At 43.0% G+C, this 548,439-nt stretch overlaps 244 non-coding genes and 13 pseudogenes across 244 annotated transcripts; 125 read left to right on the forward strand and 132 right to left on the reverse strand.

Annotated features, from left to right (window-relative positions):
- The first annotated feature begins 39,278 nt into the window (after positions 1–39,278).
- LOC135018523 (U1 spliceosomal RNA) lies at positions 39,279–39,442 on the forward strand. Its single transcript, XR_010216213.1, has one exon. It is a non-coding gene; the product is annotated as a U1 spliceosomal RNA (small nuclear RNA).
- Positions 39,443–39,594: 152 nt separating this feature from the next.
- LOC135018429 (U1 spliceosomal RNA) lies at positions 39,595–39,757 on the forward strand. The gene has a single exon (XR_010216133.1). It is a non-coding gene; the product is annotated as a U1 spliceosomal RNA (small nuclear RNA).
- A 674-nt stretch (positions 39,758–40,431) lies between these two features.
- LOC135018276 (U1 spliceosomal RNA) lies at positions 40,432–40,595 on the forward strand. The gene has a single exon (XR_010215992.1). It is a non-coding gene; the product is annotated as a U1 spliceosomal RNA (small nuclear RNA).
- Positions 40,596–40,745: 150 nt separating this feature from the next.
- Positions 40,746–40,909, forward strand: LOC135018349 (U1 spliceosomal RNA). The gene has a single exon (XR_010216060.1). It is a non-coding gene; the product is annotated as a U1 spliceosomal RNA (small nuclear RNA).
- A 10,988-nt stretch (positions 40,910–51,897) lies between these two features.
- Positions 51,898–52,061, forward strand: LOC135018559 (U1 spliceosomal RNA). The gene has a single exon (XR_010216248.1). It is a non-coding gene; the product is annotated as a U1 spliceosomal RNA (small nuclear RNA).
- Positions 52,062–52,213: 152 nt separating this feature from the next.
- Positions 52,214–52,376, forward strand: LOC135018431 (U1 spliceosomal RNA). The gene has a single exon (XR_010216135.1). It is a non-coding gene; the product is annotated as a U1 spliceosomal RNA (small nuclear RNA).
- A 674-nt stretch (positions 52,377–53,050) lies between these two features.
- Positions 53,051–53,214, forward strand: LOC135018266 (U1 spliceosomal RNA). Its single transcript, XR_010215982.1, has one exon. It is a non-coding gene; the product is annotated as a U1 spliceosomal RNA (small nuclear RNA).
- A 151-nt stretch (positions 53,215–53,365) lies between these two features.
- Positions 53,366–53,529, forward strand: LOC135018350 (U1 spliceosomal RNA). The gene has a single exon (XR_010216061.1). It is a non-coding gene; the product is annotated as a U1 spliceosomal RNA (small nuclear RNA).
- A 32,886-nt stretch (positions 53,530–86,415) lies between these two features.
- Positions 86,416–86,578, reverse strand: LOC135018451 (U1 spliceosomal RNA). Its single transcript, XR_010216152.1, has one exon. It is a non-coding gene; the product is annotated as a U1 spliceosomal RNA (small nuclear RNA).
- Positions 86,579–86,730: 152 nt separating this feature from the next.
- Positions 86,731–86,894, reverse strand: LOC135018326 (U1 spliceosomal RNA). Its single transcript, XR_010216040.1, has one exon. It is a non-coding gene; the product is annotated as a U1 spliceosomal RNA (small nuclear RNA).
- Positions 86,895–87,568: 674 nt separating this feature from the next.
- Positions 87,569–87,731, reverse strand: LOC135018355 (U1 spliceosomal RNA). The gene has a single exon (XR_010216066.1). It is a non-coding gene; the product is annotated as a U1 spliceosomal RNA (small nuclear RNA).
- Positions 87,732–87,883: 152 nt separating this feature from the next.
- On the reverse strand, positions 87,884–88,047 carry LOC135018287 (U1 spliceosomal RNA). The gene has a single exon (XR_010216002.1). It is a non-coding gene; the product is annotated as a U1 spliceosomal RNA (small nuclear RNA).
- Positions 88,048–88,721: 674 nt separating this feature from the next.
- On the reverse strand, positions 88,722–88,884 carry LOC135018380 (U1 spliceosomal RNA). Its single transcript, XR_010216089.1, has one exon. It is a non-coding gene; the product is annotated as a U1 spliceosomal RNA (small nuclear RNA).
- A 152-nt stretch (positions 88,885–89,036) lies between these two features.
- On the reverse strand, positions 89,037–89,200 carry LOC135018288 (U1 spliceosomal RNA). Its single transcript, XR_010216003.1, has one exon. It is a non-coding gene; the product is annotated as a U1 spliceosomal RNA (small nuclear RNA).
- A 674-nt stretch (positions 89,201–89,874) lies between these two features.
- LOC135018369 (U1 spliceosomal RNA) lies at positions 89,875–90,037 on the reverse strand. The gene has a single exon (XR_010216079.1). It is a non-coding gene; the product is annotated as a U1 spliceosomal RNA (small nuclear RNA).
- Positions 90,038–90,186: 149 nt separating this feature from the next.
- On the reverse strand, positions 90,187–90,351 carry LOC135018385 (U1 spliceosomal RNA). Its single transcript, XR_010216094.1, has one exon. It is a non-coding gene; the product is annotated as a U1 spliceosomal RNA (small nuclear RNA).
- A 680-nt stretch (positions 90,352–91,031) lies between these two features.
- Positions 91,032–91,184, reverse strand: LOC135018333 (U1 spliceosomal RNA; annotated as a pseudogene).
- Positions 91,185–91,336: 152 nt separating this feature from the next.
- Positions 91,337–91,500, reverse strand: LOC135018282 (U1 spliceosomal RNA). Its single transcript, XR_010215997.1, has one exon. It is a non-coding gene; the product is annotated as a U1 spliceosomal RNA (small nuclear RNA).
- Positions 91,501–92,472: 972 nt separating this feature from the next.
- Positions 92,473–92,635, reverse strand: LOC135018273 (U1 spliceosomal RNA). The gene has a single exon (XR_010215989.1). It is a non-coding gene; the product is annotated as a U1 spliceosomal RNA (small nuclear RNA).
- Positions 92,636–93,309: 674 nt separating this feature from the next.
- LOC135018479 (U1 spliceosomal RNA) lies at positions 93,310–93,472 on the reverse strand. The gene has a single exon (XR_010216173.1). It is a non-coding gene; the product is annotated as a U1 spliceosomal RNA (small nuclear RNA).
- A 152-nt stretch (positions 93,473–93,624) lies between these two features.
- Positions 93,625–93,788, reverse strand: LOC135018551 (U1 spliceosomal RNA). The gene has a single exon (XR_010216240.1). It is a non-coding gene; the product is annotated as a U1 spliceosomal RNA (small nuclear RNA).
- A 671-nt stretch (positions 93,789–94,459) lies between these two features.
- LOC135018338 (U1 spliceosomal RNA) lies at positions 94,460–94,622 on the reverse strand. Its single transcript, XR_010216050.1, has one exon. It is a non-coding gene; the product is annotated as a U1 spliceosomal RNA (small nuclear RNA).
- A 152-nt stretch (positions 94,623–94,774) lies between these two features.
- Positions 94,775–94,938, reverse strand: LOC135018302 (U1 spliceosomal RNA). Its single transcript, XR_010216017.1, has one exon. It is a non-coding gene; the product is annotated as a U1 spliceosomal RNA (small nuclear RNA).
- Positions 94,939–95,612: 674 nt separating this feature from the next.
- Positions 95,613–95,775, reverse strand: LOC135018452 (U1 spliceosomal RNA). Its single transcript, XR_010216153.1, has one exon. It is a non-coding gene; the product is annotated as a U1 spliceosomal RNA (small nuclear RNA).
- Positions 95,776–95,927: 152 nt separating this feature from the next.
- On the reverse strand, positions 95,928–96,091 carry LOC135018259 (U1 spliceosomal RNA). The gene has a single exon (XR_010215976.1). It is a non-coding gene; the product is annotated as a U1 spliceosomal RNA (small nuclear RNA).
- A 144-nt stretch (positions 96,092–96,235) lies between these two features.
- LOC135018514 (U5 spliceosomal RNA) lies at positions 96,236–96,351 on the forward strand. The gene has a single exon (XR_010216204.1). It is a non-coding gene; the product is annotated as a U5 spliceosomal RNA (small nuclear RNA).
- Positions 96,352–96,621: 270 nt separating this feature from the next.
- Positions 96,622–96,738, forward strand: LOC135018536 (U5 spliceosomal RNA). Its single transcript, XR_010216226.1, has one exon. It is a non-coding gene; the product is annotated as a U5 spliceosomal RNA (small nuclear RNA).
- Positions 96,739–97,024: 286 nt separating this feature from the next.
- On the forward strand, positions 97,025–97,137 carry LOC135018537 (U5 spliceosomal RNA). Its single transcript, XR_010216227.1, has one exon. It is a non-coding gene; the product is annotated as a U5 spliceosomal RNA (small nuclear RNA).
- A 4,820-nt stretch (positions 97,138–101,957) lies between these two features.
- On the reverse strand, positions 101,958–102,121 carry LOC135018313 (U1 spliceosomal RNA). Its single transcript, XR_010216028.1, has one exon. It is a non-coding gene; the product is annotated as a U1 spliceosomal RNA (small nuclear RNA).
- A 144-nt stretch (positions 102,122–102,265) lies between these two features.
- On the forward strand, positions 102,266–102,381 carry LOC135018507 (U5 spliceosomal RNA). Its single transcript, XR_010216197.1, has one exon. It is a non-coding gene; the product is annotated as a U5 spliceosomal RNA (small nuclear RNA).
- Positions 102,382–102,651: 270 nt separating this feature from the next.
- On the forward strand, positions 102,652–102,767 carry LOC135018513 (U5 spliceosomal RNA). Its single transcript, XR_010216203.1, has one exon. It is a non-coding gene; the product is annotated as a U5 spliceosomal RNA (small nuclear RNA).
- A 286-nt stretch (positions 102,768–103,053) lies between these two features.
- Positions 103,054–103,169, forward strand: LOC135018493 (U5 spliceosomal RNA). Its single transcript, XR_010216183.1, has one exon. It is a non-coding gene; the product is annotated as a U5 spliceosomal RNA (small nuclear RNA).
- A 275-nt stretch (positions 103,170–103,444) lies between these two features.
- Positions 103,445–103,560, forward strand: LOC135018527 (U5 spliceosomal RNA). Its single transcript, XR_010216217.1, has one exon. It is a non-coding gene; the product is annotated as a U5 spliceosomal RNA (small nuclear RNA).
- Positions 103,561–110,187: 6,627 nt separating this feature from the next.
- Positions 110,188–110,351, reverse strand: LOC135018556 (U1 spliceosomal RNA). Its single transcript, XR_010216245.1, has one exon. It is a non-coding gene; the product is annotated as a U1 spliceosomal RNA (small nuclear RNA).
- Positions 110,352–111,022: 671 nt separating this feature from the next.
- Positions 111,023–111,185, reverse strand: LOC135018474 (U1 spliceosomal RNA). The gene has a single exon (XR_010216169.1). It is a non-coding gene; the product is annotated as a U1 spliceosomal RNA (small nuclear RNA).
- A 152-nt stretch (positions 111,186–111,337) lies between these two features.
- On the reverse strand, positions 111,338–111,501 carry LOC135018268 (U1 spliceosomal RNA). Its single transcript, XR_010215984.1, has one exon. It is a non-coding gene; the product is annotated as a U1 spliceosomal RNA (small nuclear RNA).
- A 671-nt stretch (positions 111,502–112,172) lies between these two features.
- On the reverse strand, positions 112,173–112,335 carry LOC135018449 (U1 spliceosomal RNA). The gene has a single exon (XR_010216150.1). It is a non-coding gene; the product is annotated as a U1 spliceosomal RNA (small nuclear RNA).
- Positions 112,336–112,487: 152 nt separating this feature from the next.
- Positions 112,488–112,651, reverse strand: LOC135018552 (U1 spliceosomal RNA). The gene has a single exon (XR_010216241.1). It is a non-coding gene; the product is annotated as a U1 spliceosomal RNA (small nuclear RNA).
- Positions 112,652–113,322: 671 nt separating this feature from the next.
- On the reverse strand, positions 113,323–113,485 carry LOC135018434 (U1 spliceosomal RNA). The gene has a single exon (XR_010216138.1). It is a non-coding gene; the product is annotated as a U1 spliceosomal RNA (small nuclear RNA).
- A 152-nt stretch (positions 113,486–113,637) lies between these two features.
- LOC135018310 (U1 spliceosomal RNA) lies at positions 113,638–113,801 on the reverse strand. Its single transcript, XR_010216025.1, has one exon. It is a non-coding gene; the product is annotated as a U1 spliceosomal RNA (small nuclear RNA).
- A 674-nt stretch (positions 113,802–114,475) lies between these two features.
- On the reverse strand, positions 114,476–114,638 carry LOC135018370 (U1 spliceosomal RNA). Its single transcript, XR_010216080.1, has one exon. It is a non-coding gene; the product is annotated as a U1 spliceosomal RNA (small nuclear RNA).
- Positions 114,639–114,787: 149 nt separating this feature from the next.
- LOC135018439 (U1 spliceosomal RNA) lies at positions 114,788–114,952 on the reverse strand. The gene has a single exon (XR_010216141.1). It is a non-coding gene; the product is annotated as a U1 spliceosomal RNA (small nuclear RNA).
- Positions 114,953–115,622: 670 nt separating this feature from the next.
- Positions 115,623–115,785, reverse strand: LOC135018339 (U1 spliceosomal RNA). The gene has a single exon (XR_010216051.1). It is a non-coding gene; the product is annotated as a U1 spliceosomal RNA (small nuclear RNA).
- Positions 115,786–115,937: 152 nt separating this feature from the next.
- On the reverse strand, positions 115,938–116,101 carry LOC135018283 (U1 spliceosomal RNA). The gene has a single exon (XR_010215998.1). It is a non-coding gene; the product is annotated as a U1 spliceosomal RNA (small nuclear RNA).
- Positions 116,102–117,073: 972 nt separating this feature from the next.
- Positions 117,074–117,237, reverse strand: LOC135018275 (U1 spliceosomal RNA). The gene has a single exon (XR_010215991.1). It is a non-coding gene; the product is annotated as a U1 spliceosomal RNA (small nuclear RNA).
- Positions 117,238–118,209: 972 nt separating this feature from the next.
- On the reverse strand, positions 118,210–118,373 carry LOC135018325 (U1 spliceosomal RNA). Its single transcript, XR_010216039.1, has one exon. It is a non-coding gene; the product is annotated as a U1 spliceosomal RNA (small nuclear RNA).
- A 674-nt stretch (positions 118,374–119,047) lies between these two features.
- LOC135018471 (U1 spliceosomal RNA) lies at positions 119,048–119,210 on the reverse strand. Its single transcript, XR_010216168.1, has one exon. It is a non-coding gene; the product is annotated as a U1 spliceosomal RNA (small nuclear RNA).
- Positions 119,211–119,362: 152 nt separating this feature from the next.
- On the reverse strand, positions 119,363–119,517 carry LOC135018458 (U1 spliceosomal RNA; annotated as a pseudogene).
- A 797-nt stretch (positions 119,518–120,314) lies between these two features.
- Positions 120,315–120,477, reverse strand: LOC135018340 (U1 spliceosomal RNA). The gene has a single exon (XR_010216052.1). It is a non-coding gene; the product is annotated as a U1 spliceosomal RNA (small nuclear RNA).
- A 152-nt stretch (positions 120,478–120,629) lies between these two features.
- LOC135018337 (U1 spliceosomal RNA) lies at positions 120,630–120,793 on the reverse strand. The gene has a single exon (XR_010216049.1). It is a non-coding gene; the product is annotated as a U1 spliceosomal RNA (small nuclear RNA).
- A 692-nt stretch (positions 120,794–121,485) lies between these two features.
- On the reverse strand, positions 121,486–121,627 carry LOC135018399 (U1 spliceosomal RNA; annotated as a pseudogene).
- A 152-nt stretch (positions 121,628–121,779) lies between these two features.
- Positions 121,780–121,943, reverse strand: LOC135018465 (U1 spliceosomal RNA). Its single transcript, XR_010216163.1, has one exon. It is a non-coding gene; the product is annotated as a U1 spliceosomal RNA (small nuclear RNA).
- A 692-nt stretch (positions 121,944–122,635) lies between these two features.
- LOC135018438 (U1 spliceosomal RNA) lies at positions 122,636–122,777 on the reverse strand (annotated as a pseudogene).
- Positions 122,778–122,929: 152 nt separating this feature from the next.
- On the reverse strand, positions 122,930–123,093 carry LOC135018490 (U1 spliceosomal RNA). Its single transcript, XR_010216180.1, has one exon. It is a non-coding gene; the product is annotated as a U1 spliceosomal RNA (small nuclear RNA).
- Positions 123,094–129,835: 6,742 nt separating this feature from the next.
- LOC135018522 (U5 spliceosomal RNA) lies at positions 129,836–129,951 on the reverse strand. Its single transcript, XR_010216212.1, has one exon. It is a non-coding gene; the product is annotated as a U5 spliceosomal RNA (small nuclear RNA).
- Positions 129,952–130,226: 275 nt separating this feature from the next.
- On the reverse strand, positions 130,227–130,342 carry LOC135018491 (U5 spliceosomal RNA). Its single transcript, XR_010216181.1, has one exon. It is a non-coding gene; the product is annotated as a U5 spliceosomal RNA (small nuclear RNA).
- Positions 130,343–130,616: 274 nt separating this feature from the next.
- On the reverse strand, positions 130,617–130,732 carry LOC135018505 (U5 spliceosomal RNA). Its single transcript, XR_010216195.1, has one exon. It is a non-coding gene; the product is annotated as a U5 spliceosomal RNA (small nuclear RNA).
- Positions 130,733–131,007: 275 nt separating this feature from the next.
- Positions 131,008–131,123, reverse strand: LOC135018499 (U5 spliceosomal RNA). Its single transcript, XR_010216189.1, has one exon. It is a non-coding gene; the product is annotated as a U5 spliceosomal RNA (small nuclear RNA).
- A 264-nt stretch (positions 131,124–131,387) lies between these two features.
- On the reverse strand, positions 131,388–131,503 carry LOC135018521 (U5 spliceosomal RNA). The gene has a single exon (XR_010216211.1). It is a non-coding gene; the product is annotated as a U5 spliceosomal RNA (small nuclear RNA).
- Positions 131,504–131,773: 270 nt separating this feature from the next.
- LOC135018503 (U5 spliceosomal RNA) lies at positions 131,774–131,889 on the reverse strand. Its single transcript, XR_010216193.1, has one exon. It is a non-coding gene; the product is annotated as a U5 spliceosomal RNA (small nuclear RNA).
- Positions 131,890–132,033: 144 nt separating this feature from the next.
- Positions 132,034–132,161, forward strand: LOC135018487 (U1 spliceosomal RNA; annotated as a pseudogene).
- Positions 132,162–132,754: 593 nt separating this feature from the next.
- LOC135018279 (U1 spliceosomal RNA) lies at positions 132,755–132,918 on the forward strand. The gene has a single exon (XR_010215995.1). It is a non-coding gene; the product is annotated as a U1 spliceosomal RNA (small nuclear RNA).
- A 152-nt stretch (positions 132,919–133,070) lies between these two features.
- Positions 133,071–133,233, forward strand: LOC135018450 (U1 spliceosomal RNA). Its single transcript, XR_010216151.1, has one exon. It is a non-coding gene; the product is annotated as a U1 spliceosomal RNA (small nuclear RNA).
- Positions 133,234–133,905: 672 nt separating this feature from the next.
- On the forward strand, positions 133,906–134,069 carry LOC135018319 (U1 spliceosomal RNA). The gene has a single exon (XR_010216033.1). It is a non-coding gene; the product is annotated as a U1 spliceosomal RNA (small nuclear RNA).
- A 152-nt stretch (positions 134,070–134,221) lies between these two features.
- LOC135018446 (U1 spliceosomal RNA) lies at positions 134,222–134,384 on the forward strand. The gene has a single exon (XR_010216148.1). It is a non-coding gene; the product is annotated as a U1 spliceosomal RNA (small nuclear RNA).
- Positions 134,385–143,939: 9,555 nt separating this feature from the next.
- LOC135018274 (U1 spliceosomal RNA) lies at positions 143,940–144,103 on the reverse strand. The gene has a single exon (XR_010215990.1). It is a non-coding gene; the product is annotated as a U1 spliceosomal RNA (small nuclear RNA).
- A 655-nt stretch (positions 144,104–144,758) lies between these two features.
- LOC135018420 (U1 spliceosomal RNA) lies at positions 144,759–144,921 on the reverse strand. The gene has a single exon (XR_010216124.1). It is a non-coding gene; the product is annotated as a U1 spliceosomal RNA (small nuclear RNA).
- Positions 144,922–145,073: 152 nt separating this feature from the next.
- LOC135018309 (U1 spliceosomal RNA) lies at positions 145,074–145,237 on the reverse strand. Its single transcript, XR_010216024.1, has one exon. It is a non-coding gene; the product is annotated as a U1 spliceosomal RNA (small nuclear RNA).
- Positions 145,238–154,450: 9,213 nt separating this feature from the next.
- LOC135018447 (U1 spliceosomal RNA) lies at positions 154,451–154,613 on the reverse strand. Its single transcript, XR_010216149.1, has one exon. It is a non-coding gene; the product is annotated as a U1 spliceosomal RNA (small nuclear RNA).
- A 152-nt stretch (positions 154,614–154,765) lies between these two features.
- On the reverse strand, positions 154,766–154,929 carry LOC135018331 (U1 spliceosomal RNA). The gene has a single exon (XR_010216045.1). It is a non-coding gene; the product is annotated as a U1 spliceosomal RNA (small nuclear RNA).
- Positions 154,930–155,604: 675 nt separating this feature from the next.
- LOC135018391 (U1 spliceosomal RNA) lies at positions 155,605–155,767 on the reverse strand. Its single transcript, XR_010216100.1, has one exon. It is a non-coding gene; the product is annotated as a U1 spliceosomal RNA (small nuclear RNA).
- A 152-nt stretch (positions 155,768–155,919) lies between these two features.
- On the reverse strand, positions 155,920–156,083 carry LOC135018291 (U1 spliceosomal RNA). Its single transcript, XR_010216006.1, has one exon. It is a non-coding gene; the product is annotated as a U1 spliceosomal RNA (small nuclear RNA).
- Positions 156,084–156,676: 593 nt separating this feature from the next.
- On the reverse strand, positions 156,677–156,804 carry LOC135018488 (U1 spliceosomal RNA; annotated as a pseudogene).
- A 144-nt stretch (positions 156,805–156,948) lies between these two features.
- On the forward strand, positions 156,949–157,064 carry LOC135018504 (U5 spliceosomal RNA). The gene has a single exon (XR_010216194.1). It is a non-coding gene; the product is annotated as a U5 spliceosomal RNA (small nuclear RNA).
- Positions 157,065–157,334: 270 nt separating this feature from the next.
- On the forward strand, positions 157,335–157,450 carry LOC135018516 (U5 spliceosomal RNA). The gene has a single exon (XR_010216206.1). It is a non-coding gene; the product is annotated as a U5 spliceosomal RNA (small nuclear RNA).
- Positions 157,451–157,714: 264 nt separating this feature from the next.
- LOC135018498 (U5 spliceosomal RNA) lies at positions 157,715–157,830 on the forward strand. Its single transcript, XR_010216188.1, has one exon. It is a non-coding gene; the product is annotated as a U5 spliceosomal RNA (small nuclear RNA).
- Positions 157,831–158,104: 274 nt separating this feature from the next.
- Positions 158,105–158,220, forward strand: LOC135018515 (U5 spliceosomal RNA). Its single transcript, XR_010216205.1, has one exon. It is a non-coding gene; the product is annotated as a U5 spliceosomal RNA (small nuclear RNA).
- A 275-nt stretch (positions 158,221–158,495) lies between these two features.
- LOC135018506 (U5 spliceosomal RNA) lies at positions 158,496–158,611 on the forward strand. The gene has a single exon (XR_010216196.1). It is a non-coding gene; the product is annotated as a U5 spliceosomal RNA (small nuclear RNA).
- A 274-nt stretch (positions 158,612–158,885) lies between these two features.
- Positions 158,886–159,001, forward strand: LOC135018492 (U5 spliceosomal RNA). Its single transcript, XR_010216182.1, has one exon. It is a non-coding gene; the product is annotated as a U5 spliceosomal RNA (small nuclear RNA).
- Positions 159,002–159,276: 275 nt separating this feature from the next.
- On the forward strand, positions 159,277–159,392 carry LOC135018528 (U5 spliceosomal RNA). The gene has a single exon (XR_010216218.1). It is a non-coding gene; the product is annotated as a U5 spliceosomal RNA (small nuclear RNA).
- Positions 159,393–166,138: 6,746 nt separating this feature from the next.
- LOC135018501 (U1 spliceosomal RNA) lies at positions 166,139–166,302 on the forward strand. The gene has a single exon (XR_010216191.1). It is a non-coding gene; the product is annotated as a U1 spliceosomal RNA (small nuclear RNA).
- Positions 166,303–166,454: 152 nt separating this feature from the next.
- Positions 166,455–166,596, forward strand: LOC135018400 (U1 spliceosomal RNA; annotated as a pseudogene).
- A 693-nt stretch (positions 166,597–167,289) lies between these two features.
- LOC135018477 (U1 spliceosomal RNA) lies at positions 167,290–167,453 on the forward strand. Its single transcript, XR_010216172.1, has one exon. It is a non-coding gene; the product is annotated as a U1 spliceosomal RNA (small nuclear RNA).
- A 152-nt stretch (positions 167,454–167,605) lies between these two features.
- LOC135018448 (U1 spliceosomal RNA) lies at positions 167,606–167,747 on the forward strand (annotated as a pseudogene).
- A 692-nt stretch (positions 167,748–168,439) lies between these two features.
- On the forward strand, positions 168,440–168,603 carry LOC135018254 (U1 spliceosomal RNA). Its single transcript, XR_010215971.1, has one exon. It is a non-coding gene; the product is annotated as a U1 spliceosomal RNA (small nuclear RNA).
- A 3,306-nt stretch (positions 168,604–171,909) lies between these two features.
- On the reverse strand, positions 171,910–172,072 carry LOC135018444 (U1 spliceosomal RNA). The gene has a single exon (XR_010216146.1). It is a non-coding gene; the product is annotated as a U1 spliceosomal RNA (small nuclear RNA).
- Positions 172,073–172,224: 152 nt separating this feature from the next.
- Positions 172,225–172,388, reverse strand: LOC135018334 (U1 spliceosomal RNA). The gene has a single exon (XR_010216046.1). It is a non-coding gene; the product is annotated as a U1 spliceosomal RNA (small nuclear RNA).
- Positions 172,389–173,062: 674 nt separating this feature from the next.
- LOC135018484 (U1 spliceosomal RNA) lies at positions 173,063–173,218 on the reverse strand. Its single transcript, XR_010216178.1, has one exon. It is a non-coding gene; the product is annotated as a U1 spliceosomal RNA (small nuclear RNA).
- Positions 173,219–173,975: 757 nt separating this feature from the next.
- LOC135018253 (U1 spliceosomal RNA) lies at positions 173,976–174,139 on the forward strand. The gene has a single exon (XR_010215970.1). It is a non-coding gene; the product is annotated as a U1 spliceosomal RNA (small nuclear RNA).
- Positions 174,140–174,291: 152 nt separating this feature from the next.
- On the forward strand, positions 174,292–174,454 carry LOC135018468 (U1 spliceosomal RNA). The gene has a single exon (XR_010216166.1). It is a non-coding gene; the product is annotated as a U1 spliceosomal RNA (small nuclear RNA).
- Positions 174,455–175,124: 670 nt separating this feature from the next.
- LOC135018555 (U1 spliceosomal RNA) lies at positions 175,125–175,288 on the forward strand. Its single transcript, XR_010216244.1, has one exon. It is a non-coding gene; the product is annotated as a U1 spliceosomal RNA (small nuclear RNA).
- Positions 175,289–175,440: 152 nt separating this feature from the next.
- On the forward strand, positions 175,441–175,604 carry LOC135018440 (U1 spliceosomal RNA). Its single transcript, XR_010216142.1, has one exon. It is a non-coding gene; the product is annotated as a U1 spliceosomal RNA (small nuclear RNA).
- A 671-nt stretch (positions 175,605–176,275) lies between these two features.
- LOC135018250 (U1 spliceosomal RNA) lies at positions 176,276–176,439 on the forward strand. The gene has a single exon (XR_010215967.1). It is a non-coding gene; the product is annotated as a U1 spliceosomal RNA (small nuclear RNA).
- Positions 176,440–183,065: 6,626 nt separating this feature from the next.
- LOC135018524 (U5 spliceosomal RNA) lies at positions 183,066–183,181 on the reverse strand. The gene has a single exon (XR_010216214.1). It is a non-coding gene; the product is annotated as a U5 spliceosomal RNA (small nuclear RNA).
- A 275-nt stretch (positions 183,182–183,456) lies between these two features.
- On the reverse strand, positions 183,457–183,572 carry LOC135018494 (U5 spliceosomal RNA). Its single transcript, XR_010216184.1, has one exon. It is a non-coding gene; the product is annotated as a U5 spliceosomal RNA (small nuclear RNA).
- A 286-nt stretch (positions 183,573–183,858) lies between these two features.
- On the reverse strand, positions 183,859–183,974 carry LOC135018517 (U5 spliceosomal RNA). The gene has a single exon (XR_010216207.1). It is a non-coding gene; the product is annotated as a U5 spliceosomal RNA (small nuclear RNA).
- Positions 183,975–184,244: 270 nt separating this feature from the next.
- LOC135018508 (U5 spliceosomal RNA) lies at positions 184,245–184,360 on the reverse strand. Its single transcript, XR_010216198.1, has one exon. It is a non-coding gene; the product is annotated as a U5 spliceosomal RNA (small nuclear RNA).
- A 144-nt stretch (positions 184,361–184,504) lies between these two features.
- Positions 184,505–184,667, forward strand: LOC135018534 (U1 spliceosomal RNA). The gene has a single exon (XR_010216224.1). It is a non-coding gene; the product is annotated as a U1 spliceosomal RNA (small nuclear RNA).
- Positions 184,668–189,482: 4,815 nt separating this feature from the next.
- Positions 189,483–189,595, reverse strand: LOC135018529 (U5 spliceosomal RNA). The gene has a single exon (XR_010216219.1). It is a non-coding gene; the product is annotated as a U5 spliceosomal RNA (small nuclear RNA).
- A 286-nt stretch (positions 189,596–189,881) lies between these two features.
- LOC135018535 (U5 spliceosomal RNA) lies at positions 189,882–189,998 on the reverse strand. Its single transcript, XR_010216225.1, has one exon. It is a non-coding gene; the product is annotated as a U5 spliceosomal RNA (small nuclear RNA).
- Positions 189,999–190,268: 270 nt separating this feature from the next.
- Positions 190,269–190,384, reverse strand: LOC135018500 (U5 spliceosomal RNA). Its single transcript, XR_010216190.1, has one exon. It is a non-coding gene; the product is annotated as a U5 spliceosomal RNA (small nuclear RNA).
- A 144-nt stretch (positions 190,385–190,528) lies between these two features.
- On the forward strand, positions 190,529–190,692 carry LOC135018255 (U1 spliceosomal RNA). The gene has a single exon (XR_010215972.1). It is a non-coding gene; the product is annotated as a U1 spliceosomal RNA (small nuclear RNA).
- A 152-nt stretch (positions 190,693–190,844) lies between these two features.
- LOC135018455 (U1 spliceosomal RNA) lies at positions 190,845–191,007 on the forward strand. Its single transcript, XR_010216155.1, has one exon. It is a non-coding gene; the product is annotated as a U1 spliceosomal RNA (small nuclear RNA).
- A 674-nt stretch (positions 191,008–191,681) lies between these two features.
- On the forward strand, positions 191,682–191,845 carry LOC135018348 (U1 spliceosomal RNA). The gene has a single exon (XR_010216059.1). It is a non-coding gene; the product is annotated as a U1 spliceosomal RNA (small nuclear RNA).
- A 152-nt stretch (positions 191,846–191,997) lies between these two features.
- On the forward strand, positions 191,998–192,160 carry LOC135018341 (U1 spliceosomal RNA). The gene has a single exon (XR_010216053.1). It is a non-coding gene; the product is annotated as a U1 spliceosomal RNA (small nuclear RNA).
- A 671-nt stretch (positions 192,161–192,831) lies between these two features.
- LOC135018260 (U1 spliceosomal RNA) lies at positions 192,832–192,995 on the forward strand. Its single transcript, XR_010215977.1, has one exon. It is a non-coding gene; the product is annotated as a U1 spliceosomal RNA (small nuclear RNA).
- A 152-nt stretch (positions 192,996–193,147) lies between these two features.
- Positions 193,148–193,310, forward strand: LOC135018480 (U1 spliceosomal RNA). The gene has a single exon (XR_010216174.1). It is a non-coding gene; the product is annotated as a U1 spliceosomal RNA (small nuclear RNA).
- Positions 193,311–193,984: 674 nt separating this feature from the next.
- On the forward strand, positions 193,985–194,148 carry LOC135018360 (U1 spliceosomal RNA). The gene has a single exon (XR_010216070.1). It is a non-coding gene; the product is annotated as a U1 spliceosomal RNA (small nuclear RNA).
- A 968-nt stretch (positions 194,149–195,116) lies between these two features.
- LOC135018422 (U1 spliceosomal RNA) lies at positions 195,117–195,281 on the forward strand. Its single transcript, XR_010216126.1, has one exon. It is a non-coding gene; the product is annotated as a U1 spliceosomal RNA (small nuclear RNA).
- Positions 195,282–195,430: 149 nt separating this feature from the next.
- On the forward strand, positions 195,431–195,593 carry LOC135018371 (U1 spliceosomal RNA). The gene has a single exon (XR_010216081.1). It is a non-coding gene; the product is annotated as a U1 spliceosomal RNA (small nuclear RNA).
- A 674-nt stretch (positions 195,594–196,267) lies between these two features.
- On the forward strand, positions 196,268–196,431 carry LOC135018289 (U1 spliceosomal RNA). Its single transcript, XR_010216004.1, has one exon. It is a non-coding gene; the product is annotated as a U1 spliceosomal RNA (small nuclear RNA).
- A 152-nt stretch (positions 196,432–196,583) lies between these two features.
- On the forward strand, positions 196,584–196,746 carry LOC135018356 (U1 spliceosomal RNA). The gene has a single exon (XR_010216067.1). It is a non-coding gene; the product is annotated as a U1 spliceosomal RNA (small nuclear RNA).
- A 674-nt stretch (positions 196,747–197,420) lies between these two features.
- On the forward strand, positions 197,421–197,584 carry LOC135018327 (U1 spliceosomal RNA). The gene has a single exon (XR_010216041.1). It is a non-coding gene; the product is annotated as a U1 spliceosomal RNA (small nuclear RNA).
- A 152-nt stretch (positions 197,585–197,736) lies between these two features.
- LOC135018459 (U1 spliceosomal RNA) lies at positions 197,737–197,899 on the forward strand. The gene has a single exon (XR_010216159.1). It is a non-coding gene; the product is annotated as a U1 spliceosomal RNA (small nuclear RNA).
- An 11,830-nt stretch (positions 197,900–209,729) lies between these two features.
- Positions 209,730–209,893, reverse strand: LOC135018351 (U1 spliceosomal RNA). Its single transcript, XR_010216062.1, has one exon. It is a non-coding gene; the product is annotated as a U1 spliceosomal RNA (small nuclear RNA).
- Positions 209,894–210,044: 151 nt separating this feature from the next.
- LOC135018269 (U1 spliceosomal RNA) lies at positions 210,045–210,208 on the reverse strand. Its single transcript, XR_010215985.1, has one exon. It is a non-coding gene; the product is annotated as a U1 spliceosomal RNA (small nuclear RNA).
- A 9,806-nt stretch (positions 210,209–220,014) lies between these two features.
- Positions 220,015–220,177, reverse strand: LOC135018466 (U1 spliceosomal RNA). Its single transcript, XR_010216164.1, has one exon. It is a non-coding gene; the product is annotated as a U1 spliceosomal RNA (small nuclear RNA).
- A 152-nt stretch (positions 220,178–220,329) lies between these two features.
- On the reverse strand, positions 220,330–220,493 carry LOC135018560 (U1 spliceosomal RNA). The gene has a single exon (XR_010216249.1). It is a non-coding gene; the product is annotated as a U1 spliceosomal RNA (small nuclear RNA).
- Positions 220,494–234,881: 14,388 nt separating this feature from the next.
- On the reverse strand, positions 234,882–235,045 carry LOC135018389 (U1 spliceosomal RNA). The gene has a single exon (XR_010216098.1). It is a non-coding gene; the product is annotated as a U1 spliceosomal RNA (small nuclear RNA).
- A 151-nt stretch (positions 235,046–235,196) lies between these two features.
- On the reverse strand, positions 235,197–235,360 carry LOC135018270 (U1 spliceosomal RNA). The gene has a single exon (XR_010215986.1). It is a non-coding gene; the product is annotated as a U1 spliceosomal RNA (small nuclear RNA).
- A 674-nt stretch (positions 235,361–236,034) lies between these two features.
- LOC135018382 (U1 spliceosomal RNA) lies at positions 236,035–236,197 on the reverse strand. Its single transcript, XR_010216091.1, has one exon. It is a non-coding gene; the product is annotated as a U1 spliceosomal RNA (small nuclear RNA).
- Positions 236,198–236,349: 152 nt separating this feature from the next.
- On the reverse strand, positions 236,350–236,513 carry LOC135018372 (U1 spliceosomal RNA). The gene has a single exon (XR_010216082.1). It is a non-coding gene; the product is annotated as a U1 spliceosomal RNA (small nuclear RNA).
- Positions 236,514–245,562: 9,049 nt separating this feature from the next.
- Positions 245,563–245,726, reverse strand: LOC135018352 (U1 spliceosomal RNA). Its single transcript, XR_010216063.1, has one exon. It is a non-coding gene; the product is annotated as a U1 spliceosomal RNA (small nuclear RNA).
- Positions 245,727–245,876: 150 nt separating this feature from the next.
- On the reverse strand, positions 245,877–246,040 carry LOC135018277 (U1 spliceosomal RNA). Its single transcript, XR_010215993.1, has one exon. It is a non-coding gene; the product is annotated as a U1 spliceosomal RNA (small nuclear RNA).
- Positions 246,041–246,714: 674 nt separating this feature from the next.
- Positions 246,715–246,877, reverse strand: LOC135018432 (U1 spliceosomal RNA). Its single transcript, XR_010216136.1, has one exon. It is a non-coding gene; the product is annotated as a U1 spliceosomal RNA (small nuclear RNA).
- A 152-nt stretch (positions 246,878–247,029) lies between these two features.
- LOC135018561 (U1 spliceosomal RNA) lies at positions 247,030–247,193 on the reverse strand. The gene has a single exon (XR_010216250.1). It is a non-coding gene; the product is annotated as a U1 spliceosomal RNA (small nuclear RNA).
- A 28,806-nt stretch (positions 247,194–275,999) lies between these two features.
- Positions 276,000–276,163, forward strand: LOC135018256 (U1 spliceosomal RNA). Its single transcript, XR_010215973.1, has one exon. It is a non-coding gene; the product is annotated as a U1 spliceosomal RNA (small nuclear RNA).
- Positions 276,164–276,315: 152 nt separating this feature from the next.
- Positions 276,316–276,457, forward strand: LOC135018347 (U1 spliceosomal RNA; annotated as a pseudogene).
- A 692-nt stretch (positions 276,458–277,149) lies between these two features.
- LOC135018294 (U1 spliceosomal RNA) lies at positions 277,150–277,313 on the forward strand. The gene has a single exon (XR_010216009.1). It is a non-coding gene; the product is annotated as a U1 spliceosomal RNA (small nuclear RNA).
- A 152-nt stretch (positions 277,314–277,465) lies between these two features.
- Positions 277,466–277,628, forward strand: LOC135018464 (U1 spliceosomal RNA). The gene has a single exon (XR_010216162.1). It is a non-coding gene; the product is annotated as a U1 spliceosomal RNA (small nuclear RNA).
- A 674-nt stretch (positions 277,629–278,302) lies between these two features.
- On the forward strand, positions 278,303–278,466 carry LOC135018544 (U1 spliceosomal RNA). Its single transcript, XR_010216233.1, has one exon. It is a non-coding gene; the product is annotated as a U1 spliceosomal RNA (small nuclear RNA).
- Positions 278,467–279,438: 972 nt separating this feature from the next.
- LOC135018542 (U1 spliceosomal RNA) lies at positions 279,439–279,602 on the forward strand. Its single transcript, XR_010216231.1, has one exon. It is a non-coding gene; the product is annotated as a U1 spliceosomal RNA (small nuclear RNA).
- Positions 279,603–279,754: 152 nt separating this feature from the next.
- On the forward strand, positions 279,755–279,917 carry LOC135018427 (U1 spliceosomal RNA). Its single transcript, XR_010216131.1, has one exon. It is a non-coding gene; the product is annotated as a U1 spliceosomal RNA (small nuclear RNA).
- A 671-nt stretch (positions 279,918–280,588) lies between these two features.
- On the forward strand, positions 280,589–280,753 carry LOC135018386 (U1 spliceosomal RNA). Its single transcript, XR_010216095.1, has one exon. It is a non-coding gene; the product is annotated as a U1 spliceosomal RNA (small nuclear RNA).
- Positions 280,754–280,905: 152 nt separating this feature from the next.
- LOC135018373 (U1 spliceosomal RNA) lies at positions 280,906–281,068 on the forward strand. Its single transcript, XR_010216083.1, has one exon. It is a non-coding gene; the product is annotated as a U1 spliceosomal RNA (small nuclear RNA).
- A 674-nt stretch (positions 281,069–281,742) lies between these two features.
- LOC135018549 (U1 spliceosomal RNA) lies at positions 281,743–281,904 on the forward strand. The gene has a single exon (XR_010216238.1). It is a non-coding gene; the product is annotated as a U1 spliceosomal RNA (small nuclear RNA).
- A 153-nt stretch (positions 281,905–282,057) lies between these two features.
- Positions 282,058–282,220, forward strand: LOC135018365 (U1 spliceosomal RNA). Its single transcript, XR_010216075.1, has one exon. It is a non-coding gene; the product is annotated as a U1 spliceosomal RNA (small nuclear RNA).
- Positions 282,221–282,894: 674 nt separating this feature from the next.
- Positions 282,895–283,058, forward strand: LOC135018301 (U1 spliceosomal RNA). The gene has a single exon (XR_010216016.1). It is a non-coding gene; the product is annotated as a U1 spliceosomal RNA (small nuclear RNA).
- A 152-nt stretch (positions 283,059–283,210) lies between these two features.
- On the forward strand, positions 283,211–283,373 carry LOC135018410 (U1 spliceosomal RNA). The gene has a single exon (XR_010216115.1). It is a non-coding gene; the product is annotated as a U1 spliceosomal RNA (small nuclear RNA).
- A 674-nt stretch (positions 283,374–284,047) lies between these two features.
- LOC135018303 (U1 spliceosomal RNA) lies at positions 284,048–284,211 on the forward strand. The gene has a single exon (XR_010216018.1). It is a non-coding gene; the product is annotated as a U1 spliceosomal RNA (small nuclear RNA).
- A 152-nt stretch (positions 284,212–284,363) lies between these two features.
- LOC135018412 (U1 spliceosomal RNA) lies at positions 284,364–284,526 on the forward strand. Its single transcript, XR_010216116.1, has one exon. It is a non-coding gene; the product is annotated as a U1 spliceosomal RNA (small nuclear RNA).
- A 674-nt stretch (positions 284,527–285,200) lies between these two features.
- On the forward strand, positions 285,201–285,364 carry LOC135018304 (U1 spliceosomal RNA). The gene has a single exon (XR_010216019.1). It is a non-coding gene; the product is annotated as a U1 spliceosomal RNA (small nuclear RNA).
- A 152-nt stretch (positions 285,365–285,516) lies between these two features.
- Positions 285,517–285,679, forward strand: LOC135018413 (U1 spliceosomal RNA). Its single transcript, XR_010216117.1, has one exon. It is a non-coding gene; the product is annotated as a U1 spliceosomal RNA (small nuclear RNA).
- Positions 285,680–286,353: 674 nt separating this feature from the next.
- Positions 286,354–286,517, forward strand: LOC135018321 (U1 spliceosomal RNA). The gene has a single exon (XR_010216035.1). It is a non-coding gene; the product is annotated as a U1 spliceosomal RNA (small nuclear RNA).
- Positions 286,518–286,669: 152 nt separating this feature from the next.
- On the forward strand, positions 286,670–286,832 carry LOC135018397 (U1 spliceosomal RNA). Its single transcript, XR_010216106.1, has one exon. It is a non-coding gene; the product is annotated as a U1 spliceosomal RNA (small nuclear RNA).
- A 674-nt stretch (positions 286,833–287,506) lies between these two features.
- Positions 287,507–287,670, forward strand: LOC135018314 (U1 spliceosomal RNA). The gene has a single exon (XR_010216029.1). It is a non-coding gene; the product is annotated as a U1 spliceosomal RNA (small nuclear RNA).
- Positions 287,671–287,822: 152 nt separating this feature from the next.
- LOC135018414 (U1 spliceosomal RNA) lies at positions 287,823–287,985 on the forward strand. The gene has a single exon (XR_010216118.1). It is a non-coding gene; the product is annotated as a U1 spliceosomal RNA (small nuclear RNA).
- An 828-nt stretch (positions 287,986–288,813) lies between these two features.
- On the reverse strand, positions 288,814–288,976 carry LOC135018393 (U1 spliceosomal RNA). Its single transcript, XR_010216102.1, has one exon. It is a non-coding gene; the product is annotated as a U1 spliceosomal RNA (small nuclear RNA).
- A 152-nt stretch (positions 288,977–289,128) lies between these two features.
- Positions 289,129–289,292, reverse strand: LOC135018336 (U1 spliceosomal RNA). The gene has a single exon (XR_010216048.1). It is a non-coding gene; the product is annotated as a U1 spliceosomal RNA (small nuclear RNA).
- A 674-nt stretch (positions 289,293–289,966) lies between these two features.
- LOC135018379 (U1 spliceosomal RNA) lies at positions 289,967–290,129 on the reverse strand. The gene has a single exon (XR_010216088.1). It is a non-coding gene; the product is annotated as a U1 spliceosomal RNA (small nuclear RNA).
- Positions 290,130–290,281: 152 nt separating this feature from the next.
- Positions 290,282–290,445, reverse strand: LOC135018265 (U1 spliceosomal RNA). Its single transcript, XR_010215981.1, has one exon. It is a non-coding gene; the product is annotated as a U1 spliceosomal RNA (small nuclear RNA).
- A 685-nt stretch (positions 290,446–291,130) lies between these two features.
- On the reverse strand, positions 291,131–291,282 carry LOC135018473 (U1 spliceosomal RNA; annotated as a pseudogene).
- Positions 291,283–291,434: 152 nt separating this feature from the next.
- Positions 291,435–291,598, reverse strand: LOC135018330 (U1 spliceosomal RNA). Its single transcript, XR_010216044.1, has one exon. It is a non-coding gene; the product is annotated as a U1 spliceosomal RNA (small nuclear RNA).
- Positions 291,599–292,272: 674 nt separating this feature from the next.
- Positions 292,273–292,435, reverse strand: LOC135018398 (U1 spliceosomal RNA). The gene has a single exon (XR_010216107.1). It is a non-coding gene; the product is annotated as a U1 spliceosomal RNA (small nuclear RNA).
- Positions 292,436–292,587: 152 nt separating this feature from the next.
- LOC135018322 (U1 spliceosomal RNA) lies at positions 292,588–292,751 on the reverse strand. Its single transcript, XR_010216036.1, has one exon. It is a non-coding gene; the product is annotated as a U1 spliceosomal RNA (small nuclear RNA).
- A 674-nt stretch (positions 292,752–293,425) lies between these two features.
- Positions 293,426–293,588, reverse strand: LOC135018415 (U1 spliceosomal RNA). The gene has a single exon (XR_010216119.1). It is a non-coding gene; the product is annotated as a U1 spliceosomal RNA (small nuclear RNA).
- A 152-nt stretch (positions 293,589–293,740) lies between these two features.
- LOC135018305 (U1 spliceosomal RNA) lies at positions 293,741–293,904 on the reverse strand. The gene has a single exon (XR_010216020.1). It is a non-coding gene; the product is annotated as a U1 spliceosomal RNA (small nuclear RNA).
- A 674-nt stretch (positions 293,905–294,578) lies between these two features.
- On the reverse strand, positions 294,579–294,741 carry LOC135018416 (U1 spliceosomal RNA). The gene has a single exon (XR_010216120.1). It is a non-coding gene; the product is annotated as a U1 spliceosomal RNA (small nuclear RNA).
- A 152-nt stretch (positions 294,742–294,893) lies between these two features.
- Positions 294,894–295,057, reverse strand: LOC135018306 (U1 spliceosomal RNA). The gene has a single exon (XR_010216021.1). It is a non-coding gene; the product is annotated as a U1 spliceosomal RNA (small nuclear RNA).
- A 674-nt stretch (positions 295,058–295,731) lies between these two features.
- On the reverse strand, positions 295,732–295,894 carry LOC135018417 (U1 spliceosomal RNA). The gene has a single exon (XR_010216121.1). It is a non-coding gene; the product is annotated as a U1 spliceosomal RNA (small nuclear RNA).
- A 152-nt stretch (positions 295,895–296,046) lies between these two features.
- Positions 296,047–296,210, reverse strand: LOC135018307 (U1 spliceosomal RNA). The gene has a single exon (XR_010216022.1). It is a non-coding gene; the product is annotated as a U1 spliceosomal RNA (small nuclear RNA).
- Positions 296,211–296,882: 672 nt separating this feature from the next.
- On the reverse strand, positions 296,883–297,045 carry LOC135018418 (U1 spliceosomal RNA). The gene has a single exon (XR_010216122.1). It is a non-coding gene; the product is annotated as a U1 spliceosomal RNA (small nuclear RNA).
- Positions 297,046–297,197: 152 nt separating this feature from the next.
- LOC135018308 (U1 spliceosomal RNA) lies at positions 297,198–297,361 on the reverse strand. The gene has a single exon (XR_010216023.1). It is a non-coding gene; the product is annotated as a U1 spliceosomal RNA (small nuclear RNA).
- Positions 297,362–298,035: 674 nt separating this feature from the next.
- LOC135018367 (U1 spliceosomal RNA) lies at positions 298,036–298,198 on the reverse strand. The gene has a single exon (XR_010216077.1). It is a non-coding gene; the product is annotated as a U1 spliceosomal RNA (small nuclear RNA).
- Positions 298,199–298,351: 153 nt separating this feature from the next.
- On the reverse strand, positions 298,352–298,513 carry LOC135018550 (U1 spliceosomal RNA). Its single transcript, XR_010216239.1, has one exon. It is a non-coding gene; the product is annotated as a U1 spliceosomal RNA (small nuclear RNA).
- Positions 298,514–299,187: 674 nt separating this feature from the next.
- Positions 299,188–299,350, reverse strand: LOC135018375 (U1 spliceosomal RNA). Its single transcript, XR_010216084.1, has one exon. It is a non-coding gene; the product is annotated as a U1 spliceosomal RNA (small nuclear RNA).
- Positions 299,351–299,502: 152 nt separating this feature from the next.
- Positions 299,503–299,667, reverse strand: LOC135018387 (U1 spliceosomal RNA). Its single transcript, XR_010216096.1, has one exon. It is a non-coding gene; the product is annotated as a U1 spliceosomal RNA (small nuclear RNA).
- A 670-nt stretch (positions 299,668–300,337) lies between these two features.
- LOC135018428 (U1 spliceosomal RNA) lies at positions 300,338–300,500 on the reverse strand. Its single transcript, XR_010216132.1, has one exon. It is a non-coding gene; the product is annotated as a U1 spliceosomal RNA (small nuclear RNA).
- A 152-nt stretch (positions 300,501–300,652) lies between these two features.
- LOC135018543 (U1 spliceosomal RNA) lies at positions 300,653–300,816 on the reverse strand. The gene has a single exon (XR_010216232.1). It is a non-coding gene; the product is annotated as a U1 spliceosomal RNA (small nuclear RNA).
- Positions 300,817–301,788: 972 nt separating this feature from the next.
- Positions 301,789–301,952, reverse strand: LOC135018546 (U1 spliceosomal RNA). Its single transcript, XR_010216235.1, has one exon. It is a non-coding gene; the product is annotated as a U1 spliceosomal RNA (small nuclear RNA).
- A 29,734-nt stretch (positions 301,953–331,686) lies between these two features.
- LOC135018251 (U1 spliceosomal RNA) lies at positions 331,687–331,850 on the forward strand. Its single transcript, XR_010215968.1, has one exon. It is a non-coding gene; the product is annotated as a U1 spliceosomal RNA (small nuclear RNA).
- A 152-nt stretch (positions 331,851–332,002) lies between these two features.
- Positions 332,003–332,165, forward strand: LOC135018433 (U1 spliceosomal RNA). The gene has a single exon (XR_010216137.1). It is a non-coding gene; the product is annotated as a U1 spliceosomal RNA (small nuclear RNA).
- Positions 332,166–332,839: 674 nt separating this feature from the next.
- Positions 332,840–333,003, forward strand: LOC135018278 (U1 spliceosomal RNA). The gene has a single exon (XR_010215994.1). It is a non-coding gene; the product is annotated as a U1 spliceosomal RNA (small nuclear RNA).
- Positions 333,004–333,153: 150 nt separating this feature from the next.
- On the forward strand, positions 333,154–333,317 carry LOC135018353 (U1 spliceosomal RNA). The gene has a single exon (XR_010216064.1). It is a non-coding gene; the product is annotated as a U1 spliceosomal RNA (small nuclear RNA).
- Positions 333,318–343,138: 9,821 nt separating this feature from the next.
- LOC135018384 (U1 spliceosomal RNA) lies at positions 343,139–343,302 on the forward strand. The gene has a single exon (XR_010216093.1). It is a non-coding gene; the product is annotated as a U1 spliceosomal RNA (small nuclear RNA).
- A 152-nt stretch (positions 343,303–343,454) lies between these two features.
- LOC135018383 (U1 spliceosomal RNA) lies at positions 343,455–343,617 on the forward strand. The gene has a single exon (XR_010216092.1). It is a non-coding gene; the product is annotated as a U1 spliceosomal RNA (small nuclear RNA).
- Positions 343,618–344,291: 674 nt separating this feature from the next.
- LOC135018271 (U1 spliceosomal RNA) lies at positions 344,292–344,455 on the forward strand. Its single transcript, XR_010215987.1, has one exon. It is a non-coding gene; the product is annotated as a U1 spliceosomal RNA (small nuclear RNA).
- A 151-nt stretch (positions 344,456–344,606) lies between these two features.
- LOC135018390 (U1 spliceosomal RNA) lies at positions 344,607–344,770 on the forward strand. The gene has a single exon (XR_010216099.1). It is a non-coding gene; the product is annotated as a U1 spliceosomal RNA (small nuclear RNA).
- Positions 344,771–357,995: 13,225 nt separating this feature from the next.
- LOC135018252 (U1 spliceosomal RNA) lies at positions 357,996–358,159 on the forward strand. The gene has a single exon (XR_010215969.1). It is a non-coding gene; the product is annotated as a U1 spliceosomal RNA (small nuclear RNA).
- Positions 358,160–358,311: 152 nt separating this feature from the next.
- On the forward strand, positions 358,312–358,474 carry LOC135018467 (U1 spliceosomal RNA). The gene has a single exon (XR_010216165.1). It is a non-coding gene; the product is annotated as a U1 spliceosomal RNA (small nuclear RNA).
- A 9,806-nt stretch (positions 358,475–368,280) lies between these two features.
- LOC135018272 (U1 spliceosomal RNA) lies at positions 368,281–368,444 on the forward strand. Its single transcript, XR_010215988.1, has one exon. It is a non-coding gene; the product is annotated as a U1 spliceosomal RNA (small nuclear RNA).
- A 151-nt stretch (positions 368,445–368,595) lies between these two features.
- LOC135018354 (U1 spliceosomal RNA) lies at positions 368,596–368,759 on the forward strand. Its single transcript, XR_010216065.1, has one exon. It is a non-coding gene; the product is annotated as a U1 spliceosomal RNA (small nuclear RNA).
- A 12,999-nt stretch (positions 368,760–381,758) lies between these two features.
- On the reverse strand, positions 381,759–381,921 carry LOC135018460 (U1 spliceosomal RNA). Its single transcript, XR_010216160.1, has one exon. It is a non-coding gene; the product is annotated as a U1 spliceosomal RNA (small nuclear RNA).
- Positions 381,922–382,073: 152 nt separating this feature from the next.
- On the reverse strand, positions 382,074–382,237 carry LOC135018328 (U1 spliceosomal RNA). Its single transcript, XR_010216042.1, has one exon. It is a non-coding gene; the product is annotated as a U1 spliceosomal RNA (small nuclear RNA).
- A 674-nt stretch (positions 382,238–382,911) lies between these two features.
- Positions 382,912–383,074, reverse strand: LOC135018357 (U1 spliceosomal RNA). Its single transcript, XR_010216068.1, has one exon. It is a non-coding gene; the product is annotated as a U1 spliceosomal RNA (small nuclear RNA).
- A 152-nt stretch (positions 383,075–383,226) lies between these two features.
- Positions 383,227–383,390, reverse strand: LOC135018290 (U1 spliceosomal RNA). The gene has a single exon (XR_010216005.1). It is a non-coding gene; the product is annotated as a U1 spliceosomal RNA (small nuclear RNA).
- A 674-nt stretch (positions 383,391–384,064) lies between these two features.
- On the reverse strand, positions 384,065–384,227 carry LOC135018376 (U1 spliceosomal RNA). Its single transcript, XR_010216085.1, has one exon. It is a non-coding gene; the product is annotated as a U1 spliceosomal RNA (small nuclear RNA).
- A 149-nt stretch (positions 384,228–384,376) lies between these two features.
- On the reverse strand, positions 384,377–384,541 carry LOC135018423 (U1 spliceosomal RNA). Its single transcript, XR_010216127.1, has one exon. It is a non-coding gene; the product is annotated as a U1 spliceosomal RNA (small nuclear RNA).
- A 670-nt stretch (positions 384,542–385,211) lies between these two features.
- On the reverse strand, positions 385,212–385,374 carry LOC135018342 (U1 spliceosomal RNA). Its single transcript, XR_010216054.1, has one exon. It is a non-coding gene; the product is annotated as a U1 spliceosomal RNA (small nuclear RNA).
- A 152-nt stretch (positions 385,375–385,526) lies between these two features.
- LOC135018284 (U1 spliceosomal RNA) lies at positions 385,527–385,690 on the reverse strand. Its single transcript, XR_010215999.1, has one exon. It is a non-coding gene; the product is annotated as a U1 spliceosomal RNA (small nuclear RNA).
- Positions 385,691–386,364: 674 nt separating this feature from the next.
- On the reverse strand, positions 386,365–386,527 carry LOC135018435 (U1 spliceosomal RNA). Its single transcript, XR_010216139.1, has one exon. It is a non-coding gene; the product is annotated as a U1 spliceosomal RNA (small nuclear RNA).
- A 152-nt stretch (positions 386,528–386,679) lies between these two features.
- LOC135018292 (U1 spliceosomal RNA) lies at positions 386,680–386,843 on the reverse strand. Its single transcript, XR_010216007.1, has one exon. It is a non-coding gene; the product is annotated as a U1 spliceosomal RNA (small nuclear RNA).
- A 972-nt stretch (positions 386,844–387,815) lies between these two features.
- Positions 387,816–387,979, reverse strand: LOC135018395 (U1 spliceosomal RNA). The gene has a single exon (XR_010216104.1). It is a non-coding gene; the product is annotated as a U1 spliceosomal RNA (small nuclear RNA).
- A 674-nt stretch (positions 387,980–388,653) lies between these two features.
- Positions 388,654–388,816, reverse strand: LOC135018481 (U1 spliceosomal RNA). Its single transcript, XR_010216175.1, has one exon. It is a non-coding gene; the product is annotated as a U1 spliceosomal RNA (small nuclear RNA).
- A 152-nt stretch (positions 388,817–388,968) lies between these two features.
- Positions 388,969–389,132, reverse strand: LOC135018261 (U1 spliceosomal RNA). The gene has a single exon (XR_010215978.1). It is a non-coding gene; the product is annotated as a U1 spliceosomal RNA (small nuclear RNA).
- A 671-nt stretch (positions 389,133–389,803) lies between these two features.
- Positions 389,804–389,966, reverse strand: LOC135018343 (U1 spliceosomal RNA). The gene has a single exon (XR_010216055.1). It is a non-coding gene; the product is annotated as a U1 spliceosomal RNA (small nuclear RNA).
- A 152-nt stretch (positions 389,967–390,118) lies between these two features.
- LOC135018407 (U1 spliceosomal RNA) lies at positions 390,119–390,282 on the reverse strand. The gene has a single exon (XR_010216112.1). It is a non-coding gene; the product is annotated as a U1 spliceosomal RNA (small nuclear RNA).
- A 674-nt stretch (positions 390,283–390,956) lies between these two features.
- Positions 390,957–391,119, reverse strand: LOC135018456 (U1 spliceosomal RNA). Its single transcript, XR_010216156.1, has one exon. It is a non-coding gene; the product is annotated as a U1 spliceosomal RNA (small nuclear RNA).
- Positions 391,120–391,271: 152 nt separating this feature from the next.
- Positions 391,272–391,435, reverse strand: LOC135018257 (U1 spliceosomal RNA). Its single transcript, XR_010215974.1, has one exon. It is a non-coding gene; the product is annotated as a U1 spliceosomal RNA (small nuclear RNA).
- Positions 391,436–391,579: 144 nt separating this feature from the next.
- Positions 391,580–391,695, forward strand: LOC135018502 (U5 spliceosomal RNA). Its single transcript, XR_010216192.1, has one exon. It is a non-coding gene; the product is annotated as a U5 spliceosomal RNA (small nuclear RNA).
- A 270-nt stretch (positions 391,696–391,965) lies between these two features.
- On the forward strand, positions 391,966–392,082 carry LOC135018532 (U5 spliceosomal RNA). Its single transcript, XR_010216222.1, has one exon. It is a non-coding gene; the product is annotated as a U5 spliceosomal RNA (small nuclear RNA).
- A 286-nt stretch (positions 392,083–392,368) lies between these two features.
- LOC135018530 (U5 spliceosomal RNA) lies at positions 392,369–392,481 on the forward strand. Its single transcript, XR_010216220.1, has one exon. It is a non-coding gene; the product is annotated as a U5 spliceosomal RNA (small nuclear RNA).
- A 4,814-nt stretch (positions 392,482–397,295) lies between these two features.
- LOC135018539 (U1 spliceosomal RNA) lies at positions 397,296–397,458 on the reverse strand. Its single transcript, XR_010216229.1, has one exon. It is a non-coding gene; the product is annotated as a U1 spliceosomal RNA (small nuclear RNA).
- Positions 397,459–397,602: 144 nt separating this feature from the next.
- On the forward strand, positions 397,603–397,718 carry LOC135018509 (U5 spliceosomal RNA). Its single transcript, XR_010216199.1, has one exon. It is a non-coding gene; the product is annotated as a U5 spliceosomal RNA (small nuclear RNA).
- A 270-nt stretch (positions 397,719–397,988) lies between these two features.
- Positions 397,989–398,104, forward strand: LOC135018518 (U5 spliceosomal RNA). Its single transcript, XR_010216208.1, has one exon. It is a non-coding gene; the product is annotated as a U5 spliceosomal RNA (small nuclear RNA).
- Positions 398,105–398,390: 286 nt separating this feature from the next.
- Positions 398,391–398,506, forward strand: LOC135018495 (U5 spliceosomal RNA). Its single transcript, XR_010216185.1, has one exon. It is a non-coding gene; the product is annotated as a U5 spliceosomal RNA (small nuclear RNA).
- Positions 398,507–398,781: 275 nt separating this feature from the next.
- Positions 398,782–398,897, forward strand: LOC135018538 (U5 spliceosomal RNA). Its single transcript, XR_010216228.1, has one exon. It is a non-coding gene; the product is annotated as a U5 spliceosomal RNA (small nuclear RNA).
- Positions 398,898–399,167: 270 nt separating this feature from the next.
- On the forward strand, positions 399,168–399,283 carry LOC135018519 (U5 spliceosomal RNA). The gene has a single exon (XR_010216209.1). It is a non-coding gene; the product is annotated as a U5 spliceosomal RNA (small nuclear RNA).
- A 286-nt stretch (positions 399,284–399,569) lies between these two features.
- Positions 399,570–399,685, forward strand: LOC135018496 (U5 spliceosomal RNA). The gene has a single exon (XR_010216186.1). It is a non-coding gene; the product is annotated as a U5 spliceosomal RNA (small nuclear RNA).
- Positions 399,686–399,960: 275 nt separating this feature from the next.
- Positions 399,961–400,076, forward strand: LOC135018525 (U5 spliceosomal RNA). The gene has a single exon (XR_010216215.1). It is a non-coding gene; the product is annotated as a U5 spliceosomal RNA (small nuclear RNA).
- Positions 400,077–406,703: 6,627 nt separating this feature from the next.
- Positions 406,704–406,867, reverse strand: LOC135018366 (U1 spliceosomal RNA). The gene has a single exon (XR_010216076.1). It is a non-coding gene; the product is annotated as a U1 spliceosomal RNA (small nuclear RNA).
- Positions 406,868–407,538: 671 nt separating this feature from the next.
- Positions 407,539–407,701, reverse strand: LOC135018475 (U1 spliceosomal RNA). The gene has a single exon (XR_010216170.1). It is a non-coding gene; the product is annotated as a U1 spliceosomal RNA (small nuclear RNA).
- A 152-nt stretch (positions 407,702–407,853) lies between these two features.
- On the reverse strand, positions 407,854–408,017 carry LOC135018295 (U1 spliceosomal RNA). Its single transcript, XR_010216010.1, has one exon. It is a non-coding gene; the product is annotated as a U1 spliceosomal RNA (small nuclear RNA).
- A 668-nt stretch (positions 408,018–408,685) lies between these two features.
- Positions 408,686–408,849, reverse strand: LOC135018441 (U1 spliceosomal RNA). The gene has a single exon (XR_010216143.1). It is a non-coding gene; the product is annotated as a U1 spliceosomal RNA (small nuclear RNA).
- A 152-nt stretch (positions 408,850–409,001) lies between these two features.
- Positions 409,002–409,165, reverse strand: LOC135018557 (U1 spliceosomal RNA). Its single transcript, XR_010216246.1, has one exon. It is a non-coding gene; the product is annotated as a U1 spliceosomal RNA (small nuclear RNA).
- Positions 409,166–409,835: 670 nt separating this feature from the next.
- Positions 409,836–409,998, reverse strand: LOC135018470 (U1 spliceosomal RNA). Its single transcript, XR_010216167.1, has one exon. It is a non-coding gene; the product is annotated as a U1 spliceosomal RNA (small nuclear RNA).
- A 152-nt stretch (positions 409,999–410,150) lies between these two features.
- LOC135018553 (U1 spliceosomal RNA) lies at positions 410,151–410,314 on the reverse strand. The gene has a single exon (XR_010216242.1). It is a non-coding gene; the product is annotated as a U1 spliceosomal RNA (small nuclear RNA).
- A 702-nt stretch (positions 410,315–411,016) lies between these two features.
- LOC135018461 (U1 spliceosomal RNA) lies at positions 411,017–411,151 on the reverse strand (annotated as a pseudogene).
- A 152-nt stretch (positions 411,152–411,303) lies between these two features.
- LOC135018318 (U1 spliceosomal RNA) lies at positions 411,304–411,467 on the reverse strand. Its single transcript, XR_010216032.1, has one exon. It is a non-coding gene; the product is annotated as a U1 spliceosomal RNA (small nuclear RNA).
- A 2,361-nt stretch (positions 411,468–413,828) lies between these two features.
- LOC135018486 (U1 spliceosomal RNA) lies at positions 413,829–413,984 on the forward strand. Its single transcript, XR_010216179.1, has one exon. It is a non-coding gene; the product is annotated as a U1 spliceosomal RNA (small nuclear RNA).
- Positions 413,985–414,658: 674 nt separating this feature from the next.
- On the forward strand, positions 414,659–414,822 carry LOC135018335 (U1 spliceosomal RNA). Its single transcript, XR_010216047.1, has one exon. It is a non-coding gene; the product is annotated as a U1 spliceosomal RNA (small nuclear RNA).
- Positions 414,823–414,974: 152 nt separating this feature from the next.
- Positions 414,975–415,137, forward strand: LOC135018445 (U1 spliceosomal RNA). Its single transcript, XR_010216147.1, has one exon. It is a non-coding gene; the product is annotated as a U1 spliceosomal RNA (small nuclear RNA).
- Positions 415,138–419,354: 4,217 nt separating this feature from the next.
- Positions 419,355–419,518, forward strand: LOC135018267 (U1 spliceosomal RNA). Its single transcript, XR_010215983.1, has one exon. It is a non-coding gene; the product is annotated as a U1 spliceosomal RNA (small nuclear RNA).
- A 151-nt stretch (positions 419,519–419,669) lies between these two features.
- Positions 419,670–419,812, forward strand: LOC135018401 (U1 spliceosomal RNA; annotated as a pseudogene).
- Positions 419,813–422,111: 2,299 nt separating this feature from the next.
- On the forward strand, positions 422,112–422,275 carry LOC135018323 (U1 spliceosomal RNA). The gene has a single exon (XR_010216037.1). It is a non-coding gene; the product is annotated as a U1 spliceosomal RNA (small nuclear RNA).
- A 152-nt stretch (positions 422,276–422,427) lies between these two features.
- On the forward strand, positions 422,428–422,562 carry LOC135018462 (U1 spliceosomal RNA; annotated as a pseudogene).
- Positions 422,563–423,264: 702 nt separating this feature from the next.
- Positions 423,265–423,428, forward strand: LOC135018554 (U1 spliceosomal RNA). The gene has a single exon (XR_010216243.1). It is a non-coding gene; the product is annotated as a U1 spliceosomal RNA (small nuclear RNA).
- Positions 423,429–423,580: 152 nt separating this feature from the next.
- LOC135018443 (U1 spliceosomal RNA) lies at positions 423,581–423,744 on the forward strand. Its single transcript, XR_010216145.1, has one exon. It is a non-coding gene; the product is annotated as a U1 spliceosomal RNA (small nuclear RNA).
- A 668-nt stretch (positions 423,745–424,412) lies between these two features.
- Positions 424,413–424,576, forward strand: LOC135018296 (U1 spliceosomal RNA). Its single transcript, XR_010216011.1, has one exon. It is a non-coding gene; the product is annotated as a U1 spliceosomal RNA (small nuclear RNA).
- A 152-nt stretch (positions 424,577–424,728) lies between these two features.
- On the forward strand, positions 424,729–424,891 carry LOC135018476 (U1 spliceosomal RNA). The gene has a single exon (XR_010216171.1). It is a non-coding gene; the product is annotated as a U1 spliceosomal RNA (small nuclear RNA).
- A 671-nt stretch (positions 424,892–425,562) lies between these two features.
- LOC135018483 (U1 spliceosomal RNA) lies at positions 425,563–425,726 on the forward strand. The gene has a single exon (XR_010216177.1). It is a non-coding gene; the product is annotated as a U1 spliceosomal RNA (small nuclear RNA).
- Positions 425,727–432,351: 6,625 nt separating this feature from the next.
- LOC135018526 (U5 spliceosomal RNA) lies at positions 432,352–432,467 on the reverse strand. The gene has a single exon (XR_010216216.1). It is a non-coding gene; the product is annotated as a U5 spliceosomal RNA (small nuclear RNA).
- Positions 432,468–432,742: 275 nt separating this feature from the next.
- Positions 432,743–432,858, reverse strand: LOC135018497 (U5 spliceosomal RNA). Its single transcript, XR_010216187.1, has one exon. It is a non-coding gene; the product is annotated as a U5 spliceosomal RNA (small nuclear RNA).
- A 286-nt stretch (positions 432,859–433,144) lies between these two features.
- LOC135018520 (U5 spliceosomal RNA) lies at positions 433,145–433,260 on the reverse strand. The gene has a single exon (XR_010216210.1). It is a non-coding gene; the product is annotated as a U5 spliceosomal RNA (small nuclear RNA).
- A 270-nt stretch (positions 433,261–433,530) lies between these two features.
- On the reverse strand, positions 433,531–433,646 carry LOC135018510 (U5 spliceosomal RNA). Its single transcript, XR_010216200.1, has one exon. It is a non-coding gene; the product is annotated as a U5 spliceosomal RNA (small nuclear RNA).
- A 144-nt stretch (positions 433,647–433,790) lies between these two features.
- Positions 433,791–433,953, forward strand: LOC135018540 (U1 spliceosomal RNA). The gene has a single exon (XR_010216230.1). It is a non-coding gene; the product is annotated as a U1 spliceosomal RNA (small nuclear RNA).
- Positions 433,954–438,765: 4,812 nt separating this feature from the next.
- Positions 438,766–438,878, reverse strand: LOC135018531 (U5 spliceosomal RNA). Its single transcript, XR_010216221.1, has one exon. It is a non-coding gene; the product is annotated as a U5 spliceosomal RNA (small nuclear RNA).
- A 286-nt stretch (positions 438,879–439,164) lies between these two features.
- On the reverse strand, positions 439,165–439,281 carry LOC135018533 (U5 spliceosomal RNA). Its single transcript, XR_010216223.1, has one exon. It is a non-coding gene; the product is annotated as a U5 spliceosomal RNA (small nuclear RNA).
- A 270-nt stretch (positions 439,282–439,551) lies between these two features.
- On the reverse strand, positions 439,552–439,667 carry LOC135018511 (U5 spliceosomal RNA). The gene has a single exon (XR_010216201.1). It is a non-coding gene; the product is annotated as a U5 spliceosomal RNA (small nuclear RNA).
- Positions 439,668–439,811: 144 nt separating this feature from the next.
- LOC135018258 (U1 spliceosomal RNA) lies at positions 439,812–439,975 on the forward strand. The gene has a single exon (XR_010215975.1). It is a non-coding gene; the product is annotated as a U1 spliceosomal RNA (small nuclear RNA).
- Positions 439,976–440,127: 152 nt separating this feature from the next.
- Positions 440,128–440,290, forward strand: LOC135018457 (U1 spliceosomal RNA). Its single transcript, XR_010216157.1, has one exon. It is a non-coding gene; the product is annotated as a U1 spliceosomal RNA (small nuclear RNA).
- Positions 440,291–440,964: 674 nt separating this feature from the next.
- Positions 440,965–441,128, forward strand: LOC135018419 (U1 spliceosomal RNA). The gene has a single exon (XR_010216123.1). It is a non-coding gene; the product is annotated as a U1 spliceosomal RNA (small nuclear RNA).
- A 152-nt stretch (positions 441,129–441,280) lies between these two features.
- Positions 441,281–441,443, forward strand: LOC135018344 (U1 spliceosomal RNA). Its single transcript, XR_010216056.1, has one exon. It is a non-coding gene; the product is annotated as a U1 spliceosomal RNA (small nuclear RNA).
- Positions 441,444–442,113: 670 nt separating this feature from the next.
- On the forward strand, positions 442,114–442,277 carry LOC135018262 (U1 spliceosomal RNA). Its single transcript, XR_010215979.1, has one exon. It is a non-coding gene; the product is annotated as a U1 spliceosomal RNA (small nuclear RNA).
- A 152-nt stretch (positions 442,278–442,429) lies between these two features.
- Positions 442,430–442,592, forward strand: LOC135018482 (U1 spliceosomal RNA). The gene has a single exon (XR_010216176.1). It is a non-coding gene; the product is annotated as a U1 spliceosomal RNA (small nuclear RNA).
- Positions 442,593–443,266: 674 nt separating this feature from the next.
- Positions 443,267–443,430, forward strand: LOC135018430 (U1 spliceosomal RNA). The gene has a single exon (XR_010216134.1). It is a non-coding gene; the product is annotated as a U1 spliceosomal RNA (small nuclear RNA).
- A 972-nt stretch (positions 443,431–444,402) lies between these two features.
- Positions 444,403–444,566, forward strand: LOC135018285 (U1 spliceosomal RNA). Its single transcript, XR_010216000.1, has one exon. It is a non-coding gene; the product is annotated as a U1 spliceosomal RNA (small nuclear RNA).
- A 152-nt stretch (positions 444,567–444,718) lies between these two features.
- On the forward strand, positions 444,719–444,881 carry LOC135018345 (U1 spliceosomal RNA). The gene has a single exon (XR_010216057.1). It is a non-coding gene; the product is annotated as a U1 spliceosomal RNA (small nuclear RNA).
- A 670-nt stretch (positions 444,882–445,551) lies between these two features.
- Positions 445,552–445,716, forward strand: LOC135018424 (U1 spliceosomal RNA). Its single transcript, XR_010216128.1, has one exon. It is a non-coding gene; the product is annotated as a U1 spliceosomal RNA (small nuclear RNA).
- Positions 445,717–445,865: 149 nt separating this feature from the next.
- Positions 445,866–446,028, forward strand: LOC135018359 (U1 spliceosomal RNA). The gene has a single exon (XR_010216069.1). It is a non-coding gene; the product is annotated as a U1 spliceosomal RNA (small nuclear RNA).
- Positions 446,029–446,702: 674 nt separating this feature from the next.
- On the forward strand, positions 446,703–446,866 carry LOC135018293 (U1 spliceosomal RNA). The gene has a single exon (XR_010216008.1). It is a non-coding gene; the product is annotated as a U1 spliceosomal RNA (small nuclear RNA).
- Positions 446,867–447,018: 152 nt separating this feature from the next.
- LOC135018436 (U1 spliceosomal RNA) lies at positions 447,019–447,181 on the forward strand. Its single transcript, XR_010216140.1, has one exon. It is a non-coding gene; the product is annotated as a U1 spliceosomal RNA (small nuclear RNA).
- A 674-nt stretch (positions 447,182–447,855) lies between these two features.
- On the forward strand, positions 447,856–448,019 carry LOC135018286 (U1 spliceosomal RNA). Its single transcript, XR_010216001.1, has one exon. It is a non-coding gene; the product is annotated as a U1 spliceosomal RNA (small nuclear RNA).
- Positions 448,020–448,171: 152 nt separating this feature from the next.
- Positions 448,172–448,334, forward strand: LOC135018346 (U1 spliceosomal RNA). The gene has a single exon (XR_010216058.1). It is a non-coding gene; the product is annotated as a U1 spliceosomal RNA (small nuclear RNA).
- Positions 448,335–449,004: 670 nt separating this feature from the next.
- On the forward strand, positions 449,005–449,169 carry LOC135018425 (U1 spliceosomal RNA). The gene has a single exon (XR_010216129.1). It is a non-coding gene; the product is annotated as a U1 spliceosomal RNA (small nuclear RNA).
- A 149-nt stretch (positions 449,170–449,318) lies between these two features.
- Positions 449,319–449,481, forward strand: LOC135018377 (U1 spliceosomal RNA). Its single transcript, XR_010216086.1, has one exon. It is a non-coding gene; the product is annotated as a U1 spliceosomal RNA (small nuclear RNA).
- A 674-nt stretch (positions 449,482–450,155) lies between these two features.
- On the forward strand, positions 450,156–450,319 carry LOC135018545 (U1 spliceosomal RNA). The gene has a single exon (XR_010216234.1). It is a non-coding gene; the product is annotated as a U1 spliceosomal RNA (small nuclear RNA).
- Positions 450,320–548,439: the final 98,120 nt, after the last annotated feature.

Raw genomic sequence — 548,439 nt, forward strand, 5'->3', positions numbered from 1 at the left:
ATCTGGAGAGTGTTTGTAAGATGTTTCTTCCAGCAACCAATGAAGAAACACATTGGTACTTTCGCATGATGAGTGAGTGCTTCAGGATCTCTTGCACTTACATGTGCAGCAGAGTACTGCAATGGAAGCATGCTGGGTCCATAACCCAGAGGTAGGCAGATTGAAACTATCCTTTGCTATATGCATTTTTTTTTGTTCATTAAAGTAATCCAAAACTGGGATTGATATTTTAGCTTTTATTTTTACTTAAAGTACAATAACTTTTACCATTTTAATTTGTTTTAATAGTATATTGACAGTATTGTTTTCTTTCAAAAATCCACTTAATTTTCTTTACCCTATTATTAAAATGGTAATTGACAAAAACAAACTACATTGTCACCAGAAGAGCAATACAAAATGTACAAGTGATATATTAAAATCATCTTTCCAGCTTGAATTTCAATGATGCATTGGGGCAACGATTTTGTGAGAAACATCTTCACCCTTAAATAAAGATTTTCTTAATTCCTTACCTGTGTGCTAATTAGATATCACCTTGTTTTCACATTAAACAGACTTCCACATGAGAAAGCAGCAAGGATGCAGTGGCGTTAATGTTTCCTGGTGTCAACCTGTATTATTTCAGTAGATATTGAAATGAGGATGCATCTTGCTGCCTTTCCAATGAAGCAAGTTTAATTTAGTAATAGGTGAAAAACCATCCCTACAAAGATGTTAATCAGATACTTGGCTTTGTGGACACTTTTCAGAGAACAAATTAGTTAGCATAAAAATAAAGCCAGAAAATGAAGAGCTGTTTAATCACTCAATTGGATTTTTCTGCCAGCATTTTTCTTTTTCTCTGCAACCCACTGCTAAATTGTGCTTCCTAGCTGTTTTTATAAAATCACTGAATCAAATCTAACTCTGATTACATCAGAGAAGGCCAGGTACCCTACACCATAACAGGGGGTTTGAAATTTTGACTTGTCTACTTAAAGATCACCAAAATCTGATAACAAGGTCAATTAAGTCCCTGGGTGGGATTGAACCACCAACCTTTTGGTTAATAGCCTTACACACTAACTGATTGCGCCACCGCGACACTTTGCAAAAGTACATACTGACAAAGGCTAATAAGCATTCATCTAGAACGATTCCTAGAAACATTTTAAAAAGTCAATAATGTGGAGAGTTTTTGTATGATGTTTCTTCCATCAACCAATGAAGAAACACATTGGTACTTTCCCATGATGAGTGAGTGCTTCAGGATCTCTTGCACTTACATGTGCAGCAGAGTACTGTAATGGAAGCATGCTGGGTCCATAACCCAGAGGTAGGCAGATTGAAACTATCCTCTGCTATATGCATTTTTTTTTTGTTAATTAAAGTAATCCAAAACTGGGATTGATATTTTTGCTCTTTTATTTTTACTTAAAGTACAATAACTTTTACCATTTTAATTTGTTTTAATAGTATATTGACAGTATTGTTTTCTTTCAAAAATCCAATTAATTTTCTTTACCCGATTATTAAAATGGTAATTGACAAAAACAAACTACATTGTCACCAGAAGAGCAATACAAAATGTACAAGTGATATATTAAAATCATCTTTCCAGCTTGAATTTCAATGATGCATTGGGGCAACGATTTTGTGAGAAACATCTTCACCCTTAAATAAAGATTTTCTTAATTCCTTACCTGTGTGCTAATTAGATATCACCTTGTTTTCACATTAAACAGACTTCCACATGAGAAAGCAGCAAGGATGCAGTGGCGTTAATGTTTCCTGGTGTCAACCTGTATTATTTCAGTAGATATTGAAATGAGGATGCATCTTGCTGCCTTTCCAATGAAGCAAGTTTAATTTAGTAATAGGTGAAAAACCATCCCTACAAAGATGTTAATCAGATACTTGGCTTTGTGGACACTTTTCAGAGAACAAATTTGTTAGCATAAAAATAAAGCCAGAAAATGAAGAGCTGTTTAATCAGTCAATTGGATTTTTTTGCCAGCATATTTCTTTTTCTCTGCAACCCACTGCTAAATTGTGCTTCCTAGCTGTTTCTATAAAATCACTGAATCAAATCTAACTCTGATTACATCAGAGAAGGCCAGGTACCCTACACCATAACAGGGGTTTTCGAAATTTTGACTTGTCTACTTAAATATCACCAAAATCTGATCACAAGGTCAATTACGTCCCTGGGTGGGATTGAACCACCAACCTTTCGATTAATAGCTGAACACACTAACCGATTGCGCCACAGAGACACTTTGCAAAAAGTACATACTGACAAAGACTAATAAGCATTCATCTAGAACGTTTCATAGAAAAACTTTAAAAAGTCAATAATCTGGAGAGTTTTTGTAAGATGTTTCTTCCAGCAACCAATGAAGAAACACATTGGTACTTTCGCATGATGAGTGAGTGCTTCAGGATCTCTTGCACTTACATGTGCAGCAGAGTACTGCACTGGAAGCATGCTGGGCCCATAACCCAGAGGTAGGCAGATTGAAACTATCCTTTGCTATATGCATTTTTTTTTGTTCATTAAAGTAATCCAAAACTGGGATTGATATTTTAGCTTTTATTTTTACTTAAAGTACAATAACTTTTACCATTTTAATTTTTTTTAATAGTATATTGACAGTATTGTTTTCTTTCAAAAATCCAATTAATTTTCTTTACCCGATTATTAAAATGGTAATTGACAAAAACAAACTACATTATCACCAGAAGAGCAATACAAAATGTACAAGTGATATATTAAAATCATCTTTCCAGCTTGAATTTCAATGATGCATTGGGGCAACGATTTTGTGAGAAACATCTTCACCCTTAAATAAAGATTTTCTTAATTCCTTACCTGTGTGCTAATTAGATATCACCTTGTTTTCACATTAAACAGACTTCCACATGAGAAAGCAACAAGGATGCAGTGGCGTTAATGTTTCCTGGTGTCAACCTGTATTATTTCAGTAGATATTGAAATGAGGATGCATCTTGCTGCCTTTCCAATGAAGCAAGTTTAATTTAGTAATAGGTGAAAAACCATCACTACAAATATGTTAATCAGATACTTGGCTTTGTGGACACTTTTCAGAGAACAAATTAGTTAGCATAAAAATAAAGCCAGAAAATGAAGAGCTGTTTAATCACTCAATTGGATTTTTCTGCCAGCATATTTCTTTTTCTCTGCAACCCACTGCTAAATTGTGCTTCCTAGCTGTTTTTATAAAATCACTGAATCAAATCTAACTCTGATTACATCAGAGAAGGCCAGGTACCCTACACCATAAGAGGGGGTTTGCAATTTTGACTTGTCTACTTAAATATCACCAAAATCTGATCACAAGGTCAATTACGTCCCTGGGTGGGATTGAACCACCAACCTTTTGATTAATAGCTGAACACACTAACCGATTGCGCCACAGAGACACTTTGCAAAAAGTATATACTGACAAAGACTAATAAGCATTCATCTAGAACGTTTCCTAGAAAAACTTTAAAAAGTCAATAATCTGGAGAGTGTTTGTAAGATGTTTCTTCCAGCAACCAATGAAGAAACACATTGGTACTTTCGCATGATGAGTGAGTGCTTCAGGATCTCTTGCACTTACATGTGCAGCAGAGTACTGCAATGGAAGCATGCTGGGTCCATAACCCAGAGGTAGGCAGATTGAAACTATCCTTTGCTATATGCATTTTTTTTTGTTCATTAAAGTAATCCAAAACTGGGATTGATATTTTAGCTTTTATTTTTACTTAAAGTACAATAACTTTTACCATTTTAATTTGTTTTAATAGTATATTGACAGTATTGTTTTCTTTCAAAAATCCACTTAATTTTCTTTACCCTATTATTAAAATGGTAATTGACAAAAACAAACTACATTGTCACCAGAAGAGCAATACAAAATGTACAAGTGATATATTAAAATCATCTTTCCAGCTTGAATTTCAATGATGCATTGGGGCAACGATTTTGTGAGAAACATCTTCACCCTTAAATAAAGATTTTCTTAATTCCTTACCTGTGTGCTAATTAGATATCACCTTGTTTTCACATTAAACAGACTTCCACATGAGAAAGCAGCAAGGATGCAGTGGCGTTAATGTTTCCTGGTGTCAACCTGTATTATTTCAGTAGATATTGAAATGAGGATGCATCTTGCTGCCTTTCCAATGAAGCAAGTTTAATTTAGTAATAGGTGAAAAACCATCCCTACAAATATGTTAATCAGATACTTGGCTTTGTGGACACTTTTCAGAGAACAAATTAGTTAGCATAAAAATAAAGCCAGAAAATGAAGAGCTGTTTAATCACTCAATTGGATTTTTCTGCCAGCATTTTTCTTTTTCTCTGCAACCCACTGCTAAATTGTGCTTCCTAGCTGTTTTTATAAAATCACTGAATCAAATCTAACTCTGATTACATCAGAGAAGGCCAGGTACCCTACACCATAACAGGGGGTTTGAAATTTTGACTTGTCTACTTAAAGATCACCAAAATCTGATAACAAGGTCAATTAAGTCCCTGGGTGGGATTGAACCACCAACCTTTTGGTTAATAGCCTTACACACTAACTGATTGCGCCACCGCGACACTTTGCAAAAGTACATACTGACAAAGGCTAATAAGCATTCATCTAGAACGATTCCTAGAAACATTTTAAAAAGTCAATAATGTGGAGAGTTTTTGTATGATGTTTCTTCCATCAACCAATGAAGAAACACATTGGTACTTTCCCATGATGAGTGAGTGCTTCAGGATCTCTTGCACTTACATGTGCAGCAGAGTACTGTAATGGAAGCATGCTGGGTCCATAACCCAGAGGTAGGCAGATTGAAACTATCCTCTGCTATATGCATTTTTTTTTGTTAATTAAAGTAATCCAAAACTGGGATTGATATTTTTGCTCTTTTATTTTTACTTAAAGTACAATAACTTTTACCATTTTAATTTGTTTTAATAGTATATTGACAGTATTGTTTTCTTTCAAAAATCCAATTAATTTTCTTTACCCGATTATTAAAATGGTAATTGACAAAAACAAACTACATTGTCACCAGAAGAGCAATACAAAATGTACAAGTGATATATTAAAATCATCTTTCCAGCTTGAATTTCAATGATGCATTGGGGCAACGATTTTGTGAGAAACATCTTCACCCTTAAATAAAGATTTTCTTAATTCCTTACCTGTGTGCTAATTAGATATCACCTTGTTTTCACATTAAACAGACTTCCACATGAGAAAGCAGCAAGGATGCAGTGGCGTTAATGTTTCCTGGTGTCAACCTGTATTATTTCAGTAGATATTGAAATGAGGATGCATCTTGCTGCCTTTCCAATGAAGCAAGTTTAATTTAGTAATAGGTGAAAAACCATCCCTACAAAGATGTTAATCAGATACTTGGCTTTGTGGACACTTTTCAGAGAACAAATTTGTTAGCATAAAAATAAAGCCAGAAAATGAAGAGCTGTTTAATCAGTCAATTGGATTTTTTTGCCAGCATATTTCTTTTTCTCTGCAACCCACTGCTAAATTGTGCTTCCTAGCTGTTTTTATAAAATCACTGAATCAAATCTAACTCTGATTACATCAGAGAAGGCCAGGTACCCTACACCATAACAGGGGTTTTCGAAATTTTGACTTGTCTACTTAAATATCACCAAAATCTGATCACAAGGTCAATTACGTCCCTGGGTGGGATTGAACCACCAACCTTTTGATTAATAGCTGAACACACTAACCGATTGCGCCACAGAGACACTTTGCAAAAAGTACATACTGACAAAGACTAATAAGCATTCATCTAGAACGTTTCCTAGAAAAACTTTAAAAAGTCAATAATCTGGAGAGTTTTTGTAAGATGTTTCTTCCAGCAACCAATGAAGAAACACATTGGTACTTTCGCATGATGAGTGAGTGCTTCAGGATCTCTTGCACTTACATGTGCAGCAGAGTACTGCACTGGAAGCATGCTGGGCCCATAACCCAGAGGTAGGCAGATTGAAACTATCCTTTGCTATATGCATTTTTTTTTTGTTCATTAAAGTAATCCAAAACTGGGATTGATTTTTTAGCTTTTATTTTTACTTAAAGTACAATAACTTTTACCATTTTAATTTGTTTTAATAGTATATTGACAGTATTGTTTTCTTTCAAAAATCCAATTAATTTTCTTTACCCGATTATTAAAATGGTAATTGACAAAAACAAACTACATTGTCACCAGAAGAGCAATACAAAATGTACAAGTGATATATTAAAATCATCTTTCCAGCTTGAATTTCAATGATGCATTGGGGCAACGATTTTGTGAGAAACATCTTCACCCTTAAATAAAGATTTTCTTAATTCCTTACCTGTGTGCTAATTAGATATCACCTTGTTTTCACATTAAACAGACTTCCACATGAGAAAGCAGCAAGGATGCAGTGGCGTTAATGTTTCCTGGTGTCAACCTGTATTATTTCAGTAGATATTGAAATGAGGATGCATCTTGCTGCCTTTCCAATGAAGCAAGTTTAATTTAGTAATAGGTGAAAAACCATCACTACAAATATGTTAATCAGATACTTGGCTTTGTGGACACTTTTCAGAGAACAAATTAGTTAGCATAAAAATAAAGCCAGAAAATGAAGAGCTGTTTAATTACTCAATTGGATTTTTCTGCCAGCATATTTCTTTTTCTCTGCAACCCACTGCTAAATTGTGCTTCCTAGCTGTTTTTATAAAATCACTGAATCAAATCTAACTCTGATTACATCAGAGAAGGCCATGTACCCTACACCATAACAGGGGGTTTGAAATTTTGACTTGTCTACTTAAAGATCACCAAAATCTGATAACAAGGTCAATTAAGTCCCTGGGTGGGATTGAACCACCAACCTTTTGGTTAATAGCCTTACACACTAACTGATTGCGCCACAGCGACACTTTGCAAAACTATATACTGACAAAGGCTAATAAGCATTCATCTAGAACGATTCCTAGAAACATTTTAAAAAGTCAATAATGTGGAGAGTTTTTGTAAGATGTTTCTTCCATCAACCAATGAAGAAACACATTGGTACTTTCCCATGATGAGTGAGTGCTTCAGGATCTCTTGCACTTACATGTGCAGCAGAGTACTGTAATGGAAGCATGCTGGGTCCATAACCCAGAGGTAGGCAGATTGAAACTATCCTCTGCTATATGCATTTTTTTTGTTAATTAAAGTAATCCAAAACTGGGATTGATATTTTTGCTCTTTTATTTTTACTTAAAGTACAATAACTTTTACCATTTTAATTTGTTTTAATAGTATATTGACAGTATTGTTTTCTTTCAAAAATCCAATTAATTTTCTTTACCCGATTATTAAAATGGTAATTGACAAAAACAAACTACATTGTCACCAGAAGAGCAATACAAAATGTACAAGTGATATATTAAAATCATCTTTCCAGCTTGAATTTCAATGATGCATTGGGGCAACGATTTTGTGAGAAACATCTTCACCCTTAAATAAAGATTTTCTTAATTCCTTACCTGTGTGCTAATTAGATATCACCTTGTTTTCACATTAAACAGACTTCCACATGAGAAAACAGCAAAGATGCAGTGGCGTTAATGTTTCCTGGTGTCAACCTGTATTATTTCAGTAGATATTGAAATGAGGATGCATCTTGCTGCCTTTCCAATGAAGCAAGTTTAATTTAGTAATAGGTGAAAAACCATCACTACAAATATGTTAATCAGATACTTGGCTTTGTGGACACTTTTCAGAGAACAAATTAGTTAGCATAAAAATAAAGCCAGAAAATGAAGAGCTGTTTAATCACTCAATTGGATTTTTCTGCCAGCATATTTCTTTTTCTCTGCAACCCACTGCTAAATTGTGCTTCCTAGCTGTTTTTATAAAATCACTGAATCAAATCTAACTCTGATTACATCAGAGAAGGCCAGGTACCCTACACCATAAGAGGGGGTTTGCAATTTTGACTTGTCTACTTAAACATCACCAAAATCTGATCACAAGGTCAATTACGTCCCTGGGTGGGATTGAACCACCAACCTTTTGATTAATAGCTGAACACACTAACCGATTGCGCCACAGAGACACTTTGCAAAAAGTATATACTGACAAAGACTAATAAGCATTCATCTAGAACGTTTCCTAGAAAAACTTTAAAAAGTCAATAATCTGGAGAGTGTTTGTAAGATGTTTCTTCCAGCAACCAATGAAGAAACACATTGGTACTTTCGCATGATGAGTGAGTGCTTCAGGATCTCTTGCACTTACATGTGCAGCAGAGTACTGCAATGGAAGCATGCTGGGTCCATAACCCAGAGGTAGGCAGATTGAAACTATCCTTTGCTATATGCATTTTTTTTTGTTCATTAAAGTAATCCAAAACTGGGATTGATATTTTAGCTTTTATTTTTACTTAAAGTACAATAACTTTTACCATTTTAATTTGTTTTAATAGTATATTGACAGTATTGTTTTCTTTCAAAAATCCACTTAATTTTCTTTACCCTATTATTAAAATGGTAATTGACAAAAACAAACTACATTGTCACCAGAAGAGCAATACAAAATGTACAAGTGATATATTAAAATCATCTTTCCAGCTTGAATTTCAATGATGCATTGGGGCAACGATTTTGTGAGAAACATCTTCACCCTTAAATAAAGATTTTCTTAATTCCTTACCTGTGTGCTAATTAGATATCACCTTGTTTTCACATTAAACAGACTTCCACATGAGAAAGCAGCAAGGATGCAGTGGCGTTAATGTTTCCTGGTGTCAACCTGTATTATTTCAGTAGATATTGAAATGAGGATGCATCTTGCTGCCTTTCCAATGAAGCAAGTTTAATTTAGTAATAGGTGAAAAACCATCCCTACAAATATGTTAATCAGATACTTGGCTTTGTGGACACTTTTCAGAGAACAAATTAGTTAGCATAAAAATAAAGCCAGAAAATGAAGAGCTGTTTAATCACTCAATTGGATTTTTCTGCCAGCATTTTTCTTTTTCTCTGCAACCCACTGCTAAATTGTGCTTCCTAGCTGTTTTTATAAAATCACTGAATCAAATCTAACTCTGATTACATCAGAGAAGGCCAGGTACCCTACACCATAACAGGGGGTTTGAAATTTTGACTTGTCTACTTAAAGATCACCAAAATCTGATAACAAGGTCAATTAAGTCCCTGGGTGGGATTGAACCACCAACCTTTTGGTTAATAGCCTTACACACTAACTGATTGCGCCACCGCGACACTTTGCAAAAGTACATACTGACAAAGGCTAATAAGCATTCATCTAGAACGATTCCTAGAAACATTTTAAAAAGTCAATAATGTGGAGAGTTTTTGTATGATGTTTCTTCCATCAACCAATGAAGAAACACATTGGTACTTTCCCATGATGAGTGAGTGCTTCAGGATCTCTTGCACTTACATGTGCAGCAGAGTACTGTAATGGAAGCATGCTGGGTCCATAACCCAGAGGTAGGCAGATTGAAACTATCCTCTGCTATATGCATTTTTTTTTTGTTAATTAAAGTAATCCAAAACTGGGATTGATATTTTTGCTCTTTTATTTTTACTTAAAGTACAATAACTTTTACCATTTTAATTTGTTTTAATAGTATATTGACAGTATTGTTTTCTTTCAAAAATCCAATTAATTTTCTTTACCCGATTATTAAAATGGTAATTGACAAAAACAAACTACATTGTCACCAGAAGAGCAATACAAAATGTACAAGTGATATATTAAAATCATCTTTCCAGCTTGAATTTCAATGATGCATTGGGGCAACGATTTTGTGAGAAACATCTTCACCCTTAAATAAAGATTTTCTTAATTCCTTACCTGTGTGCTAATTAGATATCACCTTGTTTTCACATTAAACAGACTTCCACATGAGAAAGCAGCAAGGATGCAGTGGCGTTAATGTTTCCTGGTGTCAACCTGTATTATTTCAGTAGATATTGAAATGAGGATGCATCTTGCTGCCTTTCCAATGAAGCAAGTTTAATTTAGTAATAGGTGAAAAACCATCCCTACAAAGATGTTAATCAGATACTTGGCTTTGTGGACACTTTTCAGAGAACAAATTTGTTAGCATAAAAATAAAGCCAGAAAATGAAGAGCTGTTTAATCAGTCAATTGGATTTTTTTGCCAGCATATTTCTTTTTCTCTGCAACCCACTGCTAAATTGTGCTTCCTAGCTGTTTTTATAAAATCACTGAATCAAATCTAACTCTGATTACATCAGAGAAGGCCAGGTACCCTACACCATAACAGGGGTTTTCGAAATTTTGACTTGTCTACTTAAATATCACCAAAATCTGATCACAAGGTCAATTACGTCCCTGGGTGGGATTGAACCACCAACCTTTTGATTAATAGCTGAACACACTAACCGATTGCGCCACAGAGACACTTTGCAAAAAGTACATACTGACAAAGACTAATAAGCATTCATCTAGAACGTTTCCTAGAAAAACTTTAAAAAGTCAATAATCTGGAGAGTTTTTTTGTAAGATGTTTCTTCCAGCAACCAATGAAGAAACACATTGGTACTTTCGCATGATGAGTGAGTGCTTCAGGATCTCTTGCACTTACATGTGCAGCAGAGTACTGCACTGGAAGCATGCTGGGCCCATAACCCAGAGGTAGGCAGATTGAAACTATCCTTTGCTATATGCATTTTTTTTTTGTTCATTAAAGTAATCCAAAACTGGGATTGATATTTTAGCTTTTATTTTTACTTAAAGTACAATAACTTTTACCATTTTAATTTGTTTTAATAGTATATTGACAGTATTGTTTTCTTTCAAAAATCCAATTAATTTTCTTTACCCGATTATTAAAATGGTAATTGACAAAAACAAACTACATTGTCACCAGAAGAGCAATACAAAATGTACAAGTGATATATTAAAATCATCTTTCCAGCTTGAATTTCAATGATGCATTGGGGCAACGATTTTGTGAGAAACATCTTCACCCTTAAATAAAGATTTTCTTAATTCCTTACCTGTGTGCTAATTAGATATCACCTTGTTTTCACATTAAACAGACTTCCACATGAGAAAGCAGCAAGGATGCAGTGGCGTTAATGTTTCCTGGTGTCAACCTGTATTATTTCAGTAGATATTGAAATGAGGATGCATCTTGCTGCCTTTCCAATGAAGCAAGTTTAATTTAGTAATAGGTGAAAAACCATCACTACAAATATGTTAATCAGATACTTGGCTTTGTGGACACTTTTCAGAGAACAAATTAGTTAGCATAAAAATAAAGCCAGAAAATGAAGAGCTGTTTAATCACTCAATTGGATTTTTCTGCCAGCATATTTCTTTTTCTCTGCAACCCACTGCTAAATTGTGCTTCCTAGCTGTTTTTATAAAATCACTGAATCAAATCTAACTCTGATTACATCAGAGAAGGCCAGGTACCCTACACCATAACAGGGGGTTTGAAATTTTGACTTGTCTACTTAAAGATCACCAAAATCTGATAACAAGGTCAATTAAGTCCCTGGGTGGGATTGAACCACCAACCTTTTGGTTAATAGCCTTACACACTAACTGATTGCGCCACAGCGACACTTTGCAAAACTATATACTGACAAAGGCTAATAAGCATTCATCTAGAACGATTCCTAGAAACATTTTAAAAAGTCAATAATGTGGAGAGTTTTTGTAAGATGTTTCTTCCATCAACCAATGAAGAAACACATTGGTACTTTCCCATGATGAGTGAGTGCTTCAGGATCTCTTGCACTTACATGTGCAGCAGAGTACTGTAATGGAAGCATGCTGGGTCCATAACCCAGAGGTAGGCAGATTGAAACTATCCTCTGCTATATGCATTTTTTTTGTTAATTAAAGTAATCCAAAACTGGGATTGATATTTTTGCTCTTTTATTTTTACTTAAAGTACAATAACTTTTACCATTTTAATTTGTTTTAATAGTATATTGACAGTATTGTTTTCTTTCAAAAATCCAATTAATTTTCTTTACCCGATTATTAAAATGGTAATTGACAAAAACAAACTACATTGTCACCAGAAGAGCAATACAAAATGTACAAGTGATATATTAAAATCATCTTTCCAGCTTGAATTTCAATGATGCATTGGGGCAACGATTTTGTGAGAAACATCTTCACCCTTAAATAAAGATTTTCTTAATTCCTTACCTGTGTGCTAATTAGATATCACCTTGTTTTCACATTAAACAGACTTCCACATGAGAAAACAGCAAAGATGCAGTGGCGTTAATGTTTCCTGGTGTCAACCTGTATTATTTCCGTAGATATTGAAATGAGGATGCATCTTGCTGCCTTTCCAATGAAGCAAGTTTAATTTAGTAATAGGTGAAAAACCATCCCTACAAAGATGTTAATCAGATACTTGGCTTTGTGGACACTTTTCAGAGAACAAATTTGTTATCGTAAAAATAAAGCCAGAAAATGAAGAGCTGTTTAATCACTCAATTGGATTTTTCTGCCAGCATTTTTCTTTTTCTCTGCAACCCACTGCTAAATTGTGCTTCCTAGCTGATTTTTTATAAAATCACTTAATCAAATCTAACTCTGATTACATCAGAGAAGGCCAGGTACCCTACACCATAAGAGGGGGTTTGCAATTTTGACTTGTCTACTTAAATATCACCAAAATCTGATCACAAGGTCAATTACGTCCCTGGGTGGGAATGAACCACCAACCTTTTGACTAATAGCTGAACACACTAACCGATTGCGCCACAGAGACACTTTGCAAAAAGTCCATACTGACAAAGACTAATAAGCATTCATCTAGAACGTTTCCTAGAAAAACTTTAAAAAGTCAATAATCTGGAGAGTTTTTGTAAGATGTTTCTTCCAGCAACCAATGAAGAAACACATTGGTACTTTCCCATGATGAGTGAGTGCTTCAGGATCTCTTGCACTTACATGTGCAGCAGAGTACTGTAATGGAAGCATGCTGGGTCCATAACCCAGAGGTAGGCAGATTGAAACTATCCTCTGCTATATGCATTTTTTTTTTGTTAATTAAAGTAATCCAAAACTGGGATTGATATTTTTGCTCTTTTATTTTTACTTAAAGTACAATAACTTTTACCATTTTAATTTGTTTTAATAGTATATTGACAGTATTGTTTTCTTTCAAAAATCCAATTAATTTTCTTTACCCGATTATTAAAATGGTAATTGACAAAAGCAAACTACATTGTCACCAGAAGAGCAATACAAAATGTACAAGTGATATATTAAAATCATCTTTCCAGCTTGAATTTCAATGATGCATTGGGGCAACGATTTTGTGAGAAACATCTTCACCCTTAAATAAAGATTTTCTTAATTCCTTACCTGTGTGCTAATTAGATATCACCTTGTTTTCACATTAAACAGACTTCCACATGAGAAAGCAGCAAGGATGCAGTGGCGTTAATGTTTCCTGGTGTCAACCTGTATTATTTCAGTAGATATTGAAATGAGGATGCATCTTGCTGCCTTTCCAATGAAGCAAGTTTAATTTAGTAATAGGTGAAAAACCATCCCTACAAAGATGTTAATCAGATACTTGGCTTTGTGGACACTTTTCAGAGAACAAATTTGTTAGCATAAAAATAAAGCCAGAAAATGAAGAGCTGTTTAATCAGTCAATTGGATTTTTTTGCCAGCATATTTCTTTTTCTCTGCAACCCACTGCTAAATTGTGCTTCCTAGCTGTTTTTATAAAATCACTGAATCAAATCTAACTCTGATTACATCAGAGAAGGCCAGGTACCCTACACCATAACAGGGGTTTTCGAAATTTTGACTTGTCTACTTAAATATCACCAAAATCTGATCACAAGGTCAATTACGTCCCTGGGTGGGATTGAACCAACAACCTTTTGATTAATAGCTGAACACACTAACCGATTGCGCCACAGAGACACTTTGCAAAAAGTACATACTGACAAAGACTAATAAGCATTCATCTAGAACGTTTCCTAGAAAAACTTTAAAAAGTCAATAATCTGGAGAGTTTTTGTAAGATGTTTCTTCCAGCAACCAATGAAGAAACACATTGGTACTTTCGCATGATGAGTGAGTGCTTCAGGATCTCTTGCACTTACATGTGCAGCAGAGTACTGCACTGGAAGCATGCTGGGCCCATAACCCAGAGGTAGGCAGATTGAAACTATCCTTTGCTATATGCATTTTTTTTTTGTTCATTAAAGTAATCCAAAACTGGGATTGATATTTTAGCTTTTATTTTTACTGAAAGTACAATAACTTTTACCATTTTAATTTGTTTTAATAGTATATTGACAGTATTGTTTTCTTTCAAAAATCCAATTAATTTTCTTTACCCGATTATTAAAATGGTAATTGACAAAAACAAACTACATTGTCACCAGAAGAGCAATACAAAATGTACAAGTGATATATTAAAATCATCTTTCCAGCTTGAATTTCAATGATGCATTGGGGCAACGATTTTGTGAGAAACATCTTCACCCTTAAATAAAGATTTTCTTAATTCCTTACCTGTGTGCTAATTAGATATCACCTTGTTTTCACATTAAACAGACTTCCACATGAGAAAGCAGCAAGGATGCAGTGGCGTTAATGTTTCCTGGTGTCAACCTGTATTATTTCAGTAGATATTGAAATGAGGATGCATCTTGCTGCCTTTCCAATGAAGCAAGTTTAATTTAGTAATAGGTGAAAAACCATCACTACAAATATGTTAATCAGATACTTGGCTTTGTGGACACTTTTCAGAGAACAAATTAGTTAGCATAAAAATAAAGCCAGAAAATGAAGAGCTGTTTAATCACTCAATTGGATTTTTCTGCCAGCATATTTCTTTTTCTCTGCAACCCACTGCTAAATTGTGCTTCCTAGCTGTTTTTATAAAATCACTGAATCAAATCTAACTCTGATTACATCAGAGAAGGCCAGGTACCCTACACCATAACAGGGGGTTTGAAATTTTGACTTGTCTACTTAAAGATCACCAAAATCTGATAACAAGGTCAATTAAGTCCCTGGGTGGGATTGAACCACCAACCTTTTGGTTAATAGCCTTACACACTAACTGATTGCGCCACAGCGACACTTTGCAAAACTATATACTGACAAAGGCTAATAAGCATTCATCTAGAACGATTCCTAGAAACATTTTAAAAAGTCAATAATGTGGAGAGTTTTTGTAAGATGTTTCTTCCATCAACCAATGAAGAAACACATTGGTACTTTCCCATGATGAGTGAGTGCTTCAGGATCTCTTGCACTTACATGTGCAGCAGAGTACTGTAATGGAAGCATGCTGGGTCCATAACCCAGAGGTAGGCAGATTGAAACTATCCTCTGCTATATGCATTTTTTTTGTTAATTAAAGTAATCCAAAACTGGGATTGATATTTTTGCTCTTTTATTTTTACTTAAAGTACAATAACTTTTACCATTTTAATTTGTTTTAATAGTATATTGACAGTATTGTTTTCTTTCAAAAATCCAATTAATTTTCTTTACCCGATTATTAAAATGGTAATTGACAAAAACAAACTACATTGTCACCAGAAGAGCAATACAAAATGTACAAGTGATATATTAAAATCATCTTTCCAGCTTGAATTTCAATGATGCATTGGGGCAACGATTTTGTGAGAAACATCTTCACCCTTAAATAAAGATTTTCTTAATTCCTTACCTGTGTGCTAATTAGATATCACCTTGTTTTCACATTAAACAGACTTCCACATGAGAAAACAGCAAAGATGCAGTGGCGTTAATGTTTCCTGGTGTCAACCTGTATTATTTCCGTAGATATTGAAATGAGGATGCATCTTGCTGCCTTTCCAATGAAGCAAGTTTAATTTAGTAATAGGTGAAAAACCATCCCTACAAAGATGTTAATCAGATACTTGGCTTTGTGGACACTTTTCAGAGAACAAATTTGTTATCATAAAAATAAAGCCAGAAAATGAAGAGCTGTTTAATCACTCAATTGGATTTTTCTGCCAGCATTTTTCTTTTTCTCTGCAACCCACTGCTAAATTGTGCTTCCTAGCTGATTTTTTATAAAATCACTTAATCAAATCTAACTCTGATTACATCAGAGAAGGCCAGGTACCCTACACCATAAGAGGGGGTTTGCAATTTTGACTTGTCTACTTAAAGATCACCAAAATCTGATAACAAGGTCAATTAAGTCCCTGGGTGGGATTGAACCACCAACCTTTTGGTTAATAGCCTTACACACTAACTGATTGCGCCACCGCGACACTTTGCAAAAGTACATACTGACAAAGGCTAATAAGCATTCATCTAGAACGATTCCTAGAAACATTTTAAAAAGTCAATAATGTGGAGAGTTTTTGTATGATGTTTCTTCCATCAACCAATGAAGAAACACATTGGTACTTTCCCATGATGAGTGAGTGCTTCAGGATCTCTTGCACTTACATGTGCAGCAGAGTACTGTAATGGAAGCATGCTGGGTCCATAACCCAGAGGTAGGCAGATTGAAACTATCCTCTGCTATATGCATTTTTTTTTGTTAATTAAAGTAATCCAAAACTGGGATTGATATTTTTGCTCTTTTATTTTTACTTAAAGTACAATAACTTTTACCATTTTAATTTGTTTTAATAGTATATTGACAGTATTGTTTTCTTTCAAAAATCCAATTAATTTTCTTTACCCGATTATTAAAATGGTAATTGACAAAAGCAAACTACATTGTCACCAGAAGAGCAATACAAAATGTACAAGTGATATATTAAAATCATCTTTCCAGCTTGAATTTCAATGATGCATTGGGGCAACGATTTTGTGAGAAACATCTTCACCCTTAAATAAAGATTTTCTTAATTCCTTACCTGTGTGCTAATTAGATATCACCTTGTTTTCACATTAAACAGACTTCCACATGAGAAAGCAGCAAGGATGCAGTGGCGTTAATGTTTCCTGGTGTCAACCTGTATTATTTCAGTAGATATTGAAATGAGGATGCATCTTGCTGCCTTTCCAATGAAGCAAGTTTAATTTAGTAATAGGTGAAAAACCATCCCTACAAAGATGTTAATCAGATACTTGGCTTTGTGGACACTTTTCAGAGAACAAATTTGTTAGCATAAAAATAAAGCCAGAAAATGAAGAGCTGTTTAATCAGTCAATTGGATTTTTTTGCCAGCATATTTCTTTTTCTCTGCAACCCACTGCTAAATTGTGCTTCCTAGCTGTTTTTATAAAATCACTGAATCAAATCTAACTCTGATTACATCAGAGAAGGCCAGGTACCCTACACCATAACAGGGGTTTTCGAAATTTTGACTTGTCTACTTAAATATCACCAAAATCTGATCACAAGGTCAATTACGTCCCTGGGTGGGATTAAACCACCAACCTTTTGATTAATAGCTGAACACACTAACCGATTGCACCACAGAGACACTTTGCAAAAAGTACATACTGACAAAGACTAATAAGCATTCATCTAGAACGTTTCCTAGAAAAACTTTAAAAAGTCAATAATCTGGAGAGTTTTTGTAAGATGTTTCTTCCAGCAACCAATGAAGAAACACATTGGTACTTTCGCATGATGAGTGAGTGCTTCAGGATCTCTTGCACTTACATGTGCAGCAGAGTACTGCACTGGAAGCATGCTGGGCCCATAACCCAGAGGTAGGCAGATTGAAACTATCCTTTGCTATATGCATTTTTTTTTGTTCATTAAAGTAATCCAAAACTGGGATTGATATTTTAGCTTTTATTTTTACTTAAAGTACAATAACTTTTACCATTTTAATTTGTTTTAATAGTATATTGACAGTATTGTTTTCTTTCAAAAATCCACTTAATTTTCTTTACCCTATTATTAAAATGGTAATTGACAAAAACAAACTACATTGTCACCAGAAGAGCAATACAAAATGTACAAGTGATATATTAAAATCATCTTTCCAGCTTGAATTTCAATGATGCATTGGGGCAACGATTTTGTGAGAAACATCTTCACCCTTAAATAAAGATTTTCTTAATTCCTTACCTGTGTGCTAATTAGATATCACCTTGTTTTCACATTAAACAGACTTCCACATGAGAAAGCAGCAAGGATGCAGTGGCGTTAATGTTTCCTGGTGTCAACCTGTATTATTTCAGTAGATATTGAAATGAGGATGCATCTTGCTGCTTTTCCAATGAAGCAAGTTTAATTTAGTAATAGGTGAAAAACCATCCCTACAAATATGTTAATCAGATACTTGGCTTTGTGGACACTTTTCAGAGAACAAATTAGTTAGCATAAAAATAAAGCCAGAAAATGAAGAGCTGTTTAATCACTCAATTGGATTTTTCTGCCAGCATTTTTCTTTTTCTCTGCAACCCACTGCTAAATTGTGCTTCCTAGCTGTTTTTATAAAATCACTGAATCAAATCTAACTCTGATTACATCAGAGAAGGCCAGGTACCCTACACCATAACAGGGGGTTTGAAATTTTGACTTGTCTACTTAAAGATCACCAAAATCTGATAACAAGGTCAATTAAGTCCCTGGGTGGGATTGAACCACCAACCTTTTGGTTAATAGCCTTACACACTAACTGATTGCGCCACCGCGACACTTTGCAAAAGTACATACTGACAAAGGCTAATAAGCATTCATCTAGAACGATTCCTAGAAACATTTTAAAAAGTCAATAATGTGGAGAGTTTTTGTATGATGTTTCTTCCATCAACCAATGAAGAAACACATTGGTACTTTCCCATGATGAGTGAGTGCTTCAGGATCTCTTGCACTTACATGTGCAGCAGAGTACTGTAATGGAAGCATGCTGGGTCCATAACCCAGAGGTAGGCAGATTGAAACTATCCTCTGCTATATGCATTTTTTTTTTGTTAATTAAAGTAATCCAAAACTGGGATTGATATTTTTGCTCTTTTATTTTTACTTAAAGTACAATAACTTTTACCATTTTAATTTGTTTTAATAGTATATTGACAGTATTGTTTTCTTTCAAAAATCCAATTAATTTTCTTTACCCGATTATTAAAATGGTAATTGACAAAAGCAAACTACATTGTCACCAGAAGAGCAATACAAAATGTACAAGTGATATATTAAAATCATCTTTCCAGCTTGAATTTCAATGATGCATTGGGGCAACGATTTTGTGAGAAACATCTTCACCCTTAAATAAAGATTTTCTTAATTCCTTACCTGTGTGCTAATTAGATATCACCTTGTTTTCACATTAAACAGACTTCCACATGAGAAAGCAGCAAGGATGCAGTGGCGTTAATGTTTCCTGGTGTCAACCTGTATTATTTCAGTAGATATTGAAATGAGGATGCATCTTGCTGCCTTTCCAATGAAGCAAGTTTAATTTAGTAATAGGTGAAAAACCATCCCTACAAAGATGTTAATCAGATACTTGGCTTTGTGGACACTTTTCAGAGAACAAATTTGTTAGCATAAAAATAAAGCCAGAAAATGAAGAGCTGTTTAATCAGTCAATTGGATTTTTTTGCCAGCATATTTCTTTTTCTCTGCAACCCACTGCTAAATTGTGCTTCCTAGCTGTTTTTATAAAATCACTGAATCAAATCTAACTCTGATTACATCAGAGAAGGCCAGGTACCCTACACCATAACAGGGGTTTTCGAAATTTTGACTTGTCTACTTAAATATCACCAAAATCTGATCACAAGGTCAATTACGTCCCTGGGTGGGATTGAACCACCAACCTTTTGATTAATAGCTGAACACACTAACCGATTGCGCCACAGAGACACTTTGCAAAAAGTACATACTGACAAAGACTAATAAGCATTCATCTAGAACGTTTCCTAGAAAAACTTTAAAAAGTCAATAATCTGGAGAGTTTTTGTAAGATGTTTCTTCCAGCAACCAATGAAGAAACACATTGGTACTTTCGCATGATGAGTGAGTGCTTCAGGATCTCTTGCACTTACATGTGCAGCAGAGTACTGCACTGGAAGCATGCTGGGCCCATAACCCAGAGGTAGGCAGATTGAAACTATCCTTTGCTATATGCATTTTTTTTTGTTCATTAAAGTAATCCAAAACTGGGATTGATATTTTAGCTTTTATTTTTACTTAAAGTACAATAACTTTTACCATTTTAATTTTTTTTAATAGTATATTGACAGTATTGTTTTCTTTCAAAAATCCAATTAATTTTCTTTACCCGATTATTAAAATGGTAATTGACAAAAACAAACTACATTGTCACCAGAAGAGCAATACAAAATGTACAAGTGATATATTAAAATCATCTTTCCAGCTTGAATTTCAATGATGCATTGGGGCAACGATTTTGTGAGAAACATCTTCACCCTTAAATAAAGATTTTCTTAATTCCTTACCTGTGTGCTAATTAGATATCACCTTGTTTTCACATTAAACAGACTTCCACATGAGAAAGCAGCAAGGATGCAGTGGCGTTAATGTTTCCTGGTGTCAACCTGTATTATTTCAGTAGATATTGAAATGAGGATGCATCTTGCTGCCTTTCCAATGAAGCAAGTTTAATTTAGTAATAGGTGAAAAACCATCACTACAAATATGTTAATCAGATACTTGGCTTTGTGGACACTTTTCAGAGAACAAATTAGTTAGCATAAAAATAAAGCCAGAAAATGAAGAGCTGTTTAATCACTCAATTGGATTTTTCTGCCAGCATATTTCTTTTTCTCTGCAACCCACTGCTAAATTGTGCTTCCTAGCTGTTTTTATAAAATCACTGAATCAAATCTAACTCTGATTACATCAGAGAAGGCCAGGTACCCTACACCATAAGAGGGGGTTTGCAATTTTGACTTGTCTACTTAAATATCACCAAAATCTGATCACAAGGTCAATTACGTCCCTGGGTGGGATTGAACCACCAACCTTTTGATTAATAGCTGAACACACTAACCGATTGCGCCACAGAGACACTTTGCAAAAAGTATATACTGACAAAGACTAATAAGCATTCATCTAGAACGTTTCCTAGAAAAACTTTAAAAAGTCAATAATCTGGAGAGTGTTTGTAAGATGTTTCTTCCAGCAACCAATGAAGAAACACATTGGTACTTTCGCATGATGAGTGAGTGCTTCAGGATCTCTTGCACTTACATGTGCAGCAGAGTACTGCAATGGAAGCATGCTGGGTCCATAACCCAGAGGTAGGCAGATTGAAACTATCCTTTGCTATATGCATTTTTTTTTGTTCATTAAAGTAATCCAAAACTGGGATTGATATTTTAGCTTTTATTTTTACTTAAAGTACAATAACTTTTACCATTTTAATTTTTTTTAATAGTATATTGACAGTATTGTTTTCTTTCAAAAATCCAATTAATTTTCTTTACCCGATTATTAAAATGGTAATTGACAAAAACAAACTACATTGTCACCAGAAGAGCAATACAAAATGTACAAGTGATATATTAAAATCATCTTTCCAGCTTGAATTTCAATGATGCATTGGGGCAACGATTTTGTGAGAAACATCTTCACCCTTAAATAAAGATTTTCTTAATTCCTTACCTGTGTGCTAATTAGATATCACCTTGTTTTCACATTAAACAGACTTCCACATGAGAAAGCAGCAAGGATGCAGTGGCGTTAATGTTTCCTGGTGTCAACCTGTATTATTTCAGTAGATATTGAAATGAGGATGCATCTTGCTGCCTTTCCAATGAAGCAAGTTTAATTTAGTAATAGGTGAAAAACCATCACTACAAATATGTTAATCAGATACTTGGCTTTGTGGACACTTTTCAGAGAACAAATTAGTTAGCATAAAAATAAAGCCAGAAAATGAAGAGCTGTTTAATCACTCAATTGGATTTTTCTGCCAGCATTTTTCTTTTTCTCTGCAACCCACTGCTAAATTGTGCTTCCTAGCTGTTTTTATAAAATCACTGAATCAAATCTAACTCTGATTACATCAGAGAAGGCCAGGTACCCTACACCATAACAGGGGGTTTGAAATTTTGACTTGTCTACTTAAAGATCACCAAAATCTGATAACAAGGTCAATTAAGTCCCTGGGTGGGATTGAACCACCAACCTTTTGGTTAATAGCCTTACACACTAACTGATTGCGCCACCGCGACACTTTGCAAAAGTACATACTGACAAAGGCTAATAAGCATTCATCTAGAACGATTCCTAGAAACATTTTAAAAAGTCAATAATGTGGAGAGTTTTTGTATGATGTTTCTTCCATCAACCAATGAAGAAACACATTGGTACTTTCCCATGATGAGTGAGTGCTTCAGGATCTCTTGCACTTACATGTGCAGCAGAGTACTGTAATGGAAGCATGCTGGGTCCATAACCCAGAGGTAGGCAGATTGAAACTATCCTCTGCTATATGCATTTTTTTTTTGTTAATTAAAGTAATCCAAAACTGGGATTGATATTTTTGCTCTTTTATTTTTACTTAAAGTACAATAACTTTTACCATTTTAATTTGTTTTAATAGTATATTGACAGTATTGTTTTCTTTCAAAAATCCAATTAATTTTCTTTACCCGATTATTAAAATGGTAATTGACAAAAGCAAACTACATTGTCACCAGAAGAGCAATACAAAATGTACAAGTGATATATTAAAATCATCTTTCCAGCTTGAATTTCAATGATGCATTGGGGCAACGATTTTGTGAGAAACATCTTCACCCTTAAATAAAGATTTTCTTAATTCCTTACCTGTGTGCTAATTAGATATCACCTTGTTTTCACATTAAACAGACTTCCACATGAGAAAGCAGCAAGGATGCAGTGGCGTTAATGTTTCCTGGTGTCAACCTGTATTATTTCAGTAGATATTGAAATGAGGATGCATCTTGCTGCCTTTCCAATGAAGCAAGTTTAATTTAGTAATAGGTGAAAAACCATCCCTACAAAGATGTTAATCAGATACTTGGCTTTGTGGACACTTTTCAGAGAACAAATTTGTTAGCATAAAAATAAAGCCAGAAAATGAAGAGCTGTTTAATCAGTCAATTGGATTTTTTTGCCAGCATATTTCTTTTTCTCTGCAACCCACTGCTAAATTGTGCTTCCTAGCTGTTTTTATAAAATCACTGAATCAAATCTAACTCTGATTACATCAGAGAAGGCCAGGTACCCTACACCATAACAGGGGTTTTCGAAATTTTGACTTGTCTACTTAAATATCACCAAAATCTGATCACAAGGTCAATTACGTCCCTGGGTGGGATTGAACCACCAACCTTTTGATTAATAGCTGAACACACTAACCGATTGCGCCACAGAGACACTTTGCAAAAAGTACATACTGACAAAGACTAATAAGCATTCATCTAGAACGTTTCCTAGAAAAACTTTAAAAAGTCAATAATCTGGAGAGTTTTTGTAAGATGTTTCTTCCAGCAACCAATGAAGAAACACATTGGTACTTTCGCATGATGAGTGAGTGCTTCAGGATCTCTTGCACTTACATGTGCAGCAGAGTACTGCACTGGAAGCATGCTGGGCCCATAACCCAGAGGTAGGCAGATTGAAACTATCCTTTGCTATATGCATTTTTTTTTGTTCATTAAAGTAATCCAAAACTGGGATTGATATTTTAGCTTTTATTTTTACTTAAAGTACAATAACTTTTACCATTTTAATTTTTTTTAATAGTATATTGACAGTATTGTTTTCTTTCAAAAATCCAATTAATTTTCTTTACCCGATTATTAAAATGGTAATTGACAAAAACAAACTACATTGTCACCAGAAGAGCAATACAAAATGTACAAGTGATATATTAAAATCATCTTTCCAGCTTGAATTTCAATGATGCATTGGGGCAACGATTTTGTGAGAAACATCTTCACCCTTAAATAAAGATTTTCTTAATTCCTTACCTGTGTGCTAATTAGATATCACCTTGTTTTCACATTAAACAGACTTCCACATGAGAAAGCAGCAAGGATGCAGTGGCGTTAATGTTTCCTGGTGTCAACCTGTATTATTTCAGTAGATATTGAAATGAGGATGCATCTTGCTGCCTTTCCAATGAAGCAAGTTTAATTTAGTAATAGGTGAAAAACCATCACTACAAATATGTTAATCAGATACTTGGCTTTGTGGACACTTTTCAGAGAACAAATTAGTTAGCATAAAAATAAAGCCAGAAAATGAAGAGCTGTTTAATCACTCAATTGGATTTTTCTGCCAGCATATTTCTTTTTCTCTGCAACCCACTGCTAAATTGTGCTTCCTAGCTGTTTTTATAAAATCACTGAATCAAATCTAACTCTGATTACATCAGAGAAGGCCAGGTACCCTACACCATAAGAGGGGGTTTGCAATTTTGACTTGTCTACTTAAATATCACCAAAATCTGATCACAAGGTCAATTACGTCCCTGGGTGGGATTGAACCACCAACCTTTTGATTAATAGCTGAACACACTAACCGATTGCGCCACAGAGACACTTTGCAAAAAGTATATACTGACAAAGACTAATAAGCATTCATCTAGAACGTTTCCTAGAAAAACTTTAAAAAGTCAATAATCTGGAGAGTGTTTGTAAGATGTTTCTTCCAGCAACCAATGAAGAAACACATTGGTACTTTCGCATGATGAGTGAGTGCTTCAGGATCTCTTGCACTTACATGTGCAGCAGAGTACTGCAATGGAAGCATGCTGGGTCCATAACCCAGAGGTAGGCAGATTGAAACTATCCTTTGCTATATGCATTTTTTTTTGTTCATTAAAGTAATCCAAAACTGGGATTGATATTTTAGCTTTTATTTTTACTTAAAGTACAATAACTTTTACCATTTTAATTTGTTTTAATAGTATATTGACAGTATTGTTTTCTTTCAAAAATCCACTTAATTTTCTTTACCCTATTATTAAAATGGTAATTGACAAAAACAAACTACATTGTCACCAGAAGAGCAATACAAAATGTACAAGTGATATATTAAAATCATCTTTCCAGCTTGAATTTCAATGATGCATTGGGGCAACGATTTTGTGAGAAACATCTTCACCCTTAAATAAAGATTTTCTTAATTCCTTACCTGTGTGCTAATTAGATATCACCTTGTTTTCACATTAAACAGACTTCCACATGAGAAAGCAGCAAGGATGCAGTGGCGTTAATGTTTCCTGGTGTCAACCTGTATTATTTCAGTAGATATTGAAATGAGGATGCATCTTGCTGCCTTTCCAATGAAGCAAGTTTAATTTAGTAATAGGTGAAAAACCATCCCTACAAATATGTTAATCAGATACTTGGCTTTGTGGACACTTTTCAGAGAACAAATTAGTTAGCATAAAAATAAAGCCAGAAAATGAAGAGCTGTTTAATCACTCAATTGGATTTTTCTGCCAGCATTTTTCTTTTTCTCTGCAACCCACTGCTAAATTGTGCTTCCTAGCTGTTTTTATAAAATCACTGAATCAAATCTAACTCTGATTACATCAGAGAAGGCCAGGTACCCTACACCATAACAGGGGGTTTGAAATTTTGACTTGTCTACTTAAAGATCACCAAAATCTGATAACAAGGTCAATTAAGTCCCTGGGTGGGATTGAACCACCAACCTTTTGGTTAATAGCCTTACACACTAACTGATTGCGCCACCGCGACACTTTGCAAAAGTACATACTGACAAAGGCTAATAAGCATTCATCTAGAACGATTCCTAGAAACATTTTAAAAAGTCAATAATGTGGAGAGTTTTTGTATGATGTTTCTTCCATCAACCAATGAAGAAACACATTGGTACTTTCCCATGATGAGTGAGTGCTTCAGGATCTCTTGCACTTACATGTGCAGCAGAGTACTGTAATGGAAGCATGCTGGGTCCATAACCCAGAGGTAGGCAGATTGAAACTATCCTCTGCTATATGCATTTTTTTTTTGTTAATTAAAGTAATCCAAAACTGGGATTGATATTTTTGCTCTTTTATTTTTACTTAAAGTACAATAACTTTTACCATTTTAATTTGTTTTAATAGTATATTGACAGTATTGTTTTCTTTCAAAAATCCAATTAATTTTCTTTACCCGATTATTAAAATGGTAATTGACAAAAGCAAACTACATTGTCACCAGAAGAGCAATACAAAATGTACAAGTGATATATTAAAATCATCTTTCCAGCTTGAATTTCAATGATGCATTGGGGCAACGATTTTGTGAGAAACATCTTCACCCTTAAATAAAGATTTTCTTAATTCCTTACCTGTGTGCTAATTAGATATCACCTTGTTTTCACATTAAACAGACTTCCACATGAGAAAGCAGCAAGGATGCAGTGGCGTTAATGTTTCCTGGTGTCAACCTGTATTATTTCAGTAGATATTGAAATGAGGATGCATCTTGCTGCCTTTCCAATGAAGCAAGTTTAATTTAGTAATAGGTGAAAAACCATCCCTACAAAGATGTTAATCAGATACTTGGCTTTGTGGACACTTTTCAGAGAACAAATTTGTTAGCATAAAAATAAAGCCAGAAAATGAAGAGCTGTTTAATCAGTCAATTGGATTTTTTTGCCAGCATATTTCTTTTTCTCTGCAACCCACTGCTAAATTGTGCTTCCTAGCTGTTTTTATAAAATCACTGAATCAAATCTAACTCTGATTACATCAGAGAAGGCCAGGTACCCTACACCATAACAGGGGTTTTCGAAATTTTGACTTGTCTACTTAAATATCACCAAAATCTGATCACAAGGTCAATTACGTCCCTGGGTGGGATTGAACCACCAACCTTTTGATTAATAGCTGAACACACTAACCGATTGCGCCACAGAGACACTTTGCAAAAAGTCCATACTGACAAAGACTAATAAGCATTCATCTAGAACGTTTCCTAGAAAAACTTTAAAAAGTCAATAATCTGGAGAGTTTTTGTAAGATGTTTCTTCCAGCAACCAATGAAGAAACACATTGGTACTTTCGCATGATGAGTGAGTGCTTCAGGATCTCTTGCACTTACATGTGCAGCAGAGTACTGCACTGGAAGCATGCTGGGCCCATAACCCAGAGGTAGGCAGATTGAAACTATCCTTTGCTATATGCATTTTTTTTTGTTCATTAAAGTAATCCAAAACTGGGATTGATATTTTAGCTTTTATTTTACTTAAAGTACAATAACTTTTACCATTTTAATTTGTTTTAATAGTATATTGACAGTATTGTTTTCTTTCAAAAATCCAATTAATTTTCTTTACCCGATTATTAAAATGGTAATTGACAAAAACAAACTACATTGTCACCAGAAGAGCAATACAAAATGTACAAGTGATATATTAAAATCATCTTTCCAGCTTGAATTTCAATGATGCATTGGGGCAACGATTTTGTGAGAAACATCTTCACCCTTAAATAAAGATTTTCTTAATTCCTTACCTGTGTGCTAATTAGATATCACCTTGTTTTCACATTAAACAGACTTCCACATGAGAAAGCAGCAAGGATTCAGTGGCGTTAATGTTTCCTGGTGTCAACCTGTATTATTTCAGTAGATATTGAAATGAGGATGCATCTTGCTGCCTTTCCAATGAAGCAAGTTTAATTTAGTAATAGGTGAAAAACCATCACTAAAATATGTTAATCAGATACTTGGCTTTGTGGACACTTTTCAGAGAACAAATTAGTTAGCATAAAAATAAAGCCAGAAAATGAAGAGCTGTTTAATCACTCAATTGGATTTTTCTGCCAGCATATTTCTTTTTCTCTGCAACCCACTGCTAAATTGTGCTTCCTAGCTGTTTTTATAAAATCACTGAATCAAATCTAACTCTGATTACATCAGAGAAGGCCAGGTACCCTACACCATAACAGGGGGTTTGAAATTTTGACTTGTCTACTTAAAGATCACCAAAATCTGATCACAAGGTCAATTAAGTCCCTGGGTGGGATTGAACCACCAACCTTTTGGTTAATAGCCTTACACACTAACTGATTGCGCCACAGCGACACTTTGCAAAACTATATACTGACAAAGGCTAATAAGCATTCATCTAGAACGATTCCTAGAAACATTTTAAAAAGTCAATAATGTGGAGAGTTTTTGTAAGATGTTTCTTCCATCAACCAATGAAGAAACACATTGGTACTTTCCCATGATGAGTGAGTGCTTCAGGATCTCTTGCACTTACATGTGCAGCAGAGTACTGTAATGGAAGCATGCTGGGTCCATAACCCAGAGGTAGGCAGATTGAAACTATCCTCTGCTATATGCATTTTTTTTGTTAATTAAAGTAATCCAAAACTTGGATTGATATTTTTGCTCTTTTATTTTTACTTAAAGTACAATAACTTTTACCATTTTAATTTGTTTTAATAGTATATTGACAGTATTGTTTTCTTTCAAAAATCCAATTAATTTTCTTTACCCGATTATTAAAATGGTAATTGACAAAAACAAACTACATTGTCACCAGAAGAGCAATACAAAATGTACAAGTGATATATTAAAATCATCTTTCCAGCTTGAATTTCAATGATGCATTGGGGCAACGATTTTGTGAGAAACATCTTCACCCTTAAATAAAGATTTTCTTAATTCCTTACCTGTGTGCTAATTAGATATCACCTTGTTTTCACATTAAACAGACTTCCACATGAGAAAACAGCAAAGATGCAGTGGCGTTAATGTTTCCTGGTGTCAACCTGTATTATTTCCGTAGATATTGAAATGAGGATGCATCTTGCTGCCTTTCCAATGAAGCAAGTTTAATTTAGTAATAGGTGAAAAACCATCCCTACAAAGATGTTAATCAGATACTTGGCTTTGTGGACACTTTTCAGAGAACAAATTTGTTATCATAAAAATAAAGCCAGAAAATGAAGAGCTGTTTAATCACTCAATTGGATTTTTCTGCCAGCATTTTTCTTTTTCTCTGCAACCCACTGCTAAATTGTGCTTCCTAGCTGATTTTTTATAAAATCACTTAATCAAATCTAACTCTGATTACATCAGAGAAGGCCAGGTACCCTACACCATAAGAGGGGGTTTGCAATTTTGACTTGTCTACTTAAATATCACCAAAATCTGATCACAAGGTCAATTACGTCCCTGGGTGGGATTGAACCACCAACCTTTTGACTAATAGCTGAACACACTAACCGATTGCGCCACAGAGACACTTTGCAAAAAGTCCATACTGACAAAGACTAATAAGCATTCATCTAGAACGTTTCCTAGAAAAACTTTAAAAAGTCAATAATCTGGAGAGTTTTTGTAAGATGTTTCTTCCAGCAACCAATGAAGAAACACATTGGTACTTTCGCATGATGAGTGAGTGCTTCAGGATCTCTTCCACTTACATGTGCAGCAGAGTACTGCAATGGAAGCATGCTGGGCCCATAACCCAGAGGTAGGCAGATTGAAACTATCCTTTGCTATATGCATTTTTTTTTGTTCATTAAAGTAATCCAAAACTGGGATTGATATTTTAGCTTTTATTTTTACTTAAAGTACAATAACTTTTACCATTTTAATTTGTTTTAATAGTATATTGACAGTATTGTTTTCTTTCAAAAATCCACTTAATTTTCTTTACCCTATTATTAAAATGGTAATTGACAAAAACAAACTACATTGTCACCAGAAGAGCAATACAAAATGTACAAGTGATATATTAAAATCATCTTTCCAGCTTGAATTTCAATGATGCATTGGGGCAACGATTTTGTGAGAAACATCTTCACCCTTAAATAAAGATTTTCTTAATTCCTTACCTGTGTGCTAATTAGATATCACCTTGTTTTCACATTAAACAGACTTCCACATGAGAAAGCAGCAAGGATGCAGTGGCGTTAATGTTTCCTGGTGTCAACCTGTATTATTTCAGTAGATATTGAAATGAGGATGCATCTTGCTGCCTTTCCAATGAAGCAAGTTTAATTTAGTAATAGGTGAAAAACCATCCCTACAAATATGTTAATCAGATACTTGGCTTTGTGGACACTTTTCAGAGAACAAATTAGTTAGCATAAAAATAAAGCCAGAAAATGAAGAGCTGTTTAATCACTCAATTGGATTTTTCTGCCAGCATATTTCTTTTTCTCTGCAACCCACTGCTAAATTGTGCTTCCTAGCTGTTTTTATAAAATCACTGAATCAAATCTAACTCTGATTACATCAGAGAAGGCCAGGTACCCTACACCATAACAGGGGGTTTGAAATTTTGACTTGTCTACTTAAAGATCACCAAAATCTGATAACAAGGTCAATTAAGTCCCTGGGTGGGATTGAACCACCAACCTTTTGGTTAATAGCCTTACACACTAACTGATTGCGCCACAGCGACACTTTGCAAAAGTACATACTGACAAAGGCTAATAAGCATTCATCTAGAACGATTCCTAGAAACATTTTAAAAAGTCAATAATGTGGAGAGTTTTTGTAAGATGTTTCTTCCATCAACCAATGAAGAAACACATTGGTACTTTCCCATGACGAGTGAGTGCTTCAGGATCTCTTGCACTTACATGTGCAGCAGAGTACTGTAATGGAAGCATGCTGGGTCCATAACCCAGAGGTAGGCAGATTGAAACTATCCTCTGCTATATGCATTTTTTTTTGTTAATTAAATTAATCCAAAACTGGGATTGATATTTTTGCTCTTTTATTTTTACTTAAAGTACAATAACTTTTACCATTTTAATTTGTTTTAATAGTATATTGACAGTATTGTTTTCTTTCAAAAATCCAATTAATTTTCTTTACCCGATTATTAAAATGGTAATTGTCAAAAACAAACTACATTGTCACCAGAAGAGCAATACAAAATGTACAAGTGATATATTAAAATCATCTTTCCAGCTTGAATTTCAATGATGCATTGGGGCAACGATTTTGTGAGAAACATCTTCACCCTTAAATAAAGATTTTCTTAATTCCTTACCTGTGTGCTAATTAGATATCACCTTGTTTTCACATTAAACAGACTTCCACATGAGAAAACAGCAAAGATGCAGTGGCGTTAATGTTTCCTGGTGTCAACCTGTATTATTTCCGTAGATATTGAAATGAGGATGCATCTTGCTGCCTTTCCAATGAAGCAAGTTTAATTTAGTAATAGGTGAAAAAACATCCCTACAAAGATGTTAATCAGATACTTGGCTTTGTGGACACTTTTCAGAGAACAAATTTGTTATCATAAAAATAAACCCAGAAAATGAAGAGCTGTTTAATCACTCAATTGGATTTTTCTGCCAGCATTTTTCTTTTTCTCTGCAACCCACTGCTAAATTGTGCTTCCTAGCTGTTTTTTTATAAAATCACTTAATCAAATCTAACTCTGATTACATCAGAGAAGGCCAGGTACCCTACACCATAAGAGGGGGTTTGCAATTTTGACTTGTCTACTTAAATATCACCAAAATCTGATTACAAGGTCAATTACGTCCCTGGGTGGGATTGAACCACCAACCTTTTGATTAATAGCTGAACACACTAACCGATTGCGCCACAGAGACACTTTGCAAAAAGTACATACTGACAAAGATTAATAAGCATTCATCTAGAACGTTTCCTAGAAAAACTTTAAAAAGTCAATAATCTGGAGAGTTTTTGTAAGATGTTTCTTCCAGCAACCAATGAAGAAACACATTGGTACTTTCGCATGATGAGTGAGTGCTTCAGGATCTCTTGCACTTACATGTGCAGCAGAGTACTGCAATGGAAGCATGCTGGGCCCATAACCCAGAGGTAGGCAGATTGAAACTATCCTTTGCTATATGCATTTTTTTTTTGTTCATTAAAGTAATCCAAAACTGGGATTGATATTTTAGCTTTTATTTTTACTTAAAGTACAATAACTTTTACCATTTTAATTTGTTTTAGTGCAAAAGGCATATCAGCAGTCAGCACTAACTGGTGACATGCCATTTGTACAAGTAAGCCATGTGTGACTAATATATAAACATACTTTATTAAATAACACCTCAAACTATCATACCCTGGATTCAAACCTATAACCTGTTGAATTCTAATCAAACACCCTACCCATGGAGCTACTTGATCCTGCATCTTTTCTAACCTCCAAAAACAGATTCAGTTGCATTTTCCAGCGTGTTTTGTTTGCGCCTTTGCAAATGTCTTACATCGACAAACTTATTTAGTACTATTTTGCAAATAGGGTTACATTGTCGCAACATTGTGTTCCCTAATTGCTTGATTTTTTAAATGCAACAATTGATAAAGACACCTGATAATTGCTCTGTGGAGTCTTATTTTGTGTTTTGTGTTTAGTCTTTAGATCTGAATTTGAATGTACTTGTGAACTAACTTAATTTCCTACTTCTAAATTCATTCCTAAATTCACTACTTACATGAATCCTGTAGTTGGGCATTTTGGGACTTCGATTGTGGGCATTGTTTTGTGTCCAGACCAGCAGCAGGTGGTGTGCATTTGCTGGAAAGGCATCGAAGACCTCCGATATGCTGCATCTCCTGATGTGTGTCTCCCTCAAGTGGCTGTCAGCAAATGCCTGCTAGACACCCCATTCCAAGCTGATTGTGACATCATGGAACATGCATCATAGAACAGGCATGCTAAAACATGGGTCTTCAACCTGCGACCCTCCAGCTGCTGTGGAACTACACATCCCAGCATGCCCTGCCTCAGTTTTAGCATACCTTAATAGCAAAACTGTGGCAGGGCATGCTGGGATGTGTAGTTTCACAGCAGCTGGAGGGCCACAGGATGAAGACCCATGTGCTAGAGCCAAGCCGCAGGTACATTGAATGCTAGCAAGCTGAATATTTAAATCCTTTTTGTTCCGCAGCATTCCAATGCGGAAGATTCCATGGAACCAGAGATCCTTCCATTGAGAAGGACATGCTGCCTGGATGACTACACTGTGCAAATTAAATCACGGAGCCAGTTGGCTTGTGGGTGGCTCTGGTGACTGGGTGGTTGGGTGGGTGGTGTGTCGGAAGTGGAGCGCATGCAAATGATTGTGTATCATCCAGCTAGTGAGAGAGAAAACTCATGCAGGAGTGTGCCTGCTTGTCAGTGGGTTATGCACCTTGCCAGACGTTAAATCTACATAGAGCAGCTGGAGGGGACAAGAGCAGGTTTGCAAAATATAGATAGAAGAGCATATATGCTGGCGCATTCTCCATGATTGTGTCAGCTTATGTTTTGGTGCACTGCACTTTCCTCCACTAAGTTTTAGCCATTTTTGTTAAGCTCAAGTGTAGTTGCTTCTCGGCCTTTTGGCTGTGATCTTGTATCGTGGTTGAAGGGTCTGCTGGAGGGAGGGATTGTTTTCTTCATTGGCGAAAGACCAAAGATATTCCAGGATGGAAGGCTTGGGAACACTATCTGTTTTTCAGTTGTGGAAGAGCACAGAGGTCGGATTGGACTACATTCTATAGTAAAGGATATCTTTCTATTTATTGACCCTCCCCTTATATGTGTCTGTGTTACAATAAAGCTTCGGTTTTGTGAATCCCTCACCCTCTTACACTCCACACCCATAGCCTTATTAACTGTTGTATTATTGTATAGTTTAAATGTATAGTGCAGTTCATGATTTATAGTGTAGGCTGGCCTGTGCTGTAGTTCTGGAACTGTACTATACCGTCAGCATTTGTATTGTGTTTTGGCTGTGCTGCAACACTGTACTTATGTGTGTAATGTTTATGTATGTTTTTTTAATGTCAATAAAAACTGCTTTTTCAAGCCAATATCTGAAAACAATCAATGTTTATCTTTGATGGCAATAAAAGTGGTATGATATTTGATGCTTTTGAAAGGCAATATCTGATATGTCTCCTATCTGGGAACCATATATTAAATGGCTTTTAAGAAAAGGGAGATGCGAGAAGAGCTTTCAGTACTTGTAGGACCGATGCACATAAAGAAGCAAAAAAACATACATAAACATTACACACATAAGTACCCGCGTTGCGGCAATGCCAAAACACAATAGAAATGCTGACGGTATAGTACAGTTCAAGAACTACAGCACAGGCCAGCCTACACTATAAATCATGAACTGCACTATACATTTAAACTGTACAATAATACAACAGTTAATAAGGCTATGGGTGTGGAGTGTAAGAGGGTGAGGGAATCACAAGCCCGAAGCTTTATTGAAAGACTGACACATATAAGGGGAGGATTAATAAATAGAAAGACATCCTTTACTATAGAATGTAGTCCAATCCGGTCTTTCAACTCTTCCACAATTGAAAAACGGATAGTGTTCCCAAGCCTTCCATCCTGGAATATCTTTGGTCTTTCGCCAATGAAGAAAGCAATCCCTCCCTCCAGCAGACCCTTCAACCACAATACAAGATCACAGCCAAAAGGCCGAGAAGCAACTACACTTGAGCTTAACAAAAATGGCTAAAACTTAGTGGAGGAAAGTGCAGTGCACCAAAACATAAGCTGACACAATCATGGAGAATGCGCCAGCATATATGCTCTTCTATCTATATTTTGCAAACCTGCTCTTGTCCCCTCCAGCTGCTCTATGTAGATTTAACGTCTGGCAAGGTGCATAACCCACTGACAAGCAGGCACACTCCTGCATGAGTTTTCACTCTCACTAGCTGGATGATACACAATCATTTGCATGTGCTCCACCTCCGACACACCACCCACCCAACCACCCAGTCACCAGAGCCACCCACAAACCAACTGGCTCCGTGATTTAATTTGCACAGTGTAGTCATCCAGGCAGCATGTCCTTCTCAATGGAAGGATCTCTGGTTCCATGGAATCTTCCGCATTGGAATGCTGCGGAACAAAAAGGATTTAAATATTCAGCTTGCTAGCATTCAATGTACCTGCGGCTTGGCTCTAGCACATGGGTCTTCATCCTGTGGCCCTCCAGCTGCTGTGAAACTACACATCCCAGCATGCCCTGCCACAGTTTTGCTATAAGGTATGCTAAAACTGAGGCAGGGCATGCTGGGATGTGTAGTTCCACAGCAGCTGGAGGGTCGCAGGTTGAAGACCCATGTTTTAGCATGCCTGTTCTATGATGCATGTTCCGTGATGTCACAATCAGCTTGGAATGGGGTGTCTAGCAGGCATTTGCTGACAGCCACTTGAGGGAGACACACATCAGGAGATGCAGCATATCGGAGGTCTTCGATGCCTTTCCAGCAAATGCACACCACCTGCTGCTGGTCTGGACACAAAACAATGCCCACAATCGAAGTCCCAAAATGCCCAACTACAGGATTCATGTAAGTAGTGAATTTAGGAATGAATTTAGAAGTAGGAAATTAAGTTAGTTCACAAGTACATTCAAATTCAGATCTAAAGTCTAGGTAGGCCTCACGTCCTGGCAGCCGCCAGCATTTAAAAATGCCTTGATTAGAGGTACGGAATTAAATGTAGATAAGAAGTAGACACAAAATAAGACTCCGCAGAGCAGTTATCAGGTGTTTTTATCAATTGTTGCATTTAAAAAATCAAGCAATTAGGGAACACAATGTTGCAACAATGTAACCCTATTTGCAAAATAGTACTAAATAAGTTTGTCGATGTAAGACATTTGCAAAGGCGCATCCAAAACACGCTGGAAAATGCAACTGAATCTGTTTTTGGAGGCTAGAATAGGAAATGTGCATCGGTCCTACAAGTACTGAAAGCTCTTCTCCCATCTCCCTTTTCTGAAAAGCCATTTAATATATGGTTCCCAGATAGGGGACATATCAGATATTGCCTTTCAAAAGCAGCAAATATCATACCACTTCTATTGCCATCAAAGATAAACATTGATTGTTTTCAGATATTGGATTGAAAAAGCAGTCTTTATTGACATAAAGAAGCAAAAAAACATACATAAACATTACACACATAAGTACTGTGTTGCAGCACAGCCAAAACACAATACAAATGCTGTCGGTATAGTACAATTCAAGAACTACAGCACAGGTCAGCCTACACTATAAATCATGAACTGCACTATACATTTAAACAATACAATAGTTAATAAGGCTATGGGTGTGGAGTGTAAGAGGGTGACGGAATCACAAGCCCAAAGCTTTATTGAAAGACAGACACATATAAAGGGAGGATTAATAAATACAAAGATACCCTTTACTATAGAATGTAGTCCAATCCGGTCTTTCAACTCTTCCACAACTGAAAAACGGATAGTGTTCCCAAGCCTTCCATCCTGGAATATCTTCAGTCTCTCGCCAATGAAGAAAACAATCCCTCCAGCAGACTCTTCAACCACAATACAATATCACAGCCAAAAGAGCGAGAAGCAACTACACTTGCGTTTAAACAAAATGGCTAAAACTTAGTGGAGGAAAGTGCAGTGCACCAAAACATAAGCTGACACAATCATGGAGAATGCGCCAGCATATATGCTCTTCTGTCTATATTTTCCAAACCTGCTCTTGTCCCCTCCAGTTGCTCCATGTAGATTTGACGTCTGGCAAGGTGCATAACTCACTGACAAGCAGGCACACTCCTACATGAGTTTTCTCTCTCACTAGCTGGATGATACACATTCATTTGCATGTGCTCCACCTCCGACACACCGCCCACCCAACCACCCAGTCACCAGAGCCACCCACAAGCCAACTGGCTCCGTGATTTAATTTGCACAGTGCAGTCATCCAGGCAGCATGTCCTTCTCAATGGAATAATCTCTGGTTCCATGGAATCTTCCGCATTGGAATGCTGCGGAACAAAAAGGATTTAAACATTCAGCTTGCTAGCATTCAATGTACCTGCGGTTTGGTTCTAGCACATGGGTCTTCATCCTGTGGCCCTCCAGCTGCTGTGAAACTACACATCCCAGCATGCCCTGCCACAGTTTTGCTTTTAAGGTATGCTAAAACTGAGGCAGGGCATGCTGGGATATGTAGTTCCACAGCAGCTGGAGGGTCGCAGGTTGAAGACCCATGTTCTAGCATGCCTGTTCTATGATGCATGTTCCGTGATGTCACAATCAGCTTGGAATGGGGTGTCTAGCATGCATTTGCTGACAGCCACTTGAGGCAGACACACATCAGGAGATGCAGCATATCGGAGGTCTTCGATGCCTTTCCAGCAAATGCACACCACCAGCTGCTGGTCTGGACACAAAACAATGCCCACAATTGAAGGCTCAAAATGCCCAACTACAGGATTAATGTAAGTAGTGAATTTAGGAATGAATTTAGAAGTAGGAAATTAAGTTAGTTCACAAGTACATTCAAATTCAGATCTAAAGACTAGGTAGGCCTCACGTCCTGGCAGCACCCAGCATTTAAAAATGCCTTGATTATAGGTAGGGAATTAAATGTAGATAAGAAGTAGACACAAAAGAAGACTCCACAGAGCAATTATCAGGTGTCTTTATCAATTTTTGCATTTAAAAAATCAAGCAATTAGGGAACACAATGTTGCGACAATGTAACCCTATTTGCAAAATAGTACTAAATAAGTTTGTCGATGTAAGACATTTGCAAAGGCGCAAACAAAACACGCTGGAAAATGCAACTGAATCTGTTTTTGGAGGTTAGAATAGATGCAGGATCAAGTAGCTCAATGGGTAGGGTGTTTGATTAGAATTTAACAGGTTTTAGGTTTGAATCCTGGGTATGATAGTTTGAGGTGTTATTTAATAAAGTATGTTTATATATTAGTCACACATGGCTTACTTGTACAAATGGCATGTCACCAGTTAGTGCTGACTGCTGATATGCCATTTACACAAACATGCCATGTGTGACTGTATATGCATTTAAGGAGGGCACCCCTGCAATACCACAAACCATTGAGTGTCAAGTATACTAGATATATCTTCATATCTCATGTGCTTTCTCTGAGACCAATCTTGTTATGCCCCTTCCCCACAAGGCATGCGCCTTTTGTCCATATTGCAAAAATGGGGGGGAGGGCATATAATTCTCTGTCACAGGGCACCAAAAAGTCTAGTTATGGCTCTGGTATGCATTATGTAATCTGGCAGACCATCTCTCCAACACTGGCTGGTTGGAATAGAAATCCGGTTATCTATGTGAGCAAATGACCATCAACGATTTACTCTCAAACACTAAAAAATGGACAAAAATGGTCCCCTAAACAAATTGGTTAAATTTTGGGTTTAACCAATTTGTGTAATGACCATTTTTGACCACTTTTCTAGTGTTTGGGAGCAAATGGTTAATTGACATTTGCTCCTATACATTACCAGATTTTCATTCCAACCATCCAGACTGGATAGATAGCCTGACAGATAATTGTGTAGTGTACGCCCAGGATAACTGTTAGTCATGCTTTATTTTATGGCGGCACATAAATGGGTGGACAGATCCAGGGCAAGCACTGCCCACTCATGCATAGTTGTCAACTGATGTGAAGTTCCAGGGGGCAATCTCAGTTATAAAGGGAAGTATCTGGAAATTGTCCCTAGTTAAAAAAAAAAAAAAAAATTTGATCAACTCCATTTATTTAGTATGATATCCCAGGTGATAGGATGCCGGCAGTCAGAACAACATACTTTATTAAATAACACATCTCAAACTACCATACCCAGGATTCAAACCTATAACCTGTTGAATTCTAATCAAACACCCTACCTATTGAGCTATTTGATCCTGCATAAAAATTGTGAACATTATATGAAGCTATTGGTACTTTGCAAAAAAAAAGAATCAGCATTACAACGCAGCAGATCCATGCAGTTTGCAGCCACACACTACATGTATCTGCTCAGCCACAATGCTGATTATTTCTTCACAAAGTACAAGGTGAGCTCCAAACAGAATTCTCTAGCTTAGAATTATACCTTTCTTTGCCAAACCTAGAAGTCGGGTCCCCCACCCTGGGATCCCCCAGAGGGAGGCCTGCACCGTCATGCGGCAGGCTTGTCCGTTTTGGAAGCAGGCTGATGGGCAGCCCAGGATTGCTTCAGTCTGGGCTTGGCAGGTCTGGAAACATGAGCTTGCTTTGGGTATGCCTGACCTTGGGTACGCTTTACCTGGAGGATGAAAGGGCCAAGAAAAGTACTTTTAGCCTTCTGCGTGGTAGGAGTCATACTAGGTAGGCAAGCTGTTTTAGCAGTAGCCAGATCAGCTACAATCTTATTGAGGTCTTCTCCAAAAGGAGATTCAACTGAGGCAGCACAAGGGAACTCTCATCTGGGGACAACAACTGCAGGGAGAACACATATTTTCAGATGAACATGGTAGGGCAGAAGGCTGCCTAATACTGAAGCACCCCCAAACAACAAATCAAATGCAACTTACTTGACAGAGATGTGCCTGAGCAACGGCCCTCCCCAGCCCTATCCCAAATCATACTTATTTTGCATAGGAGATACCATGGTCATGAAGATTGTTCTCCCAGGGTTAGGTTCATTCATTGCATTCTGGGTATGCTGACCCCTGTGATTTCCCCAAATGTGGGAAACTCGACTGCATTATTTGTGGTAGTGGGGGACTGTATTTGTGCTTTCCTCTGGTCAGCTCTGGTAAAATTCAGATTTCTTTGTCTCAGATCTTCCTCTAGCCTTGTTCTTCTTTCGAGAGTTCCCTTGTGCTGCCTCAGTTGGATCTCCTTCACTTGACAGGGGGGTGCCCGAGCAGCGACCCTCCCCAGCTCTAGCCCAACTCCTACTTACCTGCCAGGTGAGATACTATGATCATGAAGTTGCTTCTCCCAGGGCAAGGCTCACCCATTGCACTCTGGGTGTGCTGCCCCTGCGATTTCCCCAAATGTGGGAAACTTGACTGCATAATTTGAGTTTTCCCTGGTCGGCTCTCATGTAATTCAGATCTCTTTGTCTCAGGTCTCTCTCCAGCCTAGTTTGCTGTCTGGTTCCACTTCTTTTTTCTTGAGCCCCTCCCTTCTATACCCTTGTGCACTATCCTGACTTCTCCTCCCGTCTGCTTACTTTGTGCCTCCCAATGCACAATGCAAACTACGGGTAGTGCTGCAGGGCCCACACCCTTTTACTTGCTTTACAGAGCAGCTCTGGAGCTGTTACAGTGCCCAGCTGCTGCAAGAAATCAGCTTGAATGCTTCAGGGGCTGGGGAATGGCCAACATGAGCCCCACACCGAAGGAGGGTGGGGGTGCTTAATGCGAACTAGGGGTCATCCAAGCACCACAAAAGGCCTCCATGCCCTGCACGCTCCTTTTCTCTTTTCATATGCAGACAAGGGTTGAAGCCAACTTTGACCCACTGCTTGGATGACATCACCATATTCAAATCCATCTGCTGCAGGCCATCCCCCAGGAATGCTTGCACTAGTTGTTGCATTTGGTTTGTTGTTTGGGGGTGCTTCAGTATTAGGCAGCCTTCTGCCACCCCATGTTCATCTGAAAATATGTGTTCTCCCTGCAGTTGTTGTCCCCAGATGAGAGTTCCCTTGTGCTGCCTCAGTTGAATCTCCTTTACTTGACAGAGATGTGCCTGAGCAGCGGCCCTCCCCAGCCCTATCCCAAATCATACTTATTTTGCATAGGAGATACTATTGTCATGAAGATTGTTTTCCCAGGGTGAGGTTCATTCATTGCATTCTGGGTATGCTGACCCCTGTGATTTCCCCAAATGTGGGAAACTCGACTGCATTATTTGTGGTAGTGGTGGACTGTGTTTGTGCTTTCCTCTGGTCAGCTCTGGTAAAGTCAGATTTCTTTGTCTCAGATCTTCCTCTAGCCTTGTTCTTCTTTTGAGAGTTCCCTTGTGCTGCCTCAGTTGGATCTCCTTCACTTGAAAGGTAGTGCCCGAGCAGCGACCCTCCCCAGCTCTAGCCCAACTCCTACTAACCTGCCAGGTGAGATACTATGATCATGAAGGTGCTTCTCCCAGGGCAAGGCTCACCCATTGCACTCTGGGTGTGCTGCCCCTTGCGATTTCCCCAAATGTGGGAAACTTGACTGCATAATTTGTGTTTCCCCTGGACGGCTCTCGTATAATTCAGATCTCTTTGTCTCAGGTCTCTCTCCAGCCTAGTATGCTGTCTGTTTCCACTTCTCTTTTCTTGAGCCCCTCCCTTCTATAACCTTGTGCACTATCCTGACTTCTCCTCCCGTCTGCTTACTTTGTGCCTTCCAATGCACAATGCAAACTACAGGTAGTGCTGCAGGGCCCACACCCTTTTACTTGCCTTACAGAGCAGCTCTGGAGCTGTTACAGTACCCAGCTGCTGCAAGAAATCAGCTTGAATGCTTCAGGGGCTGGGGCATGGCCAACATGAGCCCCACACCGAAGGAGGGTGGGGGTGTTTAATGCAAACTAGGGGTCATCCAAGCGTCGCAAAAGGCCGCCATGCCCTGCATATCCCTTTTCTCTTTTCATAAGCAGACGAGGGTTGAAGCCAACTTTGACCCACTGCTTGGATGACATCACTTGCTGCCTTTCCAATGAAGCAAGTTTAATTTAGTAATAGGTGAAAAACCATCCCTACAAAGGTGTTAATCAGATACTTGGCTTTGTGGACACTTTTCAGAGAACAAATTAGTTAGCATAAAAATAAAGCCAGAAAATGAAGAGCTGTTTAATCACTCAATTGGATTTTTCTGCAAGCGTATTTCTTTTTCTCTGCAACCCACTGCTAAGTTGTGCTTCCTAGCTGTTCTTTTATAAAATCACTTAATCAAATCTAACTCTGATTACATCAGAGAAGGCCAGGTACCCTACACCATAAGAGGGGGTTTGAAATTTTGACTTGTCTACTTAAAGATCACCAAAATCTGATGACAAGGTCAATAACATCCCTGGGTGGGATTGAACCACCAACCCTTTGGTTAATAACCAAACACACTAACCGATTGCACCACCGAGACACTTTGCAAAAGTACATACTGACAAAGGTTAATAAGCATTCATCTAGAACGTTTCCTAGAAAACTTTAAAAAGTCAATAATCTGGAGAGTTTTTGTAAGATGTTTCTTCCATCAACCAATGAAGAAACGCATTGGTACTTTCCCATGATGAGTGAGTGCTTCAGGATCTCTTGCACTAACATGTGCAGCAGAGTACTGCAATGGAAGCATGCTGGGCCCCTTAACCCAGAGGTAGGCAGATTGAAACTATCCTCTGCTATATGCATTTTTTTTTTGTTAATTAAAGTAATCCAAAACTGGGATTGATATTTTTGCTCTTTTATTTTTACTTAAAGTACAATAACTTTTACCATTTTAATTTGTTTTAATAGTATATTGACAGTATTGTTTTCTTTCAAAAATCCACTTAATTTTCTTTACCCTATTATTAAAATGGTAATTGACAAAAACAAACTACATTGTCACCAGAAGAGCAATACAAAATGTACAAGTGATATATTAAAATCATCTTTCCAGCTTGAATTTCAATGATGCATTGGGGCAACGATTTTGTGAGAAACATCTTCACCCTTAAATAAAGATTTTCTTAATTCCTTACCTGTGTGCTAATTAGATATCACCTTGTTTTCACATTAAACAGACTTCCACATGAGAAAGCAGCAAGGATGCAGTGGCGTTAATGTTTCCTGGTGTCAACCTGTATTATTTCAGTAGATATTGAAATGAGGATGCATCTTGCTGCCTTTCCAATGAAGCAAGTTTAATTTAGTAATAGGTGAAAAACCATCCCTACAAAGATGTTAATCAGATACTTGGCTTTGTGGACACTTTTCAGAGAACAAATTTGTTAGCATAAAAATAAAGCCAGAAAATGAAGAGCTGTTTAATCACTCAATTTGATTTTTTTGCCAGCATATTTCTTTTTCTCTGCAAACCACTGCTAAATTGTGCTTCCTAGCTGTTTTTATAAAATCACTGAATCAAATCTAACTCTGATTACATCAGAGAAGGCCAGGTACCCTACACCATAACAGGGGTTTTTGAAATTTTGACTTGTCTACTTAAAGATCACCAAAATCTGATAACAAGGTCAATTACATCCCTGGGTGGGATTGAACCACCAACCTTTTGGTTAATAGCTGTACACACTAACTGATTGCGCCACAGCGACACTTTGCAAAAGTACATACTGACAAAGGCTAATAAGCATTCATCTAGAACGTTTCCTAGAAAAACTTTAAATAGTCAATAATCTGGAGAGTTTTTGTAAGATGTTTCTTCCATCAACCAATGAAGAAACACATTGGTACTTTCCCATGATGAGTGAGTGCTTCAGGATCTCTTGCAATTACATGTGCAGCAGAGTACTGTAATGGAAGCATGCTGGGTCCATAGCCCAGAGGTAGGCAGATTGAAACTATCCTCTGCTATATGCGTTTTTTTTTTGTTAATTAAAGTAATCCAAAACTGGGATTGATATTTTTGCTCTTTTATTTTTACTTAAAGTACAATAACTTTTACCATTTTCATTTGTTTTAATAGTATATTGACAGTATTGTTTTCTTTCAAAAATCCACTTAATTTTCTTTACCCGATTATTAAAATGGTAATTGACAAAAACAAACTACATTGTCACCAGAAGAGCAATACAAAATGTACAAGTGATATATTAAAATCATCTTTCCAGCTTGAATTTCAATGATGCATTGGGGCAACGATTTTGTGAGAAACATCTTCACCCTTAAATAAATATTTTCTTAATTCCTTACCTGTGTGCTAATTAGATATCACCTTGTTTTCACATTAAACAGACTTCCACATGAGAAAGCACAAAGGATGCAGTGGCGTTAATGTTTCCTGGTGTCAACCTGTATTATTTCAGTAGATATTGAAATGAGGATGCATCTTGCTGCCTTTCCAATGAAGCAAGTTTAATTTAGTAATAGGTTAAAAACCATCCCTACAAATGTGTTAATCAGAAACTTGGCTTTGTGGACACTTTTCAGAGAACAAATTTGTTAGCATAAAAATAAAGCCAGAAAATGAAAAGCTGTTTAATCACTCAACTGGATTTTTTTGCCAGCATATTTCTTTTTCTCTGCAACCCACTGCTAAATTGTGCTTCCTAGCTGTTTTTATAAAATCACTGAATCAAATCTAACTCTGATTACATCAGAGAAGGCCAGGTACCCTACACCATAAGAGGGGGTTTGAAATTTTCACTTGTCTACATAAAGATCACCAAAATCTGATAACAAGGTCAATTACGTCCCTGGGTGGGATTGAACCACCAACCTTTTGGTTAATAGCCTTACACAGTAACTGATTGCGCCACAGCAACACTTTGTAAAAGTCCATACTGACAAAGGCTAATAAGCATTCATCTAGAACGATTCCTAGAAACATTTTAAAAAGTCAATAATGTGGAGAGTTTTTGTAAGATGTTTCTTCCATCAACCAATGAAGAAACACATTGGTACTTTCCCATGATGAGTGAGTGCTTCAGGATCTCTTGCACTTACATGTGCAGCAGAGTACTGTAATGGAAGCATGCTGGGTCCATAACCCAGAGGTAGGCAGATTGAAACTATCCTTTGCTATATGCATTTTTTTTTTGTTCATTAAAGTAATCCAAAACTGGGATTGATATTTTAGCTTTTATTTTTACTTAAAGTACAATAACTTTTACCATTTTAATTTGTTTTAGTGCAAATGGCATATCAGCAGTCAGCACTAACTGGTGACATGCCATTTGTACAAGTAAGCCATGTGTGACTAATATATAAACATGCTTTATTAAATAACACCTCAAACTATCATACCCAGGATTCAAACCTATAACCTGTTGAATTCTAATCAAACACCCTACCCATGGAGCTACTTGATCCTGCATCTTTTCTAACCTCCAAAAACAGATTCAGTTGCATTTTCCAGCGTGTTTTGTTTGCGCCTTTGCAAATGTCTTACCTCGACAAACTTATTTAGTACTATTTTGCAAATAGGGTTACATTGTCGCAACATTGTGCTCCCTAATTGCTTGATTTTTTAAATGCAACAATTGATAAAGACACCTGATAATTGCTCTGTGGAGTCTTATTTTGTGTTTTGTGTTTAGTCTTTAGATCTGAATTTGAATGTACTTGTGAACTAACTTAATTTCCTACTTCTAAATTCATTCCTAAATTCACTACTTACATGAATCCTGTAGTTGGGCATTTTGGGACTTCGATTGTGGGCATTGTTTTGTGTCCAGACCAGCAGCAGGTGGTGTGCATTTGCTGGAAAGGCATCGAAGACCTCCGATATGCTGCATCTCCTGATGTGTGTCTCCCTCAAGTGGCTGTCAGCAAATGCCTGCTAGACACCCCATTCCAAGCTGATTGTGACATCATGGAACATGCATCATAGAACAGGCATGCTAAAACATGGGTCTTCAACCTGCGACCCTCCAGCTGCTGTGGAACTACACATCCCAGCATGCCCTGCCTCAGTTTTAGCATACCTTAATAGCAAAACTGTGGCAGGGCATGCTGGGATGTGTAGTTTCACAGCAGCTGGAGGGCCACAGGATGAAGACCCATGTGCTAGAGCCAAGCCGCAGGTACATTGAATGCTAGCAAGCTGAATATTTAAATCCTTTTTGTTCCGCAGCATTCCAATGCGGAAGATTCCATGGAACCAGAGATCCTTCCATTGAGAAGGACATGCTGCCTGGATGACTACACTGTGCAAATTAAATCACGGAGCCAGTTGGCTTGTGGGTGGCTCTGGTGACTGGGTGGATGGGTGGGTGGTGTGTCGGAAGTGGAGCGCATGCAAATGATTGTGTATCATCCAGCTAGTGAGAGAGAAAACTCATGCAGGAGTGTGCCTGCTTGTCAGTGGGTTATGCACCTTGCCAGACGTTAAATCTACATAGAGCAGCTGGAGGGGACAAGAGCAGGTTTGCAAAATATAGATAGAAGAGCATATATGCTGGCGCATTCTCCATGATTGTGTCAGCTTATGTTTTGGTGCACTGCACTTTCCTCCACTAAGTTTTAGCCATTTTTGTTAAGCTCAAGTGTAGTTGCTTCTCAGCCTTTTGGCTGTGATCTTGTATCGTGGTTGAAGGGTCTGCTGGAGGGAGGGATTGTTTTCTTCATTGGCGAAAGACCAAAGATATTCCAGGATGGAAGGCTTGGGAACACTATCTGTTTTTCAGTTGTGGAAGAGCACAGAGGTCGGATTGGACTACATTCTATAGTAAAGGATATCTTTCTATTTATTGACCCTCCCCTTATATGTGTCTGTGTTACAATAAAGCTTCGGTTTTGTGAATCCCTCACCCTCTTACACTCCACACCCATAGCCTTATTAACTGTTGTATTATTGTATACTTTAAATATATAGTGCAGTTCATGATTTATAGTGTAGACTGGCCTGTGCTGTAGTTCTTGAACTGTACTATACCGTCAGCATTTGTATTGTGTTTTGGCTGTGCTGCAACACTGTATTTATGTGTGCAATGTTTATGTATGTTTTTTTTTTATGTCAATAAAGACTGCTTTTTCAAGCCAATATCTGAAAACAATCAATGTTTATCTTTGATGGCAATAAAAGTGGTATGATATTTGATGCTTTTGAAATCCAATATCTGATATGTCCCCTATCTGGGAACCATATATTAAATGGCTTTTCAGAAAAGGGAGATGGGAGAAGAGCTTTCATTACTTGTAGGACCGATGCACATAAAGAAGCAAAAAAACATACATAAACATTACACACATAAGTACCGCGTTGCGGCACAGCCAAAACACAATAGAAATGCTGATGGTATAGTACAGTTCAAGAACTACAGCACAGGCCAGCCTACACTATAAATCATGAACTGCACTATACATTTAAACTGTACAATAATACAACAGTTAATAAGGCTATGGGTGTGGAGTGTAAGAGGGTGAGGGAATCACAAGCCCGAAGCTTTATTGAAAGACTGACACATATAAGGGGAGGTTTAATAAATAGAAAGACATCCTTTACTATAGAATGTAGTCCAATCCGACCTCTGTGCTCTTCCACAACTGAAAAACAGATAGTGTTCCCAAGCCTTCCATCCTGGAATATCTTTGGTCTTTCGCCAATGAAGAAAGCAATCCCTCCCTCCAGCAGACCCTTCAACCACAATACAAGATCACAGCCAAAAGGCCGAGAAGCAACTACACTTGAGCTTAACAAAAATGGCTAAAACTTAGTGGAGGAAAGTGCAGTGCACCAAAACATAAGCTGACACAATCATGGAGAATGCGCCAGCATATATGCTCTTCTATCTATATTTTGCAAACATGCTCTTGTCCCCTCCAGCTGCTCTATGTAGATTTAACGTCTGGCAAGGTGCATAACCCACTGACAAGCAGGCACACTCCTGCATGAGTTTTCACTCTCACTAGCTGGATGATACACAATCATTTGCATGTGCTCCACCTCCGACACACCACCCACCCAACCACCCAGTCACCAGAGCCACCCACAAACCAACTGGCTCCGTGATTTAATTTGCACAGTGTAGTCATCCAGGCAGCATGTCCTTCTCAATGGAAGGATCTCTGGTTCCATGGAATCTTCCGCATTGGAATGCTGCGGAACAAAAAGGATTTAAATATTCAGCTTGCTAGCATTCAATGTACCTGCGGCTTGGCTCTAGCACATGGGTCTTCATCCTGTGGCCCTCCAGCTGCTGTGAAACTACACATCCCAGCACGCCCTGCCACAGTTTTGCTATAAGGTATGCTAAAACTGAGGCAGGGCATGCTGGGATGTGTAGTTCCACAGCAGCTGGAGGGTCGCAGGTTGAAGACCCATGTTTTAGCATGCCTGTTCTATGATGCATGTTCCGTGATGTCACAATCAGCTTGGAATGGGGTGTCTAGCAGGCATTTGCTGACAGCCACTTGAGGGAGACACACATCAGGAGATGCAGCATATCGGAGGTCTTTGATGCCTTTCCAGCAAATGCACACCACCTGCTGCTGGTCTGGACACAAAACAATGCCCACAATCGAAGTCCCAAAATGCCCAACTACAGGATTCATGTAAGTAGTGAATTTAGGAATGAATTTAGAAGTAGGAAATTAAGTTAGTTCACAAGTACATTCAAATTCAGATCTAAAGTCTAGGTAGGCCTCACGTCCTGGCAGCCGCCAGCATTTAAAAATGCCTTGATTAGAGGTACGGAATTAAATGTAGATAAGAAGTAGACACAAAATAAGACTCCGCAGAGCAGTTATCAGGTGTTTTTATCAATTGTTGCATTTAAAAAATCAAGCAATTAGGGAACACAATGTTGCAACAATGTAACCCTATTTGCAAAATAGTACTAAATAAGTTTGTCGATGTAAGACATTTGCAAAGGCGCATCCAAAACACGCTGGAAAATGCAACTGAATCTGTTTTTGGAGGCTAGAATAGGAAATGTGCATCGGTCCTACAAGTACTGAAAGCTCTTCTCCCATCTCCCTTTTCTGAAAAGCCATTTAATATATGGTTCCCAGATAGGGGACATATCAGATATTGCCTTTCAAAAGCAGCAAATATCATACCACTTCTATTGCCATCAAAGATAAACATTGATTGTTTTCAGATATTGGATTGAAAAAGCAGTCTTTATTGACATAAAGAAGCAAAAAAACATACATAAACATTACACACATAAGTACTGTGTTGCAGCACAGCCAAAACACAATACAAATGCTGTCGGTATAGTACAGTTCAAGAACTACAGTACAGGTCAGCCTACACTATAAATCATGAACTGCACTATACATTTAAACAATACAATAGTTAATAAGGCTATGGGTGTGGAGTGTAAGAGGGTGACGGAATCACAAGCCCAAAGCTTTATTGAAAGACAGACACATATAAAGGGAGGATTAATAAATACAAAGATACCCTTTACTATAGAATGTAGTCCAATCCGGTCTTTCAACTCTTCCACAACTGAAAAACGGATAGTGTTCCCAAGCCTTCCATCCTGGAATATCTTCAGTCTCTCGCCAATGAAGAAAACAATCCCTCCAGCAGACTCTTCAACCACAATACAATATCACAGCCAAAAGAGCGAGAAGCAACTACACTTGCGTTTAAACAAAATGGCTAAAACTTAGTGGAGGAAAGTGCAGTGCACCAAAACATAAGCTGACACAATCATGGAGAATGTGCCAGCATATATGCTCTTCTGTGTATATTTTCCAAACCTGCTCTTGTCCCCTCCAGTTGCTCCATGTAGATTTGACGTCTGGCAAGGTGCATAACTCACTGACAAGCAGGCACACTCCTGCATGAGTTTTCTCTCTCACTAGCTGGATGATACACATTCATTTGCATGTGCTCCACCTCCGACACACCGCCCACCCAACCACCCAGTCACCAGAGCCACCCACAAGCCAACTGGCTCCGTGATTTAATTTGCACAGTACAGTCATCCAGGCAGCATGTCCTTCTCAATGGAATAATCTCTGGTTCCATGGAATCTTCCGCATTGGAATGCTGCGGAACAAAAAGGATTTAAACATTCAGCTTGCTAGCATTCAATGTACCTGCGGTTTGGTTCTAGCACATGGGTCTTCATCCTGTGGCCCTCCAGCTGCTGTGAAACTACACATCCCAGCATGCCCTGCCACAGTTTTGCTATTAAGGTATGCTAAAACTGAGGCAGGGCATGCTGGGATATGTAGTTCCACAGCAGCTGGAGGGTCGCAGGTTGAAGACCCATGTTCTAGCATGCCTGTTCTATGATGCATGTTCCGTGATGTCACAATCAGCTTGGAATGGGGTGTCTAGCATGCATTTGCTGACAGCCACTTGAGGCAGACACACATCAGGAGATGCAGCATATCGGAGGTCTTCGATGCCTTTCCAGCAAATGCACACCACCAGCTGCTGGTCTGGACACAAAACAATGCCCACAATTGAAGGCTCAAAATGCCCAACTACAGGATTAATGTAAGTAGTGAATTTAGGAATGAGTTTAGAAGTAGGAAATTAAGTTAGTTCACAAGTACATTCAAATTCAGATCTAAAGACTAGGTAGGCCTCACGTCCTGGCAGCACCCAGCATTTAAAAATGCCTTGATTATAGGTAGGGAATTAAATGTAGATAAGAAGTAGACACAAAAGAAGACTCCACAGAGCAATTATCAGGTGTCTTTATCAATTTTTGCATTTAAAAAATCAAGCAATTAGGGAACACAATGTTGCGACAATGTAACCCTATTTGCAAAATAGTACTAAATAAGTTTGTCGATGTAAGACATTTGCAAAGGCGCAAACAAAACACGCTGGAAAATGCAACTGAATCTGTTTTTGGAGGTTAGAATAGATGCAGGATCAAGTAGCTCAATGGGTAGGGTGTTTGATTAGAATTTAACAGGTTATAGGTTTGAATCCTGGGTATGATAGTTTGAGGTGTTATTTAATAAAGTATGTTTATATATTAGTCACACATGGCTTACTTGTACAAATGGCATGTCACCAGTTAGTGCTGACTGCTGATATGCCATTTACACAAACATGCCATGTGTGACTGTATATGCATTTAAGGAGGGCACCCCTGCAATACCACAAACCATTGAGTGTCAAGTATACTAGATATATCTTCATATCTCATGTGCTTTCTCTGAGACCAATCTTGTTATGCCCCTTCCCCACAAGGCATGCGCCTTTTGTCCATATTGCAAAAATGGGGGGGAGGGCATATAATTCTCTGTCACAGGGCACCAAAAAGTCTAGTTATGGCTCTGGTATGCATTATGTAATCTGGCAGACCATCTCTCCAACACTGGCTGGTTGGAATAGAAATCCGGTTATCTATGTGAGCAAATGACCATCAACGATTTACTCTCAAACACTAAAAAATGGACAAAAATGGTCCCCTAAACAAATTGGTTAAATTTTGGGTTTAACCAATTTGTGTAATGACCATTTTTGACCACTTTTCTAGTGTTTGGGAGCAAATGGTTAATTGACATTTGCTCCTATACATTACCAGATTTTCATTCCATCCATCCAGACTGGATAGATAGCCTGACAGATAATTGTGTAGTGTACGCCCAGGATAACTGTTAGTCATGCTTTATTTTATGGCGGCACATAAATGGGTGGACAGATCCAGGGCAAGCACTGCCCACTCATGCATAGTTGTCAACTGATGTGAAGTTCCAGGGGGCAATCTCAGTTATAAAGAGAAGTATCTGGAAATTGTCCCTAGTTAAAAAAAAATAAATTTGATCAACTCCATTTATTTAGTATGATATCCCAGGTGATAGGATGCCAGCAGTCAGAACAACATACTTTATTAAATAACACATCTCAAACTACCATACCCAGGATTCAAACCTATAACCTGTTGAATTCTAATCAAACACCCTACCTATTGAGCTATTTGATCCTGCATAAAAATTGTGAACATTATATGAAGCTATTGGTACTTTGCAAAAAAAAAGAATCAGCATTACAACGCAGCAGATCCATGCAGTTTGCAGCCACACACTACATGTATCTGCTCAGCCACAATGCTGATTATTTCTTCACAAAGTACAAGGTGAGCTCCAAACAGAATTCTCTAGCTTAGAATTATACCTTTCTTTGCCAAACCTAGAAGTCGGGCCCCCCACCCTGGGATCCCCCAGAGGGAGGCCTGCACCGTCATGCGGCAGGCTTGTCCGTTTTGGAAGCAGGCTGATGGGCAGCCCAGGATTGCTTCAGTCTGGGCTTGGCAGGTCTGGAAACATGAGCTTGCTTTGGGTATGCCTGACCTTGGGTACGCTTTACCGGGAGGATGAAAGGGCCAAGAAAAGTACTTTTAGCCTTCTGCGTGGTAGGAGTCATACTAGGTAGGCAAGCTGTTTTAGCAGTAGCCAGATCAGCTACAATCTTATTGAGGTCTTCTCCAAAAGGAGATTCAACTGAGGCAGCACAAGGGAACTCTCATCTGGGGACAACAACTGCAGGGAGAACACATATTTTCAGATGAACATGGTAGGGCAGAAGGCTGCCTAATACTGAAGCACCCCCAAACAACAAATCAAATGCAACTTACTTGACAGAGATGTGCCTGAGCAACGGCCCTCCCCAGCCCTATCCCAAATCATACTTATTTTGCATAGGAGATACCATGGTCATGAAGATTGTTCTCCCAGGGTTAGGTTCATTCATTGCATTCTGGGTATGCTGACCCCTGTGATTTCCCCAAATGTGGGAAACTCGACTGCATTATTTGTGGTAGTGGGGGACTGTGTTTGTGCTTTCCTCTGGTCAGCTCTGGTAAAAGTCAGATTTCTTTGTCTCAGATCTTCCTCTAGCCTTTGTCTTCTTTCGAGAGTTCCCTTGTGCTGCCTCAGTTGGATCTCCTTCACTTGACAGGGGGGTGCCCGAGCAGCGACCCTCCCCAGCTCTAGCCCAACTCCTACTTACCTGCCAGGTGAGATACTATGATCATGAAGTTGCTTCTCCCAGGGCAAGGCTCACCCATTGCACTCTGGGTGTGCTGCCCCTGCGATTTCCCCAAATGTGGGAAACTTGACTGCATAATTTGAGTTTTCCCTGGTCGGCTCTCATGTAATTCAGATCTCTTTGTCTCAGGTCTCTCTCCAGCCTAGTTTGCTGTCTGGTTCCACTTCTTTTTTCTTGAGCCCCTCCCTTCTATACCCTTGTGCACTATCCTGACTTCTCCTCCCGTCTGCTTACTTTGTGCCTCCCAATGCACAATGCAAACTACGGGTAGTGCTGCAGGGCCCACACCCTTTTACTTGCTTTACAGAGCAGCTCTGGAGCTGTTACAGTGCCCAGCTGCTGCAAGAAATCAGCTTGAATGCTTCAGGGGCTGGGGAATGGCCAACATGAGCCCCACACCGAAGGAGGGTGGGGGTGCTTAATGTGAACTAGGGGTCATCCAAGCACCACAAAAGGCCTCCATGCCCTGCACGCTCCTTTTCTCTTTTCATATGCAGACGAGGGTTGAAGCCAACTTTGACCCACTGCTTGGATGACATCACCATATTCAAATCCATCTGCTGCAGGCCATCCCCCAGGAATGCTTGCACTAGTTGTTGCATTTGGTTTGTTGTTTGGGGGTGCTTCAGTATTAGGCAGCCTTCTGCCACCCCATGTTCATCTGAAAATATGTGTTCTCCCTGCAGTTGTTGTCCCCAGATGAGAGTTCCCTTGTGCTGCCTCAGTTGAATCTCCTTTACTTGACAGAGATGTGCCTGAGCAACGGCCCTCCCCAGCCCTATCCCAAATCATACTTATTTTGCATAGGAGATACTATTGTCATGAAGATTGTTCTCCCAGGGTGAGGTTCATTCATTGCATTCTGGGTATGCTGACCCCTGTGATTTCCCCAAATGTGGGAAACTCGACTGCATTATTTGTGGTAGTGGTGGACTGTGTTTGTGCTTTCCTCTAGTCAGCTCTGGTAAAAGTCAGATTTCTTTGTCTCAGATCTTCCTCTAGCCTTGTTCTTCTTTTGAGAGTTCCCTTGTGCTGCCTCAGTTGGATCTCCTTCACTTGAAAGGTAGTGCCCGAGCAGCGACCCTCCCCAGCTCTAGCCCAACTCCTACTAACCTGCCAGGTGAGATACTATGATCATGAAGGTGCTTCTCCCAGGGCAAGGCTCACCCATTGCACTCTGGGTGTGCTGCCCCTTGCGATTTCCCCAAATGTGGGAAACTTGACTGCATAATTTGTGTTTCCCCTGGACGGCTCTCGTATAATTCAGATCTCTTTGTCTCAGGTCTCTCTCCAGCCTAGTATGCTGTCTGTTTCCACTTCTCTTTTCTTGAGCCCATCCCTTCTATAACCTTGTGCACTATCCTGACTTCTCCTCCCGTCTGCTTACTTTGTGCCTTCCAATGCACAATGCAAACTACAGGTAGTGCTGCAGGGCCCACACCCTTTTACTTGCCTTACAGAGCAGCTCTGGAGCTGTTACAGTACCCAGCTGCTGCAAGAAATCAGCTTGAATGCTTTAGGGGCTGGGGCATGGCCAACATGAGCCCCACACCGAAGGAGGGTGGGGGTGTTTAATGCGAACTAGGGGTCATCCAAGCGTTGCAAAAGGCCGCCATGCCCTGCATATCCCTTTTCTCTTTTCATAAGCAGACGAGGGATGAAGCCAACTTTGACCCACTGCTTGGATGACATCACTTGCTGCCTTTCCAATGAAGCAAGTTTAATTTAGTAATAGGTGAAAAACCATCCCTACAAAGGTGTTAATCAGATACTTGGCTTTGTGGACACTTTTCAGAGAACAAATTTGTTAGCATAAAAATAAAGCCAGAAAATGAAGAGCTGTTTAATCACTCAATTGGATTTTTCTGCAAGCGTATTTCTTTTTCTCTGCAACCCACTGCTAAGTTGTGCTTCCTAGCTGTTCTTTTATAAAATCACTTAATCAAATCTAACTCTGATTACATCAGAGAAGGCCAGGTACCCTACACCATAAGAGGGGGTTTGAAATTTTGACTTGTCTACTTAAAGATCACCAAAATCTGATAACAAGGTAAATTACGTCCCTAGGTAGGATTGAACCACCAACCTTTTGGTTAATAACCGAACACGCTAACTGATTGCGCCACAGAGACACATTGCAAAAGTATATACTGACAAAGGCTAATAAGCATTCATCTAGAACGTTTCCTAGAAAAACTTTAAAAAGTCAATAATCTGGAGAGTTTTTGTAAGATGTTTCTTCCATCAACCAATGAAGAAACACATTGGTACTTTCCCATGATGAGTGAGTGCTTCAGGTTCTCTTGCACTTACATGTGCAGCAGAGTACTGCAATGGAAGCATGCTGGGCCCATAACCCAGAGGTAGGCAGATTGAAACTATCCTCTGCTATATGCATTTTTTTTTGTTAATTAAAGTAATCCAAAACTGGGATTGATATTTTTGCTCTTTTATTTTTACTTAAAGTACAATAACTTTTATTATTTTAATTTGTTTTAATAGTATATTGACAGTATTGTTTTCTTTCAAAAATCCACTTAATTTTCTTTACCCTATTATTCAAATGGTAATTGACAAAAACAAACTACATTGTCACCAGAAGAGCAATACAAAATGTACAAGTGATATATTAAAATCATCTTTCCAGCTTGAATTTCAATGATGCATTGGGGCAACGATTTTGTGAGAAACCTCTTCACCCTTAAATAAAGATTTTCTTAATTCCTTACCTGTGTGCTAATTAGATATCACCTTGTTTTCACATTAAACAGACTTCCACATGAGAAAGCAGCAAGGATGCAGTGGCGTTAATGTTTCCTGGTGTCAACCTGTATTATTTCAGTAGATATTGAAATGAGGATGCATATTGCTGCCTTTCCAATGAAGCATGTTTAATTTAGTAATAGGTGAAAAACCATCCCTACAAAGGTGTTAATCAGATACTTGGCTTTGTGGACTCTTTTCAGAGAACAAATTTGTTAGCATAAAAATAAAGCCAGAAAATGAAGAGCTGTTTAATCACTCAATTGGATTTTTCTGCCAGCATATTTCTTTTTCTCTGCAACCCACTGCTAAATTGTGCTTCCTAGCTGTTTTTTTTCATAAAATCACTTAATCAAATCTAACTGATTACATCAGAGTAGGCCAGGTACCCTACACCATAAGAGAGGGTTTGAAATTTTGACTTGTCTACTTAAATATCACCAAAATCTGATCACAAGGTCAATTACGTCCCTGGGTGGGATTGAACCACCAACTTTTTGGTTAATAGCCGTACACACTAACTGATTGCGCTACAGCGACACTTTGTGAAAGTACATACTGACAAAGGCTAATAAGCATTCATCTAGAACGTTTCCTAGAAAAACTTTAAATAGTCAATAATCTGGAGAGTTTTTGTAAGATGTTTCTTCCATCAACCAATGAAGAAACACATTGGTACTTTCCCATGATGAGTGAGTGCTTCAGGATCTCTTGCACTTACATGTGCAGCAGAGTACTGTAATGGAAGCATGCTGGGTCCATAACCCAGAGGTAGGCAGATTGAAATTATCCTCTGCTATATGCATTTTTTTTGTTAATTAAAGTAATCCAAAACTGGGATTGATATTTTTGCTCTTTTTATTTTACTTAAAGTACAATAACTTTTACCTTTTTAATTTGTTTTAATAGTATATAGACAGTATTGTTTTCTTTCAAAAATCCACTTAATTTTCTTTACCCGATTATTAAAATGGTAATTGACAAAAACAAACTACATTGTCACCAGAAGAGCAATACAAAATGTACAAGTGATATATTAAAATCATCTTTCCAGCTTGAATTTCAATGATGCATTGGGGCAACGATTTTGTGAGAAACATCTTACCCTTAAATAAAGATTTTCTTAATTCCTTACCTGTGTGCTAATTAGATATCACCTTGTTTTCACATTAAACAGACTTCCACATGAGAAAGCAGCAAGGATGCAGTGGCGTTAATGTTTCCTGGTGTCAACCTGTATTATTTCAGTAGATATTGAAATGAGGATGCATCTTGCTGCCTTTCCAATGAAGCAAGTTTAATTTAGTAATAGGTGAAAAACCATCCCTACAAAGATGTTAATCCGATACTTGGCTTTGTGGACACTTTTCAGAGAACAAATTAGTTAGCATAAAAATAAAGCCAGAAAATGAAGAGCTGTTTAATCACTCAATTGGATTTTTCTGCCAGCATATTTCATTTTCTCTGCAAACCACTGCTAAATTGTGCTTCCTAGCTGTTTTTTGATAAAATCACTTAATCAAATCTAACTCTGATTACATCAGAGTAGGCCAGGTACCCTACACCATAAGAGGGGGTTTGAAATTTTGACTTGTCTACTTAAAGATCACCAAAATCTGATGACAAGGTCAATAACATCCCTGGGTGGGATTGAACCACCAACCCTTTGGTTAATAACCAAACACACTAACCGATTACACCACAGAGACACTTTGCAAAAGTACATACTGACAAAGGCTAATAAGCATTCATCTAGAACGTTTCCTAGAAAACTTTAAAAAGTCAATAATCTGGAGAGTTTTTGTAAGATGTTTCTTCCATCAACCAATGAAGAAACGCATTGGTACTTTCCCATGATGAGTGAGTGCTTCAGGATCTCTTGCACTTACATGTGCAGCAGAGTACTGCAATGGAAGCATGCTGGGCCCCTTAACCCAGAGGTAGGCAGATTGAAACTATCCTCTGCTATATGCATTTTTTTTTTGTTAATTAAAGTAATCCAAAACTGGGATTGATATTTTTGCTCTTTTATTTTTACTTAAAGTACAATAACTTTTACCATTTTAATTTGTTTTAATAGTATATTGACAGTATTGTTTTCTTTCAAAAATCCACTTAATTTTCTTTACCCTATTATTAAAATGGTAATTGACAAAAACAAACTACATTGTCACCAGAAGAGCAATACAAAATGTACAAGTGATATATTAAAATCATCTTTCCAGCTTGAATTTCAATGATGCATTGGGGCAACGATTTTGTGAGAAACATCTTCACCCTTAAATAAAGATTTTCTTAATTCCTTACCTGTGTGCTAATTAGATATCACCTTGTTTTCACATTAAACAGACTTCCACATGAGAAAGCAGCAAGGATGCAGTGGCGTTAATGTTTCCTGGTGTCAACCTGTATTATTTCAGTAGATATTGAAATGAGGATGCATCTTGCTGCCTTTCCAATGAAGCAAGTTTAATTTAGTAATAGGTGAAAAACCATCCCTACAAAGATGTTAATCAGATACTTGGCTTTGTGGACACTTTTCAGAGAACAAATTTGTTAGCATATAAATAAAGCCAGAAAATGAAGAGCTGTTTAATCACTCAATTGGATTTTTTTGCCAGCATATTTCTTTTTCTCTGCAAACCACTGCTAAATTGTGCTTCCTAGCTGTTTTTATAAAATCACTGAATCAAATCTAACTCTGATTACATCAGAGAAGGCCAGGTACCCTACACCATAACAGGGGTTTTTGAAATTTTGACTTGTCTACTTAAAGATCACCAAAATCTGATAACAAGGTCAATTACATCCCTGGGTGGGATTGAACCACCAACCTTTTGGTTAATAGCCGTACACACTAACTGATTGCGCCACAGCGACACTTTGCAAAAGTACATACTGACAAAGGCTAATAAGCATTCATCTAGAACGTTTCCTAGAAAAACTTTAAATAGTCAATAATCTGGAGAGTTTTTGTAAGATGTTGCTTCCATCAACCAATGAAGAAACACATTGGTACTTTCCCATGATGAGTGAGTACTTCAGGATCTCTTGCAATTACATGTGCAGCAGAGTACTGTAATGGAAGCATGCTGGGTCCATAGCCCAGAGGTAGGCAGATTGAAACTATCCTCTGCTATATGCGTTTTTTTTTGTTAATTAAAGTAATCCAAAACTGGGATTGATATTTTTGCTCTTTTATTTTTACTTAAAGTACAATAACTTTTACCATTTTCATTTGTTTTAATAGTATATTGACAGTATTGTTTTCTTTCAAAAATCCACTTAATTTTCTTTACCCGATTATTAAAATGGTAATTGACAAAAACAAACTACATTGTCACCAGAAGAGCAATACAAAATGTACAAGTGATATATTAAAATCATCTTTCCAGCTTGAATTTCAATGATGCATTGGGGCAACGATTTTGTGAGAAACATCTTCACCCTTAAATAAAGATTTTCTTAATTCCTTACCTGTGTGCTAATTAGATATCACCTTGTTTTCACATTAAACAGACTTCCACATGAGAAAGCAGCAAGGATGCAGTGGCGTTAATGTTTCCTGGTGTCAACCTGTATTATTTCAGTAGATATTCAAATGAGGATGCATCTTGCTGCCTTTCCAATGAAGCAAGTTTAATTTAGTAATAGGTGAAAAACCATCCCTACAAAGGTGTTAATCAGAAACTTGGCTTTGTGGACACTTTTCAGAGAACAAATTTGTTAGCATAAAAATAAAGCCAGAAAATGAAGAGCTGTTTAATCACTCAATTGGATTTTTTTGCCAGCATATTTCTTTTTCTCTGCAACCCACTGCTAAATTGTGCTTCCTAGCTGTTTTTATAAAATCACTGAATCAAATCTAACTCTGATTACATCAGAGAAGGCCAGGTACCCTACACCATAAGAGGGGGTTTGAAATTTTGACTTGTCTACATAAAGATCACCAAAATCTGATAACAAGGTCAATTACGTCCCTGGGTGGGATTGAACCACCAACCTTTTGGTTAATAGCCTTACACAGTAACTGATTGCGCCACAGCAACACTTTGCAAAAGTCCATACTGACAAAGGCTAATAAGCATTCATCTAGAACGATTCCTAGAAACATTTTAAAAAGTCAATAATGTGGAGAGTTTTTGTAAGATGTTTCTTCCATCAACCAATGAAGAAACATATTGGTACTTTCCCATGATGAGTGAGTGCTTCAGGATCTCTTGCACTTACATGTGCAGCAGAGTACTGTAATGGAAGCATGCTGGGTCCATAACCCAGAGGTAGGCAGATTGAAACTATCCTCTGCTATATGCATTTTTTTTTGTTAATTAAAGTAATCCAAAACTGGGATTGATATTTTTGCTCTTTTATTTTTACTTAAAGTACAATAACTTTTACCATTTTAATTTGTTTTAATAGTATATTGACAGTATTGTTTTCTTTCAAAAATCCAATTAATTTTCTTTACCCGATTATTAAAATGGTAATTGACAAAAACAAACTACATTGTCACCAGAAGAGCAATACAAAATGTACAAATGATATATTAAAATCATCTTTCCAGCTTGAATTTCAATGATGCATTGGGGCAACGATTTTGTGAGAAACATCTTCACCCTTAAATAAAGATTTTCTTAATTCCTTACCTGTGTGCTAATTAGATATCACCTTGTTTTCACATTAAACAGACTTCCACATGAGAAAGCAGCAAGGATGCAGTGGCGTTAATGTTTCCTGGTGTCAACCTGTATTATTTCAGTAGATATTGAAATGAGGATGCATCTTGCTGCCTTTCCAATGAAGCAAGTTTAATTTAGTAATAGGTGAAAAACCATCCCTACAAAGATGTTAATCAGATACTTGGCTTTGTGGACACTTTTCAGAGAACAAATTTGTTAGCATAAAAATAAAGCCAGAAAATGAAGAGCTATTTAATCACTCAATTGGATTTTTTTGCCAGCATATTTCTTTTTCTCTGCAACCCACTGCTAAATTGTGCTTCCTAGCTGTTTTTATAAAATCACTGAATCAAATCTAACTCTGATTACATCAGAGAAGGCCAGGTACCCTACACCATAACAGGGGTTTTCGAAATTTTGACTTGTCTACATAAAGATCACCAAAATCGGATAACAAGGTCAATTACATCCCTGGGTGGGATTGAACCACCAACCTTTTGGTTAATAGCCTTACACAGTAACTGATTGCGCCACAGCAACACTTTGCAAAAGTCCGTACTGACAAAGGCTAATAAGCATTCATCTAGAACGATTCCTAGAAACATTTTAAAAAGTCAATAATGTGGAGAGTTTTTGTAAGATGTTTCTTCCATCAACCAATGAAGAAACACATTGGTACTTTCCCATGATGAGTGAGTGCTTCAGGATCTCTTGCACTTACATGTGCAGCAGAGGACTGTAATGGAAGCATGCTGGGTCCATAACCCAGAGGTAGGCAGATTGAAACTATCCTCTGCTATATGCATTTTTTTTTTGTTAATTAAAGTAATCCAAAACTGGTATTGATATTTTTGCTCTTTTATTTTTACTTAAAGTACAATAACTTTTACCATTTTAATTTGTTTTAATAGTATATTGACAGTATTGTTTTCTTTCAAATATCCACTTAATTTTCTTTACCCGATTATTAAAATGGTAATTGACAAAAACAAACTACATTGTCACCAGAAGAGCAATACAAAATGTACAAGTGATATATTAAAATCATCTTTCCAGCTTGAATTTCAATGATGCATTGGGGCAACGATTTTGTGAGAAACATCTTACCCTTAAATAAAGATTTTCTTAATTCCTTACCTGTGTGCTAATTAGATATCACCTTGTTTTCACATTAAACAGACTTCCACATGAGAAAGCAGCAAGGATGCAGTGGCGTTAATGTTTCCTGGTGTCAACCTGTATTATTTCAGTAGATATTGAAATGAGGATGCATCTTGCTGCCTTTCCAATGAAGCAAGTTTAATTTAGTAATAGGTGAAAAACCATCCCTACAAAGATGTTAATCAGATACTTGGCTTTGTGGATACTTTTCAGAGAACAAATTTGTTAGCATAAAAATAAAGCCAGAAAATGAAGAGCTGTTTAATCACTCAATTGGATTTTTTTGCCAGCATATTTCTTTTTCTCTGCAAACCACTGCTAAATTGTGCTTCCTAGCTGTTTTTATAAAATCACTGAATCAAATCTAACTCTGATTACATCAGAGAAGGCCAGGTACCCTACACCATAACAGGGGTTTTTGAAATTTTGACTTGTCTACTTAAAGATCACCAAAATCTGATAACAAGGTCAATTACATCCCTGGGTGGGATTGAACCACCAACCTTTTGGTTAATAGCCGTACACACTAACTGATTGCGCCACAGCGACACTTTGCAAAAGTACATACTGACAAAGGCTAATAAGCATTCATCTAGAACGTTTCCTAGAAAAACTTTAAATAGTCAATAATCTGGAGAGTTTTTGTAAGATGTTTCTTCCATCAACCAATGAAGAAACACATTGGTACTTTCCCATGATGAGTGAGTGCTTCAGGATCTCTTGCACTTACATGTGCAGCAGAGTACTGTAATGGAAGCATGCTGGGTCCATAACCCAGAGGTAGGCAGATTGAAACTATCCTCTGCTATATGCATTTTTTTTGTTAATTAAAGTAATCCAAAACTGGGATTGATATTTTTGCTCTTTTATTTTTACTTAAAGTACAATAACTTTTACCATTTTAATTTGTTTTAATAGTATATTGACAGTATTGTTTTCTTTCAAAAATCCAATTAATTTTCTTTACCCGATTATTAAAATGGTAATTGACAAAAACAAACTACATTGTCACCAGAAGAGCAATACAAAATGTACAAATGATATATTAAAATCATCTTTCCAGCTTGAATTTCAATGATGCATTGGGGCAACGATTTTGTGAGAAACATCTTCACCCTTAAATAAAGATTTTCTTAATTCCTTACCTGTGTGCTAATTAGATATCACCTTGTTTTCACATTAAACAGACTTCCACATGAGAAAGCAGCAAGGATGCAGTGGCGTTAATGTTTCCTGGTGTCAACCTGTATTATTTCAGTAGATATTGAAATGAGGATGCATCTTGCTGCCTTTCCAATGAAGCAAGTTTAATTTAGTAATAGGTGAAAAACCATCCCTACAAAGATGTTAATCAGATACTTGGCTTTGTGGACACTTTTCAGAGAACAAATTTGTTAGCATAAAAATAAAGCCAGAAAATGAAGAGCTGTTTAATCACTCAATTGGATTTTTTTGCCAGCATATTTCTTTTTCTCTGCAACCCACTGCTAAATTGTGCTTCCTAGCTGTTTTTATAAAATCACTGAATCAAATCTAACTCTGATTACATCAGAGAAGGCCAGGTACCCTACACCATAAGAGGGGGTTTGAAATTTTGACTTGTCTACATAAAGATCACCAAAATCTGATAACAAGGTCAATTACATCCCTGGGTGGGATTGAACCACCAACCTTTTGGTTAATAGCCTTACACAGTAACTGATTGCGCCACAGCAACACTTTGCAAAAGTCCATACTGACAAAGGCTAATAAGCATTCATCTAGAACGATTCCTAGAAACATTTTAAAAAGTCAATAATCTGGAGAGTTTTTGTAAGATGTTTCTTCCATCAACCAATGAAGAAACGCATTGGTACTTTCCCATGATGAGTGAGTGCTTCAGGATCTCTTGCACTTACATGTGCAGCAGAGTACTGCAATGGAAGCATGCTGGGCCCCTTAACCCAGAGGTAGGCAGATTGAAACTATCCTCTGCTATATGCATTTTTTTTTTGTTAATTAAAGTAATCCAAAACTGGGATTGATATTTTTGCTCTTTTATTTTTACTTAAAGTACAATAACTTTTACCATTTTAATTTGTTTTAATAGTATATTGACAGTATTGTTTTCTTTCAAAAATCCACTTAATTTTCTTTACCCTATTATTAAAATGGTAATTGACAAAAACAAACTACATTGTCACCAGAAGAGCAATACAAAATGTACAAGTGATATATTAAAATCATCTTTCCAGCTTGAATTTCAATGATGCATTGGGGCAACGATTTTGTGAGAAACATCTTCACCCTTAAATAAAGATTTTCTTAATTCCTTACCTGTGTGCTAATTAGATATCACCTTGTTTTCACATTAAACAGACTTCCACATGAGAAAGCAGCAAGGATGCAGTGGCGTTAATGTTTCCTGGTGTCAACCTGTATTATTTCAGTAGATATTGAAATGAGGATGCATCTTGCTGCCTTTCCAATGAAGCAAGTTTAATTTAGTAATAGGTGAAAAACCATCCCTACAAAGATGTTAATCAGATACTTGGCTTTGTGGACACTTTTCAGAGAACAAATTTGTTAGCATAAAAATAAAGCCAGAAAATGAAGAGCTGTTTAATCACTCAATTGGATTTTTTTGCCAGCATATTTCTTTTTCTCTGCAAACCACTGCTAAATTGTGCTTCCTAGCTGTTTTTATAAAATCACTGAATCAAATCTAACTCTGATTACATCAGAGAAGGCCAGGTACCCTACACCATAACAGGGGTTTTTGAAATTTTGACTTGTCTACTTAAAGATCACCAAAATCTGATAACAAGGTCAATTACATCCCTGGGTGGGATTGAACCACCAACCTTTTGGTTAATAGCCGTACACACTAACTGATTGCGCCACAGCGACACTTTGCAAAAGTACATACTGACAAAGGCTAATAAGCATTCATCTAGAACGTTTCCTAGAAAAACTTTAAGTAGTCAATAATCTGGAGAGTTTTTGTAAGATGTTTCTTCCATCAACCAATGAAGAAACACATTGGTACTTTCCCATGATGAGTGAGTACTTCAGGATCTCTTGCAATTACATGTGCAGCAGAGTACTGTAATGGAAGCATGCTGGGTCCATAGCCCAGAGGTAGGCAGATTGAAACTATCCTCTGCTATATGCGTTTTTTTTGTTAATTAAAGTAATCCAAAACTGGGATTGATATTTTTGCTCTTTTATTTTTACTTAAAGTACAATAACTTTTACCATTTTCATTTGTTTTAATAGTATATTGACAATATTGTTTTCTTTCAAAAATCCACTTAATTTTCTTTACCCGATTATTAAAATGGTAATTGACAAAAACAAACTACATTGTCACCAGAAGAGCAATACAAAATGTACAAGTGATATATTAAAATCATCTTTCCAGCTTGAATTTCAATGATGCATTGGGGCAACGATTTTGTGAGAAACATCTTCACCCTTAAATAAAGATTTTCTTAATTCCTTACCTGTGTGCTAATTAGATATCACCTTGTTTTCACATTAAACAGACTTCCACATGAGAAAGCAGCAAGGATGCAGTGGCGTTAATGTTTCCTGGTGTCAACCTGTATTATTTCAGTAGATATTCAAATGAGGATGCATCTTGCTGCCTTTCCAATGAAGCAAGTTTAATTTAGTAATAGGTGAAAAACCATCCCTACAAAGGTGTTAATCAGAAACTTGGCTTTGTGGACACTTTTCAGAGAACAAATTTGTTAGCATAAAAATAAAGCCAGAAAATGAAGAGCTGTTTAATCACTCAATTGGATTTTTTTGCCAGCATATTTCTTTTTCTCTGCAACCCACTGCTAAATTGTGCTTCCTAGCTGTTTTTATAAAATCACTGAATCAAATCTAACTCTGATTACATCAGAGAAGGCCAGGTACCCTACACCATAAGAGGGGGTTTGAAATTTTGACTTGTCTACATAAAGATCACCAAAATCTGATAACAAGGTCAATTACGTCCCTGGGTGGGATTGAACCACCAACCTTTTGGTTAATAGCCTTACACAGTAACTGATTGCGCCACAGCAACACTTTGCAAAAGTCCATACTGACAAAGGCTAATAAGCATTCATCTAGAACGATTCCTAGAAACATTTTAAAAAGTCAATAATGTGGAGAGTTTTTGTAAGATGTTTCTTCCATCAACCAATGAAGAAACACATTGGTACTTTCCCATGATGAGTGAGTGCTTCAGGATCTCTTGCACTTACATGTGCAGCAGAGTACTGTAATGGAAGCATGCTGGGTCCATAACCCAGAGGTAGGCAGATTGAAACTATCCTCTGCTATATGCATTTTTTTTTGTTAATTAAAGTAATCCAAAACTGGGATTGATATTTTTGCTCTTTTATTTTTACTTAAAGTACAATAACTTTTACCATTTTAATTTGTTTTAATAGTATATTGACAGTATTGTTTTCTTTCAAAAATCCAATTAATTTTCTTTACCCGATTATTAAAATGGTAATTGACAAAAACAAACTACATTGTCACCAGAAGAGCAATACAAAATGTACAAATGATATATTAAAATCATCTTTCCAGCTTGAATCTCAATGATGCATTGGGGCAACGATTTTGTGAGAAACATCTTACCCTTAAATAAAGATTTTCTTAATTCCTTACCTGTGTGCTAATTAGATATCACCTTGTTTTCACATTAAACAGACTTCCACATGAGAAAGCAGCAAGGATGCAGTGGCGTTAATGTTTCCTGGTGTCAACCTGTATTATTTCAGTAGATATTGAAATGAGGATGCATCTTGCTGCCTTTCCAATGAAGCAAGTTTAATTTAGTAATAGGTGAAAAACCATCCCTACAAAGATGTTAATCCGATACTTGGCTTTGTGGACACTTTTCAGAGAACAAATTAGTTAGCATAAAAATAAAGCCAGAAAATGAAGAGCTGTTTAATCACTCAATTGGATTTTTCTGCCAGCATATTTCATTTTCTCTGCAAACCACTGCTAAATTGTGCTTCCTAGCTGTTTTTTGATAAAATCACTTAATCAAATCTAACTCTGATTACATCAGAGTAGGCCAGGTACCCTACACCATAAGAGGGGGTTTGAAATTTTGACTTGTCTACTTAAAGATCACCAAAATCTGATGACAAGGTCAATAACATCCCTGGGTGGGATTGAACCACCAACCCTTTGGTTAATAACCAAACACACTAACCGATTGCACCACAGAGACACTTTGCAAAAGTACATACTGACAAAGGCTAATAAGCATTCATCTAGAACGTTTCCTAGAAAACTTTAAAAAGTCAATAATCTGGAGAGTTTTTGTAAGATGTTTCTTCCATCAACCAATGAAGAAACGCATTGGTACTTTCCCATGATGAGTGAGTGCTTCAGGTTCTCTTGCACTTACATGTGCAGCAGAGTACTGCAATGGAAGCATGCTGGGCCCCTTAACCCAGAGGTAGGCAGATTGAAACTATCCTCTGCTATATGCATTTTTTTTTGTTAATTAAAGTAATCCAAAACTGGGATTGATATTTTTGCTCTTTTATTTTTACTTAAAGTACAATAACTTTTACCATTTTAATTTGTTTTAATAGTATATTGACAGTATTGTTTTCTTTCAAAAATCCACTTAATTTTCTTTACCCTATTATTAAAATGGTAATTGACAAAAACAAACTACATTGTCACCAGAAGAGCAATACAAAATGTACAAGTGATATATTAAAATCATCTTTCCAGCTTGAATTTCAATGATGCATTGGGGCAACGATTTTGTGAGAAACATCTTCACCCTTAAATAAAGATTTTCTTAATTCCTTACCTGTGTGCTAATTAGATATCACCTTGTTTTCACATTAAACAGACTTCCACATGAGAAAGCAGCAAGGATGCAGTGGCGTTAATGTTTCCTGGTGTCAACCTGTATTATTTCAGTAGATATTGAAATGAGGATGCATCTTGCTGCCTTTCCAATGAAGCAAGTTTAATTTAGTAATAGGTGAAAAACCATCCCTACAAAGATGTTAATCAGATACTTGGCTTTGTGGACACTTTTCAGAGAACAAATTTGTTAGCATAAAAATAAAGCCAGAAAATGAAGAGCTGTTTAATCACTCAATTGGATTTTTTTGCCAGCATATTTCTTTTTCTCTGCAAACCACTGCTAAATTGTGCTTCCTAGCTGTTTTTATAAAATCACTGAATCAAATCTAACTCTGATTACATCAGAGAAGGCCAGGTACCCAACACCATAACAGGGGTTTTTGAAATTTTGACTTGTCTACTTAAAGATCACCAAAATCTGATAACAAGGTCAATTACATCCCTGGGTGGGATTGAACCACCAACCTTTTGGTTAATAGCCGTACACACTAACTGATTGCGCCACAGCGACACTTTGCAAAAGTACATACTGACAAAGGCTAATAAGCATTCATCTAGAACGTTTCCTAGAAAAACTTTAAGTAGTCAATAATCTGGAGAGTTTTTGTAAGATGTTTCTTCCATCAACCAATGAAGAAACACATTGGTACTTTCCCATGATGAGTGAGTACTTCAGGATCTCTTGCAATTACATGTGCAGCAGAGTACTGTAATGGAAGCATGCTGGGTCCATAGCCCAGAGGTAGGCAGATTGAAACTATCCTCTGCTATATGCGTTTTTTTTTTGTTAATTAAAGTAATCCAAAACTGGGATTGATATTTTTGCTCTTTTATTTTTACTTAAAGTACAATAACTTTTACCATTTTCATTTGTTTTAATAGTATATTGACAGTATTGTTTTCTTTCAAAAATCCACTTAATTTTCTTTACCCGATTATTAAAATGGTAATTGACAAAAACAAACTACATTGTCACCAGAAGAGCAATACAAAATGTACAAGTGATATATTAAAATAATCTTTCCAGCTTGAATTTCAATGATGCATTGGGGCAACGATTTTGTGAGAAACATCTTCACCCTTAAATAAAGATTTTCTTAATTCCTTACCTGTGTGCTAATTAGATATCACCTTGTTTTCACATTAAACAGACTTCCACATGAGAAAGCAGCAAGGATGCAGTGGCGTTAATGTTTCCTGGTGTCAACCTGTATTATTTCAGTAGATATTCAAATGAGGATGCATCTTGCAGCCTTTCCAATGAAGCAAGTTTAATTTAGTAATAGGTGAAAAACCATCCCTACAAAGGTGTTAATCAGAAACTTGGCTTTGTGGACACTTTTCAGAGAACAAATTTGTTAGCATAAAAATAAAGCCAGAAAATGAAGAGCTGTTTAATCACTCAATTGGATTTTTTTGCCAGCATATTTCTTTTTCTCTGCAACCCACTGCTAAATTGTGCTTCCTAGCTGTTTTTATAAAATCACTGAATCAAATCTAACTCTGATTACATCAGAGAAGGCCAGGTACCCTACACCATAAGAGGGGGTTTGAAATTTTGACTTGTCTACATAAAGATCACCAAAATCTGATAACAAGGTCAATTACGTCCCTGGGTGGGATTGAACCACCAACCTTTTGGTTAATAGCCTTACACAGTAACTGATTGCGCCACAGCAACACTTTGCAAAAGTCCATACTGACAAAGGCTAATAAGCATTCATCTAGAACGATTCCTAGAAACATTTTAAAAAGTCAATAATGTGGAGAGTTTTTGTAAGATGTTTCTTCCATCAACCAATGAAGAAACATATTGGTACTTTCCCATGATGAGTGAGTGCTTCAGGATCTCTTGCACTTACATGTGCAGCAGAGTACTGTAATGGAAGCATGCTGGGTCCATAACCCAGAGGTAGGCAGATTGAAACTATCCTCTGCTATATGCATTTTTTTTTGTTAATTAAAGTAATCCAAAACTGGGATTGATATTTTTGCTCTTTTATTTTTACTTAAAGTACAATAACTTTTACCATTTTAATTTGTTTTAATAGTATATTGACAGTATTGTTTTCTTTCAAAAATCCAATTAATTTTCTTTACCCGATTATTAAAATGGTAATTGACAAAAACAAACTACATTGTCACCAGAAGAGCAATACAAAATGTACAAATGATATATTAAAATCATCTTTCCAGCTTGAATCTCAATGATGCATTGGGGCAACGATTTTGTGAGAAACATCTTACCCTTAAATAAAGATTTTCTTAATTCCTTACCTGTGTGCTAATTAGATATCACCTTGTTTTCACATTAAACAGACTTCCACATGAGAAAGCAGCAAGGATGCAGTGGCGTTAATGTTTCCTGGTGTCAACCTGTATTATTTCAGTAGATATTGAAATGAGGATGCATCTTGCTGCCTTTCCAATGAAGCAAGTTTAATTTAGTAATAGGTGAAAAACCATCCCTACAAAGATGTTAATCAGATACTTGGCTTTGTGGACACTTTTCAGAGAACAAATTTGTTAGCATAAAAATAAAGCCAGAAAATGAAGAGCTATTTAATCACTCAATTGGATTTTTTTGCCAGCATATTTCTTTTTCTCTGCAACCCACTGCTAAATTGTGCTTCCTAGCTGTTTTTATAAAATCACTGAATCAAATCTAACTCTGATTACATCAGAGAAGGCCAGGTACCCTACACCATAACAGGGGTTTTCGAAATTTTGACTTGTCTACATAAAGATCACCAAAATCGGATAACAAGGTCAATTACATCCCTGGGTGGGATTGAACCACCAACCTTTTGGTTAATAGCCTTACACAGTAACTGATTGCGCCACAGCAACACTTTGCAAAAGTCCGTACTGACAAAGGCTAATAAGCATTCATCTAGAACGATTCCTAGAAACATTTTAAAAAGTCAATAATGTGGAGAGTTTTTGTAAGATGTTTCTTCCATCAACCAATGAAGAAACACATTGGTACTTTCCCATGATGAGTGAGTGCTTCAGGATCTCTTGCACTTACATGTGCAGCAGAGGACTGTAATGGAAGCATGCTGGGTCCATAACCCAGAGGTAGGCAGATTGAAACTATCCTCTGCTATATGCATTTTTTTTTTGTTAATTAAAGTAATCCAAAACTGGTATTGATATTTTTGCTCTTTTATTTTTACTTAAAGTACAATAACTTTTACCATTTTAATTTGTTTTAATAGTATATTGACAGTATTGTTTTCTTTCAAATATCCACTTAATTTTCTTTACCCGATTATTAAAATGGTAATTGACAAAAACAAACTACATTGTCACCAGAAGAGCAATACAAAATGTACAAGTGATATATTAAAATCATCTTTCCAGCTTGAATTTCAATGATGCATTGGGGCAACGATTTTGTGAGAAACATCTTACCCTTAAATAAAGATTTTCTTAATTCCTTACCTGTGTGCTAATTAGATATCACCTTGTTTTCACATTAAACAGACTTCCACATGAGAAAGCAGCAAGGATGCAGTGGCGTTAATGTTTCCTGGTGTCAACCTGTATTATTTCAGTAGATATTGAAATGAGGATGCATCTTGCTGCCTTTCCAATGAAGCAAGTTTAATTTAGTAATAGGTGAAAAACCATCCCTACAAAGATGTTAATCAGATACTTGGCTTTGTGGATACTTTTCAGAGAACAAATTTGTTAGCATAAAAATAAAGCCAGAAAATGAAGAGCTGTTTAATCACTCAATTGGATTTTTTTGCCAGCATATTTCTTTTTCTCTGCAAACCACTGCTAAATTGTGCTTCCTAGCTGTTTTTATAAAATCACTGAATCAAATCTAACTCTGATTACATCAGAGAAGGCCAGGTACCCTACACCATAACAGGGGTTTTTGAAATTTTGACTTGTCTACTTAAAGATCACCAAAATCTGATAACAAGGTCAATTACATCCCTGGGTGGGATTGAACCACCAACCTTTTGGTTAATAGCCGTACACACTAACTGATTGCGCCACAGCGACACTTTGCAAAAGTACATACTGACAAAGGCTAATAAGCATTCATCTAGAACGTTTCCTAGAAAAACTTTAAATAGTCAATAATCTGGAGAGTTTTTGTAAGATGTTTCTTCCATCAACCAATGAAGAAACACATTGGTACTTTCCCATGATGAGTGAGTGCTTCAGGATCTCTTGCACTTACATGTGCAGCAGAGTACTGTAATGGAAGCATGCTGGGTCCATAACCCAGAGGTAGGCAGATTGAAACTATCCTCTGCTATATGCATTTTTTTTGTTAATTAAAGTAATCCAAAACTGGGATTGATATTTTTGCTCTTTTATTTTTACTTAAAGTACAATAACTTTTACCATTTTAATTTGTTTTAATAGTATATTGACAGTATTGTTTTCTTTCAAAAATCCAATTAATTTTCTTTACCCGATTATTAAAATGGTAATTGACAAAAACAAACTACATTGTCACCAGAAGAGCAATACAAAATGTACAAATGATATATTAAAATCATCTTTCCAGCTTGAATTTCAATGATGCATTGGGGCAACGATTTTGTGAGAAACATCTTCACCCTTAAATAAAGATTTTCTTAATTCCTTACCTGTGTGCTAATTAGATATCACCTTGTTTTCACATTAAACAGACTTCCACATGAGAAAGCAGCAAGGATGCAGTGGCGTTAATGTTTCCTGGTGTCAACCTGTATTATTTCAGTAGATATTGAAATGAGGATGCATCTTGCTGCCTTTCCAATGAAGCAAGTTTAATTTAGTAATAGGTGAAAAACCATCCCTACAAAGATGTTAATCAGATACTTGGCTTTGTGGACACTTTTCAGAGAACAAATTTGTTAGCATAAAAATAAAGCCAGAAAATGAAGAGCTGTTTAATCACTCAATTGGATTTTTTTGCCAGCATATTTCTTTTTCTCTGCAACCCACTGCTAAATTGTGCTTCCTAGCTGTTTTTATAAAATCACTGAATCAAATCTAACTCTGATTACATCAGAGAAGGCCAGGTACCCTACACCATAAGAGGGGGTTTGAAATTTTGACTTGTCTACATAAAGATCACCAAAATCTGATAACAAGGTCAATTACATCCCTGGGTGGGATTGAACCACCAACCTTTTGGTTAATAGCCTTACACAGTAACTGATTGCGCCACAGCAACACTTTGCAAAAGTCCATACTGACAAAGGCTAATAAGCATTCATCTAGAACGATTCCTAGAAACATTTTAAAAAGTCAATAATCTGGAGAGTTTTTGTAAGATGTTTCTTCCATCAACCAATGAAGAAACGCATTGGTACTTTCCCATGATGAGTGAGTGCTTCAGGATCTCTTGCACTTACATGTGCAGCAGAGTACTGCAATGGAAGCATGCTGGGCCCCTTAACCCAGAGGTAGGCAGATTGAAACTATCCTCTGCTATATGCATTTTTTTTTTGTTAATTAAAGTAATCCAAAACTGGGATTGATATTTTTGCTCTTTTATTTTTACTTAAAGTACAATAACTTTTACCATTTTAATTTGTTTTAATAGTATATTGACAGTATTGTTTTCTTTCAAAAATCCACTTAATTTTCTTTACCCTATTATTAAAATGGTAATTGACAAAAACAAACTACATTGTCACCAGAAGAGCAATACAAAATGTACAAGTGATATATTAAAATCATCTTTCCAGCTTGAATTTCAATGATGCATTGGGGCAACGATTTTGTGAGAAACATCTTCACCCTTAAATAAAGATTTTCTTAATTCCTTACCTGTGTGCTAATTAGATATCACCTTGTTTTCACATTAAACAGACTTCCACATGAGAAAGCAGCAAGGATGCAGTGGCGTTAATGTTTCCTGGTGTCAACCTGTATTATTTCAGTAGATATTGAAATGAGGATGCATCTTGCTGCCTTTCCAATGAAGCAAGTTTAATTTAGTAATAGGTGAAAAACCATCCCTACAAAGATGTTAATCAGATACTTGGCTTTGTGGACACTTTTCAGAGAACAAATTTGTTAGCATAAAAATAAAGCCAGAAAATGAAGAGCTGTTTAATCACTCAATTGGATTTTTTTGCCAGCATATTTCTTTTTCTCTGCAAACCACTGCTAAATTGTGCTTCCTAGCTGTTTTTATAAAATCACTGAATCAAATCTAACTCTGATTACATCAGAGAAGGCCAGGTACCCTACACCATAACAGGGGTTTTTGAAATTTTGACTTGTCTACTTAAAGATCACCAAAATCTGATAACAAGGTCAATTACATCCCTGGGTGGGATTGAACCACCAACCTTTTGGTTAATAGCCGTACACACTAACTGATTGCGCCACAGCGACACTTTGCAAAAGTACATACTGACAAAGGCTAATAAGCATTCATCTAGAACGTTTCCTAGAAAAACTTTAAGTAGTCAATAATCTGGAGAGTTTTTGTAAGATGTTTCTTCCATCAACCAATGAAGAAACACATTGGTACTTTCCCATGATGAGTGAGTACTTCAGGATCTCTTGCAATTACATGTGCAGCAGAGTACTGTAATGGAAGCATGCTGGGTCCATAGCCCAGAGGTAGGCAGATTGAAACTATCCTCTGCTATATGCGTTTTTTTTGTTAATTAAAGTAATCCAAAACTGGGATTGATATTTTTGCTCTTTTATTTTTACTTAAAGTACAATAACTTTTACCATTTTCATTTGTTTTAATAGTATATTGACAATATTGTTTTCTTTCAAAAATCCACTTAATTTTCTTTACCCGATTATTAAAATGGTAATTGACAAAAACAAACTACATTGTCACCAGAAGAGCAATACAAAATGTACAAGTGATATATTAAAATCATCTTTCCAGCTTGAATTTCAATGATGCATTGGGGCAACGATTTTGTGAGAAACATCTTCACCCTTAAATAAAGATTTTCTTAATTCCTTACCTGTGTGCTAATTAGATATCACCTTGTTTTCACATTAAACAGACTTCCACATGAGAAAGCAGCAAGGATGCAGTGGCGTTAATGTTTCCTGGTGTCAACCTGTATTATTTCAGTAGATATTCAAATGAGGATGCATCTTGCTGCCTTTCCAATGAAGCAAGTTTAATTTAGTAATAGGTGAAAAACCATCCCTACAAAGGTGTTAATCAGAAACTTGGCTTTGTGGACACTTTTCAGAGAACAAATTTGTTAGCATAAAAATAAAGCCAGAAAATGAAGAGCTGTTTAATCACTCAATTGGATTTTTTTGCCAGCATATTTCTTTTTCTCTGCAACCCACTGCTAAATTGTGCTTCCTAGCTGTTTTTATAAAATCACTGAATCAAATCTAACTCTGATTACATCAGAGAAGGCCAGGTACCCTACACCATAAGAGGGGGTTTGAAATTTTGACTTGTCTACATAAAGATCACCAAAATCTGATAACAAGGTCAATTACGTCCCTGGGTGGGATTGAACCACCAACCTTTTGGTTAATAGCCTTACACAGTAACTGATTGCGCCACAGCAACACTTTGCAAAAGTCCATACTGACAAAGGCTAATAAGCATTCATCTAGAACGATTCCTAGAAACATTTTAAAAAGTCAATAATGTGGAGAGTTTTTGTAAGATGTTTCTTCCATCAACCAATGAAGAAACACATTGGTACTTTCCCATGATGAGTGAGTGCTTCAGGATCTCTTGCACTTACATGTGCAGCAGAGTACTGTAATGGAAGCATGCTGGGTCCATAACCCAGAGGTAGGCAGATTGAAACTATCCTCTGCTATATGCATTTTTTTTTGTTAATTAAAGTAATCCAAAACTGGGATTGATATTTTTGCTCTTTTATTTTTACTTAAAGTACAATAACTTTTACCATTTTAATTTGTTTTAATAGTATATTGACAGTATTGTTTTCTTTCAAAAATCCAATTAATTTTCTTTACCCGATTATTAAAATGGTAATTGACAAAAACAAACTACATTGTCACCAGAAGAGCAATACAAAATGTACAAATGATATATTAAAATCATCTTTCCAGCTTGAATCTCAATGATGCATTGGGGCAACGATTTTGTGAGAAACATCTTACCCTTAAATAAAGATTTTCTTAATTCCTTACCTGTGTGCTAATTAGATATCACCTTGTTTTCACATTAAACAGACTTCCACATGAGAAAGCAGCAAGGATGCAGTGGCGTTAATGTTTCCTGGTGTCAACCTGTATTATTTCAGTAGATATTGAAATGAGGATGCATCTTGCTGCCTTTCCAATGAAGCAAGTTTAATTTAGTAATAGGTGAAAAACCATCCCTACAAAGATGTTAATCCGATACTTGGCTTTGTGGACACTTTTCAGAGAACAAATTAGTTAGCATAAAAATAAAGCCAGAAAATGAAGAGCTGTTTAATCACTCAATTGGATTTTTCTGCCAGCATATTTCATTTTCTCTGCAAACCACTGCTAAATTGTGCTTCCTAGCTGTTTTTTGATAAAATCACTTAATCAAATCTAACTCTGATTACATCAGAGTAGGCCAGGTACCCTACACCATAAGAGGGGGTTTGAAATTTTGACTTGTCTACTTAAAGATCACCAAAATCTGATGACAAGGTCAATAACATCCCTGGGTGGGATTGAACCACCAACCCTTTGGTTAATAACCAAACACACTAACCGATTGCACCACAGAGACACTTTGCAAAAGTACATACTGACAAAGGCTAATAAGCATTCATCTAGAACGTTTCCTAGAAAACTTTAAAAAGTCAATAATCTGGAGAGTTTTTGTAAGATGTTTCTTCCATCAACCAATGAAGAAACGCATTGGTACTTTCCCATGATGAGTGAGTGCTTCAGGTTCTCTTGCACTTACATGTGCAGCAGAGTACTGCAATGGAAGCATGCTGGGCCCCTTAACCCAGAGGTAGGCAGATTGAAACTATCCTCTGCTATATGCATTTTTTTTTGTTAATTAAAGTAATCCAAAACTGGGATTGATATTTTTGCTCTTTTATTTTTACTTAAAGTACAATAACTTTTACCATTTTAATTTGTTTTAATAGTATATTGACAGTATTGTTTTCTTTCAAAAATCCACTTAATTTTCTTTACCCTATTATTAAAATGGTAATTGACAAAAACAAACTACATTGTCACCAGAAGAGCAATACAAAATGTACAAGTGATATATTAAAATCATCTTTCCAGCTTGAATTTCAATGATGCATTGGGGCAACGATTTTGTGAGAAACATCTTCACCCTTAAATAAAGATTTTCTTAATTCCTTACCTGTGTGCTAATTAGATATCACCTTGTTTTCACATTAAACAGACTTCCACATGAGAAAGCAGCAAGGATGCAGTGGCGTTAATGTTTCCTGGTGTCAACCTGTATTATTTCAGTAGATATTGAAATGAGGATGCATCTTGCTGCCTTTCCAATGAAGCAAGTTTAATTTAGTAATAGGTGAAAAACCATCCCTACAAAGATGTTAATCAGATACTTGGCTTTGTGGACACTTTTCAGAGAACAAATTTGTTAGCATAAAAATAAAGCCAGAAAATGAAGAGCTGTTTAATCACTCAATTGGATTTTTTTGCCAGCATATTTCTTTTTCTCTGCAAACCACTGCTAAATTGTGCTTCCTAGCTGTTTTTATAAAATCACTGAATCAAATCTAACTCTGATTACATCAGAGAAGGCCAGGTACCCAACACCATAACAGGGGTTTTTGAAATTTTGACTTGTCTACTTAAAGATCACCAAAATCTGATAACAAGGTCAATTACATCCCTGGGTGGGATTGAACCACCAACCTTTTGGTTAATAGCCGTACACACTAACTGATTGCGCCACAGCGACACTTTGCAAAAGTACATACTGACAAAGGCTAATAAGCATTCATCTAGAACGTTTCCTAGAAAAACTTTAAGTAGTCAATAATCTGGAGAGTTTTTGTAAGATGTTTCTTCCATCAACCAATGAAGAAACACATTGGTACTTTCCCATGATGAGTGAGTACTTCAGGATCTCTTGCAATTACATGTGCAGCAGAGTACTGTAATGGAAGCATGCTGGGTCCATAGCCCAGAGGTAGGCAGATTGAAACTATCCTCTGCTATATGCGTTTTTTTTTTGTTAATTAAAGTAATCCAAAACTGGGATTGATATTTTTGCTCTTTTATTTTTACTTAAAGTACAATAACTTTTACCATTTTCATTTGTTTTAATAGTATATTGACAGTATTGTTTTCTTTCAAAAATCCACTTAATTTTCTTTACCCGATTATTAAAATGGTAATTGACAAAAACAAACTACATTGTCACCAGAAGAGCAATACAAAATGTACAAGTGATATATTAAAATAATCTTTCCAGCTTGAATTTCAATGATGCATTGGGGCAACGATTTTGTGAGAAACATCTTCACCCTTAAATAAAGATTTTCTTAATTCCTTACCTGTGTGCTAATTAGATATCACCTTGTTTTCACATTAAACAGACTTCCACATGAGAAAGCAGCAAGGATGCAGTGGCGTTAATGTTTCCTGGTGTCAACCTGTATTATTTCAGTAGATATTCAAATGAGGATGCATCTTGCAGCCTTTCCAATGAAGCAAGTTTAATTTAGTAATAGGTGAAAAACCATCCCTACAAAGGTGTTAATCAGAAACTTGGCTTTGTGGACACTTTTCAGAGAACAAATTTGTTAGCATAAAAATAAAGCCAGAAAATGAAGAGCTGTTTAATCACTCAATTGGATTTTTTTGCCAGCATATTTCTTTTTCTCTGCAACCCACTGCTAAATTGTGCTTCCTAGCTGTTTTTATAAAATCACTGAATCAAATCTAACTCTGATTACATCAGAGAAGGCCAGGTACCCTACACCATAAGAGGGGGTTTGAAATTTTGACTTGTCTACATAAAGATCACCAAAATCTGATAACAAGGTCAATTACGTCCCTGGGTGGGATTGAACCACCAACCTTTTGGTTATTAGCCTTACACAGTAACTGATTGCGCCACAGCAACACTTTGCAAAAGTCCATACTGACAAAGGCTAATAAGCATTCATCTAGAACGATTCCTAGAAACATTTTAAAAAGTCAATAATGTGGAGAGTTTTTGTAAGATGTTTCTTCCATCAACCAATGAAGAAACACATTGGTACTTTCCCATGATGAGTGAGTGCTTCAGGATCTCTTGCACTTACATGTGCAGCAGAGTACTGTAATGGAAGCATGCTGGGTCCATAACCCAGAGGTAGGCAGATTGAAACTATCCTTTGCTATATGCATTTTTTTTGTTAATTAAAGTAATCCAAAACTGGGATTGATATTTTTGCTCTTTTATTTTTACTTAAAGTACAATAACTTTTACCATTTTAATTTGTTTTAATAGTATATTGACAGTATTGTTTTCTTTCAAAAATCCAATTAATTTTCTTTACCCGATTATTAAAATGGTAATTGACAAAAACAAACTACATTGTCACCAGAAGAGCAATACAAAATGTACAAATGATATATTAAAATCATCTTTCCAGCTTGAATTTCAATGATGCATTGGGGCAACGATTTTGTGAGAAACATCTTCACCCTTAAATAAAGATTTTCTTAATTCCTTACCTGTGTGCTAATTAGATATCACCTTGTTTTCACATTAAACAGACTTCCACATGAGAAAGCAGCAAGGATGCAGTGGCGTTAATGTTTCCTGGTGTCAACCTGTATTATTTCAGTAGATATTGAAATGAGGATGCACCTTGCTGCCTTTCCAATGAAGCAAGTTTAATTTAGTAATAGGTGAAAAACCATCCCTACAAAGATGTTAATCAGATACTTGGCTTTGTGGACACTTTTCAGAGAACAAATTTGTTAGCATAAAAATAAAGCCAGAAAATGAAGAGCTATTTAATCACTCAATTGGATTTTTTTGCCAGCATATTTCTTTTTCTCTGCAACCCACTGCTAAATTGTGCTTCCTAGCTGTTTTTATAAAATCACTGAATCAAATCTAACTCTGATTACATCAGAGAAGGCCAGGTACCCTACACCATAACAGGGGTTTTCGAAATTTTGACTTGTCTACATAAAGATCACCAAAATCTGATAACAAGGTCAATTACGTCCCTGGGTGGGATTGAACCACCAACCTTTTGGTTAATAGCCTTACGCAGTAACTGATTGCACCACAGCAACACTTTGCAAAAGTCCATACTGACAAAGGCTAATAAGCATTCATCTAGAACGATTCCTAGAAACATTTTAAAAAGTCAATAATGTGGAGAGTTTTTGTAAGATGTTTCTTCCATCAACCAATGAAGAAACACATTGGTACTTTCCCATGATGAGTGAGTGCTTCAGGATCTCTTGCACTTACATGTGCAGCAGAGTACTGTAATGGAAGCATGCTGGGTCCATAACCCAGAGGTAGGCAGATTGAAACTATCCTCTGCTATATGCATTTTTTTTTTGTTAATTAAAGTAATCCAAAACTGGGATTGATATTTTTGCTCTTTTATTTTTACTTAAAGTACAATAACTTTTACCATTTTAATTTGTTTTAATAGTATATTGACAGTATTGTTTTCTTTCAAAAATCCACTTAATTTTCTTTACCCGATTATTAAAATGGTAATTGACAAAAACAAACTACATTATCACCAGAAGAGCAATATAAAATGTTCAAGTAATATATTAAAATCATCTTTCCAGCTTGGATTTCAATGATGCATTGGGGCAACGATTTTGTGAGAAACATCTTCACCCTTAAATAAAGATTTTCTTAATTCCTTACCTGTGTGCTAATTAGAGATCACCTTGTTTTCACATTAAACAGACTTCCACATGAGAAAACAGCAAAGATGCAGTGGCGTTAATGTTTCATGGTGTCAACCTGTATTATTTCCGTAGATATTGAAATGAGGATACATCTTGCTGCCTTTCCAATGAAGCAAGTTTAATTTAGTAATAGGTGAAAAACCATCCCTACAAAGATGTTAATCAGATACTTGGCTTTGTGGACACTTTTCAGAGAACAAATTTGTTATCATAAAAATAAAGCCAGAAAATGAAGAGCTGTTTAATCACTCAATTGGATTTTTCTGCCAGCATTTTTCTTTTTCTCTGCAACCCACTGCTAAATTGTGCTTCCTAGCTGTTTTTTTTATAAAATCACTTAATTAAATCTAACTCTGATTACATCAGAGAAGGCCAGGTACCCTACACCATAAGAGGGGGTTTGCAATTTTGACTTGTCTACTTAAATATCACCAAAATCTGATCACAAGGTCAATCACGTCCCTGGGTGGGATTGAACCACCAACCATTTGATTAATAGCTGAACACACTAACCGATTGCGCCACAGAGACACTTTGCAAAAAGTAAATACTGACAAAGACTAATAAGCATTCATCTAGAACGTTTCCTAGAAAAACTTTAAAAAGTCAATAATCTGGAGAGTTTTTGTAAGATGTTTCTTCCAGCAACCAATGAAGAAACACATTGGTACTTTCGCATGATGAGTGAGTGCTTCAGGATCTCTTGCACTTACATGTGCAGCAGAGTACTGTAATGGAAGCATGCTGGGTCCATAACCCAGAGGTAGGCAGATTGAAACTATCCTTTGCTATATGCATTTTTTTTTGTTCATTAAAGTAATCCAAAACTGGGATTGATATTTTAGCTTTTATTTTTACTTAAAGTACAATAACTTTTACCATTTTAATTTGTTTTAATAGTATATTGACAGTATTGTTTTCTTTCAAAAATCCACTTAATTTTCTTTACCCGATTATTAAAATGGTAATTGACAAAAACAAACTACATTGTCACCAGAAGAGCAATACAAAATGTACAAGTGATGTATTAAAATCATCTTTCCAGCTTGAATTTCAATGATGCATTGGGGCAACGATTTTGTGAGAAACATCTTCACCCTTAAATAAAGATTTTCTTAATTCCTTACCTGTGTGCTAATTAGATATCACCTTGTTTTCACATTAAACAGACTTCCACATGAGAAAGCAGCAAGGATGCAGTGGCGTTAATGTTTCCTGGTGTCAACCTGTATTATTTCAGTAGATATTGAAATGAGGATGCATCTTGCTGCCTTTCCAATGAAGCAAGTTTAATTTAGTAATAGGTGAAAAACCATTCCTACAAAGATGTTAATCAGATATTTGGCTTTGTGGACACTTTTCAGAGTACAAATTTGTTAGCATAAAAGTAAAGCCAGAAAATGAAGAGCTGTTTAATCACTCAATTGGATTTTTTTGCCAGCATATTTCTTTTTCTCTGCAAACCACTGCTAAATTGTGCTTCCTAGCTGTTTTTATAAAATCACTGAATCAAATCTAACTCTGATTACATCAGAGAAGGCCAGGTACCCAACACCATAACAGGGGTTTTTGAAATTTTGACTTGTCTACTTAAAGATCACCAAAATCTGATAACAAGGTCAATTACGTCCCTGGGTGGGATTGAACCACCAACCTTTTGGTTAATAGCCGTACACACTAACTGATTGCGCCACAGCGACACTTTGCAAAAGTACATACTGACAAAGGCTGATAAGCATTCATCTAGAACGTTTCCAAGAAAAACTTTAAATAGTCAATAATCTGGAGAGTTTTTGTAAGATGTTTCTTCCATCAACCAATGAAGAAACACATTGGTACTTTCCCATGATGAGTGAGTGCTTCAGGATCTCTTGCAATTACATGTGCAGCAGAGTACTGTAATGGAAGCATGCTGGGTCCATAGCCCAGAGGTAGGCAGATTGAAACTATCCTCTGCTATATGCATTTTTTTTTGTTAATTAAAGTAATCCAAAACTGGGATTGATATTTTTGCTCTTTTATTTTTACTTAAAGTACAATAACTTTTACCATTTTAATTTGTTTTAATAGTATATTGACAGTATTGTTTTCTTTCAAAAATCCACTTAATTTTCTTTACCCGATTATTAAAATGGTAATTGACAAAAATAAACTGATGAGGATACTACTGCAGTCTTTGTTTCGTCTGTACCCGCTGAAAGAGCAGCAAAAGGTGGAGATCTTGATGGAACAGTTGAAAGGGCTTGCACTTAGAGAGGTTACTTCCTGGCCTACTGAAGAGAAGAAGACTGTGGACCAGATCCTCAACAGGCTTGCTACCACATTTGACACAAGGACAGTGTCAGAACTTAAAATGCACTTCTTTGCTCGAAAGCAACAACCAGGAGAGTCACTACGGGGCTATGCCCTCAGCTTGCAGGAAGCACTCAGAGATGTTCAGCAAGCAGACCCTGAGCAAGTGCATGACAAAGAGAAAATGTTATTGGACCAGTTCACTGAAGGTGCAAGGGGCGAATTTGTAAAACTCAGCTGCGACTATTGAGATTGCAGAAGCCTGGAAGCACATTCCTGGATTTTAAAGAGGCTGCGATTAAAGTTCTAGGCTCCAGTCTTACTTCAGGGGCTGTTCCACAAGAGTCTATTCCAGAGATGCCACGGTATCAAGAGAATTCTGATGCCCAGGAGTCAAGTTTTAAAGGAGCTACTTACCCACCTACAGTAAAAGGAGTGACAGTGCCATGTTCAAAGACATGCATATTTGACTCTTCTAGTGAGTTACGAAGTCTGCTGGCTGAACTGACACGTGTTGTGACAGAGATGCGCAGAGACCTGCAGATTCTGAAGAGACAGCAGGCACTGCTCCATGAAGAAATGGAATGGTGCCAGGAGAGGAGACCACTGAACAGTTCCCAATGGGACCTACATAGAAACAGGGAGACACTTTTTTCCAACCACTTTGCCTCCCAAAGGCGACCCATTTTTCAAAGCTGTGAAGGAAGCGGACAAATTAAGAGAGAATTTGAGCAGCCAGATCATTTAAACTCCAAATTCATGTGGTTAACCCGTTATGTTAGCCAAAGCCCGGTGGTTCAAGTTTGCATCAATGGAGTCTCAATGCCCGCTCTCTTAGACACTGGATCACAAGTGACCACAATACAAGCAACACAGTTTGAGCAGCATTGGACTGAGGAACAGATGTTTCCGTCAACTTCCACATTGATAAACCCGATTGCAAGCAATGGGCACTGCATCCCTTGCAAAGGATACTCGGAAGCTGAAATTCAAATCGGACGAACAGTGCTACCACAGCAAGGCTTCATCATCACCACTGCCCAAGATGATGGATTGCCTCCAGTGATAGTGGGCATGAATGTGTTGCGGAACTGCTGTGAGGAGCTCGTAGCAGCACTCCAAGGAGAGTTTCAAACTGACAAGCTCCAGGAGAAACAAGGCCTTCAACCTGGGATAGCCAAACAAAAGGGAAGAATGATAACAGAATTATCTGTAAGAGAGGAACATGAAAAAAATAAGGCTAGCCAAATAATGATAGAAATGCCCATCTCCAGTGTCCAGATTATCCGAAAGAATGCTTCAATGTTAGGCATGAATAATATAGCATCCAGTTCTAGAAACTGTGAGCAACCTATTCAAGGAACCAGTTTTGACCACCTGCAAGATAAAAGTCAGATGATAAGACACCTCAAAGCCTTACTGAAGATTGGGAAATACCTGACCAAGCGACAAAGGCAAGAATCCTCGCCAGAACTCCTGAAGTTGTTGAGACAGCGAGAAAGGCTGTTTGAAGAGAAAGGACAGTTGGTTCGATGTAGTGTGGATCCTAATACTCATTATAGGATCAGTCAACTTGTAATTCCAAGACAAAGTGCTTGTTATGTGCTTGAAGAATATCACGACAAGTCAGGTCACCCTGGGTGCAAAAGGATGGAAACAAGCATCTGGAAAAAGTTCTTTTGGGTTGAAATGAGGGAAGACATCAAGAGATGGTGCCGAAACTGTCCAACCTGTTCTGTAAGAAGAACCTTGCTGCCTCTTTCTCTCCAGAATCCATTGTCCCAAACCAGCTGTGATACTGAATCCCAAGATGGAATGGAAGAGGCTCATAAAATGTATTTACAGCAGACTAAGGTGGTTTGTCACCGACAAGGAGGCAAGAAGACTAGGGCTTGCAAAACAGAAAACCACCATAGTCAGCTGCAGTTTTGTACAGCATGTCCCAAAGACAGTTTAGAAAGAGTTCAATACTCATCCATGGCAGGGGGGTTGAGGTTTCCTAGACAAACTTTTCAAGACCATATACTGTCCAGATTTCAACCGATTGCTCCAGGAGCATGTGTTAATGTACTATAGCACAAAAGGAATTATACCTATCAGATACTGATGTTAAAAATGTTGATAAATGTTAATGTTTCAGACATAATCTGTGTTCACTAATGAATGTGACTGGATATAGTGAGAAGTTTATATAGGGATAAAACCAAAATGCGTGAGGACACGCATGTTTTGGGGGGGGGGCACGTGTGATATCCCATAACAACAAGGACATTTTTGACAACAGTGTAGTTGCCTGTGCCATTTTAAATAAAGTTTATTTAAAAGAAAATTGAACAGCAGTTTGAGAAGTCAGTTGGAGCCATGGTGAGGAAAGAGCTGGCGACGCCATTACGCAGAGATGAGCAGCTGAGAGAGGGGAGACAAATAAGCTGAAAATTGCATGAGAGAGTAAGCAGTAGTGCAAAATACAGCAGTGGAAGTGCAGCAATTAACAAGTAAGAACGCCATGACACTCTCAGCCAAGAGAGTGCACAGCAAGTGTCAGAGACAGGAGAGTATAAAGCCTTTATACCAATGCTGACTGGCCTACATCTGAGGGGAAACTGCCTCAGAAACATCTATTGACTGGGTGAGATAAATCCATATTTATACTGAAACCTACTCCACTGCAAAGGACATTATCCTATATTTACTATACCTATGCAGCGATTTACATGGGAAGCAGCTCCAGTTTGTTTTAAACAATCATCTTTACTACACAGAGCTACAATATTTTGTTCACAGCTAAAGGAGACAATAGCTGCATATAACTATGTAACAACATAACCGGGCCCCAACGTGCACATAGAGACTCCCTGCAGTGACACCAATGTTATCTGGGACTTAAATATTGTCTGCATAAGTTGATTTCTATTACTAAGCAACATAGTATTAATCTCAGATTTAGTTATATTACCATTTGTGTAATGACTTAAAGTGTATATGGTGTCTGTGTTTAAGTTGCTTGAATCAAATCTTTCCCTTCCCTACTGTAATCAGTTCCTTTTCTGAGTTATGTGGTAAACCATTTATTCTTTCATACAAAGCCCTGCCTGCCTTTCTTTGTGTCTGGGGAAACCTTGCCTCTCTGCCAGGAATAGAGAAGAGCTGCTGCTGAAGGAGGAATAGTCCATCAAGGTATCCCTGACCTGTTCCACATAGTTTACACACTTGTTATACCGGGGTGTTACATTGTGTGTGACTGACCTTAGGAAGAAACCGGAGCCTCCGCTGCAGTGACCCAGCAACCAGGGCACGGGAGTATACAGTGCCGCTGGGAGTGATGAAGCTGCAGTAAAGATGTCTATTAGACCTAGCCTGCTGCAGCCCTTGTAGATTCTCATAAAAAAAGTTCTTCTTTTCTTGTCAAAATTAATAGCTAAGAATAGGCTGCTTGAGGCAGGCCCCTGTTAAGTGGCCTGCTACTGAAGGCAACAACTACAAACTGAGCTCCCTGTTCATGGAAGCGGGGTTATAGAGGAGAATGCGCTGAGCATCTTGGGAACAGTCAAAAGCTTTGAGCCGGTTGGTGCCTCAGATCAAGATCCTACTCTACACCCCAATGTGAATCCTTGTGGAGTCCAGTGTACCCCACAGAAGAAATTAATGTGTCACACCCATTGGCAGCAACCTTAGAATAGCTGCTGACGGGCACAATTGAGAAAGGAAGGGGGGGGGGACATTTGAATTCAGCACATAGATGCAATTCAAATATGTAATTTGAACCTTCCTATTTTAAAATATAATGGATGAACCTCACCCTGTGAGAACAATCTTCATGATATAGAGATCTCATATGCAAAATAAGTATGAGTTGGGATAGGGCTGGGGAGGGTGGCTGCTCGGGCAGCCCCTCCCCCGTCAAGTTAAGGAGATTCAACTGAGGAAGCACAAGGGAACTCTCGTCTGGGGACAACAACTGCAGGGAGACCACATCTTTTCAGATGAACATGGGAGGGCGGAAGGCTGCCTAATACTGAAGCACCATCAAATATCAAACCATATGCAATAACTAGTACAAGCATTCCTGGGGGAAGGTCTGCAGGAGACGAATTTGCATACGGTGATGTCATCCAAGCAGTGGGCCAAAGTTGGCTGGAACCCTCATCTGCATATGAAAAGAGAAAAGGGTTATGCAGGGCATGGCGGCCTTTTGCGGCGCTTGGATGACCCCTAGTTCGCATTAAACACCTCCACCCTCCTTCGGTGTGGGGCTCATGTTGACTATGCCCCAGCCCCTGAAGCATTCAAGCTGATTTCTTGCAGCAGCTGGGCACTGTAACAGCTCCAGAGCTGCTCTGTAAGGCAAATAAAAGGGTGTGGGCCCTGCAGCACTACCTGTAGTTCGCATTGTGCGTTGGAAGGCACAAAGTAATCAGACGGGAGAAGTCAGGATAGTGCGCAAGGGCATAGAAGGGAGCGGCTCAAGAAAAGAGAAGTGGAAACAGACAGCAAACTAGGCTGGAGAGAGACCTGAGACAAAGAGATCTGAATTATACGAGAGCCGACCAGGGGAAACACAAATTATGCAGTCAAGTTTCCCACATTTGGGGAAATCGCAGGGGCAGCACAGCCAGAGTGCAATGGGTGAGCCTTGCCCTGGGAGAAGCACCTTCAAGATCATAGTATCTCACCTGGCAGGTAAGTAGGAGTTGGGCTAGAGCTGGGGAGGGTCGCTGCTCGGGCACCCCCCTGTCAAGTGAAGGAGATCCAACTGAGGCAGCACAATGGAACTCTCGAAAGAAGAACAAGGCTAGAGGAAGATCTGAGACAAAGAAATCTGACTTTTACCAGAGCTGACCAGCGGAAAACACAAACACAGTCCCCCACTACCACAAATAATGCAGGCGAGTTTCCCACATTTGGGGAAATCACAGGGGTCAGCATACCCAGAATGCAATGAATGAACCTCACCCTGGGTGAACAATCTTCATGACCATGGTGTCTCCTATGCAAAATAAGTATGATTTGGGATAGGGCTGGGGAGGGCCGCTGCTCAGGCACATCTCTGTCAAGTAAAGTTAATTCAACTGAGGCAGCACAAGGGAACTCTCATCTGGGGACAACAACTGCAGGGAGAACACATATTTTCAGATGAACATGGGAGGGCAGAAGGCTGCCTAATACTTAAGCACCCCCAAACAACAAACCAAATGCAACAACTAGTGCAAGCATTCCTGGGGGAAGGCCTGCAGCAGATGGATTTGCATATGGTGATGTTATCCAAGCAGTGGGTCAAAGTTGGCTTCAACCCTCATCTGCATATGAAAAGAGAAAAGGGGCGTGCAGGGCATGGCGGCCTTTTGCGGCGCTTGGATGACCCCTAGATCGCATTAAACACCCCCACCCTCCTTTGGTGTGGGGCTCATGTTGGCCATGCCCCATCCCATGAAGCATTCAAGCTGATTTCTTGCAGCAGCTGGGCACTGTAACAGCTCCAGAGCTGCTCTGTAAGGCAAGTAAAAGGGTGTGGGCCCTGCAGCACTACCTGTAGTTTGCATTGTGCATTGGAAGGCACAAAGTAAGCAGACGGGAGGAGAAGTCAGGATAGTGCACAAGGGTATAGAAGGGAGGGGCTCAAGAAAAGAGAAGTGGAAACAGACAGCAAACTAGGCTGGAGAGAGACCTGAGACAAAGAGATCTGAATTATACGAGAGCCGACCAGGGGAAACACAAATTATGCAGTCAAGTTTCCCACATTTGGGGAAATTGCAGGGGCAGCACACCCAGAGTGCAATGGGTGAGCCTTGCCCTGGGAGAAGCACCTTCATGATCATAGTATCTCACCTGGCAGGTAAGTAGGAGTTGGGCTAGAGCTGGGGAGGGTCGCTGCTCGGACACCCCCCTGTCAAGTGAAGGAGATCCAACTGAGGCAGCACAAAGGAACTCTCGAAAGAAGAACAAGGCTAGAGGAAGATCTGAGACAAAGAAATCTGACTTTTACCAGAGCTGACCAGAGGAAAGCACAAACACAGTCCACCACTACCACAAATAATGCAGTCGAGTTTCCCACATTTGGGGAAATCACAGGGGTCAGCATACCCAGAGTGCAATGAATGAACCGCACCCTGGGAGAACAATCTTCATAACAATGGTATCTCCTATGCAAAATAAGTATGATTTGGGATATGGCTGGGGAGGGCCGCTGCTCAGGCACATCTCTGTCAAGTAAAGGAGATTCAACTGAGGCAGCACAAGGGAACTCTCATCTGGGGACAACAACTGCAGGGAGAACACATATTTTCAGATGAACATGGGAGGGCAGAAGGCTGCCTAATACTGAAGCACCCCCAAACAACAAACCAAATGCAACAACTAGTGCAAGCATTCCTGGGGGAAGGCCTGCAGCAGATAGATTTGCATATGGTGATGTCATCCAAGCAGTGGGTCAAAGTTGGCTTCAACCCTCGTCTGCATATGAAAAGAGAAAAGGGGCGTGCTGGGCATGGTGGCCTTTTGCGGCACTTGGCTGACCCCTAGTTTGCATTAAACACCTCCACCCTCCTTCGGTGTGGGGCTCATGTTGGCTATGCCCCAGCCCCTGAAGCATTCAAGCTGATTTCTTGCAGCAGCTGGGCACTGTAACAGCTCCAGAGCTGCTCTGTAAGGCAAGTAAAAGGTTGTGGGCCCTGCAGCACTACCTGTAGTTCGCATTGTGCGTTGGAAGGCACAAAGTAAGCAGAAAGGAGGAGAAGTCAGGATAGTGCGCAAGGGCATAGAAGGGAGCTGCTGAAGAAAAGAGAAGTGGAAACAGACAGCAAACTAGGCTGGAGAGAGACCTGAGACAAAGAGATCTGAATTATACGAGACCTGACCAGGGGAAACACAAATTATGCAGTCAAGTTTCCCACATTTGGGGAAATCGCAGGAGCAGCACACCCAGAGTGCAATGGGTGAGCCTTGCCCTGGGAGAAGCACCTTCATGATCATAGTATCTCACCTGGCAGGTAAGTAGGAGTTGGGCTAGAGCTGGGGAGGGTCGCTGCTCGGGCACCCCCCTGTCAAGTGAAGGAGATCCAACTGAGGCAGCACAAAGGAACTCTCGAAAGAAGAACAAGGCTAGAGGAAGATCTGAGACAAAGAAATCTGACTTTTACCAGAGCTGACCAGAGGAAAGCACAAACACAGTCCACCACTACCACAAATAATGCAGTCGAGTTTCCCACATTTGGGGAAATCACAGGGGTCAGCATACCCAGAGTGCAATGAATGAACCGCACCCTGGGAGAACAATCTTCATAACAATGGTATCTCCTATGCAAAATAAGTATGATTTGGGATATGGCTGGGGAGGGCCGCTGCTCAGGCACATCTCTGTCAAGTAAAGGAGATTCAACTGAGGCAGCACAAGGGAACTCTCATCTGGGGACAACAACTGCAGGGAGAACACATATTTTCAGATGAACATGGGAGGGCAGAAGGCTGCCTAATACTGAAGCACCCCCAAACAACAAACCAAATGCAACAACTAGTGCAAGCATTCCTGGGGGAAGGCCTGCAGCAGATAGATTTGCATATGGTGATGTCATCCAAGCAGTGGGTCAAAGTTGGCTTCAACCCTCGTCTGCATATGAAAAGAGAAAAGGGGCGTGCAGGGCATGGTGGCCTTTTGCGGCACTTGGCTGACCCCTAGTTTGCATTAAACACCTCCACCCTCCTTCGGTGTAGGGCTCATGTTGGCTATGCCCCAGCCCCTGAAGCATTCAAGCTGATTTCTTGCAGCAGCTGGGCACTGTAACAGCTCCAGAGCTGCTCTGTAAGGCAAGTAAAAGGGTGTGGGCCCTGCAGCACTACCTGTAGTTCGCATTGTGCGTTGGAAGGCACAAAGTAAGCAGAAAGGAGGAGAAGTCAGGATAGTGCGCAAGGGCATAGAAGGGAGCGGCTCAAGAAAAGAGAAGTGGAAACAGACAGCAAACTAGGCTGGAGAGAGACCTGAGACAAAGAGATCTGAATTATACGAGACCTGACCAGGGGAAACACAAATTATGCAGTCAAGTTTCCCACATTTGGGGAAATCGCAGGGGCAGCACACCCAGAGTGCAATGGGTGAGCCTTGCCCTGGGAGAAGCACCTTCATGATCATAGTATCTCACCTGGCAGGTAAGTAGGAGTTGGGCTAGAGCTGGGGAGGGTCGCTGCTCGGGCACCCCCCTGTCAAGTGAAGGAGATCCAACTGAGGCAGCACAAGGAAACTCTCGAAAGAAGAACAAGGCTAGAGGAAGATCTGAAACAAAGAAATCTGACTTTTACCAGAGAGCAGAGGAAAACACAAACACAGTCCCCCACTACCAACAAATAAAGCAGTCGCGTTTCCCACATTTGGGGAAATCACAGGGGTCAGCATACCCAGAATGCAATGAATGAACCTCACCCTGGGAGAGTAATCTTCATGACCATGGTATCTCCTATGCAAAATAAGTATGATTTGGGATAGGGCTGGGGAGGGCCGCTGCTCATGCACATCTCTGTCAAGTAAAGGAGATTCAACTGAGGCAGCACAAGGGAACTCTCATCTGGGGACAACAACTGCAGGGAGAACACATATTTTCAGATGAACATGGGAGGGCAGAAGGCTGCCTAATACTGAAGCACCCCCAAACAACAAACCAAATGCAACAACTAGTGCAAGCATTCCTGGGGGAAGTTCTGCAGAAGACGGATTTGCATACGGTGATGTCATCCAAGCAGTGGGTCAAAGTTGGCTTCAACCCTCATCTGCATATGAAAAGAGAAAAGGGGCGTGCAGGGCATGGCGGCCTTTTGCGGTGCTTGGATGACCCCTAGTTCGCATTAAACACCCCACCCTCCTTTGGTGTGGGGCTCATGTTGGCCATGCCCCATCCCCTGAAGCATTCAAGCTGATTTATTGCAGCAGCTGGGCACTGTAACAGCTCCAGAGCTGCTCTGAACGGCAAGTAAAAGGGTGTGGGCCCTGCAGCACTACCTGTAGTTTGCATTGTGCATTGGAAGGCACAAAGTAAGCAGACGGGAGAAGTCAGGATAGTGCGCAAGGGCATAGAAGGGAGCGGCTCAAGAAAAGAGAAGTTAAAACAGACAGCAAACTAGGCTGGAGAGAGACCTGAGACAAAGAGATCTGAATTATACGAGAGCCGACCCGGGGAAACACAAATTATGCAGTCAAGTTTCCCACATTTGGGGAAATCGCAGGAGCAGCACACCCAGAGTGCAATGGGTGAGCCTTGCCCTGGGAGAAGCACCTACATGATCATAGTATCTCACCTGCCAGGTAAGTAGAAGTTGGGCTAGAGCTGGGGAGGGTCGCTGCTCGGGTACCCCCCTGTCAAGTGAAGGAGATCCAACTGAGGCAGCACAAGGGAACTCTCGAAAGAAGAACAAGGCTAAAGGAAGATCTGAGACAAAGAAATCTGACTTTTACCAGAGCTGACCAGAGGAAAGCACAAACACAGTCCCCCACTACCACAAATAAAGCAGTCGAGTTTCCCACATTTGGGGAAATCACAGGGGTCAGCATACCCAGAATGCAATGAATGAACCTCACCGTGGGAGAACAATCTTCATGACCATGGTATCTCCTATGCAAAATAAGTATGATTTGGGATAGGGCTGGGGAGGGCCGCTGCTCAGGCACATCTCTGTCAAGTAAAGGAGATTCAACTGAGGCAGCACAAGGGAACTCTCATCTGGGGACAACAACTGCAGGGAGAACACATATTTTCAGATGAACATGGGAGGGCAGAAGGCTGCCTAATACTGAAGCACCCCCAAACAACAAACCAAATGCAACAACTAGTGCAAGCATTCCTGGGGGAAGGCCTGCAGCAGATGGATTTGCATACGGTGATGTCATCCAAGCAGTGGGTCAAAGTTGGCTTCAACCCTCGTCTGCATATGAAAAGAGAAAAGGGGCGTGCAGGGCATGGCGGCCTTTTGCGGCGCTTGGATGACCCCTAGTTCGCATTAAACACCTCCACCCTCCTTCGGTGTGGGGCTCATGTTGGCTATGCCCCAGCCCCTGAAGCATTCAAGCTGATTTCTTGCAGCAGCTGGGCACTGTAACAGCTCCAGAGCTGCTCTGTACGGCAAGTAAAAGGGTGTGGGCCCTGCAGCACTACCTGTAGTTTGCATTGTGCATTGGAAGGCACAAAGTAAGCAGACAGGAGGAGAAGTCAGGATAGTGCACAAGGGTATAAAAGGGAGGGGCTCATGAAAAAAGAAGTGGAAACAGACAGCAAACTAGGCTGGAGAGAGACCTGAGACAAAGAGATCTGAATTATACGAGAGCCGACCAGGGGAAACACAAATTATGCAGTCAAGCTTCCCACATTTGGGGAAATCAGAGTGCAATGGGTGAGCCTTGCCCTGGGAGAAGCACCTTCATGATCATAGTATCTCACCTGGCAGGTAAGTAGGAGTTGGGCTAGAGCTGGGGAGGGTCGCTGCTCGGGCACCCCTCTGTCAAGTGAAAGAGATCCAACTGAGGCAGCACAAGGAAACTCTCGAAAGAAGAACAAGGCTAGAGGAAGATCTGAGACAAATAAATCTGACTTTTACCAGAGCTGACCAGAGGAAAGCACAAACACAGTCCCCCACTACCACAAATAATGCAGTCGAGTTTCCCACATTTTGGAAATCACAGGGGTCAGCATACCCAGAATGCAATGAATGAACCTCACCCTGGGAGAACAATCTTCATGACCATGGTATCTCCTATGCAAAATAAGTATGATTTGGGATAGGGCTGGGGAGGGCCGCTGCTCAGGCACATCTCTGTCAAGTAAAGGAGATTCAACTGAGGCAGCACAAGGGAACTCTCATCTGGGGACAACAACTGCAGGGAGAACACATATTTTCAGATGAACATGGGAGGGCAGAAGGCTGCCTAATACTGAAGCACCCCCAAACAACAAACCAAATGCAACAACTAGTGCAAGCATTCCTGGGGGAAGGCCTGCAGCAGATGGATTTGCATACGGTGATGTCATCCAAGCAGTGGGTCAAAGTTGGCTTCAACCCTCGTCTGCATATGAAAAGAGAAAAGGGGCGTGCAGGGCATGGCGGCCTTTTGCGGCGCTTGGATGACCCCTAGTTCACATTAAACACCTCCACCCTCCTTCGGTGTGGGGCTCATGTTGGCTGTGCCCCAGCCCCTGAAGCATTCAAGCTGATTTCTTGCAGTAGCTGGGCACTGTAACAGCTCCAGAGCTGCTCTGTACGGCAAGTAAAAGGGTGTGGGCCCTACAGCACTACCTGTAGTTTGCATTGTGCATTGGAAGGCACAAAGTAAGCAGACAGGAGGAGAAGTCAGGATAGTGCACAAGGGTATAAAAGGGAGGGGCTCATGAAAAAAGAAGTGGAAACAGACAGCAAACTAGGCTGGAGAGAGACCTGAGACAAAGAGATCTGAATTATACGAGAGCCGACCAGGGGAAACACAAATTATGCAGTCAAGCTTCCCACATTTGGGGAAATCGCAGGGGCACCACACCTAGAGTGCAATGGGTGAGCCTTGCCCTGGGAGAAGCACCTTCATGATCATAGTATCTCACCTGGCAAGTAAGTAGGAGTTGGGCTAGAGCTGGGGAGGGTCGCTGCTCGGGCACCCCCCTGTCAAGTGAAAGAGATCAAACTGAGGCAGCACAAGGGAACTCTCGAAAGAAGAACAAGGCTAGAGGAAGATCTGAGACAAATAAATCTGACTTTTACCAGAGCTGTCCAGAGGAAAGCACAAACACAGTCCCCCACTACCACAAATAATGCAGTTGAGTTTCCCACATTTGGGGAAATCACAGGGGTCAGCATACCCAGAATGCAATGAATGAACCTCACCCTGGGAGAACAATCTTCATGACCATGGTATCGCCTATGCAAAATAAGTATGATTTGGGATAGGGCTGGGGAGGGCCGCTGCTCAGGCACATCTCTGTCAAGTAAAGGAGATTCAACTGAGGCAGCACAAGGGAACTCTCATCTGGGGACAACAACTGCAGGGAGAACACATATTTTCAGATAAACATGGGAGGGCAGAAGGCAGCCTAATACTGAAGCACCCCCAAACAACAAACCAAATGCAACAAGTAGTACAAGCATTCCTGGGGGAAGGCCTGCAGCAGATGGATTTGCATATGGTGATGTCATCCAAGCAGTGGGTCAAAGTTGGCTTCAACCCTCGTCTGCATATGAAAAGAGAAAAGGGGCGTGCAGGGCATGGCGGCCTTTTGCGGCGCTTGGATGACCCCTAGTTCGCATTAAACACCTCCACCCTCCTTCGGTGTGGGGCTCATGTTGGCTATGCCCCAGCCCCTGAAGCATTCAAGCTGATTTCTTGCAGCAGCTGGGCACTGTAACAGCTCCAGAGCTGCTCTGAACGGCAAGTAAAAGGGTGTGGGCCCTGCAGCACTACCTGTAGTTTGCATTGTGCATTGGAAGGCACAAAGTAAGCAGACGGGAGAAGTCAGGATAGTGCGCAAGGGCATAGAAGGGAGCGGCTCAAGAAAAGAGAAGTTGAAACAGACAGCAAACTAGGCTGGAGAGAGACCTGAGACAAAGAGATCTGAATTATACGAGAGCCGACCAGGGGAAACACAAATTATGCAGTCAAGTTTCCCACATTTGGGGAAATCGCAGGAGCAGCACACCCAGAGTGCAATGGGTGAGCCTTGCCCTGGGAGAAGCACCTACATGATCATAGTATCTCACCTGCCAGGTAAGTAGAAGTTGGGCTAGAGCTGGGGAGGGTCGCTGCTCGGGTACCCCCCTGTCAAGTGAAGGAGATTCAACTGAGGCAGCACAAGGGAACTCTCGAAAGAAGAACAAGGCTAGAGGAAGATCTGAGACAAATAAATCTGACTTTTACCAGAGCTGACCAGAGGAAAGCACAAACACAGTCCCCCACTACCACAAATAATGCAGTCGAGTTTCCCACATTTGGGGAAATCACAGGGGTCAGCATACCCAGAATGCAATGAATGAACCTCACCCTGGGAGAACAATCTTCATGACCATGGTATCTCCTATGCAAAATAAGTATGATTTGGGATAGGGCTGGGGAGGGCCGCTGCTCAGGCACATCTCTGTCAAGTAAAGGAGATTCAACTGAGGCAGCACAAGGGAACTCTCATCTGGGGACAACAACTGCAGGGAGAACACATATTTTCAGATGAACATGGGAGGGCAGAAGGCTGCCTAATAATGAAGCACCCCCAAACAACAAACCAAATGCAACAACTAGTGCAAGCATTCCTGGGGGAAGGCCTGCAGCAGATGGATTTGCATATGGTGATGTCATCCAAGCAGTGGGTCAAAGTTGGCTTCAACCCTCGTCTGCATATGAAAAGAGAAAAGGGGCGTGCAGGGCATAGCGGCCTTTTGCGGCGCTTGGATGACCCCTAGTTCGCATTAAACACCTCCACCCTCCTTCGGTGTGGGGCTCATGTTGGCTATGCCCCAGCCCCTGAAGCATTCAAGCTGATTTCTTGCAGCAGCTGGGCACTGTAACAGCTCCAGAGCTGCTCTGTACGGCAAGTAAAAGGGTGTGGGCCCTGCAGCACTACCAGTAGTTTGCATTGTGCATTGGAAGGCACAAAGTAAGCAGACAAGAGGAGAAGTCAGGATAGTGCACAAGGGTATAAAAGGGAGGGGCTCATGAAAAAAGAAGTGGAAACAGACAGCAAACTAGGCTGGAGAGAGACCTGAGACAAAGAGATCTGAATTATACGAGAGCCGACCAGGGGAAACACAAATTATGCAGTCAAGCTTCCCACATTTGGGGAAATCGCAGGGGCACCACACCCAGAGTGCAATGGGTGAGCCTTGCCCTGGGAGAAGCACCTTCATGATCATAGTATCTCACCTGGCAGGTAAGTAGGAGTTGGGCTAGAGCTGGGGAGGGTCGCTACTCGGGCACCCCCCTGTCAAGTGAAAGAGATCCAACTGAGGCAGCACAAGGGAACTCTCGAAAGAAGAACAAGGCTAGAGGAAGATCTGAGACAAAGAAATCTGACTTTTACCAGAGCTGACCAGAGGAAAGCACAAACACAGTCCCCCACTACCACAAATAATGCAGTCGAGTTTCCCACATTTGGGGAAATCACAGGGGTCAGCATACCCAGAATGCAATGAATGAACCTCACCCTGGGAGAACAATCTTCATGACCATGGTATCGCCTATGCAAAATAAGTATGATTTGGGATAGGGCTGGGGAGGGCCGCTGCTCAGGCACATCTCTGTCAAGTAAAGGAGATTCAGCTGAGGCAGCACAAGGGAACTCTCATCTGGGGACAACAACTGCAGGGAGAACACATATTTTCATATAAAAATCTTGGTCATGCTCTGGTTTCTCTTCAGAACGAACAAATCTTTCGCCTCTTACTAAAGATTTCCGTGGAGAGGCGCAAAACCGAGTTTTATCTCAATTTTTGCATGCCCCATCTTTTTGGGGTTTCTTTTACCGGTTTAAAGATAGAATGAGTGTGCTTTAATGTAAGCTCATTTGCATAGAAATGACAGTAAATGTTTATTTATGTTCAAACAGAACTTTCTTGACCATGCTACTTGCTTTAAAGATCTGGGAGCACATGGAATACAGTACAAACCATGCTTATAGCAAGGAGAAGCCAGGTGAGAAATCTGCTTTCTTTCAAATTGGGCACTCACTTTGATCTGAATGAGGACTGCTGGCACAGCACTCAGGCGACAGGTGGAATCTTGGTCATGCTCTGGTTTCTCTTCAGAACGAACAAATCTTTCGCCTTTTATTAAAGATTATCCGTGGAGAGGAGCAAAACTGAATTTTATCTCAATTTTTGCATGCCCCATATTATTGGGGTTTCTTTTATCAGTTTAAAGACAGAACGAGTGTGCTTTCTTGTTAGCTTTAATGTAAGTTTATTTGCATAACAATGACAATAAATGTCTGTTTCTTTTCAAGCAGAACTTTCTTGACCATACTAATTGCTTGAAAGATCTGGGAGCACATGGAAAAGAGTACAAACCATGTTTATAGCAAGGGGAAGCCTGGTGAGAAATCTGCTTTCTTTCTTTCAAATTGGGTGCTCACTTTGAGCTGAATGAGGACTGCTGGCATGGCACTCAGGCGACAGGTGGAATCTTGGTCATGCTCTGGTTTCTCTTCAGAACAAACAAATCTTTCGCCTTTTACTAAAGATTTCCGTGGAGAGGAGCAAAACTGAGTTTTATCTCAATTTTTGCATGCCCCATATCATACCTCCCAACTGTCCCGATTTTCGCGGGACAGTCCCGTTTTTTGGGGACTGTCCCGCTGTCCCACCTGCGGGCCGCAGTGTCCCGCGGTGGGGAGGACAATTGGGAGGCTCTGTCTGTCGCTGCCCTGCTTAGCAGAGCAGCGGTGAATAGACGCTGTGCGCATGCGCACAGCGTCTATTCACTGAAGTCAGAGGGAGAGGTGGCATGCCAGCGGCTCACAGAGCGCTGGGCATGCCCGCTCAGTGCCGAAAACGGGGGCGTGACTCGCGATCGCGGGTCCTCCCGCGAAGCCACGCCCCCTTTTACTTAGGCCACACCCTTTTTGGGAGCGCGCGCGACTTCGCCGCGCGTGTGTCCCTCTTTGCGAGCCGACAAAGTTGGGAGGTATGCCCATATTATTGGGGTTTCTTTTATCAGTTTAAAGACAGAACGAGTTTGCTTTCTTGTTAGCTTTAATGTAAGTTTATTTGCATAACAATGACAGTAAATGTTTGTTTCTTTTCAAACAGAACTTTCTTGACCATGCTACTTGCTTGAAAGATCTGGGAGCACATGGAAAACAGTACAAACCATGCAGTATCACAAGAGCCTTTATTTGATCTTTCATGAAGATAGAGCAGAATTGAGGACACGTCAACAATTTCTGCCGAAGGTGGTTCATCTTTCCACATGGTGCCTTTGGCCACTGACACCTTCGTTGAGTCAAAGTCTCTGGCTGTGGTCAGAACTTTGAAAATTTATGTCACCAGAACGGTTCAGATTAGGAAAACAGAGGCTCTGTTTGTCCTGTATGCTCCCAACAGGATTGGGTGTCCTGCTTCCATGTAGACCATTATGCGCTGGATCTGTGGTAAGATTCAGCATGCTCATTCCATGGCAGGATTGCCGTTACTGAATTAGGTGAAGACCCATTCTACTAGAAAGGTGGGTTCATCCTGGGCAGCTGGTCGGGGAGTCTCGGCATTGCAACTTTGCCGAGCAGCTATTTAGTAAACACTTTTGCTAAGTTTTACAAGTTTGATACCTTGGCCGATGATAACTTCAAGTTGGGTCATTCGGTGCTGCAGAGTCGTACGCACTCTTCCACCCGTTCAAGAGCTTTGGTATAACCCCATGGTTCTTAATGTGACCCCAGCATCCTCTAGGTCGTATGAGAAAATAGGATTTTAATACCTACCGGTAAATCCTTTTCTCTTAGTCTGTAGAGGATGCTGGGCACCCGTCCCAGTCCATACTGTGTCTGCAGTTATTACTTGTGGTTATACACATGTTGTGTTATGGTTCTGGTCAGCTTTTTGCTGCAATTGTTCATGCCGTTGGCTTGTGTTCTGTTGAATGCCACGTTCTGCGGCATGCTTAAGGTGTGAGCTGGTAAGATGCTCACCTTAGTTTAACAATAAATCCTTTCCTCGAAATGTCCGTCTCCATGGGCACAGTTCCTATAACTGGAGTCTGGAGGAGGGGCATAGAGGGAGGAGCCAGTTCACACCCTTTGATAGTCTTAAAGTGCCCATGTCTCTTGCGGATCCCGTCTATACCCCATGGTTCTTAATGTGACCCCAGCATCCTCTACGGACTAAGAGAAAAGGATGCCCTTGCGCACTATCCTGACTTCTCCTCCCGTCTGCTTACTTTGTGCCTTCCAACGCACAATGCAAACTACAGGTGGTGCTGCAGGGCCCACACCCTTTTACTTGCCTTACAGAACAGCTCTGGAGCTGTTACAGTGCCCAGCTGCTGCAAGAAATCAGCTTGAATGCTTCAGGGGATGGGGCATGGCCAACATGAGCCCAACACCAAAGGAGGGTGGGGGTGTTTAATGAGAACTAGGGGTCATCCAAGCACTGCAAAAGGCCGCCATGCCCTGCACGCCCCTTTTCTCTTTTCATATGCAGATGAGGGTTCCAGCCAACTTTGGCCCACTGCTTGAATAACATCACTGTATGCAAATCCGTCTGCTGCAGACCTTCCCCCAGGAAGGCTTGTACTAGATGTTGCATATGGTTTGATATTTGATGGTGCTTCAGTATTAGGCAGCCTTCCGCCCTCCCATGTTCATCTGAAAAGATGTGGTCTCCCTGCAGTTGTTGTCCCCAGACGAGAGTTCCCTTGTGCTTCCTCAGTTGAATCTCCTTAACTTGACGGGGGAGGGGCTGCCCGAGCAGCCACCCTCCCCAGCCCTATCCCAACTCATACTTATTTTGCATATGAGATCTCTTGATCATGAAGATTGTTATCACAGGGTGAGGTTCATCCATTATATTTTAAAATAGGAAGGTACAAATTACATATTTGAATTGCATTTATGTGCTGGATTCAAATGTCCCCCCCCCCCCTTCCTTTCTCAATTGTGCCCGTCAGCAGCTATTCTAAGGTTGCTGCCAATGGGTGTGACACATTAATTTCTTCTGTGGGGTACACTGGACTCCACAAGGATTCACATTGGGGTGTAGAGTAGGATCTTGATCTGAGGCACCAACCGGCTCAAAGCTTTTGACTGTTCCCAAGATGCTCAGTGCATTCTCCTCTATAACCCCGCTTCCATGAACAGGGAGCTCAGTTTGTAGTTGGTGCCTTCAGTAGCAGGCCACTTAACAGGGGCCTGCCTCAGGCAGCCTATTCTTAGCTATAAATTTTGACAAGAAAAGAAGAACTTGTTTTATGAGAATCTACAAGGGCTGCAGCAGGCTAGGTCTAATAGACATCTTTACTGCAGCTTCATCACTCCCAGCGGCGCTGTATACTCCCGTGCCCTGGTTGCTGGGTCACTGCAGCGGAGGGTCCGGTTTCATCCTAAGGTCAGTCACACACACACCACCCTTCCGGATCACGAGGCCGCTGATGAAGGGGAGCGTGGCCGTAGGGGGTGGACCGTGTGCGCACTGGCGTGGACACTGATTACTGGGCAGCCGCTCCACTAGCCACCAGGTACAGTTAAGGAGCACAGGTCTGGGGGTTTTTCTCCTATATTAACCCAATTTTGTACTGCCCGCAGCGCATTGTGATAGGTAATAGGGCCTGATTCAGGTTGGATTGCAATCACAATAAGCGATCCAACTGCAAAAATTGCTAAGAGCATACGCATGTGCCTGCATTTTCTGCGGCACCCCGCAGAGAATGCGATCGCCTCTGCCTGTCAATCGGGGCGGGGGGGGGATAGGTGGGTCAGCAACACTCCATTTCCAAGTCAGGGATGGAGCGGTGCGGGGGCAAGGCTTCAAAATGGGGTCTGCAATGGAGGAGACACAGGGGGCGTGGTCACAGCGGCTGTATGACATCACATTCAGCCGCTGTGATCACAAAAATGGTGGCGGCTTCCTGCGCGCACATACAGTCTGCACCAGCAGGAGGCTACACCATTTTTTATGATCACGCTGAACTGCAGTGCGACTGCAATTACAGCATGGTCAAGAAGGGAGGCGTCATGCTGGGTGGCCATGCCCTTTCACTGTGCAGGAGCCAGCACTGCTCACACACTAGTCCCCGGGTGCAGCCCCCAACCCCCGGGACACCCGGAGCAACAAAATGTAGATTCAGGCCACCAGGCCACGCCCCTACCTATGAAACCATGCCTCCTTTTTACCATTGCGCTGCTTATCTGCGCGCACTGCATTACAATCTCCCTCGCCACCTCTCTGGGTGTCACCAGTGATAGTGACACCTCTGCCATGCTTGTAGCAGCTGGTCCTAAGATCTACGCCTCAAGCCCTGAGTGTTTGCCCTTGTGACTTGTTGATCATCATAGCGAAGCAGATGCTTACAGAAAACTGCAGGGGCTTAGATTGAAAATAAAAAAATTGATGGGTATAAGGTAGAGAGGAGCGGGTTCGGTTCTCCGAGAACCGAATTCCCCACGAACTCCACGTTGTTTACACTGGTCCGAGGCAGGCTCGGTTGTTCCCGCCTGACTCGGAAAACCTGAACAAGGGAAAATGTCATCATCCCGCTGTCGGATTCTCGCGAGATTCGGATTCCATATAAAGAGCTGCTTGTTGCCGCCATTTTTACTCGTGCTTTGAAGAGAGAGCGGAATGGACGTGGCTATGTTCTCTCAGTGGAAATCTCAATATCAGTGCTCAGTATCAGTGGTTACTTATTGCTGCTCAGTAATACTAGTAGTGTGTCTCTCCTGCTCAGTGTCAGTTCTCAGTAGTATCCTCATCAGTGCTCAGTATCACTGCTCATTGTCTTGTGCTGCATTGTGGTGCTCAGCATACTACAGTACATTACTAATAGTCCAGTGCTGCATCTTGCTGCTCAGTGTCAGTTCTAGTATCCTCATCAGTGCTCACTATCACTGTTCATTGCATTTTGGTTTTCTGTATACTACAGTAACATAGTAATATAGTAACATATAGTAACATAGTTTTTGAGGTTGAATAGAGGCAAATTGCCCATCGTGTTCAACCTGTTTTAAGTTGTGATGATTCTACATACTTGCTGAATAATGTTTTATGACTAGTTAGCTACTATAACTCATGTTACCCCCGGATTAACCATGTTGATATTTTAAGTATTATAACCTTAGATAGCTTTTTCATTTAGAAATGTATCCATTCCTTTTTTAAATCCAATTACAGAGTCCGCCATTACCACCTTCCCTGGCAGGGAATTCCACATCCTGATTGCCCTAACAGTGAAGATCATAGTATCTCACCTGGCAGGTAAGTAGGAGTTGGGCTAGAGCTGTGGAGGATTGCTGCTCGGGCACCCCCTGTCAAGTGAAGGAGATCCAACTGAGGCAGCACAAGGGAACTCTCGAAAGAAGAACAAGGCTAGAGGAAGATCTGAGACAAAGAAATCTGACTTTTACCAGAGCTGACCAGAGGAAAGCACAAACACAGTCCCCCACTACCACAAATAATGCAGTCGAGTTTCCCACATTTGGGGAAATCACAGGGGTCAGCATACCCAGAATGCAATGAATGAACCTCACCCTGGGAGAACAATCTTCATGACCATGGTATCTCCTATGCAAAATAAGTATGATTTGGGATAGGGCTGGGGAGGGCCGCTGCTCAGGCACATCTCTGTCAAGTAAAGGAGATTCAACTGAGGCAGCACAAGGGAACTCTCATCTGGGGACAACAACTGCAGGGAGAACACATATTTTCAGATGAAAATCTTGGTCATGCTCTGGTTTCTCTTCAGAACGAACAAATCTTTCGCCTTTTACTAAAGATTTCCGTGGAGAGGAGCAAAACTGAGTTTTACCTCAATTTTTGCATGCCCCATCTTTTTGGATTTTCTTTTATCGGTTTAAAGATAGAATGAGTGTGCTTTAATGAAAGCTCATTTGCATAGAAATTACAGTAAATGTTTGTTTCTTTTCAAACAGAACTTTCTTGACCATGCTACTTGCTTGAAAGATCTGGGAGCACATGGAATACAGTACAAACCATGCTTATAGCAAGCAGAAGCCAGGTGAGAAATCTGCTTTCTTTCAAATTGGGCGCTCACTTTGATCTGAATGAGGACTGCTGGCATGGCACTCAGGCGACAGGTGGAATCTTGGTCATGCTCTGGTTTCTCTTCAGAATGAACAAATCTTTCGCCTTTTATTAAAGATTTCCGTGGAGAGGAGCAAAACTGAGTTTTATCTCAATTTTTGCATGCCCCATATTATTGGGGTTTCTTTTATCAGTTTAAAGACAGAACGAGTGTGCTTTCTTGTTGGCTTTAATGTAAGTTTATTTGTATAACAATGATAGTAAATGTCTGTTTCTTTTCAAACAGAACTTTCTTGACCATGCTACTTGCTTGAAAGATCTGGGAGCACATGGAAAAGAGTACAAACCATGCTTATAGCAAGGGGAAGCCTGGTGAGAAATCTGCTTTCTTTCTTTCAAATTGGGTGCTCACTTTGAGCTGAATGAGGACTGCTGGCATGGCACTCAGGCGACAGGTGGAATCTTGGTCATGCTCTGGTTTCTCTTCAGAACGAACAAATCTTTCGCCTTTTACTAAAGATTTCCGTGGAGAGGAGCAAAACTGAGTTTTATCTCAAATTTTGCATGCCCCATCTTATTGGGGTTTTATTTTATCTGTTTAAAGATAGAACGAGTGTGCTTTAATGTAAGCTCATTTGCATAGAAATGACAGTAAATGTTTGTTTCTTTTCAAACAGAACTTTCTTGACTATACTAATTGCTTGAAAGATCTGGGAACACATGGAAAAGAGTACAAACCATGTTTATAGCTAGGGGAAGCCTGGTGAGAAATCTGCTTTCTTTCTTTCAAATTGGGTGCTCACTTTGAGCTCAATGAGAACTGCTGGCATGGCACTCAGGCGACAGGTGGAATCTTGGTCATGCTCTGGTTTCTCTTCAGAACTAACAAATATTTCGCCTTTTATTAAAGATTTCCGTGGAGAGGAGCAAAACTGAGTTTTATCTCAATTTTTGCATGCCCCATATTATTGGGGTTTCTTTTATCAGTTTAAAGACAGAACGAGTGTGCTTTCTTGTTAGCTTTAATGTAAGTTGCCATAGATGCAGTGAAACACATGTGTAGGGCACGGCGTGTCCGCGTGTATTTGACTCATGTGAAATGTTATAAAACAAAAATATATGATTATGATGTTAGCTGTTAGTCTCCACTAATAGGGAATAGAAGCTGAGCTATAAGAAAGGAATACACTAGATATGATGTCACTTAGCAATTACAATGTCTAAAGTGCATACAGATAGCTACTAATAACTCTTGATAAGAAAGTATATCAGTGTGGGTATATTTATATGATGGGATATTGGGACTAGTGAATATATATCACTCCTGCTGTCCAGATTGGCAATAACCAGACAATTATGATAAGAGTAGAGATGTCACATGGGCTGCTATAGATATTAATTTAATGCTGTATGTGTCATTTGTTACAAATGGATACATTTTCTATGAGTCAGCCTAGCAGCTGCATGTTCTAACAGAACACTATCCTCACACAGAATCTGCTAACCTTGAGATAACTAAATGACAGTGTGTAACAGTCTCTTTACTATAAGACTGTTACAAAGTAATATATATATTTGAAGTCAGTCTAGCAGCTGTGTGTTCCAGCAGTTTATAAGACAAAGAAAATCTCCTATTGTGGAATCTAGACACATGGGACTGCTGGCCTGTGTCATACTATTTCTATGTAATACCAGTAACATGTATATAACTGTTACATAATTGTTACAAATGGATAAATCTTTGAGTCAGCCTAGCAGCTGCATGTCCTAACAGGACACCATAAATCCTTTACAGTGTAACAAATTGATTGGTAACACTTAAAGGCTGGAGAGCAGTTATATGCCTTACTAGCATACTCAATATACCACATTATTACACCAGTTACCACGATTATTGACAGCGCATTTGATATATTATATTACCCTCACACTGAGTCTGTTTACCTTTAGATAACTAAGTGACCGAATATGTAACAGTTTCTCTATCATAAGACTGTTACAAAGTGAGATAGATATATTTGGAAGTCAGTCAAACAGCTGTGTGTTTCAGCGGTTTATAAGAAAATTCCTCATTGTGGAATCTGGACCACTAAGGGTTATTATATATATAGCACATGGAATTGCCACATCTCCCTATATGATAATTTCATTACACTGTAACATAATAAGAATTAACTCTTTAACAGTGTAAATAGAGAGTAATGAATCTCTGACACATGGAATATATTATTTCTTAGATGAATTGGATAAACCATTATGACAGACACTTTGCTTCTTAATAAGAATTGAGGTGGCTATACCTCTAAGGAAAGCATTATTGCCTACGCCTAGATCAGATTAAATAAGATCTGGCTGAATATATGAAGGAAGGTTGCTATTTATATGAGAATTGGAATTGCTATATTCCTTAAGGCAACCCCACCGATTGATATATGTTGTCAATTAAGTATATCTGAACGGCTATATCTGGACCAGATTTAATAAGATCTGGCTGATTATATGAAGGAGGGCTGCTATTTATATTGGAATTGCCATATTCCTTAAGGCAACCGCACCTGTTGGTATATCTCGCCAATTAACTATATCTAAACAGCTAAATTAAAGCTATTCATCATTTTTTTAGTTTGGATATTAATAAATATGATCTTTCCATGATCCATAGAGATTTCCCTATCAAGTGATTCCTTATCCGATATAGAAAGCTATCCCCCTGTGGTATTGAATTTAGGAATATAGTCTTAGGGGACACAGAGAAATAAGTGATCCCCATCTACCTAAGCACCCCACAAATTGGAGGTTAGCTTACCGGTTATACTCAATCACCCCCACAAATTCGCCAATGGGGATGGCTTCCCGGGAGGTAACCCCTATTGAGTGAAGGGAGTATATAGGATACGACCCAGTGGTACCTGACGACATAGATACTAACAGCTATTTAATAACATTACGCTAGAAAGTGATTATTAGCAACATATATATCTATATAAACAACCCCGCCAGGGTTGTGCCTTCAAAAATAATCACACACGGACACGCTTTTTAAACCTTTTTTTCACATCTCTTTATTCTTCTTATGCACATGTATGTTAGTTCTGTGATTTTAACATTTATGTTTCACTGCAGTTTGGGATAATAATATTAATATTTATCCAATTTTAATACATACTTAATAAAGGTTATATTTTATGATTCATTCATTCTGTCCAGTGCGTCAACAGTGCAGATTTCTTCTTGTTTTTTCTCCCAAATTCTATAACAATGACAGTAAATGTTGTTTCTTTTCAAACAGAACTTTCTTGACCATGCTACTTGCTTGAAAGATCTGGGAGCACATGGAAAACAGTACAAACCATGCAGTATCACAAGAGCCTTTATTTGATCTTTCATGAAGATAGAGCAGAATTGAGGACACGTCAACAATTTCTGCCGAAGGTGGTTCATCTTTCCACATGGTGCCTTTGGCCACTGACACCTTCGTTGAGTCAAAGTCTCTGGCTGTGGTCAGAACTTTGAAAATTTATGTCACCAGAACGGTTCAGATTAGGAAAACAGAGGCTCTGTTTGTCCTGTATGCTCCCAACAGGATTGGGTGTCCTGCTTCCATGTAGACCATTATGCGCTGGATCTGTGGTAAGATTCAGCATGCTCATTCCATGGCAGGATTGCCATTACTGAATTAGGTGAAGACCCATTCTACTAGAAAGGTGGGTTCATCCTGGGCAGCTGGTCGGGGAGTCTTGGCATTGCAACTTTGCCGAGCAGCTATTTAGTAAACACTTTTGCTAAGTTTTACAAGTTTGATACCTTGGCTGATGATAACCTCAAGTTGGGTCATTCGGTGCTGCAGAGTCGTACGCACTCTCCCACCCGTTCAAGAGCTTTGGTATAACCCCATGGTTCTTAATGTGACCCCAGCATCCTCTAGGTCGTATGAGAAAATAGGATTTTAATACCTACTGGTAAATCCTTTTCTCTTAGTCCGTAGAGGATGCTGGGCACCCGTCCCAGTCCATACTGTGTCTGCAGTTATTACTTGTGGTTATACACATGTTATGTTATGGTTCTGGTCAGCTTTTTGCTGCAATTGTTCATGCCGTTGGCTTGTGTTCTGTTGAATGCCACGTTCTGCGGCATGCTTAAGGTGTGAGCTGGTAAGATGCTCACCTTAGTTTAACAATAAATCCTTTCCTCGAAATGTCCGTCTCCCTGGGCACAGTTCCTATAACTGGAGTCTGGAGGAGGGGCATAGAGGGAGGAGCCAGTTCACACCCTTTGAAAGTCTTAAAGTGCCCATGTCTCTTGCGGATCCCGTCTATACCCCATGGTTCTTAATGTGACCCCAGCATCCTCTACGGACTAAGAGAAAAGGATGCCCTTGCGCACTATCCTGACTTCTCCTCCCGTCTGCTTACTTTGTGCCTTCCAACGCACAATGCGAACTACAGGTGGTGCTGCAGGGCCCACACCCTTTTACTTGCCTTACAGAACAGCTCTGGAGCTGTTACAGTGCCCAGCTGCTGCAAGAAATCAGCTTGAATGCTTCAGGGGATGGGGCATGGCCAACATGAGCCCCACACCAAAGGAGGGTGGGGGTGTTTAATGCGAACTAGGGGTCATCCAAGCACCGCAAAAGGCCGCCATGCCCTGCATGCCCCTTTTCTCTTTTCATATGCAGATGAGGGTTCCAGCCAACTTTGGCCCACATCTTGGATGACATCACCGTATGCAAATCCGTCTTCTGCAGACCTTCCCCCAGGAATGCTTGTACTAGTTGTTGCATATGGTTTGATATTTGATGGTGCTTCAATATTAGGCAGCCTTCCACCCTCCCATGTTCATCTGAACAGATGTGGTCTCCCTGCAGTTGGTGTCCCCAGACGAGAGTTCCCTTGTGCGTCCTCAGTTGAATCTCCTTAACTTGACGGGGGAGGGGCTGCCCGAGCAGCCACCCTCCCCAGCCCTATCCCAACTCATACTTATTTTGCATATGAGATCTCTTGATCATGAAGATTGTTCTCACAGGGTGAGGTTCATCCATTATATTTTAAAATAGGAAGGTACAAATTACATATTTGAATTGCATCTATGTGCTGGATTCAAATGTCCCCCCCCCCCTTCCTTTCTCAATTGTGCCCGTCAGCAGCTATTCTAAGGTTGCTGCCAATGGGTGTGACACATTAATTTCTTCTGTGGGGTACACTGGACTCCACAAGGATTCACATTGGGGTGTAGAGTAGGATCTTGATCTGAGGCACCAACCGGCTCAAAGCTTTTGACTGTTCCCAAGATGCTCAGCGCATCCTCCTCTATAACCCCGCTTCCATGAACAGGGAGCTCAGTTTGTAGTTGGTGCCTTCAGTAGCAGGCCACTTAACAGGGGCCTGCCTCAGGCAGCCTATTCTTAGCTATTAATTTTGACAAGAAAAGAAGAACTTGTTTTATGAGAATCTACAAGGGCTGCAGCAGGCTAGGTCTAATAGACATCTTTACTGCAGCTTCATCACTCCCAGCGGCGCTGTATACTCCCGTGCCCTGGTTGCTGGGTCACTGCAGCGGAGGCTCCAGTTTCTTCCTAAGGTCAGTCACACACACACCGCCCTTCCGGATCACGAGGCCGCTGATGAAGGGGAGCGTGGCCGTAGGGGGTGGACCGTGTGCGCACTGGCGTGGACACTGATTACTGGGCAGCCGCTCCACTAGCCACCAGGTACAGTTAAGGAGCACAGGTCTGGGAGTTTTACTCCTATATTAACCCAATTTTGTACTGCCCGCAGCGCATTGTGATAGGTAATAGGGCCTGATTCAGGTTGGAATGCAATCACAATAAGCGATCCAACTGCAAAATTTGCTAACAGCATACGCATGTGCCTGCATTTTCTGCGGCACCCCGCAGAGAATGCGATCGCCTCTGCCTGTCAATCGGGGCGGGGGGGGGGGGAGGGGGGTCAGCAACACTCCATTTCCAAGTAAGGGATGGAGCGGTGCGGGGGCAAGGCTTCAAAATGGGGTCTGCAACGGAGGAGACACAGGGGGCGTGGTCACAGCGGCTGTATGACATCACATCCAGCCGCTGTGATCACAAAAATGGTGGCGGCTTCCTGCGCGCACATACAGTCTGCACCAGCAGGAGGCTACACCATTTTTTATGATCACGCTGAACTGCAGTGCGACTGCAATTACAGCATGGTCAAGAATGGAGGCGTCATGCTGGGTGGCCATGCCCTGTCACTGTGCAGGAGCCAGCACCGCACACACACTAGTCCCCGGGTGCAGCCCCCAACCCCCGGGACACCCGGAGCAACAAAATGTAGATTCAGGCCACCAGGCCACGCCCCTACCTATGAAACCATGCCTCCTTTTTACCATTGCACTGCTTATCTGCGCGCCCTGCATTACAATCTCCCTCGCCACCTCTCTGGGTGTCACCAGTGATAGTGACACCTCTGCCATGCTTGTAGCAGCTGGTCCTAAGATCTACGCCTCAAGCCCTGAGTGTTTGCCCTTGTGACTTGTTGATCATCATAGCGAAGCAGATGCTTACAGAAAACTGCAGGGGCTTAGATTGAAAATAAAAAAATTGATGGGTATAAGGTAGAGAGGAGCGGGTTCGGTTCTCCGAGAACCGAATTCCCGACGAACTCCACGTGGTTTACACTGGTCCGAGGCAGGCTCGGTTGTTCCCGCCTGACTCGGAAAACCTGAACAAGGGAAAATGTCATCATCCCGCTGTCGGATTCTCGCGAGATTCGGATTCCATATAAAGAGCTGCGCGTTGCCGCCATTTTTACTCGTGCATTGAAGAGAGAGCGGAGAGGACGTGGCTATGTTCTCTCAGTGGAAATCTCAATATCAGTGCTCAGTATCAGTGGTTACTTATTGCTGCTCAGTAATACTAGTAGTGTGTCTCTCCTGCTCAGTGTCAGTTCTCAGTAGTATCCTCATCAGTGCTCAGTATCACTGCTCATTGTCTTGTGCTGCATTGTGGTGCTCAGCATACTACAGTACATTACTAATAGTCCAGTGCTGCATCTTGCTGCTCAGTGTCAGTTCTAGTATCCTCATCAGTGCTCACTATCACTGCTCATTACATTGTGGTGTTCTGTATACTACAGTAACATAGTAATATAGTAACATATAGTAACATAGTTTTTGAGGTTGAATAGAGGCAAATTGCCCATCGTGTTCAACCTGTTTTAAGTTGTGATGATTCTACATACTTGCTGAATAATGTTTTATGACTAGTTAGCTACTATAACTCATGTTACCCCCGGATTAACCATGTTGATATTTTAAGTATTATAACCTTGGATAGCTTTTTCATTCAGAAATGTATCCATTCCTTTTTTAAATCCAATTACAGAGTCCGCCATTACCACCTTCCCTGGCACGGAATTCCACATCCTGATTGCCCTAACAGTGAAGATCATAGTATCTCACCTGGCAGGTAAGTAGGAGTTGGGCTAGAGCTGTGGAGGATTGCTGCTCGGGCACCCCCTGTCAAGTGAAGGAGATCCAACTGAGGCAGCACAAGGGAACTCTCGAAAGAAGAACAAGGCTAGAGGAAGATCTGAGACAAAGAAATCTGACTTTTACCAGAGCTGACCAGAGGAAAGCACAAACGCAGTCCCCCACTACCACAAATAATGCAGTCGAGTTTCCCACATTTGGGGAAATCACAGGGGTCAGCATACCCAGAATGCAATGAATGAACCTCACCCTGGGAGAACAATCTTCATGACCATGGTATCTCCTATGCAAAATAAGTATGATTTGGGATAGGGCTGGGGAGGGCCGCTGCTCAGGCACATCTCTGTCAAGTAAAGGAGATTCAACTGAGGCAACACAAGGGAACTCTCATCTGGGGACAACAACTGCAGGGAGAACACATATTTTCAGATGAACATGGGAGGGCAGAAGGCTGCCTAATACTGAAGCACCCCCAAACAACAAATCAAATGCAACTACTAGTGCAAGCATTCCTGGGGGAAGGCCTGCAGCAGATGGATTTGCATATGGTGATGTCATCCAAGCAGTGGGTCAAAGTTGGCTTCAACCCTCGTCTGCATATGAAAATAAAAAAGGGGTGTGCAGGGCATGGCGGCCTTTTGCGGCGCTTGGATGACCCCTAGTTCGCATTAAACACCTCCACCTTCCTTCGGTGTGGGGCTCATGTTGGCTATGCCCCAGCCCCTGAAGCATTCAAGCTGATTTCTTGCAGCAGCTGGGCACTGTAACAGCTCCAGAGCTGCTCTGTAAAGCAAGTAAAAGGGTGTGGGCCCTGCAGCACTACCTGTAGTTTGCATTGTGCGTTGGAAGGCACAAAGTAAGCAGACGGGAGAAGTCAGGATAGTGCACAAGGGCATAGAAGGGAGCGGCTCAAGAAAAGAGAAGTGGAAACAGACAGCAAACTAGGCTGGAGAGAGACCTGAGACAAAGAGATCTGAATTATACGAGAGCCGACCAGAGGAAACACAAATTATGTAATCAAGTGTCCCACATTTGGGGAAATCGTAGGAGCAGCACACCCAGAGTGCATTGGGTGAGCCTTGCCCTGGGAGAAGCACCTTCCTGATCATAGTATCTCACCTGGCAGGTAAGTAGGAGTTGGGCTAGAGCTGGGGAGGGTCGCTGTTCGGGCACCCCCCTGTCAAGTGAACGAGATCCAACTGAGGCAGCACAAGGAAACTCTCGAAAAAAGAACAAGGCTAGAGGAAGATCTGAGACAAAGAAATCTGACTTTTACCAGAGCTGACCAGAGGAAAGCACAAACACAGTCCCCCACTACCACAAATAATGCAGTCGAGTTTCCCACATTTGGGGAAATCACAGGGGTCAGCATACCCAGAATGCAATGAATGAACTTCACCCTGGGAGAACAATCTTCATGACAATTGTATCTCCTATGCAAAATAAGTATGATTTGGGATAGGGCTGGGGAGGGCCGCTGCTCAGGCACATCTCTGTCAAGTAAAGGAGATTCAACTGAGGCAGCACAAGGGAACTCTCATCTGGGGACAACAACTGCAGGGAGAACACATATTTTCAGATGAACATGGGAGAGCAGAAGGCTGCCTAATACTGAAGCACCCCCAAACAACAAACCAAATGCAACAACTAGTACAAGCATTCCTGGGAAAAGGTCTGCAGAAGACGGATTTGCATACGGTGATGTCATCCAAGCAGTGGGCCAAAGTTGGCTGGAACCCTCATCTGCATATGAAAAGAGAAAAGGGGTATGCAGGGCATGGCGGCCTTTTGCGGCGCTTGGATGACCCTTAGTTAGCATTAAACACCTCCACCCTCCGTCGGTGTGGGGCTCATGTTGGCTATGCCCCAGCCCCTGAAGCATTCAAGCTGATTTCTTGCAGCAGCTGGGCACTGTAACAGCTCCAGAGCTGCTCTGTAAGGCAAGTAAAAGGGTGTTGGCCCTACAGCACTACCTGTAGTTTGCATTGTGCGTTGGAAGGCACAAAGTAAGCAGACAGGTGAAGTCAGGAGAGTGCACAAGGGCATAGAAGGCAGCGGCTCAAGAAAAGAGAAGTGGAAACAGACAGCAAACTAGGCTGGAGAGAGACCTGAGACAAAGAGATCTGAATTATACGAGAGCCGACCAGGGGAAACACAAATTATGCAGTCAAGTTTCCCACATTTGGGGAAATCACAGGAGCAGCACACCCAGAGTGCAATGGGTGAGCCTTGCCCTGGGAGAAGCACCTTCATGATCATAGTATCTCACCTGGCAGGTATGTAGGAGTTGGGCTAGAGCTGGGGAGGGTCGCTGCTCGGGTACCCCCCTGTCAAGTGAAGGAGATCAAACTGAGGCAGCACAATGGAACTCTCGAAAGAAGAACAAGGCTAGAGGAAGATCTGAGACAAAGAAATCTGACTTTTACCAGAGCTGACCAGAGGAAAACACAAACACAGTCCCCCACTACCACAAATAATGCAGTTGAGTTTCCCACATTTGGGGAAATCACAGGGGTCAGCATACCCAGAATGCAATGAATGAACCTCACCCTGGGAGAACAATCTTTATGACCATGGTATCTCCTATGCAAAATAAGTATGATTTGGGATAGGGCTGGGGAGGGCCGCTGCTCAGGCACATCTCTGTCAAGTAAAGGAGATTCAACTGAGGCAGCACAAGGGAACTCTCATCTGGGGACAACAACTGCAGGGAGAACACATATTTTCAGATGAACATGGGAGAGCAGAAGGCTGCCTAATACTGAAGCACCCCCAAACAACAAACCAAATGCAACAACTAGTGCAAGCATTCCTGGGGGAAGGCCTGCAGCAGATAGATTTGCATATGGTGATGTCATCCAAGCAGTGGGTCAAAGTTGGCTTCAACCCTCGTCTGCATATGAAAAGAGAAAAGGGGCGTGCAGGGCATGGTGGCCTTTTGCGGCACTTGGCTGACCCCTAGTTTGCATTAAACACCTCCACCCTCCTTCGGTGTGGGGCTCATGTTGGCTATGCCCCAGCCCCTGAAGCATTCAAGCTGATTTCTTGCAGCAGCTGGGCACTGTAACAGCTCCAGAGCTGCTCTGTAAGGCAAGTAAAAGGGTGTGGGCCCTGCAGCACTACCTGTAGTTCGCATTGTGCGTTGGAAGGCACAAAGTAAGCAGAAAGGAGAAGTCAGGATAGTGCGCAAGGGCATAGAAGGGAGCGGCTCAAGAAAAGAGAAGTGGAAACAGACAGCAAACTAGGCTGGAGAGAGACCTGAGACAAAGATATCTGAATTATACGAGACCTGACCAGGGGAAACACAAATTATGCAGTCAAGTTTCCCACATTTGGGGAAATCGCAGGAGCAGCACACCCAGAGTGCAATGGGTGAGCCTTGCCCTTGGAGAAGCACCTTCATGATCATAGTATCTCACCTGGCAGGTAAGTAGGAGTTGGGCTAGAGCTGGGGAGGGTCGCTGCTCGGGCACCCCCCTGTCAAGTGAAGGAGATCCAACTGAGGCAGCACAAAGGAACTCTCGAAAGAAGAACAAGGCTAGAGGAAGATCTGAGACAAAGAAATCTGACTTTTACCAGAGCTGACCAGAGGAAAGCACAAACACAGTCCACCACTACCACAAATAATGCAGTCGAGTTTCCCACATTTGGGGAAATCACAGGGTTCAGCATACCCAGAGTGCAATGAATGAACCGCACCCTGGGAGAACAATCTTCATAACAATGGTATCTCCTATGCAAAATAAGTATGATTTGGGATATGGCTGCGGAGGGCCGCTGCTCAGGCACATCTCTGTCAAGTAAAGGAGATTCAACTGAGGCAGCACAAGGGAACTCTCATCTGGGGACAACAACTGCAGGGAGAACACATATTTTCAGATGAACATGGGAGGGCAGAAGGCTGCCTAATACTGAAGCACCCCCAAACAACAAACCAAATGCAACAACTAGTGCAAGCATTCCTGGGGGAAGGCCTGCAGCAGATAGATTTGCATATGGTGATGTCATCCAAGCAGTGGGTCAAAGTTGGCTTCAACCCTCGTCTGCATATGAAAAGAGAAAAGGGGCGTGCAGGGCATGGTGGCCTTTTGCAGCACTTGGCTGACCCCTAGTTTGCATTAAACACCTCCACCCTCCTTCGGTGTGGGGCTCATGTTGGCTATGCCCCAGCCCCTGAAGCATTCAAGCTGATTTCTTGCAGCAGCTGGGCACTGTAACAGCTCCAGAGCTGCTCTGTAAGGCAAGTAAAAGGGTGTGGGCCCTGCAGCACTACCTGTAGTTCGCATTGTGCGTTGGAAGGCACAAAGTAAGCAGAAAGGAGGAGAAGTCAGGATAGTGCGCAAGGGCATAGAAGGGAGCGGCTCAAGAAAAGAGAAGTGGAAACAGACAGCAAACTATGCAGGAGAGAGACCTGAGACAAAGAGATCTGAATTATACGAGACCTGACCAGGGGAAACACAAATTATGCAGTCAAGTTTCCCACATTTGGGGAAATCGCAGGGGCAGCACACCCAGAGTGCAATGGGTGAGCCTTGCCCTGGGAGAAGCACCTTCATGATCATAGTATCTCACCTGGCAGGTAAGTAGGAGTTGGGCTAGAGCTGGGGAGGGTCGCTGCTCGGGCACCCCCCTGTCAAGTGAAGGAGATCCAACTGAGGCAGCACAAGGAAACTCTCGAAAGAAGAACAAGGCTAGAGGAAGATCTGAAACAAAGAAATCTGACTTTTACCAGAGATCAGAGGAAAACACAAACACAGTCCCCCACTGCCAACAAATAAAGCAGTCACGTTTCCCACATTTGGGGAAATCACAGGGGTCAGCATACCCAGAATGCAATGAATGAACCTCACCCTGGGAGAGTAATCTTCATGACCATGGTATCTCCTATGCAAAATAAGTATGATTTGGGATAGGGCTGGGGAGGGCCGCTGCTCATGCACATCTCTGTCAAGTAAAGGAGATTCAACTGAGGCAGCACAAGAGAACTCTCATCTGGGGACAACAACTGCAGGGAGAACACATATTTTCAGATGAACATGGGAGGGCAGAAGGCTGCCTAATACTGAAGCACCCCCAAACAACAAACCAAATGCAACAACTAGTGCAAGCATTCCTGGGGGAAGTTCTGCAGAAGACGGATTTGCATACGGTGATGTCATCCAAGCAGTGGGTCAAAGTTGGCTTCAACCCTCATCTGCATATGAAAAGAGAAAAGGGGCGTGCAGGGCATGGCGGCCTTTTGCGGTGCTTGGATGACCCCTAGTTCGCATTAAACACCCCACCCTCCTTTGGTGTGGGGCTCATGTTGGCCATGCCCCATCCCCTGAAGCATTCAAGCTGATTTATTGCAGCAGCTGGGCACTGTAACAGCTCCAGAGCAGCTCTGAACGGCAAGTAAAAGGGTGTGGGCCCTGCAGCACTACCTGTAGTTTGCATTGTGCATTGGAAGGCACAAAGTAAGCAGACGGGAGAAGTCAGGATAGTGCGCAAGGGCATAGAAGGGAGCGGCTCAAGAAAAGAGAAGTTGAAACAGACAGCAAACTAGGCTGGAGAGAGACCTGAGACAAAGAGATCTGAATTATACGAGAGCCGACCAGGGGAAACACAAATTATGCAGTCAAGTTTCCCACATTTGGGGAAATCGCAGGAGCAGCACACCCAGAGTGCAATGGGTGAGCCTTGCCCTGGGAGAAGCACCTACATGATCATAGTATCTCACCTGCCAGGTAAGTAGAAGTTGGGCTAGAGCTGGGGAGGGTCGCTGCTCGGGTACCCCCCTGTCAAGTGAAGGAGATCCAACTGAGGCAGCACAAGGGAACTCTCGAAAGAAGAACAAGGCTAAAGGAAGATCTGAGACAAAGAAATCTGACTTTTACCAGAGCTGACCAGAGGAAAGCACAAACACAGTCCCCCACTACCACAAATAAAGCAGTCGAGTTTCCCACATTTGGGGAAATCACAGGGGTCAGCATACCCAGAATGCAATGAATGAACCTCACCGTGGGAGAACAATCTTCATGACCATGGTATCTCCTATGCAAAATAAGTATGATTTGGGATAGGGCTGGGGAGGGCCGCTGCTCAGGCACATCTCTGTCAAGTGAAGGAGATTCAACTGAGGCAGCACAAGGGAACTCTCATCTGGGGACAACAACTGCAGGGAGAACACATATTTTCAGATGAACATGGGAGGGCAGAAGGCTGCCTAATACTGAAGCACCCCCAAACAACAAACCAAATGCATCAACTAGTGCAAGCATTCCTGGGGGAAGGCCTGCAGCAGATGGATTTGCATACGGTGATGTCATCCAAGCAGTGGGTCAAAGTTGGCTTCAACCCTCGTCTGCATATGAAAAGAGAAAAGGGGCGTGCAGGGCATGGCGGCCTTTTGCGGCGCTTGGATGACCCCTAGTTCGCATTAAACACCTCCACCCTCCTTCGGTGTGGGGCTCATGTTGGCTATGCCCCAGCCCCTGAAGCATTCAAGCTGATTTCTTGCAGCAGCTGGGCACTGTAACAGCTCCAGAGCTGCTCTGTACGGCAAGTAAAAGGGTGTGGGCCCTGCAGCACTACCTGTAGTTTGCATTGTGCATTGGAAGGCACAAAGTAAGCAGACAGGAGGAGAAGTCGGGATAGTGCACAAGGGTATAAAAGGGAGGGGCTCATGAAAAAAGAAGTGGAAACAGACAGCAAACTAGGCTGGAGAGAGACCTGAGACAAAGAGATCTGAATTATACGAGAGCCGACCAGGGGAAACACAAATTATGCAGTCAAGCTTCCCACATTTGGGGAAATCAGAGTGCAATGGGTGAGCCTTGCCCTGGGAGAAGCACCTTCATGATCATAGTATCTCACCTGGCAGGTAAGTAGGAGTTGGGCTAGAGCTGGGGAGGGTCGCTGCTCGGGCACCCCCCTGTCAAGTGAAAGAGATCCAACTGAGGCAGCACAAGGAAACTCTCGAAAGAAGAACAAGGCTAGAGGAAGATCTGAGACAAATAAATCTGACTTTTACCAGAGCTGACCAGAGGAAAGCACAAACACAGTCCCCCACTACCACAAATAATGCAGTCGAGTTTCCCACATTTGGGGAAATCACAGGGGTCAGCATACCCAGAATGCAATGAATGAACCTCACCGTGGGAGAACAATCTTCATGACCATGGTATCTCCTATGCAAAATAAGTATGATTTGGGATAGGGCTGGGGAGGGCCGCTGCTCAGGCACATCTCTGTCAAGTAAAGGAGATTCAACTGAGGCAGCACAAGGGAACTCTCATCTGGGGACAACAACTGCAGGGAGAACACATATTTTCAGATGAACATGGGAGGGCAGAAGGCTGCCTAATACTGAAGCACCCCCAAACAACAAACCAAATGCATCAACTAGTGCAAGCATTCCTGGGGGAAGGCCTGCAGCAGATGGATTTGCATACGGTGATGTCATCCAAGCAGTGGGTCAAAGTTGGCTTCAACCCTCGTCTGCATATGAAAAGAGAAAAGGGGCGTGCAGGGCATGGCGGCCTTTTGCGGCGCTTGGATGACCCCTAGTTCGCATTAAACACCTCCACCCTCCTTCGGTGTGGGGCTCATGTTGGCTATGCCCCAGCCCCTGAAGCATTCAAGCTGATTTCTTGCAGCAGCTGGGCACTGTAACAGCTCCAGAGCTGCTCTGTACGGCAAGTAAAAGGGTGTGGGCCCTGCAGCACTACCTGTAGTTTGCATTGTGCATTGGAAGGCACAAAGTAAGCAGACAGGAGGAGAAGTCGGGATAGTGCACAAGGGTATAAAAGGGAGGGGCTCATGAAAAAAGAAGTGGAAACAGACAGCAAACTAGGCTGGAGAGAGACCTGAGACAAAGAGATCTGAATTATACGAGAGCCGACCAGGGGAAACACAAATTATGCAGTCAAGCTTCCCACATTTGGGGAAATCAGAGTGCAATGGGTGAGCCTTGCCCTGGGAGAAGCACCTTCATGATCATAGTATCTCACCTGGCAGGTAAGTAGGAGTTGGGCTAGAGCTGGGGAGGGTCGCTGCTCGGGCACCCCCCTGTCAAGTGAAAGAGATCCAACTGAGGCAGCACAAGGAAACTCTCGAAAGAAGAACAAGGCTAGAGGAAGATCTGAGACAAATAAATCTGACTTTTACCAGAGCTGACCAGAGGAAAGCACAAACACAGTCCCCCACTACCACAAATAATGCAGTCGAGTTTCCCACATTTGGGGAAATCACAGGGGTCAGCATACCCAGAATGCAATGAATGAACCTCACCCTGGGAGAACAATCTTCATGACCATGGTATCTCCTATGCAAAATAAGTATGATTTGGGATAGGGCTGGGGAGGGCCGCTGCTCAGGCACATCTCTGTCAAGTAAAGGAGATTCAACTGAGGCAGCACAAGGGAACTCTCATCTGGGGACAACAACTGCAGGGAGAACACATATTTTCAGATGAACATGGGAGGGCAGAAGGCTGCCTAATACTGAAGCACCCCCAAACAACAAACCAAATGCAACAACTAGTGCAAGCATTCCTGGGGGAAGGCCTGCAGCAGATGGATTTGCATACGGTGATGTCATCCAAGCAGTGGGTCAAAGTTGGCTTCAACCCTCGTCTGCATATGAAAAGAGAAAAGGGGCGTGCAGGGCATGGCGGCCTTTTGCGGTGCTTGGATGACCCCTAGTTCACATTAAACACCTCCACCCTCCTTCGGTGTGGGGCTCATGTTGGCTGTGCCCCAGCCCCTGAAGCATTCAAGCTGATTTCTTGCAGTAGCTGGGCACTGTAACAGCTCCAGAGCTGCTCTGTACGGCAAGTAAAAGGGTGTGGGCCCTACAGCACTACCTGTAGTTTGCATTGTGCATTGGAAGGCACAAAGTAAGCAGACAGGAGGAGAAGTCAGGATAGTGCACAAGGGTATAAAAGGGAGGGGCTCATGAAAAAAGAAGTGGAAACAGACAGCAAACTAGGCTGGAGAGAGACCTGAGACAAAGAGATCTGAATTATACGAGAGCCGACCAGAGGAAACACAAATTATGCAGTCAAGCTTCCCACATTTGGGGAAATCGCAGGGGCACCACACCCAGAGTGCAATGGGTGAGCCTTGCCCTGGGAGAAGATCCTTCATGATCATAGTATCTCACCTGGCAAGTAAGTAGGAGTTGGGCTAGAGCTGGGGAGGGTCGCTGCTCGGGCACCCCCCTGTCAAGTTAAAGAGATCCAACTGAGGCAGCACAAGGGAACTCTCGAAAGAAGAACAAGGCTAGAGGAAGATCTGAGACAAAGAAATCTGACTTTTACCAGAGCTGTCCAGAGGAAAGCACAAACACAGTCCCCCACTACCACAAATAATGCAGTCGAGTTTCCCACATTTGGGGAAATCACAGGGGTCAGCATACCCAGAATGCAATGAATGAACCTCACCCTGGGAGAACAATCTTCATGACCATGTCCCCAGATGAGAGTTCCCTTGTGCTGCCTCAGTTGAATCTCCTTTACTTGACAGAGATGTGCCTGAGCAGCGGCCCTCCCCAACCCTATCCCAAATCATACTTATTTTGCATAGGCGATACGCCTATGCAAAATAAGTATGATTTGGGATAGGGTTGGGGAGGGCCGCTGCTCAGGCACATCTCTGTCAAGTAAAGGAGATTCAACTGAGGCAGCACAAGGGAACTCTCATCTGGGGACAACAACTGCAGGGAGAACACATATTTTCAGATAAACATGGGAGGGCAGAAGGCTGCCTAATACTGAAGCACCCCCAAACAACAAACCAAATGCAACAACTAGTACAAGCATTCCTGGGGGAAGGCCTGCAGCAGATGGATTTGCATATAGTGATGTCATCCAAGCAGTGGGTCAAAGTTGGCTTCAACCCTCGTCTGCATATGAAAAGAGAAAAGGGGCGTGCAGGGCATGGCGGCCTTTTGCGGCGCTTGGATGACCCCTAGTTCGCATTAAACACCTCCACCCTCCTTCGGTGTGGGGCTCATGTTGGCTATGCCCCAGCCCCTGAAGCATTCAAGGTGATTTCTTGCAGCAGCTGGGCACTGTAACAGCTCCAGAGCTGCTCTGAACGGCAAGTAAAAGGGTGTGGGCCCTGCAGCACTACCTGTAGTTTGCATTGTGCATTGGAAGGCACAAAGTAAGCAGACGGGAGAAGTCAGGATAGTGCGCAAGGGCATAGAAGGGAGCGGCTCAAGAAAAGAGAAGTTGAAACAGACAGCAAACTAGGCTGGAGAGAGACCTGAGACAAAGAGATCTGAATTATACGAGAGCCGACCAGGGGAAACACAAATTATGCAGTCAAGTTTCCCACATTTGGGGAAATCGCAGGAGCAGCACACCCAGAGTGCAATGGGTGAGCCTTGCCCTGGGAGAAGCACCTACATGATCATAGTATCTCACCTGCCAGGTAAGTAGAAGTTGGGCTAGAGCTGGGGAGGGTCGCTGCTCGGGTACCCCCCTGTCAAGTGAAGGAGATTCAACTGAGGCAGCACAAGGGAACTCTCGAAAGAAGAACAAGGCTAGAGGAAGATCTGAGACAAATAAATCTGACTTTTACCAGAGCTGACCAGAGGAAAGCACAAACACAGTCCCCCACTACCACAAATAATGCAGTCGAGTTTCCCACATTTGGGGAAATCACAGGGGTCAGCATACCCAGAATGCAATGAATGAACCTCACCCTGGGAGAACAATCTTCATGACCATGGTATCTCCTATGCAAAATAAGTATGATTTGGGATAGGGCTGGGGAGGGCCGCTGCTCAGGCACATCTCTGTCAAGTAAAGGAGATTCAACTGAGGCAGCACAAGGGAACTCTCATCTGGGGACAACAACTGCAGGGAGAACACATATTTTCAGATGAACATGGGAGGGCAGAAGGCTGCCTAAAACTGAAGCACCCCCAAACAACGAACCAAATGCAACTACTAGTGCAAGCATTCCTGGGGGAAGGCCTGCAGCAGATGGATTTGCATATGGTGATGTCATCCAAGCAGTGGGTCAAAGTTGGCTTCAACCCTCGTCTGCATATGAAAAGAAAAAAGGGGTGTGCAGGGCATGGCGGCCTTTTGCGGCGCTTGGATGACCCCTAGTTCGCATTAAACACCTCCACCCTCCTTCGGTGTGGGGCTCATGTTGGCTATGCCCCAGCCCCTGAAGCATTCAAGCTGATTTCTTGCAGCAGCTGGGCACTGTAACAGCTCCAGAGCTGCTCTGTAAAGCAAGTAAAAGGGTGTGGGCCCTGCAGCACTACCTGTAGTTTGCATTGTGCGTTGGAAGGCACAAAGTAAGCAGATGGGAGAAGTCAGGATAGTGCACAAGGGTATAGAAGGGAGGGGCTCAAGAAAAAAGAAGTGGAAACAGACAGCAAACTAGGCTGGAGAGAGACCTGAGACAAAGAGATCTGAATTATATGAGAGCCGACCAGGGGAAACACAAATTATGCAGTCAAGTTTCCCACATTTGGGGAAATCGCAGGGGCAGCACACCCAGAGTGCAATGGGTGAGCCTTGCCCTGGGAGAAGCATCTTCATGATCATAGTATCTCACCTGGCAGGTAAGTAGGAGTTGGGCTAGAGCTGGGGAGGGTCGCTGCTCGGGCACCCCCCTGTCAAGTGAAGGAGATCCAACTGAGGCAGCACAAGGGAACTCTCGAAAGAAGAACAAGGCTAGAGGAAGATCTGAGACAAAGAAATCTGACTTTTACCAGAGCTGACCAGAGGAAAGCACAAACACAGTCCCCCACTACCACAAATAATGCAGTTGAGTTTCCCACATTTGGGGAAATCACAGGGGTCAGCATACCCAGAATGCAATGAATGAACCTAACCCTGGGAGAACAATCTTCATGACCATGGTATCTCCTATGCAAAATAAGTATGATTTGGGATAGGGCTGGGGAGGGCCGCTGCTCAGGCACATCTCTGTCAAGTAAAGGAGATTCAACTGAGGCAGCACAAGGGAACTCTCATCTGGGGACAACAACTGCAGGGAGAACACATATTTTCAGATGAACATGGGAGGGCAGAAGGCTGCCTAATACTGAAGCACCCCCAAACAACAAACCAAATGCAACAACTAGTGCAAGCATTCCTGGGGGAAGGCCTGCAGCAGATGGATTTGAATATGGTGATGTCATCCAAGCAGTGGGTCAAAGTTGGCTTCAACCCTCGTCTGCATATGAAAAGAATAAAGGGGTGTGCAGGGCATGGCGGCCTTTTGCGGCGCTTGGATGACCCCTAGTTCGCATTAAACACCTCCACCCTCCTTCGGTGTGGGGCTCATGTTGGCTATGCCCCAGCCCCTGAAGCATTCAAGCTGATTTCTTGCAGCAGCTGGGCACTGTAACAGCTCCAGAGCTGCTCTGTAAAGCAAGTAAAAGGGTGTGGGCCCTGCAGCACTACCTGTAGTTTGTATTGTGCGTTGGAAGGCACAAAGTAAGCAGACGGGAGAAGTCAGGATAGTGCACAAGGGTATAGAAGGGAGGGGCTCAAGAAAAAAGAAGTGGAAACAGACAGCAAACTAAGCTGGAGAGAGACCTGAGACAAAGAGATCTGAATTATATGAGAGCCGACCAGGGGAAACACAAATTATGCAGTCAAGTTTCCCACATTTGGGGAAATAGCAGGGGCAGCACACCCAGAGTGCAATGGGTGAGCCTTGCCCTGGGAGAAGCATCTTCATGATCATAGTATCTCACCTGGCAGGTAAGTAGGAGTTGGGCTAGAGCTGGGGAGGGTCGCTGCTCGGGCACCCCCCTGTCAAGTGAAGGAGATCCAACTGAGGCAGCACAAGGGAACTCTCGAAAGAAGAACAAGGCTAGAGGAAGATCTGAGACAAAGAAATCTGACTTTTACCAGAGCTGACCAGAGGAAAGCACAAACACAGTCCCCCACTACCACAAATAATGCAGTTGAGTTTCCCACATTTGGGGAAATCACAGGGGTCAGCATACCCAGAATGCAATGAATTAACCTAACCCTGGGAGAACAATCTTCATGACCATGGTATCTCCTATGCAAAATAAGTATGATTTGGGATAGGGCTGGGGAGGGCCGCTGCTCAGGCACATCTCTGTCAAGTAAAGGAGATTCAACTGAGGCAGCACAAGGGAACTCTCATCTGGGGACAACAACTGCAGGGAGAACACATATTTTCAGATGAACATGGGAGGGCAGAAGGCTGCCTAATACTGAAGCACCCCCAAACAACAAACCAAATGCAACAACTAGTGCAAGCATTCCTGGGGGAAGGCCTGCCGCAGATGGATTTGCATATGGTGATGTCATCCAAGCAGTGGGTCAAAGTTGGTTCAAACACCTTTGCAAAGTTCTATAAGTTTGATACCCTGGCTGAGGAGGACCTCCTGTTTGCTCAATCGGTGCTGCAAAGTCATCCGCACTCTCCTGCCCGTTTGGGAGCTTTGGTATAATCCCCATGGTCCTTACGGAGTCCCCAGCATCCTCTAGGACGTAAGAGAAAATAAGATTTTAAACCTACCGGTAAATCTTTTTCTCGTAGTCCGTAGAGGATGCTGGGTGCCCATCCCAAGTGCGGTCTACTTCTGCAAGACTTGTATATAGTTACTGCTTACATAAGGGTTATATGTTAGTTTTCATCGGTCTTGGACTGATGCTATGTTGTTTTCATACTGTTAACTGGGTAGTATATCACAAGTTATATGGTGTGATTGGTGTGGCTGGTATGAATCTTGACCTTGGATTAACAAAAATCCTTTCCTCGTACTGTCCGTCTCCTCTGGGCACAGTTTCTCTAACTGAGGTATGGAGGAGGGGCATAGAGGGAGGAGCCAGTGCACACCCAGATCTAAAGTCTTTCTTAAAGTGCCCATGTCTGCTGCGGAGCCCGTCTATCCCCCATGGTCCTTACGGAGTCCCCATCATCCTCTACGGACTACGAGAAAAAAAAATTACCGGTAGGTTTAAAATGTTATTTTTTTCTCTGCAACCCACTGCTAAATTGTGCTTCCTAGCTGTTTTTTATAAAATCACTTAATTAAATCTAACTCTGATTACGTCAGAGAAGGCCAGGTACCCTACACCATAAGAGGGGGTTTGAAATTTTGACTTGTCTACTTAAAGATCACCAAAATCTGATGACAAGGTCAATTACATCCCTGGGTGGGATTGAACCACCAACCTTTTGGTTAATAGCCCATGTAAGTGCAAGAAATCCTGAAGCACTCACTCATCATGGGAAAGTACCAATGTGTTTCTTACAAAAATTCTCCAGATTATTGACTTTTTAAAGTTTTTCTAGGAAACGTTCTAGATGAATGCTTATTAGCCTTTGTCAGTATTGACTTTCGCAAGGTGTCTCTGTGGCGCAATCGGTTAGCATGTTTGGCTATTAACCAAAAGGTTGGTGGTTCAATCCCACCCAGGGATGTAATTGACCTTGTAATCAGATTTTGGTGATCTTTAAGTAGACAAGTCAAAATTTCAAAAACCCCCCTTATGGTGTAGGGTACCTGGCCTTCTCTGATGTAATCAGAGTTAGATTTGATTAAGTGATTTTATAAAAAAACAGCTAGGAAGCACAATTTAGCAGTGAGTTGCAGAGAAAAAAAATTATGCTGGCAGAAAAGTCCAATTGAGTGATTAAACAGCTCTTCATTTTCTGATTTTATGTTTATGCTAACAAATTTGCTCTCTGAAAAGTGTCCACAAAGCCAAGTCTCTGATTAACACCTTTGTAGGAATGGTTTTTCACCTATTACTGAATTAAACTTGCTTCATTGGAAAGGCATCAAAGATGCATCCTCATTTCAATGTCTACTGAAATAATACAGGTTGACACCAGGAAACGTCACTGCATCCTTGCTGCTTCCTCATGGGGAAGTCTGTTTAATGTGAAAACAAGGTGATATCTAATCAGCACACAGGTAAGGAATTAAGAAAATCTTTCTTTATGGGTGAAGATGTTTCTCACAAATTGTTGTCCCAATGCATCATTGAAATTCAAGATGGAAGATGATTTTCATATATCACTTGTACATTTTGCATTGCTCTTCTGGTGACAATGTAGTTTGTTTTTGTCAATTACCATTTCAGTAATAGGGTAAAGAAAATTAAGTGGATTTTTTAAAGAAAACAATGCTGTCAATATACTATTAAAACAAATTAAAATGATAAAAGTTATTGTACTTTAAGTAAAAATAAAAGTGCCAAAATATCAATCCCAGTTTTTGATTACTTTAATTATAAAAAAAAAATGCACATAGCAGAGGATAGTTTCGATCAATCGACCTCTGGGTTATGGGCCCAGCATGCTTCCATTGCACTACTCTGCTGCTCATGGAAGTGTCAGAGATCCTGAAGACTAAATTGATTAAAGGCCTTAAAGTACTGGACTATAAGGAAAGACTTACTAGGCTGAATATTTATACACTAGAAAAGAGGTGCCTAAGAGGAGATATTATTAATATCTTCAAATATGTAAAGATACATAACAAAGAGTTATCAGAGGAATTATTTATTAAAAGAACACGTGGTCACTCGCTGCGACTGGAGGAAAGTTCAGAACGCAATGGAGGAAAGGTTTCTTCACTGTTAGGGCAATCAGGATGTGGAATTCCCTGCCAGGGAAGGTGGTAATGGCGGACTCTGTAATTGGATTTAAAAAAGGAATGGATACATTTCTGAATGAAAAAGCTATCCAAGGTTATAATACTTAAAATATCAACATGGTTAATCCGGGGGTAACATGAGTTATAGTAGCTAACTAGTCATAAAACATTATTCAGCAAGTATGTAGAATCATCACAACTTAAAACAGGTTGAACACGATGGGCAATTTGCCTCTATTCAACCTCAAAAACTATGTTACTATATTACTATGTTATTGTAGTATACAGAACACCACAATGCAATGAGCAGTGATAGTGAGCACTGATGAGGATACTAGAACTGACACTGAGCAGCAAGATGCAGCACTGGACTATTAGTAATGTACTGTATTATGCTGAGCAACACAATGCAGCACAAGACAATGAACAGTGATACTGAGCACTGATGAGGATACTACTGAGAACTGACACTGAGCAGGAGAGACACACTACTAGTATTACTGAGCAGCAATAAGTAACCACTGATACTGAGCACTGATATTGAGATTTCCACTGAGAGAACATAGCCACGTCCTCGCCGCTCTCTCTTCAATGCACGAGTAAAAATGGCAGCAACGCGCAGCTCTTTATATGGAATCCGAATCTCGCGAGAATCCGACAGCGGGATGATGACATTTTCCCTTGTTCAGGTTTTCCGAGTCAGGCGGGAACAACCGAGCCTGCCTCGGACCAGTGTAAACCACGTGGAGTTCGTGGGGAATTCGGTTCTCGGAGAACCGAACCCGCTCCTCTCTACCTTATACCCTATCAATTTTTTTATTTTCAATCTAAGCCCCTGCAGTTTTCTGTAAGCATCTGCTTCGCTATGATGATCAACAAGTCACAAGGGCAAACACTCAGGGTTTGAGGCGTAGATCTTAGGACCAGCTGCTACAAGCATGGCAGAGGTGTCACTATCACTGGTGACACCCAGAGAGGTGGCGAGGGAGATTGTAATGCAGTGCGCGCAGATAAGCAGTGCAATGGTAAAAAGGAGGCATGGTTTCATAGGTAGGGGCGTGGCCTGGTGGCCTGAATCTACATTTTGTTGCTCCGGGTGTCCCGGGGGTTGGGGGCTGCACCCGGGGACTAGTGTGTGAGCGGTGCTGGCTCCTGCAAAGTGACAGGGCATGGCCACCCAGCATGACGCCTCCCTTCTTGACCATGCTGTAATTGCAGTCGCACTGCAGTTCAGCGTGATCATAAAAAATGGTGTAGGCTCCTGCTGGTGCAGACTGTATGTGCGCGCAGGAAGCCGCCACCATTTTTGTGATCACAGCGGCTGAATGTGATGTCATACAGTCGCTGTGACCACGCCCCCTGTGTCTCCTCCGTTGCAGACCCCATTTTGAAGCCTTGCCCCCGCACCGCTCCATCCCTGACTTGGAAATGGAGTGTTGCTGACCCACCTCTCCCCCCCTTCCCCGCCCCGATTGACAGGCAGAGGCGATCACATTCTCTGCGGGGTGCCGCAGAAAATGCAGGCACATGCGTATGCTCTTAGCAATTTTTGCAGTTGGATCGCTTATTGTGATTGCAATCCAACCTGAATCAGGCCCTATTACCTATCACAATGCGCTGCGGGCAGTACAAAATTGGGTTAATATAGGAGAAAAACCCCCAGACCTGTGCTCCTTAACTGTACCTGGTGGCTAGTGGAGCGGCTGCCCAGTAATCAGTGTCCACCGCAGTGCGCACACGGCCCACCCCCTACGGCCTCGCTCCCCTTCAGCAGCGGCCTCGTGATCCGGAAGGGTGGTGTGTGTGTGACTGACCTTAGGATGAAACCGGAGCCTCCGCTGCAGTGACCCAGCAACCAGGGCACGGGAGTATACAGCGCCGCTGGGAGTGATGAAGCTGCAGTAAAGATGTCTATTAGACCTAGCCTGCTGCAGCCCTTGTAGATTCTCATAAAACAAGTTCTTCTTTTCTTGTCAAAATTAATAGCTAAGAATAGGCTGCCTGAGGCAGGCCCCTGTTAATTGGCCTGCTACTGAAGGCACCAACTACAAACTGAGCTCCCTGTTCATGGAAGCGGGGTTATAGAGGAGAATGCACTGAGCTTCTTGGGAACAGTCAAAAGCTTTGAGCCGGTTGGTGCCTCAGATCAAGATCCTACTCTACACCCCAATGTGAATCCTTGTGGAGTCCAGTGTACCCCACAGAAGAAATTAATGTGTCACACCCATTGGCAGCAACCTTAGAATAGCTGCTGACGGGCACAATTGAGAAAGGAAGGGGGGGGGGACATTTGAATCCAGCACATAGATGCAATTCAAATATGTAATTCGTACCTTCCTATTTTAAAATATAATGGATGAACCTCACCCTGTGAGAACAATCTTCATGATCAAGAGATCTCATATGCAAAATAAATATGAGTTGGGATAGGGCTGGGGAGGGCTGCTCGGGCAGCACCTCCCCCGTCAAGTTAAGGAGATTCAACTGAGGAAGCACAAGGGAACTCTCATCTGGGGACAACAACTGCAGGGAGACCACATCTTTTCAGATGAACATGGGAGGGCGGAAGGCTGCCTAATACTGAAGCACCATATGCAACAACTAGTACAAGCATTCCTGGGGGAAGGTCTGCAGCAGACGGATTTGCATACGGTGATGTTATCCAAGCAGTGGGCCAAAGTTGACTGGAACCCTCATCTGCATATGAAAAGAGAAAAGGGGCATGCAGGGCATGGCGGCCTTTTGCAGTGCTTGGATGACCCCTAGTTCACATTAAACACCCCCACCCTCCTTTGGTGTGGGGCTCATGTTGGCCATGCCCCATCCCCTGAAGCATTCAAGCTGATTTCTTGCAGCAGCTGGGCACTGTAACAGCTCCAGAGCTGTTCTGTAAGGCAAGTAAAAGGGTGTGGGCCCTGCAGCACCACCTGTAGTTCGCATTGTGCGTTGGAAGGCACAAAGTAAGCAGACGGGAGGAGAAGTCAGGATAGTGCGCAAGGGCATTCTTTTCTCTTAGTCCGTAGAGGATGCTGGGGTCACATTAAGAACCATGGGGTATAGACGGGATCCGCAAGATACATGGGCACTTTAAGACTTTCAAAGGGTGTGAACTGGCTCCTCCCTCTATGCCCCTCCTCCAGACTCCAGTTATAGGAACTGTGCCCAGGGAGACGGACATTTCGAGGAAAGGATTTATTGTTAAACTAAGGTGAGCATCTTACCAGCTCACACCTTAAACATGCCGCAGAACGTGGCATTCAACAGAACACAAGCCAACGGCATGAACAATTGCAGCAAAAAGCTGACCAGAACCATAACACAACATGTGTATAACCACAAGTAATAACTGCAGACACAGTATGGACTGGGACGGGTGCCCAGCATCCTCTACAGACTAAGAGAAAAGGATTTACCGGTAGGTATTAAAATCCTATTTTCTCATACGACCTAGAGGATGCTGGGGTCACATTAAGAACCATGGGGTTATACCAAAGCTCTTGAACGGGTGGGAGAGTGCGTACGACTCTGCAGCACCGAATGACCCAACTTAAGGTTATCATCAGCCAAGGTATCAAACTTGTAAAACTTAGCAAAAGTGTTTACTAAATAGCTGCTCGGCAAAGTTGCAATGCCGAGACTCCCCGACCAGCTGCCAAGGATGAACCCACCTTTCTAGTAGAATGGGTCTTCACCTACTTCAGTAACGGCAATCCTGCCGTGGAACGAGCATGCTGAATCTTACCACAGATCCAGCGCATAATGGTCTGCATGGAAGCAGGACACCAAATCCTGTTGGGAGCATACAGGACAAACAGAGCCTCTGTTTTCCTAATCTGAACCGTTCTGGTGACATACATTTTCAAAGTTCTGACCACAGCCAGAGACTTTGACTCAACGAAGGTGTCAGTGGCCAAAGGCACCATGTGGAAAGATGAACCACCTTCGGCAGAAATTGTTGACGTGTCCTCAATTCTGCTCTATCTTCATGAAAGATCAAATAAAGGCTCTTGTGATACTGCATGGTTTGTACTGTTTTCCATGTGCTCCCAGACCTTTAAGCAAGTAGCATGGTCAAGAAAGTTCTGTTTGAAAAGAAACAACATTTACTGTCATTGTTATGCAAATAAACTTACATTAAAGCTAACAAGAAAGCACACTCGTTCTGTCTTTAAACTGATAAAAGAAACCCCAAAAATATGGGGCATGCAAAAATTGAGATAAAACTCAGTTTTGCTCCTCTCCACGGAAATCTTTAATAAAAGGCGAAATATTTGTTAGTTCTGAAGAGAAACCAGAGCATGACCAAGATTCCACCTGTCGCCTGAGTGCCATGCCAGCAGTTCTCATTCAGCTGAAAGTGAGCACCCAATTTGAATGAAAGAAAGCAGATTTCTCACCAGGCTTCCCCTTGCTATAAACATGGTTTGTACTCTTTTCCATGTGCTCCCAGATCTTTCAAGCAATTAGTGTGGTCAAGAAAGTTCTGTTTGAAAAGAAACAAACATTTACTGTCATTTCTATGCAAATGAGCTTACATTAAAGCACACTCGTTCTATCTTTAAACCGATAAAATAAAACCCCAATAAGATGGGGCATGCAAAAATTGAGATAAAACTCAGTTTTGCTCCTCTCCACGGAAATCTTTAGTAAAAGGCGAAAGATTTGTTCGTTCTGAAGAGAAACCAGAACATGACCAAGATTCCACCTGTCGCCTGAGTGCCATGCCAGCAGTCCTCATTCAGCTCAAAGTGAGCACCCAATTTGAAAGAAAGAAAGCAGATTTCTCACCAGGCTTCCCCTTGCTATAAACATGGTTTGTACTCTTTTCCATGTGCTCCCAGATCTTTCAAGCAATTAGTATAGTCAAGAAAGTTCTGTTTGAAAAGAAACAAACATTTACTGTCATTTCTATGCAAATGAGCTTACATTAAAGCACACTCGTTCTATCTTTAAACCGATAAAAGAAACCCCAATAAGACGGAGCATGCAAAAATTGAGATAAAACTCAGTTTTGCTCCTCTCCACGGAAATCTTTAGTAAAAGGCGAAAGATCTGTTCGTTTTGAAGAGAAACCAGAGCATGACCAAGATTCCACCTGTCGCCTGAGTGCCATGCCAGCAATCCTCATTCAGCTCAAAGTGAGCACCCAATTTGAAAGAAAGAAAGCAGATTTCTCACCAGGCTTCCCCTTGCTATAAACATGGTTTGTACTCTTTTCCATGTGCTCCCAGATCTTTCAAGCAATTAGTGTGGTCAAGAAAGTTCTGTTTGAAAAGAAACAAACATTTACTGTCATTTCTATGCAAATGAGCTTACATTAAAGCACACTCGTTCTATCTTTAAACCGATAAAATAAAATCCCAATAAGATGGGGCATGCAAAAATTGAGATAAAACTCAGTTTTGCTCCTCTCCACGGAAATCTTTAGTAAAAGGCGAAAGATTTGTTCGTTCTGAAGAGAAACCAGAACATGACCAAGATTCCACCTGTCGCCTGAGTGCCATGCCAGCAGTCCTCATTCAGCTCAAAGTGAGCACCCAATTTGAAAGAAAGAAAGCAGATTTCTCACCAGGCTTCCCCTTGCTATAAACATGGTTTGTACTCTTTTCCATGTGCTCCCAGATCTTTCAAGCAATTAGTATGGTGAAGAAAGTTCTGCTTGAAAAGAAACAGACATTTATAGTCATTGTTATGCAAATAAACTTACATTAAAGCTAACAAGAAACTGATAAAAGAAACCCCAATAATATGGGGCATGCAAAAATTGAGATAAAACTCAGTTTTGCTCCTCTCCACAGAAATCTTTAATAAAAGGCGAAAGATTTGTTCGTTCTGAAGAGAAACCAGTGCATGACCAAGATTCCACCTGTCGCCTAAATGCTGTGCCAGCAGTCCTCATTCAGATCAAAGTGAGCGCCCAACTTGAAAGTAAGCAGATTTCTCACCTGGCTTCTCCTTGCTATAAGCATGGTTTGTACTGTATTCCATGTGCTCCCAGATCTTTCAAGCAAGTAGCATGGTCAAGAAAGTTCTGTTTGAAAAGAAACAAACATTTACTGTCATTTCTATGCAAATGAGCTTACATTAAAGCACACTCATTCTATCTTTAAACCGATAAAAGAAACCCCAAAAAGATGGGGCATGCAAAAATTGAGATAAAACTCGGTTTTGCTCCTCTCCACGGAAATCTTTAATAAAAGGCGAAAGATTTGTTCGTTCTGAAGAGAAACCAGAGCATGACCAAGATTTTTATCTGAAAATATGTGTTCTCCCTGCAGTTGTTGTCCCCAGATGAGAGTTCCCTTGTGCTGCCTCAGTTGAATCTCCTTTACTTGACAGAGATGTGCCTGAGCAGCGGCCCTCCCCAGCCCTATCCCAAATCATACTTATTTTGCATAGGAGATACCATGGTCATGAAGATTGTTATCCCAGGGTGAGGTTCATTCATTGCATTCTGGGTATGCTGACCCCTGTGATTTTCCCAAATGTGGGAAACTCGCTTTTATACCCTTGTGCACTATCCTGACTTCTCCTCCTGTCTGCTTACTTTGTGCCTTCCAATGCACAATGCAAACTACAGGTAGTGCTGCAGGGCCCACACCCTTTTACTTGCCTTACAGAGCAGCTCTGGAGCTGATACAGTGCCAAGCTGCTGCAAGAAATCAGCTTGAATGCTTCAGGGGATGGGGCATGGTCAACATGAGCCCCACACCGAAGGAGGGTGGGGGTGTTTAATGCGAACTAAGGGTCATCCAAGCGCCGCAAAAGGCCGCCATGCCCTGCATACCCCTTTTCTCTTTTCATATGCAGATGAGGGTTCCAGCCAACTTTGGCCCACTGCTTGGATGACATCACCGTATGCAAATCCGTCTTCTGCAGAACTTCCCCCAGGAATGCTTGCACTAGTTGTTGCATTTGGTTTGTTGTTTGGGGGTGCTTCAGTATTAGGCAGCCTTCTGCCCTCCCATGTTCATCTGAAAATATGTGTTCTCCCTGCAGTTGTTGTCCCCAGATGAGAGTTCCCTTGTGCTGCCTCAGTTGAATCTCCTTTACTTGACAGAGATGTGCATGAGCAGCGGCCCTCCCCAGCCCTATCCCAAATCATACTTATTTTGCATAGGAGATACCATGGTCATGAAGATTGTTCTCCCAGGGTGAGGTTCATTCATTGCATTTTGGGTATGCTGACCCCTGTGATTTACCCAAATGTGGGAAACTCGACTGCATTATTTGTGGTAGTGGGGGACTGTGTTTGTGCTTTCCTCTGGTCAGCTCTGTTAAAACTCAGATTTCTTTGTCTCAGATTTTCCTCTAGCCTTGTTCTTCTTTCGAGAGTTCCCTTGTGCTGCCTCAGGTGGATCTCCTTCACTTGACAGGGGGGTGCCCGAGCAGCGACCCTCCCCAGCTCTAGCCCAACTCCTACTTACCTGCCAGGTGAGATACTATGATCAGGAAGGTGCTTCTCCCAGGGCAAGGCTCACCCATTGCACTCTGGGTGTGCTGCTCCTGTGATTTCCCCAAATGTGGGAAACTTGATTGCATAATTTGTGTTTCCCCTGGTCGGCTCTCGTATAATTCAGATCTCTTTGTCTCAGGTCTCTCTCCAGCCTAGTTTGCTGTCTGTTTCCACTTCTCTTTTCTGGAGCCACTCCCTTCTATGCCCTTGCGCACTATCCTGACTTCTCCCGTCTGCTTACTTTGTGCCTTCCAATGCACAATGCAAACTACAGGTAGTGCTGCAGGGCCCACACAATCTTTTACTTGCCTTAAAGAGCAGCTCTGGAGCTGTTACAGTGCCCAGCTGCTGCAAGAAATCAGCTTGAATGCTTCAGGGGATGGGGCATGGCCAACATGAGCCCCACACCAAAGGTGGGTGGGGGTGTTTAATGCGAACTAGGGGTAATCCAAGCACCGCAAAAGGCCGCCATGCCCTGCACGCCCCTTTTCTCTTTTCATATGCAGATGAGGGTTGAAGCCAACTTTGACCCACTGCTTGGATGACATCACCATATGCAAATCCATCTGCTGCAGGCCATCCCCCAGGAATGCTTGCACTAGTTGTTGCATTTGGTTTGTTGTTTGGGGGTGCTTCAGTATTAGGCAGCCTTCTGCCCTCCCATGTTCATCTGAAAATATGTGTTCTCCCTGCAGTTGTTGTCCCCAGATGAGAGTTCCCTTGTGCTGCCTCAGTTGAATCTCCTTTACTTGACAGAGATGTGCCTGAGCAGCGGCCCTCCCAGCCCTATCCCAAATCATACTTATTTTGCATAGGAGACACCATGGTCATGAAGATTGTTCACCCAGGGTGAGGTTCATTCATTGCATTCTGGGTATGCTGACCCCTGTGATTTCCCCAAATGTGGGAAACTCGCCTGCATTTTTTGTGGTAGTGGGGGACTGTGTTTGTGTTTTCCTCTGGTCAGCTCTGGTAAAAGTCAGATTTATTTGTCTCATATATTCCTCTAGCCTTGTTCTTCTTTCGAGAGTTCCCTTGTGCTGCCTCAGTTGGATCTCCTTCACTTGACAGGGGGGTGCCCGAGCAGTGACCCTCCCCAGCTCTAGCCCAACTCCTACTTACCTGCCAGGTGAGATACTATGATCATGAAGGTGCTTCTCCCAGGGCAAGGCTCACCCATTGCACTCTGGGTGTGCTGCTCCTGTGATTTCCCCAAATGTGGGAAACTTGATTGCATAATTTGTGTTTCCCCTGGTCGGCTCTCGTATAATTCAGATCTCTTTGTCTCAGGTCTCTCTCCAGCCTAGTTTGCTGTCTGTTTCCACTTCTCTTTTCTGGAGCCACTCCCTTCTATGCCCTTGCGCACTATCCTGACTTCTCCCGTCTGCTTACTTTGTGCCTTCCAACGCACAATGCAAACTACAGGTAGTGCTGCAGGGCCCACACCCTTTTAGTTGCCTTACAGAGCAGCTCTGGAGCTGTTACAGTGCCCAGCTGCTGCAAGAAATCAGCTTGAATGCTTCAGGGGCTGGGGCATAGCCAACATGAGCCCCACACCAAAGGAGGGTGGGGGTGTTTAATGCGAACTAGGGGTCATCCAAGCACCGCAAAAGGCCGCCATGCCCTGCATGCCCCTTTTCTCTTTTCATATGCAGATGAGGGTTCCAGCCAACTTTGGCCCACTGCTTGGATGACATCACCGTATGCAAATCCGTCTGCTGCAGACCTTCCCCCAGGAATGCTTGTACTAGTTGTTGCATATGGTTTGATATTTGATGGTGCTTCAGTATTAGGCAGCCTTCCGCCCTCCCATGTTCATCTGAAAAGATGTGGTCTCCCTGCAGTTGTTGTCCCCAGACGAGAGTTCCCTTGTGCTTCCTCAGTTGAATCTCCTTAACTTGATGGGGGAGGGGCTGCCCGAGCAGCCACCCTCCCCAGCCCTATCCCAACTCATACTTATTTTGCATATGAGATCTCTTGATCATGAAGATTGTTCTCACAGGGTGAAGTTCATCCATTATATTTTAAAATAGGAAGGTACAAATTACATATTTGAATTGCATCTATGTGCTGGATTCAAATGTCCCCCCCCCTTCCTTTCTCAATTGTGCCCATCAGCAGCTATTCTAAGGTTGCTGCCAATGGGTGTGACACATTAATTTCTTCTGTGGGGTACACAGGACTCCACAAGGATTCACATTGGGGTGTAGAGTAGGATCTTGATCTGAGGCACCAACCGACTCAAAGCTTTTGACTGTTCCCAAGATGCTCAGCGCATCCTCCTCTATAACCCCGCTTCCATGAACAGGGAGCTCAGTTTGTAGTTGGTGCCTTCAGTAGCAGGCCACTTAACAGGGGCCTGCCTCAGGAAGCCAATTCTTAGCTATTCATTTTGACAAGAAAAGAAGAACTTGTTTTATGAGAATCTACAAGGGCTGCAGCAGGCTAGGTCTAATAGACATCTTTACTGCAGCTTCATCACTCCCAGCGGCGCTGTATACTCCCGTGCCCTGGTTGCTGGGTCACTGCAGCGGAGGCTCCGGTTTCTTCCTAAGGTCAGTCACACACACACCGCCCTTCCGGATCACGAGGCCGCTGATGAAGAGGAACGTGGCCGTAGGGGGTGGACCGTGTGCGCACTGGCGTGGACACTGATTACTGGGCAGCCGCTCCACTAGCCACCAGGTACAGTTAAGGAGCACAGGTCTGGGGGTTTTTCTCCTATATTAAACCAATTTTGTACTGCCCGCAGCGCATTGTGATAGGTAATAGGGCCTGATTCAGGTTGGATTGCAATCACAATAAGTGATCCAACTGCAAAAATTGCTAAGAGCATACGCATGTGCCTGCATTTTCTGCGGCACCCCGCAGAGAATGCGATCGCCTCTGCCTGTCAATCGGGGCAGGGGGGGAGAGGGGGGTCAGCAACACTCCATTTCCAAGTCAGGGATGGAGCGGTGCGGGGGCAAGGCTTCAAAATGGGGTCTGCAATGGAGGAGACACAGGGGGCGTGGTCACAGCAGCTGTATGACATCACATTCAGCCGCTGTGATCACAAAAATGGTGGCGGCTTCCTGCGCGCACATACAGTCTGCACCAGCAGGAGGCTACACCATTTTTTATGATCACGCTGAACTGCAGTGCGACTGCAATTACAGCATGGTCAAGAAGGGAGGCGTCATGCTGGGTGGCCATAAGAGATGAGCGGGTTCGGTTCCTCGGAATCCGAACCCGCCCGAACTTCACCCTTTTTTGCTCGGGTCCGAGCAGACTCGGATCCTCTCGCCTTGCTCGGTTAACCCGAGCGCGCCCGAACGTCATCATCCCGCTGTAGGATTCTCACGAGACTTGGATTCTATATAAGGAGCCGCGCGTCGCCGCCATTTTCACACGTGCATTGAGATTGATAGGGAGAGGACGTGGCTGGCGTCCTCTCCGTTTAGATTAGAAGATAGAGACGAGTGACATTTGATTTACTACTAATTTGGGGAGCAGTTGAACTTGTCAGGAGTACTCAGTAGTGCAGAGTTTTGCTGATAGTGACCACCAGTTTTATTATTTATAATCCGTTCTCTGCCTGAAAAAAAACGATACACATACCATATCTGTGCTCAGCCTCAGTGTGCTGCATGATATATCATCTATGTATATCTGACTGTGCTGAGTGCTCACTGCTCACACAGCTTAATTGTGGGGGAGACTGGGGAGCAGTTATAGCAGGAGTACAGTGCACACTTTTGCTGCCAGTGTGACCACCAGTATATTGTCTGCCTGAAAAAGTTAAACACTCCTGTGGTGTTTTTTTTTTATTCTATAAATGCATTCTGCTGACAGTGTCCAGCAGGTCCGTCATACATATATTATATAAATATTTACCTGCAGTAGTGTTATATTTTTTTTTTCATCTTTATCATCTCTATATTAGCAGACGCAGTACGGTAGTCCACGGCTGTGGCTATCTCTGTGTCGTCAGTGCTCGTCCATAATTGTATACCTACCTACCTGTGGTGGTTTTTTTTTTTCTATCTTCTTCATACTAGTAGTTTAGGAGTCTACTGACAGTGTCCACCAGGTCCATCATTATATTATATACCTACAGTAGTAATATATTTATTATATTATCTATACTAGCAGACGCAGTACGGTAGTCCACGGCTGTGGCTATCTCTGTGTCGTCAGTGCTCGTCCATAATTGTATACCTACCTACCTGTGGTGGGTTTTTTTTTTTATCTTCTTCATACTAGTAGTTTAGCAGTCTGCTGACAGTGTCCACCAGGTCCGTCATTATATTATATACCTACAGTAGTAATATATTTATTATATTATCTATACTAGCAGATGCAGTACGGTAGTCCACGGCTGTACCTACCTCTGTGTCGTCAGTGCTCGTCCATAATTGTATACCTACCTGTGGTGGGGTTTTTTTTTCTATCTTCTTCATACTAGTAGTTTAGGAGTCTGCTGACAGTGTCCACCAGGTCCGTCATTATATTATATACCTACAGTAGTAATATATTTAGTATATTATCTATACTAGCAGACGCAGTACGGTAGTCCACGTATACCTACCTGTGGTGGGGTTTTTTTTTCTATCTTCTTCATACTAGTAGTTTAGCAGTCTGCTGACAGTGTCCACCAGGTCCGTCATTATATTATATATACCTACAGTAGTTATATATATTTTTTTTTATATCATTAATTATCATCTCTATACTAGCAGACGCAGTACGGTAGGCCACGGCTGTGGCTATCTCTGTGTCGTCAGTGCTCGTCCATAATTGTATACCTACCTACCTGTGGTGGAAGTTTTTTTCTATCTTCTTCATACTAGTAGTTTAGCAGTCTGCTGACAGTGTCCACCAGGTCCGTCATTATATTATATATACCTACAGTAGTTATATATATATATTTTTTTATATCATTAATTATCATCTCTATACTAGCAGACGCAGTACGGTAGTCCACGGCTGTAGCTACCTCTGTGTCGTCAGTCACTCGTCATCCATAAGTATACTAGTATCCATCCATCTCCATTGTTTACCTGAGGTGCCTTTTAGTTGTGCCTATTAAAATATGGAGAACAAAAATGTTGAGGTTCCAAAAATAGGGAAAGATCAAGATCCACTTCCACCTCGTGCTGAAGCTGCTGCCACTAGTCATGGCCGAGACGATGAAATTCCATCAACGTCGTCTGCCAAGGCCGATGCCCAATGTCATAGTACAGAGCATGTAAAATCCAAAACACAAAAGATCAGTAAAAAAATGACTCAAAAATCTAAATAAAAATCGTCGGAGGAGAAGCGTAAACTTGCCAATATGCCATTTACCACACGGAGTGGCAAGGAACGGCTGAGGCCCTGGCCTATCTTCATGGCTAGTGGTTCAGCTTCACATGAGGATGGAAGCACTCAGCCTCTCGCTAGAAAAATGAAAAGACTTAAGCTGGCAAAAGCACAGCAAAGAACTGTGCGTTCTTCAAAATCACAAATCCACAAGGAGAGTCCAATTGTGTCGGTTGCGATGCCTGACCTTCCCAACACTGGACGTGAAGAGCATGCACCTTCCACCATTTGCACGCCCCCTGCAAGTGCTGGAAGGAGCACCCGCAGTCCAGTTCCTGATAGTCAGATTGAAGATGTCAGTGTTGAAGTACACCAGGATGAGGAGAATATGGGTGTTGCTGGCGCTGGGGAGGAAATTGACTAGGAGGATTCTGATGGTGAGGTGGTTTGTTTAAGTCAGGCACCCGGCGAGACACCTGTTGTCCGTGGGAGGAATATGGCCATTGACATGCCTGGTGAAAATACCAAAAAAATCAGCTCTTCGGTGTGGAAGTATTTCAACAGAAATGCGGACAACAGGTGTCAAGCCGTGTGTTGCCTTTGTCAAGCTGTAATAAGTAGGGGTAAGGACGTTAACCACCTCGGAACATCCTCCCTTATACGTCACCTGCAGCGCATTCATCATAAGTCAGTGACAAGTTCAAAAACTTTGGGCGACAGCGGAAGCAGTCCACTGACCAGTAAATCCCTTCCTCTTGTAACCAAGCTCACGCAAACCACCCCACCAACTCCCTCAGTGTCAATTTCCTCCTTCCCCAGGAATGCCAATAGTCCTGCAGGCCATGTCACTGGCAATTCTGACGAGTTCTCTCCTGCCTGGGATTCCTCCGATGCATCCTTGAGTGTAACGCCTACTGCTGCTGGCGCTGCTGTTGTTGCTGCTGGGAGTCGATGGTCATCCCAGAGGGGAAGTCGTAAGACCACTTTTACTACTTCCACCAAGCAATTGACTGTCCAACAGTCCTTTGCGAGGAAGATGAAATATCACAGCAGTCATCCTGCTGCAAAGCGGATAACTGAGGCCTTGGCATCCTGGGCAGTGAGAAACGTGGTTCCGGTATCCATCATTACTTCAGAGCCAACTATAGACTTGATTGAGGTACTGTGTCCCCGGTACCAAATACTATCTAGGTTCCATTTCTCTAGGCAGGCGATACCGAAAATGTACACAGACCTCAGAAAAAGACTCACCAGTGTCCTAAAAAATGCAGTTGTACCCAATGTCCACTTAACCACGGACATGTGGACAAGTGGAGCAGGGCAGACTCAGGACTATATGACTGTGACAGCCCACTGGGTAGATGTATTGACTCCCGCCGCAAGAACAGCAGCGGCGGCACCAGTAGCAGCATCTCGCAAACGCCAACTCTTTCCTAGGCAGGCTACGCTTTGTATCACCGCTTTCCAGAATACGCACACAGATGAAAACCTCTTACGGCAACTGAGGAAGATCATCACAGAATGGCTTACCCCAATTGGACTCTCCTGTGGATTTGTGGCATCGGACAACGCCAGCAATATTGTGCGTGCATTATATCTGGGCAAATTCCAGCACGTCCCATGTTTTGCACATACCTTGAATTTGGTGGTGCAGAATTATTTAAAAAACGACAGGGGCGTGCAAGAGATGCTGTCGGTGGCCACAAGAATTGCGGGACACTTTCGGCGTACAGGCACCACGTACAGAAGACTGGAGCAACACCAAAAACGCCTGAACCTGCCCTGCCATCATCTGAAGCAAGAAGTGGAAACGAGGTGGAATTCAACCCTCTATATGCTTCAGAGGATGGAGGAGCAGCAAAAGGCCATTCAAGCCTATACATCTGACCACGATATAGGAGGTGGAATGCACCTGTCTCAAGCGCAGTGGAGAATGATTTCAACGTTGTGCAAGGTTCTGCAACCTTTGAACTTGCCACACGTGAAGTCAGTTCAGACACTGCCAGCCTGAGTCAGGTCATTCCCGTCATCAGGCTTTTGCAGAAGAAGCTGGAGACATTGAAGGAGGAGCTAAGACAGAGCGATTCCGCTAGGCATGTGGGACTTGTGGATGGAGCCCTTCATTCGCTTAACCAGGATTCACGGGTGGTCAATCTGTTGAAATCAGAGCACTACATTTTGGCCACCGTGCTCGATCCTAGATTTAAAACCTACGTTGTATCTCTCTTTCCGGCAGACACAAGTCTGCAGGGGTTCAAAGACCTGCTGGTGAGAAAATTATCAAGTCAAGCGGAACTTGATCGGTCAACAGCTCCTCCTTCACAGTCTCCCGCAATTGGGGGTGCGAGGAAAAGGCTCAGAATTCCGAGCCCACCCGCTGGCGGTGATGCAGGGCAGTCTGGAGCGACTGCTGATGCTGACATCTGGTCCGGACTGAAGGACCTGCCAACGATTACGGACATGTCGTCTACTGTCACTGCATATGATTCTCTCACCATTGAAAGAATGGTGGAGGATTATATGAGTGACCGCATCCAAGTAGGCACGTCAGACAGTCCGTACGTATACTGGCAGGAAAAAGAGGCAATTTGGAGGCCCTTGCACAAACTGGCTTTATTCTACCTAAGTTGCCCTCCCACAAGTGTGTACTCCGAAAGAGTGTTTAGTGCCGCCGCTCACCTTGTCAGCAATCGGCGTACGAGGTTACTTCCAGAAAATGTGGAGAAGATGATGTTCATTAAAATGAATTATAATCAATTGCTCCGTGGAGACATTGACCAGCAGCAATTGCCTCCACAAAGTATACAGGGAGCTGAGATGGTGGATTCCAGTGGGGACGAATTGATAATCTGTGAGGAGGGGGATGTACACGGTGATGAATCGGAGGATGATGATGAGGTGGACATCTTGCCTCTATAGAGCCAGTTTGTGCAAGGAGAGATTTATTGCTTCTTTTTTGGTGGGGGTCCAAACCAACCCGTCATTTCAGTCACAGTCGTGTGGCAGACCCTGTCACTGAAATGATGGGTTGGTTAAAGTGTGCATGTCCTGTTTATACAACATAAGGGTGGGTGGGAGGGCCCAAGGCAATTCCACCTTGCACCTCTTTTTTCTTTTATTTTTCTTTGCGTCATGTGCTGTTTGGGGAGTGTTTTTTGGAAGGGCCATCCTGCGTGACACTGCAGTGCCACTCCTAGATGGGCCAGGTGTTTGTGTCGGCCACTTGGGTCGCTGAGCTTAGTCACACAGCTACCTCATTGCGCCTCTTTTTTTCTTTGCGTCATGTGCTGTTTGGGGAGTGTTTTTTGGAAGGGCCATCCTGCGTGACACTGCAGTGACACTCCTAGATGGGCCAGGTGTTTGTGTCGTCCACTTGGGTCGCTGAGCTTAGTCACACAGCTACCTCATTGCGCCACTTTTTTTCTTTGCGTCATGTGCTGTTTGGGGAGTGTTTTTTGGAAGGGCCATCCTGCGTGACACTGCAGTGCCACTCCTAGATGGGCCAGGTGTTTGTGTCGGCCACTTGGGTCGCTGAGCTTAGTCACACAGCTACCTCATTGCGCCTCTTTTTTTCTTTGCGTCATGTGCTGTTTGGGGAGTGTTTCTGGAAGGGCCATCCTGCGTGACACTGCAGTGCCACTCCTAGATGGGCCAGGTGTTTGTGTCGGCCACTTGGGTCGCTGAGCTTAGTCACACAGCTACCTCATTGCGCCTCTTTTTTTCTTTGCGTCATGTGCTGTTTGGGGAGTGTTTTTTGGAAGGGCCATCATGCGTGACACTGCAGTGCCACTCCTAGATGGGCCAGGTGTTTGTGTCGGCCACTTGGGTCACTGAGCTTAGTCATCCAGCGACCTCGGTGCAAATTTTAGGACTAAAAATAATATTGTGAGGTGTGAGGTGTTAAGAATAGACTGAAAATTAGTGGAAATTATGGTTATTGAGGTTAATAATACTTTGGGATCAAAATGACTCCCAAATTCTATGATTTAAGCTGTTTTTTAGGGTTTTTTGAAAAAAACACCCGAATCCAAAACACACCCGAATCCGACAAAAAAAATTCGGTGAGGTTTAGCCAAAACGCGTTCGAACCCAAAACACGGCCGCGGAACCGAACCCAAAACCAAAACACAAAACCCGAAAAATTTCCGGTGCACATCTCTAGTGGCCATGCCATGTCACTGTGCAGGAGCCAGCACCGCTCACACACTAGTCCCCGGTGCAGCCCCCAACCCCCGGGACACCCGGAGCAACAAAATGTAGATTCAGGCCACCAGGCCACGCCCCTACCTATGAAACCATGCCTCCTTTTTACCATTGCGCTGCTTATCTGCGCGCACTGCATTACAATCTCCCTCGCCACCTCTCTGGGTGTCACCAGTGATAGTGACACCTCTGCCATGCTTGTAGCAGCTGGTCCTAAGATCTACACCTCAAGCCCTGAGTGTTTGCCCTTGTGACTTGTTGATCATCATAGCAAAGCAGATGCTTACAGAAAACTGCAGGGGCTTAGATTGAAAATAAAAAAAATTGATGGGTATAAGGTAGAGAGGAGCGGGTTCGGTTCTCCGAGAACCGAATTCCCCACGAACCCCACGAACTCCTCCTCCGAGGCAGGCTCGGTTGTTCCCGCCTGACTCGGAAAACCTGAACAAGGGAAAATGTCATCATCCCGCTGTCGGATTCTCGCGAGATTCGGATTCCATATAAAGAGCTGCGCGTTGCCGCCATTTTTACTCGTGCATTGAAGAGAGAGCGGAGAGGACGTGGCTATGTTCTCTCAGTGGAAATCTCAATATCAGTGCTCAGTATTAGTGGATACTTATTGCTGCTCAGTAATACTAGTAGTGTGTCTCTCCTGCTCAGTGTCAGTTCTCAGTAGTATCCTCATCAGTGCTCAGTATCACTGCTCATTGTCTTGTGCTGCATTGTTGTGCTCAGCATACTACAGTACATTACTAATAGTCCAGTGCTGCATCTTGCTGCTCAGTGTCAGTTCTAGTATCCTCATCAGTGCTCACTATCACTGCTCATTGCATTGTGGTGTTCTGTATACTACAGTAACATAGTAATATAGTAACATATAGTAACATAGTTTTTGAGGTTGAATAGAGGCAAATTGCCCATCGTGTTCAACCTGTTTTAAGTTGTGATGATTCTACATACTTGCTGAATAATGTTTTATGACTAGTTAGCTACTACAACTCATGTTACCCCCGGATTAACCATGTTGATATTTTAAGTATTATAACCTTGGATAGCTTTTTCATTCAGAAATGTATCCATTCCTTTTTTAAATCCAATTACAGAGTCCGCCATTACCACCTTCCCTGGCAGGGAATTCCACATCCTGATTGCCCTAACAGTGAAGATCATAGTATCTCACCTGGCAGGTAAGTAGGAGTTGGGCCAGAGCTGTGGAGGATTGCTGCTCGGGCACCCCCTGTCAAATGAAGGAGATCCAACTGAGGCAGCACAAGGGAACTCTCGAAAGAAGAACAAGGCTAGAGGAAGATCTGAGACAAAGAAATCTGACTTTTACCAGAGCTGACCAGAGGAAAGCACAAACACAGTCCCCCACTACCACAAATAATGCAGTCGAGTTTCCCACATTTGGGGAAATCACAGGGGTCAGCATACCCAGAATACAATGAATGAACCTCACCCTGGGAGAACAATCTTCATGACCATGGTATCGCCTATGCAAAATAAGTATGATTTGGGATAGGGCTGGGGAGGGCCGCTGCTCAGGCACATCTCTGTCAAGTAAAGGAGATTCAACTGAGGCAGCACAAGGGAACTCTCATCTGGGGACAACAACTGCAGGGAGAACACATATTTTCAGATGAACATGGGAGGGCAGAAGGCTGCCTAATACTGAAGCACCCCCAAACAACAAACCAAATGCAACAACTAGTACAAGCATTCCTGGGGGAAGTTCTGCAGAAGACGGATTTGCATACGGTGATGTCATCCAAGCAGTGGGCCAAAGTTGGCTGGATCCCTCATCTGCATATGAAAAGAGAAAAGGGGTATGCAGGGCATGGCGGCCTTTTGCGGCGCTTGGATGACCCTTAGTTCGCATTAAACACCCCCACCCTCCTTCGGTGTGGGGCTCATGTTGACAATGCCCCAGCCCCTGAAGCATTCAAGCTGATTTCTTACAGCAGCTTGGCACTGTAACAGCTCCAGAGCTGCTCTGTAAGGCAAGTAAAAGGGTGTGTAGTTTGCATTGTGCATTGGAAGGCACAAAGTAAGCAGACAGGAGGAGAAGTCAGGATAGTGCACAAGGGTATAAAAGGGAGGGGCTCAAGAAAAAAGAAGTGGAAACAGACAGCAAACTAGGCTGGAGAGAGACCTGAGACAAAGAGATCTGAATTATACGAGAGCCGACCAGGGGAAACACAAATTATGCAGTCAAGTTTCCCACATTTGGGGAAATCGCAGGGGCAGCACACCCAGAGTGCAATGGGTGAGCCTTGCCCTGGAAGAAGCACCTTCATGATCATAGTATCTCACCTGGCAGGTAAGTAGGAGTTGGGCTTGAGCTGGGGAGGGTCGCTGCTCGGGCACCCCCCTGTCAAGTGAAGGAGATCCAACTGAGGCAGCACAAGGGAACTCTCGAAAGAAGAACAAGGCTAGAGGAAGATCTGAAACAAAGAAATCTGACTTTTACCAGAGCTGACCAGAGGAAAACACAAACACAGTCCCCCACTACCACAAATAATGCAGTCGAGTTACCCACATTTGGGGAAATCACAGGGGTCAGCATACCCAGAATGCAATGAATGAACCTCACCCTGGGAGAATAATCTTCATGACCATTTTATCTCATATGCAAAATAAGTATGATTTGGGATAGGGCTGGGGAGGGCCGCTGCTCAGGCACATCTCTGTCAAGTAAAGGAGATTCAACTGAGGCAGCACAAGGGAACTCTCATCTGGGGACAACAACTGCAGGGAGAACACATATTTTCAGATGAACATGGGAGGGCAGAAGGCTGCCTAATACTGAAGCACCCCCAAACAACAAACCAAATGCAACAACTAGTGCAAGCATTCCTGTTTGTTTCTGAAGCCAACTTTGACCCACTGCTTGGATGACATCACCATATGCAAATCCATCTGCTGCAGGCCTTCCCCCAGGAATGCTTGCACTCTTTATATGAAATCCGAATCTCGCGAGAATCCGACAGCGGGATGATGACATTTTCCCTTGTTCAGGTTTTCCGAGGCAGGCGGGAACAACCGAGCCTGCCTCGGAGGAGGAGTTCGTGGGGTTCGTGGGGAATTCGGTTCTCGGAGAACCGAACCCGCTCCTCTCTACCTTATACCCATCAATTTTTTTTATTTTCAATCTAAGCCCCTGCAGTTTTCTGTAAGCATCTGCTTTGCTATGATGATCAACAAGTCACAAGGGCAAACACTCAGGGCTTGAGGTGTAGATCTTAGGACCAGCTGCTACAAGCATGGCAGAGGTGTCACTATCACTGGTGACACCCAGAGAGGTGGCGAGGGAGATTGTAATGCAGTGCGCGCAGATAAGCAGCGCAATGGTAAAAAGGAGGCATGGTTTCATAGGTAGGGGCGTGGCCTGGTGGCCTGAATCTACATTTTGTTGCTCCGGGTGTCCCGGGGGTTGGGGGCTGCACCGGGGACTAGTGTGTGAGCGGTGCTGGCTCCTGCACAGTGACATGGCATGGCCACTAGAGATGTGCACCGGAAATTTTTCGGGTTTTGTGTTTTGGTTTTGGGTTCGGTTCCGCGGCCGTGTTTTGTGTTCGAACGCATTTTGGCTAAACCTCACCGAATTTTTTTTGTCGGATTCGGGTGTGTTTTGGATTCGGGTGTTTTTTTCAAAAAACCCTAAAAAACAGCTTAAATCATAGAATTTGGGAGTCATTTTGATCCCAAAGTATTATTAACCTCAATAATCATAATTTCCACTAATTTTCAGTCTATTCTTAACACCTCACACCTCACAATATTATTTTTAGTCCTAAAATTTGCACCGAGGTCGCTGGATGACTAAGCTCAGTGACCCAAGTGGCCGACACAAACACCTGGCCCATCTAGGAGTGGCACTGCATTGTCACGCATGATGGCCCTTCCAAAAAACACTCCCCAAACAGCACATGACGCAAAGAAAAAAAGAGGCGCAATGAGGTAGCTGTGTGACTAAGCTCAGCGACCCAAGTGGCCGACACAAACACCTGGCCCATCTAGGAGTGGCACTGCAGTGTCACGCAGGATGGCCCTTCCAAAAAACACTCCCCAAACAGCACATGACGCAAAGAAAAAAAGAGGCGCAATGAGGTAGCTGTGTGACTAAGCTCAGCGACCCAAGTGGCCGACACAAACACCTGGCCCATCTAGGAGTGGCACTGCAGTGTCACGCAGGATGGCCCTTCCAAAAACACTCCCCAAACAGCACATGACGCAAAGAAAAAAAGAGGCGCAATGAGGTAGCTGTGTGACTAAGCTCAGCGACCCAAGTGGCCGACACAAACACCTGGCCCATCTAGGAGTGGCACTGCAGTGTCACGCAGGATGGCCCTTCCAAAAAACACTCCCCAAACAGCACATGACGCAAAGAAAAAAAGTGGCGCAATGAGGTAGCTGTGTGACTAAGCTCAGCGACCCAAGTGGACGACACAAACACCTGGCCCATCTAGGAGTGTCACTGCAGTGTCACGCAGGATGGCCCTTCCAAAAAACACTCCCCAAACAGCACATGACGCAAAGAAAAAAAGAGGCGCAATGAGGTAGCTGTGTGACTAAGCTCAGCGACCCAAGTGGCCGACACAAACACCTGGCCCATCTAGGAGTGGCACTGCAGTGTCACGCAGGATGGCCCTTCCAAAAAACACTCCCCAAACAGCACATGACGCAAAGAAAAATAAAAGAAAAAAGAGGTGCAAGGTGGAATTGCCTTGGGCCCTCCCACCCACCCTTATGTTGTATAAACAGGACATGCACACTTTAACCAACCCATCATTTCAGTGACAGGGTCTGCCACACGACTGTGACTGAAATGACGGGTTGGTTTGGACCCCCACCAAAAAAGAAGCAATAAATCTCTCCTTGCACAAACTGGCTCTATAGAGGCAAGATGTCCAACTCATCATCATCCTCCGATTCATCACCGTGTACATCCCCCTCCTCACAGATTATCAATTCGTCCCCACTGGAATCCACCATCTCAGCTCCCTGTATACTTTGTGGAGGCAATTGCTGCTGGTCAATGTCTCCACGGAGCAATTGATTATAATTCATTTTAATGAACATCATCTTCTCCACATTTTCTGGAAGTAACCTCGTACGCCGATTGCTGACAAGGTGAGCGGCGGCACTAAACACTCTTTCGGAGTACACACTTGTGGGAGGGCAACTTAGGTAGAATAAAGCCAGTTTGTGCAAGGGCCTCCAAATTGCCTCTTTTTCCTGCCAGTATACGTACGGACTGTCTGACGTGCCTACTTGGATGCGGTCACTCATATAATCCTCCACCATTCTTTCAATGGTGAGAGAATCATATGCAGTGACAGTAGACGACATGTCCGTAATCGTTGGCAGGTCCTTCAGTCCGGACCAGATGTCAGCATCAGCAGTCGCTCCAGACTGCCCTGCATCACCGCCAGCGGGTGGGCTCGGAATTCTGAGCCTTTTCCTCGCACCCCCAATTGCGGGAGACTGTGAAGGAGGAGCTGTTGACCGATCAAGTTCCGCTTGACTTGATAATTTTCTCACCAGCAGGTCTTTGAACCCCTGCAGACTTGTGTCTGCCGGAAAGAGAGATACAACGTAGGTTTTAAATCTAGGATCGAGCACGGTGGCCAAAATGTAGTGCTCTGATTTCAACAGATTGACCACCCGTGAATCCTGGTTAAGCGAATGAAGGGCTCCATCCACAAGTCCCACATGCCTAGCGGAATCGCTCTGTCTTAGCTCCTCCTTCAATGTCTCCAGCTTCTTCTGCAAAAGCCTGATGACGGGAATGACCTGACTCAGGCTGGCAGTGTCTGAACTGACTTCACGTGTGGCAAGTTCAAAAGGTTGCAGAACCTTGCACAACGTTGAAATCATTCTCCACTGCGCTTGAGACAGGTGCATTCCACCTCCTATATCGTGGTCAGATGTATAGGCTTGAATGGCCTTTTGCTGCTCCTCCATCCTCTGAAGCATATAGAGGGTTGAATTCCACCTCGTTTCCACTTCTTGCTTCAGATGATGGCAGGGCAGGTTCAGGCGTTTTTGGTGTTGCTCCAGTCTTCTGTACGTGGTGCCTGTACGCCGAAAGTGTCCCGCAATTCTTGTGGCCACCGACAGCATCTCTTGCACGCCCCTGTCGTTTTTTAAATAATTCTGCACCACCAAATTCAAGGTATGTGCAAAACATGGGACGTGCTGGAATTTGCCCAGATATAATGCACGCACAATATTGCTGGCGTTGTCCGATGCCACAAATCCACAGGAGAGTCCAATTGGGGTAAGCCATTCTGTGATGATCTTCCTCAGTTGCCGTAAGAGGTTTTCATCTGTGTGCGTATTCTGGAAAGCGGTGATACAAAGCGTAGCCTGCCTAGGAAAGAGTTGGCGTTTGCGAGATGCTGCTACTGGTGCCGCCGCTGCTGTTCTTGCGGCGGGAGTCAATACATCTACCCAGTGGGCTGTCACAGTCATATAGTCCTGAGTCTGCCCTGCTCCACTTGTCCACATGTCCGTGGTTAAGTGGACATTGGGTACAACTGCATTTTTTAGGACACTGGTGAGTCTTTTTCTGAGGTCTGTGTACATTTTCGGTATCGCCTGCCTAGAGAAATGGAACCTAGATAGTATTTGGTACCGGGGACACAGTACCTCAATCAAGTCTATAGTTGGCTCTGAAGTAATGATGGATACCGGAACCACGTTTCTCACTGCCCAGGATGCCAAGGCCTCAGTTATCCGCTTTGCAGCAGGATGACTGCTGTGATATTTCATCTTCCTCGCAAAGGACTGTTGGACAGTCAATTGCTTGGTGGAAGTAGTAAAAGTGGTCTTACGACTTCCCCTCTGGGATGACCATCGACTCCCAGCAGCAACAACAGCAGCGCCAGCAGCAGTAGGCGTTACACTCAAGGATGCATCGGAGGAATCCCAGGCAGGAGAGAACTCGTCAGAATTGCCAGTGACATGGCCTGCAGGACTATTGGCATTCCTGGGGAAGGAGGAAATTGACACTGAGGGAGTTGGTGGGGTGGTTTGCGTGAGCTTGGTTACAAGAGGAAGGGATTTACTGGTCAGTGGACTGCTTCCGCTGTCGCCCAAAGTTTTTGAACTTGTCACTGACTTATGATGAATGCGCTGCAGGTGACGTATAAGGGAGGATGTTCCGAGGTGGTTAACGTCCTTACCCCTACTTATTACAGCTTGACAAAGGCAACACACGGCTTGACACCTGTTGTCCGCATTTCTGTTGAAATACTTCCACACCGAAGAGCTGATTTTTTTGGTATTTTCACCAGGCATGTCAATGGCCATATTCCTCCCACGGACAACAGGTGTCTCGCCGGGTGCCTGACTTAAACAAACCACCTCACCATCAGAATCCTCCTTGTCAATTTCCTCCCCAGCGCCAGCAACACCCATATTCTCCTCATCCTGGTGTACTTCAACACTGACATCTTCAATCTGACTATCAGGAACTGGACTGCGGGTGCTCCTTCCAGCACTTGCAGGGGGCGTGCAAATGGTGGAAGGTGCATGCTCTTCACGTCCAGTGTTGGGAAGGTCAGGCATCGCAACCGACACAATTGGACTCTCCTTGTGGATTTGTGATTTTGAAGAACGCACAGTTCTTTGCTGTGCTTTTGCCAGCTTAAGTCTTTTCATTTTTCTAGCGAGAGGCTGAGTGCTTCCATCCTCATGTGAAGCTGAACCACTAGCCATGAAGATAGGCCAGGGCCTCAGCCGTTCCTTGCCACTCCGTGTGGTAAATGGCATATTGGCAAGTTTACGCTTCTCCTCCGACGATTTTTATTTAGATTTTTGAGTCATTTTTTTACTGATCTTTTGTGTTTTGGATTTTACATGCTCTGTACTATGACATTGGGCATCGGCCTTGGCAGACGACGTTGATGGAATTTCATCGTCTCGGCCATGACTAGTGGCAGCAGCTTCAGCACGAGGTGGAAGTGGATCTTGATCTTTCCCTATTTTTGGAACCTCAACATTTTTGTTCTCCATATTTTAATAGGCACAACTAAAAGGCACCTCAGGTAAACAATGGAGATGGATGGATACTAGTATACTTATGGATGACGAGTGACTGACGACACAGAGGTAGCTACAGCCGTGGACTACCGTACTGCGTCTGCTAGTATAGAGATGATAATTAATGATATAAAAAAAAATATATATATAACTACTGTAGGTATATATAATATAATGACGGACCTGGTGGACACTGTCAGCAGACTGCTAAACTACTAGTATGAAGAAGATAGAAAAAAACTTCCACCACAGGTAGGTAGGTATACAATTATGGACGAGCACTGACGACACAGAGATAGCCACAGCCGTGGCCTACCGTACTGCGTCTGCTAGTATAGAGATGATAATTAATGATATAAAAAAAAATATATATAACTACTGTAGGTATATATAATATAATGACGGACCTGGTGGACACTGTCAGCAGACTGCTAAACTACTAGTATGAAGAAGATAGAAAAAAAAAACCACCACAGTTAGGTATACAATTATGGACGAGTGACGACACAGAGGTAGGTACAGCCGTGGACTACCGTACTGCGTCTGCTAATATAGATAATATACTAAATATATTACTACTGTAGGTATATAATATAATGACGGACCTGGTGGACACTGTCAGCAGACTCCTAAACTACTAGTATGAAGAAGATAGAAAAAAAAAACCCACCACAGGTAGGTATACAATTATGGACGAGCACTGACGACACAGAGGTAGGTACAGCCGTGGACTACCGTACTGCATCTGCTAGTATAGATAATATAATAAATATATTACTACTGTAGGTATATAATATAATGACGGACCTGGTGGACACTGTCAGCAGACTGCTAAACTGCTTGTATGAAGAAGATAAAAAAAAAACCCCACCACAGGTAGGTAGGTATACAATTATGGACGAGCACTGACGACACAGAGATAGCCACAGCCGTGGACTACCGTACTGCGTCTGCTAGTATAGATAATATAATAAATATATTACTACTGTAGGTATATAATATAATGATGGACCTGGTGGACACTGTCAGTAGACTCCTAAACTACTAGTATGAAGAAGATAGAAAAAAAAAAACCACCACAGGTAGGTAGGTATACAATTATGGACGAGCACTGACGACACAGAGATAGCCACAGCCGTGGACTACCGTACTGCGTCTGCTAATATAGAGATGATAAAGATGAAAAAAAAAATATAACACTACTGCAGGTAAATATTTATATAATATATGTATGACGGACCTGCTGGACACTGTCAGCAGAATGCATTTATAGAATAAAAAAAAAACACCACAGGAGTGTTTAACTTTTTCAGGCAGACAATATACTGGTGGTCACACTGGCAGCAAAAGTGTGCACTGTACTCCTGCTATAACTGCTCCCCAGTCTCCCCCACAATTAAGCTGTGTGAGCAGTGAGCACTCAGCACAGTCAGATATACATAGATGATATATCATGCAGCACACTGAGGCTGAGCACAGATATGGTATGTGTATCGTTTTTTTTCAGGCAGAGAACGGATTATAAATAATAAAACTGGTGGTCACTATCAGCAAAACTCTGCACTACTGAGTACTCCTGACAAGTTCAACTGCTCCCCAAATTAGTAGTAAATCAAATGTCACTTGTCTCTATCTTCTAATCTAAACGGAGAGGACGCCAGCCACGTCCTCTCCCTATCAATCTCAATGCACGTGTGAAAATGGCGGCGACGCGCGGCTCCTTATATAGAATCCAAGTCTCGTGAGAATCCTACAGCGGGATGATGACGTTCGGGCGCGCTCGGGTTAACCGAGCAAGGCGAGAGGATCCGAGTCTGCTCGGACCCGAGCAAAAAAGGGTGAAGTTCGGGCGGGTTCGGATTCCGAGGAACCGAACCCGCTCATCTCTTATGGCCACCCAGCATGACGCCTCCCTTCTTGACCATGCTGTAATTGCAGTCGCACTGCAGTTCAGCGTGATCATAAAAAATGGTGTAGCCTCCTGCTGGTGCAGACTGTATGTGCGCGCAGGAAGCCGCCACCATTTTTGTGATCACAGCGGCTGAATGTGATGTCATACAGCTGCTGTGACCACGCCCCCTGTGTCTCCTCCATTGCAGACCCCATTTTGAAGCCTTGCCCCCGCACCGCTCCATCCCTGACTTGGAAATGGAGTGTTGCTGACCCCCCTCTCCCCCCCTGCCCCGATTGACAGGCAGAGGCGATCGCATTCTCTGCGGGGTGCCGCAGAAAATGCAGGCACATGCGTATGCTCTTAGCAATTTTTGCAGTTGGATCACTTATTGTGATTGCAATCCAACCTGAATCAGGCCCTATTACCTATCACAATGCGCTGCGGGCAGTACAAAATTGGTTTAATATAGGAGAAAAACCCCCAGACCTGTGCTCCTTAACTGTACCTGGTGGCTAGTGGAGCGGCTGCCCAGTAATCAGTGTCCACGCCAGTGCGCACACGGTCCACCCCCTACGGCCACGCTCCCCTTCATCAGCGGCCTCGTGATCCGGAAGGGCGGTGTGTGTGTGACTGACCTTAGGAAGAAACCGGAGCCTCCGCTGCAGTGACCCAGCAACCAGGGCACGGGAGTATACAGCGCCGCTGGGAGTGATGAAGCTGCAGTAAAGATGTCTATTAGACCTAGCCTGCTGCAGCCCTTGTAGATTCTCATAAAACAAGTTCTTCTTTTCTTGTCAAAATGAATAGCTAAGAATTGGCTTCCTGAGGCAGGCCCCTGTTAAGTGGCCTGCTACTGAAGGCACCAACTACAAACTGAGCTCCCTGTTCATGGAAGCGGGGTTATAGAGGAGGATGCGCTGAGCATCTTGGGAACAGTCAAAAGCTTTGAGTCGGTTGGTGCCTCAGATCAAGATCCTACTCTACACCCCAATGTGAATCCTTGTGGAGTCCTGTGTACCCCACAGAAGAAATTAATGTGTCACACCCATTGGCAGCAACCTTAGAATAGTTGCTGATGGGCACAATTGAGAAAGGAAGGGGGGGGGGACATTTGAATCCAGCACATAGATGCAATTCAAATATGTAATTTGTACCTTCCTATTTTAAAATATAATGGATGAACTTCACCCTGTGAGAACAATCTTCATGATCAAGAGATCTCATATGCAAAATAAGTATGAGTTGGGATAGGGCTGGGGAGGGTGGCTGCTCGGGCAGCCCCTCCCCCATCAAGTTAAGGAGATTCAACTGAGGAAGCACAAGGGAACTCTCGTCTGGGGACAACAACTGCAGGGAGACCACATCTTTTCAGATGAACATGGGAGGGCGGAAGGCTGCCTAATACTGAAGCACCATCAAATATCAAACCATATGCAACAACTAGTACAAGCATTCCTGGGGGAAGGTCTGCAGCAGACGGATTTGCATACGGTGATGTCATCCAAGCAGTGGGCCAAAGTTGGCTGGAACCCTCATCTGCATATGAAAAGAGAAAAGGGGCATGCAGGGCATGGCGGCCTTTTGCGGTGCTTGGATGACCCCTAGTTCGCATTAAACACCCCCACCCTCCTTTGGTGTGGGGCTCATGTTGGCTATGCCCCAGCCCCTGAAGCATTCAAGCTGATTTCTTGCAGCAGCTGGGCACTGTAACAGCTCCAGAGCTGCTCTGTAAGGCAACTAAAAGGGTGTGGGCCCTGCAGCACTACCTGTAGTTCGCATTGTGCGTTGGAAGGCACAAAGTAAGCAGACGGGAGAAGTCAGGATAGTGCGCAAGGGCATAGAAGGGAGTGGCTCCAGAAAAGAGAAGTGGAAACAGACAGCAAACTAGGCTGGAGAGAGACCTGAGACAAAGAGATCTGAATTATACGAGAGCCGACCAGGGGAAACACAAATTATGCAATCAAGTTTCCCACATTTGGGGAAATCACAGGAGCAGCACACCCAGAGTGCAATGGGTGAGCCTTGCCCTGGGAGAAGCACCTTCATGATCATAGTATCTCACCTGGCAGGTAAGTAGGAGTTGGGCTAGAGCTGGGGAGGGTCACTGCTCGGGCACCCCCCTGTCAAGTGAAGGAGATCCAACTGAGGCAGCACAAGGGAACTCTCGAAAGAAGAACAAGGCTAGAGGAATATATGAGACAAAGAAATCTGACTTTTACCAGAGCTGACCAGAGGAAAACACAAACACAGTCCCCCACTACCACAAAAAATGCAGGCGAGTTTCCCACATTTGGGGAAATCACAGGAATCAGCATACCCAGAATGCAATGAATGAACCTCACCCTGGGTGAACAATCTTCATGACCATGGTGTCTCCTATGCAAAATAAGTATGATTTGGGATAGGGCTGGGAGGGCCGCTGCTCAGGCACATCTCTGTCAAGTAAAGGAGATTCAACTGAGGCAGCACAAGGGAACTCTCATCTGGGGACAACAACTGCAGGGAGAACACATATTTTCAGATGAACATGGGAGGGCAGAAGGCTGCCTAATACTGAAGCACCCCCAAACAACAAACCAAATGCAACAACTAGTGCAAGCATTCCTGGGGCAAGGCCTGCAGCAGATGGATTTGCATATGGTGATGTCATCCAAGCAGTGGGTCAAAGTTGGCTTCAACCCTCATCTGCATATGAAAAGAGAAAAGGGGCGTGCAGGGCATGGCGGCCTTTTGCGGTGCTTGGATTACCCCTAGTTCGCATTAAACACCCCCACCCACCTTTGGTGTGGGGCTCATGTTGGCCATGCCCCATCCCCTGAAGCATTCAAGCTGATTTCTTGCAGCAGCTGGGCACTGTAACAGCTCCAGAGCTGCTCTTTAAGGCAAGTAAAAGATTGTGTGGGCCCTGCAGCACTACCTGTAGTTTGCATTGTGCATTGGAAGGCACAAAGTAAGCAGACGGGAGGAGAAGTCAGGATAGTGCACAAGGGTATAGAAGGGAGGGGCTCAAGATAAAAGAAGTGGAAACAGACAGCAAACTAGGCTGGAGAAAGACCTGAGACAAAGAGATCTGAATTATACGAGAGCCGACCAGAGGAAACACAAATTATGCAGTCAAGTGTCCCACATTTGGGGAAATCGTAGGAGCAGCACACCCAGAGTGCAATGGGTGAGCCTTGCCCTGGGAGAAGCACCTTCCTGATCATAGTATCTCACCTGGCAGGTAAGTAGGAGTTGGGCTAGAGCTGGGGAGGGTCGCTGCTCGGGCACCCCCCTGTCAAGTGAAGGAGATCCACCTGAGGCAGCACAAGGGAACTCTCGAAAGAAGAACAAGGCTAGAGGAAAATCTGAGACAAAGAAATCTGAGTTTTAACAGAGCTGACCAGAGGAAAGCACAAACACAGTCCCCCACTACCACAAATAATGCAGTCGAGTTTCCCACATTTGGGTAAATCACAGGGGTCAGCATACCCAAAATGCAATGAATGAACCTCACCCTGGGAGAACAATCTTCATGACCATGGTATCTCCTATGCAAAATAAGTATGATTTGGGATAGGGCTGGGGAGGGCCGCTGCTCATGCACATCTCTGTCAAGTAAAGGAGATTCAACTGAGGCAGCACAAGGGAACTCTCATCTGGGGACAACAACTGCAGGGAGAACACATATTTTCAGATGAACATGGGAGGGCAGAAGGCTGCCTAATACTGAAGCACCCCCAAACAACAAACCAAATGCAACAACTAGTGCAAGCATTCCTGGGGGAAGTTCTGCAGAAGACGGATTTGCATACGGTGATGTCATCCAAGCAGTGGGCCAAAGTTGGCTGGAACCCTCATCTGCATATGAAAAGAGAAAAGGGGTATGCAGGGCATGGCGGCCTTTTGCGGCGCTTGGATGACCCTTAGTTCGCATTAAACACCCCCACCCTCCTTCGGTGTGGGGCTCATGTTGGCCATGCCCCATCCCCTGAAGCATTCAAGCTGATTTCTTGCAGCAGCTTGGCACTGTATCAGCTCCAGAGCTGCTCTGTAAGGCAAGTAAAAGGGTGTGGGCCCTGCAGCACTACCTGTAGTTTGCATTGTGCATTGGAAGGCACAAAGTAAGCAGACAGGAGGAGAAGTCAGGATAGTGCACAAGGGTATAAAAGCGAGTTTCCCACATTTGGGAAAATCACACGGGTCAGCATACCCAGAATGCAATGAATGAACCTCACCCTGGGAGAACAATCTTCATGACCATGGTATCTCCTATGCAAAATAAGTATGATTTGGGATAGGGCTGGGGAGGGCCGCTGCTCAGGCACATCTCTGTCAAGTAAAGGAGATTCAACTGAGGCAGCACAAGGGAACTCTCATCTGGGGACAACAACTGCAGGGAGAACACATATTTTCAGATAAAAATCTTGGTCATGCTCTGGTTTCTCTTCAGAACGAACAAATCTTTCGCCTTTTATTAAAGATTTCCGTGGAGAGGAGCAAAACCGAGTTTTATCTCAATTTTTGCATGCCCCATCTTTTTGGGGTTTCTTTTATCGGTTTAAAGATAGAATGAGTGTGCTTTAATGTAAGCTCATTTGCATAGAAATGACAGTAAATGTTTGTTTCTTTTCAAACAGAACTTTCTTGACCATGCTACTTGCTTGAAAGATCTGGGAGCACATGGAATACAGTACAAACCATGCTTATAGCAAGGAGAAGCCAGGTGAGAAATCTGCTTACTTTCAAGTTGGGCGCTCACTTTGATCTGAATGAGGACTGCTGGCACAGCATTTAGGCGACAGGTGGAATCTTGGTCATGCTCTGGTTTCTCTTCAGAACGAACAAATCTTTCGCCTTTTATTAAAGATTTCTGTGGAGAGGAGCAAAACTGAGTTTTATCTCAATTTTTGCATGCCCCATATTATTGGGGTTTCTTTTATCAGTTTCTTGTTAGCTTTAATGTAAGTTTATTTGCATAACAATGACTATAAATGTCTGTTTCTTTTCAAGCAGAACTTTCTTGACCATTCTAATTGCTTGAAAGATCTGGGAGCACATGGAAAAGAGTACAAACCATGCTTATAGCAAGGGGAAGCCTGGTGAGAAATCTGCTTTCTTTCTTTCAAATTGGGTGCTCACTTTGCGCTGAATGAGGACTGCTGGCATGGCACTCAGGCGACAGGTGGAATCTTAGTCATACTCTGGTTTCTCTTCAAAACGAACAGATCTTTCGCCTTTTACTAAAGATTTCCGTGGAGAGGAGCAAAACTGAGTTTTATCTCAATTTTTGCATGCTCCGTCTTATTGGGGTTTCTTTTATCGGTTTAAAGATAGAACGAGTGTGCTTTAATGTAAGCTCATTTGCATAGAAATGACAGTAAATGTTTGTTTCTTTTCAAACAGAACTTTCTTGACTATACTAAATGCTTGAAAGATCTGGGAGCACATGGAAAAGAGTACAAACCATGTTTATAGCAAGGGGAAGCCTGGTGAGAAATCTGCTTTCTTTCTTTCAAATTGGGTGCTCACTTTGAGCTGAATGAGGACTGCTGGCATGGCACTCAGGCGACAGGTGGAATCTTGGTCATGTTCTGGTTTCTCTTCAGAACGAACAAATCTTTCGCCTTTTACTAAAGATTTCCGTGGAGAGGAGCAAAACTGAGTTTTATCTCAATTTTTGCATGCCCCATCTTATTGTGATTTTATTTTATCGGTTTAAAGATAGAACGAGTGTGCTTTAATGTAAGCTCATTTGCATAGAAATGACAGTAAATGTTTGTTTCTTTTCAAACAGTACTTTCTTGACCACACTAATTGCTTGAAAGATCTGGGAGCACATGGAAAAGAGTACAAACCATGTTTATAGCAAGGGGAAGCCTGGTGAGAAATCTGCTTTCTTTCTTTCAAATTGGGTGCTCACTTTGAGCTGAATGAGGATTGCTGGCATGGCACTCAGGCGACAGGTGGAATCTTGGTCATGCTCTGGTTTCTCTTCAAAACGAACAGATCTTTCGCCTTTTACTAAAGATTTCCGTGGAGAGGAGCAAAACTGAGTTTTATCTCAATTTTTGCATGCTCCGTCTTATTGGGGTTTCTTTTATCGGTTTAAAGATAGAACGAGTGTGCTTTAATGTAAGCTCATTTGCATAGAAATGACAGTAAATGTTTGTTTCTTTTCAAACAGAACTTTCTTGACTATACTAATTGCTTGAAAGATCTGGGAGCACATGGAAAAGAGTACAAACCATGTTTATAGCAAGGGGAAGCCTGGTGAGAAATCTGCTTTCTTTCTTTCAAATTGGGTGCTCACTTTGAGCTGAATGAGGACTGCTGGCATGGCACTCAGGCGACAGGTGGAATCTTGGTCATGTTCTGGTTTCTCTTCAGAACGAACAAATCTTTCGCCTTTTACTAAAGATTTCCGTGGAGAGGAGCAAAACTGAGTTTTATCTCAATTTTTGCATGCCCCATCTTATTGGGGTTTTATTTTATCGGTTTAAAGATAGAACGAGTGTGCTTTAATGTAAGCTCATTTGCATAGAAATGACAGTAAATGTTTGTTTCTTTTCAAACAGAACTTTCTTGACCACACTAATTGCTTGAAAGATCTGGGAGCACATGGAAAAGAGTACAAACCATGTTTATAGCAAGGGGAAGCCTGGTGAGAAATCTGCTTTCTTTCATTCAAATTGGGTGCTCACTTTCAGCTGAATGAGAACTGCTGGCATGGCACTCAGGCGACAGGTGGAATCTTGGTCATGCTCTGGTTTCTCTTCAGAACTAACAAATATTTCGCCTTTTATTAAAGATTTCCGTGGAGAGGAGCAAAACTGAGTTTTATCTCAATTTTTGCATGCCCCATAATATTGGGGTTTCTTTTATCAGTTTAAAGACAGAACGAGTGTGCTTTCTTGTTAGCTTTAATGTAAGTTTATTTGCATAACAATGACAGTAAATGTTGTTTCTTTTCAAACAGAACTTTCTTGACCATGCTACTTGCTTAAAGGTCTGGGAGCACATGGAAAACAGTACAAACCATGCAGTATCACAAGAGCCTTTATTTGATCTTTCATGAAGATAGAGCAGAATTGAGGACACGTCAACAATTTCTGCCGAAGGTGGTTCATCTTTCCACATGGTGCCTTTGGCCACTGACACCTTCGTTGAGTCAAAGTCTCTGGCTGTGGTCAGAACTTTGAAAATGTATGTCACCAGAACGGTTCAGATTAGGAAAACAGAGGCTCTGTTTGTCCTGTATGCTCCCAACAGGATTTGGTGTCCTGCTTCCATGCAGACCATTATGCGCTGGATCTGTGGTAAGATTCAGCATGCTCGTTCCACGGCAGGATTGCCGTTACTGAAGTAGGTGAAGACCCATTCTACTAGAAAGGTGGGTTCATCCTTGGCAGCTGGTCGGGGAGTCTCGGCATTGCAACTTTGCCGAGCAGCTATTTAGTAAACACTTTTGCTAAGTTTTACAAGTTTGATACCTTGGCTGATGATAACCTTAAGTTGGGTCATTCGGTGCTGCAGAGTCGTACGCACTCTCCCACCCGTTCAAGAGCTTTGGTATAACCCCATGGTTCTTAATGTGACCCCAGCATCCTCTAGGTCGTATGAGAAAATAGGATTTTAATACCTACCGGTAAATCCTTTTCTCTTAGTCTGTAGAGGATGCTGGGCACCCGTCCCAGTCCATACTGTGTCTGCAGTTATTACTTGTGGTTATACACATGTTGTGTTATGGTTCTGGTCAGCTTTTTGCTGCAATTGTTCATGCCGTTGGCTTGTGTTCTGTTGAATGCCACGTTCTGCGGCATGTTTAAGGTGTGAGCTGGTAAGATGCTCACCTTAGTTTAACAATAAATCCTTTCCTCGAAATGTCCGTCTCCCTGGGCACAGTTCCTATAACTGGAGTCTGGAGGAGGGGCATAGAGGGAGGAGCCAGTTCACACCCTTTGAAAGTCTTAAAGTGCCCATGTCTCTTGCGGATCCCGTCTATACCCCATGGTTCTTAATGTGACCCCAGCATCCTCTACGGACTAAGAGAAAAGAATGCCCTTGCGCACTATCCTGACTTCTCCTCCCGTCTGCTTACTTTGTGCCTTCCAACGCACAATGCGAACTACAGGTGGTGCTGCAGGGCCCACACCCTTTTACTTGCCTTACAGAACAGCTCTGGAGCTGTTACAGTGCCCAGCTGCTGCAAGAAATCAGCTTGAATGCTTCAGGGGATGGGGCATGGCCAACATGAGCCCCACACCAAAGGAGGGTGGGGGTGTTTAATGTGAACTAGGGGTCATCCAAGCACTGCAAAAGGCCGCCATGCCCTGCATGCCCCTTTTCTCTTTTCATATGCAGATGAGGGTTCCAGTCAACTTTGGCCCACTGCTTGGATAACATCACCGTATGCAAATCCGTCTGCTGCAGACCTTCCCCCAGGAATGCTTGTACTAGTTGTTGCATATGGTGCTTCAGTATTAGGCAGCCTTCCGCCCTCCCATGTTCATCTGAAAAGATGTGGTCTCCCTGCAGTTGTTGTCCCCAGACGAGAGTTCCCTTGTGCTTCCTCAGTTGAATCTCCTTAACTTGACGGGGGAGGTGCTGCCCGAGCAGCCCTCCCCAGCCCTATCCCAACTCATATTTATTTTGCATATGAGATCTCTTGATCATGAAGATTGTTCTCACAGGGTGAGGTTCATCCATTATATTTTAAAATAGGAAGGTACGAATTACATATTTGAATTGCATCTATGTGCTGGATTCAAATGTCCCCCCCCCCCCCTTCCTTTCTCAATTGTGCCCGTCAGCAGCTATTCTAAGGTTGCTGCCAATGGGTGTGACACATTAATTTCTTCTGTGGGGTACACTGGACTCCACAAGGATTCACATTGGGGTGTAGAGTAGGATCTTGATCTGAGGCACCAACCGGCTCAAAGCTTTTGACTGTTCCCAAGAAGCTCAGTGCATTCTCCTCTATAACCCCGCTTCCATGAACAGGGAGCTCAGTTTGTAGTTGGTGCCTTCAGTAGCAGGCCAATTAACAGGGGCCTGCCTCAGGCAGCCTATTCTTAGCTATTAATTTTGACAAGAAAAGAAGAACTTGTTTTATGAGAATCTACAAGGGCTGCAGCAGGCTAGGTCTAATAGACATCTTTACTGCAGCTTCATCACTCCCAGCGGCGCTGTATACTCCCGTGCCCTGGTTGCTGGGTCACTGCAGCGGAGGCTCCGGTTTCATCCTAAGGTCAGTCACACACACACCACCCTTCCGGATCACGAGGCCGCTGCTGAAGGGGAGCGAGGCCGTAGGGGGTGGGCCGTGTGCGCACTGCGGTGGACACTGATTACTGGGCAGCCGCTCCACTAGCCACCAGGTACAGTTAAGGAGCACAGGTCTGGGGGTTTTTCTCCTATATTAACCCAATTTTGTACTGCCCGCAGCGCATTGTGATAGGTAATAGGGCCTGATTCAGGTTGGATTGCAATCACAATAAGCGATCCAACTGCAAAAATTGCTAAGAGCATACGCATGTGCCTGCATTTTCTGCGGCACCCCGCAGAGAATGTGATCGCCTCTGCCTGTCAATCGGGGCGGGGAAGGGGGGGAGAGGTGGGTCAGCAACACTCCATTTCCAAGTCAGGGATGGAGCGGTGCGGGGGCAAGGCTTCAAAATGGGGTCTGCAACGGAGGAGACACAGGGGGCGTGGTCACAGCGACTGTATGACATCACATTCAGCCGCTGTGATCACAAAAATGGTGGCGGCTTCCTGCGCGCACATACAGTCTGCACCAGCAGGAGCCTACACCATTTTTTATGATCACGCTGAACTGCAGTGCGACTGCAATTACAGCATGGTCAAGAAGGGAGGCGTCATGCTGGGTGGCCATGCCCTGTCACTTTGCAGGAGCCAGCACCGCTCACACACTAGTCCCCGGGTGCAGCCCCCAACCCCCGGGACACCCGGAGCAACAAAATGTAGATTCAGGCCACCAGGCCACGCCCCTACCTATGAAACCATGCCTCCTTTTTACCATTGCACTGCTTATCTGCGCGCACTGCATTACAATCTCCCTCGCCACCTCTCTGGGTGTCACCAGTGATAGTGACACCTCTGCCATGCTTGTAGCAGCTGGTCCTAAGATCTACGCCTCAAACCCTGAGTGTTTGCCCTTGTGACTTGTTGATCATCATAGCGAAGCAGATGCTTACAGAAAACTGCAGGGGCTTAGATTGAAAATAAAAAAATTGATAGGGTATAAGGTAGAGAGGAGCGGGTTCGGTTCTCCGAGAACCGAATTCCCCACGAACTCCACGTGGTTTACACTGGTCCGAGGCAGGCTCGGTTGTTCCCGCCTGACTCGGAAAACCTGAACAAGGGAAAATGTCATCATCCCGCTGTCGGATTCTCGCGAGATTCGGATTCCATATAAAGAGCTGCGCGTTGCTGCCATTTTTACTCGTGCATTGAAGAGAGAGCGGAGAGGACGTGGCTATGTTCTCTCAGTGGAAATCTCAATATCAGTGCTCAGTATCAGTGGTTACTTATTGCTGCTCAGTAATACTAGTAGTGTGTCTCTCCTGCTCAGTGTCAGTTCTCAGTAGTATCCTCATCAGTGCTCAGTATCACTGTTCATTGTCTTGTGCTGCATTGTGTTGCTCAGCATAATACAGTACATTACTAATAGTCCAGTGCTGCATCTTGCTGCTCAGTGTCAGTTCTAGTATCCTCATCAGTGCTCACTATCACTGCTCATTGCATTGTGGTGTTCTGTATACTACAATAACATAGTAATATAGTAACATAGTTTTTGAGGTTGAATAGAGGCAAATTGCCCATCGTGTTCAACCTGTTTTAAGTTGTGATGATTCTACATACTTGCTGAATAATGTTTTATGACTAGTTAGCTACTATAACTCATGTTACCCCCGGATTAACCATGTTGATATTTTAAGTATTATAACCTTGGATAGCTTTTTCATTCAGAAATGTATCCATTCCTTTTTTAAATCCAATTACAGAGTCCGCCATTACCACCTTCCCTGGCAGGGAATTCCACATCCTGATTGCCCTAACAGTGAAGAAACCTTTCCTCCATTGCGTTCTGAACTTTCCTCCAGTCGCAGCGAGTGACCACGTGTTCTTTTAATAAATAATTCCTCTGATAACTCTTTGTTATGTATCTTTACATATTTGAAGATATTAATAATATCTCCTCTTAGGCACCTCTTTTCTAGTGTATAAATATTCAGCCTAGTAAGTCTTTCCTTATAGTCCAGTACTTTAAGGCCTTTAATCAATTTAGTCTTCAGGATCTCTGACACTTCCATGAGCAGCAGAGTAGTGCAATGGAAGCATGCTGGGCCCATAACCCAGAGGTCGATTGATCGAAACTATCCTCTGCTATGTGCATTTTTTTTTTTATAATTAAAGTAATCAAAAACTGGGATTGATATTTTGGCACTTTTATTTTTACTTAAAGTACAATAACTTTTATCATTTTAATTTGTTTTAATAGTATATTGACAGCATTGTTTTCTTTAAAAAATCCACTTAATTTTCTTTACCCTATTACTGAAATGGTAATTGACAAAAACAAACTACATTGTCACCAGAAGAGCAATGCAAAATGTACAAGTGATATATGAAAATCATCTTCCATCTTGAATTTCAATGATGCATTGGGACAACAATTTGTGAGAAACATCTTCACCCATAAAGAAAGATTTTCTTAATTCCTTACCTGTGTGCTGATTAGATATCACCTTGTTTTCACATTAAACAGACTTCCCCATGAGGAAGCAGCAAGGATGCAGTGACGTTTCCTGGTGTCAACCTGTATTATTTCAGTAGACATTGAAATGAGGATGCATCTTTGATGCCTTTCCAATGAAGCAAGTTTAATTCAGTAATAGGTGAAAAACCATTCCTACAAAGGTGTTAATCAGAGACTTGGCTTTGTGGACACTTTTCAGAGAGCAAATTTGTTAGCATAAACATAAAATCAGAAAATGAAGAGCTGTTTAATCACTCAATTGGACTTTTCTGCCAGCATAATTTTTTTTCTCTGCAACTCACTGCTAAATTGTGCTTCCTAGCTGTTTTTTTATAAAATCACTTAATCAAATCTAACTCTGATTACATCAGAGAAGGCCAGGTACCCTACACCATAAGGGGGGTTTTTGAAATTTTGACTTGTCTACTTAAAGATCACCAAAATCTGATTACAAGGTCAATTACATCCCTGGGTGGGATTGAACCACCAACCTTTTGGTTAATAGCCAAACATGCTAACCGATTGCGCCACAGAGACACCTTGCAAAAGTCAATACTGACAAAGGCTAATAAGCATTCATCTAGAACGTTTCCTAGAAAAACTTTAAAAAGTCAATAATCTGGAGAATTTTTGTAAGAAACACATTGGTACTTTCCCATGATGAGTGAGTGCTTCAGGATTTCTTGCACTTACATGGGCTATTAACCAAAAGGTTGGTGGTTCAATCCCACCCAGGGATGTAATTGACCTTGTCATCAGATTTTGGTGATCTTTAAGTAGACAAGTCAAAATTTCAAACCCCCTCTTATGGTGTAGGGTACCTGGCCTTCTCTGACGTAATCAGAGTTAGATTTAATTAAGTGATTTTATAAAAAACAGCTAGGAAGCACAATTTAGCAGTGGGTTGCAGAGAAAAAAATAACATTTTAAACCTACCGGTAATTTTTTTTTCTCGTAGTCCGTAGAGGATGATGGGGACTCCGTAAGGACCATGGGGGATAGACGGGCTCCGCAGCAGACATGGGCACTTTAAGAAAGACTTTAGATCTGGGTGTGCACTGGCTCCTCCCTCTATGCCCCTCCTCCATACCTCAGTTAGAGAAACTGTGCCCAGAGGAGACGGACAGTACGAGGAAAGGATTTTTGTTAATCCAAGGTCAAGATTCATACCAGCCACACCAATCACACCGTATAACTTGTGATATACTACCCAGTTAACAGTATGAAAACAACATAGCATCAGTCCAAGACCGATGAAAACTAACATATAACCCTTATGTAAGCAATAACTATATACAAGTCTTGCAGAAGTAGACCGCACTTGGGACGGGCACCCAGCATCCTCTACGGACTACGAGAAAAAGATTTACCGGTAGGTTTAAAATCTTATTTTCTCTTACGTCCTAGAGGATGCTGGGGACTCCGTAAGGACCATGGGGATTATACCAAAGCTCCCAAACGGGCAGGAGAGTGCGGATGACTTTGCAGCACCGATTGAGCAAACAGGAGGTCCTCCTCAGCCAGGGTATCAAACTTATAGAACTTTGCAAAGGTGTTTGAACCAACTTTGACCCACTGCTTGGATGACATCACCATATGCAAATCCATCTGCGGCAGGCCTTCCCCCAGGAATGCTTGCACTAGTTGTTGCATTTGGTTTGTTGTTTGGGGGTGCTTCAGTATTAGGCAGCCTTCTGCCCTCCCATGTTCATCTGAAAATATGTGTTCTCCCTGCAGTTGTTGTCCCCAGATGAGAGTTCCCTTGTGCTGCCTCAGTTGAATCTCCTTTACTTGACAGAGATGTGCCTGAGCAGCGGCCCTCCCCAGCCCTATCCCAAATCATACTTATTTTGCATAGGAGATACCATGGTCATGAAGATTGTTCTCCCAGGGTTAGGTTAATTCATTGCATTCTGGGTATGCTGACCCCTGTGATTTCCCCAAATGTGGGAAACTCAACTGCATTATTTGTGGTAGTGGGGGACTGTGTTTGTGCTTTCCTCTGGTCAGCTCTGGTAAAAGTCAGATTTCTTTGTCTCAGATCTTCCTCTAGCCTTGTTCTTCTTTCGAGAGTTCCCTTGTGCTGCCTCAGTTGGATCTCCTTCACTTGACAGGGGGGTGCCCGAGCAGCGACCCTCCCCAGCTCTAGCCCAACTCCTACTTACCTGCCAGGTGAGATACTATGATCATGAAGATGCTTCTCCCAGGGCAAGGCTCACCCATTGCACTCTGGGTGTGCTGCCCCTGCGATTTCCCCAAATGTGGGAAACTTGACTGCATAATTTGTGTTTCCCCTGGTCGGCTCTCATATAATTCAGATCTCTTTGTCTCAGGTCTCTCTCCAGCCTAGTTTGCTGTCTGTTTCCACTTCTTTTTTCTTGAGCCCCTCCCTTCTATACCCTTGTGCACTATCCTGACTTCTCCCGTCTGCTTACTTTGTGCCTTCCAACGCACAATACAAACTACAGGTAGTGCTGCAGGGCCCACACCCTTTTTACTTGCTTTACAGAGCAGCTCTGGAGCTGTTACAGTGCCCAGCTGCTGCAAGAAATCAGCTTGAATGCTTCAGGGGCTGGGGCATAGCCAACATGAGCCCCACACCGAAGGAGGGTGGAGGTGTTTAATGCGAACTAGGGGTCATCCAAGCGCCGCAAAAGGCCGCCATGCCCTGCACACCCCTTTATTCTTTTCATATGCAGACGAGGGTTGAAGCCAACTTTGACCCACTGCTTGGATGACATCACCATATTCAAATCCATCTGCTGCAGGCCTTCCCCCAGGAATGCTTGCACTAGTTGTTGCATTTGGTTTGTTGTTTGGGGGTGCTTCAGTATTAGGCAGCCTTCTGCCCTCCCATGTTCATCTGAAAATATGTGTTCTCCCTGCAGTTGTTGTCCCCAGATGAGAGTTCCCTTGTGCTGCCTCAGTTGAATCTCCTTTACTTGACAGAGATGTGCCTGAGCAGCGGCCCTCCCCAGCCCTATCCCAAATCATACTTATTTTGCATAGGAGATACCATGGTCATGAAGATTGTTCTCCCAGGGTTAGGTTCATTCATTGCATTCTGGGTATGCTGACCCCTGTGATTTCCCCAAATGTGGGAAACTCAACTGCATTATTTGTGGTAGTGGGGGACTGTGTTTGTGCTTTCCTCTGGTCAGCTCTGGTAAAAGTCAGATTTCTTTGTCTCAGATCTTCCTCTAGCCTTGTTCTTCTTTCGAGAGTTCCCTTGTGCTGCCTCAGTTGGATCTCCTTCACTTGACAGGGGGGTGCCCGAGCAGCGACCCTCCCCAGCTCTAGCCCAACTCCTACTTACCTGCCAGGTGAGATACTATGATCATGAAGATGCTTCTCCCAGGGCAAGGCTCACCCATTGCACTCTGGCTGTGCTGCCCCTGCGATTTCCCCAAATGTGGGAAACTTGACTGCATAATTTGTGTTTCCCCTGGTCGGCTCTCATATAATTCAGATCTCTTTGTCTCAGGTCTCTCTCCAGCCTAGTTTGCTGTCTGTTTCCACTTCTTTTTTCTTGAGCCCCTCCCTTCTATACCCTTGTGCACTATCCTGACTTCTCCCATCTGCTTACTTTGTGCCTTCCAACGCACAATGCAAACTACAGGTAGTGCTGCAGGGCCCACACCCTTTTACTTGCTTTACAGAGCAGCTCTGGAGCTGTTACAGTGCCCAGCTGCTGCAAGAAATCAGCTTGAATGCTTCAGGGGCTGGGGCATAGCCAACATGAGCCCCACACCGAAGGAGGGTGGAGGTGTTTAATGCGAACTAGGGGTCATCCAAGCGCCGCAAAAGGCCGCCATGCCCTGCACACCCCTTTTTTCTTTTCATATGCAGACGAGGGTTGAAGCCAACTTTGACCCACTGCTTGGATGACATCACCATATGCAAATCCATCTGCTGCAGGCCTTCCCCCAGGAATGCTTGCACTAGTAGTTGCATTTGGTTCGTTGTTTGGGGGTGCTTCAGTTTTAGGCAGCCTTCTGCCCTCCCATGTTCATCTGAAAATATGTGTTCTCCCTGCACTTGTTGTCCCCAGATGAGAGTTCCCTTGTGCTGCCTCAGTTGAATCTCCTTTACTTGACAGAGATGTGCATGAGCAGCGGCCCTCCCCAGCCCTATCCCAAATCATACTTATTTTGCATAGGAGATACCTTGGTCATGAAGATTGTTCTCCCAGGGTGAGGTTCATTCATTGCATTCTGGGTATGCTGACCCCTGTGATTTCCCCAAATGTGGGAAACTCGACTGCATTATTTGTGGTAGTGGGGGACTGTGTTTGTGCTTTCCTCTGGTCAGCTCTGGTAAAAGTCAGATTTCTTTGTCTCAGATCTTCCTCTAGCCTTGTTCTTCTTTCGAGAGTTCCCTTGTGCTGCCTCAGTTGGATCTCCTTCACTTGACAGGGGGTGCCCAAGCAGCAATCCTCCACAGCTCTAGCCCAACTCCTACTTACCTGCCAGGTGAGATACTATGATCTTCACTGTTAGGGCAATCAGGATGTGGAATTCCCTGCCAGGGAAGGTGGTAATGGCGGACTCTGTAATTGGATTTAAAAAAGGAATGGATACATTTCTGAATGAAAAAGCTATCCAAGGTTATAATACTTAAAATATCAACATGGTTAATCCGGGGGTAACATGAGTTGTAGTAGTTAACTAGTCATAAAACATTATTCAGCAAGTATGTAGAATCATCACAACTTAAAACAGGTTGAACACGATGGGCAATTTGCCTCTTTTCAACCTCAAAAACTATATTATTATATGTTACTATATTACTATGTTACTGTAGTATACAGAACACCACAATGTAATGAGCAGTGATAGTGAGCACTGATGAGGATACTAGAACTGACACTGAGCAGCAAGATGCAGCACTGGACTATTACTAATGTACTGTAGTATGCTGAGCACCACAATGCAGCACAAGACAATGAGCAGTGATACTGAGCACTGATGAGGATACTACTGAGAACTGACACTGAGCAGGAGAGACACACTACTAGTATTACTGAGCAGCAATAAGTAACCACTGATACTGAGCACTGATATTGAGATTTCCACTGAGAGAACATAGCCACGTCCTCTCCGCTCCCTCTTCAATGCACGAGTAAAAATGGCGGCAACGCGCAGCTCTTTATATGAAATCCGAATCTCGCGAGAATCCGACAGCGGGATGATGACATTTTCCCTTGTTCAGGTTTTCCGAGTCAGGCGGGAACAACCGAGCCTGCCTCGGACCAGTGTAAACCACGTGGAGTTCGTGGGGAATTCGGTTCTCGGAGAACCGAACCCGCTCCTCTCTACCTTATACCCATATATTTTTTTATTTTCAATCTAAGCCCCTGCAGTTTTCTGTAAGCATCTGCTTCGCTATGATGATCAACAAGTCACAAGGGCAAACACTCAGGGCTTGAGGCGTAGATCTTAGGACCAGCTGCTACAAGCATGGCAGAGGTGTCACTATCACTGGTGACACCCAGAGAGGTGGCGAAGGAGATTGTAATGCAGTGCGCGCAGATAAGCAGCGCAATGGTAAAAAGGAGGCATGGTTTCATAGGTAGGGGCGTGGCCTGGTGGCCTGAATCTACATTTTGTTGCTCCGGGTGTCCCGGGGGTTGGGGGCTGCACCCGGGGACTAGTGTGTGAGCGGTGCTGGCTCCTGCACAGTGACAGGACATGGCCACCCAGCATGACGCCTCCCTTCTTGACCAATCTGTAATTGCAGTCGCACTGCAGTTCAGCGTGATCATAAAAAATGGTGTAGCCTCCTGCTGGTGCAGACTGTATGTGCGCGCAGGAAGCCGCCACCATTTTTGTGATCACAGCGGCTGAATGTGATGTCATACAGCCGCTGTGACCACGCCCCCTGTGTCTCCTCCGTTGCAGACCCCATTTTGAAGCCTTGCCCCCGCACCGCTCCATCCCTGACTTGGAAATGGAGTGTTGCTGACCCCCCTCTCCCCCCCTGCCCCGATTGACAGGCAGAGGCGATCGCATTCTCTGCGGGGTGCCGCAGAAAATGCAGGCACATGCGTATGCTCTTAGCAATTTTTGCAGTTGGATCGCTTACTGTGATTGCAATCCAACCTGAATCAGGCCCTATTACCTATCACAATGCGCTGCGGGCAGTACAAAATTGGTTTAATATGGGAGAAAAAACCCCAGACCTGTGCTCCTTAACTGTACCTGGTGGCTCGTGGAGCGGCTGCCCAGTAATCAGTGTCCACGCCAGTGCGCACACGGTCCACCCCCTACGGCCACGCTCCCCTTCATCAGCGGCCTCGTGATCCGGAAGGGCGGTGCGTGTGTGACTGACCTTAGGAAGAAACCGGAGCCTCCGCTGCAGTGACCCAGCAACCAGGGCACGGGAGTATACAGCGCCGCTGGGAGTGATGAAGCTGCAGTAAAGATGTCTATTAGACCTAGCCTGCTGCAGCCCTTGTAGATTCTCATAAAAAAAGTTCTTATTTTCTTGTCAAAATTAATAGCTAAGAATAGGCTGCCTGAGGCAGGCCCCTGTTAAGTGGCCTGCTACTGAAGGCACCAACTACAAACTGAGCTCCCTGTTCATGGAAGCGGGGTTATAGAGGAGAATGCGCTGAGCATCTTGGGAACAGTCAAAAGCTTTGAGCCGGTTGGTGCCTCAGATCAAGATCCTACTCTACACCCCAATGTGAATCCTTGTGGAGTCCAGTGTACCCCACAGAAGAAATTAATGTGTCACACCCATTGGCAGCAACCTTAGAATAGCTGCTGACGGGCACAATTGAGAAAGGAAGGGGGGGGGACATTTGAATCCAGCACATAGATGCAATTCAAATATGTAATTTGAACCTTCCTATTTTAAAATATAATGGATGAACTTCACCCTGTGATAACAATCTTCATGATATAGAGATCTCATATGCAAAATAAGTATGAGTTGGGATAGGGCTGGGGAGGGTGGCTGCTCGGGCAAGCCCCTCCCCCGTCAAGTTAAGGAGATTCAACTGAGGAAGCACAAGGGAACTCTCGTCTGGGGACAACAACTGCAGGGAGACCAAATTTTTTCAGATGAACATGGGAGGGCGGAAGGCTGCCTAATACTGAAGCACCATCAAATATCAAACCATATGCAATAACTAGTACAAGCATTCCTGGGGGAAGGTCTGCAGGAGACGAATTTGCATACGGTGATGTCATCCAAGCAGTGGGCCAAAGTTGGCTGGAACCCTCATCTGCATATGAAAAGAGAAAAGGGTTATGCAGGGCATGGCGGCCTTTTGCGGCGCTTGGATGACCCCTAGTTCGCATTAAACACCTCCACCCTCCTTCGGTGTGGGGCTCATGTTGGCTATGCCCCAGCCCCTGAAGCATTCAAGCTGATTTCTTGCAGCAGCTGGGCACTGTAACAGCTCCAGAGCTGCTCTGTAAGGCAAATAAAAGGGTGTGGGCCCTGCAGCACTACCTGTAGTTCGCATTGTGCATTGGAAGGCACAAAGTAAGCAGACGGGAGGAGAAGTCAGGATAGTGCACAAGGGTATAGAAGGGAGGGGCTCAAGAAAAAAGAAGTGGAAACAGAGAGCAAACTAGGCTGGAGAGAGACCTGAGACAAAGAGATCTGAATTATACGAGAGCCGACCAGAGGAAACACAAATTATGCAGTCAAGTTTCCCATATTTGGGGAAATCGCAGGGGCAGCACACCCAGAGTGCAATGGTTGAGCCTTGCCCTGGGAGAAGCACCTTCAAGATCATAGTATCTCACCTGGCAGGTAAGTAGGAGTTGGGCTAGAGCTGGGGAGGGTCGCTGCTCGGGCACCCCCCTGTCAAGTGAAGGAGATCCAACTGAGGCAGCACAATGGAACTCTCGAAAGAAGAACAAGGCTAGAGGAAGATCTGAGACAAAGAAATCTGACTTTTACCAGAGCTGACCAGCGGAAAACACAAACACAGTCCCCAACTACCACAAATAATGCAGGCGAGTTTCCCACATTTGGGTAAATCACAGGGGTCAGCATACCCAGAATGCAATGAATGAACCTCACCCTGGGTGAACAATTTTCATGACCATGGTGTCTCCTATGCAAAATAAGTATGATTTGGGATAGGGCTGGGGAGGGCCGCTGCTCAGGCACATCTCTGTCAAGTAAAGGAGATTCAACTGAGGCAGCACAAGGGAACTCTCATATGGGGACAACAACTGCAGGGAGAACACATATTTTCAGATGAACATGGGAGGGCAGAAGGCTGCCTAATACTGAAGCACCCCCAAACAACAAACCAAATGCAACAACTAGTGCAAGCATTCCTGGGGGAAGGCCTGCAGCAGATGGATTTGCATATGGTGATGTTATCCAAGCAGTGGGTCAAAGTTGGCTTCAACCCTCATCTGCATATGAAAAGAGAAAAGGGGCGTGCAGGGCATGGCGGCCTTTTGCGGTGCTTGGATGACCCCTAGATCGCATTAAACACCCCCACCCTCCTTTGGTGTGGGGCTCATGTTGGCCATGCCCCATCCCATGAAGCATTCAAGTTGATTTCTTGCAGCAGCTGGGCACTGTAACAGCTCCAGAGCTGCTCTGTAAGGCAAGTAAAAGGGTGTGGGCCCTGCAGCACTACCTGTAGTTTGCATTGTGCATTGGAAGGCACAAAGTAAGCAGACGGGAGGAGAAGTCAGGATAGTGCACAAGGGTATAGAAGGGAGGGGCTCAAGAAAAAAGAAGTGGAAACAGAGAGCAAACTAGGCTGGAGAGAGACCTGAGACAAAGAGATCTGAATTATACGAGAGCCGACCAGAGGAAACACAAATTATGCAGTCAAGTGTCCCACATTTGGGGAAATCGTAGGAGCAGCACACCCAGTGTGCAATGGGTGAGCCTTGCCCTGGGAGAAGCACCTTCCTGATTATAGTATCTCACCTGGGTGTGCTGCCCCTGCGATTTCCCCAAATGTGGGAAACTTGACTGCATAATTTGTGTTTCCCCTGGTCGGCTCTCATATAATTCAGATCTCTTTGTCTCAGGTCTCTCTCCAGCCTAGTTTGCTGTCTGTTTCCACTTCTTTTTTCTTGAGCCCCTCCCTTCTATACCCTTGTGGAATATCCTGACTTCTCCTCCTGTCTGCTTACTTTGTGCCTTCCAATGCACAATGCAAACTACAGGTAGTGCTGCAGGGCCCACACCCTTTTACTTGCCTTACAGAGCAGCTCTGAAGCTGTTACAGTGCCAAGCTGCTGCAAGAAATCAGCTTGAATGCTTCAGGGGCTGGGGCATGGCCAACATGAGCCCCACACCGAAGGAGGGTGGGGGTGTTTAATGCGAACTAAGGGTCATCCAAGCGCCGCAAAAAGCCGCCATGCCCTGCATACCCCTTTTCTCTTTTCATATGCAGATGAGGGTTCCAGCCAACTTTGGCCCACTGCTTGGATGACATCACTGTATGCAAATCCGTCTTCTGCAGACCTTCCCCCAGGAATGCTTGTACTAGTTGTTGCATTTGGTTTGTTGTTTGGGGGTGCTTCAGTATTAGGCAGCCTTCTGCCCTCCCATGTTCATCTGAAAATATGTGTTCTCCCGGCAGTTGTTGTCCCCAGATGAGAGTTCCCTTGTGCTGCCTCAGTTGAATCTCCTTTACTTGACAGAGATGTGCCTGAGCAGCGGCCCTCCCCAGCCCTATCCCAAATCATACTTATTTTGCATAGGAGATACCATGGTCATAAAGATTGTTCTCCCAGGGTGAGGTTCATTCATTGCATTCTGGGTATGCTGACCCCTGTGATTTCCCCAAATGTGGGAAATTCAACTGCATTATTTGTGGTAGTGGGGGACTGTGTTTGTGTTTTCCTCTGGTCAGCTCTGGTAAAAGTCAGATTTCTTTGTCTCAGATCTTCCTCTAGCCTTGTTCTTCTTTCGAGAGTTCCATTGTGCTGCCTCAGTTTGATCTCCTTCACTTGACAGGGGGGTACCCGAGCAGCGACCCTCCCCAGCTCTAGCCCAACTCCTACATAACTGCCAGGTGAGATACTATGATCATGAAGGTGCTTCTCCCAGGGCAAGGCTCACCCATTGCACTCTGGGTGTGCTGCTCCTGCGATTTCCCCAAATGTGGGAAACTTGACTGCATAATTTGCGTTTCCCCTGGTCGGCTCTCGTATAATTCAGATCTCTTTGTCTCAGGTCTCTCTCCAGCCTAGTTTGCTGTCTGTTTCCACTTCTCTTTTCTTGAGCCGCTGCCTTCTATGCCCTTGTGCACTCTCCTGACTTCTCCTGTCTGCTTACTTTGTGCCTTCCAACGCACAATGCAAACTACAGGTAGTGCTGCAGGGCCCACACCCTTTTACTTGCCTTTCAGAGCAGCTCTGGAGCTGTTACAGTGCCCAGCTGCTGCAAGAAATCAGCTTGAATGCTTCAGGGGCTGGGGCATAGCCAACATGAGCCCCACACCGACGGAGGGTGGAGGTGTTTAATGCGAACTAAGGGTCATCCAAGCGCCGCAAAAGGCCGCCATGCCCTGCATACCCCTTTTCTCTTTTCATATGCAGATGAGGGTTCCAGCCAACTTTGGCCCACTGCTTGGATGACATCACCGTATGCAAATACGTCTTCTGCAGACCTTCCCCCAGGAATGCTTGTACTAGTTGTTGCATTTGGTTTGTTGTTTGGGGTGCTTCAGTATTAGGCAGCCTTCTGCTCTCCCATGTTCATCTGAAAATATGTGTTCTCCCTGCAGTTGTTGTCCCCAGATGAGAGTTCTCTTGTGCTGCCTCAGTTGAATCTCCTTTACTTGACAGAGATGTGCCTGAGCAGCGGCCATCCCCAGCCCTATCCCAAATCATACTTATTTTGCATAGGAGATACCATGGTCATGAAGATTGTTCTTCCAGGGTGAGGTTCATTCATTGCATTCTGGGTATGCTGACCCCTGTGATTTCCCCAAATGTGGGAAACTCGACTGCATTATTTGTGGTAGTGGGGGACTGTGTTTGTGCTTTCCTCTGGTCAGCTCTGGTAAAAGTCAGATTTCTTTGTCTCAGATCTTCCTCTAGCCTTGTTCTTTTTTTGAGAGTTTCCTTGTGCTGCCTCAGTTGGATTTCCTTCACTTGACAGGGGGGTGCCCGAGCAGCGACCCTCCCCAGCTCTAGCCCAACTCCTACTTACCTGCCAGGTGAGATACTATGATCAGGAAGGTGCTTCTCCCAGGGCAAGGCTCACCCATTGCACTCTGGGTGTGCTGCTCCTACGATTTCCCCAAATGTGGGACACTTGACTACATAATTTGTGTTTCCTCTGGTCGGCTACTCGTATAATTCAGATCTCTTTGTCTCAGGTCTCTCTCCAGCCTAGTTTGCTGTCTGTTTCCACTTCTCTTTTCTTGAGCCGCTCCCTTCTATGCCCTTGTGCACTATCCTGACTTCTCCCGTCTGCTTACTTTGTGCCTTCCAACGCACAATGCAAACTACAGGTAGTGCTGCAGGGCCCACACCCTTTTACTTGCTTTACAGAGCAGCTCTGGAGCTGTTACAGTGCCCAGCTGCTGCAAGAAATCAGCTTGAATGCTTCAGGGGCTGGGGCATAGCCAACATGAGCCCCACACCGAAGGAAGGTGGAGGTGTTTAATGCAAACTAGGGGTCATCCAAGCGCCGCAAAAGGCCGCCATGCCCTGCACACCCCTTTTTTATTTTCATATGCAGACGAGGGTTGAAGCCAACTTTGACCCACTGCTTGGATGACATCACCATATGCAAATCCATCTGCTGCAGGCCTTCCCCCAGGAATGCTTGCACTAGTAGTTGCATTTGGTTTGTTGTTTGGGGGTGCTTCAGTGTTAGGCAGCCTTCTGCCCTCCCATGTTCATCTGAAAATATGTGTTCTCCCTGCAGTTGTTGTCCCCAGATGAGAGTTCCCTTGTGTTGCCTCAGTTGAATCTCCTTTACTTGACAGAGATGTGCCTGAGCAGCGGCCCTCCCCAGCCCTATCCCAAATCATACTTATTTTGCATAGGAGATACCATGGTCATGAAGATTGTTCTCCCAGGGTGAGGTTCATTCATTGCACTCTGGGTATGCTGACCCCTGTGATTTCCCCAAATGTGGGAAACTCGACTGCATTATTTGTGGTAGTGGGGGACTGCGTTTGTGCTTTCCTCTGGTCAGCTCTGGTAAAAGTCAGATTTCTTTGTCTCAGATCTTCCTCTAGCCTTGTTCTTCTTTCGAGAGTTCCCTTGTGCTGCCTCAGTTGGATCTCCTTCACTTGACAGGGGGTGCCCGAGCAGCAATCCTCCACAGCTCTAGCCCAACTCCTACTTACCTGCCAGGTGAGATACTATGATGTTCACTGTTAGGGCAATCAGGATGTGGAATTCCCTGCCAGGGAAGGTGGTAATGGCGGACTCTGTAATTGGATTTAAAAAAGGAATGGATACATTTCTGAATGAAAAAGCTATCCAAGGTTATAATACTTAAAATATCAACATGGTTAATCCGGGGGTAACATGAGTTATAGTAGCTAACTAGTCATAAAACATTATTCAGCAAGTATGTAGAATCATCACAACTTAAAACAGGTTGAACACGATGGGCAATTTGCCTCTATTCAACCTCAAAAACTATGTTACTATATGTTACTATATTACTATGTTACTGTAGTATACAGAACACCACAATGTAATGAGCAGTGATAGTGAGCACTGATGAGGATACTAGAACTGACACTGAGCAGCAAGATGCAGCACTGGACTATTAGTAATGTACTGTAGTATGCTGAGCACCACAATGCAGCACAAGACAATGAGCAGTGATACTGAGCACTGATGAGGATACTACTGAGAACTGACACTGAGCAGGAGAGACACACTACTAGTATTACTGAGCAGCAATAAGTAACCACTGATACTGAGCACTGATATTGAGATTTCCACTGAGAGAACATAGCCACGTCCTCTCCGCTCTCTCTTCAATGCACGAGTAAAAATGGCGGCAACGCGCAGCTCTTTATATGGAATCCGAATCTCGAGAGAATCCGACAGCGGGATGATGACATTTTCCCTTGTTCAGGTTTTCCGAGTCAGGCGGGAACAACCGAGCCTGCCTCGGACCAGTGTAAACCACATGGAGTTCGTCGGGAATTCGGTTCTCGGAGAACCGAACCCGCTCCTCTCTACCTTATACCCATCAATTTTTTTATTTTCAATCTAAGCCCCTGCAGTTTTCTGTAAGCATCTGCTTCGCTATGATGATCAACAAGTCACAAGGGCAAACACTCAGGGCTTGAGGCGTAGATCTTAGGACCAGCTGCTACAAGCATGGCAGAGGTGTCACTATCACTGGTGACACCCAGAGAGGTGGCGAAGGAGATTGTAATGCAGTGCGCGCAGATAAGCAGCGCAATGGTAAAAAGGAGGCATGGTTTCATAGGTAGGGGCGTGGCCTGGTGGCCTGAATCTACATTTTGTTGCTCCGGGTGTCCCGGGGGTTGGGGGCTGCACCCGGGGACTAGTGTGTGTGCGGTGCTGGCTCCTGCACAGTGACAGGGCATGGCCACCCAGCATGACGCCTCCATTCTTGACCATGCTGTAATTGCAGTCGCACTGCAGTTCAGCGTGATCATAAAAAATGGTGTAGCCTCCTGCTGGTGCAAACTGTATGTGCGCGCAGGAAGCCGCCACCATTTTTGTGATCACAGCGGCTGAATGTGATGTCATACAGCCGCTGTGACCACGCCCCCTGTGTCTCCTCCGTTGCAGACCCCATTTTGAAGCCTTGCCCCCGCACCGCTCCATCCCTGACTTGGAAATGGAGTGTTGCTGACCCCCCTCTCCCCCCCCGCCCCGATTGACAGGCAGAGGCGATCGCATTCTCTGCGGGGTGCCGCAGAAAATGCAGGCACATGCGTATGCTGTTAGCAATTTTTGCAGTTGGATCGCTTATTGTGATTGCATTCCAACCTGAATCAGGCCCTATTACCTATCACAATGCGCTGCGGGCAGTACAAAATTGGGTTAATATAGGAGTAAAACTCCCAGACCTGTGCTCCTTAACTGTACCTGGTGGCTAGTGGAGCGGCTGCCCAGTAATCAGTGTCCACGCCAGTGCGCACACGGTCCACCCCCTACGGCCACGCTCCCCTTCATCAGCGGCCTCGTGATCCGGAAGGGCGGTGTGTGTGTGACTGACCTTAGGAAGAAACTGGAGCCTCCGCTGCAGTGACCCAGCAACCAGGGCACGGGAGTATACAGCGCCGCTGGGAGTGATGAAGCTGCAGTAAAGATGTCTATTAGACCTAGCCTGCTGCAGCCCTTGTAGATTCTCATAAAACAAGTTCTTCTTTTCTTGTCAAAATTAATAGCTAAGAATAGGCTGCCTGAGGCAGGCCCCTGTTAAGTGGCCTGCTACTGAAGGCACCAACTACAAACTGAGCTCCCTGTTCATGGAAGCGGGGTTATAGAGGAGGATGCGCTGAGCATCTTGGGAACAGTCAAAAGCTTTGAGCCGGTTGGTGCCTCAGATCAAGATCCTACTCTACACCCCAATGTGAATCCTTGTGGAGTCCAGTGTACCCAACAGAAGAAATTAATGTGTCACACCCATTGGCAGCAACCTTAGAATAGCTGCTGACGGGCACAATTGAGAAAGGAAGGGGGGGGGGGGACATTTGAATCCAGCACATAGATGCAATTCAAATATGTAATTTGTACCTTCCTATTTTAAAATATAATGGATGAACCTCACCCTGTGAGAACAATCTTCATGATCAAGAGATCTCATATGCAAAATAAGTATGAGTTGGGATAGGGCTGGGGAGGGTGGCTGCTCGGGCAGCCCCTCCCCCGTCAAGTTAAGGAGATTCAACTGAGGACGCACAAGGGAACTCTCGTCTGGGGACAACAACTGCAGGGAGACCACATCTGTTCAGATGAACATGGGAGGGTGGAAGGCTGCCTAATATTGAAGCACCATCAAATATCAAACCATATGCAACAACTAGTACAAGCATTCCTGGGGGAAGGTCTGCAGAAGACGGATTTGCATACGGTGATGTCATCCAAGATGTGGGCCAAAGTTGGCTGGAACCCTCATCTGCATATGAAAAGAGAAAAGGGGCATGCAGGGCATGGCGGCCTTTTGCGGTGCTTGGATGACCCCTAGTTCGCATTAAACACCCCCACCCTACTTTGGTGTGGGGCTCATGTTGGCCATGCCCCATCCCCTGAAGCATTCAAGCTGATTTCTTGCAGCAGCTGGGCACTGTAACAGCTCCAGAGCTGTTCTGTAAGGCAAGTAAAAGGGTGTGGGCCCTGCAGCACCACCTGTAGTTCGCATTGTGCGTTGGAAGGCACAAAGTAAGCAGACGGGAGGAGAAGTCAGGATAGTGCGCAAGGGCATCCTTTTCTCTTAGTCCGTAGAGGATGCTGGGGTCACATTAAGAACCATGGGGTATAGACGGGATCCGCAAGAGACATGGGCACTTTAAGACTTTCAAAGGGTGTGAACTGGCTCCTCCCTCTATGCCCCTCCTCCAGACTCCAGTTATAGGAACTGTGCCCAGGGAGACGGACATTTCGAGGAAAGGATTTATTGTTAAACTAAGGTGAGCATCTTACCAGCTCACACCTTAAGCATGCCGCAGAACGTGGCATTCAACAGAACACAAGCCAACGGCATGAACAATTGCAGCAAAAAGCTGACCAGAACCATAACATAACATGTGTATAACCACAAGTAATAACTGCAGACACAGTATGGACTGGGACGGGTGCCCAGCATCCTCTACGGACTAAGAGAAAAGGATTTACCGGTAGGTATTAAAATCCTATTTTCTCATACGACCTAGAGGATGCTGGGGTCACATTAAGAACCATGGGGTTATACCAAAGCTCTTGAACGGGTGGGAGAGTGCGTACGACTCTGCAGCACCGAATGACCCAACTTGAGGTTATCATCAGCCAAGGTATCAAACTTGTAAAACTTAGCAAAAGTGTTTACTAAATAGCTGCTCGGCAAAGTTGCAATGCCGAGACTCCCCGACCAGCTGCCCAGGATGAACCCACCTTTCTAGTAGAATGGGTCTTCACCTAATTCAGTAACGGCAATCCTGCCATGGAATGAGCATGCTGAATCTTACCACAGATCCAGCGCATAATGGTCTACATGGAAGCAGGACACCCAATCCTGTTGGGAGCATACAGGACAAACAGAGCCTCTGTTTTCCTAATCTGAACCGTTCTGGTGACATAAATTTTCAAAGTTCTGACCACAGCCAGAGACTTTGACTCAACGAAGGTGTCAGTGGCCAAAGGCACCATGTGGAAAGATGAACCACCTTCGGCAGAAATTGTTGACGTGTCCTCAATTCTGCTCTATCTTCATGAAAGATCAAATAAAGGCTCTTGTGATACTGCATGGTTTGTACTGTTTTCCATGTGCTCCCAGATCTTTCAAGCAAGTAGCATGGTCAAGAAAGTTCTGTTTGAAAAGAAACAACATTTACTGTCATTGTTATAGAATTTGGGAGAAAAAACAAGAAGAAATCTGCACTGTTGACGCACTGGACAGAATGAATGAATCATAAAATATAACCTTTATTAAGTATGTATTAAAATTGGATAAATATTAATATTATTATCCCAAACTGCAGTGAAACATAAAGGTTAAAATCACAGAACTAACATACATGTGCATAAGAAGAATAAAGAGATGTGAAAAAAAGGTTTAAAAAGCGTGTCCGTGTGTGATTATTTTTGAAGGCACAACCCTGGCGGGGTTGTTTATATAGATATATATGTTGCTAATAATCACTTTCTAGCGTAATGTTATTAAATAGCTGTTAGTATCTATGTCGTCAGGTACCACTGGGTCGTATCCTATATACTCCCTTCACTCAATAGGGGTTACCTCCCGGGAAGCCATCCCCATTGGCGAATTTGTGGGGGTGATTGAGTATAACCGGTAAGCTAACCTCCAATTTGTGGGGTGCTTAGGTAGATGGGGATCACTTATTTCTCTGTGTCCCCTAAGACTATATTCCTAAATTCAATACCACAGGGGGATAGCTTTCTATATCGGATAAGGAATCACTTGATAGGGAAATCTCTATGCATCATGGAAAGATCATATTTATTAATATCCAAACTAAAAAAATGATGAATAGCTTTAATTTAGCTGTTTAGATATAGTTAATTGGCGAGATATACCAACAGGTGCGGTTGCCTTAAGGAATATGGCAATTCCAATATAAATAGCAGCCCTCCTTCATATAATCAGCCAGATCTTATTAAATCTGGTCCAGATATAGCCGTTCAGATATACTTAATTGACAACATATATCAATCGGTGGGGTTGCCTTAAGGAATATAGCAATTCCAATTCTCATATAAATAGCAACCTTCCTTCATATATTCAGCCAGATCTTATTTAATCTGATCTAGGCGTAGGCAATAATGCTTTCCTTAGAGGTATAGCCACCTCAATTCTTATTAGGAAGCAAAGTGTCTGTCATAATGGTTTATCCAATTCATCTAAGAAATAATATATTCCATGTGTCAGAGATTCATTACTCTCTATTTACACTGTTAAAGAGTTAATTCTTATTATGTTACAGTGTAATGAAATTATCATATAGGGAGATGTGGCAATTCCATGTGCTATATATATAATAACCCTTAGTGGTCCAGATTCCACAATGAGGAATTTTCTTATAAACCGCTGAAACACACAGCTGTTTGACTGACTTCCAAATATATCTATCTCACTTTGTAACAGTCTTATGATAGAGAAACTGTTACATATTCGGTCACTTAGTTATCTAAAGGTAAACAGACTCAGTGTGAGGGTAATATAATATATCAAATGCGCTGTCAATAATCGTGGTAACTGGTGTAATAATGTGGTATATTGAGTATGCTAGTAAGGCATATAACTGCTCTCCAGCCTTTAAGTGTTACCAATCAATTTGTTACACTGTAAAGGATTTATGGTGTCCTGTTAGGACATGCAGCTGCTAGGCTGACTCAAAGATTTATCCATTTGTAACAATTATGTAACAGTTATATACATGTTACTGGTATTACATAGAAATAGTATGACACAGGCCAGCAGTCCCATGTGTCTAGATTCCACAATAGGAGATTTTCTTTGTCTTATAAACTGCTGGAACACACAGCTGCTAGACTGACTTCAAATATATATATTACTTTGTAACAGTCTTATAGTAAAGAGACTGTTACACACTGTCATTTAGTTATCTCAAGGTTAGCAGATTCTGTGTGAGGATAGTGTTCTGTTAGAACATGCAGCTGCTAGGCTGACTCATAGAAAATGTATCCATTTGTAACAAATGACACATACAGCATTAAATTAATATCTATAGCAGCCCATGTGACATCTCTACTCTTATCATAATTGTCTGGTTATTGCCAATCTGGACAGCAGGAGTGATATATATTCACTAGTCCCAATATCCCATCATATAAATATACCCACACTGATATACTTTCTTATCAAGAGTTATTAGTAGCTATCTGTATGCACTTTAGACATTGTATCTGCTAAGTGACATCATATCTAGTGTATTCCTTTCTTATAGCTCAGCTTCTATTCCCTATTAGTGGAGACTAACAGCTAACATCATAATCATATATTTTTGTTTTATAACATTTCACATGAGTCAAATACACGCGGACACGCCGTGCCCTACACGTGTGTTTCACTGCATCTATGGCAACTTACATTAAAGCTAACAAGAAAGCACACTCGTTCTGTCTTTAAACTGATAAAAGAAACCCCAAAAATATGGGGCATGCAAAAATTGAGATAAAACTCAGTTTTGCTCCTCTCCACGGAAATCTTTAATAAAAGGCGAAATATTTGTTAGTTCTGAAGAGAAACCAGAGCATGACCAAGATTCCACCTGTCGCCTGAGTGCCATGCCAGCAGTTCTCATTGAGCTCAAAGTGAGCACCCAATTTGAAAGAAAGATAGCAGATTTCTCACCAGGCTTCCCCTAGCTATAAACATGGTTTGTACTCTTTTCCATGTGTTCCCAGATCTTTCAAGCAATTAGTATAGTCAAGAAAGTTCTGTTTGAAAAGAAACAAACATTTACTGTCATTTCTATGCAAATGAGCTTACATTAAAGCACACTCGTTCTATCTTTAAACAGATAAAATAAAACCCCAATAAGATGGGGAATGCAAAATTTGAGATAAAACTCAGTTTTGCTCCTCTCCACGGAAATCTTTAGTAAAAGGCGAAAGATTTGTTCGTTCTGAAGAGAAACCAGAGCATGACCAAGATTCCACCTGTCGCCTGAGTGCCATGCCAGCAGTCCTCATTCAGCTCAAAGTGAGCACCCAATTTGAAAGAAAGAAAGCAGATTTCTCACCAGGCTTCCCCTTGCTATAAGCATGGTTTGTACTCTTTTCCATGTGCTCCCAGATCTTTCAAGCAAGTAGCATGGTCAAGAAAGTTCTGTTTGAAAAGAAACAGACATTTACTGTCATTGTTATACAAATAAACTTACATTAAAGCCAACAAGAAAGCACACTCATTCTGTCCTTAAACTGATAAAAGAAACCCCAATAATATGGGGCATGCAAAAATTGAGATAAAACTCAGTTTTGCTCCTCTCCACGGAAATCTTTAATAAATGGCGAAAGATTTGTTCATTCTGAAGAGAAACCAGAGCATGACCAAGATTCCACCTGTCGCCTGAGTGCCATGCCAGCAGTCCTCATTCAGATCAAAGTGAGCGCCCAATTTGAAAGAAAGCAGATTTCTCACCTGGCTTCTCCTTGCTATAAGCATGGTTTGTACTGTATTCCATGTGCTCCAAGATCTTTCAAGCAAGTAGCATGGTCAAGAAAGTTCTGTTTGAAAAGAAACAAACATTTACTGTAATTTCTATGCAAATGAGCTTTCATTAAAGCACACTCATTCTATCTTTAAACCGATAAAAGAAAATCCAAAAAGATGGGGCATGCAAAAATTGAGGTAAAACTCAGTTTTGCTCCTCTCCACGGAAATCTTTAGTAAAAGGCGAAAGATTTGTTCGTTCTGAAGAGAAACCAGAGCATGACCAAGATTTTCATCTGAAAATATGTGTTCTCCCTGCAGTTGTTGTCCCCAGATGAGAGTTCCCTTGTGCTGCCTCAGTTGAATCTCCTTTACTTGACAGAGATGTGCCTGAGCAGCGGCCCTCCCCAGCCCTATCCCAAATCATACTTATTTTGCATAGGAGATACCATGGTCATGAAGATTGTTCTCCCAGGGTGAGGTTCATTCATTGCATTCTGGGTATGCTGACCCCTGTGATTTCCCCAACGTGGGAAACTCGACTGCATTATTTGTGGTAGTGGGGGACTGTGTTTGTGCTTTCCTCTGGTCAGCTCTGGTAAAAGTCAGATTTCTTTGTCTCAGATCTTCCTCTAGCCTTGTTCTTCTTTCGAGAGTTCCCTTGTGCTGCCTCAGTTGGATCTCCTTCACTTGACAGGGGGTGCCCGAGCAGCAATCCTCCACAGCTCTAGCCCAACTCCTACTTACCTGCCAGGTGAGATACTATGATCTTCACTGTTAGGGCAATCAGGATGTGGAATTCCCTGCCAGGGAAGGTGGTAATGGCGGACTCTGTAATTGGATTTAAAAAAGGAATGGATACATTTCTGAATGAAAAAGCTATCTAAGGTTATAATACTTAAAATATCAACATGGTTAATCCGGGGGTAACATGAGTTATAGTAGCTAACTAGTCATAAAACATTATTCAGCAAGTATGTAGAATCATCACAACTTAAAACAGGTTGAACACGATGGGCAATTTGCCTCTATTCAACCTCAAAAACTATGTTACTATATGTTACTATATTACTATGTTACTGTAGTATACAGAAAACCAAAATGCAATGAACAGTGATAGTGAGCACTGATGAGGATACTAGAACTGACACTGAGCAGCAAGATGCAGCACTGGACTATTAGTAATGTACTGTAGTATGCTGAGCACCACAATGCAGCACAAGACAATGAGCAGTGATACTGAGCACTGATGAGGATACTACTGAGAACTGACACTGAGCAGGAGAGACACACTACTAGTATTACTGAGCAGCAATAAGTAACCACTGATACTGAGCACTGATATTGAGATTTCCACTGAGAGAACATAGCCACGTCCATTTCGCTCTCTCTTCAATGCACGAGTAAAAATGGCGGCAACGCGCAGCTCTTTATATGGAATCCGAATCTCGCGAGAATCCGACAGCGGGATGATGACATTTTCCCTTGTTCAGGTTTTGCGAGTCAGGCGGGAACAACCGAGCCTGCCTCGGACCAGTGTAAACAACGTGGAGTTCGTGGGGAATTCGGTTCTCGGAGAACCGAACCCGCTCCTCTCTACCTTATACCAATCAATTTTTTTATTTTCAATCTAAGACCCTGCAGTTTTCTGTAAGCATCTGCTTCGCTATGATGATCAACAAGTCACAAGGGCAAACACTCAGGGCTTGAGGCGTAGATCTTAGGACCAGCTGCTACAAGCATGGCAGAGGTGTCACTATCACTGGTGACACCCAGAGAGGTGGCGAGGGAGATTGTAATGCAGTGCGCGCAGATAAGCAGCGCAATGGTAAAAAGGAGGCATGGTTTCATAGGTAGGGGCGTGGCCTGGTGGCCTGAATCTACATTTTGTTGCTCCGGGTGTCCCGGGGGTTGGGGGCTGCACCCGGGGACTAGTGTGTGAGCGGTGCTGGCTCCTGCACAGTGAAAGGGCATGGCCACCCAGCATGACGCCTCCCTTCTTGACCATGCTGTAATTGCAGTCGCACTGCAGTTCAGCGTGATCATAAAAAATGGTGTAGCCTCCTGCTGGTGCAGACTGTATGTGCGCGCAGGAAGCCGCCACCATTTTTGTGATCACAGCGGCTGAATGTGATGTCATACAGCCGCTGTGACCACGCCCCCTGTGTCTACTCCGTTGCAGACCCCATTTTGAAGCCTTGCCCCCGCACCGCTCCATCCCTGACTTGGAAATGGAGTGTTGCTGACCCACCTATCCCCCCCCGCCCCGATTGACAGGCAGAGGCGATCGCATTCTCTGCGCGGTGCCGCAGAAAATGCAGGCACATGCGTATGCTCTTAGCAATTTTTGCAGTTGGATCGCTTATTGTGATTGCAATCCAACCTGAATCAGGCCCTATTACCTATCACAATGCGCTGCGGGCAGTACAAAATTGGGTTAATATAGGAGAAAAACCCCCAGACCTGTGCTCCTTAACTGTACCTGGTGGCTAGTGGAGCGGCTGCCCAGTAATCAGTGTCCACGCCAGTGCGCACACGGTCCACCCCCTATGGCCACGCTCCCCTTCATCAGCGGCCTCGTGATCCGGAAGGGTGGTGTGTGTGTGACTGACCTTAGGATGAAACCGGACCCTCCGCTGCAGTGACCCAGCAACCAGGGCACGGGAGTATACAGCGCCGCTGGGAGTGATGAAGCTGCAGTAAAGATGTCTATTAGACCTAGCCTGCTGCAGCCCTTGTAGATTCTCATAAAACAAGTTCTTCTTTTCTTGTCAAAATTTATAGCTAAGAATAGGCTGCCTGAGGCAGGCCCCTGTTAAGTGGCCTGCTACTGAAGGCACCAACTACAAACTGAGCTCCCTGTTCATGGAAGCGGGGTTATAGAGGAGAATGCACTGAGCATCTTGGGAACAGTCAAAAGCTTTGAGCCGGTTGGTGCCTCAGATCAAGATCCTACTCTACACCCCAATGTGAATCCTTGTGGAGTCCAGTGTACCCCACAGAAGAAATTAATGTGTCACACCCATTGGCAGCAACCTTAGAATAGCTGCTGACGGGCACAATTGAGAAAGGAAGGGGGGGGGGGGGGACATTTGAATCCAGCACATAAATGCAATTCAAATATGTAATTTGTACCTTCCTATTTTAAAATATAATGGATGAACCTCACCCTGTGAGAACAATCTTCATGATCAAGAGATCACATATGCAAAATAAGTATGAGTTGGGATAGGGCTGGGGAGGGTGGCTGCTCGGGCAGCCCCTCCCCCGTCAAGTTAAGGAGATTCAACTGAGGAAGCACAAGGGAACTCTCGTCTGGGGACAACAACTGCAGGGAGACCACATCTTTTCAGATGAACATGGGAGGGCGGAAGGCTGCCTAATACTGAAGCACCATCAAATATCAAACCATATGCAACATCTAGTACAAGCCTTCCTGGGGGAAGGTCTGCAGCAGACGGATTTGCATACAGTGATGTTATTCAAGCAGTGGGCCAAAGTTGGCTGGAACCCTCATCTGCATATGAAAAGAGAAAAGGGGCGTGCAGGGCATGGCGGCCTTTTGCAGTGCTTGGATGACCCCTAGTTCTCATTAAACACCCCCACCCTCCTTTGGTGTGGGGCTCATGTTGGCCATGCCCCATCCCCTGAAGCATTCAAGCTGATTTCTTGCAGCAGCTGGGCACTGTAACAGCTCCAGAGCTGTTCTGTAAGGCAAGTAAAAGGGTGTGGGCCCTGCAGCACCACCTGTAGTTTGCATTGTGCGTTGGAAGGCACAAAGTAAGCAGACGGGAGGAGAAGTCAGGATAGTGCGCAAGGGCATCCTTTTCTCTTAGTCCGTAGAGGATGCTGGGGTCACATTAAGAACCATGGGGTATAGACGGGATCCGCAAGAGACATGGGCACTTTAAGACTATCAAAGGGTGTGAACTGGCTCCTCCCTCTATGCCCCTCCTCCAGACTCCAGTTATAGGAACTGTGCCCATGGAGACGGACATTTCGAGGAAAGGATTTATTGTTAAACTAAGGTGAGCATCTTACCAGCTCACACCTTAAGCATGCCGCAGAACGTGGCATTCAACAGAACACAAGCCAACGGCATGAATAATTGCAGCAAAAAGCTGACCAGAACCATAACACAACATGTGTATAACCACAAGTAATAACTGCAGACACAGTATGGACTGGGACGGGTGCCCAGCATCCTCTACAGACTAAGAGAAAAGGATTTACCGGTAGGTATTAAAATCCTATTTTCTCATACGACCTAGAGGATGCTGGGGTCACATTAAGAACCATGGGGTTATACCAAAGCTCTTGAACGGGTGGAAGAGTGCGTACGACTCTGCAGCACCGAATTACCCAACTTGAAGTTATCATCGGCCAAGGTATCAAACTTGTAAAACTTAGCAAAAGTGTTTACTAAATAGCTGTTCGGCAAAGTTGCAATGCCGAGACTCCCCGACCAGCTGCCCAGGATGAACCCACCTTTCTAGTAGAATGGGTCTTCACCTAATTCAGTAACGGCAATCCTGCCATGGAATGAGCATGCTGAATCTTACCACAGATCCAGCGCATAATGGTCTACATGGAAGCAGGACACCCAATCCTGTTGGGAGCATACAGGACAAACAGAGCCTCTGTTTTCCTAATCTGAACCGTTCTGGTGACATAAATTTTCAAAGTTCTGACCACAGCCAGAGACTTTGACTCAACGAAGGTGTCAGTGGCCAAAGGCACCATGTGGAAAGATGAACCACCTTCGGCAGAAATTGTTGACGTGTCCCCAATTCTGCTCTATCTTCATGAAAGATCAAATAAAGGCTCTTGTGATACTGCATGGTTTGTACTGTTTTCCATGTGCTCCCAGATCTTTCAAGCAAGTAGCATGGTCAAGAAAGTTCTGTTTGAAAAGAAACAAACATTTACTGTCATTGTTATGCAAATAAACTTACATTAAAGCTAACCAGAAAGCACACTCGTTCTGTCTTTAAACTGATAAAAGAAACCCCAATAATATGGGCATACCTCCCAACTTTGTCGGCTCGCAAAGAGGGACACACGCGCGGCGAAGTCGCACGCGCTCCCAAAAAGGGCGTGGCCTAAGTAAAAAGGGGCATGGCTTCGCGGGAGGACCCGCGATCGCGAGTCACGCCCCCGTTTTCGGCACTGAGGGGGCATGCCCAGCGCTCTGTGAGCCGCTGGCATGCCACCTCTCCCTCTGACTTCAGTGAATAGACGCTGTGCGCACAGCGACTATTCACCGCTGCTCTGCTAAGCAGGGCAGCGACAGACAGAGCCTCCCAACTGTCCTCCCCACCGCGGGACACTGCGGCCCGCAGGTGGGACAGCGGGACAGTCCCCAAAAAACGGGACTGTCCCGCGAAAATCGGGACAGTTGGGAGGTATGATATGGGGCATGCAAAAATTGAGATAAAACTCAGTTTTGCTCCTCTCCACGGAAATCTTTAGTAAAAGGCGAAAGATTTGTTCGTTCTGAAGAGAAACCAGAGCATGACCAAGATTCCACCTGTCGCCTGAGTGCCATGCCAGCAGTCCTCATTCAGCTCAAAGTGAGCACCCAATTTGAAAGAAAGAAAGCAGATTTCTCACCAGGCTTCCCCTTGCTATAAACATGGTTTGTACTCTTTTCCATGTGCTCCCAGATCTTTCAAGCAATTAGTATGGTGAAGAAAGTTCTGCTTGAAAAGAAACAGACATTTATTGTCATTGTTATGCAAATAAACTTACATTAAAGCTAACAAGAAAGCACACTTGTTCTGTCTTTAAACTGATAAAAGAAACCCCAATAATATGGGGCATGCAAAAATTGAGATAAAACTCAGTTTTGCTCCTCTCCACGGATAATCTTTAATAAAAGGCGAAAGATTTGTTCATTCTGAAAAGAAACCAGAGCATGACCAAGATTCCACCTGTCGCCTGAGTGCTGTGCCAGCAGTCCTCATTCAGATCAAAGTGAGCGCCCAATTTGAAAGAAAGCAGATTTCTCACCTGGCTTCTCCTTGCTATAAGCATGGTTTGTACTGTATTCCATGTGCTCCCAGATCTTTAAAGCAAGTAGCATGGTCAAGAAAGTTCTGTTTGAACATAAATAAACATTTACTGTCATTTCTATGCAAATGAGCTTACATTAAAGCACACTCATTCTATCTTTAAACCGGTAAAAGAAACCCCAAAAAGATGGGGCATGCAAAAATTGAGATAAAACTCGGTTTTGCTCCTCTCCACGGAAATCTTTAGTAAGAGGCGAAAGATTTGTTCGTTCTGAAGAGAAACCAGAGCATGACCAAGATTTTTATCTGAAAATATGTGTTCTCCCTGCAGTTGTTGTCCCCAGATGAGAGTTCCCTTGTGCTGCCTCAGCTGAATCTCCTTTACTTGACAGAGATGTGCCTGAGCAGCGGCCCTCCCCAGCCCTATCCCAAATCATACTTATTTTGCATAGGCGATACCATGGTCATGAAGATTGTTCTCCCAGGGTGAGGTTCATTCATTGCATTCTGGGTATGCTGACCCCTGTGATTTCCCCAAATGTGGGAAACTCGACTGCATTATTTGTGGTAGTGGGGGACTGTGTTTGTGCTTTCCTCTAGTCAGCTCTGGTAAAAGTCAGATTTATTTGTCTCAGATCTTCCTCTAGCCTTGTTCTTCTTTCGAGAGTTCCCTTGTGCTGCCTCAGTTGGATCTCTTTCACTTGACAGGGGGGTGCCCGAGTAGCGACCCTCCCCAGCTCTAGCCTAACTCCTACTTACCTGCCAGGTGAGATACTATGATCATGAAGGTGCTTCTCCCAGGGCAAGGCTCACCCATTGCACTCTGGGTGTGGTGCCCCTGCGATTTCCCCAAATGTGGGAAGCTTGACTGCATAATTTGTGTTTCCCCTGGTCGGCTCTCGTATAATTCAGATCTCTTTGTCTCAGGTCTCTCTCCAGCCTAGTTTGCTGTCTGTTTCCACTTCTTTTTTCATGAGCCCCTCCCTTTTATACCCTTGTGCACTATCCTGACTTCTCCTCTTGTCTGCTTATTTTGTGCCTTCCAATGCACAATGCAAACTACAGGTAGTGCTGCAGGGCCCACACCCTTTTACTTGCCGTACAGAGCAGCTCTGGAGCTGTTACAGTGCCCAGCTGCTGCAAGAAATCAGCTTGAATGCTTCAGGGGCTGGGGCATAGCCAACATGAGCCCCACACCGAAGGAGGGTGGAGGTGTTTAATGCGAACTAGGGGTCATCCAAGCGCCGCAAAAGGCCGCTATGCCCTGCACGCCCCTTTTCTCTTTTCATATGCAGACGAGGGTTGAAGCCAACTTTGACCCACTGCTTGGATGACATCACCGTATGCAAATCCATCTGCTGCAGGCCTTCCCCCAGGAATGCTTGCACTAGTTGTTGCATTTGGTTTGTTGTTTGGGGGTGCTTCATTATTAGGCAGCCTTCTGCCCTCCCATGTTCATCTGAAAATATGTGTTCTCCCTGCAGTTGTTGTCCCCAGATGAGAGTTCCCTTGTGCTGCCTCAGTTGAATCTCCTTTACTTGACAGAGATGTGCCTGAGCAGCGGCCCTCCCCAGCCCTATCCCAAATCATACTTATTTTGCATAGGAGATACCATGGTCATGAAGATTGTTCTCCCAGGGTGAGGTTCATTCATTGCATTCTGGGTATGCTGACCCCTGTGATTTCCCCAAATGTGGGAAACTCGACTGCATTATTTGTGGTAGTGGGGGACTGTGTTTGTGCTTTCCTCTGGTCAGCTCTGGTAAAAGTCAGATTTATTTGTCTCAGATCTTCCTCTAGCCTTGTTCTTCTTTCGAGAGTTCCCTTGTGCTGCCTCAGTTGAATCTCCTTCACTTGACAGGGGGGTACCCGAGCAGCGACCCTCCCCAGCTCTAGCCCAACTTCTACTTACCTGGCAGGTGAGATACTATGATCATGTAGGTGCTTCTCCCAGGGCAAGGCTCACCCATTGCACTCTGGGTGTGCTGCTCCTGCGATTTCCCCAAATGTGGGAAACTTGACTGCATAATTTGTGTTTCCCCTGGTCGGCTCTCGTATAATTCAGATCTCTTTGTCTCAGGTCTCTCTCCAGCCTAGTTTGCTGTCTGTTTCAACTTCTCTTTTCTTGAGCCGCTCCCTTCTATGCCCTTGCGCACTATCCTGACTTCTCCCGTCTGCTTACTTTGTGCCTTCCAATGCACAATGCAAACTACAGGTAGTGCTGCAGGGCCCACACCCTTTTACTTGCCGTTCAGAGCAGCTCTGGAGCTGTTACAGTGCCCAGCTGCTGCAAGAAATCAGCTTGAATGCTTCAGGGGCTGGGGCATAGCCAACATGAGCCCCACACCGAAGGAGGGTGGAGGTGTTTAATGCGAACTAGGGGTAATCCAAGCGCCGCAAAAGGCCGCCATGCCCTGCACGCCCCTTTTCTCTTTTCATATGCAGACGAGGGTTGAAGCCAACTTTGACCCACTGCTTGGATGACATCACTATATGCAAATCCATCTGCTGCAGGCCTTCCCCCAGGAATGCTTGTACTAGTTGTTGCATTTGGTTTGTTGTTTGGGGGTGCTTCAGTATTAGGCAGCCTTCTGCCCTCCCATGTTTATCTGAAAATATGTGTTCTCCCTGCAGTTGTTGTCCCCAGATGAGAGTTCCCTTGTGCTGCCTCAGTTGAATCTCCTTTACTTGACAGAGATGTGCCTGAGCAGCGGCCCTTCCCAACCCTATCCCAAATCATACTTATTTTGCATAGGCGATACCATGGTCATGAAGATTGTTCTCCCAGGGTGAGGTTCATTCATTGCATTCTGGGTATGCTGACCCCTGTGATTTCCCCAAATGTGGGAAACTCGACTGCATTATTTGTGGTAGTGGGGGACTGTGTTTGTGCTTTCCTCTGGACAGCTCTGGTAAAAGTCAGATTTCTTTGTCTCAGATCTTCCTCTAGCCTTGTTCTTCTTTCGAGAGTTCCCTTGTGCTGCCTCAGTTGGATCTCTTTAACTTGACAGGGGGGTGCCCGAGCAGCGACCCTCCCCAGCTCTAGCCCAACTCCTACTTACTTGCCAGGTGAGATACTATGATCATGAAGGATCTTCTCCCAGGGCAAGGCTCACCCATTGCACTCTGGGTGTGGTGCCCCTGCGATTTCCCCAAATGTGGGAAGCTTGACTGCATAATTTGTGTTTCCCCTGGTCGGCTCTCGTATAATTCAGATCTCTTTGTCTCAGGTCTCTCTCCAGCCTAGTTTGCTGTCTGTTTCCACTTCTTTTTTCATGAGCCCCTCCCTTTTATACCCTTGTGCACTATCCTGACTTCTCCTCCTGTCTGCTTACTTTGTGCCTTCCAATGCACAATGCAAACTACAGGTAGTGCTGTAGGGCCCACACCCTTTTACTTGCCGTACAGAGCAGCTCTGGAGCTGTTACAGTGCCCAGCTACTGCAAGAAATCAGCTTGAATGCTTCAGGGGCTGGGGCACAGCCAACATGAGCCCCACACCGAAGGAGGGTGGAGGTGTTTAATGTGAACTAGGGGTCATCCAAGCACCGCAAAAGGCCGCCATGCCTTGCACGCCCCTTTTCTCTTTTCATATGCAGACGAGGGTTGAAGCCAACTTTGACCCACTGCTTGGATGACATCACCGTATGCAAATCCATCTGCTGCAGGCCTTCCCCCAGGAATGCTTGCACTAGTTGTTGCATTTGGTTTGTTGTTTGGGGGTGCTTCAGTATTAGGCAGCCTTCTGCCCTCCCATGTTCATCTGAAAATATGTGTTCTCCCTGCAGTTGTTGTCCCCAGATGAGAGTTCCCTTGTGCTGCCTCAGTTGAATCTCCTTTACTTGACAGAGATGTGCCTGAGCAGCGGCCCTCCCCAGCCCTATCCCAAATCATACTTATTTTGCATAGGAGATACCATGGTCATGAAGATTGTTCTCCCAGGGTGAGGTTCATTCATTGCATTCTGGGTATGCTGACCCCTGTGATTTCCCCAAATGTGGGAAACTCGACTGCATTATTTGTGGTAGTGGGGGACTGTGTTTGTGCTTTCCTCTGGTCAGCTCTGGTAAAAGTCAGATTTATTTGTCTCAGATCTTCCTCTAGCCTTGTTCTTCTTTCGAGAGTTTCCTTGTGCTGCCTCAGTTGGATCTCTTTCACTTGACAGGGGGGTGCCCGAGCAGCGACCCTCCCCAGCTCTAGCCCAACTCCTACTTACCTGCCAGGTGAGATACTATGATCATGAAGGTGCTTCTCCCAGGGCAAGGCTCACCCATTGCACTCTGATTTCCCCAAATGTGGGAAGCTTGACTGCATAATTTGTGTTTCCCCTGGTCGGCTCTCGTATAATTCAGATCTCTTTGTCTCAGGTCTCTCTCCAGCCTAGTTTGCTGTCTGTTTCCACTTCTCTTTTCTTGAGCCGCTCCCTTCTATGCCCTTGCGCACTATCCTGACTTCTCCCGTCTGCTTACTTTGTGCCTTCCAATGCACAATGCAAACTACAGGTAGTGCTGCAGGGCCCACACCCTTTTACTTGCCGTTCAGAGCTGCTCTGGAGCTGTTACAGTGCCCAGCTGCTGCAATAAATCAGCTTGAATGCTTCAGGGGATGGGGCATGGCCAACATGAGCCCCACACCAAAGGAGGGTGGGGTGTTTAATGCGAACTAGGGGTCATCCAAGCACCGCAAAAGGCCGCCATGCCCTGCACGCCCCTTTTCTCTTTTCATATGCAGATGAGGGTTGAAGCCAACTTTGACCCACTGCTTGGATGACATCACCATATGCAAATCCGTCTTCTGCAGAACTTCCCCCAGGAATGCTTGCACTAGTTGTTGCATTTGGTTTGTTGTTTGGGGGTGCTTCAGTATTAGGCAGCCTTCTGCCCTCCCATGTTCATCTGAAAATATGTGTTCTCCCTGCAGTTGTTGTCCCCAGATGAGAGTTCCCTTGTGCTGCCTCAGTTGAATCTCCTTTACTTGACAGAGATGTGCATGAGCAGCGGCCCTCCCCAGCCCTATCCCAAATCATACTTATTTTGCATAGGAGATACCATGGTCATGAAGATTACTCTCCCAGGGTGAGGTTCATTCATTGCATTCTGGGTATGCTGACCCCTGTGATTTCCCCAAATGTGGGAAACGTGACTGCTTTATTTGTTGGTAGTGGGGGACTGTGTTTGTGTTTTCCTCTGATCTCTGGTAAAAGTCAGATTTCTTTGTTTCAGATCTTCCTCTAGCCTTGTTCTTCTTTCGAGAGTTTCCTTGTGCTGCCTCAGTTGGATCTCCTTCACTTGACAGGGGGGTGCCCGAGCAGCGACCCTCCCCAGCTCTAGCCCAACTCCTACTTACCTGCCAGGTGAGATACTATGATCATGAAGGTGCTTCTCCCAGGGCAAGGCTCACCCATTGCACTCTGGGTGTGCTGCCCCTGCGATTTCCCCAAATGTGGGAAACTTGACTGCATAATTTGTGTTTCCCCTGGTCAGGTCTCGTATAATTCAGATCTCTTTGTCTCAGGTCTCTCTCCAGCCTAGTTTGCTGTCTGTTTCCACTTCTCTTTTCTTGAGCCGCTCCCTTCTATGCCCTTGCGCACTATCCTGACTTCTCCTCCTTTCTGCTTACTTTGTGCCTTCCAACGCACAATGCGAACTACAGGTAGTGCTGCAGGGCCCACACCCTTTTACTTGCCTTACAGAGCAGCTCTGGAGCTGTTACAGTGCCCAGCTGCTGCAAGAAATCAGCTTGAATGCTTCAGGGGCTGGGGCATAGCCAACATGAGCCCCACACCGAAGGAGGGTGGAGGTGTTTAATGCAAACTAGGGGTCAGCCAAGTGCTGCAAAAGGCCACCATGCCCTGCACGCCCCTTTTCTCTTTTCATATGCAGACGAGGGTTGAAGCCAACTTTGACCCACTGCTTGGATGACATCACCATATGCAAATCTATCTGCTGCAGGCCTTCCCCCAGGAATGCTTGCACTAGTTGTTGCATTTGGTTTGTTGTTTGGGGGTGCTTCAGTATTAGGCAGCCTTCTGCCCTCCCATGTTCATCTGAAAATATGTGTTCTCCCTGCAGTTGTTGTCCCCAGATGAGAGTTCCCTTGTGCTGCCTCAGTTGAATCTCCTTTACTTGACAGAGATGTGCCTGAGCAGCGGCCCTCCCCAGCCCTATCCCAAATCATACTTATTTTGCATAGGAGATACCATTGTTATGAAGATTGTTCTCCCAGGGTGCGGTTCATTCATTGCACTCTGGGTATGCTGACCCCTGTGATTTCCCCAAATGTGGGAAACTCGACTGCATTATTTGTGGTAGTGGTGGACTGTGTTTGTGCTTTCCTCTGGTCAGCTCTGGTAAAAGTCAGATTTCTTTGTCTCAGATCTTCCTCTAGCCTTGTTCTTCTTTCGAGAGTTCCTTTGTGCTGCCTCAGTTGGATCTCCTTCACTTGACAGGGGGGTGCCCGAGCAGCGACCCTCCCCAGCTCTAGCCCAACTCCTACTTACCTGCCAGGTGAGATACTATGATCATGAAGGTGCTTCTCCCAGGGCAAGGCTCACCCATTGCACTCTGGGTGTGCTGCCCCTGCAATTTCCCCAAATGTGGGAAACTTGACTGCATAATTTGTGTTTCCCCTGGTCGGCTCTCGTATAATTCAGATCTCTTTGTCTCAGGTCTCTCTCCAGCCTAGTTTGCTGTCTGTTTCCACTTCTATTTTCTTGAGCCCCTCCCTTCTATACCCTTGTGCACTATCCTGACTTCTCCTCCCGTCTGCTTACTTTGTGCCTTCCAATGCACAATGCAAACTACAGGTAGTGCTGCAGGGCCCACACCCTTTTACTTGCCTTACAGAGCAGCTCTGGAGCTGTTACAGTGCCCAGCTGCTGCAAGAAATCAGCTTGAATGCTTCATGGGATGGGGCATGGCCAACATGAGCCCCACACCAAAGGAGGGTGGGGGTGTTTAATGCGATCTAGGGGTCATCCAAGCAGCGCAAAAGGCCGCCATGCCCTGCACGCCCCTTTTCTCTTTTCATATGCAGATGAGGGTTGAAGCCAACTTTGACCCACTGCTTGGATAACATCGCCATATGCAAATCCATCTGCTGCAGGCCTTCCCCCAGGAATGCTTGCACTAGTTGTTGCATTTGGTTTGTTGTTTGGGGGTGCTTCAGTATTAGGCAGCCTTCTGCCCTCCCATGTTCATCTGAAAATATGTGTTCTCCCTGCAGTTGTTGTCCCCAGATGAGAGTTCCCTTGTGCTGCCTCAGTTGAATTTCCTTTACTTGACAGAGATGTGCCTGAGCAGCGGCCCTCCCCAGCCCTATCCCAAATCATACTTATTTTGCATAGGAGACACCATGGTCATGAAGATTGTTCACCCAGGGTGAGGTTCATTCATTGCATTCTGGGTATGCTGACCCCTGTGATTTCCCCAAATGTGGGAAACTCGCCTGCATTATTTGTGGTAGTGGGGGACTGTGTTTGTGTTTTCCGCTGGTCAGCTCTGGTAAAAGTCAGATTTCTTTGTCTCAGATCTTCCTCTAGCCTTGTTCTTCTTTCGAGAGTTCCATTGTGCTGCCTCAGTTGGATCTCCTTCACTTGACAGGGGGGTGCCCGAGCAGCGACCCTCCCCAGCTCTAGCCCAACTCCTATTTACCTGCCAGGTGAGATACTATGATCTTGAAGGTGCTTCTCCCAGGGCAAGGCTCACCCATTGCACTCTGGCTGTGCTGCCCCTGCGATTTCCCCAAATGTGGGAAACTTGACTGCATAATTTGTGTTTCCCCTGGTCGGCTCTCGTATAATTCAGATCTCTTTGTCTCAGGTCTCTCTCCAGCCTAGTTTGCTGTCTGTTTCCACTTCTCTATTCTTGAGCCGCTCCCTTCTATGCCCTTGCGCACTATCCTGACTTCTCCCGTCTGCTTACTTTGTGCCTTCCAACGCACAATGCGAACTACAGGTAGTGCTGCAGGGCCCACACCCTTTTATTTGCCTTACAGAGCAGCTCTGGAGCTGTTACAGTGCCCAGCTGCTGCAAGAAATCAGCTTGAATGCTTCAGGGGCTGGGGCATAGTCAACATGAGCCCCACACCGAAGGAGGGTGGAGGTGTTTAATGCGAACTAGGGGTCATCCAAGCGCCGCAAAATGCCGCCATGCCCTGCATAACCCTTTTCTCTTTTCATATGCAGATGAGGGTTCCAGCCAACTTTGGCCCACTGCTTGGATGACATCACCGTATGCAAATTCGTCTCCTGCAGACCTTCCCCCAGGAATGCTTGTACTAGTTATTGCATATGGTTTGATATTTGATGGTGCTTCAGTATTAGGCAGCCTTCCGCCCTCCCATGTTCATCTGAAAAGATGTGGTCTCCCTGCAGTTGTTGTCCCCAGACGAGAGTTCCCTTGTGCTTCCTCAGTTGAATCTCCTTAACTTGACGGGGGAGGGGCTGCCCGAGCAGCCACCCTCCCCAGCCCTATCCCAACTCATACTTATTTTGCATATGAGATCTCTATATCATGAAGATTGTTCTCACAGGGTGAGGTTCATCCATTATATTTTAAAATAGGAAGGTTCAAATTACATATTTGAATTGCATCTATGTGCTGGATTCAAATGTCCCCCCCCTTCCTTTCTCAATTGTGCCCATCAGCAGCTATTCTAAGGTTGCTGCCAATGGGTGTGACACATTAATTTCTTCTGTGGGGTACACTGGACTCCACAAGGATTCACATTGGGGTGTAGAGTAGGATCTTGATCTGAGGCACCAACCGGCTCAAAGCTTTTGACTGTTCCCAAGATGCTCAGCGCATTCTCCTCTATAACCCCGCTTCCATGAACAGGGAGCTCAGTTTGTAGTTGTTGCCTTCAGTAGCAGGCCACTTAACAGGGGCCTGCCTCAAGCAGCCTATTCTTAGCTATTAATTTTGACAAGAAAAGAAGAACTTTTTTTATGAGAATCTACAAGGGCTGCAGCAGGCTAGGTCTAATAGACATCTTTACTGCAGCTTCATCACTCCCAGCGGCACTGTATACTCCCGTGCCCTGGTTGCTGGGTCACTGCAGCGGAGGCTCCGGTTTCTTCCTAAGGTCAGTCACACACAATGTAACACCCCGGTATAACAAGTGTGTAAACTATGTGGAACAGGTCAGGGATACCTTGATGGACTATTCCTCCTTCAGCAGCAGCTCTTCTCTATTCCTGGCAGAGAGGCAAGGTTTCCCCAGACACAAAGAAAGGCAGGCAGGGCTTTGTATGAAAGAATAAATGGTTTACCACATAACTCAGAAAAGGAACTGATTACAGTAGGGAAGGGAAAGATTTGATTCAAGCAACTTAAACACAGACACCATATACACTTTAAGTCATTACACAAATGGTAATATAACTAAATCTGAGATTAATACTATGTTGCTTAGTAATAGAAATCAACTTATGCAGACAATATTTAAGTCCCAGATAACATTGGTGTCACTGCAGGGAGTCTCTATGTGCACGTTGGGGCCCGGTTATGTTGTTACATAGTTATATGCAGCTATTGTCTCCTTTAGCTGTGAACAAAATATTGTAGCTCTGTGTAGTAAAGATGATTGTTTAAAACAAACTGGAGCTGCTTCCCATGTAAATCGCTGCATAGGTATAGTAAATATAGGATAATGTCCTTTGCAGTGGAGTAGGTTTCAGTATAAATATGGATTTATCTCACCCAGTCAATAGATGTTTCTGAGGCAGTTTCCCCTCAGATGTAGGCCAGTCAGCATTGGTATAAAGGCTTTATACTCTCCTGTCTCTGACACTTGCTGTGCACTCTCTTGGCTGAGAGTGTCATGGCGTTCTTACTTGTTAATTGCTGCACTTCCACTGCTGTATTTTGCACTACTGCTTACTCTCTCATGCAATTTTCAGCTTATTTGTCTCCCCTCTCTCAGCTGCTCATCTCTGCGTAATGGCGTCGCCAGCTCTTTCCTCACCATGGCTCCAACTGACTTCTCAAACTGCTGTTCAATTTTCTTTTAAATAAACTTTATTTAAAATGGCACAGGCAACTACACTGTTGTCAAAAATGTCCTTGTTGTTATGGGATATCACACGTGCCCCCCCCCAAAACATGCGTGTCCTCACGCATTTTGGTTTTATCCCTATATAAACTTCTCACTATATCCAGTCACATTCATTAGTGAACACAGATTATGTCTGAAACATTAACATTTATCAACATTTTTAACATCAGTATCTGATAGGTATAATTCCTTTTGTGCTATAGTACATTAACACATGCTCCTGGAGCAATCGGTTGAAATCTGGACAGTATATGGTCTTGAAAAGTTTGTCTAGGAAACCTCAACCCCCCTGCCATGGATGAGTATTGAACTCTTTCTAAACTGTCTTTGGGACATGCTGTACAAAACTGCAGCTGACTATGGTGGTTTTCTGTTTTGCAAGCCCTAGTCTTCTTGCCTCCTTGTCGGTGACAAACCACCTTAGTCTGCTGTAAATACATTTTATGAGCCTCTTCCATTCCATCTTGGGATTCAGTATCACAGCTGGTTTGGGACAATGGATTCTGGAGAGAAAGAGGCAGCAAGGTTCTTCTTACAGAACAGGTTGGACAGTTTCGGCACCATCTCTTGATGTCTTCCCTCATTTCAACCCAAAAGAACTTTTTCCAGATGCTTGTTTCCATCCTTTTGCACCCAGGGTGACCTGACTTGTCGTGATATTCTTCAAGCACATAACAAGCACTTTGTCTTGGAATTACAAGTTGACTGATCCTATAATGAGTATTAGGATCCACACTACATCGAACCAACTGTCCTTTCTCTTCAAACAGCCTTTCTCGCTGTCTCAACAACTTCAGGAGTTCTGGCGAGGATTCTTGCCTTTGTCGCTTGGTCAGGTATTTCCCAATCTTCAGTAAGGCTTTGAGGTGTCTTATCATCTGACTTTTATCTTGCAGGTGGTCAAAACTGGTTCCTTGAATAGGTTGCTCACAGTTTCTAGAACTGGATGCTATATTATTCATGCCTAACATTGAAGCATTCTTTCGGATAATCTGGACACTGGAGATGGGCATTTCTATCATTATTTGGCTAGCCTTATTTTTTTCATGTTCCTCTCTTACAGATAATTCTGTTATCATTCTTCCCTTTTGTTTGGCTATCCCAGGTTGAAGGCCTTGTTTCTCCTGGAGCTTGTCAGTTTGAAACTCTCCTTGGAGTGCTGCTACGAGCTCCTCACAGCAGTTCCGCAACACATTCATGCCCACTATCACTGGAGGCAATCCATCATCTTGGGCAGTGGTGATGATGAAGCCTTGCTGTGGTAGCACTGTTCGTCCGATTTGAATTTCAGCTTCCCAGTATCCTTTGCAAGGGATGCAGTGCCCATTGCTTGCAATCGGGTTTATCAATGTGGAAGTTGACGGAAACATCTGTTCCTCAGTCCAATGCTGCTCAAACTGTGTTGCTTGTATTGTGGTCACTTGTGATCCAGTGTCTAAGAGAGCGGGCATTGAGACTCCATTGATGCAAACTTGAACCACCGGGCATTGGCTAACATAACGGGTTAACCACATGAATTTGGAGTTTAAATGATCTGGCTGCTCAAATTCTCTCTTAATTTGTCCGCTTCCTTCACAGCTTTGAAAAATGGGTCGCCTTTGGGAGGCAAAGTGGCTGGAAAAAAGTGTCTCCCTGTTTCTATGTAGGTCCCATTGGGAACTGTTCAGTGGTCTCCTCTCCTGGCACCATTCCATTTCTTCATGGAGCAGTGCCTGCTGTCTCTTCAGAATCTGCAGGTCTCTGCGCATCTCTGTCACACCACGTGTCAGTTCAGCCAGCAGACTTCGTAACTCACTAGAAGAGTCAAATATGCATGTCTTTGAACATGGCACTGTCACTCCTTTTACTGTAGGTGGGTAAGTAGCTCCTTTAAAACTTGACTCCTGGGCATCAGAATTCTCTTGATACCGTGGCATCTCTGGAATAGACTCTTGTGGAACAGCCCCTGAAGTAAGACTGGAGCCTAGAACTTTAATCGCAGCCTCTTTAAAATCCAGGAATGTGCTTCCAGGCTTCTGCAATCTCAATAGTCGCAGCTGAGTTTTTACAAATTCGCCCCTTGCAACTTCAGTGAACTGGTCCAATAACATTTTCTCTTTGTCATGCACTTCCTCAGGGTCTGCTTGCTGAACATCTCTGAGTGCTTCCTGAAAGCTGAGGGCATAGCCCGTGAGTGACTCTCCTGGTTGTTGCTTTCGAGCAAAGAAGTGCATTTTAAGTTCTGACACTGTCCTTGTGTCAAATGTGGTAGCAAGCCTGTTGAGGATCTGGTCCACAGTCTTCTTCTCTTCAGTAGGCCAGGAAGTAACCTCTCTAAGTGCAAGCCCTTTCAACTGTCCCATCAAGATCTCCACCTTTTGCTGCTCTTTCAGCGGGTACAGACGAAACAAAGACTGCAGTAGTATCCTCATCAGTTTATTTTTGTCAATTACCATTTTAATAATCGGGTAAAGAAAATTAAGTGGATTTTTGAAAGAAAACAATACTGTCAATATACTATTAAAACAAATTAAAATGGTAAAAGTTATTGTACTTTAAGTAAAAATAAAAGAGCAAAAATATCAATCCCAGTTTTGGATTACTTTAATTAACAAAAAAAAATGCATATAGCAGAGGATAGTTTCAATCTGCCTACCTCTGGGCTATGGACCCAGCATGCTTCCATTACAGTACTCTGCTGCACATGTAATTGCAAGAGATCCTGAAGCACTCACTCATCATGGGAAAGTACCAATGTGTTTCTTCATTGGTTGATGGAAGAAACATCTTACAAAAACTCTCCAGATTATTGACTATTTAAAGTTTTTCTTGGAAACGTTCTAGATGAATGCTTATCAGCCTTTGTCAGTATGTACTTTTGCAAAGTGTCGCTGTGGCGCAATCAGTTAGTGTGTAAGGCTATTAACCAAAAGGTTGGTGGTTCGATCCCACCCAGGGACGTAATTGACCTTGTTATCAGATTTTGGTGATCTTTAAGTAGACAAGTCAAAATTTCAAAAACCCCTCTTATGGTGTAGGGTACCTGGCCTTCTCTGATGTAATCAGAGTTAGATTTGATTCAGTGATTTTATAAAAACAGCTAGGAAGCACAATTTAGCAGTGGTTTGCAGAGAAAAAGAAATATGCTGGCAAAAAAATCCAATTGAGTGATTAAACAGCTCTTCATTTTCTGGCTTTACTTTTATGCTAACAAATTTGTTCTCTGAAAAGTTTCCACAAAGCCAAATATCTGATTAACATCTTTGTAGGGATGGTTTTTCACCTATTACTAAATTAAACTTGCTTCATTGGAAAGGCAGCAAGATGCATCCTCATTTCAATATCTACTGAAATAATACAGGTTGACACCAGGAAACATTAACGCCACTGCATCCTTGCTGCTTTCTCATGTGGACGTCTGTTTAATGTGAAAACAAGGTGATATCTAATTAGCACACAGGTAAGGAATTAAGAAAATCTTTATTTAAGGGTGAAGATGTTTCTCACAAAATCGTTGCCCCAATGCATCATTGAAATTCAAGCTGGAAAGATGATTTTAATATATCACTTGTACATTTTGTATTGCTCTTCTGGTGACAATGTAGTTTGTTTTTGTCAATTACCATTTTAATAATAGGGTAAAGAAAATTAAGTGGATTTTTGAAAGAAAACAATACTGTCAATATACTATTAAAACAAATTAAAATGGTAAAAGTTATTGTACTTTAAGTAAAAATAAATGCTAAAATATCAATCCCAGTTTTGGATTACTTTAATGAACAAAAAAAAATGCATATAGCAAAGGATAGTTTCAATCTGCCTACCTCTGGGTTATGGACCCAGCATGCTTCCATTACAGTACTCTGCTGCACATGTAAGTGCAAGAGATCCTGAAGCACTCACTCATCATGCGAAAGTACCAATGTGTTTCTTCATTGGTTGCTGGAAGAAACATCTTACAAAAACTCTCCAGATTATTGACTTTTTAAAGTTTTTCTAGGAAACGTTCTAGATGAATGCTTATTAGTCTTTGTCAGTATTTACTTTTTGCAAAGTGTCTCTGTGGCGCAATCGGTTAGTGTGTTCAGCTATTAATCAAAAGGTTGGTGGTTCAATCCCACCCAGGGACGTGATTGACCTTGTGATCAGATTTTGGTGATATTTAAGTAGACAAGTCAAAATTGCAAACCCCCTCTTATGGTGTAGGGTACCTGGCCTTCTCTGATGTAATCAGAGTTAGATTTGATTAAGTGATTTTATAAAAAAACAGCTAGGAAGCACAATTTAGCAGTGAGTTGCAGAGAAAAAGAAAAATGCTGGCAGAAAAATCCAATTGAGTGATTAAACAGCTCTTCATTTTCTGGCTTTATTTTTATGATAACAAATTTGTTCTCTGAAAAGTGTCCACAAAGCCAAGTATCTGATTAACATCTTTGTAGGGATGGTTTTTCACCTATTACTAAATTAAACTTGCTTCATTGGAAAGGCAGCAAGATGCATCCTCATTTCAATATCTACGGAAATAATACAGGTTGACACCATGAAACATTAACGCCACTGCATCTTTGCTGTTTTCTCATGTGGAAGTCTGTTTAATGTGAAAACAAGGTGATATCTAATTAGCACACAGGTAAGGAATTAAGAAAATCTTTATTTAAGGGTGAAGATGTTTCTCACAAAATCGTTGCCCCAATGCATCATTGAAATCCAAGCTGGAAAGATGATTTTAATATATTACTTGAACATTTTATATTGCTCTTCTGGTGATAATGTAGTTTGTTTTTGTCAATTACCATTTTAATAATCGGGTAAAGAAAATTAAGTGGATTTTTGAAAGAAAACAATATTGTCAATATACTATTAAAACAAATTAAAATGGTAAAAGTTATTGTACTTTAAGTAAAAATAAAAGAGCAAAAATATCAATCCCAGTTTTGGATTACTTTAATTAACAAAAAAAAAATGCATATAGCAGAGGATAGTTTCAATCTGCCTACCTCTGGGTTATGGACCCAGCATGCTTCCATTACAGTACTCTGCTGCACATGTAAGTGCAAGAGATCCTGAAGCACTCACTCATCATGGGAAAGTACCAATGTGTTTCTTCATTGGTTGATGGAAGAAACATCTTACAAAAACTCTCCACATTATTGACTTTTTAAAATGTTTCTAGGAATCGTTCTAGATGAATGCTTATTAGCCTTTGTCAGTATGGACTTTTGCAAAGTGTTGCTGTGGTGCAATCAGTTACTGTGTAAGGCTATTAACCAAAAGGTTGGTGGTTCAATCCCACCCAGGGACGTAATTGACCTCGTTATCAGATTTTGGTGATCTTTATGTAGACAAGTCAAAATTTCGAAAACCCCTGTTATGGTGTAGGGTACCTGGCCTTCTCTGATGTAATCAGAGTTAGATTTGATTCAGTGATTTTATAAAAACAGCTAGGAAGCACAATTTAGCAGTGGGTTGCAGAGAAAAAGAAATATGCTGGCAAAAAAATCCAATTGAGTGATTAAATAGCTCTTCATTTTCTGGCTTTATTTTTATGCTAACAAATTTGTTCTCTGAAAAGTGTCCACAAAGCCAAGTATCTGATTAACATCTTTGTAGGGATGGTTTTTCACCTATTACTAAATTAAACTTGCTTCATTGGAAAGGCAACAAGATGCATCCTCATTTCAATATCTACTGAAATAATACAGGTTGACACCAGGAAACATTAACGCCACTGCATCCTTGCTGCTTTCTCATGTGGAAGTCTGTTTAATGTGAAAACAAGGTGATATCTAATTAGCACACAGGTAAGGAATTAAGAAAATGTTTATTTAAGGGTGAAGATGTTTCTCACAAAATCGTTGCCCCAATGCATCATTTAAATTCAAGCTGGAAAGATGATTTTAATATATCATTTGTACATTTTGTATTGCTCTTCTGGTGACAATGTAGTTTGTTTTTGTCAATTACCATTTTAATAATCGGGTAAAGAAAATTAAGTGGATTTTTGAAAGAAAACAATACTGTCAATATACTATTAAAACAAATGAAAATGGTAAAAGTTATTGTACTTTAAGTAAAAATAAAAGAGCAAAAATATCAATCCCAGTTTTGGATTACTTTAATTAACAAAAAAAAACGCATATAGCAGAGGATAGTTTCAATCTGCCTACCTCTGGGCTATGGACCCAGCATGCTTCCATTACAGTACTCTGCTGCACATGTAATTGCAAGAGATCCTGAAGTACTCACTCATCATGGGAAAGTACCAATGTGTTTCTTCATTGGTTGATGGAAGAAACATCTTACAAAAACTCTCCAGATTATTGACTATTTAAAGTTTTTCTAGGAAACGTTCTAGATGAATGCTTATTAGCCTTTGTCAGTATGTACTTTTGCAAAGTGTCGCTGTGGCGCAATCAGTTAGTGTGTACGGCTATTAACCAAAAGGTTGGTGGTTCAATCCCACCCAGGGATGTAATTGACCTTGTTATCAGATTTTGGTGATCTTTAAGTAGACAAGTCAAAATTTCAAAAACCCCTGTTATGGTGTAGGGTACCTGGCCTTCTCTGATGTAATCAGAGTTAGATTTGATTCAGTGATTTTATAAAAACAGCTAGGAAGCACAATTTAGCAGCGGTTTGCAGAGAAAAAGAAATATGCTGGCAAAAAAATCCAATTGAGTGATTAAACAGCTCTTCATTTTCTGGCTTTATTTTTATGCTAACAAATTTGTTCTCTGAAAAGTGTCCACAAAGCCAAGTATCTGATTAACATCTTTGTAGGGATGGTTTTTCACCTATTGCTAAATTAAACTTGCTTTATTGGAAAGGCAGCAAGATGCATCCTCATTTCAATATCTACGGAAATAATACAGGTTGACACCAGGAAACATTAACGCCACTGCATCCTTGCTGCTTTCTCATGTGGAAGTCTGTTTAATGTGAAAACAAGGTGATATCTAATTAGCACACAGGTAAGGAATTAAGAAAATCTTTATTTAAGGGTGAAGATGTTTCTCACAAAATCGTTGCCCCAATGCATCATTGAAATTCAAGCTGGAAAGATGATTTTAATATATCACTTGTACATTTTGTATTGCTCTTCTGGTGACAATGTAGTTTGTTTTTGTCAATTACCATTTTAATAATAGGGTAAAGAAAATTAAGTGGATTTTTGAAAGAAAACAATACTGTCAATATACTATTAAAACAAATTAAAATGGTAAAAGTTATTGTACTTTAAGTAAAAATAAAAGAGCAAAAATATCAATCCCAGTTTTGGATTACTTTAATTAACAAAAAAAAAAATGCATATAGCAGAGGATAGTTTCAATCTGCCTACCTCTGGGTTAAGGGGCCCAGCATGCTTCCATTGCAGTACTCTGCTGCACATGTAAGTGCAAGAGATTCTGAAGCACTCACTCATCATGGGAAAGTACCAATGTGTTTCTTCATTGGTTGATGGAAGAAACATCTTACAAAAACTCTCCAGATTATTGACTTTTTAAAGTTTTCTAGGAAACGTTCTAGATGAATGCTTATTAGCCTTTGTCAGTATGGACTTTTGCAAAGTGTCTCTGTGGTGCAATCGGTTAGTGTGTTTGGTTATTAACCAAAGGGTTGGTGGTTCAATCCCACCCAGGGATGTTATTGACCTTGTCATCAGATTTTGGTGATCTTTAAGTAGACAAGTCAAAATTTCAAACCCCCTCTTATGGTGTAGGGTACCTGGCCTACTCTGATGTAATCAGAGTTAGATTTGATTAAGTGATTTTATCAAAAAACAGCTAGGAAGCACAATTTAGCAGTGGTTTGCAGAGAAAATGAAATATGCTGGCAGAAAAATCCAATTGAGTGATTAAACAGCTCTTCATTTTCTGGCTTTATTTTTATGCTAACTAATTTATTCTCTGAAAAGTGTCCACAAAGCCAAGTATCGGATTAACATCTTTGTAGGGATGGTTTTTCACCTATTACTAAATTAAACTTGCTTCATTGGAAAGGCAGCAAGATGCATCCTCATTTCAATATCTACTGAAATAATACAGGTTGACACCAGGAAACATTAACGCCACTGCATCCTTGCTGCTTTCTCATGTGGAAGTCTGTTTAATGTGAAAACAAGGTGATATCTAATTAGCACACAGGTAAGGAATTAAGAAAATCTTTATTTAAGGGTAAGATGTTTCTCACAAAATCGTTGCCCCAATGCATCATTGAAATTCAAGCTGGAAAGATGATTTTAATATATCACTTGTACATTTTGTATTGCTCTTCTGGTGACAATGTAGTTTGTTTTTGTCAATTACCATTTTAATAATCGGGTAAAGAAAATTAAGTGGATTTTTGAAAGAAAACAATACTGTCTATATACTATTAAAACAAATTAAAAAGGTAAAAGTTATTGTACTTTAAGTAAAATAAAAAGAGCAAAAATATCAATCCCAGTTTTGGATTACTTTAATTAACAAAAAAAAATGCATATAGCAGAGGATAATTTCAATCTGCCTACCTCTGGGTTATGGACCCAGCATGCTTCCATTACAGTACTCTGCTGCACATGTAAGTGCAAGAGATCCTGAAGCACTCACTCATCATGGGAAAGTACCAATGTGTTTCTTCATTGGTTGATGGAAGAAACATCTTACAAAAACTCTCCAGATTATTGACTATTTAAAGTTTTTCTAGGAAACGTTCTAGATGAATGCTTATTAGCCTTTGTCAGTATGTACTTTCACAAAGTGTCGCTGTAGCGCAATCAGTTAGTGTGTACGGCTATTAACCAAAAAGTTGGTGGTTCAATCCCACCCAGGGACGTAATTGACCTTGTGATCAGATTTTGGTGATATTTAAGTAGACAAGTCAAAATTTCAAACCCTCTCTTATAGTGTAGGGTACCTGGCCTACTCTGATGTAATCAGTTAGATTTGATTAAGTGATTTTATAAAAAAAACAGCTAGGAAGCACAATTTAGCAGTGGGTTGCAGAGAAAAAGAAATATGCTGGCAGAAAAATCCAATTGAGTGATTAAACAGCTCTTCATTTTCTGGCTTTATTTTTATGCTAACAAATTTGTTCTCTGAAAAGAGTCCACAAAGCCAAGTATCTGATTAACACCTTTGTAGGGATGGTTTTTCACCTATTACTAAATTAAACTTGCTTCATTGGAAAGGCAGCAAGTGATGTCATCCAAGCAGTGGGTCAAAGTTGGCTTCATCCCTCGTCTGCTTATGAAAAGAGAAAAGGGATATGCAGGGCATGGCGGCCTTTTGCGACGCTTGGATGACCCCTAGTTCGCAATAAACACCCCCACCCTCCTTCGGTGTGGGGCTCATGTTGACCATGCCCCAGCCCCTAAAGCATTCAAGCTGATTTCTTGCAGCAGCTGGGTACTGTAACAGCTCCAGAGCTGCTCTGTAAGGCAAGTAAAAGGGTGTGGGCCCTGCAGCACTACCTGTAGTTTGCATTGTGCATTGGAAGGCACAAAGTAAGCAGACGGGAGGAGAAGTCAGGATAGTGCACAAGGTTATAGAAGGGATGGGCTCAAGAAAAGAGAAGTGGAAACAGACAGCATACTAGGCTGGAGAGAGACCTGAGACAAAGAGATCTGAATTATACGAGAGCCGTCCAGGGGAAACACAAATTATGCAGTCAAGTTTCCCACATTTGGGGAAATCGCAAGGGGCAGCACACCCAGAGTGCAATGGGTGAGCCTTGCCCTGGGAGAAGCACCTTCATGATCATAGTATCTCACCTGGCAGGTTAGTAGGAGTTGGGCTAGAGCTGGGGAGGGTCGCTGCTCGGGCACTACCTTTCAAGTGAAGGAGATCCAACTGAGGCAGCACAAGGGAACTCTCAAAAGAAGAACAAGGCTAGAGGAAGATCTGATATAAAGAAATCTGACTTTTACCAGAGCTGACCAGAGGAAAGCACAAACACAGTCCACCACTACCACAAATAATGCAGTCGAGTTTCCCACATTTGGGGAAATCACAGGGGTCAGCATACCCAGAATGCAATGAATGAACCTCACCCTGGGAGAACAATCTTCATGACAATAGTATCTCCTATGCAAAATAAGTATGATTTGGGATAGATGATACTGGATGTGTACACAACCGCCCACACACCAACCTTGTGTGGACAGAAGTATACACTCTCCGGCGCCAGTACCCGCTGGATCAAGGAGATTTTAGACAATGGCGGAGACTGCTGCTCCTGATACAGGGATAATTGCAATCCCTATATTGAACAAAAAAACACAAAAACTACCCACACAGGTGTGACCCTCTGTAGGAAATCAGTAGCGCTGTCCCCACCATTTATCGGAGATAATCAATAAATAATAAAAAAATGGCTAATTACTATTAAATTTTAAAACATATAAATCATATTTTATTAACATATATTGCTGCAGCAAAATTGACATACATAAAAATGCATATTGTGTATAGTGGATGCCTTTAATGTAAATGCTCCACATACACAAATGTATATACTTAATTACGTTTATTCTCTGAGGCTTGGATTTTAATAAGCTGACTTCAAAATGTCCACATAGATTAATGATAGACCAATGAGCTCGGCATTTACGGACACTGCTTGCATGAGTATGTCCTTAATTAATTAATGTCCCGAAAAAGATGTGTGCACACATATATCACTTTGAATGGATAGTTACCATGGGCGATAAGTTTTTCATTCACCTCTTTAGAACAGTCTGTTTAGGACCGTCCCAATTGGAAAGACTCCCTCTGCTGGTGCTTGTCCATTTACTGCAGAATATCTGGAGACAATATCCACGGGAATCCGTCCACAGTGCTCCGGCTCCCTCTGCTGGTGGCTAACCGCAATTGCAGGTGGACTGGCTGTTTTGTCGTAGCCAGAAGCCGGTGATCGTGTAAAACAAGCAGGAGGTGATAGTCACTGCCAGTAGGTCCTTCGAAAACGCGTTTCTCCGCCTTCCCAGTGCGTTCAGCGGCTTCCTCAGTTCGAATGACCATCATCCCAATGAACACTTTATATAGCCCCACTTATTTGAAATTCCCGCGGCCATTCGCGCATGCGCACTCAAACGTGCGTTCCAAGCCTCAGTCTCATTACAAACTTTAAATAGACTCCAGCGGCCATTTTAGCTGGTTAAAACACACGATCCAAGCCTCATTATCACACCCGGAAGTTGCATCCATCGTTCTTATTAACAATATTAGAATCAAGCCTCGTTTTAAAACATAATTATCTACAACTTCATATTCAATTATACTGAACTCTAATGCAATTTGCTCAACAAGATTACGTCACTTAGTTTAATCATAATTAATTTATCATGATTACAAGTAATCCATGTCTTATTTGACAACATCAGTACAAATATGACCGTATTTAAGAACAATATTAATACTAGTCAACACATCCTATTTTATTAGCACAGGTGATAAATATATTAAATATACTGCTCAACAGTATCATTACTCGGAAATAAAAGGGGACTAATTTTGATTATAATTTGTACTTTATAATTTATAATTTAGATCCCCACACGCCATCTTGTGGTTCAAATACATAATTACACCCCTTCGTATTGTTATACATAATCCTGTTATCTCCATCTCCTTAATCCAGCATCATAAGGAACCATATCCTATCCCACCCCCCCATATATTATATGTCAAGAATGATATTTATAAAAATAAAATATTTATATTATAAATATTAAACATTTGAACTTAGATTTTATTTAACTCAACCGTATCATTCAGACCCTGCGGGATCAAGGTTTTTAGGCTAAAGATCCAGAAAGCCTCTTTCTTACATAACCTTTTATACCTATCACCTCCTCTACTGGTTACCGCCACTTGTTCAATTGCCATGATTTGTAGATTATCACTTTTCCCTCCATTGCATTCCAAAATATGGCGGTATAGGTAGGTGTTTCCTACTTTTTTATCTATCTGTCTTTTATGCTCCATGAACCTAACGTGAAGTGCCCGAGTGGTGCGCCCCACGTACTGTGCTCCACAACCACACTGTAAGACGTAGATAACATACATGGATCTACAATTCAGAAAACTTTTTATATTGAATTTCTCTCCCGATACAGATGAGACAAATTGTGTGGTTTTCTTTTTTGTGTGTTTGCATGTTGTACAGTTTAGTCTACCACACTTATGGAACCCTAATGGCGGTTTGGGTATCCATGTATCTATTTGTCCCCCTTGGGCATCTGGAGCCATGGATTTTTCCCCAGGTCTCCTAAAAAAACTTGGAGCTAGTGCGGACTTCAGACTATCTGACTTCCGAAATATTACCTGTTCACTAAGGACTACATTGGAGTTCAACATCTCATCCAACTTGAGAATAGAAAAGTTCTTCTTAATTATCCTCTTGATCTTGTATGCACTAGTATTATACTTAGTTACAAACATTGTTGTCCTATCCGTCATTTTGTTATTTTTCTTTCTAGTATTTTTGCTGGTGGTATCCAATAAATGGTCTCTTTCCATATTTTCCACCTCCTTCCAAGCCTGGTCAAGAACAGATATTGGATACCCCTGCGTAAGAAACGCCCCATAGAGAGATTCCATTTGTTCTCTTGCTCCTTCTTTGGTGGAACAATTCCTTTTTATCCGAAGGAACTGGCCCTTCGGTATATTATCCTTCCATCGTTGTAAATGACTACTTTTGTAATGTAAATATCGGTTTTGATCTACCTCCTTAACAAAAGTATTTGTTATAATGATGTCATTTTCGATCTTAAGTGCTATATCCAAAAAAGTGACCTGTGTGGGGTGGCAGTACCCCGTAAACTTCAAACCATAATTATTGCAATTCAAACTGGCAACAAATTCTTCTGCTGATTCAGTGCTCCCCTCCCAAATGAAAAATAAATCATCAATGAAACGGCCATAAAGAACCAGGCTCGCCCCGAGATCACTGGTCCACACATGTTGTTCCTCGAACCGCCCCATAAACAGGTTGGCGAAACTCGGAGCGAACCTGGTTCCCATGGCCGTCCCCCTAGTCTGTAAATAATATCGTTTATCAAAAATAAAATAATTATGTTCGAGTATAAATCTAATACTCTCCAAAATCAACCACCGCAATTCTTCCCCTATATTAGGGTCTCTTAACAGATAAAATGCCACTGCCTCAATCCCCAACTGGTGCTCAATGTTAGAATATAATGATTCTACATCACATGTGATAAAACAATAAGTTGACTGCCATTTAATATTTTTAATTAAATTTAAAAAATGTGTAGTGTCCTTAATGTGTGATTTTAATTTGACAACATAACCCTGTAAAAAACTGTCTATAAAAAAAGATAAATTGCTGGTCAATGAATCTACCCCCGCAATAATGGGTCTTCCCGGGGGGTTAATTAAAGTTTTATGTACTTTTGGAAGACAATAATACGTGGGAATTACCGGATTATCAGAAAACAAAAAACATTGAGTTTCTCTGGATATAGCACCTAAATCCACTGCCCTATTTAGCAAGATTTTTAATTCCTTTTGAAACTGTGCGGTGGGATTGTGGGTCAGTCTTGAATACAGGTGGACGTTGTTTAATTGTCTATTGGCCTCCGCCAAGTACATCACTGTATCCATTACCACAATCCCACCGCCTTTATCAGCTTGTTTAATAGTCAAGGAGGGATCCCCCCTCAAGATTTTAAGTGCTGATCGTTCCTTAGTACTCAAATTATCCTTTAACGATTGTTTCTCTGATTTTTGGCACATCTCCCTAAATTGTTCTAATGTTGACTTATAGAAGCTCTCAATATAGGGCCCTCTATAAGTCAGCGGGTAAAACTCAGACTTATTTTTAAATCTGTTTGTCCCATTACCATCAAATATTTTAGTATAGTCCTCCTTATTCGACTCATTCGTTGATTCATCTGCCAAGGATTCTAATATATCAACCATTAATTGGTCATCCTGATCCAATATAATGGGATTACCTTCAATACCTTTTTTCTTCATATTTTTCATCGCGAAATATCGCTTTCTACTTAGCGTTCTGATATATCTATTAAGATCAACGAATAGATCGAATAAGTTGGGTTTTTGGGCGGGAGCAAAGTTTAAGCCCTTTTCAAGCAATCTCAGTTGATCTGGACCCAACTTTTTTGAGGACAAATTAAAAACCCCTTTTCCCTTCACTTTAATTTCATGTTTTTTACTTGACCTACTCTTTCTTCCTCTCTTTCCTCTGGCTCTTGTTCTCTTTGCCTTTTTCCGGACCACCCTGTTCCTTCGTACTTTCTTTGTGGACGGTTTTGGAATCTGTGGCTGTCCTCCAAAAAATTATTTGTGCCACCATGGGTGTTCGACTGTTGCCTATTCTTCCCTCCCATATCTACCCAATCATCCCTTCCAGAGTCTCTTCTACTCCACTTGGAATATGGGGCTGGGGATTTGACACTATTTTGTTGGAATAAATTATCATGCCTATTCCTATAGGTATTTGGTTCCCAATTCCCCTCATCCTGATTCCTAAAACTCCTGGAATCTCTCCGATCAATTGGGGTTCTTGGTCCCCTGTAATGACCTAATCTATGTTCAAGATTTTGTCTGGGTCCTAATTCCCTTTTAGAGGGTTTTTGGTCATAGATGTTGTCCCTCCTTCTATTGTAAGTGTGAACCTCTCCCTTTTGATAGTCTAATTTATCCCGATTTAGTTTGTTGTTTTTTCTGAAGACTAAGGTTTTTTCAAAATCCTCCACCTTACGATTTACTCTCAGATCTCTTTCATTGAATCCTTTGTCTTCAGAAAAAGATTTCAACAAATCCTGGGTCTTTTCAATTTCCTTCTGTATCACACTAACTTTGTCTTCCCTAAATCTGACAAGCAATTTCATAAGGTTTATGGAACAATTATCTAGTAATTTATTCCATTCCTCTGAAAACTGCTTGTCCTCTTTAAACGTAGAGGTCTTTAAAATCCTCAATCCCCTGGGTATCAAACCTTGATCTAAATATTTCTGTAAGGACACCTGGTCCCACCAGTGCCTTGTTTCCTCTATACATAGATTTTCTAGTCTATTGAATAAACCATGCATATCCTCCAAATTCTCATCCCTCTCCATAATTTGTATATCTTCCCCCCCTCTTAAATACACATTGCGTCTTTCCAATCGTTCAGCTATGCACTTAAGCGCTGCCATATCAATGGTTCCCCAAGTTACCTGCTGCCCGAGATGCAATTACCTAAGACAATCAAATCAAAGAATAAATGATACTGGATGTGTACACAACCGCCCACACACCAACCTTGTGTGGACAGAAGTATACACTCTCCGGCGCCAGTACCCGCTGGATCAAGGAGATTTTAGACAATGGCGGAGACTGCTGCTCCTGATACAGGGATAATTGCAATCCCTATATTGAACAAAAAAACACAAAAACTACCCACACAGGTGTGACCCTCTGTAGGAAATCAGTAGCGCTGTCCCCACCATTTATCGGAGATAATCAATAAATAATTAAAAAATGGCTAATTACTATTAAATTTTAAAACATATAAATCATATTTTATTAACATATATTGCTGCAGCAAAATTGACATACATAAAAATGCATATTGTGTATAGTGGATGCCTTTAATGTAAATGCTCCACATACACAAATGTATATACTTAATTACGTTTATTCTCTGAGGCTTGGATTTTAATAAGCTGACTTCAAAATGTCCACATAGATTAATGATAGACCAATGAGCTCGGCATTTACGGACACTGCTTGCATGAGTATGTCCTTAATTAATTAATGTCCCGAAAAAGATGTGTGCACACATATATCACTTTGAATGGATAGTTACCATGGGCGATAAGTTTTTCATTCACCTCTTTAGAACAGTCTGTTTAGGACCGTCCCAATTGGAAAGACTCCCTCTGCTGGTGCTTGTCCATTTACTGCAGAATATCTGGAGACAATATCCACGGGAATCCGTCCACAGTGCTCCGGCTCCCTCTGCTGGTGGCTAACCGCAATTGCAGGTGGACTGGCTGTTTTGTCGTAGCCAGAAGCCGGTGATCGTGTAAAACAAGCAGGAGGTGATAGTCACTGCCAGTAGGTCCTTCGAAAACGCGTTTCTCCGCCTTCCCAGTGCGTTCAGCGGCTTCCTCAGTTCGAATGACCATCATCCCAATGAACACTTTATATAGCCCCACTTATTTGAAATTCCCGCGGCCATTCGCGCATGCGCACTCAAACGTGCGTTCCAAGCCTCAGTCTCATTACAAACTTTAAATAGACTCCAGCGGCCATTTTAGCTGGTTAAAACACACGATCCAAGCCTCATTATCACACCCGGAAGTTGCATCCATCGTTCTTATTAACAATATTAGAATCAAGCCTCGTTTTAAAACATAATTATCTACAACTTCATATTCAATTATACTGAACTCTAATGCAATTTGCTCAACAAGATTACGTCACTTAGTTTAATCATAATTAATTTATCATGATTACAAGTAATCCATGTCTTATTTGACAACATCAGTACAAATATGACCGTATTTAAGAACAATATTAATACTAGTCAACACATCCTATTTTATTAGCACAGGTGATAAATATATTAAATATACTGCTCAACAGTATCATTACTCGGAAATAAAAGGGGACTAATTTTGATTATAATTTGTACTTTATAATTTATAATTTAGATCCCCACACGCCATCTTGTGGTTCAAATACATAATTACACCCCTTCGTATTGTTATACATAATCCTGTTATCTCCATCTCCTTAATCCAGCATCATAAGGAACCATATCCTATCCCACCCCCCCATATATTATATGTCAAGAATGATATTTATAAAAATCAAATATTTATATTATAAATATTAAACATTTGAACTTAGATTTTATTTAACTCAACCGTATCATTCAGACCCTGCGGGATCAAGGTTTTTAGGCTAAAGATCCAGAAAGCCTCTTTCTTACATAACCTTTTATACCTATCACCTCCTCTACTGGTTACCGCCACTTGTTCAATTGCCATGATTTGTAGATTATCACTTTTCCCTCCATTGCATTCCAAAATATGGCGGTATAGGTAGGTGTTTCCTACTTTTTTATCTATCTGTCTTTTATGCTCCATGAACCTAACGTGAAGTGCCCGAGTGGTGCGCCCCACGTACTGTGCTCCACAACCACACTGTAAGACGTAGATAACATACATGGATCTACAATTCAGAAAACTTTTTATATTGAATTTCTCTCCCGATACAGATGAGACAAATTGTGTGGTTTTCTTTTTTGTGTGTTTGCATGTTGTACAGTTTAGTCTACCACACTTATGGAACCCTAATGGCGGTTTGGGTATCCATGTATCTATTTGTCCCCCTTGGGCATCTGGAGCCATGGATTTTTCCCCAGGTCTCCTAAAAAAACTTGGAGCTAGTGCGGACTTCAGACTATCTGACTTCCGAAATATTACCTGTTCACTAAGGACTACATTGGAGTTCAACATCTCATCCAACTTGAGAATAGAAAAGTTCTTCTTAATTATCCTCTTGATCTTGTATGCACTAGTATTATACTTAGTTACAAACATTGTTGTCCTATCCGTCATTTTGTTATTTTTCTTTCTAGTATTTTTGCTGGTGGTATCCAATAAATGGTCTCTTTCCATATTTTCCACCTCCTTCCAAGCCTGGTCAAGAACAGATATTGGATACCCCTGCGTAAGAAACGCCCCATAGAGAGATTCCATTTGTTCTCTTGCTCCTTCTTTGGTGGAACAATTCCTTTTTATCCGAAGGAACTGGCCCTTCGGTATATTATCCTTCCATCGTTGTAAATGACTACTTTTGTAATGTAAATATCGGTTTTGATCTACCTCCTTAACAAAAGTATTTGTTATAATGATGTCATTTTCGATCTTAATGTAATTATGTATTTGAACCACAAGATGGCGTGTGGGGATCTAAATTATAAATTATAAAGTACAAATTATAATCAAAATTAGTCCCCTTTTATTTCCGAGTAATGATACTGTTGAGCAGTATATTTAATATATTTATCACCTGTGCTAATAAAATAGGATGTGTTGACTAGTATTAATATTGTTCTTAAATACGGTCATATTTGTACTGATGTTGTCAAATAAGACATGGATTACTTGTAATCATGATAAATTAATTATGATTAAACTAAGTGACGTAATCTTGTTGAGCAAATTGCATTAGAGTTCAGTATAATTGAATATGAAGTTGTAGATAATTATGTTTTAAAACGAGGCTTGATTCTGATATTGTTAATAAGAACGATGGATGCAACTTCCGGGTGTGATAATGAGGCTTGGATCGTGTGTTTTAACCAGCTAAAATGGCCGCTGGAGTCTATTTAAAGTTTGTAATGAGACTGAGGCTTGGAACGCACGTTTGAGTGCGCATGCGCGAATGGCCGCGGGAATTTCAAATAAGTGGGGCTATATAAAGTGTTCATTGGGATGATGGTCATTCGAACTGAGGAAGCCGCTGAACGCACTGGGAAGGCGGAGAAACGCGTTTTCGAAGGACCTACTGGCAGTGACTATCACCTCCTGCTTGTTTTACACGATCACCGGCTTCTGGCTACGACAAAACAGCCAGTCCACCTGCAATTGCGGTTAGCCACCAGCAGAGGGAGCCGGAGCACTGTGGACGGATTCCCGTGGATATTGTCTCCAGATATTCTGCAGTAAATGGACAAGCACCAGCAGAGGGAGTCTTTCCAATTGGGACGGTCCTAAACAGACTGTTCTAAAGAGGTGAATGAAAAACTTATCGCCCATGGTAACTATCCATTCAAAGTGATATATGTGTGCACACATCTTTTTCGGGACATTAATTAATTAAGGACATACTCATGCAAGCAGTGTCCGTAAATGCCGAGCTCATTGGTCTATCATTAATCTATGTGGACATTTTGAAGTCAGCTTATTAAAATCCAAGCCTCAGAGAATAAACGTAATTAAGTATATACATTTGTGTATGTGGAGCATTTACATTAAAGGCATCCACTATACACAATATGCATTTTTATGTATGTCAATTTTGCTGCAGCAATATATGTTAATAAAATATGATTTATATGTTTTAAAATTTAATAGTAATTAGCCATTTTTTAATTATTTATTGATTATCTCCGATAAATGGTGGGGACAGCGCTACTGATTTCCTACAGAGGGTCACACCTGTGTGGGTAGTTTTTGTGTTTTTTTGATTTGGGATAGGGCTGGGGAGGGCCGCTGCTCAGGCACATCTCTGTCAAGTAAAGGAGATTCAACTGAGGCAGCACAAGGGAACTCTCATCTGGGGACAACAACTGCAGGGAGAACACATATTTTCAGATGAACATGGGGTGGCAGAAGGCTGCCTAATACTGAAGCACCCCCAAACAACAAACCAAATGCAACAACTAGTGCAAGCATTCCTGGGGGATGGCCTGCAGCAGATGGATTTGAATATGGTGATGTCATCCAAGCAGTGGGTCAAAGTTGGCTTCAACCCTCGTCTGCATATGAAAAGAGAAAAGGAGCGTGCAGGGCATGGAGGCCTTTTGTGGTGCTTGGATGACCCCTAGTTCGCATTAAGCACCCCCACCCTCCTTCGGTGTGGGGCTCATGTTGGCCATTCCCCAGCCCCTGAAGCATTCAAGCTGATTTCTTGCAGCAGCTGGGCACTGTAACAGCTCCAGAGCTGCTCTGTAAAGCAAGTAAAAGGGTGTGGGCCCTGCAGCACTACCCGTAGTTTGCATTGTGCATTGGGAGGCATAAAGTAAGCAGACGGGAGGAGAAGTCAGGATAGTGCACAAGGGTATAGAAGGGAGGGGCTCAAGAAAAAAGAAGTAGAACCAGACAGCAAACTAGGCTGGAGAGAGACCTGAGACAAAGAGATCTGAATTACATGAGAGCCGACCAGGGAAAACTCAAATTATGCAGTCAAGTTTCCCACATTTGGGGAAATCGCAGGGGCAGCACACCCAGAGTGCAATGGGTGAGCCTTGCCCTGGGAGAAGCAACTTCATGATCATAGTATCTCACCTGGCAACTAAGTAGGAGTTGGGCTAGAGCTGGGGAGGGTCGCTGCTCGGGCACCCCCCTGTCAAGTGAAGGAGATCCAACTGAGGCAGCACAAGGGAACTCTCGAAAGAAGAACAAGGCTAGAGGAAGATCTGAGACAAAGAAATCTGACTTTTACCAGAGCTGACCAGAGGAAAGCACAAACACAGTCCCCCACTACCACAAATAATGCAGTCGAGTTTCCCACATTTGGGGAAATCACAGGGGTCAGCATACCCAGAATGCAATGAATGAACCTAACCCTGGGAGAACAATCTTCATGACCATGGTATCTCCTATGCAAAATAAGTATGATTTGGGATAGGGCTGGGGAGGGCCGTTGCTCAGGCACATCTCTGTCAAGTAAGTTGCATTTGATTTGTTGTTTGGGGGTGCTTCAGTATTAGGCAGCCTTCTGCCCTACCATGTTCATCTGAAAATATGTGTTCTCCCTGCAGTTGTTGTCCCCAGATGAGAGTTCCCTTGTGCTGCCTCAGTTGAATCTCCTTTTGGAGAAGACCTCAATAAGATTGTAGCTGATCTGGCTACTGCTAAAACAGCTTGCCTACCTAGTATGACTCCTACCACGCAGAAGGCTAAAAGTACTTTTCTTGGCCCTTTCATCCTCCAGGTAAAGCGTACCCAAGGTCAGGCATACCCAAAGCAAGCTCATGTTTCCAGACCTGCCAAGCCCAGACTGAAGCAATCCTGGGCTGCCCATCAGCCTGCTTCCAAAACGGACAAGCCTGCCGCATGACGGTGCAGGCCTCCCTCTGGGGGATCCCAGGGTGGGGGGCCCGACTTCTAGGTTTGGCAAAGAAAGGTATAATTCTAAGCTAGAGAATTCTGTTTGGAGCTCACCTTGTACTTTGTGAAGAAATAATCAGCATTGTGGCTGAGCAGATACATGTAGTGTGTGGCTGCAAACTGCATGGATCTGCTGCGTTGTAATGCTGATTCTTTTTTTTTGCAAAGTACCAATAGCTTCATATAATGTTCACAATTTTTATGCAGGATCAAATAGCTCAATAGGTAGGGTGTTTGATTAGAATTCAACAGGTTATAGGTTTGAATCCTGGGTATGGTAGTTTGAGATGTGTTATTTAATAAAGTATGTTGTTCTGACTGCCGGCATCCTATCACCTGGGATATCATACTAAATAAATGGAGTTGATCAAATTTATTTTTTTTTAACTAGGGACAATTTCCAGATACTTCTCTTTATAACTGAGATTGCCCCCTGGAACTTCACATCAGTTGACAACTATGCATGAGTGGGCAGTGCTTGCCCTGGATCTGTCCACCCATTTATGTGCCGCCATAAAATAAAGCATGACTAACAGTTATCCTGGGCGTACACTACACAATTATCTGTCAGGCTATCTATCCAGTCTGGATGGATGGAATGAAAATCTGGTAATGTATAGGAGCAAATGTCAATTAACCATTTGCTCCCAAACACTAGAAAAGTGGTCAAAAATGGTCATTACACAAATTGGTTAAACCCAAAATTTAACCAATTTGTTTAGGGGACCATTTTTGTCCATTTTTTAGTGTTTGAGAGTAAATCGTTGATGGTCATTTGCTCACATAGATAACCGGATTTCTATTCCAACCAGCCAGTGTTGAAGAGATGGTCTGCCAGATTACATAATGCATACCAGAGCCATAACTAGACTTTTTGGTGCCCTGTGACAGAGAATTATATGCCCTCCCCCCCATTTTTGCAATATGGACAAAAGGCGCATGCCTTGTGGGGAAGGGGCATAACAAGATTGATCTCAGAGAAAGCACATGAGATATGAAGATATATCTAGTATACTTGACACTCAATGGTTTGTGGTATTGCAGGGGTGCCCTCCTTAAATGCATATACAGTCACACATGGCATGTTTGTGTAAATGGCATATCAGCAGTCAGCACTAACTGGTGACATGCCATTTGTACAAGTAAGCCATGTGTGACTAATATATAAACATACTTTATTAAATAACACCTCAAACTATCATACCCAGGATTCAAACCTATAACCTGTTAAATTCTAATCAAACACCCTACCCATTGAGCTACTTGATCCTGCATCTATTCTAACCTCCAAAAACAGATTCAGTTGCATTTTCCAGCGTGTTTTGTTTGCGCCTTTGCAAATGTCTTACATCGACAAACTTATTTAGTACTATTTTGCAAATAGGGTTACATTGTCGCAACATTGTGTTCCCTAATTGCTTGATTTTTTAAATGCAAAAATTGATAAAGACACCTGATAATTGCTCTGTGGAGTCTTCTTTTGTGTCTACTTCTTATCTACATTTAATTCCCTACCTATAATCAAGGCATTTTTAAATGCTGGGTGCTGCCAGGACGTGAGGCCTACCTAGTCTTTAGATCTGAATTTGAATGTACTTGTGAACTAACTTAATTTCCTACTTCTAAACTCATTCCTAAATTCACTACTTACATTAATCCTGTAGTTGGGCATTTTGAGCCTTCAATTGTGGGCATTGTTTTGTGTCCAGACCAGCAGCTGGTGGTGTGCATTTGCTGGAAAGGCATCGAAGACCTCCGATATGCTGCATCTCCTGATGTGTGTCTGCCTCAAGTGGCAGTCAGCAAATGCATGCTAGACACCCCAGCATGCCCTGCCTCAGTTTTAGCATACCTTAATAGCAAAACTGTGGCAGGGCATGCTGGGATGTGTAGTTTCACAGCAGCTGGAGGGCCACAGGATGAAGACCCATGTGCTAGAACCAAACCGCAGGTACATTGAATGCTAGCAAGCTGAACGTTTAAATCCTTTTTGTTCCGCAGCATTCCAATGTGGAAGATTCCATGGAACCAGAGATTATTCCATTGAGAAGGACATGCTGCCTGGATGACTGCACTGTGCAAATTAAATCACGGAGCCAGTTGGCTTGTGGGTGGCTCTGGTTACTGGGTGGTTAGGTGGGCGGTGTGTCGGAGGTGGAGCACATGCAAATGAATGTGTATCATCCAGCTAGTGAGAGAGAAAACTCATGCAGGAGTGTGCCTGCTTGTCAGTGAGTTATGCACCTTGCCAGACGTCAAATCTACATGGAGCAACTGGAGGGGACAAGAGCAGGTTTGGAAAATATAGACAGAAGAGCATATATGCTGGCGCATTCTCCATGATTGTGTCAGCTTATGTTTTGGTGCACTGCACTTTCCTCCACTAAGTTTTAGCCATTTTGTTTAAACGCAAGTGTAGTTGCTTCTCGCTCTTTTGGCTGTGATATTGTATTGTGGTTGAAGAGTCTGCTGGAGGGATTGTTTTCTTCATTGGCGAGAGACTGAAGATATTCCAGGATGGAAGGCTTGGGAACACTATCCGTTTTTCAGTTGTGGAAGAGTTGAAAGACCGGATTGGACTACATTCTATAGTAAAGGGTATCTTTGTATTTATTAATCCTCCCTTTATATGTGTCTGTCTTTCAATAAAGCTTTGGGCTTGTGATTCCGTCACCCTCTTACACTCCACACCCATAGCCTTATTAACTATTGTATTGTTTAAATGTATAGTGCAGTTCATGATTTATAGTGTAGGCTGACCTGTGCTGTAGTTCTTGAACTGTACTATACCGACAGCATTTGTATTGTGTTTTGGCTGTGCTGCAACACAGTACTTATGTGTGTAATGTTTATGTATGTTTTATGGCTTCTTTATGTCAATAAAGACTGCTTTTTCAATCCAATATCTGAAAACAATCAATGTTTATCTTTGATGGCAATAGAAGTGGTATGATATTTGCTGCTTTTGAAAGGCAATATCTGATATGTCCCCTATCTGGGAACCATATATTAAATGGCTTTTCAGAAAAGGGAGATGGGAGAAGAGCTTTCAGTACTTGTAGGACCGATGCACATTTCCTATTCTAGCCTCCAAACACAGATTCAGTTGCATTTTCCAGCGTGTTTTGGATGCGCCTTTGCAAATGTCTTACATCGACAAACTTATTTAGTACTATTTTGCAAATAGGGTTACATTGTTGCAACATTGTGTTCCCTAATTGCTTGATTTTTTAAATGCAACAATTGATAAAAACACCTGATAACTGCTCTGCGGAGTCTTATTTTGTGTCTTCTTCTTATCTACATTTAATTCCGTACCTCTAATCAAGGCATTTTTAAATGCTGGCGGCTGCCAGGACGTGAGGCCTACCTAGACTTTAGATCTGAATTTGAATGTACTTGTGAACTAACTTAATTTCCTACTTCTAAATTCATTCCTAAATTCACTACTTACATGAATCCTGTAGTTGGGCATTTTGGGACTTCGATTGTGGGCATTGTTTTGTGTCCAGACCAGCAGCAGGTGGTGTGCATTTGCTGGAAAGGCATCGAAGACCTCCGATATGCTGCATCTCCTGATGTGTGTCTCCCTCAAGTGGCTGTCAGCAAATGCCTGCTAGACACCCCATTCCAAGCTGATTGTGACATCACGGAACATGCATCATAGAACAGGCATGCTAAAACATGGGTCTTCAACCTGCGACCCTCCAACTGCTGTGGAACTACACATCCCAGCATGCCCTGCCTTAGTTTTAGCATACCTTATAGCAAAACTGTGGCAGGGCATGCTGGGATGTGTAGTTTCACAGCAGCTGGAGGGCCACAGGATGAAGACCCATGTGCTAGAGCCAAGCCGCAGGTACATTGAATGCTAGCAAGCTGAATATTTAAATCCTTTTTGTTCCGCAGCATTCCAATGCGGAAGATTCCATGGAACCAGAGATCCTTCCATTGAGAAGGACATGCTGCCTGGATGACTACACTGTGCAAATTAAATCACGGAGCCAGTTGGTTTGTGGGTGGCTCTGGTGACTGGGTGGTTGGGTGGGTGGTGTGTCGGAGGTGGAGCACATGCAAATGATTGTGTATCATCCAGCTAGTGAGAGTGAAAACTCATGCAGGAGTGTGCCTGCTTGTCAGTGGGTTATGCACCTTGCCAGACGTTAAATCTACATAGAGCAGCTGGAGGGGACAAGAGCAGGTTTGCAAAATATAGATAGAAGAGCATATATGCTGGCGCATTCTCCATGATTGTGTCAGCTTATGTTTTGGTGCACTGCACTTTCCTCCACTAAGTTTTAGCCATTTTTGTTAAGCTCAAGTGTAGTTGCTTCTCGGCCTTTTGGCTGTGATCTTGTATTGTGGTTGAAGGGTCTGCTGGAGGGAGGGATTGCTTTCTTCATTGGCGAAAGACCAAAGATATTCCAGGATGGAAGGCTTGGGAACACTATCCGTTTTTCAATTGTGGAAGAGTTGAAAGACCGGATTGAACTACATTCTATAGTAAAGGATGTCTTTCTATGTATTAATCCTCCCCTTATATGTGTCAGTCTTTCAATAAAGCTTCGGGCTTGTGATTCCCTCACCCTCTTACACTCCACACCCATAGCCTTATTAACTGTTGTATTATTGTACAGTTTAAATGTATAGTGCAGTTCATGATTTATAGTGTAGGCTGGCCTGTGCTGTAGTTCTTGAACTGTACTATACCGTCAGCATTTCTATTGTGTTTTGGCTGTGCCGCAACGCGGTACTTATGTGTGTAATGTTTATGTATGTTTTTTTGCTTCTTTATGTGCATCGGTCCTACAAGTACTGAAAGCTCTTCTCCCATCTCCCTTTTCTGAAAAGCCATTTAATATATGGTTCCCAGATAGGGGACATATCAGATATTGGATTTCAAAAGCATCAAATATCATACCACTTTTATTGCCATCAAAGATAAACATTGATTGTTTTCAGATATTGGCTTGAAAAAGCAGTCTTTATTGACATAAAAAAAAACATACATAAACATTGCACACATAAATACAGTGTTGCAGCACAGCCAAAACACAATACAAATGCTGACGGTATAGTACAGTTCAAGAACTACAGCACAGGCCAGTCTACACTATAAATCATGAACTGCACTATACATTTAAACTATACAATAATACAACAGTTAATAAGGCTATGGGTGTGGAGTGTAAGAGGGTGAGGGATTCACAAAACCGAAGCTTTATTGTAACACAGACACATATAAGGGGAGGGTCAATAAATAGAAAGATATCCTTTACTATAGAATGTAGTCCAATCCGACCTCTGTGCTCTTCCACAACTGAAAAACAGATAGTGTTCCCAAGCCTTCCATCCTGGAATATCTTTGGTCTTTCGCCAATGAAGAAAACAATCCCTCCCTCCAGCAGACCCTTCAACCACGATACAAGATCACAGCCAAAAGGCCGAGAAGAAACTACACTTGAGCTTAACAAAAATGGCTAAAACTTAGTGGAGGAAAGTGCAGTGCACCAAAACATAAGCTGACACAATCATGGAGAATGCGCCAGCATATATGCTCTTCTATCTATATTTTGCAAACCTGCTCTTGTCCCCTCCAGCTGCTCTATGTAGATTTAACGTCTGGCAAGGTGCATAACCCACTGACAAGCAGGCACACTCCTGCATGAGTTTTCTCTCTCACTAGCTGGATGATACACAATCATTTGCATGCGCTCCACTTCCGACACACCACCCACCCAACCACCCAGTCACCAGAGCCACCCACAAGCCAACTGGCTCCGTGATTTAATTTGCACAGTGTAGTCATCCAGGCAGCATGTCCTTCTCAATGGAAGGATCTCTGGTTCCATGGAATCTTCCGCATTGGAATGCTGCGGAACAAAAAGGATTTAAATATTCAGCTTGCTAGCATTCAATGTACCTGCGGCTTGGCTCTAGCACATGGGTCTTCATCCTGTGGCCCTCCAGCTGCTGTGAAACTACACATCCCAGCATGCCCTGCCACAGTTTTGCTATTAAGGTATGCTAAAACTGAGGCAGGGCATGCTGGGATGTATAGTTCCACAGCAGCTGGAGGGTCGCAGGTTGAAGACCCATGTTTTAGCATGCCTGTTCTATGATGCATGTTCCATGATGTCACAATCAGCTTGGAATGGGGTGTCTAGCAGGCATTTGCTGACAGCCACTTGAGGGAGACACACATCAGGAGATGCAGCATATCGGAGGTCTTCGATGCCTTTCCAGCAAATGCACACCACCTGCTGCTGGTCTGGACACAAAACAATGCCCACAATCGAAGTCCCAAAATGCCCAACTACAGGATTCATGTAAGTAGTGAATTTAGGAATGAATTTAGAAGTAGGAAATTAAGTTAGTTCACAAGTACATTCAAATTCAGATCTAAAGACTAAACACAAAATAAGACTCCACAGAGCAATTATCAGGTGTCTTTATCAATTGTTGCATTTAAAAAATCAAGCAATTAGGGAACACAATGTTGCGACAATGTAACCCTATTTGCAAAATAGTACTAAATAAGTTTGTCGATGTAAGACATTTGCAAAGGCGCAAACAAAACACGCTGGAAAATGCAACTGAATCTGTTTTTGGAGGTTAGAAAAGATGTAGGATCAAGTAGCTCCATGGTTGGGTGTTTGATTAAAATTCAACAGGTTATAGGTTTGAATCCTGGGTATGATAGTTTGAGGTGTTATTTAATAAAGCATGTTTATATATTAGTCACACATGGCTTACTTGTACAAATGGCATGTCACCAGTTAGTGCTGACTGCTGATATGCCATTTGCACTAAAACAAATGAAAATGGTAAAAGTTATTGTACTTTAAGTAAAAATAAAAGAGCAAAAATATCAATCCCAGTTTTGGATTACTTGAATTAACAAAAAAAAACGCATATAGCAGAGGATAGTTTCAATCTGCTTACCTCTGGGCTATGGACCCAGCATGCTTCCATTACAGTACTCTGCTGCACATGTAATTGCAAGAGATCCTGAAGCACTCACTCATCATGGGAAAGTACCAATGTGTTTCTTCATTGGTTGATGGAAGAAACATCTTACAAAAACTCTCCAGATTATTGACTATTTAAAGTTTTTCTAGGAAACGTTCTAGATGAATGCTTATTAGCCTTTGTCAGTATGTACTTTTGCAAAGTGTCGCTGTGGCGCAATCAGTTAGTGTGTACGGCTATTAACCAAAAGGTTGGTGGTTCAATCCCACCCAGGGCTGTAATTGACCTTGTTATCAGATTTTGGTGATCTTTAAGTAGACAAGTCAAAATTTCAAAAACCCCTGTTATGGTGTAGGGTACCTGGCCTTCTCTGATGTAATCAGAGTTAGATTTGATTCAGTGATTTTATAAAAACAGCTAGGAAGCACAATTTAGCAGTGGTTTGCAGAGAAAAAGAAATATGCTGGCAAAAAAATCCAATTGAGTGATTAAACAGCTCTTCATTTTCTGGCTTTATTTTTATGCTAACAAATTTGTTCTCTGAAAAGTGTCCACAAAGCCAAGTATCTGATTAACATCTTTGTAGGGATGGTTTTTCACCTATTACTAAATTAAACTTGCTTCATTGGAAAGGCAGCAAGATGCATCCTCATTTCAATATCTACTGAAATAATACAGGTTGACACCAGGAAACATTAACGCCACTGCATCCTTGCTGCTTTCTCATGTGGAAGTCTGTTTAATGTGAAAACAAGGTGATATCTAATTAGCACACAGGTAAGGAATTAAGAAAATCTTTATTTAAGGGTGAAGATGTTTCTCACAAAATCGTTGCCCCAATGCATCATTGAAATTCAAGCTGGAAAGATGATTTTAATATATCACTTGTACATTTTGTATTGCTCTTCTGGTGACAATGTAGTTTGTTTTTGTCAATTACCATTTTAATAATAGGGTAAAGAAAATTAAGTGGATTTTTGAAAGAAAACAATACTGTCAATATACTATTAAAACAAATTAAAATGGTAAAAGTTATTGTACTTTAAGTAAAAATAAAAGAGCAAAAATATCAATCCCAGTTTTGGATTACTTTAATTAACAAAAAAAAAATGCATATAGCAGAGGATAGTTTCAATCTGCCTACCTCTGGGTTAAGGGGCCCAGCATGCTTCAATTGCAGTACTCTGCTGCACATGTAAGTGCAAGAGATCCTGAAGCACTCACTCATCATGGGAAAGTACCAATGCGTTTCTTCATTGGTTGATGGAAGAAACATCTTACAAAACTCTCCAGATTATTGACTTTTTAAAGTTTTCTAGGAAACGTTCTAGATGAATGCTTATTAGCCTTTGTCAGTATGTACTTTTGCAAAGTGTCTCTGTGGTGCAATCGGTTAGTGTGTTTGGTTATTAACCAAAGGGTTGGTGGTTCAATCCCACCCAGGGATGTTATTGACCTTGTCATCAGATTTTGGTGATCTTTAAGTAGACAAGTCAAAATTTCAAACCCCCTCTTATGGTGTAGGGTACCTGGCCTACTCTGATGTAATCAGAGTTAGATTTGATTAAGTGATTTTATCAAAAAACAGCTAGGAAGCACAATTTAGCAGTGGGTTGCAGAGAAAATGAAATATGCTGGCAGAAAAATCCAATTGAGTGATTAAACAGCTCTTCATTTTCTGGCTTTATTTTTATGCTAACTAATTTGTTCTCTGAAAAGTGTCCACAAAGCCAAGTATCGGATTAACATCTTTGTAGGGATGGTTTTTCACCTATTACTAAATTAAACTTGCTTCATTGGAAAGGCAGCAAGATGCATCCTCATTTCAATATCTACTGAAATAATACAGGTTGACACCAGGAAACATTAACGCCACTGCATCCTTGCTGCTTTCTCATGTGGAAGTCTGTTTAATGTGAAAACAAGGTGATATCTAATTAGCACACAGGTAAGGAATTAAGAAAATCTTTATTTAAGGGTAAGATGTTTCTCACAAAATCGTTGCCCCAATGCATCATTGAAATTCAAGCTGGAAAGATGATTTTAATATATCACTTGTACATTTTGTATTGCTCTTCTGGTGACAATGTAGTTTGTTTTTGTCAATTACCATTTTAATAATCGGGTAAAGAAAATTAAGTGTATTTTTGAAAGAAAACAATACTGTCTATATACTATTAAAACAAATTAAAAAGGTAAAAGTTATTGTACTTTAAGTAAAATAAAAAGAGCAAAAATATCAATCCCAGTTTTGGATTACTTTAATTAACAAAAAAAAATGCATATAGCAGAGGATAATTTCAATCTGCCTACCTCTGGGTTATGGACCCAGCATGCTTCCATTACAGTACTCTGCTGCACATGTAAGTGCAAGAGATCCTGAAACACTCACTCATCATGGGAAAGTACCAATGTGTTTCTTCATTGGTTGATGGAAGAAACATCTTACAAAAACTCTCCAGATTATTGACTATTTAAAGTTTTTATAGGAAACGTTCTAGATGAATGCTTATTAGCCTTTGTCAGTATGTACTTTTGCAAAGTGTCGCTGTAGCGCAATCAGTTAGTGTGTACGGCTATTAACCAAAAAGTTGGTGGTTCAATCCCACCCAGGGACGTAATTGACCTTGTGATCAGATTTTGGTGATATTTAAGTAGACAAGTCAAAATTTCAAACCCTCTCTTATGGTGTAGGGTACCTGGCCTACTCTGATGTAATCAGAGTTAGATTTGATTAAGTGATTTTATAAAAAAAACAGCTAGGAAGCACAATTTAGCAGTGGGTTGCAGAGAAAAAGAAATATGCTGGCAGAAAAATCCAATTGAGTGATTAAACAGCTCTTCATTTTCTGACTTTATTTTTATGCTAACAAATTTGTTCTCTGAAAAGAGTCCACAAAGACAAGTATCTGATTAACACCTTTGTAGGGATGGTTTTTCACCTATTACTAAATTAAAAATGCTTCATTGGAAAGGCAGCAAGATGCATCCTCATTTCAAGATCTACTGAAATAATACAGGTTGACACCAGGAAACATTAACGCCACTGCATCCTTGCTGCTTTCTCATGTGGAAGTCTGTTTAATGTGAAAACAAGGTGATATCTAATTAGCACACAGGTAAGGAATTAAGAAATTCTTTATTTAATGGTAAGATGTTTCTCACAAAATCGTTGCCCCAATGCATCATTGAAATTCAAGCTGGAAAGATGATTTTAATATATCACTTGTACATTTTGTATTGCTCTTCTGGTGACAATGTAGTTTGTTTTTGTCAATTACCATTTTAATAATCGGGTAAAGAAAATTAAGTGGATTTTTGAAAGAAAACAATACTGTCTATATACTATTAAAACAAATTAAAAAGGTAAAAGTTATTGTACTTTAAGTAAAATAAAAAGAGCAAAAATATCAATCCCAGTTTTGGATTACTTTAATTAACAAAAAAAAATGCATATAGCAGAGGATAATTTCAATCTGCCTACCTCTGGGTTATGGACCCAGCATGCTTCCATTACAGTACTCTGCTGCACATGTAAGTGCAAGAGATCCTGAAGCACTCACTCATCATGGGAAAGTACCAATGTGTTTCTTCATTGGTTGATGGAAGAAACATCTTACAAAAACTCTCCAGATTATTGACTATTTAAAGTTTTTATAGGAAACGTTCTAGATGAATGCTTATTAGCCTTTGTCAGTATGTACTTTTGCAAAGTGTCGCTGTAGCGCAATCAGTTAGTGTGTACGGCTATTAACCAAAAAGTTGGTGGTTCAATCCCACCCAGGGACGTAATTGACCTTGTGATCAGATTTTGGTGATATTTAAGTAGACAAGTCAAAATTTCAAACCCTCTCTTATGGTGTAGGGTACCTGGCCTACTCTGATGTAATCAGAGTTAGATTTGATTAAGTGATTTTATAAAAAAAACAGCTAGGAAGCACAATTTAGCAGTGGGTTGCAGAGAAAAAGAAATATGCTGGCAGAAAAATCCAATTGAGTGATTAAACAGCTCTTCATTTTCTGACTTTATTTTTATGCTAACAAATTTGTTCTCTGAAAAGAGTCCACAAAGACAAGTATCTGATTAACACCTTTGTAGGGATGGTTTTTCACCTATTACTAAATTAAAAATGCTTCATTGGAAAGGCAGCAAGATGCATCCTCATTTCAAGATCTACTGAAATAATACAGGTTGACACCAGGAAACATTAACGCCACTGCATCCTTGCTGCTTTCTCATGTGGAAGTCTGTTTAATGTGAAAACAAGGTGATATCTAATTAGCACACAGGTAAGGAATTAAGAAATTCTTTATTTAATGGTAAGATGTTTCTCACAAAATCGTTGCCCCAATGCATCATTGAAATTCAAGCTGGAAAGATGATTTTAATATATCACTTGTACATTTTGTATTGCTCTTCTGGTGACAATGTAGTTTGTTTTTGTCAATTACCATTTTAATAATCGGGTAAAGAAAATTAAGTGGATTTTTGAAAGAAAACAATACTGTCTATATACTATTAAAACAAATTAAAAAGGTAAAAGTTATTGTACTTTAAGTAAAATAAAAAGAGCAAAAATATCAATCCCAGTTTTGGATTACTTTAATTAACAAAAAAAAATGCATATAGCAGAGGATAATTTCAATCTGCCTACCTCTGGGTTATGGACCCAGCATGCTTCCATTACAGTACTCTGCTGCACATGTAAGTGCAAGAGATCCTGAAGCACTCACTCATCATGGGAAAGTACCAATGTGTTTCTTCATTGGTTGATGGAAGAGACATCTTACAAAAACTCTCCAGATTATTGACTATTTAAAGTTTTTCTAGGAAACGTTCTAGATGAATGCTTATTAGCCTTTGTCAGTATGTACTTTTGCAAAGTGTCGCTGTAGCGCAATCAGTTAGTGTGTACGGCTATTAACCAAAAAGTTGGTGGTTCAATCCCACCCAGGGACGTAATTGATCTTGTGATCAGATTTTGGTGATATTTAAGTAGACAAGTCAAAATTTCAAACCCTCTCTTATGGTGTAGGGTACCTGGCCTACTCTGATGTAATCAGAGTTAGATTTGATTAAGTGATTTTATAAAAAAAAACAGCTAGGAAGCACAATTTAGCAGTGGGTTGCAGAGAAAAAGAAATATGCTGGCAGAAAAATCCAATTGAGTGATTAAACAGCTCTTCATTTTCTGGCTTTATTTTTATGCTAACAAATTTGTTCTCTGAAAAGAGTCCACAAAGCCAAGTATCTGATTAACACCTTTGTAGGGATGGTTTTTCACCTATTACTAAATTAAACATGCTTCATTGGAAAGGCAGCAAGATGCATCCTCATTTCAATATCTACTGAAATAATACAGGTTGACACCAGGAAACATTAACGCCACTGCATCCTTGCTGCTTTCTCATGTGGAAGTCTGTTTAATGTGAAAACAAGGTGATATCTAATTAGCACACAGGTAAGGAATTAAGAAAATCTTTATTTAAGGGTGAAGAGGTTTCTCACAAAATCGTTGCCCCAATGCATCATTGAAATTCAAGCTGGAAAGATGATTTTAATATATCACTTGTACATTTTGTATTGCTCTTCTGGTGACAATGTAGTTTGTTTTTGTCAATTACCATTTGAATAATAGGGTAAAGAAAATTAAGTGGATTTTTGAAAGAAAACAATACTGTCAATATACTATTAAAACAAATTAAAATAATAAAAGTTATTGTACTTTAAGTAAAAATAAAAGAGCAAAAATATCAATCCCAGTTTTGGATTACTTTAATTAACAAAAAAAAATGCATATAGCAGAGGATAGTTTCAATCTGCCTACCTCTGGGTTATGGGCCCAGCATGCTTCCATTGCAGTACTCTGCTGCACATGTAAGTGCAAGAGATCCTGAAGCACTCACTCATCATGGGAAAGTACCAATGTGTTTCTTCATTGGTTGATGGAAGAAACATCTTACAAAAACTCTCCAGATTATTGACTTTTTAAAGTTTTTCTAGGAAACGTTCTAGATGAATGCTTATTAGCCTTTGTCAGTATATACTTTTGCAATGTGTCTCTGTGGCGCAATCAGTTAGCGTGTTCGGTTATTAACCAAAAGGTTGGTGGTTCAATCCTACCCAGGGACGTAATTTACCTTGTTATCAGATTTTGGTGATCTTTAAGTAGACAAGTCAAAATTTCAAACCCCCTCTTATGGTGTAGGGTACCTGGCCTTCTCTGATGTAATCAGAGTTAGATTTGATTAAGTGATTTTATAAAAGAACAGCTAGGAAGCACAACTTAGCAGTGGGTTGCAGAGAAAAAGAAATACGCTTGCAGAAAAATCCAATTGAGTGATTAAACAGCTCTTCATTTTCTGGCTTTATTTTTATGCTAACAAATTTGTTCTCTGAAAAGTGTCCACAAAGCCAAGTATCTGATTAACACCTTTGTAGGGATGGTTTTTCACCTATTACTAAATTAAACTTGCTTCATTGGAAAGGCAGCAAGTGATGTCATCCAAGCAGTGGGTCAAAGTTGGCTTCAACCCTCGTCTGCTTATGAAAAGAGAAAAGGGATATGCAGGGCATGGCGGCCTTTTGCGACGCTTGGATGACCCCTAGTTCGCATTAAACACCCCCACCCTCCTTCGGTGTGGGGCTCATGTTGGCCATGCCCCAGCCCCTGAAGCATTCAAGCTGATTTCTTGCAGCAGCTGGGTACTGTAACAGCTCCAGAGCTGCTCTGTAAGGCAAGTAAAAGGGTGTGGGCCCTGCAGCACTACCTGTAGTTTGCATTGTGCATTGGAAGGCACAAAGTAAGCAGACGGGAGGAGAAGTCAGGATAGTTCACAAGGTTATAGAAGGGAGGGGCTCAAGAAAAGAGAAGTGGAAACAGACAGCATACTAGGCTGGAGAGAGACCTGAGACAAAGAGATCTGAATTATACGAGAGCCGTCCAGGGGAAACACAAATTATGCAGTCAAGTTTCCCACATTTGGGGAAATCGCAAGGGACAGCACTCCCAGAGTGCAATGGGTGAGCCTTGCCCTGGGAGAAGCACCTTCATGATCATAGTATCTCACCTGGCAGGTTAGTAGGAGTTGGGCTAGAGCTGGGGAGGGTCGCTGCTCGGGCACTACCTTTCAAGTGAAGGAGATCCAACTGAGGCAGCACAAGGGAACTCTCAAAAGAAGAACAAGGCTAGAGGAAGATCTGAGACAAAGAAATCTGACTTTTACCAGAGCTGACCAGAGGAAAGCACAAACACAGTCCACCACTACCACAAATAATGCAGTCGAGTTTCCCACATTTGGGGAAATCACAGGGGTCAGCATACCCAGAATGCAATGAATGAACCTCACCCTGGGAGAACAATCTTCATGACAATAGTATCTCCTATGCAAAATAAGTATGATTTGGGATAGGGCTGGGGAGGGCCGCTGCTCAGGCACATCTCTGTCAAGTAAAGGAGATTCAACTGAGGCAGCACAAGGGAACTCTCATCTGGGGACAACAACTGCAGGGAGAACACATATTTTCAGATGAACATGGGGTGGCAGAAGGCTGCCTAATACTGAAGCACCCCCAAACAACAAACCAAATGCAACAACTAGTGCAAGCATTCCTGGGGGATGGCCTGCAGCAGATGGATTTGAATATGGTGATGTCATCCAAGCAGTGGGTCAAAGTTGGCTTCAACCCTCGTCTGCATATGAAAAGAGAAAAGGAGCGTGCAGGGCATGGAGGCCTTTTGTGGTGCTTGGATGACCCCTAGTTCGCATAAAGCACCCCCACCCTCCTTCGGTGTGGGGCTCATGTTGGCCATTCCCCAGCCCCTGAAGCATTCAAGCTGATTTCTTGCTGCAGCTGGGCACTATAACAGCTCCAGAGCTGCTCTGTAAAGCAAGTAAAAGGGTGTGGGCCCTGCAGCACTACCCGTAGTTTGCATTGTGCATTGGGAGGCACAAAGTAAGCAGACGGGAGGAGAAGTCAGGATAGTGCACAAGGGTATAGAAGGGAGGGGCTCAAGAAAAAAGAAGTGGAACCAGACAGCAAACTAGGCTGGAGAGAGACCTGAGACAAAGAGATCTGAATTACATGAGAGCTGACCAGGGAAAACTCAAATTATGCAGTCAAGTTTCCCACATTTGGGGAAATCGCAGGGGCAGCACACCCAGAGTGCAATGGGTGAGCCTTGCCCTGGGAGAAGCACCTTCATGATCATAGTATCTCACCTGGCAGGTAAGTAGGAGTTGGGCTAGAGCTGGGGAGGGTCGCTGCTCGGGCACCCCCCTGTCAAGTGAAGGAGATCCAACTGAGGCAGCACAAGGGAACTCTCGAAAGAAGAACAAGGCTAGAGGAAGATCTGAGACAAAGAAATCTGACTTTTACCAGAGCTGACCAGAGGAAAGCACAAACACAGTCCCCCACTACCACAAATAATGCAGTCGAGTTTCCCACATTTGGGGAAATCACAGGGGTCAGCATACCCAGAATGCAATGAATGAACCTCACCCTGGGAGAACAATCTTCATGACCATGGTATCTCCTATGCAAAATAAGTATGATTTGGGATAGGGCTGGGGAGGGCCGTTGCTCAGGCACATCTCTGTCAAGTAAGTTGCATTTGATTTGTTGTTTGGGGGTGCTTCAGTATTAGGCAGCCTTCTGCCCTACCATGTTCATCTGAAAATATGTGTTCTCCCTGCAGTTGTTGTCCCCAGATGAGAGTTCCCTTGTGCTGCCTCAGTTGAATCTCCTTTTGGAGAAGACCTCAATAAGATTGTAGCTGATCTGGCTACTGCTAAAACAGCTTGCCTACCTAGTATGACTCCTACCACGCAGAAGGCTAAAAGTACTTTTCTTGGCCCTTTCATCCTCCAGGTAAAGCGTACCCAAGGTCAGGCATACCCAAAGCAAGCTCATGTTTCCTGACCTGCCAAGCCCAGACTGAAGCAATCCTGGGCTGCCCATCAGCCTGCTTCCAAAACGGACAAGCCTGCCGCATGACGGTGCAGGCCTCCCTCTGGGGGATCCCAGGGTGGGGGGCCCGACTTCTAGGTTTGGCAAAGAAAGGTATAATTCTAAGCTAGAGAATTCTGTTTGGAGCTCACCTTGTACTTTGTGAAGAAATAATCAGCATTGTGGCTGAGCAGATACATGTAGTGTGTGGCTGCAAACTGCATGGATCTGCTGCGTTGTAATGCTGATTCTTTTTTTTTGCAAAGTACCAATAGCTTCATATAATGTTCACAATTTTTATGCAGGATCAAATAGCTCAATAGGTAGGGTGTTTGATTAGAATTCAACAGGTTATAGGTTTGAATCCTGGGTATGGTAGTTTGAGATGTGTTATTTAATAAAGTATGTTGTTCTGACTGCCGGCATCCTATCACCTGGGATATCATACTAAATAAATGGAGTTGATAAAAATTTTTTTTTTTTTTTAACTAGGGACAATTTCCAGATACTTCTCTTTATAACTGAGATTGCCCCCTGGAACTTCACATCAGTTGACAACTATGCATGAGTGGGCAGTGCTTGCCCTGGATCTGTCCACCCATTTATGTGCCGCCATAAAATAAAGCATGACTAACAGTTATCCTGGGCGTACACTACACAATTATCTGTCAGGCTATCTATCCAGTCTGGATGGATGGAATGAAAATCTGGTAATGTATAGGAGCAAATGTCAATTAACCATTTGCTCCCAAACACTAGAAAAGTGGTCAAAAATGGTCATTACACAAATTGGTTAAACCCAAAATTTAACCAATTTGTTTAGGGGACCATTTTTGTCCATTTTTTAGTGTTTGAGAGTAAATCGTTGATGGTCATTTGCTCACATAGATAACCGGATTTCTATTCCAACCAGCCAGTGTTGGAGAGATGGTCTGCCAGATTACATAATGCATACCAGAGCCATAACTAGACTTTTTGGTGCCCTGTGACAGAGAATTATATGCCCTCCCCCCCCATTTTTGCAATATGGACAAAAGGCGCATGCCTTGTGGGGAAGGGGCATAACAAGATTGGTCTCAGAGAAAGCACATGAGATATGAAGATATATCTAGTATACTTGACACTCAATGGTTTGTGGTATTGCAGGGGTGCCCTCCTTAAATGCATATACAGTCACACATGGCATGTTTGTGTAAATGGCATATCAGCAGTCAGCAGTCTTCAACCTGCGACCCTCCAGCTGCTGTGGAACTACATATCCCAGCATGCCCTGCCTCAGTTTTAGCATACCTTAATAGCAAAACTGTGGCAGGGCATGCTGGGATGTGTAGTTTCACAGCAGCTGGAGGGCCACAGGATGAAGACCCATGTGCTAGAACCAAACCGCAGGTACATTGAATGCTAGCAAGCTGAATGTTTAAATCCTTTTTGTTCCGCAGCATTCCAATGCGGAAGATTCCATGGAACCAGAGATTATTCCATTGAGAAGGACATGCTGCCTGGATGACTGCACTGTGCAAATTAAATCACGGAGCCAGTTGGCTTGTGGGTGGCTCTGGTGACTGGGTGGTTGGGTGGGCGGTGTGTCGGAGGTGGAGCACATGCAAATGAATGTGTATCATCCAGCTAGTGAGAGAGAAAACTCATGCAGGAGTGTGCCTGTTTGTCAGTGAGTTATGCACCTTGCCAGACGTCAAATCTACATGGAGCAACTGGAGGGGACAAGAGCAGGTTTGGAAAATATAGACAGAAGAGCATATATGCTGGCGCATTCTCCATGATTGTGTCAGCTTATGTTTTGGTGCACTGCACTTTCCTCCACTAAGTTTTAGCCATTTTGTTTAAACGCAAGTGTAGTTGCTTCTCGCTCTTTTGGCTGTGATATTGTATTGTGGTTGAAGAGTCTGCTGGAGGGATTGTTTTCTTCATTGGCGAGAGACTGAAGATATTCCAGGATGGAAGGCTTGGGAACACTATCCGTTTTTCAGTTGTGGAAGAGTTGAAAGACCGGATTGGACTACATTCTATAGTAAAGGGTATCTTTGTATTTATTAATCCTCCCTTTATATGTGTCTGTCTTTCAATAAAGCTTTGGGCTTGTGATTCCGTCACCCTCTTACACTCCACACCCATAGCCTTATTAACTATTGTATTGTTTAAATGTATAGTGCAGTTCATGATTTATAGTGTAGGCTGACCTGTACTGTAGTTCTTGAACTGTACTATACCGACAGCATTTGTATTGTGATTTGGCTGTGCTGCAACACAGTACTTATGTGTGTAATGTTTATATATGTTTTTTTGCTTCTTTATGTCAATAAAGACTGCTTTTTCAATCCAATATCTGAAAACAATCAATGTTTATCTTTGATGGCAATAGAAGTGGTATGATATTTGCTGCTTTTGAAAGGCAATATCTGATATGTCCCCTATCTGGGAACCATATATTAAATGGCTTTTCAGAAAAGGGAGATGGGAGAAGAGCTTTCAGTACTTGTAGGACCGATGCACATTTCCTATTCTAGCCTCCAAAAACAGATTCAGTTGCATTTTCCAGCGTGTTTTGGATGCGCCTTTGCAAATGTCTTACATCGACAAACTTATTTAGTACTATTTTGCAAATAGGGTTACATTGTTGCAACATTGTGTTCCCTAATTGCTTGATTTTTTAAATGCAACAATTGATAAAAACACCTGATAACTGCTCTGCGGAGTCTTATTTTGTGTCTACTTCTTATCTACATTTAATTCCGTACCTCTAATCAAGGCATTTTTAAATGCTGGCGGCTGCCAGGACGTGAGGCCTACCTAGACTTTAGATCTGAATTTGAATGTACTTGTGAACTAACTTAATTTCCTACTTCTAAATTCATTCCTAAATTCACTACTTACATGAATCCTGTAGTTGGGCATTTTGGGACTTCGATTGTGGGCATTGTTTTGTGTCCAGACCAGCAGCAGGTGGTGTGCATTTGCTGGAAAGGCATCGAAGACCTCCGATATGCTGCATCTCCTGATGTGTGTCTCCCTCAAGTGGCTGTCAGCAAATGCCAGCTAGACACCCCATTCCAAGCTGATTGTGACATCACGGAACATGCATCATAGAACAGGCATGCTAAAACATGGGTCTTCAACCTGCGACCCTCCAGCTGCTGTAGAATTACACATCCCAGCATGCCCTGCCTCAGTTTTAGCATACCTTATAGCAAAACTGTGGCAGGGCGTGCTGGGATGTGTAGTTTCACAGCAGCTGGAGGGCCACAGGATGAAGACCCATGTGCTAGAGCCAAGCCGCAGGTACATTGAATGCTAGCAAGCTGAATATTTAAATCCTTTTTGTTCCGCAGCATTCCAATGCGGAAGATTCCATGGAACCAGAGATCCTTCCATTGAGAAGGACATGCTGCCTGGATGACTACACTGTGCAAATTAAATCACGGAGCCAGTTGGTTTGTGGGTGGCTCTGGTGACTGGGTGGTTGGGTGGGTGGTGTGTCGGAGGTGGAGCACATGCAAATGATTGTGTATCATCCAGCTAGTGAGAGTGAAAACTCATGCAGGAGTGTGCCTGCTTGTCAGTGGGTTATGCACCTTGCCAGACGTTAAATCTACATAGAGCAGCTGGAGGGGACAAGAGCATGTTTGCAAAATATAGATAGAAGAGCATATATGCTGGCGCATTCTCCATGATTGTGTCAGCTTATGTTTTGGTGCACTGCACTTTCCTCCACTAAGTTTTAGCCATTTTTGTTAAGCTCAAGTGTAGTTGCTTCTCGGCCTTTTGGCTGTGATCTTGTATTGTGGTTGAAGGGTCTGCTGGAGGGAGGGATTGCTTTCTTCATTGGCGAAAGACCAAAGATATTCCAGGATGGAAGGCTTGGGAACACTATCCGTTTTTCAATTGTGGAAGAGTTGAAAGACCGGATTGGACTACATTCTATAGTAAAGGATGTCTTTCTATTTATTAATCCTCCCTTTATATGTGTCAGTCTTTCAATAAAGCTTCGGGCTTGTGATTCCCTCACCCTCTTACACTCCACACCCATAGCCTTATTAACTGTTGTATTATTGTACAGTTTAAATGTATAGTGCAGTTCATGATTTATAGTGTAGGCTGGCCTGTGCTGTAGTTCTTGAACTGTACTATACCATCAGCATTTCTATTGTGTTTTGGCTGTGCCGCAACGCGGTACTTATGTGTGTAATGTTTATGTATGTTTTTTTGCTTCTTTATGTGCATCGGTCCTACAAGTACTGAAAGCTCTTCTCCCATCTCCCTTTTCTGAAAAGCCATTTAATATATGGTTCCCAGATAGGGGACATATCAGATATTGGATTTCAAAAGCATCAAATATCATACCACTTTTATTGCCATCAAAGATAAACATTGATTGTTTTCAGATATTGGCTTGAAAAAGCAGTCTTTATTGACATAAAAAAAAACATACATAAACATTGCACACATAAATACAGTGTTGCAGCACAGCCAAAACACAATACAAATGCTGACGGTATAGTACAGTTCAAGAACTACAGCACAGGCCAGTCTACACTATAAATCATGAACTGCACTATACATTTAAACTATACAATAATACAACAGTTAATAAGGCTATGGGTGTGGAGTGTAAGAGGGTGAGGGATTCACAAAACCGAAGCTTTATTGTAACACAGACACATATAAGGGGAGGGTCAATAAATAGAAAGATATCCTTTACTATAGAATGTAGTCCAATCCGACCTCTGTGCTCTTCCACAACTGAAAAACAGATAGTGTTCCCAAGCCTTCCATCCTGGAATATCTTTGGTTTTTCGCCAATGAAGAAAACAATCCCTCCCTCCAGCAGACCCTTCAACCACGATACAAGATCACAGCCAAAAGGCCGAGAAGCAACTACACTTGAGCTTAACAAAAATGGCTAAAACTTAGTGGAGGAAAGTGCAGTGCACCAAAACATAAGCTGACACAATCATGGAGAATGCGCCAGCATATATGCTCTTCTATCTATATTTTGCAAACCTGCTCTTGTCCCCTCCAGCTGCTCTATGTAGATTTAACGTCTGGCAAGGTGCATAACCCACTGACAAGCAGGCACACTCCTGCATGAGTTTTCTCTCTCACTAGCTGGATGATACACAATCATTTGCATGCGCTCCACTTCCGACACACCACCCACCCAACCACCCAGTCACCAGAGCCACCCACAAGCCAACTGGCTCCGTGATTTAATTTGCACAGTGTAGTCATCCAGGCAGCATGTCCTTCTCAATGGAAGGATCTCTGGTTCCATGGAATCTTCCGCATTGGAATGCTGCGGAACAAAAAGGATTTAAATATTCAGCTTGCTAGCATTCAATGTACCTGCGGCTTGGCTCTAGCACATGGGTCTTCATCCTGTGGCCCTCCAGCTGCTGTGAAACTACACATCCCAGCATGCCCTGCCACAGTTTTGCTATTAAGGTATGCTAAAACTGAGGCAGGGCATGCTGGGATGTGTAGTTCCACAGCAGCTGGAGGGTCGCAGGTTGAAGACCAATGTTTTAGCATGCCTGTTCTATGATGCATGTTCCATGATGTCACAATCAGCTTGGAATGGGGTGTCTAGCAGGCATTTGCTGACAGCCACTTGAGGGAGACACACATCAGGAGATGCAGCATATCGGAGGTCTTCGATGCCTTTCCAGCAAATGCACACCACCTGCTGCTGGTCTGGACACAAAACAATGCCCACAATCGAAGTCCCAAAATGCCCAACTACAGGATTCATGTAAGTAGTGAATTTAGGAATGAATTTAGAAGTAGGAAATTAAGTTAGTTCACAAGTACATTCAAATTCAGATCTAAAGACTAAACACAAAACACAAAATAAGACTCCACAGAGCAATTATCAGGTGTCTTTATCAATTGTTGCATTTAAAAAATCAAGCAATTAGGGAACACAATGTTGCGACAATGTAACCCTATTTGCAAAATAGTACTAAATAAGTTTGTCGATGTAAGACATTTGCAAAGGCGCAAACAAAACACGCTGGAAAATGCAACTGAATCTGTTTTTGGAGGTTAGAAAAGATGCAGGATCAAGTAGCTCCATGGGTAGGGTGTTTGATTAGAATTCAACAGGTTATAGGTTTGAATCCTGGGTATGATAGTTTGAGATGTTATTTAATAAAGCATGTTTATATATTAGTCACACATTGCTTACTTGTACAAATGGCATGTCACCAGTTAGTGCTGACTGCTGATATGCCATTTGCACTAAAACAAATTAAAATGGTAAAAGTTATTGTACTTTAAGTAAAAATAAAAGCTAAAATATCAATCCCAGTTTTGGATTACTTTAATGAACAAAAAAAAATGCATATAGCAAAGGATAGTTTCAATCTGCCTACCTCTGGGTTATGGACCCAGCATGCTTCCATTACAGTACTCTGCTGCACATGTAAGTGCAAGAGATCCTGAAGCACTCACTCATCATGGGAAAGTACCAATGTGTTTCTTCATTGGTTGATGGAAGAAACATCTTACAAAAACTCTCCACATTATTGACTTTTTAAAATGTTTCTAGGAATCGTTCTAGATGAATGCTTATTAGCCTTTGTCAGTATGGACTTTTACAAAGTGTTGCTGTGGCGCAATCAGTTACTGTGTAAGGCTATTAACCAAAAGGTTGGTGGTTCAATCCCACCCAGGGACGTAATTGACCTTGTTATCAGATTTTGGTGATCTTTATGTAGACAAGTCAAAATTTCAAACCCCCTCTTATGGTGTAGGGTACCTGGCCTTCTCTGATGTAATCAGAGTTAGATTTGATTCAGTGATTTTATAACAACAGCTAGGAAGCACAATTTAGCAGTGGGTTGCAGAGAAAAAGAAATATGCTGGCAAAAAAATCCAATTGAGTGATTAAACTGCTCTTCATTTTCTGGCTTTATTTTTATGCTAACAAATTTGTTCTCTGAAAAGTGTCCACAAAGCCAAGTTTCTGATTAACACCTTTGTAGGGATGGTTTTTAACCTATTACTAAATTAAACTTGCTTCATTGGAAAGGCAGCAAGATGCATCCTCATTTCAATATCTACTGAAATAATACAGGTTGACACCAGGAAACATTAACGCCACTGCATCCTTTGTGCTTTCTCATGTGGAAGTCTGTTTAATGTGAAAACAAGGTGATATCTAATTAGCACACAGGTAAGGAATTAAGAAAATCTTTATTTAATGGTAAGATGTTTCTCACAAAATCGTTGCCCCAATGCATCATTGAAATTCAAGCTGGAAAGATGATTTTAATATATCACTTGTACATTTTGTATTGCTCTTCTGGTGACAATGTAGTTTGTTTTTGTCAATTACCATTTTAATAATCGGGTAAAGAAAATTAAGTGGATTTTTGAAAGAAAACAATACTGTCAATATACTATTAAAACAAATTAAAATGGTAAAAGTTATTGTACTTTAAGTAAAAATAAAAGAGCAAAAATATCAATCCCAGTTTTGGATTACTTTAATTAACAAAAAAAAAATGCATATAGCAGAGGATAGTTTCAATCTGCCTACCTCTGGGTTAAGGGGCCCAGCATGCTTCCATTGCAGTACTCTGCTGCACATGTAAGTGCAAGAGATCCTGAAGCACTCACTCATCATGGGAAAGTACCAATGCGTTTCTTCATTGGTTGATGGAAGAAACATCTTACAAAAACTCTCCAGATTATTGACTTTTTAAAGTTTTCTAGGAAACGTTCTAGATGAATGCTTATTAGCCTTTGTCAGTATGTACTTTTGCAAAGTGTCTCGGTGGTGCAATCGGTTAGTGTGTTTGGTTATTAACCAAAGGGTTGGTGGTTCAATCCCACCCAGGGATGTTATTGACCATGTCATCAGATTTTGGTGATCTTTAAGTAGACAAGTCAAAATTTCAAACCCCCTCTTATGGTGTAGGGTACCTGGCCTACTCTGATGTAATCAGAGTTAGATTTGATTAAGTGATTTTATAAAAGAACAGCTAGGAAGCACAACTTAGCAGTGGGTTGCAGAGAAAAAGAAATACGCTTGCAGAAAAATCCAATTGAGTGATTAAACAGCTCTTAATTTTCTGGCTTTATTTTTATGCTAACTAATTTGTTCTCTGAAAAGTGTCCACAAAGCCAAGTATCTGATTAACACCTTTGTAGGGATGGTTTTTCACCTATTACTAAATTTAAACTTGCTTCATTGGAAAGGCAGCAAGTGATGTCATCCAAGCAGTGGGTCAAAGTTGGCTTCAACCCTCGTCTGCTTATGAAAAGAGAAAAGGGATATGCAGGGCATGGCGGCCTTTTGCGACGCTTGGATGACCCCTAGTTCGCATTAAACACCCCCACCCTCCTTCGGTGTGGGGCTCATGTTGGCCATGCCCCAGCCCCTGAAGCATTCAAGCTGATTTCTTGCAGCAGCTAGGTACTGTAACAGCTCCAGAGCTGCTCTGTAAGGCAAGTAAAAGGGTGTGGGCCCTGCAGCACTACCTGTAGTTTGCATTGTGCATTGGAAGGCACAAAGTAAGCAGACGGGAGGAGAAGTCAGGATAGTGCACAAGGTTATAGAAGGGAGGGGCTCAAGAAAAGAGAAGTGGAAACAGACAGCATACTAGGCTGGAGAGAGACCTGAGACAAAGAGATCTGAATTATACGAGAGCCGTCCAGGGGAAACACAAATTATGCAGTCAAGTTTCCCACATTTGGGGAAATCGCAAGGGGCAGCACACCCAGAGTGCAATGGGTGAGCCTTGCCCTGGGAGAAGCACCTTCATGATCATAGTATCTCACCTGGCAGGTTAGTAGGAGTTGGGCTAGAGCTGGGGAGGGTCGCTGCTCGGGCACTACCTTTCAAGTGAAGGAGATCCAACTGAGGCAGCACAAGGGAACTCTCAAAAGAAGAACAAGGCTAGAGGAAGATCTGAGACAAAGAAATCTGACTTTACCAGAGCTGACCAGAGGAAAGCACAAACACAGTCCACCACTACCACAAATAATGCAGTCGAGTTTCCCACATTTGGGGAAATCACAGGGGTCAGCATACCCAGAATGCAATGAATGAACCTCACCCTGGGAAAACAATCTTCATGACAATAGTATCTCCTATGCAAAATAAGTATGATTTGGGATAGGGCTGGGGAGGGCCGCTGCTCAGGCACATCTCTGTCAAGTAAAGGAGATTCAACTGAGGCAGCACAAGGGAACTCTCATCTGGGGACAACAACTGCAGGGAGAACACATATTTTCATATGAACATGGGGTGGCAGAAGGCTGCCTAATACTGAAGCACCCCCAAACAACAAACCAAATGCAACAACTAGTGCAAGCATTCCTGGGGGATGGCCTGCAGCAGATGGATTTGAATATGGTGATGTCATCCAAGCAGTGGGTCAAAGTTGGCTTCAACCCTCGTCTGCATATGAAAAGAGAAAAGGAGCGTGCAGGGCATGGAGGCCTTTTGTGGTGCTTGGATGACCCCTAGTTCGCATTAAGCACCCCCACCCTCCTTCGGTGTGGGGCTCATGTTGGCCATTCCCCAGCCCCTGAAGCATTCAAGCTGATTTCTTGCAGCAGCTGGGCACTGTAACAGCTCCAGAGCTGCTCTGTAAAGCAAGTAAAAGGGTGTGGGCCCTGCAGCACTACCCGTAGTTTGCATTGTGCATTGGGAGGCACAAAGTAAGCAGACGGGAGGAGAAGTCAGGATAGTGCACAAGGGTATAGAAGGGAGGGGCTCAAGAAAAAAGAAGTGGAACCAGACAGCAAACTAGGCTGGAGAGAGACCTGAGACAAAGAGATCTGAATTACATGAGAGCCGACCAGGGAAAACTCAAATTATGCAGTCAAGTTTCCCACATTTGGGGAAATCGCAGGGGCAGCACACCCAGAGTGCAATGGGTGAGCCTTGCCCTGGGAGAAGCAACTTCATGATCATAGTATCTCACCTGGCAGGTAAGTAGGAGTTGGGCTAGAGCTGGGGAGGGTCGCTGCTCGGGCACCCCCCTGTCAAGTGAAGGAGATCCAACTGAGGCAGCACAAGGGAACTCTCGAAAGAAGAACAAGGCTAGAGGAAGATCTGAGACAAAGAAATCTGAATTTTACCAGAGCTGACCAGAGGAAAGCACAAACACAGTCCCCCACTACCACAAATAATGCAGTCGAGTTTCCCACATTTGGGGAAATCACAGGGGTCAGCATACCCAGAATGCAATGAATGAACCTAACCCTGGGAGAACAATCTTCATGACCATGGTATCTCCTATGCAAAATAAGTATGATTTGGGATAGGGCTGGGGAGGGCCGTTGCTCAGGCACATCTCTGTCAAGTAAGTTGCATTTGATTTGTTGTTTGGGGGTGCTTCAGTATTAGGCAGCCTTCTGCCCTACCATGTTCATCTGAAAATATGTGTTCTCCCTGCAGTTGTTGTCCCCAGATGAGAGTTCCCTTGTGCTGCCTCAGTTGAATCTCCTTTTGGAGAAGACCTCAATAAGATTGTAGCTGATCTGGCTACTGCTAAAACAGCTTGCCTACCTAGTATGACTCCTACCACGCAGAAGGCTAAAAGTACTTTTCTTGGCCCTTTCATCCTCCAGGTAAAGCGTACCCAAGGTCAGGCATACCCAAAGCAAGCTCATGTTTCCAGACCTGCCAAGCCCAGACTGAAGCAATCCTGGGCTGCCCATCAGCCTGCTTCCAAAACGGACAAGCCTGCCACATGACGGTGCAGGCCTCCCTCTGGGGGATCCCAGGGTGGGGGGCCCGACTTCTAGGTTTGGCAAAGAAAGGTATAATTCTAAGCTAGAGAATTCTGTTTGGAGCTCACCTTGTACTTTGTGAAGAAATAATCAGCATTGTGGCTGAGCAGATACATGTAGTGTGTGGCTGCAAACTGCATGGATCTGCTGCGTTGTAATGCTGATTCTTTTTTTTTGCAAAGTACCAATAGCTTCATATAATGTTCACAATTTTTATGCAGGATCAAATAGCTCAATAGGTAGGGTGTTTGATTAGAATTCAACAGGTTATAGGTTTGAATCCTGGGTATGGTAGTTTGAGATGTGTTATTTAATAAAGTATGTTGTTCTGACTGCCGGCATCCTATCACCTGGGATATCATACTAAATAAATGGAGTTGATCAAATTTTTTTTTTTTTAACTAGGGACAATTTCCAGATACTTCTCTTTATAACTGAGATTGCCCCCTGGAACTTCACATCAGTTGACAACTATGCATGAGTGGGCAGTGCTTGCCCTGGATCTGTCCACCCATTTATGTGCCGCCATAAAATAAAGCATGACTAACAGTTATCCTGGGCGTACACTACACAATTATCTGTCAGGCTATCTATCCAGTCTGGATGGATGGAATGAAAATCTGGTAATGTATAGGAGCAAATGTCAATTAACCATTTGCTCCCAAACACTAGAAAAGTGGTCAAAAATGGTCATTACACAAATTGGTTAAACCCAAAATTTAACCAATTTGTTTAGGGGACCATTTTTGTCCATTTTTTAGTGTTTGAGAGTAAATCGTTGATGGTCATTTGCTCACATAGATAACCGGATTTCTATTCCAACCAGCCAGTGTTGGAGAGATGGTCTGCCAGATTACATAATGCATACCAGAGCCATAACTAGACTTTTTGGTGCCCTGTGACAGAGAATTATATGCCCTCCCCCCCATTTTTGCAATATGGACAAAAGGCGCATGCCTTGTGGGGAAGGGGCATAACAAGATTGGTCTCAGAGAAAGCACATGAGATATGAAGATATATCTAGTATACTTGACACTCAATGGTTTGTGGTTTTGCAGGGGTGCCCTCCTTAAATGCATATACAGTCACACATGGCATGTTTGTGTAAATGGCATATCAGCAGTCAGCACTAACTGGTGACATGCCATTTGTACAAGTAAGCCATGTGTGACTAATATATAAACATACTTTATTAAATAACACCTCAAACTATCATACCCAGGATTCAAACCTATAACCTGTTAAATTCTAATCAAACACCCTACCCATTGAGCTACTTGATCCTGCATCTATTCTAACCTCCAAAAACAGATTCAGTTGCATTTTCCAGCGTGTTTTGTTTGCGCCTTTGCAAATGTCTTACATCGACAAACTTATTTAGTACTATTTTGCAAATAGGGTTACATTGTCGCAACATTGTGTTCCCTAATTGCTTGATTTTTTAAATGCAAAAATTGATAAAGACACCTGATAATTGCTCTGTGGAGTCTTCTTTTGTGTCTACTTCTTATCTACATTTAATTCCCTACCTATAATCAAGGCATTTTTAAATGCTGGGTGCTGCCAGGACGTGAGGCCTACCTAGTCTTTAGATCTGAATTTGAATGTACTTGTGAACTAACTTAATTTCCTACTTCTAAATTCATTCCTAAATTCACTACTTACATTAATCCTGTAGTTGGGCATTTTGAGCCTTCAATTGTGGGCATTGTTTTGTGTCCAGACCAGCAGCTGGTGGTGTGCATTTGCTGGAAAGGCATCGAAGACCTCCGATATGCTGCATCTCCTGATGTGTGTCTGCCTCAAGTGGCTGTCAGCAAATGCATGCTAGACACCCCATTCCAAGCTGATTGTGACATCACGGAACATGCATCATAGAACAGGCATGCTAGAACATGGGTCTTCAAACCTGCGACCCTCCAGCTGCTGTGGAACTACATATCCCAGCATGCCCTGCCTCAGTTTTAGCATACCTTAAAAGCAAAACTGTAGCAGGGCATGCTGGGATGTGTAGTTTCACAGCAGCTGGAGGGCAACAGGATGAAGACCCATGTGCTAGAACCAAACCGCAGGTACATTGAATGCTAGCAAGCTGAATGTTTAAATCCTTTTTGTTCCGCAGCATTCCAATGCGGAAGATTCCATGGAACCAGAGATTATTCCATTGAGAAGGACATGCTGCCTGGATGACTGCACTGTGCAAATTAAATCACGGAGCCAGTTGGCTTGTGGGTGGCTCTGGTGACTGGGTGGTTGGGTGGGCGGTGTGTCGGAGGTGGAGCACATGCAAATGAATGTGTATCATCCAGCTAGTGAGAGAGAAAACTCATGCAGGAGTGTGCCTGCTTGTCAGTGAGTTATGCACCTTGCCAGACGTCAAATCTACATGGAGCAACTGGAGGGGACAAGAGCAGGTTTGGAAAATATAGACAGAAGAGCATATATGCTGGCGCATTCTCCATGATTGTGTCAGCTTATGTTTTGGTGCACTGCACTTTCACTAAGTTTTAGCCATTTTGTTTAAACGCAAGTGTAGTTGCTTCTCGCTCTTTTGGCTGTGATATTGTATTGTGGTTGAAGAGTCTGCTGGAGGGATTGTTTTCTTCATTGGCGAGAGACTGAAGATATTCCAGGATGGAAGGCTTGGGAACACTATCCGTTTTTCAGTTGTGGAAGAGTTGAAAGACCGGATTGGACTACATTCTATAGTAAAGGGTATCTTTGTATTTATTAATCCTCCCTTTATATGTGTCTGTCTTTCAATAAAGCTTTGGGCTTGTGATTCCGTCACCCTCTTACACTCCACACCCATAGCCTTATTAACTATTGTATTGTTTAAATGTATAGTGCAGTTCATGATTTATAGTGTAGGCTGACCTGTGCTGTAGTTCTTGAACTGTACTATACCGACAGCATTTGTATTGTGTTTTGGCTGTGCTGCAACACAGTACTTATGTGTGTAATGTTTATGTATGTTTTTTTGCTTCTTTATGTCAATAAAGACTGCTTTTTCAATCCAATATCTGAAAACAATCAATGTTTATCTTTGATGGCAATAGAAGTGGTATGATATTTGCTGCTTTTGAAAGGCAATATCTGATATGTCCCCTATCTGGGAACCATATATTAAATGGCTTTTCAGAAAAGGGAGATGGGAGAAGAGCTTTCAGTACTTGTAGGACCGATGCACATTTCCTATTCTAGCCTCCAAAAACAGATTCAGTAGCATTTTCCAGCGTGTTTTGGATGCGCCTTTGCAAATGTCTTACATCGACAAACTTATTTAGTACTATTTTGCAAATAGGGTTACATTGTTGCAACATTGTGTTCCCTAATTGCTTGATTTTTTAAATGCAACAATTGATAAAAACACCTGATAACTGCTCTGCGGAGTCTTATTTTGTGTCTACTTCTTATCTACATTTAATTCCGTACCTCTAATCAAGGCATTTTTAAATGCTGGCGGCTGCCAGGACGTGAGGCCTACCTAGACTTTAGATCTGAATTTGAATGTACTTGTGAACTAACTTAATTTCCTACTTCTAAATTCATTCCTAAATTCACTACTTACATGAATCCTGTAGTTGGGCATTTTGGGACTTCGATTGTGGGCATTGTTTTGTGTCCAGACCAGCAGCAGGTGGTGTGCATTTGCTGGAAAGGCATCGAAGACCTCCGATATGCTGCATCTCCTGATGTGTGTCTCCCTCAAGTGGCTGTCAGCAAATGCCTGCTAGACACCCCATTCCAAGCTGATTGTGACATCACGGAACATGCATCATAGAACAGGCATGCTAAAACATGGGTCTTCAACCTGCGACCCTCCAGCTGCTGTGGAACTACACATCCCAGCATGCCCTGCCTCAGTTTTAGCATACCTTATAGCAAAACTGTGGCAGGGCATGCTGGGATGTGTAGTTTCACAGCAGCTGGAGGGCCACAGGATGAAGACCCATGTGCTAGAGCCAAGCCGCAGGTACATTGAATGCTAGCAAGCTGAATATTTAAATCCTTTTTGTTCCGCAGCATTCCAATGCGGAAGATTCCATGGAACCAGAGATCCTTCCATTGAGAAGGACATGCTGCCTGGATGACTACACTGTGCAAATTAAATCACGGAGCCAGTTGGTTTGTGGGTGGCTCTGGTGACTGGGTGGTTGGGTGGGTGGTGTGTCGGAGGTGGAGCACATGCAAATGATTGTGTATCATCCAGCTAGTGAGAGTGAAAACTCATGCAGGAGTGTGCCTGCTTGTCAGTGGGTTATGCACCTTGCCAGACGTTAAATCTACATAGAGCAGCTGGAGGGGACAAGAGCATGTTTGCAAAATATAGATAGAAGAGCATATATGCTGGCGCATTCTCCATGATTGTGTCAGCTTATGTTTTGGTGCACTGCACTTTCCTCCACTAAGTTTTAGCCATTTTTGTTAAGCTCAAGTGTAGTTGCTTCTCGGCCTTTTGGCTGTGATCTTGTATTGTGGTTGAAGGGTCTGCTGGAGGGAGGGATTGCTTTCTTCATTGGCGAAAGACCAAAGATATTCCAGGATGGAAGGCTTGGGAACACTATCCGTTTTTCAATTGTGGAAGAGTTGAAAGACCGGATTGGACTACATTCTATAGTAAAGGATGTCTTTCTATTTATTAATCCTCCCCTTATATGTGTCAGTCTTTCAATAAAGCTTCGGGCTTGTGATTCCCTCACCCTCTTACACTCCACACCCATAGCCTTATTAACTGTTGTATTATTGTACAGTTTAAATGTATAGTGCAGTTCATGATTTATAGTGTAGGCTGGCCTGTGCTGTAGTTCTTGAACTGTACTATACCATCAGCATTTCTATTGTGTTTTGGCTGTGCCGCAACGCGGGTACTTATGTGTGTAATGTTTATGTATGTTTTTTTGCTTCTTTATGTGCATCGGTCCTACAAGTACTGAAAGCTCTTCTCCCATCTCCCTTTTCTGAAAAGCCATTTAATATATGGTTCCCAGATAGGGGACATATCAGATATTGGATTTCAAAAGCATCAAATATCATACCACTTTTATTGCCATCAAAGATAAACATTGATTGTTTTCAGATATTGGCTTGAAAAAGCAGTCTTTATTGACATAAAAAAAAACATACATAAACATTGCACACATAAATACAGTGTTGCAGCACAGCCAAAACACAATACAAATGCTGACGGTATAGTACAGTTCAAGAACTACAGCACAGGCCAGTCTACACTATAAATCATGAACTGCACTATACATTTAAACTATACAATAATACAACAGTTAATAAGGCTATGGGTGTGGAGTGTAAGAGGGTGAGGGATTCACAAAACCGAAGCTTTATTGTAACACAGACACATATAAGGGGAGGGTCAATAAATAGAAAGATATCCTTTACTATAGAATGTAGTCCAATCCGACCTCTGTGCTCTTCCACAACTGAAAAACAGATAGTGTTCCCAAGCCTTCCATCCTGGAATATCTTTGGTCTTTCGCCAATGAAGAAAACAATCCCTCCCTCCAGCAGACCCTTCAACCACGATACAAGATCACAGCCAAAAGGCCGAGAAGCAACTACACTTGAGCTTAACAAAAATGGCTAAAACTTAGTGGAGGAAAGTGCAGTGCACCAAAACATAAGCTGACACAATCATGGAGAATGCGCCAGCATATATGCTCTTCTATCTATATTTTGCAAACCTGCTCTTGTCCCCTCCAGCTGCTCTATGTAGATTTAACGTCTGGCAAGGTGCATAACCCACTGACAAGCAGGCACACTCCTGCATGAGTTTTCTCTCTCACTAGCTGGATGATACACAATCATTTGCATGCGCTCCACTTCCGACACACCACCCACCCAACCACCCAGTCACCAGAGCCACCCACAAGCCAACTGGCTCCGTGATTTAATTTGCACAGTGTAGTCATCCAGGCAGCATGTCCTTCTCAATGGAAGGATCTCTGGTTCCATGGAATCTTCCGCATTGGAATGCTGCGGAACAAAAAGGATTTAAATATTCAGCTTGCTAGCATTCAATGTACCTGCGGCTTGGCTCTAGCACATGGGTCTTCATCCTGTGGCCCTCCAGCTGCTGTGAAACTACACATCCCAGCATGCCCTGCCACAGTTTTGCTATTAAGGTATGCTAAAACTGAGGCAGGGCATGCTGGGATGTGTAGTTCCACAGCAGCTGGAGGGTCGCAGGTTGAAGACCCATGTTTTAGCATGCCTGTTCTATGATGCATGTTCCATGATGTCACAATCAGCTTGGAATGGGGTGTCTAGCAGGCATTTGCTGACAGCCACTTGAGGGAGACACACATCAGGAGATGCAGCATATCGGAGGTCTTCGATGCCTTTCCAGCAAATGCACACCACCTGCTGCTGGTCTGGACACAAAACAATGCCCACAATCGAAGTCCCAAAATGCCCAACTACAGGATTCATGTAAGTAGTGAATTTAGGAATGAATTTAGAAGTAGGAAATTAAGTTAGTTCACAAGTACATTCAAATTCAGATCTAAAGACTAAACACAAAACACAAAATAAGACTCCACAGAGCAATTATCAGGTGTCTGCATTGTTGCATTTAAAAAATCAAGCAATTAGGGAACACAATGTTGCGACAATGTAACCCTATTTGCAAAATAGTACTAAATAAGTTTGTCGATGTAAGACATTTGCAAAGGCGCAAACAAAACACGCTGGAAAATGCAACTGAATCTGTTTTTGGAGGTTAGAAAAGATGCAGGATCAAGTAGCTCCATGGGTAGGGTGTTTGATTAGAATTCAACAGGTTATAGGTTTGAATCCTGGGTATGATAGTTTGAGGTGTTATTTAATAAAGTATGTTTATATATTAGTCACACATGGCTTACTTGTACAAATGGCATGTCACCAGTTAGTGCTGACTGCTGATATGCCATTTGCACTAAAACAAATTAAAATGGTAAAAGTTATTGTACTTTAAGTAAAAATAAAAGCTAAAATATCAACCCCAGTTTTGGATTACTTTAATGAACAAAAAAAAAATGCATATAGCAAAGGATAGTTTCAATCTGCCTACCTCTGGGTTATGGGCCCAGCATGCTTCCATTGCAGTACTCTGCTGCACATGTAAGTGCAAGAGATCCTGAAGCACTCACTCATCATGCGAAAGTACCAATGTGTTTCTTCATTGGTTGCTGGAAGAAACATCTTACAAAAACTCTCCAGATTATTGACTTTTTAAAGTTTTTCTAGGAAACGTTCTAGATGAATGCTTATTAATCTTTGTCAGTATGTACTTTTCGCAAAGTGTCTCTGTGGCGCAATCGGATAGTGTGTTCAGCTATGAATCAAAAGGTTGGTGGTTCAATCCCACCCAGGGACGTAATTGACCTTGTAATCAGATTTTGGTGATATTTAAGTAGACAAGTCAAAATTGCAAACCCCCTCTTATGGTGTAGGGTACCTGGCCTTCTCTGATGTAATCAGATTTGATTAAGTGATTTTATAAAAAAACAGCTAGGAAGCACAATTTAGCAGTGGGTTGCAGAGAAAAAGAAAAATGCTGGCAGAAAAATCCAATTGAGTGATTAAACAGCTCTTCATTTTCTGGCTTTATTTTTATGATAACAAATTTGTTCTCTGAAAAGTGTCCACAAAGCCAAGTATCTGATTAACATCTTTGTAGGGATGTTTTTTCACCTATTACTAAATTAAACTTGCTTCATTGGAAAGGCAGCAAGATGCATCCTCATTTCAATATCTACGGAAATAATACAGGTTGACACCAGGAAACATTAACGCCACTGCATCTTTGCTGTTTTCTCATGTGGAAGTCTGTTTAATGTGAAAACAAGGTGATATCTAATTAGCACACAGGTAAGGAATTAAGAAAATCTTTATTTAAGGGTGAAGATGTTTCTCACAAAATCGTTGCCCCAATGCATCATTGAAATTCAAGCTGGAAAGATGATTTTAATATATCACTTGTACATTTTGTATTGCTCTTCTGGTGACAATGTAGTTTGTTTTTGTCAATTACCATTTTAATAATAGGGTAAAGAAAATTAAGTGGATTTTTGAAAGAAAACAATACTGTCAATATACTATTAAAACAAATTAAAATGGTAAAAGTTATTGTACTTTAAGTAAAAATAAAAGCTAAAATATCAATCCCAGTTTTGGATTACTTTAATGAACAAAAAAAAAATGCATATAGCAAAGGATAGTTTCAATCTGCCTACCTCTGGGTTATGGGCCCAGCATGCTTCCATTGCAGTACTCTGCTGCACATGTAAGTGCAAGAGATCCTGAAGCACTCACTCATCATGCGAAAGTACCAATGTGTTTCTTCATTGGTTTTTGCTTACAAAAACTCTCCAGATTATTGACTTTTTAAAGTTTTTCTAGGAAACGTTCTAGATGAATGCTTATTAGTCTTTGTCAGTATGTACTTTTTGCAAAGTGTCTCTGTGGCGCAATCGGTTAGTGTGTTCAGCTATTAATCAAAAGGTTGGTGGTTCAATCCCACCCAGGGACGTAATTGACCTTGTGATCAGATTTTGGTGATATTTAAGTAGACAAGTCAAAATTGCAAACCCCCTCTTATGGTGTAGGGTACCTGGCCTTCTCTGATGTAATCAGAGTTAGATTTGTTTAAGTGATTTTATAAAAAATCAGCTAGGAAGCACAATTTAGCAGTGGGTTGCAGAGAAAAAGAAAAATGCTGGCAGAAAAATCCAATTGAGTGATTAAACAGCTCTTCATTTTCTGGCTTTATTTTTATGATAACAAATTTGTTCTCTGAAAAGTGTCCACAAAGCCAAGTATCTGATTAACATCTTTGTAGGGATGGTTTTTCACCTATTACTAAATTAAACTTGCTTCATTGGAAAGGCAGCAAGATGCATCCTCATTTCAATATCTACGGAAATAATACAGGTTGACACCAGGAAACATTAACGCCACTGCATCTTTGCTGTTTTCTCATGTGGAAGTCTGTTTAATGTGAAAACAAGGTGATATCTAATTAGCACACAGGTAAGGAATTAAGAAAATCTTTATTTAAGGGTGAAGATGTTTCTCACAAAATCGTTGCCCCAATGCATCATTGAAATTCAAGCTGGAAAGATGATTTTAATATATCACTTGTACATTTTGTATTGCTCTTCTGGTGACAATGTAGTTTGTTTTTGTCAATTACCATTTTAATAATCGGGTAAAGAAAATTAATTGGATTTTTGAAAGAAAACAATACTGTCAATATACTATTAAAACAAATTAAAATGGTAAAAGTTATTGTACTTTAAGTAAAAATAAAAGAGCAAAAATATCAATCCCAGTTTTGGATTACTTTAATTAACAAAAAAAATTGCATATTGTAGAGGATAGTTTCAATCTGCCTACCTCTGGGTTATGGACCCAGCATGCTTCCATTACAGTACTCTGCTGCACATGTAAGTGCAAGAAATCCTGAAGCACTCACTCATCATGGGAAAGTACCAATGTGTTTCTTCATTGGTTGATGGAAGAAACATCTTACAAAAACTCTCCACATTATTGACTTTTTAAAATGTTTCTAGGAATCGTTCTAGATGAATGCTTATTAGCCTTTGTCAGTATGTACTTTTGCAAAGTGTCGCTGTGGCGCAATCAGTTAGTGTGTAAGGCTATTAACCAAAAGGTTGGTGGTTCAATCCCACCAAGGGACTTAATTGACCTTGTTATCAGATTTTGGTGATCTTTAAGTAGACAAGTCAAAATTTCAAACCCCCTGTTATGGTGTAGGGTACCTGGCCTTCTCTGATGTAATCAGAGTTAGATTTGATTCAGTAATTTTATAAAAACAGCTAGGAAGCACAATTTAGCAGTGGGTTGCAGAGAAAAAGAAATATGCTGGCAGAAAAATCCAATTGAGTGATTAAACAGCTCTTCATTTTCTGGCTTTATTTTTATGCTAACTAATTTGTTCTCTGAAAAGTGTCCACAAAGCCAAGTATCTGATTAACATCTTTGTAGGGATGGTTTTTCACCTATTACTAAATTAAACTTGCTTCATTGGAAAGGCAGCAAGATGCATCCTCATTTCAATATCTACTGAAATAATACAGGTTGACACCAGGAAACATTAACGCCACTGCATCCTTGCTGCTTTCTCATGTGGAAGTCTGTTTAATGTGAAAACAAGGTGATATCTAATTAGCACACAGGTAAGGAATTAAGAAAATCTTTATTTAAGGGTGAAGATGTTTCTCACAAAATCGTTGCCCCAATGCATCATTGAAATTCAAGCTGGAAAGATGATTTTAATATATCACTTGTACATTTTGTATTGCTCTTCTGGTGACAATGTAGTTTGCTTTTGTCAATTACCATTTTAATAATCGGGTAAAGAAAATTAATTGGATTTTTGAAAGAAAACAATACTGTCAATATACTATTAAAACAAATTAAAATGGTAAAAGTTATTGTACTTTAAGTAAAAATAAAAGAGCAAAAATATCAATCCCAGTTTTGGATTACTTTAATTAACAAAAAAAAATGCATATAGCAGAGGATAGTTTCAATCTGCCTACCTCTGGGTTATGGACCCAGCATGCTTCCATTACAGTACTCTGCTGCACATGTAAGTGCAAGAGATCCTGAAGCACTCACTCATCATGGGAAAGTACCAATGTGTTTCTTCATTGGTTGATGGAAGAAACATCTTACAAAAACTCTCCAGATTATTGACTATTTAAAGTTTTTCTAGGAAACGTTCTAGATGAATGCTTATTAGTCTTTGTCAGTATGTACTTTTTGCAAAGTGTCTCTGTGGCGCAATCGGTTAGTGTGTTCAGCTATTAATCAAAAGGTTGGTGGTTCAATCCCACCCAGGGACGTAATTGACCTTGTGATCAGATTTTGGTGATATTTAAGTAGACAAGTCAAAATTTCGAAAACCCCTGTTATGGTGTAGGGTACCTGGCCTTCTCTGCTGTAATCAGAGTTAGATTTGATTCAGTGATTTTATAAAAACAGCTAGGAAGCACAATTTAGCAGTGGGTTGCAGAGAAAAAGAAATATGCTGGCAAAAAAATCCAATTGACTGATTAAACAGCTCTTCATTTTCTGGCTTTATTTTTATGCTAACAAATTTGTTCTCTGAAAAGTGTCCACAAAGCCAAGTATCTGATTAACATCTTTGTAGGGATGGTTTTTCACCTATTACTAAATTAAACTTGCTTCATTGGAAAGGCAGCAAGATGCATCCTCATTTCAATATCTACTGAAATAATACAGGTTGACACCAGGAAACATTAACGCCACTGCATCCTTGCTGCTTTCTCATGTGGAAGTCTGTTTAATGTGAAAACAAGGTGATATCTAATTAGCACACAGGTAAGGAATTAAGAAAATCTTTATTTAAGGGTGAAGATGTTTCTCACAAAATCGTTGCCCCAATGCATCATTGAAATTCAAGCTGGAAAGATGATTTTAATATATCACTTGTACATTTTGTATTGCTCTTCTGGTGACAATGTAGTTTGCTTTTGTCAATTACCATTTTAATAATCGGGTAAAGAAAATTAATTGGATTTTTGAAAGAAAACAATACTGTCAATATACTATTAAAACAAATTAAAATGGTAAAAGTTATTGTACTTTAAGTAAAAATAAAAGAGCAAAAATATCAATCCCAGTTTTGGATTACTTTAATTAACAAAAAAAAAATGCATATAGCAGAGGATGGTTTCAATCTGCCTACCTCTGGGTTATGGACCCAGCATGCTTCCATTACAGTACTCTGCTGCACATGTAAGTGCAAGAGATCCTGAAGCACTCACTCATCATGGGAAAGTACCAATGTGTTTCTTCATTGGTTGATGGAAGAAACATCATACAAAAACTCTCCACATTATTGACTTTTTAAAATGTTTCTAGGAATCGTTCTAGATGAATGCTTATTAGCCTTTGTCAGTATGTACTTTTGCAAAGTGTCACTGTGGCGCAATCAGTTAGTGTGTAAGGCTATTAACCAAAAGGTTGGTGGTTCAATCCCACCCAGGGACTTAATTGACATTGTTATCAGATTTTGGTGATCTTTAAGTAGACAAGTCAAAATTTCAAACCCCCTGTTATGGTGTAGGGTACCTGGCCTTCTCTGATGTAATCAGAGTTAGATTTGATTCAGTGATTTTATAAAAACAGCTAGGAAGCACAATTTAGCAGTGGGTTGCAGAGAAAAAGAAATATGCTGGCAGAAAAATCCAATTGAGTGATTAAACAGCTCTTCATTTTCTGGCTTTATTTTTATGCTAACTAATTTGTTCTCTGAAAAGTGTCCACAAAGCCAAGTATCTGATTAACATATTTGTAGGGATGGTTTTTCACCTATTACTAAATTAAACTTGCTTCATTGGAAAGGCAGCAAGATGCATCCTCATTTCAATATCTACTGAAATAATACAGGTTGACACCAGGAAACATTAACGCCACTGCATCCTTGCTGCTTTCTCATGTGGAAGTCTGTTTAATGTGAAAACAAGGTGATATCTAATTAGCACACAGGTAAGGAATTAAGAAAATCTTTATTTAAGGGTGAAGATGTTTCTCACAAAATCGTTGCCCCAATGCATCATTGAAATTCAAGCTGGAAAGATGATTTTAATATATCACTTGTACATTTTGTATTGCTCTTCTGGTGACAATGTAGTTTGTTTTTGTCAATTACCATTTTAATAATAGGGTAAAGAAAATTAAGTGGATTTTTGAAAGAAAACAATACTGTCAATATACTATTAAAACAAATTAAAATGGTAAAAGTTATTGTACTTTAAGTAAAAATAAAAGCTAAAATATCAATCCCAGTTTTGGATTACTTTAATGAACAAAAAAAAAATGCATATAGCAAAGGATAGTTTCAATCTGCCTACCTCTGGGTTATGGACCCAGCATGCTTCCATTGCAGTACTCTGCTGCACATGTAAGTGCAAGAGATCCTGAAGCACTCACTCATCATGCGAAAGTACCAATGTGTTTCTTCATTGGTTGCTGGAAGAAACATCTTACAAACACTCTCCAGATTATTGACTTTTTAAAGTTTTTCTAGGAAACGTTCTAGATGAATGCTTATTAGTCTTTGTCAGTATATACTTTTTGCAAAGTGTCTCTGTGGCGCAATCGGTTAGTGTGTTCAGCTATTAATCAAAAGGTTGGTGGTTCAATCCCACCCAGGGACGTAATTGACCTTGTGATCAGATTTTGGTGATATTTAAGTAGACAAGTCAAAATTGCAAACCCCCTCTTATGGTGTAGGGTACCTGGCCTTCTCTGATGTAATCAGAGTTAGATTTGATTAAGTGATTTTATAAAAAAAAACAGCTAGGAAGCACAATTTAGCAGTGGGTTGCAGAGAAAAAGAAAAATGCTGGCAGAAAAATCCAATTGAGTGATTAAACAGCTCTTCATTTTCTGGCTTTATTTTTATGATAACAAATTTGTTCTCTGAAAAGTGTCCACAAAGCCAAGTATCTGATTAACATCTTTGTAGGGATGGTTTTTCACCTATTACTAAATTAAACTTGCTTCATTGGAAAGGCAGCAAGATGCATCCTCATTTCAATATCTACGGAAATAATACAGGTTGACACCAGGAAACATTAACGCCACTGCATCTTTGCTGTTTTCTCATGTGGAAGTCTGTTTAATGTGAAAACAAGGTGATATCTAATTAGCACACAGGTAAGGAATTAAGAAAATCTTTATTTAAGGGTGAAGATGTTTCTCACAAAATCGTTGCCCCAATGCATCATTGAAATTTAAGCTGGAAAGATGATTTTAATATATCACTTGTACATTTTGTATTGCTCTTCTGGTGACAATGTAGTTTGTTTTTGTCAATTACCATTTTAATAATCGGGTAAAGAAAATTAATTGGATTTTTGAAAGAAAACAATACTGTCAATATACTATTAAAACAAATTAAAATGGTAAAAGTTATTGTACTTTAAGTAAAAATAAAAGAGCAAAAATATCAATCCCAGTTTTGGATTACTTGAATTAACAAAAAAAAATGCATATAGCAGAGGATAGTTTCAATCTGCCTACCTCTGGGTTATGGACCCAGCATGCTTCCATTACAGTACTCTGCTGCACATGTAAGTGCAAGAGATCCTGAAGCACTCACTCATCATGGGAAAGTACCAATGTGTTTCTTCATTGGTTGATGGAAGAAACATCTTACAAAAACTCTCCAGATTATTGACTATTTAAAGTTTTTATAGGAAACGTTCTAGATGAATGCTTATTAGCCTTTGTCAGTATGTACTTTTGCAAAGTGTCGCTGTGGCGCAATCACTTAGTGTGTACGGCTATTAACCAAAAGGTTGGTGGTTCAATCCCACCCAGGGATGTAATTGACCTTGTTATCAGATTTTTTTGATCTTTAAGTAGACAAGTCAAAATTTCGAAAACCCCTGTTATGGTGTAGGGTACCTGGCCTTCTCTGATGTAATCAGAGTTAGATTTGATTCAGTGATTTTATAAAAACAGCTAGGAAGCACAATTTAGCAGTGGGTTGCAGAGAAAAAGAAATATGCTGGCAGAAAAATCCAATTGAGTGATTAAACAGCTCTTCATTTTCTGGCTTTATTTTTATGATAACAAATTTGTTCTCTGAAAAGTGTCCACAAAGCCAAGTATCTGATTAACATCTTTGTAGGGATGGTTTTTCACCTATTACTAAATTAAACTTGCTTCATTGGAAAGGCAGCAAGATGCATCCTCATTTCAATGTCTACGGAAATAATACAGGTTGACACCAGGAAACATTAACGCCACTGCATCTTTGCTGTTTTCTCATGTGGAAGTCTGTTTAATGTGAAAACAAGGTGATATCTAATTAGCACACAGGTAAGGAATTAAGAAAATCTTTATTTAAGGGTGAAGATGTTTCTCACAAAATCGTTGCCCCAATGCATCATTGAAATTCAAGCTGGAAAGATGATTTTAATATATCACTTGTACATTTTGTATTGCTCTTCTGGTGACAATGTAGTTTGTTTTTTGTCAATTACCATTTTAATAATCGGGTAAAGAAAATTAAGTGGATTTTTGAAAGAAAACAATACTGTCAATTATAAGGGCACGGTCGTGCCCTTATATTAAGGCTGAATCGAACAAACGGAATTCTCCCATAGGGAACTTCTGAGATGGGGGCATGGTGTTTGAGGGGCTACACCTCAAAACTGATAGGACGTACTGAGCTGAAATTTGGCATGGACGCGTAGAATCGTCACCCGCTGCTGCAGGCCAAATTTCAGGGCAAAATAATAAAAAATAAGGAATTGGGAGTAAGCTAAAGTTCCAACTGTCAGTTTTTTTCTGCCACTTCCTCTGTGGCTTTTTGACAACGTTTTCCTATAGAGTGAATGAAGATTTTTTTGGGAAGGCATAACTCAATATAGAGGACGAATTAAGACTTGGGGTTTGTTTTACTAGATAGAGTATGCCCCAGTGTAGTGCCTTTTGGGGTTGTGGTTTTTCAGAAAGTTATAGGGTTTTTTTTAATTAAGAGAAATATGCCCCATTATAGAGATAGGGCATTTCAATTTATTGCGCCTGCGCAGTGACCGCCAGCAGGGGGTGTACAGAGAGTAGCTCTGGCAGTTGGGCACGAGGAGACAGAGCGGGAAGGAGTCACGTGGAGCTGCAGGAGGACAGCCAGCGGTTCCCGGCGTGTGAGTTCATTGAGGTCCATGAAGCGGGAGGAGATCGCCGGAGCTGCGTAGCACTGGGTGAGTTCTGTCAGGCAGCCCACCGCTGTGTACCCAGCTTCCACTTCTCCCCCGCGTGTCCGGCCACCCTCCCCTCTCGCCCGCCCGGCCACCCTCCCCTCCCGCCCGCCCGCCCGCCCGCTCGCCCGCTCGCCCGCCCGCTTGCCCGCTGTGTGCCCGGCCGCCCGCCGGACCTTCCCTGGTGGCTGCCTGCATCTCCTCCCCGCGTCTGTGGTGCGGCTGGCAGTAGGAGGCGTCTCGGGCAGCTGTGTCCGGCCACTCCTCCCTCCTCCTCCTCCCGCTGTGTCCGGCCCTCCCTCCCTGCAGTATGCGGTATTTATCAAGGTCTCTATGGTCACCAGTCACCCCCCCTTCCCCCTCTCGCCCTCCCTGCTGTGTGTCCGTCTCCCCCCCCTGCTGTGTGTCCGTCGCCCCCCCCCTTGCCCTCCCTGCTGTGTGTCCCCCCCTCCTCCCTGCAGTGTGTTCCCCCCCGCGCCCTCCCTGCTGTGTGTCCGGCCACCCTCCCCTCCTCCCGCTGTGTCCGGCCACCCTCCCCTCCTCCCGCTGTGTCCGGCCACCCCCCCTCCCGCTGTGTCCGGCCACCCCCCCCTCTCGCTGTGTCCGTCCACCCCCTACCTCCCGCTGTGTCCGGCCACCCCCCCCTCCCGCTGTGACCGGCCACCCCCCCCACTCCCGCTGTGTCTGGCCACCCCCCCCCTCCCGCTGTGTCCGGCCACCCTCCCCTCCTCCCGCTGTGTCCGGCCACCCTCCCCTCCTTCCGCTGTGTCCGGCCACCACCCCCTCCCGCTGTGTCCGGCCACCCCCCCTCCCGCTGTGTCCGTCCACCCCCCCCTCCCGCTGTGTCCGTCCACCCCCCCCTCCCGCTGTGTCCGGCCACCCTCCCCTCCTCCCGCTGTGTCCGGCCACCCTCCCCTCCTTCCGCTGTGTCCGGCCACCACCCCCTCCCGCTGTGTCCGGCCACCCCCCCTCCCGCTGTGTCCGTCCACCCCCCCCTCCCGCTGTGTCCGTCCACCCCCCCCTCCCGCTGTGTCCGGCCACCCCCCCCTCCCGCTGTGTCCGGCCACCCCCCCTCCCGCTGTGTCCGTCCACCCCCCCCTCCCGCTGTGTCCGTCCACCCCCCCCTCCCGCTGTGTCCGGCCACCCCCCCCTCCTCCCGCTGTGTCCGGCCACCCCCCCTCCTCCCGCTGTGTCCGGCCACCCCCCCTCCTCCCGCTGTGTCCGTCCACCCCCCCTCCTCCTCTCTGCTGTGTGTCCGTTCTCCCCCCGCCCTCCCTGCTGTGTGTCCGTCCCCCCCCGCCCTCCCTGCAGCGCCTGACACACGCACACACAGCGCCTGACACACACGCACACACGCAGCACCTGACACACACACACAGACGCAGCACCGGACACTCACACGGACCTGACACACACGCACACACTCACACGCAGCGCCTGACACACACAGACACGCAGCGCCTGACACACACAGACACGCAGCGCCTGACACACACACACTCACGCACCTGACACACACACTCACGCACCTGACAGACACACACACACTCACGCACCTGACACACACACACTCACGCACCTGACACACGCACACTCACGCACCTGACACACGCACACGGCACGCAGCACCTGACACACACACAGCACCTGACACACACACACGCAGCACCTGACACACAGACATGCAGCGCCTGACACACACACGCAGACACGCAGCACCTGACACACACACGCAGACACGCAGCACCTGACACACACACACACACGCAGCACCTGACACACACACGCAGACATGCAGCACCTGACACACACACGCAGACACGCAGCACCTGACACACACACGCAGACACGCAGCACCTGACACAGACACGCAGCACCTGACACACACACACATACGCAGCACCTGACACACACACACAGCACCTGACACACACACACGCAGCACCTGACACAGACATGCAGCGCCTGACACACACACGCAGACATGCAGCACCTGACACACACATGCAGCACCTGACAGACACACACACACACACACACACACATGCAGCACCTGACACACCCACACACACAGACATGCAGCACCTGACACACCCACACACACACGCAGCACCTGACACACATACATACATGTGGCATTTAACGCACACACGCACAGCACCTGACACACAATCATATACACTCAGAGCACCTAACACACACATACACTCGCAGCACCTCACACACACTCGTATACACACGCAGCACCTGCCACTCACACATATATACACATGTAGCACCTGCCACTCCCACATACATGAACAGCACCTAACACACACATATATACATGCAGCACCTGACACACACATACACGTGCAGCACCTGACAGTCACACACATACAGATGCGACACAAACACATACACGCTCAACACCTGACACCCACGTGGCAGCTGACACATACAAATGCAGCACCTGAGATACACACATATACACGTGCAGCACCTGAGACACACACATACACGTACAGCACCTGACACACACACACATGTATGTACACGCGCGGCTCCAGGCACACACATACGTACGTACACACGCGGAATTTAAAACACACACACACTTACACGTGCGGCACCTGACACACATGTACGAACACGCGTGGCTCCTGACACACACACACGCATGGCTCCTGACACACACACACACACACACACACACATGTACGAACACGCTCGGCTCCTGACACACACACGTATATACGTATACGCACGGCACCTGACACCTACACGTATGTACGTATACGCACGGCTCCTGACACCCACACGCATGTACACGCGCGGCTCCTGGCACACACACACACACACACGTACGTACACGCGCGGCACCTGACACACGCCTGTACGTACACACATGCACAGCACCTGACATACACACATGTAGGTACGCGCCACCTGACACACACACACACACACACGTACACGCACGACACTTGACACACACGTACGTACACGCACGGCACTGACACGTATGTACGCGCACGGCACCTGACAATCACGTACATACTAGTGATGAGTGGGTTCGGTTCGTCGGAATCCGAACCCCCCGAACTTCACCCATTTTACACGGGTCCGAGGCAGGTTCGAACCTTCCCGCCTTGCTCGGCTAGCCCGAGCGCGCACGAACGTCATCATCCCGCTGTCGGATTCTCGCGAGATTCGGATGTCTGCATTCGTGGAAAGGGATCCCATGTGTAAACATGGGACCCCTTTCAGTCCGTCTGGTCCGGGTGTTCGGTTTGTTGTTTTGCCAAGTACGTGGATTTAATCTGGAACCTGGATCAGGTGAGTATAATTATCTTTTATTTTCAGGTACCCGTGGATTCTACTTGGAGAAGAGGACCGACTGCTTCATGTCAACATAGGTAAGTATGTGTGTGTCGGCAGGTGGGAAATAAAGTTATACTTTCACGGTGTCTGTGTCCTGTTTTTATTTGGGTATTTTTCCCCCAGTAGAACTACAGGTACCAGCGGGCCCGTTTTTCTCCTGCATGCTGGTACTTGTGGTTCTCCAAGTACCAGCTTGCGGGGGAGGCTTGCTGGGACTTGTAGTACTACTAGAAAAAACAATATTCTTTAAATTTTCTCAAGGCTATCAGCCTCCCATCCGCAGCCCTTGGATGGGGGGGACAGCCTCGGGCTTCACCCCTGGCCCTTAGGTGGCTGGGGGGGGGACCCCTTGATTGAAGGGGTCCCCACTCCCCCAGGGTACCCCGGCCAGGAGTGACTAGTTGGATATTTAATGCCACGGCCGCAGGGCACTGTATAAAAGTGACCCCCGGCTGTGGCATTATCTGTCCAGCTAGTGGAGCCCGATGCTGGTGTAAAAAATACGGGGGACCCCTACTCTTTTTGTCCCCCGTATTTTTTGCACCAGCACCAGGCGCAGAGCCCGGTGCTGGTTTTAAAAATACGGGGGATCCCCTGTCCGTTTTTCCCCCGGATTTTTAGAACCAGGACCGGCTCGAAGAGCCCGAGGCTGGTTATGCTTTGGAGGGGGGACCCACGCAATTTTTTTTTCGGGTTTTTCACATTCCATTTAAAAAATAAATAATATTTTAAAAAATATATAAATAATACTTGTGCCTCCAAAAAAGACAAACCAAGTACCTAATCCCTTCTAATATAAATAGATATGCTATTACCAAAAAAAAAAAACTGCATAAAAAAAAACATGTTTTTAAAAATTTTTTATTAGATTCCGCCAGCAAAGTGTGGCGGATTGAAAATGACGAATTTACTGTTTAAAAGCACTGTTGTCGAATTTACAAACTTCAATTGAATATACTTTTGTCGAATTGCCGCATTTGTACCATTGCAGAAAAGTCGAATTTGTCAAATGTCGAATTTTAAAGTCGAATTTTGAAAGCCTGTAAGAATAGGCTCCGTCCCCTTCTACCCCTGTACCTTGCTCTCTCCTGTCTGTGCTCTCTCCCGTCTGTAGGACTAGGCCCCGCCCCCTTCTTACCCTCCTGTGACTGCTCTCTCCTGACAAGTGGACCAGGCCTGCCCCCTACACGCTGCTGGTGTCTTCATTGTTACTTGGTCTGGAGCTCCGTTGGGGAGAGAACTCACGTGAGCTCATTAAGAATGAGGAACTGGGATGTTTTAATTTTATTGTGAGTAGTGTAGTGTGGTGATGTAGTATGTTGTATGGGGGGTATAGTGTAATTATGAAGTGCAGCATATGGGAGGGCTGTAGCATAGTGATGTAGTGTGGCATATGGGGGGTGGTAGCGCATAGGCGTGCGTACAGGGGGTGCCTGGTGCGCACAGGCACTCCCTAATGTCCAGCACCGCTGCACGCCACGCTTGAGTAGCACAGTGATCGCTGAGTGTGTGATCGGTGGAGCCTAGCCTGCAGCTCATTTCCGTACCTCCCACCACCGCTGCACCCGACCCCCCTCTGCCTGCTGCTAATACTATGCTGAGTGCATTCGTCGGCGGCCTCACTGGGGGGACTGGCGTCACCTTGCAATGTGACGTGGTGATGTCCGCCCATGCTCTCCTCCCGCCCACCTGTGCTTTCCTCCTGCTGCGGTCTCTCAGTCCTAGTGTGCCGCGGCCGCCACACCACTGGCAGTGTTCCTCTAGGAGGGACTGGGAGCTGCTGGCAGACACATTCTGCTGAGACTTACTTGTCAGTGCGGGTTCCGGACGGCAGGCGGCGGGTGGGAGGGCAGACGGGGAGCAGGTGTCACAAGGAGTGTGTGGGTAACTAATTAACAATACTTCCGCTCAACGTGGCACTGCTGGTCCTTCATCTCCCATGTCTCTTCACCAGGTGGCGGGCGGCCCGGAAATTAAGTGATGTGTTGTGCAGCAGTCAGTGTGAAGTGACTGTGAGTAACACTGGTGGTGCTGATGATGCTGCTGCAGAATCTGGAAGCAATTAATTCATAAATATAATGTACTCTATCAGTGTTTCTCTGACGTCCTAGTGGATGCTGGGAACTCCGTAAGGACCATGGGGATTAGCGGCTCCGCAGGATACTGGGCACAAAAGTAAAGCTTTAGGACTACCTGGTGTGCACTGGCTCCTCCCCCTATGACAATCCTCCAAGCCTCAGTTAGATTTTTGTGCCCGGCCGAGAAGGGTGCACACTAGGGGCTCTCCTGAGCTTCTTAGTGAAAGTTTTGTTTTAGGTTTTTTATTTTCAGTGAGACCTGCTGGCAACAGGCTCACTGCATCGAGGGACTAAGGGGAGAAGAAGCGAACTCACCTGCGTGCAGAGTGGATTGGGCTTCTTAGGCTACTGGACACCATTAGCTCCAGAGGGACCGAACACAGGCCCAGCCTCGGAGCTCGGTCCCAGAGCCGCGCCGCCGGCCCCCTTACAGAGCCAGAAGCAAGAAGAGGTCCGGAAAATCGGCGGCAGAAGACATCCTGTCTTCACCAAGGTAGCGCACAGCACTGCAGCTGTGCGCCATTGCTCCTCAGCACACTTCACACTTCGGTCACTGAGGGTGCAGGGCGCTAGGGGGGGGCGCCCTGAGCAGCAATAGAAACACCTTGGCTGGCGAAAATACATCACATATAGCCCCCAGGGCTATATGGATGAATTTTAACCCCTGGCAGATTCCACAGAAAAACGTGAGAAAAGGCCGCCGAGAAGGGGGCGGAGCCTATCTCCTCAGCACACTGGCGCCATTTTCTCTCACAGCGCCGTTGGAGGGAAACTCCCTGGCTCTCCCCTGCAGTTACTACACTACAGAAAGGGGTTAAAAAAGAGAGGGGGGCACTAATTAGGCGTAGTATAACAATACAGCAGCTATAAGGGGAAAAACACTTATATAAGGTTATCCCTGTATATATATATATATATATATATAGCGCTCTGGTGTGTGCTGGCATACTCTCCCTCTGTCTCCCCAAAGGGCTAGTGGGGTCCTGTCCTCTATCAGAGCATTCCCTGTGTGTGTGCTGTGTGTCGGTACGATTGTGTCGACATGTATGAGGAGGAAAATGGTGTGGAGGCGGAGCAATTGCCTGTAATGGAGTTGTCACCCCCTAGGGAGTCGACACCTGAGTGGCTGAGCTTATGGAAGGAATTACGTGACAGTGTCAGCTCTTTACAAAAGATTGATGACATGAGACAGCCGGCTACTCAGCCTGTGCCTGTCCAGGTGTCTCAAAAGCCATCAGGGGCTCTAAAACGCCCGTTACCGCAGATGGCAGATACAGACGCCGACACGGATACTGATTCCAGTGTCGACGATTAAGAGACGAATGTGACTTCCAGTAGGGCCACACGTTACATGATTGAGGCTATGGAAAATGTTTTTACACATTTCTGATAATACCAGTACCACTAAAAAGGGTATTATGTTGGGTGAGAAAAAACTGCCTGTAGTTTTTCCTGCATCTGAGGAATTAAATGAAGTGTGTGATGATGCGTGGGTTTCCCCCGATAAAAACTGTTAATTCCTAAAAAGTTATTAGCATCATACCCCTTCCCGCCAGAGGATAGGGCACATTGGGAAACACCCCCTAGGGTGAATAAAGCGCTCACACGCTTGTCTAAACAGGTGGCACTACCGTCCCCGGATACGGCCGCCCTTAAGGAACCTGCTGACAGAAAGCAGTAAAATATCCTAAAATGTATATACACTCACACGGGTGTGATACTGCGACCAGCAATCGCCTCAGCCTGGATGTGCAGTGCTGGGGTGGCTTGGTCGGATTCCCTGACTGACAATATTGATACCCTAGATAGGGACAGTATATTACTGACTATAGAGCATTTAAAAGATGCTTTCTATATATGCGTTGTGCACAGAGGGATATTTGCCGACTGGCATCAAGAGTAAGTGCGCTGTCCATTTCTGCCAGAAGAGGGTTATGGACAAGACAGTGGTCAGGTGATGCTGATTCCAAAAGGCATATGGAAGTATCGCCTTATAAAAGGGAGGAGTTATTTGGGGTAGGTCTAACAGACCTGGTGGCCACGGCAACGGCTGGGAAATCCACATTTTTACCCCAGGTAGCCTCTCAACATAAGAAGACGCCGTATTATCAGGCGCAGTCCTTTGGGCCCCATAAGGGCAAGCGGGCAAAAGGCTCCTCATTTCTGCCCCGTGGCAGAGGGAGAGGAAAAAGGCTGCAGCAAACAGCCAGTTCCCAGGAACAGAAACGGTGGGGGCCCGTCTCATAAATTTCAGCGTGCAGTGGGCTCACTCACAGGTGGACCCCTGGATCCTTCAGGTGGTATCTCAGGGGTACAAATTGGAATTTGAGACGTCTCCCCTTCGCCGTTTTCCTAAAGTCTGCTTTACCGACGTCTCCCTCCGACAGGGAGGCGGTATGGGAAGCCATTCACAAGCTGTATTCCCAGCAGGTGATAATCAAGGTACCCCTCCTACAACAGGGAAAGGGGTATTATTCCACGCTGTTTGTGGTACCGAAGCCGGACGGCTCGGTGAGACCTAATTTAAATCTGAAATCCTTGAACACTTACATACAAAGGTTCAAATTCAAGATGGAGTCACTCAGAGCGGTGATGGCAAACCGGGAAGAAGGGGATTATATGGTGTCTCTGGACATCAAGGATGCTTATCTCCATGTCCCAAATTACCCTTCTCACCAAGGGTACCTCAGGTTTGTGGTACAGAACTGTCACTATCAGTTTCAGACGCTGCCGTTTGGTTTGTCCACGGCACCCCGGGTCTTTACCAAAGTAATGGCCGAAATGATGATACTCCTTCGAAGGAAGGGAGTTTTAATTATCCCTTACTTGGACGATCTCCGGATAAGGGCAAGATCCAGGGAACAGTTGGTAGTCGGGGTAGCACTATCTCAGGTAGTGTTGCGGCAGCACGGTTGGATTCTTAATATTCCAAAATCGCAGCTGATTCCGACGACACGTCTTCTATTCCTAAGGATGATCCTGGACACAGTCCAGAAAATAAGAATTTACTTACCGATAATTCTATTTCTCATAGTCCGTAGTGGATGCTGGGGACTCCGAAAGGACCATGGGGAATAGCGGCTCCGCAGGAGACTGGGCACAAAGTAAAAGCTTTAGGACTAGCTGGTGTGCACTGGCTCCTCCCCCTATGACCCTCCTCCAAGCCTCAGTTAGGATACTGTGCCCGGACGAGCGAACACAATAAGGAAGGATTTTGAATCCCGGGTAAGACTCATACCAGCCACACCAATCACACCGTACAACTTGTGATCTGAACCCAGTTAACAGCATGATAACAGAAGGAGCCTCTGAAAAGATGGCTCACAACAACAATAACCCGATTTTTGTAACAATAACTATGTACAAGTAATGCAGACAATCCGCACTTGGGATGGGCGCCCAGCATCCACTACAGACTATGAGAAATAGAATTATCGGTAAGTAAATTCTTATTTTCTCTAACGTCCTAGTGGATGCTGGGGACTCCGAAAGGACCATGGGGATTATACCAAAGCTCCCAACCGGGTGGGAGAGTGCGGATGACTCTGCAGCACCGAATGAGAGAACTCCAGGTCCTCCTCAGCCAGGGTATCAAATTTGTAGAATTTAGCAAACATGTTTTCCCCTGACCAAGTAGCTGCTCGGCAAAGTTGTAAAGCCGAGACCCCTCGGGCAGCCGCCCAAGATGAGCCCACTTTCCGTGTGGAATGGGCTTTTACAGATTTTGGCTGTGGCAGGCCTGCCACAGAATGTGCAAGCTGAATTGTACTACAAATCCAACGAGCAATCGTCTGCTTAGAAGCAGGAGCACCCAGCTTGCTGGGTGCATACAGGATAAACAGCGAATCAGATTTTCTGACTCCAGCCGTCCTGGAAACATATATTTTCAGGGCCCTGACTACGTCCAGCAACTTGGAATCCTCCAAGTCCCTAGTAGCCGCAGGCACCACATATGAAAAATTAGGTAAGGGCTTTTATAGGATAAAGCCGCCAATTCTGAGACACGATGTACAGAGAGCCAACGTAAAAAATAACAATGTTTATTAATAAAACATATAAAAAGATTAATTGTCAAATAACCGGTGAAAAATATATATAAATATATATAAGAACATTCTACCTTTGAGAAAGTCACGTGAACGTGACGAAACGCGTCAGGACCCGCCCCTATCCACACTCAGCTCAGGTGAAATCTTCCAGGTGTTCCTTGGTCCCCGCTGCACCCTCCTTCTACAGCATCCGACATCAGCGGCTTCAGCGCACACGCCGCCACGACCGGGTTGTGAGAGAGACGATCCATTCCTTTCCGCTGCACAGCGTATATGGGCATTGCAGGACATTGAAGCCGAGGACGCTCGGCTCTTACCAGCCCATTTTGGAAAGGTATTGAATATCAATTTCAACTGAGGGACTTTTTTATTCATTAGGATCCTACCAACACACCTGGTATTTATCAACTATCTAACAAGTGAATCACGGAACTTTTCACCCCAATAAGCTGAGTCATTACAATATACCACTAGTTCACGTCTAGTGACTGTTCTTATATATATTTGTATATATTTTTCACCGGTTATTTGACAATTAATCTTTTTATATGTTTTATTAATAAACATTGTTATTTTTTACGTTGGCTCTCTGTACATCATGTTTCGTTCCTGATATTCAGCGCAGCCGTTTGTTCTTTTTCTATGCTATCACCACAATACTACACATAGTATTCCGGCAAGCGCAGACTATCAGGAACATAAAATTGTGATTATTTAATTCTATGAAACACGTATTGGTTTTCACTTTTTATTTTGATGATTAGGCACTCGTTTGTTGCAGTTTTTTGTTTTGGTCAATTCTGAGACACGCCTGGCTGAAGCCAGGGCTAACAGCATTACCACTTTCCATGTGAGATATTTTAAGTCCACAGTGGTGAGTGGTTCAAACCAATGTGATTTTAGGAATCCCAAAACTACATTGAGATCCCAAGGTGCCACTGGAGGCACAAAAGGAGGCTGTATATGCAGTACTCCCTTGACAAACGTCTGAACTTCAGGAACAGAAGCCAGTTCTTTTTGGAAGAATATTGACAGGGCCGAAATTTGAACCTTAATGGACCCTAATTTGAAGCCCATAGACAGTCCTGTTTGCAGGAAATGCGGGAAACGACCCAGTTGAAATTCCTCTGTAGGGGCCTTCCTGGCCTCGCACCACGCAACATATTTACGCCAAATACGGTGATAATGTTGTATGGTTACATCCTTCCTGGCTTTGATCAGGGTAGGGATGACTTCATCCGGAATGCCTTTTTCCTTCAGGATCCGGCGTTCAACCGCCATGCCGTCAAACGCAGCCGCGGTAAGTCTTGGAACAGACATGGTCCCTGCTGGAGCAGGTCCTTTCTTAGAGGTAGAGGCCACGGGTCTTCCGTGAGCATCTCTTGAATTTCCGGGTACCAAGTCCTTCTTGGCCAATCCGGAGCCACGAGTATAGTCTTTACTCCTCTCCTTCTTATGATTCTCAGTACTTTTGGTATGAGAGGAAGAGGAGGGAACACATACACTGACTGGTACACCCACGGTGTTACCAGAGAGTCCACAGCTATTGCCTGAGGGTCCCTTGACCTGGCGCAATATCTGTCCAGTTTTTTGTTGAGGCGGGACGCCATCATGTCCACCCTTTGGTTTTTCCCAACGGTTCACAATCATGTGGAAGACTTCTGGGTGAAGTCCCCACTCCCCCGGGTGAAGATCGTGTCTGCTGAGGAAGTCTGCTTCCCAGTTGTCCACTCCCGGAATGAACACTGCTGACAGTGCTATCACATGATTCTCCGCCCAGCGAAGAATCCTTGCCACTTCCATCATTGCCCTCCTGCTTCTTGTGCCGCCCTGTCTGTTTACGTGGGCGACTGCCGTGATGTTGTCCGACTGGATCAACACCGGCTGACCCTGAAGCAGAGGTCTTGCCTGACTTAGGGCATTGTAAATGGCCCTTAGTTCCAGGATATTTATGTGAAGTGACGTTTCCATGCTTGACCACAAGCCCTGGAAATTTCTTCCCTGTGTGACTGCTCCCCAGCCTCTCAGGCTGGCATCCGTGGTCACCAGGACCCAATCCTGAATGCCGAATCTGCGGCCCTCTAGGAGATGAGCACTCTGTAACCACCACAGGAGAGACACCCTTGTCCTTGGAGACAGGGTTATCCGCTGATGCATTTGAAGATGCGATCCGGACCATTTGTCCAGCAGATCCCACTGAAAAGTTCTTGCGTGGAATCTGCCGAATGGAATCGCTTCGTAAGAAGCCACCATCTTTCCCAGGACCATTGTGCATTGATGTACTGACACTTGGCCTGGTCTTAGGAGGTTCCTGACTATGTCGGATAACTCCTTGGCTTTCTCCTCCGGGAGAAACACCTTTTTCTGTACTGTGTCCAGAATCATCCCTAGGAACAGCAGACGTGTCGTCGGAATCAGCTGCGATTTTGGAATATTTAGAATCCATCCGTGCTGTCGTAGTACTACTTGAGATAGTGCTACTCCGACCTCTAACTGTTCTCTGGACCTTGCCTGCTTACTTTGTGCCTTCCAATGCACAATGCAAACTACAGGTAGTGCTGCAGGGCCCACACCCTTTTACTTGCCGTACAGAGCAGCTCTGGAGCTGTTACAGTGCCCAGCTGCTGCAAGAAATCAGCTTGAATGCTTCAGGGGCTGGGGCATAGCCAACATGAGCCCCACACCGAAGGAGGGTGGAGGTGTTTAATGCGAACTAGGGGTCATCCAAGCGCCGCAAAAGGCCGCCATGCCCTGCACGCCCCTTTTCTCTTTTCATATGCAGACGAGGGTTGAAGCCAACTTTGACCCACTGCTTGGATGACATCACCGTATGCAAATCCATCTGCTGCAGGCCTTCCCCCAGGAATGCTTGCACTAGTTGTTGCATTTGGTTTGTTGTTTGGGGGTGCTTCATTATTAGGCAGCCTTCTGCCCTCCCATGTTCATCTGAAAATTTGTGTTCTCCCTGCAGTTGTTGTCCCCAGATGAGAGTTCCCTTGTGCTGCCTCAGTTGAATCTCCTTTACTTGACAGAGATGTGCCTGAGCAGCGGCCCTCCCCAGCCCTATCCCAAATCATACTTATTTTGCATAGGAGATACCATGGTCATGAAGATTGTTCTCCCAGGGTGAGGCTCATTCATTGCATTCTGGGTATGCTGACCCCTGTGATTTCCCCAAATGTGGGAAACTCGACTGCATTATTTGTGGTAGTGGGGGACTGTGTTTGTGCTTTCCTCTGGTCAGCTCTGGTAAAAGTCAGATTTATTTGTCTCAGATCTTCCTCTAGCCTTGTTCTTCTTTCGAGAGTTCCCTTGTGCTGCCTCAGTTGGATCTCCTTCACTTGACAGGGGGGTACCCGAGCAGCGACCCTCCCCAGCTCTAGCCCAACTTCTACTTACCTGGCAGGTGAGATACTATGATCATGTAGGTGCTTCTCCCAGGGCAAGGCTCACCCATTGCACTCTGGGTGTGCTGCTCCTGCGATTTCCCCAAATGTGGGAAACTTGACTGCATAATTTGTGTTTCCCCTGGTCGGCTCTCATATAATTCAGATCTCTTTGTCTCAGGTCTCTCTCCAGCCTAGTTTGCTGTCTGTTTCAACTTCTCTTTTCTTGAGCCGCTCCCTTCTATGCCCTTGCGCACTATCCTGACTTCTCCCGTCTGCTTACTTTGTGCCTTCCAATGCACAATGCAAACTACAGGTAGTGCTGCAGGGCCCACACCCTTTTACTTGCCGTTCAGAGCAGCTCTGGAGCTGTTACAGTGCCCAGCTGCTGCAAGAAATCAGCTTGAATGCTTCAGGGGCTGGGGCATAGCCAACATGAGCCCCACACCGAAGGAGGGTGGAGGTGTTTAATGCGAACTAGGGGTCATCCAAGCGCCGCAAAAGGCCGCCATGCCCTGCACGCCCCTTTTCTCTTTTCATATGCAGACGAGGGTTGAAGCCAACTTTGACCCACTGCTTGGATGACATCACCATATGCAAATCCATCTGCTGCTGGCCTTCCCCCAGGAATGCTTGTACTAGTTGTTGCATTTGGTTTGTTGTTTGGGGGTGCTTCAGTATTAGGCAGCCTTCTGCCCTCCCATGTTTATCTGGAAATATGTGTTCTCCCTGCAGTTGTTGTCCCCAGATGAGAGTTCCCTTGTGCTGCCTCAGTTGAATCTCCTTTACTTGACAGAGATGTGCCTGAGCAGCGGCCCTCCCCAGCCCTATCCCAAATCATACTTATTTTGCATAGGCGATACCATGGTCATGAAGATTGTTCTCCCAGGGTGAGGTTCATTCATTGCATTCTGGGTATGCTGACCCCTGTGATTTCCCCAAATGTGGGAAACACGACTGCATTATTTGTGGTAGTGGGGGACTGTGTTTGTGCTTTCCTCTGGACAGCTCTGGTAAAAGTCAGATTTATTTGTCTCAGATCTTCCTCTAGCCTTGTTCTTCTTTCGAGAGTTCCCTTGTGCTGCCTCAGTTGGATCTCTTTCACTTGACAGGGGGGTGCCAGAGCAGCGACCCTCCCCAGCTCTAGCCCAACTCCTACTTACCTGCCAGGTGAGATACTTTGATCATGAAGGTGCTTCTCCCAGGGCAAGGCTCACCCATTGCACTCTGGGTGTGGTGCCCCTGCGATTTCCCCAAATGTGGGAAGCTTGACTGCATAATTTGTGTTTCCCCTGGTCAGCTCTCGTATAATTCAGATCTCTTTGTCTCAGGTCTCTCTCCAGCCTAGTTTGCTGTCTGTTTCCACTTCTTTTTTCATGAGCCCCTCCCTTTTATACCCTTGTGCACTATCCTGACTTCTCCTCCTGTCTGCTTACTTTGTGCCTTCCAATGCACAATGCAAACTACAGGTAGTGCTGCAGGGCCCACACCCTTTTACTTGCCGTACAGAGCAGCTCTGGAGCTGTTACAGTGCCCAGCTGCTGCAAGAAATCAGCTTGAATGCTTCAGGGGCTGGGGCATAGCCAACATGAGCCCCACACCGAAGGAGGGTGGAGGTGTTTAATGTGAACTAGGGGTCATCCAAGCGCCGCAAAAGGCCGCCATGCCCTGCACGCCCCTTTTCTCTTTTCATATGCAGACGAGGGTTGAAGCCAACTTTGACCCACTGCTTGGATGACATCACCGTATGCAAATCCATCTGCTGCAGGCCTTCCCCCAGGAATGCTTGCACTAGTTGTTGCATTTGGTTTGTTGTTTGGGGGTGCTTCAGTATTAGGCAGCCTTCTGCCCTCCCATGTTCATCTGAAAATATGTGTTCTCCCTGCAGTTGTTGTCCCCAGATGAGAGTTCCCTTGTGCTGCCTCAGTTGAATCTCCTTTACTTGACAGAGATGTGCCTGAGCAGCGGCCCTCCCCAGCCCTATCCCAAATCATACTTATTTTGCATAGGAGATACCATGGTCATGAAGATTGTTCTCCCAGGGTGAGGTTCATTCATTGTATTCTGGGTATGCTGACCCCTGTGATTTCCCCAAATGTGGGAAACTCGACTGCATTATTTGTGGTAGTGGGGGACTGTGTTTGTGCTTTCCTCTGGTCAGCTCTGGTAAAAGTCAGATTTATTTGTCTCAGATCTTCCTCTAGCCTTGTTCTTCTTTCGAGAGTTCCCTTGTGCTGCCTCAGTTGGATCTCTTTCACTTGACAGGGGGGTGCCCGAGCAGCGACCCTCCCCAGCTCTAGCCCAACTCCTACTTACCTGCCAGGTGAGATACTATGATCATGAAGGTGCTTCTCCCAGGGCAAGGCTCACCCATTGCACTCTGATTTCCCCAAATGTGGGAAGCTTGACTGCATAATTTGTGTTTCCCCTGGTCGGCTCTCGTATAATTCAGATCTCTTTGTCTCAGGTCTCTCTCCAGCCTAGTTTGCTGTCTGTTTCCACTTCTTTTTTCATGAGCCCCTCCCTTTTATACCCTTGTGCACTATCCTGACTTCTCCTCCTGTCTGCTTACTTTGTGCCTTCCAATGCACAATGCAAACTACAGGTAGTGCTGCAGGGCCCACACCCTTTTACTTGCCGTACAGAGCAGCTCTGGAGCTGTTACAGTGCCCAGCTGCTGCAAGAAATCAGCTTGAATGCTTCAGGGGCTGGGGCATAGCCAACATGAGCCCCACACCGAAGGAGGGTGGAGGTGTTTAATGCGAACTAGGGGTCATCCAAGCGCCGCAAAAGGCCGCCATGCCCTGCACGCCCCTTTTCTCTTTTCATATGCAGACGAGGGTTGAAGCCAACTTTGACCCACTACTTGGATGACATCACCGTATGCAAATCCATCTGCTGCAGGCCTTCCCCCAGGAATGCTTGCACTAGTTGTTGCATTTGGTTTGTTGTTTGGGGGTGCTTCAGTATTAGGCAGCCTTCTGCCCTCCCATGTTCATCTGAAAATATGTGTTCTCCCTGCAGTTGTTGTCCCCAGATGAGAGTTCCCTTGTGCTGCCTCAGTTGAATCTCCTTTACTTGACAGAGATGTGCCTGAGCAGCGGCCCTCCCCAGCCCTATCCCAAATCATACTTATTTTGCATAGGAGATACCATGGTCATGAAGATTGTTCTCCCAGGGTGAGGTTCATTCATTGCATTCTGGGTATGCTGACCCCTGTGATTTTCCCAAATTTGGGAAACTCGACTGCATTATTTGTGGTAGTGGGGGACTGTGTTTGTGCTTTCCTCTGGTCAGCTCTGGTAAAAGTCAGATTTCTTTGTCTCAGATCTTCCTCTAGCCTTGTTCTTCTTTCGAGAGTTTCCTTGTGCTGCCTCAGTTGGATCTCCTTCACTTGACAGGGGGGTGCCCGAGCAGCGACCCTCCCAAGCTCTAGCCCAACTCCTACTTACCTGCCAGGTGAGATACTATAATCAGGAAGGTGCTTCTCCCAGGGCAAGGCTCACCCATTGCACTCTGGGTGTGCTGCTCCTGCGATTTCCCCAAATGTGGGAAACTTGACTGCATAATTTGTGTTTCCCCTGGTCGGCTCTCGTATAATTCAGATCTCTTTGTCTCAGGTCTCTCTCCAGCCTAGTTTGCTGTCTGTTTCAACTTCTCTTTTCTTGAGCCGCTCCCTTCTATGCCCTTGCGCACTATCCTGACTTCTCCCGTCTGCTTACTTTGTGCCTTCCAATGCACAATGCAAACTACAGGTAGTGCTGCAGGGCCCACACCCTTTTACTTGCCGTTCATAGCAGCTCTGGAGCTGTTACAGTGCCCAGCTGCTGCAATAAATCAGCTTGAATGCTTCAGGGGATGGGGCATGGCCAACATGAGCCCCACACCAAAGGAGGGTGGGGGTGTTTAATGCGAACTAGGGGTCATCCAAGCACCGCAAAAGGCCGCCATGCCCTGCACGCCCCTTTTCTCTTTTCATATGCAGATGAGGGTTGAAGCCAACTTTGACCCACTGCTTGGATGACATCACCGTATGCAAATCCGTCTTCTGCAGAACTTCCCCCAGGAATGCTTGCACTAGTTGTTGCATTTGGTTTGTTGTTTGGGGGTGCTTCAGTATTAGGCAGCCTTCTGCCCTCCCATGTTCATCTGAAAATATGTGTTCTCCCTGCAGTTGTTGTCCCCAGATGAGAGTTCCCTTGTGCTGCCTCAGTTGAATCTCCTTTACTTGACAGAGATGTGCATGAGCAGCGGCCCTCCCCAGCCCTATCCCAAATCATACTTATTTTGCATAGGAGATACCATGGTCATGAAGATTACTCTCCCAGGGTGAGGTTCATTCATTGCATTCTGGGTATGCTGACCCCTGTGATTTCCCCAAATGTGGGAAACGCGACTGCTTTATTTGTTGGTAGTGGGGGACTGTGTTTGTGTTTTCCTCTGGTCAGCTCTGGTAAAAGTCAAATTTCTTTGTTTCAGATCTTCCTCTAGCCTTGTTCTTCTTTCGAGAGTTTCCTTGTGCTGCCTCAGTTGGATCTCCTTCACTTGACAGGGGGGTGCCCGAGCAGCGACCCTCCCCAGCTCTAGCCCAACTCCTACTTACCTGCCAGGTGAGATACTATGATCATGAAGGTGCTTCTCCCAGGGCAAGGCTCACCCATTGCACTCTGGGTGTGCTGCCCCTGCGATTTCCCCAAATGTGGGAAACTTGACTGCATAATTTGTGTTTCCCCTGGTCAGGTCTCGTATAATTCAGATCTCTTTGTCTCAGGTCTCTCTCCAGCCTAGTTTGCTGTCTGTTTCAACTTCTCTTTTCTTGAGCCGCTCCCTTTTATACCCTTGTGCACTATCCTGACTTCTCCTCCTGTCTGCTTACTTTGTGCCTTCCAATGCGCAATGCAAACTACAGGTAGTGCTGCAGGGCCCACACCCTTTTACTTGCCTTACTGAACAGCTCTGGAGCTGTTACAGTGCCAAGCTGCTGCAAGAAATCAGCTTGAATGCTTCAGGGGATGGGGCATGGCCAACATGAGCCCCACACCGAAGGAGGGTGGAGGTGTTTAGTGCGAACTAAGGGTCATCCAAGCGCCGCAAAAGGCCGCCATGCCCTGCATACCCCTTTTCTCTTTTCATATGCAGATGAGGGTTCCAGCCAACTTTGGCCCACTGCTTGGATGACATCACCGTATGCAATTCCGTCTTCTGCAGAACTTCCCCCAGGAATGCTTGTACTAGTTGTTGCATTTGGTTTGTTGTTTGGGGGTGCTTCAGTATTAGGCAGCCTTCTGCCCTCCCATGTTCATCTGAAAATATGTGTTCTCCCTGCAGTTGTTGTCCCCAGATGAGAGTTTCCTTGTGCTGCCTCAGTTGAATCTCCTTTACTTGACAGAGATGTGCATGAGCAGCGGCCCTCCCCAGCCCTATCCCAAATCATACTTATTTTGCATAGGAGATACCATGGTCATGAAGATTGTTCTCCCAGGGTGAGGTTCATTCATTGCATTTTGGGTATGCTGACCCCTGTGATTTCCCCAAATGTGGGAAACTCGACTGCATTATTTGTGGTAGTGGGGACTGTGTTTGTGCTTTCCTCTGGTCAGCTCTGGAAAAAGTCAGATTTCTTTGTCTCAGATCTTCCTCTAGCCTTGTTCTTCTTTCGAGAGTTCCCTTGTGCTGCCTCAGTTGGATCTCTTTCACTTGACAGGGGGGTGCCCGAACAGCGACTTTCCCCAGCTCTAGCCCAACTCCTACTTACCTGCCAGGTGAGATACTATGATCATGAAGGTGCTTCTCCCAGGGCAAGGCTCACCCATTGCACTCTGGGTGTGCTGCCCCTGCGATTTCCCCAAATGTGGGAAACTTGACTGCATAATTTGTGTTTCCCCTGGTCGGCTCTCGTATAATTCAGATCTCTTTGTCTCAGGTCTCTCTCCAGCCTAGTTTGCTGTCTGTTTCCACTTCTCTTTTCTTCAGACGCTCCCTTCTATACCCTTGTGCACTATCCTGACTTCTCCTCCCGTCTGCTTACTTTGTGCCTTCCAATGCACAATGCAAACTACAGGTAGTGCTGCAGGGCCCACACCCTTTTACTTGCCTTACAGAGCAGCTCTGGAGCTGTTACAGTGCCCAGCTGCTGCAAGAAATCAGCTTGAATGCTTCAGGGGATGGGGCATGGCCAACATGAGCCCCACACCAAAGGAGGGTGGAGGTGTTTAATGCGAACTAGGGGTCATCCAAGCACCGCAAAAGGCCGCCATGCCCTGCACGCCCCTTTTCTCTTTTCATATGCAGATGAGGGTTGAAGCCAACTTTGACCCACTGCTTGGATGACATCACCGTATGCAAATCCGTCTTCTGCAGAACTTCCCCCAGGAATGCTTGCACTAGTTGTTGCATTTGGTTTGTTGTTTGGGGGTGCTTCAGTATTAGGCAGCCTTTTGCCCTCCCATGTTCATCTGAAAATATGTGTTCTCCCTGCAGTTGTTGTCCCAAGATGAGAGTTCCCTTGTGCTGCCTCAGTTGAATCTCCTTTACTTGACAGAGATGTGCATGAGCAGCGGCCCTCCCCAGCCCTATTCCAAATCATACTTATTTTGCATAGGAGATACCATGGTCATGAAGATTTTTCTCCCAGGGTGAGGTTCATTCATTGCATTTTGGGTATGCTGACCCCTGTGATTTCCCCAAATGTGGGAAACTTGACTGCATTATTTGTGGTAGTGGGAGACTGTGTTTGTGCTTTCCTCTGGTCAGCTCTGGTAAAAGTCAGATTTCTTTGTCTCAGATTTTCCTTTAGCCTTGTTCTTCTTTCGAGAGTTCCCTTGTGCTGCCTCAGTTGGATCTCCTTCACTTTACAGGGGGGTACCCGAGCAGCGACCCTCCCCAGCTCTAGCCCAACTCCTACTTACCTGCCAGGTGAGATACTATGATCATGAAGGTGCTTCTCCCAGGGCAAGGCTCACCCATTGTACTCTGGGTGTGCTGCTCCTGCGATTTCCCCAAATGTGGGAAACTTGACTGCATAATTTGTGTTTCCCCTGGTCGGCTCTCGTATAATTCAGATCTCTTTGTCTCAGGTCTCTCTCCAGCCTAGTTTGCTGTCTGTTTCCACTTCTCTTTTCTTCAGCCGCTCCCTTCTATACCCTTGTGCACTATCCTGACTTCTCCTCCCGTCTGCTTACTTTGTGCCTTCCAATGCACAATGCAAACTACAGGTAGTGCTGCAGGGCCCACACCCTTTTACTTGCCTTACAGAGCAGCTCTGGAGCTGTTACAGTGCCCAGCTGCTGCAAGAAATCAGCTTGAATGCTTCAGGGGCTGGGGCATAGCCAACATGAGCCCCACACCGAAGGAGGGTGGAGGTGTTTAATGCAAACTAGGGGTCAGACAAGCGCCGCAAAAGGCCACCATGCCCTGCACGCCCCTTTTCTGTTTTCATATGCAGACGAGGGTTGAAGCCAACTTTGACCCACTGCTTGGATGACATCACCATATGCAAATCCATCTGCGGCAGGCCTTCCCCCAGGAATGCTTGCACTAGTTGTTGCATTTGGTTTGTTGTTTGGAGGTGCTTCAGTATTAGGCAGCCTTCTGCCCTCCCATGTTCATCTGAAAATATGTGTTCTCCCTGCAGTTGTTGTCCCAAGATGAGAGTTCCCTTGTGCTGCCTCAGTTGAATCTCCTTTACTTGACAGAGATGTGCATGAGCAGCGGCCCTCCCCAGCCCTATTCCAAATCATACTTATTTTGCATAGGAGATACCATGGTCATGAAGATTTTTCTCCCAGGGTGAGGTTCATTCATTGCATTTTGGGTATGCTGACCCCTGTGATTTCCCCAAATGTGGGAAACTTGACTGCATTATTTGTGGTAGTGGGAGACTGTGTTTGTGCTTTCCTCTGGTCAGCTCTGGTAAAAGTCAGATTTCTTTGTCTCAGATTTTCCTTTAGCCTTGTTCTTCTTTCGAGAGTTCCCTTGTGCTGCCTCAGTTGGATCTCCTTCACTTTACAGGGGGGTACCCGAGCAGCGACCCTCCCCAGCTCTAGCCCAACTCCTACTTACCTGCCAGGTGAGATACTATGATCATGAAGGTGCTTCTCCCAGGGCAAGGCTCACCCATTGTACTCTGGGTGTGCTGCTCCTGCGATTTCCCCAAATGTGGGAAACTTGACTGCATAATTTGTGTTTCCCCTGGTCGGCTCTCGTATAATTCAGATCTCTTTGTCTCAGGTCTCTCTCCAGCCTAGTTTGCTGTCTGTTTCCACTTCTCTTTTCTTCAGCCACTCCCTTCTATACCCTTGTGCACTATCCTGACTTCTCCTCCCGTCTGCTTACTTTGTGCCTTCCAATGCACAATGCAAACTACAGGTAGTGCTGCAGGGCCCACACCCTTTTACTTGCCTTACAGAGCAGCTCTGGAGCTGTTACAGTGCCCAGCTGCTGCAAGAAATCAGCTTGAATGCTTCAGGGGATGGGGCATGGCCAACATGAGCCCCACACCAAAGGAGGGTGGAGGTGTTTAATGCGAACTAGGGGTCATCCAAGCACCGCAAAAGGCCGCCATGCCCTGCACGCCCCTTTTCTCTTTTCATATGCAGATGAGGGTTGAAGCCAACTTTGACCCACTGCTTGGATGACATCACCGTATGCAAATCCGTCTTCTGCAGAACTTCCCCCAGGAATGCTTGCACTAGTTGTTGCATTTGGTTTGTTGTTTGGGGGTGCTTCAGTATTAGGCAGCCTTCTGCCCTCCCATGTTCATCTGAAAATATGTGTTCTCCCTGCAGTTGTTGTCCCAAGATGAGAGTTCCCTTGTGCTGCCTCAGTTGAATCTCCTTTACTTGACAGAGATGTGCATGAGCAGCGGCCCTCCCCAGCCCTATTCCAAATCATACTTATTTTGCATAGGAGATACCATGGTCATGAAGATTTTTCTCCCAGGGTGAGGTTCATTCATTGCATTTTGGGTATGCTGACCCCTGTGATTTCCCCAAATGTGGGAAACTTGACTGCATTATTTGTGGTAGTGGGAGACTGTGTTTGTGCTTTCCTCTGGTCAGCTCTGGTAAAAGTCAGATTTCTTTGTCTCAGATTTTCCTTTAGCCTTGTTCTTCTTTCGAGAGTTCCCTTGTGCTGCCTCAGTTGGATCTCCTTCACTTTACAGGGGGGTACCCGAGCAGCGACCCTCCCCAGCTCTAGCCCAACTCCTACTTACCTGCCAGGTGAGATACTATGATCATGAAGGTGCTTCTCCCAGGGCAAGGCTCACCCATTGTACTCTGGGTGTGCTGCTCCTGCGATTTCCCCAAATGTGGGAAACTTGACTGCATAATTTGTGTTTCCCCTGGTCGGCTCTCGTATAATTCAGATCTCTTTGTCTCAGGTCTCTCTCCAGCCTAGTTTGCTGTCTGTTTCCACTTCTCTTTTCTTCAGCCGCTCCCTTCTATACCCTTGTGCACTATCCTGACTTCTCCTCCCGTCTGCTTACTTTGTGCCTTCCAATGCACAATGCAAACTACAGGTAGTGCTGCAGGGCCCACACCCTTTTACTTGCCTTACAGAGCAGCTCTGGAGCTGTTACAGTGCCCAGCTGCTGCAAGAAATCAGCTTGAATGCTTCAGGGGATGGGGCATGGCCAACATGAGCCCCACACCAAAGGAAGGTGGAGGTGTTTAATGCGAACTAGGGGTCATCCAAGCACCGCAAAAAGCCGCCATGCCCTGCACGCCCCTTTTCTCTTTTCATATGCAGATGAGGGTTGAAGCCAACTTTGACCCACTGCTTGGATGACATCACCGTATGCAAATCCGTCTTCTGCAGAACTTCCCCCAGGAATGCTTGCACTAGTTGTTGCATTTGGTTTGTTGTTTGGGGGTGCTTCAGTATTAGGCAGCCTTCTGCCCTCCCATGTTCATCTGAAAATATGTGTTCTCCCTGCAGTTGTTGTCCCCAGATGAGAGTTCCCTTGTGCTGCCTCAGTTGAATCTCCTTAACTTGACAGAGATGTGCCTGAGCAGCGGCCCACCCCAGCTCTATCCCAAATCATACTTATTTTGCATAGGACATACCATGGTCATGAAGATTATTCTCCCAGGGTGAGGTTCATTCATTGCATTCTGGGTATGCTGACCCCTGTGATTTCCCCAAATGTGGGAAACTCGACTGCTTTATTTGTGGTAGTGGGGGACTGTGTTTGTGTTTTCCTCTGGTCAGCTCTGGTAAAAGTCAGATTTCTTTGTTTCAGATCTTCCTCTAGCCTTGTTCTTCTTTTGAGAGTTCCCTTGTGCTTCCTCAGTTGGATCTCCTTCACTTGACAGGGGGGTGCCCGAGCAGAGACCCTCCCCAGCTCTAGCCCAACTCCTACTTACCTGCCAGGTGAGATACTATGATCATGATGGTGCTTCTCCCAGGGCAAGGCTCACCCATTGCACTCTGGGTGTGCTGCCCCTGCGATTTCCCCAAATGTGGGAAACTTGACTGCATAATTTGTGTTTCCCCTGGTCGGCTCTCGTATAATTCAGATCTCTTTGTCTCAGGTCTCTCTCCAGCCTAGTTTGCTGTCTGTTTCCACTTCTCTTTTCTTCAGCCGCTCCCTTCTATAACCTTGTGCACTATCCTGACTTCTCCTCCCGTCTGCTTACTTTGTGCCTTCCAATGCACAATGCAAACTACAGGTAGTGCTGCAGGGCCCACACCCTTTTACTTGCCTTACAGAGCAGCTCTGGAGCTGTTACAGTGCCCAGCTGCTGCAAGAAATCTGCTTGAATGCTTCAGGGGATGGGGCATGGCCAACATGAGCCCCACACCAAAAGAGGGTGGAGGTGTTTAATGCGAACTAGGGGTCATCCAAGCACCGCAAAAGGCCGCCATGCCCTGCACGCCCCTTTTCTCTTTTCATATGCAGACGAGGGTTGAAGCCAACTTTGACCCACTGCTTGGATGACATCACCATATGCAAATCCATCTGCGGCAGGTCTTCCCCCAGGAATGCTTGCACTAGTTGTTGCATTTGGTTTGTTGTTTGGGGGTGCTTCAGTATTAGGCAGCCTTCTGCCCTCCCATGTTCATCTGAAAATATATGTTCTCCCTGCAGTTGTTGTCCCCAGATGAGAGTTCCCTTGTGTTGCCTCAGTTAAATCTCCTTTACTTGACAGAGATGTGCATGAGCAGCGGCCCTCCCCTGCCCTATTCCAAATCATACTTATTTTGCATAGGAGATACCATGGTCATGAAGATTTTTCTCCCAGGGTGAGGTTTATTCATTGCATTTTGGGTATGCTGACCCCTGTGATTTCCCCAAATGTGGGAAACTTGACTGCATTATTTGTGGTAGTGGGAGGCTGTGTTTGTGATTTCTTCTGGTCAGCTCTGGTAAAAGTCAGATTTCTTTGTCTCAGATTTTCCTTTAGCCTTGTTCTTCTTTCGAGAGTTCCCTTGTGCTGCCTCAGTTGGATCTCCTTCACTTTACAGGGGGGTACCCGAGCAGCGACCCTCCCCAGCTCTAGCCCAACTCCTACTTACCTGCCAGGTGAGATACTATGATCATGAAGGTGCTTCTCCCAGGGCAAGGCTCACCCATTGTACTCTGGGTGTGCTGCTCCTGCGATTTCCCCAAATGTGGGAAACTTGACTGCATAATTTGTGTTTCCCCTGGTCGGCTCTCGTATAATTCAGATCTCTTTGTCTCAGGTCTCTCTCCAGCCTAGTTTGCTGTCTGTTTCCACTTCTCTTTTCTTCAGCCGCTCCCTTCTATACCCTTGTGCACTATCCTGACTTCTCCTCCCGTCTGCTTACTTTGTGCCTTCCAATGCACAATGCAAACTACAGGTAGTGCTGCAGGGCCCACACCCTTTTACTTGCCTTACAGAGCAGCTCTGGAGCTGTTACAGTGGCCAGCTGCTGCAAGAAATCAGCTTGAATGCTTCAGGGGCTGGGGCATAGCCAACATGAGCCCCACACCGAAGGAGGGTGGAGGTGTTTAATGCAAACTAGGGGTCAGTCAAGCGCCGCAAAAGGCCACCATGCCCTGCACGCCCCTTTTCTGTTTTTATATGCAGACGAGGGTTGAAGCCACCTTTGACCCACTGCTTGGATGACATCACCATATGCAAATCCATCAGCGGCAGGCCTTCCCCCAGGAATGCTTGCACTAGTTGTTGCATTTGGTTTGTTGTTTGGGGGTGCTTCAGTATTAGGCAGCCTTCTGCTCCACCCTCCTTTGGTGTGGGGCTCATGTTGGCCATGTCCCATCCCCTGAAGCATTCAAGCAGATTTCTTGCAGCAGCTGGGCACTGTAACAGCTCCAGAGACGCTCTGTAAGGCAAGTAAAAGGGTGTGGGCCCTGCAGCACTACCTGTAGTTTGCATTGTGCATTGGAAGGCACAAAGTAAGCAGACGGGAGGAGAAGTCAGGATAGTGCACAAGGGTATAGAAGGGAGCGGCTGAAGAAAAGAGAAGTGGAAACAGACAGCAAACTAGGCTGGAGAGAGATCTGAGACAAAGAGATCTGAATTATACGAGAGCCGACCAGGGGAAACACAAATTATGCAGTCAAGTTTCCCACATTTAGGGAAATCGCAGGGGCAGCACACCCAGAGTGCAATGGGTGAGCCTTGCCCTGGGAGAAGCACCTTCATGATCATAGTATCTCACCTGGCAGGTAAGTAGGAGTTGGGCTAGAGCTAGGGAGGGTCGCTGCTTGGACACCCCCCTGTTAAGTGAAGGAGATCCAACTGAGGCAGCACAAGGGAACTCTCGAAAGAAGAACAAGGCTAAAGGAAAATCTGAAACAAAGAAATCTGACTTTTACTAGAGCTGACCAGAAGAAATCACAAACACAGCCTCCCACTACCACAAATAATGGAGTCGAGTTTCCCACATTTGGGGAAATCACAGGGGTCAGCATACCCAAAATGCAATGAATGAACCTCACCCTGGGAGAAAAATCTTCATGACCATGGTATCTCCTATGCAAAATAAGTATGATTTGGAAGAGGGCTGGGGAGGGCCGCTGCTCATGCACATCTCTGTCAAGTAAAGGAGATTCAACTGAGGCAGCACAAGGGAACTCTCATCTTGGGACAACAACTGCAGGGAGAACATATATTTTCAGATGAACATGGGAGGGCAGAAGGCTGCCTAATACTGAAGCACCCCCAAACAACAAACCAAATGCAACAACTAGTGCAAGCATTCCTGGGGGAAGGCCTGCCGCAGATGGATTTGCATATGGTGATGTCATCCAAGCAGTTGGTCAAAGTTGGCTTCAACCCTCGTCTGCATATGAAAAGAGAAAAGGGGCGTGCAGGGCATGGTGGCCTTTTGCGGCGCTTGGCTGACCCCTAGTTTGCATTAAACACCTCCACCCTCCTTTGGTGTGGGGCTCATGTTGGCTATGCCCCAGCCCCTGAAGCATTCAAGCTGAATTCTTGCAGCAGCTGGGCACTGTAACAGCTCCAGAGCTGCTCTGTAAGGCAAGTAAAAGGGTGTGGGCCCTGCAGCACTACCTGTAGTTCGCATTGTGCGTTGGAAGGCACAAAGTAAGCAGACAGGAGGAGAAGTCAGGATAGTGCGCAAGGGCATAGAAGGGAGCGGCTCAAGAAAAGAGAAGTGGAAACAGACAGCAAACTAGGCTGGAGAGAGACCTGAGACAAAGAGATCTGAATTATACGAGAGCCGACCAGGGGAAACACAAATTATGCAGTCAAGTTTCCCACATTTGGGGAAATCGCAGGAGCAGCACACCCAGAGTGCAATGGGTGAGCCTTGCCCTGGGAGAAGCACCTTCATGATCATAGTATCTCACCTGGCAGGTAAGTAGGAGTTGGGCTAGAGCTGGGGAGGGTCGCTGCTCGGGTACCCCCCTGTAAAGTGAAGGAGATCCAACTGAGGCAGCACAAGGGAACTCTCGAAAGAAGAACAAGGCTAGAGGAAAATCTGAGACAAAGAAATCTGACTTTTACCAGAGCTGACCAGAGGAAAGCACAAACACAGTCCCCCACTACCACAAATAATGCAGTCAAGTTTCCCACATTTGGGGAAATCACAGAGGTCAGCATACCCAAAATGCAATGAATGAACCTCACCCTGGGAGAACAATCTTCATGACCATGGTATCTCCTATGCAAAATAAGTATGATTTGGAATAGGGCTGGGAAGGGCCGCTGCTCATGCACATCTCTGTCAAGTAAAGGAGATTCAACTGAGGCAGCACAAGGGTACTCTCATCTGGGGACAACAACTGCAGGGAGAACACATATTTTCAGATGAACATGGGAGGGCAGAAGGCTGCCTAATACTGAAGCACCCCCAAACAACAAACCAAATGCAACAACTAGTGCAAGCATTCCTGGGGGAAGTTCTGCAGAAGATGGATTTGCATACGGTGATGTCATCCAAGCAGTGGGTCAAAGTTGGCTTCAACCCTCATCTGCATATGAAAAGAGAAAAGGGGCGTGCAGGGCATGGCGGCCTTTTGCGGTGCTTGGATGACCCCTAGTTCGCATTAAACACCTCCACCCTCCTTTGGTGTGGGGCTCATGTTGGCTATGCCCCAGCCCCTGAAGCATTCAAGCTGATTTCTTGCAGCAGCTGGGCACTGTAACAGCTCCAGAGCTGCTCTGTAAGGCAAGTAAAAGGGTGTGGGCCCTGCAGCACTACCTGTAGTTTGCATTGTGCATTGGAAGGCACAAAGTAAGCAGATGGGAGGAGAAGTCAGGATAGTGCACAAGGGTATAGAAGGGAGCGGCTGAAGAAAAGAGAAGTGGAAACAGACAGAAAACTAGGCTGGAGAGAGACCTGAGACAAAGAGATCTGAATTATACGTGAGCCGACCAGGGGAAACACAAATTATGCAGTCAAGATTCCCACATTTGGGGAAATCGCAGGAGCATCACACCCAGAGTACAATGGGTGAGCCTTGCCCTGGGAGAAGCACCTTCATGATCATAGTATCTCACCTGGCAGGTAAGTAGGAGTTGGGCTAGAGCTGGGGAGGGTCGCTGCTCGGGTACCCCCCTGTAAAGTGAAGGAGATCCAACTGAGGCAGCACAAGGGAACTCTCGAAAGAAGAACAAGGCTAAAGGAAAATCTGAGACAAAGAAATCTGACTTTTACCAGAGCTGACCAGAGGAAAGCACAAACACAGTCTCCCACTACCACAAATAATGCAGTCAAGTTTCCGACATTTGGGGAAATCACAGGGGTCAGCATACCCAAAATGCAATGAATGAACCTCACCCTGGGAGAAAAATCTTCATGACCATGGTATCTCCTATGCAAAATAAGTATGATTTGGAATAGGGCTGGGGAGGGCCGCTGCTCATGCACATCTCTGTCAAGTAAAGGAGATTCAACTGAGGCAACACAAGGGAACTCTCATCTGGGGACAACAACTGCAGGGAGAACATATATTTTCAGATGAACATGGGAGGGCAGAAGGCTGCCTAATACTGAAGCACCCCCAAACAACAAACCAAATGCAACAACTAGTGCAAGCATTCCTGGGGGAAGGCCTGCCGCAGATGGATTTGCATATGGTGATGTCATCCAAGCAGTGGGTCAAAGTTGGCTTCAACCCTCGTCTGCATATGAAAAGAGAAAAGGGGCGTGCAGGGCATGGCGGCCTTTTGCGGTGCTTGGATGACCCCTAGTTCGCATTAAACACCTCCACCCTCTTTTGGTGTGGGGCTCATGTTGGCCATGCCCCATCCCCTGAAGCATTCAAGCAGATTTCTTGCAGCAGCTGGGCACTGTAACAGCTCCAGAGCTGCTCTGTAAGGCAAGTAAAAGGGTGTGGGCCCTGCAGCACTACCTGTAGTTTGCATTGTGCATTGGAAGGCACAAAGTAAGCAGACGGGAGGAGAAGTCAGGATAGTGCACAAGGTTATAGAAGGGAGCGGCTGAAGAAAAGAGAAGTGGAAACAGACAGCAAACTAGGCTGGAGAGAGACCTGAGACAAAGAGATCTGAATTATACGAGAGCCGACCAGGGGAAACACAAATTATGCAGTCAAGTTTCCCACATTTGGGGAAATCGCAGGGGCAGCACACCCAGAGTGCAATGGGTGAGCCTTGCCCTGGGAGAAGCACCATCATGATCATAGTATCTCACCTGGCAGGTAAGTAGGAGTTGGGCTAGAGCTGGGGAGGGTCTCTGCTCGGGCACCCCCCTGTCAAGTGAAGGAGATCCAACTGAGGAAGCACAAGGGAACTCTCAAAAGAAGAACAAGGCTAGAGGAAGATCTGAAACAAAGAAATCTGACTTTTACCAGAGCTGACCAGAGGAAAACACAAACACAGTCCCCCACTACCACAAATAAAGCAGTCGAGTTTCCCACATTTGGGGAAATCACAGGGGTCAGCATACCCAGAATGCAATGAATGAACCTCACCCTGGGAGAATAATCTTCATGACCATGGTATGTCCTATGCAAAATAAGTATGATTTGGGATAGAGCTGGGGTGGGCCGCTGCTCAGGCACATCTCTGTCAAGTTAAGGAGATTCAACTGAGGCAGCACAAGGGAACTCTCATCTGGGGACAACAACTGCAGGGAGAACACATATTTTCAGATGAACATGGGAGGGCAGAAGGCTGCCTAATACTGAAGCACCCCCAAACAACAAACCAAATGCAACAACTAGTGCAAGCATTCCTGGGGGAAGTTCTGCAGAAGACGGATTTGCATACGGTGATGTCATCCAAGCAGTGGGTCAAAGTTGGCTTCAACCCTCATCTGCATATGAAAAGAGAAAAGGGGCGTGCAGGGCATGGCGGCTTTTTGCGGTGCTTGGATGACCCCTAGTTCGCATTAAACACCTCCACCTTCCTTTGGTGTGGGGCTCATGTTGGCCATGCCCCATCCCCTGAAGCATTCAAGCTGATTTCTTGCAGCAGCTGGGCACTGTAACAGCTCCAGAGCTGCTCTGTAAGGCAAGTAAAAGGGTGTGGGCCCTGCAGCACTACCTGTAGTTTGCATTGTGCATTGGAAGGCACAAAGTAAGCAGACGGGAGGAGAAGTCAGGATAGTGCACAAGGGTATAGAAGGGAGCGGCTGAAGAAAAGAGAAGTGGAAACAGACAGCAAACTAGGCTGGAGAGAGACCTGAGACAAAGAGATCTGAATTATACGAGAGCCGACCAGGGGAAACACAAATTATGCAGTCAAGTTTCCCACATTTGGGGAAATCGCAGGAGCAGCACACCCAGAGTACAATGGGTGAGCCTTGCCCTGGGAGAAGCACCTTCATGATCATAGTATCTCACCTGGCAGGTAAGTAGGAGTTGGGCTAGAGCTGGGGAGGGTCGCTGCTCGGGTACCCCCCTGTAAAGTGAAGGAGATCCAACTGAGGCAGCACAAGGGAACTCTCGAAAGAAGAACAAGGCTAAAGGAAAATCTGAGACAAAGAAATCTGACTTTTACCAGAGCTGACCAGAGGAAAGCACAAACACAGTCTCCCACTACCACAAATAATGCAGTCAAGTTTCCCACATTTGGGGAAATCACAGGGGTCAGCATACCCAAAATGCAATGAATGAACCTCACCCTGGGAGAAAAATCTTCATGACCATGGTATCTCCTATGCAAAATAAGTATGATTTGGAATAGGGCTGGGGAGGGCCGCTGCTCATGCACATCTCTGTCAAGTAAAGGAGATTCAACTGAGGCAGCACAAGGGAACTCTCATCTTGGGACAACAACTGCAGGGAGAACACATATTTTCAGATGAACATGGGAGGGCAGAAGGCTGCCTAATACTGAAGCACCCCCAAACAACAAACCAAATGCAACAACTAGTGCAAGCATTCCTGGGGGAAGTTCTGCAGAAGACGGATTTGCATACGGTGATGTCATCCAAGCAGTGGGTCAAAGTTGGCTTCAACCCTCATCTGCATATGAAAAGAGAAAAGGGGCGTGCAGGGCATGGCGGCCTTTTGCGGTGCTTGGATGACCCCTAGTTCGCATTAAACACCTCCACCCTCCTTTGGTGTGGGGCTCATGTTGGCCATGCCCCATCCCCTGAAGCATTCAAGCTGATTTCTTGCAGCAGCTGGGCACTGTAACAGCTCCAGAGCTGCTCTGTAAGGCAAGTAAAAGGGTGTGGGCCCTGCAGCACTACCTGTAGTTTGCATTGTGCATTGGAAGGCACAAAGTAAGCAGACGGGAGGAGAAGTCAGGATAGTGCACAAGGGTATAGAAGGGAGTGGCTGAAGAAAAGAGAAGTGGAAACAGACAGCAAACTAGGCTGGAGAGAGACCTGAGACAAAGAGATCTGAATTATACGAGAGCCGACCAGGGGAAACACAAATTATGCAGTCAAGTTTCCCACATTTGGGGAAATCGCAGGAGCAGCACACCCAGAGTACAATGGGTGAGCCTTGCCCTGGGAGAAGCACCTTCATGATCATAGTATCTCACCTGGCAGGTAAGTAGGAGTTGGGCTAGAGCTGGGGAGGGTCGCTGCTCGGGTACCCCCCTGTAAAGTGAAGGAGATCCAACTGAGGCAGCACAAGGGAACTCTCGAAAGAAGAACAAGGCTAAAGGAAAATCTGAGACAAAGAAATCTGACTTTTACCAGAGCTGACCAGAGGAAAGCACAAACACAGTCTCCCACTACCACAAATAATGCAGTCAAGTTTCCCACATTTGGGGAAATCACAGGGGTCAGCATACCCAAAATGCAATGAATGAACCTCACCCTGGGAGAAAAATCTTCATGACCATGGTATCTCCTATGCAAAATAAGTATGATTTGGAATAGGGCTGGGGAGGGCCGCTGCTCATGCACATCTCTGTCAAGTAAAGGAGATTCAACTGAGGCAGCACAAGGGAACTCTCATCTTGGGACAACAACTGCAGGGAGAACACATATTTTCAGATGAACATGGGAGGGCAGAAGGCTGCCTAATACTGAAGCACCTCCAAACAACAAACCAAATGCAACAACTAGTGCAAGCATTCCTGGGGGAAGGCCTGCCGCAGATGGATTTGCATATGGTGATGTCATCCAAGCAGTGGGTCAAAGTTGGCTTCAACCCTCGTCTGCATATGAAAACAGAAAAGGGGCGTGCAGGGCATGGTGGCCTTTTGCGGCGCTTGTCTGACCCCTAGTTTGCATTAAACACCTCCACCCTCCTTCGGTGTGGGGCTCATGTTGGCTATGCCCCAGCCCCTGAAGCATTCAAGCTGATTTCTTGCAGCAGCTGGGCACTGTAACAGCTCCAGAGCTGCTCTGTAAGGCAAGTAAAAGGGTGTGGGCCCTGCAGCACTACCTGTAGTTTGCATTGTGCATTGGAAGGCACAAAGTAAGCAGACGGGAGGAGAAGTCAGGATAGTGCACAAGGGTATAGAAGGGAGCGGCTGAAGAAAAGAGAAGTGGAAACAGACAGCAAACTAGGCTGGAGAGAGACCTGAGACAAAGAGATCTGAATTATACGAGAGCCGACCAGGGGAAACACAAATTATGCAGTCAAGTTTCCCACATTTGGGGAAATCGCAGGAGCAGCACACCCAGAGTACAATGGGTGAGCCTTGCCCTGGGAGAAGCACCTTCATGATCATAGTATCTCACCTGGCAGGTAAGTAGGAGTTGGGCTAGAGCTGGGGAGGGTCGCTGCTCGGGTACCCCCCTGTAAAGTGAAGGAGATCCAACTGAGGCAGCACAAGGGAACTCTCGAAAGAAGAACAAGGCTAAAGGAAAATCTGAGACAAAGAAATCTGACTTTTACCAGAGCTGACCAGAGGAAAGCACAAACACAGTCTCCCACTACCACAAATAATGCAGTCAAGTTTCCCACATTTGGGGAAATCACAGGGGTCAGCATACCCAAAATGCAATGAATGAACCTCACCCTGGGAGAAAAATCTTCATGACCATGGTATCTCCTATGCAAAATAAGTATGATTTGGAATAGGGCTGGGGAGGGCCGCTGCTCATGCACATCTCTGTCAAGTAAAGGAGATTCAACTGAGGCAGCACAAGGGAACTCTCATCTTGGGACAACAACTGCAGGGAGAACACATATTTTCAGATGAACATGGGAGGGCAGAAGGCTGCCTAATACTGAAGCACCTCCAAACAACAAACCAAATGCAACAACTAGTGCAAGCATTCCTGGGGGAAGGCCTGCCGCAGATGGATTTGCATATGGTGATGTCATCCAAGCAGTGGGTCAAAGTTGGCTTCAACCCTCGTCTGCATATGAAAACAGAAAAGGGGCGTGCAGGGCATGGTGGCCTTTTGCGGCGCTTGTCTGACCCCTAGTTTGCATTAAACACCTCCACCCTCCTTCGGTGTGGGGCTCATGTTGGCTATGCCCCAGCCCCTGAAGCATTCAAGCTGATTTCTTGCAGCAGCTGGGCACTGTAACAGCTCCAGAGCTGCTCTGTAAGGCAAGTAAAAGGGTGTGGGCCCTGCAGCACTACCTGTAGTTTGCATTGTGCATTGGAAGGCACAAAGTAAGCAGACGGGAGGAGAAGTCAGGATAGTGCACAAGGGTATAGAAGGGAGCGGCTGAAGAAAAGAGAAGTGGAAACAGACAGCAAACTAGGCTGGAGAGAGACCTGAGACAGAGATCTGAATTATACGAGAGCCGACCAGGGGAAACACAAATTATGCAGTCAAGTTTCCCACATTTGGGGAAATCGCAGGAGCAGCACACCCAGAGTACAATGGGTGAGCCTTGCCCTGGGAGAAGCACCTTCATGATCATAGTATCTCACCTGGCAGGTAAGTAGGAGTTGGGCTAGAGCTGGGGAGGGTCGCTGCTCGGGTACCCCCCTGTAAAGTGAAGGAGATCCAACTGAGGCAGCACAAGGGAACTCTCGAAAGAAGAACAAGGCTAAAGGAAAATCTGAGACAAAGAAATCTGACTTTTACCAGAGCTGACCAGAGGAAAGCACAAACACAGTCTCCCACTACCACAAATAATGCAGTCAAGTTTCCCACATTTGGGGAAATCACAGGGGTCAGCATACCCAAAATGCAATGAATGAACCTCACCCTGGGAGAAAAATCTTCATGACCATGGTATCTCCTATGCAAAATAAGTATGATTTGGAATAGGGCTGGGGAGGGCCGCTGCTCATGCACATCTCTGTCAAGTAAAGGAGATTCAACTGAGGCAGCACAAGGGAACTCTCATCTTGGGACAACAACTGCAGGGAGAACACATATTTTCAGATGAACATGGGAGGGCAAAAGGCTGCCTAATACTGAAGCACCCCCAAACAACAAACCAAATGCAACAACTAGTGCAAGCATTCCTTGGGGAAGTTCTGCAGAAGACGGATTTGCATACGGTGATGTCATCCAAGCAGTGGGTCAAAGTTGGCTTCAACCCTCATCTGCATATGAAAAGAGAAAAGGGGCGTGCAGGGCATGGCGGCCTTTTGCGGTGCTTGGATGACCCCTAGTTCGCATTAAACACCTCCACCCTCCTTTGGTGTGGGGCTCATGTTGGCCATGCCCCATCCCCTGAAGCATTCAAGCTGATTTCTTGCAGCAGCTGGGCACTGTAACAGCTCCAGAGCTGCTCTGTAAGGCAAGTAAAAGGGTGTGGGCCCTGCAGCACTACCTGTAGTTTGCATTGTGCATTGGAAGGCACAAAGTAAGCAGACGGGAGGAGAAGTCAGGATAGTGCACAAGGGTATAGAAGGGAGCGGCTGAAGAAAAGAGAAGTGGAAACAGACAGCAAACTAGGCTGGAGAGAGACCTGAGACAAAGAGATCTGAATTATACGAGAGCCGACCAGGGGAAACACAAATTATGCAGTCAAGTTTCCCACATTTGGGGAAATCGCAGGGGCAGCACACCCAGAGTGCAATGGGTGAGCCTTGCCCTGGGAGAAGCACCTTCATGATCATAGTATCTCACCTGGCAGGTAAGTAGGAGTTGGGCTAGAGCTGGGGAAAGTCGCTGTTCGGGCACCCCCCTGTCAAGTGAAAGAGATCCAACTGAGGCAGCACAAGGGAACTCTCGAAAGAAGAACAAGGCTAGAGGAAGATCTGAGACAAAGAAATCTGACTTTTTCCAGAGCTGACCAGAGGAAAGCACAAACACAGTCCCCACTACCACAAATAATGCAGTCGAGTTTCCCACATTTGGGGAAATCACAGGGGTCAGCATACCCAAAATGCAATGAATGAACCTCACCCTGGGAGAACAATCTTCATGACCATGGTATCTCCTATGCAAAATAAGTATGATTTGGGATAGGGCTGGGGAGGGCCGCTGCTCATGCACATCTCTGTCAAGTAAAGGAGATTCAACTGAGGCAGCACAAGGAAACTCTCATCTGGGGACAACAACTGCAGGGAGAACACATATTTTCAGATGAACATGGGAGGGCAGAAGGCTGCCTAATACTGAAGCACCCCCAAACAACAAACCAAATGCAACAACTAGTACAAGCATTCCTGGGGGAAGTTCTGCAGAAGACGGAATTGCATACGGTGATGTCATCCAAGCAGTGGGCCAAAGTTGGCTGGAACCCTCATCTGCATATGAAAAGAGAAAAGGGGTATGCAGGGCATGGCGGCCTTTTGCGGCGCTTGGATGACCCTTAGTTCGCATTAAACACCTCCACCCTCCTTCGGTGTGGGGCTCATGTTGGCCATGCCCCATCCCCTGAAGCATTCAAGCTGATTTCTTGCAGCAGCTTGGCACTGTAACAGCTCCAGAGCTGTTCAGTAAGGCAAGTAAAAGGGTGTGGGCCCTGCAGCACTACCTGTAGTTTGCATTGCGCATTGGAAGGCACAAAGTAAGCAGACAGGAGGAGAAGTCAGGATAGTGCACAAGGGTATAAAAGGGAGCGGCTCAAGAAAAGAGAAGTTGAAACAGACAGCAAACTAGGCTGGAGAGAGACCTGAGACAAAGAGATCTGAATTATACGAGACCTGACCAGGGGAAACACAAATTATGCAGTCAAGTTTCCCACATTTGGGGAAATCGCAGGGGCAGCACACCCAGAGTGCAATGGGTGAGCCTTGCCCTGGGAGAAGCACCTTCATGATCATAGTATCTCACCTGGCAGGTAAGTAGGAGTTGGGCTAGAGCTGGGGAGGGTCGCTGCTCGGGCACCCCCCTGTCAAGTGAAGGAGATCCAACTGAGGCAGCACAAGGAAACTCTCGAAAGAAGAACAAGGCTAGAGGAAGATCTGAAACAAAGAAATTTGACTTTTACCAGAGCTGACCAGAGGAAAACACAAACACAGTCCCCCACTACCAACAAATAAAGCAGTCGCGTTTCCCACATTTGGGGAAATCACAGGGGTCAGCATACCCAGAATGCAATGAATGAACCTCACCCTGGGAGAGTAATCTTCATGACCATGGTATCTCCTATGCAAAATAAGTATGATTTGGGATAGGGCTGGGGAGGGCCGCTGCTCATGCACATCTCTGTCAAGTAAAGGAGATTCAACTGAGGCAGCACAAGGGAACTCTCATCTGGGGACAACAACTGCAGGGAGAACACATATTTTCAGATGAACATGGGAGGGCAGAAGGCTGCCTAATACTGAAGCACCCCCAAACAACAAACCAAATGCAACAACTAGTGCAAGCATTCCTGGGGGAAGTTCTGCAGAAGACGGATTTGCATACGGTGATGTCATCCAAGCAGTGGGTCAAAGTTGGCTTCAACCCTCATCTGCATATGAAAAGAGAAAAGGGGCGTGCAGGGCATGGCGGCCTTTTGCGGTGCTTGGATGACCCTAGTTCGCATTAAACACCCCCACCCTCCTTTGGTGTGGGGCTCATGTTGGCCATGCCCCATCCCCTGAAGCATTCAAGCTGATTTATTGCAGCAGCTGGGCACTGTAACAGCTCCAGAGCTGCTATGAACGGCAAGTAAAAGGGTGTGGGCCCTGCAGCACTACCTGTAGTTTGCATTGTGCATTGGAAGGCACAAAGTAAGCAGACGGGAGAAGTCAGGATAGTGCGCAAGGGCATAGAAGGGAGCGGCTCAAGAAAAGAGAAGTTGAAACAGACAGCAAACTAGGCTGGAGAGAGACCTGAGACAAAGAGATCTGAATTATACGAGAGCCGACCAGGGGAAACACAAATTATGCAGTCAAGTTTCCCACATTTGGGGAAATCGCAGGAGCAGCACACCCAGAGTGCAATGGGTGAGCCTTGCCCTGGGAGAAGCACCTTCCTGATTATAGTATCTCACCTGGCAGGTAAGTAGGAGTTGGGCTAGAGCTTGGGAGGGTCGCTGCTCGGGCACCCCCCTGTCAAGTGAAGGAGATCCAACTGAGGCAGCACAAGGAAACTCTCGAAAGAAGAACAAGGCTAGAGGAAGATCTGAGACAAAGAAATCTGACTTTTACCAGAGCTGACCAGAGGAAAGCACAAACACAGTCCCCCACTACCACAAATAATGCAGTCGAGTTTCCCAAATTTGGGAAAATCACAGGGGTCAGCATACCCAGAATGCAATGAATGAACCTCACCCTGGGAGAACAATCTTCATGACCATGGTATCTCCTATGCAAAATAAGTATGATTTGGGATAGGGCTGGGGAGGGCCGCTGCTCAGGCACATCTCTGTCAAGTAAAGGAGATTCAACTGAGGCAGCACAAGGGAACTCTCATCTGGGGACAACAACTGCAGGGAGAACACATATTTTCAGATGAACATGGGAGGGCAGAAGGCTGCCTAATACTGAAGCACCCCCAAACAACAAACCAAATGCAACAACTAGTGCAAGCATTCCTGGGGGAAGGCCTGCAGCAGATGGATTTGCATACGGTGATGTCATCCAAGTAGTGGGTCAAAGTTGGCTTCAACCCTCGTCTGCATATGAAAAGAGAAAAGGGGCGTGCAGGGCATGGCGGCCTTTTGCGGCGCTTGGATGACCCCTAGTTCGCATTAAACACCTCCACCCTCCTTCGGTGTGGGGCTCATGTTGGCTATGCCCCAGCCCCTGAAGCATTCAAGCTGATTTCTTGCAGCAGCTGGGCACTGTAACAGCTCCAGAGCTGCTCTGTACGGCAAGTAAAAGGGTGTGGGCCCTGCAGCACTACCTGTAGTTTGCATTGTGCATTGGAAGGCACAAAGTAAGCAGACAGGAGGAGAAGTCAGGATAGTGCACAAGGGTATAAAAGGGAGGGGCTCATGAAAAAAGAAGTGGAAACAGACAGCAAACTAGGCTGGAGAGAGACCTGAGACAAAGAGATCTGAATTATACGAGAGCCGACCAGGGGAAACACAAATTATGCAGTCAAGCTTCCCACATTTGGGGAAATCAGAGTGCAATGGGTGAGCCTTGCCCTGGGAGAAGCACCTTCATGATCATAGTATCTCACCTGGCAGGTAAGTAGGAGTTGGGCTAGAGCTGGGGAGGGTCGCTGCTCTGGCACCCCCCTGTCAAGTGAAAGAGATCCAACTGAGGCAGCACAAGGGAACTCTCGAAAGAAGAACAAGGCTAGAGGAAGATCTGAGACAAAGAAATCTGACTTTTACCAGAGCTGACCAGAGGAAAGCACAAACACAGTCCCCCACTACCACAAATAATGCAGTCGAGTTTCCCACATTTGGGGAAATCACAGGGGTCAGCATACCCAGAATACAATGAATGAACCTCACCCTGGGAGAACAATCTTCATGACCATGGTATCTCCTATGCAAAATAAGTATGATTTGGGATAGGGCTGGGGAGGGCCGCTGCTCAGGCACATCTCTGTCAAGTAAAGGAGATTCAACTGAGGCAGCACAAGGGAACTCTCATCTGGGGACAACAACTGCAGGGAGAACACATATTTTCAGATGAACATGGGAGGGCAGAAGGCTGCCTAATACTGAAGCACCCCCAAACAACAAACCAAATGCAACAACTAGTGCAAGCATTCCTGGGGGAAGGCCTGCAGCAGATGGATTTGCATACGGTGATGTCATCCAAGCAGTGGGTCAAAGTTGGCTTCAACCCTCGTCTGCATATGAAAAGAGAAAAGGGGCGTGCAGGGCATGGCGGCCTTTTGCGGCGCTTGGATGACCCCTAGTTCACATTAAACACCTCCACCCTCCTTCGGTGTGGGGCTCATGTTGGCTATGCCCCAGCCCCTGAAGCATTCAAGCTGATTTCTTGCAGCAGCTGGGCACTGTAACAGCTCCAGAGCTGCTCTGTACGGCAAGTAAAAGGGTGTGGGCCCTGCAGCACTACCTGTAGTTTGCATTGTGCATTGGAAGGCACAAAGTAAGCAGGCAAGGTCCAGAGAACAGTTAGAGGTCGGAGTAGCACTATCTCAAGTAGTACTACGACAGCACGGATGGATTCTAAATATTCCAAAATCGCAGCTGATTCCGACGACACGTCTGCTGTTCCTAGGGATGATTCTGGACACAGTACAGAAAAAGGTGTTTCTCCCGGAGGAGAAAGCCAAGGAGTTATCCGACATAGTCAGGAACCTCCTAAGACCAGGCCAAGTGTCAGTACATCAATGCACAATGGTCCTGGGAAAGATGGTGGCTTCTTACGAAGCGATTCCATTCGGCAGATTCCACGCAAGAACTTTTCAGTGGGATCTGCTGGACAAATGGTCCGGATCGCATCTTCAAATGCATCAGCGGATAACCCTGTCTCCAAGGACAAGGGTGTCTCTCCTGTGGTGGTTACAGAGTGCTCATCTCCTAGAGGGCCGCAGATTCGGCATTCAGGATTGGGTCCTGGTGACCACGGATGCCAGCCTGAGAGGCTGGGGAGCAGTCACACAGGGAAGAAATTTCCAGGGCTTGTGGTCAAGCATGGAAACGTCACTTCACATAAATATCCTGGAACTAAGGGCCATTTACAATGCCCTAAGTCAGGCAAGACCTCTGCTTCAGGGTCAGCCGGTGTTGATCCAGTCGGACAACATCACGGCAGTCGCCCACGTAAACAGACAGGGCGGCACAAGAAGCAGGAGGGCAATGATGGAAGTGGCAAGGATTCTTCGCTGGGCGGAGAATCATGTGATAGCACTGTCAGCAGTGTTCATTCCGGGAGTGGACAACTGGGAAGCAGACTTCCTCAGCAGACACGATCTTCACCCGGGGGAGTGGGGACTTCACCCAGAAGTCTTCCACATGATTGTGAACCGTTGGGAAAAACCAAAGGGTGGACATGATGGCGTCCCGCCTCAACAAAAAACTGGACAGATATTGCGCCAGGTCAAGGGACCCTCAGGCAATAGCTGTGGACTCTCTGGTAACACCGTGGGTGTACCAGTCAGTGTATGTGTTCCCTCCTCTTCCTCTCATACCAAAAGTACTGAGAATCATAAGAAGGAGAGGAGTAAAGACTATACTCGTGGCTCCGGATTGGCCAAGAAGGACTTGGTACCCGGAAATTCAAGAGATGCTCACGGAAGACCCGTGGCCTCTACCTCTAAGAAAGGACCTGCTCCAGCAGGGACCATGTCTGTTCCAAGACTTACCGCGGCTGCGTTTGACGGCATGGCGGTTGAACGCCGGATCCTGAAGGAAAAAGGCATTCCGGATGAAGTCATCCCTACCCTGATCAAAGCCAGGAAGGATGTAACCATACAACATTATCACCGTATTTGGCGTAAATATGTTGCGTGGTGCGAGGCCAGGAAGGCCCCTACAGAGGAATTTCAACTGGGTCGTTTCCCGCATTTCCTGCAAACAGGACTGTCTATGGGCTTCAAATTAGGGTCCATTAAGGTTCAAATTTCGGCCCTGTCAATATTCTTCCAAAAAGAACTGGCTTCTGTTCCTGAAGTTCAGACGTTTGTCAAGGGAGTACTGCATATACAGCCTCCTTTTGTGCCTCCAGTGGCACCTTGGGATCTCAATGTAGTTTTGGGATTCCTAAAATCACATTGGTTTGAACCACTCACCACTGTGGACTTAAAATATCTCACATGGAAAGTGGTAATGCTGTTAGCCCTGGCTTCAGCCAGGCGTGTCTCAGAATTGACCAAAACAAAAAACTGCAACAAACGAGTGCCTAATCATCAAAATAAAAAGTGAAAACCAATACGTGTTTCATAGAATTAAATAATCACAATTTTATGTTCCTGATAGTCTGCGCTTGCCGGAATACTATGTGTAGTATTGTGGTGATAGCATAGAAAAAGAACAAACGGCTGCGCTGAATATCAGGAACGAAACATGATGTACAGAGAGCCAACGTAAAAAATAACAATGTTTATTAATAAAACATATAAAAAGATTAATTGTCAAATAACCGGTGAAAAATATATACAAATATATATAAGAACAGTCACTAGACGTGAACTAGTGGTATATTGTAATGACTCAGCTTATTGGGGTGAAAAGTTCCGTGATTCACTTGTTAGATAGTTGATAAATACCAGGTGTGTTGGTAGGATCCTAATGAATAAAAAAGTCCCTCAGTTGAAATTGATATTCAATACCTTTCCAAAATGGGCTGGTAAGAGCCGAGCGTCCTCGGCTTCAATGTCCTGCAATGCCCATATACGCTGTGCAGCGGAAAGGAATGGATCGTCTCTCTCACAACCCGGTCGTGGCGGCGTGTGCGCTGAAGCCGCTGATGTCGGATGCTGTAGAAGGAGGGTGCAGCGGGGACCAAGGAACACCTGGAAGATTTCACCTGAGCTGAGTGTGGATAGGGGCGGGTCCTGACGCGTTTCGTCACGTTCACGTGACTTTCTCAAAGGTAGAATGTTCTTATATATATTTATATATATTTTTCACCGGTTATTTGACAATTAATCTTTTTATATGTTTTATTAATAAACATTGTTATTTTTTACGTTGGCTCTCTGTACATCGTGTCTCAGAATTGGCGGCTTTATCCTATAAAAGCCCTTACCTAATTTTTCATATGTGGTGCCTGCGGCTACTAGGGACTTGGAGGATTCCAAGTTGCTGGACGTAGTCAGGGCCCTGAAAATATATGTTTCCAGGACGGCTGGAGTCAGAAAATCTGATTCGCTGTTTATCCTGTATGCACCCAGCAAGCTGGGTGCTCCTGCTTCTAAGCAGACGATTGCTCGTTGGATTTGTAGTACAATTCAGCTTGCACATTCTGTGGCAGGCCTGCCACAGCCAAAATCTGTAAAAGCCCATTCCACACGGAAAGTGGGCTCATCTTGGGCGGCTGCCCGAGGGGTCTCGGCTTTACAACTTTGCCGAGCAGCTACTTGGTCAGGGGAAAACATGTTTGCTAAATTCTACAAATTTGATACCCTGGCTGAGGAGGACCTGGAGTTCTCTCATTCGGTGCTGCAGAGTCATCCGCACTCTCCCACCCGGTTGGGAGCTTTGGTATAATCCCCATGGTCCTTTCGGAGTCCCCAGCATCCACTAGGACGTTAGAGAAAATAAGAATTTACTTACCGATAATTCTATTTCTCATAGTCTGTAGTGGATGCTGGGCGCCCATCCCAAGTGCGGATTGTCTGCATTACTTGTACATAGTTATTGTTACAAAAATCGGGTTATTGTTGTTGTGAGCCATCTTTTCAGAGGCTCCTTCTGTTATCATGCTGTTAACTGGGTTCAGATCACAAGTTGTACGGTGTGATTGGTGTGGCTGGTATGAGTCTTACCCGGGATTCAAAATCCTTCCTTATTGTGTACGCTCGTCCGGGCACAGTATCCTAACTGAGGCTTGGAGGAGGGTCATAGGGGGAGGAGCCAGTGCACACCAGCTAGTCCTAAAGCTTTTACTTTGTGCCCAGTCTCCTGCGGAGCCGCTATTCCCCATGGTCCTTTCGGAGTCCCCAGCATCCACTACGGACTATGAGAAATAGAATTATCGGTAAGTAAATTCTTATTTTCTGGACTGTGTCCAGGATCATCCTTAGGAATAGAAGACGTGTCGTCGGAATCAGCTGCGATTTTGGAATATTAAGAATCCAACCGTGCTGCCGCAACACTACCTGAGATAGTGCTACCCCGACTACCAACTGTTCCCTGGATCTTGCCCTTATCCGGAGATCGTCCAAGTAAGGGATAATTAAAACTCCCTTCCTTCGAAGGAGTATCATCATTTCGGCCATTACTTTGGTAAAGACCCGGGGTGCCGTGGACAAACCAAACGGCAGCGTCTGAAACTGATAGTGACAGTTCTGTACCACAAACCTGAGGTACCCTTGGTGAGAAGGGTAATTTGGGACATGGAGATAAGCATCCTTGATGTCCAGAGACACCATATAATCCCCTTCTTCCCGGTTTGCCATCACCGCTCTGAGTGACTCCATCTTGAATTTGAACCTTTGTATGTAAGTGTTCAAGGATTTCAGATTTAAATTAGGTCTCACCGAGCCGTCCGGCTTCGGTACCACAAACAGCGTGGAATAATACCCCTTTCCCTGTTGTAGGAGGGGTACCTTGATTATCACCTGCTGGGAATACAGCTTGTGAATGGCTTCCCATACCGCCTCCCTGTCGGAGGGAGACGTCGGTAAAGCAGACTTTAGGAAAACGGCGAAGGGGAGACGTCTCAAATTCCAATTTGTACCCCTGAGATACCACCTGAAGGATCCAGGGGTCCACCTGTGAGTGAGCCCACTGCACGCTGAAATTTATGAGACGGGCCCCCACCGTTTCTGTTCCTGGGAACTGGCTGTTTGCTGCAGCCTTTTTCCTCTCCCTCTGCCACGGGGCAGAAATGAGGAGCCTTTTGCCCGCTTGCCCTTATGGGGCCCAAAGGACTGCGCCTGATAATACGGCGTCTTCTTATGTTGAGAGGCTACCTGGGGTAAAAATGTGGATTTCCCAGCCGTTGCCGTGGCCACCAGGTCTGTTAGACCTACCCCAAATAACTCCTCCCTTTTATAAGGCGATACTTCCATATGCCTTTTGGAATCAGCATCACCTGACCACTGTCTTGTCCATAACCCTCTTCTGGCAGAAATGGACAGCGCACTTACTCTTGATGCCAGTCGGCAAATATCCCTCTGTGCACAACGCATATATAGAAAGCATCTTTTAAATGCTCTATAGTCAGTAATATACTGTCCCTATCTAGGGTATCAATATTGTCAGTCAGGGAATCCGACCAAGCCACCCCAGCACTGCACATCCAGGCTGAGGCGATTGCTGGTCGCAGTATCACACCCGTGTGAGTGTATATACATTTTAGGATATTTTACTGCTTTCTGTCAGCAGGTTCCTTAAGGGCGGCCGTATCCGGGGACGGTAGTGCCACCTGTTTAGACAAGCGTGTGAGCGCTTTATTCACCCTAGGGGGTGTTTCCCAATGTGCCCTATCCTCTGGCGGGAAGGGGTATGATGCTAATAACTTTTTAGGAATTAACAGTTTTTATCGGGGGAAACCCACGCATCATCACACACTTCATTTAATTCCTCAGATGCAGGAAAAACTACAGGCAGTTTTTTCTCACCCAACATAATACCCTTTTTAGTGGTACTGGTATTATCAGAAATGTGTAAAAACATTTTCCATAGCCTCAATCATGTAACGTGTGGCCCTACTGGAAGTCACATTCGTCTCTTAATCGTCGACACTGGAATCAGTATCCGTGTCGGCGTCTGTATCTGCCATCTGCGGTAACGGGCGTTTTAGAGCCCCTGATGGCTTTTGAGACACCTGGACAGGCACAGGCTGAGTAGCCGGCTGTCTCATGTCATCAATCTTTTGTAAAGAGCTGACACTGTCACGTAATTCCTTCCATAAGCTCAGCCACTCAGGTGTCGACTCCCTAGGGGGTGACAACTCCATTACAGGCAATTGCTCCGCCTCCACACCATTTTCCTCCTCATACATGTCGACACAATCGTACCGACACACAGCACACACACAGGGAATGCTCTGATAGAGGACAGGACCCCACTAGCCCTTTGGGGAGACAGAGGGAGAGTATGCCAGCACACACCAGAGCGCTATATATATATATATATATACAGGGATAACCTTATATAAGTGTTTTTCCCCTTATAGCTGCTGTATTGTTATACTACGCCTAATTAGTGCCCCCCTCTCTTTTTTAACCCCTTTCTGTAGTGTAGTAACTGCAGGGGAGAGCCAGGGAGTTTCCCTCCAACGGCGCTGTGAGAGAAAATGGCGCCAGTGTGCTGAGGAGATAGGCTCCGCCCCCTTCTCGGCGGCCTTTTCTCACGTTTTTCTGTGGAATCTGCCAGGGGTTAAAATTCATCCATATAGCCCTGGGGGCTATATGTGATGTATTTTCGCCAGCCAAGGTGTTTCTATTGCTGCTCAGGGCGCCCCCCCCTAGCGCCCTGCACCCTCAGTGACCGAAGTGTGAAGTGTGCTGAGGAGCAATGGCGCACAGCTGCAGTGCTGTGCGCTACCTTGGTGAAGACAGGATGTCTTCTGCCGCCGATTTTCCGGACCTCTTCTTGCTTCTGGCTCTGTAAGGGGGCCGGCGGCGCGGCTCTGGGACCGAGCTCCGAGGCTGGGCCTGTGTTCGGTCCCTCTGGAGCTAATGGTGTCCAGTAGCCTAAGAAGCCCAATCCACTCTGCACGCAGGTGAGTTCGCTTCTTCTCCCCTTAGTCCCTCGATGCAGTGAGCCTGTTGCCAGCAGGTCTCACTGAAAATAAAAAACCTAAAACAAAACTTTCACTAAGAAGCTCAGGAGAGCCCCTAGTGTGCACCCTTCTCGGCCGGGCACAAAAATCTAACTGAGGCTTGGAGGATTGTCATAGGGGGAGGAGCCAGTGCACACCAGGTAGTCCTAAAGCTTTACTTTTGTGCCCAGTATCCTGCGGAGCCGCTAATCCCCATGGTCCTTACGGAGTTCCCAGCATCCACTAGGACGTCAGAGAAACACTGATAGAGTACATTATATTTATGAATTAATTGCTTCCAGATTCTGCAGCAGCATCATCAGCACCACCAGTGTTACTCACAGTCACTTCACACTGACTGCTGCACAACACATCACTTAATTTCCGGGCCGCCCGCCACCTGGTGAAGAGACATGGGAGATGAAGGACCAGCAGTGCCACGTTGAGCGGAAGTATTGTTAATTAGTTACCCACACACTCCTTGTGACACCTGCTCCCCGTCTGCCCTCCCACCCGCCGCCTGCCGTCCGGAACCCGCACTGACAAGTAAGTCTCAGCAGAATGTGTCTGCCAGCAGCTCCCAGTCCCTCCTAGAGGAACACTGCCAGTGGTGTGGCGGCCGCGGCACACTAGGACTGAGAGACCGCAGCAGGAGGAAAGCACAGGTGGGCGGGAGGAGAGCATGGGCGGACATCACCACGTCACATTGCAAGGTGACGCCAGTCCCCCCAGTGAGGCCGCCGACGAATGCACTCAGCATAGTATTAGCAGCAGGCAGAGGGGGGTCGGGTGCAGCGGTGGTGGGAGGTACGGAAATGAGCTGCAGGCTAGGCTCCACCGATCACACACTCAGCGATCACTGTGCTACTCAAGCGTGGCGTGCAGCGGTGCTGGACATTAGGGAGTGCCTGTGCGCACCAGGCACCCCCTGTACGCACGCCTATGCGCTACCACCCCCCATATGCCACACTACATCACTATGCTACAGCCCTCCCATATGCTGCACTTCATAATTACACTATACCCCCCATACAACATACTACATCACCACACTACACTACTCACAATAAAATTAAAACATCCCAGTTCCTCATTCTTAATGAGCTCACGTGAGTTCTCTCCCCAACGGAGCTCCAGACCAAGTAACAATGAAGACACCAGCAGCGTGTAGGGGGCAGGCCTGGTCCACTTGTCAGGAGAGAGCAGTCACAGGAGGGTAAGAAGGGGGCGGGGCCTAGTCCTACAGACGGGAGAGAGCACAGACAGGAGAGAGCAAGGTACAGGGGTAGAAGGGGACGGAGCCTATTCTTACAGGCTTTCAAAATTCGACTTTAAAATTCGACATTTGACAAATTCGACTTTTCTGCAATGGTACAAATGCGGCAATTCGACAAAAGTATATTCAATTGAAGTTTGTAAATTCGACAACAGTGCTTTTAAACAGTAAATTCGTCATTTTCAATCCGCCACACTTTGCTGGCGGAATCTAATAAAAAATTTTTAAAAACATGTTTTTTTTTTATGCAGTTTTTTTTTTTTGGTAATAGCATATCTATTTATATTAGAAGGGATTAGGTACTTGGTTTGTCTTTTTTGGAGGCACAAGTATTATTTATATATTTTTTAAAATATTATTTATTTTTTAAATGGAATGTGAAAAACCCGAAAAAAAAATTGCGTGGGTCCCCCCTCCAAAGCATAACCAGCCTCGGGCTCTTCGAGCCGGTCCTGGTTCTAAAAATCCGGGGGAAAAACGGACAGGGGATCCCCCGTATTTTTAAAACCAGCACCGGGCTCTGCGCCTGGTGCTGGTGCAAAAAATACGGGGGACAAAAAGAGTAGGGGTCCCCCGTATTTTTTACACCAGCATCGGGCTCCACTAGCTGGACAGATAATGCCACAGCCGGGGGTCACTTTTATACAGTGCCCTGCGGCCGTGGCATTAAATATCCAACTAGTCACTCCTGGCCGGGGTACCCTGGGGGAGTGGGGACCCCTTCAATCAAGGGGTCCCCCCCCCAGCCACCTAAGGGCCAGGGGTGAAGCCCGAGGCTGTCCCCCCCATCCAAGGGCTGCGGATGGGAGGCTGATAGCCTTGAGAAAATTTAAAGAATATTGTTTTTTCTAGTAGTACTACAAGTCCCAGCAAGCCTCCCCCGCAAGCTGGTACTTGGAGAACCACAAGTACCAGCATGCAGGAGAAAAACGGGCCCGCTGGTACCTGTAGTTCTACTGGGGGAAAAATACCCAAATAAAAACAGGACACAGACACCGTGAAAGTATAACTTTATTTCCCACCTGCCGACACACACATACTTACCTATGTTGACATGAAGCAGTCGGTCCTCTTCTCCAAGTAGAATCCACGGGTACCTGAAAATAAAAGATAATTATACTCACCTGATCCAGGTTCCAGATTAAATCCACGTACTTGGCAAAACAACAAACCGAACACCCGGACCAGACGGACTGAAAGGGGTCCCATGTTTACACATGGGATCCCTTTCCACGAATGCAGACATCCGAATCTCGCGAGAATCCGACAGCGGGATGATGACGTTCGTGCGCGCTCGGGCTAGCCGAGCAAGGCGGGAAGGTTCGAACCTGCCTCGGACCCGTGTAAAATGGGTGAAGTTCGGGGGGTTCGGATTCCGACGAACCGAACCCACTCATCACTAGTATGTACGTGATTGTCAGGTGCCGTGCGCGTACATACGTGTCAGTGCCGTGCGTGTACGTACGTGTGTGTCAAGTGTCGTGCGTGTACGTGTGTGTGTGTGTGTGTGTGTCAGGTGGCGCGTACCTACATGTGTGTATGTCAGGTGCTGTGCATGTGTGTACGTACAGGCGTGTGTCAGGTGCCGCGCGTGTACGTACGTGTGTGTGTGTGTGTGTGCCAGGAGCCGCGCGTGTACATGCGTGTGGGTGTCAGGAGCCGTGCGTATACGTACATACGTGTAGGTGTCAGGTGCCGTGCGTATACGTATATACGTGTGTGTGTCAGGAGCCGAGCGTGTTCGTACATGTGTGTGTGTGTGTGTGTGTGTGTGTGTGTCAGGAGCCACGCGTGTGTGTGTGTCAGGAGCCACGCGTGTTCGTACATGTGTGTCAGGTGCCGCACGTGTAAGTGTGTGTGTGTTTTAAATTCCGCGTGTGTACGTACGTATGTGTGTGCCTGGAGCCGCGCGTGTACATACATGTGTGTGTGTGTCAGGTGCTGTACGTGTATGTGTGTGTCTCAGGTGCTGCACGTGTATATGTGTGTATCTCAGGTGCTGCATTTGTATGTGTCAGCTGCCACGTGGGTGTCAGGTGTTGAGCGTGTATGTGTTTGTGTCGCATCTGTATGTGTGTGACTGTCAGGTGCTGCACGTGTATGTGTGTGTCAGGTGCTGCATGTATATATGTGTGTGTTAGGTGCTGTTCATGTATGTGGGAGTGGCAGGTGCTACATGTGTATATATGTGTGAGTGGCAGGTGCTGCGTGTGTATACGAGTGTGTGTGAGGTGCTGCGAGTGTATGTGTGTGTTAGGTGCTCTGAGTGTATATGATTGTGTGTCAGGTGCTGTGCGTGTGTGCGTTAAATGCCACATGTATGTATGTGTGTCAGGTGCTGCGTGTGTGTGTGGGTGTGTCAGGTGCTGCATGTCTGTGTGTGTGGGTGTGTCAGGTGCTGCATGTGTGTGTGTGTGTGTGTGTGTGTCTGTCAGGTGCTGCATGTGTGTGTCAGGTGCTGCATGTCTGCGTGTGTGTGTCAGGCGCTGCATGTCTGTGTCAGGTGCTGCGTGTGTGTGTGTCAGGTGCTGTGTGTGTGTGTCAGGTGCTGCGTATGTGTGTGTGTGTCAGGTGCTGCGTGTCTGTGTCAGGTGCTGCGTGTCTGCGTGTGTGTGTCAGGTGCTGCGTGTCTGCGTGTGTGTGTCAGGTGCTGCATGTCTGCGTGTGTGTGTCAGGTGCTGCGTGTGTGTGTGTGTGTCAGGTGCTGCGTGTCTGCGTGTGTGTGTCAGGTGCTGCGTGTCTGCGTGTGTGTGTCAGGCGCTGCATGTCTGTGTGTCAGGTGCTGCGTGTGTGTGTGTGTGTGTGTGTGTCAGGTGCTGTGTGTGTGTCAGGTGCTGCGTGCCGTGTGCGTGTGTCAGGTGCGTGAGTGTGCGTGTGTCAGGTGCGTGAGTGTGTGTGTGTCAGGTGCGTGAGTGTGTGTGTGTGTGTCAGGTGCGTGAGTGTGTGTGTCAGGTGCGTGAGTGTGTGTGTGTCAGGCGCTGCGTGTCTGTGTGTGTCAGGCGCTGCGTGTCTGTGTGTGTCAGGCGCTGCGTGTGAGTGTGTGCGTGTGTGTCAGGTCCGTGTGAGTGTCCGATGCTGCGTCTGTGTGTGTGTGTCAGGTGCTGCGTGTGTGCGTGTGTGTCAGGCGCTGTGTGTGCGTGTGTCAGGCGCTGCAGGGAGGGCGGGGGGGGACGGACACACAGCAGGGAGGGCGGGGGGAGAACGGACACACAGCAGAGAGGAGGAGGGGGGGTGGACGGACACAGCGGGAGGAGGGGGGGTGGCCGGACACAGCGGGAGGAGGGGGGGTGGCCGGACACAGCGGGAGGAGGGGGGGGTGGCCGGACACAGCGGGAGGGGGGGGTGGACGGACACAGCGGGAGGGGGGGTGGACGGACACAGCGGGAGGGGGGGTGGCCGGACACAGCGGGAGGGGGGGGTGGCCGGACACAGCGGAAGGAGGGGAGGGTGGCCGGACACAGCGGGAGGAGGGGAGGGTGGCCGGACACAGCGGGAGGGGGGGGGGTGGCCAGACACAGCGGGAGTGGGGGGGGTGGCCGGTCACAGCGGGAGGGGGGGGTGGCCGGACACAGCGGGAGGTAGGGGGTGGACGGACACAGCGAGAGGGGGGGGTGGCCGGACACAGCGGGAGGGGGGGTGGCCGGACACAGCGGGAGGAGGGGAGGGTGGCCGGACACAGCGGGAGGAGGGGAGGGTGGCCGGACACACAGCAGGGAGGGCGCGGGGGGGAACACACTGCAGGGAGGAGGGGGGGACACACAGCAGGGAGGGCAAGGGGGGGGGCGACGGACACACAGCAGGGGGGGGAGACGGACACACAGCAGGGAGGGCGAGAGGGGGAAGGGGGGGTGACTGGTGACCATAGAGACCTTGATAAATACCGCATACTGCAGGGAGGGAGGGCCGGACACAGCGGGAGGAGGAGGAGGGAGGAGTGGCCGGACACAGCTGCCCGAGACGCCTCCTACTGCCAGCCGCACCACAGACGCGGGGAGGAGATGCAGGCAGCCACCAGGGAAGGTCCGGCGGGCGGCCGGGCACACAGCGGGCAAGCGGGCGGGCGAGCGGGCGAGCGGGCGGGCGGGCGGGCGGGAGGGGAGGGTGGCCGGGCGGGCGAGAGGGGAGGGTGGCCGGACACGCGGGGGAGAAGTGGAAGCTGGGTACACAGCGGTGGGCTGCCTGACAGAACTCACCCAGTGCTACGCAGCTCCGGCGATCTCCTCCCGCTTCATGGACCTCAATGAACTCACACGCCGGGAACCGCTGGCTGTCCTCCTGCAGCTCCACGTGACTCCTTCCCGCTCTGTCTCCTCGTGCCCAACTGCCAGAGCTACTCTCTGTACACCCCCTGCTGGCGGTCACTGCGCAGGCGCAATAAATTGAAATGCCCTATCTCTATAATGGGGCATATTTCTCTTAATTAAAAAAAACCCTATAACTTTCTGAAAAACCACAACCCCAAAAGGCACTACACTGGGGCATACTCTATCTAGTAAAACAAACCCCAAGTCTTAATTCGTCCTCTATATTGAGTTATGCCTTCCCAAAAAAATCTTCATTCACTCTATAGGAAAACGTTGTCAAAAAGCCACAGAGGGAGTGGCAGAAAAAAACTGACAGTTGGAACTTTAGCTTACTCCCAATTCCTCATTTTTTATTATTTTGCCCTGAAATTTGGCCTGCAGCAGCGGGTGACGATTCTACGCGTCCATGCCAAATTTCAGCTCAGTACGTCCTATCAGTTTTGAGGTGTAGCCCCTCAAACACCATGCCCCCATCTCAGAAGTTCCCTATGGGAGAATTCCGTTTGTTCGATTCAGCCTTAATATAAGGGCACGACCGTGCCCTTATAATTGACAGTATTGTTTTCTTTCAAAAATCCACTTAATTTTCTTTACCCGATTATTAAAATGGTAATTGACAAAAAACAAACTACATTGTCACCAGAAGAGCAATACAAAATGTACAAGTGATATATTAAAATCATCTTTCCAGCTTGAATTTCAATGATGCATTGGGGCAACGATTTTGTGAGAAACATCTTCACCCTTAAATAAAGATTTTCTTAATTCCTTACCTGTGTGCTAATTAGATATCACCTTGTTTTCACATTAAACAGACTTCCACATGAGAAAACAGCAAAGATGCAGTGGCGTTAATGTTTCCTGGTGTCAACCTGTATTATTTCCGTAGACATTGAAATGAGGATGCATCTTGCTGCCTTTCCAATGAAGCAAGTTTAATTTAGTAATAGGTGAAAAACCATCCCTACAAAGATGTTAATCAGATACTTGGCTTTGTGGACACTTTTCAGAGAACAAATTTGTTATCATAAAAATAAAGCCAGAAAATGAAGAGCTGTTTAATCACTCAATTGGATTTTTCTGCCAGCATATTTCTTTTTCTCTGCAACCCACTGCTAAATTGTGCTTCCTAGCTGTTTTTATAAAATCACTGAATCAAATCTAACTCTGATTACATCAGAGAAGGCCAGGTACCCTACACCATAACAGGGGTTTTCGAAATTTTGACTTGTCTACTTAAAGATCAAAAAAATCTGATAACAAGGTCAATTACATCCCTGGGTGGGATTGAACCACCAACCTTTTGGTTAATAGCCGTACACACTAAGTGATTGCGCCACAGCGACACTTTGCAAAAGTACATACTGACAAAGGCTAATAAGCATTCATCTAGAACGTTTCCTATAAAAACTTTAAATAGTCAATAATCTGGAGAGTTTTTGTAAGATGTTTCTTCCATCAACCAATGAAGAAACACATTGGTACTTTCCCATGATGAGTGAGTGCTTCAGGATCTCTTGCACTTACATGTGCAGCAGAGTACTGTAATGGAAGCATGCTGGGTCCATAACCCAGAGGTAGGCAGATTGAAACTATCCTCTGCTATATGCATTTTTTTTTGTTAATTCAAGTAATCCAAAACTGGGATTGATATTTTTGCTCTTTTATTTTTACTTAAAGTACAATAACTTTTACCATTTTAATTTGTTTTAATAGTATATTGACAGTATTGTTTTCTTTCAAAAATCCAATTAATTTTCTTTACCCGATTATTAAAATGGTAATTGACAAAAACAAACTACATTGTCACCAGAAGAGCAATACAAAATGTACAAGTGATATATTAAAATCATCTTTCCAGCTTAAATTTCAATGATGCATTGGGGCAACGATTTTGTGAGAAACATCTTCACCCTTAAATAAAGATTTTCTTAATTCCTTACCTGTGTGCTAATTAGATATCACCTTGTTTTCACATTAAACAGACTTCCACATGAGAAAACAGCAAAGATGCAGTGGCGTTAATGTTTCCTGGTGTCAACCTGTATTATTTCCGTAGATATTGAAATGAGGATGCATCTTGCTGCCTTTCCAATGAAGCAAGTTTAATTTAGTAATAGGTGAAAAACCATCCCTACAAAGATGTTAATCAGATACTTGGCTTTGTGGACACTTTTCAGAGAACAAATTTGTTATCATAAAAATAAAGCCAGAAAATGAAGAGCTGTTTAATCACTCAATTGGATTTTTCTGCCAGCATTTTTCTTTTTCTCTGCAACCCACTGCTAAATTGTGCTTCCTAGCTGTTTTTTTTTATAAAATCACTTAATCAAATCTAACTCTGATTACATCAGAGAAGGCCAGGTACCCTACACCATAAGAGGGGGTTTGCAATTTTGACTTGTCTACTTAAATATCACCAAAATCTGATCACAAGGTCAATTACGTCCCTGGGTGGGATTGAACCACCAACCTTTTGATTAATAGCTGAACACACTAACCGATTGCGCCACAGAGACACTTTGCAAAAAGTATATACTGACAAAGACTAATAAGCATTCATCTAGAACGTTTCCTAGAAAAACTTTAAAAAGTCAATAATCTGGAGAGTGTTTGTAAGATGTTTATTCCAGCAACCAATGAAGAAACACATTGGTACTTTCGCATGATGAGTGAGTGCTTCAGGATCTCTTGCACTTACATGTGCAGCAGAGTACTGCAATGGAAGCATGCTGGGTCCATAACCCAGAGGTAGGCAGATTGAAACTATCCTTTGCTATATGCATTTTTTTTTTGTTCATTAAAGTAATCCAAAACTGGGATTGATATTTTAGCTTTTATTTTTACTTAAAGTACAATAACTTTTACCATTTTAATTTGTTTTAATAGTATATTGACAGTATTGTTTTCTTTCAAAAATCCACTTAATTTTCTTTACCCTATTATTAAAATGGTAATTGACAAAAACAAACTACATTGTCACCAGAAGAGCAATACAAAATGTACAAGTGATATATTAAAATCATCTTTCCAGCTTGAATTTCAATGATGCATTGGGGCAACGATTTTGTGAGAAACATCTTCACCCTTAAATAAAGATTTTCTTAATTCCTTACCTGTGTGCTAATTAGATATCACCTTGTTTTCACATTAAACAGACTTCCACATGAGAAAGCAGCAAGGATGCAGTGGCGTTAATGTTTCCTGGTGTCAACCTGTATTATTTCAGTAGATATTGAAATGAGGATGCATCTTGCTGCCTTTCCAATGAAGCAAGTTTAATTTAGTAATAGGTGAAAAACCATCCCTACAAATATGTTAATCAGATACTTGGCTTTGTGGACACTTTTCAGAGAACAAATTAGTTAGCATAAAAATAAAGCCAGAAAATGAAGAGCTGTTTAATCACTCAATTGGATTTTTCTGCCAGCATATTTCTTTTTCTCTGCAACCCACTGCTAAATTGTGCTTCCTAGCTGTTTTTATAAAATCACTGAATCAAATCTAACTCTGATTACATCAGAGAAGGCCAGGTACCCTACACCATAACAGGGGGTTTGAAATTTTGACTTGTCTACTTAAAGATCACCAAAATCTGATAACAATGTCAATTAAGTCCCTGGGTGGGATTGAACCACCAACCTTTTGGTTAATAGCCTTACACACTAACTGATTGCGCCACAGTGACACTTTGCAAAAGTACATACTGACAAAGGCTAATAAGCATTCATCTAGAACGATTCCTAGAAACATTTTAAAAAGTCAATAATGTGGAGAGTTTTTGTATGATGTTTCTTCCATCAACCAATGAAGAAACACATTGGTACTTTCCCATGATGAGTGAGTGCTTCAGGATCTCTTGCACTTACATGTGCAGCAGAGTACTGTAATGGAAGCATGCTGGGTCCATAACCCAGAGGTAGGCAGATTGAAACTATCCTCTGCTATATGCATTTTTTTTTTGTTAATTAAAGTAATCCAAAACTGGGATTGATATTTTTGCTCTTTTATTTTTACTTAAAGTACAATAACTTTTACCATTTTAATTTGTTTTAATAGTATATTGACAGTATTGTTTTCTTTCAAAAATCCAATTAATTTTCTTTACCCGATTATTAAAATGGTAATTGACAAAAGCAAACTACATTGTCACCAGAAGAGCAATACAAAATGTACAAGTGATATATTAAAATCATCTTTCCAGCTTGAATTTCAATGATGCATTGGGGCAACGATTTTGTGAGAAACATCTTCACCCTTAAATAAAGATTTTCTTAATTCCTTACCTGTGTGCTAATTAGATATCACCTTGTTTTCACATTAAACAGACTTCCACATGAGAAAGCAGCAAGGATGCAGTGGCGTTAATGTTTCCTGGTGTCAACCTGTATTATTTCAGTAGATATTGAAATGAGGATGCATCTTGCTGCCTTTCCAATGAAGCAAGTTTAATTTAGTAATAGGTGAAAAACCATCCCTACAAAGATGTTAATCAGATACTTGGCTTTGTGGACACTTTTCAGAGAACAAATTTGTTAGCATAAAAATAAAGCCAGAAAATGAAGAGCTGTTTAATCAGTCAATTGGATTTTTTTGCCAGCATATTTCTTTTTCTCTGCAACCCACTGCTAAATTGTGCTTCCTAGCTGTTTTTATAAAATCACTGAATCAAATCTAACTCTGATTACAGCAGAGAAGGCCAGGTACCCTACACCATAACAGGGGTTTTCGAAATTTTGACTTGTCTACTTAAATATCACCAAAATCTGATCACAAGGTCAATTACGTCCCTGGGTGGGATTGAACCACCAACCTTTTGATTAATAGCTGAACACACTAACCGATTGCGCCACAGAGACACTTTGCAAAAAGTACATACTGACAAAGACTAATAAGCATTCATCTAGAACGTTTCCTAGAAAAACTTTAAATAGTCAATAATCTGGAGAGTTTTTGTAAGATGTTTCTTCCATCAACCAATGAAGAAACACATTGGTACTTTCCCATGATGAGTGAGTGCTTCAGGATCTCTTGCACTTACATGTGCAGCAGAGTACTGTAATGGAAGCATGCTGGGTCCATAACCCAGAGGTAGGCAGATTGAAACTATCCTCTGCTATATGCATTTTTTTTTGTTAATTAAAGTAATCCAAAACTGGGATTGATATTTTTGCTCTTTTATTTTTACTTAAAGTACAATAACTTTTACCATTTTAATTTGTTTTAATAGTATATTGACAGTATTGTTTTCTTTCAAAAATCCAATTAATTTTCTTTACCCGATTATTAAAATGGTAATTGACAAAAACAAACTACATTGTCACCAGAAGAGCAATACAAAATGTACAAGTGATATATTAAAATCATCTTTCCAGCTTGAATTTCAATGATGCATTGGGGCAACGATTTTGTGAGAAACATCTTCACCCTTAAATAAAGATTTTCTTAATTCCTTACCTGTGTGCTAATTAGATATCACCTTGTTTTCACATTAAACAGACTTCCACATGAGAAAGCAGCAAGGATGCAGTGGCGTTAATGTTTCCTGGTGTCAACCTGTATTATTTCAGTAGATATTGAAATGAGGATGCATCTTGCTGCCTTTCCAATGAAGCAAGTTTAATTTAGTAATAGGTGAAAAACCATCCCTACAAATATGTTAATCAGATACTTGGCTTTGTGGACACTTTTCAGAGAACAAATTAGTTAGCATAAAAATAAAGCCAGAAAATGAAGAGCTGTTTAATCACTCAATTGGATTTTTCTGCCAGCATATTTCTTTTTCTCTGCAACCCACTGCTAAATTGTGCTTCCTAGCTGTTTTTATAAAATCACTGAATCAAATCTAACTCTGATTACATCAGAGAAGGCCAGGTACCCTACACCATAACAGGGGGTTTGAAATTTTGACTTGTCTACTTAAAGATCACCAAAATCTGATAACAAGGTCAATTAAGTCCCTGGGTGGGATTGAACCACCAACCTTTTGGTTAATAGCCTTACACACTAACTGATTGCGCCACAGCGACACTTTGCAAAAGTACATACTGACAAAGGCTAATAAGCATTCATCTAGAACGATTCCTAGAAACATTTTAAAAAGTCAATAATGTGGAGAGTTTTTGTATGATGTTTCTTCCATCAACCAATGAAGAAACACATTGGTACTTTCCCATGATGAGTGAGTGCTTCAGGATCTCTTGCACTTACATGTGCAGCAGAGTACTGTAATGGAAGCATGCTGGGTCCATAACCCAGAGGTAGGCAGATTGAAACTATCCTCTGCTATATGCATTTTTTTTTGTTAATTAAAGTAATCCAAAACTGGGATTGATATTTTTGCTCTTTTATTTTTACTTAAAGTACAATAACTTTTACCATTTTAATTTGTTTTAATAGTATATTGACAGTATTGTTTTCTTTCAAAAATCCAATTAATTTTCTTTACCCGATTATTAAAATGGTAATTGACAAAAGCAAACTACATTGTCACCAGAAGAGCAATACAAAATGTACAAGTGATATATTAAAATCATCTTTCCAGCTTGAATTTCAATGATGCATTGGGGCAACGATTTTGTGAGAAACATCTTCACCCTTAAATAAAGATTTTCTTAATTCCTTACCTGTGTGCTAATTAGATATCACCTTGTTTTCACATTAAACAGACTTCCACATGAGAAAGCAGCAAGGATGCAGTGGCGTTAATGTTTCCTGGTGTCAACCTGTATTATTTCAGTAGATATTGAAATGAGGATGCATCTTGCTGCCTTTCCAATGAAGCAAGTTTAATTTAGTAATAGGTGAAAAACCATCCCTACAAAGATGTTAATCAGATACTTGGCTTTGTGGACACTTTTCAGAGAACAAATTAGTTAGCATAAAAATAAAGCCAGAAAATGAAGAGCTGTTTAATCACTCAATTGGATTTTTCTGCCAGCATATTTCTTTTTCTCTGCAACCCACTGCTAAATTGTGCTTCCTAGCTGTTTTTATAAAATTACTGAATCAAATCTAACTCTGATTACATCAGAGAAGGCCAGGTACCCTACACCATAACAGGGGGTTTGAAATTTTGACTTGTCTACTTAAAGATCACCAAAATCTGATAACAAGGTCAATTAAGTCCCTGGGTGGGATTGAACCACCAACCTTTTGGTTAATAGCCTTACACACTAACTGATTGCGCCACAGCGACACTTTGCAAAAGTACATACTGACAAAGGCTAATAAGCATTCATCTAGAACGATTCCTAGAAACATTTTAAAAAGTCAATAATGTGGAGAGTTTTTGTAAGATGTTTCTTCCATCAACCAATGAAGAAACACATTGGTACTTTCCCATGATGAGTGAGTGCTTCAGGATCTCTTGCACTTACATGTGCAGCAGAGTACTGTAATGGAAGCATGCTGGGTCCATAACCCAGAGGTAGGCAGATTGAAACTATCCTCTGCTATATGCAATTTTTTTTGTTAATTAAAGTAATCCAAAACTGGGATTGATATTTTTGCTCTTTTATTTTTACTTAAAGTACAATAACTTTTACCATTTTAATTTGTTTTAATAGTATATTGACAGTATTGTTTTCTTTCAAAAATCCAATTAATTTTCTTTACCCGATTATTAAAATGGTAATTGACAAAAACAAACTACATTGTCACCAGAAGAGCAATACAAAATGTACAAGTGATATATTAAAATCATCTTTCCAGCTTGAATTTCAATGATGCATTGGGGCAACGATTTTGTGAGAAACATCTTCACCCTTAAATAAAGATTTTCTTAATTCCTTACCTGTGTGCTAATTAGATATCACCTTGTTTTCACATTAAACAGACTTCCACATGAGAAAACAGCAAAGATGCAGTGGCGTTAATGTTTCCTGGTGTCAACCTGTATTATTTCCGTAGATATTGAAATGAGGATGCATCTTGCTGCCTTTCCAATGAAGCAAGTTTAATTTAGTAATAGGTGAAAAACCATCCCTACAAAGATGTTAATCAGATACTTGGCTTTGTGGACACTTTTCAGAGAACAAATTTGTTATCATAAAAATAAAGCCAGAAAATGAAGAGCTGTTTAATCACTCAATTGGATTTTTCTGCCAGCATTTTTCTTTTTCTCTGCAACCCACTGCTAAATTGTGCTTCCTAGCTGATTTTTTATAAAATCACTTAAACAAATCTAACTCTGATTACATCAGAGAAGGCCAGGTACCCTACACCATAAGAGGGGGTTTGCAATTTTGACTCGTCTACTTAAATATCACCAAAATCTGATCACAAGGTCAATTACGTCCCTGGGTGGGATTGAACCACCAACCTTTTGATTAATAGCTGAACACACTAACCGATTGCGCCACAGAGACACTTTGCAAAAAGTACATACTGACAAAGACTAATAAGCATTCATCTAGAACGTTTCCTAGAAAAACTTTAAAAAGTCAATAATCTGGAGAGTTTTTGTAAGATGTTTCTTCCAGCAACCAATGAAGAAACACATTGGTACTTTCGCATGATGAGTGAGTGCTTCAGGATCTCTTGCACTTACATGTGCAGCAGAGTACTGCAATGGAAGCATGCTGGGCCCATAACCCAGAGGTAGGCAGATTGAAACTATCCTTTGCTATATGCATTTTTTTTTTGTTCATTAAAGTAATCCAAAACTGGGATTGATATTTTAGCTTTTATTTTTACTTAAAGTACAATAACTTTTACCATTTTAATTTGTTTTAATAGTATATTGACAGTATTGTTTTCTTTCAAAAATCCACTTAATTTTCTTTACCCTATTATTAAAATGGTAATTGACAAAAACAAACTACATTGTCACCAGAAGAGCAATACAAAATGTACAAGTGATATATTAAAATCATCTTTCCAGCTTGAATTTCAATGATGCATTGGGGCAACGATTTTGTGAGAAACATCTTCACCCTTAAATAAAGATTTTCTTAATTCCTTACCTGTGTGCTAATTAGATATCACCTTGTTTTCACATTAAACAGACTTCCACATGAGAAAACAGCAAAGATGCAGTGGCGTTAATGTTTCCTGGTGTCAACCTGTATTATTTCCGTAGATATTGAAATGAGGATGCATCTTGCTGCCTTTCCAATGAAGCAAGTTTAATTTAGTAATAGGTGAAAAAACATCCCTACAAAGATGTTAATCAGATACTTGGCTTTGTGGACACTTTTCAGAGAACAAATTTGTTATCATAAAAATAAAGCCAGAAAATGAAGAGCTGTTTAATCACTCAATTGGATTTTTCTGCCAGCATTTTTCTTTTTCTCTGCAACCCACTGCTAAATTGTGCTTCCTAGCTGTTTTTTTATAAAATCACTTAATCAAATCTGATTACATCAGAGAAGGCCAGGTACCCTACACCATAAGAGGGGGTTTGCAATTTTGACTTGTCTACTTAAATATCACCAAAATCTGATTACAAGGTCAATTACGTCCCTGGGTGGGATTGAACCACCAACCTTTTGATTCATAGCTGAACACACTATCCGATTGCGCCACAGAGACACTTTGCGAAAAGTACATACTGACAAAGATTAATAAGCATTCATCTAGAACGTTTCCTAGAAAAACTTTAAAAAGTCAATAATCTGGAGAGTTTTTGTAAGATGTTTCTTCCAGCAACCAATGAAGAAACACATTGGTACTTTCGCATGATGAGTGAGTGCTTCAGGATCTCTTGCACTTACATGTGCAGCAGAGTACTGCAATGGAAGCATGCTGGGCCCATAACCCAGAGGTAGGCAGATTGAAACTATCCTTTGCTATATGCATTTTTTTTTTGTTCATTAAAGTAATCCAAAACTGGGGTTGATATTTTAGCTTTTATTTTTACTTAAAGTACAATAACTTTTACCATTTTAATTTGTTTTAGTGCAAATGGCATATCAGCAGTCAGCACTAACTGGTGACATGCCATTTGTACAAGTAAGCCATGTGTGACTAATATATAAACATACTTTATTAAATAACACCTCAAACTATCATACCCAGGATTCAAACCTATAACCTGTTGAATTCTAATCAAACACCCTACCCATGGAGCTACTTGATCCTGCATCTTTTCTAACCTCCAAAAACAGATTCAGTTGCATTTTCCAGCGTGTTTTGTTTGCGCCTTTGCAAATGTCTTACATCGACAAACTTATTTAGTACTATTTTGCAAATAGGGTTACATTGTCGCAACATTGTGTTCCCTAATTGCTTGATTTTTTAAATGCAACAATGCAGACACCTGATAATTGCTCTGTGGAGTCTTATTTTGTGTTTTGTGTTTAGTCTTTAGATCTGAATTTGAATGTACTTGTGAACTAACTTAATTTCCTACTTCTAAATTCATTCCTAAATTCACTACTTACATGAATCCTGTAGTTGGGCATTTTGGGACTTCGATTGTGGGCATTGTTTTGTGTCCAGACCAGCAGCAGGTGGTGTGCATTTGCTGGAAAGGCATCGAAGACCTCCGATATGCTGCATCTCCTGATGTGTGTCTCCCTCAAGTGGCTGTCAGCAAATGCCTGCTAGACACCCCATTCCAAGCTGATTGTGACATCATGGAACATGCATCATAGAACAGGCATGCTAAAACATGGGTCTTCAACCTGCGACCCTCCAGCTGCTGTGGAACTACACATCCCAGCATGCCCTGCCTCAGTTTTAGCATACCTTAATAGCAAAACTGTGGCAGGGCATGCTGGGATGTGTAGTTTCACAGCAGCTGGAGGGCCACAGGATGAAGACCCATGTGCTAGAGCCAAGCCGCAGGTACATTGAATGCTAGCAAGCTGAATATTTAAATCCTTTTTGTTCCGCAGCATTCCAATGCGGAAGATTCCATGGAACCAGAGATCCTTCCATTGAGAAGGACATGCTGCCTGGATGACTACACTGTGCAAATTAAATCACGGAGCCAGTTGGCTTGTGGGTGGCTCTGGTGACTGGGTGGTTGGGTGGGTGGTGTGTCGGAAGTGGAGCGCATGCAAATGATTGTGTATCATCCAGCTAGTGAGAGAGAAAACTCATGCAGGAGTGTGCCTGCTTGTCAGTGGGTTATGCACCTTGCCAGACGTTAAATCTACATAGAGCAGCTGGAGGGGACAAGAGCAGGTTTGCAAAATATAGATAGAAGAGCATATATGCTGGCGCATTCTCCATGATTGTGTCAGCTTATGTTTTGGTGCACTGCACTTTCCTCCACTAAGTTTTAGCCATTTTTGTTAAGCTCAAGTGTAGTTGCTTCTCGGCCTTTTGGCTGTGATCTTGTATCGTGGTTGAAGGGTCTGCTGGAGGGAGGGATTGTTTTCTTCATTGGCGAAAGACCAAAGATATTCCAGGATGGAAGGCTTGGGAACACTATCTGTTTTTCAGTTGTGGAAGAGCACAGAGGTCGGATTGGACTACATTCTATAGTAAAGGATATCTTTCTATTTATTGACCCTCCCCTTATATGTGTCTGTGTTACAATAAAGCTTCGGTTTTGTGAATCCCTCACCCTCTTACACTCCACACCCATAGCCTTATTAACTGTTGTATTATTGTATAGTTTAAATGTATAGTGCAGTTCATGATTTATAGTGTAGACTGGCCTGTGCTGTAGTTCTTGAACTGTACTATACCGTCAGCATTTGTATTGTGTTTTGGCTGTGCTGCAACACTGTATTTATGTGTGCAATGTTTATGTATGTTTTTTTTTATGTCAATAAAGACTGCTTTTTCAAGCCAATATCTGAAAACAATCAATGTTTATCTTTGATGGCAATAAAAGTGGTATGATATTTGATGCTTTTGAAATCCAATATCTGATATGTCCCCTATCTGGGAACCATATATTAAATGGCTTTTCAGAAAAGGGAGATGGGAGAAGAGCTTTCAGTACTTGTAGGACCGATGCACATAAAGAAGCAAAAAAACATACATAAACATTACACACATAAGTACCGCGTTGCGGCACAGCCAAAACACAATAGAAATGCTGATGGTATAGTACAGTTCAAGAACTACAGCACAGGCCAGCCTACACTATAAATCATGAACTGCACTATACATTTAAACTGTACAATAATACAACAGTTAATAAGGCTATGGGTGTGGAGTGTAAGAGGGTGAGGGAATCACAAGCCCGAAGCTTTATTGAAAGACTGACACATATAAGGGGAGGATTAATAAATAGAAAGACATCCTTTACTATAGAATGTAGTCCAATCCGGTCTTTCAACTCTTCCACAATTGAAAAACGGATAGTGTTCCCAAGCCTTCCATCCTGGAATATCTTTGGTCTTTCGCCAATGAAGAAAGCAATCCCTCCCTCCAGCAGACCCTTCAACCACAATACAAGATCACAGCCAAAAGGCCGAGAAGCAACTACACTTGAGCTTAACAAAAATGGCTAAAACTTAGTGGAGGAAAGTGCAGTGCACCAAAACATAAGCTGACACAATCATGGAGAATGCGCCAGCATATATGCTCTTCTATCTATATTTTGCAAACATGCTCTTGTCCCCTCCAGCTGCTCTATGTAGATTTAACGTCTGGCAAGGTGCATAACCCACTGACAAGCAGGCACACTCCTGCATGAGTTTTCACTCTCACTAGCTGGATGATACACAATCATTTGCATGTGCTCCACCTCCGACACACCACCCACCCAACCACCCAGTCACCAGAGCCACCCACAAACCAACTGGCTCCGTGATTTAATTTGCACAGTGTAGTCATCCAGGCAGCATGTCCTTCTCAATGGAAGGATCTCTGGTTCCATGGAATCTTCCGCATTGGAATGCTGCGGAACAAAAAGGATTTAAATATTCAGCTTGCTAGCATTCAATGTACCTGCGGCTTGGCTCTAGCACATGGGTCTTCATCCTGTGGCCCTCCAGCTGCTGTGAAACTACACATCCCAGCATGCCCTGCCACAGTTTTGCTATAAGGTATGCTAAAACTGAGGCAGGGCATGCTGGGATGTGTAGTTCCACAGCAGCTGGAGGGTCGCAGGTTGAAGACCCATGTTTTAGCATGCCTGTTCTATGATGCATGTTCCGTGATGTCACAATCAGCTTGGAATGGGGTGTCTAGCAGGCATTTGCTGACAGCCACTTGAGGGAGACACACATCAGGAGATGCAGCATATCGGAGGTCTTCGATGCCTTTCCAGCAAATGCACACCACCTGCTGCTGGTCTGGACACAAAACAATGCCCACAATCGAAGTCCCAAAATGCCCAACTACAGGATTCATGTAAGTAGTGAATTTAGGAATGAATTTAGAAGTAGGAAATTAAGTTAGTTCACAAGTACATTCAAATTCAGATCTAAAGTCTAGGTAGGCCTCACGTCCTGGCAGCCGCCAGCATTTAAAAATGCCTTGATTAGAGGTACGGAATTAAATGTAGATAAGAAGTAGACACAAAATAAGACTCCGCAGAGCAGTTATCAGGTGTTTTTATCAATTGTTGCATTTAAAAAATCAAGCAATTAGGGAACACAATGTTGCAACAATGTAACCCTATTTGCAAAATAGTACTAAATAAGTTTGTCGATGTAAGACATTTGCAAAGGCGCATCCAAAACACGCTGGAAAATGCTACTGAATCTGTTTTTGGAGGCTAGAATAGGAAATGTGCATCGGTCCTACAAGTACTGAAAGCTCTTCTCCCATCTCCCTTTTCTGAAAAGCCATTTAATATATGGTTCCCAGATAGGGGACATATCAGATATTGCCTTTCAAAAGCAGCAAATATCATACCACTTCTATTGCCATCAAAGATAAACATTGATTGTTTTCAGATATTGGATTGAAAAAGCAGTCTTTATTGACATAAAGAAGCAAAAAAACATACATAAACATTACACACATAAGTACTGTGTTGCAGCACAGCCAAAACACAATACAAATGCTGTCGGTATAGTACAGTTCAAGAACTACAGCACAGGTCAGCCTACACTATAAATCATGAACTGCACTATACATTTAAACAATACAATAGTTAATAAGGCTATGGGTGTGGAGTGTAAGAGGGTGACGGAATCACAAGCCCAAAGCTTTATTGAAAGACAGACACATATAAAGGGAGGATTAATAAATACAAAGATACCCTTTACTATAGAATGTAGTCCAATCCGGTCTTTCAACTCTTCCACAACTGAAAAACGGATAGTGTTCCCAAGCCTTCCATCCTGGAATATCTTCAGTCTCTCGCCAATGAAGAAAACAATCCCTCCAGCAGACTCTTCAACCACAATACAATATCACAGCCAAAAGAGCGAGAAGCAACTACACTTGCGTTTAAACAAAATGGCTAAAACTTAGTGAAAGTGCAGTGCACCAAAACATAAGCTGACACAATCATGGAGAATGCGCCAGCATATATGCTCTTCTGTCTATATTTTCCAAACCTGCTCTTGTCCCCTCCAGTTGCTCCATGTAGATTTGACGTCTGGCAAGGTGCATAACTCACTGACAAGCAGGCACACTCCTGCATGAGTTTTCTCTCTCACTAGCTGGATGATACACATTCATTTGCATGTGCTCCACCTCCGACACACCGCCCACCCAACCACCCAGTCACCAGAGCCACCCACAAGCCAACTGGCTCCGTGATTTAATTTGCACAGTGCAGTCATCCAGGCAGCATGTCCTTCTCAATGGAATAATCTCTGGTTCCATGGAATCTTCCGCATTGGAATGCTGCGGAACAAAAAGGATTTAAACATTCAGCTTGCTAGCATTCAATGTACCTGCGGTTTGGTTCTAGCACATGGGTCTTCATCCTGTTGCCCTCCAGCTGCTGTGAAACTACACATCCCAGCATGCCCTGCTACAGTTTTGCTTTTAAGGTATGCTAAAACTGAGGCAGGGCATGCTGGGATATGTAGTTCCACAGCAGCTGGAGGGTCGCAGGTTTGAAGACCCATGTTCTAGCATGCCTGTTCTATGATGCATGTTCCGTGATGTCACAATCAGCTTGGAATGGGGTGTCTAGCATGCATTTGCTGACAGCCACTTGAGGCAGACACACATCAGGAGATGCAGCATATCGGAGGTCTTCGATGCCTTTCCAGCAAATGCACACCACCAGCTGCTGGTCTGGACACAAAACAATGCCCACAATTGAAGGCTCAAAATGCCCAACTACAGGATTAATGTAAGTAGTGAATTTAGGAATGAATTTAGAAGTAGGAAATTAAGTTAGTTCACAAGTACATTCAAATTCAGATCTAAAGACTAGGTAGGCCTCACGTCCTGGCAGCACCCAGCATTTAAAAATGCCTTGATTATAGGTAGGGAATTAAATGTAGATAAGAAGTAGACACAAAAGAAGACTCCACAGAGCAATTATCAGGTGTCTTTATCAATTTTTGCATTTAAAAAATCAAGCAATTAGGGAACACAATGTTGCGACAATGTAACCCTATTTGCAAAATAGTACTAAATAAGTTTGTCGATGTAAGACATTTGCAAAGGCGCAAACAAAACACGCTGGAAAATGCAACTGAATCTGTTTTTGGAGGTTAGAATAGATGCAGGATCAAGTAGCTCAATGGGTAGGGTGTTTGATTAGAATTTAACAGGTTATTGGTTTGAATCCTGGGTATGATAGTTTGAGGTGTTATTTAATAAAGTATGTTTATATATTAGTCACACATGGCTTACTTGTACAAATGGCATGTCACCAGTTAGTGCTGACTGCTGATATGCCATTTACACAAACATGCCATGTGTGACTGTATATGCATTTAAGGAGGGCACCCCTGCAAAACCACAAACCATTGAGTGTCAAGTATACTAGATATATCTTCATATCTCATGTGCTTTCTCTGAGACCAATCTTGTTATGCCCCTTCCCCACAAGGCATGCGCCTTTTGTCCATATTGCAAAAATGGGGGGGAGGGCATATAATTCTCTGTCACAGGGCACCAAAAAGTCTAGTTATGGCTCTGGTATGCATTATGTAATCTGGCAGACCATCTCTCCAACACTGGCTGGTTGGAATAGAAATCCGGTTATCTATGTGAGCAAATGACCATCAACGATTTACTCTCAAACACTAAAAAATGGACAAAAATGGTCCCCTAAACAAATTGGTTAAATTTTGGGTTTAACCAATTTGTGTAATGACCATTTTTGACCACTTTTCTAGTGTTTGGGAGCAAATGGTTAATTGACATTTGCTCCTATACATTACCAGATTTTCATTCCATCCATCCAGACTGGATAGATAGCCTGACAGATAATTGTGTAGTGTACGCCCAGGATAACTGTTAGTCATGCTTTATTTTATGGCGGCACATAAATGGGTGGACAGATCCAGGGCAAGCACTGCCCACTCATGCATAGTTGTCAACTGATGTGAAGTTCCAGGGGGCAATCTCAGTTATAAAGAGAAGTATCTGGAAATTGTCCCTAGTTAAAAAAAAAAAATTTGATCAACTCCATTTATTTAGTATGATATCCCAGGTGATAGGATGCCAGCAGTCAGAACAACATACTTTATTAAATAACACATCTCAAACTACCATACCCAGGATTCAAACCTATAACCTGTTGAATTCTAATCAAACACCCTACCTATTGAGCTATTTGATCCTGCATAAAAATTGTGAACATTATATGAAGCTATTGGTACTTTGCAAAAAAAAAGAATCAGCATTACAACGCAGCAGATCCATGCAGTTTGCAGCCACACACTACATGTATCTGCTCAGCCACAATGCTGATTATTTCTTCACAAAGTACAAGGTGAGCTCCAAACAGAATTCTCTAGCTTAGAATTATACCTTTCTTTGCCAAACCTAGAAGTCGGGCCCCCCACCCTGGGATCCCCCAGAGGGAGGCCTGCACCGTCATGCGGCAGGCTTGTCCGTTTTGGAAGCAGGCTGATGGGCAGCCCAGGATTGCTTCAGTCTGGGCTTGGCAGGTCTGGAAACATGAGCTTGCTTTGGGTATGCCTGACCTTGGGTACGCTTTACCTGGAGGATGAAAGGGCCAAGAAAAGTACTTTTAGCCTTCTGCGTGGTAGGAGTCATACTAGGTAGGCAAGCTGTTTTAGCAGTAGCCAGATCAGCTACAATCTTATTGAGGTCTTCTCCAAAAGGAGATTCAACTGAGGCAGCACAAGGGAACTCTCATCTGGGGACAACAACTGCAGGGAGAACACATATTTTCAGATGAACATGGTAGGGCAGAAGGCTGCCTAATACTGAAGCACCCCCAAACAACAAATCAAATGCAACTTACTTGACAGAGATGTGCCTGAGCAACGGCCCTCCCCAGCCCTATCCCAAATCATACTTATTTTGCATAGGAGATACCATGGTCATGAAGATTGTTCTCCCAGGGTTAGGTTCATTCATTGCATTCTGGGTATGCTGACCCCTGTGATTTCCCCAAATGTGGGAAACTCGACTGCATTATTTGTGGTAGTGGGGGACTGTGTTTGTGCTTTCCTCTGGTCAGCTCTGGTAAAATTCAGATTTCTTTGTCTCAGATCTTCCTCTAGCCTTGTTCTTCTTTCGAGAGTTCCCTTGTGCTGCCTCAGTTGGATCTCCTTCACTTGACAGGGGGGTGCCCGAGCAGCGACCCTCCCCAGCTCTAGCCCAACTCCTACTTACCTGCCAGGTGAGATACTATGATCATGAAGTTGCTTCTCCCAGGGCAAGGCTCACCCATTGCACTCTGGGTGTGCTGCCCCTGCGATTTCCCCAAATGTGGGAAACTTGACTGCATAATTTGAGTTTTCCCTGGTCGGCTCTCATGTAATTCAGATCTCTTTGTCTCAGGTCTCTCTCCAGCCTAGTTTGCTGTCTGGTTCCACTTCTTTTTTCTTGAGCCCCTCCCTTCTATACCCTTGTGCACTATCCTGACTTCTCCTCCCGTCTGCTTACTTTGTGCCTCCCAATGCACAATGCAAACTACGGGTAGTGCTGCAGGGCCCACACCCTTTTACTTGCTTTACAGAGCAGCTCTGGAGCTGTTACAGTGCCCAGCTGCTGCAAGAAATCAGCTTGAATGCTTCAGGGGCTGGGGAATGGCCAACATGAGCCCCACACCGAAGGAGGGTGGGGGTGCTTAATGCGAACTAGGGGTCATCCAAGCACCACAAAAGGCCTCCATGCCCTGCACGCTCCTTTTCTCTTTTCATATGCAGACGAGGGTTGAAGCCAACTTTGACCCACTGCTTGGATGACATCACCATATTCAAATCCATCTGCTGCAGGCCATCCCCCAGGAATGCTTGCACTAGTTGTTGCATTTGGTTTGTTGTTTGGGGGTGCTTCAGTATTAGGCAGCCTTCTGCCACCCCATGTTCATCTGAAAATATGTGTTCTCCCTGCAGTTGTTGTCCCCAGATGAGAGTTCCCTTGTGCTGCCTCAGTTGAATCTCCTTTACTTGACAGAGATGTGCCTGAGCAGCGGCCCTCCCCAGCCCTATCCCAAATCATACTTATTTTGCATAGGAGATACTATTGTCATGAAGATTGTTTTCCCAGGGTGAGGTTCATTCATTGCATTCTGGGTATGCTGACCCCTGTGATTTCCCCAAATGTGGGAAACTCGACTGCATTATTTGTGGTAGTGGTGGACTGTGTTTGTGCTTTCCTCTGGTCAGCTCTGGTAAAGTCAGATTTCTTTGTCTCAGATCTTCCTCTAGCCTTGTTCTTCTTTTGAGAGTTCCCTTGTGCTGCCTCAGTTGGATCTCCTTCACTTGAAAGGTAGTGCCCGAGCAGCGACCCTCCCCAGCTCTAGCCCAACTCCTACTAACCTGCCAGGTGAGATACTATGATCATGAAGGTGCTTCTCCCAGGGCAAGGCTCACCCATTGCACTCTGGGTGTGCTGCCCCTTGCGATTTCCCCAAATGTGGGAAACTTGACTGCATAATTTGTGTTTCCCCTGGACGGCTCTCGTATAATTCAGATCTCTTTGTCTCAGGTCTCTCTCCAGCCTAGTATGCTGTCTGTTTCCACTTCTCTTTTCTTGAGCCCCTCCCTTCTATAACCTTGTGCACTATCCTGACTTCTCCTCCCGTCTGCTTACTTTGTGCCTTCCAATGCACAATGCAAACTACAGGTAGTGCTGCAGGGCCCACACCCTTTTACTTGCCTTACAGAGCAGCTCTGGAGCTGTTACAGTACCTAGCTGCTGCAAGAAATCAGCTTGAATGCTTCAGGGGCTGGGGCATGGCCAACATGAGCCCCACACCGAAGGAGGGTGGGGGTGTTTAATGCGAACTAGGGGTCATCCAAGCGTCGCAAAAGGCCGCCATGCCCTGCATATCCCTTTTCTCTTTTCATAAGCAGACGAGGGTTGAAGCCAACTTTGACCCACTGCTTGGATGACATCACTTGCTGCCTTTCCAATGAAGCAAGTTTAAATTTAGTAATAGGTGAAAAACCATCCCTACAAAGGTGTTAATCAGATACTTGGCTTTGTGGACACTTTTCAGAGAACAAATTAGTTAGCATAAAAATAAAGCCAGAAAATGAAGAGCTGTTTAATCACTCAATTGGATTTTTCTGCAAGCGTATTTCTTTTTCTCTGCAACCCACTGCTAAGTTGTGCTTCCTAGCTGTTCTTTTATAAAATCACTTAATCAAATCTAACTCTGATTACATCAGAGTAGGCCAGGTACCCTACACCATAAGAGGGGGTTTGAAATTTTGACTTGTCTACTTAAAGATCACCAAAATCTGATGACATGGTCAATAACATCCCTGGGTGGGATTGAACCACCAACCCTTTGGTTAATAACCAAACACACTAACCGATTGCACCACCGAGACACTTTGCAAAAGTACATACTGACAAAGGCTAATAAGCATTCATCTAGAACGTTTCCTAGAAAACTTTAAAAAGTCAATAATCTGGAGAGTTTTTGTAAGATGTTTCTTCCATCAACCAATGAAGAAACGCATTGGTACTTTCCCATGATGAGTGAGTGCTTCAGGATCTCTTGCACTTACATGTGCAGCAGAGTACTGCAATGGAAGCATGCTGGGCCCCTTAACCCAGAGGTAGGCAGATTGAAACTATCCTCTGCTATATGCATTTTTTTTTTGTTAATTAAAGTAATCCAAAACTGGGATTGATATTTTTGCTCTTTTATTTTTACTTAAAGTACAATAACTTTTACCATTTTAATTTGTTTTAATAGTATATTGACAGTATTGTTTTCTTTCAAAAATCCACTTAATTTTCTTTACCCGATTATTAAAATGGTAATTGACAAAAACAAACTACATTGTCACCAGAAGAGCAATACAAAATGTACAAGTGATATATTAAAATCATCTTTCCAGCTTGAATTTCAATGATGCATTGGGGCAACGATTTTGTGAGAAACATCTTACCATTAAATAAAGATTTTCTTAATTCCTTACCTGTGTGCTAATTAGATATCACCTTGTTTTCACATTAAACAGACTTCCACATGAGAAAGCACAAAGGATGCAGTGGCGTTAATGTTTCCTGGTGTCAACCTGTATTATTTCAGTAGATATTGAAATGAGGATGCATCTTGCTGCCTTTCCAATGAAGCAAGTTTAATTTAGTAATAGGTTAAAAACCATCCCTACAAAGGTGTTAATCAGAAACTTGGCTTTGTGGACACTTTTCAGAGAACAAATTTGTTAGCATAAAAATAAAGCCAGAAAATGAAGAGCAGTTTAATCACTCAATTGGATTTTTTTGCCAGCATATTTCTTTTTCTCTGCAACCCACTGCTAAATTGTGCTTCCTAGCTGTTGTTATAAAATCACTGAATCAAATCTAACTCTGATTACATCAGAGAAGGCCAGGTACCCTACACCATAAGAGGGGGTTTGAAATTTTGACTTGTCTACATAAAGATCACCAAAATCTGATAACAAGGTCAATTACGTCCCTGGGTGGGATTGAACCACCAACCTTTTGGTTAATAGCCTTACACAGTAACTGATTGCGCCACAGCAACACTTTGTAAAAGTCCATACTGACAAAGGCTAATAAGCATTCATCTAGAACGATTCCTAGAAACATTTTAAAAAGTCAATAATGTGGAGAGTTTTTGTAAGATGTTTCTTCCATCAACCAATGAAGAAACACATTGGTACTTTCCCATGATGAGTGAGTGCTTCAGGATCTCTTGCACTTACATGTGCAGCAGAGTACTGTAATGGAAGCATGCTGGGTCCATAACCCAGAGGTAGGCAGATTGAAACTATCCTTTGCTATATGCATTTTTTTTTTGTTCATTAAAGTAATCCAAAACTGGGATTGATATTTTAGCTTTTATTTTTACTTAAAGTACAATAACTTTTACCATTTTAATTTGTTTTAGTGCAAATGGCATATCAGCAGTCAGCACTAACTGGTGACATGCCATTTGTACAAGTAAGCAATGTGTGACTAATATATAAACATGCTTTATTAAATAACATCTCAAACTATCATACCCAGGATTCAAACCTATAACCTGTTGAATTCTAATCAAACACCCTAGCCATGGAGCTACTTGATCCTGCATCTTTTCTAACCTCCAAAAACAGATTCAGTTGCATTTTCCAGCGTGTTTTGTTTGCGCCTTTGCAAATGTCTTACATCGACAAACTTATTTAGTACTATTTTGCAAATAGGGTTACATTGTCGCAACATTGTGTTCCCTAATTGCTTGATTTTTTAAATGCAACAATTGATAAAGACACCTGATAATTGCTCTGTGGAGTCTTATTTTGTGTTTTGTGTTTAGTCTTTAGATCTGAATTTGAATGTACTTGTGAACTAACTTAATTTCCTACTTCTAAATTCATTCCTAAATTCACTACTTACATGAATCCTGTAGTTGGGCATTTTGGGACTTCGATTGTGGGCATTGTTTTGTGTCCAGACCAGCAGCAGGTGGTGTGCATTTGCTGGAAAGGCATCGAAGACCTCCGATATGCTGCATCTCCTGATGTGTGTCTCCCTCAAGTGGCTGTCAGCAAATGCCTGCTAGACACCCCATTCCAAGCTGATTGTGACATCATGGAACATGCATCATAGAACAGGCATGCTAAAACATTGGTCTTCAACCTGCGACCCTCCAGCTGCTGTGGAACTACACATCCCAGCATGCCCTGCCTCAATTTTAGCATACCTTAATAGCAAAACTGTGGCAGGGCATGCTGGGATGTGTAGTTTCACAGCAGCTGGAGGGCCACAGGATGAAGACCCATGTGCTAGAGCCAAGCCGCAGGTACATTGAATGCTAGCAAGCTGAATATTTAAATCCTTTTTGTTCCGCAGCATTCCAATGCGGAAGATTCCATGGAACCAGAGATCCTTCCATTGAGAAGGACATGCTGCCTGGATGACTACACTGTGCAAATTAAATCACGGAGCCAGTTGGCTTGTGGGTGGCTCTGGTGACTGGGTGGTTGGGTGGGTGGTGTGTCGGAAGTGGAGCGCATGCAAATGATTGTGTATCATCCAGCTAGTGAGAGAGAAAACTCATGCAGGAGTGTGCCTGCTTGTCAGTGGGTTATGCACCTTGCCAGACGTTAAATCTACATAGAGCAGCTGGAGGGGACAAGAGCAGGTTTGCAAAATATAGATAGAAGAGCATATATGCTGGCGCATTCTCCATGATTGTGTCAGCTTATGTTTTGGTGCACTGCACTTTCCTCCACTAAGTTTTAGCCATTTTTGTTAAGCTCAAGTGTAGTTGCTTCTCGGCCTTTTGGCTGTGATCTTGTATCGTGGTTGAAGGGTCTGCTGGAGGGAGGGATTGTTTTCTTCATTGGCGAAAAACCAAAGATATTCCAGGATGGAAGGCTTGGGAACACTATCTGTTTTTCAGTTGTGGAAGAGCACAGAGGTCGGATTGGACTACATTCTATAGTAAAGGATATCTTTCTATTTATTGACCCTCCCCTTATATGTGTCTGTGTTACAATAAAGCTTCGGTTTTGTGAATCCCTCACCCTCTTACACTCCACACCCATAGCCTTATTAACTGTTGTATTATTGTATAGTTTAAATGTATAGTGCAGTTCATGATTTATAGTGAGGACTGGCCTGTGCTGTAGTTCTTGAACTGTACTATACCGTCAGCATTTGTATTGTGTTTTGGCTGTGCTGCAACACTGTATTTATGTGTGCAATGTTTATGTATGTTTTTTTTTATGTCAATAAAGACTGCTTTTTCAAGCCAATATCTGAAAACAATCAATGTTTATCTTTGATGGCAATAAAAGTGGTATGATATTTGATGCTTTTGAAATCCAATATCTGATATGTCCCCTATCTGGGAACCATATATTAAATGGCTTTTCAGAAAAGGGAGATGGGAGAAGAGCTTTCAGTACTTGTAGGACCGATGCACATAAAGAAGCAAAAAAACATACATAAACATTACACACATAAGTACCGCGTTGCGGCACAGCCAAAACACAATAGAAATGCTGATGGTATAGTACAGTTCAAGAACTACAGCACAGGCCAGCCTACACTATAAATCATGAACTGCACTATACATTTAAACTGTACAATAATACAACAGTTAATAAGGCTATGGGTGTGGAGTGTAAGAGGGTGAGGGAATCACAAGCCCGAAGCTTTATTGAAAGACTGACACATATAAAGGGAGGATTAATAAATAGAAAGACATCCTTTACTATAGAATGTAGTCCAATCCGGTCTTTCAACTCTTCCACAATTGAAAAACGGATAGTGTTCCCAAGCCTTCCATCCTGGAATATCTTTGGTCTTTCGCCAATGAAGAAAGCAATCCCTCCCTCCAGCAGACCCTTCAACCACAATACAAGATCACAGCCAAAAGGCCGAGAAGCAACTACACTTGAGCTTAACAAAAATGGCTAAAACTTAGTGGAGGAAAGTGCAGTGCACCAAAACATAAGCTGACACAATCATGGAGAATGCGCCAGCATATATGCTCTTCTATCTATATTTTGCAAACATGCTCTTGTCCCCTCCAGCTGCTCTATGTAGATTTAACGTCTGGCAAGGTGCATAACCCACTGACAAGCAGGCACACTCCTGCATGAGTTTTCACTCTCACTAGCTGGATGATACACAATCATTTGCATGTGCTCCACCTCCGACACACCACCCACCCAACCACCCAGTCACCAGAGCCACCCACAAACCAACTGGCTCCGTGATTTAATTTGCACAGTGTAGTCATCCAGGCAGCATGTCCTTCTCAATGGAAGGATCTCTGGTTCCATGGAATCTTCCGCATTGGAATGCTGCGGAACAAAAAGGATTTAAATATTCAGCTTGCTAGCATTCAATGTACCTGCGGCTTGGCTCTAGCACATGGGTCTTCATCCTGTGGCCCTCCAGCTGCTGTGAAACTACACATCCCAGCACGCCCTGCCACAGTTTTGCTATAAGGTATGCTAAAACTGAGGCAGGGCATGCTGGGATGTGTAATTCTACAGCAGCTGGAGGGTCGCAGGTTGAAGACCCATGTTTTAGCATGCCTGTTCTATGATGCATGTTCCGTGATGTCACAATCAGCTTGGAATGGGGTGTCTAGCTGGCATTTGCTGACAGCCACTTGAGGGAGACACACATCAGGAGATGCAGCATATCGGAGGTCTTCGATGCCTTTCCAGCAAATGCACACCACCTGCTGCTGGTCTGGACACAAAACAATGCCCACAATCGAAGTCCCAAAATGCCCAACTACAGGATTCATGTAAGTAGTGAATTTAGGAATGAATTTAGAAGTAGGAAATTAAGTTAGTTCACAAGTACATTCAAATTCAGATCTAAAGTCTAGGTAGGCCTCACGTCCTGGCAGCCGCCAGCATTTAAAAATGCCTTGATTAGAGGTACGGAATTAAATGTAGATAAGAAGTAGACACAAAATAAGACTCCGCAGAGCAGTTATCAGGTGTTTTTATCAATTGTTGCATTTAAAAAATCAAGCAATTAGGGAACACAATGTTGCAACAATGTAACCCTATTTGCAAAATAGTACTAAATAAGTTTGTCGATGTAAGACATTTGCAAAGGCGCATCCAAAACACGCTGGAAAATGCAACTGAATCTGTTTTTGGAGGCTAGAATAGGAAATGTGCATCGGTCCTACAAGTACTGAAAGCTCTTCTCCCATCTCCCTTTTCTGAAAAGCCATTTAATATATGGTTCCCAGATAGGGGACATATCAGATATTGCCTTTCAAAAGCAGCAAATATCATACCACTTCTATTGCCATCAAAGATAAACATTGATTGTTTTCAGATATTGGATTGAAAAAGCAGTCTTTATTGACATAAAGAAGCAAAAAAACATATATAAACATTACACACATAAGTACTGTGTTGCAGCACAGCCAAATCACAATACAAATGCTGTCGGTATAGTACAGTTCAAGAACTACAGTACAGGTCAGCCTACACTATAAATCATGAACTGCACTATACATTTAAACAATACAATAGTTAATAAGGCTATGGGTGTGGAGTGTAAGAGGGTGACGGAATCACAAGCCCAAAGCTTTATTGAAAGACAGACACATATAAAGGGAGGATTAATAAATACAAAGATACCCTTTACTATAGAATGTAGTCCAATCCGGTCTTTCAACTCTTCCACAACTGAAAAACGGATAGTGTTCCCAAGCCTTCCATCCTGGAATATCTTCAGTCTCTCGCCAATGAAGAAAACAATCCCTCCAGCAGACTCTTCAACCACAATACAATATCACAGCCAAAAGAGCGAGAAGCAACTACACTTGCGTTTAAACAAAATGGCTAAAACTTAGTGGAGGAAAGTGCAGTGCACCAAAACATAAGCTGACACAATCATGGAGAATGCGCCAGCATATATGCTCTTCTGTCTATATTTTCCAAACCTGCTCTTGTCCCCTCCAGTTGCTCCATGTAGATTTGACGTCTGGCAAGGTGCATAACTCACTGACAAACAGGCACACTCCTGCATGAGTTTTCTCTCTCACTAGCTGGATGATACACATTCATTTGCATGTGCTCCACCTCCGACACACCGCCCACCCAACCACCCAGTCACCAGAGCCACCCACAAGCCAACTGGCTCCGTGATTTAATTTGCACAGTGCAGTCATCCAGGCAGCATGTCCTTCTCAATGGAATAATCTCTGGTTCCATGGAATCTTCCGCATTGGAATGCTGCGGAACAAAAAGGATTTAAACATTCAGCTTGCTAGCATTCAATGTACCTGCGGTTTGGTTCTAGCACATGGGTCTTCATCCTGTGGCCCTCCAGCTGCTGTGAAACTACACATCCCAGCATGCCCTGCCACAGTTTTGCTATTAAGGTATGCTAAAACTGAGGCAGGGCATGCTGGGATATGTAGTTCCACAGCAGCTGGAGGGTCGCAGGTTGAAGACCCATGTTCTAGCATGCCTGTTCTATGATGCATGTTCCGTGATGTCACAATCAGCTTGGAATGGGGTGTCTAGCATGCATATGCTGACAGCCACTTGAGGCAGACACACATCAGGAGATGCAGCATATCGGAGGTCTTCGATGCCTTTCCAGCAAATGCACACCACCAGCTGCTGGTCTGGACACAAAACAATGCCCACAATTGAAGGCTCAAAATGCCCAACTACAGGATTAATGTAAGTAGTGAATTTAGGAATGAATTTAGAAGTAGGAAATTAAGTTAGTTCACAAGTACATTCAAATTCAGATCTAAAGACTAGGTAGGCCTCACGTCCTGGCAGCACCCAGCATTTAAAAATGCCTTGATTATAGGTAGGGAATTAAATGTAGATAAGAAGTAGACACAAAAGAAGACTCCACAGAGCAATTATCAGGTGTCTTTATCAATTTTTGCATTTAAAAAATCAAGCAATTAGGGAACACAATGTTGCGACAATGTAACCCTATTTGCAAAATAGTACTAAATTAGTTTGTCGATGTAAGACATTTGCAAAGGCGCAAACAAAACACGCTGGAAAATGCAACTGAATCTGTTATTGGAGGTTAGAATAGATGCAGGATCAAGTAGCTCAATGGGTAGGGTGTTTGATTAGAATTTAACAGGTTATAGGTTTGAATCCTGGGTATGATAGTTTGAGGTGTTATTTAATAAAGTATGTTTATATATTAGTCACACATGGCTTACTTGTACAAATGGCATGTCACCAGTTAGTGCTGACTGCTGATATGCCATTTACACAAACATGCCATGTGTGACTGTATATGCATTTAAGGAGGGCACCCCTGCAATACCACAAACCATTGAGTGTCAAGTATACTAGATATATCTTCATATCTCATGTGCTTTCTCTGAGACCAATCTTGTTATGCCCCTTCCCCACAAGGCATGCGCCTTTTGTCCATATTGCAAAAATGGGGGGGAGGGCATATAATTCTCTGTCACAGGGCACCAAAAAGTCTAGTTATGGCTCTGGTATGCATTATGTAATCTGGCAGACCATCTCTCCAACACTGGCTGGTTGGAATAGAAATCCGGTTATCTATGTGAGCAAATGACCATCAACGATTTACTCTCAAACACTAAAAAATGGACAAAAATGGTCCCCTAAACAAATTGGTTAAATTTTGGGTTTAACCAATTTGTGTAATGACCATTTTTGACCACTTTTCTAGTGTTTGGGAGCAAATGGTTAATTGACATTTGCTCCTATACATTACCAGATTTTCATTCCATCCATCCAGACTGGATAGATAGCCTGACAGATAATTGTGTAGTGTACGCCCAGGATAACTGTTAGTCATGCTTTATTTTATGGCGGCACATAAATGGGTGGACAGATCCAGGGCAAGCACTGCCCACTCATGCATAGTTGTCAACTGATGTGAAGTTCCAGGGGGCAATCTCAGTTATAAAGAGAAGTATCTGGAAATTGTCCCTAGTTAAAAAAAAAAAAATTTTTTTTTATCAACTCCATTTATTTAGTATGATATCCCAGGTGATAGGATGCCGGCAGTCAGAACAACATACTTTATTAAATAACACATCTCAAACTACCATACCCAGGATTCAAACCTATAACCTGTTGAATTCTAATCAAACACCCTACCTATTGAGCTATTTGATCCTGCATAAAAATTGTGAACATTATATGAAGCTATTGGTACTTTGCAAAAAAAAAGAATCAGCATTACAACGCAGCAGATCCATGCAGTTTGCAGCCACACACTACATGTATCTGCTCAGCCACAATGCTGATTATTTCTTCACAAAGTACAAGGTGAGCTCCAAACAGAATTCTCTAGCTTAGAATTATACCTTTCTTTGCCAAACCTAGAAGTCGGGCCCCCCACCCTGGGATCCCCCAGAGGGAGGCCTGCACCGTCATGCGGCAGGCTTGTCCGTTTTGGAAGCAGGCTGATGGGCAGCCCAGGATTGCTTCAGTCTGGGCTTGGCAGGTCTGGAAACATGAGCTTGCTTTGGGTATGCCTGACCTTGGGTACGCTTTACCTGGAGGATGAAAGGGCCAAGAAAAGTACTTTTAGCCTTCTGCGTGGTAGGAGTCATACTAGGTAGGCAAGCTGTTTTAGCAGTAGCCAGATCAGCTACAATCTTATTGAGGTCTTCTCCAAAAGGAGATTCAACTGAGGCAGCACAAGGGAACTCTCATCTGGGGACAACAACTGCAGGGAGAACACATATTTTCAGATGAACATGGTAGGGCAGAAGGCTGCCTAATACTGAAGCACCCCCAAACAACAAATCAAATGCAACTTACTTGACAGAGATGTGCCTGAGCAACGGCCCTCCCCAGCCCTATCCCAAATCATACTTATTTTGCATAGGAGATACCATGGTCATGAAGATTGTTCTCCCAGGGTGAGGTTCATTCATTGCATTCTGGGTATGCTGACCCCTGTGATTTCCCCAAATGTGGGAAACTCGACTGCATTATTTGTGGTAGTGGGGGACTGTGTTTGTGCTTTCCTCTGGTCAGCTCTGGTAAAAGTCAGATTTCTTTGTCTCAGATCTTCCTCTAGCCTTGTTCTTCTTTCGAGAGTTCCCTTGTGCTGCCTCAGTTGGATCTCCTTCACTTGACAGGGGGGTGCCCGAGCAGCGACCCTCCCCAGCTCTAGCCCAACTCCTACTTACCTGCCAGGTGAGATACTATGATCATGAAGGTGCTTCTCCCAGGGCAAGGCTCACCCATTGCACTCTGGGTGTGCTGCCCCTGCGATTTCCCCAAATGTGGGAAACTTGACTGCATAATTTGAGTTTTCCCTGGTCAGCTCTCATGTAATTCAGATCTCTTTGTCTCAGGTCTCTCTCCAGCCTAGTTTGCTGTCTGGTTCCACTTCTTTTTTCTTGAGCCCCTCCCTTCTATACCCTTGTGCACTATCCTGACTTCTCCTCCCGTCTGCTTACTTTGTGCCTCCCAATGCACAATGCAAACTACGGGTAGTGCTGCAGGGCCCACACCCTTTTACTTGCTTTACAGAGCAGCTCTGGAGCTGTTACAGTGCCCAGCTGCAGCAAGAAATCAGCTTGAATGCTTCAGGGGCTGGGGAATGGCCAACATGAGCCCCACACCGAAGGAGGGTGGGGGTGCTTTATGCGAACTAGGGGTCATCCAAGCACCACAAAAGGCCTCCATGCCCTGCACGCTCCTTTTCTCTTTTCATATGCAGACGAGGGTTGAAGCCAACTTTGACCCACTGCTTGGATGACATCACCATATTCAAATCCATCTGCTGCAGGCCATCCCCCAGGAATGCTTGCACTAGTTGTTGCATTTGGTTTGTTGTTTGGGGGTGCTTCAGTATTAGGCAGCCTTCTGCCACCCCATGTTCATCTGAAAATATGTGTTCTCCCTGCAGTTGTTGTCCCCAGATGAGAGTTCCCTTGTGCTGCCTCAGTTGAATCTCCTTTACTTGACAGAGATGTGCCTGAGCAGCGGCCCTCCCCAGCCCTATCCCAAATCATACTTATTTTGCATAGGAGATACTATTGTCATGAAGATTGTTCTCCCAGGGTGAGGTTCATTCATTGCATTCTGGGTATGCTGACCCCTGTGATTTCCCCAAATGTGGGAAACTCGACTGCATTATTTGTGGTAGTGGTGGACTGTGTTTGTGCTTTCCTCTGGTCAGCTCTGGTAAAAGTCAGATTTCTTTGTCTCAGATCTTCCTCTAGCCTTGTTCTTCTTTTGAGAGTTCCCTTGTGCTGCCTCAGTTGGATCTCCTTCACTTGAAAGGTAGTGCCCGAGCAGCGACCCTCCCCAGCTCTAGCCCAACTCCTACTAACCTGCCAGGTGAGATACTATGATCATGAAGGTGCTTCTCCCAGGGCAAGGCTCACCCATTGCACTCTGGGAGTGCTGTCCCTTGCGATTTCCCCAAATGTGGGAAACTTGACTGCATAATTTGTGTTTCCCCTGGACGGCTCTCGTATAATTCAGATCTCTTTGTCTCAGGTCTCTCTCCAGCCTAGTATGCTGTCTGTTTCCACTTCTCTTTTCTTGAGCCCCTCCCTTCTATAACCTTGTGAACTATCCTGACTTCTCCTCCCGTCTGCTTACTTTGTGCCTTCCAATGCACAATGCAAACTACAGGTAGTGCTGCAGGGCCCACACCCTTTTACTTGCCTTACAGAGCAGCTCTGGAGCTGTTACAGTACCCAGCTGCTGCAAGAAATCAGCTTGAATGCTTCAGGGGCTGGGGCATGGCCAACATGAGCCCCACACCGAAGGAGGGTGGGGGTGTTTAATGCGAACTAGGGGTCATCCAAGCGTCGCAAAAGGCCGCCATGCCCTGCATATCCCTTTTCTCTTTTCATAAGCAGACGAGGGTTGAAGCCAACTTTGACCCACTGCTTGGATGACATCACTTGCTGCCTTTCCAATGAAGCAAGTTTAATTTAGTAATAGGTGAAAAACCATCCCTACAAAGGTGTTAATCAGATACTTGGCTTTGTGGACACTTTTCAGAGAACAAATTTGTTAGCATAAAAATAAAGCCAGAAAATGAAGAGCTGTTTAATCACTCAATTGGATTTTTCTGCAAGCGTATTTCTTTTTCTCTGCAACCCACTGCTAAGTTGTGCTTCCTAGCTGTTCTTTTATAAAATCACTTAATCAAATCTAACTCTGATTACATCAGAGAAGGCCAGGTACCCTACACCATAAGAGGGGGTTTGAAATTTTGACTTGTCTACTTAAAGATCACCAAAATCTGATAACAAGGTAAATTACGTCCCTGGGTAGGATTGAACCACCAACCTTTTGGTTAATAACCGAACACGCTAACTGATTGCGCCACAGAGACACATTGCAAAAGTGTATACTGACAAAGGCTAATAAGCATTCATCTAGAACGTTTCCTAGAAAAACTTTAAAAAGTCAATAATCTGGAGAGTTTTTGTAAGATGTTTCTTCCATCAACCAATGAAGAAACACATTGGTACTTTCCCATGATGAGTGAGTGCTTCAGGATCTCTTGCACTTACATGTGCAGCAGAGTACTGCAATGGAAGCATGCTGGGCCCATAACCCAGAGGTAGGCAGATTGAAACTATCCTCTGCTATATGCATTTTTTTTTGTTAATTAAAGTAATCCAAAACTGGGATTGATATTTTTGCTCTTTTATTTTTACTTAAAGTACAATAACTTTTATTATTTTAATTTGTTTTAATAGTATATTGACAGTATTGTTTTCTTTCAAAAATCCACTTAATTTTCTTTACCCTATTATTCAAATGGTAATTGACAAAAACAAACTACATTGTCACCAGAAGAGCAATACAAAATGTACAAGTGATATATTAAAATCATCTTTCCAGCTTGAATTTCAATGATGCATTGGGGCAACGATTTTGTGAGAAACCTCTTCACCCTTAAATAAAGATTTTCTTAATTCCTTACCTGTGTGCTAATTAGATATCACCTTGTTTTCACATTAAACAGACTTCCACATGAGAAAGCAGCAAGGATGCAGTGGCGTTAATGTTTCCTGGTGTCAACCTGTATTATTTCAGTAGATATTGAAATGAGGATGCATCTTGCTGCCTTTCCAATGAAGCATGTTTAATTTAGTAATAGGTGAAAAACCATCCCTACAAAGGTGTTAATCAGATACTTGGCTTTGTGGACTCTTTTCAGAGAACAAATTTGTTAGCATAAAAATAAAGCCAGAAAATGAAGAGCTGTTTAATCACTCAATTGGATTTTTCTGCCAGCATATTTCTTTTTCTCTGCAACCCACTGCTAAATTGTGCTTCCTAGCTGTTTTTTTTTATAAAATCACTTAATCAAATCTAACTCTGATTACATCAGAGTAGGCCAGGTACCCTACACCATAAGAGAGGGTTTGAAATTTTGACTTGTCTACTTAAATATCACCAAAATCTGATCACAAGATCAATTACGTCCCTGGGTGGGATTGAACCACCAACTTTTTGGTTAATAGCCGTACACACTAACTGATTGCGCTACAGCGACACTTTGCAAAAGTACATACTGACAAAGGCTAATAAGCATTCATCTAGAACGTTTCCTAGAAAAACTTTAAATAGTCAATAATCTGGAGAGTTTTTGTAAGATGTCTCTTCCATCAACCAATGAAGAAACACATTGGTACTTTCCCATGATGAGTGAGTGCTTCAGGATCTCTTGCACTTACATGTGCAGCAGAGTACTGTAATGGAAGCATGCTGGGTCCATAACCCAGAGGTAGGCAGATTGAAATTATCCTCTGCTATATGCATTTTTTTTTGTTAATTAAAGTAATCCAAAACTGGGATTGATATTTTTGCTCTTTTTATTTTACTTAAAGTACAATAACTTTTACCTTTTTAATTTGTTTTAATAGTATATAGACAGTATTGTTTTCTTTCAAAAATCCACTTAATTTTCTTTACCCGATTATTAAAATGGTAATTGACAAAAACAAACTACATTGTCACCAGAAGAGCAATACAAAATGTACAAGTGATATATTAAAATCATCTTTCCAGCTTGAATTTCAATGATGCATTGGGGCAACGATTTTGTGAGAAACATCTTACCATTAAATAAAGAATTTCTTAATTCCTTACCTGTGTGCTAATTAGATATCACCTTGTTTTCACATTAAACAGACTTCCACATGAGAAAGCAGCAAGGATGCAGTGGCGTTAATGTTTCCTGGTGTCAACCTGTATTATTTCAGTAGATCTTGAAATGAGGATGCATCTTGCTGCCTTTCCAATGAAGCATTTTTAATTTAGTAATAGGTGAAAAACCATCCCTACAAAGGTGTTAATCAGATACTTGTCTTTGTGGACTCTTTTCAGAGAACAAATTTGTTAGCATAAAAATAAAGTCAGAAAATGAAGAGCTGTTTAATCACTCAATTGGATTTTTCTGCCAGCATATTTCTTTTTCTCTGCAACCCACTGCTAAATTGTGCTTCCTAGCTGTTTTTTTTATAAAATCACTTAATCAAATCTAACTCTGATTACATCAGAGTAGGCCAGGTACCCTACACCATAAGAGAGGGTTTGAAATTTTGACTTGTCTACTTAAATATCACCAAAATCTGATCACAAGGTCAATTACGTCCCTGGGTGGGATTGAACCACCAACTTTTTGGTTAATAGCCGTACACACTTACTGATTGCGCTACAGCGACACTTTGCAAAAGTACATACTGACAAAGGCTAATAAGCATTCATCTAGAACGTTTCCTAGAAAAACTTTAAATAGTCAATAATCTGGAGAGTTTTTGTAAGATGTTTCTTCCATCAACCAATGAAGAAACACATTGGTACTTTCCCATGATGAGTGAGTGCTTCAGGATCTCTTGCACTTACATGTGCAGCAGAGTACTGTAATGGAAGCATGCTGGGTCCATAACCCAGAGGTAGGCAGATTGAAATTATCCTCTGCTATATGCATTTTTTTTTGTTAATTAAAGTAATCCAAAACTGGGATTGATATTTTTGCTCTTTTTATTTTACTTAAAGTACAATAACTTTTACCTTTTTAATTTGTTTTAATAGTATATAGACAGTATTGTTTTCTTTCAAAAATCCACTTAATTTTCTTTACCCGATTATTAAAATGGTAATTGACAAAAACAAACTACATTGTCACCAGAAGAGCAATACAAAATGTACAAGTGATATATTAAAATCATCTTTCCAGCTTGAATTTCAATGATGCATTGGGGCAACGATTTTGTGAGAAACATCTTACCCTTAAATAAAGATTTTCTTAATTCCTTACCTGTGTGCTAATTAGATATCACCTTGTTTTCACATTAAACAGACTTCCACATGAGAAAGCAGCAAGGATGCAGTGGCGTTAATGTTTCCTGGTGTCAACCTGTATTATTTCAGTAGATATTGAAATGAGGATGCATCTTGCTGCCTTTCCAATGAAGCAAGTTTAATTTAGTAATAGGTGAAAAACCATCCCTACAAAGATGTTAATCCGATACTTGGCTTTGTGGACACTTTTCAGAGAACAAATTAGTTAGCATAAAAATAAAGCCAGAAAATGAAGAGCTGTTTAATCACTCAATTGGATTTTTCTGCCAGCATATTTCATTTTCTCTGCAACCCACTGCTAAATTGTGCTTCCTAGCTGTTTTTTGATAAACTCACTTAATCAAATCTAACTCTGATTACATCAGAGAAGGCCAGGTACCCTACACCATAAGAGGGGGTTTGAAATTTTGACTTGTCTACTTAAAGATCACCAAAATCTGATGACAAGGTCAATAACATCCCTGGGTGGGATTGAACCACCAACCCTTTGGTTAATAACCAAACACACTAACCGATTGCACCACAGAGACACTTTGCAAAAGTACATACTGACAAAGGCTAATAAGCATTCATCTAGAACGTTTCCTAGAAAACTTTAAAAAGTCAATAATCTGGAGAGTTTTGTAAGATGTTTCTTCCATCAACCAATGAAGAAACGCATTGGTACTTTCCCATGATGAGTGAGTGCTTCAGGATCTCTTGCACTTACATGTGCAGCAGAGTACTGCAATTGAAGCATGCTGGGCCCCTTAACCCAGAGGTAGGCAGATTGAAACTATCCTCTGCTATATGCATTTTTTTTTTGTTAATTAAAGTAATCCAAAACTGGGATTGATATTTTTGCTCTTTTATTTTTACTTAAAGTACAATAACTTTTACCATTTTAATTTGTTTTAATAGTATATTGACAGTATTGTTTTCTTTCAAAAATCCACTTAATTTTCTTTACCCTATTATTAAAATGGTAATTGACAAAAACAAACTACATTGTCACCAGAAGAGCAATACAAAATGTACAAGTGATATATTAAAATCATCTTTCCAGCTTGAATTTCAATGATGCATTGGGGCAACGATTTTGTGAGAAACATCTTCACCCTTAAATAAAGATTTTCTTAATTCCTTACCTGTGTGCTAATTAGATATCACCTTGTTTTCACATTAAACAGACTTCCACATGAGAAAGCAGCAAGGATGCAGTGGCGTTAATGTTTCCTGGTGTCAACCTGTATTATTTCAGTAGATATTGAAATGAGGATGCATCTTGCTGCCTTTCCAATGAAGCAAGTTTAATTTAGTAATAGGTGAAAAACCATCCCTACAAAGATGTTAATCAGATACTTGGCTTTGTGGACACTTTTCAGAGAACAAATTTGTTAGCATAAAAATAAAGCCAGAAAATGAAGAGCTGTTTAATCACTCAATTGGATTTTTTTGCCAGCATATTTCTTTTTCTCTGCAAACCACTGCTAAATTGTGCTTCCTAGCTGTTTTTATAAAATCACTGAATCAAATCTAACTCTGATTACATCAGAGAAGGCCAGGTACCCTACACCATAACAGGGGTTTTTGAAATTTTGACTTGTCTACTTAAAGATCACCAAAATCTGATAACAAGGTCAATTACATCCCTGGGTGGGATTGAACCACCAACCTTTTGGTTAATAGCCGTACACACTAACTGATTGCGCCACAGCGACACTTTGCAAAAGTACATACTGACAAAGGCTAATAAGCATTCATCTAGAACGTTTCCTAGAAAAACTTTAAATAGTCAATAATCTGGAGAGTTTTTGTAAGATGTTTCTTCCATCAACCAATGAAGAAACACATTGGTACTTTCCCATGATGAGTGAGTGCTTCAGGATCTCTTGCAATTACATGTGCAGCAGAGTACTGTAATGGAAGCATGCTGGGTCCATAGCCCAGAGGTAAGCAGATTGAAACTATCCTCTGCTATATGCGTTTTTTTTTGTTAATTCAAGTAATCCAAAACTGGGATTGATATTTTTGCTCTTTTATTTTTACTTAAAGTACAATAACTTTTACCATTTTCATTTGTTTTAGTGCAAATGGCATATCAGCAGTCAGCACTAACTGGTGACATGCCATTTGTACAAGTAAGCCATGTGTGACTAATATATAAACATGCTTTATTAAATAACACCTCAAACTATCATACCCAGGATTCAAACCTATAACCTGTTGAATTTTAATCAAACACCCTACCCATGGAGCTACTTGATCCTACATCTTTTCTAACCTCCAAAAACAGATTCAGTTGCATTTTCCAGCGTGTTTTGTTTGCGCCTTTGCAAATGTCTTACATCGACAAACTTATTTAGTACTATTTTGCAAATAGGGTTACATTGTCGCAACATTGTGTTCCCTAATTGCTTGATTTTTTAAATGCAACAATTGATAAAGACACCTGATAATTGCTCTGTGGAGTCTTATTTTGTGTTTTGTGTTTAGTCTTTAGATCTGAATTTGAATGTACTTGTGAACTAACTTAATTTCCTACTTCTAAATTCATTCCTAAATTCACTACTTACATTAATCCTGTAGTTGGGCATTTTGGGACTTCGATTGTGGGCATTGTTTTGTGTCCAGACCAGCAGCAGGTGGTGTGCATTTGCTGGAAAGGCATCGAAGACCTCCGATATGCTGCATCTCCTGATGTGTGTCTCCCTCAAGTGGCTGTCAGCAAATGCCTGCTAGACACCCCATTCCAAGCTGATTGTGACATCATGGAACATGCATCATAGAACCGGCATGCTAAAACATGGGTCTTCAACCTGCGACCCTCCAGCTGCTGTGGAACTATACATCCCAGCATGCCCTGCCTCAGTTTTAGCATACCTTAATAGCAAAACTGTGGCAGGGCATGCTGGGATGTGTAGTTTCACAGCAGCTGGAGGGCCACAGGATGAAGACCCATGTGCTAGAGCCAAGCCGCAGGTACATTGAATGCTAGCAAGCTGAATATTTAAATCCTTTTTGTTCCGCAGCATTCCAATGCGGAAGATTCCATGGAACCAGAGATCCTTCCATTGAGAAGGACATGCTGCCTGGATGACTACACTGTGCAAATTAAATCACGGAGCCAGTTGGCTTGTGGGTGGCTCTGGTGACTGGGTGGTTGGGTGGGTGGTGTGTCGGAAGTGGAGCGCATGCAAATGATTGTGTATCATCCAGCTAGTGAGAGAGAAAACTCATGCAGGAGTGTGCCTGCTTGTCAGTGGGTTATGCACCTTGCCAGACGTTAAATCTACATAGAGCAGCTGGAGGGGACAAGAGCAGGTTTGCAAAATATAGATAGAAGAGCATATATGCTGGCGCATTCTCCATGATTGTGTCAGCTTATGTTTTGGTGCACTGCACTTTCCTCCACTAAGTTTTAGCCATTTTTGTTAAGCTCAAGTGTAGTTTCTTCTCGGCCTTTTGGCTGTGATCTTGTATCGTGGTTGAAGGGTCTGCTGGAGGGAGGGATTGTTTTCTTCATTGGCGAAAGACCAAAGATATTCCAGGATGGAAGGCTTGGGAACACTATCTGTTTTTCAGTTGTGGAAGAGCACAGAGGTCGGATTGGACTACATTCTATAGTAAAGGATATCTTTCTATTTATTGACCCTCCCCTTATATGTGTCTGTGTTACAATAAAGCTTCGGTTTTGTGAATCCCTCACCCTCTTACACTCCACACCCATAGCCTTATTAACTGTTGTATTATTGTATAGTTTAAATGTATAGTGCAGTTCATGATTTATAGTGTAGACTGGCCTGTGCTGTAGTTCTTGAACTGTACTATACCGTCAGCATTTGTATTGTGTTTTGGCTGTGCTGCAACACTGTATTTATGTGTGCAATGTTTATGTATGTTTTTTTTTATGTCAATAAAGACTGCTTTTTCAAGCCAATATCTGAAAACAATCAATGTTTATCTTTGATGGCAATAAAAGTGGTATGATATTTGATGCTTTTGAAATCCAATATCTGATATGTCCCCTATCTGGGAACCATATATTAAATGGCTTTTCAGAAAAGGGAGATGGGAGAAGAGCTTTCAGTACTTGTAGGACCGATGCACATAAAGAAGCAAAAAAACATACATAAACATTACACACATAAGTACCGCGTTGCGGCACAGCCAAAACACAATAGAAATGCTGACGGTATAGTACAGTTCAAGAACTACAGCACAGGCCAGCCTACACTATAAATCATGAACTGCACTATACATTTAAACTGTACAATAATACAACAGTTAATAAGGCTATGGGTGTGGAGTGTAAGAGGGTGAGGGAATCACAAGCCCGAAGCTTTATTGAAAGACTGACACATATAAGGGGAGGATTAATACATAGAAAGACATCCTTTACTATAGAATGTAGTTCAATCCGGTCTTTCAACTCTTCCACAATTGAAAAACGGATAGTGTTCCCAAGCCTTCCATCCTGGAATATCTTTGGTCTTTCGCCAATGAAGAAAGCAATCCCTCCCTCCAGCAGACCCTTCAACCACAATACAAGATCACAGCCAAAAGGCCGAGAAGCAACTACACTTGAGCTTAACAAAAATGGCTAAAACTTAGTGGAGGAAAGTGCAGTGCACCAAAACATAAGCTGACACAATCATGGAGAATGCGCCAGCATATATGCTCTTCTATCTATATTTTGCAAACCTGCTCTTGTCCCCTCCAGCTGCTCTATGTAGATTTAACGTCTGGCAAGGTGCATAACCCACTGACAAGCAGGCACACTCCTGCATGAGTTTTCACTCTCACTAGCTGGATGATACACAATCATTTGCATGTGCTCCACCTCCGACACACCACCCACCCAACCACCCAGTCACCAGAGCCACCCACAAACCAACTGGCTCCGTGATTTAATTTGCACAGTGTAGTCATCCAGGCAGCATGTCCTTCTCAATGGAAGGATCTCTGGTTCCATGGAATCTTCCGCATTGGAATGCTGCGGAACAAAAAGGATTTAAATATTCAGCTTGCTAGCATTCAATGTACCTGCGGCTTGGCTCTAGCACATGGGTCTTCATCCTGTGGCCCTCCAGCTGCTGTGAAACTACACATCCCAGCATGCCCTGCCACAGTTTTGCTATAAGGTATGCTAAAACTAAGGCAGGGCATGCTGGGATGTGTAGTTCCACAGCAGTTGGAGGGTCGCAGGTTGAAGACCCATGTTTTAGCATGCCTGTTCTATGATGCATGTTCCGTGATGTCACAATCAGCTTGGAATGGGGTGTCTAGCAGGCATTTGCTGACAGCCACTTGAGGGAGACACACATCAGGAGATGCAGCATATCGGAGGTCTTCGATGCCTTTCCAGCAAATGCACACCACCTGCTGCTGGTCTGGACACAAAACAATGCCCACAATCGAAGTCCCAAAATGCCCAACTACAGGATTCATGTAAGTAGTGAATTTAGGAATGAATTTAGAAGTAGGAAATTAAGTTAGTTCACAAGTACATTCAAATTCAGATCTAAAGTCTAGGTAGGCCTCACGTCCTGGCAGCCGCCAGCATTTAAAAATGCCTTGATTAGAGGTACGGAATTAAATGTAGATAAGAAGAAGACACAAAATAAGACTCCGCAGAGCAGTTATCAGGTGTTTTTATCAATTGTTGCATTTAAAAAATCAAGCAATTAGGGAACACAATGTTGCAACAATGTAACCCTATTTGCAAAATAGTACTAAATAAGTTTGTCGATGTAAGACATTTGCAAAGGCGCATCCAAAACACGCTGGAAAATGCAACTGAATCTGTGTTTGGAGGCTAGAATAGGAAATGTGCATCGGTCCTACAAGTACTGAAAGCTCTTCTCCCATCTCCCTTTTCTGAAAAGCCATTTAATATATGGTTCCCAGATAGGGGACATATCAGATATTGCCTTTCAAAAGCAGCAAATATCATACCACTTCTATTGCCATCAAAGATAAACATTGATTGTTTTCAGATATTGGATTGAAAAAGCAGTCTTTATTGACATAAAGAAGCCATAAAACATACATAAACATTACACACATAAGTACTGTGTTGCAGCACAGCCAAAACACAATACAAATGCTGTCGGTATAGTACAGTTCAAGAACTACAGCACAGGTCAGCCTACACTATAAATCATGAACTGCACTATACATTTAAACAATACAATAGTTAATAAGGCTATGGGTGTGGAGTGTAAGAGGGTGACGGAATCACAAGCCCAAAGCTTTATTGAAAGACAGACACATATAAAGGGAGGATTAATAAATACAAAGATACCCTTTACTATAGAATGTAGTCCAATCCGGTCTTTCAACTCTTCCACAACTGAAAAACGGATAGTGTTCCCAAGCCTTCCATCCTGGAATATCTTCAGTCTCTCGCCAATGAAGAAAACAATCCCTCCAGCAGACTCTTCAACCACAATACAATATCACAGCCAAAAGAGCGAGAAGCAACTACACTTGCGTTTAAACAAAATGGCTAAAACTTAGTGGAGGAAAGTGCAGTGCACCAAAACATAAGCTGACACAATCATGGAGAATGCGCCAGCATATATGCTCTTCTGTCTATATTTTCCAAACCTGCTCTTGTCCCCTCCAGTTGCTCCATGTAGATTTGACGTCTGGCAAGGTGCATAACTCACTGACAAGCAGGCACACTCCTGCATGAGTTTTCTCTCTCACTAGCTGGATGATACACATTCATTTGCATGTGCTCCACCTCCGACACACCGCCCACCTAACCACCCAGTAACCAGAGCCACCCACAAGCCAACTGGCTCCGTGATTTAATTTGCACAGTGCAGTCATCCAGGCAGCATGTCCTTCTCAATGGAATAATCTCTGGTTCCATGGAATCTTCCACATTGGAATGCTGCGGAACAAAAAGGATTTAAACGTTCAGCTTGCTAGCATTCAATGTACCTGCGGTTTGGTTCTAGCACATGGGTCTTCATCCTGTGGCCCTCCAGCTGCTGTGAAACTACACATCCCAGCATGCCCTGCCACAGTTTTGCTATTAAGGTATGCTAAAACTGAGGCAGGGCATGCTGGGGTGTCTAGCATGCATTTGCTGACTGCCACTTGAGGCAGACACACATCAGGAGATGCAGCATATCGGAGGTCTTCGATGCCTTTCCAGCAAATGCACACCACCAGCTGCTGGTCTGGACACAAAACAATGCCCACAATTGAAGGCTCAAAATGCCCAACTACAGGATTAATGTAAGTAGTGAATTTAGGAATGAGTTTAGAAGTAGGAAATTAAGTTAGTTCACAAGTACATTCAAATTCAGATCTAAAGACTAGGTAGGCCTCACGTCCTGGCAGCACCCAGCATTTAAAAATGCCTTGATTATAGGTAGGGAATTAAATGTAGATAAGAAGTAGACACAAAAGAAGACTCCACAGAGCAATTATCAGGTGTCTTTATCAATTTTTGCATTTAAAAAATCAAGCAATTAGGGAACACAATGTTGCGACAATGTAACCCTATTTGCAAAATAGTACTAAATAAGTTTGTCGATGTAAGACATTTGCAAAGGCGCAAACAAAACACGCTGGAAAATGCAACTGAATCTGTTTTTGGAGGTTAGAATAGATGCAGGATCAAGTAGCTCAATGGGTAGGGTGTTTGATTAGAATTTAACAGGTTATAGGTTTGAATCCTGGGTATGATAGTTTGAGGTGTTATTTAATAAAGTATGTTTATATATTAGTCACACATGGCTTACTTGTACAAATGGCATGTCACCAGTTAGTGCTGACTGCTGATATGCCATTTACACAAACATGCCATGTGTGACTGTATATGCATTTAAGGAGGGCACCCCTGCAATACCACAAACCATTGAGTGTCAAGTATACTAGATATATCTTCATATCTCATGTGCTTTCTCTGAGATCAATCTTGTTATGCCCCTTCCCCACAAGGCATGCGCCTTTTGTCCATATTGCAAAAATGGGGGGGAGGGCATATAATTCTCTGTCACAGGGCACCAAAAAGTCTAGTTATGGCTCTGGTATGCATTATGTAATCTGGCAGACCATCTCTCCAACACTGGCTGGTTGGAATAGAAATCCGGTTATCTATGTGAGCAAATGACCATCAACGATTTACTCTCAAACACTAAAAAATGGACAAAAATGGTCCCCTAAACAAATTGGTTAAATTTTGGGTTTAACCAATTTGTGTAATGACCATTTTTGACCACTTTTCTAGTGTTTGGGAGCAAATGGTTAATTGACATTTGCTCCTATACATTACCAGATTTTCATTCCATCCATCCAGACTGGATAGATAGCCTGACAGATAATTGTGTAGTGTACGCCCAGGATAACTGTTAGTCATGCTTTATTTTATGGCGGCACATAAATGGGTGGACAGATCCAGGGCAAGCACTGCCCACTCATGCATAGTTGTCAACTGATGTGAAGTTCCAGGGGGCAATCTCAGTTATAAAGAGAAGTATCTGGAAATTGTCCCTAGTTAAAAAAAAATAAATTTGATCAACTCCATTTATTTAGTATGATATCCCAGGTGATAGGATGCCGGCAGTCAGAACAACATACTTTATTAAATAACACATCTCAAACTACCATACCCAGGATTCAAACCTATAACCTGTTGAATTCTAATCAAACACCCTACCTATTGAGCTATTTGATCCTGCATAAAAATTGTGAACATTATATGAAGCTATTGGTACTTTGCAAAAAAAAAGAATCAGCATTACAACGCAGCAGATCCATGCAGTTTGCAGCCACACACTACATGTATCTGCTCAGCCACAATGCTGATTATTTCTTCACAAAGTACAAGGTGAGCTCCAAACAGAATTCTCTAGCTTAGAATTATACCTTTCTTTGCCAAACCTAGAAGTCGGGCCCCCCACCCTGGGATCCCCCAGAGGGAGGCCTGCACCGTCATGCGGCAGGCTTGTCCGTTTTGGAAGCAGGCTGATGGGCAGCCCAGGATTGCTTCAGTCTGGGCTTGGCAGGTCTGGAAACATGAGCTTGCTTTGGGTATGCCTGACCTTGGGTACGCTTTACCTGGAGGATGAAAGGGCCAAGAAAAGTACTTTTAGCCTTCTGCGTGGTAGGAGTCATACTAGGTAGGCAAGCTGTTTTAGCAGTAGCCAGATCAGCTACAATCTTATTGAGGTCTTCTCCAAAAGGAGATTCAACTGAGGCAGCACAAGGGAACTCTCATCTGGGGACAACAACTGCAGGGAGAACACATATTTTCAGATGAACATGGTAGGGCAGAAGGCTGCCTAATACTGAAGCACCCCCAAACAACAAATCAAATGCAACTTACTTGACAGAGATGTGCCTGAGCAACGGCCCTCCCCAGCCCTATCCCAAATCATACTTATTTTGCATAGGAGATACCATGGTCATGAAGATTGTTCTCCCAGGGTTAGGTTCATTCATTGCATTCTGGGTATGCTGACCCCTGTGATTTCCCCAAATGTGGGAAACTCGACTGCATTATTTGTGGTAGTGGGGGACTGTGTTTGTGCTTTCCTCTGGTCAGCTCTGGTAAAAGTCAGATTTCTTTGTCTCAGATCTTCCTCTAGCCTTGTTCTTCTTTCGAGAGTTCCTTTGTGCTGCCTCAGTTGGATCTCCTTCACTTGACAGGGGGGTGCCCGAGCAGCGACCCTCCCCAGCTCTAGCCCAACTCCTACTTAGTTGCCAGGTGAGATACTATGATCATGAAGTTGCTTCTCCCAGGGCAAGGCTCACCCATTGCACTCTGGGTGTGCTGCCCCTGCGATTTCCCCAAATGTGGGAAACTTGACTGCATAATTTGAGTTTTCCCTGGTCGGCTCTCATGTAATTCAGATCTCTTTGTCTCAGGTCTCTCTCCAGCCTAGTTTGCTGTCTGGTTCTACTTCTTTTTTCTTGAGCCCCTCCCTTCTATACCCTTGTGCACTATCCTGACTTCTCCTCCCGTCTGCTTACTTTATGCCTCCCAATGCACAATGCAAACTACGGGTAGTGCTGCAGGGCCCACACCCTTTTACTTGCTTTACAGAGCAGCTCTGGAGCTGTTACAGTGCCCAGCTGCTGCAAGAAATCAGCTTGAATGCTTCAGGGGCTGGGGAATGGCCAACATGAGCCCCACACCGAAGGAGGGTGGGGGTGCTTAATGCGAACTAGGGGTCATCCAAGCACCACAAAAGGCCTCCATGCCCTGCACGCTCCTTTTCTCTTTTCATATGCAGACGAGGGTTGAAGCCAACTTTGACCCACTGCTTGGATGACATCACCATATTCAAATCCATCTGCTGCAGGCCATCCCCCAGGAATGCTTGCACTAGTTGTTGCATTTGGTTTGTTGTTTGGGGGTGCTTCAGTATTAGGCAGCCTTCTGCCACCCCATGTTCATCTGAAAATATGTGTTCTCCCTGCAGTTGTTGTCCCCAGATGAGAGTTCCCTTGTGCTGCCTCAGTTGAATCTCCTTTACTTGACAGAGATGTGCCTGAGCAGCGGCCCTCCCCAGCCCTATCCCAAATCAAAAAAACACAAAAACTACCCACACAGGTGTGACCCTCTGTAGGAAATCAGTAGCGCTGTCCCCACCATTTATCGGAGATAATCAATAAATAATTAAAAAATGGCTAATTACTATTAAATTTTAAAACATATAAATCATATTTTATTAACATATATTGCTGCAGCAAAATTGACATACATAAAAATGCATATTGTGTATAGTGGATGCCTTTAATGTAAATGCTCCACATACACAAATGTATATACTTAATTACGTTTATTCTCTGAGGCTTGGATTTTAATAAGCTGACTTCAAAATGTCCACATAGATTAATGATAGACCAATGAGCTCGGCATTTACGGACACTGCTTGCATGAGTATGTCCTTAATTAATTAATGTCCCGAAAAAGATGTGTGCACACATATATCACTTTGAATGGATAGTTACCATGGGCGATAAGTTTTTCATTCACCTCTTTAGAACAGTCTGTTTAGGACCGTCCCAATTGGAAAGACTCCCTCTGCTGGTGCTTGTCCATTTACTGCAGAATATCTGGAGACAATATCCACGGGAATCCGTCCACAGTGCTCCGGCTCCCTCTGCTGGTGGCTAACCGCAATTGCAGGTGGACTGGCTGTTTTGTCGTAGCCAGAAGCCGGTGATCGTGTAAAACAAGCAGGAGGTGATAGTCACTGCCAGTAGGTCCTTCGAAAACGCGTTTCTCCGCCTTCCCAGTGCGTTCAGCGGCTTCCTCAGTTCGAATGACCATCATCCCAATGAACACTTTATATAGCCCCACTTATTTGAAATTCCCGCGGCCATTCGCGCATGCGCACTCAAACGTGCGTTCCAAGCCTCAGTCTCATTACAAACTTTAAATAGACTCCAGCGGCCATTTTAGCTGGTTAAAACACACGATCCAAGCCTCATTATCACACCCGGAAGTTGCATCCATCGTTCTTATTAACAATATCAGAATCAAGCCTCGTTTTAAAACATAATTATCTACAACTTCATATTCAATTATACTGAACTCTAATGCAATTTGCTCAACAAGATTACGTCACTTAGTTTAATCATAATTAATTTATCATGATTACAAGTAATCCATGTCTTATTTGACAACATCAGTACAAATATGACCGTATTTAAGAACAATATTAATACTAGTCAACACATCCTATTTTATTAGCACAGGTGATAAATATATTAAATATACTGCTCAACAGTATCATTACTCGGAAATAAAAGGGGACTAATTTTGATTATAATTTGTACTTTATAATTTATAATTTAGATCCCCACACGCCATCTTGTGGTTCAAATACATAATTACATTAAGATCGAAAATGACATCATTATAACAAATACTTTTGTTAAGGAGGTAGATCAAAACCGATATTTACATTACAAAAGTAGTCATTTACAACGATGGAAGGATAATATACCGAAGGGCCAGTTCCTTCGGATAAAAAGGAATTGTTCCACCAAAGAAGGAGCAAGAGAACAAATGGAATCTCTCTATGGGGCGTTTCTTACGCAGGGGTATCCAATATCTGTTCTTGACCAGGCTTGGAAGGAGGTGGAAAATATGGAAAGAGACCATTTATTGGATACCACCAGCAAAAATACTAGAAAGAAAAATAACAAAATGACGGATAGGACAACAATGTTTGTAACTAAGTATAATACTAGTGCATACAAGATCAAGAGGATAATTAAGAAGAACTTTTCTATTCTCAAGTTGGATGAGATGTTGAACTCCAATGTAGTCCTTAGTGAACAGGTAATATTTCGGAAGTCAGATAGTCTGAAGTCCGCACTAGCTCCAAGTTTTTTTAGGAGACCTGGGGAAAAATCCATGGCTCCAGATGCCCAAGGGGGACAAATAGATACATGGATACCCAAACCGCCATTAGGGTTCCATAAGTGTGGTAGACTAAACTGTACAACATGCAAACACACAAAAAAGAAAACCACACAATTTGTCTCATCTGTATCGGGAGAGAAATTCAATATAAAAAGTTTTCTGAATTGTAGATCCATGTATGTTATCTACGTCTTACAGTGTGGTTGTGGAGCACAGTACGTGGGGCGCACCACTCGGGCACTTCACGTTAGGTTCATGGAGCATAAAAGACAGATAGATAAAAAAGTAGGAAACACCTACCTATACCGCCATATTTTGGAATGCAATGGAGGGAAAAGTGATAATCTACAAATCATGGCAATTGAACAAGTGGCGGTAACCAGTAGAGGAGGTGATAGGTATAAAAGGTTATGTAAGAAAGAGGCTTTCTGGATCTTTAGCCTAAAAACCTTGATCCCGCAGGGTCTGAATGATACGGTTGAGTTAAATAAAATCTAAGTTCAAATGTTTAATATTTATAATATAAATATTTGATTTTTATAAATATCATTCTTGACATATAATATATGGGGGGGTGGGATAGGATATGGTTCCTTATGATGCTGGATTAAGGAGATGGAGATAACAGGATTATGTATAACAATACGAAGGGGTGTAATTATGTATTTGAACCACAAGATGGCGTGTGGGGATCTAAATTATAAATTATAAAGTACAAATTATAATCAAAATTAGTCCCCTTTTATTTCCGAGTAATGATACTGTTGAGCAGTATATTTAATATATTTATCACCTGTGCTAATAAAATAGGATGTGTTGACTAGTATTAATATTGTTCTTAAATACGGTCATATTTGTACTGATGTTGTCAAATAAGACATGGATTACTTGTAATCATGATAAATTAATTATGATTAAACTAAGTGACGTAATCTTGTTGAGCAAATTGCATTAGAGTTCAGTATAATTGAATATGAAGTTGTAGATAATTATGTTTTAAAACGAGGCTTGATTCTGATATTGTTAATAAGAACGATGGATGCAACTTCCGGGTGTGATAATGAGGCTTGGATCGTGTGTTTTAACCAGCTAAAATGGCCGCTGGAGTCTATTTAAAGTTTGTAATGAGACTGAGGCTTGGAACGCACGTTTGAGTGCGCATGCGCGAATGGCCGCGGGAATTTCAAATAAGTGGGGCTATATAAAGTGTTCATTGGGATGATGGTCATTCGAACTGAGGAAGCCGCTGAACGCACTGGGAAGGCGGAGAAACGTGTTTTCGAAGGACCTACTGGCAGTGACTATCACCTCCTGCTTGTTTTACACGATCACCGGCTTCTGGCTACGACAAAACAGCCAGTCCACCTGCAATTGCGGTTAGCCACCAGCAGAGGGAGCCGGAGCACTGTGGACGGATTCCCGTGGATATTGTCTCCAGATATTCTGCAGTAAATGGACAAGCACCAGCAGAGGGAGTCTTTCCAATTGGGACGGTCCTAAACAGACTGTTCTAAAGAGGTGAATGAAAAACTTATCGCCCATGGTAACTATCCATTCAAAGTGATATATGTGTGCACACATCTTTTTCGGGACATTAATTAATTAAGGACATACTCATGCAAGCAGTGTCCGTAAATGCCGAGCTCATTGGTCTATCATTAATCTATGTGGACATTTTGAAGTCAGTTTATTAAAATCCAAGCCTCAGAGAATAAACGTAATTAAGTATATACATTTGTGTATGTGGAGCATTTACATTAAAGGCATCCACTATACACAATATGCATTTTTATGTATGTCAATTTTGCTGCAGCAATATATGTTAATAAAATATGATTTATATGTTTTAAAATTTAATAGTAATTAGCCATTTTTTAATTATTTATTGATTATCTCCGATAAATGGTGGGGACAGCGCTACTGATTTCCTACAGAGGGTCACACCTGTGTGGGTAGTTTTTGTGTTTTTTTGTTCAATATAGGGATTGCAATTATCCCTGTATCAGGAGCAGCAGTCTCCGCCATTGTCTAAAATCTCCTTGATCCAGCGGGTACTGGCGCCGGAGAGTGTATACTTCTGTCCACACAAGGTTGGTGTGTGGGCGGTTGTGTACACATCCAGTATCATTTATTCTTTGATTTGATTGTCTTAGGTAATTGCATCTCGGGCAGCAGGTAACTTGGGGAACCATTGATATGGCAGCGCTTAAGTGCATAGCTGAACGATTGGAAAGACGCAATGTGTATTTAAGAGGGGGGGAAGATATACAAATTATGGAGAGGGATGAGAATTTGGAGGATATGCATGGTTTATTCAATAGACTAGAAAATCTATGTATAGAGGAAACAAGGCACTGGTGGGACCAGGTGTCCTTACAGAAATATTTAGATCAAGGTTTGATACCCAGGGGATTGAGGATTTTAAAGACCTCTACGTTTAAAGAGGACAAGCAGTTTTCAGAGGAATGGAATAAATTACTAGATAATTGTTCCATAAACCTTATGAAATTGCTTGTCAGATTTAGGGAAGACAAAGTTAGTGTGATACAGAAGGAAATTGAAAAGACCCAGGATTTGTTGAAATCTTTTTCTGAAGACAAAGGATTCAATGAAAGAGATCTGAGAGTAAATCGTAAGGTGGAGGATTTTGAAAAAACCTTAGTCTTCAGAAAAAACAACAAACTAAATCGGGATAAATTAGACTATCAAAAGGGAGAGGTTCACACTTACAATAGAAGGCGGGACAACATCTATGACCAAAAACCCTCTAAAAGGGAATTAGGACCCAGACAAAATCTTGAACATAGATTAGGTCATTACAGGGGACCAAGAACCCCAATTGATCGGAGAGATTCCAGGAGTTTTAGGAATCAGGATGAGGGGAATTGGGAACCAAATACCTATAGGAATAGGCATGATAATTTATTCCAACAAAATAGTGTCAAATCCCCAGCCCCATATTCCAAGTGGAGTAGAAGAGACTCTGGAAGGGATGATTGGGTAGATATGGGAGGGAAGAATAGGCAACAGTCGAACACCCATGGTGGCACAAATAATTTTTTGGAGGACAGCCACAGATTCCAAAACCGTCCACAAAGAAAGTACGAAGGAACAGGGTGGTCCGGAAAAAGGCAAAGAGAACAAGAGCCAGAGGAAAGAGAGGAAGAAAGAGTAGGTCAAGTAAAAAACATGAAATTAAAGTGAAGGGAAAAGGGGTTTTTAATTTGTCCTCAAAAAAGTTGGGTCCAGATCAACTGAGATTGCTTGAAAAGGGCTTAAACTTTGCTCCCGCCCAAAAACCCAACTTATTCGATCTATTCGTTGATCTTAATAGATATATCAGAACGCTAAGTAGAAAGCGATATTTCGCGATGAAAAATATGAAGAAAAAAGGTATTGAAGGTAATCCCATTATATTGGATCAGGATGACCAATTAATGGTTGATATATTAGAATCCTTGGCAGATGAATCAACGAATGAGTCGAATAAGGAGGACTATACTAAAATATTTGATGGTAATGGGACAAACAGATTTAAAAATAAGTCTGAGTTTTACCCGCTGACTTATAGAGGGCCCTATATTGAGAGCTTCTATAAGTCAACATTAGAACAATTTAGGGAGATGTGCCAAAAATCAGAGAAACAATCGTTAAAGGATAATTTGAGTACTAAGGAACGATCAGCACTTAAAATCTTGAGGGGGGATCCCTCCTTGACTATTAAACAAGCTGATAAAGGCGGTGGGATTGTGGTAATGGATACAGTGATGTACTTGGTGGAGGCCAATAGACAATTAAACAACGTCCACCTGTATTCAAGACTGACCCACAATCCCACCGCACAGTTTCAAAAGGAATTAAAAATCTTGCTAAATAGGGCAGTGGATTTAGGTGCTATATCCAGAGAAACTCAATGTTTTTTGTTTTCTGATAATCCGGTAATTCCCACGTATTATTGTCTTCCAAAAGTACATAAAACTTTAATTAACCCCCCGGGAAGACCCATTATTGCGGGGGTAGATTCATTGACCAGCAATTTATCTTTTTTTATAGACAGTTTTTTACAGGGTTATGTTGTCAAATTAAAATCACACATTAAGGACACTACACATTTTTTAAATTTAATTAAAAATATTAAATGGCAGTCAACTTATTGTTTTATCACATGTGATGTAGAATCATTATATTCTAACATTGAGCACCAGTTGGGGATTGAGGCAGTGGCATTTTATCTGTTAAGAGACCCTAATATAGGGGAAGAATTGCGGTGGTTGATTTTGGAGAGTATTAGATTTATACTCGAACATAATTATTTTATTTTTGATAAACGATATTATTTACAGACTAGGGGGACGGCCATGGGAACCAGGTTCGCTCCGAGTTTCGCCAACCTGTTTATGGGGCGGTTCGAGGAACAACATGTGTGGACCAGTGATCTCGGGGCGAGCCTGGTTCTTTATGGCCGTTTCATTGATGATTTATTTTTCATTTGGGAGGGGAGCACTGAATCAGCAGAAGAATTTGTTGCCAGTTTGAATTGCAATAATTATGGTTTGAAGTTTACGGGGTACTGCCACCCCACACAGGTCACTTTTTTGGATATAGCACTTAAGATCGAAAATGACATCATTATAACAAATACTTTTGTTAAGGAGGTAGATCAAAACCGATATTTACATTACAAAAGTAGTCATTTACAACGATGGAAGGATAATATACCGAAGGGCCAGTTCCTTCGGATAAAAAGGAATTGTTCCACCAAAGAAGGAGCAAGAGAACAAATGGAATCTCTCTATGGGGCGTTTCTTACGCAGGGGTATCCAATATCTGTTCTTGACCAGGCTTGGAAGGAGGTGGAAAATATGGAAAGAGACCATTTATTGGATACCACCAGCAAAAATACTAGAAAGAAAAATAACAAAATGACGGATAGGACAACAATGTTTGTAACTAAGTATAATACTAGTGCATACAAGATCAAGAGGATAATTAAGAAGAACTTTTCTATTCTCAAGTTGGATGAGATGTTGAACTCCAATGTAGTCCTTAGTGAACAGGTAATATTTCGGAAGTCAGATAGTCTGAAGTCCGCACTAGCTCCAAGTTTTTTTAGGAGACCTGGGGAAAAATCCATGGCTCCAGATGCCCAAGGGGGACAAATAGATACATGGATACCCAAACCGCCATTAGGGTTCCATAAGTGTGGTAGACTAAACTGTACAACATGCAAACACACAAAAAAGAAAACCACACAATTTGTCTCATCTGTATCGGGAGAGAAATTCAATATAAAAAGTTTTCTGAATTGTAGATCCATGTATGTTATCTACGTCTTACAGTGTGGTTGTGGAGCACAGTACGTGGGGCGCACCACTCGGGCACTTCACGTTAGGTTCATGGAGCATAAAAGACAGATAGATAAAAAAGTAGGAAACACCTACCTATACCGCCATATTTTGGAATGCAATGGAGGGAAAAGTGATAATCTACAAATCATGGCAATTGAACAAGTGGCGGTAACCAGTAGAGGAGGTGATAGGTATAAAAGGTTATGTAAGAAAGAGGCTTTCTGGATCTTTAGCCTAAAAACCTTGATCCCGCAGGGTCTGAATGATACGGTTGAGTTAAATAAAATCTAAGTTCAAATGTTTAATATTTATAATATAAATATTTGATTTTTATAAATATCATTCTTGACATATAATATATGGGGGGGTGGGATAGGATATGGTTCCTTATGATGCTGGATTAAGGAGATGGAGATAACAGGATTATGTATAACAATACGAAGGGGTGTAATTATGTATTTGAACCACAAGATGGCGTGTGGGGATCTAAATTATAAATTATAAAGTACAAATTATAATCAAAATTAGTCCCCTTTTATTTCCGAGTAATGATACTGTTGAGCAGTATATTTAATATATTTATCACCTGTGCTAATAAAATAGGATGTGTTGACTAGTATTAATATTGTTCTTAAATACGGTCATATTTGTACTGATGTTGTCAAATAAGACATGGATTACTTGTAATCATGATAAATTAATTATGATTAAACTAAGTGACGTAATCTTGTTGAGCAAATTGCATTAGAGTTCAGTATAATTGAATATGAAGTTGTAGATAATTATGTTTTAAAACGAGGCTTGATTCTAATATTGTTAATAAGAACGATGGATGCAACTTCCGGGTGTGATAATGAGGCTTGGATCGTGTGTTTTAACCAGCTAAAATGGCCGCTGGAGTCTATTTAAAGTTTGTAATGAGACTGAGGCTTGGAACGCACGTTTGAGTGCGCATGCGCGAATGGCCGCGGGAATTTCAAATAAGTGGGGCTATATAAAGTGTTCATTGGGATGATGGTCATTCGAACTGAGGAAGCCGCTGAACGCACTGGGAAGGCGGAGAAACGCGTTTTCGAAGGACCTACTGGCAGTGACTATCACCTCCTGCTTGTTTTACACGATCACCGGCTTCTGGCTACGACAAAACAGCCAGTCCACCTGCAATTGCGGTTAGCCACCAGCAGAGGGAGCCGGAGCACTGTGGACGGATTCCCGTGGATATTGTCTCCAGATATTCTGCAGTAAATGGACAAGCACCAGCAGAGGGAGTCTTTCCAATTGGGACGGTCCTAAACAGACTGTTCTAAAGAGGTGAATGAAAAACTTATCGCCCATGGTAACTATCCATTCAAAGTGATATATGTGTGCACACAACTTTTTCGGGACATTAATTAATTAAGGACATACTCATGCAAGCAGTGTCCGTAAATGCCGAGCTCATTGGTCTATCATTAATCTATGTGGACATTTTGAAGTCAGCTTATTAAAATCCAAGCCTCAGAGAATAAACGTAATTAAGTATATACATTTGTGTATGTGGAGCATTTACATTAAAGGCATCCACTATACACAATATGCATTTTTATGTATGTCAATTTTGCTGCAGCAATATATGTTAATAAAATATGATTTATATGTTTTAAAATTTAATAGTAATTAGCCATTTTTTAATTATTTATTGATTATCTCCGATAAATGGTGGGGACAGCGCTACTGATTTCCTACAGAGGGTCACACCTGTGTGGGTAGTTTTTGTGTTTTTTTGTTCAATATAGGGATTGCAATTATCCCTGTATCAGGAGCAGCAGTCTCCGCCATTGTCTAAAATCTCCTTGATCCAGCGGGTACTGGCGCCGGAGAGTGTATACTTCTGTCCACACAAGGTTGGTGTGTGGGCGGTTGTGTACACATCCAGTATCATCTATCCCAAATCATACTTATTTTGCATAGGAGATACTATTGTCATGAAGATTGTTCTCCCAGGGTGAGGTTCATTCATTGCATTCTGGGTATGCTGACCCCTGTGATTTCCCCAAATGTGGGAAACTCGACTGCATTATTTGTGGTAGTGGTGGACTGTGTTTGTGCTTTCCTCTGGTCAGCTCTGGTAAAAGTCAGATTTCTTTGTCTCAGATCTTCCTCTAGCCTTGTTCTTCTTTTGAGAGTTCCCTTGTGCTGCCTCAGTTGGATCTCCTTCACTTGAAAGGTAGTGCCCGAGCAGCGACCCTCCCCAGCTCTAGCCCAACTCCTACTAACCTGCCAGGTGAGATACTATGATCATGAAGGTGCTTCTCCCAGGGCAAGGCTCACCCATTGCACTCTGGGTGTGCTGCCCCTTGCGATTTCCCCAAATGTGGGAAACTTGACTGCATAATTTGTGTTTCCCCTGGACGGCTCTCGTATAATTCAGATCTCTTTGTCTCAGGTCTCTCTCCAGCCTAGTATGCTGTCTGTTTCCACTTCTCTTTTCTTGAGCCCATCCCTTCTATAACCTTGTGCACTATCCTGACTTCTCCTCCCGTCTGCTTACTTTGTGCCTTCCAATGCACAATGCAAACTACAGGTAGTGCTGCAGGGCCCACACCCTTTTACTTGCCTTACAGAGCAGCTCTGGAGCTGTTACAGTACCCAGCTGCTGCAAGAAATCAGCTTGAATGCTTTAGGGGCTGGGGCATGGCCAACATGAGCCCCACACCGAAGGAGGGTGGGGGTGTTTATTGCGAACTAGGGGTCATCCAAGCGTCGCAAAAGGCCGCCATGCCCTGCATATCCCTTTTCTCTTTTCATAAGCAGACGAGGGATGAAGCCAACTTTGACCCACTGCTTGGATGACATCACTTGCTGCCTTTCCAATGAAGCAAGTTTAATTTAGTAATAGGTGAAAAACCATCCCTACAAAGGTGTTAATCAGATACTTGGCTTTGTGGACACTTTTCAGAGAACAAATTTGTTAGCATAAAAATAAAGCCAGAAAATGAAGAGCTGTTTAATCACTCAATTGGATTTTTCTGCAAGCGTATTTCTTTTTCTCTGCAACCCACTGCTAAGTTGTGCTTCCTAGCTGTTCTTTTATAAAATCACTTAATCAAATCTAACTCTGATTACATCAGAGAAGGCCAGGTACCCTACACCATAAGAGGGGGTTTGAAATTTTGACTTGTCTACTTAAAGATCACCAAAATCTGATAACAAGGTAAATTACGTCCCTGGGTAGGATTGAACCACCAACCTTTTGGTTAATAACCGAACACGCTAACTGATTGCGCCACAGAGACACATTGCAAAAGCATATACTGACAAAGGCTAATAAGCATTCATCTAGAACGTTTCCTAGAAAAACTTTAAAAAGTCAATAATCTGGAGAGTTTTTGTAAGATGTTTCTTCCATCAACCAATGAAGAAACACATTGGTACTTTCCCATGATGAGTGAGTGCTTCAGGATCTCTTGCACTTACATGTGCAGCAGAGTACTGCAATGGAAGCATGCTGGGCCCATAACCCAGAGGTAGGCAGATTGAAACTATCCTCTGCTATATGCATTTTTTTTTGTTAATTAAAGTAATCCAAAACTGGGATTGATATTTTTGCTCTTTTATTTTTACTTAAAGTACAATAACTTTTATTATTTTAATTTGTTTTAATAGTATATTGACAGTATTGTTTTCTTTCAAAAATCCACTTAATTTTCTTTACCCTATTATTCAAATGGTAATTGACAAAAACAAACTACATTGTCACCAGAAGAGCAATACAAAATGTACAAGTGATATATTAAAATCATCTTTCCAGCTTGAATTTCAATGATGCATTGGGGCAACGATTTTGTGAGAAACCTCTTCACCCTTAAATAAAGATTTTCTTAATTCCTTACCTGTGTGCTAATTAGATATCACCTTGTTTTCACATTAAACAGACTTCCACATGAGAAAGCAGCAAGGATGCAGTGGCGTTAATGTTTCCTGGTGTCAACCTGTATTATTTCAGTAGATATTGAAATGAGGATGCATCTTGCTGCCTTTCCAATGAAGCATGTTTAATTTAGTAATAGGTGAAAAACCATCCCTACAAAGGTGTTAATCAGATACTTGGCTTTGTGGACTCTTTTCAGAGAACAAATTTGTTAGCATAAAAATAAAGCCAGAAAATGAAGAGCTGTTTAATCACTCAATTGGATTTTTCTGCCAGCATATTTCTTTTTCTCTGCAACCCACTGCTAAATTGTGCTTCCTAGCTGTTTTTTTTATAAAATCACTTAATCAAATCTAACTGATTACATCAGAGTAGGCCAGGTACCCTACACTATAAGAGAGGGTTTGAAATTTTGACTTGTCTACTTAAATATCACCAAAATCTGATCACAAGGTCAATTACGTCCCTGGGTGGGATTGAACCACCAACTTTTTGGTTAATAGCCGTACACACTAACTGATTGCGCTACAGCGACACTTTGTGAAAGTACATACTGACAAAGGCTAATAAGCATTCATCTAGAACGTTTCCTAGAAAAACTTTAAATAGTCAATAATCTGGAGAGTTTTTGTAAGATGTTTCTTCCATCAACCAATGAAGAAACACATTGGTACTTTCCCATGATGAGTGAGTGCTTCAGGATCTCTTGCACTTACATGTGCAGCAGAGTACTGTAATGGAAGCATGCTGGGTCCATAACCCAGAGGTAGGCAGATTGAAATTATCCTCTGCTATATGCATTTTTTTTTTGTTAATTAAAGTAATCCAAAACTGGGATTGATATTTTTGCTCTTTTTATTTTACTTAAAGTACAATAACTTTTACCTTTTTAATTTGTTTTAATAGTATATAGACAGTATTGTTTTCTTTCAAAAATCCACTTAATTTTCTTTACCCGATTATTAAAATGGTAATTGACAAAAACAAACTACATTGTCACCAGAAGAGCAATACAAAATGTACAAGTGATATATTAAAATCATCTTTCCAGCTTGAATTTCAATGATGCATTGGGGCAACGATTTTGTGAGAAACATCTTCACCCTTAAATAAAGATTTTCTTAATTCCTTACCTGTGTGCTAATTAGATATCACCTTGTTTTCACATTAAACAGACTTCCACATGAGAAAGCAGCAAGGATGCAGTGGCGTTAATGTTTCCTGGTGTCAACCTGTATTATTTCAGTAGATATTGAAATGAGGATGCATCTTGCTGCCTTTCCAATGAAGCAAGTTTAATTTAGTAATAGGTGAAAAACCATCCCTACAAAGATGTTAATCCGATACTTGGCTTTGTGGACACTTTTCAGAGAATAAATTAGTTAGCATAAAAATAAAGCCAGAAAATGAAGAGCTGTTTAATCACTCAATTGGATTTTTCTGCCAGCATATTTCATTTTCTCTGCAAACCACTGCTAAATTGTGCTTCCTAGCTGTTTTTTGATAAAATCACTTAATCAAATCTAACTCTGATTACATCAGAGTAGGCCAGGTACCCTACACCATAAGAGGGGGTTTGAAATTTTGACTTGTCTACTTAAAGATCACCAAAATCTGATAACAAGGTCAATTACATCCCTGGGTGGGATTGAACCACCAACCTTTTGGTTAATAGCCGTACACACTAACTGATTGCGCCACAGCGACACTTTGCGAAAGTACATACTGACAAAGGCTAATAAGCATTCATCTAGAACGTTTCCTAGAAAAACTTTAAATAGTCAATAATCTGGAGAGTTTTTGTAAGATGTTTCTTCCATCAACCAATGAAGAAACACATTGGTACTTTCCCATGATGAGTGAGTACTTCAGGATCTCTTGCAATTACATGTGCAGCAGAGTACTGTAATGGAAGCATGCTGGGTCCATAGCCCAGAGGTAGGCAGATTGAAACTATCCTCTGCTATATGCGTTTTTTTTTGTTAATTAAAGTAATCCAAAACTGGGATTGATATTTTTGCTCTTTTATTTTTACTTAAAGTACAATAACTTTTACCATTTTCATTTGTTTTAATAGTATATTGACAGTATTGTTTTCTTTCAAAAATCCACTTAATTTTCTTTACCCGATTATTAAAATGGTAATTGACAAAAACAAACTACATTGTCACCAGAAGAGCAATACAAAATGTACAAGTGATATATTAAAATCATCTTTCCAGCTTGAATTTCAATGATGCATTGGGGCAACGATTTTGTGAGAAACATCTTCACCCTTAAATAAAGATTTTCTTAATTCCTTACCTGTGTGCTAATTAGATATCACCTTGTTTTCACATTAAACAGACTTCCACATGAGAAAGCAGCAAGGATGCAGTGGCGTTAATGTTTCCTGGTGTCAACCTGTATTATTTCAGTAGATATTCAAATGAGGATGCATCTTGCTGCCTTTCCAATGAAGCAAGTTTAATTTAGTAATAGGTGAAAAACCATCCCTACAAAGGTGTTAATCAGAAACTTGGCTTTGTGGACACTTTTCAGAGAACAAATTTGTTAGCATAAAAATAAAGCCAGAAAATGAAGAGCTGTTTAATCACTCAATTGGATTTTTTTGCCAGCATATTTCTTTTTCTCAGCAACCCACTGCTAAATTGTGCTTCCTAGCTGTTTTTATAAAATCACTTAATCAAATCTAACTCTGATTACATCAGAGAAGGCCAGGTACCCTACACCATAAGAGGGGGTTTGAAATTTTGACTTGTCTACATAAAGATCACCAAAATCTGATAACAAGGTCAATTACATCCCTGGGTGGGATTGAACCACCAACCTTTTGGTTAATAGCCTTACACAGTAACTGATTGCGCCACAGCAACACTTTGCGAAAGTCCATACTGACAAAGGCTAATAAGCATTCATCTAGAACGATTCCTAGAAACATTTTAAAAAGTCAATAATGTGGAGAGTTTTTGTAAGATGTTTCTTCCATCAACCAATGAAGAAACACATTGGTACTTTCCCATGATGAGTGAGTGCTTCAGGATCTCTTGCACTTACATGTGCAGCAGAGTACTGTAATGGAAGCATGCTGGGTCCATAACCCAGAGGTAGGCAGATTGAAACTATCCTCTGCTATATGCATTTTTTTTGTTAATTAAAGTAATCTAAAACTGGGATTGATATTTTTGCTCTTTTATTTTTACTTAAAGTACAATAACTTTTACCATTTTAATTTGTTTTAATAGTATATTGACAGTATTGTTTTCTTTCAAAAATCCAATTAATTTTCTTTACCCGATTATTAAAATGGTAATTGACAAAAACAAACTACATTGTCACCAGAAGAGCAATACAAAATGTACAAATGATATATTAAAATCATCTTTCCAGCTTGAATTTAAATGATGCATTGGGGCAACGATTTTGTGAGAAACATCTTCACCCTTAAATAAACATTTTCTTAATTCCTTACCTGTGTGCTAATTAGATATCACCTTGTTTTCACATTAAACAGACTTCCACATGAGAAAGCAGCAAGGATGCAGTGGCGTTAATGTTTCCTGGTGTCAACCTGTATTATTTCAGTAGATATTGAAATGAGGATGCATCTTGTTGCCTTTCCAATGAAGCAAGTTTAATTTAGTAATAGGTGAAAAACCATCCCTACAAAGATGTTAATCAGATACTTGGCTTTGTGGACACTTTTCAGAGAACAAATTTGTTAGCATAAAAATAAAGCCAGAAAATGAAGAGCTATTTAATCACTCAATTGGATTTTTTTGCCAGCATATTTCTTTTTCTCTGCAACCCACTGCTAAATTGTGCTTCCTAGCTGTTTTTATAAAATCACTGAATCAAATCTAACTCTGATTACATCAGAGAAGGCCAGGTACCCTACACCATAACAGGGGTTTTCGAAATTTTGACTTGTCTACATAAAGATCACCAAAATCTGATAACGAGGTCAATTACGTCCCTGGGTGGGATTGAACCACCAACCTTTTGGTTAATAGCCTTACACAGTAACTGATTGCACCACAGCAACACTTTGCAAAAGTCCATACTGACAAAGGCTAATAAGCATTCATCTAGAACGATTCCTAGAAACATTTTAAAAAGTCAATAATGTGGAGAGTTTTTGTAAGATGTTTCTTCCATCAACCAATGAAGAAACACATTGGTACTTTCCCATGATGAGTGAGTGCTTCAGGATCTCTTGCACTTACATGTGCAGCAGAGTACTGTAATGGAAGCATGCTGGGTCCATAACCCAGAGGTAGGCAGATTGAAACTATCCTCTGCTATATGCATTTTTTTTTTGTTAATTAAAGTAATCCAAAACTGGGATTGATATTTTTGCTCTTTTATTTTTACTTAAAGTACAATAACTTTTACCATTTTAATTTGTTTTAATAGTATATTGACAATATTGTTTTCTTTCAAAAATCCACTTAATTTTCTTTACCCGATTATTAAAATGGTAATTGACAAAAACAAACTACATTATCACCAGAAGAGCAATATAAAATGTTCAAGTAATATATTAAAATCATCTTTCCAGCTTGGATTTCAATGATGCATTGGGGCAACGATTTTGTGAGAAACATCTTCACCCTTAAATAAAGATTTTCTTAATTCCTTACCTGTGTGCTAATTAGATATCACCTTGTTTTCACATTAAACAGACTTCCACATGAGAAAACAGCAAAGATGCAGTGGCGTTAATGTTTCATGGTGTCAACCTGTATTATTTCCGTAGATATTGAAATGAGGATGCATCTTGCTGCCTTTCCAATGAAGCAAGTTTAATTTAGTAATAGGTGAAAAACCATCCCTACAAAGATGTTAATCAGATACTTGGCTTTGTGGACACTTTTCAGAGAACAAATTTGTTATCATAAAAATAAAGCCAGAAAATGAAGAGCTGTTTAATCACTCAATTGGATTTTTCTGCCAGCATTTTTCTTTTTCTCTGCAACTCACTGCTAAATTGTGCTTCCTAGCTGTTTTTTTATAAAATCACTTAATCAAATCTAACTCTGATTACATCAGAGAAGGCCAGGTACCCTACACCATAAGAGGGGGTTTGCAATTTTGACTTGTCTACTTAAATATCACCAAAATCTGATCACAAGGTCAATCACGTCCCTGGGTGGGATTGAACCACCAACCTTTTGATTAATAGCTGAACACACTAACCGATTGCGCCACAGAGACACTTTGCAAAAAGTAAATACTGACAAAGACTAATAAGCATTCATCTAGAACGTTTCCTAGAAAAACTTTAAAAAGTCAATAATCTGGAGAGTTTTTGTAAGATGTTTCTTCCAGCAACCAATGAAGAAACACATTGGTACTTTCGCATGATGAGTGAGTGCTTCAGGATCTCTTGCACTTACATGTGCAGCAGAGTACTGTAATGGAAGCATGCTGGGTCCATAACCCAGAGGTAGGCAGATTGAAACTATCCTTTGCTATATGCATTTTTTTTTGTTCATTAAAGTAATCCAAAACTGGGATTGATATTTTAGCATTTATTTTTACTTAAAGTACAATAACTTTTACCATTTTAATTTGTTTTAATAGTATATTGACAGTATTGTTTTCTTTCAAAAATCCACTTAATTTTCTTTACCCTATTATTAAAATGGTAATTGACAAAAACAAACTACATTGTCACCAGAAGAGCAATACAAAATGTACAAGTGATATATTAAAATCATCTTTCCAGCTTGAATTTCAATGATGCATTGGGGCAACGATTTTGTGAGAAACATCTTCACCCTTAAATAAAGATTTTCTTAATTCCTTACCTGTGTGCTAATTAGATATCACCTTGTTTTCACATTAAACAGACGTCCACATGAGAAAGCAGCAAGGATGCAGTGGCGTTAATGTTTCCTGGTGTCAACCTGTATTATTTCAGTAGATATTGAAATGAGGATGCATCTTGCTGCCTTTCCAATGAAGCAAGTTTAATTTAGTAATAGGTGAAAAACCATCCCTACAAAGATGTTAATCAGATATTTGGCTTTGTGGAAACTTTTCAGAGAACAAATTTGTTAGCATAAAAGTAAAGCCAGAAAATGAAGAGCTGTTTAATCACTCAATTGGATTTTTTTGCCAGCATATTTCTTTTTCTCTGCAAACCACTGCTAAATTGTGCTTCCTAGCTGTTTTTATAAAATCACTGAATCAAATCTAACTCTGATTACATCAGAGAAGGCCAGGTACCCTACACCATAAGAGGGGTTTTTGAAATTTTGACTTGTCTACTTAAAGATCACCAAAATCTGATAACAAGGTCAATTACGTCCCTGGGTGGGATTGAACCACCAACCTTTTGGTTAATAGCCTTACACACTAACTGATTGCGCCACAGCGACACTTTGCAAAAGTACATACTGACAAAGGCTGATAAGCATTCATCTAGAACGTTTCCAAGAAAAACTTTAAATAGTCAATAATCTGGAGAGTTTTTGTAAGATGTTTCTTCCATCAACCAATGAAGAAACACATTGGTACTTTCCCATGATGAGTGAGTGCTTCAGGATCTCTTGCAATTACATGTGCAGCAGAGTACTGTAATGGAAGCATGCTGGGTCCATAGCCCAGAGGTAGGCAGATTGAAACTATCCTCTGCTATATGCATTTTTTTTTGTTAATTAAAGTAATCCAAAACTGGGATTGATATTTTTGCTCTTTTATTTTTACTTAAAGTACAATAACTTTTACCATTTTAATTTGTTTTAATAGTATATTGACAGTATTGTTTTCTTTCAAAAATCCACTTAATTTTCTTTACCCGATTATTAAAATGGTAATTGACAAAAATAAACTGATGAGGATACTACTGCAGTCTTTGTTTCGTCTGTACCCGCTGAAAGAGCAGCAAAAGGTGGAGATCTTGATGGGACAGTTGAAAGGGCTTGCACTTAGAGAGGTTACTTCCTGGCCTACTGAAGAGAAGAAGACTGTGGACCAGATCCTCAACAGGCTTGCTACCACATTTGACACAAGGACAGTGTCAGAACTTAAAATGCACTTCTTTGCTCGAAAGCAACAACCAGGAGAGTCACTCACGGGCTATGCCCTCAGCTTTCAGGAAGCACTCAGAGATGTTCAGCAAGCAGACCCTGAGGAAGTGCATGACAAAGAGAAAATGTTATTGGACCAGTTCACTGAAGTTGCAAGGGGCGAATTTGTAAAAACTCAGCTGCGACTATTGAGATTGCAGAAGCCTGGAAGCACATTCCTGGATTTTAAAGAGGCTGCGATTAAAGTTCTAGGCTCCAGTCTTACTTCAGGGGCTGTTCCACAAGAGTCTATTCCAGAGATGCCACGGTATCAAGAGAATTCTGATGCCCAGGAGTCAAGTTTTAAAGGAGCTACTTACCCACCTACAGTAAAAGGAGTGACAGTGCCATGTTCAAAGACATGCATATTTGACTCTTCTAGTGAGTTACGAAGTCTGCTGGCTGAACTGACACGTGGTGTGACAGAGATGCGCAGAGACCTGCAGATTCTGAAGAGACAGCAGGCACTGCTCCATGAAGAAATGGAATGGTGCCAGGAGAGGAGACCACTGAACAGTTCCCAATGGGACCTACATAGAAACAGGGAGACACTTTTTTCCAGCCACTTTGCCTCCCAAAGGCGACCCATTTTTCAAAGCTGTGAAGGAAGCGGACAAATTAAGAGAGAATTTGAGCAGCCAGATCATTTAAACTCCAAATTCATGTGGTTAACCCGTTATGTTAGCCAATGCCCGGTGGTTCAAGTTTGCATCAATGGAGTCTCAATGCCCGCTCTCTTAGACACTGGATCACAAGTGACCACAATACAAGCAACACAGTTTGAGCAGCATTGGACTGAGGAACAGATGTTTCCGTCAACTTCCACATTGATAAACCCGATTGCAAGCAATGGGCACTGCATCCCTTGCAAAGGATACTGGGAAGCTGAAATTCAAATCGGACGAACAGTGCTACCACAGCAAGGCTTCATCATCACCACTGCCCAAGATGATGGATTGCCTCCAGTGATAGTGGGCATGAATGTGTTGCGGAACTGCTGTGAGGAGCTCGTAGCAGCACTCCAAGGAGAGTTTCAAACTGACAAGCTCCAGGAGAAACAAGGCCTTCAACCTGGGATAGCCAAACAAAAGGGAAGAATGATAACAGAATTATCTGTAAGAGAGGAACATGAAAAAAATAAGGCTAGCCAAATAATGATAGAAATGCCCATCTCCAGTGTCCAGATTATCCGAAAGAATGCTTCAATGTTAGGCATGAATAATATAGCATCCAGTTCTAGAAACTGTGAGCAACCTATTCAAGGAACCAGTTTTGACCACCTGCAAGATAAAAGTCAGATGATAAGACACCTCAAAGCCTTACTGAAGATTGGGAAATACCTGACCAAGCGACAAAGGCAAGAATCCTCGCCAGAACTCCTGAAGTTGTTGAGACAGCGAGAAAGGCTGTTTGAAGAGAAAGGACAGTTGGTTCGATGTAGTGTGGATCCTAATACTCATTATAGGATCAGTCAACTTGTAATTCCAAGACAAAGTGCTTGTTATGTGCTTGAAGAATATCACGACAAGTCAGGTCACCCTGGGTGCAAAAGGATGGAAACAAGCATCTGGAAAAAGTTCTTTTGGGTTGAAATGAGGGAAGACATCAAGAGATGGTGCCGAAACTGTCCAACCTGTTCTGTAAGAAGAACCTTGCTGCCTCTTTCTCTCCAGAATCCATTGTCCCAAACCAGCTGTGATACTGAATCCCAAGATGGAATGGAAGAGGCTCATAAAATGTATTTACAGCAGACTAAGGTGGTTTGTCACCGACAAGGAGGCAAGAAGACTAGGGCTTGCAAAACAGAAAACCACCATAGTCAGCTGCAGTTTTGTACAGCATGTCCCAAAGACAGTTTAGAAAGAGTTCAATACTCATCCATGGCAGGGGGGTTGAGGTTTCCTAGACAAACTTTTCAAGACCATATACTGTCCAGATTTCAACCGATTGCTCCAGGAGCATGTGTTAATGTACTATAGCACAAAAGGAATTATACCTATCAGATACTGATGTTAAAAATGTTGATAAATGTTAATGTTTCAGACATAATCTGTGTTCACTAATGAATGTGACTGGATATAGTGAGAAGTTTATATAGGGATAAAACCAAAATGCGTGAGGACACGCATGTTTTGGGGGGGGGCACGTGTGATATCCCATAACAACAAGGACATTTTTGACAACAGTGTAGTTGCCTGTGCCATTTTAAATAAAGTTTATTTAAAAGAAAATTGAACAGCAGTTTGAGAAGTCAGTTGGAGCCATGGTGAGGAAAGAGCTGGCGACGCCATTACGCAGAGATGAGCAGCTGAGAGAGGGGAGACAAATAAGCTGAAAATTGCATGAGAGAGTAAGCAGTAGTGCAAAATACAGCAGTGGAAGTGCAGCAATTAACAAGTAAGAACGCCATGACACTCTCAGCCAAGAGAGTGCACAGCAAGTGTCAGAGACAGGAGAGTATAAAGCCTTTATACCAATGCTGACTGGCCTACATCTGAGGGGAAACTGCCTCAGAAACATCTATTGACTGGGTGAGATAAATCCATATTTATACTGAAACCTACTCCACTGCAAAGGACATTATCCTATATTTACTATACCTATGCAGCGATTTACATGGGAAGCAGCTCCAGTTTGTTTTAAACAATCATCTTTACTACACAGAGCTACAATATTTTGTTCACAGCTAAAGGAGACAATAGCTGCATATAACTATGTAACAACATAACCGGGCCCCAACGTGCACATAGAGACTCCCTGCAGTGACACCAATGTTATCTGGGACTTAAATATTGTCTGCATAAGTTGATTTCTATTACTAAGCAACATAGTATTAATCTCAGATTTAGTTATATTACCATTTGTGTAATGACTTAAAGTGTATATGGTGTCTGTGTTTAAGTTGCTTGAATCAAATCTTTCCCTTCCCTACTGTAATCAGTTCCTTTTCTGAGTTATGTGGTAAACCATTTATTCTTTCATACAAAGCCCTGCCTGCCTTTCTTTGTGTCTGGGGAAACCTTGCCTCTCTGCCAGGAATAGAGAAGAGCTGCTGCTGAAGGAGGAATAGTCCATCAAGGTATCCCTGACCTGTTCCACATAGTTTACACACTTGTTATACCGGGGTGTTACATTGTGTGTGACTGACCTTAGGAAGAAACCGGAGCCTCCGCTGCAGTGACCCAGCAACCAGGGCACGGGAGTATACAGTGCCGCTGGGAGTGATGAAGCTGCAGTAAAGATGTCTATTAGACCTAGCCTGCTGCAGCCCTTGTAGATTCTCATAAAAAAAGTTCTTCTTTTCTTGTCAAAATTAATAGCTAAGAATAGGCTGCTTGAGGCAGGCCCCTGTTAAGTGGCCTGCTACTGAAGGCAACAACTACAAACTGAGCTCCCTGTTCATGGAAGCGGGGTTATAGAGGAGAATGCGCTGAGCATCTTGGGAACAGTCAAAAGCTTTGAGCCGGTTGGTGCCTCAGATCAAGATCCTACTCTACACCCCAATGTGAATCCTTGTGGAGTCCAGTGTACCCCACAGAAGAAATTAATGTGTCACACCCATTGGCAGCAACCTTAGAATAGCTGCTGATGGGCACAATTGAGAAAGGAAGGGGGGGGACATTTGAATCCAGCACATAGATGCAATTCAAATATGTAATTTGAACCTTCCTATTTTAAAATATAATGGATGAACCTCACCCTGTGAGAACAATCTTCATGATATAGAGATCTCATATGCAAAATAAGTATGAGTTGGGATAGGGCTGGGGAGGGTGGCTGCTCGGGCAGCCCCTCCCCCGTCAAGTTAAGGAGATTCAACTGAGGAAGCACAAGGGAACTCTCGTCTGGGGACAACAACTGCAGGGAGACCACATCTTTTCAGATGAACATGGGAGGGCGGAAGGCTGCCTAATACTGAAGCACCATCAAATATCAAACCATATGCAATAACTAGTACAAGCATTCCTGGGGGAAGGTCTGCAGGAGACGAATTTGCATACGGTGATGTCATCCAAGCAGTGGGCCAAAGTTGGCTGGAACCCTCATCTGCATATGAAAAGAGAAAAGGGTTATGCAGGGCATGGCGGCATTTTGCGGCGCTTGGATGACCCCTAGTTCGCATTAAACACCTCCACCCTCCTTCGGTATGGGGCTCATGTTGACTATGCCCCAGCCCCTGAAGCATTCAAGCTGATTTCTTGCAGCAGCTGGGCACTGTAACAGCTCCAGAGCTGCTCTGTAAGGCAAATAAAAGGGTGTGGGCCCTGCAGCACTACCTGTAGTTCGCATTGTGCGTTGGAAGGCACAAAGTAAGCAGACGGGAGAAGTCAGGATAGTGCGCAAGGGCATAGAAGGGAGCGGCTCAAGAATAGAGAAGTGGAAACAGACAGCAAACTAGGCTGGAGAGAGACCTGAGACAAAGAGATCTGAATTATACGAGAGCCGACCAGGGGAAACACAAATTATGCAGTCAAGTTTCCCACATTTGGGGAAATCGCAGGGGCAGCACAGCCAGAGTGCAATGGGTGAGCCTTGCCCTGGGAGAAGCACCTTCAAGATCATAGTATCTCACCTGGCAGGTAAATAGGAGTTGGGCTAGAGCTGGGGAGGGTCGCTGCTCGGGCACCCCCCTGTCAAGTGAAGGAGATCCAACTGAGGCAGCACAATGGAACTCTCGAAAGAAGAACAAGGCTAGAGGAAGATCTGAGACAAAGAAATCTGACTTTTACCAGAGCTGACCAGCGGAAAACACAAACACAGTCCCCCACTACCACAAATAATGCAGGCGAGTTTCCCACATTTGGGGAAATCACAGGGGTCAGCATACCCAGAATGCAATGAATGAACCTCACCCTGGGTGAACAATCTTCATGACCATGGTGTCTCCTATGCAAAATAAGTATGATTTGGGATAGGGCTGGGGAGGGCCGCTGCTCAGGCACATCTCTGTCAAGTAAAGGAAATTCAACTGAGGCAGCACAAGGGAACTCTCATCTGGGGACAACAACTGCAGGGAGAACACATATTTTCAGATGAACATGGGAGGGCAGAAGGCTGCCTAATACTGAAGCACCCCCAAACAACAAACCAAATGCAACAACTAGTGCAAGCATTCCTGGGGGAAGGCCTGCAGCAGATGGATTTGCATATGGCGATGTTATCCAAGCAGTGGGTCAAAGTTGGCTTCAACCCTCATCTGCATATGAAAAGAGAAAAGGGGCGTGCAGGGCATGGCGGCCTTTTGCGCTGCTTGGATGACCCCTAGATCGCATTAAACACCCCCACCCTCCTTTGGTGTGGGGCTCATGTTGGCCATGCCCCATCCCATGAAGCATTCAAGCTGATTTCTTGCAGCAGCTGGGCACTGTAACTGCTCCAGAGCTGCTCTGTAAGGCAAGTAAAAGGGTGTGGGCCCTGCAGCACTACCTGTAGTTTGCATTGTGCATTGGAAGGCACAAAGTAAGCAGACGGGAGGAGAAGTCAGGATAGTGCACAAGGGTATAGAAGGGAGGGGCTCAAGAAAATAGAAGTGGAAACAGACAGCAAACTAGGCTGGAGAGAGACCTGAGACAAAGAGATCTGAATTATACGAGAGCCGACCAGGGGAAACACAAATTATGCAGTCAAGTTTCCCACATTTGGGGAAATTGCAGGGGCAGCACACCCAGAGTGCAATGGGTGAGCCTTGCCCTGGGAGAAGCACCTTCATGATCATAGTATCTCACCTGGCAGGTAAGTAGGAGTTGGGCTAGAGCTGGGGAGGGTCGCTGCTCGGGCACCCCCCTGTCAAGTGAAGGAGATCCAACTGAGGCAGCACAAAGGAACTCTCGAAAGAAGAACAAGGCTAGAGGAAGATCTGAGACAAAGAAATCTGACTTTTACCAGAGCTGACCAGAGGAAAGCACAAACACAGTCCACCACTACCACAAATAATGCAGTCGAGTTTCCCACATTTGGGGAAATCACAGGGGTCAGCATACCCAGAGTGCAATGAATGAACCGCACCCTGGGAGAACAATCTTCATAACAATGGTATCTCCTATGCAAAATAAGTATGATTTGGGATAGGGCTGGGGAGGGCCGCTGCTCAGGCACATCTCTGTCAAGTAAAGGAGATTCAACTGAGGCAGCACAAGGGAACTCTCATCTGGGGACAACAACTGCAGGGAGAACACATATTTTCAGATGAACATGGGAGGGCAGAAGGCTGCCTAATACTGAAGCACCCCCAAACAACAAACCAAATGCAACAACTAGTGCAAGCATTCCTGGGGGAAGGCCTGCAGCAGATAGATTTGCATATGGTGATGTCATCCAAGCAGTGGGTCAAAGTTGGCTTCAACCCTCGTCTGCATATGAAAAGAGAAAAGGGGCGTGCAGGGCATGGTGGCCTTTTGCAGCACTTGGCTGACCCCTAGTTTGCATTAAACACCTCCACCCTCCTTCGGTGTGGGGCTCATGTTGGCTATGCCCCAGCCCCTGAAGCATTCAAGCTGATTTCTTGCAGCAGCTGGGCACTGTAACAGCTCCAGAGCTGCTCTGTAAGGCAAGTAAAAGGGTGTGGGCCCTGCAGCACTACCTGTAGTTCGCATTGTGCGTTGGAAGGCACAAAGTAAGCAGAAAGGAGGAGAAGTCAGGATAGTGCGCAAGGGCATAGAAGGGAGCGGCTCAAGAAAAGAGAAGTGGAAACAGACAGCAAACTAGGCTGGAGAGAGACCTGAGACAAAGAGATCTGAATTATACGAGACCTGACCAGGGGAAACACAAATTATGCAGTCAAGTTTCCCACATTTGGGGAAATCGCAGGGGCAGCACACCCAGAGTGCAATGGGTGAGCCTTGCCCTGGGAGAAGCACCTTCATGATCATAGTATCTCACCTGGCAGGTAAGTAGGAGTTGGGCTAGAGCTGGGGAGGGTCGCTGCTCGGGCACCCCCCTGTCAAGTGAAGGAGATCCAACTGAGGCAGCACAAGGAAACTCTCGAAAGAAGAACAAGGCTAGAGGAAGATCTGAAACAAAGAAATCTGACTTTTACCAGAGATCAGAGGAAAACACAAACACAGTCCCCCACTACCAACAAATAAAGCAGTCACGTTTCCCACATTTGGGGAAATCACAGGGGTCAGCATACCCAGAATGCAATGAATGAACCTCACCCTGGGAGAGTAATCTTCATGACCATGGTATCTCCTATGCAAAATAAGTATGATTTGGGATAGGGCTGGGGAGGGCCGCTGCTCATGCACATCTCTGTCAAGTAAAGGAGATTCAACTGAGGCAGCACAAGGGAACTCTCATCTGGGGACAACAACTGCAGGGAGAACACATATTTTCAGATGAACATGGGAGGGCAGAAGGCTGCCTAATACTGAAGCACCCCCAAACAACAAACCAAATGCAACAACTAGTGCAAGCATTCCTGGGGGAAGTTCTGCAGAAGACGGATTTGCATATGGTGATGTCATCCAAGCAGTGGGTCAAAGTTGGCTTCAACCCTCATCTGCATATGAAAAGAGAAAAGGGGCGTGCAGGGCATGGCGGCCTTTTGCGGTGCTTGGATGACCCCTAGTTCGCATTAAACACCCCACCCTCCTTTGGTGTGGGGCTCATGTTGGCCATGCCCCATCCCCTGAAGCATTCAAGCTGATTTATTGCAGCAGCTGGGCACTGTAACAGCTCCAGAGCAGCTCTGAACGGCAAGTAAAAGGGTGTGGGCCCTGCAGCACTACCTGTAGTTTGCATTGTGCATTGGAAGGCACAAAGTAAGCAGACGGGAGAAGTCAGGATAGTGCGCAAGGGCATAGAAGGGAGCGGCTCAAGAAAAGAGAAGTTGAAACAGACAGCAAACTAGGCTGGAGAGAGACCTGAGACAAAGAGATCTGAATTATACGAGAGCCGACCAGGGGAAACACAAATTATGCAGTCAAGTTTCCCACATTTGGGGAAATCGCAGGAGCAGCACACCCAGAGTGCAATGGGTGAGCCTTGCCCTGGGAGAAGCACCTACATGATCATAGTATCTCACCTGCCAGGTAAGTAGAAGTTGGGCTAGAGCTGGGGAGGGTCGCTGCTCGGGTACCCCCCTGTCAAGTGAAGGAGATCCAACTGAGGCAGCACAAGGGAACTCTCGAAAGAAGAACAAGGCTAAAGGAAGATCTGAGACAAAGAAATCTGACTTTTACCAGAGCTGACCAGAGGAAAGCACAAACACAGTCCCCCACTACCACAAATAAAGCAGTCGAGTTTCCCACATTTGGGGAAATCACAGGGGTCAGCATACCCAGAATGCAATGAATGAACCTCACCGTGGGAGAACAATCTTCATGACCATGGTATCTCCTATGCAAAATAAGTATGATTTGGGATAGGGCTGGGGAGGGCCGCTGCTCAGGCACATCTCTGTCAAGTAAAGGAGATTCAACTGAGGCAGCACAAGGGAACTCTCATCTGGGGACAACAACTGCAGGGAGAACACATATTTTCAGATGAACATGGGAGGGCAGAAGGCTGCCTAATACTGAAGCACCCCCAAACAACAAACCAAATGCATCAACTAGTGCAAGCATTCCTGGGGGAAGGCCTGCAGCAGATGGATTTGCATATGGTGATGTCATCCAAGCAGTGGGTCAAAGTTGGCTTCAACCCTCGTCTGCATATGAAAAGAGAAAAGGGGCGTGCAGGGCATGGTGGCCTTTTGCGGCACTTGGCTGACCCCTAGTTTGCATTAAACACCTCCACCCTCCTTCGGTGTGGGGCTCATGTTGGCTATGCCCCAGCCCCTGAAGCATTCAAGCTGATTTCTTGCAGCAGCTGGGCACTGTAACAGCTCCAGAGCTGCTCTGTAAGGCAAGTAAAAGGGTGTGGGCCCTGCAGCACTACCTGTAGTTCGCATTGTGCGTTGGAAGGCACAAAGTAAGCAGAAAGGAGGAGAAGTCAGGATAGTGCGCAAGGGCATAGAAGGGAGCGGCTCAAGAAAAGAGAAGTGGAAACAGACAGCAAACTAGGCTGGAGAGAGACCTGAGACAAAGATATCTGAATTATACGAGACCTGACCAGGGGAAACACAAATTATGCAGTCAAGTTTCCCACATTTGGGGAAATCGCAGGAGCAGCACACCCAGAGTGCAATGGGTGAGCCTTGCCCTTGGAGAAGCACCTTCATGATCATAGTATCTCACCTGGCAGGTAAGTAGGAGTTGGGCTAGAGCTGGGGAGGGTCGCTGCTCGGGCACCCCCCTGTCAAGTGAAGGAGATCCAACTGAGGCAGCACAAAGGAACTCTCGAAAGAAGAACAAGGCTAGAGGAAGATCTGAGACAAAGAAATCTGACTTTTACCAGAGCTGACCAGAGGAAAGCACAAACACAGTCCACCACTACCACAAATAATGCAGTCGAGTTTCCCACATTTGGGGAAATCACAGGGGTCAGCATACCCAGAGTGCAATGAATGAACCGCACCCTGGGAGAACAATCTTCATAACAATGGTATCTCCTATGCAAAATAAGTATGATTTGGGATATGGCTGGGGAGGGCCGCTGCTCAGGCACATCTCTGTCAAGTAAAGGAGATTCAACTGAGGCAGCACAAGGGAACTCTCATCTGGGGACAACAACTGCAGGGAGAACACATATTTTCAGATGAACATGGGAGGGCAGAAGGCTGCCTAATACTGAAGCACCCCCAAACAACAAACCAAATGCAACAACTAGTGCAAGCATTCCTGGGGGAAGGCCTGCAGCAGATAGATTTGCATATGGTGATGTCATCCAAGCAGTGGGTCAAAGTTGGCTTCAACCCTCGTCTGCATATGAAAAGAGAAAAGGGGCGTGCAGGGCATGGTGGCCTTTTGCAGCACTTGGCTGACCCCTAGTTTGCATTAAACACCTCCACCCTCCTTCGGTGTGGGGCTCATGTTGGCTATGCCCCAGCCCCTGAAGCATTCAAGCTGATTTCTTGCAGCAGCTGGGCACTGTAACAGCTCCAGAGCTGCTCTGTAAGGCAAGTAAAAGGGTGTGGGCCCTGCAGCACTACCTGTAGTTCGCATTGTGCGTTGGAAGGCACAAAGTAAGCAGAAAGGAGGAGAAGTCAGGATAGTGCGCAAGGGCATAGAAGGGAGCGGCTCAAGAAAAGAGAAGTGGAAACAGACAGCAAACTAGGCTGGAGAGAGACCTGAGACAAAGAGATCTGAATTATACGAGACCTGACCAGGGGAAACACAAATTATGCAGTCAAGTTTCCCACATTTGGGGAAATCAGAGTGCAATGGGTGAGCCTTGCCCTGGGAGAAGCACCTTCATGATCATAGTATCTCACCTGGCAGGTAAGTAGGAGTTGGGCTAGAGCTGGGGAGGGTCGCTGCTCGGGCACCCCCCTGTCAAGTGAAAGAGATCCAACTGAGGCAGCACAAGGAAACTCTCGAAAGAAGAACAAGGCTAGAGGAAGATCTGAGACAAATAAATCTGACTTTTACCAGAGCTGACCAGAGGAAAGCACAAACACAGTCCCCCACTACCACAAATAATGCAGTCGAGTTTCCCACATTTGGGGAAATCACAGGGGTCAGCATACCCAGAATGCAATGAATGAACCTCACCCTGGGAGAACAATCTTCATGACCATGGTATCTCCTATGCAAAATAAGTATGATTTGGGATAGGGCTAGGGAGGGCCGCTGCTCAGGCACATCTCTGTCAAGTAAAGGAGATTCAACTGAGGCAGCACAAGGGAACTCTCATCTGGGGACAACAACTGCAGGGAGAACACATATTTTCAGATGAACATGGGAGGGCAGAAGGCTGCCTAATACTGAAGCACCCCCAAACAACAAACCAAATGCAACAACTAGTGCAAGCATTCCTGGGGGAAGGCCTGCAGCAGATGGATTTGCATACGGTGATGTCATCCAAGCAGTGGGTCAAAGTTGGCTTCAACCCTCGTCTGCATATGAAAAGAGAAAAGGGGCGTGCAAGGCATGGCGGCCTTTTGCGGTGCTTGGATGACCCCTAGTTCACATTAAACACCTCCACCCTCCTTCGGTGTGGGGCTCATGTTGGCTGTGCCCCAGCCCCTGAAGCATTCAAGCTGATTTCTTGCAGTAGCTGGGCACTGTAACAGCTCCAGAGCTGCTCTGTACGGCAAGTAAAAGGGTGTGGGCCCTACAGCACTACCTGTAGTTTGCATTGTGCATTGGAAGGCACAAAGTAAGCAGACAGGAGGAGAAGTCAGGATAGTGCACAAGGGTATAAAAGGGAGGGGCTCATGAAAAAAGAAGTGGAAACAGACAGCAAACTAGGCTGGAGAGAGACCTGAGACAAAGAGATCTGAATTATACGAGAGCCGACCAGGGGAAACACAAATTATGCAGTCAAGCTTCCCACATTTGGGGAAATCGCAGGGGCACCACACCCAGAGTGCAATGGGTGAGCCTTGCCCTGGGAGAAGATCCTTCATGATCATAGTATCTCACCTGGCAAGTAAGTAGGAGTTGGGCTAGAGCTGGGGAGGGTCGCTGCTCGGGCACCCCCCTGTCAAGTTAAAGAGATCCAACTGAGGCAGCACAAGGGAACTCTCGAAAGAAGAACAAGGCTAGAGGAAGATCTGAGACAAAGAAATCTGACTTTTACCAGAGCTGTCCAGAGGAAAGCACAAACACAGTCCCCCACTACCACAAATAATGCAGTCGAGTTTCCCACATTTGGGGAAATCACAGGGGTCAGCATACCCAGAATGCAATGAATGAACCTCACCCTGGGAGAACAATCTTCATGACCATGGTATCGCCTATGCAAAATAAGTATGATTTGGGATAGGGTTGGGAAGGGCCGCTGCTCAGGCACATCTCTGTCAAGTAAAGGAGATTCAACTGAGGCAGCACAAGGGAACTCTCATCTGGGGACAACAACTGCAGGGAGAACACATATTTTCAGATAAACATGGGAGGGCAGAAGGCTGCCTAATACTGAAGCACCCCCAAACAACAAACCAAATGCAACAACTAGTACAAGCATTCCTGGGGGAAGGCCTGCAGCAGATGGATTTGCATATAGTGATGTCATCCAAGCAGTGGGTCAAAGTTGGCTTCAACCCTCGTCTGCATATGAAAAGAGAAAAGGGGCGTGCAGGGCATGGCGGCCTTTTGCGGCGCTTGGATGACCCCTAGTTCGCATTAAACACCTCCACCCTCCTTCGGTGTGGGGCTCATGTTGGCTATGCCCCAGCCCCTGAAGCATTCAAGCTGATTTCTTGCAGCAGCTGGGCACTGTAACAGCTCCAGAGCTGCTCTGAACGGCAAGTAAAAGGGTGTGGGCCCTGCAGCACTACCTGTAGTTTGCATTGTGCATTGGAAGGCACAAAGTAAGCAGACGGGAGAAGTCAGGATAGTGCGCAAGGGCATAGAAGGGAGCGGCTCAAGAAAAGAGAAGTTGAAACAGACAGCAAACTAGGCTGGAGAGAGACCTGAGACAAAGAGATCTGAATTATACGAGAGCCGACCAGGGGAAACACAAATTATGCAGTCAAGTTTCCCACATTTGGGGAAATCGCAGGAGCAGCACACCCAGAGTGCAATGGGTGAGCCTTGCCCTGGGAGAAGCACCTACATGATCATAGTATCTCACCTGCCAGGTAAGTAGAAGTTGGGCTAGAGCTGGGGAGGGTCGCTGCTCGGGTACCCCCCTGTCAAGTGAAGGAGATTCAACTGAGGCAGCACAAGGGAACTCTCGAAAGAAGAACAAGGCTAGAGGAAGATCTGAGACAAATAAATCTGACTTTTACCAGAGCTGACCAGAGGAAAGCACAAACACAGTCCCCCACTACCACAAATAATGCAGTCGAGTTTCCCACATTTGGGGAAATCACAGGGGTCAGCATACCCAGAATGCAATGAATGAACCTCACCCTGGGAGAACAATCTTCATGACCATGGTATCTCCTATGCAAAATAAGTATGATTTGGGATAGGGCTGGGGAGGGCCGCTGCTCAGGCACATCTCTGTCAAGTAAAGGAGATTCAACTGAGGCAGCACAAGGGAACTCTCATCTGGGGACAACAACTGCAGGGAGAACACATATTTTCAGATGAACATGGGAGGGCAGAAGGCTGCCTAATAATGAAGCACCCCCAAACAACAAACCAAATGCAACAACTAGTGCAAGCATTCCTGGGGGAAGGCCTGCAGCAGATGGATTTGCATACGGTGATGTCATCCAAGCAGTGGGTCAAAGTTGGCTTCAACCCTCGTCTGCATATGAAAAGAGAAAAGGGGCGTGCAGGGCATAGCGGCCTTTTGCGGCGCTTGGATGACCCCTAGTTCGCATTAAACACCTCCACCCTCCTTCGGTGTGGGGCTCATGTTGGCTATGCCCCAGCCCCTGAAGCATTCAAGCTGATTTCTTGCAGCAGCTGGGCACTGTAACAGCTCCAGAGCTGCTCTGTACGGCAAGTAAAAGGGTGTGGGCCCTGCAGCACTACCTGTAGTTTGCATTGTGCATTGGAAGGCACAAAATAAGCAGACAAGAGGAGAAGTCAGGATAGTGCACAAGGGTATAAAAGGGAGGGGCTCATGAAAAAAGAAGTGGAAACAGACAGCAAACTAGGCTGGAGAGAGACCTGAGACAAAGAGATCTGAATTATACGAGAGCCGACCAGGGGAAACACAAATTATGCAGTCAAGCTTCCCACATTTGGGGAAATCGCAGGGGCACCACACCCAGAGTGCAATGGGTGAGCCTTGCCCTGGGAGAAGCACCTTCATGATCATAGTATCTCACCTGGCAGGTAAGTAGGAGTTAGGCTAGAGCTGGGGAGGGTCGCTACTCGGGCACCCCCCTGTCAAGTGAAAGAGATCCAACTGAGGCAGCACAAGGGAACTCTCGAAAGAAGAACAAGGCTAGAGGAAGATCTGAGACAAATAAATCTGACTTTTACCAGAGCTGACTAGAGGAAAGCACAAACACAGTCCCCCACTACCACAAATAATGCAGTCGAGTTTCCCACATTTGGGGAAATCACAGGGGTCAGCATACCCAGAATGCAATGAATGAACCTCACCCTGGGAGAACAATCTTCATGACCATGGTATCGCCTATGCAAAATAAGTATGATTTGGGATAGGGCTGGGGAGGGCCGCTGCTCAGGCACATCTCTGTCAAGTAAAGGAGATTCAGCTGAGGCAGCACAAGGGAACTCTCATCTGGGGACAACAACTGCAGGGAGAACACATATTTTCAGATAAAAATCTTGGTCATGCTCTGGTTTCTCTTCAGAACGAACAAATCTTTCGCCTCTTACTAAAGATTTCCGTGGAGAGGAGCAAAACCGAGTTTTATCTCAATTTTTGCATGCCCCATCTTTTTGGGGTTTCTTTTACCGGTTTAAAGATAGAATGAGTGTGCTTTAATGTAAGCTCATTTGCATAGAAATGACAGTAAATGTTTATTTATGTTCAAACAGAACTTTCTTGACCATGCTACTTGCTTTAAAGATCTGGGAGCACATGGAATACAGTACAAACCATGCTTATAGCAAGGAGAAGCCAGGTGAGAAATCTGCTTTCTTTCAAATTGGGCGCTCACTTTGATCTGAATGAGGACTGCTGGCACAGCACTCAGGCGACAGGTGGAATCTTGGTCATGCTCTGGTTTCTCTTCAGAATGAACAAATCTTTCGCCTTTTATTAAAGATTATCCGTGGAGAGGAGCAAAACTGAGTTTTATCTCAATTTTTGCATGCCCCATATTATTGGGGTTTCTTTTATCAGTTTAAAGACAGAACAAGTGTGCTTTCTTGTTAGCTTTAATGTAAGTTTATTTGCATAACAATGACAATAAATGTCTGTTTCTTTTCAAGCAGAACTTTCTTCACCATACTAATTGCTTGAAAGATCTGGGAGCACATGGAAAAGAGTACAAACCATGTTTATAGCAAGGGGAAGCCTGGTGAGAAATCTGCTTTCTTTCTTTCAAATTGGGTGCTCACTTTGAGCTGAATGAGGACTGCTGGCATGGCACTCAGGCGACAGGTGGAATCTTGGTCATGCTCTGGTTTCTCTTCAGAACGAACAAATCTTTCGCCTTTTACTAAAGATTTCCGTGGAGAGGAGCAAAACTGAGTTTTATCTCAATTTTTGCATGCCCCATATCATACCTCCCAACTGTCCCGATTTTCGCGGGACAGTCCCGTTTTTTGGGGACTGTCCCGCTGTCCCACCTGCGGGCCGCAGTGTCCCGCGGTGGGGAGGACAGTTGGGAGGCTCTGTCTGTCGCTGCCCTGCTTAGCAGAGCAGCGGTGAATAGTCGCTGTGCGCACAGCGTCTATTCACTGAAGTCAGAGGGAGAGGTGGCATGCCAGCGGCTCACAGAGCGCTGGGCATGCCCCCTCAGTGCCGAAAACGGGGGCGTGACTCGCGATCGCGGGTCCTCCCGCGAAGCCATGCCCCTTTTTACTTAGGCCACGCCCTTTTTGGGAGCGCGTGCGACTTCGCCGCGCGTGTGTCCCTCTTTGCGAGCCGACAAAGTTGGGAGGTATGCCCATATTATTGGGGTTTCTTTTATCAGTTTAAAGACAGAACGAGTGTGCTTTCTGGTTAGCTTTAATGTAAGTTTATTTGCATAACAATGACAGTAAATGTTTGTTTCTTTTCAAACAGAACTTTCTTGACCATGCTACTTGCTTGAAAGATCTGGGAGCACATGGAAAACAGTACAAACCATGCAGTATCACAAGAGCCTTTATTTGATCTTTCATGCAGATAGAGCAGAATTGGGGACACGTCAACAATTTCTGCCGAAGGTGGTTCATCTTTCCACATGGTGCCTTTGGCCACTGACACCTTCGTTGAGTCAAAGTCTCTGGCTGTGGTCAGAACTTTGAAAATTTATGTCACCAGAACGGTTCAGATTAGGAAAACAGAGGCTCTGTTTGTCCTGTATGCTCCCAACAGGATTGGGTGTCCTGCTTCCATGTAGACCATTATGCGCTGGATCTGTGGTAAGATTCAGCATGCTCATTCCATGGCAGGATTGCCGTTACTGAATTAGGTGAAGACCCATTCTACTAGAAAGGTGGGTTCATCCTGGGCAGCTGGTCGGGGAGTCTCGGCATTGCAACTTTGCCGAACAGCTATTTAGTAAACACTTTTGCTAAGTTTTACAAGTTTGATACCTTGGCCGATGATAACTTCAAGTTGGGTAATTCGGTGCTGCAGAGTCGTACGCACTCTTCCACCCGTTCAAGAGCTTTGGTATAACCCCATGGTTCTTAATGTGACCCCAGCATCCTCTAGGTCGTATGAGAAAATAGGATTTTAATACCTACCGGTAAATCCTTTTCTCTTAGTCTGTAGAGGATGCTGGGCACCCGTCCCAGTCCATACTGTGTCTGCAGTTATTACTTGTGGTTATACACATGTTGTGTTATGGTTCTGGTCAGCTTTTTGCTGCAATTATTCATGCCGTTGGCTTGTGTTCTGTTGAATGCCACGTTCTGCGGCATGCTTAAGGTGTGAGCTGGTAAGATGCTCACCTTAGTTTAACAATAAATCCTTTCCTCGAAATGTCCGTCTCCATGGGCACAGTTCCTATAACTGGAGTCTGGAGGAGGGGCATAGAGGGAGGAGCCAGTTCACACCCTTTGATAGTCTTAAAGTGCCCATGTCTCTTGCGGATCCCGTCTATACCCCATGGTTCTTAATGTGACCCCAGCATCCTCTACGGACTAAGAGAAAAGGATGCCCTTGCGCACTATCCTGACTTCTCCTCCCGTCTGCTTACTTTGTGCCTTCCAACGCACAATGCAAACTACAGGTGGTGCTGCAGGGCCCACACCCTTTTACTTGCCTTACAGAACAGCTCTGGAGCTGTTACAGTCCCCAGCTGCTGCAAGAAATCAGCTTGAATGCTTCAGGGGATGGGGCATGGCCAACATGAGCCCCACACCAAAGGAGGGTGGGGGTGTTTAATGAGAACTAGGGGTCATCCAAGCACTGCAAAAGGCCGCCATGCCCTGCACGCCCCTTTTCTCTTTTCATATGCAGATGAGGGTTCCAGCCAACTTTGGCCCACTGCTTGAATAACATCACTGCATGCAAATCCGTCTGCTGCAGACCTTCCCCCAGGAAGGCTTGTACTAGATGTTGCATATGGTTTGATATTTGATGGTGCTTCAGTATTAGGCAGCCTTCCGCCCTCCCATGTTCATCTGAAAAGATGTGGTCTCCCTGCAGTTGTTGTCCCCAGACGAGAGTTCCCTTGTGCTTCCTCAGTTGAATCTCCTTAACTTGACGGGGGAGGGGCTGCCCGAGCAGCCACCCTCCCCAGCCCTATCCCAACTCATACTTATTTTGCATATGTGATCTCTTGATCATGAAGATTGTTCTCACAGGGTGAGGTTCATCCATTATATTTTAAAATAGGAAGGTACAAATTACATATTTGAATTGCATTTATGTGCTGGATTCAAATGTCCCCCCCCCCCCCTTCCTTTCTCAATTGTGCCCGTCAGCAGCTATTCTAAGGTTGCTGCCAATGGGTGTGACACATTAATTTCTTCTGTGGGGTACACTGGACTCCACAAGGATTCACATTGGGGTGTAGAGTAGGATCTTGATCTGAGGCACCAACCGGCTCAAAGCTTTTGACTGTTCCCAAGATGCTCAGTGCATTCTCCTCTATAACCCCGCTTCCATGAACAGGGAGCTCAGTTTGTAGTTGGTGCCTTCAGTAGCAGGCCACTTAACAGGGGCCTGCCTCAGGCAGCCTATTCTTAGCTATAAATTTTGACAAGAAAAGAAGAACTTGTTTTATGAGAATCTACAAGGGCTGCAGCAGGCTAGGTCTAATAGACATCTTTACTGCAGCTTCATCACTCCCAGCGGCGCTGTATACTCCCGTGCCCTGGTTGCTGGGTCACTGCAGCGGAGGGTCCGGTTTCATCCTAAGGTCAGTCACACACACACCACCCTTCCGGATCACGAGGCCGCTGATGAAGGGGAGCGTGGCCGTAGGGGGTGGACCGTGTGCGCACTGGCGTGGACACTGATTACTGGGCAGCCGCTCCACTAGCCACCAGGTACAGTTAAGGAGCACAGGTCTGGGGGTTTTTCTCCTATATTAACCCAATTTTGTACTGCCCGCAGCGCATTGTGATAGGTAATAGGGCCTGATTCAGGTTGGATTGCAATCACAATAAGCGATCCAACTGCAAAAATTGCTAAGAGCATACGCATGTGCCTGCATTTTCTGCGGCACCGCGCAGAGAATGCGATCGCCTCTGCCTGTCAATCGGGGCGGGGGGGGATAGGTGGGTCAGCAACACTCCATTTCCAAGTCAGGGATGGAGCGGTGCGGGGGCAAGGCTTCAAAATGGGGTCTGCAACGGAGTAGACACAGGGGGCGTGGTCACAGCGGCTGTATGACATCACATTCAGCCGCTGTGATCACAAAAATGGTGGCGGCTTCCTGCGCGCACATACAGTCTGCACCAGCAGGAGGCTACACCATTTTTTATGATCACGCTGAACTGCAGTGCGACTGCAATTACAGCATGGTCAAGAAGGGAGGCGTCATGCTGGGTGGCCATGCCCTTTCACTGTGCAGGAGCCAGCACCGCTCACACACTAGTCCCCGGGTGCAGCCCCCAACCCCCGGGACACCCGGAGCAACAAAATGTAGATTCAGGCCACCAGGCCACGCCCCTACCTATGAAACCATGCCTCCTTTTTACCATTGCGCTGCTTATCTGCGCGCACTGCATTACAATCTCCCTCGCCACCTCTCTGGGTGTCACCAGTGATAGTGACACCTCTGCCATGCTTGTAGCAGCTGGTCCTAAGATCTACGCCTCAAGCCCTGAGTGTTTGCCCTTGTGACTTGTTGATCATCATAGCGAAGCAGATGCTTACAGAAAACTGCAGGGTCTTAGATTGAAAATAAAAAAATTGATTGGTATAAGGTAGAGAGGAGCGGGTTCGGTTCTCCGAGAACCGAATTCCCCACGAACTCCACGTTGTTTACACTGGTCCGAGGCAGGCTCGGTTGTTCCCGCCTGACTCGCAAAACCTGAACAAGGGAAAATGTCATCATCCCGCTGTCGGATTCTCGCGAGATTCGGATTCCATATAAAGAGCTGCGCGTTGCCGCCATTTTTACTCGTGCATTGAAGAGAGAGCGGAATGGACGTGGCTATGTTCTCTCAGTGGAAATCTCAATATCAGTGCTCAGTATCAGTGGTTACTTATTGCTGCTCAGTAATACTAGTAGTGTGTCTCTCCTGCTCAGTGTCAGTTCTCAGTAGTATCCTCATCAGTGCTCAGTATCACTGCTCATTGTCTTGTGCTGCATTGTGGTGCTCAGCATACTACAGTACATTACTAATAGTCCAGTGCTGCATCTTGCTGCTCAGTGTCAGTTCTAGTATCCTCATCAGTGCTCACTATCACTGTTCATTGCATTTTGGTTTTCTGTATACTACAGTAACATAGTAATATAGTAACATATAGTAACATAGTTTTTGAGGTTGAATAGAGGCAAATTGCCCATCGTGTTCAACCTGTTTTAAGTTGTGATGATTCTACATACTTGCTGAATAATGTTTTATGACTAGTTAGCTACTATAACTCATGTTACCCCCGGATTAACCATGTTGATATTTTAAGTATTATAACCTTAGATAGCTTTTTCATTCAGAAATGTATCCATTCCTTTTTTAAATCCAATTACAGAGTCCGCCATTACCACCTTCCCTGGCAGGGAATTCCACATCCTGATTGCCCTAACAGTGAAGATCATAGTATCTCACCTGGCAGGTATGTAGGAGTTGGGCTAGAGCTGTGGAGGATTGCTGCTCGGGCACCCCCTGTCAAGTGAAGGAGATCCAACTGAGGCAGCACAAGGGAACTCTCGAAAGAAGAACAAGGCTAGAGGAAGATCTGAGACAAAGAAATCTGACTTTTACCAGAGCTGACCAGAGGAAAGCACAAACACAGTCCCCCACTACCACAAATAATGCAGTCGAGTTTCCCACGTTGGGGAAATCACAGGGGTCAGCATACCCAGAATGCAATGAATGAACCTCACCCTGGGAGAACAATCTTCATGACCATGGTATCTCCTATGCAAAATAAGTATGATTTGGGATAGGGCTGGGGAGGGCCGCTGCTCAGGCACATCTCTGTCAAGTAAAGGAGATTCAACTGAGGCAGCACAAGGGAACTCTCATCTGGGGACAACAACTGCAGGGAGAACACATATTTTCAGATGAAAATCTTGGTCATGCTCTGGTTTCTCTTCAGAACGAACAAATCTTTCGCCTTTTACTAAAGATTTCCGTGGAGAGGAGCAAAACTGAGTTTTACCTCAATTTTTGCATGCCCCATCTTTTTGGATTTTCTTTTATCGGTTTAAAGATAGAATGAGTGTGCTTTAATGAAAGCTCATTTGCATAGAAATTACAGTAAATGTTTGTTTCTTTTCAAACAGAACTTTCTTGACCATGCTACTTGCTTGAAAGATCTGGGAGCACATGGAATACAGTACAAACCATGCTTATAGCAAGGAGAAGCCAGGTGAGAAATCTGCTTTCTTTCAAATTGGGCGCTCACTTTGATCTGAATGAGGACTGCTGGCATGGCACTCAGGCGACAGGTGGAATCTTGGTCATGCTCTGGTTTCTCTTCAGAATGAACAAATCTTTCGCCATTTATTAAAGATTTCCGTGGAGAGGAGCAAAACTGAGTTTTATCTCAATTTTTGCATGCCCCATATTATTGGGGTTTCTTTTATCAGTTTAAGGACAGAATGAGTGTGCTTTCTTGTTGGCTTTAATGTAAGTTTATTTGTATAACAATGACAGTAAATGTCTGTTTCTTTTCAAACAGAACTTTCTTGACCATGCTACTTGCTTGAAAGATCTGGGAGCACATGGAAAAGAGTACAAACCATGCTTATAGCAAGGGGAAGCCTGGTGAGAAATCTGCTTTCTTTCTTTCAAATTGGGTGCTCACTTTGAGCTGAATGAGGACTGCTGGCATGGCACTCAGGCGACAGGTGGAATCTTGGTCATGCTCTGGTTTCTCTTCAGAACGAACAAATCTTTCGCCTTTTACTAAAGATTTCCGTGGAGAGGAGCAAAACTGAGTTTTATCTCAAATTTTGCATTCCCCATCTTATTGGGGTTTTATTTTATCTGTTTAAAGATAGAACGAGTGTGCTTTAATGTAAGCTCATTTGCATAGAAATGACAGTAAATGTTTGTTTCTTTTCAAACAGAACTTTCTTGACTATACTAATTGCTTGAAAGATCTGGGAACACATGGAAAAGAGTACAAACCATGTTTATAGCTAGGGGAAGCCTGGTGAGAAATCTGCTATCTTTCTTTCAAATTGGGTGCTCACTTTGAGCTCAATGAGAACTGCTGGCATGGCACTCAGGCGACAGGTGGAATCTTGGTCATGCTCTGGTTTCTCTTCAGAACTAACAAATATTTCGCCTTTTATTAAAGATTTCCGTGGAGAGGAGCAAAACTGAGTTTTACCTCAATTTTTGCATGCCCCATCTTTTTGGATTTTCTTTTATCGGTTTAAAGATAGAATGAGTGTGCTTTAATGAAAGCTCATTTGCATAGAAATTACAGTAAATGTTTGTTTCTTTTCAAACAGAACTTTCTTGACCATGCTACTTGCTTGAAAGATCTGGGAGCACATGGAATACAGTACAAACCATGCTTATAGCAAGGAGAAGCCAGGTGAGAAATCTGCTTTCTTTCAAATTGGGCGCTCACTTTGATCTGAATGAGGACTGCTGGCATGGCACTCAGGCGACAGGTGGAATCTTGGTCATGCTCTGGTTTCTCTTCAGAATGAACAAATCTTTCGCCATTTATTAAAGATTTCCGTGGAGAGGAGCAAAACTGAGTTTTATCTCAATTTTTGCATGCCCCATATTATTGGGGTTTCTTTTATCAGTTTAAGGACAGAATGAGTGTGCTTTCTTGTTGGCTTTAATGTAAGTTTATTTGTATAACAATGACAGTAAATGTCTGTTTCTTTTCAAACAGAACTTTCTTGACCATGCTACTTGCTTGAAAGATCTGGGAGCACATGGAAAAGAGTACAAACCATGCTTATAGCAAGGGGAAGCCTGGTGAGAAATCTGCTTTCTTTCTTTCAAATTGGGTGCTCACTTTGAGCTGAATGAGGACTGCTGGCATGGCACTCAGGCGACAGGTGGAATCTTGGTCATGCTCTGGTTTCTCTTCAGAACGAACAAATCTTTCGCCTTTTACTAAAGATTTCCGTGGAGAGGAGCAAAACTGAGTTTTATCTCAAATTTTGCATTCCCCATCTTATTGGGGTTTTATTTTATCTGTTTAAAGATAGAACGAGTGTGCTTTAATGTAAGCTCATTTGCATAGAAATGACAGTAAATGTTTGTTTCTTTTCAAACAGAACTTTCTTGACTATACTAATTGCTTGAAAGATCTGGGAACACATGGAAAAGAGTACAAACCATGTTTATAGCTAGGGGAAGCCTGGTGAGAAATCTGCTATCTTTCTTTCAAATTGGGTGCTCACTTTGAGCTCAATGAGAACTGCTGGCATGGCACTCAGGCGACAGGTGGAATCTTGGTCATGCTCTGGTTTCTCTTCAGAACTAACAAATATTTCGCCTTTTATTAAAGATTTCCGTGGAGAGGAGCAAAACTGAGTTTTATCTCAATTTTTGCATGCCCCATATTTTTGGGGTTTCTTTTATCAGTTTAAAGACAGAACGAGTGTGCTTTCTTGTTAGCTTTAATGTAAGTTGCCATAGATGCAGTGAAACACACGTGTAGGGCACGGCGTGTCCGCGTGTATTTGACTCATGTGAAATGTTATAAAACAAAAATATATGATTATGATGTTAGCTGTTAGTCTCCACTAATAGGGAATAGAAGCTGAGCTATAAGAAAGGAATACACTAGATATGATGTCACTTAGCAGATACAATGTCTAAAGTGCATACAGATAGCTACTAATAACTCTTGATAAGAAAGTATATCAGTGTGGGTATATTTATATGATGGGATATTGGGACTAGTGAATATATATCACTCCTGCTGTCCAGATTGGCAATAACCAGACAATTATGATAAGAGTAGAGATGTCACATGGGCTGCTATAGATATTAATTTAATGCTGTATGTGTCATTTGTTACAAATGGATACATTTTCTATGAGTCAGCCTAGCAGCTGCATGTTCTAACAGAACACTATCCTCACACAGAATCTGCTAACCTTGAGATAACTAAATGACAGTGTGTAACAGTCTCTTTACTATAAGACTGTTACAAAGTAATATATATATTTGAAGTCAGTCTAGCAGCTGTGTGTTCCAGCAGTTTATAAGACAAAGAAAATCTCCTATTGTGGAATCTAGACACATGGGACTGCTGGCCTGTGTCATACTATTTCTATGTAATACCAGTAACATGTATATAACTGTTACATAATTGTTACAAATGGATAAATCTTTGAGTCAGCCTAGCAGCTGCATGTCCTAACAGGACACCATAAATCCTTTACAGTGTAACAAATTGATTGGTAACACTTAAAGGCTGGAGAGCAGTTATATGCCTTACTAGCATACTCAATATACCACATTATTACACCAGTTACCACGATTATTGACAGCGCATTTGATATATTATATTACCCTCACACTGAGTCTGTTTACCTTTAGATAACTAAGTGACCGAATATGTAACAGTTTCTCTATCATAAGACTGTTACAAAGTGAGATAGATATATTTGGAAGTCAGTCAAACAGCTGTGTGTTTCAGCGGTTTATAAGAAAATTCCTCATTGTGGAATCTGGACCACTAAGGGTTATTATATATATAGCACATGGAATTGCCACATCTCCCTATATGATAATTTCATTACACTGTAACATAATAAGAATTAACTCTTTAACAGTGTAAATAGAGAGTAATGAATCTCTGACACATGGAATATATTATTTCTTAGATGAATTGGATAAACCATTATGACAGACACTTTGCTTCCTAATAAGAATTGAGGTGGCTATACCTCTAAGGAAAGCATTATTGCCTACGCCTAGATCAGATTAAATAAGATCTGGCTGAATATATGAAGGAAGGTTGCTATTTATATGAGAATTGGAATTGCTATATTCCTTAAGGCAACCCCACCGATTGATATATGTTGTCAATTAAGTATATCTGAACGGCTATATCTGGACCAGATTTAATAAGATCTGGCTGATTATATGAAGGAGGGCTGCTATTTATACTGGAATTGCCATATTCCTTAAGGCAACCGCACCTGTTGGTATATCTCGCCAATTAACTATATCTAAACAGCTAAATTAAAGCTATTCATCATTTTTTTAGTTTGGATATTAATAAATATGATCTTTCCATGATGCATAGAGATTTCCCTATCAAGTGATTCCTTATCCGATATAGAAAGCTATCCCCCTGTGGTATTGAATTTAGGAATATAGTCTTAGGGGACACAGAGAAATAAGTGATCCCCATCTACCTAAGCACCCCACAAATTGGAGGTTAGCTTACCGGTTATACTCAATCACCCCCACAAATTCGCCAATGGGGATGGCTTCCCGGGAGGTAACCCCTATTGAGTGAAGGGAGTATATAGGATACGACCCAGTGGTACCTGACGACATAGATACTAACAGCTATTTAATAACATTACGCTAGAAAGTGATTATTAGCAACATATATATCTATATAAACAACCCCGCCAGGGTTGTGCCTTCAAAAATAATCACACACGGACACGCTTTTTAAACCTTTTTTTCACATCTCTTTATTCTTCTTATGCACATGTATGTTAGTTCTGTGATTTTAACCTTTATGTTTCACTGCAGTTTGGGATAATAATATTAATATTTATCCAATTTTAATACATACTTAATAAAGGTTATATTTTATGATTCATTCATTCTGTCCAGTGCGTCAACAGTGCAGATTTCTTCTTGTTTTTTCTCCCAAATTCTATAACAATGACAGTAAATGTTGTTTCTTTTCAAACAGAACTTTCTTGACCATGCTACTTGCTTGAAAGATCTGGGAGCACATGGAAAACAGTACAAACCATGCAGTATCACAAGAGCCTTTATTTGATCTTTCATGAAGATAGAGCAGAATTGAGGACACGTCAACAATTTCTGCCGAAGGTGGTTCATCTTTCCACATGGTGCCTTTGGCCACTGACACCTTCGTTGAGTCAAAGTCTCTGGCTGTGGTCAGAACTTTGAAAATTTATGTCACCAGAACGGTTCAGATTAGGAAAACAGAGGCTCTGTTTGTCCTGTATGCTCCCAACAGGATTGGGTGTCCTGCTTCCATGTAGACCATTATGCGCTGGATCTGTGGTAAGATTCAGCATGCTCATTCCATGGCAGGATTGCCGTTACTGAATTAGGTGAAGACCCATTCTACTAGAAAGGTGGGTTCATCCTGGGCAGCTGGTCGGGGAGTCTCGGCATTGCAACTTTGCCGAGCAGCTATTTAGTAAACACTTTTGCTAAGTTTTACAAGTTTGATACCTTGGCTGATGATAACCTCAAGTTGGGTCATTCGGTGCTGCAGAGTCGTACGCACTCTCCCACCCGTTCAAGAGCTTTGGTATAACCCCATGGTTCTTAATGTGACCCCAGCATCCTCTAGGTCGTATGAGAAAATAGGATTTTAATACCTACCGGTAAATCCTTTTCTCTTAGTCCGTAGAGGATGCTGGGCACCCGTCCCAGTCCATACTGTGTCTGCAGTTATTACTTGTGGTTATACACATGTTATGTTATGGTTCTGGTCAGCTTTTTGCTGCAATTGTTCATGCCGTTGGCTTGTGTTCTGTTGAATGCCACGTTCTGCGGCATGCTTAAGGTGTGAGCTGGTAAGATGCTCACCTTAGTTTAACAATAAATCCTTTCCTCGAAATGTCCGTCTCCCTGGGCACAGTTCCTATAACTGGAGTCTGGAGGAGGGGCATAGAGGGAGGAGCCAGTTCACACCCTTTGAAAGTCTTAAAGTGCCCATGTCTCTTGCGGATCCCGTCTATACCCCATGGTTCTTAATGTGACCCCAGCATCCTCTACGGACTAAGAGAAAAGGATGCCCTTGCGCACTATCCTGACTTCTCCTCCCGTCTGCTTACTTTGTGCCTTCCAACGCACAATGCGAACTACAGGTGGTGCTGCAGGGCCCACACCCTTTTACTTGCCTTACAGAACAGCTCTGGAGCTGTTACAGTGCCCAGCTGCTGCAAGAAATCAGCTTGAATGCTTCAGGGGATGGGGCATGGCCAACATGAGCCCCACACCAAAGTAGGGTGGGGGTGTTTAATGCGAACTAGGGGTCATCCAAGCACCGCAAAAGGCCGCCATGCCCTGCATGCCCCTTTTCTCTTTTCATATGCAGATGAGGGTTCCAGCCAACTTTGGCCCACATCTTGGATGACATCACCGTATGCAAATCCGTCTTCTGCAGACCTTCCCCCAGGAATGCTTGTACTAGTTGTTGCATATGGTTTGATATTTGATGGTGCTTCAATATTAGGCAGCCTTCCACCCTCCCATGTTCATCTGAACAGATGTGGTCTCCCTGCAGTTGTTGTCCCCAGACGAGAGTTCCCTTGTGCGTCCTCAGTTGAATCTCCTTAACTTGACGGGGGAGGGGCTGCCCGAGCAGCCACCCTCCCCAGCCCTATCCCAACTCATACTTATTTTGCATATGAGATCTCTTGATCATGAAGATTGTTCTCACAGGGTGAGGTTCATCCATTATATTTTAAAATAGGAAGGTACAAATTACATATTTGAATTGCATCTATGTGCTGGATTCAAATGTCCCCCCCCCCCCTTCCTTTCTCAATTGTGCCCGTCAGCAGCTATTCTAAGGTTGCTGCCAATGGGTGTGACACATTAATTTCTTCTGTTGGGTACACTGGACTCCACAAGGATTCACATTGGGGTGTAGAGTAGGATCTTGATCTGAGGCACCAACCGGCTCAAAGCTTTTGACTGTTCCCAAGATGCTCAGCGCATCCTCCTCTATAACCCCGCTTCCATGAACAGGGAGCTCAGTTTGTAGTTGGTGCCTTCAGTAGCAGGCCACTTAACAGGGGCCTGCCTCAGGCAGCCTATTCTTAGCTATTAATTTTGACAAGAAAAGAAGAACTTGTTTTATGAGAATCTACAAGGGCTGCAGCAGGCTAGGTCTAATAGACATCTTTACTGCAGCTTCATCACTCCCAGCGGCGCTGTATACTCCCGTGCCCTGGTTGCTGGGTCACTGCAGCGGAGGCTCCAGTTTCTTCCTAAGGTCAGTCACACACACACCGCCCTTCCGGATCACGAGGCCGCTGATGAAGGGGAGCGTGGCCGTAGGGGGTGGACCGTGTGCGCACTGGCGTGGACACTGATTACTGGGCAGCCGCTCCACTAGCCACCAGGTACAGTTAAGGAGCACAGGTCTGGGAGTTTTACTCCTATATTAACCCAATTTTGTACTGCCCGCAGCGCATTGTGATAGGTAATAGGGCCTGATTCAGGTTGGAATGCAATCACAATAAGCGATCCAACTGCAAAAATTGCTAACAGCATACGCATGTGCCTGCATTTTCTGCGGCACCCCGCAGAGAATGCGATCGCCTCTGCCTGTCAATCGGGGCGGGGGGGGGAGAGGGGGGTCAGCAACACTCCATTTCCAAGTCAGGGATGGAGCGGTGCGGGGGCAAGGCTTCAAAATGGGGTCTGCAACGGAGGAGACACAGGGGGCGTGGTCACAGCGGCTGTATGACATCACATTCAGCCGCTGTGATCACAAAAATGGTGGCGGCTTCCTGCGCGCACATACAGTTTGCACCAGCAGGAGGCTACACCATTTTTTATGATCACGCTGAACTGCAGTGCGACTGCAATTACAGCATGGTCAAGAATGGAGGCGTCATGCTGGGTGGCCATGCCCTGTCACTGTGCAGGAGCCAGCACCGCACACACACTAGTCCCCGGGTGCAGCCCCCAACCCCCGGGACACCCGGAGCAACAAAATGTAGATTCAGGCCACCAGGCCACGCCCCTACCAATGAAACCATGCCTCCTTTTTACCATTGCGCTGCTTATCTGCGCGCACTGCATTACAATCTCCTTCGCCACCTCTCTGGGTGTCACCAGTGATAGTGACACCTCTGCCATGCTTGTAGCAGCTGGTCCTAAGATCTACGCCTCAAGCCCTGAGTGTTTGCCCTTGTGACTTGTTGATCATCATAGCGAAGCAGATGCTTACAGAAAACTGCAGGGGCTTAGATTGAAAATAAAAAAATTGATGGGTATAAGGTAGAGAGGAGCGGGTTCGGTTCTCCGAGAACCGAATTCCCGACGAACTCCATGTGGTTTACACTGGTCCGAGGCAGGCTCGGTTGTTCCCGCCTGACTCGGAAAACCTGAACAAGGGAAAATGTCATCATCCCGCTGTCGGATTCTCTCGAGATTCGGATTCCATATAAAGAGCTGCGCGTTGCCGCCATTTTTACTCGTGCATTGAAGAGAGAGCGGAGAGGACGTGGCTATGTTCTCTCAGTGGAAATCTCAATATCAGTGCTCAGTATCAGTGGTTACTTATTGCTGCTCAGTAATACTAGTAGTGTGTCTCTCCTGCTCAGTGTCAGTTCTCAGTAGTATCCTCATCAGTGCTCAGTATCACTGCTCATTGTCTTGTGCTGCATTGTGGTGCTCAGCATACTACAGTACATTACTAATAGTCCAGTGCTGCATCTTGCTGCTCAGTGTCAGTTCTAGTATCCTCATCAGTGCTCACTATCACTGCTCATTACATTGTGGTGTTCTGTATACTACAGTAACATAGTAATATAGTAACATATAGTAACATAGTTTTTGAGGTTGAATAGAGGCAAATTGCCCATCGTGTTCAACCTGTTTTAAGTTGTGATGATTCTACATACTTGCTGAATAATGTTTTATGACTAGTTAGCTACTATAACTCATGTTACCCCCGGATTAACCATGTTGATATTTTAAGTATTATAACCTTGGATAGCTTTTTCATTCAGAAATGTATCCATTCCTTTTTTAAATCCAATTACAGAGTCCGCCATTACCACCTTCCCTGGCAGGGAATTCCACATCCTGATTGCCCTAACAGTGAACATCATAGTATCTCACCTGGCAGGTAAGTAGGAGTTGGGCTAGAGCTGTGGAGGATTGCTGCTCGGGCACCCCCTGTCATGTGAAGGAGATCCAACTGAGGCAGCACAAGGGAACTCTCGAAAGAAGAACAAGGCTAGAGGAAGATCTGAGACAAAGAAATCTGACTTTTACCAGAGCTGACCAGAGGAAAGCACAAACGCAGTCCCCCACTACCACAAATAATGCAGTCGAGTTTCCCACATTTGGGGAAATCACAGGGGTCAGCATACCCAGAGTGCAATGAATGAACCTCACCCTGGGAGAACAATCTTCATGACCATGGTATCTCCTATGCAAAATAAGTATGATTTGGGATAGGGCTGGGGAGGGCCGCTGCTCAGGCACATCTCTGTCAAGTAAAGGAGATTCAACTGAGGCAACACAAGGGAACTCTCATCTGGGGACAACAACTGCAGGGAGAACACATATTTTCAGATGAACATGGGAGGGCAGAAGGCTGCCTAACACTGAAGCACCCCCAAACAACAAACCAAATGCAACTACTAGTGCAAGCATTCCTGGGGGAAGGCCTGCAGCAGATGGATTTGCATATGGTGATGTCATCCAAGCAGTGGGTCAAAGTTGGCTTCAACCCTCGTCTGCATATGAAAATAAAAAAGGGGTGTGCAGGGCATGGCGGCCTTTTGCGGCGCTTGGATGACCCCTAGTTTGCATTAAACACCTCCACCTTCCTTCGGTGTGGGGCTCATGTTGGCTATGCCCCAGCCCCTGAAGCATTCAAGCTGATTTCTTGCAGCAGCTGGGCACTGTAACAGCTCCAGAGCTGCTCTGTAAAGCAAGTAAAAGGGTGTGGGCCCTGCAGCACTACCTGTAGTTTGCATTGTGCGTTGGAAGGCACAAAGTAAGCAGACGGGAGAAGTCAGGATAGTGCACAAGGGCATAGAAGGGAGCGGCTCAAGAAAAGAGAAGTGGAAACAGACAGCAAACTAGGCTGGAGAGAGACCTGAGACAAAGAGATCTGAATTATACGAGAGCCGACCAGAGGAAACACAAATTATGTAATCAAGTGTCCCACATTTGGGGAAATCGTAGGAGCAGCACACCCAGAGTGCATTGGGTGAGCCTTGCCCTGGGAGAAGCACCTTCCTGATCATAGTATCTCACCTGGCAGGTAAGTAGGAGTTGGGCTAGAGCTGGGGAGGGTCGCTGTTCGGGCACCCCCCTGTCAAGTGAAGGAGATCCAACTGAGGCAGCACAAGGAAACTCTCGAAAAAAGAACAAGGCTAGAGGAAGATCTGAGACAAAGAAATCTGACTTTTACCAGAGCTGACCAGAGGAAAGCACAAACACAGTCCCCCACTACCACAAATAATGCAGTCGAGTTTCCCACATTTGGGGAAATGACAGGGGTCAGCATACCCAGAATGCAATGAATGAACCTCACCCTGGGAGAACAATCTTCATGACAATGGTATCTCCTATGCAAAATAAGTATGATTTGGGATAGGGCTGGGGAGGGCCGCTGCTCAGGCACATCCCTGTCAAGTAAAGGAGATTCAACTGAGGCAGCACAAGGGAACTCTCATCTGGGGACAACAACTGCAGGGAGAACACATATTTTCAGATGAACATGGGAGAGCAGAAGGCTGCCTAATACTGAAGCACCCCCAAACAACAAACCAAATGCAACAACTAGTACAAGCATTCCTGGGAAAAGGTCTGCAGAAGACGGATTTGCATACGGTGATGTCATCCAAGCAGTGGGCCAAAGTTGGCTGGAACCCTCATCTGCATATGAAAAGAGAAAAGGGGTATGCAGGGCATGGCGGCCTTTTGCGGCGCTTGGATGACCCTTAGTTCGCATTAAACACCTCCACCCTCCGTCGGTGTGGGGCTCATGTTGGCTATGCCCCAGCCCCTGAAGCATTCAAGCTGATTTCTTGCAGCAGCTGGGCACTGTAACAGCTCCAGAGCTGCTCTGTAAGGCAAGTAAAAGGGTGTTGGCCCTGCAGCACTACCTGTAGTTTGCATTGTGCGTTGGAAGGCACAAAGTAAGCAGACAGGAGAAGTCAGGAGAGTGCACAAGGGCAAGGGCAGGGGCTCAAGAAAAGAGAAGTGGAAACAGACAGCAAACTAGGCTGGAGAGAGACCTGAGACAAAGAGATCTGAATTATACGAGTAGCCGACCAGAGGAAACACAAATTATGTAGTCAAGTGTCCCACATTTGGGGAAATCGTAGGAGCAGCACACCCAGAGTGCAATGGGTGAGCCTTGCCCTGGGAGAAGCACCTTCCTGATCATAGTATCTCACCTGGCAGGTAAGTAGGAGTTGGGCTAGAGCTGGGGAGGGTCGCTGCTCGGGCACCCCCCTGTCAAGTGAAGGAAATCCAACTGAGGCAGCACAAGGAAACTCTCAAAAAAAGAACAAGGCTAGAGGAAGATCTGAGACAAAGAAATCTGACTTTTACCAGAGCTGACCAGAGGAAAGCACAAACACAGTCCCCCACTACCACAAATAATGCAGTCGAGTTTCCCACATTTGGGGAAATCACAGGGGTCAGCATACCCAGAATGCAATGAATGAACCTCACCCTGGAAGAACAATCTTCATGACCATGGTATCTCCTATGCAAAATAAGTATGATTTGGGATAGGGCTGGGGATGGCCGCTGCTCAGGCACATCTCTGTCAAGTAAAGGAGATTCAACTGAGGCAGCACAAGAGAACTCTCATCTGGGGACAACAACTGCAGGGAGAACACATATTTTCAGATGAACATGGGAGAGCAGAAGGCTGCCTAATACTGAAGCACCCCAAACAACAAACCAAATGCAACAACTAGTACAAGCATTCCTGGGGGAAGGTCTGCAGAAGACGTATTTGCATACGGTGATGTCATCCAAGCAGTGGGCCAAAGTTGGCTGGAACCCTCATCTGCATATGAAAAGAGAAAAGGGGTATGCAGGGCATGGCGGCCTTTTGCGGCGCTTGGATGACCCTTAGTTCGCATTAAACACCTCCACCCTCCGTCGGTGTGGGGCTCATGTTGGCTATGCCCCAGCCCCTGAAGCATTCAAGCTGATTTCTTGCAGCAGCTGGGCACTGTAACAGCTCCAGAGCTGCTCTGAAAGGCAAGTAAAAGGGTGTGGGCCCTGCAGCACTACCTGTAGTTTGCATTGTGCGTTGGAAGGCACAAAGTAAGCAGACAGGAGAAGTCAGGAGAGTGCACAAGGGCATAGAAGGCAGCGGCTCAAGAAAAGAGAAGTGGAAACAGACAGCAAACTAGGCTGGAGAGAGACCTGAGACAAAGAGATCTGAATTATACGAGAGCCGACCAGGGGAAACGCAAATTATGCAGTCAAGTTTCCCACATTTGGGGAAATCGCAGGAGCAGCACACCCAGAGTGCAATGGGTGAGCCTTGCCCTGGGAGAAGCACCTTCATGATCATAGTATCTCACCTGGCAGTTATGTAGGAGTTGGGCTAGAGCTGGGGAGGGTCGCTGCTCGGGTACCCCCCTGTCAAGTGAAGGAGATCAAACTGAGGCAGCACAATGGAACTCTCGAAAGAAGAACAAGGCTAGAGGAAGATCTGAGACAAAGAAATCTGACTTTTACCAGAGCTGACCAGAGGAAAACACAAACACAGTCCCCCACTACCACAAATAATGCAGTTGAGTTTCCCACATTTGGGGAAATCACAGGGGTCAGCATACCCAGAATGCAATGAATGAACCTCACCCTGGGAGAACAATCTTTATGACCATGGTATCTCCTATGCAAAATAAGTATGATTTGGGATAGGGCTGGGGAGGGCCGCTGCTCAGGCACATCTCTGTCAAGTAAAGGAGATTCAACTGAGGCAGCACAAGGGAACTCTCATCTGGGGACAACAACTGCCGGGAGAACACATATTTTCAGATGAACATGGGAGGGCAGAAGGCTGCCTAATACTGAAGCACCCCCAAACAACAAACCAAATGCAACAACTAGTACAAGCATTCCTGGGGGAAGGTCTGCAGAAGACGGATTTGCATACAGTGATGTCATCCAAGCAGTGGGCCAAAGTTGGCTGGAACCCTCATCTGCATATGAAAAGAGAAAAGGGGTATGCAGGGCATGGCGGCCTTTTGCGGCGCTTGGATGACCCTTAGTTCGCATTAAACACCCCCACCCTACTTCGGTGTGGGGCTCATGTTGGCCATGCCCCAGCCCCTGAAGCATTCAAGCTGATTTCTTGCAGCAGCTTGGCACTGTAACAGCTCCAGAGCTGCTCTGTAAGGCAAGTAAAAGGGTGTGGGCCCTGCAGCACTACCTGTAGTTTGCATTGTGCATCGGAAGGCACAAAGTAAGCAGACAGGAGGAGAAGTCAGGATAGTGCACAAGGGTATAGAAGGGAGGGGCTCAAGAAAAAAGAAGTGGAAACAGACAGCAAACTAGGCTGGAGAGAGACCTGAGACAAAGAGATCTGAATTATATGAGAGCCGACTAGGGGAAACACAAATTATGCAATCAAGTTTCCCATATTTGGGGAAATCGCAGGGGCAGCACACCCAGAGTGCAATGGGTGAGCCTTGCCCTGGGAGAAGCAACTTCATGATCATAGTATCTCACCTGGCAGGTAAGTAGGAGTTGGGCTAGAGCTGGGGAGGGTCGCTGCTCGGGCACCCCCCTGTCAAGTGAAGGAGATCCAACTGAGGCAGCACAAGGGAACTCTTGAAAGAAGAACAAGGCTAGAGGAAGATCTGAGACAAAGAAATCTGACTTTTACCAGAGCTGACCAGAGTAAAGCACAAACACAGTCCCCCACTACCACAAATAATGCAGTTGAGTTTCCCACATTTGGGGAAATCACAGAGGTCAGCATACTCAGAACGCAATGAATGAACCTAACCCTGGGAGAACAATCTTCATGACCATGGTATCTCCTATGCAAAATAAGTATGATTTGGGATAGGGCTGGGGAGGGCCGCTGCTCAGGCACATCTCTGTCAAGTAAAGGAGATTCAACTGAGGCAGCACAAGGGAACTCTCATCTGGGGACAACAACTGCAGGGAGAACACATATTTTCAGATGAACATGGGAGGGCAGAAGGCTGCCTAATACTGAAGCACCCCCAAACAACAAACCAAATGCAACAACTAGTGCAAGCATTCCTGGGGGAAGGCCTGCCGCAGATGGATTTGCATATGGTGCTGTCATCCAAGCAGTGGGTCAAAGTTGGCTTCAACCCTCGTCTGCATATGAAAAGAGAAAAGGGGCATGCAGGGCATGGCGGCCTTTTGCGGCGCTTGGCTGACCCCTAGTTTGCATTAAACACCTCCACCCTCCGTCGGTGTGGGGCTCATGTTGGCTATGCCCCAGCCCCTGAAGCATTCAAGCTGATTTCTTGCTGCAGCTGGGCACTGTAACAGCTCCAGAGCTGCTCTGTAAGGCAAGTAAAAGGGTGTGGGCCCTGCAGCACTACCTGTAGTTTGCATTGTGCGTTGGAAGGCACAAAGTAAGCAGACAGGAGAAGTCTGGAGAGTGCACAAGGGCATAGAAGGCAGCGGCTCAAGAAAAGAGAAGTGGAAACAGACAGCAAACTAGGCTGGAGAGAGACCTGAGACAAAGAGATCTGAATTATACGAGAGCCGACCAGGGGAAACACAAATTATGCAGTCAAGTTTCCCACAGGAGTATATAGGATACGACCCAGTGGTACCTGACGACATAGATACTAACAGCTATTTAATAACATTACGCTAGAAAGTGATTATTAGCAACATATATATCTATATAAACAACCCCGCCAGGGTTGTGCCTTCAAAAATAATCACACACGGACACGCTTTTTAAACCTTTTTTTCACATCTCTTTATTCTTCTTATGCACATGTATGTTAGTTCTGTGATTTTAACCTTTATGTTTCACTGCAGTTTGGGATAATAATATTAATATTTATCCAATTTTAATACATACTTAATAAAGGTTATATTTTATGATTCATTCATTCTGTCCAGTGCATCAACAGTGCAGATTTCTTCTTGTTTTTTCTCCCAAATTCTATAACAATGACAGTAAATGTTGTTTCTTTTCAAACAGAACTTTCTTGACCATGCTTCTTGCTTGAAAGATCTGGGAGCACATGGAAAACAGTACAAACCATGCAGTATCACAAGAGCCTTTATTTGATATTTCATGAAGATAGAGCAGAATTGAGGACACGTCAACTATTTCTGCCGAAGGTGGTTCATCTTTCCACATGGTGCCTTTGGCCACTGACACCTTCGTTGAGTCAAAGTCTCTGGCTGTGGTCAGAACTTTGAAAATTTATGTCACCAGAACGGTTCAGATTAGGAAAACAGAGGCTCTGTTTGTCCTGTATGCTCCCAACAGGATTGGGTGTCCTGCTTCCATGTAGACAATTATGCGCTGGATCTGTGGTAAGATTCAGCATGCTCATTCCACGGCAGGATTGCCGTTACTGAATTAGGTGAAGACCCATTCTACTAGAAAGGTGGGTTCATCCTGGGCAGCTGGTCGGGGAGTCTCGGCATTGCAACTTTGCCGAGCAGCTATTTAGTAAACACTTTTGCTAAGTTTTACAAGTTTTAGAGTAAAGGAGATTCAACTGAGGCAGCACAAGGGAACTCTCATCTGGGGACAACAACTGCAGTGAGAACACATATTTTCAGATGAACATGGGAGGGCAGAAGGCTGCCTAATACTGAAGCACCCCCAAACAACAAACCAAATGCAACAACTAGTACAAGCATTCCTGGGGGAAGGTCTGCAGAAGACGGATATGCATATAGTGATGTCATCCAAGCAGTGGGCCAAAGTTGGCTGGAACCCTCATCTGCATATGAAAAGAGAAAAGGGGTATGCAGGGCATGGCGGCCTTTTGCGGCGCTTGGATGACCCTTAGTTCGCATTAAACACCCCCACCCTCCTTCGGTGTGGGGCTCATGTTGGCCATGCCCCAGCCCCTGAAGCATTCAAGCTGATTTCTTGCAGCAGCTTGGCACTGTAACAGCTTCAGAGCTGCTCTGTAAGGCAAGTAAAAGGGTGTGGGCCCTGCAGCACTACCTGTAGTTTGCATTGTGCATTGGAAGGCACAAAGTAAGCAGACAGGAGGAGAAGTCAGGATATTCCACAAGGGTATAGAAGGGAGGGGCTCAAGAAAAAAGAAGTGGAAACAGACAGCAAACTAGGCTGGAGAGAGACCTGAGACAAAGAGATCTGAATTATATGAGAGCCGACCAGGGGAAACACAAATTATGCAGTCAAGTTTCCCACATTTGGGGAAATCGCAGGGGCAGCACACCCAGGTGAGATACTATAATCAGGAAGGTGCTTCTCCCAGGGCAAGGCTCACCCATTGCACACTGGGTGTGCTGCTCCTACGATTTCCCCAAATGTGGGACACTTGACTGCATAATTTGTGTTTCCTCTGGTCGGCTCTCGTATAATTCAGATCTCTTTGTCTCAGGTCTCTCTCCAGCCTAGTTTGCTCTCTGTTTCCACTTCTTTTTTCTTGAGCCCCTCCCTTCTATACCCTTGTGCACTATCCTGACTTCTCCTCCCGTCTGCTTACTTTGTGCCTTCCAATGCACAATGCAAACTACAGGTAGTGCTGCAGGGCCCACACCCTTTTACTTGCCTTACAGAGCAGCTCTGGAGCTGTTACAGTGCCCAGCTGCTGCAAGAAATCAACTTGAATGCTTCATGGGATGGGGCATGGCCAACATGAGCCCCACACCAAAGGAGGGTGGGGGTGTTTAATGCGATCTAGGGGTCATCCAAGCACCGCAAAAGGCCGCCATGCCCTGCACACCCCTTTTCTCTTTTCATATGCAGATGAGGGTTGAAGCCAACTTTGACCCACTGCTTGGATAACATCACCATATGCAAATCCATCTGCTGCAGGCCTTCCCCCAGGAATGCTTGCACTAGTTGTTGCATTTGGTTTGTTGTTTGGGGGTGCTTCAGTATTAGGCAGCCTTCTGCCCTCCCATGTTCATCTGAAAATATGTGTTCTCCCTGCAGTTGTTGTCCCCATATGAGAGTTCCCTTGTGCTGCCTCAGTTGAATCTCCTTTACTTGACAGAGATGTGCCTGAGCAGCGGCCCTCCCCAGCCCTATCCCAAATCATACTTATTTTGCATAGGAGACACCATGGTCATGAAAATTGTTCACCCAGGGTGAGGTTCATTCATTGCATTCTGGGTATGCTGACCCCTGTGATTTACCCAAATGTGGGAAACTCGCCTGCATTATTTGTGGTAGTTGGGGACTGTGTTTGTGTTTTCCGCTGGTCAGCTCTGGTAAAAGTCAGATTTCTTTGTCTCAGATCTTCCTCTAGCCTTGTTCTTCTTTCGAGAGTTCCATTGTGCTGCCTCAGTTGGATCTCCTTCACTTGACAGGGGGGTGCCCGAGCAGCGACCCTCCCCAGCTCTAGCCCAACTCCTACTTACCTGCCAGGTGAGATACTATGATCTTGAAGGTGCTTCTCCCAGGGCAAGGCTCAACCATTGCACTCTGGGTGTGCTGCCCCTGCGATTTCCCCAAATATGGGAAACTTGACTGCATAATTTGTGTTTCCTCTGGTCGGCTCTCGTATAATTCAGATCTCTTTGTCTCAGGTCTCTCTCCAGCCTAGTTTGCTCTCTGTTTCCACTTCTTTTTTCTTGAGCCCCTCCCTTCTATACCCTTGTGCACTATCCTGACTTCTCCTCCCGTCTGCTTACTTTGTGCCTTCCAATGCACAATGCGAACTACAGGTAGTGCTGCAGGGCCCACACCCTTTTATTTGCCTTACAGAGCAGCTCTGGAGCTGTTACAGTGCCCAGCTGCTGCAAGAAATCAGCTTGAATGCTTCAGGGGCTGGGGCATAGCCAACATGAGCCCCACACCGAAGGAGGGTGGAGGTGTTTAATGCGAACTAGGGGTCATCCAAGCGCCGCAAAAGGCCGCCATGCCCTGCATAACCCTTTTCTCTTTTCATATGCAGATGAGGGTTCCAGCCAACTTTGGCCCACTGCTTGGATGACATCACCGTATGCAAATTCGTCTCCTGCAGACCTTCCCCCAGGAATGCTTGTACTAGTTATTGCATATGGTTTGATATTTGATGGTGCTTCAGTATTAGGCAGCCTTCCGCCCTCCCATGTTCATCTGAAAAAATGTGGTCTCCCTGCAGTTGTTGTCCCCAGACGAGAGTTCCCTTGTGCTTCCTCAGTTGAATCTCCTTAACTTGACGGGGGAGGGGCTTGCCCGAGCAGCCACCCTCCCCAGCCCTATCCCAACTCATACTTATTTTGCATATGAGATCTCTATATCATGACGATTGTTATCACAGGGTGAAGTTCATCCATTATATTTTAAAATAGGAAGGTTCAAATTACATATTTGAATTGCATCTATGTGCTGGATTCAAATGTCCCCCCCCCTTCCTTTCTCAATTGTGCCCGTCAGCAGCTATTCTAAGGTTGCTGCCAATGGGTGTGACACATTAATTTCTTCTGTGGGGTACACTGGACTCCACAAGGATTCACATTGGGGTGTAGAGTAGGATCTTGATCTGAGGCACCAACCGGCTCAAAGCTTTTGACTGTTCCCAAGATGCTCAGCGCATTCTCCTCTATAACCCCGCTTCCATGAACAGGGAGCTCAGTTTGTAGTTGGTGCCTTCAGTAGCAGGCCACTTAACAGGGGCCTGCCTCAGGCAGCCTATTCTTAGCTATTAATTTTGACAAGAAAATAAGAACTTTTTTTATGAGAATCTACAAGGGCTGCAGCAGGCTAGGTCTAATAGACATCTTTACTGCAGCTTCATCACTCCCAGCGGCGCTGTATACTCCCGTGCCCTGGTTGCTGGGTCACTGCAGCGGAGGCTCCGGTTTCTTCCTAAGGTCAGTCACACACGCACCGCCCTTCCGGATCACGAGGCCGCTGATGAAGGGGAGCGTGGCCGTAGGGGGTGGACCGTGTGCGCACTGGCGTGGACACTGATTACTGGGCAGCCGCTCCACGAGCCACCAGGTACAGTTAAGGAGCACAGGTCTGGGGTTTTTTCTCCCATATTAAACCAATTTTGTACTGCCCGCAGCGCATTGTGATAGGTAATAGGGCCTGATTCAGGTTGGATTGCAATCACAGTAAGCGATCCAACTGCAAAAATTGCTAAGAGCATACGCATGTGCCTGCATTTTCTGCGGCACCCCGCAGAGAATGCGATCGCCTCTGCCTGTCAATCGGGGCAGGGGGGGAGAGGGGGGTCAGCAACACTCCATTTCCAAGTCAGGGATGGAGCGGTGCGGGGGCAAGGCTTCAAAATGGGGTCTGCAACGGAGGAGACACAGGGGGCGTGGTCACAGCGGCTGTATGACATCACATTCAGCCGCTGTGATCACAAAAATGGTGGCGGCTTCCTGCGCGCACATACAGTCTGCACCAGCAGGAGGCTACACCATTTTTTATGATCACGCTGAACTGCAGTGCGACTGCAATTACAGATTGGTCAAGAAGGGAGGCGTCATGCTGGGTGGCCATGTCCTGTCACTGTGCAGGAGCCAGCACCGCTCACACACTAGTCCCCGGGTGCAGCCCCCAACCCCCGGGACACCCGGAGCAACAAAATGTAGATTCAGGCCACCAGGCCACGCCCCTACCTATGAAACCATGCCTCCTTTTTACCATTGCGCTGCTTATCTGCGCGCACTGCATTACAATCTCCTTTGCCACCTCTCTGGGTGTCACCAGTGATAGTGACACCTCTGCCATGCTTGTAGCAGCTGGTCCTAAGATCTACGCCTCAAGCCCTGAGTGTTTGCCCTTGTGACTTGTTGATCATCATAGCGAAGCAGATGCTTACAGAAAACTGCAGGGGCTTAGATTGAAAATAAAAAAATATATGGGTATAAGGTAGAGAGGAGCGGGTTCGGTTCTCCGAGAACCGAATTCCCCACGAACTCCACGTGGTTTACACTGGTCCGAGGCAGGCTCGGTTGTTCCCGCCTGACTCGGAAAACCTGAACAAGGGAAAATGTCATCATCCCGCTGTCGGATTCTCGCGAGATTCGGATTTCATATAAAGAGCTGCGCGTTGCCGCCATTTTTACTCGTGCATTGAAGAGGGAGCGGAGAGGACGTGGCTATGTTCTCTCAGTGGAAATCTCAATATCAGTGCTCAGTATCAGTGGTTACTTATTGCTGCTCAGTAATACTAGTAGTGTGTCTCTCCTGCTCAGTGTCAGTTCTCAGTAGTATCCTCATCAGTGCTCAGTATCACTGCTCATTGTCTTGTGCTGCATTGTGGTGCTCAGCATACTACAGTACATTAGTAATAGTCCAGTGCTGCATCTTGCTGCTCAGTGTCAGTTCTAGTATCCTCATCAGTGCTCACTATCACTGCTCATTACATTGTGGTGTTCTGTATACTACAGTAACATAGTAATATAGTAACATATAGTAATATAGTTTTTGAGGTTGAAAAGAGGCAAATTGCCCATCGTGTTCAACCTGTTTTAAGTTGTGATGATTCTACATACTTGCTGAATAATGTTTTATGACTAGTTAACTACTACAACTCATGTTACCCCCGGATTAACCATGTTGATATTTTAAGTATTATAACCTTGGATAGCTTTTTCATTCAGAAATGTATCCATTCCTTTTTTAAATCCAATTACAGAGTCCGCCATTACCACCTTCCCTGGCAGGGAATTCCACATCCTGATTGCCCTAACAGTGAAGAAACCTTTCCTCCATTGCGTTCTGAACTTTCCTCCAGTCGCAGCGAGTGACCACGTGTTCTTTTAATAAATAATTCCTCTGATAACTCTTTGTTATGTATCTTTACATATTTGAAGATATTAATAATATCTCCTCTTAGGCACCTCTTTTCTAGTGTATAAATATTCAGCCTAGTAAGTCTTTCCTTATAGTCCAGTACTTTAAGGCCTTTAATCAATTTAGTCTTCAGGATCTCTGACACTTCCATGAGCAGCAGAGTAGTGCAATGGAAGCATGCTGGGCCCATAACCCAGAGGTCGATTGATCGAAACTATCCTCTGCTATGTGCATTTTTTTTTTTATAATTAAAGTAATCAAAAACTGGGATTGATATTTTGGCACTTTTATTTTTACTTAAAGTACAATAACTTTTATCATTTTAATTTGTTTTAATAGTATATTGACAGCATTGTTTTCTTTAAAAAATCCACTTAATTTTCTTTACCCTATTACTGAAATGGTAATTGACAAAAACAAACTACATTGTCACCAGAAGAGCAATGCAAAATGTACAAGTGATATATGAAAATCATCTTCCATCTTGAATTTCAATGATGCATTGGGACAACAATTTGTGAGAAACATCTTCACCCATAAAGAAAGATTTTCTTAATTCCTTACCTGTGTGCTGATTAGATATCACCTTGTTTTCACATTAAACAGACTTCCCCATGAGGAAGCAGCAAGGATGCAGTGACGTTTCCTGGTGTCAACCTGTATTATTTCAGTAGACATTGAAATGAGGATGCATCTTTGATGCCTTTCCAATGAAGCAAGTTTAATTCAGTAATAGGTGAAAAACCATTCCTACAAAGGTGTTAATCAGAGACTTGGCTTTGTGGACACTTTTCAGAGAGCAAATTTGTTAGCATAAACATAAAATCAGAAAATGAAGAGCTGTTTAATCACTCAATTGGACTTTTCTGCCAGCATAATTTTTTTTCTCTGCAACTCACTGCTAAATCATGTTCATCTTGTGCTGCCTCAGTTGAATCCCCTTTACTTGACAGAGATGTGCCTGAGCAACGGCCCTCCCCAGCCCTATCCCAAATCATACTTATTTTGCATAGGAGATACTATTGTCATGAAGATTGTTCTCCCAGGGTGAGGTTCATTCATTGCATTCTGGGTATGCTGACCCCTGTGATTTCCCCAAATGTGGGAAACTCGACTGCATTATTTGTGGTAGTGGTGGACTGTGTTTGTGCTTTCCTCTAGTCAGCTCTGGTAAAAGTCAGATTTCTTTGTCTCAGATCTTCCTCTAGCCTTGTTCTTCTTTTGAGAGTTCCCTTGTGCTGCCTCAGTTGGATCTCCTTCACTTGAAAGGTAGTGCCCGAGCAGCGACCCTCCCCAGCTCTAGCCCAACTCCTACTAACCTGCCAGGTGAGATACTATGATCATGAAGGTGCTTCTCCCAGGGCAAGGCTCACCCATTGCACTCTGGGTGTGCTGCCCCTTGCGATTTCCCCAAATGTGGGAAACTTGACTGCATAATTTGTGTTTCCCCTGGTCGGCTCTCATATAATTCAGATCTCTTTGTCTCAGGTCTCTCTCCAGCCTAGTTTGCTGTCTGTTTCCACTTCTTTTTTCTTGAGCCCCTCCCTTCTATACCCTTGTGGAATATCCTGACTTCTCCTCCTGTCTGCTTACTTTGTGCCTTCCAATGCACAATGCAAACTACAGGTAGTGCTGCAGGGCCCACACCCTTTTACTTGCCTTACAGAGCAGCTCTGAAGCTGTTACAGTGCCAAGCTGCTGCAAGAAATCAGCTTGAATGCTTCAGGGGCTGGGGCATGGCCAACATGAGCCCCACACCGAAGGAGGGTGGGGGTGTTTAATGCGAACTAAGGGTCATCCAAGCGCCGCAAAAGGCCGCCATGCCCTGCATACCCCTTTTCTCTTTTCATATGCAGATGAGGGTTCCAGCCAACTTTGGCCCACTGCTTGGATGACATCACTATATGCATATCCGTCTTCTGCAGACCTTCCCCCAGGAATGCTTGTACTAGTTGTTGCATTTGGTTTGTTGTTTGGGGGTGCTTCAGTATTAGGCAGCCTTCTGCCCTCCCATGTTCATCTGAAAATATGTGTTCTCACTGCAGTTGTTGTCCCCAGATGAGAGTTCCCTTGTGCTGCCTCAGTTGAATCTCCTTTACTCTAAAACTTGTAAAACTTAGCAAAAGTGTTTACTAAATAGCTGCTCGGCAAAGTTGCAATGCCGAGACTCCCCGACCAGCTGCCCAGGATGAACCCACCTTTCTAGTAGAATGGGTCTTCACCTAATTCAGTAACGGCAATCCTGCCGTGGAATGAGCATGCTGAATCTTACCACAGATCCAGCGCATAATTGTCTACATGGAAGCAGGACACCCAATCCTGTTGGGAGCATACAGGACAAACAGAGCCTCTGTTTTCCTAATCTGAACCGTTCTGGTGACATAAATTTTCAAAGTTCTGACCACAGCCAGAGACTTTGACTCAACGAAGGTGTCAGTGGCCAAAGGCACCATGTGGAAAGATGAACCACCTTCGGCAGAAATAGTTGACGTGTCCTCAATTCTGCTCTATCTTCATGAAATATCAAATAAAGGCTCTTGTGATACTGCATGGTTTGTACTGTTTTCCATGTGCTCCCAGATCTTTCAAGCAAGAAGCATGGTCAAGAAAGTTCTGTTTGAAAAGAAACAACATTTACTGTCATTGTTATAGAATTTGGGAGAAAAAACAAGAAGAAATCTGCACTGTTGACGCACTGGACAGAATGAATGAATCATAAAATATAACCTTTATTAAGTATGTATTAAAATTGGATAAATATTAATATTATTATCCCAAACTGCAGTGAAACATAAAGGTTAAAATCACAGAACTAACATACATGTGCATAAGAAGAATAAAGAGATGTGAAAAAAAGGTTTAAAAAGCGTGTCCGTGTGTGATTATTTTTGAAGGCACAACCCTGGCGGGGTTGTTTATATAGATATATATGTTGCTAATAATCACTTTCTAGCGTAATGTTATTAAATAGCTGTTAGTATCTATGTCGTCAGGTACCACTGGGTCGTATCCTATATACTCCTGTGGGAAACTTGACTGCATAATTTGTGTTTCCCCTGGTCGGCTCTCGTATAATTCAGATCTCTTTGTCTCAGGTCTCTCTCCAGCCTAGTTTGCTGTCTGTTTCCACTTCTCTTTTCTTGAGCCGCTGCCTTCTATGCCCTTGTGCACTCTCCAGACTTCTCCTGTCTGCTTACTTTGTGCCTTCCAACGCACAATGCAAACTACAGGTAGTGCTGCAGGGCCCACACCCTTTTACTTGCCTTACAGAGCAGCTCTGGAGCTGTTACAGTGCCCAGCTGCAGCAAGAAATCAGCTTGAATGCTTCAGGGGCTGGGGCATAGCCAACATGAGCCCCACACCGACGGAGGGTGGAGGTGTTTAATGCAAACTAGGGGTCAGCCAAGCGCCGCAAAAGGCCGCCATGCCCTGCATGCCCCTTTTCTCTTTTCATATGCAGACGAGGGTTGAAGCCAACTTTGACCCACTGCTTGGATGACAGCACCATATGCAAATCCATCTGCGGCAGGCCTTCCCCCAGGAATGCTTGCACTAGTTGTTGCATTTGGTTTGTTGTTTGGGGGTGCTTCAGTATTAGGCAGCCTTCTGCCCTCCCATGTTCATCTGAAAATATGTGTTCTCCCTGCAGTTGTTGTCCCCAGATGAGAGTTCCCTTGTGCTGCCTCAGTTGAATCTCCTTTACTTGACAGAGATGTGCCTGAGCAGCGGCCCTCCCCAGCCCTATCCCAAATCATACTTATTTTGCATAGGAGATACCATGGTCATGAAGATTGTTCTCCCAGGGTTAGGTTCATTCATTGCGTTCTGGGTATGCTGACCTCTGTGATTTCCCCAAATGTGGGAAACTCAACTGCATTATTTGTGGTAGTGGGGGACTGTGTTTGTGCTTTACTCTGGTCAGCTCTGGTAAAAGTCAGATTTCTTTGTCTCAGATCTTCCTCTAGCCTTGTTCTTCTTTCAAGAGTTCCCTTGTGCTGCCTCAGTTGGATCTCCTTCACTTGACAGGGGGGTGCCCGAGCAGCGACCCTCCCCAGCTCTAGCCCAACTCCTACTTACCTGCCAGGTGAGATACTATGATCATGAAGTTGCTTCTCCCAGGGCAAGGCTCACCCATTGCACTCTGGGTGTGCTGCCCCTGCGATTTCCCCAAATATGGGAAACTTGATTGCATAATTTGTGTTTCCCCTAGTCGGCTCTCATATAATTCAGATCTCTTTGTCTCAGGTCTCTCTCCAGCCTAGTTTGCTGTCTGTTTCCACTTCTTTTTTCTTGAGCCCCTCCCTTCTATACCCTTGTGCACTATCCTGACTTCTCCTCCTGTCTGCTTACTTTGTGCCTTCCGATGCACAATGCAAACTACAGGTAGTGCTGCAGGGCCCACACCCTTTTACTTGCCTTACAGAGCAGCTCTGGAGCTGTTACAGTGCCAAGCTGCTGCAAGAAATCAGCTTGAATGCTTCAGGGGCTGGGGCATGGCCAACATGAGCCCCACACCGAAGTAGGGTGGGGGTGTTTAATGCGAACTAAGGGTCATCCAAGCGCCGCAAAAGGCCGCCATGAACTGCATACCCCTTTTCTCTTTTCATATGCAGATGAGGGTTCCAGCCAACTTTGGCCCACTGCTTGGATGACATCACTGTATGCAAATCCGTCTTCTGCAGACCTTCCCCCAGGAATGCTTGTACTAGTTGTTGCATTTGGTTTGTTGTTTGGGGGTGCTTCAGTATTAGGCAGCCTTCTGCCCTCCCATGTTCATCTGAAAATATGTGTTCTCCCGGCAGTTGTTGTCCCCAGATGAGAGTTCCCTTGTGCTGCCTCAGTTGAATCTCCTTTACTTGACAGAGATGTGCCTGAGCAGCGGCCCTCCCCAGCCCTATCCCAAATCATACTTATTTTGCATAGGAGATACCATGGTCATAAAGATTGTTCTCCCAGGGTGAGGTTCATTCATTGCATTCTGGGTATGCTGACCCCTGTGATTTCCCCAAATGTGGGAAACTCAACTGCATTATTTGTGGTAGTGGGGGACTGTGTTTGTGTTTTCCTCTGGTCAGCTCTGGTAAAAGTCAGATTTCTTTGTCTCAGATCTTCCTCTAGCCTTGTTCTTTTTTTGAGAGTTTCCTTGTGCTGCCTCAGTTGGATTTCCTTCACTTGACAGGGGGGTGCCCGAGCAGCGACCCTCCCCAGCTCTAGCCCAACTCCTACTTACCTGCCAGGTGAGATACTATGATCAGGAAGGTGCTTCTCCCAGGGCAAGGCTCACCCATTGCACTCTGGGTGTGCTGCTCCTACGATTTCCCCAAATGTGGGACACTTGACTACATAATTTGTGTTTCCTCTGGTCGGCTACTCGTATAATTCAGATCTCTTTGTCTCAGGTCTCTCTCCAGCCTAGTTTGCTGTCTGTTTCCACTTCTCTTTTCTTGAGCCCCTGCCCTTGCCCTTGTGCACTCTCCTGACTTCTCCTGTCTGCTTACTTTGTGCCTTCCAACGCACAATGCAAACTACAGGTAGTGCTGCAGGGCCAACACCCTTTTACTTGCCTTACAGAGCAGCTCTGGAGCTGTTACAGTGCCCAGCTGCTGCAAGAAATCAGCTTGAATGCTTCAGGGGCTGGGGCATAGCCAACATGAGCCCCACACCGACGGAGGGTGGAGGTGTTTAATGCGAACTAAGGGTCATCCAAGCGCCGCAAAAGGCCGCCATGCCCTGCATACCCCTTTTCTCTTTTCATATGCAGATGAGGGTTCCAGCCAACTTTGGCCCACTGCTTGGATGACATCACCGTATGCAAATCCGTCTTCTGCAGACCTTTTCCCAGGAATGCTTGTACTAGTTGTTGCATTTGGTTTGTTGTTTGGGGGTGCTTCAGTATTAGGCAGCCTTCTGCTCTCCCATGTTCATCTGAAAATATGTGTTCTCCCTGCAGTTGTTGTCCCCAGATGAGAGTTCCCTTGTGCTGCCTCAGTTGAATCTCCTTTACTTGACAGGGATGTGCCTGAGCAGCGGCCCTCCCCAGCCCTATCCCAAATCATACTTATTTTGCATAGGAGATACCATTGTCATGAAGATTGTTCTCCCAGGGTGAGGTTCATTCATTGCATTCTGGGTATGCTGACCCCTGTCATTTCCCCAAATGTGGGAAACTCGACTGCATTATTTGTGGTAGTGGGGGACTGTGTTTGTGCTTTCCTCTGGTCAGCTCTGGTAAAAGTCAGATTTCTTTGTCTCAGATCTTCCTCTAGCCTTGTTCTTTTTTCGAGAGTTTCCTTGTGCTGCCTCAGTTGGATCTCCTTCACTTGACAGGGGGGTGCCCGAACAGCGACCCTCCCCAGCTCTAGCCCAACTCCTACTTACCTGCCAGGTGAGATACTATGATCAGGAAGGTGCTTCTCCCAGGGCAAGGCTCACCCAATGCACTCTGGGTGTGCTGCTCCTACGATTTCCCCAAATGTGGTACACTTGATTACATAATTTGTGTTTCCTCTGGTCGGCTCTCGTATAATTCAGATCTCTTTGTCTCAGGTCTCTCTCCAGCCTAGTTTGCTGTCTGTTTCCACTTCTCTTTTCTTGAGCCGCTCCCTTCTATGCCCTTGTGCACTATCCTGACTTCTCCCGTCTGCTTACTTTGTGCCTTCCAACGCACAATGCAAACTACAGGTAGTGCTGCAGGGCCCACACCCTTTTACTTGCTTTACAGAGCAGCTCTGGAGCTGTTACAGTGCCCAGCTGCTGCAAGAAATCAGCTTGAATGCTTCAGGGGCTGGGGCATAGCCAACATGAGCCCCACACCGAAGGAAGGTGGAGGTGTTTAATGCAAACTAGGGGTCATCCAAGCGCCGCAAAAGGCCGCCATGCCCTGCACACCCCTTTTTTATTTTCATATGCAGACGAGGGTTGAAGCCAACTTTGACCCACTGCTTGGATGACATCACCATATGCAAATCCATCTGCTGCAGGCCTTCCCCCAGGAATGCTTGCACTAGTAGTTGCATTTGGTTTGTTGTTTGGGGGTGCTTCAGTGTTAGGCAGCCTTCTGCCCTCCCATGTTCATCTGAAAATATGTGTTCTCCCTGCAGTTGTTGTCCCCAGATGAGAGTTCCCTTGTGTTGCCTCAGTTGAATCTCCTTTACTTGACAGAGATGTGCCTGAGCAGCGGCCCTCCCCAGCCCTATCCCAAATCATACTTATTTTGCATAGGAGATACCATGGTCATGAAGATTGTTCTCCCAGGGTGAGGTTCATTCATTGCACTCTGGGTATGCTGACCCCTGTGATTTCCCCAAATGTGGGAAACTCGACTGCATTATTTGTGGTAGTGGGGGACTGCGTTTGTGCTTTCCTCTGGTCAGCTCTGGTAAAAGTCAGATTTCTTTGTCTCAGATCTTCCTCTAGCCTTGTTCTTCTTTCGAGAGTTCCCTTGTGCTGCCTCAGTTGGATCTCCTTCACTTGACAGGGGGTGCCCGAGCAGCAATCCTCCACAGCTCTAGCCCAACTCCTACTTACCTGCCAGGTGAGATACTATGATGTTCACTGTTAGGGCAATCAGGATGTGGAATTCCCTGCCAGGGAAGGTGGTAATGGCGGACTCTGTAATTGGATTTAAAAAAGGAATGGATACATTTCTGAATGAAAAAGCTATCCAAGGTTATAATACTTAAAATATCAACATGGTTAATCCGGGGGTAACATGAGTTATAGTAGCTAACTAGTCATAAAACATTATTCAGCAAGTATGTAGAATCATCACAACTTAAAACAGGTTGAACACGATGGGCAATTTGCCTCTATTCAACCTCAAAAACTATGTTACTATATGTTACTATATTACTATGTTACTGTAGTATACAGAACACCACAATGTAATGAGCAGTGATAGTGAGCACTGATGAGGATACTAGAACTGACACTGAGCAGCAAGATGCAGCACTGGACTATTAGTAATGTACTGTAGTATGCTGAGCACCACAATGCAGCACAAGACAATGAGCAGTGATACTGAGCACTGATGAGGATACTACTGAGAACTGACACTGAGCAGGAGAGACACACTACTAGTATTACTGAGCAGCAATAAGTAACCACTGATACTGAGCACTGATATTGAGATTTCCACTGAGAGAACATAGCCACGTCCTCTCCGCTCTCTCTTCAATGCACGAGTAAAAATGGCGGCAACGCGCAGCTCTTTATATGGAATCCGAATCTCGAGAGAATCCGACAGCGGGATGATGACATTTTCCCTTGTTCAGGTTTTCCGAGTCAGGCGGGAACAACCGAGCCTGCCTCGGACCAGTGTAAACCACATGGAGTTCGTCGGGAATTCGGTTCTCGGAGAACCGAACCCGCTCCTCTCTACCTTATACCCATCAATTTTTTTATTTTCAATCTAAGCCCCTGCAGTTTTCTGTAAGCATCTGCTTCGCTATGATGATCAACAAGTCACAAGGGCAAACACTCAGGGCTTGAGGCGTAGATCTTAGGACCAGCTGCTACAAGCATGGCAGAGGTGTCACTATCACTGGTGACACCCAGAGAGGTGGCGAAGGAGATTGTAATGCAGTGCGCGCAGATAAGCAGCGCAATGGTAAAAAGGAGGCATGGTTTCATAGGTAGGGGCGTGGCCTGGTGGCCTGAATCTACATTTTGTTGCTCCGGGTGTCCCGGGGGTTGGGGGCTGCACCCGGGGACTAGTGTGTGTGCGGTGCTGGCTCCTGCACAGTGACAGGGCATGGCCACCCAGCATGACGCCTCCATTCTTGACCATGCTGTAATTGCAGTCGCACTGCAGTTCAGCGTGATCATAAAAAATGGTGTAGCCTCCTGCTGGTGCAAACTGTATGTGCGCGCAGGAAGCCGCCACCATTTTTGTGATCACAGCGGCTGAATGTGATGTCATACAGCCGCTGTGACCACGCCCCCTGTGTCTCCTCCGTTGCAGACCCCATTTTGAAGCCTTGCCCCCGCACCGCTCCATCCCTGACTTGGAAATGGAGTGTTGCTGACCCCCCTCTCCCCCCCCGCCCCGATTGACAGGCAGAGGCGATCGCATTCTCTGCGGGGTGCCGCAGAAAATGCAGGCACATGCGTATGCTGTTAGCAATTTTTGCAGTTGGATCGCTTATTGTGATTGCATTCCAACCTGAATCAGGCCCTATTACCTATCACAATGCGCTGCGGGCAGTACAAAATTGGGTTAATATAGGAGTAAAACTCCCAGACCTGTGCTCCTTAACTGTACCTGGTGGCTAGTGGAGCGGCTGCCCAGTAATCAGTGTCCACGCCAGTGCGCACACGGTCCACCCCCTACGGCCACGCTCCCCTTCATCAGCGGCCTCGTGATCCGGAAGGGCGGTGTGTGTGTGACTGACCTTAGGAAGAAACTGGAGCCTCCGCTGCAGTGACCCAGCAACCAGGGCACGGGAGTATACAGCGCCGCTGGGAGTGATGAAGCTGCAGTAAAGATGTCTATTAGACCTAGCCTGCTGCAGCCCTTGTAGATTCTCATAAAACAAGTTCTTCTTTTCTTGTCAAAATTAATAGCTAAGAATAGGCTGCCTGAGGCAGGCCCCTGTTAAGTGGCCTGCTACTGAAGGCACCAACTACAAACTGAGCTCCCTGTTCATGGAAGCGGGGTTATAGAGGAGGATGCGCTGAGCATCTTGGGAACAGTCAAAAGCTTTGAGCCGGTTGGTGCCTCAGATCAAGATCCTACTCTACACCCCAATGTGAATCCTTGTGGAGTCCAGTGTACCCAACAGAAGAAATTAATGTGTCACACCCATTGGCAGCAACCTTAGAATAGCTGCTGACGGGCACAATTGAGAAAGGAAGGGGGGGGGGGACATTTGAATCCAGCACATAGATGCAATTCAAATATGTAATTTGTACCTTCCTATTTTAAAATATAATGGATGAACCTCACCCTGTGAGAACAATCTTCATGATCAAGAGATCTCATATGCAAAATAAGTATGAGTTGGGATAGGGCTGGGGAGGGTGGCTGCTCGGGCAGCCCCTCCCCCGTCAAGTTAAGGAGATTCAACTGAGGACGCACAAGGGAACTCTCGTCTGGGGACAACAGCTGCAGGGAGACCACATCTGTTCAGATGAACATGGGAGGGTGGAAGGCTGCCTAATATTGAAGCACCATCAAATATCAAACCATATGCAACAACTAGTACAAGCATTCCTGGGGGAAGGTCTGCAGAAGACGGATTTGCATACGGTGATGTCATCCAAGATGTGGGCCAAAGTTGGCTGGAACCCTCATCTGCATATGAAAAGAGAAAAGGGGCATGCAGGGCATGGCGGCCTTTTGCGGTGCTTGGATGACCCCTAGTTCGCATTAAACACCCCCACCCTACTTTGGTGTGGGGCTCATGTTGGCCATGCCCCATCCCCTGAAGCATTCAAGCTGATTTCTTGCAGCAGCTGGGCACTGTAACAGCTCCAGAGCTGTTCTGTAAGGCAAGTAAAAGGGTGTGGGCCCTGCAGCACCACCTGTAGTTCGCATTGTGCGTTGGAAGGCACAAAGTAAGCAGACGGGAGGAGAAGTCAGGATAGTGCGCAAGGGCATCCTTTTCTCTTAGTCCGTAGAGGATGCTGGGGTCACATTAAGAACCATGGGGTATAGACGGGATCCGCAAGAGACATGGGCACTTTAAGACTTTCAAAGGGTGTGAACTGGCTCCTCCCTCTATGCCCCTCCTCCAGACTCCAGTTATAGGAACTGTGCCCAGGGAGACGGACATTTCGAGGAAAGGATTTATTGTTAAACTAAGGTGAGCATCTTACCAGCTCACACCTTAAGCATGCCGCAGAACGTGGCATTCAACAGAACACAAGCCAACGGCATGAACAATTGCAGCAAAAAGCTGACCAGAACCATAACATAACATGTGTATAACCACAAGTAATAACTGCAGACACAGTATGGACTGGGACGGGTGCCCAGCATCCTCTACGGACTAAGAGAAAAGGATTTACCGGTAGGTATTAAAATCCTATTTTCTCATACGACCTAGAGGATGCTGGGGTCACATTAAGAACCATGGGGTTATACCAAAGCTCTTGAACGGGTGGGAGAGTGCGTACGACTCTGCAGCACCGAATGACCCAACTTGAGGTTATCATCAGCCAAGGTATCAAACTTGTAAAACTTAGCAAAAGTGTTTACTAAATAGCTGCTCGGCAAAGTTGCAATGCCGAGACTCCCCGACCAGCTGCCCAGGATGAACCCACCTTTCTAGTAGAATGGGTCTTCACCTAATTCAGTAACGGCAATCCTGCCATGGAATGAGCATGCTGAATCTTACCACAGATCCAGCGCATAATGGTCTACATGGAAGCAGGACACCCAATCCTGTTGGGAGCATACAGGACAAACAGAGCCTCTGTTTTCCTAATCTGAACCGTTCTGGTGACATAAATTTTCAAAGTTCTGACCACAGCCAGAGACTTTGACTCAACGAAGGTGTCAGTGGCCAAAGGCACCATGTGGAAAGATGAACCACCTTCGGCAGAAATTGTTGACGTGTCCTCAATTCTGCTCTATCTTCATGAAAGATCAAATAAAGGCTCTTGTGATACTGCATGGTTTGTACTGTTTTCCATGTGCTCCCAGATCTTTCAAGCAAGTAGCATGGTCAAGAAAGTTCTGTTTGAAAAGAAACAACATTTACTGTCATTGTTATAGAATTTGGGAGAAAAAACAAGAAGAAATCTGCACTGTTGACGCACTGGACAGAATGAATGAATCATAAAATATAACCTTTATTAAGTATGTATTAAAATTGGATAAATATTAATATTATTATCCCAAACTGCAGTGAAACATAAAGGTTAAAATCACAGAACTAACATACATGTGCATAAGAAGAATAAAGAGATGTGAAAAAAAGGTTTAAAAAGCGTGTCCGTGTGTGATTATTTTTGAAGGCACAACCCTGGCGGGGTTGTTTATATAGATATATATGTTGCTAATAATCACTTTCTAGCGTAATGTTATTAAATAGCTGTTAGTATCTATGTCGTCAGGTACCACTGGGTCGTATCCTATATACTCCCTTCACTCAATAGGGGTTACCTCCCGGGAAGCCATCCCCATTGGCGAATTTGTGGGGGTGATTGAGTATAACCGGTAAGCTAACCTCCAATTTGTGGGGTGCTTAGGTAGATGGGGATCACTTATTTCTCTGTGTCCCCTAAGACTATATTCCTAAATTCAATACCACAGGGGGATAGCTTTCTATATCGGATAAGGAATCACTTGATAGGGAAATCTCTATGCATCATGGAAAGATCATATTTATTAATATCCAAACTAAAAAAATGATGAATAGCTTTAATTTAGCTGTTTAGATATAGTTAATTGGCGAGATATACCAACAGGTGCGGTTGCCTTAAGGAATATGGCAATTCCAATATAAATAGCAGCCCTCCTTCATATAATCAGCCAGATCTTATTAAATCTGGTCCAGATATAGCCGTTCAGATATACTTAATTGACAACATATATCAATCGGTGGGGTTGCCTTAAGGAATATAGCAATTCCAATTCTCATATAAATAGCAACCTTCCTTCATATATTCAGCCAGATCTTATTTAATCTGATCTAGGCGTAGGCAATAATGCTTTCCTTAGAGGTATAGCCACCTCAATTCTTATTAGGAAGCAAAGTGTCTGTCATAATGGTTTATCCAATTCATCTAAGAAATAATATATTCCATGTGTCAGAGATTCATTACTCTCTATTTACACTGTTAAAGAGTTAATTCTTATTATGTTACAGTGTAATGAAATTATCATATAGGGAGATGTGGCAATTCCATGTGCTATATATATAATAACCCTTAGTGGTCCAGATTCCACAATGAGGAATTTTCTTATAAACCGCTGAAACACACAGCTGTTTGACTGACTTCCAAATATATCTATCTCACTTTGTAACAGTCTTATGATAGAGAAACTGTTACATATTCGGTCACTTAGTTATCTAAAGGTAAACAGACTCAGTGTGAGGGTAATATAATATATCAAATGCGCTGTCAATAATCGTGGTAACTGGTGTAATAATGTGGTATATTGAGTATGCTAGTAAGGCATATAACTGCTCTCCAGCCTTTAAGTGTTACCAATCAATTTGTTACACTGTAAAGGATTTATGGTGTCCTGTTAGGACATGCAGCTGCTAGGCTGACTCAAAGATTTATCCATTTGTAACAATTATGTAACAGTTATATACATGTTACTGGTATTACATAGAAATAGTATGACACAGGCCAGCAGTCCCATGTGTCTAGATTCCACAATAGGAGATTTTCTTTGTCTTATAAACTGCTGGAACACACAGCTGCTAGACTGACTTCAAATATATATATTACTTTGTAACAGTCTTATAGTAAAGAGACTGTTACACACTGTCATTTAGTTATCTCAAGGTTAGCAGATTCTGTGTGAGGATAGTGTTCTGTTAGAACATGCAGCTGCTAGGCTGACTCATAGAAAATGTATCCATTTGTAACAAATGACACATACAGCATTAAATTAATATCTATAGCAGCCCATGTGACATCTCTACTCTTATCATAATTGTCTGGTTATTGCCAATCTGGACAGCAGGAGTGATATATATTCACTAGTCCCAATATCCCATCATATAAATATACCCACACTGATATACTTTCTTATCAAGAGTTATTAGTAGCTATCTGTATGCACTTTAGACATTGTATCTGCTAAGTGACATCATATCTAGTGTATTCCTTTCTTATAGCTCAGCTTCTATTCCCTATTAGTGGAGACTAACAGCTAACATCATAATCATATATTTTTGTTTTATAACATTTCACATGAGTCAAATACACGCGGACACGCCGTGCCCTACACGTGTGTTTCACTGCATCTATGGCAACTTACATTAAAGCTAACAAGAAAGCACACTCGTTCTGTCTTTAAACTGATAAAAGAAACCCCAAAAATATGGGGCATGCAAAAATTGAGATAAAACTCAGTTTTGCTCCTCTCCACGGAAATCTTTAATAAAAGGCGAAATATTTGTTAGTTCTGAAGAGAAACCAGAGCATGACCAAGATTCCACCTGTCGCCTGAGTGCCATGCCAGCAGTTCTCATTGAGCTCAAAGTGAGCACCCAATTTGAAAGAAAGATAGCAGATTTCTCACCAGGCTTCCCCTAGCTATAAACATGGTTTGTACTCTTTTCCATGTGTTCCCAGATCTTTCAAGCAATTAGTATAGTCAAGAAAGTTCTGTTTGAAAAGAAACAAACATTTACTGTCATTTCTATGCAAATGAGCTTACATTAAAGCACACTCGTTCTATCTTTAAACAGATAAAATAAAACCCCAATAAGATGGGGAATGCAAAATTTGAGATAAAACTCAGTTTTGCTCCTCTCCACGGAAATCTTTAGTAAAAGGCGAAAGATTTGTTCGTTCTGAAGAGAAACCAGAGCATGACCAAGATTCCACCTGTCGCCTGAGTGCCATGCCAGCAGTCCTCATTCAGCTCAAAGTGAGCACCCAATTTGAAAGAAAGAAAGCAGATTTCTCACCAGGCTTCCCCTTGCTATAAGCATGGTTTGTACTCTTTTCCATGTGCTCCCAGATCTTTCAAGCAAGTAGCATGGTCAAGAAAGTTCTGTTTGAAAAGAAACAGACATTTACTGTCATTGTTATACAAATAAACTTACATTAAAGCCAACAAGAAAGCACACTCATTCTGTCCTTAAACTGATAAAAGAAACCCCAATAATATGGGGCATGCAAAAATTGAGATAAAACTCAGTTTTGCTCCTCTCCACGGAAATCTTTAATAAATGGCGAAAGATTTGTTCATTCTGAAGAGAAACCAGAGCATGACCAAGATTCCACCTGTCGCCTGAGTGCCATGCCAGCAGTCCTCATTCAGATCAAAGTGAGCGCCCAATTTGAAAGAAAGCAGATTTCTCACCTGGCTTCTCCTTGCTATAAGCATGGTTTGTACTGTATTCCATGTGCTCCCAGATCTTTCAAGCAAGTAGCATGGTCAAGAAAGTTCTGTTTGAAAAGAAACAAACATTTACTGTAATTTCTATGCAAATGAGCTTTCATTAAAGCACACTCATTCTATCTTTAAACCGATAAAAGAAAATCCAAAAATATGGGGCATGCAAAAATTGAGGTAAAACTCAGTTTTGCTCCTCTCCACGGAAATCTTTAGTAAAAGGCGAAAGATTTGTTCGTTCTGAAGAGAAACCAGAGCATGACCAAGATTTTCATCTGAAAATATGTGTTCTCCCTGCAGTTGTTGTCCCCAGATGAGAGTTCCCTTGTGCTGCCTCAGTTGAATCTCCTTTACTTGACAGAGATGTGCCTGAGCAGCGGCCCTCCCCAGCCCTATCCCAAATCATACTTATTTTGCATAGGAGATACCATGGTCATGAAGATTGTTCTCCCAGGGTGAGGTTCATTCATTGCATTCTGGGTATGCTGACCCCTGTGATTTCCCCAACGTGGGAAACTCGACTGCATTATTTGTGGTAGTGGGGGACTGTGTTTGTGCTTTCCTCTGGTCAGCTCTGGTAAAAGTCAGATTTCTTTGTCTCAGATCTTCCTCTAGCCTTGTTCTTCTTTCGAGAGTTCCCTTGTGCTGCCTCAGTTGGATCTCCTTCACTTGACAGGGGGTGCCCGAGCAGCAATCCTCCACAGCTCTAGCCCAACTCCTACTTACCTGCCAGGTGAGATACTATGATCTTCACTGTTAGGGCAATCAGGATGTGGAATTCCCTGCCAGGGAAGGTGGTAATGGCGGACTCTGTAATTGGATTTAAAAAAGGAATGGATACATTTCTGAATGAAAAAGCTATCTAAGGTTATAATACTTAAAATATCAACATGGTTAATCCGGGGGTAACATGAGTTATAGTAGCTAACTAGTCATAAAACATTATTCAGCAAGTATGTAGAATCATCACAACTTAAAACAGGTTGAACACGATGGGCAATTTGCCTCTATTCAACCTCAAAAACTATGTTACTATATGTTACTATATTACTATGTTACTGTAGTATACAGAAAACCAAAATGCAATGAACAGTGATAGTGAGCACTGATGAGGATACTAGAACTGACACTGAGCAGCAAGATGCAGCACTGGACTATTAGTAATGTACTGTAGTATGCTGAGCACCACAATGCAGCACAAGACAATGAGCAGTGATACTGAGCACTGATGAGGATACTACTGAGAACTGACACTGAGCAGGAGAGACACACTACTAGTATTACTGAGCAGCAATAAGTAACCACTGATACTGAGCACTGATATTGAGATTTCCACTGAGAGAACATAGCCACGTCCATTCCGCTCTCTCTTCAATGCACGAGTAAAAATGGCGGCAACGCGCAGCTCTTTATATGGAATCCGAATCTCGCGAGAATCCGACAGCGGGATGATGACATTTTCCCTTGTTCAGGTTTTGCGAGTCAGGCGGGAACAACCGAGCCTGCCTCGGACCAGTGTAAACAACGTGGAGTTCGTGGGGAATTCGGTTCTCGGAGAACCGAACCCGCTCCTCTCTACCTTATACCAATCAATTTTTTTATTTTCAATCTAAGACCCTGCAGTTTTCTGTAAGCATCTGCTTCGCTATGATGATCAACAAGTCACAAGGGCAAACACTCAGGGCTTGAGGCGTAGATCTTAGGACCAGCTGCTACAAGCATGGCAGAGGTGTCACTATCACTGGTGACACCCAGAGAGGTGGCGAGGGAGATTGTAATGCAGTGCGCGCAGATAAGCAGCGCAATGGTAAAAAGGAGGCATGGTTTCATAGGTAGGGGCGTGGCCTGGTGGCCTGAATCTACATTTTGTTGCTCCGGGTGTCCCGGGGGTTGGGGGCTGCACCCGGGGACTAGTGTGTGAGCGGTGCTGGCTCCTGCACAGTGAAAGGGCATGGCCACCCAGCATGACGCCTCCCTTCTTGACCATGCTGTAATTGCAGTCGCACTGCAGTTCAGCGTGATCATAAAAAATGGTGTAGCCTCCTGCTGGTGCAGACTGTATGTGCGCGCAGGAAGCCGCCACCATTTTTGTGATCACAGCGGCTGAATGTGATGTCATACAGCCGCTGTGACCACGCCCCCTGTGTCTACTCCGTTGCAGACCCCATTTTGAAGCCTTGCCCCCGCACCGCTCCATCCCTGACTTGGAAATGGAGTGTTGCTGACCCACCTATCCCCCCCCGCCCCGATTGACAGGCAGAGGCGATCGCATTCTCTGCGCGGTGCCGCAGAAAATGCAGGCACATGCGTATGCTCTTAGCAATTTTTGCAGTTGGATCGCTTATTGTGATTGCAATCCAACCTGAATCAGGCCCTATTACCTATCACAATGCGCTGCGGGCAGTACAAAATTGGGTTAATATAGGAGAAAAACCCCCAGACCTGTGCTCCTTAACTGTACCTGGTGGCTAGTGGAGCGGCTGCCCAGTAATCAGTGTCCACGCCAGTGCGCACACGGTCCACCCCCTACGGCCACGCTCCCCTTCATCAGCGGCCTCGTGATCCGGAAGGGTGGTGTGTGTGTGACTGACCTTAGGATGAAACCGGACCCTCCGCTGCAGTGACCCAGCAACCAGGGCACGGGAGTATACAGCGCCGCTGGGAGTGATGAAGCTGCAGTAAAGATGTCTATTAGACCTAGCCTGCTGCAGCCCTTGTAGATTCTCATAAAACAAGTTCTTCTTTTCTTGTCAAAATTTATAGCTAAGAATAGGCTGCCTGAGGCAGGCCCCTGTTAAGTGGCCTGCTACTGAAGGCACCAACTACAAACTGAGCTCCCTGTTCATGGAAGCGGGGTTATAGAGGAGAATGCACTGAGCATCTTGGGAACAGTCAAAAGCTTTGAGCCGGTTGGTGCCTCAGATCAAGATCCTACTCTACACCCCAATGTGAATCCTTGTGGAGTCCAGTGTACCCCACAGAAGAAATTAATGTGTCACACCCATTGGCATCAACCTTAGAATAGCTGCTGACGGGCACAATTGAGAAAGGAAGGGGGGGGGGGACATTTGAATCCAGCACATAAATGCAATTCAAATATGTAATTTGTACCTTCCTATTTTAAAATATAATGGATGAACCTCACCCTGTGAGAACAATCTTCATGATCAAGAGATCACATATGCAAAATAAGTATGAGTTGGGATAGGGCTGGGGAGGGTGGCTGCTCGGGCAGCCCCTCCCCCGTCAAGTTAAGGAGATTCAACTGAGGAAGCACAAGGGAACTCTCGTCTGGGGACAACAACTGCAGGGAGACCACATCTTTTCAGATGAACATGGGAGGGCGGAAGGCTGCCTAATACTGAAGCACCATCAAATATCAAACCATATGCAACATCTAGTACAAGCCTTCCTGGGGGAAGGTCTGCAGCAGACGGATTTGCATACAGTGATGTTATTCAAGCAGTGGGCCAAAGTTGGCTGGAACCCTCATCTGCATATGAAAAGAGAAAAGGGGCGTGCAGGGCATGGCGGCCTTTTGCAGTGCTTGGATGACCCCTAGTTCTCATTAAACACCCCCACCCTCCTTTGGTGTGGGGCTCATGTTGGCCATGCCCCATCCCCTGAAGCATTCAAGCTGATTTCTTGCAGCAGCTGGGCACTGTAACAGCTCCAGAGCTGTTCTGTAAGGCAAGTAAAAGGGTGTGGGCCCTGCAGCACCACCTGTAGTTTGCATTGTGCGTTGGAAGGCACAAAGTAAGCAGACGGGAGGAGAAGTCAGGATAGTGCGCAAGGGCATCCTTTTCTCTTAGTCCGTAGAGGATGCTGGGGTCACATTAAGAACCATGGGGTATAGACGGGATCCGCAAGAGACATGGGCACTTTAAGACTATCAAAGGGTGTGAACTGGCTCCTCCCTCTATGCCCCTCCTCCAGACTCCAGTTATAGGAACTGTGCCCATGGAGACGGACATTTCGAGGAAAGGATTTATTGTTAAACTAAGGTGAGCATCTTACCAGCTCACACCTTAAGCATGCCGCAGAACGTGGCATTCAACAGAACACAAGCCAACGGCATGAATAATTGCAGCAAAAAGCTGACCAGAACCATAACACAACATGTGTATAACCACAAGTAATAACTGCAGACACAGTATGGACTGGGACGGGTGCCCAGCATCCTCTACAGACTAAGAGAAAAGGATTTACCGGTAGGTATTAAAATCCTATTTTCTCATACGACCTAGAGGATGCTGGGGTCACATTAAGAACCATGGGGTTATACCAAAGCTCTTGAACGGGTGGAAGAGTGCGTACGACTCTGCAGCACCGAATTACCCAACTTGAAGTTATCATCGGCCAAGGTATCAAACTTGTAAAACTTAGCAAAAGTGTTTACTAAATAGCTGTTCGGCAAAGTTGCAATGCCGAGACTCCCCGACCAGCTGCCCAGGATGAACCCACCTTTCTAGTAGAATGGGTCTTCACCTAATTCAGTAACGGCAATCCTGCCATGGAATGAGCATGCTGAATCTTACCACAGATCCAGCGCATAATGGTCTACATGGAAGCAGGACACCCAATCCTGTTGGGAGCATACAGGACAAACAGAGCCTCTGTTTTCCTAATCTGAACCGTTCTGGTGACATAAATTTTCAAAGTTCTGACCACAGCCAGAGACTTTGACTCAACGAAGGTGTCAGTGGCCAAAGGCACCATGTGGAAAGATGAACCACCTTCGGCAGAAATTGTTGACGTGTCCCCAATTCTGCTCTATCTTCATGAAAGATCAAATAAAGGCTCTTGTGATACTGCATGGTTTGTACTGTTTTCCATGTGCTCCCAGATCTTTCAAGCAAGTAGCATGGTCAAGAAAGTTCTGTTTGAAAAGAAACAAACATTTACTGTCATTGTTATGCAAATAAACTTACATTAAAGCTAACCAGAAAGCACACTCGTTCTGTCTTTAAACTGATAAAAGAAACCCCAATAATATGGGCATACCTCCCAACTTTGTCGGCTCGCAAAGAGGGACACACGCGCGGCGAAGTCGCACGCGCTCCCAAAAAGGGCGTGGCCTAAGTAAAAAGGGGCATGGCTTCGCGGGAGGACCCGCGATCGCGAGTCACGCCCCCGTTTTCGGCACTGAGGGGGCATGCCCAGCGCTCTGTGAGCCGCTGGCATGCCACCTCTCCCTCTGACTTCAGTGAATAGACGCTGTGCGCACAGCGACTATTCACCGCTGCTCTGCTAAGCAGGGCAGCGACAGACAGAGCCTCCCAACTGTCCTCCCCACCGCGGGACACTGCGGCCCGCAGGTGGGACAGCGGGACAGTCCCCAAAAAACGGGACTGTCCCGCGAAAATCGGGACAGTTGGGAGGTATGATATGGGGCATGCAAAAATTGAGATAAAACTCAGTTTTGCTCCTCTCCACGGAAATCTTTAGTAAAAGGCGAAAGATTTGTTCGTTCTGAAGAGAAACCAGAGCATGACCAAGATTCCACCTGTCGCCTGAGTGCCATGCCAGCAGTCCTCATTCAGCTCAAAGTGAGCACCCAATTTGAAAGAAAGAAAGCAGATTTCTCACCAGGCTTCCCCTTGCTATAAACATGGTTTGTACTCTTTTCCATGTGCTCCCAGATCTTTCAAGCAATTAGTATGGTGAAGAAAGTTCTGCTTGAAAAGAAACAGACATTTATTGTCATTGTTATGCAAATAAACTTACATTAAAGCTAACAAGAAAGCACACTTGTTCTGTCTTTAAACTGATAAAAGAAACCCCAATAATATGGGGCATGCAAAAATTGAGATAAAACTCAGTTTTGCTCCTCTCCACGGATAATCTTTAATAAAAGGCGAAAGATTTGTTCATTCTGAAGAGAAACCAGAGCATGACCAAGATTCCACCTGTCGCCTGAGTGCTGTGCCAGCAGTCCTCATTCAGATCAAAGTGAGCGCCCAATTTGAAAGAAAGCAGATTTCTCACCTGGCTTCTCCTTGCTATAAGCATGGTTTGTACTGTATTCCATGTGCTCCCAGATCTTTAAAGCAAGTAGCATGGTCAAGAAAGTTCTGTTTGAACATAAATAAACATTTACTGTCATTTCTATGCAAATGAGCTTACATTAAAGCACACTCATTCTATCTTTAAACCGGTAAAAGAAACCCCAAAAAGATGGGGCATGCAAAAATTGAGATAAAACTCGGTTTTGCTCCTCTACACGGAAATCTTTAGTAAGAGGCGAAAGATTTGTTCGTTCTGAAGAGAAACCAGAGCATGACCAAGATTTTTATCTGAAAATATGTGTTCTCCCTGCAGTTGTTGTCCCCAGATGAGAGTTCCCTTGTGCTGCCTCAGCTGAATCTCCTTTACTTGACAGAGATGTGCCTGAGCAGCGGCCCTCCCCAGCCCTATCCCAAATCATACTTATTTTGCATAGGCGATACCATGGTCATGAAGATTGTTCTCCCAGGGTGAGGTTCATTCATTGCATTCTGGGTATGCTGACCCCTGTGATTTCCCCAAATGTGGGAAACTCGACTGCATTATTTGTGGTAGTGGGGGACTGTGTTTGTGCTTTCCTCTAGTCAGCTCTGGTAAAAGTCAGATTTATTTGTCTCAGATCTTCCTCTAGCCTTGTTCTTCTTTCGAGAGTTCCCTTGTGCTGCCTCAGTTGGATCTCTTTCACTTGACAGGGGGGTGCCCGAGTAGCGACCCTCCCCAGCTCTAGCCTAACTCCTACTTACCTGCCAGGTGAGATACTATGATCATGAAGGTGCTTCTCCCAGGGCAAGGCTCACCCATTGCACTCTGGGTGTGGTGCCCCTGCGATTTCCCCAAATGTGGGAAGCTTGACTGCATAATTTGTGTTTCCCCTGGTCGGCTCTCGTATAATTCAGATCTCTTTGTCTCAGGTCTCTCTCCAGCCTAGTTTGCTGTCTGTTTCCACTTCTTTTTTCATGAGCCCCTCCCTTTTATACCCTTGTGCACTATCCTGACTTCTCCTCTTGTCTGCTTATTTTGTGCCTTCCAATGCACAATGCAAACTACAGGTAGTGCTGCAGGGCCCACACCCTTTTACTTGCCGTACAGAGCAGCTCTGGAGCTGTTACAGTGCCCAGCTGCTGCAATAAATCAGCTTGAATGCTTCAGGGGCTGGGGCATAGCCAACATGAGCCCCACACCGAAGGAGGGTGGAGGTGTTTAATGCGAACTAGGGGTCATCCAAGCGCCGCAAAAGGCCGCTATGCCCTGCACGCCCCTTTTCTCTTTTCATATGCAGACGAGGGTTGAAGCCAACTTTGACCCACTGCTTGGATGACATCACCGTATGCAAATCCATCTGCTGCAGGCCTTCCCCCAGGAATGCTTGCACTAGTTGTTGCATTTGGTTTGTTGTTTGGGGGTGCTTCATTATTAGGCAGCCTTCTGCCCTCCCATGTTCATCTGAAAATATGTGTTCTCCCTGCAGTTGTTGTCCCCAGATGAGAGTTCCCTTGTGCTGCCTCAGTTGAATCTCCTTTACTTGACAGAGATGTGCCTGAGCAGCGGCCCTCCCCAGCCCTATCCCAAATCATACTTATTTTGCATAGGAGATACCATGGTCATGAAGATTGTTCTCCCAGGGTGAGGTTCATTCATTGCATTCTGGGTATGCTGACCCCTGTGATTTCCCCAAATGTGGGAAACTCGACTGCATTATTTGTGGTAGTGGGGGACTGTGTTTGTGCTTTCCTCTGGTCAGCTCTGGTAAAAGTCAGATTTATTTGTCTCAGATCTTCCTCTAGCCTTGTTCTTCTTTCGAGAGTTCCCTTGTGCTGCCTCAGTTGAATCTCCTTCACTTGACAGGGGGGTACCCGAGCAGCGACCCTCCCCAGCTCTAGCCCAACTTCTACTTACCTGGCAGGTGAGATACTATGATCATGTAGGTGCTTCTCCCAGGGCAAGGCTCACCCATTGCACTCTGGGTGTGCTGCTCCTGCGATTTCCCCAAATGTGGGAAACTTGACTGCATAATTTGTGTTTCCCCTGGTCGGCTCTCGTATAATTCAGATCTCTTTGTCTCAGGTCTCTCTCCAGCCTAGTTTGCTGTCTGTTTCAACTTCTCTTTTCTTGAGCCGCTCCCTTCTATGCCCTTGCGCACTATCCTGACTTCTCCCGTCTGCTTACTTTGTGCCTTCCAATGCACAATGCAAACTACAGGTAGTGCTGCAGGGCCCACACCCTTTTACTTGCCGTTCAGAGCAGCTCTGGAGCTGTTACAGTGCCCAGCTGCTGCAAGAAATCAGCTTGAATGCTTCAGGGGCTGGGGCATAGCCAACATGAGCCCCACACCGAAGGAGGGTGGAGGTGTTTAATGCGAACAGGGGTCATCCAAGCGCCGCAAAAGGCCGCCATGCCCTGCACGCCCCTTTTCTCTTTTCATATGCAGACGAGGGTTGAAGCCAACTTTGACCCACTGCTTGGATGACATCACTATATGCAAATCCGTCTGCTGCAGGCCTTCCCCCAGGAATGCTTGTACTAGTTGTTGCATTTGGTTTGTTGTTTGGGGGTGCTTCAGTATTAGGCAGCCTTCTGCCCTCCCATGTTTATCTGAAAATATGTGTTCTCCCTGCAGTTGTTGTCCCCAGATGAGAGTTCCCTTGTGCTGCCTCAGTTGAATCTCCTTTACTTGACAGAGATGTGCCTGAGCAGCAGCCCTTCCCAACCCTATCCCAAATCATACTTATTTTGCATAGGCGATACCATGGTCATGAAGATTGTTCTCCCAGGGTGAGGTTCATTCATTGCATTCTGGGTATGCTGACCCCTGTGATTTCCCCAAATGTGGGAAACTCGACTGCATTATTTGTGGTAGTGGGGGACTGTGTTTGTGCTTTCCTCTGGACAGCTCTGGTAAAAGTCAGATTTCTTTGTCTCAGATCTTCCTCTAGCCTTGTTCTTCTTTCGAGAGTTCCCTTGTGCTGCCTCAGTTGGATCTCTTTAACTTGACAGGGGGGTGCCCGAGCAGCGACCCTCCCCAGCTCTAGCCCAACTCCTACTTACTTGCCAGGTGAGATACTATGATCATGAAGGATCTTCTCCCAGGGCAAGGCTCACCCATTGCACTCTGGGTGTGGTGCCCCTGCGATTTCCCCAAATGTGGGAAGCTTGACTGCATAATTTGTGTTTCCCCTGGTCGGCTCTCGTATAATTCAGATCTCTTTGTCTCAGGTCTCTCTCCAGCCTAGTTTGCTGTCTGTTTCCACTTCTTTTTTCATGAGCCCCTCCCTTTTATACCCTTGTGCACTATCCTGACTTCTCCTCCTGTCTGCTTACTTTGTGCCTTCCAATGCACAATGCAAACTACAGGTAGTGCTGTAGGGCCCACACCCTTTTACTTGCCGTACAGAGCAGCTCTGGAGCTGTTACAGTGCCCAGCTACTGCAAGAAATCAGCTTGAATGCTTCAGGGGCTGGGGCACAGCCAACATGAGCCCCACACCGAAGGAGGGTGGAGGTGTTTAATGTGAACTAGGGGTCATCCAAGCACCGCAAAAGGCCGCCATGCCTTGCACGCCCCTTTTCTCTTTTCATATGCAGACGAGGGTTGAAGCCAACTTTGACCCACTGCTTGGATGACATCACCGTATGCAAATCCATCTGCTGCAGGCCTTCCCCCAGGAATGCTTGCACTAGTTGTTGCATTTGGTTTGTTGTTTGGGGGTGCTTCAGTATTAGGCAGCCTTCTGCCCTCCCATGTTCATCTGAAAATATGTGTTCTCCCTGCAGTTGTTGTCCCCAGATGAGAGTTCCCTTGTGCTGCCTCAGTTGAATCTCCTTTACTTGACAGAGATGTGCCTGAGCAGCGGCCCTCCCCAGCCCTATCCCAAATCATACTTATTTTGCATAGGAGATACCATGGTCATGAAGATTGTTCTCCCAGGGTGAGGTTCATTCATTGCATTCTGGGTATGCTGACCCCTGTGATTTCCCCAAATGTGGGAAACTCGACTGCATTATTTGTGGTAGTGGGGGACTGTGTTTGTGCTTTCCTCTGGTCAGCTCTGGTAAAAGTCAGATTTATTTGTCTCAGATCTTCCTCTAGCCTTGTTCTTCTTTCGAGAGTTTCCTTGTGCTGCCTCAGTTGGATCTCTTTCACTTGACAGGGGGGTGCCCGAGCAGCGACCCTCCCCAGCTCTAGCCCAACTCCTACTTACCTGCCAGGTGAGATACTATGATCATGAAGGTGCTTCTCCCAGGGCAAGGCTCACCCATTGCACTCTGATTTCCCCAAATGTGGGAAGCTTGACTGCATAATTTGTGTTTCCCCTGGTCGGCTCTCGTATAATTCAGATCTCTTTGTCTCAGGTCTCTCTCCAGCCTAGTTTGCTGTCTGTTTCCACTTCTTTTTTCATGAGCCCCTCCCTTTTATACCCTTGTGCACTATCCTGACTTCTCCTCCTGTCTGCTTACTTTGTGCCTTCCAATGCACAATGCAAACTACAGGTAGTGCTGCAGGGCCCACACCCTTTTACTTGCCGTACAGAGCAGCTCTGGAGCTGTTACAGTGCCCAGCTGCTGCAAGAAATCAGCTTGAATGCTTCAGGGGCTGGGGCATAGCCAACATGAGCCCCACACCGAAGGAGGGTGGAGGTGTTTAATGCGAACTAGGGGTCATCCAAGCGCCGCAAAAGGCCGCCATGCCCTGCACGCCCCTTTTCTCTTTTCATATGCAGACGAGGGTTGAAGCCAACTTTGACCCACTGCTTGGATGACATCACCGTATGCAAATCCATCTGCTGCAGGCCTTCCCCCAGGAATGCTTGCACTAGTTGATGCATTTGGTTTGTTGTTTGGGGGTGCTTCAGTATTAGGCAGCCTTCTGCCCTCCCATGTTCATCTGAAAATATGTGTTCTCCCTGCAGTTGTTGTCCCCAGATGAGAGTTCCCTTGTGCTGCCTCAGTTGAATCTCCTTTACTTGACAGAGATGTGCCTGAGCAGCGGCCCTCCCCAGCCCTATCCCAAATCATACTTATTTTGCATAGGAGATACCATGGTCATGAAGATTGTTCTCCCACGGTGAGGTTCATTCATTGCATTCTGGGTATGCTGACCCCTGTGATTTCCCCAAATGTGGGAAACTCGACTGCTTTATTTGTGGTAGTGGGGGACTGTGTTTGTGCTTTCCTCTGGTCAGCTCTGGTAAAAGTCAGATTTCTTTGTCTCAGATCTTCCTTTAGCCTTGTTCTTCTTTCGAGAGTTCCCTTGTGCTGCCTCAGTTGGATCTCCTTCACTTGACAGGGGGGTACCCGAGCAGCGACCCTCCCCAGCTCTAGCCCAACTTCTACTTACCTGGCAGGTGAGATACTATGATCATGTAGGTGCTTCTCCCAGGGCAAGGCTCACCCATTGCACTCTGGGTGTGCTGCTCCTGCGATTTCCCCAAATGTGGGAAACTTGACTGCATAATTTGTGTTTCCCCTGGTCGGCTCTCGTATAATTCAGATCTCTTTGTCTCAGGTCTCTCTCCAGCCTAGTTTGCTGTCTGTTTCAACTTCTCTTTTCTTGAGCCGCTCCCTTCTATGCCCTTGCGCACTATCCTGACTTCTCCCGTCTGCTTACTTTGTGCCTTCCAATGCACAGTGCAAACTACAGGTAGTGCTGCAGGGCCCACACCCTTTTACTTGCCGTTCAGAGCTGCTCTGGAGCTGTTACAGTGCCCAGCTGCTGCAATAAATCAGCTTGAATGCTTCAGGGGATGGGGCATGGCCAACATGAGCCCCACACCAAAGGAGGGTGGGGTGTTTAATGCGAACTAGGGGTCATCCAAGCACCGCAAAAGGCCGCCATGCCCTGCACGCCCCTTTTCTCTTTTCATATGCAGATGAGGGTTGAAGCCAACTTTGACCCACTGCTTGGATGACATCACCGTATGCAAATCCGTCTTCTGCAGAACTTCCCCCAGGAATGCTTGCACTAGTTGTTGCATTTGGTTTGTTGTTTGGGGGTGCTTCAGTATTAGGCAGCCTTCTGCCCTCCCATGTTCATCTGAAAATATGTGTTCTCCCTGCAGTTGTTGTCCCCAGATGAGAGTTCCCTTGTGCTGCCTCAGTTGAATCTCCTTTACTTGACAGAGATGTGCATGAGCAGCGGCCCTCCCCAGCCCTATCCCAAATCATACTTATTTTGCATAGGAGATACCATGGTCATGAAGATTACTCTCCCAGGGTGAGGTTCATTCATTGCATTCTGGGTATGCTGACCCCTGTGATTTCCCCAAATGTGGGAAACGTGACTGCTTTATTTGTTGGTAGTGGGGGACTGTGTTTGTGTTTTCCTCTGATCTCTGGTAAAAGTCAGATTTCTTTGTTTCAGATCTTCCTCTAGCCTTGTTCTTCTTTCGAGAGTTTCCTTGTGCTGCCTCAGTTGGATCTCCTTCACTTGACAGGGGGGTGCCCGAGCAGCGACCCTCCCCAGCTCTAGCCCAACTCCTACTTACCTGCCAGGTGAGATACTATGATCATGAAGGTGTTTCTCCCAGGGCAAGGCTCACCCATTGCACTCTGGGTGTGCTGCCCCTGCGATTTCCCCAAATGTGGGAAACTTGACTGCATAATTTGTGTTTCCCCTGGTCAGGTCTCGTATAATTCAGATCTCTTTGTCTCAGGTCTCTCTCCAGCCTAGTTTGCTGTCTGTTTCCACTTCTCTTTTCTTGAGCCGCTCCCTTCTATGCCCTTGCGCACTATCCTGACTTCTCCTCCTTTCTGCTTACTTTGTGCCTTCCAACGCACAATGCGAACTACAGGTAGTGCTGCAGGGCCCACACCCTTTTACTTGCCTTACAGAGCAGCTCTGGAGCTGTTACAGTGCCCAGCTGCTGCAAGAAATCAGCTTGAATGCTTCAGGGGCTGGGGCATAGCCAACATGAGCCCCACACCGAAGGAGGGTGGAGGTGTTTAATGCAAACTAGGGGTCAGCCAAGTGCTGCAAAAGGCCACCATGCCCTGCACGCCCCTTTTCTCTTTTCATATGCAGACGAGGGTTGAAGCCAACTTTGACCCACTGCTTGGATGACATCACCATATGCAAATCTATCTGCTGCAGGCCTTCCCCCAGGAATGCTTGCACTAGTTGTTGCATTTGGTTTGTTGTTTGGGGGTGCTTCAGTATTAGGCAGCCTTCTGCCCTCCCATGTTCATCTGAAAATATGTGTTCTCCCTGCAGTTGTTGTCCCCAGATGAGAGTTCCCTTGTGCTGCCTCAGTTGAATCTCCTTTACTTGACAGAGATGTGCCTGAGCAGCGGCCCTCCCCAGCCATATCCCAAATCATACTTATTTTGCATAGGAGATACCATTGTTATGAAGATTGTTCTCCCAGGGTGCGGTTCATTCATTGCACTCTGGGTATGCTGACCCCTGTGATTTCCCCAAATGTGGGAAACTCGACTGCATTATTTGTGGTAGTGGTGGACTGTGTTTGTGCTTTCCTCTGGTCAGCTCTGGTAAAAGTCAGATTTCTTTGTCTCAGATCTTCCTCTAGCCTTGTTCTTCTTTCGAGAGTTCCTTTGTGCTGCCTCAGTTGGATCTCCTTCACTTGACAGGGGGGTGCCCGAGCAGCGACCCTCCCCAGCTCTAGCCCAACTCCTACTTACCTGCCAGGTGAGATACTATGATCATGAAGGTGCTTCTCCAAGGGCAAGGCTCACCCATTGCACTCTGGGTGTGCTGCTCCTGCGATTTCCCCAAATGTGGGAAACTTGACTGCATAATTTGTGTTTCCCCTGGTCAGGTCTCGTATAATTCAGATATCTTTGTCTCAGGTCTCTCTCCAGCCTAGTTTGCTGTCTGTTTCCACTTCTCTTTTCTTGAGCCGCTCCCTTCTATGCCCTTGCGCACTATCCTGACTTCTCCTCCTTTCTGCTTACTTTGTGCCTTCCAACGCACAATGCGAACTACAGGTAGTGCTGCAGGGCCCACACCCTTTTACTTGCCTTACAGAGCAGCTCTGGAGCTGTTACAGTGCCCAGCTGCTGCAAGAAATCAGCTTGAATGCTTCAGGGGCTGGGGCATAGCCAACATGAGCCCCACACCGAAGGAGGGTGGAGGTGTTTAATGCAAACTAGGGGTCAGCCAAGTGCCGCAAAAGGCCACCATGCCCTGCACGCCCCTTTTCTCTTTTCATATGCAGACGAGGGTTGAAGCCAACTTTGACCCACTGCTTGGATGACATCACCATATGCAAATCCATCTGCTGCAGGCCTTCCCCCAGGAATGCTTGCACTAGTTGATGCATTTGGTTTGTTGTTTGGGGGTGCTTCAGTATTAGGCAGCCTTCTGCCCTCCCATGTTCATCTGAAAATATGTGTTCTCCCTGCAGTTGTTGTCCCCAGATGAGAGTTCCCTTGTGCTGCCTCAGTTGAATCTCCTTTACTTGACAGAGATGTGCCTGAGCAGCGGCCCTCCCCAGCCCTATCCCAAATCATACTTATTTTGCATAGGAGATACCATGGTCATGAAGATTGTTCTCCCACGGTGAGGTTCATTCATTGCATTCTGGGTATGCTGACCCCTGTGATTTCCCCAAATGTGGGAAACTCGACTGCTTTATTTGTGGTAGTGGGGGACTGTGTTTGTGCTTTCCTCTGGTCAGCTCTGGTAAAAGTCAGATTTCTTTGTCTCAGATCTTCCTTTAGCCTTGTTCTTCTTTCGAGAGTTCCCTTGTGCTGCCTCAGTTGGATCTCCTTCACTTGACAGGGGGGTACCCGAGCAGCGACCCTCCCCAGCTCTAGCCCAACTTCTACTTACCTGGCAGGTGAGATACTATGATCATGTAGGTGCTTCTCCCAGGGCAAGGCTCACCCATTGCACTCTGGGTGTGCTGCTCCTGCGATTTCCCCAAATGTGGGAAACTTGACTGCATAATTTGTGTTTCCCCTGGTCGGCTCTCGTATAATTCAGATCTCTTTGTCTCAGGTCTCTCTCCAGCCTACTTTGCTGTCTGTTTCAACTTCTCTTTTCTTGAGCCGCTCCCTTCTATGCCCTTGCGCACTATCCTGACTTCTCCCGTCTGCTTACTTTGTGCCTTCCAATGCACAATGCAAACTACAGGTAGTGCTGCAGGGCCCACACCCTTTTACTTGCCGTTCAGAGCTGCTCTGGAGCTGTTACAGTGCCCAGCTGCTGCAATAAATCAGCTTGAATGCTTCAGGGGATGGGGCATGGCCAACATGAGCCCCACACCAAAGGAGGGTGGGGTGTTTAATGCGAACTAGGGGTCATCCAAGCACCGCAAAAGGCCGCCATGCCCTGCACGCCCCTTTTCTCTTTTCATATGCAGATGAGGGTTGAAGCCAACTTTGACCCACTGCTTGGATGACATCACCATATGCAAATCCGTCTTCTGCAGAACTTCCCCCAGGAATGCTTGCACTAGTTGTTGCATTTGGTTTGTTGTTTGGGGGTGCTTCAGTATTAGGCAGCCTTCTGCCCTCCCATGTTCATCTGAAAATATGTGTTCTCCCTGCAGTTGTTGTCCCCAGATGAGAGTTCCCTTGTGCTGCCTCAGTTGAATCTCCTTTACTTGACAGAGATGTGCATGAGCAGCGGCCCTCCCCAGCCCTATCCCAAATCATACTTATTTTGCATAGGAGATACCATGGTCATGAAGATTACTCTCCCAGGGTGAGGTTCATTCATTGCATTCTGGGTATGCTGACCCCTGTGATTTCCCCAAATGTGGGAAACGTGACTGCTTTATTTGTTGGTAGTGGGGGACTGTGTTTGTGTTTTCCTCTGATCTCTGGTAAAAGTCAGATTTCTTTGTTTCAGATCTTCCTCTAGCCTTGTTCTTCTTTCGAGAGTTTCCTTGTGCTGCCTCAGTTGGATCTCCTTCACTTGACAGGGGGGTGCCCGAGCAGCGACCCTCCCCAGCTCTAGCCCAACTCCTACTTACCTGCCAGGTGAGATACTATGATCATGAAGGTGCTTCTCCCAGGGCAAGGCTCACCCATTGCACTCTGGGTGTGCTGCCCCTGCGATTTCCCCAAATGTGGGAAACTTGACTGCATAATTTGTGTTTCCCCTGGTCAGGTCTCGTATAATTCAGATCTCTTTGTCTCAGGTCTCTCTCCAGCCTAGTTTGCTGTCTGTTTCCACTTCTCTTTTCTTGAGCCGCTCCCTTCTATGCCCTTGCGCACTATCCTGACTTCTCCTCCTTTCTGCTTACTTTGTGCCTTCCAACGCACAATGCGAACTACAGGTAGTGCTGCAGGGCCCACACCCTTTTACTTGCCTTACAGAGCAGCTCTGGAGCTGTTACAGTGCCCAGCTGCTGCAAGAAATCAGCTTGAATGCTTCAGGGGCTGGGGCATAGCCAACATGAGCCCCACACCGAAGGAGGGTGGAGGTGTTTAATGCAAACTAGGGGTCAGCCAAGTGCTGCAAAAGGCCACCATGCCCTGCACGCCCCTTTTCTCTTTTCATATGCAGACGAGGGTTGAAGCCAACTTTGACCCACTGCTTGGATGACATCACCATATGCAAATCCATCTGCTGCAGGCCTTCCCCCAGGAATGCTTGCACTAGTAGTTGCATTTGGTTTGTTGTTTGGGGGTGCTTCAGTGTTAGGCAGCCTTCTGCCCTCCCATGTTCATCTGAAAATATGTGTTCTCCCTGCAGTTGTTGTCCCCAGATGAGAGTTCCCTTGTGTTGGCTCAGTTGAATCTCCTTTACTTGACAGAGATGTGCCTGAGCAGCGGCCCTCCCCAGCCCTATCCCAAATCATACTTATTTTGCATAGGAGATACCATGGTCATGAAGATTGTTCTCCCAGGGTGAGGTTCATTCATTGCACTCTGGGTATGCTGACCCCTGTGATTTCCCCAAATGTGGGAAACTCGACTGCATTATTTGTGGTAGTGGGGGACTGCGTTTGTGCTTTCCTCTGGTCAGCTCTGGTAAAAGTCAGATTTCTTTGTCTCAGATCTTCCTCTAGCCTTGTTCTTCTTTCGAGAGTTCCCTTGTGCTGCCTCAGTTGGATCTCCTTCACTTGACAGGGGGTGCCCGAGCAGCAATCCTCCACAGCTCTAGCCCAACTCCTACTTACCTGCCAGGTGAGATACTATGATGTTCACTGTTAGGGCAATCAGGATGTGGAATTCCCTGCCAGGGAAGGTGGTAATGGCGGACTCTGTAATTGGATTTAAAAAAGGAATGGATACATTTCTGAATGAAAAAGCTATCCAAGGTTATAATACTTAAAATATCAACATGGTTAATCCGGGGGTAACATGAGTTATAGTAGCTAACTAGTCATAAAACATTATTCAGCAAGTATGTAGAATCATCACAACTTAAAACAGGTTGAACACGATGGGCAATTTGCCTCTATTCAACCTCAAAAACTATGTTACTATATGTTACTATATTACTATGTTACTGTAGTATACAGAACACCACAATGTAATGAGCAGTGATAGTGAGCACTGATGAGGATACTAGAACTGACACTGAGCAGCAAGATGCAGCACTGGACTATTAGTAATGTACTGTAGTATGCTGAGCACCACAATGCAGCACAAGACAATGAGCAGTGATACTGAGCACTGATGAGGATACTACTGAGAACTGACACTGAGCAGGAGAGACACACTACTAGTATTACTGAGCAGCAATAAGTAACCACTGATACTGAGCACTGATATTGAGATTTCCACTGAGAGAACATAGCCACGTCCTCTCCGCTCTCTCTTCAATGCACGAGTAAAAATGGCGGCAACGCGCAGCTCTTTATATGGAATCCGAATCTCGAGAGAATCCGACAGCGGGATGATGACATTTTCCCTTGTTCAGGTTTTCCGAGTCAGGCGGGAACAACCGAGCCTGCCTCGGACCAGTGTAAACCACATGGAGTTCGTCGGGAATTCGGTTCTCGGAGAACCGAACCCGCTCCTCTCTACCTTATACCCATCAATTTTTTTATTTTCAATCTAAGCCCCTGCAGTTTTCTGTAAGCATCTGCTTCGCTATGATGATCAACAAGTCACAAGGGCAAACACTCAGGGCTTGAGGCGTAGATCTTAGGACCAGCTGCTACAAGCATGGCAGAGGTGTCACTATCACTGGTGACACCCAGAGAGGTGGCGAAGGAGATTGTAATGCAGTGCGCGCAGATAAGCAGCGCAATGGTAAAAAGGAGGCATGGTTTCATAGGTAGGGGCGTGGCCTGGTGGCCTGAATCTACATTTTGTTGCTCCGGGTGTCCCGGGGGTTGGGGGCTGCACCCGGGGACTAGTGTGTGTGCGGTGCTGGCTCCTGCACAGTGACAGGGCATGGCCACCCAGCATGACGCCTCCATTCTTGACCATGCTGTAATTGCAGTCGCACTGCAGTTCAGCGTGATCATAAAAAATGGTGTAGCCTCCTGCTGGTGCAAACTGTATGTGCGCGCAGGAAGCCGCCACCATTTTTGTGATCACAGCGGCTGAATGTGATGTCATACAGCCGCTGTGACCACGCCCCCTGTGTCTCCTCCGTTGCAGACCCCATTTTGAAGCCTTGCCCCCGCACCGCTCCATCCCTGACTTGGAAATGGAGTGTTGCTGACCCCCCTCTCCCCCCCCCGCCCCGATTGACAGGCAGAGGCGATCGCATTCTCTGCGGGGTGCCGCAGAAAATGCAGGCACATGCGTATGCTGTTAGCAATTTTTGCAGTTGGATCGCTTATTGTGATTGCATTCCAACCTGAATCAGGCCCTATTACCTATCACAATGCGCTGCGGGCAGTACAAAATTGGGTTAATATAGGAGTAAAACTCCCAGACCTGTGCTCCTTAACTGTACCTGGTGGCTAGTGGAGCGGCTGCCCAGTAATCAGTGTCCACGCCAGTGCGCACACGGTCCACCCCCTACGGCCATGCTCCCCTTCATCAGCGGCCTCGTGATCCGGAAGGGCGGTGTGTGTGTGACTGACCTTAGGAAGAAACTGGAGCCTCCGCTGCAGTGACCCAGCAACCAGGGCACGGGAGTATACAGCGCCGCTGGGAGTGATGAAGCTGCAGTAAAGATGTCTATTAGACCTAGCCTGCTGCAGCCCTTGTAGATTCTCATAAAACAAGTTCTTCTTTTCTTGTCAAAATTAATAGCTAAGAATAGGCTGCCTGAGGCAGGCCCCTGTTAAGTGGCCTGCTACTGAAGGCACCAACTACAAACTGAGCTCCCTGTTCATGGAAGCGGGGTTATAGAGGAGGATGCGCTGAGCATCTTGGGAACAGTCAAAAGCTTTGAGCCGGTTGGTGCCTCAGATCAAGATCCTACTCTACACCCCAATGTGAATCCTTGTGGAGTCCAGTGTACCCCACAGAAGAAATTAATGTGTCACACCCATTGGCAGCAACCTTAGAATAGCTGCTGACGGGCACAATTGAGAAAGGAAGGGGGGTGGGGACATTTGAATCCAGCACATAGATGCAATTCAAATATGTAATTTGTACCTTCCTATTTTAAAATATAATGGATGAACCTCACCCTGTGAGAACAATCTTCATGATCAAGAGATCTCATATGCAAAATAAGTATGAGTTGGGATAGGGCTGGGGAGGGTGGCTGCTCGGGCAGCCCCTCCCCCGTCAAGTTAAGGAGATTCAACTGAGGACGCACAAGGGAACTCTCGTCTGGGGACAACAACTGCAGGGAGACCACATCTGTTCAGATGAACATGGGAGGGTGGAAGGCTGCCTAATATTGAAGCACCATCAAATATCAAACCATATGCAACAACTAGTACAAGCATTCCTGGGGGAAGGTCTGCAGAAGACGAATTTGCATACGGTGATGTCATCCAAGATGTGGGCCAAAGTTGGCTGGAACCCTCATCTGCATATGAAAAGAGAAAAGGGGCATGCAGGGCATGGCGGCCTTTTGCGGTGCTTGGATGACCCCTAGTTCGCATTAAACACCCCCACCCTCCTTTGGTGTGGGGCTCATGTTGGCCATGCCCCATCCCCTGAAGCATTCAAGCTGATTTCTTGCAGCAGCTGGGCACTGTAACAGCTCCAGAGCTGTTCTGTAAGGCAAGTAAAAGGGTGTGGGCCCTGCAGCACCACCTGTAGTTCGCATTGTGCGTTGGAAGGCACAAAGTAAGCAGACGGGAGGAGAAGTCAGGATAGTGCGCAAGGGCATCCTTTTCTCTTAGTCCGTAGAGGATGCTGGGGTCACATTAAGAACCATGGGGTATAGACGGGATCCGCAAGAGACATGGGCACTTTAAGACTTTCAAAGGGTGTGAACTGGCTCCTCCCTCTATGCCCCTCCTCCAGACTCCAGTTATAGGAACTGTGCCCAGGGAGACGGACATTTCGAGGAAAGGATTTATTGTTAAACTAAGGTGAGCATCTTACCAGCTCACACCTTAAGCATGCCGCAGAACGTGGCATTCAACAGAACACAAGCCAACGGCATGAACAATTGCAGCAAAAAGCTGACCAGAACCATAACATAACATGTGTATAACCACAAGTAATAACTGCAGACACAGTATGGACTGGGACGGGTGCCCAGCATCCTCTACGGACTAAGAGAAAAGGATTTACCGGTAGGTATTAAAATCCTATTTTCTCATACGACCTAGAGGATGCTGGGGTCACATTAAGAACCATGGGGTTATACCAAAGCTCTTGAACGGGTGGGAGAGTGCGTACGACTCTGCAGCACCGAATGACCCAACTTGAGGTTATCATCAGCCAAGGTATCAAACTTGTAAAACTTAGCAAAAGTGTTTACTAAATAGCTGCTCGGCAAAGTTGCAATGCCGAGACTCCCCGACCAGCTGCCCAGGATGAACCCACCTTTCTAGTAGAATGGGTCTTCACCTAATTCAGTAACGGCAATCCTGCCATGGAATGAGCAAGCTGAATCTTACCACAGATCCAGCGCATAATGGTCTACATGGAAGCAGGACACCCAATCCTGTTGGGAGCATACAGGACAAACAGAGCCTCTGTTTTCCTAATCTGAACCGTTCTGGTGACATAAATTTTCAAAGTTCTGACCACAGCCAGAGACTTTGACTCAACGAAGGTGTCAGTGGCCAAAGGCACCATGTGGAAAGATGAACCACCTTCGGCAGAAATTGTTGACGTGTCCTCAATTCTGCTCTATCTTCATGAAAGATCAAATAAAGGCTCTTGTGATACTGCATGGTTTGTACTGTTTTCCATGTGCTCCCAGATCTTTCAAGCAAGTAGCATGGTCAAGAAAGTTCTGTTTGAAAAGAAACAACATTTACTGTCATTGTTATAGAATTTGGGAGAAAAAACAAGAAGAAATCTGCACTGTTGACGCACTGGACAGAATGAATGAATCATAAAATATAACCTTTATTAAGTATGTATTAAAATTGGATAAATATTAATATTATTATCCCAAACTGCAGTGAAACATAAAGGTTAAAATCACAGAACTAACATACATGTGCATAAGAAAAATAAAGAGATGTGAAAAAAAGGTTTAAAAAGCGTGTCCGTGTGTGATTATTTTTGAAGGCACAACCCTGGCGGGGTTGTTTATATAGATATATATGTTGCTAATAATCACTTTCTAGCGTAATGTTATTAAATAGCTGTTAGTATCTATGTCGTCAGGTACCACTGGGTCGTATCCTATATACTCCCTTCACTCAATAGGGGTTACCTCCCGGGAAGCCATCCCCATTGGGAATGAAAATTTTAAAGCCTACTGTTAGTGCTTCATCTACACGTTATAGCCCTGAATTTTCCAATGCCTAGCTCTTTGCAAAAGAGAGATATCGGCAAGGAAAAGCTGTATTGTACCTTTGCATTTTTCTCCCAAACGAAAGACACTAGAATGAAAATTTTAAAGCCTCCTGTTAGTGCTTCATCTACACGTTATAGCCCTGAATTTTCCAATGCCTATTTCTTTGCAAAAGAGAGATATCGGCAAGGAAAAGCTTTATTGTACCTTTGCATTTTTCTCCCAAACGAAGGACACTAGAATGAAAATTTTAAAGCCTCCTATTAGTGCTTCATCTACACGTTATAGCCCTGAATTTTCCAATGCCTATTTCTTTGCAAAAGAGAGATATCGGCAAGGAAAAGCTGTATTGTACCTTTGCATTTTTCTCCCAAACGAAGGACACTAGAATGAAAATTTTAAAGCCTCCTGTTAGTGCTTCATCTACACGTTATAGCCCAGAATTTTCCAATGCCTATCTCTTTGCAAAAGAGAGATATCGGCAAGGAAAAGCTGTATTGTACCTTTGCATTTTTCTCCCAAACGAAAGACACTAGAATGAAAATTTTAAAGCCTCCTGTTAGTGCTTCATCTACACGTTATAGCCCTGAATTTTCCAATGCCTATCTCTTTGCAAAAGAGAGATATCGGCAAGGAAAAGCTGTATTGTACCTTTGCATTTTTCTACCAAACGAAAGACACTAGAATGAAAATTGAAAAGCCTCCTGTTAGTGCTTCATCTACACGGTATAGCCCTGAATTTTCCAATGCCTAGCTCTTTGCAAAAGAGAGATATTGGCAAGGAAAAGCTGTATTGTACTTTTGCATTTTTCTCCCAAACGAAGGACACTAGAATGAAAATTGTAAAGCCTCCTGTTAGTGCTTCATCTACACGTTATAGCCCTGCATTTTCCAATGCCTATCTCTTTGCAAAAGAGAGATATCGGCAAGGAAAAGCAGCATTGTACCTTTGCATTTTTCTCCCAAACGAAAGACACTAGAATGAAAATTGTAAAGCCTCCTGTTAGTGCTTCATCTACACGTTATAGCCCTGCATTTTCCAATGCCTAGCTCTTTGCAAAAGAGAGATATTGGCAAGGAAAAGCTGTATTGTACCTTTGCATTTTTCTCCCAAACGAAAGACACTAGAATGAAAATTTTAAAGCCTCCTGTTAGTGCTTCATCTACACGTTATAGCCCAGAATTTTCCAATGCCTATCTCTTTGCAAAAGAGAGATATCGGCAAGGAAAAGCTGTATTGTACCTTTGCATTTTTCTCCCAAACGAAAGACACTAGAATGAAAATTTTAAAGCCTCCTGTTAGTGCTTCATCTACACGTTATAGCCCTGAATTTTCCAATGCCTATTTCTTTGCAAAAGAGAGATATCGGCAAGGAAAAGCTTTATTGTACCTTTGCATTTTTCTCCCAAACGAAGGACACTAGAATGAAAATTTTAAAGCCTCCTATTAGTGCTTCATCTACACGTTATAGCCCTGAATTTTCCAATGCCTATTTCTTTGCAAAAGAGAGATATCGGCAAGGAAAAGCTGTATTGTACCTTTGCATTTTTCTCCCAAACGAAGGACACTAGAATGAAAATTTTAAAGCCTCCTGTTAGTGCTTCATCTACACGTTATAGCCCTGAATTTTCCAATGCCTATCTCTTTGCAAAAGAGAGATATCGGCAAGGAAAAGCTGTATTGTACCTTTGCATTTTTCTACCAAACGAAGGACACTAGAATGAAAATTTAAAAGCCTCCTGTTAGTGCTTCATCTACACGGTATAGCCCTGAATTTTCCAATGCCTAGCTCTTTGCAAAAGAGAGATATTGGCAAGGAAAAGCTGTATTGTACTTTTGCATTTTTCTCCCAAACGAAGGACACTAGAATGAAAATTTTAAAGCCTCCTGTTAGTGCTTCATCTACACGTTATAGCCCTGCATTTTCCAATGCCTATCTCTTTGCAAAAGAGAGATATCGGCAAGGAAAAGCAGCATTGTACCTTTGCATTTTTCTCCCAAACGAAAGACACTAGAATGAAAATTGTAAAGCCTCCTGTTAGTGCTTCATCTACACGTTATAGCCCTGCATTTTCCAATGCCTAGCTCTTTGCAAAAGAGAGATATTGGCAAGGAAAAGCTGTATTGTACCTTTGCATTTTTCTCCCAAACGAAAGACACTAGAATGAAAATTTTAAAGCCTCCTGTTAGTGCTTCATCTACACGTTATAGCCCTGAATTTTCCAATGCTTATCTCTTTGCAAAAGAGAGATATCGGCAAGGAAAAGCAGCATTGTACTTTTGCATTTTTCTCCCAAACGAAAGACACTAGAATGAAAATTTTAAAGCCTCCTGTTAGTGCTTCATCTACACGTTATAGCCCTGAATTTTCCAATGCCTAGCTCTTTGCAAAAGAGAGATATTGGCAAGGAAAAGCTGTATTGTACCTTTGCATTTTTCTCCCAAACGAAGGACACTAGATTGAAAATTTTTAAGCCTCCTATTAGTGCTTCATCTACACGTTCTAGCCCTGAATTTTCCAATGCCTAGCTCTTTGCAAAAGAGAGATATCGGCAAGGAAAAGCGGTATTGTACCTTTGCATTTTTCTCCCAAACGAAATACACTAGAATGAAAATTTTAAAGCCTCCTGTTAGTGCTTCATCTACACGTTATAGCCCTGAATTTTCCAATGCCTATCTCTTTGCAAAAGAGAGATATCGGCAAGGAAAAGCTGTATTGTACCTTTGCATTTTTCTCCCAAACGAAGGACACTAGAATGAAAATTTTAAAGCCTCCTATTAGTGCTTCATCTACACGTTATAGCCCTGAATTTTTCAATGCCTATCTCTTTGCAAAAGAGAGCTATCGGCAAGGAAAAGCTGTATTGTACCTTTGCAGTTTTCTCCCAAACGAAGGACACTAGAATGAAAATTTTAAAGCCCCCTGTTAGTGCATCATCTACACGTTATAGCCCTGAATTTTCCAATGCCTATCTCTTTGCAAAAGAGAGATATCGGCAAGGAAAAGCTGTATTGTACCTTTGCATTTTTCTCCCAAACGAAAGACACTAGAATGAAAATTTTAAAGCCTCCTGTTAGTGCTTCATCTACACGTTATAGCCCTGAATTTTCCAATGCCTATCTCTTTGCAAAAGAGAGATATCGGCAAGGAAAAGCTGTATTGTACCTTTGCATTTTTCTCCCAAACGAAAGACACTAGAATGAAAATTTTAAAGCCTCCTATTAGTGCTTCATCTACACGTTATAGCCCTGAATTTACCAATGCCCATCTCTTTGCAAAAGAGAGATATCGGCAAGGAAAAGCTGTATTGTACCTTTGCATTTTTCTCCCAAACGAAAGACACTAGAATGAAAATTTTAAAGCCTCCTGTTAGTGCTTCATCTACACGTTATAGCCCTGAATTTTCCAATGCCTATCTCTTTGCAAAAGAGAGATATCGGCAAGGAAATGCTGTATTGTACCTTTGCATTTTTCTCCCAAACGAAAGACACTAGAATGAAAATTTTAAAGCCTCCTGTTAGTGCTTCATCTACACGTTATAGCCCTGAATTTTCCAATGCCTATCTCTTTGCAAAAGAGAGATATCGGCAAGGAAAAGCTGTATTGTACCTTTGCATTTTTCTCCCAAACGAAAGACACTAGAATGAAAATTTTAAAGCCTCCTGTTAGTGCTTCATCTACACGTTATAGCCCTGCATTTTCCAATGCCTATCTCTTTGCAAAAGAGAGATATCGGCAAGGAAAAGCAGCATTGTACCTTTGCATTTTTCTCCCAAACGAAAGACACTAGAATGAAAATTGTAAAGCCTCCTGTTAGTGCTTCATCTACACGTTATAGCCCTGCATTTTCCAATGCCTAGCTCTTTGCAAAAGAGAGATATTGGCAAGGAAAAGCTGTATTGTACCTTTGCATTTTTCTCCCAAACGAAAGACACTAGAATGAAAATTTTAAAGCCTCCTGTTAGTGCTTCATCTACACGTTATAGCCCTGAATTTTCCAATGCTTATCTCTTTGCAAAAGAGAGATATTGGCAAGGAAAAGCAGCATTGTACTTTTGCATTTTTCTCCCAAACGAAAGACACTAGAATGAAAATTTTAAAGCCTCCTGTTAGTGCTTCATCTACACGTTATAGCCCTGAATTTTCCAATGCCTAGCTCTTTGCAAAAGAGAGATATTGGCAAGGAAAAGCTGTATTGTACCTTTGCATTTTTCTCCCAAACGAAGGACACTAGATTGAACATTTTAAAGCCTCCTATTAGTGCTCCATCTACACGTTATAGCCCTGAATTTTCCAATGCCTAGCTCTTTGCAAAAGAGAGATATCGGCAAGGAAAAGCGGTATTGTACCTTTGCATTTTTCTCCCAAACGAAATACACTAGAATGAAAATTTTAAAGCCTCCTGTTAGTGCTTCATCTACACGTTATAGCCCTGAATTTTCCAATGCCTATCTCTTTGCAAAAGAGAGATATCGGCAAGGAAAAGCTGTATTGTACCTTTGCATTTTTCTCCCAAACGAAGGACACTAGAATGAAAATTTTAAAGCCTCCTATTAGTGCTTCATCTACACGTTATAGCCCTGAATTTACCAATGCCTATCTCTTTGCAAAAGAGATATCGGCAAGGAAAAGCTGTATTGTACCTTTGCAGTTTTCTCCCAAACGAAGGACACTAGAATGAAAATTTTAAAGCCTCCTGTTAGTGCTTCATCTACACGTTATAGCCCTGAATTTTCCAATGCCTATCTCTTTGCAAAAGAGAGATATCGGCAAGGAAAAGCTGTATTGTACCTTTGCATTTTTCTCCCAAACGAAAGACACTAGAATGAAAATTTTAAAGCCTCCTATTAGTGCTTCATCTACACGTTATAGCCCTGAATTTACCAATGCCTATCTCTTTGCAAAAGAGAGATATCGGCAAGGAAAAGCTGTATTGTACCTTTGCATTTTTCTCCCAAACGAAAGACACTAGAATGAAAATTTTAAAGCCTCCTGTTAGTGCTTCATCTACACGTTATAGCCCTGAATTTTCCAATGCCTATCTCTTTGCAAAAGAGAGATATCGGCAAGGAAATGCTGTATTGTACCTTTGCATTTTTCTCCCAAACGAAAGACACTAGAATGAAAATTTTAAAGCCTCCTGTTAGTGCTTCATCTACACGTTATAGCCCTGAATTTTCCAATGCTTATCTCTTTGCAAAAGAGAGATATTGGCAAGGAAAAGCAGCATTGTACTTTTGCATTTTTCTCCCAAACGAAAGACACTAGAATGAAAATTTTAAAGCCTCCTGTTAGTGCTTCATCTACACGTTATAGCCCTGAATTTTCCAATGCCTAGCTCTTAGCAAAAGAGAGATATTGGCAAGGAAAAGCTGTATTGTACCTTTGCATTTTTCTCCCAAACGAAGGACACTAGATTGAACATTTTAAAGCCTCCTATTAGTGCTTCATCTACACGTTATAGACCTGAATTTTCCAATGCCTAGCTCTTTGCAAAAGAGAGATATCGGCAAGGAAAAGCGGTATTGTACCTTTGCATTTTTCTCCCAAACGAAATACACTAGAATGAAAATTTTAAAGCCTCCTGTTAGTGCTTCATCTACACGTTATAGCCCTGAATTTTCCAATGCCTATCTCTTTGCAAAAGAGAGATATCGGCAAGGAAAAGCTGTATTGTACCTTTGCATTTTTCTCCCAAACGAAGGACACTAGAATGAAAATTTTAAAGCCTCCTATTAGTGCTTCATCTACACGTTATAGCCCTGAATTTACCAATGCCTATCTCTTTGCAAAAGAGAGATATCGGCAAGGAAAAGCTGTATTGTACCTTTGCAGTTTTCTCCCAAACGAAGGACACTAGAATGAAAATTTTAAAGCCTCCTGTTAGTGCTTCATCTACACGTTATAGCCCTGAATTTTCCAATGCCTATCTCTTTGCAAAAGAGAGATATCGGCAAGGAAAAGCTGTATTGTACCTTTGCATTTTTCTCCCAAACGAAAGACACTAGAATGAAAATTTTAAAGCCTCCTATTAGTGCTTCATCTACACGTTATAGCCCTGAATTTTCCAATGATTATCTCTTTGCAAAAGAGAGATATCGGCAAGGAAAAGCTGTATTGTACCTTTGCATTTTTCTCCCAAACGAAAGACACTAGAATGAAAATTTTAAAGCCTCCTGTTAGTGCTTCATCTACACGTTATAGCCCTGAATTTTCCAATGCCTATCTCTTTGCAAAAGAGAGATATCGGCAAGGAAAAGCTGTATTGTACCTTTGCATTTTTCTACCAAACGAAAGACACTAGAATGAAAATTTAAAAGCCTCCTGTTAGTGCTTCATCTACACGGTATAGCCCTGAATTTTCCAATGCCTAGCTCTTTGCAAAAGAGAGATATTGGCAAGGAAAAGCTGTATTGTACTTTTGCATTTTTCTCCCAAACGAAGGACACTAGAATGAAAATTTTAAAGCCTCCTGTTAGTGCTTCATCTACACGTTATAGCCCTGCATTTTCCAATGCCTATCTCTTTGCAAAAGAGAGATATCGGCAAGGAAAAGCAGCATTGTACCTTTGCATTTTTCTCCCAAACGAAAGACACTAGAATGAAAATTGTAAAGCCTCCTGTTAGTGCTTCATCTACACGTTATAGCCCTGCATTTTCCAATGCCTAGCTCTTTGCAAAAGAGAGATATTGGCAAGGAAAAGCTGTATTGTACCTTTGCATTTTTCTCCCAAACGAAAGACACTAGAATGAAAATTTTAAAGCCTCCTGTTAGTGCTTCATCTACACGTTATAGCCCAGAATTTTCCAATGCCTATCTCTTTGCAAAAGAGAGATATCGGCAAGGAAAAGCTGTATTGTACCTTTGCATTTTTCTCCCAAACGAAAGACACTAGAATGAAAATTTTAAAGCCTCCTGTTAGTGCTTCATCTACACGTTATAGCCCTGAATTTTCCAATGCCTATTTCTTTGCAAAAGAGAGATATCGGCAAGGAAAAGCTTTATTGTACCTTTGCATTTTTCTCCCAAACGAAGGACACTAGAATGAAAATTTTAAAGCCTCCTATTAGTGCTTCATCTACACGTTATAGCCCTGAATTTTCCAATGCCTATTTCTTTGCAAAAGAGAGATATCGGCAAGGAAAAGCTGTATTGTACCTTTGCATTTTTCTCCCAAACGAAGGACACTAGAATGAAAATTTTAAAGCCTCCTGTTAGTGCTTCATCTACACGTTATAGCCCAGAATTTTCCAATGCCTATCTCTTTGCAAAAGAGAGATATCGGCAAGGAAAAGCTGTATTGTACCTTTGCATTTTTCTCCCAAACGAAAGACACTAGAATGAAAATGTTAAAGCCTCCTGTTAGTGCTTCATCTACACGTTATAGCCCTGAATTTTCCAATGCCTATCTCTTTGCAAAAGAGAGATATCGGCAAGGAAAAGCTGTATTGTTCCTTTGCATTTTTCTACCAAACGAAGGACACTAGAATGAAAATTTAAAAGCCTCCTGTTAGTGCTTCATCTACACGGTATAGCCCTGAATTTTCCAATGCCTAGCTCTTTGCAAAAGAGAGATATTGGCAAGGAAAAGCTGTATTGTACTTTTGCATTTTTCTCCCAAACGAAGGACACTAGAATGAAAATTTTAAAGCCTCCTGTTAGTGCTTCATCTACACGTTATAGCCCTGAATTTTCCAATGCCTATCTCTTTGCAAAAGAGAGATATCGGCAAGGAAAAGCTGTATTGTACCTTTGCAGTTTTCTCCCAAACGAAGGACACTAGAATGAAAATTTTAAAGCCTCCTGTTAGTGCTTCATCTACACGTTATAGCCCTGAATTTTCCAATGCCTATCTCTTTGCAAAAGAGAGATATCGGCAAGGAAAAGCTGTATTGTACCTTTGCATTTTTCTCCCAAACGAAAGACACTAGAATGAAAATTTTAAAGCCTCCTATTAGTGCTTCATCTACACGTTATAGCCCTGAATTTTCCAATGATTATCTCTTTGCAAAAGAGAGATATCGGCAAGGAAAAGCTGTATTGTACCTTTGCATTTTTCTCCCAAACGAAAGACACTAGAATGAAAATTTTAAAGCCTCCTGTTAGTGCTTCATCTACACGTTATAGCCCTGAATTTTCCAATGCCTATCTCTTTGCAAAAGAGAGATATCGGCAAGGAAAAGCTGTATTGTACCTTTGCATTTTTCTACCAAACGAAAGACACTAGAATGAAAATTTAAAAGCCTCCTGTTAGTGCTTCATCTACACGGTATAGCCCTGAATTTTCCAATGCCTAGCTCTTTGCAAAAGAGAGATATTGGCAAGGAAAAGCTGTATTGTACTTTTGCATTTTTCTCCCAAACGAAGGACACTAGAATGAAAATTTTAAAGCCTCCTGTTAGTGCTTCATCTACACGTTATAGCCCTGCATTTTCCAATGCCTATCTCTTTGCAAAAGAGAGATATCGGCAAGGAAAAGCAGCATTGTACCTTTGCATTTTTCTCCCAAACGAAAGACACTAGAATGAAAATTGTAAAGCCTCCTGTTAGTGCTTCATCTACACGTTATAGCCCTGCATTTTCCAATGCCTAGCTCTTTGCAAAAGAGAGATATTGGCAAGGAAAAGCTGTATTGTACCTTTGCATTTTTCTCCCAAACGAAAGACACTAGAATGAAAATTTTAAAGCCTCCTGTTAGTGCTTCATCTACACGTTATAGCCCAGAATTTTCCAATGCCTATCTCTTTGCAAAAGAGAGATATCGGCAAGGAAAAGCTGTATTGTACCTTTGCATTTTTCTCCCAAACGAAAGACACTAGAATGAAAATTTTAAAGCCTCCTGTTAGTGCTTCATCTACACGTTATAGCCCTGAATTTTCCAATGCCTATTTCTTTGCAAAAGAGAGATATCGGCAAGGAAAAGCTTTATTGTACCTTTGCATTTTTCTCCCAAACGAAGGACACTAGAATGAAAATTTTAAAGCCTCCTATTAGTGCTTCATCTACACGTTATAGCCCTGAATTTTCCAATGCCTATTTCTTTGCAAAAGAGAGATATCGGCAAGGAAAAGCTGTATTGTACCTTTGCATTTTTCTCCCAAACGAAGGACACTAGAATGAAAATTTTAAAGCCTCCTGTTAGTGCTTCATCTACACGTTATAGCCCAGAATTTTCCAATGCCTATCTCTTTGCAAAAGAGAGATATCGGCAAGGAAAAGCTGTATTGTACCTTTGCATTTTTCTCCCAAACGAAAGACACTAGAATGAAAATGTTAAAGCCTCCTGTTAGTGCTTCATCTACACGTTATAGCCCTGAATTTTCCAATGCCTATCTCTTTGCAAAAGAGAGATATCGGCAAGGAAAAGCTGTATTGTACCTTTGCATTTTTCTACCAAACGAAGGACACTAGAATGAAAATTTAAAAGCCTCCTGTTAGTGCTTCATCTACACGGTATAGCCCTGAATTTTCCAATGCCTAGCTCTTTGCAAAAGAGAGATATTGGCAAGGAAAAGCTGTATTGTACTTTTGCATTTTTCTCCCAAACGAAGGACACTAGAATGAAAATTTTAAAGCCTCCTGTTAGTGCTTCATCTACACGTTATAGCCCTGCATTTTCCAATGCCTATCTCTTTGCAAAAGAGAGATATCGGCAAGGAAAAGCAGCATTGTACCTTTGCATTTTTCTCCCAAACGAAAGACACTAGAATGAAAATTGTAAAGCCTCCTGTTAGTGCTTCATCTACACGTTATAGCCCTGCATTTTCCAATGCCTAGCTCTTTGCAAAAGAGAGATATTGGCAAGGAAAAACTGTATTGTACCTTTGCATTTTTCTCCCAAACGAAAGACACTAGAATGAAAATTTTAAAGCCTCCTGTTAGTGCTTCATCTACACGTTATAGCCCTGAATTTTCCAATGCTTATCTCTTTGCAAAAGAGAGATATCGGCAAGGAAAAGCAGCATTGTACTTTTGCATTTTTCTCCCAAACGAAAGACACTAGAATGAAAATTTTAAAGCCTCCTGTTAGTGCTTCATCTACACGTTATAGCCCTGAATTTTCCAATGCCTAGCTCTTTGCAAAAGAGAGATATTGGCAAGGAAAAGCTGTATTGTACCTTTGCATTTTTCTCCCAAACGAAGGACACTAGATTGAAAATTTTTAAGCCTCCTATTAGTGCTTCATCTACACGTTATAGCCCTGAATTTTCCAATGCCTAGCTCTTTGCAAAAGAGAGATATCGGCAAGGAAAAGCGGTATTGTACCTTTGCATTTTTCTCCCAAACGAAATACACTAGAATGAAAATTTTAAAGCCTCCTGTTAGTGCTTCATCTACACGTTATAGCCCTGAATTTTCCAATGCCTATCTCTTTGCAAAAGAGAGATATCGGCAAGGAAAAGCTGTATTGTACCTTTGCATTTTTCTCCCAAACGAAGGACACTAGAATGAAAATTTTAAAGCCTCCTATTAGTGCTTCATCTACACGTTATAGCCCTGAATTTTTCAATGCCTATCTCTTTGCAAAAGAGAGCTATCGGCAAGGAAAAGCTGTATTGTACCTTTGCAGTTTTCTCCCAAACGAAGGACACTAGAATGAAAATTTTAAAGCCCCCTGTTAGTGCTTCATCTACACGTTATAGCCCTGAATTTTCCAATGCCTATCTCTTTGCAAAAGAGAGATATCGGCAAGGAAAAGCTGTATTGTACCTTTGCATTTTTCTCCCAAACGAAAGACACTAGAATGAAAATTTTAAAGCCTCCTGTTAGTGCTTCATCTACACGTTATAGCCCTGAATTTTCCAATGCCTATCTCTTTGCAAAAGAGAGATATCGGCAAGGAAAAGCTGTATTGTACCTTTGCATTTTTCTCCCAAACGAAAGACACTAGAATGAAAATTTTAAAGCCTCCTGTTAGTGCTTCATCTACACGTTATAGCCCTGCATTTTCCAATGCCTATCTCTTTGCAAAAGAGAGATATCGGCAAGGAAAAGCAGCATTGTACCTTTGCATTTTTCTCCCAAACGAAAGACACTAGAATGAAAATTGTAAAGCCTCCTGTTAGTGCTTCATCTACACGTTATAGCCCTGCATTTTCCAATGCCTAGCTCTTTGCAAAAGAGAGATATTGGCAAGGAAAAGCTGTATTGTACCTTTGCATTTTTCTCCCAAACGAAAGACACTAGAATGAAAATTTTAAAGCCTCCTGTTAGTGCTTCATCTACACGTTATAGCCCTGAATTTTCCAATGCTTATCTCTTTGCAAAAGAGAGATATTGGCAAGGAAAAGCAGCATTGTACTTTTGCATTTTTCTCCCAAACGAAAGACACTAGAATGAAAATTTTAAAGCCTCCTGTTAGTGCTTCATCTACACGTTATAGCCCTGAATTTTCCAATGCCTAGCTCTTTGCAAAAGAGAGATATTGGCAAGGAAAAGCTGTATTGTACCTTTGCATTTTTCTCCCAAACGAAGACACTAGATTGAACATTTTAAAGCCTCCTATTAGTGCTTCATCTCAGGGCCGGCTCCAGGCCTACTAGCACCCTGAGCGAGAAAATGTAAAAGCGCCCCCCCCCCCCCCCCCATGCGCGCGCCGAAGGCGCGCGCGCTTCCGGAAAAGTGGGTGTGGCCTCTGGAAAAGTGGGCGTGGTCTCATAACTTCATATCATCAAACTATAAACATATTTTCACACAATTAGCAGCCTTACACATAGCCACAGTAGTGTTCCTTACACACAATGTCTCCAGTATAGTGCCAGATACACGACATGCCCCGCAGCAGTGCTAGCTACACATGACATGCCCCGCAGCAGTGCCAGCTACACATGACATGCCCCGCAGCAGTGCCAGCTACACATGATAGTGTTCACTTTTTAGGGCATGGTGCTGATCACAGGGAGGGCACATTTTTAAGTTAGGAGGGCAAAATGATGTACATACTGCTTGTTGTTCCCATACCTATATGTCAAAGAATGGACAGTGCGCGCCGAAGGCGCGCAGCAAAAATTAAGGGGAGTTACTTCGTGGGGAAGGTACGTGGCCACATAATAGTGGCAATTTGCATTACACCACACAGTAGTGCAGCTAATACACACTGCACCAGGTAGAACCTCCTATACACTTTGCGCCAGGCACAGCACTGAGACACATTGCCTAGCCACAGACGCCTAGCGGGAACACTACATGACACGGCCCCCAGCAGTGCCAGCTACACGCGACAAGCCCCCCAGCAGTGCCAGCTACACGCGACAAGCCCCCCAGCAGTGCCAGCTACACGCGACAAGCCCCCCAGCAGTGCCAGCTACACGCGACAAGCCCCCCAGCAGTGCCAGCTACACGCGACAAGCACCCCAGCAGTGCCAGCTACACGCGACATGCCCCCCAGCAGTGCCAGCTACACGCGACATGCCCCCCAGCAGTGCCAGCTACACGCGACATGCCCCCCAGCAGTGCCAGCTACACGCGACATGCCCCCCAGCAGTGCCAGCTACACGCGACATGCCCCCCAGCAGTGCCAGCTACACGCGACATGCCCCCCAGCAGTGCCAGCTACACGCGACATGCCCCCCAGCAGTGCCAGCTACACGCGACATGCCCCCCAGCAGTGCCAGCTACACGCGACATGCCCCCCAGCAGTGCCAGCTACACGCGACATGCCCCCCAGCAGTGCCAGCTACACGCGACATGCCCCCCAGCAGTGCCAGCTACACGCGACATGCCCCCCAGCAGTGCCAGCTACACGCGACATGCCCCCCCAGCAGTGCCAGCTACACGCGACATGCCCCCCAGCAGTGCCAGCTACACGCGACATGCCCCCCAGCAGTGCCAGCTACACGCGACATGCCCCCCAGCAGTGCCAGCTACACGCGACATGCCCCCCAGCAGTGCCAGCTACACGCGACATGCCCCCCCCAGCAGTGCCAGCTACATAAATGGCCACAGAGTGCCAGATACATAAGTGCCCACACAGTGCCAGATATAAAAATGCCCACACAGTGCCAGATATGTCCCCACAGTGCCATATATAAAATTGTCCCCACAGTGCCATATATAAAATTGCCCCCACAGTGCCAGATATGCCCCCACAGGGCCAGATACATAAATGCCCCCAGTGCCAGATACATAAATGCCCACACATTGCCAGATGCATAAATGCCCCCAGTGCCAGATGCATTATTTCCCCCCACAGTGTCAGATACATTAATGCCCCCAGTGCCAGATATGCCCCCACAGTGCCAGATATGCCCCCACAGTGCCAGATATGCCCCCACAGTGCCAGATATGCCCCAGTGCCAGATATGCCCCCACAGTGCCAGATAAATAAATGCCCCCCACAGTGCCAGATAAATAAGTGCCCCCACAGTGCAGATATACCCCCACAGTGCCAGATACATAAATACCCCCACAGTGCCAGATACATACATGCCCCCACAGTGCCAGATACATACATGCCCCCACAGTGCCAGATACATACATGCCCCCACAGTGCAGATACATACATGCCCCCACAGCGCAGATATGCCCCCACAGTGCCAGAAATGCCCCCACAGTGCCAGATACATTAATGCCCCCTCACAGTGCACAGATAAATGCCCCCCCCGCACTGCCAGATAAATGAATGCCCCCCACAGTGCCAGATAAATGCCCCCACAGTGCCAGATACATAAATGCCCCCACAGTGCAAGATTCATAAATGCCCCCACAGTGCAGATATGACCCCACAGCGACAGATATGCCCCCACACTGTGCCAGTGCCCCCACAGTGCAGATATGCCCCCACACAGTGCCAGTGCCCCCACAGTGCAGATATGCCCCCACACAGTGCCAGTGCCCCCACAGTGCAGATATGCCCCCACACAGTGCCAATGCCCCCACATAGTGCCAATGCCCCCACAGTGCAAGATTCATAAATGCCCCCACAGTGCAGATATGACCCCACAGCGACAGATATGCCCCCACACTGTGCCAGTGCCCCCACAGTGCAGATATGCCCCCACACAGTGCCAGTGCCCCCACAGTGCAGATATGCCCCCACACAGTGCCAATGCCCCCACATAGTGCCAGTGCCCCCACACACAGTGCCAGTGCCCGGCCCCGACGATCCCAACATACCTGCGGCGACGCTGGGAGGGGACGTGCTGCTGTTGAGCCTGAGGGCCACCGACTGTTCCCGGCTGCTTGGTGCGCGCTGCGCGGCGTCTGACGTCAGACGCCGGCGCCGCGCAGCGCACAGTTTTGAAAGGCCGGGGACGGTGGGGAGAGCTGCCAGCAGTGTACAGGGCCGGCTCCAGGTAAGACTATGGCGGCGCCAGCGCGCGGCGCCCATTAAGGGTGGCGCCCCGCGCGGCCGCTCTAGTCGAACGTGCCTAGAGCCGGCCCTGCTTCATCTACACGTTATAGCCCTGAATTTTCCAATGCCTAGCTCTTTGCAAAAGAGAGATATCGGCAAGGAGAAGCGGTATTGTACCTTTGCATTTTTCTCCCAAACGAAATACACTAGAATGAAAATTTTAAAGCCTCCTGTTAGTGCTTCATCTACACGTTATAGCCCTGAATTTTCCAATGCCTATCTCTTTGCAAAAGAGAGATATCGGCAAGGAAAAGCTGTATTGTACCTTTGCATTTTTCTCCCAAACGAAGGACACTAGAATTAAAATTTTAAAGCCCCCTATTAGTGCTTCATCTACACGTTATAGCCCTGAATTTACCAATGCCTATCTCTTTGCAAAAGAGAGATATCGGCAAGGAAAAGCTGTATTGTACCTTTGCAGTTTTCTCCCAAACGAAGGACACTAGAATGAAAATTTTAAAGCCTCCTGTTAGTGCTTCATCTACACGTTATAGCCCTGAATTTTCCAATGCCTATCTCTTTGCAAAAGAGAGATATCGGCAAGGAAAAGCTGTATTGTACCTTTGCATTTTTCTCCCAAACGAAAGACACTAGAATGAAAATTTTAAAGCCTCCTATTAGTGCTTCATCTACACGTTATAGCCCTGAATTTACCAATGCCTATCTCTTTGCAAAAGAGAGATATCGGCAAGGAAAAGCTGTATTGTACCTTTGCATTTTTCTCCCAAACGAAAGACACTAGAATGAAAATTTTAAAGCCTCCTGTTAGTGCTTCATCTACACGTTATAGCCCTGAATTTTCCAATGCCTATCTCTTTGCAAAAGAGAGATATCGGCAAGGAAATGCTGTATTGTACCTTTGCATTTTTCTCCCAAACGAAAGACACTAGAATGAAAATTTTAAAGCCTCCTGTTAGTGCTTCATCTACACGTTATAGCCCTGAATTTTCCAATGCTTATCTCTTTGCAAAAGAGAGATATTGGCAAGGAAAAGCAGCATTGTACTTTTGCATTTTTCTCCCAAACGAAAGACACTAGAATGAAAATTTTAAAGCCTCCTGTTAGTGCTTCATCTACACGTTATAGCCCTGAATTTTCCAATGCCTAGCTCTTTGCAAAAGAGAGATATTGGCAAGGAAAAGCTGTATTGTACCTTTGCATTTTTCTCCCAAACGAAGGACACTAGATTGAACATTTTAAAGCCTCCTATTAGTGCTTCATCTACACGTTATAGACCTGAATTTTCCAATGCCTAGCTCTTTGCAAAAGAGAGATATCGGCAAGGAAAAGCGGTATTGTACCTTTGCATTTTTCTCCCAAACGAAATACACTAGAATGAAAATTTTAAAGCCTCCTGTTAGTGCTTCATCTACACGTTATAGCCCTGAATTTTCCAATGCCTATCTCTTTGATATCGGCAAGGAAAAGCTGTATTGTACCTTTGCATTTTTCTCCCAAACGAAGGACACTAGAATGAAAATTTTAAAGCCTCCTATTAGTGCTTCATCTACACGTTATAGCCCTGAATTTACCAATGCCTATCTCTTTGCAAAAGAGAGATATCGGCAAGGAAAAGCTGTATTGTACCTTTGCAGTTTTCTCCCAAACGAAGGACACTAGAATGAAAATTTTAAAGCCTCCTGTTAGTGCTTCATCTACACGTTATAGCCCTGAATTTTCCAATGCCTATCTCTTTGCAAAAGAGAGATATCGGCAAGGAAAAGCTGTATTGTACCTTTGCATTTTTCTCCCAAACGAAAGACACTAGAATGAAAATTTTAAAGCCTCCTATTAGTGCTTCATCTACACGTTATAGCCCTGAATTTACCAATGCCTATCTCTTTGCAAAAGAGAGATATCGGCAAGGAAAAGCTGTATTGTACCTTTGCATTTTTCTCCCAAACGAAAGACACTAGAATGAAAACTTTAAAGCCTCCTGTTAGTGCTTCATCTACACGTTATAGCCCTGAATTTTCCAATGCCTATCTCTTTGCAAAAGAGAGATATCGGCAAGGAAATGCTGTATTGTACCTTTGCATTTTTCTCCCAAACGAAAGACACTAGAATGAAAATTTTAAAGCCTCTTGTTAGTGCTTCATCTACACGTTATAGCCCTGCATTTTCCAATGCCTATCTCTTTGCAAAAGAGAGATATCGGCAAGGAAAAGCTGCATTGTACCTGTGAATTTTTCTCCCAAACGAAAGACACTAGAATGAAAATTTTAAAGCCTACTGTTAGTGCTTCATCTACACGTTGATGCCCTGAATTTTCCAATGCCTAGCTCTTTGCAAAAGAGAGATATCGGCAAGGAAAAGCTGTATTGTACCTTTGCATTTTTCTCCCAAACGAAGGATACTAGAATGAAAATTTTAAAGCCTCCTATTAGTGCTTCATCTACACGTTATAGCCCTGAATTTTCCAATGCCTATCTCTTTGCAAAAGAGAGATATCGGCAAGGAAAAGCTGTATTGTACCTTTGCATTTTTCTCCCAAACGAAGGACACTAGAATGAAAATTTTAAAGCCTCCTGTTAGTGCTTCATCTACACGTTATAGCCCAGAATTTTCCAATGCCTATCTCTTTGCAAAAGAGAGATATCGGCAAGGAAAAGCTGTCTTGTACCTTTGCATTTTTCTCCCAAACGAAGGACACTAGAAAGAAAATTTTAAAGCCTCCTGTTAGGCCATCATCTACACGACATAGCCCTGAATTTTCCAATGCGTAGCTCTTTGCAAAAGAGAGATATTGGCAAGGAAAAGCTGTCTTGTACCTTTGCATTTTTCTCCCAAACGAAGGACACTAGAAAGAAAATTTTAAAGCCTCCTGTTAGGCCATCATCTACACGACATAGCCCTGAATTTTCCAATGCGCAGCTCTTTGCAAAAGAGAGATATTGGCAAGGAAAAGCTGTCTTGTACCATTGCATTTTTCTCCCAAACGAAGGACACTAGAAAGAAAATTTTAAAGCCTCCTGTTAGGCCATCATCTACACGACATAGCCCTGAATTTTCCAATGCGTAGCTCTTTGCAAAAGAGAGATATTGGCAAGGAAAAGCTGTCTTGTACCTTTGCATTTTTCTCCCAAACGAAGGACACTAGAAAGAAAATTTTAAAGCCTCCTGTTAGGCCATCATCTACACGACATAGCCCTGAATTTTCCAATCCGTAGCTCTTTGCAAAAGAGAGATATTGGCAAGGAAAAGCTGTATTGTACCTTTGCATTTTTCTCCCAAACGAAAGACACTAGAATGAAAATTTTAAAGCCTCCTGTTAGTGCTTCATCTACACGTTATAGCCCTGAATTTTCCAATGCCTATCTCTTTGCAAAAGAGAGATATCGGCAAGGAAAAGCTGTATTGTACCTTTGCATTTTTCTCCCAAACGAAAGACACTAGAATGAAAATTTTAAAGCCTCCTGTTAGTGCTTCATCTACACGTTATAGCCCTGCATTTTCCAATGCCTATCTCTTTGCAAAAGAGAGATATCGGCAAGGAAAAGCAGCATTGTACTTTTGCATTTTTCTCCCAAACGAAAGACACTAGAATGAAAATTTTAAAGCCTCCTGTTAGGCCATCATCTACACGACATAGCCCTGAATTTTCCAATGCGCAGCTCTTTGCAAAAGAGAGATATTGGCAAGGAAAAGCTGTCTTGTACCTTTGCATTTTTCTCCCAAACGAAGGTCACTAGAAAGAAAATTTTAAAGCCTCCTGTTAGGCCATAATCTACACGACATAGCCCTGAATTTTCCAATGCGCAGCTCTTTGCAAAAGAGAGATATTGGCAAGGAAAAGCTGTCTTGTACCATTGCATTTTTCTCCCAAATTGAAGGACACTAGAAAGAAAATTTTAAAGCCTCCTGTTAGGCCATCATCTACACGACATAGCCCTGAATTTTCCAATGCGCAGCTCTTTGCAAAAGAGAGATATTGGCAAGGAAAAGCTGTCTTGTACCTTTGCATTTTTCTCCCAAACGAAGGTCACTAGAAAGAAAATTTTAAAGCCTCCTGTTAGGCCGTCATCTACACGACATAGCCCTGAATTTTCCAATGAGTAGCTCTTTGCAAAAGAGAGATATTGGCAAGGAAAAGCTGTCTTGTACCTTTGCATTTTTCTCCCAAACGAAGGACACTAGAAAGAAAATTTTAAAGCCTCCTGTTAGGCCATCATCTACACGACATAGCCCTGAATTTTCCAATGCGCAGCTCTTTGCAAAAGAGAGATATTGGCAAGGAAAAGCTGTCTTGTACCTTTGCATTTTTCTCCCAAACGAAGGTCACTAGAAAGAAAATTTTAAAGCCTCCTGTTAGGCCATCATCTACACGACATAGCCCTGAATTTTCCAATGAGTAGCTCTTTGCAAATAGAGATATTGGCAAGGAAAAGCTGTCTTGTACCTTTGCATTTTTCTCCCAAACGAAGGACACTAGAAAGAAAATTTTAAAGCCTCCTGTTAGGCCATCATCTACACGACATAGCCCTGAATTTTCCAATGCGCAGCTCTTTGCAAAAGAGAGATATTGGCAAGGAAAAGCTGTCTTGTACCATTGCATTTTTCTCCCAAACGAAGGACACTAGAAAGAACATTTTAAAGCCTCCTGTTAGGCCATCATCTACACGACATAGCCCTGAATTTTCCAATGCGCAGCTCTTTGCAAAAGAGAGATATTGGCAAGGAAAAGCTGTCTTGTACCTTTGCATTTTTCTCCCAAACGAAGGACACTAGAAAGAAAATTTTAAAGCCTCCTGTTAGGCCATCATCTACACGACATAGCCCTGAATTTTCCAATGCGTAGCTCTTTGCAAAAGAGAGATATTGGCAAGGAAAAGCTGTCTTGTACCTTTGCATTTTTCTCCCAAACGAAGGACACTAGAAAGAAAATTTTAAAGCCTCCTGTTAGGCCATCATCTACACGACATAGCCCTGAATTTTCCAATCCGTAGCTCTTTGCAAAAGAGAGATATTGGCAAGTAAAAGCTGTCTTGTACCTTTGCATTTTTCTCCCAAACGAAGGACACTAGAAAGAAAATTTTAAAGCCTCCTGTTAGGCCATCATCTACACGACATAGCCCTGAATTTTCCAATGCGCAGCTCTTTGCAAAAGAGATATATTGGCAAGGAAAAGCTGTCTTGTACCATTGCATTTTTCTCCCAAACGAAGGACACTAGAAAGAAAATTTTAAAGCCACCTGTTAGGCCATCATCTACACGACATAGCCCTGAATTTTCCAATGCGTAGCTCTTTGCAAAAGAGAGATATTGGCAAGGAAAAGCTGTCTTGTACCTTTGCATTTTTCTCCCAAACGAAGGACACTAGAAAGAAAATTTTAAAGCCTCCTGTTAGGCCATCATCTACACGACATAGCCCTGAATTTTCCAATGCGCAGCTCTTTGCAAAAGAGAGATATTGGCAAGGAAAAGCTGTCTTGTACCATTGCATTTTTCTCCCAAACGAAGGACACTAGAAAGAACATTTTAAAGCCTCCTGTTAGGCCATCATCTACACGACATAGCCCTGAATTTTCCAATGCGCAGCTCTTTGCAAAAGAGAGATATTGGCAAGGAAAAGCTGTCTTGTACCTTTGCATTTTTCTCCCAAACGAAGGTCACTAGAAAGAAAATTTTAAAGCCTCCTGTTAGGCCATCATCTACACGACATAGCCCTGAATTTTCCAATGCGTAGCTCTTTGCAAAATAGAGATATTGGCAAGGAAAAGCTGTCTTGTACCTTTGCATTTTTCTCCCAAACGAAGGACACTAGAAAGAAAATTTTAAAGCCTCCTGTTAGGCCATCATCTACACGACATAGCCCTGAATTTTCCAATGCGCAGCTCTTTGCAAAAGAGAGATATTGGCAAGGAAAAGCTGTCTTGTACCTTTGCATTTTTCTCCCAAACGAAGGACACTAGAAAGAAAATTTTAAAGCCTCCTGTTAGGCCATCATCTACACGACATAGCCCTGAATTTTCCAATGCGTAGCTCTTTGCAAAAGAGAGATATTGGCAAGGAAAAGCTGTCTTGTACCTTTGCATTTTTCTCCCAAACGAAGGACACTAGAAAGAAAATTTTAAAGCCATCATCTACACGACATAGCCCTGAATTTTCCAATGCGTAGCTCTTTGCAAAAGAGAGATTTTGGTTTCTCCCAAACGAAGGACACTAGAAAGAAAATTTTAAAGCCTCCTGTTAGGCCATCATCTACACGACATAGCCCTGAATTTTCCAATCCGTAGCTCTTTGCAAAAGAGAGATATTGGCAAGGAAAAGCTGTCTTGTACCTTTGCATTTTTCTCCCAAACGAAGGACACTAGAAAGAAAATTTTAAAGCCTCCTGTTAGGCCATCATCTACACGACATAGCCCTGAATTTTCAAATGCGCAGCTCTTTGCAAAAGAGAGATATTGGCAAGGAAAAGCTGTCTTGTACCATTGCATTTTTCTCCCAAACGAAGGACACTAGAATGAAAATTTTAAAGCCTCCTGTTAGTGCTTCATCTACACGTAATAGCCCTGAATTTTCCTATGCCTATCTCTTTGCAAAAGAGAGATATCGGCAAGGAAATGCTGTATTGTACCTTTGCATTTTTCTCCCAAACGAAAGACACTAGACTGAAAATTTTAAAGCCTACTGTTAGTGCTTCATCTACACGTTATAGCCCTGCATTTTCCAATGCCTATCTCTTTGCAAAAGAGAGATATCGGCAAGGAAAAGCTTCATTGTACTTTTGCATTTTTCTCCCAAACGAAAGACACTAGAATGAAAATTTTAAAGCCTCCTGTTAGTGCTTCATCTACACGTTATAGCCCTGAATTTTCCAATGCCTAGCTCTTTGCAAAAGAGAGATATTGGCAAGGAAAAGCTGTATTGTACCTTTGCATTTTTCTCCCAAACGAAAGACACTAGAATGAAAATTTTAAAGCCTCCTGTTAGTGCTTCATCTACACGTTATAGCCCTGAATTTTCCAATGCCTATCTCTTTGCAAAAGAGAGATATCGGCAAGGAAAAGCTGTGTTGTACCTTTGCATTTTTCTCCCAAACGAAGGACACTAGAATGAAAATTTAAAAGCCTCCTGTTTAGTGCTTCATCTACACGGTATAGCCCTGAATTTTCCAATGCCTAGCTCTTTGCAAAAGAGAGATATTGGCAAGGAAAAGCTGTATTGTACCTTTGCATTTTTCTCCCAAACGAAGGACACTAGAATGAAAATTTTAAAGCCTCCTGTTAGTGCTTCATCTACACGTTATAGCCCTGCATTTTCCAATGCCTATCTCTTTGCAAAAGAGAGATATCGGCAAGGAAAAGCTGCATTGTACTTTTGCATTTTTCTCCCAAACGAAAGACACTAGAATGAAAATTTTAAAGCCTCCTTTTAGTGTTTCATCTACACGTAATAGCCCTGAATTTTCCAATGCCAATCTCTTTGCAAAAGAGAGATATCGGCAAGGAAAAGCTGTATTGTACCTTTGCATTTTTCTCCCAAACGAAGGACACTAGAATGAAAATTTAAAAGCCTCCTGTTTAGTGCTTCATCTACACGGTATAGCCCTGAATTTTCCAATGCCTAGCTCTTTGCAAAAGAGAGATATTGGCAAGGAAAAGCTGTATTGTACCTTTGCATTTTTCTCCCAAACGAAGGTCACTAGAAAGAAAATTTTAAAGCCTCCTGTTAGGCCATCATCTACACGACATAGCCCTGAATTTTCCAATGCGCAGCTCTTTGCAAAAGAGAGATATTGGCAAGGAAAAGCTGTCTTGTACCTTTGCATTTTTCTCCCAAACGAAGGACACTAGAAAGAAAATTTTAAAGCCTCCTGTTAGGCCATCGTCTACACGACATAGCCCTGAATTTTCCAATGCGCAGCTCTTTGCAAAAGAGAGATATTGGCAAGGAAAAGCTGTCTTGTACCATTGCATTTTTCTCCCAAACGAAGGACACTAGAAAGAAAATTTTAAAGCCTCCTGTTAGGCCATCATCTACACGACATATCCCTGAATTTTCCAATGCGTAGCTCTTTGCAAAAGAGAGATATTGGCAAGGAAAAGCTGTCTTGTACCTTTGCATTTTTCTCCCAAACGAAGGACACTAGAAAGAAAATTTTAAAGCCTCCTGTTAGGCCATCATCTACACGACATAGCCCTGAATTTTCAAATGCGCAGCACTTTGCAAAAGAGAGATATTGGCAAGGAAAAGCTGTCTTGTACCATTGCATTTTTCTCCCAAACGAAGGACACTAGAATGAAAATTTTAAAGCCTCCTGTTAGTGCTTCATCTACACGTTATAGCCCTGAATTTTCCAATGCCTATCTCTTTGCAAAAGAGAGATATCGGCAAGGAAATGCTGTATTGTACCTTTGCATTTTTCTCCCAAACGAAAGACACTAGAATGAAAATTTTAAATCCTCCTGTTAGTGCTTCATCTACACGTTATAGCCCTGCATTTTCCAATGCCTATCTCTTTGCAAAAGAGAGATATCGGCAAGGAAAAGCTGCATTGTACTTTTGCATTTTTCTCCCAAATGAAAGACACTAGAATGAAAATTTTAAAGCCTCCTTTTAGTGCTTCATCTACACGTAATAGCCCTGAATTTTCCTATGCCTATCTCTTTGCAAAAGAGAGATATCGGCAAGGAAATGCTGTATTGTACCTTTGCATTTTTCTCCCAAACGAAAGACACTAGAATGAAAATTTTAAAGCCTACTGTTAGTGCTTCATCTACACGTTATAGCCCTGCATTTTCCAATGCCTATCTCTTTGCAAAAGAGAGATATCGGCAAGGAAAAGCTTCATTGTACTTTTGCATTTTTCTCCCAAACGAAAGACACTAGAATGAAAATTTTAAAGCCTCCTGTTAGTGCTTCATCTACACGTTATAGCCCTGAATTTTCCAATGCCTAGCTCTTTGCAAAAGAGAGATATTGGCAAGGAAAAGCTGTATTGTACCTTTGCATTTTTCTCCCAAACGAAAGACACTAGAATGAAAATTTTAAAGCCTCCTGTTAGTGCTTCATCTACACGTTATAGCCCTGAATTTTCCAATGCCTATCTCTTTGCAAAAGAGAGATATCGGCAAGGAAAAACTGTATTGTACCTTTGCATTTTTCTCCCAAACGAAAGACACTAGAATGAAAATTTTAAAGCCTCCTGTTAGTGCTTCAACTACACGTTATAGCCCTGAATTTTCCAATGCCTATCTCTTTGCAAAAGAGAGATATCGGCAAGGAAATGCTGTATTGTACCTTTGCATTTTTCTCCCAAACGAAAGACACTAGAATGAAAATTTTAAAGCCTCCTTTTAGTGCTTCATCTACACGTAATAGCCCTGAATTTTCCTATGCCTATCTCTTTGCAAAAGAGAGATATCGGCAAGGAAATGCTGTATTGTACCTTTGCATTTTTCTCCCAAACGAAAGACACTAGAATGAAAATTTTAAAGCCTACTGTTAGTGCTTCATCTACACGTTATAGCCCTGCATTTTCCAATGCCTATCTCTTTGCAAAAGAGAGATATCGGCAAGGAAAAGCTTCATTGTACTTTTGCATTTTTCTCCCAAACGAAAGACACTAGAATGAAAATTTTAAAGCCTCCTGTTAGTGCTTCATCTACACGTTATAGCCCTGAATTTTCCAATGCCTAGCTCTTTGCAAAAGAGAGATATTGGCAAGGAAAAGCTGTATTGTACCTTTGCATTTTTCTCCCAAACGAAAGACACTAGAATGAAAATTTTAAAGCCTCCTGTTAGTGCTTCATCTACACGTTATAGCCCTGAATTTTCCAATGCCTATCTCTTTGCAAAAGAGAGATATCGGCAAGGAAAAACTGTATTGTACCTTTGCATTTTTCTCCCAAACGAAAGACACTAGAATGAAAATTTTAAAGCCTCCTGTTAGTGCTTCAACTACACGTTATAGCCCTGAATTTTCCAATGCCTATCTCTTTGCAAAAGAGAGATATCGGCAAGGAAAAGCTGTATTGTACCTTTGCATTTTTCTCCCAAACGAAGGACACTAGAATGAAAATTTAAAAGCCTCCTGTTTAGTGCTTCATCTACACGGTATAGTCCTGAATTTTCCAATGCCTAGCTCTTTGCAAAAGAGAGATATTGGCAAGGAAAAGCTGTATTGTACCTTTGCATTTTTCTCCCAAACGAAGGACACTAGAATGAAAATTTTAAAGCCTCCTGTTAGTGCTTCATCTACACGTTATAGCCCTGAATTTTCCAATGTCTATCTCTTTGCAAAAGAGAGATATCGGCAAGGAAAAACTGTATTGTACCTTTGCATTTTTCTCCCAAACGAAAGACACTAGAATGAAAATTTTAAAGCCTCCTGTTAGTGCTTCATCTACACGTTATAGCCCTGAATTTTCCAATGCCTAGCTCTTTGCAAAAGAGAGATATTGGCAAGGAAAAGCTGTATTGTACCTTTGCATTTTTCTCCCAAACTAAAGACACTAGAATGAAAATTTTAAAGCCTACTGTTAGTGCTTCATCTACACGTTATAGCCCTGAATTTTCCAATGCCTATCTCTTTGCAAAAGAGAGATATCGGCAACGAAATGCTGTATTGTACCTTTGCATTTTTCTCCCAAACGAAAGACACTAGAATGAAAATTTTAAAGCCTCCTGTTAGTGCTTCATCTACCCGTTATAGCCCTGCATTTTCCAATGCCTATCTCTTTGCAAAAGAGAGATATCGGCAAGGAAAAGCTGCATTGTACTTTTGCATTTTTCTCCCAAACGAAAGACACTAGAATGAAAATTTTAAAGCCTCCTTTTAGTGCTTCATCTACACGTAATAGCCCTGAATTTTCCAATGCCTATCTCTTTGCAAAAGAGAGATATCGGCAAGGAAAAGCTGTATTGTACCTTTGCATTTTTCTCCCAAACGAAGGACACTAGAATGAAAATTTAAAAGCCTCCTGTTTAGTGCTTCATCTACACGGTATAGCCCTGAATTTTCCAATGCCTAGCTCTTTGCAAAAGAGAGATATTGGCAAGGAAAAGCTGTATTGTACCTTTGCATTTTTCTCCCAAACGAAGGACACTAGAATGAAAATTTTAAAGCCTCCTGTTAGTGCTTCATCTACACGGTATAGCCCTGAATTTTCCAATGCATATCTCTTTGCAAAAGAGAGATATCGGCAAGGAAAAACTGTATTGTACCTTTGCATTTTTCTCCCAAACGAAAGACACTAGAATGAAAATTTTAAAGCCTCCTGTTAGTGCTTCATCTACACGTTATAGCCCTGAATTTTCCAATGCCTAGCTCTTTGCAAAAGAGAGATATCGGCAAGGAAAAGCTGTATTGTACCTTTGCATTTTTCTCCCAAACTAAAGACACTAGAATGAAAATTTTAAAGCCTACTGTTAGTGCTTCATCTACACGTTATAGCCCTGAATTTTCCAATGCCTAGCTCTTTGCAAAAGAGAGATATCGGCAAGTAAAAGCTGTATTGTACCTTTGCATTTTTCTCCCAAACGAAAGACACTAGAATGAAAATTTTAAAGCCTCCTGTTAGTGCTTCATCTACACGTTATAGCCCTGAATTTTCCAATGCCTATCTCTTTGCAAAAGAGAGATATCGGCAAGGAAAAGCTTTATTGTACCTTTGCATTTTTCTCCCAAACGAAGGACACTAGAATGAAAATTTTAAAGCCTCCTATTAGTGCTTCATCTACACGTTATAGCCCTGAATTTTCCAATGCCTATCTCTTTGCAAAAGAGAGATATCGGCAAGGAAAAGCTGTATTTTACCTTTGCATTTTTCTCCCAAACGAAGGACACTAGAATGAAAATTTTAAAGCCTCCTGTTAGTGCTTCATCTACACGTTATAGCCCAGAATTTTCCAATGCCTATCTCTTTGCAAAAGAGAGATATCGGCAAGGAAAAGCTGTCTTGTACCTTTGCATTTTTCTCCCAAACGAAGGACACTAGAAAGAAAATTTTAAAGCCTCCTGTTAGGCCATCATCTACACGACATAGCCCTGAATTTTCCAATGCGCAGCTCTTTGCAAAAGAGAGATATTGGCAAGGAAAAGCTGTCTTGTACCATTGCATTTTTCTCCCAAACGAAGGACACTAGAAAGAAAATTTTAAAGCCTCCTGTTAGGCCATCATCTACACGACATAGCCCTGAATTTTCCAATGCGTAGCTCTTTGCAAAAGAGAGATATTGGCAAGGAAAAGCTGTCTTGTACCTTTGCATTTTTCTCCCAAACGAAGGACACTAGAAAGAAAATTTTAAAGCCTCCTGTTAGGCCATCATCTACACGACATAGCCCTGAATTTTCCAATCCGTAGCTCTTTGCAAAAGAGAGATATTGGCAAGGAAAAGCTGTATTGTACCTTTGCATTTTTCTCCCAAACGAAAGACACTAGAATGAAAATTTTAAAGCCTCCTGTTAGTGCTTCATCTACACGTTATAGCCCTGAATTTTCCAATGCCTATCTCTTTGCAAAAGAGAGATATTGGCAAGGAAAAGCTGTATTGTACCTTTGCATTTTTCTCCCAAACGAAGGACACTAGAATGAAAATTTTTAAGCCTCCTGTTAGTGCTTCATCTACACGTTATAGCCCTGAATTTTCCAATGCCTATCTCTTTGCAAAAGAGAGATATCGGCAAGGAAAAGCTGTATTGTACCTTTGCATTTTTCTCCCAAACGAAAGACACTAGAATGAAAATTTTAAAGCCTACTGTTAGTGCTTCATCTACACGTTATAGCCCTGCATTTTTCAATGCCTATCTCTTTGCAAAAGAGAGATATCGGCAAGGAAAAGCTGCATTGTACTTTTGCATTTTTCTCCCAAACGAAAGACACTAGAATGAAAATTTTAAAGCCTCCTGTTAGTGCTTCATCTACACGTTATAGCCCTGAATTTTCCAATGCCTAGCTCTTTGCAAAAGAGAGATATTGGCAAGGAAAAGCTGTATTGTACCTTTGCATTTTTCTCCCAAACGAAAGACACTAGAATGAAAATTTTAAAGCCTCCTGTTAGTGCTTCATCTACACGTTATAGCCCTGAATTTTCCAATGCCTATCTCTTTGCAAAAGAGAGATATCGGCAAGGAAAAGCTGTATTGTACCTTTGCATTTTTCTCCCAAACTAAAGACACTAGAATGAAAATTTTAAAGCCTACTGTTAGTGCTTCATCTACACGTTATAGCCCTGAATTTTCCAATGCCTAGCTCTTTGCAAAAGAGAGATATCGGCAAGGAAAAGCTGTATTGTACCTTTGCATTTTTCTCCCAAACGAAAGACACTAGAATGAAAATTTTAAAGCCTCCTGTTAGTGCTTCATCTACACGTTATAGCCCTGAATTTTCCAATGCCTATCTCTTTGCAAAAGAGAGATATCGGCAAGGAAAAGCTTTATTGTACCTTTGCATTTTTCTCCCAAACGAAGGACACTAGAATGAAAATTTTAAAGCCTCCTATTAGTGCTTCATCTACACGTTATAGCCCTGAATTTTCCAATGCCTATCTCTTTGCAAAAGAGAGATATCGGCAAGGAAAAGCTGTATTTTACCTTTGCATTTTTCTCCCAAACGAAGAACACTAGAATGAAAATTTTAAAGCCTCCTGTTAGTGCTTCATCTACACGTTATAGCCCAGAATTTTCCAATGCCTATCTCTTTGCAAAAGAGAGATATCGGCAAGGAAAAGCTGTATTGTACCTTTGCATTTTTCTCCCAAACGAAGGTCACTAGAAAGAAAATTTTAAAGCCTCCTGTTAGGCCATCATCTACACGACATAGCCCGGAATTTTCCAATGAGTAGCTCTTTGCAAAATAGAGATATTGGCAAGGAAAAGCTGTCTTGTACCTTTGCATTTTTCTCCCAAACGAAGGACACTAGAAAGAAAATTTTAAAGCCTCCTGTTAGGCCATCATCTACACGACATAGCCCTGAATTTTCCAATGCGCAGCTCTTTGCAAAAGAGAGATATTGGCAAGGAAAAGCTGTCTTGTACCTTTGCATTTTTCTCCCAAACGAAGGACACTAGAAAGAAAATTTTAAAGCCTCCTGTTAGGCCATCGTCTACACGACATAGCCCTGAATTTTCCAATGCGCAGCTCTTTGCAAAAGAGAGATATTGGCAAGGAAAAGCTGTCTTGTACCATTGCATTTTTCTCCCAAACGAAGGACACTAGAAAGAAAATTTTAAAGCCTCCTGTTAGGCCATCATCTACACGACATATCCCTGAATTTTCCAATGCGTAGCTCTTTGCAAAAGAGAGATATTGGCAAGGAAAAGCTGTCTTGTACCTTTGCATTTTTCTCCCAAACGAAGGACACTAGAAAGAAAATTTTAAAGCCTCCTGTTAGGCCATCATCTACACGACATAGCCCTGAATTTTCAAATGCGCAGCACTTTGCAAAAGAGAGATATTGGTAAGGAAAAGCTGTCTTGTACCATTGCATTTTTCTCCCAAACGAAGGACACTAGAATGAAAATTTTAAAGCCTCCTGTTAGTGCTTCATCTACACGTTATAGCCCTGAATTTTCCAATGCCTATCTCTTTGCAAAAGAGAGATATCGGCAAGGAAATGCTGTATTGTACCTTTGCATTTTTCTCCCAAACGAAAGACACTAGAATGAAAATTTTAAAGCCTCCTGTTAGTGCTTCATCTACACGTTATAGCCCTACATTTTCCAATGCCTATCTCTTTGCAAAAGAGAGATATCGGCAAGGAAAAGCTGCATTGTACTTTTGCATTTTTCTCCCAAACGAAAGACACTAGAATGAAAATTGTAAAGCCTCCTTTTAGTGCTTCATCTACACGTAATAGCCCTGAATTTTCCAATGCCTATCTCTTTGCAAAAGAGAGATATCGGCAAGGAAATGCTGTATTGTACCTTTGCATTTTTCTCCCAAACGAAAGACACTAGAATGAAAATTTTAAAGCCTACTGTTAGTGCTTCATCTACACGTTATAGCCCTGCATTTTCCAATGCCTATCTCTTTGCAAAAGAGAGATATCGGCAAGGAAAAGCTGCATTGTACTTTTGCATTTTTCTCCCAAACGAAAGACACTAGAATGAAAATTTTAAAGCCTCCTGTTAGTGCTTCATCTACACGTTATAGCCTTGAATTTTCCAATGCCTAGCTCTTTGCAAAAGAGAGATATTGGTAAGGAAAAGCTGTCTTGTACCATTGCATTTTTCTCCCAAACGAAGGACACTAGAATGAAAATTTTAAAGCCTCCTGTTAGTGCTTCATCTACACGTTATAGCCCTGAATTTTCCAATGCCTATCTCTTTGCAAAAGAGAGATATCGGCAACGAAATGCTGTATTGTACCTTTGCATTTTTCTCCCAAACGAAAGACACTAGAATGAAAATTTTAAAGCCTCCTGTTAGTGCTTCATCTACACGTTATAGCCCTACATTTTCCAATGCCTATCTCTTTGCAAAAGAGAGATATCGGCAAGGAAAAGCTGCATTGTACTTTTGCATTTTTCTCCCAAACGAAAGACACTAGAATGAAAATTTTAAAGCCTCCTGTTAGTGCTTCATCTACACGTTATAGCCCTGAATTTTCCAATGCCTAGCTCTTTGCAAAAGAGAGATATTGGCAAGGAAAAGCTGTATTGTACCTTTGCATTTTTCTCCCAAACGAAAGACACTAGAATGAAAATTTTAAAGCCTCCTGTTAGTGCTTCATCTACACGTTATAGCCCTGAATTTTCCAATGCCTATCTCTTTGCAAAAGAGAGATATCGGCAAGGAAAAGCTGTATTGTACCTTTGCATTTTTCTCCCAAACTAAAGACACTAGAATGAAAATTTTAAAGCCTACTGTTAGTGCTTCATCTACACGTTATAGCCCTGAATTTTCCAATGCCTAGCTCTTTGCAAAAGAGAGATATCGGCAAGGAAAAGCTGTATTGTACCTTTGCATTTTTCTCCCAAACGAAAGACACTAGAATGAAAATTTTAAAGCCTCCTGTTAGTGCTTCATCTACACGTTATAGCCCTGAATTTTCCAATGCCTATCTCTTTGCAAAAGAGAGATATCGGCAAGGAAAAGCTTTATTGTACCTTTGCATTTTTCTCCCAAACGAAGGACACTAGAATGAAAATTTTAAAGCCTCCTATTAGTGCTTCATCTACACGTTATAGCCCTGAATTTTCCAATGCCTATCTCTTTGCAAAAGAGAGATATCGGCAAGGAAAAGCTGTATTTTACCTTTGCATTTTTCTCCCAAACGAAGAACACTAGAATGAAAATTTTAAAGCCTCCTGTTAGTGCTTCATCTACACGTTATAGCCCAGAATTTTCCAATGCCTATCTCTTTGCAAAAGAGAGATATCGGCAAGGAAAAGCTGTATTGTACCTTTGCATTTTTCTCCCAAACGAAGGTCACTAGAAAGAAAATTTTAAAGCCTCCTGTTAGGCCATCATCTACACGACATAGCCCGGAATTTTCCAATGAGTAGCTCTTTGCAAAATAGAGATATTGGCAAGGAAAAGCTGTCTTGTACCTTTGCATTTTTCTCCCAAACGAAGGACACTAGAAAGAAAATTTTAAAGCCTCCTGTTAGGCCATCATCTACACGACATAGCCCTGAATTTTCCAATGCGCAGCTCTTTGCAAAAGAGAGATATTGGCAAGGAAAAGCTGTCTTGTACCTTTGCATTTTTCTCCCAAACGAAGGACACTAGAAAGAAAATTTTAAAGCCTCCTGTTAGGCCATCGTCTACACGACATAGCCCTGAATTTTCCAATGCGCAGCTCTTTGCAAAAGAGAGATATTGGCAAGGAAAAGCTGTCTTGTACCATTGCATTTTTCTCCCAAACGAAGGACACTAGAAAGAAAATTTTAAAGCCTCCTGTTAGGCCATCATCTACACGACATATCCCTGAATTTTCCAATGCGTAGCTCTTTGCAAAAGAGAGATATTGGCAAGGAAAAGCTGTCTTGTACCTTTGCATTTTTCTCCCAAACGAAGGACACTAGAAAGAAAATTTTAAAGCCTCCTGTTAGGCCATCATCTACACGACATAGCCCTGAATTTTCAAATGCGCAGCACTTTGCAAAAGAGAGATATTGGTAAGGAAAAGCTGTCTTGTACCATTGCATTTTTCTCCCAAACGAAGGACACTAGAATGAAAATTTTAAAGCCTCCTGTTAGTGCTTCATCTACACGTTATAGCCCTGAATTTTCCAATGCCTATCTCTTTGCAAAAGAGAGATATCGGCAAGGAAATGCTGTATTGTACCTTTGCATTTTTCTCCCAAACGAAAGACACTAGAATGAAAATTTTAAAGCCTCCTGTTAGTGCTTCATCTACACGTTATAGCCCTACATTTTCCAATGCCTATCTCTTTGCAAAAGAGAGATATCGGCAAGGAAAAGCTGCATTGTACTTTTGCATTTTTCTCCCAAACGAAAGACACTAGAATGAAAATTGTAAAGCCTCCTTTTAGTGCTTCATCTACACGTAATAGCCCTGAATTTTCCAATGCCTATCTCTTTGCAAAAGAGAGATATCGGCAAGGAAATGCTGTATTGTACCTTTGCATTTTTCTCCCAAACGAAAGACACTAGAATGAAAATTTTAAAGCCTACTGTTAGTGCTTCATCTACACGTTATAGCCCTGCATTTTCCAATGCCTATCTCTTTGCAAAAGAGAGATATCGGCAAGGAAAAGCTGCATTGTACTTTTGCATTTTTCTCCCAAACGAAAGACACTAGAATGAAAATTTTAAAGCCTCCTGTTAGTGCTTCATCTACACGTTATAGCCTTGAATTTTCCAATGCCTAGCTCTTTGCAAAAGAGAGATATTGGTAAGGAAAAGCTGTCTTGTACCATTGCATTTTTCTCCCAAACGAAGGACACTAGAATGAAAATTTTAAAGCCTCCTGTTAGTGCTTCATCTACACGTTATAGCCCTGAATTTTCCAATGCCTATCTCTTTGCAAAAGAGAGATATCGGCAACGAAATGCTGTATTGTACCTTTGCATTTTTCTCCCAAACGAAAGACACTAGAATGAAAATTTTAAAGCCTCCTGTTAGTGCTTCATCTACACGTTATAGCCCTACATTTTCCAATGCCTATCTCTTTGCAAAAGAGAGATATCGGCAAGGAAAAGCTGCATTGTACTTTTGCATTTTTCTCCCAAACGAAAGACACTAGAATGAAAATTTTAAAGCCTCCTGTTAGTGCTTCATCTACACGTTATAGCCCTGAATTTTCCAATGCCTAGCTCTTTGCAAAAGAGAGATATTGGCAAGGAAAAGCTGTATTGTACCTTTGCATTTTTCTCCCAAACGAAAGACACTAGAATGAAAATTTTAAAGCCTCCTGTTAGTGCTTCATCTACACGTTATAGCCCTGAATTTTCCAATGCCTATCTCTTTGCAAAAGAGAGATATCGGCAAGGAAAAGCTGTATTGTACCTTTGCATTTTTCTCCCAAACTAAAGACACTAGAATGAAAATTTTAAAGCCTACTGTTAGTGCTTCATCTACACGTTATAGCCCTGAATTTTCCAATGCCTAGCTCTTTGCAAAAGAGAGATATCGGCAAGGAAAAGCTGTATTGTACCTTTGCATTTTTCTCCCAAACGAAAGACACTAGAATGAAAATTTTAAAGCCTCCTGTTAGTGCTTCATCTACACGTTATAGCCCTGAATTTTCCAATGCCTATCTCTTTGCAAAAGAGAGATATCGGCAAGGAAAAGCTTTATTGTACCTTTGCATTTTTCTCCCAAACGAAGGACACTAGAATGAAAATTTTAAAGCCTCCTATTAGTGCTTCATCTACACGTTATAGCCCTGAATTTTCCAATGCCTATCTCTTTGCAAAAGAGAGATATCGGCAAGGAAAAGCTGTATTTTACCTTTGCATTTTTCTCCCAAACGAAGAACACTAGAATGAAAATTTTAAAGCCTCCTGTTAGTGCTTCATCTACACGTTATAGCCCAGAATTTTCCAATGCCTATCTCTTTGCAAAAGAGAGATATCGGCAAGGAAAAGCTGTATTGTACCTTTGCATTTTTCTCCCAAACGAAGGTCACTAGAAAGAAAATTTTAAAGCCTCCTGTTAGGCCATCATCTACACGACATAGCCCGGAATTTTCCAATGAGTAGCTCTTTGCAAAATAGAGATATTGGCAAGGAAAAGCTGTCTTGTACCTTTGCATTTTTCTCCCAAACGAAGGACACTAGAAAGAAAATTTTAAAGCCTCCTGTTAGGCCATCATCTACACGACATAGCCCTGAATTTTCCAATGCGCAGCTCTTTGCAAAAGAGAGATATTGGCAAGGAAAAGCTGTCTTGTACCTTTGCATTTTTCTCCCAAACGAAGGACACTAGAAAGAAAATTTTAAAGCCTCCTGTTAGGCCATCGTCTACACGACATAGCCCTGAATTTTCCAATGCGCAGCTCTTTGCAAAAGAGAGATATTGGCAAGGAAAAGCTGTCTTGTACCATTGCATTTTTCTCCCAAACGAAGGACACTAGAAAGAAAATTTTAAAGCCTCCTGTTAGGCCATCATCTACACGACATATCCCTGAATTTTCCAATGCGTAGCTCTTTGCAAAAGAGAGATATTGGCAAGGAAAAGCTGTCTTGTACCTTTGCATTTTTCTCCCAAACGAAGGACACTAGAAAGAAAATTTTAAAGCCTCCTGTTAGGCCATCATCTACACGACATAGCCCTGAATTTTCAAATGCGCAGCACTTTGCAAAAGAGAGATATTGGTAAGGAAAAGCTGTCTTGTACCATTGCATTTTTCTCCCAAACGAAGGACACTAGAATGAAAATTTTAAAGCCTCCTGTTAGTGCTTCATCTACACGTTATAGCCCTGAATTTTCCAATGCCTATCTCTTTGCAAAAGAGAGATATCGGCAAGGAAATGCTGTATTGTACCTTTGCATTTTTCTCCCAAACGAAAGACACTAGAATGAAAATTTTAAAGCCTCCTGTTAGTGCTTCATCTACACGTTATAGCCCTACATTTTCCAATGCCTATCTCTTTGCAAAAGAGAGATATCGGCAAGGAAAAGCTGCATTGTACTTTTGCATTTTTCTCCCAAACGAAAGACACTAGAATGAAAATTGTAAAGCCTCCTTTTAGTGCTTCATCTACACGTAATAGCCCTGAATTTTCCAATGCCTATCTCTTTGCAAAAGAGAGATATCGGCAAGGAAATGCTGTATTGTACCTTTGCATTTTTCTCCCAAACGAAAGACACTAGAATGAAAATTTTAAAGCCTACTGTTAGTGCTTCATCTACACGTTATAGCCCTGCATTTTCCAATGCCTATCTCTTTGCAAAAGAGAGATATCGGCAAGGAAAAGCTGCATTGTACTTTTGCATTTTTCTCCCAAACGAAAGACACTAGAATGAAAATTTTAAAGCCTCCTGTTAGTGCTTCATCTACACGTTATAGCCTTGAATTTTCCAATGCCTAGCTCTTTGCAAAAGAGAGATATTGGTAAGGAAAAGCTGTCTTGTACCATTGCATTTTTCTCCCAAACGAAGGACACTAGAATGAAAATTTTAAAGCCTCCTGTTAGTGCTTCATCTACACGTTATAGCCCTGAATTTTCCAATGCCTATCTCTTTGCAAAAGAGAGATATCGGCAACGAAATGCTGTATTGTACCTTTGCATTTTTCTCCCAAACGAAAGACACTAGAATGAAAATTTTAAAGCCTCCTGTTAGTGCTTCATCTACACGTTATAGCCCTACATTTTCCAATGCCTATCTCTTTGCAAAAGAGAGATATCGGCAAGGAAAAGCTGCATTGTACTTTTGCATTTTTCTCCCAAACGAAAGACACTAGAATGAAAATTTTAAAGCCTCCTGTTAGTGCTTCATCTACACGTTATAGCCCTGAATTTTCCAATGCCTAGCTCTTTGCAAAAGAGAGATATTGGCAAGGAAAAGCTGTATTGTACCTTTGCATTTTTCTCCCAAACGAAAGACACTAGAATGAAAATTTTAAAGCCTCCTGTTAGTGCTTCATCTACACGTTATAGCCCTGAATTTTCCAATGCCTATCTCTTTGCAAAAGAGAGATATCGGCAAGGAAAAGCTGTATTGTACCTTTGCATTTTTCTCCCAAACTAAAGACACTAGAATGAAAATTTTAAAGCCTACTGTTAGTGCTTCATCTACACGTTATAGCCCTGAATTTTCCAATGCCTAGCTCTTTGCAAAAGAGAGATATCGGCAAGGAAAAGCTGTATTGTACCTTTGCATTTTTCTCCCAAACGAAAGACACTAGAATGAAAATTTTAAAGCCTCCTGTTAGTGCTTCATCTACACGTTATAGCCCTGAATTTTCCAATGCCTATCTCTTTGCAAAAGAGAGATATCGGCAAGGAAAAGCTTTATTGTACCTTTGCATTTTTCTCCCAAACGAAGGACACTAGAATGAAAATTTTAAAGCCTCCTATTAGTGCTTCATCTACACGTTATAGCCCTGAATTTTCCAATGCCTATCTCTTTGCAAAAGAGAGATATCGGCAAGGAAAAGCTGTATTTTACCTTTGCATTTTTCTCCCAAACGAAGAACACTAGAATGAAAATTTTAAAGCCTCCTGTTAGTGCTTCATCTACACGTTATAGCCCAGAATTTTCCAATGCCTATCTCTTTGCAAAAGAGAGATATCGGCAAGGAAAAGCTGTATTGTACCTTTGCATTTTTCTCCCAAACGAAGGTCACTAGAAAGAAAATTTTAAAGCCTCCTGTTAGGCCATCATCTACACGACATAGCCCGGAATTTTCCAATGAGTAGCTCTTTGCAAAATAGAGATATTGGCAAGGAAAAGCTGTCTTGTACCTTTGCATTTTTCTCCCAAACGAAGGACACTAGAAAGAAAATTTTAAAGCCTCCTGTTAGGCCATCATCTACACGACATAGCCCTGAATTTTCCAATGCGCAGCTCTTTGCAAAAGAGAGATATTGGCAAGGAAAAGCTGTCTTGTACCTTTGCATTTTTCTCCCAAACGAAGGACACTAGAAAGAAAATTTTAAAGCCTCCTGTTAGGCCATCGTCTACACGACATAGCCCTGAATTTTCCAATGCGCAGCTCTTTGCAAAAGAGAGATATTGGCAAGGAAAAGCTGTCTTGTACCATTGCATTTTTCTCCCAAACGAAGGACACTAGAAAGAAAATTTTAAAGCCTCCTGTTAGGCCATCATCTACACGACATATCCCTGAATTTTCCAATGCGTAGCTCTTTGCAAAAGAGAGATATTGGCAAGGAAAAGCTGTCTTGTACCTTTGCATTTTTCTCCCAAACGAAGGACACTAGAAAGAAAATTTTAAAGCCTCCTGTTAGGCCATCATCTACACGACATAGCCCTGAATTTTCAAATGCGCAGCACTTTGCAAAAGAGAGATATTGGTAAGGAAAAGCTGTCTTGTACCATTGCATTTTTCTCCCAAACGAAGGACACTAGAATGAAAATTTTAAAGCCTCCTGTTAGTGCTTCATCTACACGTTATAGCCCTGAATTTTCCAATGCCTATCTCTTTGCAAAAGAGAGATATCGGCAAGGAAATGCTGTATTGTACCTTTGCATTTTTCTCCCAAACGAAAGACACTAGAATGACAATTTTAAAGCCTCCTGTTAGTGCTTCATCTACACGTTATAGCCCTACATTTTCCAATGCCTATCTCTTTGCAAAAGAGAGATATCGGCAAGGAAAAGCTGCATTGTACTTTTGCATTTTTCTCCCAAACGAAAGACACTAGAATGAAAATTGTAAAGCCTCCTTTTAGTGCTTCATCTACACGTAATAGCCCTGAATTTTCCAATGCCTATCTCTTTGCAAAAGAGAGATATCGGCAAGGAAATGCTGTATTGTACCTTTGCATTTTTCTCCCAAACGAAAGACACTAGAATGAAAATTTTAAAGCCTACTGTTAGTGCTTCATCTACACGTTATAGCCCTGCATTTTCCAATGCCTATCTCTTTGCAAAAGAGAGATATCGGCAAGGAAAAGCTGCATTGTACTTTTGCATTTTTCTCCCAAACGAAAGACACTAGAATGAAAATTTTAAAGCCTCCTGTTAGTGCTTCATCTACACGTTATAGCCTTGAATTTTCCAATGCCTAGCTCTTTGCAAAAGAGAGATATTGGTAAGGAAAAGCTGTCTTGTACCATTGCATTTTTCTCCCAAACGAAGGACACTAGAATGAAAATTTTAAAGCCTCCTGTTAGTGCTTCATCTACACGTTATAGCCCTGAATTTTCCAATGCCTATCTCTTTGCAAAAGAGAGATATCGGCAACGAAATGCTGTATTGTACCTTTGCATTTTTCTCCCAAACGAAAGACACTAGAATGAAAATTTTAAAGCCTCCTGTTAGTGCTTCATCTACACGTTATAGCCCTACATTTTCCAATGCCTATCTCTTTGCAAAAGAGAGATATCGGCAAGGAAAAGCTGCATTGTACTTTTGCATTTTTCTCCCAAACGAAAGACACTAGAATGAAAATTTTAAAGCCTCCTTTTAGTGCTTCATCTACACGTAATAGCCCTGAATTTTCCAATGCCTATCTCTTTGCAAAAGAGAGATATCGGCAAGGAAATGCTGTATTGTACCTTTGCATTTTTCTCCCAAACGAAAGACACTAGAATGAAAATTTTAAAGCCTACTGTTAGTGCTTCATCTACACGTTATAGCCCTGCATTTTCCAATGCCTATCTCTTTGCAAAAGAGAGATATCGGCAAGGAAAAGCTGCATTGTACTTTTGCATTTTTCTCCCAAACGAAAGACACTAGAATGAAAATTTTAAAGCCTCCTGTTAGTGCTTCATCTACACGTTATAGCCTTGAATTTTCCAATGCCTAGCTCTTTGCAAAAGAGAGATATTGGCAAGGAAAAGCTGTATTGTACCTTTGCATTTTTCTCCCAAACGAAGGACACTAGAATGAAAATTTTAAAGCCTCCTATTAGTGCTTCATCTACACGTTATAGCCCTGAATTTTCCAATGCCTATCTCTTTGCAAAAGAGAGATATCGGCAAGGAAAAGCTTTATTGTACCTTTGCATTTTTCTCCCAAACGAAGGACACTAGAATGAAAATTTTAAAGCCTCCTATTAGTGCTTCATCTACACGTTATAGCCCTGAATTTTCCAATGCCTATCTCTTTGCAAAAGAGAGATATCGGCAAGGAAAAGCTGTATTTTACCTTTGCATTTTTCTCCCAAACGAAGGACACTAGAATGAAAATTTTAAAGCCTCCTGTTAGTGCTTCATCTACACGTTATAGCCCAGAATTTTCCAATGCCTATCTCTTTGCAAAAGAGAGATATCGGCAAGGAAAAGCAGTATTGTACCTTTGCATTTTTCTACCAAACGAAGGACACTAGAATGAAAATTTAAAAGCCTCCTGTTAGTGCTTCATCTACACGGTATAGCCCTGAATTTTCCAATGCCTAGCTCTTTGCAAAAGAGAGATATTGGCAAGGAAAAGCTGTATTGTACCTTTGCATTTTTCTCCCAAACGAAGGACACTAGAATGAAAATTTTAAAGCCTCCTGTTAGTGCTTCATCTACACGTTATAGCCCTGAATTTTCCAATGCCTATCTCTTTGCAAAAGAGAGATATCGGCAAGGAAAAACTGTATTGTACCTTTGCATTTTTCTCCCAAACGAAAGACACTAGAATGAAAATTTTAAAGCCTCCTGTTAGTGCTTCATCTACACGTTATAGCCCTGCATTTTCCAATGCGCAGCTCTTTGCAAAAGAGAGATATTGGCAAGGAAAAGCTGTCTTGTACCTTTGCATTTTTCTCCCAAACGAAGGACACTAGAAAGAAAATTTTAAAGCCTCCTGTTAGGCCATCATCTACACGACATAGCCCTGAATTTTCCAATGCGCAGCTCTTTGCAAAAGAGAGATATTGGCAAGGAAAAGCTGTCTTGTACCTTTGCATTTTTCTCCCAAACGAAGGACACTAGAAAGAAAATTTTAAAGCCTCCTGTTAGGCCATCATCTACACGACATAGCCCTGAATTTTCCAATGCGTAGCTCTTTGCAAAAGAGAGATATTGGCAAGGAAAAGCTGTCTTGTACCTTTGCATTTTTCTCCCAAACGAAGGACACTAGAAAGAAAATTTTAAAGCCTCCTGTTAGGCCATCATCTACACGACATAGCCCTGAATTTTCCAATGCGCAGCTCTTTGCAAAAGAGAGATATTGGCAAGGAAAAGCTGTCTTGTACCATTGCATTTTTCTCCCAAACGAAGGACACTAGAAAGAAAATTTTAAAGCCTCCTGTTAGGCCATCATCTACACGACATAGCCCTGAATTTTCCAATGCGTAGCTCTTTGCAAAAGAGAGATATCGGCAAGGAAAAGCTGCATTGTACTTTTGCATTTTTCTCCCAAATGAAAGACACTAGAATGAAAATTTTAAAGCCTCCTTTTAGTGCTTCATCTACACGTAATAGCCCTGAATTTTCCTATGCCTATCTCTTTGCAAAAGAGAGATATCGGCAAGGAAATGCTGTATTGTACCTTTGCATTTTTCTCCCAAACGAAAGACACTAGAATGAAAATTTTAAAGCCTCCTGTTAGTGCTTCATCTACACGTTATAGCCCTGAATTTTCAAATGCCTATCTCTTTGCAAAAGAGAGATATCGGCAAGGAAAAACTGTATTGTACCTTTGCATTTTTCTCCCAAACGAAAGACACTAGAATGAAAATTTTAAAGCCTCCTGTTAGTGCTTCATCTACACGTTATAGCCCTGAATTTTCCAATGCCTAGCTCTTTGCAAAAGAGAGATATTGGCAAGGAAAAGCTGTATTGTACCTTTGCATTTTTCTCCCAAACTAAAGACACTAGAATGAAAATTTTAAAGCCTACTGTTAGTGCTTCATCTACACGTTATAGCCCTGAATTTTCCAATGCCTAGCTCTTTGCAAAAGAGAGATATTGGCAAGGAAAAACTGTATTGTACCTTTGCATTTTTCTCCCAAACGAAGGACACTAGAATGAAAATTTTAAAGCCTCCTGTTAGTGCTTCATCTACACGTTATAGCCCTGAATTTTCCAATGCCTATCTCTTTGCAAAAGAGAGATATCGGCAAGGAAAAACTGTATTGTACCTTTGCATTTTTCTCCCAAACGAAAGACACTAGAATGAAAATTTTAAAGCCTCCTGTTAGTGCTTCATCTACAAGTTATAGCCCTGCATTTTCCAATGCGCAGCTCTTTGCAAAAGAGAGATATTGGCAAGGAAAAGCTGTCTTGTACCTTTGCATTTTTCTCCCAAACGAAGGTCACTAGAAAGAAAATTTTAAAGCCTCCTGTTAGGCCATCATCTACACGACATAGCCCTGAATTTTCCAATGCGTAGCTCTTTGCAAAAGAGAGATATTGGCAAGGAAAAGCTGTCTTGTACCTTTGCATTTTTCTCCCAAACGAAGGACACTAGAAAGAAAATTTTAAAGCCTCCTGTTAGGCCATCATCTACACGACATAGCCCTGAATTTTCCAATGCGCAGCTCTTTGCAAAAGAGAGATATTGGCAAGGAAAAGCTGTCTTGTACCATTGCATTTTTCTCCCAAACGAAGGACACTAGAAAGAAAATTTTAAAGCCTCCTGTTAGGCCATCATCTACACGACATAGCCCTGAATTTTCCAATGCGTAGCTCTTTGCAAAAGAGAGATATCGGCAAGGAAAAGCTGCATTGTACTTTTGCATTTTTCTCCCAAATGAAAGACACTAGAATGAAAATTTTAAAGCCTCCTTTTAGTGCTTCATCTACACGTAATAGCCCTGAATTTTCCTATGCCTATCTCTTTGCAAAAGAGAGATATCGGCAAGGAAATGCTGTATTGTACCTTTGCATTTTTCTCCCAAACGAAAGACACTAGAATGAAAATTTTAAAGCCTCCTGTTAGTGCTTCATCTACACGTTATAGCCCTGAATTTTCAAATGCCTATCTCTTTGCAAAAGAGAGATATCGGCAAGGAAAAACTGTATTGTACCTTTGCATTTTTCTCCCAAACGAAAGACACTAGAATGAAAATTTTAAAGCCTCCTGTTAGTGCTTCATCTACACGTTATAGCCCTGAATTTTCCAATGCCTAGCTCTTTGCAAAAGAGAGATATTGGCAAGGAAAAGCTGTATTGTACCTTTGCATTTTTCTCCCAAACTAAAGACACTAGAATGAAAATTTTAAAGCCTACTGTTAGTGCTTCATCTACACGTTATAGCCCTGAATTTTCCAATGCCTAGCTCTTTGCAAAAGAGAGATATTGGCAAGGAAAAACTGTATTGTACCTTTGCATTTTTCTCCCAAACGAAGGACACTAGAATGAAAATTTTAAAGCCTCCTGTTAGTGCTTCATCTACACGTTATAGCCCTGAATTTTCCAATGCCTATCTCTTTGCAAAAGAGAGATATCGGCAAGGAAAAACTGTATTGTACCTTTGCATTTTTCTCCCAAACGAAAGACACTAGAATGAAAATTTTAAAGCCTCCTGTTAGTGCTTCATCTACAAGTTATAGCCCTGCATTTTCCAATGCGCAGCTCTTTGCAAAAGAGAGATATTGGCAAGGAAAAGCTGTCTTGTACCTTTGCATTTTTCTCCCAAACGAAGGTCACTAGAAAGAAAATTTTAAAGCCTCCTGTTAGGCCATCATCTACACGACATAGCCCTGAATTTTCCAATGCGTAGCTCTTTGCAAAATAGAGATATTGGCAAGGAAAAGCTGTCTTGTACCTTTGCATTTTTCTCCCAAACGAAGGACACTAGAAAGAAAATTTTAAAGCCTCCTGTTAGGCCATCATCTACACGACATAGCCCTGAATTTTCCAATGCGCAGCTCTTTGCAAAAGAGAGATATTGGCAAGGAAAAGCTGTCTTGTACCTTTGCATTTTTCTCCCAAACGAAGGACACTAGAAAGAAAATTTTAAAGCCTCCTGTTAGGCCATCATCTACACGACATAGCCCTGAATTTTCCAATGCGTAGCTCTTTGCAAAAGAGAGATATTGGCAAGGAAAAGCTGTCTTGTACCTTTGCATTTTTCTCCCAAACGAAGGACACTAGAAAGAAAATTTTAAAGCCTCCTGTTAGGCCATCATCTACACGACATAGCCCTGAATTTTCCAATGCGCAGCTCTTTGCAAAAGAGAGATATTGGCAAGGAAAAGCTGTCTTGTACCATTGCATTTTTCTCCCAAACGAAGGACACTAGAAAGAAAATTTTAAAGCCTCCTGTTAGGCCATCATCTACACGACATAGCCCTGAATTTTCCAATGCGTAGCTCTTTGCAAAAGAGAGATATCGGCAAGGAAAAGCTGCATTGTACTTTTGCATTTTTCTCCCAAATGAAAGACACTAGAATGAAAATTTTAAAGCCTCCTTTTAGTGCTTCATCTACACGTAATAGCCCTGAATTTTCCTATGCCTATCTCTTTGCAAAAGAGAGATATCGGCAAGGAAATGCTGTATTGTACCTTTGCATTTTTCTCCCAAACGAAAGACACTAGAATGAAAATTTTAAAGCCTACTGTTAGTGCTTCATCTACACGTTATAGCCCTGCATTTTCCAATGCCTATCTCTTTGCAAAAGAGAGATATCGGCAAGGAAAAGCTGCATTGTACTTTTGCATTTTTCTCCCAAACGAAAGACACTAGAATGAAAATTTTAAAGCCTCCTGTTAGTGCTTCATCTACATGTTATAGCCCTGAATTTTCCAATGCCTATCTCTTTGCAAAAGAGAGATATCGGCAAGGAAAAACTGTATTGTACCTTTGCATTTTTCTCCCAAACGAAAGACACTAGAATGAAAATTTTAAAGCCTCCTGTTAGTGCTTCAACTACACGTTATAGCCCTGAATTTTCCAATGCCTATCTCTTTGCAAAAGAGAGATATCGGCAAGGAAAAGCTGTATTGTACCTTTGCATTTTTCTCCCAAACGAAGGACACTAGAATGAAAATTTAAAAGCCTCCTGTTTAGTGCTTCATCTACACGGTATAGCCCTGAATTTTCCAATGCCTAGCTCTTTGCAAAAGAGAGATATTGGCAAGGAAAAACTGTATTGTACCTTTGCATTTTTCTCCCAAACGAAGGACACTAGAATGAAAATTTTAAAGCCTCCTGTTAGTGCTTCATCTACACGTTATAGCCCTGAATTTTCCAATGCCTAGCTCTTTGCAAAAGAGAGATATCGGCAACGAAATGCTGTATTGTACCTTTGCATTTTTCTCCCAAACGAAAGACACTAGAATGAAAATTTTAAAGCCTACTGTTAGTGCTTCATCTACACGTTATAGCCCTGAATTTTCCAATGCCTATCTCTTTGCAAAAGAGAGATATCGGCAACGAAATGCTGTATTGTACCTTTGCATTTTTCTCCCAAACGAAAGACACTAGAATGAAAATTTTAAAGCCTCCTGTTAGTGCTTCATCTACACGTTATAGCCCTGAATTTTCCAATGCCTATCTCTTTGCAAAAGAGAGATATCGGCAAGGAAAAACTGTATTGTACCTTTGCATTTTTCTCCCAAACGAAAGACACTAGAATGAAAATTTTAAAGCCTCCTGTTAGTGCTTCATCTACACGTTATAGCCCTGAATTTTCCAATGCCTAGCTCTTTGCAAAAGAGAGATATTGGCAAGGAAAAGCTGTATTGTACCTTTGCATTTTTCTCCCAAACTAAAGACACTAGAATGAAAATTTTAAAGCCTCCTGTTAGTGCTTCATCTACACGTTATAGCCCTGAATTTTCCAATGCCTAGCTCTTTGCAAAAGAGAGATATCGGCAACGAAATGCTGTATTGTACCTTTGCATTTTTCTCCCAAACGAAAGACACTAGAATGAAAATTTTAAAGCCTACTGTTAGTGCTTCATCTACACGTTATAGCCCTGAATTTTCCAATGCCTATCTCTTTGCAAAAGAGAGATATCGGCAACGAAATGCTGTATTGTACCTTTGCATTTTTCTCCCAAACGAAAGACACTAGAATGAAAATTTTAAAGCCTCCTGTTAGTGCTTCATCTACACGTTATAGCCCTGAATTTTCCAATGCCTATCTCTTTGCAAAAGAGAGATATCGGCAAGGAAAAACTGTATTGTACCTTTGCATTTTTCTCCCAAACGAAAGACACTAGAATGAAAATTTTAAAGCCTCCTGTTAGTGCTTCATCTACACGTTATAGCCCTGAATTTTCCAATGCCTAGCTCTTTGCAAAAGAGAGATATTGGCAAGGAAAAGCTGTATTGTACCTTTGCATTTTTCTCCCAAACTAAAGACACTAGAATGAAAATTTTAAAGCCTACTGTTAGTGCTTCATCTACACGTTATAGCCCTGAATTTTCCAATGCCTATCTCTTTGCAAAAGAGAGATATCGGCAAGGAAAAGCTGCATTGTACTTTTGCATTTTTCTCCCAAACGAAAGACACTAGAATGAAAATTTTAAAGCCTCCTTTTAGTGCTTCATCTACACGTAATAGCCCTGAATTTTCCAATGCCTATCTCTTTGCAAAAGAGAGATATCGGCAAGGAAATGCTGTATTGTACCTTTGCATTTTTCTCCCAAACGAAAGACACTAGAATGAAAATTTTAAAGCCTACTGTTAGTGCTTCATCTACACGTTATAGCCCTGCATTTTCCAATGCCTATCTCTTTGCAAAAGAGAGATATCGGCAAGGAAAAGCTGCATTGTACTTTTGCATTTTTCTCCCAAACGAAAGACACTAGAATGAAAATTTTAAAGCCTCCTGTTAGTGCTTCATCTACACGTTATAGCCCTGAATTTTCCAATGCCTAGCTCTTTGCAAAAGAGAGATATTGGCAAGGAAAAGCTGTATTGTACCTTTGCATTTTTCTCCCAAACGAAAGACACTAGAATGAAAATTTTAAAGCCTCCTGTTAGTGCTTCATCTACACGTTATAGCCCTGAATTTTCCAATGCCTATCTCTTTGCAAAAGAGAGATATCGGCAAGGAAAAGCTGTATTGTACCTTTGCATTTTTCTCCCAAACTAAAGACACTAGAATGAAAATTTTAAAGCCTACTGTTAGTGCTTCATCTACACGTTATAGCCCTGAATTTTCCAATGCCTAGCTCTTTGCAAAAGAGAGATATCGGCAAGGAAAAGCTGTATTGTACCTTTGCATTTTTCTCCCAAACGAAAGACACTAGAATGAAAATTTTAAAGCCTCCTGTTAGTGCTTCATCTACACGTTATAGCCCTGAATTTTCCAATGCCTATCTCTTTGCAAAAGAGAGATATCGGCAAGGAAAAGCTTTATTGTACCTTTGCATTTTTCTCCCAAATGAAGGACACTAGAATTAAAATTTTAAAGCCTCCTATTAGTGCTTCATCTACACGTTATAGCCCTGAATTTTCCAATGCCTATCTCTTTGCAAAAGAGAGATATCGGCAAGGAAAAGCTGTATTGTACCTTTGCATTTTTCTACCAAACGAAGGACACTAGAATGAAAATTTAAAAGCCTCCTGTTAGTGCTTCATCTACACGGTATAGCCCTGAATTTTCCAATGCCTAGCTCTTTGCAAAAGAGAGATATCGGCAAGGAAAAGCTGTATTGTACCTTTGCATTTTTCTCCCAAACGAAAGACACTAGAATGAAAATTTTAAAGCCTCCTGTTAGTGCTTCATCTACACGTTATAGCCCTGAATTTTCCAATGCCTATCTCTTTGCAAAAGAGAGATATCGGCAAGGAAAAGCTTTATTGTACCTTTGCATTTTTCTCCCAAATGAAGGACACTAGAATTAAAATTTTAAAGCCTCCTATTAGTGCTTCATCTACACGTTATAGCCCTGAATTTTCCAATGCCTATCTCTTTGCAAAAGAGAGATATCGGCAAGGAAAAGCTGTATTGTACCTTTGCATTTTTCTACCAAACGAAGGACACTAGAATGAAAATTTAAAAGCCTCCTGTTAGTGCTTCATCTACACGGTATAGCCCTGAATTTTCCAATGCCTAGCTCTTTGCAAAAGAGAGATATTGGCAAGGAAAAGCTGTATTGTACCTTTGCATTTTTCTCCCAAACGAAGGACACTAGAATGAAAATTTTAAAGCCTCCTGTTAGTGCTTCATCTACACGTTATAGCCCTGAATTTTCCAATGCCTATCTCTTTGCAAAAGAGAGATATCGGCAAGGAAAAACTGTATTGTACCTTTGCATTTTTCTCCCAAACGAAAGACACTAGAATGAAAATTTTAAAGCCTCCTGTTAGTGCTTCATCTACACGTTATAGCCCTGCATTTTCCAATGCCTATCTCTTTGCAAAAGAGAGATATCGGCAAGGAAAAGCAGCATTGTACCTTTGCATTTTTCTCCCAAACGAAAGACACTAGAATGAAAATTTTAAAGCCTCCTGTTAGTGCTTCATCTACACGTTATAGCCCTGAATTTTCCAATGCCTATCTCTTTGCAAAAGAGAGATATCGGCAAGGAAAAACTGTATTGTACCTTTGCATTTTTCTCCCAAACGAAAGACACTAGAATGAAAATTTTAAAGCCTCCTGTTAGTGCTTCATCTACACGTTATAGCCCTGAATTTTCCAATGCCTAGCTCTTTGCAAAAGAGAGATATTGGCAAGGAAAAGCTGTATTGTACCTTTGCATTTTTCTCCCAAACTAAAGACACTAGAATGAAAATTTTAAAGCCTACTGTTAGTGCTTCATCTACACGTTATAGCCCTGAATTTTCCAATGCCTATCTCTTTGCAAAAGAGAGATATCGGCAAGGAAAAGCTGCATTGTACTTTTGCATTTTTCTCCCAAACGAAAGACACTAGAATGAAAATTTTAAAGCCTCCTTTTAGTGCTTCATCTACACGTAATAGCCCTGAATTTTCCAATGCCTATCTCTTTGCAAAAGAGAGATATCGGCAAGGAAATGCTGTATTGTACCTTTGCATTTTTCTCCCAAACGAAAGACACTAGAATGAAAATTTTAAAGCCTACTGTTAGTGCTTCATCTACACGTTATAGCCCTGCATTTTCCAATGCCTATCTCTTTGCAAAAGAGAGATATCGGCAAGGAAAAGCTGCATTGTACTTTTGCATTTTTCTCCCAAACGAAAGACACTAGAATGAAAATTTTAAAGCCTCCTGTTAGTGCTTCATCTACACGTTATAGCCCTGAATTTTCCAATGCCTAGCTCTTTGCAAAAGAGAGATATTGGCAAGGAAAAGCTGTATTGTACCTTTGCATTTTTCTCCCAAACGAAAGACACTAGAATGAAAATTTTAAAGCCTCCTGTTAGTGCTTCATCTACACGTTATAGCCCTGAATTTTCCAATGCCTATCTCTTTGCAAAAGAGAGATATCGGCAAGGAAAAGCTGTATTGTACCTTTGCATTTTTCTCCCAAACTAAAGACACTAGAATGAAAATTTTAAAGCCTACTGTTAGTGCTTCATCTACACGTTATAGCCCTGAATTTTCCAATGCCTAGCTCTTTGCAAAAGAGAGATATCGGCAAGGAAAAGCTGTATTGTACCTTTGCATTTTTCTCCCAAACGAAAGACACTAGAATGAAAATTTTAAAGCCTCCTGTTAGTGCTTCATCTACACGTTATAGCCCTGAATTTTCCAATGCCTATCTCTTTGCAAAAGAGAGATATCGGCAAGGAAAAGCTTTATTGTACCTTTGCATTTTTCTCCCAAATGAAGGACACTAGAATTAAAATTTTAAAGCCTCCTATTAGTGCTTCATCTACACGTTATAGCCCTGAATTTTCCAATGCCTATCTCTTTGCAAAAGAGAGATATCGGCAAGGAAAAGCTGTATTGTACCTTTGCATTTTTCTACCAAACGAAGGACACTAGAATGAAAATTTAAAAGCCTCCTGTTAGTGCTTCATCTACACGGTATAGCCCTGAATTTTCCAATGCCTAGCTCTTTGCAAAAGAGAGATATCGGCAAGGAAAAGCTGTATTGTACCTTTGCATTTTTCTCCCAAACGAAAGACACTAGAATGAAAATTTTAAAGCCTCCTGTTAGTGCTTCATCTACACGTTATAGCCCTGAATTTTCCAATGCCTATCTCTTTGCAAAAGAGAGATATCGGCAAGGAAAAGCTTTATTGTACCTTTGCATTTTTCTCCCAAATGAAGGACACTAGAATTAAAATTTTAAAGCCTCCTATTAGTGCTTCATCTACACGTTATAGCCCTGAATTTTCCAATGCCTATCTCTTTGCAAAAGAGAGATATCGGCAAGGAAAAGCTGTATTGTACCTTTGCATTTTTCTACCAAACGAAGGACACTAGAATGAAAATTTAAAAGCCTCCTGTTAGTGCTTCATCTACACGGTATAGCCCTGAATTTTCCAATGCCTAGCTCTTTGCAAAAGAGAGATATTGGCAAGGAAAAGCTGTATTGTACCTTTGCATTTTTCTCCCAAACGAAGGACACTAGAATGAAAATTTTAAAGCCTCCTGTTAGTGCTTCATCTACACGTTATAGCCCTGAATTTTCCAATGCCTATCTCTTTGCAAAAGAGAGATATCGGCAAGGAAAAACTGTATTGTACCTTTGCATTTTTCTCCCAAACGAAAGACACTAGAATGAAAATTTTAAAGCCTCCTGTTAGTGCTTCATCTACACGTTATAGCCCTGCATTTTCCAATGCCTATCTCTTTGCAAAAGAGAGATATCGGCAAGGAAAAGCAGCATTGTACCTTTGCATTTTTCTCCCAAACGAAAGACACTAGAATGAAAATTGTAAAGCCTTCTGTTAGTGCTTCATCTACACGTTATAGCCCTGCATTTTCCAATGCCTAGCTCTTTGCAAAAGAGAGATATTGGCAAGGAAAAGCTGTATTGTACCTTTGCATTTTTCTCCCAAACGAAGGACACTAGAATGAAAATTTTAAAGCCTCCTGTTAGTGCTTCATCTACACGTTATAGCCCTGAATTTTCCAATGCCTATCTCTTTGCAAAAGAGAGATATCGGCAAGGAAAAACTGTATTGTACCTTTGCATTTTTCTCCCAAACGAAAGACACTAGAATGAAAATTTTAAAGCCTCCTGTTAGTGCTTCATCTACACGTTATAGCCCTGCATTTTCCAATGCGCAGCTCTTTGCAAAAGAGAGATATTGGCAAGGAAAAGCTGTCTTGTACCTTTGCATTTTTCTCCCAAACGAAGGACACTAGAAAGAAAATTTTAAAGCCTCCTGTTAGGCCATCATCTACACGACATAGCCCTGAATTTTCCAATGCGCAGCTCTTTGCAAAAGAGAGATATTGGCAAGGAAAAGCTGTCTTGTACCTTTGCATTTTTCTCCCAAATGAAGGACACTAGAAAGAAAATTTTAAAGCCTCCTGTTAGGCCATCATCTACACGACATAGCCCTGAATTTTCCAATGCGTAGCTCTTTGCAAAAGAGAGATATTGGCAAGGAAAAGCTGTCTTGTACCTTTGCATTTTTCTCCCAAACGAAGGACACTAGAAAGAAAATTTTAAAGCCTCCTGTTAGGCCATCATCTACACGACATAGCCCTGAATTTTCCAATGCGCAGCTCTTTGCAAAAGAGAGATATTGGCAAGGAAAAGCTGTCTTGTACCATTGCATTTTTCTCCCAAACGAAGGACACTAGAAAGAAAATTTTAAAGCCTCCTGTTAGGCCATCATCTACACGACATAGCCCTGAATTTTCCAATGCGTAGCTCTTTGCAAAAGAGAGATATCGGCAAGGAAAAGCTGCATTGTACTTTTGCATTTTTCTCCCAAATGAAAGACACTAGAATGAAAATTTTAAAGCCTCCTTTTAGTGCTTCATCTACACGTAATAGCCCTGAATTTTCCTATGCCTATCTCTTTGCAAAAGAGAGATATCGGCAAGGAAATGCTGTATTGTACCTTTGCATTTTTCTCCCAAACGAAAGACACTAGAATGAAAATTTTAAAGCCTACTGTTAGTGCTTCATCTACACGTTATAGTCCTGCATTTTCCAATGCCTATCTCTTTGCAAAAGAGAGATATCGGCAAGGAAAAACTGTATTGTACCTTTGCATTTTTCTCCCAAACGAAAGACACTAGAATGAAAATTTTAAAGCCTCCTGTTAGTGCTTCAACTACACGTTATAGCCCTGAATTTTCCAATGCCTATCTCTTTGCAAAAGAGAGATATCGGCAAGGAAAAGCTGTATTGTACCTTTGCATTTTTCTCCCAAACGAAGGACACTAGAATGAAAATTTAAAAGCCTCCTGTTTAGTGCTTCATCTACACGGTATAGCCCTGAATTTTCCAATGCCTAGCTCTTTGCAAAAGAGAGATATTGGCAAGGAAAAACTGTATTGTACCTTTGCATTTTTCTCCCAAACGAAGGACACTAGAATGAAAATTTTAAAGCCTCCTGTTAGTGCTTCATCTACACGTTATAGCCCTGAATTTTCAAATGCCTATCTCTTTGCAAAAGAGAGATATCGGCAAGGAAAAACTGTATTGTACCTTTGCATTTTTCTCCCAAACGAAAGACACTAGAATGAAAATTTTAAAGCCTCCTGTTAGTGCTTCATCTACACGTTATAGCCCTGAATTTTCCAATGCCTAGCTCTTTGCAAAAGAGAGATATTGGCAAGGAAAAGCTGTATTGTACCTTTGCATTTTTCTCCCAAACTAAAGACACTAGAATGCAAATTTTAAAGCCTACTGTTAGTGCTTCATCTACACGTTATAGCCCTGAATTTTCCAATGCCTAGCTCTTTGCAAAAGAGAGATATTGGCAAGGAAAAGCTGTATTGTACCTTTGCATTTTTCTCCCAAACGAAGGACACTAGAATGAAAATTTTAAAGCCTCCTGTTAGTGCTTCATCTACACGTTATAGCCCTGAATTTTCCAATGCCTATCTCTTTGCAAAAGAGAGATATCGGCAAGGAAAAACTGTATTGTACCTTTGCATTTTTCTCCCAAACGAAAGACACTAGAATGAAAATTTTAAAGCCTCCTGTTAGTGCTTCATCTACACGTTATAGCCCTGCATTTTCCAATGCGCAGCTCTTTGCAAAAGAGAGATATTGGCAAGGAAAAGCTGTCTTGTACCTTTGCATTTTTCTCCCAAACGAAGGTCACTAGAAAGAAAATTTTAAAGCCTCCTGTTAGGCCATCATCTACACGACATAGCCCTGAATTTTCCAATGCGTAGCTCTTTGCAAAATAGAGATATTGGCAAGGAAAAGCTGTCTTGTACCTTTGCATTTTTCTCCCAAACGAAGGTCACTAGAAAGAAAATTTTAAAGCCTCCTGTTAGGCCATCATCTACACGACATAGCCCTGAATTTTCCAATGCGTAGCTCTTTGCAAAAGAGAGATATCGGCAAGGAAAAGCTGCATTGTACTTTTGCATTTTTCTCCCAAACGAAAGACACTAGAATGAAAATTTTAAAGCCTCCTGTTAGTGCTTCATCTACACGTTATAGCCCTGAATTTTCCAATGCCTAGCTCTTTGCAAAAGAGAGATATTGGCAAGGAAAAGCTGTATTGTACCTTTGCATTTTTCTCCCAAACGAAAGACACTAGAATGAAAATTTTAAAGCCTCCTGTTAGTGCTTCATCTACACGTTATAGCCCTGAATTTTCCAATGCCTAGCTCTTTGCAAAAGAGAGATATCGGCAACGAAATGCTGTATTGTACCTTTGCATTTTTCTCCCAAACGAAAGACACTAGAATGAAAATTTTAAAGCCTACTGTTAGTGCTTCATCTACACGTTATAGTTCTGAATTTTCCAATGCCTATCTCTTTGCAAAAGAGAGATATCGGCAACGAAATGCTGTATTGTACCTTTGCATTTTTCTCCCAAACGAAAGACACTAGAATGAAAATTTTAAAGCCTCCTGTTAGTGCTTCATCTACACGTTATAGCCCTGAATTTTCCAATGCCTATCTCTTTGCAAAAGAGAGATATCGGCAAGGAAAAACTGTATTGTACCTTTGCATTTTTCTCCCAAACGAAAGACACTAGAATGAAAATTTTAAAGCCTCCTGTTAGTGCTTCATCTACACGTTATAGCCCTGAATTTTCCAATGCCTAGCTCTTTGCAAAAGAGAGATATTGGCAAGGAAAAGCTGTATTGTACCTTTGCATTTTTCTCCCAAACTAAAGACACTAGAATGAAAATTTTAAAGCCTACTGTTAGTGCTTCATCTACACGTTATAGCCCTGAATTTTCCAATGCCTATCTCTTTGCAAAAGAGAGATTTCGGCAAGGAAAAGCTGCATTGTACTTTTGCATTTTTCTCCCAAACGAAAGACACTAGAATGAAAATTTTAAAGCCTCCTTTTAGTGCTTCATCTACACGTAATAGCCCTGAATTTTCCAATGCCTATCTCTTTGCAAAAGAGAGATATCGGCAAGGAAATGCTGTATTGTACCTTTACATTTTTCTCCCAAACGAAAGACACTAGAATGAAAATTTTAAAGCCTACTGTTAGTGCTTCATCTACACGTTATAGCCCTGCATTTTCCAATGCCTATCTCTTTGCAAAAGAGAGATATCGGCAAGGAAAAGCTGCATTGTACTTTTGCATTTTTCTCCCAAACGAAAGACACTAGAATGAAAATTTTAAAGCCTCCTGTTAGTGCTTCATCTACACGTTATAGCCCTGAATTTTCCAATGCCTAGCTCTTTGCAAAAGAGAGATATTGGCAAGGAAAAGCTGTATTGTACCTTTGCATTTTTCTCCCAAACGAAAGACACTAGAATGAAAATTTTAAAGCCTCCTGTTAGTGCTTCATCTACACGTTATAGCCCTGAATTTTCCAATGCCTATCTCTTTGCAAAAGAGAGATATCGGCAAGGAAAAGCTGTATTGTACCTTTGCATTTTTCTCCCAAACTAAAGACACTAGAATGAAAATTTTAAAGCCTACTGTTAGTGCTTCATCTACACGTTATAGCCCTGAATTTTCCAATGCCTAGCTCTTTGCAAAAGAGAGATATCGGCAAGGAAAAGCTGTATTGTACCTTTGCATTTTTCTCCCAAACGAAAGACACTAGAATGAAAATTTTAAAGCCTCCTGTTAGTGCTTCATCTACACGTTATAGCCCTGAATTTTCCAATGCCTATCTCTTTGCAAAAGAGAGATATCGGCAAGGAAAAGCTTTATTGTACCTTTGCATTTTTCTCCCAAATGAAGGACACTAGAATTAAAATTTTAAAGCCTCCTATTAGTGCTTCATCTACACGTTATAGCCCTGAATTTTCCAATGCCTATCTCTTTGCAAAAGAGAGATATCGGCAAGGAAAAGCTGTATTTTACCTTTGCATTTTTCTCCCAAACTAAGGACACTAGAATGAAAATTTTAAAGCCTCCTGTTAGTGCTTCATCTACACGTTATAGCCCAGAATTTTCCAATGCCTATCTCTTTGCAAAAAAAAGATATCGGCAAGGAAAAGCAGTATTGTACCTTTGCATTTTTCTACCAAACGAAGGACACTAGAATGAAAATTTAAAAGCCTCCTGTTAGTGCTTCATCTACACGGTATAGCCCTGAATTTTCCAATGCCTAGCTCTTTGCAAAAGAGAGATATTGGCAAGGAAAAGCTGTATTGTACCTTTGCATTTTTCTCCCAAACGAAGGACACTAGAATGAAAATTTTAAAGCCTCCTGTTAGTGCTTCATCTACACGTTATAGCCCTGAATTTTCCAATGCCTATCTCTTTGCAAAAGAGAGATATCGGCAAGGAAAAACTGTATTGTACCTTTGCATTTTTCTCCCAAACGAAAGACACTAGAATGAAAATTTTAAAGCCTCCTGTTAGTGCTTCATCTACACGTTATAGCCCTGCATTTTCCAATGCCTATCTCTTTGCAAAAGAGAGATATCGGCAAGGAAAAGCAGCATTGTACCTTTGCATTTTTCTCCCAAACGAAAGACACTAGAATGAAAATTGTAAAGCCTTCTGTTAGTGCTTCATCTACACGTTATAGCCCTGCATTTTCCAATGCCTAGCTCTTTGCAAAAGAGAGATATTGGCAAGGAAAAGCTGTATTGTACCTTTGCATTTTTCTCCCAAACGAAGGACACTAGAATGAAAATTTTAAAGCCTCCTGTTAGTGCTTCATCTACACGTTATAGCCCTGAATTTTCCAATGCCTATCTCTTTGCAAAAGAGAGATATCGGCAAGGAAAAACTGTATTGTACCTTTGCATTTTTCTCCCAAACGAAAGACACTAGAATGAAAATTTTAAAGCCTCCTGTTAGTGCTTCATCTACACGTTATAGCCCTGCATTTTCCAATGCGCAGCTCTTTGCAAAAGAGAGATATTGGCAAGGAAAAGCTGTCTTGTACCTTTGCATTTTTCTCCCAAACGAAGGACACTAGAAAGAAAATTTTAAAGCCTCCTGTTAGGCCATCATCTACACGACATAGCCCTGAATTTTCCAATGCGCAGCTCTTTGCAAAAGAGAGATATTGGCAAGGAAAAGCTGTCTTGTACCTTTGCATTTTTCTCCCAAATGAAGGACACTAGAAAGAAAATTTTAAAGCCTCCTGTTAGGCCATCATCTACACGACATAGCCCTGAATTTTCCAATGCGTAGCTCTTTGCAAAAGAGAGATATTGGCAAGGAAAAGCTGTCTTGTACCTTTGCATTTTTCTCCCAAACGAAGGACACTAGAAAGAAAATTTTAAAGCCTCCTGTTAGGCCATCATCTACACGACATAGCCCTGAATTTTCCAATGCGCAGCTCTTTGCAAAAGAGAGATATTGGCAAGGAAAAGCTGTCTTGTACCATTGCATTTTTCTCCCAAACGAAGGACACTAGAAAGAAAATTTTAAAGCCTCCTGTTAGGCCATCATCTACACGACATAGCCCTGAATTTTCCAATGCGTAGCTCTTTGCAAAAGAGAGATATCGGCAAGGAAAAGCTGCATTGTACTTTTGCATTTTTCTCCCAAATGAAAGACACTAGAATGAAAATTTTAAAGCCTCCTTTTAGTGCTTCATCTACACGTAATAGCCCTGAATTTTCCTATGCCTATCTCTTTGCAAAAGAGAGATATCGGCAAGGAAATGCTGTATTGTACCTTTGCATTTTTCTCCCAAACGAAAGACACTAGAATGAAAATTTTAAAGCCTACTGTTAGTGCTTCATCTACACGTTATAGTCCTGCATTTTCCAATGCCTATCTCTTTGCAAAAGAGAGATATCGGCAAGGAAAAACTGTATTGTACCTTTGCATTTTTCTCCCAAACGAAAGACACTAGAATGAAAATTTTAAAGCCTCCTGTTAGTGCTTCAACTACACGTTATAGCCCTGAATTTTCCAATGCCTATCTCTTTGCAAAAGAGAGATATCGGCAAGGAAAAGCTGTATTGTACCTTTGCATTTTTCTCCCAAACGAAGGACACTAGAATGAAAATTTAAAAGCCTCCTGTTTAGTGCTTCATCTACACGGTATAGCCCTGAATTTTCCAATGCCTAGCTCTTTGCAAAAGAGAGATATTGGCAAGGAAAAACTGTATTGTACCTTTGCATTTTTCTCCCAAACGAAGGACACTAGAATGAAAATTTTAAAGCCTCCTGTTAGTGCTTCATCTACACGTTATAGCCCTGAATTTTCAAATGCCTATCTCTTTGCAAAAGAGAGATATCGGCAAGGAAAAACTGTATTGTACCTTTGCATTTTTCTCCAAAACGAAAGACACTAGAATGAAAATTTTAAAGCCTCCTGTTAGTGCTTCATCTACACGTTATAGCCCTGAATTTTCCAATGCCTAGCTCTTTGCAAAAGAGAGATATTGGCAAGGAAAAGCTGTATTGTACCTTTGCATTTTTCTCCCAAACTAAAGACACTAGAATGCAAATTTTAAAGCCTACTGTTAGTGCTTCATCTACACGTTATAGCCCTGAATTTTCCAATGCCTATCTCTTTGCAAAAGAGAGATATCGGCAAGGAAAAACTGTATTGTACCTTTGCATTTTTCTCCCAAACGAAAGACACTAGAATGAAAATTTTAAAGCCTCCTGTTAGTGCTTCATCTACACGTTATAGCCCTGCATTTTCCAATGCGCAGCTCTTTGCAAAAGAGAGATATTGGCAAGGAAAAGCTGTCTTGTACCTTTGCATTTTTCTCCCAAACGAAGGTCACTAGAAAGAAAATTTTAAAGCCTCCTGTTAGGCCATCATCTACACGACATAGCCCTGAATTTTCCAATGCGTAGCTCTTTGCAAAATAGAGATATTGGCAAGGAAAAGCTGTCTTGTACCTTTGCATTTTTCTCCCAAACGAAGGACACTAGAAAGAAAATTTTAAAGCCTCCTGTTAGGCCATCATCTACACGACATAGCCCTGAATTTTCCAATGCGCAGCTCTTTGCAAAAGAGAGATATTGGCAAGGAAAAGCTGTCTTGTACCTTTGCATTTTTCTCCCAAACGAAGGACACTAGAAAGAAAATTTTAAAGCCTCCTGTTAGGCCATCATGTTCACGACATAGCCCTGAATTTTCCAATGCGTAGCTCTTTGCAAAAGAGAGATATTGGCAAGGAAAAGCTGTCTTGTACCTTTGCATTTTTCTCCCAAACGAAGGACACTAGAAAGAAAATTTTAAAGCCTCCTGTTAGGCCATCATCTACACGACATAGCCCTGAATTTTCCAATGCGCAGCTCTTTGCAAAAGAGAGATATTGGCAAGGAAAAGCTGTCTTGTACCATTGCATTTTTCTCCCAAACGAAGGACACTAGAAAGAAAATTTTAAAGCCTCCTGTTAGGCCATCATCTACACGACATAGCCCTGAATTTTCCAATGCGTAGCTCTTTGCAAAAGAGAGATATTGGCAAGGAAAAGCTGTCTTGTACCATTGCATTTTTCTCCCAAACGAAGGACACTAGAAAGAACATTTTAAAGCCTCCTGTTAGGCCATCATCTACACGACATAGCCCTGAATTTTCCAATGCGCAGCTCTTTGCAAAAGAGAGATATTGGCAAGGAAAAGCTGTATTGTACCTTTGCATTTTTCTCCCAAACGAAGGACACTAGAATGAAAATTTTAAAGCCTCCTGTTAGTGCTTCATCTACACGTTATAGCCCTGAATTTTCCAATGCCTAGCTCTTTGCAAAAGAGAGATATTGGCAAGGAAAAGCTGTATTGTACCTTTGCATTTTTCTCCCAAACGAAGGACACTAGAATGAAAATTTTAAAGCCTCCTGTTAGTGCTTCATCTACACGTTATAGCCCTGAATTTTCCAATGCCTATCTCTTTGCAAAAGAGAGATATCGGCAAGGAAAAACTGTATTGTACCTTTGCATTTTTCTCCCAAACGAAAGACACTAGAATGAAAATTTTAAAGCCTCCTGTTAGTGCTTCATCTACACGTTATAGCCCTGCATTTTCCAATGCGCAGCTCTTTGCAAAAGAGAGATATTGGCAAGGAAAAGCTGTCTTGTACCTTTGCATTTTTCTCCCAAACGAAGGTCACTAGAAAGAAAATTTTAAAGCCTCCTGTTAGGCCATCATCTACACGACATAGCCCTGAATTTTCCAATGCGTAGCTCTTTGCAAAATAGAGATATTGGCAAGGAAAAGCTGTCTTGTACCTTTGCATTTTTCTCCCAAACGAAGGACACTAGAAAGAAAATTTTAAAGCCTCCTGTTAGGCCATCATCTACACGACATAGCCCTGAATTTTCCAATGCGCAGCTCTTTGCAAAAGAGAGATATTGGCAAGGAAAAGCTGTCTTGTACCTTTGCATTTTTCTCCCAAACGAAGGACACTAGAAAGAAAATTTTAAAGCCTCCTGTTAGGCCATCATGTACACGACATAGCCCTGAATTTTCCAATGCGTAGCTCTTTGCAAAAGAGAGATATTGGCAAGGAAAAGCTGTCTTGTACCTTTGCATTTTTCTCCCAAACGAAGGACACTAGAAAGAAAATTTTAAAGCCTCCTGTTAGGCCATCATCTACACGACATAGCCCTGAATTTTCCAATGCGCAGCTCTTTGCAAAAGAGAGATATTGGCAAGGAAAAGCTGTCTTGTACCATTGCATTTTTCTCCCAAACGAAGGACACTAGAAAGAAAATTTTAAAGCCTCCTGTTAGGCCATCATCTACACGACATAGCCCTGAATTTTCCAATGCGTAGCTCTTTGCAAAAGAGAGATATCGGCAAGGAAAAGCTGCATTGTACTTTTGCATTTTTCTCCCAAATGAAAGACACTAGAATGAAAATTTTAAAGCCTCCTTTTAGTGCTTCATCTACACGTAATAGCCCTGAATTTTCCTATGCCTATCTCTTTGCAAAAGAGAGATATCGGCAAGGAAATGCTGTATTGTACCTTTGCATTTTTCTCCCAAACGAAAGACACTAGAATGAAAATTTTAAAGCCTACTGTTAGTGCTTCATCTACACGTTATAGTCCTGCATTTTCCAATGCCTATCTCTTTGCAAAAGAGAGATATCGGCAAGGAAAAACTGTATTGTACCTTTGCATTTTTCTCCCAAACGAAAGACACTAGAATGAAAATTTTAAAGCCTCCTGTTAGTGCTTCAACTACACGTTATAGCCCTGAATTTTCCAATGCCTATCTCTTTGCAAAAGAGAGATATCGGCAAGGAAAAGCTGTATTGTACCTTTGCATTTTTCTCCCAAACGAAGGACACTAGAATGAAAATTTAAAAGCCTCCTGTTTAGTGCTTCATCTACACGGTATAGCCCTGAATTTTCCAATGCCTAGCTCTTTGCAAAAGAGAGATATTGGCAAGGAAAAACTGTATTGTACCTTTGCATTTTTCTCCCAAACGAAGGACACTAGAATGAAAATTTTAAAGCCTCCTGTTAGTGCTTCATCTACACGTTATAGCCCTGAATTTTCAAATGCCTATCTCTTTGCAAAAGAGAGATATCGGCAAGGAAAAACTGTATTGTACCTTTGCATTTTTCTCCCAAACGAAAGACACTAGAATGAAAATTTTAAAGCCTCCTGTTAGTGCTTCATGTACACGTTATAGCCCTGAATTTTCCAATGCCTAGCTCTTTGCAAAAGAGAGATATTGGCAAGGAAAAGCTGTATTGTACCTTTGCATTTTTCTCCCAAACTAAAGACACTAGAATGCAAATTTTAAAGCCTACTGTTAGTGCTTCATCTACACGTTATAGCCCTGAATTTTCCAATGCCTAGCTCTTTGCAAAAGAGAGATATTGGCAAGGAAAAGCTGTATTGTACCTTTGCATTTTTCTCCCAAACGAAGGACACTAGAATGAAAATTTTAAAGCCTCCTGTTAGTGCTTCATCTACACGTTATAGCCCTGAATTTTCCAATGCCTATCTCTTTGCAAAAGAGAGATATCGGCAAGGAAAAACTGTATTGTACCTTTGCATTTTTCTCCCAAACGAAAGACACTAGAATGAAAATTTTAAAGCCTCCTGTTAGTGCTTCATCTACACGTTATAGCCCTGCATTTTCCAATGCGCAGCTCTTTGCAAAAGAGAGATATTGGCAAGGAAAAGCTGTCTTGTACCTTTGCATTTTTCTCCCAAACGAAGGTCACTAGAAAGAAAATTTTAAAGCCTCCTGTTAGGCCATCATCTACACGACATAGCCCTGAATTTTCCAATGCGTAGCTCTTTGCAAAATAGAGATATTGGCAAGGAAAAGCTGTCTTGTACCTTTGCATTTTTCTCCCAAACGAAGGACACTAGAAAGAAAATTTTAAAGCCTCCTGTTAGGCCATCATCTACACGACATAGCCCTGAATTTTCCAATGCGCAGCTCTTTGCAAAAGAGAGATATTGGCAAGGAAAAGCTGTCTTGTACCTTTGCATTTTTCTCCCAAACGAAGGACACTAGAAAGAAAATTTTAAAGCCTCCTGTTAGGCCATCATCTACACGACATAGCCCTGAATTTTCCAATGCGTAGCTCTTTGCAAAAGAGAGATATTGGCAAGGAAAAGCTGTCTTGTACCTTTGCATTTTTCTCCCAAACGAAGGACACTAGAAAGAAAATTTTAAAGCCTCCTGTTAGGCCATCATCTACACGACATAGCCCTGAATTTTCCAATGCGCAGCTCTTTGCAAAAGAGAGATATTGGCAAGGAAAAGCTGTCTTGTACCATTGCATTTTTCTCCCAAACGAAGGACACTAGAAAGAAAATTTTAAAGCCTCCTGTTAGGCCATCATCTACACGACATAGCCCTGAATTTTCCAATGCGTAGCTCTTTGCAAAAGAGAGATATCGGCAAGGAAAAGCTGCATTGTACTTTTGCATTTTTCTCCCAAATGAAAGACACTAGAATGAAAATTGTAAAGCCTCCTGTTAGTGCTTCATCTACACGTTATAGCCCTGCATTTTCCAATGCCTAGCTCTTTGCAAAAGAGAGATATTGGCAAGGAAAAGCTGTATTGTACCTTTGCATTTTTCTCCCAAACGAAGGACACTAGAATGAAAATTTTAAAGCCTCCTGTTAGTGCTTCATCTACACGTTATAGCCCTGAATTTTCCAATGCCTATCTCTTTGCAAAAGAGAGATATCGGCAAGGAAAAGCTGTATTGTACCTTTGCATTTTTCTCCCAAACTAAAGACACTAGAATGAAAATTTTAAAGCCTTCTGTTAGTGCTTCATCTACACGTTATAGCCCTGAATTTTCCAATGCCTAGCTCTTTGCAAAAGAGAGATATCGGCAAGGAAAAGCTGTATTGTACCTTTGCATTTTTCTCCCAAACGAAAGACACTAGAATGAAAATTTTAAAGCCTCCTGTTAGTGCTTCATCTACACGTTATAGCCCTGAATTTTCCAATGCCTATCTCTTTGCAAAAGAGAGATATCGGCAAGGAAAAGCTTTATTGTACCTTTGCATTTTTCTCCCAAATGAAGGACACTAGAATTAAAATTTTAAAGCCTCCTATTAGTGCTTCATCTACACGTTATAGCCCTGAATTTTCCAATGCCTATCTCTTTGCAAAAGAGAGATATCGGCAAGGAAAAGCTGTATTTTACCTTTGCATTTTTCTCCCAAACGAAGGACACTAGAATGAAAATTTTAAAGCCTCCTGTTAGTGCTTCATCTACACGTTATAGCCCAGAATTTTCCAATGCCTATCTCTTTGCAAAAGAGAGATATCGGCAAGGAAAAGCAGTATTGTACCTTTGCATTTTTCTCCCAAACGAAAGACACTAGAATGAAAATTTTAAAGCCTCCTGTTAGTGCTTCATCTACACGTTATAGCCCTGAATTTTCCAATGCCTATCTCTTTGCAAAAGAGAGATATCGGCAAGGAAAAACTGTATTGTACCTTTGCATTTTTCTCCCAAACGAAAGACACTAGAATGAAAATTTTAAAGCCTCCTGTTAGTGCTTCATCTACACGTTATAGCCCTGAATTTTCCAATGCCTAGCTCTTTGCAAAAGAGAGATATTGGCAAGGAAAAGCTGTATTGTACCTTTGCATTTTTCTCCCAAACTAAAGACACTAGAATGAAAATTTTAAAGCCTACTGTTAGTGCTTCATCTACACGTTATAGCCCTGAATTTTCCAATGCCTATCTCTTTGCAAAAGAGAGATATCGGCAAGGAAAAGCTGCATTGTACTTTTGCATTTTTCTCCCAAACGAAAGACACTAGAATGAAAATTTTAAAGCCTCCTTTTAGTGCTTCATCTACACGTAATAGCCCTGAATTTTCCAATGCCTATCTCTTTGCAAAAGAGAGATATCGGCAAGGAAATGCTGTATTGTACCTTTGCATTTTTCTCCCAAACGAAAGACACTAGAATGAAAATTTTAAAGCCTACTGTTAGTGCTTCATCTACACGTTATAGCCCTGCATTTTCCAATGCCTATCTCTTTGCAAAAGAGAGATATCGGCAAGGAAAAGCTGCATTGTACTTTTGCATTTTTCTCCCAAACGAAAGACACTAGAATGAAAATTTTAAAGCCTCCTGTTAGTGCTTCATCTACACGTTATAGCCCTGAATTTTCCAATGCCTAGCTCTTTGCAAAAGAGAGATATTGGCAAGGAAAAGCTGTATTGTACCTTTGCATTTTTCTCCCAAACGAAAGACACTAGAATGAAAATTTTAAAGCCTCCTGTTAGTGCTTCATCTACACGTTATAGCCCTGAATTTTCCAATGCCTATCTCTTTGCAAAAGAGAGATATCGGCAAGGAAAAGCTGTATTGTACCTTTGCATTTTTCTCCCAAACTAAAGACACTAGAATGAAAATTTTAAAGCCTACTGTTAGTGCTTCATCTACACGTTATAGCCCTGAATTTTCCAATGCCTAGCTCTTTGCAAAAGAGAGATATCGGCAAGGAAAAGCTGTATTGTACCTTTGCATTTTTCTCCCAAACGAAAGACACTAGAATGAAAATTTTAAAGCCTCCTGTTAGTGCTTCATCTACACGTTATAGCCCTGAATTTTCCAATGCCTATCTCTTTGCAAAAGAGAGATATCGGCAAGGAAAAGCTTTATTGTACCTTTGCATTTTTCTCCCAAATGAAGGACACTAGAATTAAAATTTTAAAGCCTCCTATTAGTGCTTCATCTACACGTTATAGCCCTGAATTTTCCAATGCCTATCTCTTTGCAAAAGAGAGATATCGGCAAGGAAAAGCTGTATTTTACCTTTGCATTTTTCTCCCAAACTAAGGACACTAGAATGAAAATTTTAAAGCCTCCTGTTAGTGCTTCATCTACACGTTATAGCCCAGAATTTTCCAATGCCTATCTCTTTGCAAAAGAGAGATATCGGCAAGGAAAAGCAGTATTGTACCTTTGCATTTTTCTACCAAACGAAGGACACTAGAATGAAAATTTAAAAGCCTCCTGTTAGTGCTTCATCTACACGGTATAGCCCTGAATTTTCCAATGCCTAGCTCTTTGCAAAAGAGAGATATTGGCAAGGAAAAGCTGTATTGTACCTTTGCATTTTTCTCCCAAACGAAGGACACTAGAATGAAAATTTTAAAGCCTCCTGTTAGTGCTTCATCTACACGTTATAGCCCTGAATTTTCCAATGCCTATCTCTTTGCAAAAGAGAGATATCGGCAAGGAAAAACTGTATTGTACCTTTGCATTTTTCTCCCAAACGAAAGACACTAGAATGAAAATTTTAAAGCCTCCTGTTAGTGCTTCATCTACACGTTATAGCCCTGCATTTTCCAATGCCTATCTCTTTGCAAAAGAGAGATATCGGCAAGGAAAAGCAGCATTGTACCTTTGCATTTTTCTCCCAAACGAAAGACACTAGAATGAAAATTGTAAAGCCTCCTGTTAGTGCTTCATCTACACGTTATAGCCCTGCATTTTCCAATGCCTAGCTCTTTGCAAAAGAGAGATATTGGCAAGGAAAAGCTGTATTGTACCTTTGCATTTTTCTCCCAAACGAAGGACACTAGAATGAAAATTTTAAAGCCTCCTGTTAGTGCTTCATCTACACGTTATAGCCCTGCATTTTCCAATGCGCAGCTCTTTGCAAAAGAGAGATATTGGCAAGGAAAAGCTGTCTTGTACCTTTGCATTTTTCTCCCAAACGAAGGACACTAGAAAGAAAATTTTAAAGCCTCCTGTTAGGCCATCATCTACACGACATAGCCCTGAATTTTCCAATGCGCAGCTCTTTGCAAAAGAGAGATATTGGCAAGGAAAAGCTGTCTTGTACCTTTGCATTTTTCTCCCAAATGAAGGACACTAGAAAGAAAATTTTAAAGCCTCCTGTTAGGCCATCATCTACACGACATAGCCCTGAATTTTCCAATGCGTAGCTCTTTGCAAAAGAGAGATATTGGCAAGGAAAAGCTGTCTTGTACCTTTGCATTTTTCTCCCAAACGAAGGACACTAGAAAGAAAATTTTAAAGCCTCCTGTTAGGCCATCATCTACACGACATAGCCCTGAATTTTCCAATGCGCAGCTCTTTGCAAAAGAGAGATATTGGCAAGGAAAAGCTGTCTTGTACCATTGCATTTTTCTCCCAAACGAAGGACACTAGAAAGAAAATTTTAAAGCCTCCTGTTAGGCCATCATCTACACGACATAGCCCTGAATTTTCCAATGCGTAGCTCTTTGCAAAAGAGAGATATCGGCAAGGAAAAGCTGCATTGTACTTTTGCATTTTTCTCCCAAATGAAAGACACTAGAATGAAAATTTTAAAGCCTCCTTTTAGTGCTTCATCTACACGTAATAGCCCTGAATTTTCCTATGCCTATCTCTTTGCAAAAGAGAGATATCGGCAAGGAAAAGCTGTATTGTACCTTTGCATTTTTCTCCCAAACGAAGGACACTAGAATGAAAATTTAAAAGCCTCCTGTTTAGTGCTTCATCTACACGGTATAGCCCTGAATTTTCCAATGCCTAGCTCTTTGCAAAAGAGAGATATTGGCAAGGAAAAACTGTATTGTACCTTTGCATTTTTCTCCCAAACGAAGGACACTAGAATGAAAATTTTAAAGCCTCCTGTTAGTGCTTCATCTACACGTTATAGTCCTGCATTTTCCAATGCCTATCTCTTTGCAAAAGAGAGATATCGGCAAGGAAAAACTGTATTGTACCTTTGCATTTTTCTCCCAAACGAAAGACACTAGAATGAAAATTTTAAAGCCTCCTGTTAGTGCTTCAACTACACGTTATAGCCCTGAATTTTCCAATGCCTATCTCTTTGCAAAAGAGAGATATCGGCAAGGAAAAGCTGTATTGTACCTTTGCATTTTTCTCCCAAACGAAGGACACTAGAATGAAAATTTAAAAGCCTCCTGTTTAGTGCTTCATCTACACGGTATAGCCCTGAATTTTCCAATGCCTAGCTCTTTGCAAAAGAGAGATATTGGCAAGGAAAAACTGTATTGTACCTTTGCATTTTTCTCCCAAACGAAGGACACTAGAATGAAAATTTTAAAGCCTCCTGTTAGTGCTTCATCTACACGTTATAGCCCTGAATTTTCAAATGCCTATCTCTTTGCAAAAGAGAGATATCGGCAAGGAAAAACTGTATTGTACCTTTGCATTTTTCTCCCAAACGAAAGACACTAGAATGAAAATTTTAAAGCCTCCTGTTAGTGCTTCATCTACACGTTATAGCCCTGAATTTTCCAATGCCTAGCTCTTTGCAAAAGAGAGATATTGGCAAGGAAAAGCTGTATTGTACCTTTGCATTTTTCTCTCAAACTAAAGACACTAGAATGCAAATTTTAAAGCCTACTGTTAGTGCTTCATCTACACGTTATAGCCCTGAATTTTCCAATGCCTAGCTCTTTGCAAAAGAGAGATATTGGCAAGGAAAAGCTGTATTGTACCTTTGCATTTTTCTCCCAAACGAAGGACACTAGAATGAAAATTTTAAAGCCTCCTGTTAGTGCTTCATCTACACGTTATAGCCCTGAATTTTCCAATGCCTATCTCTTTGCAAAAGAGAGATATCGGCAAGGAAAAACTGTATTGTACCTTTGCATTTTTCTCCCAAACGAAAGACACTAGAATGAAAATTTTAAAGCCTCCTGTTAGTGCTTCATCTACACGTTATAGCCCTGCATTTTCCAATGCGCAGCTCTTTGCAAAAGAGAGATATTGGCAAGGAAAAGCTGTCTTGTACCTTTGCATTTTTCTCCCAAACGAAGGTCACTAGAAAGAAAATTTTAAAGCCTCCTGTTAGGCCATCATCTACACGACATAGCCCTGAATTTTCCAATGCGTAGCTCTTTGCAAAATAGAGATATTGGCAAGGAAAAGCTGTCTTGTACCTTTGCATTTTTCTCCCAAACGAAGGACACTAGAAAGAAAATTTTAAAGCCTCCTGTTAGGCCATCATCTACACGACATAGCCCTGAATTTTCCAATGCGCAGCTCTTTGCAAAAGAGAGATATTGGCAAGGAAAAGCTGTCTTGTACCTTTGCATTTTTCTCCCAAACGAAGGACACTAGAAAGAAAATTTTAAAGCCTCCTGTTAGGCCATCATCTACACGACATAGCCCTGAATTTTCCAATGCGTAGCTCTTTGCAAAAGAGAGATATTGGCAAGGAAAAGCTGTCTTGTACCTTTGCATTTTTCTCCCAAACGAAGGACACTAGAAAGAAAATTTTAAAGCCTCCTGTTAGGCCATCATCTACACGACATAGCCCTGAATTTTCCAATGCGCAGCTCTTTGCAAAAGAGAGATATTGGCAAGGAAAAGCTGTCTTGTACCATTGCATTTTTCTCCCAAACGAAGGACACTAGAAAGAAAATTTTAAAGCCTCCTGTTAGGCCATCATCTACACGACATAGCCCTGAATTTTCCAATGCGTAGCTCTTTGCAAAAGAGAGATATCGGCAAGGAAAAGCTGCATTGTACTTTTGCATTTTTCTCCCAAATGAAAGACACTAGAATGAAAATTGTAAAGCCTCCTGTTAGTGCTTCATCTACACGTTATAGCCCTGCATTTTCCAATGCCTAGCTCTTTGCAAAAGAGAGATATTGGCAAGGAAAAGCTGTATTGTACCTTTGCATTTTTCTCCCAAACGAAGGACACTAGAATGAAAATTTTAAAGCCTCCTGTTAGTGCTTCATCTACACGTTATAGCCCTGAATTTTCCAATGCCTATCTCTTTGCAAAAGAGAGATATCGGCAAGGAAAAGCTGTATTGTACCTTTGCATTTTTCTCCCAAACTAAAGACACTAGAATGAAAATTTTAAAGCCTTCTGTTAGTGCTTCATCTACACGTTATAGCCCTGAATTTTCCAATGCCTAGCTCTTTGCAAAAGAGAGATATCGGCAAGGAAAAGCTGTATTGTACCTTTGCATTTTTCTCCCAAACGAAAGACACTAGAATGAAAATTTTAAAGCCTCCTGTTAGTGCTTCATCTACACGTTATAGCCCTGAATTTTCCAATGCATATCTCTTTGCAAAAGAGAGATATCGGCAAGGAAAAGCTTTATTGTACCTTTGCATTTTTCTCCCAAATGAAGGACACTAGAATTAAAATTTTAAAGCCTCCTATTAGTGCTTCATCTACACGTTATAGCCCTGAATTTTCCAATGCCTATCTCTTTGCAAAAGAGAGATATCGGCAAGGAAAAGCTGTATTTTACCTTTGCATTTTTCTCCCAAACGAAGGACACTAGAATGAAAATTTTAAAGCCTCCTGTTAGTGCTTCATCTACACGTTATAGCCCAGAATTTTCCAATGCCTATCTCTTTGCAAAAGAGAGATATCGGCAAGGAAAAGCAGTATTGTACCTTTGCATTTTTCTACCAAACGAAGGACACTAGAATGAAAATTTAAAAGCCTCCTGTTAGTGCTTCATCTACACGGTATAGCCCTGAATTTTCCAATGCCTAGCTCTTTGCAAAAGAGAGATATTGGCAAGGAAAAGCTGTATTGTACCTTTGCATTTTTCTCCCAAACGAAGGACACTAGAATGAAAATTTTAAAGCCTCCTGTTAGTGCTTCATCTACACGTTATAGCCCTGAATTTTCCAATGCCTATCTCTTTGCAAAAGAGAGATATCGGCAAGGAAAAACTGTATTGTACCTTTGCATTTTTCTCCCAAACGAAAGACACTAGAATGAAAATTTTAAAGCCTCCTGTTAGTGCTTCATCTACACGTTATAGCCCTGCATTTTCCAATGCCTATCTCTTTGCAAAAGAGAGATATCGGCAAGGAAAAGCAGCATTGTACCTTTGCATTTTTCTCCCAAACGAAAGACACTAGAATGAAAATTGTAAAGCCTCCTGTTAGTGCTTCATCTACACGTTATAGCCCTGCATTTTCCAATGCCTAGCTCTTTGCAAAAGAGAGATATTGGCAAGGAAAAGCTGTATTGTACCTTTGCATTTTTCTCCCAAACGAAGGACACTAGAATGAAAATTTTAAAGCCTCCTGTTAGTGCTTCATCTACACGTTATAGCCCTGAATTTTCCAATGCCTAGCTCTTTGCAAAAGAGAGATATCGGCAAGGAAAAGCTGTATTGTACCTTTGCATTTTTCTCCCAAACGAAAGACACTAGAATGAAAATTTTAAAGCCTCCTGTTAGTGCTTCATCTACACGTTATAGCCCTGAATTTTCCAATGCCTATCTCTTTGCAAAAGAGAGATATCGGCAAGGAAAAGCTTTATTGTACCTTTGCATTTTTCTCCCAAATGAAGGACACTAGAATTAAAATTTTAAAGCCTCCTATTAGTGCTTCAGCTACACGTTATAGCCCTGAATTTTCCAATGCCTATCTCTTTGCAAAAGAGAGATATCGGCAAGGAAAAGCTGTATTTTACCTTTGCATTTTTCTCCCAAACGAAGGACACTAGAATGAAAATTTTAAAGCCTCCTGTTAGTGCTTCATCTACACGTTTTAGCCCAGAATTTTCCAATGCCTATCTCTTTGCAAAAGAGAGATATCGGCAAGGAAAAGCATTATTGTACCTTTGCATTTTTCTACCAAACGAAGGACACTAGAATGAAAATTTAAAAGCCTCCTGTTAGTGCTTCATCTACACGGTATAGCCCTGAATTTTCCAATGCCTAGCTCTTTGCAAAAGAGAGATATTGGCAAGGAAAAGCTGTATTGTACCTTTGCATTTTTCTCCCAAACGAAGGACACTAGAATGAAAATTTTAAAGCCTCCTGTTAGTGCTTCATCTACACGTTATAGCCCTGAATTTTCCAATGCCTATCTCTTTGCAAAAGAGAGATATCGGCAAGGAAAAACTGTATTGTACCTTTGCATTTTTCTCCCAAACGAAAGACACTAGAATGAAAATTTTAAAGCCTCCTGTTAGTGCTTCATCTACACGTTATAGCCCTGCATTTTCCAATGCCTATCTCTTTGCAAAAGAGAGATATCGGCAAGGAAAAGCAGCATTGTACCTTTGCATTTTTCTCCCAAACGAAAGACACTAGAATGAAAATTGTAAAGCCTCCTGTTAGTGCTTCATCTACACGTTATAGCCCTGCATTTTCCAATGCCTAGCTCTTTGCAAAAGAGAGATATTGGCAAGGAAAAGCTGTATTGTACCTTTGCATTTTTCTCCCAAACGAAAGACACTAGAATGAAAATTGTAAAGCCTCCTGTTAGTGCTTCATCTACACGTTATAGCCCTGCATTTTCCAATGCCTAGCTCTTTGCAAAAGAGAGATATTGGCAAGGAAAAGCTGTATTGTACCTTTGCATTTTTCTCCCAAACGAAGGACACTAGAATGAAAATTTTAAAGCCTCCTGTTAGTGCTTCATCTACACGTTATAGCCCTGAATTTTCCAATGCCTAGCTCTTTGCAAAAGAGAGATATCGGCAAGGAAAAGCTGTATTGTACCTTTGCATTTTTCTCCCAAACGAAAGACACTAGAATGAAAATTTTAAAGCCTCCTGTTAGTGCTTCATCTACACGTTATAGCCCTGAATTTTCCAATGCCTATCTCTTTGCAAAAGAGAGATATCGGCAAGGAAAAGCTTTATTGTACCTTTGCATTTTTCTCCCAAATGAAGGACACTAGAATTAAAATTTTAAAGCCTCCTATTAGTGCTTCATCTACACGTTATAGCCCTGAATTTTCCAATGCCTATCTCTTTGCAAAAGAGAGATATCGGCAAGGAAAAGCTGTATTTTACCTTTGCATTTTTCTCCCAAACGAAGGACACTAGAATGAAAATTTTAAAGCCTCCTGTTAGTGCTTCATCTACACGTTTTAGCCCAGAATTTTCCAATGCCTATCTCTTTGCAAAAGAGAGATATCGGCAAGGAAAAGCATTATTGTACCTTTGCATTTTTCTACCAAACGAAGGACACTAGAATGAAAATTTAAAAGCCTCCTGTTAGTGCTTCATCTACACGGTATAGCCCTGAATTTTCCAATGCCTAGCTCTTTGCAAAAGAGAGATATTGGCAAGGAAAAGCTGTATTGTACCTTTGCATTTTTCTCCCAAACGAAGGACACTAGAATGAAAATTTTAAAGCCTCCTGTTAGTGCTTCATCTACACGTTATAGCCCTGAATTTTCCAATGCCTATCTCTTTGCAAAAGAGAGATATCGGCAAGGAAAAACTGTATAGTACCTTTGCATTTTTCTCCCAAACGAAAGACACTAGAATGAAAATTTTAAAGCCTCCTGTTAGTGCTTCATCTACACGTTATAGCCCTGCATTTTCCAATGCCTATCTCTTTGCAAAAGAGAGATATCGGCAAGGAAAAGCAGCACTGTACCTTTGCATTTTTCTCCCAAACGAAAGACACTAGAATGAAAATTGTAAAGCCTCCTGTTAGTGCTTCATCTACACGTTATAGCCCTGCATTTTCCAATGCCTAGCTCTTTGCAAAAGAGAGATATTGGCAAGGAAAAGCTGTATTGTACCTTTGCATTTTTCTCCCAAACGAAGGACACTAGAATGAAAATTTTAAAGCCTCCTGTTAGTGCTTCATCTACACGTTATAGCCCTGAATTTTCCAATGCCTATCTCTTTGCAAAAGAGAGATATCGGCAAGGAAAAACTGTATTGTACCTTTGCATTTTTCTCCCAAACGAAAGACACTAGAATGAAAATTTTAAAGCCTCCTGTTAGTGCTTCATCTACACGTTATAGCCCTGAATTTTCCAATGCCTAGCTCTTTGCAAAAGAGAGATATTGGCAAGGAAAAGCTGTATTGTACCTTTGCATTTTTCTCCCAAACGAAAGACACTAGAATGAAAATTTTAAAGCCGACTGTTAGTGCTTCATCTACACGTTAATGCCCTGAATTTTCCAATGCCTAGCTCTTTGCAAAAGAGAGATATCGGCAAGGAAAAGCTGTATTGTACCTTTGCATTTTTCTCCCAAAAGAAGGACACTAGAATGAAAATTTTAAAGCCTCCTATTAGTGCTTCATCTACACGTTATAGCCCTGAATTTTCCAATGCCTATCTCTTTGCAAAAGAGAGATATCGGCAAGGAAAAGCTGTATTGTACCTTTGCATTTTTCTCCCAAACGAAGGACACTAGAATGAAAATTTTAAAGCCTCCTGTTAGTGCTTCATCTACACGTTATAGCCCAGAATTTTCCAATGCCTATCTCTTTGCAAAAGAGAGATATCGGCAAGGAAAAGCTGTATTGTACCTTTGCATTTTTCTCCCAAACGAAAGACACTAGAATGAAAATTTTAAAGCCTCCTGTTAGTGCTTCATCTACACGTTATAGCCCTGAATTTTTCAATGCCTATCTCTTTGCAAAAGAGAGATATTGGCAAGGAAAAGCTGTATTGTACCTTTGCATTTTTCTCCCAAACGAAGGACACTAGAATGAAAATTTTTAAGCCTCCTGTTAGTGCTTCATCTACACGTTATAGCCCTGAATTTTCCAATGCCTATCTCTTTGCAAAAGAGAGATATCGGCAAGGAAAAGCTGTATTGTACCTTTGCATTTTTCTCCCAAACGAAAGACACTAGAATAAAAATTTTAAAGCCTCCTGTTAGTGCTTCATCTACACGTTATAGCCCTGCATTTTCCAATGCCTATCTCTTTGCAAAAGAGAGATATCGGCAAGGAAAAGCAGCATTGTATCTTGGCATTTTTCTCCCGAACGAAAGACACTAGAATGAAAATTGTAAAGCCTCCTGTTAGTGCTTCATCTACACGTTATAGCCCTGCATTTTCCAATGCCTAGCTCTTTGCAAAAGAGAGATATTGGCAAGGAAAAGCTGTATTGTACCTTTGCATTTTTCTCCCAAACGAAGGACACTAGAATGAAAATTTTAAAGCCTCCTGTTAGTGCTTCATCTACCCGTTATAGCCCTGAATTTTCCAATGCTTATCTCTTTGCAAAAGAGAGATATCGGCAAGGAAAAGCAGCATTGTACTTTTGCATTTTTCTCCCAAACGAAAGACACTAGAATGAAAATTTTAAAGCCTCCTGTTAGGCCATCATCTACACGACATAGCCCTGAATTTTCCAATGCGCAGCTCTTTGCAAAAGAGAGATATTGGCAAGGAAAAGCTGTCTTGTACCATTGCATTTTTCTCCCAAACGAAGGACACTAGAAAGAACATTTTAAAGCCTCCTGTTAGGCCATCATCTACACGACATAGCCCTGAATTTTCCAATGCGCAGCTCTTTGCAAAAGAGAGATATTGGCAAGGAAAAGCTGTCTTGTACCTTTGCATTTTTCTCCCAAACGAAGGTCACTAGAAAGAAAATTTTAAAGCCTCCTGTTAGGCCATCAACTACACGACATAGCCCTGAATTTTCCAATGCGCAGCTCTTTGCAAAAGAGAGATATTGGCAAGGAAAAGCTGTCTTGTACCATTGCATTTTTCTCCCAAACGAAGGACACTAGAAAGAACATTTTAAAGCCTCCTGTTAGGCCATCATCTACACGACATAGCCCTGAATTTTCCAATGCGCAGCTCTTTGCAAAAGAGAGATATTGGCAAGGAAAAGCTGTCTTGTACCTTTGCATTTTTCTCCCAAACGAAGGTCACTAGAAAGAAAATTTTAAAGCCTCCTGTTAGGCCATCATCTACACGATATAGCCCTGAATTTTCCAATGCGTAGCTCTTTGCAAAAGAGAGATATTGGCAAGGAAAAGCTGTCTTGTACCTTTGCATTTTTCTCCCAAACGAAGGACACTAGAAAGAAAATTTTAAAGCCTCCTGTTAGGCCATCATCTACACGACATAGCCCTGAATTTTCCAATGCGTAGCTCTTTGCAAAAGAGAGATATTGGCAAGGAAAAGCTGTCTTGTACCTTTGCATTTTTCTCCCAAACGAAGGACACTAGAAAGAAAATTTTAAAGCCTCCTGTTAGGCCATCATCTACACGACATAGCCCTGAATTTTCCAATGCGCAGCTCTTTGCAAAAGAGAGATATTGGCAAGGAAAAGCTGTCTTGTACCATTGCATTTTTCTCCCAAACGAAGGACACTAGAAAGAAAATTTTAAAGCCTCCTGTTAGGCCATCATCTACACGACATAGCCCTGAATTTTCCAATGCGTAGCTCTTTGCAAAAGAGAGATATTGGCAAGGAAAAGCTGTCGTACCTTTGCATTTTTCTCCCAAACGAAGGACACTAGAAAGAAAATTTTAAAGCCTCCTGTTAGGACATCATCTACACGACATAGCCCTGAATTTTCCAATCCGTAGCTCTTTGCAAAAGAGAGATATTGGCAAGGAAAAGCTGTCTTGTACCTTTGCATTTTTCTCCCAAACGAAGGACACTAGAAAGAAAATTTTAAAGCCTCCTGTTAGGCCATCATCTACACGACATAACCCTGAATTTTCCAATGCGCAGCTCTTTGCAAAAGAGAGATATTGGCAAGGAAAAGCTGTCTTGTTCCATTGCATTTTTCTCCCAAACGAAGGACACTAGAAAGAACATTTTAAAGCCTCCTGTTAGGCCATCATCTACACGACATAGCCCTGAATTTTCCAATGCGCAGCTCTTTGCAAAAGAGAGATATTGGCAAGGAAAAGCTGTCTTGTACCTTTGCATTTTTCTCCCAAACGAAGGTCACTAGAAAGAAAATTTTAAAGCCTCCTGTTAGGCCATCAACTACACGACATAGCCCTGAATTTTCCAATGCGCAGCTCTTTGCAAAAGAGAGATATTGGCAAGGAAAAGCTGTCTTGTACCATTGCATTTTTCTCCCAAACGAAGGACACTAGAAAGAACATTTTAAAGCCTCCTGTTAGGCCATCATCTACACGACATAGCCCTGAATTTTCCAATGCGCAGCTCTTTGCAAAAGAGAGATATTGGCAAGGAAAAGCTGTCTTGTACCTTTGCATTTTTCTCCCAAACGAAGGTCACTAGAAAGAAAATTTTAAAGCCTCCTGTTAGGCCATCATCTACACGATATAGCCCTGAATTTTCCAATGCGTAGCTCTTTGCAAAAGAGAGATATTGGCAAGGAAAAGCTGTCTTGTACCTTTGCATTTTTCTCCCAAACGAAGGACACTAGAAAGAAAATTTTAAAGCCTCCTGTTAGGCCATCATCTACACGACATAGCCCTGAATTTTCCAATGCGTAGCTCTTTGCAAAAGAGAGATATTGGCAAGGAAAAGCTGTCTTGTACCTTTGCATTTTTCTCCCAAACGAAGGACACTAGAAAGAAAATTTTAAAGCCTCCTGTTAGGCCATCATCTACACGACATAGCCCTGAATTTTCCAATGCGCAGCTCTTTGCAAAAGAGAGATATTGGCAAGGAAAAGCTGTCTTGTACCATTGCATTTTTCTCCCAAACGAAGGACACTAGAAAGAAAATTTTAAAGCCTCCTGTTAGGCCATCATCTACACGACATAGCCCTGAATTTTCCAATGCGTAGCTCTTTGCAAAAGAGAGATATTGGCAAGGAAAAGCTGTCTTGTACCTTTGCATTTTTCTCCCAAACGAAGGACACTAGAAAGAAAATTTTAAAGCCTCCTGTTAGGACATCATCTACACGACATAGCCCTGAATTTTCCAATCCGTAGCTCTTTGCAAAAGAGAGATATTGGCAAGGAAAAGCTGTCTTGTACCTTTGCATTTTTCTCCCAAACGAAGGACACTAGAAAGAAAATTTTAAAGCCTCCTGTTAGGCCATCATCTACACGACATAACCCTGAATTTTCCAATGCGCAGCTCTTTGCAAAAGAGAGATATTGGCAAGGAAAAGCTGTCTTGTTCCATTGCATTTTTCTCCCAAACGAAGGACACTAGAAAGAACATTTTAAAGCCTCCTGTTAGGCCATCATCTACACGACATAGCCCTGAATTTTCCAATGCGCAGCTCTTTGCAAAAGAGAGATATTGGCAAGGAAAAGCTGTCTTGTACCTTTGCATTTTTCTCCCAAACGAAGGTCACTAGAAAGAAAATTTTAAAGCCTCCTGTTAGGCCATCATCTACACGACATAGCCCTGAATTTTCCAATGCGCAGCTCTTTGCAAAAGAGAGATATTGGCAAGGAAAAGCTGTCTTGTACCATTGCATTTTTCTCCCAAACGAAGGACACTAGAAAGAAAATTTTAAATTTTCCAATGCGCAGCTCTTTGCAAAAGAGAGATATTGGCAAGGAAAAGCTGTCTTGTACCTTTGCATTTTTCTCCCAAACGAAGGACACTAGAAAGAAAATTTTAAAGCCTCCTGTTAGGCCATCATCTACACGACATAGCCCTGAATTTTCCAATGCGCAGCTCTTTGCAAAAGAGAGATATTGGCAAGGAAAAGCTGTCTTGTACCATTGCATTTTTCTCCCAAACGAAGGACACTAGAAAGAAAATTTTAAAGCCTCCTTTTAGGCCATCATCTACACGACATAGCCCTGAATTTTCCAATGCGCAGCTCTTTGCAAAAGAGAGATATTGGCAAGGAAAAGCTGTCTTGTACCATTGCATTTTTCTCCCAAACGAAGGACACTAGAAAGAAAATTTTAAAGCCTCCTGTTAGGCCATCATCTACACGACATAGCCCTGAATTTTCCAATGCGCAGCTCTTTGCAAAAGAGAGATATTGGCAAGGAAAAGCTGTCTTGTACCATTGCATTTTTCTCCCAAACGAAGGACACTAGAAAGAACATTTTAAAGCCTCCTGTTAGGCCATCATCTACACGACATAGCCCTGAATTTTCCAATGCGCAGCTCTTTGCAAAAGAGAGATATTGGCAAGGAAAAGCTGTCTTGTACCTTTGCATTTTTCTCCCAAACGAAGGACACTAGAAAGAAAATTTTAAAGCCTACTGTTAGGCCATCATCTACACGACATAGCCCTGAATTTTCCAATGCGCAGCTCTTTGCAAAAGAGAGATATTGGCAAGGAAAAGCTGTCTTGTACCTTTGCATTTTTCTCCCAAACGAAGGTCACTAGAAAGAAAATTGTAAAGCCTCCTGTTAGGCCATCATCTACACGACATAGCCCTGAATTTTCCAATGCGCAGCTCTTTGCAAAAGAGAGATATTGGCAAGGAAAAGCTGTCTTGTACCATTGCATTTTTCTCCCAAACGAAGGACACTAGAAAGAATATTTTAAAGCCTCCTGTTAGGCCATCATCTACACGACATAGCCCTGAATTTTCCAATGCGCAGCTCTTTGCAAAAGAGATATTGGCAAGGAAAAGCTGTCTTGTACCTTTGCATTTTTCTACCAAACGAAGGTCACTAGAAAGAAAATTTTAAAGCCTCCTGTTAGGCCATCATCTACACGACATAGCCCTGAATTTTCCAATGCGTAGCTCTTTGCAAAAGAGAGATATTGGCAAGGAAAAGCTGTCTTGTACCTTTGCATTTTTCTCCCAAACGAAGGACACTAGAAAGAAAATTTTAAAGCCTCCTGTTAGGCCATCATCTACACGACATAGCCCTGAATTTTCCAATGCGCGGCTCTTTGCAAAAGAGAGATATTGGCAAGGAAAAGCTGTCTTGTACCATTGCATTTTTCTCCCAAACGAAGGGCACTAGAAAGAAAATTTTAAAGCCTCCTGTTAGGCCATCATCTACACGACATAGCCCTGAATTTTCCAATGCGCAGCTCTTTGCAAAAGAGAGATATTGGCAAGGAAAAGCTGTCTTGTACCTTTGCATTTTTCTCCCAAACGAAGGTCACTAGAAAGAAAATTTTAAAGCCTCCTGTTAGGCCATCATCTACACGACATAGCCCTGAATTTTCCAATGCGCAGCTCTTTGCAAAAGAGAGATATTGGCAAGGAAAAGCTGTCTTGTACCTTTGCATTTTTCTCCCAAACGAAGGTCACTAGAAAGAAAATTTTAAAGCCTCCTGTTAGGCCATCATCTACACGACATAGCCCTGAATTTTCCAATGCGCAGCTCTTTGCAAAAGAGAGATATTGGCAAGGAAAAGCTGTCTTGTACCATTGCATTTTTCTCCCAAACGAAGGACACTAGAAAGAAAATTTTAAAGCCTCCTGTTAGGCCATCATCTACACGACATAGCCCTAAATTTTCCAATGCGCAGCTCTTTGCAAAAGAGAGATATTGGCAAGGAAAAGCTGTCTTGTACCTTTGCATTTTTCTCCCAAACGAAGGTCACTAGAAAGAAAATTTTAAAGCCTCCTGTTAGGCCATCATCTACACGACATAGCCCTGAATTTTCCAATGCGCAGCTCTTTGCAAAAGAGAGATATTGGCAAGGAAAAGCTGTCTTGTACCATTGCATTTTTCTCCCAAACGAAGGGCACTAGAAAGAAAATTTTAAAGCCTCCTGTTAGGCCATCATCTACACGACATAGCCCTGAATTTTCCAATGCGCAGCTCTTTGCAAAAGAGAGATATTGGCAAGGAAAAGCTGTCTTGTACCTTTGCATTTTTCTCCCAAACGAAGGTCACTAGAAAGAAAATTTTAAAGCCTCCTGTTAGGCCATCATCTACACGACATAGCCCTGAATTTTCCAATGCGCAGCTCTTTGCAAAAGAGAGATATTGGCAAGGAAAAGCTGTCTTGTACTATTGCATTTTTCTCCCAAACGAAGGACACTAGAAAGAAAATTTTAAAGCCTCCTGTTAGGCCATCATCTACACGACATAGCCCTGAATTTTCCAATGCGCAGCTCTTTGCAAAAGAGAGATATTGGCAAGGAAAAGCTGTCTTGTACCATTGCATTTTTCTCCCAAACGAAGGACACTAGAAAGAACATTTTAAAGCCTCCTGTTAGGCCATCATCTACACGACATAGCCCTGAATTTTCCAATGCGCAGCTCTTTGCAAAAGAGAGATATTGGCAAGGAAAAGCTGTCTTGTACCTTTGCATTTTTCTCCCAAACGAAGGTCACTAGAAAGAAAATTTTAAAGCCTCCTGTTAGGCCATCATGTACACGACATAGCCCTGAATTTTCCAATGCGCAGCTCTTTGCAAAAGAGAGATATTGGCAAGGAAAAGCTGTCTTGTACCATTGCATTTTTCTCCCAAACGAAGGACACTAGAAAGAAAATTTTAAAGCCTCCTGTTAGGCCATCATCTACACGACATAGCCCTGAATTTTCCAATGCGCAGCTCTTTGCAAAAGAGAGATATTGGCAAGGAAAAGCTGTCTTGTACCATTGCATTTTTCTCCCAAACGAAGGACACTAGAAAGAACATTTTAAAGCCTCCTGTTAGGCCATCATCTACACGACATAGCCCTGAATTTTCCAATGCGCAGCTCTTTGCAAAAGAGAGATATTGGCAAGGAAAAGCTGTCTTGTACCTTTGCATTTTTCTCCCAAACGAAGGACACTAGAAAGAAAATTTTAAAGCCTACTGTTAGGCCATCATCTACACGACATAGCCCTGAATTTTCCAATGCGCAGCTCTTTGCAAAAGAGAGATATTGGCAAGGAAAAGCTGTCTTGTACCTTTGCATTTTTCTCCCAAACGAAGGTCACTAGAAAGAAAATTTTAAAGCCTCCTGTTAGGCCATCATCTACACGACATAGCCCTGAATTTTCCAATGCGCAGCTCTTTGCAAAAGAGAGATATTGGCAAGGAAAAGCTGTCTTGTACCATTGCATTTTTCTCCCAAACGAAGGACACTAGAAAGAATATTTTAAAGCCTCCTGTTAGGCCATCATCTACACGACATAGCCCTGAATTTTCCAATGCGCAGCTCTTTGCAAAAGAGAGATATTGGCAAGGAAAAGCTGTCTTGTACCTTTGCATTTTTCTACCAAACGAAGGTCACTAGAAAGAAAATTTTAAAGCCTCCTGTTAGGCCATCATCTACACGACATAGCCCTGAATTTTCCAATGCGTAGCTCTTTGCAAAAGAGAGATATTGGCAAGGAAAAGCTGTCTTGTACCTTTGCATTTTTCTCCCAAACGAAGGACACTAGAAAGAAAATTTTAAAGCCTCCTGTTAGGCCATCATCTACACGACATAGCCCTGAATTTTCCAATGCGCAGCTCTTTGCAAAAGAGAGATATTGGCAAGGAAAAGCTGTCTTGTACCATTGCATTTTTCTCCCAAACGAAGGGCACTAGAAAGAAAATTTTAAAGCCTCCTGTTAGGCCATCATCTACACGACATAGCCCTGAATTTTCCAATGCGCAGCTCTTTGCAAAAGAGAGATATTGGCAAGGAAAAGCTGTCTTGTACCTTTGCATTTTTCTCCCAAACGAAGGTCACTAGAAAGAAAATTTTAAAGCCTCCTGTTAGGCCATCATCTACACGACATAGCCCTGAATTTCCCAATGCGCAGCTCTTTGCAAAAGAGAGATATTGGCAAGGAAAAGCTGTCTTGTACCTTTGCATTTTTCTCCCAAACGAAGGTCACTAGAAAGAAAATTTTAAAGCCTCCTGTTAGGCCATCATCTACACGACATAGCCCTGAATTTTCCAATGCGCAGCTCTTTGCAAAAGAGAAATATTGGCAAGGAAAAGCTGTCTTGTACCATTGCATTTTTCTCCCAAACGAAGGACACTAGATAGAAAATTTTAAAGCCTCCTGTTAGGCCATCATCTACACGACATAGCCCTAAATTTTCCAATGCGCAGCTCTTTGCAAAAGAGAGATATTGGCAAGGAAAAGCTGTCTTGTACCTTTGCATTTTTCTCCCAAATGAAGGTCACTAGAAAGAAAATTTTAAAGCCTCCTGTTAGGCCATCATCTACACGACATAGCCCTGAATTTTCCAATGCGCAGCTCTTTGCAAAAGAGAGATATTGGCAAGGAAAAGCTGTCTTGTACCATTGCGTTTTTCTCCCAAACGAAGGACACTAGAAAGAAAATTTTAAAGCCTCCTGTTAGGCCATCATCTACACGACATAGCCCTGAATTTTCCAATGCGCAGCTCTTTGCAAAAGAGAGATATTGGCAAGGAAAAGCTGTCTTGTACCTTTGCATTTTTCTCCCAAACGAAGGACACTAGAAAGAAAATTTTAAAGCCTCCTGTTAGGCCATCATCTACACGACATAGCCCTGAATTTTCCAATGCGCAGCTCTTTGCAAAAGAGAGATATTGGCAAGAAAAGCTGTCTTGTACCATTGCATTTTTCTCCCAAACGAAGGACACTAGAAAGAAAATTTTAAAGCCTCCTTTTAGGCCATCATCTACACGACATAGCCCTGAATTTTCCAATGCGCAGCTCTTTGCAAAAGAGAGATATTGGCAAGGAAAAGCTGTCTTGTACCATTGCATTTTTCTCCCAAACGAAGGACACTAGAAAGAAAATTTTAAAGCCTCCTGTTAGGCCATCATCTACACTACATAGCCCTGAATTTTCCAATGCGCAGCTCTTTGCAAAAGAGAGATATTGGCAAGGAAAAGCTGTCTTGTACCATTGCATTTTTCTCCCAAACGAAGGACACTAGAAAGAACATTTTAAAGCCTCCTGTTAGGCCATCATCTACACGACATAGCCCTGAATTTTCCAATGCGCAGCTCTTTGCAAAAGAGAGATATTGGCAAGGAAAAGCTGTCTTGTACCTTTGCATTTTTCTCCCAAACGAAGGTCACTAGAAAGAAAATTTTAAAGCCTCCTGTTAGGCCATCATCTACACGACATAGCCCTGAATTTTCCAATGCGCAGCTCTTTGCAAAAGAGAGATATTGGCAAGGAAAAGCTGTCTTGTACCATTGCATTTTTCTCCCAAACGAAGGACACTAGAAAGAATATTTTAAAGCCTCCTGTTAGGCCATCATCTACACGACATAGCCCTGAATTTTCCAATGCGCAGCTCTTTGCAAAAGAGAGATATTGGCAAGGAAAAGCTGTCTTGTACCTTTGCATTTTTCTACCAAACGAAGGTCACTAGAAAGAAAATTTTAAAGCCTCCTGTTAGGCCATCATCTACACGACATAGCCCTGAATTTTCCAATGCGTAGCTCTTTGCAAAAGAGAGATATTGGCAAGGAAAAGCTGTCTTGTACCTTTGCATTTTTCTCCCAAACGAAGGACACTAGAAAGAAAATTTTAAAGCCTCCTGTTAGGCCATCATCTACACGACATAGCCCTGAATTTTCCAATGCGCAGCTCTTTGCAAAAGAGAGATATTGGCAAGGAAAAGCTGTCTTGTACCATTGCATTTTTCTCCCAAACGAAGGGCACTAGAAAGAAAATTTTAAAGCCTCCTGTTAGGCCATCATCTACACGACATAGCCCTGAATTTTCCAATGCGCAGCTCTTTGCAAAAGAGAGATATTGGCAAGGAAAAGCTGTCTTGTACCTTTGCATTTTTCTCCCAAACGAAGGTCACTAGAAAGAAAATTTTAAAGCCTCCTGTTAGGCCATCATCTACACGACATAGCCCTGAATTTTCCAATGCGCAGCTCTTTGAAAAAGAGAGATATTGGCAAGGAAAAGCTGTCTTGTACCTTTGCATTTTTCTCCCAAACGAAGGACACTAGAAAGAAAATTTTAAAGCCTCCTGTTAGGCCATCATCTACACGACATAGCCCTGAATTTTCCAATGCGCAGCTCTTTGCAAAAGAGAGATATTGGCAAGGAAAAGCTGTCTTGTACCATTGCATTTTTCTCCCAAACGAAGGACACTAGAAAGAAAATTTTAAAGCCTCCTGTTAGGCCATCATCTACTCGACATAACCCTGAATTTTCCAATGCGCAGCTCTTTGCAAAAGAGAGATATTGGCAAGGAAAAGCTGTCTTGTTCCATTGCATTTTTCTCCCAAACGAAGGACACTAGAAAGAAAATTTTAAAGCCTCCTGTTAGGCCATCATCTACACGACATAGCCCTGAATTTTCCAATGCGCAGCTCTTTGCAAAAGAGAGATATTGGCAAGGAAAAGCTGTCTTGTACCTTTGCATTTTTCTACCAAACGAAGGTCACTAGAAAGAAAATTTTAAAGCCTCCTGTTAGGCCAGCATCTACACGACATAGCCCTGAATTTTCCAATGCGTAGCTCTTTGCAAAAGAGAGATATTGGAAAGGAAAAGCTGTCTTGTACATTTGCATTTTTCTCCCAAACGAAGGACACTAGAAAGAAAATTTTAAAGCCTCCTGTTAGGCCATCATCTACACGACATAGCCCTGAATTTTCCAATGCGCAGCTCTTTGCAAAAGAGAGATATTGGCAAGGAAAAGCTGTCTTGTACCATTGCATTTTTCTCCCAAACGAAGGGCACTAGAAAGAAAATTTTAAAGCCTCCTGTTAGGCCATCATCTACACGACATAGCCCTGAATTTTCCAATGCGCAGCTCTTTGCAAAAGAGAGATATTGGCAAGGAAAAGCTGTCTTGTACCTTTGCATTTTTCTCCCAAACGAAGGTCACTAGAAAGAAAATTTTAAAGCCTCCTGTTAGGCCATCATCTACACGACATAGCCCTGAATTTTCCAATGCGCAGCTCTTTGCAAAAGAGAGATATTGGCAAGGAAAAGCTGTCTTGTACCTTTGCATTTTTCTCCCAAACGAAGGTCACTAGAAAGAAAATTTTAAAGCCTCCTGTTAGGCCATCATCTACACGACATAGCCCTGAATTTTCCAATGCGCAGCGCTTTGCAAAAGAGAGATATTGGCAAGGAAAAGCTGTCTTGTACCATTGCATTTTTTTCCCAAACGAAGGACACTAGAAAGAAAATTTTAAAGCCTCCTGTTAGGCCATCATCTACACGACATAGCCCTGAATTTTCCAATGCGCAGCTCTTTGCAAAAGAGAGATATTGGCAAGGAAAAGCTGTCTTGTACCTTTGCATTTTTCTCCCAAACGAAGGACACTAGAAAGAAAATTTTAAAGCCTCCTGTTAGGCCATCATCTACACGACATAGCCCTGAATTTTCCAATGCGCAGCTCTTTGCAAAAGAGAGATATTGGCAAGGAAAAGCTGTCTTGTACCTTTGCATTTTTCTCCCAAACGAAGGTCACTAGAAAGAAAATTTTAAAGCCTCCTGTTAGGCCATCATCTACACGACATAGCCCTGAATTTTCCAATGCGCAGCTCTTTGCAAAAGAGAGATATTGGCAAGGAAAAGCTGTCTTGTACCATTGCATTTTTCTCCCAAACGAAGGACACTAGAAAGAACATTTTAAAGCCTCCTGTTAGGCCATCATCTACACGACATAGCCCTGAATTTTCCAATGCGCAGCTCTTTGCAAAAGAGAGATATTGGCAAGGAAAAGCTGTCTTGTACCTTTGCATTTTTCTCCCAAACGAAGGTCACTAGAAAGAAAATTTTAAAGCCTCCTGTTAGGCCATCATCTACACGACATAGCCCTGAATTTTCCAATGCGTAGCTCTTTGCAAAAGAGAGATATTGGCAAGGAAAAGCTGTCTTGTACCTTTGCATTTTTCTCCCAAACGAAGGACACTAGAAAGAAAATTTTAAAGCCTCCTGTTAGGCCATCATCTACACGACATAGCCCTGGATTTTCCAATGCGCAGCTCTTTGCAAAAGAGAGATATTGGCAAGGAAAAGCTGTCTTGTACCATTGCATTTTTCTCCCAAACGAAGGTCACTAGAAAGAAAATTTTAAAGCCTCCTGTTAGGCCATCATCTACACGACATAGCCCTGAATTTTCCAATGCGTAGCTCTTTGCAAAAGAGAGATATTGGCAAGGAAAAGCTGTCTTGTACTTTTGCATTTTTCTGCCAAACGAAGGACACTAGAAAGAAAATTTTAAAGCCTCCTGTAGGCCATCATCTACACGACATAGCCCTGAATTTTCCAATGCGCAGCTCTTTGCAAAAGAGAGATATTGGCAAGGAAAAGCTGTCTTGTACCATTGCATTTTTCTCCCAAACGAAGGACACTAGAAAGAAAATTTTAAAGCCTCCTGTTAGGCCATCATCTACACGACATAGCCCTAAATTTTCCAATGCGCAGCTCTTTGCAAAAGAGAGATATTGGCAAGGAAAAGCTGTCTTGTACCATTGCATTTTTCTCCCAAACGAAGGACACTAGAAAGAACATTTTAAAGCCTCCTGTTAGGCCATCATCTACACGACATAGCCCTGAATTTTCCAATGCGCAGCTCTTTGCAAAAGAGAGATATTGGCAAGGAAAAGCTGTCTTGTACCTTTGCATTTTTCTCCCAAACGAAGGACACTAGAAAGAAAATTTTAAAGCCTCCTGTTAGGCCATCATCTACACGACATAGCCCTGAATTTTCCAATGCGCAGCTCTTTGCAAAAGAGAGATATTGGCAAGGAAAAGCTATCTTGTACCATTGCATTTTTCTCCCAAACGAAGGACACTAGAAAGAAAATTTTAAAGCCTCCTGTTAGGCCATCATCTACACGACATAGCCCTGAATTTTCCAATGCGCAGCTCTTTGCAAAAGAGAGATATTGGCAAGGAAAAGCTGTCTTGTACCATTGCATTTTTCTCCCAAACGAAGGGCACTAGAAAGAAAATTTTAAAGCCTCCTGTTAGGCCATCATCTACACGACATAGCCCTGAATTTTTTAATGCGCAGCTCTTTGCAAAAGAGAGATATTGGCAAGGAAAAGCTGTCTTGTACCTTTGCATTTTTCTCCCAAACGAAGGGCACTAGAAAGAAAATTTTAAAGCCTCCTGTTAGGCCATCATCTACACGACATAGCCCTGAATTTTCCAATGCGCAGCTCTTTGCAAAAGAGAGATATTGGCAAGGAAAAGCTGTCTTGTACCTTTGCATTTTTCTCCCAAACGAAGGTCACTAGAAAGAAAATTTTAAAGCCTCCTGTTAGGCCATCATCTACACGACATAGCCCTGAATTTTCCAATGCGTAGCTCTTTGCAAAAGAGAGATATTGGCAAGGAAAAGCTGTCTTGTACCTTTGCATTTTTCTCCCAAACGAAGGACACTAGAAAGAAAATTTTAAAGCCTCCTGTTAGGCCATCATCTACACGACATAGCCCTGAATTTTCCAATGCCTAGCTCTTTGCAAAAGAGAGATATTGGCAAGGAAAAGCTGTCTTGTACCTTTGCATTTTTCTCCCAAACGAAGGACACTAGAAAGAAAATTTTAAAGCCTCCTTTTAGGCCATCATCTACACGACATAGCCCTGAATTTTCCAATGCGCAGCTCTTTGCAAAAGAGAGATATTGGCAAGGAAAAGCTGTCTTGTACCATTGCATTTTTCTCCCAAACGAAGGGCACTAGAAAGAAAATTTTAAAGCCTCCTGTTAGGCCATCATCTACACGACATAGCCCTGAATTTTCCAATGCGCAGCTTTTTGCAAAAGAGAGATATTGGCAAGGAAAAGCTGTCTTGTACCATTGCATTTTTCTCCCAAACGAAGGACACTAGAAAGAAAATTTTAAAGCCTCCTGTTAGGCCATCATCTACACGACATAGCCCTGAATTTTCCAATGCGCAGCTCTTTGCAAAAGAGAGATATTGGCAAGGAAAAGCTGTCTTGTACCATTGCATTTTTCTCCCAAACGAAGGACACTAGAAAGAACATTTTAAAGCCTCCTGTTAGGCCATCATCTACACGACATAGCCCTGAATTTTCCAATGCGCAGCTCTTTGCAAAAGAGAGATATTGGCAAGGAAAAGCTGTCTTGTACCTTTGCATTTTTCTCCCAAACGAAGGACACTAGAAAGAAAATTTTAAAGCCTACTGTTAGGCCATCATCTACACGACATAGCCCTGAATTTTCCAATGCGCAGCTCTTTGCAAAAGAGAGATATTGGCAAGGAAAAGCTGTCTTGTACCTTTGCATTTTTCTCCCAAACGAAGGACACTAGAAAGAAAATTTTAAAGCCTACTGTTAGGCCATCATCTACACGACATAGCCCTGAATTTTCCAATGCGCAGCTCTTTGCAAAAGAGAGATATTGGCAAGGAAAAGCTGTCTTGTACCTTTGCATTTTTCTCCCAAACGAAGGTCACTAGAAAGAAAATTGTAAAGCCTCCTGTTAGGCCATCATCTACACGACATAGCCCTGAATTTTCCAATGCGCAGCTCTTTGCAAAAGAGAGATATTGGCAAGGAAAAGCTGTCTTGTACCATTGCATTTTTCTCCCAAACGAAGGACACTAGAAAGAAAATTTTAAAGCCTCCTGTTAGGCCATCATCTACACGACATAGCCCTGAATTTTCCAATGCGCAGCTCTTTGCAAAAGAGAGATATTGGCAAGGAAAAGCTGTCTTGTACCATTGCATTTTTCTCCCAAACGAAGGACACTAGAAAGAAAATTTTAAAGCCTCCTGTTAGGCCATCATCTACACGACATAGCCCTAAATTTTCCAATGCGCAGCTCTTTGCAAAAGAGAGATATTGGCAAGGAAAAGCTGTCTTGTACCATTGCATTTTTCTCCCAAACGAAGGACACTAGAAAGAACATTTTAAAGCCTCCTGTTAGGCCATCATCTACACGACATAGCCCTGAATTTTCCAATGCGCAGCTCTTTGCAAAAGAGAGATATTGGCAAGGAAAAGCTGTCTTGTACCTTTGCATTTTTCTCCCAAACGAAGGACACTAGAAAGAAAATTTTAAAGCCTCCTGTTAGGCCATCATCTACACGACATAGCCCTGAATTTTCCAATGCGCAGCTCTTTGCAAAAGAGAGATATTGGCAAGGAAAAGCTGTCTTGTACCATTGCATTTTTCTCCCAAACGAAGGGCACTAGAAAGAAAATTTTAAAGCCTCCTGTTAGGCCATCATCTACACGACATAGCCCTGAATTTTTTAATGCGCAGCTCTTTGCAAAAGAGAGATATTGGCAAGGAAAAGCTGTCTTGTACCTTTGCATTTTTCTCCCAAACGAAGGGCACTAGAAAGAAAATTTTAAAGCCTCCTGTTAGGCCATCATCTACACGACATAGCCCTGAATTTTCCAATGCGCAGCTCTTTGCAAAAGAGAGATATTGGCAAGGAAAAGCTGTCTTGTACCTTTGCATTTTTCTCCCAAACGAAGGTCACTAGAAAGAAAATTTTAAAGCCTCCTGTTAGGCCATCATCTACACGACATAGCCCTGAATTTTCCAATGCGTAGCTCTTTGCAAAAGAGAGATATTGGCAAGGAAAAGCTGTCTTGTACCTTTGCATTTTTCTCCCAAACGAAGGACACTAGAAAGAAAATTTTAAAGCCTCCTGTTAGGCCATCATCTACACGACATAGCCCTGAATTTTCCAATGCCTAGCTCTTTGCAAAAGAGAGATATTGGCAAGGAAAAGCTGTCTTGTACCTTTGCATTTTTCTCCCAAACGAAGGACACTAGAAAGAAAATTTTAAAGCCTCCTTTTAGGCCATCATCTACACGACATAGCCCTGAATTTTCCAATGCGCAGCTCTTTGCAAAAGAGAGATATTGGCAAGGAAAAGCTGTCTTGTACCATTGCATTTTTCTCCCAAACGAAGGGCACTAGAAAGAAAATTTTAAAGCCTCCTGTTAGGCCATCATCTACACGACATAGCCCTGAATTTTCCAATGCGCAGCTCTTTGCAAAAGAGAGATATTGGCAAGGAAAAGCTGTCTTGTACCATTGCATTTTTCTCCCAAACGAAGGACACTAGAAAGAAAATTTTAAAGCCTCCTGTTAGGCCATCATCTACACGACATAGCCCTGAATTTTCCAATGCGCAGCTCTTTGCAAAAGAGAGATATTGGCAAGGAAAAGCTGTCTCGTACCATTGCATTTTTCTCCCAAACGAAGGACACTAGAAAGAACATTTTAAAGCCTCCTGTTAGGCCATCATCTACACGACATAGCCCTGAATTTTCCAATGCGCAGCTCTTTGCAAAAGAGAGATATTGGCAAGGAAAAGCTGTCTTGTACCTTTGCATTTTTCTCCCAAACGAAGGACACTAGAAAGAAAATTTTAAAGCCTACTGTTAGGCCATCATCTACACGACATAGCCCTGAATTTTCCAATGCGCAGCTCTTTGCAAAAGAGAGATATTGGCAAGGAAAAGCTGTCTTGTACCTTTGCATTTTTCTCCCAAACGAAGGTCACTAGAAAGAAAATTGTAAAGCCTCCTGTTAGGCCATCATCTACACGACATAGCCCTGAATTTTCCAATGCGCAGCTCTTTGCAAAAGAGAGATATTGGCAAGGAAAAGCTGTCTTGTACCATTGCATTTTTCTCCCAAACGAAGGACACTAGAAAGAATATTTTAAAGCCTCCTGTTAGGCCATCATCTACACGACATAGCCCTGAATTTTCCAATGCGCAGCTCTTTGCAAAAGAGAGATATTGGCAAGGAAAAGCTGTCTTGTACCTTTGCATTTTTCTACCAAACGAAGGTCACTAGAAAGAAAATTTTAAAGCCTCCTGTTAGGCCATCATCTACACGACATAGCCCTGAATTTTCCAATGCGTAGCTCTTTGCAAAAGAGAGATATTGGCAAGGAAAAGCTGTCTTGTACCTTTGCATTTTTCTCCCAAACGAAGGGCACTAGAAAGAAAATTTTAAAGCCTCCTGTTAGGCCATCATCTACACGACATAGCCCTGAATTTTCCAATGCGCAGCTCTTTGCAAAAGAGAGATATTGGCAAGGAAAAGCTGTCTTGTACCTTTGCATTTTTCTCCCAAACGAAGGTCACTAGAAAGAAAATTTTAAAGCCTCCTGTTAGGCCATCATCTACACGACATAGCCCTGAATTTTCCAATGCGCAGCTCTTTGCAAAAGAGAGATATTGGCAAGGAAAAGCTGTCTTGTACCTTTGCATTTTTCTCCCAAACGAAGGTCACTAGAAAGAAAATTTTAAAGCCTCCTGTTAGGCCATCATCTACACGACATAGCCCTGAATTTTCCAATGCGCAGCTCTTTGCAAAAGAGAGATATTGGCAAGGAAAAGCTGTCTTGTACCATTGCATTTTTCTCCCAAACGAAGGACACTAGAAAGAAAATTTTAAAGCCTCCTGTTAGGCCATCATCTACACGACATAGCCCTAAATTTTCCAATGCGCATCTCTTTGCAAAAGAGAGATATTGGCAAGGAAAAGCTGTCTTGTACCTTTGCATTTTTCTCCCAAACGAAGGTCACTAGAAAGAAAATTTTAAAGCCTCCTGTTAGGCCATCATCTACACGACATAGCCCTGAATTTTCCAATGCGCAGCTCTTTGCAAAAGAGAGATATTGGCAAGGAAAAGCTGTCTTGTACCATTGCATTTTTCTCCCAAACGAAGGGCACTAGAAAGAAAATTTTAAAGCCTCCTGTTAGGCCATCATCTACACGACATAGCCCTGAATTTTCCAATGCGCAGCTCTTTGCAAAAGAGAGATATTGGCAAGGAAAAGCTGTCTTGTACCTTTGCATTTTTCTCCCAAACGAAGGTCACTAGAAAGAAAATTTTAAAGCCTCCTGTTAGGCCATCATCTACACGACATAGCCCTGAATTTTCCAATGCGCAGCTCTTTGCAAAAGAGAGATATTGGCAAGGAAAAGCTGTCTTGTACCATTGCATTTTTCTCCCAAACGAAGGACACTAGAAAGAAAATTTTAAAGCCTCCTGTTAGGCCATCATCTACACGACATAGCCCTGAATTTTCCAATGCGCAGCTCTTTGCAAAGAGAGATATTGGCAAGGAAAAGCTGTCTTGTACCATTGCATTTTTCTCCCAAACGAAGGGCACTAGAAAGAAAATTTTAAAGCCTCCTGTTAGGCCATCATCTACACGACATAGCCCTGAATTTTCCAATGCGCAGCTCTTTGCAAAAGAGAGATATTGGCAAGGAAAAGCTGTCTTGTAACATTGCATTTTTCTCCCAAACGAAGGACACTAGAAAGAAAATTTTAAAGCCTCCTGTTAGGCCATCATCTACACGACATAGCCCTGAATTTTCCAATGCGCAGCTCTTTGCAAAAGAGAGATATTGGCAAGGAAAAGCTGTCTTGTACCTTTGCATTTTTCTACCAAACGAAGGTCACTAGAAAGAAAATTTTAAAGCCTCCTGTTAGGCCATCATCTACACGACATAGCCCTGAATTTTCCAATGCGTAGCTCTTTGCAAAAGAGAGATATTGGCAAGGAAAAGCTGTCTTGTACCTTTGCATTTTTCTCCCAAACGAAGGACACTAGAAAGAAAATTTTAAAGCCTCCTGTTAGGCCATCATCTACACGACATAGCCCTGAATTTTCCAATGCGCAGCTCTTTGCAAAAGAGAGATATTGGCAAGGAAAAGCTGTCTTGTACCATTGCATTTTTCTCCCAAACGAAGGGCACTAGAAAGAAAATTTTAAAGCCTCCTGTTAGGCCATCATCTACACGACATAGCCCTGAATTTTCCAATGCGCAGCTCTTTGCAAAAGAGAGATATTGGCAAGGAAAAGCTGTCTTGTACCTTTGCATTTTTCTCCCAAACGAAGGTCACTAGAAAGAAAATTTTAAAGCCTCCTGTTAGGCCATCATCTACACGACATAGCCCTGAATTTTCCAATGCGCAGCTCTTTGCAAAAGAGAGATATTGGCAAGGAAAAGCTGTCTTGTACCTTTGCATTTTTCTCCCAAACGAAGGTCACTAGAAAGAAAATTTTAAAGCCTCCTGTTAGGCCATCATCTACACGACATAGCCCTGAATTTTCCAATGCGCAGCTCTTTGCAAAAGAGAGATATTGGCAAGGAAAAGCTGTCTTGTACCATTGCATTTTTCTCCCAAACGAAGGACACTAGAAAGAAAATTTTAAAGTCTCCTGTTAGGCCATCATCTACACGACATAGCCCTGAATTTTCCAATGCGCAGCTCTTTGCAAAAGAGAGATATTGGCAAGGAAAAGCTGTCTTGTACCTTTGCATTTTTCTCCCAAACGAAGGACACTAGAAAGAAAATTTTAAAGCCTCCTGTTAGGCCATCATCTACACGACATAGCCCTGAATTTTCCAATGCGCAGCTCTTTGCAAAAGAGAGATATTGGCAAGGAAAAGCTGTCGTGTACCATTGCATTTTTCTCCCAAACGAAGGACACTAGAAAGAAAATTTTAAAGCCTCCTGTTAGGCCATCATCTACTCGACATAACCCTGAATTTTCCAATGCGCAGCTCTTTGCAAAAGAGAGATATTGGCAAGGAAAAGCTGTCTTGTACCTTTGCATTTTTCTCCCAAACGAAGGTCACTAGAAAGAAAATTTTAAAGCCTCCTGTTAGGCCATCATCTACACGACATAGCCCTGAATTTTCCAATGCGCAGCTCTTTGCAAAAGAGAGATATTGGCAAGGAAAAGCTGTCTTGTACCATTGCATTTTTCTCCCAAACGAAGGACACTAGAAAGAATATTTTAAAGCCTCCTGTTAGGCCATCATCTACACGACATAGCCCTGAATTTTCCAATGCGCAGCTCTTTGCAAAAGAGAGATATTGGCAAGGAAAAGCTGTCTTGTACCTTTGCATTTTTCTACCAAACGAAGGTCACTAGAAAGAAAATTTTAAAGCCTCCTGTTAGGCCATCATCTACACGACATAGCCCTGAATTTTCCAATGCGTAGCTCTTTGCAAAAGAGAGATATTGGCAAGGAAAAGCTGTCTTGTACCTTTGCATTTTTCTCCCAAACGAAGGACACTAGAAAGAAAATTTTAAAGCCTCCTGTTAGGCCATCATCTACACGACATAGCCCTGAATTTTCCAATGCGCAGCTCTTTGCAAAAGAGATATATTGGCAAGGAAAAGCTGTCTTGTACCATTGCATTTTTCTCCCAAACGAAGGGCACTAGAAAGAAAATTTTAAAGCCTCCTGTTAGGCCATCATCTACACGACATAGCCCTGAATTTTCCAATGCGCAGCTCTTTGCAAAAGAGAGATATTGGCAAGGAAAAGCTGTCTTGTACCTTTGCATTTTTCTCCCAAACGAAGGTCACTAGAAAGAAAATTTTAAAGCCTCCTGTTAGGCCATCATCTACACGACATAGCCCTGAATTTTCCAATGCGCAGCTCTTTGCAAAAGAGAGATATTGGCAAGGAAAAGCTGTCTTGTACCTTTGCATTTTTCTCCCAAACGAAGGTCACTAGAAAGAAAATTTTAAAGCCTCCTGTTAGGCCATCATCTACACGACATAGCCCTGAATTTTCCAATGCGTAGCTCTTTGCAAAAGAGAGATATTGGCAAGGAAAAGCTGTCTTGTACCTTTGCATTTTTCTCCCAAACGAAGGACACTAGAAAGAAAATTTTAAAGCCTCCTGTTAGGCCATCATCTACACGACATAGCCCTGAATTTTCCAATGCGCAGCTCTTTGCAAAAGAGAGATATTGGCAAGGAAAAGCTGTCTTGTACCATTGCATTTTTCTCCCAAACGAAGGGCACTAGAAAGAAAATTTTAAAGCCTCCTGTTAGGCCATCATCTACACGACATAGCCCTGAATTTTCCAATGCGCAGCTCTTTGCAAAAGAGAGATATTGGCAAGGAAAAGCTGTCTTGTACCTTTGCATTTTTCTCCCAAACGAAGGTCACTAGAAATAAAATTTTAAAGCCTCCTGTTAGGCCATCATCTACACGACATAGCCCTGAATTTTCCAATGCGCAGCTCTTTGCAAAAGAGAGATATTGGCAAGGAAAAGCTGTCTTGTACCTTTGCATTTTTCTCCCAAACGAAGGTCACTAGAAAGAAAATTTTAAAGCCTCCTGTTAGGCCATCATCTACACGACATAGCCCTGAATTTTCCAATGCGCAGCTCTTTGCAAAAGAGAGATATTGGCAAGGAAAAGCTGTCTTGTACCATTGCATTTTTCTCCCAAACGAAGGACACTAGAAAGAATATTTTAAAGCCTCCTGTTAGGCCATCATCTACACGACATAGCCCTGAATTTTCCAATGCGCAGCTCTTTGCAAAAGAGAGATATTGGCAAGGAAAAGCTGTCTTGTACCTTTGCATTTTTCTACCAAACGAAGGTCACTAGAAAGAAAATTTTAAAGCCTCCTGTTAGGCCATCATCTACACGACATAGCCCTGAATTTTCCAATGCGTAGCTCTTTGCAAAAGAGAGATATTGGCAAGGAAAAGCTGTCTTGTACCTTTGCATTTTTCTCCCAAACGAAGGACACTAGAAAGAAAATTTTAAAGCCTCCTGTTAGGCCATCATCTACACGACATAGCCCTGAATTTTCCAATGCGCAGCTCTTTGCAAAAGAGAGATATTGGCAAGGAAAAGCTGTCTTGTACCATTGCATTTTTCTCCCAAACGAAGGGCA

The sequence above is a fragment of the Pseudophryne corroboree genome, unplaced genomic scaffold (assembly GCF_028390025.1).
Source record: "Pseudophryne corroboree isolate aPseCor3 unplaced genomic scaffold, aPseCor3.hap2 scaffold_322, whole genome shotgun sequence".
Classification (NCBI taxonomy): Eukaryota; Metazoa; Chordata; class Amphibia; order Anura; family Myobatrachidae; genus Pseudophryne; species Pseudophryne corroboree.